This window comes from Corvus hawaiiensis, chromosome 4, assembly GCF_020740725.1.
Source record: "Corvus hawaiiensis isolate bCorHaw1 chromosome 4, bCorHaw1.pri.cur, whole genome shotgun sequence".
NCBI classification, from domain to species: Eukaryota; Metazoa; Chordata; class Aves; order Passeriformes; family Corvidae; genus Corvus; species Corvus hawaiiensis.
In genome coordinates, this window is record NC_063216.1 from 65,743,854 (window position 1) to 66,320,569 (window position 576,716).

Below are 576,716 nucleotides of genomic sequence, written 5' to 3' on the forward strand. Positions count from 1 at the left end.
TATACCAGCAACTCCCATGTTCACTCAGTGGGCATGCTCAGGATACACAATTTCTTCCTTAAGGCCTCCAGGTCTCTTTGTGCTTTGATTTTGTTCCCTCACAGAGGGCCTTCTGGACAAACTGGAGAGAAGCGCATTTTTTGATGAAGAGATTAAACCATCCATGTTTTTCCTGACCATTCATGATGCAGTTTTACACATTTTGCTGAAGAAGGACATAGCCAGCTCCCCCAAATTAAAGCTTTCTGAGGTAACACTACAGTCTTCATCTTTCATTACTTTATTGCCTTTCCAGTATTGTCACGCTCCCAAAGTCCCCTGCACAGCTATAGCTGTGTGTGCTACACTGTCTCTATTTTCAAAAAAGATAGTCATTAAAACTCAGCTGGTCTCCAATCAAATTGAAGAGCAAGAGTGGCCCCTGCTTCAGGTGCATGGAAAACTAGTGAAAGGAGTGAATAATTCCCACTGGCAGCTGGCCTGGCTGTGGACTCCAGTTGAAGTCATCTCCTTGGGAAGAACACAGTGTGGGTGAAATTCCAGCCCCTCCACCAGCAGTTCTCTGTGGTCACCCATCTGGCAGAGGCTGCCCCATTTGCTGCAGTGGCTCTTGAAAGGCAGACTTTATGCTGCTTGCATGGAGGCTTTCCAGCCCTGTCCAGCCTCAAAAGGAGTGCTAAAGCAGTGTGGATAAATAAGTACTGCCAGATATGGTGATGGCCCTTCTGGAGTGTTCTTAAATCAAGAGCAAGAGAGGATCCTGCATACAATAAGTGTGTTTAAATGTAAAAGACCCAGAATGCTGCTCACGTGGAAACTGTCTAATCCCGCTTAGCTAAACTGGTCCAGATCTTGGCACTGACCCAGAGATGTGGTGGGGATCATAAAAGGCTGACAAGTGAGAGCTTCCTTCCTTCTATGTCAACTTCCCAGGCATGTTCCAGAGATTTGAAAAGCAAAACCTTCTTTAATGTGAAAGAGGAGAAACAGAAAAAGAGAAGTAATCAATTTCCTAACCCCCAACTTGTTGTGCTCTTTGCAGGAGAAGGGTAGAAGCAATGACAATGTCATCATCCCCAGGAACAGACAGCGCAGCTCGGAGTGCACAGTAAGGCTCTGGCTATGGCCCTCCAGCCCTAGAAAAAGCAGCCCAGAGAGCTGCTCCTGGGAATGCCTAGGGCAGATAACAAAAGCATTTTCATCCCTGAGCTCTTGTGTCAGCCCAGGGCAGAAAGCATCCAGAGAGCTTATTGATGGGATTTGACTTAGGCAAAGCCTTATGAGAGTAAGAGGGGTGGGGCTCGGCTCATGAGCCTTGTGGTGTGCACTGAGCAGAGGGAAGGCAGGCAAAGACTGCCTCACCAGGCTGCCTCACCTGCTGTCCTCGCCTGTCCACCACAGCTCCTCCGTGATAAAGTCACTGGTACAATGCCCCTGTGGCAGAGAAGTCAACATTAGTCCAGTTTATCTAAATGTCTCAGGCAGAAGGGGAGTCTGGAGACAGAGATAAGAAAGGGACACATGCAGTCTTTTCACCACAGACTTAGAGAGTAGGGTGGTATCCAGCACAGGGCAACCCTTTAAGGAGAAAATGTCAGACCCCAGTCTGTTTTAGAGGATCAAATACTTACACATCATTTACCAGATGACACCTACCCTTACTGTTCCTTACAGAATGTTGATTTTTTTTTTTTTAATTCCTTACAGATTCCAACAGAAACAAAATTTTAGACTTAACTTTCTGAGTATAATATCCTCCAGCAACACATCACAGATGAATGTGGATGCTGTGATAAGCATGAAGACAGAAGGATACTTTTAAGTACCTTAAGAAGGATTTACTACGTATAGTTATGTTCCAGGTTTTGGAATGGGCTTGTTAGTTTTAATGTGTCTCTGTATATATAAATGTATTTATGTATATATATGGAGGCTAAAATCACACAGATTTTCTTATTTCATACCACAGTTTGTAGACAACCTGTACAGTTACTTGAGAATCTATAAATATTTGAAATCTTGTATTGTATAACACAGAATTATAGTTAGGACTGATATTTTATCTTCAGAATGTATATAACTTGTATAAAGTTTTCTTGGTGCTTTGTAAGATATTTAGTAGATTGAGTTATTAAACTTGCTCTCAGCTTACTACCACAAGCATGAACAGAGTGTACCTAGTGACTAATGTGTTTAATTATGAAGACACAGGATTTTCAGATCAAAACATGATTCATTGATTTGGATTGGGCTTGTGTAAAGTGCACAAGGTAGGACACATTTATAGTGAACCATTGTATATACATATATAGTGAACCACCACCATTTCAGTGACTGTATGGCTGCATTTGTCCAAGCACCACCAGGGTAGCTCATCGTCAGTGAGACCCAGCCTGTGGACAGATGCTGGCCCCACAACTTGGCCAGAGGAGCCATGGGTGTGGAGCTGCCAGGTGGGCAGGCTGAATTGCCTGGATCTATGGACAGATGGGCAGAGGGCTTCAGCTTAAAGAGTCTACTCTGATACCCTGCACAACTGCCATCAATTAACCCCTGCTGGAAGTCTAAGGCTGGAAGATGAGCTGTATCACAGCTTTCAGAGAAAAACACCCAATGCCCAAAGTGACAGAGCTTTTAATTTCACATAACAAGTGCTAGAGGTATAAAAATCTTCAGTCTACAGGAAAATGGAACCATTCCTGGAGTCTGAAAGAAACAGCACTCTGAAATCACACGAGGTGTTAGTTTTCAAAGCCTGGTTTTGACTTTCAGTCAAACTGGGGTGACCAGAAATGTGCATTTGGACTTGAAGTGAAGAAGCGCTGAAGGTAAGGAGAAAGTGTTCTGTGCAAACCAGAATTACAATTTTTATCTTCAGAGTATGCAGGTGTTAAAAGCAAAGTCTGTTAAATATTTCCTTTTTTTTTTTCTTTTTTAATCTGGAGTTATCTGATGAACTCTGCTAATGAAACCAAGCTGGAAGTCAGTATTAAAAGTGAGGAGATTTCGAATATGGAAAGAATTAGGGGAGCTTGAAGACAGAAGTAGACAAGTTCAGCTTTCAGGAAACACTCATGCATTTGCATATGAGTAACAGGCTGTGATTCTGTGGTGGGTGATGATGTGTCTGACCTGGCATGGGAGATGTGGCCCTTGGTGGCATCACAGAGATGCTGCTTCCTGCAGACACCAGACAAATGGTGAGCAGCTGTGCCAAGTCACTGCTCTTTTGAGTGTGCCACAGTAGATTCACTGTCAAGTACATGTCATGTGCCAGATAATCAGCACAGCAGTACCTGAAGACAGGTACAGTTAGGACACTGCCAAATAGCCCTTCTAATGCAGTCTTCCAAAAAACATAGAGTATAACACAACAGATCTTTCCAGAACAAGAAAGTTATTTGGTCACAACAATATAAGAAAAATACTAAACTATTAGAGAGCATCCAAAGGAGCACAATGAAGATGGTGAAGGGACTTGAGGAGAAGCCATTTGAGGAGTGGCTGAGGTCACTTGGTCTGTTCAGCTTGGAGGAGACGGAGGGGAGACTTCATTGCAGTTACAACTTCCTTATGAGGGGAAGAGCAGGGGCAGGAACCAATCTGTTCTCTGTGGTGACCACTGACAGGACCCAAGGGAGTGGCCTGAAGCTGTGTCAGGGGAGGTTTATGTTGGATATTAGAAAAAGGTTCTTCCCCCAGAGGGTGGTTGCGCACTGGAACAGCTCCCCAGGGCAGCGGTCACAGCACCAGCCTGACAGAGTTCAAGAAGTGTTTGGACAATGCCCTTGGGCACATGGGGTGATGCTTGGGAATGGTGCTGTGCAGGGCTGGGAGTTGGACTTCACAATCCTTGTGGGTCTCTTCCAACTCAGCATATTCTGTGATTCTGTGATACTAATGCTACTGTGCAATGCAGAGGGAAAATTACACTCAAAACACTCTGAACTTCAGGACTGAGCTCTCCAGTTCAAGAAAGATGAAATCAAATGTTAATGAAGAAAATTGCTATGAGGATCTTTGTAAAATGGAGAGCCTGTGTCTAAGGACTGGCAAAAAGAGAAATACATACACGGATTTAACTGAGGAGAGAGGAAAAGCTATGCAAGATAAAAAAAAAAATAATATTGTCCTATAAGGGGCAAAAAAATGAACTGGCCAAACTTAAACATGAACAAGATATTAGAAGATGGTTGCTAATTTTTACAATGGTGAGATCCTTTCCAGCTAGAACAAAAGGAGCAAAAAACTAAACTACTTTTAAGATGAGACTTGAACATGTTTATGGAAATCATTATACCACATCATACCAGTGTAATCTGAACTAACTCAAGCTGTTCTTTTCAGTCCTGTGCTCATATGCACCTACACAGACCCAGCCAAACGTTCCTATCAAAAGCAATATATGAAGTACAGTATGTAGTGGTATACCACATACTGCACTTCAAAACCATATGGGATTTGTTGACAGGCTTCAGAACAATTAATTTCGATACTAATGACTCTTCGACACAGCACAGTGTCACAGAGGATAAATCCCCCTTCCAAAACTATTCACCATTTCTTAAATGGACATGGTACATAGACAGCCTTGGCCAGAGAGCTTGACACTCCCATGTCACATGTCCCTACCAGTTACTTGCCATGCTCTTAAATCACCCTACTCCTCATTTGTCAGTGTTGACACCAACTTTATGAGATATTCCCTTCAGGTACTGGTTATTTCTGCAACTCTCCATTATTCCAGTATTAACATTTTTCTGGGCAGTTTACCCTCATGCAGATTATAACACAAACATCTTGTGTTATAATCTGCATGAGGTGGTGATGCAGATTTACTGCTTTATTTTGAGACAGGGACCTTCAGAAACCTGGCTGTTTAGGTTTCTAAACATCCTGCATTGGGTGCTGTTGCTACTTGGTTAGAGCACTACCATAAAGGGCTTTTTAGTATTTTACTCAGGAATTAAGCAAAAAGGCAAATTCCCTACCTGCTTTATGGAGAGCTGACAGGCATCATGTTAATTCCTTGTCACATATCCTGAGCCTCTCTTCAGCACAGTGCAGATGCTTTGTAACTAAATAACAGACATTTTCCAGCCAGCAAGAGGGATGGAAAATGGAGAAGCCACAGAGCCAGTGATGCTCAAGCCTGGTTACCACTTTGTGGTGCAGTGTGAAATATAGAAACAAAAAATTAAAAAGTGTTTATTCAAGGTCTTAGGCCCAATGGAGATAGGATTATAACATGCAAATCTGTATTTTTTTCCATTTCAAACAGAGCTCTTATTAAGACAGAAGTATCCTTAAGCACTTTACTGAAATGCTATTCACAGTTCTCTATTCCTCACCCCCATGCTGAATGTGGAGAATTTATTTTCTCAGTCTTTATGCATCTGCTCCCTTCTGCCTCCTAAGATGCCTGAAAGTTTACCTGAGCCAGAAATGGCAAAGAAAAAGTTTAGGAACAATCATCAGCACTTACGTAATTTTATTTAGTGGAGGAAATAATTCACCATAAATTGTCTTGGAGGTGCATTCAAGCATTGGTTTTCACAAATAAAACTGAAAAACCTCTTGACGACTGACACATATTCACATCTATTTAGAGTTACTCATTTGTTGGGTTTTTTCAAGAAGTTATGCTGAAGTACTTTTGTGAAACATTACTACACAAAACTGGAAACCTTCCTGTGCACTTGCAGACATTACTCTTCCCATTACCAGAAGTGTATTACAATGAGTCCTACTGGCACTCGAGCATCACTTGAATTGTATTATCAAAATTACTCACTAAAGTTTCGTAATGACTGAGGTGATTTACCAGCTTTCTGCTGCTATTCCACCTCACGTTTCTGGATGCTGCATTTTTTTAATATTTTAATCTCTTACACTCATGAACTGAATCTACAATGAAAATGAATTTTAAAAAGAGAAGAAAATACAACAACAGATTAATGCCTCATACGTAAGAGAATAAGAAGATCTCATTCAGAGTAGGAAAAGCTAAAACTGGTGTCTTATGGCTAAGTCAAGATTAAAGGGAATTTAAACTCCATTATTTTCATTCACACTGCCCAAACAAATGCAGCCAGTTCAGTTTACAAACTGGTCAGTATGGATCACTAGTGTAATATACCTGAATACAGTGCAAAAGCTCACAATTGCAAAGGCACAATTACTGTATTAAGATGATTTATGAATTGCTAAGAATTGCTTTTAACACCATAAAAAAAAAAATACAAAGGGAAATACAACTTGTATAGTACTGCTATTTACTTTACATGTGTAATCAGGATGAAAATTAATCCAAACCTTGCACATTTTTCTGCTGCATTGGACTGTGTCAGATATATATGAAGAGGAAAAGTTCAAATTTATTTCCCATACATTCAATATTCCATTGCAGCTCCAATCCACTGTGCTCCTCCAGTTCCCCAGGCTTGACAGGGCCTTCTGCTGTGAACTTGTGCCGTCTTCTGTCAGCAGCCCAGCAATGCACACAGAGAAACACCTCAAAATCAGACAAGTTTTACAGAGCAGAAAACAGTTTAAGAGGAGAGAGGTGTGTTCAGACTTGATCCACAGGGAAAGCGTGTAAATTGCACAATGAGTTTTTGAGAACATCTGACTTTCACCTAAGGGGAAGAGAGTTTTTCTGCCTTGCTATGTGTGCAAATTCTGGAGTTAGGTAATAGTGGAGTTACTTCCACTTCAGTTTTTAACAGCTTTTGAGAGTCTTTGAGAGCAGGAACTGAAAAGAAGTGGAAAATCCATCCAGTAAGGTTTTATAATTTTCTTGGACCAGATTTTGAAAAAATAATTCACATTTTTAATTTTTCTTTTATAAAAGGCATGAAAAATATCACTTATCACATGTAAGTAACCAGTCTTTACGTTAATAGCATTAAAAAAACCCCACTGAAAACAGAAAGTATAGTTCACACAATTGGTCCCCTGGTTATAAAGTATGCATGGCTGCAGGCAACCCTTTAAGCAAAGTCAGAGACGGTATCAAGGATAAAGTGTAAGGAGACAAACATCTAAAACACAGATGTTTTCAGGCCATCTGCTGGTGTCCTTTCATTCATTCCATGGTGAACACAAACCATCATCAAACTCTTTTTCGTTGCTTATGTGACATTGTTAGAGGAACCTACAATGGCTGTCAAATTTAAATGTCAGTTCTCTTCCATGTCTGAGATCTTCTTGGCAATGCCTCAGGAAGGAGATCACTGCCACAGACAAGGGTATTTATTCAAAATAAAAGTAATTAATTCAATTCAAATGTTTGTCTTTACAGTAAGAGTTCAGAAGGAATCTAAAGAAATCACAAGTACATCTCACCATTTCTAACACTGTCAATTACACAATTAAATACAACATATGAATTTTGTAACCTCTCAGTAAAATGACCAGGTATTTAAAAAAAAAACAACAACCCAATCAACAAACCAAGGAAAAAACCACTCTAAAACACACATCAAATGCATAAACAAATTAAAAAGACAGTCAACACAGGGTCTCAACCAATGGAAGCATTTTTAAACTTTGTATATATGAAAACATCAACAGTGCCCTCAGTTACACAAGTATACTCCAGATTTAATAATTAAAAAAATATATTTAGGTCTTCCTCTTACAAGAGGACACAGAAATTTGACTCAAGTCCAAGTCCTGCCTACATAGGATGACTTTTCGGTTAAGTTCTCCATCACAGACCTTTGGACCATCGTCACTAAACAACTCAGGGGATCCTACTGATTTTTTGGGTAATACATCATTGTCCATGTGACATACGTCACCTTTGTTTCAAATACAGAGAAAAAAATTCTCACATTATCTTCAGCGACAATGTTACAGATACATTCATCTTTTGTGCTTCTTGATAGAGCAAAAACTTCTGTTTTCCCTTAATCAATTCAACTGCCTCAGGATTTTCAGAAAAGCACTTTATCAGTAACTTCAAGAATGGCTTTGAACCCAAAAATATTTTGAACTCTTCATCTGGGTCAAGAGACAGGAGAATACGTAACAGAAGTTTGCAATCCGACTTACTTCAAAAACCCAGCATGATGGAAAGAGTTGCCTCATTTCCTCATCACCTGTGACTGACAGGTAGCGGCTCATTGCAGAATGTCCCATTTTCCCGAACACAGAGCCCTGCTGAAGTGGGTGCTCGGCCCTTCCTCGGGAAGCCGCGCGTGTCCGAGCACAGCGAGCCGGCACCTGGAGCCCTCAGAGAGTCCCTGTAACACAGGAGTGTCGGGCTGAGCCTGGCTGGCAAAGGACAAGAATCAGACATGCAGATTTCCTCCCAGATGAAGTCATGTGCTGTAACGTAAATGTGCCTCCTCCCAGTCAGCTTCACAGTGACAGAAGAGGTCCTCGAAAGTTCCTCCTGTGTTTGTTAGTTACTGAAAGAAAAGAATGCTGGCAGAGCCATTTTTGTCTTCAAATGTATAGAAACAGTAAATTTTCAACCAACCCATTTCATAGCACACTATCACCATCAGCCTCTTTTTCTTCACCACTGTATTTTATTTAAAATTACTTAGTTTTCAGAGCAACCAAACCAATTAACTCTCTCTTAGAAAGAAGTATGTTACAGCTAAGCAGATTTTCAAGCAGTTGACACTTACTGGTCATTTGTATACCCCAGAATTTATTTGTATCCCATCTCTACAGAAGGATTTACTCGAAAGGCAATCTAAAAGATTTGGCTGTGGTCACAAGGAAATCAGTGGCAGTCAAGAACAGAGTAATCTAAAGAGCCCTTGATCAATTAAAAATACGAAGTTTAGACATAAAAATACAAAATTTGGAATGTTGTACTGCCACAGCTCTTTCATAAATTTAACACTTTTGATTCCAGAAAAGAAAGTTTACAAAATAAAAAGTAACACTGAGGCTTTAAGATGGCTCAGATTATTTGAGAACAGTAGGAAACTACAAACTTTAGAATAAACCCAAAGGACTTAATCTAAAAGCACCACTGTCAGAAATGTGGCATTTGGAAAAGCCATGGTTCAGTGCAAATACTGATCAGAAATGCAAAGATAAGGACTCCAACCAACAGATAGTACTGTCTTGTTAGTGCCTGCTTCTGCTACCAGCTACACTAAAAAGGAACCTTCTCATTTTATATTATGTTTCCTCTTTAAAAGTATTCATCTAAAACATAAATTTTGGACAAAAACAGACCTAAAAGCCTGCTTACATTGCTACTTTTTGAGAAAAGCAAAACACCTAATAACTGTTTTTTCAATTAAATCTGTATCACAAAATCAAAACAGATAAATAGTGTAGCCTTTTATTTTTTTTAACTACACATGGGATTTCAGACCACTTCTTTCATATTATGCAAATGCGAAGTTTTCCTACTGTACACATTATATAAAGTGAGGCAAACATGACTTCCCTACCTAAAAGAAGCTGCTCTTCACAGACATGGCAAGCCAGTTCACAGCCACTTCCACACAAACACAGCCATAGGTAAACACAGTAGTTTGAATTCAACTCCAGTGAGTAGCTAACATGTAAACAGAACCTTCGGAATCAAAACTAGCTTTAAAACAAACTCCAAAATCCCAAACAAAAAACCCCACAATACATGGTTTCATGTCATGCCTAAAGCTGTATCTTTGATAGATTCATCTTGCTACATAAAGAAAAAACCAGAAAAGCTGGAATGTGGTAAATGCAGAATTCTGCATGTCTGATTTCTAGTGCCAAGAATTCATTACAGCCTGAAATCATTATGAGTAATGGTAAATGGCAGTAGGAGAAATATTAAAGTTCCTTTAATATTTCACTACGTTGCCATTTGGAAGGAATTAGTGTTGAAATGGTGTCCCAGAACTATATGTACGTTAACTTCATATAAAAACTCACCACATTTACAACCATATTTCAATTTAATTATCGTACACAGGTTAACAAAAACACTGGATTTAACAAAAACAATATTCAGAATGGTACAACACGTGTTCATCTTCTCCAGGAAATAATATTACAAGTGATCATCTTAGGACAATTTAGCCACACTAGCGACAGTTCTGTTAAAATGCAACTGTGGTCTACTAAGCCACTTATTTTAGCACTACAGAGTATTTGAAGTTAAGAGTCCTACGGTCAAGGCTTAAAAGTCATTTAAGATTCAAACCTCAAAATGTCTTACAGTCAAAATGACAGTATTTTTAAAAAACCACAACAAAATAACCCCAAAACAATTAATTAAAAGGCTTCTGTATTTAGTTTTATTCTCTTCATGGCATTCTCTATTCATATAGTTGCTTGTATCATTGGTAATAGGGTCTGTATCTGGCTTGATCAGGGTGATGTGGTCCAGGAAGGGGGGCCTGAGCAGGAGGCCCTTGCATCCTTGGAGGTGGGGGCGGCCCCCTTGGAGCTGGCCATATCCCTGGACTCATTCCCCCAGGCTGTGTGAAAGGGGGACTAAGAGTTCCTTGATCTTCACTGAACTGTGGCAAAGAGTTGGGATTATAGTGATGGGGAGGGGGTGCATTTACATTTACAGGTGGGCCTCCATGCTGAGGAGGGGGAGGTCCCGGAGGAGGATGGTTCATGTAGGGTGGCATCTGGGCAATGATGTGTCCGGGCGGCGGGGTTATGGGCGGAGGGGCAGAGGTCATTGGTGGCGGAGGAGCCTGGCTGTACACCATGTGAGGGGTGCCTGCCGCCTGTGGAGGGTGCTGCAGAGGGTGGCTGATGGGCGGGGGGCGGCGGCGGGGGCGGCGCATAGTGCTGCTGGGGAGGCATAATGTGATGAGGGTGTGACACCACTGGCTGACCCTGGTATTCAGGATGATGGTGAGCAGGTGCGGGTGCTGGTGGAGGTGGCTCTCGAGCACCTGAATTGGAGTCATCCTGAATGGGGACAGTTATTAAGTTGCTGTGTTTTCTCGTTGAGATGCGGAAGGTGTCCTGGCTGACTGGGCGGGGTGGCGGCGGAGCCATGGACATCTCTGCGGGAGGAGCACGGATATCCTCGTGGGGCTGGTTGTAGTGCTCGTGTGGCACATGCTGCAAAGGAGGTGGTGGCATCATGATGTGCTGCTTCGGCGGAATGTGGCTCAGGTGATGTTTCTCAGGGGGCATTATGAAACGCTCAGGAATTTCAGCCGGCGGAGGGGCAATAGGAGGATGTACGGGTTCAATGGGAGGACGAGTAACAGGCTTCCCAGCTCTCATGTGACGGTGGTTGATGTGAGCTTGTAAGTCCCTCTGTGACAGGTAAGTTCTCTTGCATCCTTGAACAATGCTACACATGAAGAGAGACCCTCGTACGCACTGCTCAATTCGCTGCACAGGTTCGTTACAGCTACATCAAAAGAGAATATTGATTTATTGTCATCACAGAGAGCTCAACATACATTTTTCCTTGTAACGTAATTAGCCAAATTAGAACTGACAATTTTGCCCCACTGCAGGAATGAAAGAAACTTTTCACTGATTTTGAAATTTACCTAGTTTTTAAATCTCCAAATGTAACTATGAAAGAACATCAAAATTTCATGAGGTAGAATTTCCTAAGTAGCATCTCTCTCTCACACAAATGCATTAAGACTTAACACGGGTCATTCTCACTAAGTAAATTAAACTGCTGTTTACTCCTTTTCAAATTAGAGCAATAACAGGTTACCTACCCAAAACCAACAAAGTAAACACTGATCTCTTACAATCCCAAAATAAGGAAGAGGAACTAGAAAGGACAGAGTACTCTACTGCCTCTGCTAAATGTACAAAGTAAGAGCTATGTTGATTTCAGTATTTGAAAGAAGACACTTAAGTTACTTTCTTACATTTCCTTGAATAACAAATCTTGAAATAACTTACCCTGGACACATCTTGTCTCCCTTTTTCTCGTGTAGTATAGCACAGTCATAGCAGAAAACATGTTTGCAAGGTATCTAGAGATAAAAAATTGCTGTTAAGACGTCGTGTATAAATATCTATGTCATCCTGCAGGATACAGCTCCTCCCTCCAGTGCACAGCTTATAATAATTACAGTAACTAAGTTACCTATGAGGTGAACAAGCATAGCAATGGTTAACAATTTACAGCATCTTTGCACAGAAACCTTCTAGAACAGTTTATGCTGAGTTTGGGTTTTTTGGAGTAGTACTGTTTGGGGTTAAGTGTTGCTAAAAAACACTTGCAGAAGTTTGAGTCTTGCACTAATACCAACACTGAACATTCACAGAAGCTGCATATGCGATCTGATTACACTTGTCTTGCTGGCCAGGAAGGAAAGTTTTAAAAGCATTAACTGTCAGTAAGTCAGATGCTGAAGCCTGTTACATCACACTTAGAAGTCTAAATTAATCTCAGGGATTTTTAAAGGTACATTAAAGTGAACAGTGTCTTCTAACTTCACTGCAAATCTTCAATTGAGAAAAAAAGCTTATTTTGAAACCTAAGTGGTATAAGGTCAAAACCCCAGAAGTTGAAGGTTTTTTCCTTTGTGACAGTGTTCTGTTGGGTTTTCTTTAACATTTTCAGACTTACTTGATTAAATCAGGGGGTAAAGCAAAATCAGCTAGACAGAAGGAACAAAAAAACTTGAGCAGTGAAGGCCTCCAGTTCCATCCTGGTACTATTCTGCTGTTTATTCAGATGCCTGTTGAAATCAGTAACCTCTAAAAGCCTCATACAGACAGAGTAAAACCTAATTTTACCTAAAGGGGAACCATGGCTGCATCTTCCACTGGTAATTTCACTCACCATGCGTCCATACATTTTGATGGGCAATCCACACTTATCACAGAAATGGACTGGTGTATCATCCTTTTCCCCCAGCAAGTTTATCTGGTAGGACAGAGAAGGGGGTGAGAAAACAAACCCCAACATCACTAAAGCTTCTCACTTCAGTTATCATCAACATACCCATTATTTCTGAATTAGTTGAAAAGGAAACAAGAACACCACAAACAGAAGAAAGCAGAGGACGTATTTTCAGTCAGGCAAAAATAACTGAGAAACTTTTAATTGACAAAGCATCTATCATGACTACCTACAGCTTGCTATGAAACACAGGTAAAGACCCATTACTTACCTTATAGTCCCAAAAGATGGGTCCAGGAAATCTCCTTTGATTGGCAAACATTTCACCTCCTTTACATTCGTATCGCTCCTCTTTGTTATAATCAAATTCTTCTGTGGAAAGGAGAAAGAGAAGAAAGACACAAGCCAACCACAACACTTTCATAATTGACACCAGCTGCTATTAAGAGCTTGGGTCATTTACACTGAAATCATCAAATAATGCCACAGCACTTCCAATCTGCTGAGCCCATTCTACAGAAGGTAGAGCCAAAATAGCAAGACAGCCTGTTTTGGAAATGGGCACTACTGAAGCCCTACAGTGCAGCAGTACTTGGAGATTTGGAACTTGTTTTGCATTTGGACAGAACCCTGGACCCTTAAGTCTCTAAGACTGAATAAAGTCTCGAACAATGCTGCAAAATAATACAATTCCCTACTACAGGGAATTTATATTAATTTACCTTCATCACCAGCTTGTGTCTTCGAAGGCATCCTGTTCATATTTCTTGGAGTTCGAGGTGCAGGTTTGGTTTTATTGGTCTGTTTTGAAATAAGCTTTATAGGGATTCTTCTACGGACATCAAGACCACCCAATGATCCTGAACTATTTGTTCCTTGCAAATCATTGTCTGTGAAAGAAAATTTTTAAAAATTATCTAATTTTTCATTTATCTAATAGTCTCTAAAGAGGCAAAATATTAACAGAAATGTTTTATGAAAAATAATTTTTAAAGCCTGCTTAAGACTCATACAACAGATCAAAATTTAATCACTAGAAAATAGGTGTCTTCACATACAATTTATTCCAGAAGTCAAGTCACAAAACTGTATTGGGAACAGCCATGATTTTAGGAAATATACTTTAAAAATAAAGCTATTTAAATAACTTAGTTAGTCACTTATTTCTTCACAACAGAAACATTAATCATATAGCTCTTCTCACAGTGTGAAGAGCACTGAAGAGTCAATTCTTTGTACAACCTTGACTACACAGAATTTCTTATGTGAAAAGATAATTTTTACAATTTATGTATATTGTTTATTAAAGTAGGAAGGAAACTAGCTTATATATAAACTCAACATCTTGGCGTATTACTTAGAAGTTTATTATAAAGTATCACAAAAATATTGGTACTTAGGAATATGTAGCTGTATCCTTCCTAAACTGAAAATTATTGTTTCCAGCTACATACAGAACTCTCCTTAACCAGATTTAAATCTAAGTACCAGGGTGAACAAAGCAAGAAATAGCCTGACACATGCATCAGCAGATATAGGCTTCAAGAGATAACCCAGACCAGGTAATGCAACAAGCAACACCAACGAAGGTTCATCCTTCACCAATGAAGGGAGGTGTAACTCCCTCAGCCTCCAGCAAGTTTATCTGAAACCACCACACAGCATCTCATTCGTACAAAAATAAAGTTATGTCCTTCACAGATCTTCCCAGCTCACTTGGATTTCAACTGAAAATGCCATTTTGACAGGTGTTTCAAAGCAGGGCATGCTCAGCCTGGAAGGCGTGAGCCCCGAGCAGTTATGACGCTCCAGCCCTGGAACGACTGCCAAGGCCCCAAAGGATTGCAGCACAGGAGCACCTAGACACTGAAATTAAGGCCCATTAGTGTAGTTATGCACAATGCCTCACCAACTACTGTCCCTTAAAGTCTATAACCACCACACACAATGCAACAAGTAAAAAGAAAAACAAGAAAAAATGGGATTGCTCTCAGTTTTACAGCACCTACCACCAAAGCTAGGAAATGTGTCGGTTTCAAACTGGGACTGTGCTCTGACAGTCCTGTACCTCCAAATCTAAAGCTCTCTATTTCCTCAGATAGATCAAACTCTTCTTAGCACTGTGGTTGACAGTTTCACTCTAAAAGGCAATGTGCAAAAAGGCAAAAGCAATAAAGCTTGCTTTTACTACTGGTCATTTGTTATTACTTTTGGCTGTCCAGATGAACCTGCAAACACTCAACTATGTCACCAGGCTTCCCCAGGAAGTGCTGGACCAACACATCAAAGGTAAAGCTGTCTGTTTTCCACATGTTGGGAAATTCTGTTTTCTACCAGAATACACAAAACCACAGCACCATAAACCACAAACAGTCTCTGCAGCAACTCAGTCCATTTGCAAACAGGGATAACTAAAATTTAAAAAATCAAAAACTTGTGTATTATTTAGTCCGCTGAACTGCCAATAGGTGCTGTAGCTTTTCCTCCTTATAGCCTTGCAAGCCAGGAATATTTACATGAGTTAGCTGCTCAACTAACCCTAACTAGCAAGTTTATTAGTCATTCATGTTTCAAAGAAGGATAATAAATTCCAGTCTGCCTGAGCATAACTTGCAGGATTATGTCCAGAAAAAACTACAACAAACATACCAAACTTGTTAAGACTACTTAGAGAAGCTCTAATTAGAGGTGATGCAACCTACTGAAATGTCACCTTCATCAACCTAAGTTGTATTTTTGCATTTCAAGCTTTATTAAAATTCACAAATAGCGCTCAAATACTTTAAACAGATAGAGTCATAACGCAATCTTTTCTAAGGGAAAGGGAAAAAACCTCCAAAACCACCCAAACAAAAAGCCCACGTCCATTCATTTATTCACTGCACTACGCCAGCGCATTAACTAGCAAAGGATCACAGCTACGCCAGCGCGCTCACCGGTGAACGACCACATTTAAACAACGAAACCAAATTTAAGCACATGAGGAAGTTTCCTCCCGGGCTACAACTACGGAATCAGGAAACACATTACGGGCACCGATGCCGGAAAACGCCGCGGTCAAACGAGCGTCTCTCCCCCACCTCCGGGACGCCACAGGCTGCATCCGGTGCTGCCGGGCCCGGGCACCCCGGCCCGGCCGGTGCAGTCAGCGGCCGCCGCTCCGCCCGGGACGTGGCGTCCCGCCGGCAGCGGCCCCTGAGCCCGGCCGAGCGCCCTCGGGGCAGCGCCAGGCGCCGCCGAGCCGGAGGTAACACCAGGGCCGCGGCGCCTGCCCGGGGAGGGAGAAGGCCCCGCGACGCACCCGAGCCCCGCCGACGCTCCCGGGGGACGAGCCGGGCCCGCCGCCGCCGCCCCTGCGCCGCCCCGCGCCCGCTGGCCCCGCTTGGCCGCTCCCCGTCCGGCAGCGGGCGCGGGCCCGGCAGACCGGGCACAGACAGGCCCCCGGCCTCCCCCTGCTCACCATTGTGGTCCATGATGCGGCGCGGGGCGCTGTGGGAGCGGAAGGGCGCGGCCGGAAGCGGCGCGGGCGCGGGCGGGGCGCGGGCAGCGGAGCCGCGCTCGCTGAGCCCCGGCCGAGCGGCCCGGTCTGCCTCGGGCTCGGGCGCGGCGGAGTGAGGCCGCCTCGCACCGCGGAGGAAGGGGAACGGCGGCAGCGGGGCCGCTTCACCCCGCGGCGGGAGGGGAGGGGCGGGAAGTGGGGCCTCCTCACACCGCGGCGGGAGGGGAGTGCGGCGGCCCCGGGGTACAGAGCCGCGGCTCGTTGGGGTTGGGAGGCGTGATCCTGGTTTTGGGGGGGAAGGATGAAGTGAAAACATGAGAGAGGTCTCAGTTCAGGAGCCACGGAGGCCCCGTCCGGCCGCCTGTGCAGTGCCGCCTTCAGACACACTGGGAAGATGTGACGCCGCATCGCGGTCTCGGCTGCTGATCGTCAGCCTGAAGTTTTAGCATGGAAATGGCAGATGCCTGACACGCTGTAGAAGTGATGGAACAGCGAATCTCCAGAGCACTCAGAAGCTTCACAGCAATAGAGCTCAACAGCTCAGGAGAGGATTCAATGTTACATTTAGCATTTTGTAATTGCTGTGTAATTCAGTGGGATGCTGAGTGTTTCTATAGCACTGAAGAAAGGAAAGAAAGAAAAATACAACGAAGTCGTAGGTTTTAAGTAGAAAATGGCCTTGAGCAGTCCTTCCACAACCCTGAAGTAGGGGTAACTACTCCATGCAGATTGGTGATTGTCTCACTAAAAGCCTCCTGGAGTGGGATTTTGTGCCCCTACGGACAATGTCTCTCTATCTTTGTAGCCTTAACATTTAAAAGCTGCCGTTTAAGTCTAACATTCCTTGTCTTATCCGCACAAGGCAGAGAGAACAGGTTTTCCCTTTTGTCTTTGCTGATCCTCAAAACACACCCAAGGGAAGCATGACACTGATCCTTTATAATATGCTTTATCTCCCCATAATAAGAATTCACAAAGAAAAGACTTAAACCCAAAACCAAACATGAAACTCCCAAATACATAGATGCAAGGAGCATGTTTTCAGCAGGCACAACTTTATTTTCTAGGTAATGGGTACAATTACTTTTCAAATGCAGCTTTTTAAAAGTGTAAAAAACCTTAAAATACATCTCCAAGTTTAATATCTGACATGCAAAGACAGAACAGTAATACTCAAAATGCATACAAAAATATCACTTCTTCATCCTACTGGAAAAAGATGAGCACACCTAGTTACACTACTTACAGGATATTTGAATTAGTAAAAAACTAGAGAATTTTAGCTTCAATCTAAAATCCATTATTTTGGTATCCTTAATTTTGATGGATACATAGAAAATGAAGCACATATCCACTGAGAAAGGTATTTTAATACATTCTGCATATTATCTCTTACCCTTCTATGCCACAGTAGGTTTTGAGAGAAATGCTGTTTTTCAGAAAAAGTTTAACATTTTGTGCCTGTTAAATTAAGAACAACCATGCCTGGAAGAAATACGCAGGCTGTGAGAATAAGTGCATTTTATCATGTTTTATCACAATTAATCCCAGATCAGGTGTCGTATTTGGAAAGGAACTGGAAGACTGTTGAGTATTTAAATGCTTTTTAAATACCTGTACAGAAAAGAACTAGAGAAAGTTCAGAAAATAATGTAAGGGCACTTCTCTGTCAAGTAAGAATCTGTACTCAAACTTCACAGTGCAAATGTTGTCTTGAGGAAAAAAATAATTCACTGCTACCACTTTTTTACCATCTTTTCCATAGAATGTGTCCCGCATAACAATTAGCTGAAAGCTCACTTACCAGGTAGAATATTTTACTTTTTACATAAAATGTACACCTGTTTTAGAAAAGCAATACAGCCTCTAAAAAATGTGTCACTGGCCTCGTGGCACCAGCACTGGCAACTGTTCCAGTAGTCAGATTAATAGGAGTTGGGGCCATGGCCTGATAGGGACTTCAGGCCAGTAAGGTGGGCTGAAGTGCCAACCTCCCATGAGAGACTGGCAAGGGGACAGAAGGAGGACAGGTAGAGTTAAAAGCATGAATTGTCAAATCACAGCCTGGGCTGAAGCATTCGTGTCAATAAATTAATGGTTCCATCTGAAGAGGCACAGAGTGGTCTGATTTGCCTCTTGAACACTTGCCTCATTCTCAGCTGGTGGAGATGCCCATCCCACAGACAAATGGCCCATACCCATTGTGAATACAATCCTGCTGTTTGCTGGCTTGGACTGGAGCATCGAACATAATCTAAGTTCAAGTGTCTGAAGTGAGAAGCTTCAATGACTTGTGAAGGCTGAAGTCTGTGACTTAACTAGAGAATACAGATGACAGTTTGGTGCTGTTACCTATTATGTAAGATACTGTCCCACTGACTGAAGTTTATAGGATTTTTTTTTTCACTGATTTTGACACAGTTCTCTCAGGTGCTTAGGCCAGAATAATTCACTTAATGCTTAGCTTTTCCACTAGTGTTACCTAGTGTTACCAGAAATCTCTGTGCAGTGTGATGTTGGCAAATTTCTCTGATGTAATCAAATAAGGAGAATTAAATATACTAAAGCTAATTATTCCACACTGTTAAACCTAAAGTCATTTTATACCTGGACATTTCTTAGACTTTAATTTTTATCTGTTTCCTCACCATAGAGGTTGTTTTCCCATTTAAAAAATAATGTAGTGCTAAAAAATTTAAGGTAGCAGTCTGTTTTCTGTCGAAATACATTTCTTCTTCATGAAAATTAAGAACATTAGTTCAAGATTAAAGTTTTGCTGGTCAAATCTTTATCTTTTGTAAATTATTGCACTTGTGCATTATGAACTTTCAAATGTAAAAGAACAGCAGCAGTTTGATGTAGAATATTAAAAGAAAAAATCTCTATAAAAATATAACTATTCATTAAACAAAAAATACACCTATATTCCATTTAAAAAACCCACAAACCTCAATACTAGGTCATATTCTGACTTTCTTGCTTGCGCTTGATATCATCCTGTTTTACAGATTCCATTAAATACCCAGGGACTAAGGTTCTCCTTAATTTATGTCACGATCTGCCTCTTGATGGCGATTATGTAACCTAGCCAAAATAATCTTCTGTCTGTCCTTCATTTAAGAGACAATCATTAATAGTAGTGCAAGACTTGCTACAATGGGATTAATACAGAACTAATGAACCCATATCCAAGGGTCTTTAGAAACTTTTCCTATTTGAAGTATTACAGCAGTTCAGTGCTGTTTCCTGTTCACGTGACCGTTTCACCTGTCACCTGTTTCAGCAATCAAACTACCTGCAGCAATTTAAGGAACTGCTTGAAAAAAATGATCATGATACATTTTTCAAGGCTTGTCAGCACGTATTCTCACACTAATGTTCAAAGCCTTGGCCACCTAGAACTCCTGCCCTTTCACTAGGCATTGTACAAATACTGAACAAAAGGCTTGCCATCCAGAGATTTTGGTCTCTTCCACTCTCCAGGGAAGACCACAGAGCAGCTTTTCATCCTGTACACACTGATGAAAGTGTAGTGCAACTTCTGCCTGACTAGTCCCAAAACTGAGTACATCTTGCACAATAGTCTTCCGATTTTCTTTTTTATTAATATGTACCATAGCAGAAAATGCTTGCAGAATCAAGGTCCAGAGTACTTCTGGGATAATGTTAGCTAAAATTTGGAGAGTTATAGAGATCTGTATCATTCAGACAAACAATCAAGGTTTTCTTCAAGTGCAAAGATTGGTTTCATAGCAGAAAATTCTGATATAGATAGTACTGGTGCGTGAATACTGCTGTGCGCTCACAGGCAGGACAGTACCAGCAGTCCTTCAGGAAGCAAGTCGGCGCATAGCCTAGACAAATGGGTTTTGAAAGGTGGAGAGAAACAGGCCATGGTTAGTTCTGAGTATACACCATCTGGGAAAATTACATGTTTGTGTAAACTAAAAACTCAGTGAAAGTATAAAGAAAGTAACTTCTGTAATGTGCAGATTGTGCAAGAAGGTGTCTGCTGTGTAAAAACAAGGATGAAAAGGCGAGGTTGACCATCATTTTGGACTCTGGTGCCTCAAGCCTTACCAATCTTCTTTTAGGCACCCATCTTGTGTTTAGATCTATTTATAAGCCTGTGTAAGGCAAAAGTAGTCCTAAAGCAAGAGAGATGAGGAGATACTTAAGCAGATACAATCTACTACCATCTCAAGAAAAATGTGACTTCCTCGACTTAGTACTGACATTTGGTATCCAGAAACAGTATTTATTTATGGAGAAGGTACCTGTTGAGGGTACTCTCACAGCATGACTCAAGGCTACAGGAAGAGGGATAGACACATTCAGTTCTAAAGTGCATACCTCTTCCTGCACATCAAGTTCATCATCAGGCCGGCTTGCTTCTGTGAACTCTATGGGTTCTTTAGACTCCTGCATGAGTGAAATCTTGGTAGAAAGGAATTAAGAAACATTATGAGTTACATGTTGTCCATATCACTGAAACTGATTTTTTTTTACTCTGAAGTACCTTAAAATAATTTCTACAACTTACAAGAGTCTGGTTTTTACTGTTCCTTGACAAAGATGATGATTTAGTTAAGTTGAGAGGAACTTAAAGATTGCAGAACTTTTGGGCCTGTCTCTGCTTACATGACTAGTTATGGCTTTGTAAATATAATAAAAACTCTATCTCTAAACTTCTGTATAGCATTATAAAAATGTTAAGCTCTACTATAAAATATTAGTATGAAAGAGTTACAAAACATAAGGGTCCTATCCTAGTTATTTATCAGTAATATTAATTGCTATTTATTCGTAATACTGTAACAGTGACTGCTAGGAAAGGAATTGTGGTGAAAAGAAAGGAGGACATTATATGACCATTTTCCTAGTGAAGGCCCATATCTTTAAATGCTACAGAGCATTCTGGTTATCTGAAAAATACAGAGAATACAACAAGGAAATGCACAGAGAAGGGCAGTAGGAATGAACACTAGTGTGGAACAGCTTCTGTACGTATCTGCAACAAGTAGAATGAGATTATAGCTTTGATCAGAAGTCTATGGAGTGTTGGGAAAGGGAGCAAGGAATCATTATTCATTGCAGCTAACAATCCAGAAGTCCAGCAGGCTTAAACCAAGCAGGAAGTATTTGTCACATAATCTAAAATTAGAGAACCCATCTCCACAGGATAGTGTCACGGATTCCAAAAGGAGTATGACAGACACATCGAAGAAAACTCCATCTGTAACAATTAAATATAATGTTCCAAATGCAACCTCCTGCTGAAGAGGTTCTTAAGATGTCAGTCATCAGAAATTACAAATTGTGTCTTAGCATGAAGTGTTTTCCATATGTGCTGTTTCTCATGCTCTTTTCACTAACAAAGTCCTGGAGTTGACAGACACTTCCTTTAATCTAGAAAAATACTCATGTGCTACAGAAGCTGCCTAATTTACTACACTCCCACTTTTTTTGTACTACAGTTCTAGGTCTAGTTTTCATATGTGCCACTTCAAGAATGAGTGCTAGATGATAGAAGGAAGGGAAATGTACTGCTGGATATCTTTACCTTCTCAAATATGGGATCCTGGTTGTCACTGTATGTCATTTGATTCCTTATATAGAGCACAGCATCATGGACAGTCAAGAAAAATATGTCTTTTCTAACAGTGTCATCAAAGAAGGCACTCCGTTCCAGCTGAGATATAAGGTTATCTGAATAAAAGAAAGTCATAACAGGTTTATACAATATGAAGTAATTTAAGAAACAAATGTCAAAATATATAATTGCAATTATCAGAAATCAAATATACAGCCAAATGAATCCATAAATTATAGTTTAGTCTTGAATTTTACTTTCCATATTTCCTTTACATCCCACCATTCTTTGTGTCCCAATGGAGTCAACAATGTTTACCAGTGTGACAATTCACGTATTTATTAGGGCACGTTACCACAGACACATCTAGAGATCCCTTCTCACCTTCATTTTATTCTTTGCATGACTGAAAGTAGAAATACTTGGATATTTACCTTGATATGAAGCAAAGTATACTCTCACATCAATTCTCTCAAACTCTTTAATTATCTAAAAAAAAAAAAAAAGTTTGCAACAAGGACATCAATAAACAAAGTCTATAAGGAGAAAATACATATATGTCTGTATGTCTATGTAATGTATAGGCACATGCACTTCATTTTTTTCTGATTTTCTTTAATCCACATAGTACATTTTGTTTATTCATCAGAAATAAGGTACTGCTATACTTTGCTATACTTAAGGATCCAGTAGTTAAGTACCTTGTTGCTGAAGTGGCCAATCTTCAGCTATGTAAGTGGAACTACCCATTTTACACACACAAGCATTGCTGCCAATTAAGGTTGTTGCTCTGTTCTCAAAATATGAATAATCATCTCTCCAAGTGAGACCACATGGGCCCGAGCAAGCTTCATTTCCCCCATGTATGTGTGATATGATACAATCATTCATTGGCCCATGCAGATTTTTTACACAGATTTTCCCCTCGTGCAGTGCATCAGATGGACCTGTTCTTGGATGAAAAAGCTACATATGGAGAGTCATGTCAACGGACCCCATATTCCCACATAACTAGTCAGGAGGCTGAAGTAAGGCAAACACTGCTCCTGTATTTCACTTAGTTAAAAGGCAGAAGACTGGAATCCACCCCTGGCTCCCTGGTGGCAGGCAAGCCTCCTAGTGTTTTCAGAGGTGATTACTAATTCCATTCCCTTCTGTTAATTGATAAACTAGAGTCACGGTAAAGATCTGGTTTTATAGATAGGCTGAGTAGTCCCAACTGCAAAATTACATCAGTGAAAGCATCAATCTGAACATACAAAATATCAGAAAATACTAAAGACTGAACAATCTGGTCCTACACACTTGCAACTGGGCACCAAAAAATAAGGGAAATACTTGGCCTTAATCTTTACACCTCATTTCCCTCTTCCTAAACCAGGAATATTATCTCCTTATTATGTACTGTGAGTTTGAAGATTAATTAATGAATGTTGATGAAGCGCTTATATTAACCACTATAAAGAAATGAATCATTCTTCTTTCATAATTAAAATAGTATGGAATGAATAAATAAATCTTGTGGCTAAAGACTGAACAAGGATGGTAAAATGAAATTTTTACTACCTCTGTATTGAGTGAGCATCATCCTGTGCCCAGATTAAAGCAGGAGGCATGTGGAAAGAAAATATATAACTAAATTTTTCATAACATATGCTTACAAGAGGACCACATTTTTCAGTTAAATTTTTTGAGTACTTGACTATGCAAGTTTCATATTGTTCTTTTAATGCATTTTTTCCCACTTAAAAGACACACACCACCAATATTCTACTTTTTGCTGTATACATTTTGATGATATTTTTCAACAACAGACTTTCTAAAACTCAGAAATTAACTTCAGCTAACAGCTCTTGATTTGCATACTGCTGACTAGTTTCATTTTCATAGAACATCAGAAAAAAATGCCCTTACCGTTTTTATTGATCTCACAGCTACAATATCCAAGAAGGTTACTGCTCCAAAATCAAGAATGAGACTGTGAATGGGCACCTTGGGGATGTTCACTTTGACTGGGAGTTCTGAATTCCAGTCCACCTGGATCTCTACTTCTTTGGTGGGAACTTGAAGATCCTGGTTATCTTCAGGTTCCTCATCAGTCTCAAAAGCTTCATTATTAATACCAGGCTCACTGATGATGCCATTCTAATGTGTAGATAATATATGGAATACAGAATTTAATCATGGGGCAAGTTTTGGAGTTACAGAAAATACTTCCCTGTGGTACCTTCTGAAGGTTGAAGGAATTGACAGGACAGACACTTGTGACCGGTATCCCCAGCTCCCAATCCTGGTACTGTAGTTAGCATAACTAATGCCATTTTATAAGGCAAGAAGCCATTCTCTATGGCCAAGCAAGTCGTGTATTTGTTCCCTTTTCCCTCATTCTCAGGCCCTGAAGGTCCTGTGAACCAATTAAACAAATCAAACAGATTTCTTCTTCCTCTCCCTACCAGCGTCAAGATTCCTGGGCACCAGGCTAATCTCTTCCTTCCTTGCTGAAGGTCCCAGGCACGTGGGCAACCAGGTGTAGTTGGTAACCCCATCAGAGAAAAGTGAAGCCTAACAGTGCACAGAGCACTGCCCGTGACAAGTCCTGTGTGGGAAACTTGGACCAAAACTGCTGCTGACAGTGAGACCTGTGACACTCCCAGGGGTCAGGGATGCCTCCACTGTCCTCTGTTTTCTCTAAGGTGACTCATCTTCTTTCATGTCATTTTTGAATCTAGATTATGATTGTTATATTGATACATTAAACCATGTATTAAGATCTGACCTGATCTGCAGATGTTCCAGGTAATAAGAAACTCTAAGTCAGGATCTAGGTGATTAAAACTGTAAGTTAAGTTGTGTTATAAATTTTGTATTATGCTACTTATAAACTGTACTACCATGTAGTAAGTCACACTTTTCATCTCTATTTTAAAGATGAATACAGAGTAATTCATAATTAAGCCTTAACTAAAAAGCTCCAACAGTAATCCTTTGTGAAAAAATAGAAATTAATGATTTTTAGAAGGCCTACCTTAGTAGCTTTTAATTTTCCCTTCTTGATTAGCTTTTGTATTTTCCTCAGTGCTTTGAGTCTCTTATTATATACCTTGACTGCATCAAATCCCACCTACAGAAAAAGGACCAAAATTATTTAACTTAACCTAGACATAATTATGAGGAAATCTCAAGGATAGTTAAGAAGCTTCCAAACCCATCACATATCACTTACTGTGGATTTGAGGCTGCTTTTCAGTCCATCAATGTTAGCATAAAAAATTGGACTTGAAAACTTGAGAATCTTCACACCTTCTGGTTCTATAACCTGTTGCCAAAGAGTATAAGGTTATACAGCAACAGTCATATTTCGACTAGTAAGAAGCAGTTTCACTGTTTCAACTACATAGCTAATTAAAAAAAAAAAGCATGTATTTGTTGATGATTGAGGGGATTCCATTTTTAGAAGCTTACAGCCCCAGCATGCAAGATGGTGCAACCAACTGGATGAAGATGCTGAAATTTGTTATCTTTGCAGACCCCACTTCCAAATTCAAGTTGTGTACAATATGCAAGGCACAACCTTTTCTTACACTGACTTCTAGACTGAAGGGAAAAAACTCAGCAATCACTTACATTTTTGTAGTCCTTGACCTTCTTGTAGATGTCTGTGCCAGGAATGTTTCCAAAGCCTCCCCATGAAGGACTAACAGAAACAAAAAGACAGTGAAGGTAAATGTCATACATGGCACTCATGGAATTGAAGGCCTTGCTGCACATACAAAGTGTCTTTGACTCCTGTAGTTTGTTTTCTAATGCCAAGCTAACAGACTTGCAAAAGTATTGAAGCTATTTTGCGTCACTCTAGTGAACGGGCCTTTATAAAAACAAGGTATTTTGGTCTCAGCCTACTTAATCCACCATTTTGATTTAAGAGCTGAGTGAACAACTTGTTCAATTGGTTTCCCAAACCAGAAGAATATTTTAAAAGCAGATTAGTTTGCTTTGAATTAAAAAAAACATTTTTTTTCTCTGAAAAAAAATTGATGGTTTTTAAATTTCAAATCAACTGAAATACATTTACATTATTTTCAGATTATGTCAATCTTTTTGTCCAACTTTTAAAATTTTTATTTCAGTCAATAACAAAACCAAAATGTTTTGCAGTTTCCAGATACATATTTAACAGTTGAAGCAAATTGTTTTCAAGTTTTTAAGGCTCATCTCCCCTTTATATTTTGGTAACATTATCTGAGTTGAACTTGGGAATGTTTTTTTGAGGGTCTTCTAACTCCATTTTTTGTAATCTACTATTCTGTAACAACTTCTGCAAGGCTTTATTTTTATGCATTTGCTGATGGTGAAACTATCCTTTAGTAATGCTAGTTACATTACTCTCTGGACTCCAAGCTGAAAGAGAGGAGTTACGTTGTATTTTCAGATGAAAGATCAGTGAAAAATAACAAGATGACAAAATAACATTCTTCAAATCCACCTTTTCTCACCATTCCACTACCATATATTCTATAAGCAGCAACAAATCAGCCAGAAGCACAAATTTTTTCTTATTCTCGTGCTTTCACTTGCTCTTCTTTTGCAGCCATACAATCAGTCTTGTATAAGCAATAAGTGAAAAGGTTATTGGCACGTGCAGCATACTGTAGTAGTATTACCTGCTAAGAGTTACTATAATGATCAGCTAATTACACAAGCCATACATCTGTTTCGATTTGATCTAGAATGCTCCTATCCCTTTCCAGAACTCAGCTATGTGTATGCATAGAAAACATATGGCTAGGTACCACCAGAGTGGCCAGCATGATATGAAATACTGATAAAATAATGCAGCTTCTCTTTTATCAGTGTAATTAAATGATAGCACACAAAGAGTGACTTGTTCTAAAAAAACTGGCTTTTTCATTTCAAAATTTTTGTAACACAAGCAAATATTCTGCCACAAATCATCTTACTTTTCAGCTTATTATCTTCCTTTTTCATAATATAAAACTAAGAATTATTTCTGATACTGTATTACTTACAACTGAACTCTCAGCACAACTGTCAGCAATCCAAACAAAAGGCCAGCAAGTAATCCCAAATCAAGTCCCAGAATGATGGATGCTATACATGTAAAAACCCAGATCATCTGGAGAAGAAATAACAAATGTAAAGTGTTTTACTTTTAACATATGACTCCTGGTCATGCTAAAGAAACACTACACCAGATAACCTGAGTAGCAGATTTTAACTTTGGAACTGATTGTAGCGCACTAGCAATTAGCTGACTTCCACACAAAAGTCTTCTTTTTCCTCCAAGATGCTTTCATCCATCATTATCTTATTAGGCATAGTTAGCTTTTTAGGAAAGAACAGGTTTTCAACATAACAATATTTTTTAAGGATCTGACTCCTTTGGTAAAATTAAAGGAGATATAGTTAAATGTTGCATTTACTTGTTTCTGATGATGGCAATCTTTGTTAATCTTTCTTAAAAATTGCTAAGAAATTTATTTTACCAAGATGTAAAATACTGTAAGATGCCCTCCCATGCAGACATACAGGGAAGGAAGGGGATTCCTTAGTGATATTTAAGAGAACTGTTGCAAAGAGGTACTTCGTATTAACAGGTTGATGGGACTTCTCTAAGATCTCCACTGAATATTCAGGCAGAACAGTTGAAGTGCACTCCTCAGTTCTTTCCTACATCACTGCCCAGGCAGAACATGCAGCAGACTCAATTTTTTAAAAAGCTGAGCTCAGCCTGTACCCTCCCCCACGCCACGTGGCGAGGGAACGGGTCCTGCAGAGCTAACTCCAGCAGCTGAGTGCTTGCACTTCTCACTGAAGTCAGTGGGATCTTATGCCTGTAAACCAGTAAATGATTGACTAAAATGTCTGAGATCTGTCTAAGACAGGTACTGCCCAATAACACTAACTGTAAAATTTAAGCACAGTAAGGACTGCATGGAAAAAATGTCTTCCATGCAATCTTTTCCTTCTCTAAGAGCTGCAATCAAAGTCTGTTCCACAGAATACACACTGGGAGATGTGAGCAAGTACCCTGAGATATGGTTATAGTGATTCATAAGAGAAGTCTGTTCATACATCCCTTAGCATGCCAAATGAATCCACATTCTAGCTTGGATTAGTCTTGCTACATGAAAATGTGAAAACATATTTTCTGAGGACTATCTGAGATTATTCAGACAAATGGTATGTTCATGTGGTAACAACATAAATGTATGTACATGAATTAAGGAAAGGTCAGCTTTTCTGACTCATTTAAACAGTGCAAAAGATAAAATCAGAATGGTAAAGGTGGCAACAGGCCATCCTTATTCTGCTTTTCAAACCATATCAACACAAGATTTCTGTAAGCTATGGAAATGGATATGAAGGAGTTATCACTGCACACAAATACCCTGATTGGTACCCTTACTGCAGAGTATAGGGAATAAAGAAAAGTAGCAGAATACCGACCCTAAAAGGGGAATTTTTAACTGACCTCATGGCAAATGCATTTTGAGAATGCACATAAACATTTTCTGATGTTAACTCCTCAAAATCCTGTTTATGTAGGTAAGAGAAACTTGGTTGGCATTAAAAAGTAAAAAAACCCAAAACCAGACAAAAACATTCAGGAGGAAAAAAAATGAGGTTACTTACAGCATCCACTTTATTCTGCCTCCACAGACGGGGAACATCAAACACTTGCATGAACATCCCTTTCAAGTTAGCTATGACTACAGCTGCCAATACAGACTGTGAAGAAAAATGATGAAAAAGTGGTATTCAGAAGCAAAACTGCACATTAAGATAGTGCTCAACATTAAACATCACACTATAAACCACAGCCCTGTCTGGAATCAGTCACCACAGTTTAAAGAGAGATATTAATCTTGCCCATCATAGCTGAGCATTTGTATCTGATGTGGCTGTGCTGTAGAGGAAGAGTACAGTACCTTTTGTAAGGGCTCTAGCAATTTCCCCAGGGCAACAATAGAAATCAAAACGATCCCAGCTGAGATTATACCAGCAACCTGCAAAGAACAGCGTTTATAGGAAATGAACTTACTATCGTCTGTTTCCAGGATTACAAAGAAAAAGGTTTAAATAGTTGCACATTACATTTCTTTAGGAACAAGGAGACCTGCCAAAGCGTCATTGTGTTTAGGCATATGTGGGCAACCATTATGCACTTCAGCTAACACACAGGGAACTCAATTAAGCAGGTAGTCTAAACAAACACAAGGTAGTAGCTCTTGGAGGGGCTATGTTACATAGACAGATGAAGGGAGCAGTCTGTGAGTCAGCTGGAAAAGGAGCTGCTGGATAAGCTGTAGCTTTTCACTGTTAGAAACCGCACAACTGTAGTATGGGAAAACAAAGTCGTTTACTCAACATGACAAAGATGGTGAATGGCAAATGGCAGAGCTGTTCAGGCAAACACATGAGAGCTTAAAGATATCATGGCCAGCTGGGAGAGATTTCCTCCCACATCCTACTGTGACAAGCTTAGTCCTTTAATTGGAAATGAAATTCTGGGGAACTTGAGTTAAAAGATTCTGACCCCTAAGGTAACTCATGCTATGTAAAACTTGATTGCCCTCTTCTGGCAGAGCTACAAAAATGATTCACTACTAGAGCTGAGCTGCTAAGACACCTGTGGCTTTCCATGTGCCAGCAACACAATCATTTTAGGACTATTTCCATCCCACAGTGAAATCTGTGCACTACACAAAATTAAATTTACCTGTGCACAGTACTAGTAAGAAGAAGTCGTTACCTGAGTCTTTCCACCAGTACTTTCTTGGACTGCAGTCCGTGAAAGAGCAGTAGTTGCAACAAAACAAGAAAAGGCACCTGAAAAAATGTTGCTGAGCCCAAAGGCAATAAATTCCTGAAAGATACATGAATGATGCTGTAAATACAAGATGCCTGAAGACACTTTTTCAATGGAGAATGACAATAGCTTCTGCAGTAGGTGATAAAGTAGGCAGCACAATAATATTAGGAAGAGTACAAATGAGTAATAGCTGTTAAATGTTTACACAAATGCCTCTTGTGCCAGTGCAGCTACCTCTGTTTGGAAACCAACACAGAGGTAGGTATACTCCCCCTGACATGGACATACTCATCTGAGTACAAAGGCGTTTAAAGCTTACTTCCATCAATGTTAGCACACCTAACATTTCTAAGAATTACACTGGAATAATTGCATCAAGAAATGGATACTAGAATAAATTTAACTCCCAGGTATCATCAGCTAAACAAATTATTCTGATCAGTACAATAGTCTGAGTTTAGGCAAGCCTTTAACTACTGCAAAACATTGTATTATTGGCAGAACTATTAAGGAACTTTGCAATAAAACACTGTTTCACTGACAAGTTCTAAGAGTTTTTTTATCTAAGCATCTCAATGAACTCATGCTGAGTCTCAGGCAGCAGTCTCATAGATTTGCCCCAGGGTCACAGATGCTGGCACCTACTGATGCTGGTTGTTCTGCTCAAGTGACAAGGACCCTGGGAGCTTTATGTCCTGGGATCTGGGCCATTTCTCCACTGGGAAATAAAGAATTTGGGAGCTGTCTGCAACCAAACCCATATAATTGACAGAAGCATTGTTTTCACCAAGCTGATACAGGCACAGGAGCTTTTTACTCACTGCAAACTTTTAAAAATATAATTTAATATTTGATTTTGACTGTCTCCCTTCTTTTCTGCAAAATTAAATTTCCTGTAAGTTTTTAATGTAGCTCCAACTACAAGAGCAGGAAGTCATGTTCTTTAACAGAACAGACCTAAATAATTCATGCCTATTCCCATGTAACCACTGTGATCTGTGAGAAAATATTGGACATATGGTTCCTAGTGTTCTTAGGTGTTAATAATCTGGATCTACTAAGACAATATAGACACTGGTAGATAACAGTATCATCCCATCCTTCAAAATTATTTTACTAACTGCTTTTATGATGTTATTTTAACTTCTCCAGATCAAGTAAACTATTTGCCCATCATTTTGGGCTCCATTTAACCTTTCACTACATGTAAAATTCATAACATTGTACTGAAAGGAAGGCACTTTGCTTTTATAAACTAATTCTTCTACTACAATATTTAATCAGTATCTTTGAAGCACACCACTGCTGGCAGAACAACATATTCAACAACAGAACAGCATAAACAGCACTTCTAGGATTATGTTTTCTTCTTTCAGATTTATTAAACTGAAAGTTGGTGCATTTTGGTCAACTTTAAGACCAAGTGTTACCAGATTTGGCCTTTGAGGATTGTAAACTGATAAACAGAAGCATAATTTTCTTATATACGGCAAAACAGTGTTTCCAAAGTCAAACCTTATGTAATCCATTAGTACTGAAATAAAGGACTCATTAAACAAAGTACTCGTCTTATCTACTTGCTGTAGTGAGGCCGTTTTTTAATATGCTCAAAAGATCAAATGAAAAATCAGCATAGATGCAGGACAAGGAAGCTTTCTGACATTTTAATTCCACACCACAGGCAAGCAACATAACCCCCGGTGAAGACATTGAACAAATGCAGGAATCCTGTAAGAGCTTGTGATGCATAGCTCATGTCACATTCTAGCTATGTGCCCCTAGAAACCAGTGCTTACAGCAGTTCAGCCATTTAGTGCACGCAGCTACTCCAGCACGTTCCTATGCTGGTAGGCATTAACTTCTGTGAAGCTGCAGGACTGATCTATTAGCTTACAAGTGCAGTTGTATTGATGCAACTAGTGTCATGCTGAGAAGTACAATAGTTTATTAACTGTACAGTTCAACCGATTCAAATCCTGCATGAAGACTAAGCCTAAATAAAGCTGTCCAGAGCAACTTCTTAGCTTGACATTGCCTTCACCTGCCCAAGCAACACACCTCAAAATATGCCTTAGAAGTGGAAATGGAAAGTAGGTTGCTAAAGCTGGCCGTGTCAACTTGAAATCACCAGATAATTCCCCTATACAGTGCCTAGCCCTTTCAGAGGTACTGCAGTCACTAAACCAATACAGAAGGAATGAGTTAGTATGAAAAGCCCATACTGAAGATGGATCTGGCTCATCTCTGTGTGGTCATTTCAGCTTTTTTTTTTTTTTTTAAGTAAGAGTTAAGAGTTGAAAAAACTTCTCCTGTCACACTTCAGTGCGTGTCTGAAAAATGTGTGTGAATGGTGTTTCTTTCATTTGGCTCCATAAGTCAGCATGTTTTACATTCACTATGTTTATAAACTATTTTGGTGATACATACCTGGTTTCCATCAATAGCATAGTCATACTTGGTTGCATATACCTTCCCCACAGATACAGCAATAGCATAAGCAACAATAGCAATGGAAAAGGAGGCTGCTATCATCTGGGAAAACAGGCTGATGTTTGGAGGCTCAGGAGGCAAAAATCTAGCATTTAGAAAACATGTCAGTGTTACCAACTTTGAATTCTGTTCTTACCAGAACTGTCAAGGAGTTTGAGGCAGAGGCATACAGGTTGCTTATAATATGAAGTGTAATGTTACAAGTTAATAAAAAGGTGGAAACAGCCCATTGACATACAGAACACGCTTATCTAGCTCACCACAGCCCAAATCCTGATGCTATTAGTCAGCAACAAAGCTCCCATTGTTCTCAGCATGGCTGAGATTTGGCCTTATGATAGCAAAGTGAAAAACTACATTTTTTGAAGCATCGAATAAAGGATGTATTGAACAGTATGATGAATTACATAAATATGTTAATGACACTTCATACTATTGTTAACATACTTCTTCAGTAAGACCACAAAAGCATTTTGTCTCCTACTGTGTTTCCACAAATTTTAATTAATTAAGCCCTGAATACCAAATGGAATGTGAAGGTTACTACTGTGAAGTGCTCTGAATCTTTCAAGTGAAAGTCTCTACCAGTGTAATCCACAACATCCTTGCTCCTATGAGTATGGAAGTGACAAGGTTGATTGGGATAACAGTAGCGGCATGGATATGAACCACAGTGGGATAACTCAGGATTACAGAAATTAAATCTATGCAGAATTTTGTTATTAAAAATATATATATATTTTTTTAACCATTTTCCATAGTCCTATAGTCACTTCATGAGCAGGAAGCAATTAATTTTCAGATGGACTTCATTAATTAGATAGACATTCCTAAGCCCATTTTACAGAAGAAGGAAAACTAGGCAACATATTTAGATGGTATAATTGATAGAGCCAGAAGTAAAACTCAGAAAATCTCCAGATCTGAGTTCTAAACTCAGGTTACAGCTCTCAATGTTTCTTTTATGCATTTTTTCTTACTACTGTCATTTTTAGCCAATTAAAATAATACCTTTTTCCCACAAAACAAAGACACTCACCCTCTTGGAATGCTCTTAACAATGCCTGCATTGTAATTTTTTTCCAAGTCGGCAGCATATGAAATGCCAGTGGCTACTATTGTCTGTAATAAAATAAAACAACAGTTTTAAGACTTAAAAAGAGTTCCTGTCTTCCTGTAGCTAGACCCATCTATTTTATCTGTTTTCAGCTTTTGTTATGCCCCTTTGCTTACCACAATAACTTCTATTGGTATAGGTATAGGTATCTTGTGTTTGAACCGATCATTTATTTCTTTAACTACCATGCAGACAAAAATGGTGAGGAGTCCAGCAATAAGATCTGCAATGTTGGTGGTACCAATTCTTTCAAATGTTTCAACAAGAGTCTGAAAAATAAAAGTGACGACATAAAACATGCCCATGTCCACTTGAAGGATGTGCAAATACTCATGAGATGATCCAGATGCATGGGGTTTTGGAGAACGCCAAGTAACTTCTTCATTCAGGCCTGGAGAAGCCTGAGGATAATGTATTGTCAAGGTGCTACAGAATCAGTAAAGGGATTTAATAGGGAATTTAATGGAAAAAGCATAACTGCAAGAATTGTCCACATAGGGGGCTTCTGCTTCCCGATTTTTAGGCAATTAATACTAAGTAAAAAGAGCTAACTCTCTACCTGTGTTTAACCTTTACCTGTATCAGAGCAAGGAAGGGAAGATCAGTAGCTTCTTCACTTTGACAAATAGCAAGGGAGGTCCTCATTTTTCTAAAGAGAGCTAGCAGACCCCAGTTCACTACATGCCTGGTACATGTGGTCTGTGCATTACATGCTTCCTATTGCCACTGCTGACATACAGAGAATGAGTGTGAAGACACAGGTCCTACCAGGCTGTGGAGAATCCTGCACTTCAGAAAAGCAGTCACTAAACCTCAATCTACACTACATTAACCCTCCCAGTAGAGTTCAGACCCAGACTGGAGCACTCACAACTGGGCTGCAATAGGCAGCTCCCTTCTCTACCCCTCCCGTGCCCTTGCTTGATCCTATTGTTTATTACAAGTAATTGTACAAGAAAACATGAAGGGATGATTACAGGAAAGTCACAAATAGTCCTCTGTCCTCCTTCCTAAGCATCAGGGTAGTTCTCACTTGCTTCCTATCTCCAAGAAAATGTAATTATCCCATGCATAGTGAAGCAACTGTAACAGAACAGTTATCTGGTAGAAAAGGGGTTAGAAACAGACTTCTTGCATCCTGGTTAGTTCCCCCAGTAATGAGCTTTTGGTTTAAACATAAGAGAAGGTTTGCAGCAAGAGCACCACTCCCACCCTTCTGAACAGGCTTTGGTTTGGAAATACAACATCTAAGTGCTTAATCAGCTATGTTTGCTAAGTTAAAGAAGAAGCCTGCCTGAAACACTGAACCAGACGCCCTCCCTTGGTTGACTGAAGCCATTTCTTGCCCATTCTACTGCTCACCACGGATCCCATAAGAATGGCTGACCACCTCTTGCACTGCTTCACTTCACAGAGGAACAGTAACTTCCTGACTCTGATTGGGGAATCTGCTAATGTTGGATGATTGGGGTTGCAGTTTGTTAAACAACACTACTGAAGCAAGTCCAAAACTTGATGAAGCAGACAAAGCAAATCACTGGTTGAACAGACCAGAAATAACAATTTCTTTGCTCCACATGCACCTGCAAACACATTGACCTGGCTCACCTGTAAGAACACAGAAGCTTTGAACTTTAACCTAAAAAGTCAGCATCCCATTCAGGCTTGCTGGTGCTGGAAGAACCATGTAGGTCCTTTTAAAAAGTGTATTATACTAAATGTACCATCCATTCAATAAACATAAAAAAGAGATTGAAAAAAATGCTGGAATAACAAGTCCATCACTCTGCCAGGTCTGCTGTAAGGTGTATTATTTAGTATTTTGTCTCATCTAACTTTGCTTGTTCTGAGGGAAAGAGTTTCCATTCATTCTGGAAAGGCTTATAAGATAATACTTTTTTTACCCCCCCAAATAGTCCTCCTGATGTCTTTTTTAATTTTTACCTTGCTGTTTATAGTTATATTCATCATATTATTGGCAATTTAGATGTCTGTTGTATTTTTTGCTAGTCTGGTTGCCAGAACTGGCATGTAAAATCTCCAAATACATTTTTTTTTCCTAGAAGAGCCTCTTTTAGAAAACCGCTGTTCTAATATGAAGTGCTATGGAAGATCTAAAATACTATGAACCTGGATAGTTGGATAGTTTCATGCTGAAGTCAGTGACAAAACTCTGAATAATTTTCCTAGGAAAGGACACTATTCTGTAATACCAGACCTCTAAGAATTCAGTATTTCTGTAATGTAGCCAAAACATTTCTCCATTTGACCATTTTCTGTAAAATCAACAAATGGAGTTGTGATAGTAAAACTCAGCCTCACGTTTGCTAACCAATAGGTACCTGGCCAAAGAGTGGGAATCTGTATCCTTTAGGTATTCACATGCATGGCTACAATGTGAAATGGAGAACACTGCCCTTTACCAGAATGACCTGCTGGTTTAAGTGTAAAGAGCCTTGGGACTAGTCAGCTTTAGGAGATAACCTGACAGTGTTAATAAATGATCAAATGTCCTTCACAATAAGTGAGAAAGCAAGGGATGGGACAAATTGTAGTCTCCAGAAGTGAAGAACTGTTTTGCTGGATAATCACATTTAAACTTTATGTGAAAAATTGCTCTCTCTGAAAAAGACTTCAAGATGGCAATTAGACTTTCTGTCTGGAGAACCCCAAAAGCAGCTACTTAGAGCCCCACAGCTATAAATAAACAGCTGCAGCTCTTCATTAAATTGAGAACTAAATGAATCCCCTATACTTACCACCATATATATGAACCACCCCAGTGTGAAATGGAAGCAGAAGATAAGCAATTATATGAAAATATCTGTCATAGAACCAAAGCAGATTAGAAGGGCATACTTACATATATTATGGAAAGGACACCATTATAATTTTTAGTCGAAACATTCAGAACTATTTTCAGTTGTGACACAAGCACTTGAAAAGCAGCTGCAGTTGTGAATCCTCCAACTAGTGGATCTGCAAGGTACCTCACAATGAAACCGATCTGGAGGACTCCAAATATAACCTGGAAAAATCATAAAGAATAACAGCTCATTAAATAACAAAAAGGTACACATTTATTTGGAGATTTCTTATGCTTTGTTTTTTCTCTTTGTTGATGCAGAGTCTTAGGACCTTATTTCCCCCATTTCAGCCTAGTGGAGCTTAGTACCATCCACCCAAGGAAATAAAGGAGACCTGAAGAAATGCGTGAAAGGAAGCTCCAGGATATGCACCATTAGTACTCAGTTTCATGAAGGTCTTCTAGTCTGCAATCACAGGGCTATTCTGCTCTCTATGCTCCCAGCCATGCTGTCACAGACTCTGCACAGGACAAGTTGTTCTTAAAAGTTTGGGTTAACTTTCCTTCATTTTTGTGTTTTACTACAGGAAGATATCTGACTGCCCTAGTAGGTATTTTCCCGCCATTAACACTACAGCAGTGTCAACCTTGTGCCTTCAGGTCAACTATTTTACCTGTAAAATTCCAACCAGGAATGTGAGAGTACTAGCAATCAGCACTCTCTGCGCATCTCTGGATTCAGTGTCTATCAGTGTCCCAGTGCCATTTGTCCCTGTAGCATTACTGCCTTCTATGAGAAAATTCTCATCAGGGGCCATGCTCAATACAACAGATCCCACCATCAAACTGACTACTGGGAATGGACCTGTAATGACAAACAGATCACATTAAAGTTTAATATGCATTGAAAAAAAGCATATATCAGAATAGGCAAGAAACTCTAAGTCAGAAAAACCATGTAATATTGTAATTGGGGTACATTAATAGTGTGAGGGGCCAAGCACCACAGGCACTGCATACATGACACAAAAATATTGCTCCTTCTTTAAATACCGCTCCCTCTTTAAATAAGTCACATTGTACATACAAGTACAGGTGCAGTTTCATGCTTTGCTTGAGGCAATTTAGGGCTGTACCAAGGCCAAAAGGGGCAACATGTTCCAACATGCTCCAACCATCTCCCTTGTATCAGCATCACAACCAGACAACATGGATCACCAATCCAGGGGAAAGCAAAACTTGTTTCTTTAAGTTTTGGAGTTTGTTTATTTGCTTGAGTTTTTTTGGTTGGTTAGGTTTTTGGGGGTTTTTGTCATGGTTAGTTTTCAGCTGATCCAGCGTGCCACATGATCAGGGATCCCAACACCATGGTTGAGGCAGGAACATGATCCAATGGGTAGGACCACATCTTTTGGCAGTATTGTGCTATTACATTGGCTAAAGATGACTGAAACTATACTTTGGGCAAGATACAGAGAAAGTGATCATTGTGTCAGAAAAACACAATCAAAAAGTAATCATATTTGTTGCAGTTATTTACTAAAATTATGCAGAAAAGGAAAATGTCACGAGAGGTCTTAAGAAGAGTAAGTTAAATTAGATTTAACTTCAGATTTTTAAGTTAAATTTTACAGATACCTTAGGGGACACTTCATGAATAAGAGCATTGGGAAAAGCATAAAAAAGGAGTGTTTGATAATCTAGAAAGTAGGAATGCCACCATAAGCAGGCATAACAAGTCAGATCTGGATAGTCAATGTGGGGTGCTTGGTAGGGTAGGAAGAGGCTAACAAAGTTAAGAAAACATATGGAGACACTTGATGCAGCAGAGAAGAAAGCCGATGAAAAAGCGTAGTATCATGCCAAAGCTCTGGGAGGAGAAAACAATGTGTTCTTGGTACAAGAAAACAAGGAACAAGGAAAGCCTAGATTTGTTAGAATGAAGAAAAAGGAACTTCAGTGACCGAGCTGTAACAAGACTTTTAAATGTAAGAACTGACAGGAAACAAACCTCATATTCTAAAGAAAGTATTCAGAAAGAATCAACAAGGTTTACCCATAGCCTTGATGTGAGGACCTAGAGTGAGGCTGGAGTGGATACACAGGTTCTGGGTCTCCACGACAGGCAAGAAGAAGATACTGTCCACAGTAATCAAAAAAGGATGCAGCAAGTAAGGCTTGTAGAGAAGACTAAAAGAGCTCTGTTTTAGCCATCTTGAGCTTTAGCTGATAGACAAAATGTCTGTCATTCTTACTGCCTACTGAGGCCTTGATCTTGTCGTTTCTTGCATAGAGTGTAGCCCAAGACAAGATTTAAACTTCAGCACAAATTCAAGCAAAAAGCAGGGGCACAACTGAAGTTAGCTATTATGCACAATTGCCTGTATAAAGAAGAAATAAACCTTAATTTCCCCAGATCCACCAATATTAATATTCACCATAGCCAATTTGTTTCAGAAAGTAGTTATATTGTATGAAATATGAATGTCTGCAGTAAGGATTAACACTCTGTAATAGATAATTCACTGTAACTTGAACACATGCAGTTACCAACTGAGATGTGCCTTGATGTTCCCAGGAAAAAGTATGTCAGGATGGGGAAAAAAGCAGAATAGAGACCATATCCAACAGGGACTGCAACCAGCAAAGCATATGCCAAACCTGAAATGATAGATCATCAAAACATCATATTTAAAATCTCTCAGCAATCTACTGTCTTGTCTAGAATAGACTTTCAGAAAGATTTACTGCTTTTGTCCAGATGCAATTTAGAATATGTTTTGTCTGTAAATCAGTTGCAGGCACACATGTGAGTATCAATGACTGTAAATGACTGTATATCCCATGCTGGTAGTTGGATGAGTAAGTACTGAAAGATGTTTCTATATTTGCATAGCCCAATACACAGACTGAGATAGGAAACTTAAGTGGAGAACATTGTTGCAAGAGTGTGCCTCTTGAGAGAAAAGGGGGATATGTGAAGGTTCTAGTTACAGACAAATTTCAAGCACAAAACTGAATTACTGTGCTACACATACGCTTCAGTATCTTCAGCTCTTGTGAAAATAAGGCCACTTCTTTTCCCAGCAGCAGCTTAAAAACTAATTACCAACGTAAATCATACATTTGAAAGCCTTGGTTCTTCTTCCTTTGCATACCCATGCAAGCTGTCAAATCCAGCAAACAATAAAAAAGTTGCCTTCAGAATCATATCCCAGTTAGCCCACGCTGCAGAGTATAATATTCTCCCTCAAGGATTCTCCAACACTCATAGTTGCTGGGAATTAGGGATTCCAGGGACCTCAAGATCTCAGAAGCCTCTCTTTTTTTTTGCAAATATTTTGGCCAATTTTTCCTGTAATGCATGTTTTAAAATTTCAGATTTTTTAAAATTATACCTAGGTTTAGATTTGCACTAATTTGGGCTTTCTCCCTTTTTTCTACCTTTTTTTTTTTTTTTTAATGCACAGGTGGGAGACCAGACAGTATATTTCAGAAACTGGTTTTACAAATGGATTCTGATTAAGAGACAATCAGGCCACTGAAAACAAATAAATGAGGGGGTTATAGTAAGAGCATAATAGCTGTTTTAAGTAATATGAAAAGTCCATCTAGCCCAGTTCATTTTCAAAAGGCACAGGGATCCTCTAACTGTACTACTACCTTCAGCAAAGATCTTCCAGCTCTGACACTCTCTTCAGAACTTTCTTCGGGAAAGAATCACTTTCTTTATTTCTCAGGTCACCCCCTGCCTGGGGCAGAAGTTTGTAATGCCTTTTTTCTGCCAGTCTCTGCCTTCCTAGCATGCTCCAAGGGAACAGACAGGAGGGAATACTTGGGGCTAATTGGGAATGCGTAAACTGCTTTCTTTGTTCCCAATGTAAATCTTTGTCCCCTTCTGCAACCACTTAATTTCCACTGAGGGAAAGTGTGGGCTTGAAACGCCTAGTTTTGCCTGCTGCAGTCCCGAAAAATTTGTGAAAATAGCGTAAGAGCTCTACTGAGATGAAAGAAATGAGTGTGGTGGGTGTGTCAGGGTTATAGTTAGTCTTGTTTTAGACAGATGCTGCCTCAGGCAGGATGGCTCTGTCCTCTGAGTCTTCCTTAAGTAGCTTATTTTAACTAATTTCTGCTTATTTCTGCCACTTTCCTATTTATTCATCTACTGAAAGCTTTACTAATAAATGGAATAAGGAAGTAAGGAAAACTTAATATTGCAAGCCATGTACTGTAAATATCCATCAAGTTTAATTTTTTTTTAAATGTGAATACATCACCACCTCCTTGAGGGTTGTCTTCTGCACCTGAACAACCTTATGAGATGAATTTTAAAGAGGAGTAGATATCAAGGTTGCATTATTTTAGGGGAATAACTAGAATTTGCATGCAGTTACAGGAGAACTATAGGCTTAGACAATCAAGAAAGAGAAATAAGACCACACAACCTATCTGATTTATCACAATGTAATTAAAATTTTAAACACCAAAATGAATACTCTTGGAATAAAACGCCTGGAAGAAAAGTTAAGTACATCTTGATAACACATCACAAGAAATTTAAATCTTCTAGCCAAGGAAAGAAAAAGGAATAAATTAAAACCATAAATTATTTATTGCAAAATAATACCTAATATCTAGTATTAAATAACAAGCCTCAGATTTGTAATTCCATCTGCATAACGTCCCTGTGCTCAGCCGGCTCCCTTATAGGAACGTCCTGGGGAGGGGAGCGGAGCGCCGGCGTGCCTGGCTTTACCTTGCAGAGTGGCAACGAGGCCGGTGCTGAGCCCCGAGATGATGTCGCTGACCAGCCACTCTTTCACCCGGTAGTTGGGCAGCCATTCCAGGATGGGCAGAAAGGACTTGGCAATCTGGAAGGCCCTTTTCCTTGAACATCTGCGAGAAAACAAGTGATGAACGCACCCAACTGCGCTGCAACTGGAGCGCTCCAAAACCCCCAAAGTGATCGAGAGCTGAACTGATGCACATTTAAATTTAAGGGGCAGTGACTGTCACAGTCCTGTCTTCCAGACAGGGACGGAGCACGTACTGGTCTCAAAAGCGCACTCCCTGAAGGAAGCACCCTGTGGGCAGCTGCGACACGCAGGGACGCAGGGATGTGTTTGCCCGCGGTCTGGCGTGTGGGGCACTTCATCCCTCGGCGGGTGGAGTTTGCGAGCGCCGGGACCGCGCGTCCGCCGGCGCCCCCCGGCTCCCTCCCGCCGCACGGACCCACCTGCAGGCCGCCTGCGCCCGCTCGCGGAGCGTGGGCGGCAGCGGCGGCCGCCGCTCGTTCTCCTCCTGGAAGCCGGGCTCGCTGTAGATGGGCCGCGCCACCACGTAGTGGCTGAGCTCGGCCAGCGGCTCGCCCGCCCGCCCGCCCGCGGCCATGGCCCCGCCTGAGCCGGCGGGCGGCGAGCGCGGCCCCCCCCTGCCGGCCCCGCCGCCGCGCCCGCGGCCCCGCAGCGCTGTCCGCGTCCTGAACCGCGGCTCCGACGGCTCTGCCCGCGCCCGCTCCCCGGCCTGGGGCAGGGCGAGCCGGCCCCGCCGCAGCTGCACTTATACGGCCGCCCACGGCCCGGCGCTTTATTTACGGGGAAACAGAAAGACCCGGCTCCGGACCGGCCCGGGCGACGCCTCCGTCCGCCCTCCCCCCGCCGCCCCGGTGCCCCCTCGTCAGCCCAGCTCGGGCCGGCGCTCCCCGGAGCGACCGCCCCGACAGCGCCCGTCCCCTCGGGCGGGGGCTGCACTTCAAAGGCGGCGGCCCGCGGGCAGGCGTCGGGGGAATGACTCTGGGGCGTGCGGAGCGGGGCTGGCTGCACGCACACGAACCCCGCCGACAGGTGATGGCCTCTGCCCCTCACCAGCTGCCCCGCAGAGCCACCTGCCCGCCGGCGGCCGGCCGAAGTGCTCGCTGTTAAGGCGAGCCTGAGGGAGTGAGATAGGACCAGCCACTCCGCACACTGCTTGGCCCACACGGAAGCTTCCTTGGAGTTCCCAAAGCCCTGCTGCGTCCCATGACCCAAGTTTTAGAAGTCATATCTATGCATAGATACAAGTGCCTTATAACAGCATCTGCTCTCCAAACCACCCCGAGCTCATCCAGGAGCCTCGGTGGGAAGAAGTGGCTCAGAGCCCGCAGGCTCTTTGCGTCACACCTGAAAGGACAGAAGGTGCCCCAGGGCTGCAGCTTCTGGTTTGCTCAAGGAGGCTCGTAGGGAATGAGCTCCTCGTCAGCCCTGCTGCAATTTAGGATTACAGATAGGACTGGAGCTGAAGAAGTCACTCCTGCATGCTGGAAACTGTTGGCTACATTTCAGCTCTTCTACCTTACATACAGAAGACAACCTAGCAAAGATCTCGCAGGAGTGAAGCGAAGCACATGTCCTCCTCACCTAGGAGACTTCTTGAAATAAGAATGAGTGCCACTGTTTCAGCCAACACCAAAGATGTGCTGAGGGCACACACTGACGGTATGGCATCAAGCAAAATATTTTTTTAATGAACTACTCAGGCATGGAGTTAGTTTCAAAGCAATTAAGTATAGTCCTAACTTCAGACATGTCGAGCATTACTAAACTGCAAAAAAGCTATTTACTGGAATTACTTTTTGTAGGGTTAACACAGTTCAGGTTTCATAATTCTGCAACTGGCTTCCCATCTGCTGCACTGTAAGGAAATCTGGGTAAACTGCGGAACTGTTTTGATCTGAGCAATGTTGTATCCAGCACTGAAGCAGCCAGCCTGCCAAAATAAGTCCCAGTGTTTTGTAGGAACCTGTGAGCATGGCACTCTAGCCAGTAAAAGCTGCCTCAGGAAAGTGGTCGGATATAAATGTTACTTAATTCAGGGTGGGAAAGCTTTCAGATTTTCTCATTAGAAGATAATACCGTGGGGAAATGGAAGTAATATTGGAAAAGACGTATTAGACATATACTAAAGCACATACTGAAAATTAAGCTGGCATCAAAACTGAGTAATGTATTAGGTTAGAATCCACTCCAGATAAAAATGGAGTATCACAAAAAGCAGTTTTAAAAACTAACTTTGAAAAGCTGTTGTGGAAACATCATCTTAGTTCTAAGATTAATACAATTACTTCAGCAAGTATAATGGCGTCTAGGCTAATCATTAAAGCAAAGAACAGCAAAAACATTTGCAGGAACCCAATGTAGATGCCCTACACTTATCACATAAACTGAATTTTCAGGACTGGCTGTGTATTACATGTTATTTTCTCCTGGAATGCCCACAAAACTACAATTATCTTATTATTTACAAATCTCATTTTAGAGGAGAACTGCTTGATATCAAGAAGAAAAGACATAATACTGAACAAGTAATTAACACAGGAAGGCTACAGTCAGAAGAATCTGAATTGACTGTAACACTCCTTGCAAATTTGTTTCCTGCAGCACCTCAGGTGATGAGATGCTGTAGGAGCACCTGTAGGTCACGTACAGATGAGAACTTGGTAGGACCATGCATATTGGCAGAAGTATGCAAGTTCAAGGACAAGAGGTTTCAAGAAAAAAAAGATCTCCATCTTTGTAACACAATGCGTTTACCAGAATTTGAAAAGACAATTGTTTGAGGAAGAGGCTAAAGACTGTAAACCCTAGGTCAGAATGGATTCCGTACACAGAGATGTATCTGTGTCAAATCAGATGCAACGTTGTTTTTCAACTGTGATGTTGCTGACCCCACTCAGGATGCATTTCCCTCCCTTTTCAAGCTGGAAGGCAGGCTCTTCATTGTTCAACTTTAGCTTTTTTGTTGTTGTTTTTTGTTTGGTTGGGGGTTTTTTGCAGGGGTGTGTTTAGGGATTTTTTTAGCTTGAAATCTGCATCAGTTTTCTGAATCCTTTTGTCTACCTTATTACTTGCTATTATTCATGTTCACTTTGTACTTGTATGAAACAACCAACCTAGGACAGATACACAGCCTGTTTCCAAGACCCCTACTTCACTGTATGCTCTGTTTCCTTAGACCTTTAATGCCTAAGTCATGTCTGGAGAAGAATCAAAGCCTGAGATTTTGTCTTTACTGGCCAAGAATAACAGTTCCTCTCTTCCTTCCTCTCACATTGTCCATTCCATACCCTGTTAAACACAGAAAGAAAGGAGCAGTTTAGCACCTTCTTCTTCCATAGTCACAGGAACAGGGGTTTAAACCTCACACTTAGTAAGATGTAGCATACGGTCTCACCACCTAGTTAAGAAGTTATTACACTATCTTGCAAAAGACAATTATCACCAAAGCTACTGCCTCTTCTGGCTGTGTTTTCAAAGACAAGAACAAATCAGGCTACAGAGTCAGTCTGATCTCAAGCAGCAGGATAAAGGGTTAAAGCTATAGCTATTCATGTCGAGTCTTGCAGACATGCTTTTATGACAGCAGTAATTGGTGTCCGATTTCCAGACAAGTTTGAGAGATCCTTCCCATATTCATATTCCCTAGTAGCTGTTTTTGGCATCTCCTCTCTTCCAACAGACACGCTAGAGCTAATACCTAACTCCTACTAGTCACTAAACACAGTGGAGAGGTTCCCACTTGCTAAACCCTGGTGCACCCAAGTGTGTTTGAGAATCCAAACATCCCAGATGCGCTTCATGCAGACCAAGACTGCCTTCGCACAGTCCTGCAGGGAATCCTTTAACATATAAAGAATTATAGATGTATAGTCTGCTTCCCTCTCTGCTCAGCTCTCCTAAAGCTGGAGAGGGAATAGCAAAATCTTTTCAGGGCACTTGCCCTTGCAGGTGGTAATATAACTCCCTTTGGACCACAGCTGCATTTCAGAGTGGACACAAAACTAGAGGGACTCTTTGTTTTCCTCACAAATACACCTTGCAATGCTTGTCCCTATTTGTACATTACCTCATAAACAAAACACAAGTATTACATTTTATAATAGAAAATAAAATATTCCACATTATTCTTGAACTGAGGATGCTCAGTTCTAGAACTGTGTTTTCAGACATTCCACAATTAATGCACACAGCAACAGGCAGCACAGAGTACTGAATGACCGAGAGCTGATTTTCCAACTTATCTGTAAAATGACTTGTATTAGGTTGTAACAGGACCCAGATTACAGCTGACAGTGGGATAAGCACTGTCCAAAGGCAAGGCAAAATGAGGGCTTCTGTCCCAAAGAGTAAATTCAGAATTTCAAGGAACACTTGAGAATTGAGGCAGACATGTAGTAATTTTACATTAACTTCACATGTGAAAAAACAAATGTTATTTCAATACTGAGAGAAAAGCTGAGCTTTTACCCTTTACAAGAAGCTAGTAAAGCACAGTGTCTTTTCAGTGAGGCTATGTAGCCAGGGACTACTGTGGCAGCAAACACAGCGAGTGCTGATGCAAGGGTACATTTTCAGAAGAGACACTGCACAATTTATGTTTTTAAGCAAAATGTATTGTCAGATGTTTGTTGCAAAAATAGAAACAGGGAAAAACATCCTGCCTAGCTACAGGTGCTTTCATTTAAGGTAACACCAAAGCATGCAGCCAAGTCTATTAATATTCAGGTCAGCTCTCATGCACCCACCATGACCTCACTGCTTTCTTGACTCAGCAGAAAAACGGGTTTATGAAAAAAATATGGAAACACCCCTCAAAATTTTTTTGAAAGCTACTATCAGTTAAACCTGTGCAAATAATTGTAGAATAATCTCTCCCATGCTTCCCCACTGAAGTATGGAAAATGCACATTTCTACTTTTGTAAAGAGGCAAAAAAGGCTCCAAAACAACCAGGCAATTACTTTGACATTATTTAGAGTATAAAGAGCTCTGAATTCTTACTTCTGCAGACATACTCAGAATAAATTAACTGTCCAACATGAGTACAAAAGTAATTTTGATTCCACCAGTATTAGTGGAGATTTAACTTTTTTCAACTCTTTCCCACACCACAGGCACATGTGACCGAAAGCTGACCCAACAGCCTAAAAGATCAGGAGATAAAAGCATGAAATTTTTCATTCTTTCCCTGTATCTCAACCATAACTTAAAACATTACCAGTGAGAGAACTGTACTTAAAGTTGATCAACACAGACTTCCAGAGGCCCTGAAAGCATATAATGTGAAACAATGCAAAAGCAAAATATTCACAAGAATTTGCCATCTACTAGAATTTCCAGATACACTATTTATAGTTTTACAAAAACCCTTTGTTCTTTCCAAGAATAGAGTTCTACATAGCAGATACTACACAATAATTTTAATCTGAGTAGCAAAAGATTATTTTTCTGTGAACAAGTCTGGGACTCCAAAGAGCTGGGAGTGTGATAATGCAACTCAGTCAAATGTATGTAACCATCCACAATAGACAAGTACAAAAATGATGATGGTTATACTCTGTGACAGGGAAACCTGATAAAGGATCCAAGTAATGGACACGACAGAAGAAGTGAATGGAGGCAAAATACAAAGTCTGTGTGTTTAAGGAATCTCTAATGAAGGGAATGTTCCCCTGTGGCCCAATATCAAGGTTTTCTGTGTAATGTATTACAGCATGTGTGTATCATGTGTTGAATGCATGTTGCATGTCTGAAAATACCCAGCCTCATTTCAGCGCCGAGGGAAAAGTGCATACCACCCTGCACTCCTTCACACTTCAGTCATGCTCTACAGCAAAAAACTGTGTAAAGCATTCAGAGTTCCTTCTCAAGGAGAAATATCAGTACTATCAGTGCATTCACAGCTACCCATTTCTTATTCCATGCTATTTTTTAAGGTAAATTTTTAAGGATGCAGATCAGTGCACAGTATCATTCACTGTAAGCTTCTAATTTTCTACCCAATTACCTACTTATACTAGCAGAAGAAATGTTTGAAATTTGAGTAGATAACAGTAAATAATAAGCAAGAGTTATTCGCTTCTGTTCAGTGTCTTGAAGTAAGAAACCTATGTGAGTTCTTTTGTTCTGTCATTAAAACTAGCACTTGTTACAGGCTCCAAGGCTTCCAACCACAGTCTTTGGATCTGTGATAACATTCCACCACAATTTTAAATATTTCAGAAAGGGGTGGGGAATAAAACCAAAGATGCGTTCAACTACATCTTCAGAACGCGTATGCAGGTATGAAAAATCTGTGACTTTCCCTGGAAGTTTTTATATGAATAAAAAAAAATCTCAAGTGTCACAGAATCTCTGAAAATATATTCTGTACTACTTCAGCAAGGATAAAGTATTTTTTAAAAACATCTGCACTCTTATTTAATATGGTATGTTATTATGCCTTATACTACTAGATAAGCTGTGTTTAAATTCTAAGCTAAACAAATTCTATTTCCAGAGCAATCACAACTACCACTATGAAGACCGTATTTTCAAGAAGAGTTAAACATCACCAAGTTAGAAATATATTTTGTTCCTAGTGCATATAATTATTAACTATGGTGAGATAGTATACTGGGAGAGATTTACAAGAATAAACCCAGAAACCGTGAACTTCAACAATCCCTTTAATATAACAAACATATCAAACTTTCAAACATAAACTGGAACCAACTAACAAACTCAAAACAACTTTCTGAATACCAAAAAGGTTTTATGCAAAACAGTGCACATTTATTTGAGGTATCGTATCCATGAAAACAAAACAAAACAAACCAAACTATCTACATTTTAAAAGATTTTTTACTTAGCAAGGCAAAAGAAGTTAGGTGGTACACAAGGAGTAAACCAATGTAAACAGTGTAAAAATAAAAGACTGCTAATACCAGCCAACCCAAGACTGAAATATCCCAATATATTAAAGAAAAATAAACCAAAGGCATGCAAAATATTGTTTGCTAAAATACACTCAAATCCATGTGGCTAAAGTCAAAGTCACAAGCTAGTGACGTGGATTTCTTTATTTTCCTTAGATTGATTGTCATTCAGTTTTCCACTGATAAAACGCTTTCAGCCTTCTTCAACCCACTGGGAACTGAATTTTTAAGACTCCAAACAGGTGCTGCAAAGGAGGTTTAAGTAATTGTGTTTTTATAATCTAGTGTGATATACAACCTCACTCAAATGCCACAAGCAAATGGTGATCTGTTACCATTGTGGGAGGCAAAAGCTTGGAAAACAGGTTGCTCCGGGTGGAATTGAAAGATTTTTGAGTTTCTCCTGACGAGAACAGTGACAAACTCCATAGTAAATCCGGTAAGCCACTTAACATTTTATTTGCAATACAGAACATTTTGGCAACCAAGATGCATTAGAGGAATCTGAATCGTGACCTGCAATGCATGTGCTTTTCAGAAAAATTAAGTTTTGTTTCAGGTATGCATCAGGAACATCAATAGCACAAGACTTTTTCTCATTCAAACAACTGCAGCGATGCCATCTGTCTCAGATGCACTTACAGGTCTTTCTTACCTTCTGCTTGATTTAAACTTTGCTGAAAAGAGACAGATGAAAAATAATTTAAGTTTGGCAAGATCAGAAACCGTTGACTCCAGACGCTGCGTTTTGCCCCTCTGCAGTCACACCTGATTTGTTCACCATACACCTTTCTAAGTTGCAGTCCCATCAATACTACCCCACACCACACCTGAGCTTCTGCTGTCAGCAGTCAAGGCTGGGCAGCCTAGTTCTGCTCCCTTTGGTGTTGCAGCTGAGCTGTGCAGCAAACCCAGCAGAAAACATCTTCTGCTATCAACTGATTTATTCTTGGGAGCCAAATCTCCTGTGTGCTCAGTACCTCTGTTCTTTCCACTCAGAGGTAAACAGAAGATGGTGAGGATGTGTGTTTTAGACCACAAGTCTGTTAGAAATGCAGCAGGACTACTATGGCTCATTACACAGGGAAGCACAACAAGGACAGGCCATGCATGGTGGTCTTGAACACAGTGATCAGTTGAGCAATCTCTGTAGGAGTACAGGGTGAGGCTGGGAATGAGTAAGTGGTTTCACAGAGTAGAGGAAAGAAAGATTATAACCAGGTCAAAACTGCCTTTTTAAAATTTAATACAGGACTGAAAAACTCTTTTTGAAAAGCAAGTCACCATAATTTTAACAATAATTTATTTTCTCCCAGGACCACTACTTATAAAAAGGCTAACTTTCATTTTTACTGAATTTTGCTGGAGACAGATGCTAGGCATGGACCGTACGAACACCTGTCCAACAACTTAAATTGGGAGTACAGACTCCCAGTTCTACCAGAAATAATTACTGTGTATTTTATGGGTATTACAGCCATGCACATAAGAAACTCGATCAAACAGCTAATTGAACTTTTGCTTAATATGGTTTTTTAATTATTTTGTACTTCAGTTTGAATTTTATAGTAACCTGTTTTTAACCTAGGCTGTTTGTTGGGTTTTTTACCTTCATGTATCAACAGTATTGCAACATGTACAATCTGGGATTGCAAAAGCATGTTTTAAGAGCAAACAAAATAAAATTACTTTTATAAATTATGTATATACTCCCCCCACCACACACACAGACCCCCCCCATAATTTTCTTACCATATTTCAGTTTCATCATCACATGCAAAACTATCTGAATCTTATTTCCCAAGTAACAATAAAACTGAAGCTAATAACAGCCTGAGCATTGTCAACCAAAGTGCAAAACAAAATTCTACTATTTTGAAGAAGTTTAAGGAATGCTGCCAATTGTAACTTTATGCTATACTGAAGATTTTGGTAAATTCTCTTGCACCAACAAAATACCAACAAACAGAATTTTGCTGGTACAATTTCAAAACACAGTTCTTGTATGGCGATCCAGAGCCACCTACCTGAAGCTGCTGAAATTCTTTCATCAGATGATCATATTCTTTTCTAAGGCCTTCAGACTGCTTTTTAACTGCAGCCACTTCAGTTTTTGCCTTATGGAAAGCTGTAAAATATTGGAATTGGTGTTTTAATAATGACTTGTATTCCTGCAGTTCCTCAGAGCCCTAGATGTGCATTAGGGCTCCACTGCAGTAGACAGTCCTTCCTCTAAAAAAGCTTAGAATTTAAGACACAGCATCACAGATGGACACAGATGGATGGAAGAGAAGTTGAGGACAGGGAGCGGAAAGAGAATGGCCAATGTTCAGAAAGATCAGCACGAGGAACAGGAAGGGCCTGTAAGAAAGGTAGGGGTGAGACCAATAAACTACTGAAAGAGGTGACTAGTTAGTGATGACTACAGTGTTCTGTCACACTGCAGGAGACAGTTTTAGAAAAACAAAACTCTGTAACTCCAAAACCAAAACTCTCAGACCTCTTAAAGAGGGAACCAAACATTGGGCAAGATTTTCACACAGCAACTGAGACCATCGACAAAACATGGTAAGGAGGAAGATAATACATGATTATAGGAGCACAGACCTCACCTTTTTACCCTGTTCTGTATTTCACCATGCATGAGTTAATTGATGAGCGGCATCAGTTTATGGATGAAAAGGCAGAAATGGTGGTGGGATGACGGACAACTCTGAACAGTTTTTTAACATGTGAAAAAAAGTAATTATTACTCTACTCCATCTCAACACAAACTGACATCACATCTATGCTGCAGTACCAAACAGCCTAGGACTCCATAGGGGCTATTTTACAATGCAGGGTAAAACAGCGCCAAGTGTCATAAAGCCATTAGTCCTAAGCTGTTACATGAGGTCATTTAGACATTTTCATATTCCTCTGCTACAGGTATCTCAGGGATCATTATAGTTCTCTGATGTAGCATCACAGGCATAGTCTAAATTTTGATCTACTCATGTGAAAACAAAGAGATGTTGTTAACGATCTAATAAGGCTGCCTCACATGCCCACTTAAAAAACCCAAACAACCAAATCTAATGGTACAAATAAAAAAAGAACATTTGCAAATTTCCTTGTTCTAAAAGTGTGAGTCTATCCTTTGACTGTGAACTCCCTGAGAGAGACTCTTCTTTCTCAGAGACCTCCATGGCACTCAAGAATTACAGCACCTCTAAAAGCCTGTTCTCAAAAGATGAGGAGCTAGATGTGGTTTTTAAGCACTGAACTAACAAGCAGTCTGGTATGAAACAGATTTCTCTTTCGATGCTAGTTCTTGAAACATCAGGAAATGAGATTTGACCACTCTCCTACATGCAAAAAGGAGAACTCCCTCCCCCAGAATTTCTGCTATTTTTAAGTAATTAATTGGAATGCATAGATGAAAAGTAACTCTAATTTCAGAACTCTGCAAGTGGTAGTGGTTTTCCTGTAACAGGACTTTTACCTACCTTGAAATTCTGATTTACTGGAGTTAATAACACATCCATCTATTGATTCCAACATGAATAAAGATTCATCCCTTCTCTTTAAATACTTTCTTTCATTTCCATACTCTTCCACAGTTATCCTGCATCCTTTAAGTCACTCTTGATAGCATCAATACAAATTTTCTGAAGGTTTTGGTATTTGGAATAACTTGTATATTTCCATACATCTGACAAATCAGATGTATTGCATTTACTCTCTCTCTGATCTTGGTACTGTTTAAAATATTCAATAGCAAAATTTGGAAACAAGTAAAATAAACTTGTGACAATTTAATAAACTCCCGAATTTTAAGTCGTAGACAAAAAACCATATATGTATGCTATTTCACTTCTCCAAGAATCTGCTACTTAGAAAGATAAATCCTGCTTTTGCTTGAACATTTTTATACATAGTGTAGTACAAATTAATAATACCTAATTTCTGAAGAAGTTGTAGCTCAGTGTTATTGATCTAATACTATTTAGTGATTTATAAGCAGTGGCACAGTACTTTAGTTGCAACTAAAAACTACTTTATCTTTAAAACATGAACAAAATATCTAGAAGTATCTACAAATCAAGAAAGCAAACAAGCTACTGCATTGTTTCAATGTTTTGACCAAAACAGATGTATGACAGAAATACCTCACCTAACCCTAGAAGAAGAAAAAGCAAAGAACAGATTGTCCTTTCCACCTGTGTTGGCTATGGACAAAAACCCCCAAAACATCAACAAACCACCAAATCCAGATTCATTTCTGTTGGGGCCACACAATTAAAAGAAGCATCACATCTTTGACAGTGTGAATTCCTCAGTGCACCAATTTCCCTGGATGCCTTGTGACACCAGTGTCCACACAGCAGTGCCCAACTCCTCTGCGGTTGCACGAGCACTGCAGTGCAGCTGAGTGCATCAGGTACAGTTTGTCATATGGATCCTATCACTTGAACACAGATCCAGCAGGGAACAGGAGATCCTTTGTGTGCACAATACACTCAGTTATTATTTCTGGCTTCCATCTGGCCTGTTACTTTGCCTCACAGGAGCACAACAGCTGGACTGGCAGCAAGCAAGCCCCCACAGCTGACACCTCCCACCAAGTCAGTGCATGAGCGGGCAGGAGGTGAGGATGCTGCTTCTACTTTAAAGCACCCAATGAGAGGAATAATCACTAAGTTCCAAACCCAGAATCCAGCCTCAGTACTATGAGAGGTAGGCTATCCTTTTTCATCCCTTCTCCTTCCCTTCAAAGAAAAATCAACAAACTATTCCTAGGGCAGTGTTTCAATAGAAGACATTTATGGAAAGCTTTATCCCTTTACACTTATGTGTGACTGAAGGTCTATAAATAATTGTAACATATATGGTCTGAGAAAAGTAGAGAACTTGTCCTTCTTTCACCACATTCTCTGAATCCTATTCCAGGAGAGACAGTTTACTTCAGATTGATCTGAATTCTAAGGATGGAGAATAAAACTGGTCTGAGGAGCTACATTACCACAGCCCAGTAGCTGTAGCATTTCTATCATCTTCTCATTCTAACAAGGATGGAGAACCTAACACTAAAACCAAAACCAAACAGCAACAAAAACAACCAATAATTCTTTGGGCATTTCCTTGCACAACTTCTAGTCCTGGTCTGACTAAATCACTTGACTTACAGTGCTTGCTACTAAGGAAACGATCTGGAACTTACATTAGCATTGCTCACAATACAAGCCTACAACCCAAATCATTTGGACTAGTTGAAGAGTAAAAAAGAGCCCTCTCTTAAAAGAGTTTTCACGTTAAAAAAGAGCTATTCACATTTAAGAATTTAGGCACTGACGGCACAAGAGATTTGCCAACAAATACGCTGTAAGGCTGGGAACACAACTCCAGTCAAGCAATTCCATACTAATTCTGAATTCTCTTCTCAAGATATAATGGTCAGAATTTAGAATGAGAAGGCAGGGCCAAAAAATTTACAGATTTGCTTCAAGTACCTTTTGCAACCTCAAAAGAAATTTTGTTACAAAAGGGATGTTATAGCATCTTCAGATGGCATAAACAGCCTTGTATAATAAACACTGTATAATAAGCATTGTATAATGCTTGCTGTATGCAGCCTTCCCTTCCAATCTGTAAATGTATCAACTCTTGCTGCACGTGACATCTGCAATGGCTCCCACCCTTGGTTATCATCTCACAGTTCTGTAAAAAGTAAGGTTAAGTAAGACAGACTTTGTTTCTCAACTTCCCTCTGCTATTGGCTAAATAATAAGACTGTGGCTAATTCTTTTAACTTGCTTGTTTTTAAAAACTGGAGTGCATCAGTGAAGCTCAACATAGTTTTCACATATAGCCTACCCAGCAACACCAAGGCCAAACTGAACTCTCGCTTGCAGCAATAGTTTTATGAAATGTATTCCCAGTGTCTGTATTTTTAATAACTTTTTAAAATGTAATAATCTTCACATTTAAGTGAGAGCAGTACATCTGTACATGCACACTTTCTAAAAGAGCCAGTAGTTAGAAGCTATTTCAAAACCAGCCCTCCACATGAATTGTTCCTTTCTTCCTGTCTCCTGCAACACTATGCAACCATGAAAACAAAGAACACTCGTGACAGTCTGTACACAAAACAAACCTCTTTAAAGGATGCATGGAAATTCCATTAGAATTTCCTCCTGCCCCACTATATGACAACAATGTATAAGCAGAGTATTTTCAGGAAAAGTTGAACTGAAGTTCAAAAGCACATAAATGACTTTAATGAGCCAGTACATATTTCATGAAGCCCTGTTCCTGCCCCAAAAAAAAGGACTGCTGTAAGGACATAAGGCTTGATGAAACTTCTCTCACCTCTAACCTCATGCCCAGGTTGCAGATAATTTGTTTTGTTGTGTTTTTTTGAATAGTTTTCAAAACCATCAAAATGAAACAATATCATGGCATGTCTTCTTTCCCCACAAAATTCCTATTGGTCCTAGGCCAGTAGCCATACTGAGAACCTCTAATTATCTGAATCAATATTTTGTTAGAAATATGTCTAATGCGTAGGAGGAGAAACATTCTTAGATCAGTACTGAGTACTGCTACAAGTATGTACATTTATTTCTAGATATCAATGAGACATTTTCATAATATATAAGTGTATCAATAAAATACCATCTCAAAAGGTTTCTGAGCAGTCATGTTATTACATGTCTAGGTATGCTAAAAATGGATTTAGGCTCTAAAACTGCTAGCCCCACTGCTGGGTGCCTAAAAAGCCCTGACAACAATATGTGAGTCTGCAAGAAAGTAGTGAGGAACTAGCCCTCTTTGCTTCATTTCCAAAATAAAGCAAAAAAAGGAATCAAGGGGAATAGAAAAATCTATTGAAAAGAAAATGAATTTGCTCAAAAACCTTGTAAATAATTTCCAACCTTTCCCCAGATTTTACTAATTTCACTGCTCAGTCTTGTATTTTGATTCTTCCTCCCCACCTGTTCAAAGCACAGGAGGTAGAAAAATGTCTTCTTAACTTAGGATTTCACTGTTAAGCAAGGGAAAAAAAAAGTAGTTTTGTGTTTTCTGTGAAAGGCAGAAAGCTGAAGAACTAGAGAGGAGTCTCCTGAAAGTCTGCAATCATCTGTCTACACTATAATTTTAATCAGAATTTCAGAAAAAGGAGACATACAGTATTTCCTCTGCCAGTTGTAAAAACAGTTATAAAAACTTTACAGAAAATTTGCATGACCTTTGAAGTCACAGCACATCTGATACTAAACTGTTTTGTTAAATGTGAAGACGGTGTACATTTAGGACTCCTGGTTGCCACTATACTGAGTTAACCTGCCTTTCAACTCACGGCCTACTCTAAAATAATATATCTCCATGCATCAGCAGCTTAATGAGTGTCCCAGACCAGAGCAATGGATAATTGAAACTGCTTTTGAAGAAAAAAAAATTTTTTTTCCTTCCAAGCAGCAAAAAAAAACCCCCTAAACACAAACCCCCAGCCAACCAAGAACAAAATCCGAATACTTTAGCTGAAAACAAACAAGAAGAAAACCTCCAAAATCAAAACCAGTCAAGTTTTTATTTTTATACTAGTTTTGCTTTGTTTCATTATTAGGTGACACCCTTCACACTCTTCACTCCCCCCCCTGCAAATTTCATGGATTGGACTTCGTGGACACAAAGAAAAAGTTACTTTAGTCATATGAGCTCAGTAGCATGAAACAAATTGTTTAGAAGAGGCAAAACAAGCTTTCCAATCTCAACTTTCATTTTGTGTAATCCACTGCTCACAGTTACTGAACATGAAAGTCAACATTCACCTGCCCAGCTGCAGGAATTTCAAAAGAAAACAGTAAATTTGATCCACACTCTCTAACACTCCATAGAAAACTATGTCTACAGATGTAGTTGTTCTTATTAAGTACTTCAAGCTTTCTGGCTATCAATTTGCTCAAAGTAACATATAAGAAAACTTACAAAGAGGTAAGACAGATATACCTCACCACCACCTAGCTGCCCATGGTAATTCCCATACCACCCATGGGGTTTTTGGCAACGAGGGGGGTGGCAACAGAAGAAGGGCTGTAAATATTTTCCTATTCACTCCTTAGAAAGACCCTTTTTCCCACTTTTGCCCTAACAAAAGATTCAAGCATGCCTTAATTTATACATCTGTTGGATGGACAACATCCCATGGGGAGAATGAAGCTGAAGCAGCATGAGGTAAATCTATTTATTCCTTAGCCTTCTCTAGCATTCCTGACTGAAAAGCTTACATTATATTAGTGTTACATACCACAAGTTAGTTTAAATAAAACATATGCATTTAAATTTTCCACTGATCCTGTCACTTCAAAGACTGTTTTCCCCCCTTTCTTCAAGAAAACAGCAGGAGAGGGAAAACCCACCATCAAACATGCCTGAGAACATGAACTAATGAGATTCTCTATTTAAACATTCTTGTTGCTTCAAGGCCAGCTGAAAACAGCTGGTTTACATTTTTTATTTGAATTCCCAGTGGACAGTAAAAAAGGATTAATGAAATATTTGCTGTTATTCTTACAGTGTTGTAGCAGTGCCAGGCAATATGAAAGCGGGGCTATGTTTTGATGATAACATGCTATCTTGTAGCAAGAAAATTTGTATTTTTGTTAGTCTGAACATCTGATTAATGTTTACAAGATCACAAGCAGTGTTATCTTAAAAACACTGATTCAGATGAGCAGGTGTTCACAGGCTCACACACCTTGAGAGATCCCAGTAAGACAGAACCAAACAGGTAAAATCTGCTTCTATCTCAATTTGGGCTGCCTATAAAGCAGTTTTGACAACCTAAACCTTAAACACGGAAGCTGCTAACAAAAGTATTATGTTACAAATTGCAAGATATGTTTCCTTGTAAACAAAAAAAATATTAAAAAAGCTAACATCTCAATACCTCAACTGCAGAACATATATAAATTTAGAATACTAGTCAAGGACTTTTCTGCTGACGGAAACCCTGTGTTAGTAAAAAACCTCAACCACAGTACTTCCCCATTTTATACAGGGAGAGTGGCTGCTATGTATGACATGAAAGATCAAACCAATGCTACAAGCAACCTGCAAATGATTCCATATCCTGGCCGTGTCACTGACAAAGACAAGTCAACACCACTTAAATATATCAGTCCAATTTGTTAATAATTACAACTTACCTAGGGTGTTCCGATTACACCTTACATATTTTCATAATGAACACATTTACTAAAATACTGGGATGGCAATGGCATGTTTTGTCAGTTCCTAGTCAAATGTAAAGAAACCACATACCAAGTGTTCTGGAAACAGATGAAGTTAGTTCATGCTATAGCTAGAATATTTTTTTGACATTCAGTGTTGAAATATATTTTTCCTATTTGCAAAGAAGTCCTAACTAATACTTACCATCTGATGTCTTCTGTAGCTCTGCTTTCAAATGTTCAACTTCCTCCTTCAACTTTTCCTTGGTTGCATCTGTTGACTCTTTCTTTTTACCATGTCCTTTTCCACTCAAGGCCTATTAAAAACCACAGTTGCTACAATTAGTTTTACTTTCATTAGTCTGATATTAATGCAAAATATCCAGGGAATGTCAGCCCTGAGCTTGCAAAGCATTAGGTTTTATCAAATGTCAACCTGATACAGGCAGATAGTTATTCTAGAAAAAAATCCTCCCAAATTAAAAAAAAACAAAAGGAAATAAACAAGCTCAGTGTTTTAGGTAATGGCATACTTGTAACAGAAGGGCATTATCTCCTTTGTAAGAGTACTTTGCATGTCTCATCAAGTGTACAACTTTCACTTCGGTTATAAATGGATTTTTCAGAAGACACACACTGGGACTGTCAGTGAGAGAATGCTGCCATGCTTATGTGCAACTGGTTCTAACAATTTCTTCCAATTCTCTCCTTGTAGGTTTGCAGCTACTTCAATCTTCAGAATAGTTCCAATATTCAGAGTCTACTTCCAGTGAAATTCAAGACAAAAACTAGGAAAGAATTCAGGAAGAGCCCTGTAAACACTTGACACAAGAGCAATATATTCCCTGTACTCCAAAAATGTTGGCACTACTATACTTATGCATGCTCTTAACGTGTAAGATTAGATCCCATAACAAGACCCTTTTTTCATAAAGCTTCTACTATCTAACCACACATCATCTCTGTAATAGCAAAAGAAGTGGTAAATGTTTAACGGGATGAAGTAAAACAACTGAGACAAACAGCCGTTAGGTGAACTAGCAGTATCAGAGCTTACCAGGCACAGGCAGGAGCAAAGGGGAAAGATTACTTTAGGAAGAAGAAAAAGAACTGTTATAAAGAGTGGTAAACAATCCAAGGAAAAGAGCTGAAAAAATTTTTCCATAAGCTATTTAATCAAAGAGCGAGATGATATTTAACTGCTCATAACGAAACCATAGCCAATTGTCTTCTTTGCTTTGTGCTCACCTCTATTAATATGCAAATAGCTATTTCTGTAAACTTTTATCTTAAGTCCTGTGCTCCATGGAACCTCTGAACAGGTGACAGTGCAGACCTTGTACACCAGAGTAAACTCACAGTATTTATACTTGCAGCTAGTGCCTTACGTGCAATTGCTCTCACTTCTCTCTGACGGTGAAATGAAGCACACTTGTAAATAAACACAAATGCAGGGGCCAAGCCACAGAGAAGCCTAAGCCATAGGATGCCTACGAAGTTAAAATATTCCAGTCCTGAACACTTCCCACGTCCATCACAAAGGAGATCCAGCGACAGCATGTTGCCTGTACCTGTGGCTACCCGTGTTTTTAAAAACCACGCAATCGAATGCACAAATAAAAACAGACAAGAGTACAGTTTCCAATTTCTGGCTATCACTTGCAAGTGGCTAAGAGAATGTGTTGCTAAGAGAATGTGAAAGCAGAACAAAAAAGAGGACTTTTGGCAAAATCCCAACAGGATAGAAAAGAAAAAAAAAAACCGTACTCATAGGCAGTAAAGAGACAAATTCCATGGCTGAGGGAAGGAATTTGAATTATTTTGACAAAATACCAAATCCCAAAATTTTGGAATCATTTTATACTTGGGAAACACCTAACACAGACTAGTGATCCTTGTTTTACAACACCTCTCAAACAACTGGATTTTTTGTATCCCTTCTTTTGTCTAGAGTCTTCTACGAAGATTTATTACAAAAAAATTACAGTGTCAGTAACCATAGACACTGCTTTAGACAAACTGGAAGGAAACCTGTACACACCTGCAGGGAATTTTGTTTTGACAATGTGCCGGACTCTAAAGTCTTCATATGTCTAGATGTCTGAACTCTAGCTTATGGTTCAGTCTCTTCAAACAGAAGTCAAACTAATCAGTTACAAGAAAAGATTTCATACATTTATCTTAATCATCTTTGATGACTTTCCTTCCTGAATACAATTATGTATTGAACCACAGCTTAACCATTCTTTGCATAAAAATAACATCTCTTTTGTCCATTGATCTTTTATTAATAAATTTTTGGTAGTAGTCTCATTAATACTACAACAGTGTCCTACTAAGCAGGGGAAGTATTCTGAAGTTGGCTGACCCACCATAAAAAGATACAAGAATATGAAATACATTAAATACAAAAGAATATTTTTCAAATTAGAAAATACATTTCAAGACTGGAGAAAATCCTATTAAGAAGAAACAGTCAGCATGAAAACAGTTATTTAGTAGGCTTTTTCATCCTGGACTGCTACAGCCTTGACCTAAACAGGCAATCGTTTGGGATAAAAGGAATAAAATTAGTGTCTCTCTCTACTTTGTTATGACTAAATTCAAAGAGATACATTAAGAATCTATTACTACTTTGATGAAGTTCGTACTGGAAAGACAGGACTTCATTTACTTGGTTTACTTCAGTTTCCTTTGTTAAAAAAATGCTACTATAGTTTGTTTTCAGTATTCTAAATTACATACTGTAAAAATAGTTTTCTTCCTTTTTCAACCAGAAGGAAAAAAATGGACAAGCATTCCGTAGCAAACCATCCCCAGAGTACATCGTACTAACTACCTGCTGCATAAGAAAGTTAATAATGAAGCTCAAAGGTACCTCCTGCAGCCTTTCGTTCTCCGCCATGTATTTTTTGGCTGCTTCAGTAGCATCATTTACTTGTGTCTCCAGAGCTGCATGAGATGCCATCTCTTTTGCCAACTGAGTAAGAAGGGTAACAGTACGTCTCAATACACTGGTGAAGAAAAACAGTGAACAGAACTGTAATTTACAGCATAAATAATAAAAAAACCCAAACCACAAGCAAAAACCAAAACAACAAAAATCAAACCAAACAAAAATATCCAACAAACCAAAACAAGCCCTTTTCTCTCTCTGCATTAGATGTAAAAATAAAACCAGAAGAGGGCTGTTTAAGCACCTTAAGGGAAACATTCAGGCTCATCGATGACAAGTAACAGTAACAGGAGAGACTGAAAATATTTTCATCCATTGACATTCTGATTTTCACTTGACGCAGAACCTCCCACAGCCATTAAGGGGTCAGAGACCTGATTGCTTAAAGGCTGTTTAAATACTGTTAAATGACCCAGTATTTTTAACAGGATTGATCTCCAAATGCAAGAGCCAAACAACAAGTTATGGTAATGAGTACAGTGAAAAAAAAAACCCTCACAATTTCATAAACAGCCTTGCAAGAATAAAAGTAGCAATGTGAGCATATTAATCTTCAAAGTACTGTCAATACAGCTAAATCAGAACATGTGCAGATGTCAACACTCATACAGAACCTCAATTCTAAGTTTTGCAAATACCTCCCATGATTTGATCTAGTGATTGCTTCTTTGCATCACTACTTTCATTATTCATCTTGAAGTCTTTCAAATGTTGCTGAATCAAGGTAACATAACACTGAGTTAAATTAATGCCTATAATGTAACTATGCAGCTGCTCTTCAAAGAAATTTGAAAATCCAAGTAATTGGCTTTTTCATAACTGGAAGAGTATATAATAGACCTTTTCAAGTTAAGCCTCCCTCCACCCCTTCGCTTTTTCATTGAAAGCTCCTTACTATTTCAGAGGTTAATAAAGAAGTTAAGGTCTCCATGTCACTACTTTTCCAAAGGTTAGCAAGTTTTGCTATTAACTTACAGATGCAGGAATCAATAAAACATCACAACTAAAAGTTAATCACAGAATCATGTAGGTCGAAGGAGGCTTCCAACCCATGCAAAGTAGGCCAGGTTGAGCAGATTGCTCAGAGGCTTGTCCAGTTGAGCACCTACCATCTTCAGAGATGGGAGTTTCCACCATCCTTCAGGTTCCTTGTTCTAGTGTTTAACCACTCTTGACAGTAGCAGTACTTTTCTACCACAAGTCAGAACATCTCAGATTCCTGTTAACTCTTGTCATTCCTTTTTGGATCCACTGAGATGAACTGGATCCATCTTTTCTGCTACTAGACAGACATACAAACCAATGGGATTTTCCCTTCAAAGTCTCTTCTCTTCTGTCTGAAAGCCATGTTCCATCATCATCTCCTCAGAGGTCACATATATCAGCCTCCAACTTTCTCTGTACCCCACTGCAGTACTCCAGTATTTTGGGGAATTAAAACTGGACACAGTCCCGCAGCTGCAGCACCACATGTGTCAGACAGAGGAGAATAACCATTTTCCTTGACCTGCTGACGACATCCTTGCTATCACAGCTCAATACACGATTGGCTGTCCACCAGGATCCTCAGGTTTTTTCCTACAAAACTGTTTCCTGCTCACCCACGCAGCCAGTCCCCAGCCTGGACGTTGTATATGATTATCCTGTAAAATGTAAGACTTTGCATTTGTCTTTGTTGAACTTCATGAGATTTCTGTCAGTACATTTCTTCAACCTTTCTGGCTCCCTCTGAAAAACAGCACTGCTCTCCAAGATGTCAACCACTCTGATTTGGCACTGTGAGCAGCTTGCTGAGAGCACACTCAATCCTATCATCCATGTTGTTAATAAGGACATTAAACAATACCGAGACCAGTACCAATCCCTGAGGGGCACCAGCTAAAATTTACATCATTATTATCCTTTGAGCCCAAAGGTCCAGGGAATTTTCCACCTGCTTTTTTCTCCATTTCTCCAGCCTATGTCCCTCCATGGTTAGACTCTCAGGATACTAAAAGGCACTATGTCAAAGGCCTTGCAAAACGGATATACTGGTCAGGCATCACCTTCCCTAAGTAAGTCCGTGATGGCTGTTCCAAGTCATCGTGTCCTTCATGTCCCTGAAGATGTCTTTGAGCAAGATTTGCTTCATAACCTTTCCAGGGAGGCCAGTCTCCAGTTTCCTACATCCTGTCTTTTATCCTTCTGGAAGATGGGATATGTTTGCCTTTTTGCAGTCACCGGGATTCTCCCCAGAATTGTGATCTTTCAAACTAAGCCTTGCAATGACATTGGCCAACTCCCTCTGCCATCCTAGGATGCCACAGACTTTTGTATGCCCAACTGGCCTAAGTACTCCCTAGCTGCATCTTCCACTACTGGGAGTGATGCTACACTCCTGCCGACTCTCCTAGAAGGCCTCAGTGAGCAGTAGGCTCATGTTTCCTTGAGATTCTCTTTTGTTTTCAGCCCTTCTTATCCCTCTCTGGTACAGCATGGGCTGACAGAGGACCAGGGCAAACTAGCAGATGGGTGTCTCTGTCCTACCCAGGGGACAGTCTTTCGGGTCTATGACACTCCTCTTTTCTGTGCAGTTTGCAGATAAGGGCTCAGCTGGCCCAAATACCTCCACTGATACATAATTTTCCTCATCTGTACCCCACAACTGCTGTTGTCTTGCCAGAAGTGACAAGCTCCCAGCCTCCTCCATTTCATGAATCTCCATTTACCAGTCTTGTGGAATTCTCCTATTGGCTGCTGTGCTAAAATGAACCAAAACTGACACAAAGAATGAACTAGGGGCATCCAATTACCCATTCACACTAGATGGGGTCTCACGTTGGTTGGGTGATGGTACAGCAGTGCAGGATAAGGAAACCCAAGGAACACCTTTCCTCCACTTCTCCGACAGACATTATGCCTGTTTCATGGATAAACAAAACAGCTCTACTAAGAAAAGTCCTTTGATCTAGCCCCTACTGGAAGAATGCTTATTTCTCCTAAATCTTGGTGGAAGGCCAGCACCTCAAAAAAACCTCAAGCAAACCTCTTCAAGAGCAGAGCTTTTATACAAAATAAAATCTACTGGGGCCACTTTACAAGTTTTCTTCCTTGGAAGCTAAATGTAAGTAGGACCCTGAGAGACCACCTTCCAATTCTTGTGTATGACACAATTCAGCTATTCCTCTTGGAGCAGAGTTTAAAAACGTATTTGTGCATATTTACTTAACCTTTCTGTAGGAGGACAAAGAACTTGATGCATTCCTATCACTACTGAGCAAGGCTACAGCCACATTGTTTTTTCCAAGGTTTTTCTGCTCAAGCCTCGTATTCATTTTTCCTTGACACTTCTTTATGCTCCATGCTCTGCTAAAATGGCCACGCATCACTCTAAGGGGAAGAAGTTTGTCATAAGTCTGTCATATTCTTGTTTTGTGCTCCTCTTGAGTATTGAGGCAATGTCAAGCAGCTCACTGAAGGAACTCCTAAGAGGACCAACACTTCTTGTCCAGTCACCACAGAAACGCACAAATAGGAAATCATCAGACCAACATGTCTGTTTCCATTTGTTCACATTATCGGTGTCCAGTGACTTCATGTGCTCTCTGCCCAACTGATACGATCTGCAGGTTGTTGTGGCTACTGATTCACAGGTAGTCTTGGCTGCTACAGGTGGGCAGCACAGAACTGCCCTTTCCTTTACCCTGTTTTGTGAGCTGTACTTAAGCATCCTGAAAAGAACACCAGACCTAAGATCATAACACCATAGTAGGCAAGTTGCCACAAAGCGTTTGATCTGCAATACATTTGAAACTTTCCTTAAAACCCAGAATATTATCCTACAGTTCTTAACTTCATGCTTGAGCTGAAGTGGCTCAGGTCAGGCTCAAGTTTTGCTTCTTAACACAGCAGGGAGCAATGACACCAGTTTGCCAGATATTAATATTATTTTAACAGTACTTTAGTTTTGAGGGTTTTTTTATTCCAGTTTTCCATGTGCAAAACAAAGGGTGTAAGTTTAAGGAAGGAAATGAGTATTCCCCAAAGAAACTTCTGCAAAATACATGTTTTCTCCAGCATTCAAAATGTTTCTCTCCATGTGTTGCTCACATATCCTTCTAATTTTCAAACATTTGTAAGGTATTATTTTCCCTGATCTTACTTACCTTGTAGCCAGCCTGGTCATAATTAATTCTTTAATCTCCTGAAATTGTCCTTCTGATCTTTACAATTACTTTCTACAACAGTTCCTGTAACAAACATACTACGTAAACATTAGAAAAATGTTATACTTACAGCCAAAGAAATAAGGAAAAACCTGAGAGATACAGGTTTCTTTGCGATCGAAAGAGTTTCATCTGAATATGATCAAAGGCACTGCTGTTGACATTTGCAGCCTTTTCATTCACATGAACAGATGAGTATTTCCTGATTTCTCTAACAGCATCTGCAAACAAAAACAGTCTGTTCTTATTCACATCTGCAGGTGTGCATGTATGCTAAACTAGACACAGTACTAGAAATAGGTATTTGGACTTTCTACTCAGCAAACAGTAATAGGACCAATAGCGACTTCAATTATGTTATCCATACATTTTAAAGATTGGTCTTGATAAATCATGAAGTGCTCTAGCACATTCCCAGAAATATGACAAACCATTGCCCAAAATATGCTTGAACAGGTATTTCAAATGCTTGTGCCCAGCCACAGATGTTACCAAAGACCCTACAGTGTCAAAATGTCACTGCTGACAACCGAGCTAAAATTTCCCAGCAGACAGTAAGAAAAGAGAAAGAGAAGCAAAAAGAAGTAGTATTTCCTCAAGTATCTGCTTCACACAGGGTTTAAGATATGCATGTGTTTTAGTAATGACAGAAGTGTCTACTTTGTGCTTCAATCATAGAGGGAGAAAATTATTTCTTTAGCATCCATCAAAATAGGAAGACTGTAGTAACACAGCAGTAGTAACATCAGTAGGAACTACTAACTGTAACAACATCATAAAAAGAATGGAGGAGGAAAGCTACAACTCAGCTTTCTTTCATTTGCCTTTCATACATCTTTCAGCTTCCTTTCATCCATGACATACTCCTGATAGTTCTGGAAAAGGGCCAGTACACTGCAAACACCTTTCAAAGGACAAAATAAATAATTGGGACTTACATCCACATAAACCCCAAACCTAACCCAGTTAAGAGTTCATATTACAATCTTTAAACATAAGGTCATCAGACATTCCTACAACCAACACAGCACCTTAAATCTCTTCCTGCACATCAACAAATATACACATTTCATGACATGGCCTCAGTTCTTGCAGAGTATTTTGGCCAGATGTTATTAAATTGCTGCTGCATTTGTCTAAGCAGGCTAAATCAACTACAAAGAAAAGCATATAAAAAGTGAATATAATCACTTATGACGGTCTCCTTCATATGTCTGAGTTATTTAGGTGGTATAAAACCCCTGAAGTGAAGCTTCAAACAATGCATTGAAGACTATGAGCAAACAAATGCATGTCCCTGCACTATAGGAAGACTCTAGGCCTGCAGTAACCTATCGCTTCACCCTATGGGGCAGGTATCTCATCACTGCTTCCCTTCAGCCCAATTCTATCTTTCCACAAAACCAATGACCATCACCAACTCAAAAGCAAACTCTGGTCAAAGTTTTCAACAGCAGTTCAAGAGAGTAAATTAAATAAATTAGTTCCCAATCTCAAGCCATTTACTGAAGATCTACTTTTAAGGATAATACTAAACATAATCTTAAAAAATAATTTTAGAAGTTTATTGCATTTCTGGTACTTTAAATATTAAGAATATAGTACTGTAGCCTGGTCTGACATTGCTATATATATAAGTGCATCTGCATGTTTCCCTCAGTAGAAAATAAAACCATGCATTTTTTCTTTCTATTTCAAGTAGCTTGGAGTTAAGTAGCATGTATATTCTAAGGCACTGGAAACACTTATCCATGGAGAACTATCTAATATCCCTGAAACACAGGAGAACTACTTTCATCACTGAAATACAGGAGATGCTTACCACACAAAGCAGTCAGGGCAGACATGAAATGACATCAGTCAGGCATATGGTAACCATTAAAGCTTTACTCTTAGTTCACAGACCTGAGGATCTGCTCATAACAAATGTAGCCAGCAGATGTTTTGTATCTGTACTGAGCAAAAGTATTCAGTCAGCCCAGTGCTTTGATATATTCTGGTCTTCTGTTTCAACAGCAACCAAAAGAAAGAGTGCCATCTACTGCATGAGGTGCACCTCAGCCAAATTCTGCTGTCAAACAAGTTCATTTACCTGTATGAGAAAGGGAAACCAAGCAGCAGCCTAGACTAAGCTCCATTTTTCCTTCTCATTCACTCAGTATATTACAATTGCATTTGGATTCCCAATGTGGATGCAGTATTAGCCCTCTCCTCTTTCATTCTATGGTATAACTTTTCAATAAATCAGCTGACTTACACTAAGCTTAAATCCCTTCCATTAATTTACTGATATAAACTCAATGTACCAGGTTTCTTTTACCCATTTGTTAAGAAATTATCTAACACTTACCAAGAAACAAGATGATCAACAGAACTATTATTGTAAGGAACATCTTGTTCCAAAATACTGCCATTTTGCTCCATAGAGGAAACATAAAAATCTTCTGCCATCTGTAAAATAGAACTGAGTTATTCAAAAATAATTAAGCACTAAAAGAAGAGCATTACAACCTCACAGAAGAGAGCCTTGTTATTGATAAGAGACTTGTATAAGGTCTCTAAACAGTTCCTCTAATTGCAATATAATTTAGGTATATATTAACTTTTCCAGAAATCCAACTTGTCTTTTTTTGTTGTTGATACAGGCAAAACCAGTTGGTTCATCTTACAAATGTCTTGCACAATAGCAGGGACTCTGCAGATGTGTCTGATTTTAGCTTATACTTTGGCTAGCAATACGTTGTATTCAGTCCTGACTATAACAAGGGATGGGGTAAAGACTGTAAAACCCATTCCATTATTTTTATTTTTATCCACTAATACCTCTTGTTGCCAAATAAAATTAAAAGCTTCCAGAAATTCTCTACCATCCTTCTTCAGAAGGCTTATCTTTTATGCTGATGGGTCTGCATAATTCTGAAGTACAAGGACTGTTACTACATTCTAACTTGTAACGACAACAAAAAAGACAAATCTTGTGTTCATATTTTGTTAAGGGTTAAAACTTCTTTCCCAAGCATAAATTTGCTGGCTACAGAAGCGAGTTCTGGTGAGGCCAATGCTGATGCAGGCTTTTTATTTTTAAATGATTAGTTGTCTATTTGATATTGCTGCATGGAGGGCGTGGCAGAATCACACCTGCAGCACAAAGAACATCTAATGCGCTCAAATGAATTGAAACAAGTTACAACAGAGCACCTATTTGTTCTTTGCTGCAGGTTAGAATCAGTGCTACTGCACAAATGAAATAATACCTAGTCATGCCATAGGGACGTAACACAGACATGCTACTCACCATCTTATTATATGAGGTAAAATTTCCTACTTTTGTTACGACTATTTACACTTCCTAGAGACTGTTAAGATTTGCCCTCTCACAGCAGTTTCCAACCTACTACGAATTTAATTTAAATCAGACTGCAGCATGATCTCCTGTGGTCCTTTACGGTTCTCCACCAGAAAGAATTAAAATGTTTTAGCGTTGTGCATTTAAGTCTTTTAGTATAATCTCAATTCTTTACAGCAGACAGCCACAGTATGTATCAAACAAAAAGCTTACTTCAAGCTACAACTCAAACAAAGCCAACTCGCTAACTCTTTAAACGTGCAATTTTCCAAGCTCCATACTGACCTCCACTTAAGAGGTGATTCTTTGAAGTATGACCTTAGATAAACTACACTGCCAAGTTATAATCAGGCTAAAAATATGGATCTCTTTACTGGAAAATCTTCCTGTGTTTTATTTTCACATTTATTTTTCCTCAGCAAGTATAGACATTCACATTTACTAAAACTCTACATCCTTTTGGTGCCAGAAGTCATATAAATATAATCCTTCCAAACTATAATACTAGCCACCATTTTAGATGTACTACACCTAGTAGAACAGATCTCTTCGTGTACTTGCAGTTTTATACTGTCAATTTACTTGTTCCCCAGGAACTTACAAACTTGTTAGCAAATCTGAAAAACATTATTTAAAAAAATGTGCACACACAAGAGAGACAACGAATCAGTTTACTGAGTAAATCAAAACTTCCAAGAACAGCAGTTTCACACCTGTCAGTAACCATGCATGCCTTACTGCTGACAAAACTAGCTCCCAGGCCACCAAGATGTGTCAGGCAGAGTTGCTGCCCTCTGGTACTGTCACAGCAGCTAAATCTAATTTTTAACCCCACAAGATTCCTGCAAGTTTTGTTAAGAAGATAATTGCATATATCACATAAGGGACAAAGCTATTTCACTCTTTTAGAAACCAGTGTTCAGAGGAATAGCTGAATGCTCCAAAAAAAGCACACAAATCTATCCTTTCTATATAATTAAAAACACTGTGTTTAATGTTTGAAAAAATTTTGGCACAGCTGCACATTACGAATTTGCTTTTCAGCCACTAACACTGGACTCCGTTTGCATTGTAAGTGAAACATATTTCAATACTCCCAAAGTATTCTGCTTGTGACATCAGCCTGAAGAAATTCTTGCAACTAGTTTCCTCACATAAGCCATTAATAACCTGATGCTTATGACTCCCATAATACTCCTCTCCTCTTACATAGTTGCACTTTTGCTTAGAAAACAGTAAGAAATACAACAACTCAACAGTCTATGTAAAAATGCTGAACTTGCAAGCCAACTTGTAAAAAACCAGAAGCTGAATTAGATTTTAGAACAGTTTCAACTTCTCAAGCTGAGGAAACATGCCTAATCATTGGTACCAGGTGTGGAGGAGCCAGTCATTTTCAAGACTCCTCCACAGGTTTAAGTAATTAAATCCAAACTTTCCGCAACAACTCTTGTTCCTTAAGAGGACAGTAAAAGCTACATCATTCTAAATATATCTAAAGATGCAGGAAACAAACAGAAGACACAAAGAAACAAACAGTTTTCACAGAAGACTGCTGAAACAGCAGCATTTAAAAACAAAAAAAAAAGCTTTAAAGTTTCTTCCTGCTTGTTGTTTTGGGGGGTTGTGGGATTTTTGTGGGTTTGGTTCTTAAGACTTCCTGATATTCTGAAAAGAAATCATAAGTCTACTTCTCTTGCCTCCTGCAGAGAAACTAGCTTTATTTCCTGTAGAGAAATAGTATCACCAAATTTGAAGAGCTACTTACAGGAAACAAGATAATGCTGTAAGTCAAGCCTTTGCATACAGTAAAGATAATAAATGCATTTTTTTCCTTTCCCTTATTATGTGCATTTATTTTACAAGAATTTACTATTTTCTTAATGTCTGTGTTGTGTTCCAGAAGTAGTACTATTTTCTTAATCTATATATAAGTTTACAAAGGCCCTTATTCCAGTAGTCCCAAACCTTCTGCTTCAAACTCAGGTTCAGTTTTTTTAAACAAGTGATCAAAAATTTCTTGCGGGCCTTACACACAGTTTGCAGCCTGCATTGTATATCTGACATCTCATCTGTTCAGCACCCACAATGCCTAGTGTACACCAAAACATAGAGTTGCATCTCACAAATGTGACAAACAACTGCCGAAAAAACCTGCATTCTCCTCTCATTTATTACTGCCAGATGCCTTCCTGTACGCTGCCTACTCCAAAACTCTGGGAAAAGCCGTCCCACCTGCTGAAGCAAAGCAGGGGGCTGCTCTGGGCACGCCGAGACCGCTGCTCTCGGATGAATCAGCACTGCGTAGAAAACACAAAGCTCCTTAAAGAGACTTGCGATTCTTGCAGCTCCTGATACTCAAGTCCCAAACAGCAGTCCTTCGGCTATGTTCACAACTAGTTTAGGATGCAGCAAAGCTCCGTGTTTATGAAAACAGAGACGTAAAATAAGCCCACACTGGTGAGAAGAGCGAGCTGTGTTGCTCAGCACGCCGAAGTCCTCCTACCTCAACGGGGAAATGAATGGCAGGCAAAGCACGAGAATTACTCCGATTTCACCATACAGGATGGTAGCCACTGCCGTCCACTGGAAAGTCATCGTCCCGGCGGCCTGCGGAAGAAGGGACGGCTCAGGCGGGCGGCTCTGACTTCCCCTCCCGAACCACGACCGGGACAGCCCGGGGCGGCGCTGGCCCGCTGGGCAGGGTCCCCGGCAGAGCCCCCGCGAGGCGGCCGCGGGCCCGCGGGTTCCTCCCGCCGCCTCCCGCCCCCCAGCGCTGCCAGCGCCCCCTGCGCGGCCGCGCAGCCCAGCGGCCGCCCCATGCTCCCGCCCGGCCGGCCTTCCAACCTCGTCAGCGCCGGCGCCCGGTGGGGCTGATGGCGGCCAAGGGGCGGGAGCGGTCGGAGCTGCGGAAGCGCGGACCAGTCTCTCCCGGCGGCGCAGGGCGGGGGAAAGGGGTGTCTGTGCGGACACGGTGCCGCCTCCGCCCTGCCCGGGGAATGTGGGCCGGGATGGGGCTGAATGACACAGCGGGGGCGGCGCGGGGCTGCCGCCGGCCCGGCCGGGGAAAGGTGCGGGCGAGGGAGGGAGGCAGAGTGCAGCCCGGCGGAGCGGCGCTCCCGCCGCACAGGCCGCGCTCGTTGCGGCCCGGCCGCCCGGGCACACGGGCAGTGCCGCCTGCGGAGCGGGGGGGGCCGAAAATGACGGCGAGCGCGGAGTTGCTAAGGGGCCGCACCTCTGTTGGGGAACGCGTGGATCTACGGGCTGAGCAAGGTTCAAATGAGCATTACGTTTTCTCCTATCGAGGGAATGATTTGTAAGCATTTTTCTGCGGAATCCTGCTGTGCTCATGCCACCGGTCCGTGACTCCAGCTTTTGGAGTCTTCAACTCTGCTCTCCAGCACTATCATGAGTTTCTCAAGTTCAGTTAAAATACTGCGTGTGTCTATCCATTCCCTCTTCCATGTGTTACACTACATTAATGTATTAAGACCCAGTAAATTGTTTTCTCAAGAAAAACAGGTCCAGTATTTGTAAGGACAGCACAAATAACAACCGAACAACAGTCTCAAGCACTCAAATAGGCCTGTTTGGACCTCATGAATCAAACAGTATTCCTTCAGAAAGCCCTGTTCTATCCTACTGTCCTGTGCCTGTGCAATGTTTTTATCAGTGTACCAAGGCTCCAAGCACATTCTTTCCATACCTTGGTACCCGTTTACCCATTTCTTGAGCACCTCTTTTGCTAGCCATGCAGCTCTCTTTGCCCATGCATAAGAAAGACATCCTCTGATCATTTTTTCCTGTTGATCCTAGCAGATGCTGAGGTGCTGCCAGTGGAAGAGGTTACCGTGTCTACCTGGGCATCTCCAGCACTCTTTGATACAGCTACTTGCTTTAGGGAATTTTTTCCCAATTAAGTTCCATCAACATGAGATATATAAAATGCTGTGAATAGTAGTTCTTTGTTACTCTAATCCATTAGAATTGATGTGGGGTGGAAGTTCTTGCATAAGCAGTTTTGAGCAGAGCTGTTTGAAGCTGCTCACAATCTGAAATTGTTTACTTAAAATTTCCCAGGTCTGCAGCCTGGGGATGGAGCCAGTGTGTCAACATTTTCCTAGTTGTTGCCAAGCAATGTCTGAATGAAAGGTTACATCCCTAATAATTGTTTATGCATAACAAATACTGGAGAGAGATATAAGCAGTCATTTCAGTCCAATCTACACAGTAGGAACACTCCCAGTTTTAAGTAGTATTTCTAACACATTTTCACAAACATATTTAATCAGCAGTATAGACAAAACACCACCTCTTCAAATGTTCTGGTTATTACATTTTAGCTACTGGCCTACAGCCACTATACTTCACTGAAGCTGTTAAAACGTTAATACTTTCCTTTTATTACAGAGCAGTTTCCATTTCTGAGCTGCTTACTCGCCTCTTTCTAGTACTGTAAACTGCTCTCCCACTAGCATACCCTCATACTGATAGGACTGTATTCACTCATTCCCACTGCCAGAGACTTGGAGTCTGCTTTATCACTTTAGAGGCTTCATAAGATCTCAGAAAGACTCTCAGTGAATGTGACTGCTGTGCACTTCCACTGCGGCTGATGCGTGTTCCCCAGCAACATAGAATGAGACCTGAAGAAAAGAGAGGTCCCCTGCAAACATTTGTGAGACCTCTCTTCTCCTGCTGAGTGCACTCTGCTGCTCCTGGAAGGAATTCTACCTGAAGCTGTAGAAGTCTGGGTTGTTGATCTAAGGCTGTCTCTCTTATACTGAACCCCCATATGATGAATATCATGCCATACAATATATACATAATGGCTGGCTGTTTTAGGGAAAAAAATCATAAATCTTCAAACATTACAGTTAAAAGGAATACCTTCCTTTTCAATCAATGAGGTGACAAACTATTCTGAAGCAGAAAATAGGAAATGCCTGTATATTAGCAACTGGTTAGAGGACTGAAATAAAACTAATTCTCTTCTGAAACAAAAGGAAAGTTTAAATTTGTTCTGTTTTGGCTTCTGTGACAGCCTTCTCATCACCATACACTGCTTTTGGCCAACCATCAACCCATGAGACCTAAGAAATTTAACAATAGGCAATAGAGAAAATGGGATTGTATAGGCTGTGTGAGGGTGCTGGGGTTATTGAAGCAGGGTAAAAGCTGCAAAAACATACAGGTATTATGAGAATATGGTATTGTTGTGCAGGGGGGGTTTAACATAAAGAACAGGATCAGTTACAGGAGGCAAAGAACCTAAAATAGGAAACAATGCTTTGTATCTTATGTTATTTGCTTTGTACTTATATTAACAACATTTAAAAACTAGAAAATCAAAAGGCTGACCACCTGGTGATGTTAAAAGTAACATGTACAGGAGAAGGACTACATCCAGTGGTTTTAAACGAAATTAGAATTTTTCTGTAATCAAATGTCTTCTAATGAGAAATATGACCTGTTCCAGTTTGGCCAAATTTAGAAATATATACTCTGAGAGAAGGCACAACCACCCCTCCCCCACCAGGTTCAGGAAAAATAAATTTTCTTCGAAGGAAAGTGAAGGAGATAAAACTATTTATTTAACAAACACATGGGAAAGGAAAATAATGCTAAATAATAAAATCTCTCGCTGTGGAGATAAAACCTGGGAAAAGTGTTAGAGTCCTCCCTTTGGTCTCCTCGGAGCTGGGGCTTGGGCCAGGGCCAGGCCCTCTGTGCCCAGTGGAAAGTCCTCCTGATGTGCTCTGAGGTCCAGTAGAAAAGGGAGAAAATCTGGAATTCCAGGGAAGGAAAAGCAAAGTTCAACTCTCAGTCTTTCTCTGGAGAACAAGAAACTGAAACAACTGGCCAAAAGCTGACCGGAAAGCAGCAAGCCGGGTGCCTCCTTGCTCCCCTGCCGCAGCTGGGGAAAAACCTGCTATCTCTGTGTGGCCTTGAACAAGCTGCAAACTGCTTTGAAAAAGTTTTGCTCAGTTTTTCCTTCCCCCTCTCAGGCTCAGTTTAGAGACACAGAAAGGCACAAAGTTAATTTCTGGGCATAGGGCAGCGATATGGGATACACATCATAGAGTCACCCCAAGACAGTGTTATTCTAAAAATAACACTGGTAGTTGAATAACTCCCAACCGTAGCAATTTATGTATATTGGAACAGTATGGTGTTCAAAGTATGGCTCAAAGACTCCAACTTTGCAGTTTATTCTATGGAAACACAGTGAAGTATATTCAGATGCATACAACATTTAGAATGGAAGGCATAAGATTCATTTCACCCTTGGAAAGGGATGATGAACTTCCATTGACTTTTATGATACACAAAAGGCCAGATCAAGCACTCCATAATTAATACCAATATTAACAGCAACCTAGGTCTTGTACTTCAGGCAGGAATCTCTGTGATTAATCTCACACAGGCACAACAACTGCTGCCTTCAAAATCATCAAGTACTCAGTTCCTAAATAGGTCAAGGTATTTCCAGTCCTCTAAAATTCAATTTTCCCACTACGACAGAAAAAATAAATTGTGTTGATTATATATATTATTCTTCTCTGCTCCTTGAGGCTAATGGGATAGTTTGCTACATATAATAGTTGCTAGCCAAATCATAAAACTCTCAAGAAAGTGGCAACAAAGGGCTTAGTTTCACAATCCTTTTCCTCTACAATTCAGTTGTATAGTTTTACTTCAGAGGAGCCCGGAGGCATTTTCAGAACTGAGGAGAACTGAGTTGCACCATATTTGGATGAACTCGATACTGGAAATTTGGCAGTACAAAATACATAGTCATGCAGTTGGGAAATAAGAACTTCTGCTCTAAAACTGGGAGCTCCTAATTTACATGATGAATATTAGTTGAAGACAAGTGAAACATTGTATGAAGTATTAACTGCAGAAGACACTGTGGGGAATTTACCTGGAATGCTATACAGAAATGTGCCCAACTAATGTCAAAAAAACATTACAATCCAGAAGAATGAAAAAACAGTTGTCTGAGGGAATGGAGACACACCAAAAATGGTTGAAGAGGTTGTCTCAGCCTAGGAAAGCAAAGCATGTCTGTAGTTTTCCATTTGTTAGCACATCGGGAAGGTGATCATATCAGAAGAGTTACGTAACTTTGCTGCCTTAAATAGTGAACTGGACTTGATGACTTGGGTCATGCCTTTCAAACTTTTGTTCATATGCCTAAATCAGACATATTCATTATAAAAAATGATCAAGTATTTTATGCTATTGCATTAAAAAAATTGTGACAATTTAAGATACCTGAACTATGAAAACATTTGGGGAGTAGCTTCAAAAGCAACCTTCCCTCCTCCAGACTGCTGTATAACAAAAAAAATTACAACTGCATACAAAACCAGCAATTTATTTAGAAAATTTGGAACTATTCACATATATATTCACAAAACAATCACAGTCAGAAAACTAGGCAATTTTTGGTATGAATTTCTGTGTAAACATGTAAAGAAAGCAAATTATTTGATTACAAATAATTGTCCTGTACAGTTTTGTGAAATTTCCCTTGCAGAACAAATGCAGCTGGTGTGTAATGCTATTATCTTGTTCTAATTTTCACTATTTCACTCATATATAACGACTCAAAACCAAGTGGCTGTCATGCTTTGATAAGCAACATGCCAGCAGGCAGAAAGGACTGCAAGAGCCCCACTGAGAGAATCTGTCAGCTTTTCTTTGACCTAAAAAGTTCTGGTTTGGTAGATGATAGGGATTTAATCTTGTATACAACTATTCTACAGTAGATAAAAAACTCTGAATTTAGTTACATTGAACTTTAAGTCTTGTTCTTTAGATTCAGCTAAATTTTTACTTAAACTATCTCTTAGTTTTCCTTTTTTCTTCTTTCCCTTTTCATTTTCCTTCTTTCCATAATTGTTCATCTGTGTTTCTTTTGCTATAAGAAGTGTAGAATTTTTCTAAGTTGTAAGTAAGTTTAGAAAGTTTTAGGCTGCAAAAGGAACATCAAATTTAAAAGCGGATAGTATGATGGGCTTTAAGCTTATGTTACCTAAAGCAAAAACTTCTGTAGTTGCTCCCTTTGTATTCTTTTGGTCTGAAATTACTGGCATTATTTGTAAGTAGTCCTGATTTTAGGAGCTTTCATGTAAGAAAGGCCCTAGTTTTGCAATCATATTGCTGTAAGCAATTATTCTGTGAAAAATTAAATTACTGGGGCCTTAAAATAATCAATCCTCTGTGTAGTAGTGCATTGTAAATAGAATTCCACATTTGTAGAATCTTGAATATTCTCTAGAGTGAAAAATAGACATAAAAATAGAAAGTATCATCCTAATGATAATGTTTTGCTGTGTTGAAGATACTTACACAATATATAAATGTGACTAAAAAGTAAGAACCCAATTAAAACTTCTGCAGTTTACTGACAATTGCAAATACAAGTTTACATAGGACTAACATACTTTCACACGCCATAATGGTCATTCAGATAATCTAATACTGCTGAGGTACTTGATAAAACATTAAAAACTTTTTTTTCTTGTTTAGAAGTTATCCGCTCCATCATGTACATTAAGTGGTGGTGAAAACACGTAAAAGGAGTTCCGTGCTCAAGAGCTATGTCAACCCAGTCCTGGATGCACTGAAAAGGTGTCTCTTCATATCCTGCAAACATAGCTGGATTTGCCAAGAGTCCTCTAGCCACCATTATACCTTCAAATTGGAAATTAAAGCAGTAAGTTACATTCTAGTTTAAATTTTATGCTAAATCTTCTTGTAGATTTTGTGCAGCACCCCTTAGAACAACCACCTGAAGCTTACAGACAGTAATGGGAGAACAACAGGGATGAGTACTACAGCTTTATCAGAGAAATCCATTGAACAAGGCAGACATCAGAGTATCTACAACACCTATCAACACATTCCAGAAATTTTGAAACAAAACACAGGTCACAGAAGCATTTCTTCCCTTCTTTTGAAACTGCAAATAAATAGTATTTTATTTGCTACACACATTTATTGCCTTTATAACATAAAATTATGATGGAAAGACACAAGAGGACTAATAATTTTCTGTGCAACTCAGTCTATTCACTGACCTTCTTCCAGTAAGAGCTCAATGGCTGAATTACGTAAATTTCAGGACTCTTATCTGCAGCAAATCTTTCTGAACAAGCATGTAGTGTATTTGCAACTCTAATCCCATATTGTCAGATAAACCTACACAAGTTCCATTGTAATTTTTGTAATTTTTCTGTGATTAAGGGATTCTGTTTTCCTGCACTACCAACATACAATCTATTACACTTAGTTTTTCCTTAAGAAACAGGATGATCAAAAATGAAAAATTTCTTTTGTCATTGTCCACGACAGAAAAAACCGAATGCTTTATATTTTTACTACTGAAGAAGGTCAGATGGACTATGAGAACATTGCTTTGTATTATGCTTTTCCTTCCTGCTCTGTATTTGGGGGGAAATTCACTGTAAGCATGGTAGTTTGGTTCAATTTCTTTTGATGCTATTAAACGGCAACAGGGTGAGCAGAAACCTGTCACATGTACTGTTCTCTTTCCTGTTTTTCTCTAGCTGTAAGACAGAAAGTCTGTAGATACAGATTATCTTTTCAGAACATATACCAAATATCCATATTGTCTTGAAACCACAGACAGTTGCAGGAATCTACTGTGACTAATAACTGCAAAAAATCCCCAAATTTTACCACTGAAATGAAAGTGCAATGCTTCACTGTGTGCTTTAAGTTCACCATCTGGCTTAACAGTATTTCCCTTTTCCACTGTGTTCTTACTGTAAGAAATCTGCTCCCATGTGCAGGAAGCAGAGATTTCCAAGTGGAAGTTTACAGTTCTTTAAGAGATGATCAGCTCCATTAAGAGACGGAATGTCTGAAGGTCCCCCCGAACTCCACTACTGAGTGATGAGATAGCATAAATAATCACAGAGCTTTTGTAATTTGTCTCGGAAATAATTATTTGTGGCTTTGAATAACAGTGCTCTAGTGTTCTGACGATTACCAGTGATGCTGCTTGTGAGTTTGTAAGGCATCTAAAATATCCTCTTTCATTTGTCTCTTCAAGGAGAGAAAGCACTCAAATCATGTCCTACTTACATCCAAAATAAATACCTTGAAATCTGATAAGTTTACTTAGAAAATAGAGTATGTTTAATCTTACCATCTGCTTCTGTCAAGTGATGAACATTTTCAGCATCTTTTAAAGTTTTAATGTCTCCATTAGCCACAATAGGTATAGACATGCTTTGTTTAATTATTTTAATTGCATCATAATGTACAGGTTGATGCCTTTCTTCTATACTTCTCCCATGTACTGTAATCCATGAAACTCCAGCTGCTTCAGCTTTTTGACACAGGTCAACTGTTCTTTTTAAGTCCTCATGGATCCTAAAATTGCAAGGAATGAAAGCAGTAGGTAGTAAGTTTCCCTGGCCTATATAAAAAGCACTCCTCTATAGGGAGGAATTACCACATATTTCTATAAGTAACGGTATAAAGACAGTATTACTGTAGGAAAACAGTGTTTGATTTTTGGTTTTTTTTTTTTTAAGACATATGAGTTTAGTGTATGGAAACTGTTATTTATTTTAGCATTTCCCAATTATATCACATCTCTGTAATATACATGGTAAATTTTATACAGATTGAGCAAGGGTACCCAAAAAATCTAAAATAAACACCGTGATTTTGCATATTTTGCGAAAAAAAAAATCCAATTTATAATAGTTCCCCTTTCCAGAAGGACTGGAAACTAAGTTGAAACTTAACTGACAAATACGCAAAAGCCATATAGGATGTATGGTTAAATAATGGATCAAGAATGGCCATAGAATGGTTTGGGGTGGATGCAACCTTAAAGACCATCCAGTTTCAATACCCCTGCTATGGAGAGAGTGGATCTTCCATTAGACCAGGTTGCTCAGAGATCACCCCATCTGGCTTTACAAATTTCCAGGGATGGGCATCTACAACTTCTCTAGGCAACATGCTCCAGGGCCTCACCACCTCCACAGCAAAGAATTTCTTCCTAATATCTAACCTAAACTTGCCCTCTTTCATTTTGGAGCCATTCCCCCATTCCTGTAACACCACGCTCTTGTACGAAGTCTGTCTCCATCTTTCCTGTGGACCCCCTTTAGGTACTTGGAAGGCTGCTCTAAGGTCTCCCTGGAACCTTCTCTTCTCTGTGCTGTACACAAAGCAATGCAAAACAAGTCTACAGAAGTTTAGAAGCTGATGTAGGGAAGCAGAATGTATTCCTTACAGCAGCTGTGGGAGCAGCTCCCAGTTTTGTTACCCATCCCTTTATACCCAACCACAACTATGGCTCTGCTCCCTAATAGCTTGCAAAGCAAATCCGTGTGATGATACAGACTATGCACTGCTTTTCTTTTATAGAAGCCCTTTAATCTTTTACCTTGTACTTTCATGTTGTTTGGATTGCAAGAGAACTCTAGTTTACAGTATGTTATCTGGATAAGCAGTCAAAGGCTGTGCTGGTTCTAAGTTTTATATTAATTGCCCCAGATATCTGAGTCAAAAAAATCTCATCAGTCTTCACGCATAAGGAAATTACTATAATATTTAGTATTACAGTAACAGAATTACAAATATTATTATCATGACACTAAATTCTTTCTTTAAAAAAAAAAAGGATTCTTCCATGTACCACAAACAGCACTTAAGTTAGACCTACCTTATTTTAATAGATACTGAAAATTTAGGATTGTCGATCTGACTCCGTACATGTCTCACCATATCTTTAACAAGCTCAGGTTTATTTATTAAGCAAGCACCATAACCTTCTGAAACCGCCCATCTTTAAAAGAAAAAGAACATTCATATTCTACATTTGAAGAAATGCAGATCAGTATCAGTCGCACACATCAGTTTCTTTCCTTATGACCTTCAGAATATGTGGTTAAGTAATCAGAGATAGTACTGGCTTTAGATCAATTACTTGTTTGCAGTTTGATACAGCTTTTAGATCCTGGTTCAGTCTCCGTTTTGCTACTAGAAATTTGGACAAGTTACCAATCTCTTTAAGTTAAATTTTCTGTCCACAAAATAGATTCATAACGAAGATAAATTAAAATTTAATCTACAGTGCATGCATGAAATAAATATATTGATGTTTCCCCTTCCCCTTGGTCATGGATTTCTTTCAAACGGATTTCAAACTTTGGATTGAAAAGGAGGTTTTTTTGAAGTGCAAGTGATGATATTATTTTAGTAATATTCTGATCTCACTGTTCTGACTGGCAAAAATAACCTTTGCTTCCACATAACAACAGCAGTTTTTAAAATAATTTTTCTTATAAAAAACACGACACAAACTTTTGTTATTTTGAAACTAATATGCACAAGAAACAAAGGATTCAAATGTAAGCATGTATTTTTGGCCTAAAAGGAACAGACAGTTTGACATACTTAACTATAGTTAGCTTAAAAAAACCCCCAATACTTCCATTCAGAAGCCTCAGATCTCTCCAGAAAAGAGTTTTCTCAAATACTATAGTTTTAAGTCAAGACAACCTAATTAGAATAGAGAAATTAAGTATTTGCACCGTAGTATTATCTTTTACTTTCCTATATTTTTCAGGTCTTCATTTAGAAAAAGACTGCCTGGCAAACATGTAATAGATGGTTCTCAATTGAACCAGTTAGAAACAAGCTTACTACTCTATTTCAGTGTCAAGACAAAATCTTTATCAATAAGTGAGAAGTAGATCACTAATTCACTATACTTACGAATTTAATAAAAGATGGAAGAAATTATTTTCAGCAGTTTATTTGTATAATTTTATTTTGAAGACTATCCTGCACTTGCAGAAGTTTGAGACATCAGGACTTGCCTCATTATTCTGGAAATTGCTATATCATTATTCAAAACACTCCGCAAATTATTTGCAGCAAGCTCTTTTTGGGAGTGCACATTTAGTAGTTGTCAAGAAGGGATGGGCACTTCACTTCTGAGCCAACACTCAGTATCAAAGAAATTAATAAAGGCAAGTTGGCAAATACAACTGGTTTTCCCAGTCTCACCATGGTGACAGGCATCTCAGAGCACTCAGAACAGTGCCTTACCACACAGACATTTCTGACAGGTTAAAAAGCTCTTACTCTCTTGAAATCTCTTTTTAGGTTAAAATAGAAATGATGATGAAAAGGAACTATTTAGTCTCTAATTATTTCACTGTATTTACCCAGCTTTTTCAAAACTTTACCTCTGAGGACAGCCACAGTTTAGGTCTATTCCATCTGCAAAAGGACAGACGATACGGGCAGCATCACACAAAACCTGTGCTTCTTTAGCAGCGAACTGAACAATCAGTGGGTGATCACCTACTCCAATGAAAAGATATTTAGAGACTTAAAAATTCCCAGAAAATAAAAAGAACAAGTTCTAAATTTTGAATGTTTTTTTTGTATATTGTACAGCTGTCTGACCATGGTCCTGGCAACCAGGTATAGGTGACCCTGCATGAACAGGGTGGCTGGATAACATGACCTACAGAGGTCCTTCCAAGCTCATCTCTTCTGTCATTCTGTGAGCCCCAGATCACAAATAAACGAAGGTGGCTGGCATGGGGTTACTAAGTACGTCTATTAACAGAGGTGGGAATTCAGACAAATATAGGTGTCCCCCACAGTTGCTGGCTTAACATACACTATTTCTGACTGAAGCTGGTCAGTTGCTAATCTTTCACAAAGACCATCTACGAAACTAGGCATTCACTAATTTTCAGCAGCCTTCATGCTTCCCCTCCTAGGCTGCCCCTCCTTGTCTGCATGCTGCCCCTCTGCTGTGCTGACATGGCACATGCCATGTCTGTCTTGCTAGGTGGGAAACTTGCTTACAGAACCAACCCTTCAGAAGGGAGCTAAACCACCCACAAACTTTGTCCTTCCTCATCCAAGCCGCTCTTTTTCATTTTCTGTGCCAACATGGCTGTTTTTATCCACAACGTGACACTCGAGAGTTGGAATGAGCACTCATGTGCAGACGCAGCTCTAGCAGCTTTGTCTCAAGTGAGAAACCAAAGTGTCAGTGCTCCTCTGCTTGGGTCTGCTGAACTACTTGTGATTTACTAAGCCCCTGCAGAGAGCCAGATGGTCATTTGGAACCTGCTCTCCTCTTTTACAGCTACTGCATTACATTAAAGGCATCTCAAGTATCTCAAGCAGTCTTAGCACTCACTTTCCATATAAACAATTGCTGTAGTTAAGAAGAAGCAGCATGATATCTGAGCACTGATGGAAAGAGATGATCAAACAAATGCACGAAACAAGTGCACTTCTGGTACTGAAGAGACCACAAGTGCTTTCTGAAGATTTTCCTGTTTTAGAGGGAAATGAATAGTTACTGAAATGGTGGAGATTAAGTAAGAAAGGCCACCAGTACCCTCTCAATCAAGCTGAGACACTTCTAGAGGTTACTTAAAAATCCAGCAAGCAAAAAAAAATTGCATGTATATTTTCAAAAGTGTCCCTTTAATACAGTGCTCTAGATGAAGAGATTTACATTGTTATAGCTAATATTTTAGAATAAGCCCATGTGCCTAGTTTCTCTTTGATGAGCATTAAGTAATAAAAGCACTGAATGTAGCCACATAAAATATTTTAGCAGCAGCCACAAAGAACATCTACCTCTATTTGAGAAATACACAACAAAGAAACATTAATGCAGAAGAAAATGTAAAACAGAGATTGCAAACCTACTCCACTAATTAGAAGACAAAATCCCCAAACAGCCAGCAAGTTAAACATAAAACCACACAAAAAGTATAAATGCTAATAGTGTAAATAGTATAGGCTGGTCAAAGCATGAGACAATGTTTTAGAGGCCTATAAAATTAAGAACGGCATAAAAGAAGTTGAGCAGGGAAAAGATGTTGTTTACAACACTAAAAGATTTCATCTCCTCTTTCCCTGTCCCAGCACTCCCCAGAATACACTCCGTATCTGACCTGTAGAACTTCAGTGCCACCAGACTTCGTGTAGATCAAAAGTGTAAGTAAATTCTAAGAGGCAAACTAGTAACTGTGGAGCTTTGAGCCATATACAGTGTCAGTTATGTTCTTACTCATTTTTTTTACGTAGAATGAGTTATTCATGGTTTTTTTTGAAGTTGAGTTCCACTCATAAGAGTCTGCCTGTGCTTTCCAATGTGAGTTTTCTCTGTAATTGCTCTGTTCTATTTGAATAATGCACCATAGTACATAGCCAATGCTGAAACAGTGAAATACACTTTCCTTGTTACATATACACTTATGAAACCACAAATTCTGTGGCCTGAATAGAATAAATCATCACACTTCACAGACCCTACATGCTGATCTTACTTGCACGTTAGCGGTGCTTTTCATTCCTCCAGTTGCAGCCTGTGCTCGTACATTCCTTGTCACACAGTTCTGCTGCAGCCGCTTCATGCCAACAGATCTGTATCGTTCTTGTCACCTCTTCCCACATATTTCAGATCTCTTTACAGCCATGACACTGTACAAGTCCTCATACTTCTACTTTTTATAGGTGTTCTGGTTATGTTTCTGTGCCATGCCTGAAGCCTTGCTTCTCCCCCTCAACCCCAGCCATGCTTTAACTTCCCAATCTCTTCTGTGCTTTCTTGCTCTTGCATCTCAACTTGTCCACCAGCCCCTTCCACTTCCCAGTGTGGCTAATATGAAACCCTTTTTCTTTTATCAGTCCTTGACTCCACTGTATCAATGGCTGGTCTATTACTTTTTTCACCTTTAGCAACACTCTTATTTTTGCTAGAGACTAGAAAACTTTTCCTGGCAATGAGTTAAATGTTTGTCTCTGAAACACACGTTAAACAATTGCTGGAAAAAGAATCTTACTGTCATCTTGTACCTGGTCTAGCTGAGATGGAGCTACTCGTCAAATTTATTTGAAGTTTATTTGTAGTAGCCTGTATGTCTGGATTTTGTGATAAAACCAGTGTTGAAAATTCACAATTGTTTTGGCTCTTGCACAGTACCTGCACAGTGTCAAAACTTCCTGGTTTTTTCACTCTGCCTACCCCTGCCCCCAGCAAACAGACTGGGGTGGGCAAGAAGTTTGTAGTGGACAAAACTATGAGAGCTGACCTAAACAGGAACAAGGAGTATTCCATACTGTATAAAGTCAAGCTCAGCAAGGAAACCGGAGTGGTAGGAAAAGAAGAAAGTGGGTTGGGACATGGAATTTTTGTTCCAGAGTGGCTATTGCTTGGAGAGTGGCTGGGCATTTGTCTGCTAGTAGGAAGTGATTGCCTTTGCATAACTTGTTTCTTTCCCTTTTTCTTTCCTTAACTTATTAAGCTGCCTTTATCTTGACACATAAATTTTTCTTGCATTTGCTCTTCCTATTCTCCCCTTGTGCTGCTGGGAGAATGGAGGAGGAATGAATGAGCAGCTATGTGTGGTCAACCCCCACAGATGTAAATCACTTTGGAGGCCTCGATTTCAGGTGGAGACAAGGTTTTCCACTATTTCATTTGACCCACTATCACTGCACTGTGCTTACTCTCACTTAGAATATTCCTGCGGTTTATTAATCAATCTGAAGGTATGCCAAAATTGTTAACAGATGTCTAGTTGTGTGACAGACTTCATTCACTTAGCCAATTTGGCTTATGACCATATAAAACATTCTGACAAGGCAATGGTTTGTTAGAAGTAATACCTTTGTTTGTTGTGAATTCGCTGTCTCTGGCTTTCGCAGATCTCACAAAATCAGCTGCCACTATCATTGGTGTGTAACACAAATCGCAACTGTACTTCCTAACCAAGGTTCTGAAAGCCAACCTGCAGACACATAAAAATTAAGAGGTAAATAGTTAAGGCATTTTTCTGTTAGCTATCCTAAAATGCTGTTCTAACATGCAGTATTGTGGAGATGTTCGAGTATTGTATGCGTAGATCTCTGATGAAAACATGTAAAATAAAACGTCCCACATCCACCTCTGTCTTAAATAAAAGAGAAGGTAATCACCCATTTTTACAGTCAAGATAAACTTGAGAAACAAGTGTCTAAACAAAGAAAATATACTGAAAACTGTTGACATGACAGCTACTTACTTTGAATAACGGACCATAGGGGCACATATTTTTACAACTTGCCCAGAATGAAACAAATCCATGGGATCTTTTAGTTGGCATTCTTTAGATTCTCTGATGTCACCAATCATGTATAGTTAACAGTCCTATCAGCATCTGGGAAAACAAACAGCGCCTGAAACGTTCGTTATTCAGCTATTTCTCACAGGCCATCATGCAGAGCACCACAGTTTACGCAGCACTTGAGTTCTGGGGAAGCGTCGGGCCAGAAGCCGCTCCTCCGCAGAATGCCGGGCACAGCCCCCCCGGCACGGCCCCTGAGACACAGCCCCTCCCGACCCCCCCCGGCCCCCCGGCACGGCCCCCCCTCGGCACGGCCCCCCCCCTCGGCACGGCCCCCCCCTCGGCACGGCCGCTCCCGGCACGGCCCCCCCTCCCGGCACGGCCGCTCCCGGCACGGCCCGGGCCGCGCTCGCTCCCGGCGGCCCCGCTCACCACGTGCTGCCGCCACCGCCCGCTCCGTCGCGCGCCTTCGCCATCATCGCCGCGCGCCGTGTCCGGGAGTGACGCGCGCGCTCCGGCACCGCCAGCATGGAGGAGGCGGGGGCTGCCCCCGCCCCGGCGCTCGCCGAGCTGCGGGCGGACGGTGAGGCGCGGCCGCGGGCACGGGGGACAGCGCCTGGCACAGCTCTCGCCGGCACGACCGTGCCGGGGGCCCGTCCGCGGCCGTCCGGAGGGTCCCCTGCGAGGGTGGCGTTGGGCCCGGCGGGCGGAGCCCGGGAAGAGGCAGGCGGGGAAGCCCCGCGCTGGCGAGTCAGGGGAAATTTGGGCGGAGGAGCGAGTGCCCCGGCGCGGGGAGGGATCGCCGGCCGAGGGGCTGCGGCGCCGCGGGATGGAGTGTGCCCGGGTTCGCTTGCTCCCAAAGGAAAAAAAATTGCAGTGGAAGGAGAAGCGAAGGTGCTCGGTTGAATTAGGAGTAGCTGTCTGGGAACTCTGATCTTGCTTGATCCAGAGTCAGCATTGCAGTATCATTTCTTAATTGTTTTATAAACTCATACTGTTGCCGAAATCCGGTATGATTTCATGAAGTTCAGTCTTACGCCACTTGTCAGTGATCTGCAGCTGACTGGTGTGTTTGGTTATGGGTACAGGCTCAACAGCTTCACCCTGGTTACACTGTAAAGTTTGAAAAAATAAGGTATACACTTTTTAGGGTATTCTGCTCAAGAGAAGGTTGTGGGGAATAAAGAGACATGAGTCTTTGTCTCCATTTGCCAAAAAATCCCCCAAACAAACATCAACCCCAGTTACCAGTTCTAAACTTGTTTCTCATGATAGTGGTCTCTTCTAAAGTTTGTACTATGTGATGTAGGGAACATTCACTGTTACGTTGAAGTAACTGAAGGTCAGAAAACTGTACACTGTAGGGCTGTAAGTATTATTTCATTCTTCTGAAGCATGAATATAAAATCTAAATCCTTTTTCAGAATGTTATGCTGACTTCTTCAGAGAAGACTTTGATGTGAAAGCTTACACTTCCCAGTCCATCCATCAGGCTGTGATAGCTGAGCAACTGGCAAAACTTGCTCAAGGTATTAGTCAGTTGGATAAAGAACTGCATTTACAAGTAAGTTTAAAGCATACCTGTTACTCTGGGGTGATTGATATAAACTAGTAAAAAACGTAGTAATCTTATGACCTTATAACTTGTGAAACTGCCCAGTGTCCTCTGCAAGCAGTTACTAAAGGTACAACTTGCAGCTACACTAGTACTGAGTTTGACAACTCAGTTAAGCCCACACTTAATACTCATACCAGGAAGCCATGTACTGTTTCAGTTTCTGTAGTCTATCACTGTATGCTGTTTTACTCCTGTAAGAAGGAAGACTCTTTCCAAATGGTTGTGTCAACCATCATAAACACTTGAGGCTGTGTTTCAGGATGGCATTGTGAGAAGATAGGGAGAACTTGCACCCTTACATCCTGTGCTGAAGAGTAGCATAAGCCCTAAGACTTACCTTTAGCTAGGCAAATATAACCTGTGTTAACATACCTCTACACCTTCAGAAAGGCTTTTGAGTTTTGATGGTAAAAGACTTTTTCTACGCAGAAACCATAAATCCACAGTAGACCTTGGAATGAGAACACTTGCTAAGTTTGTGTGTAGTGTCAAAACCTGCTTCCTCCCTCCCCCTGCTTCAGTTGGTAAGTTCTTTGGGAACTAGTTTATAAATGTCATAGTAAGAAAAAAAGTTACTGTATATTATTATGGTATGATTAGTGAGTTCACATTTACAATTATTATGAAATATGAAGGTGTGTTGAAATGTGATTGCTCTGCTGGCTTTAATTAAGATGTCAGCTCTGCTGCAGTTACGGACCCTCTTCTCATTCTAAGCTTGCTGCTTTTGTGAATTAAAACACCTTGTATTCTGAAAACCCTTTCTCCTGTAAGATATACCTGCTTTTTCCTGTATCTGACTAATGTAGAGATGCTGATGTTTAAATGCCTAATGTAGGAATGATGTAGATATATGTAATACTGCTTTTAGGCTCATGTCCCCATTTTTCTCTTATTGATTTCTATATTGTTTTTTTAAGGTTGTTGCAAGACATGAAGATCTGTTGGCCCAAGCAACTGGAATTGAATCCCTGGAAGGTAAATATTGTTATATTATCCTGGCTATTCTTACAGTGGAAAAAGCACTTTTAGAATCTGTGCGGGGAACTGGATTCACTGCTAACTTTGGCCCCAAATGTTAAAGCTCCAAATCTGATTTCTGAGGAGTAACATGTGGCAGCTTTTTTTTTTTACATCAGTAGATGGAGCTCCAGGGAGAAGATTTGGCTTATACTTCTCTGGAGTAGCTGCTTCATAGGAAAATGTATTTTGTTAAGGTTCTGAGCAACTTTAGCAATAAAGCCTTTTTTGACCTTTTAATATATTTTTCTAAATAAGCCTAATTTTGCTGCAACATTGGCAGGTATCTGTTGCCATAAGTACCAATTTTATGTTGCATATGCATATGTTACATAGTTTGCACATCTTAACCAAAGAGGCTGTAACACATACGCTAAAACGTGTTCTAATATTTTTTCCTAGTAAAGGGCTACTAAGTTAAATACATACCTTTGTTTTATTCCACTGTTTGAGACATGCATTTTAACATAAACTGCTGATTTTCAAAGGCCTTACTTAGGAACCATTGAATCTGTATAGAAAATGGTTGCATTATATTGTTCTTGTGCCAAGAGCTCATGAAACCTGCCATTCTGCTCTGTCACTTTGCTGAGAACGTCATATGGTTTGGTTTGGTTGGTTTTTGCGTTGTTTTTGTGCAGACAGATACTCACCTCTGTAACATGCCAGAATGTCTGTAGCATGTCCCCTTTTCCCCTTTGTAACTTGCTAAGTAATTTATTCCTTTTTCTGCTTTCAGGTTTTGGCATAACCAGAGTTTCTGGTTACTGATGGTTACAGTATATCCTTAGTCTTAGTAACTGCTTGGATACACTGTTTTGTGTCAGTAATTGCATACAACTGTAAAATTAAAGAAATGGCTATTTAATCTAGCAATGGTAGCTCCTGAATAACTTTATAAACTGTTGGAGAATCAAGCATAGAAGACTGAAATATGTGTTCATTCTCCAGTTAAGAAGCAGACAGGAATCTGTAGTCAATCTTATGACTGATAAATACATCCCAGTAACAATCTTCAGCAATTTGTGCTCAGTGGAATTCTGTTTTCTGAAATTATGGTTGTTTCTGAAGGTATTCCTTCCAAAAATTGCTCTGAGGAAAGAATGATGTACTTCAAAACAACTGCTCAGTTAGGAAACATTTCTATAAGGCAGGTGTGGTAAATAATGCATGTTTTACAACTAATACTGCAAAGTAAAGATAAAATTTAATTCACCTCAAAGTTGTTGAAATTTTTCCATTTACTTAGGGTTATGCTCTTAAAAGAAACACGGAGTCAAGATTCATAAGAAAAAGAAAAGATAAATGCCAACAGATTTTTAAATTATGAAGTTAGAAATGCATAGCTCTTGGTATATTTATCAAGAAAGTTAGCAAATGAAGATTATGGAGCTAATTCACAGCATGCATAGTCATTTGGATGTGTGAAAATGAATCTCATTAAACATTACAAGTTGGTACACCCAGCTTGTACAGTCCTTTCTTTTTTAGGCCTGTGCACTTTTTTTAATGGTACACAGCTCTGGTCTACATATTCTTTTTTGTCTATAGGTAGTTCAGTAGGTATCTTGAGCTTACCTGTTATTTTAAGGTAGCATCATCCTGTATCAGTTGTATCATCCTGTATCTTCGACAGCAGGTGGAGAGGGGAGAGTGCCTTTTCACCCATCCTTATTCTGTCCTCTGGGAAGAGGGCTGTTGTATGCTTAATAGCAATATTACAGCCGTAGATGCAGCAATGTTGTGCCACTGGCCCTCCCCCATTGTTGCAATGTAGAGTAGACAATGCAGTCTATTTTGTCAGCTTTTCACTGTATCTCTTATCTTCATCCTCATGATCTGTTGCCTGCTATACCATGTCTAAATAACAGAGAACCTGCGATCCTGTCACTAAGTTAATACTTCTGAAGTATGGAGAAGATGGGAATTTACATATTTATACAAAATGAGTGAGATACAATCACAGTACAGGACAACCTGAATATAACTGTTAGCAGTAGTTTTGTTTGTCTTTCATCTTACAGTATCATGCTGCAGTTTTATTTAATTTAACGATGGCATGCTTGTAAACAGGGCTTTACAAAAATGTAGTATGTTTTAGAATGCTAACAGTAACTGGAACAAAAATAATTTCATAGGCCTGGGTTTGTCTAACCTAATTAAATTCTCAGCAGGCTGATTCTGTATTGCAAAAATGACTCCTGTCTCCTACTACTTTGTTTGCAATTTACCAAGAAAAGAACAGGCATGCTTATCAGCTTTCCTTGTGCTGCTTTGCCAAACTAATGTGGAACAAACATGATTAGGGTAGTTTTCTCTGTTTGTAATCCAAATTACATGACCTTACAATGACATTGATACCTTACTTTTTGCTAAAGATGCTTATGCCCAGGAAGAAAACCTTGAAATAGAATTGTTTTGTCTTCTCAGTCCTCTTTGTCATTTGGTTCTCTGAACTGTCTCGTCACTATGTTAAATAAATGGTGTTAAATACGTTCTGCCGTTTTTGTGTATCATGTTCAGGTGTTTATACCAGATTATGTAATTTGAACTGCATTCCTGATCATCATTCTCTTAGAAAGTAGCATCCTCTAAATATTATTTGAAACTTCACAAATGATGGATTTTGGAGTGATGTTTCTTCTGTGGGTTTATGTTCTCTACCAATATATTTTCCATAACATTCAGTAAATGACCTATTACCTGCTCAGTTTATTTCCCAATATGCTTATTAATTTTGGTCTCTCTGATGCTTTGTTATAAAGGGGGAAACTTTTTTGGTGTATGCTAAAGTAGTCTGCAGTAGTTACTATGATTTGAAGAGAAACTCTGTAACTGATCAGTGTTCCATGTAAAAAATCTGCTTTATTTTGCAGGTGTCCTCCAAATGATGCAAACTAGAATTGGTGCTCTACAAAGCACTGTTGATAGGTATGACATTCATTATGTAATTGAAAAGTATAAATTCTTATGTTCTATAATGCTATTTATTAACACTGCTATAAATAAATTTCTCTTCTTATTTTCAGAATTAGAGTCAAAATTGTTGACCCCTACAACAAAATAGTGTCTCGCACAGCTCAGCTAGCAAAACTTCAAGTAAGTTGCATGCAAAACATATTTTAAAAAATCCTTTTTGAACATGTGTTATTCCACAATTGTCATACATGGTACAGTTTTTCTACTCCAGTAGCCTGTAATTCATTGTCAGTATTTTTCTGAAAATCAGTATTTTTGTGTCTCTTCAAGAGCTACTGAGAAGTGCTTTATATTGCAAAGTAGGAAATTGACCTTTGCACTGGCTAATTGAGTTTTTGTAGAGATGAAGGGAAGAGGGAAGGGTTATCTGAGTACAGATTAATTAAATTCTCATAATTGTGTTATTTTGGTATTTAATGTTATGGTGCTGTTGTGCAGAAGATGCTTTTCGCCCCTAAGTTAATGCAGGCTTTGCTGCAGTTTAGTAAAGAGTTTGGGAATTATTTCAAAATTCTTTCAAATTTCTTCAAAAGTCAAGATACAACTTAAGGAGCCATTTGTGGTTGTGGAGTTTTGTAAACCCAGGTGCATGGCTGTCCGTGCCTTTTAAATATAAGTGGAGTCTAGAGAAGAATGTAGATCTGTGTTAGAGGATAGCAGTGGCAGAGAGCTTATCACAATGGTGGTGAGATAAGTGTCAAACACTTCCACTGATAATTTTATAGTAGTTGAAAACTATTCCATAGATCTTCAGGAATCATGTATCTGCATTCTATTAAGTTAATGGTTTGAAACGCAACACAACTCCAACCCCACAAGTGTTTAATGAGTTATTGTTTAACTATTTGTCTTTGCAAGTTTACCTGAATTTTGAGCTGTGGATATTCACTCAAGTAGATTGCAGTCTGCAAGTGACTGCTGTTGTAGAGTAGATGAAGCTGCAGACTCAAGCAGTTTCTAGTCTGGGGACTGGTGAAGCAGCTGCACTGTCTCTTGGCTGAACTTCTATTTTCTGTGTTACTTTCAGTAGCAGTGAAGTTCAGCTGGGAGCTCTTAACACTGTGCAGCCATTTTGGCCAGATGCTTCTCCTGTTGTTTTCAGCTCCAGCTGTTACTCTTCTTGCCACTGGCCAAAAGTCCCATTACTTCCATGTGGCAGTTTAGGTGCAGATTTTTTTGATGTTCTCTGAGATGTGTTGCGCATGTAGAAAAGGTTGTAGGAATGTGGGGCTAAAGAAGATCATTTCTGCACTGTCCTTACACAAAGTCAAACTGCAGAAGGATGTCTGAGAAGAATGAGTCCCTGGACTTAGGAAATGTTTCTTGGGTGCTCTTTGTTTCCTTTTGGCTGTTACATGGGTTTTCCTGTGGTGTGAAAGCAGCATCCATTCAGGGTCAGCATTGCTCAGGCTGTGCCAGGGGATTTGTAATAACTGACTTTTCTTGCTGTAAGTCAGAAAAAAGAGGTGCAGAGTAATTGGAAGCCTGGTAGGCTGCTCTTCCTAACATCAGTGTAGAAAGAGGAATGATGACTCCAGATTCTCTGCCACTGAGGGTCTATCCTCAGCACAAGAGCTGCTGTCCCTTCTTGTGTTGGCAGATACATTGTGAGTGCTTTATGTTGCACTGTGCTGCTGGAGGAGTTGAGGGTCAGGATACCTGGATTGAGAAATGAAGGTGAATTTACGGAGAGTTGAGTCAAATCTCAACTCTCCAGCCTCCTAAAGATGCACTGCTGGGCTGTCCTTTACCCGGGGGACTTGTTTGTTGAGGAAGGAGGGGCACACCACACAGTTCACTCCTTGGTGATGACAGGGTTTACAACATGAAATTGCCCCCAAATGTGAGACTTGTGGCTTGGGACATTGTCAAACTTACTAATTTTATCAGTTGATCTACAATTGGTAGAAAAAGATAGCTGGTAAAAGAGGTTGCCTTCTGTCCAAATCTGTAGGGTTGGCAGGTATGTTTTGCTGGAATGCATGATGTTTCAGTGTGTCTTGCACTTGTGATGGTGTTATTTTAGTACTTCTCCATTGATTGCTGTGGGACTGCTCACTAACTGAAGGAATATTTGACTTGCATAAAGCTAGATTTTGCCATCCTTAATTGTTTTTAATATAGTGTGGCTTTTTCATAAACGTTCTCACTGCAGGTTTGTTGTTAAACTTAAAATCTAGTCCTGAATTCTAAATCTCTGTTATGTGCTTGTACATGTTATGTCTTGCTCTGCTCTTAGAGCTTCATGGCATCCTAAGGCAGCAGCAGACTCACTTCCTGCTTTGAATTATACTGTCCTCTTCTGACTCTTTCCATAGTTGATCACAAGCTAAGTGGGAGTAGTTAACAGCTGAAATGTGTAGACAGGGAGTTTGTCCTTCAGAAGGTTCATTTCTGTGCAGCTCTGTTTAACTAAATGTTTCAGTATCTTGGTGTATGAAAAACTTTATAATAGCCAAACATGTCAAACATTGAAAAAAAAAAATCTGTATTTTAAAGTTATTCTTATTTTAAAATATTTACCAGTAGCAGATGTCATCGTGATGCTACTGTAAACAAATAGTAATTGTAGTCTAAGATAGTGGATTATCTCCTCTTCAGGCTTCATAAACGACAGAATATATACATTCAATTAACTTGCATGTTTGAGCTACACACTGGAACATTTTCAAGTGACTCTTTCTTTATAATTAAGTCTTCTTTCAGTAATTTCTTAAAACTAATTTGAGATTAAAGGTAAGAGGCTTTTTGTTTACTCAAATTGTACTAGTAATTTCTGTTATTGTTGATACGTTGTTTTAAATTTCAGGAGATAGCTACCATGTAATCTCAAAAAAAATTGGGGTTTAATTTTACTTAAAATGACCTGGACTAACTGGAGCCACTGGCCTTTTCCAAATTAATTCTTGCTTGAAAAGTAGAATTCGTTCCTTCTTGGATGAAAGCATCTCCTTTAGAAAAGCATACTGGTCCAACTCAGAGAGGGAATGTTCCCTGAATTAATTCAGACTTCTGTTATGTGGATAGTCAGGTTAGAGGATCTGGCATCTGTGAACAACTCCAAAGATACAGTTCTTTGTTTCTGTCACATGTCCTTATATATAGCATTCTTTCACAGTGACTGGGAGTTTCATTAAGTTGAACAGCTCACATAAATGAAAATACTTGGGTGAAACAGAATCTTTGTCAAGGGTACAATGCAGTAGAAGTCACTATGAAATTTAGAGTGCATTTTCAGTGTCTTTGGATTTTTTTCCTCCTACTAATTCCCAGGGCCAGTAATGAAAACTTTTTTTTTTGCTCTTGTATCTAAATATAACTTTCCCTATCTCTTACTCTCTTTTAAAAGATTGTTTCTTGGGACAGGAAATAATAAGCAACAAGTCAACGAAAAAGAAATACTCTTCTGGCATGTAAAGTAAACAATGGTTCGAAAATAACAGAAGTTGAATTTGTGGGGAAAAACATTAGCCAGAGGAACACAGTTGGATTAGAGAGTAATTAATTTTGAAAGCAAAGTAATAATACTATGCCCTCTTATTTGGTGAAGCATAGTGCACTATATAAAGAGCTATTTTTGATTAATCTGGCAGAAATTTAGTTCACAGATATGAAAGTGATATGTGGATCAAGAGTTTTCTAATTAAAGAAATGAGTTAATAAAAATTAATACATTAATCTCTCAAAGCAGGATAAGCCCCACTTAGTTCTCAGTAAGGCTAATAGAAATCATGTGGTTAAGTTGTCACAGAATGCTTAGAAAACTTGCACTTCAGACTGTGGTAGAGAGCCTGAAGCAGCAAGAGTAATTGGGCTTTCCCTGATTTGCCTCAGTGGGGTTTTTTCTAATTTTTCCTTTTTGTTCTGTCTAGATGTTTAATAAAATGAAACTATAAATATTTGTGGATTTGTTAGTTTGTCCTGGCATAGGGAAGAGACTGACAGGTTGTACAGTCTGCTGTGGATATTGGTTGAAATTATTCACTTGTGCATGTTTTCATATGGGCACTTTAACATTAGTTTTCAATAAATGAACTTGAGTCTGAAAAAGAGGTTCTAAGTCTTTTGGATACTAAATATTTTTTTTAAGTAATTTTAAATTAATTTTGATATCCATAAGGTTAATACTTCAGGAGACTTTGCCTTCAGTACCAGGGAAAGTAACTCCAAACAACTATGTCATACCTGTTCCAAATTTCTCACTTGCCACTCTTGTTAATCTGATTGCAGATATTGGACCCTACCTATGACTGTACTGAAATCTGAGTTGCATTTTTGAATTCTGCTTTAGTTGTTACCCACTCCAAAATGTTCCTGTTCCCATAGCATGTATTTCAAGATATTAATTGAGTGAAAAATTATGAAACTGTTATGTTTGATTCAGATGTCAGCAATGCCTGTTACTCTAATTTGGTGCTAACAAAAACATACATGAATATGTTTCCTAAAAATTTATATATATGTCCATATTCTTAATTTTTAGCCAAGAATGCCTTGTATTTTAATAAGCATATGAAAGAATGTGAACTAACAGTTGGCTGAATGAAGGTAACTGGCCTTCTGAAAGTTTTTCTGAGAATTAGTTTTTACATATATGCCTACCATAAGAGTCAATACCTATAATAACAATTTAGTCTTCAAGTTTTATTGTCTTCTGAAGTAACTGCTGCCATTTTGTTTATTTTGGATGAGTATTTGATTGGCAAAGCCAACTTCTTAACTTTGCTAAAGCTTAAAGAGGGGAGGAGTATTGAGAGACATGCACAAGGTAAAATAAAGCTCACTTCTAAGTAGGAATAGAACATGCCTCTGTCATGGGGTTCTGAGTTTCTTTTGTTTTTGCGTGGGTAGTAACAGAATAATCTCAGTAGCCCCATGAATGTAATTACCAGCTTTTCAAAGTCTTGGTCTATATAACATAGAATCATATTAAAAATTTTTGAAAAAAGGGATTTTAATGTTCTAATGTTCTTTGTTTTTATTTGCATTCACATTTCCTTTTTTGCTCAAGATGTTTTCACATTTGAGTACTGGTATTATGTGATAATAATGTACTGATAATATCCCCTAATGCCACAATTTCCTTGCAGGCTGCCTGTGACTTGCTGCGGAGGATAATACGCATCTTGTATCTCAGTAAGAGACTTCAAGGACAACTGCAAGGAGGAAGCAGAGAGATAACAAAAGCTGCCCAGAGTCTCAATGAACTTGGTGAGTCCTTAAGTCTTAATTACTTGTAGATATATTTTTAGCTTGCACTCACATGATTCACACTAGTGTTTGACTTAAAAAACAAAGAAACACACAAAACTTTTTACTATGGTTCTTGCTTTCTACTTCCTGATTTAAATTGAGAAATAGTGTGGACAGAACTTATTAGTCCTTTACCTTTTTTCATATGACTTCTCTAAATACAGGTAGTTAATAATGTGAATATTCTATGATAACTTGTGTTCTTTTGGGCAACATTGTTTTTGTGAAGGAATTTCTTACTGGTTTATGTTTCTATAAAACATCCTCAGAGGCAGCAGATAAATATTTAGCTTTTAGGAGACATTGCACTATGATAAGGCATAGTTTAAATTAGTTAATGTCCTAAAAGAAAGATATTGGCCCTGTGGCTTTTATGAAAGCCATAGGTGATATGATATACAGATACCTAACCTAATTCAGATACTGGAAGTGTTCTGCTGCAGTAGTGACTAACTTACCCTTTATTTTATTGGCTTCTAGGAAGAATAATGGGGTAGTTCTCATGAAGGCTCATGTTACATTGCTAGAATGTTTTCTGTACTGGAGCTTGGGAGGTTGCAGGCTGCAGGATGCAATGAGGAGCATCCTATTAGTCTTGGAGAGATAGTTGGTGGTGTTGTATATGGTACCTTGCCAGCTGTTTCTCCTCTGATTTAATGGTATCAGATTCCAACTTCCAAAAATAGGTTGTGGGAGGGCTGAACTATCAAACATTCAGAATCATCCTGAAGTTTATTTTGCGTATTTGTCACTACTGCTCTTTCTATATTGTGTGATCAAAAAATTATTAGACAATGACTTAATCTTACAACTGGCAGATGCTGTGTTGCAAACAAAAAGTTTATATATTTATTTAGTATATCAGTCTGATTGAAGCACTTAAGTACCAATTATATCATTCTAAGGTAGAATATTTTTTCTGATTCTTTTTACTTTTCTTTCCGTTTTGCTCTCGCATTATAGCTTCAGAATATATAAAGTAATACTGTCTGTTAACTACCTGGATTGCAAGTGTTGTGGGATTAATTTGAGTGCTAGATCCTATTAAACAAATTAATACAATTTAGTGCTAATCTAGATGTTTAGTGTAGATTTTAGGATTTCTTTCTTTGAAAGAAAATGCCTTTTACTACTGGCCTTCCTGTCTTTTTCTTTCACTGTTTAACAAAAGAAAGTGCAAGCTCTTTTTTTAAAATGCCACATTTTTTTGAGTTTCTTGTTTTCAAATACTTGGTCTTTTCCTAAAGCTCAGCAAAGTCTGAGTAATTATTGTTAAAGATGAAGGGAAGTGTGTCCCCTTGGGGGACCCTTTTGAGTTTGATTCTACAGTCCATGGCAGTAGCCAAGGCCTGGGGTCCTTAATTTAATCCTTAATTCTGGATGGTTTATGACCAGGTAAAGTACCTGTCTATTGTCATTTCTCTCTCCATCTTATTTCCTGGTATCTCTTCCTTTTTTTCTCTCATACCCCTCCATCTGCATCCCTCCTTCATTTTTGGCTACCTGTCCTTTGTTACCATCTACTGCCCACCTTGGCTGGTTTGAATTCTTCCTGCTTCCCAGCTGGCCATGCCTCCCAGCACCTGGGTGGATGGGAACACCCCCCTGAGGAAATGCTGGTGCAGGGAATTGGAGGTCCGTGTCCTGTGTGGAGAGGCAGTGATTGCTGGGTGTGGGGTGGCTCTGTTCCAAGGGGAGGAAAGTGCATGGGGGCTGGAGTCAGCATGGGTACTGCTGTGGGAGTCAGCGGGAAGGGAGTGTGCTGCAGGGAACCTGGGTTGTGGGATATGACTGGGGAAGCACTGTGCTGTGCTTCTGGACTTGGAAAGCATTGGAATGGGTGGGAAATCTCTAGCAGAGAGGTGGTGGTGGTGTGTGGCCGGAGAGCACTCGGGATGGGGTGGCTTGGGGTGAGGTTGTGGAAGTGCTGTGCTTCAAAAAGATGGGAAATGTGATGTGGTGCTCTGTGGTGTCAGGAGGGTGGGAAGCATGGGGAACAGGCACTGGGTGCTAGCAATTTGGTGGTGAGATATGAAAGCTTTGGGAGGCCTGGGGAAATACTACAACATCTGATGGTAGTAAATAGGTGGTAGACATGAGTGGTGTGAAAGGCTGGTATTGGGTAGGGACCTCTGTGTCCCAGAGGCTTGCTTTTGAGTTGGGGTTTATGTCCAAGATGAATACTGATCTGTGGTTTTAGCCAGATATTCCTGAATATCCCTTTCATCTCTCATTCAACGAAAAAATCATTCCATTGTTTATTATCTTTTCATTGTACATGTGGTGCAGAATAATTTCTGCTTTGTCAAAATCAGCACTGTGATATTGCTGTGAAAGCTTTGCACTTGCTGTGGTAAAAGATACCTTCCATTGCTTGTAAGGTGTTCTGATGTTGAGATAACTGTCAAGTGTTTTCTATGTACTGCTACACTCTGTATGTTTGAGGGACACAAATGTGCGTGTTTAGGTATGTATTTAACACACATTCTTACAGCTGATCTTTGTTAGTTCACTTACAGCTTTTACTTAGTTGTGTCTTGAAGTTTATTTTGCAGTGATGGGAAAGGCTATGGTAAATATATAAAATATTTGAATTAGGTAGAAATGTGGGTCAGTCAGAGGAACTACAAGAAACAGTAGCTTTTACTGAGAAGCAGTTTTTTCTGGACACCTAAAGTTGCTAGTAGTCTGCAGATCTCCAGCTTCAGTGTATGATGTTAGGAAGATGCTTTCTCTGAAAGCATTTGGTAATATTTTGACTGCAATCTCTACTTAGAGCTGAAGTAGATCTGAAATTCCTCTGTGCTGGAGTTCCACATTCTTTGAAATTAACTTCACACTTTGGCAAAGTAAAAAGAAAAACTGAATTTCCTATGTAATTTTAGAGATTAAAAGTGATTTGTGAGTGTGTATGTGTATATATATATATTTATATAAAATTAAACCCCAGACTTCTTCAACTCTTCTACCTTCCAACATACTTTGGGTTCTCTAGCAAAGCAGAGTAATCTATTAGCTGCTTCTCTACTGCTATTTCTTTGTATCATACAATCCAATTCAGCGTTTGCATAGGTAAAACAAGTGCCAATATTCAGATGTCACACAGTGCCTAATGCAGTGAATTATATGTTCTGACTGTGCTTCTTGGTGGTATTTAAATACAAGTATTTTATAAAGTGAAAAAGAAACATTCCTAAGCAAGATTAAACAATAGAATGTGACAAGAAAATGGTACATTATATACAGTTCCCTTTCACAGAAAAAATTCTGCAGGCATTAAAATACCAGCTGTCTTCCATGAGGGATGCGGAAATTACTGTCTTTAACAGTGGCCAGTTAACTTATCCAATGGAGATGAAAAAATTCTGAGTTGTGCAGCAAAAGGCCAGTTTAAGCGTGGACAGGTTAATTCCATCTGTCAGTTACAGAGCTACCTCTGGACAACAAAGGATTTCTCTCTTTCCCTGATGTCATCATTATTCATATAAATACCTAGACTTCTTTTAATGACAATAAATTCCTCATCTCTATATATGCTTGTATTATAATTTATGTCTCAGCAACTTAATCTGTTTGCTTAAATGATCTTGTGAATATATAGTATTTCAAGGCAGGCTCTTGAACCAGCCATAATGTTGCTCTTTTGTAAACTCAGACTTACTCTGTGACTAAGCTGTGCAGTCATAAAATGAAGGAGAAGGGATCTATTAAAATACAGTGTGAGGTATCTTCCATATATAGAAGTTGTTCCAGGAAAACATTGTCTTCCATGTTACTTAAGAGAGAATGGGCAAAGATAGAACTATGACCTTACTTTAAAGCTAAATATTCTAAAGAAGTAACAAAATATTGTCAGTTATTGAGGTCTAGCTAAAATGGAGAAAACCCTACGTATGCATTGTGCTCCTGTTGTGGTTTAACCCCAGCCAGCAGCCAAGCCCATGCAGCCTCTTGCTTGTTCATCCTTGAGTGGAGGTGGGGTGGGGGAAGGGTAAAGTGAGAAAACCCGTGGGTTGATATAAAGGCAGGTTAATGAGTAAAGCAAAAGCCAGGCATGCAAGAAGAGCAAAACAAGGAATTAATTCACCACTTCTCATGGGCAGGCAGGTGTTTGGCCATACCCAGGAAAGCAGGGCTCCGTCACACGGGGACACAGACACCATCACTCTGAATGTCCCCCTCTTCCTCCCTCTTCCCCCAGCTTCATATGCTGAGCATGACACTGTATGGGATGGAATATCCCTTGGATCACTTGGGCTCAGCTGACCTGGCTGCGTCCCCTCCCAGCTCCTTGTGCACTCGCAGCCTCCTCACTGGTGCAGTAGGGTGAGAGGCAGAAAAGGACTTGACTCTGTCTAAGTCATGCTCAGCAATAACGAAAACATTTCTGTGCTATCACCACTATTTCCCACACAAATCCAAAACACAGCCCATATCAGCTACTATGAAGAAAATTAACTCTATCCTTGCTAAAACCAGCAAAATCCTTTATAAAGAGGGAGCAAAGCTTACCTGGGCCAGTTTTTTGGGTTTAACATCACAATACAAGATTTAAGGAAATTCAAAGAAAATAGCTTGTGAAGAAGTGTTGCTGGGCTGGAGAAAATTGAAATTAGTTAGGGAATGCATGATACTAGGTGAAATACAATTTGAAAAAAGTTATTTGGCTGTGCCTGGAAGGCCTCTTTGTAGCTGGTATAATGTAGGGGGTGGTAGTCTGGTCTTCTAAAGTGTACCCCAGAACTAGTGACATCCGCACAATGGTGACAGTAGTCTTGGACATGAAAAATTCTTCTGGAGACTAGAAATAAATTTGACTTAGCACTTTTCTAGGGTAAACAATATGGATCATACATGATTAAAAAAGCAAAAAAGCCTGGATAAAGCTGATACGTCAGTTTGAGTAGAAATTAGAGGCAATAGAATGAGGAAAATTACTTCTTATCTGCCTCTCTTTATGTGGTTTGCATTGCGGGACCTTGTCTTTCCACTATTCAGGTTTCTCTGTTTCAGTGCACTTTTCTAGTATTGGTGCTACATGTAGTACCCTGAAGTTTCCACTGAAAGGGAACACTGTTGTAAAGACTGTGAGTTATCTATGGTACTGCAGCTCATCACCCACTTTGTGTCATGCACTAATACAAAATAGTGCTTGATGTAGGGAGACAACACAGTCTGTGTTTCCCCTAGCTTTGAAAATATCATTAATTAGAGCAATATTATAATCTCAAATATTATATGCCTAGAAAGTACTGTTTTCCTTCTTGTTCTCTATTGCTAATGGGCCTATTTAGTAGAAAAGAGAGCATGTTCCTTTGTGTACATATATATAGCATGTGTATGTATATACACATGTATATAATAGCATGTGTATGTATATAAAGATTTATAATATTCATAAATACAAATATGAACAATATGTATATTCATCTTAATGTATCTTAGATGCTTTTCAGAGTAATCTCATTGTTCTTAGTGGTTATCTTCGTGAATTCTGGGGGGAGAGATTAGATTCCCGAATCTAATGGAGAGCTTGTTTTATTGAAAATAGAACTTACTGCAATCTATTTTAGACAATTCAAACTAACTTGACTTCCTTAAGCAAAGGAACTCCAGAACAAATAAACTATTTGTTGGAGTCTATATAAAAGTGCTATTAAATAGTAGGACACACAGATTTATCAAGAATGAATCCTGTTTAACCAACCGTATTTTCTTTGTTGGCAGCATAACAGGCCTTGGGACTAGAGAGATCAATGACTGTCTTGTAGTTTGATTTAAATAGGGCTCTTGACACCATTGATTTAAATAGGGCTCTTGACACCGTGTCACGCTAGCAGGATCAGCAATAGAATCCAGATGAAAATGTCATTCATGCAGTGAATTCAAAAGTTTAGAGTAAGCTGTACCCCAAAAGCCTTCATCTGTTGTTCACTTACCCAGCAGTGTATCAAGCGAGGTGGTGTTAAAACGTGTTCTGTAGCTGGCTTGTGTTTTCATTAATGATTGGAGTGATGTAATATGGCATATATCCTTATTAAATTTACAACCAATAATCAAGCAGAGAAGAATGGAAAGTATGTTGGGAAACAGGGTTAGAATGAAGGATATTCTTAGCAAATTGGAGATACGTCTCAGCTGAACTGATTTTATTTCTCTTTCAGACAAGTGCTAAATCCTCGCAATAAATAGTTGTAGTTAAGAGGGGGAACAGGAGAAATTACTGTATGGATTACAGTTCTGCAGAGAGAGTTGATAGTTCCTCACAAATTGAGTGCAAGCCACTTGTTCATTTATTTTGTAGCAGTGTGACATTGTTGGCAATGAAGTTTGTACTCATCTTTATAAGGAAGGGTGTTGTGTACAAGGCACTTGAAACAAATCTTTTGTTCATGCTTCAAACAGTATCAAGTCCCTTTTGAGGCCCCCTCATTGAAGGAAGACTTAGGTTAATTGGAGAAAGTCCTAAGTACAGCAACAATGATGGCTGAAGGTCTAGAGGATGGTCAGTGGGTGGAGGAACTGGAAGTGTGTGGCTGTGGTTTGGAGAAGAGGGGTCTGAGAGGGAGAATAATGAAAAACAAAGGTTTTTCAGATGAGAAGGGAGTAAGTGGCCCTTCATATGCACTGTGACCAAAACAAGAAGTAATAGGCCTGAAATGAGGCAAAGGAATTTTTTTTCTAAAATGTTAGGAAAGAGTTCTGTCAGCAATGGTAGTTTCAGGGGAGCTATGAAGTCAGTATTTGAAGCCTTTTTAAAAGTGTTTTACACAGAGCATGTAACAGGAATAAAATCATATAGTCATGGAATAGCTTGGGTTGGAAGGAATCTTTAAAGCTGATCTAGTTCAACTCCTCTACAATGAGCAGGGACAGTTAGATAGGGATGGTTTTGCCTTGAAGTAGGAGACTCAGTAAGGTGATCTGCTACCAATCCTTTGTTACTCTTGGAGATGTTCCCCTTCTCCCTCAATTTTTGGTTGGTTTTTTTTTTTGGTTTTGGGATTTTTTGTTTGGTTGTTTGTGTGTTTATTTGGTTTTGGTTTTTTGCTTTGGTTTGTTTGTTTGTTTTTGGTTTTTTTGTGTGTTTTTTTTTTAGTTGGAATTTTTTTAATTGGAATTCTTGATGTAAAATATTCTTTACAAGTTGGTTTGTTGGGCATTGTTCCCAGATACCTCCTGGAATATTATTAGGACAGTGTGACTGGAAATTTCATGCCATCACTTCAATTCAGCCTCTTCTTATCATTCCTTCAGATGAAACAGATAAATCTCCTCAAAGACCTTCAGCTCAACCCTCTGACAGAATTACTTCTCTTCTGGTTGTGACTGACATTCACGAAACTTCACACAGTTCATTGTGTTACTTGAGTGCTGAAAAAACTGACCCTCAAAAGCTATGATGTCAGTCTGGTCCAGGAGAATGCAGTGAGCAGGAAAAAGGAAGTAATACTGACTATGTGAATGGAAGTGTCCTGTATCTAATTTTTTTTCCCCTTTTCTGGGAAAGAAGGCAAGCTGTCCAGCTGTTTTTGAGAAAGATGTTACTCTATTTCTCTTAAGTTTTTTAGTATTTGGGATCAGTGATGAATATTATTTTGTATGCATCAAAATACTAAGCACTACCAGTTAGTATTCAGGAAACAACAGTTCTAATTTGCTATTTTAGTAGTAAGTATTCACAGTAGTTTATTTTATACCAGTTAGCCATATCTGTTGCAAGGTGGAATTAACTTTACCTATGATTTCCACGGTGTACCTTATTAATTGAGTATTAAAATAGCATAAGTAATCCAACTAATACACAGTGACTTATTCTGAAGTGATTGCAGATTGGCTGACTGCAATATTTGTTCCTCAGGTTAAATATTATTGTCTAAAAGCTGTTTCATTTTAGCTGCTACAGTTTTTGCAGTAACATTCAATATGTGTTATGTATCTGTACACAAGTATTGCTAAACTTGCAATGGTAAACTGTCTGAACACCTGCCATGGATACTGTGGCAGCTCTCTTTCACTGCTGCCTTCTTCCTGTATCCTGTTCAGTGATGAACTTGATTTTTTTTCTATTCCAAGCAATAATTTACAGCGTAGAATTGCCAAGCCAGATCTTGCATTGACTGCTGTTAAAGTGAGGATGGACTTGGTTACTGTCATGTCGGTGAAGTCTTTCATTGCTAGTACACAGAGCAGACAGATTTGGTGATACTAATACTGCCGTGCACAGTTTCTCATAAGAATCAACACTCAACAAACTGGAGGGAAAATTTGCTTTCATTGTGCTTTTGCTTAGGGACTTAGATGCCTTACAATTTGCTGCCTTGTGCAGTACCTAGTGTCCTCCAAAATAATATAACACAGATCTATGTAGCACAGTTATTGTTCTGTAGGGGTAAGTGAACTTATTTGATTAATAGAAATTACATGGCTTTGATTGCATGACTCTTTGCTCTGGGGTAATTAGTCCTGCTGAGAATGACTGAATTATATTACTGGCTCAGAGCCATCTGCATTAGTGCCACTGCTTCAGGTGGTGCATCTGCATCCATAGGAAGTGCAAATATTCTGCTAAAACATTTTTCTTCTGTCTCCAGTGGTGTTAGCAGTAACACTGCCAGACCTTCACTGAAATTGTCTGGACTAAAAAATACTGTGCCTTTCTGTAGCTGAATGTAATCTCCATGTTCTTCAATTTCATGTTGTTCCTTTCAGTTGAGTTGTTTTTTATTTTGCTTTTTTATGTTTTTCCTGAAGTTCTGTTATAAGATGAAAGATTTTGCAAAAATTTGATGTGCAAATTTTCTTTGTAGTATTCCAGGCCAAAAAAAACTCCTTTCTGGTGGGAAGGTCAATTTTTTTCTTACTGACTTTTGAAATAAAGGAAAATCTTAGGAAAAAAGATACTTGATAGTATCTAAAAAGTTCATTAATTTGAACTGTTGACTGTGAAATACCAAATTAATGTGCATGTAATAAATTGACTTTCAAAACTTAATACAGTTTTTCATTAGTAAGAGGCCAATAGTATATGACCTCTTTATCCTCTTTGAGCAAGGCAGACAGAACATACAGATTTTACCATCAAATTGTATTTTGCTGTGACTAGGATTCCTAGCTTGGAAACCTGATGTTAGACAAAGCATTTTATGTAAATATTTTGTATGTTTTACCTAATCTCTGGCATGCATTCTTTTTCTAGCCATTTCAGTAGAAGACATTAAATAATTACAGGGACATGAGAGAAAAGACTGAAGTTTGAATTGATGCCAGAAAAAAGTCCTGTTACAATTTTGTTTTTCAACATACCCTTTTAAATTACCAGGGTTTGGAATTTAATATTTTTATGCATACAGTTCAACAAAAATAATCCAAATACAGTTGTGATTCTGGGATTTTTTGATGCCTAGTTTCCTTTAAACAACCATAAACAAGTTTCAAGTTTGCCATATGGAGTGAATTGTGAAAATATTTTTTTTAAGCATTGTAAGCATTAAGTTGATTTCTGGTATTGATGAGATTAATGTTTTAGCTGTAACCACTCAAAAAAATTGATTTTGTTGTATTATTAAGTATTTGGTAATTTTAGTCTCAAGTACATAGAAATTTTCGGAGGGCTGTATGTCAGATGTTTTAAAATGGATTTAGTATTCCACTTTCTGTCGTGGTGTTAACCTGTTCCTAAGAGATATGTTACTGATGGCCTGGTAGCAAGCCTGTGTCAGAAGTTAATTATGGTGTGTTCAAGTTGCTTTTGCTGTAGCCGGTGGAGTATTTATAAAAGCTTGTGTCCCAGGCCCATCAAAGACTATTTTCTGTCTTTTGCTTTTTTCTTTCTCAGTTACAGATGTCCACACCTGTTGTTCCTTGTATTTCTGGAAAGCTTTACTCTTTCAAAGTCCTTATCATCTGTTCCCTAAATCTGATTGTTGCTATTTCATTGTTAGTATCAGTTATGACTATCATTGTGTGATCTAATGTATAGAAGTTTTGGTTGTAGGCCAATATTACATTTAGCTAGGCTTCAGCAGGTACGGAGTAAAATCTAGGGCCTGACAGCTCTTGATATATTTGCTTCTGAAAGTTCAGAGGACTCCAGTGGGAAAGAGATGATAGTGAACAATAACTAAGGAAGGGGAGGGGGGATGTCATGTACTGCCGCAAAGTGTTTTCTTCTTGGAGAGGAATTATTGTCAGGACAGCAGAATAACTGCACCCATAATGCAGTTGATAAGTTATTACAGATTTAAACTTTTGTGTGTATGGATAGTCACATGAGTACAAATAGCATTTGCCTTGGTAGCACATTCAGTTCAGTGTTTGAGATTAAGCCAATACTTATTATTTCTTAAAATTACCAATTACACTGTAACTACAGTGTCTTCTGTTTGCTTTGTTAATATGTTGTAGTGCTAGATTTATCTTAGCAGGCTGTAGCTTCCTGAGAGCTCAGCGGGGATGCTTAGGGCAATGCGACCCAGTTGCATCCCGTAGTCCATTTTGGACGGCCCCGCGATCTTGCTCCGGCAGCCAGCAGCGCTACAACCAGTGATGGTGAAGGAAGCGAGAAGGGTCTCCCAGAGGGGTTTGAGAGGACTTTAATCACACCTTGCCCCAGTGATCCCCAGAGGCAGAGAGACCTCGAAGTTCGGGTGCAGGGGGGTTTTGTGAGGGGCTCAGGGGTGGTCCCTGGGCGGGGTTGGGGTACAGGAGCCAATAGGGAGAGCCTGAGGGAGTGGCCAGGGCTAGGGCAGGGAAAAGTAGGAGAACAATGTGAAATAGGAAAAGCAATGGGTTAACAGATCACCACAGTAATACATGAGATGGTCTGAGGTTTTGAGAGCTAGAGGATATACCTGGGGTTTGTAGTGGCACCTAATGCTGAAACAGAGGAACTTCGGAATTTTGAAAGAAGAACTGGTTGGAAATGAAGAATAGAAGGAGTGATGGAAGGAGAAGTTGTGGAAGAAGCTCTTAGCAATTACACCATCCTGTCTTTTCTCATTAATAGGCTTAAATGTAAAAGCTAGGTCTCATAGTTCTTTTTTCCCAGTTTTTGTTTGCTTATTTTGCAGTTAGTGAATTTAACTCTGTAATTTTAAAATCTGAAAACTGTACTTATATTGTGTTTCTCTAATTACAAAATTTTCCTTCTACTCTCTTCTCAAAGTATCCCTGTAGAGCAGAAAGGAATTATACCAAGCTTGTTTCTGTTTTGCTGTAAAGGAATATTTGTTCCCCACCAAAAGGATGGCATTCCAACAAGGTTTGGACCTTGTTTTTGCTTTACCCTTTGATCTTTTCAAGTGTTTGAACAGTAAGTATTTTTGTATCTGTTAGCTAAGATGTGTCATAAGAGTGGAGATATGAAAGGATATGAGAGGACCAGCAACACAGGCTTGTAGTTATGAACACTTGCGTCTAGCCAAACACAGGGTAAATACAAATTCACAGGAATTTTTTTGGTTTTTATTGTTTTGAGGCAGTTATGATTGTGTAATTAGTACAGATCCTAGGACATCTTTGAGTTTTGAGAAAAAGTATTGTTACTGGATAGTCATACTTTTTCAGTAGAACTGCATAATTAAAAGTAGAAAGAAAAGCTCTGGATTTCTGTTTCCAGGTGGCATACAAAAATTATCGAGGCCAAAAGATATCTGCAAGCTCTGTCTGCCTTTGAATCTAGTAATTTTTGTGCACTGACTTTAAAAACTCTTTATTAGTTAAAAAAAAAAAAAATTGACCAGACCAAAGATGAAAAAAAAAGTTTAAAAGAAGTACTTTTGGCTGAGAGATCCAATGAGACACAGAGGTTAGTAGTGAGTCTTTGAGAGATTATCTTTTTGCAACTTGTAAATTATCAGTACATTGTAGAGCATATGAGTAGATGGCACGACTTTGAAAATAATTTGCAGTATCTCTTATGTATTACATGAACAAAGCAAAAGTTGTATGTGTATGTTCATGAAGAGAAAGGCGAGTTGAATTACATCATTTCAAACAAGAAATGAATGCAGGGATATCAACAAAACAGATGTCATCTCTAAATTTGGGCTATATTCTTACTGTATTTCAACAGACATCAGAATTTAAATAAACAGTGAAGAACTAGGGTTCTTAAGTTGGTGACACAAACAACTAACATGGAAAAATTTAGTTCTGTAGTTCTATTTACAGCTGGAATGATACATCTGAAACAGTATGGATCCAGTGGTGTGTTCTGCTCTGGGTGGAAGTTCTGCAAGGAGATGGCAGTTTTATGTTTCTGGCTAAGTATGCATAGGCACTGTCTGAGGCTCTGGTGGGAATTGGCAGCTATAATTTTCTCTGTTCCCTGAGCATTTATATACTTGGAAGTTCAATAGTAAACTGCAGGTTAGTCCTCCCAGAACTAGAGTAATGATCTCTAAGGTGATCAGACTTGGTGGTTTGAGTTCAGTAGATGATAACTTGTCCATGGGAATGTGTGGAGAAACATCACATGTATTTTTCCTGATGTTGGCTGAGAGTAGCTGGGTTTTGTTTATCTATGGCCAATGGTGAAATCAGCTGTTTAGTGGTCAAAGAAATAACACTGAGCAGCAGTTCGTAATAATGATCTTTGTCTTTCTGCTGGGACTGAAGCATTTAGTAGTGTGTAACCCAGTGGTTCAACAGAAGAACATGGTTCATTCAGAAATAACATTTCAGTATTGTATCTCTGAGAAAACAGAGTGGTTTTTATTTCTTTTTGAACAATCAGATTCAGCAATAGAATGAGAAAGAATAGAAATTGATGAAATGGACTGGTAACTTGTTAGGTGACCATGGAAAGAAGTGAGCATTGGATTAGAATGATTACTAGAAGATCAAATAATGGTGGTAGCAAATAATTTTTGGAAAATTTCATTGAGGATAATAGAATGAGAAGTTTCAGTAGAAGTTCCTGTAGGTGCATATAGATCTGAGACTCAGCTAACAAAACCCAAAAGATGTTACTTTCACAACCCGCTGAATTAAACCAGAAAAACCGAATCATTACATGTTTCCGAAATGTGTGGAAGAACAGTGCTGGGAGCCTAGACTACTTGTCCTCTGCAGCCAGTGCTTAAAAATCACCCATTTCTAACACAAGAAATGCTATTTTGTGTTCTGTTATAATAAACAAACTTACTGGATTTGGAAGCCACTTGCTGCCAGAGTGGCAAGTTATGATGCATAGGGCGAACTGAGAATAAACCCAGCGTTCAGTGTTTCATTTTTGAAAGAGTTAATTTTCCATTGCAGAGGATCTTCTGTTCAGTAGGTGGGGCAAATGTATTTAGCCAAACTTGAAAGCTGAAAGCTTGTTGAGAAGGTTATATTAGATTGTGAAATACTGGCTTTTTGGCAATCAAGAAAGAGGGTAGTCCTGGCTTGAAAGCCTATTCTAATGTAGTGACAAAGCAAAGACAACAACTACAATTGGAAAGCAATGTATAAACACCACTGAATGCACTGCAAATTTAGAGTATAGATATGAAAAGTTTAAAATACTGCAAAATAATCCGTGACTGACTGGAACCAGAAAGACACCTATCATGGAATAAACGTATTCATATACTTGTTTGCAGATTGTTCATAAAGACGGAAAATAGGAGGATTTTTCAGTAAGTGCTATTGTTTTCTCTTTGAAGGCAGGGTAATTTGTTCTTCCATAGAGTAAGGATGCCAAATACTAACAAGGATGTTACACAAAAGTGCTAAGTTCCCAGAGACATTAGTTTGTAATTTCTTACTGAATGAGGAAGGAGAAAGTCCAGCTTGTGTTGTTCCAGCATTCAGAAGGAGATGGTATTTCTGGAAATCAATGTCAAGTAGATACAAAGCTACTCTAGAAAAATTGTAGACAAGTTGAATTCATTTGAAAGAAGAATTTAGGGCTGTAAAGCTGAATTAATGATAGTCAATTACCTTTTTAAGGAAAATATGTGTTGTCAAACAAATTTGTGTGTTTTGCTTACTGAATTGATTAAAGAAATTGTGTAGATGCATTATAGGTTTATGTGCATAAATTTAGATGACTTAAACTTTCCCTTAGGTTATTTTTCCCCATAGCAGGCATTTAAATAAGCCATATTCTTCTCACCTCACAGTTGCTCTACATTCTTAGTAGATAATTCCAGGTGAGCTGGAAGAGAGGAACGGGGGTAGGTAAAGCTAAACTCCTGTAAAGCTTTGGAATTGTACTGTGTCTTTTCTGGGATTGCTTTACCAATGTTGTTTCTGTTCTTGCATTCAGGCAGCTATGTCAAACAAATCTGTACTTGTGGAAATGGTGTAGGGAATTGTGCTCTACAGATAAAAACAGTTTTGTGGTTACCTGTGAATAAATGCAATTATACATGTCACAGTGGGCGATTAAGTGGGCTCTTTTTCTTGAAGATTAAGACTGTAGAGGTGCATTCATGGGGAGAAAATAAAGGACCACAGAAGGGCTCTTGGATAAGGAGGGAAAGAAATGGCAAGAGCTAAGGACTGGAAAATGAGGCCTGGCAAATTCAGAAGTATAAAATAATTGAAAAATTTTACTATATGCACAATTTTGCTGTAATTCCTCAAGTAAATACTGCTTGTTCAAATCTTGAACATAATAACCAACTTTATTCTGTTAATTTCTAATTAAAGTATAGCCAGTTCTAGTTAAAAAAGTCTAACCAAATGGCTATGAAAAGAAGACTGAAGACTAATCTTTGTTCAGGCCCTGGATGGGAGCCAGTATCCGTGTAACTATTGTTTCTGTCTTCTCTAAAAGATCAGTGAAGGTGTTACCATATGTAATACAAAGTAATGAGAAGTATAGAGTAAGATTTCATTCTTCATAGGAAACAGCTTTAAGAATAGGCTATTTTCACAGGAATAGTTTTTTCTCTTTGTCACCCAACTCATGCACATAATTTTCAAATATTGTTTAAGCATTTTATCAACTCTTTTCAGTTATTGTTTGAAGCATAAAATAGTCCAGTTGTCTTATGTGTTTACCTTTCAGGTCCAACCTTCAGTTATTCACAGGCATCAAATATGATTACTGGCTTTGTTATCTTGAAGGTAGACCTTCTTCAGCTGAAAACCAGCAGGATCTCATACCTTTTTTCATGTAATCTCAGGGAAAAATGTGGAAACCTAACCTTGTTAAAAGAAGGAACTTACTATTATTTTGAGAACATACTGTTTCTCTGGCAGGTTGTCTACAATTTCAAAGATGCCCTTCTTGCCCAGTTTTAGCAGACCTGATTTGTAAACTAAAGTTGTGGAAACTTTTGACTGAAAAAAAATTGGGACATTAAAAAAATCAGTGGCTGAATCAAAAATTTCCCACTTCTATTCTACTTTATTTAAACTGCTCTGCAATCTTCACTGTATGCTGTAAAACTGAGGCAAGATTTGTTAGAAGCTTCTGAATATATGAATATTTTAAAAGATATATTTAACTTGTCTTCATGTGCACTTTTTTGTACTTCACCCATGTTTAATGCAAGTGCAGATGAGCTGTATACCTCCGTTTTAAGAATTTTGACTGTATGAGGTTATATGTCCATAATATGATCTTCACCCACAGATTCTCTTCATAGAATCACAGAAGGGTTTAGTTTGGAAGGGGATCTTAAAGACCATCTAGTTCCAGCCCCCTGCCATGGGCTTAGATAACCTTCCACTACACCAGGTTGCTCAAAGCCCCATCCAACCTGGCCTTGAGCACTTCCAGGGTTGGGGGTTCCAACAGCTTCTCTGGGCAACCCCCTCCAGTGCCTCACTACCCTCACAGTAAAGAATTAGTTCCCAATATCTAGTCTAGACTTGCCCTCTTTCAGTTTGAAGCCATTTCCCCTTGTCTTGTCATGACATACTCTTGTAAAAAAGCCTTGTAGGTCCCATTGGTACTGGAGAGGTGCTCTAAGATCTCCTGAGAGCCTTCTCTTCTCCAGGCTGAACAACCCCAACTCTCAGCCTGTCTTCACTGGAGCATTGCTCCAGGCCTCAGATGTCTCCACGGTCCTCTGGACTCACTCCAACAGGTCAACGTGTTTTGTGTGTTGGGGCCCCAGAGCTGGACACAGCAGCCCAGGTGGGATCTCATGAGAGAGAGTAAAGGGAGCATCACCTGCCTCTTTCTGCGGGCCAGATTCTTTTGATGCTGATGAGGCTAAGGATACAGTTGGCTTTCTGGGCTTCAAGTTCACCTTTCTGGGTTGTATTCAGCTTCTCATCAACCAATGATGTTCACATCTTTTGTTTTGTTTGTTCTCATTCATTGATAGGTCTCACTTACTAGGTATTAGAGCTGTTAGCAGGCAGAATAATCTTCCTCATTATTATTAAGGTGTTTTACAACAGCAATGGTCACACTCACCTTTTGTTTTGTGATGATACATACATTGCAAATAGTGTTCCTTTCCCATTTCTTTTGCCTTATGCATTTTTTCAGCCCATTGTAAATGCAGCGTAGTGCACAACTTACCACTGATATTTGTAATAACTTACTGATGTGGGAAGCTGTCCTTTTTTTTCCTGCTTATCCCTTCTTCTCTCTATTTGTGACAGGAATTTATGAAAAATATCTTGAAATAAAATTTGGAAGAAAACTGTGGTGCAGAGTAGCAATAGGTTACTGTGCTTTTTTCCCCCTACTAAATGTTGAAATTGAATTTAATTTGAAGTAAAATCTCACAGCAGATTGTGAGAGTTCTGGTGCAATTAAAAGTAAAACTGTGCTAATACGGCTGCGTTAATAGCAGTCTGACATACCCAGAGTGACAGATTTTACAGCAATGTTGTTTCAGCAGTGACACTGATTTGTTTATTAGATGTAGTATCAGGTTAAACTGATACAATATATGGTAGGAAGTCAGAGATCATATCAGGGTAACAGAAACCAAAAGTATATTTTCAAAAACCCATCTTGGAAGGGAAACAAAGGTGCTCTGTTTGCCAACAGCTTTGTGCTCTCAGCCTGCCTGCCTACTTGCCTGACTGCAGTGTCAGGAATCAGAATGGGGATATAGAAATGCTTATATGCAATTTATATGCATTATTTGAATGAAAAAAAAAATCATTCAAACTATAAAAAAATAATTCGTTTTAATAATTTCAGGTTCTGTACCTACCACACAACTTTCACTGTAAATCTTCTGCTTTTTCATTTCAAGTGAGTTTCTTTTCATTGTGTGAGAATTTCTTTGTAAAATAGGAAAAAAAGATGATACAGACATCTATAAAGTAAATACACAAGAAGATATTTCTCTGATTTTGCTTCAATTTATAATAATCACTGAAGTGTAATTTTAGAAAATAATATAAAGATGTCTAATGATATTTCTCTTTCAGTTTATTACTTTACAAAAATAATTAAATTGAGATAAAGAAGCAGTAGCTGAAAACATACTGTGGTCGTGAAACACACTCGAAGCATCCAGATGAACTGAAGTTATCTGACTAAAGGGAAAATTCAATAGCATATTTTAAAAGTATCACTGGGAGCAGATGCTTAACTTTCAGGTCTTTTCTTGTAATGCTTGTACTCTGTGTGTACTTTGTACTTTGTCTGTAGGAAAAGAGGTGGTAGCATAATGCACACTTTTGGTTTGTCAGTTATTCTGTGTATTATTTGCTAAATCAAAAGCCTTTTCTGGAGTTGCTGTTCATCTTGTTCTCCCCTCTCCCCCGGCAATTTTGGCACAATCACATCTCACACTCAATGATTCAAAGATAAGTTCTTGTTATTTTTTTGGCTGTTACAACCTAAAAAATGAGGTTAGCCTTCTTTCCAGAGCAAGTGCATGTTGCCCTCTGCCTGTCTGTGGTCCTGAGGGCCATAGCTGCCTTAGAGCACTTCCTTCTGCCTTTTTCCACTGGACCTGTACTCCTCACCTTCTTCATGTCTTTCTTATTTAATGCTTATTGGCTCTGAGTGATTTTGATTTTTCTTTTAGTCAGTTAGTATGTGGTTTTTTTCTTTTTTTTTTTTTTTTTAACCTTCCCCAACCAAAACAAAACCCAAACCGTGGGTTTAATTTTGCTTCCTGAATTGCACAAGTGTTCTATGAAGTAGAAAAAGAAGAAGGTAATTACAGAGTCAGATTCTTCTTTCCTCGTGGTGTAAGACAAATACATTCAGTGATATTATGGAAGAATGTGTGAAGTAGGAGTCCAGCTCTTACAAGGCTGGAAGATTTTAAGACAGAAGCTGATTGTCCTTAGCTATATGTTAGAGGTATTTTTTCTGAACAACAGATGACAGAAGAGTAATTTAGCGTGTTCTAGATTTTTTAATACTGCATTGAAACTTTGCTAAAGAGTGCTGTATTCTCTCCTTTCAAAAGAGTTTAATGGCAATTGGCAACTAAAACTTTCTTCATAGGAAACAAACATAATTCTAGAATATTCAACTATCAAAGAATTTTGATGATTAACACATACATTGTTGTTTAAAAGGAGGTACTATGTGCACTGCCATATAGTATGTGTAATGGCTAACACAATCAAAAATTTTTTCTGTCTGTCTGGGTAAATTCTGTAGCCTTTCAATGTATTATTTAATTTAAAACAAAAAAAACCCAGCAAGGGTGGGGAAGATAGGATGTTTAAGTCTATGTGTGGTGGGACACGGTGCATGTCAGTCCAGTTCAGTGGACTCTTACCAAAACTCCTTCATATAAATATAAAATAGATGCTGATGTTAAACCCAGCTTCTGGTGTGTATGGATAAATAATAATTATGTATGACATACATGTGTGTATTTATGTAACAATGAAAGAAGAGACGTGAATTGATCTGATGTGTATCCAACTGCATACATTTTAAATTTAATATATTTAGAAAGTACTACAGTGACTGCTATTCCCCTGGCACTAATAAAGTAAACAGAACTTCCGACCATGTAGCAGTGCCTTGTAATTCATAAAAATTTTTGCCTACTGGAAACTAGATATTTGTTATGTATTTACATTTCTGTTTCACAGGTTTGTGATGTACTAGTGTGTGACGGTATGCTTCTTGAATATTCTAATAGATAACTGGCACTGCACTCTGCTTATTTTGGTATTTTTAGTGTGGGATAACCTAATGAGGTAAAATTGAATGGAAGTGCATTTGCAGTTAAAAAACAACATAGTCAGATACCAGCTAATACTTTAGAGACGGAGAACGTGTAGAAATTGGCAGTGCTTGCTTGTGTTTCTGAGATGTGTTTGCTGGAATTAATATTTTTAGAGTCCTGTACAATTCTGCTTGCCTTAGGCTGAGTGGTGTGAAATGTAACTGAACTAATGACTCACTGTGGTGAGATCATTTTTAAGAATGTAGTGGGCTTCTTATTGTACAATACTATGGCATAAATTTGCCCTTTTTTCTTCAGCAATGCTGCCTCTTTGCATTTTGTTTTAGTCTATCTGTCAAGCACACACACCTTCATATCGTGCCTGAAATCCTCTTGCGTCTGTAGGATATGTAGTGTGTCTTCACAATTTACTCTTTGTTTTGTCTTGTGTTTAATCTGTCATGTGGTACAGATCATGTATGGTTCTGTTTTATAGTGGCTTCTGTGTGTACGTAGGATGGCTCATATTCTTACTTGTATTCCTTCCTGCTGTATGCAGAATTTTCTTCTGCAGCCCTCGAAGTGTACTGCAACATAGTATAAGTCCCTTTTTAAAAAAATTGATGAAGATAAAGAATGGTAAATGTAAAAATGAACCTGCTTATGTTTGTAAAGGCAGTCAATGACTATGATCGACATAACCTTTACAACTGGGCTTAATCTCTTTGAGTGATTCCTAGGCTGCTCTTTCTCTGCTATGAAGTGCTGCTTCATTGCATCTGACTTTCTAATGAATGAGCTTTTAACACTAAATGTGTAATTCTTGAGGCTTTATTTAATTTTAAAAAGTAAAGTTATGTTGTCAAAAAACCTTTCAAGTCTGAAAGCTTTTCTTAAATGCTTTTTTCAGATAAGGACTGTTCATTATGATTTCTCCTTTCCTTCTTTGTAAATGAATGAGTAGTATCTTTCATTTAAGAATGCTTTATTGGAAGATTAGTAATCACTGACATCATCTTATGATATTAACACTATACATGCCACCTTCTCTTCCTTCTAGTGTTCAAAATATAGAGGATAGCTTGAAAGGAAATTGAAGAAGGGGCACAAAAAAGAAAAAATAATAGTTTCTGTTTAAGTATTTTGGGTACATTTCTTTTCAGAAGTTATTCCCAAAAGATTTTTTAAAGTGGTACATGTGGAGGTTGTGGGATTTTAAAAAAAAGCTTATTGCATTTACTTCCTCTCTGCAGCCTCTCAAATAAGAGGTAGGATTTCAACCCTTGTAGGAAATAAAGATAACTTGGATGAAAAAAATGCTCTGAATGGGTACAGTTGAATGCAGGTAGTGTTGGGCTAGTTTTCGCAAACAAAGCCAGTGAAAATATGTTTGAATATATGTTACACAGTAATTTCACATAATCAGTTATTAACAATCAGATAATAAAGTTTCTAGGTAGAATTTGGATGATTATAAGTGGCTATTGTTTGTGGAATATGGAGCTGTAGTATTATATTTTGAGTCTTCTGTTCTGGTAAGCTAAGGCATGAGCCCAAGTTAACTCAGGTACTTTACAAGTATTTTTTTAAAGCACAAAACCAGTTTTGGCAAAACACATATGATTAATAATTTAGCGATGTAGTAGAAAAGAGCTTTTTGTTCCCTTAAAACTGCACCTGTTTTTTTATATGCAACTTCCGAAAAGTGCTTTAGAAATCCTAATTTTTCATGTAATACTTTAGTCAAACTAGCTCTCATATTCAAGGATATGCTCTGCTTTTTTATATGAGATAATAGTTATTGAGAATTAGCATTTTAAATATACTGGTAGCTGGTGACACACTGATCAGTTTATGTAACAAGAAGAGTGAAATCATGCTCATTGATTTTGCAGCTTTTTGTTTGGTTCCCCCCTCCCCGCCACTGTTTCATTGAAATTACGAAATTTTTAATCATGGCATGGTGCAAACAACTTGACAAACTTATGTTTGGATGAATATCTTAATTCTTGCTTACAGTGCTATGGATTATGATAACTTCATAAGGCTTCTTCATTCTTCAGTGCAGGTTTAAGATGAAATTGAAGAAGATGATGTAGAACAAAGGTATGCCGTGGCTGCCCAGGAAATACAGGAATAGGGTAGCTAGCAGTATTGGTGATTGGTTTGTGACAAGGCCAGAACTGAACACACTGGAAAATAATAAAGTTATCAAGGGCAAGAAAAATTATCTACTGCTTTAGCTGTGGCAGTTAACAATCATATCAATGTAGATAGATGGTATGAATGAAAAATTTCTGTATAAAAGGTCCCTGTGTCCCACTAGAGGTCTAGCTAAGCCCCTTCATTGTGAAAAATCTAAGCCTTTGCACAGGATTGACTCTGTTGGTTGTCTTTTAGTAACAGCCAAATAATTTTCTTGTCTGTGATTTTTTCCTTCATTTAGCCTTTTACGCCTACCCTGTCCATTGTAATTATTCAAAGTTGTGTATTTTCTATGTAGAAGTTGTGGATCTGAGATCATATATGCAAAACCTTTTACTTTTCGTAAGAGTACTGTCAATTTTTGGACCAGTCTGAATTTTTTTTCCCCATCTCAAAAGTAACTGATTCTGAACCATTCACTGAAGGACATCATGTAAATGGCTTTTTCTGTGCATGGTAGTCACATGCTGGAGAAGATTGAAATAAGTGGGATATCTAAATACGAGGTCAAAATGCTTCCAGGTTGTAGCTGCATAACATTCAGAATTCCTCTGATCAATACTGTTTATGAATTAAATTTAAAAATACCAGATCATGCAAAATGATGAATTTGTGCTATAGAAAAGCATTCCCAAGTGCAATTTTTGCTTAAAAATTCTTTTATATTTACAGAGAAACTGAGCCATACAAATATTTTTAAAAGTTTTCACTTCTTTAAGGCTATTTATTTTCTAAAAAAAGAGGACTTGAATATTTTTGACAAATATACACATGGTGTTACGCTAACAAACAGCCATGCAACATGTATCTTACATAATGAAGAAATCGAATATATAAGACCTACTCTATTTAACATATATATTGAAAATATACAGTCTCGCCAATAGTTAAAAAAGTTTTTCTTATTTGGCAGTATTTTTTTACAATTTGTTCAAATATTCCGTTTGATGTGTTTTGGTGAATACTGAAATCTAGTCAGTGACAACCTGAGGTACTAAACATTTCTGCCTTACTTCGTTGTCTTCAAAGGTAATCTTTTTGTTCCTTTTAGGCTCTATCCATGAGTTGTGTATTACAGCATTATTTGGCATGGGATCTGCTTCCACTATTGAAACAACTCGCTTTTTCATCTTACTTTTCAGAACTTTCTGAAACTTTTGCCTTGTGAATGCGTAAAGTAGAGGGTGAAATATAGTTGTTCCATATGCCATTACTAGAAAACATAATCTCAACTTTACCAAAAGGTCACTTGGGCCCAAACATAAGATAGTGGTGTTTAAAACAGAGATGGGTGTCCAGCAGAGAAGGAATGTTGAGATAATCAGAAGGGACATTCTGAAGACTCTCTTTTGCCTTTCTCGTCGCTCCCGGTGCCGTTTTACAGCTCGGCGTAGAGCAATTATAACAGACACAGAAGTCCTTACACCAAAGACGACATTTTTGCCTGCACTGCTGTGGGACACATCCGTAGTCTCATGCTGAGTGGTCAAAGAAATAGTTTTTTTCTTTCTGTTTTTCTTCTTTTGTCCCGTTGTAAATCTTGTACCAATCCGAATATTTAGGGCCTGGAGTATTTTGGTGTATGTAATTAGCATTACTATAACAGTGAAGAAGAATATTGGAATCTGAACGAGAATGTGGTAGTACATTCCTAGTTCGGTGTGGTACTCGTTTGTACTCACACACAGAAGTGTCTTATTTTCCCAAGTACTTGCACTTTGAAGACTGAAAAAGTTGACTTCAATGAAAGGAATCAGGAAGGAAAAAAGTGAGATGATCCATATTGATGTCATTAATATCACAGCCCTTCCCATGGTCAGGATTCGATTAGCAGGTTTTACGGAGATGTCGTATCGGTCCAGGGTGATAGCGAAGACGTTGATTGCAGTTGAAACACTTGCAAAAGAGACACAAGCCTCATGGAAGCAGCAGATGAGAGCAGTGTTACTCTCCAGTGAAAGCAGAAGGATAACTATAGTTAGAGGAATACATCCCACACAAATTATTACATCAAGTACATGAAGGTTCATTGTAATTATGTTACTGACAGAATTGATTAAGTTGGATTTCATACAGTAAAGTACCAGCACGGTGAGGTTGCTGCCAAGTCCCAAAACAATTTCTAACATCAAAAATCCAGTGAGAGAAACTTGAAAGCTTAATGGATATGACAGTGGTTGGTACATGTTGGTATCAATGTCATCAATGGCATCTCGGACTGTGATGTTAGATTCAGACTGCATGTTGACTTCCAGAACGGGGGAGAAACACATTCTTTTGTTGCAGCTGGTTTTTCTCCTGAAAGGTGAAATAAAATATGGAACTATTTGATTTCTTTTTTTAGCACTTATTGTAGATAAATGCTGGGGAAGGAGGAGGGAGGAAAAGCAACATTGTTACCAAACTCTTCATTTACAGTATGTTTTGAGCTTTAATTGGCATGGGCTCAAAAGCCTGAAGATCTAGAATAAGGTCTTTCCTTTTTAAAAGAAAGCAGGATTTGCTTGAAAAAAGAAAAAATAGTGAAAAGCTTCCACTTAGGGAGGCAAGCCTTTGTTTATAGTGATGTGGTTTTTCACAAAGGGCTCATTTGTTGAATAAACCATACTTTGTGCATAGCCTTTGTATTTCTCTGAGGGTCATTTTAGAAGAATGTTGTTAAGTATTAACAAATTAGTGATCAAGATCATTTTAAAAAGCTCTTGTGGAAAAAGAAAGGAACATGGAGCACTGTTGCTTATGTATCATAAAAAGAGTGTTTAAATTATTTATGCCAATTTATCCACCTCTTTCTTATGAGGTTTACAGTAATGTTGTGGACTGAAATGTGATGTTCTGTAATTCAGCAGATTTTTACAGAGTTTAAACCTTCTGCTCATTTTTATCATTTATGCATCTATGTGTATGATGCTTGCTACTACAACAATTTTATATAAGTGTGTATAATTTCAAATGCAAAACTTACGTGGGTTTGGGAAATTAAGTTTCTTATAAAATACTACATTTCCTTTTTCTGATTTGAGTATTCAATTTCTTCAAGAAATCAGTGCCTACATAGAATGGAAGAGTAATTTTATTCCAGAATAGATTTAAGGGAATAATTTTAGAAAATAATATTTAGAAAGAAAATTGTGTCTTTTGGGTTTTGGGGTTTTTTTTTGGAGTTTTGGTTTTTTTTCCAAACTGCAGTTAAACCCAACAGATTTACATACATAGCATGTTTCTCTTAGGAATAAGTAAGGATCAAAAAGGTATTTATTTTGTCTAGCAGATTTTTTATTTTGTGTCTCATCTACTTAGTTTTACACATGCCAGTAAGTTTTAAATATATCATCTGCATGTAATATGTGGTGTTCGTGTTATTTATATTGTCAGCCAGCTCTTGAGTTTGTAATTGATTGAATAAATAAAAGAGAGGTTATTCAATTTCTTGTTATGATACTGGAGAGTTTTTTTTTTTTAGGTAGCTTTAAATTTAAGAGGGGACATATTTGGCTTGAAAATAAGTTTGAATGTCGACCTTTGTTCTATTCTGAATACATTAAAGTAGATAGCACTAAGGTGAACAGAATTGAGCTCTTTTAAAATGAAAGTATGAATTAAGCACACTTGGGATACAGTATGCAAATGGATTTCATCTGCAGTTCTGAAAAGCCTCAATTGAACAATACTATTAATTGCAAATTGTATGATGAAAATTCTTGGTATTCTTCAACAGTTATTTCACATGTGCCTCTTAAATAAAAAATATGTAAATTAGAACGTATTACTCTCAGGTGTGAAATGAAACAAGAAATATTTCAAAAGCTTTGTTTCATTTCTAATTTAGGCAACCTCTATCCATCTTACATTAACCCTCAGGAGTATGATCTCCTCTTGTATGCTGTCCTGGCTGTGAATGGATTTCAAGAAACCATTCCAAATGCATTTCTGGATAAATGAAGTTCTTTTCTATTAGCAAAAGCCAGGAAGAAATCAAAAGCAGATCTGCTAAAACAAATTACAGTCTCACCCTAACATTATAGCAACTGAGATTTTGTGAAAACAGAAAACCTCAGATGTGTTAGGTCATCATGAATAGATAGAACATCACCTCCTTGTTGCATTGCCTCGGTTTCGGGTGCGGGGAGCAGAGCCATGAGGGCAGCAGCTCGTTCACCCAGCGCCGCGCGGGCAGAGCTGGGGCACCTACCTGTTCTCTGTGCCTCAGGGGCCTGGCACAGCGTGGCAGCAGCTTGGCAGAAACTGATACATGGTGTCACTGAGAGATTTTTGACACGCACTGTAACCTGGAAATCAAGTGGTAGCTGAGCTCTTATTTCATTTCTTGCAGGTTTTTTTGTTTTCCTTTTTTTTGTTCCTGCAGTTCAGCAGCAAAAAAATCTGATTAAACACGGGGACTTCTTAATTGCCTCAGATACTTCTACAGACCAGGGCATATTCTGTGTGTCTGTTCTGAGTTTCAAGCCAGCAATAACAAATAAACCTTCTTTTAAGTGATGTTAATTTCCTTCCCCTGTTGCATTTTGTAGAAGCCTGTTTTTATTTTCCAGGTTTAAAGAAAAATAATTTCTGATCTCTGTTTTCAGAGTGTGTGGACATCCTTTAGTTTATGGTTGCGTATTTCTTTCTGTAATATTCCTGCTCCTTACATTTGAGTGATGGCTTAGTGAAAGAAGTTGCTATACATCATAAAATCCAGTTCATGTGCTTTGAGAGTAACCATGGGTTACCTAATTTGGTTTATTTTGATTTAAGGAGAATACATAACATCATAAAATTGAGAGAAAAATATCCATTAGTCATTATGACAAGTAAGTTATTTAATGAGTAGTATAGAAAAAGCTTGGTTAAACCTTTATTCAGCTTGCTGGTGAAGTATGCATATTCTCCTTTTGGGATTTCATGTTTCATTGTCTCTTCATGCATCAGGAGTTTCCACAATTCTGGTTTTAAATTATAAATCCCTCTTTAAGAAATGCTCACCATTTTAAGAATCAATCATTGCACTCTTCTTTTAATGAAAATCTGAGCAGATATGTTAGTCTTCCATGTATATTGTTGAAGTGTCATGCACGTAAATGGTAATGCAAGTGTGTTCCATGTTTTGTTTTTAATTCCTTTATGTCTTAAGAATACATTTTAGAGATGCATCCTGCTGCTCGTAGGTCATACAGCTACAAAGATACTCGGTCAACTGCATTCTTCATATTGTCAGTTGTAAAACTGAATTAGTTGCTGCATGCCCTTGTGAAGGGGAGGAAAAAAAAGGTTAAAAGTAGGGCTTATAATTTCAAAAATAAAATAATGCAAGAATATATTTTCTAATATCACTTATTTCATGGAATAAAGGATCTCTAAAACTGGACCTTATAGATTACGTAGAAAATCAGTTAGCCTGCTCTCTATTTGCCAGTAGAATCATATTCTTCTGTCAGCTTACATGAATTTAGGTTTTTTGGACAAGTTTCCTGTTCCCCAGATAGTGCAGGTTACAAAAAATCCTGGCTAGAAGCAACAACTGTTGGGTGTAGAGTGTGGCTAAAGCTAGAAAATGTAGTTTATAGCTCTGGTGAGCAGGTAGTTTATACCTACAACTCTCGTGTCTTTTAATGAGAAACTGAACAGAGTTAATGAGCCTTTTATAAAATATGCTTTTGTTTAATTTGCACACTGTTGTAATTTCCGTTCTTGAAATAAATGTTTAGCAAATCCATGCTTTTAACAAATGTACAGGATAACGAAAGAAGTAAGTTTTAAAAAAACAACAAAAAAGGGGGATTTCTTGAGCAATCAGAGATTAGTCATATTAGCCAACCTTCATAAAGCAATAAGTATACACTAATTACAGACTGTCTGATCCTTCGAAGAGTAACTGAATAAATCTGAAACGTATTTAACTGCCAATATTTGGAAATACTGCTAAGGGAGGAAAAGCATATTCCCAGCTGCTTTATGTGGTTGTTTTCCTCAGTACTGTATGAGCTCAAACTGTACTGTCTTCATGTTGTATGAACAAAACAGGTTCTTAATATTCTATAAGACTTCCATACTGAATAACATTTTTCTATCATTATATTTTTAATGGGGAAGGGGAAATAGCATTTAAATATTTCCTGGTCTTAAATATAACAATATATTACTGCTTAATATAAGTTGAATCTGATCTCTTGCCTTTTTTTCTCCAATTTTTACTTTGGTTTAATGTTGCTTATTCTGCATATCATAATAAGGAACAGGTCTTACCTCCACTAAAGATTTGGTAAATTCTCGATGCAGGTGAAGCAGTTCCAGGTTGGAGGGATTCATTTTGTTCACTTGTTAGCAGAGTAGAAGGGAAAGAGGGTAATAAGCATATCTTCAAAAAATGACCTTACTGAAAATTTGTGCCTGTACTGTGCCATTGTTTCAGCATACTGCTAATGTATACAATTGCTTTAGTTCTGGTTTACAGGCTGCTGCAGTCTCCCACTCTTCCTACGGTAGAATCAATAAGCATCTGAAAATACATAATGAACGTAATTTAACATACTGAAGGCTTCTTGTCTCCTGAGACACCACTGAGATTCAGGCTTTCTAAAAAAGAAAAGCAGTGCTTCTGAGAGGAAAGCTTGCGATGGGCAGCTTTTGCAGAATGACAGCCTACCTTGTCGCTTCTCCTCACTGCAGAGAGATGCAGTGCATTCACTAATTTTGATTGGTCAGTGATGTTGGGCTTAAATTGTGCTTCATATATGGGATTGATGCCCTCCCTCCCCCCGATTTATATAAGGATTCTTTTATAAAAGGACTAAATTTACAAATGATTTATGAATTCTGGAATATATTAAGGGTATGCCTGTTTTATTTTTACCTTTTCACTCTTTACTTTGTGTACACTGGAAACCACATGGCACTGAGAAAAAAAAAGGGATTAAAGGTTTATTACTTAAAAAGCTTCCAACAATCTATATTTGAATTTGCCTACTTTCCATTTCTGAACCTTTTAGGTGTTTGGGGTTTTTGTTTGATTTTTTGTTGGTTTGTTTGTTTCGGTTGGCTGGTTTTTCTTGTCCTAAGAACATTCTGAAATAATACTGCTCTTTAAGCCATGCTGAATTTCACCGTACATGTTTACATGCAAGTGGTCATCTAGGTCTTGCAGCAATAAGTTGTATTCAGGACAACTTGGTATTGACATGAATATTAGGGAAATTTATGCTAGGATGCACAGAGATTATTCAGACCTTGATAATTATTCAGATGTGATAATTCGGTTGATTCATGATCAGAAAAAAATTATTTTTAGGATCCATCACTATGTACAATGTATGTATAGTTGTGGAGGTTATTAATTTTGTTGAAATATAAACGTCTATGTTCCACATGAATTTTGCTAGAGACTTCACAGGTTTTTGTAAGGATGTCTTTCTTGCATGATGTTCTTGACCTTCACTTTGCAAGCGATGTCTTAATTTTCACTTTTTATTTTGTAACTTATTTCTGAATCTGTTCTGTCAGTATGAGCAATGCTCACAACCACATAATGAGAAGTGTAGGACAGTATCTGTTTTAATTGGTACTGGTGCTGGAGATAAATTCAGTATAAACCCCAAAATACTATTTTAAAAATTGGCTTGCTGAAACAAATAGTTTAAGAATATATGAGTATAAAATTTCCTGTAGGTAGTTTTTAATCTCAAATGAACGTGGGGATTTTTTTCACCGTGATTTAAAAGATTTTTAAGGTTTTTTTGTAAAGTGTGATAAAGTACTAAATGTTAAAGTAGAGTTCTTATATAAGTAACTGTGTTAAGATGGTAGTTTGGGTCAAATTTTGATGGGGTCCTCTGTTTTTAGGTTGTTAATGCAAATAAAAAATGCAGTTGTGTAACTCAGATGTCTTTATTTCTTCTCTTTACTTCTTCTTTCAGCTAGACATCCAATATATTATTTATCTTTAGGTAACAGCATGCTTTATTTATTTTTTAAAATGGCTTTGTATCCATCTAGCATGCTTCCTGTTCTATACTCTTTTCCATTCAGAAACTATGTAAATAAAGATTGCCAAAACTTTGAACAGAGATCAGCAGGTACCAGCTGGGTATGCTGAGTAGCAGCTGATTGAGCCCTTTGAGCTGTCTCTGTGTCGTCTGCCTCCCAGGAGCTTGAAACCAGTGATACCAGCATAGCTCCTAAGGGTGATGTGATAAAGAGGATTCCTGAAATGAAAGCATAAATACTAATATATTAAAGAGATTTACTTGCTTCACTTTCAGTATGACTAAGGATAAGTAAGGAAGCCTGTCTAAATTTAAACAGATGAATCTCCATCTCCCTTTCTAATTCTTCAGTGTGTCCCTGAACAAAGATGGAGGTATTGGATGATCTGTACTGTTAGAAAAAGATGTACACACGGAGGAAAATTGTAGCAGGATTTTGGATATACCATGAATATATGGTTCAAATGCAGGCGAAAGGGTCACAAAAGATTACCTATATGACAGGAGGTGATATTGGCAGAAGTTTTATCTGCAAAAAGTGTTTGAGAGGATGATAAGGAGCTGAGTTGTGAACATATATTAAGCTTAAGTTTCTGGAGAGAAAATCAGGAAAAGAAGCAGTACCATATGGAGGCAATCAGGAGTAGGTGGATGGATAGACATGCTTATAAGCCACTGCTGTGCAGATGCTAGTTAAGATGGTGTGAACAGATGACATCATCCTCAAAGGGTAGATAGGGAAGAGTGGGCAAAAAGAGCCATGTGCAGGCACCCAGCATAAACAGAAAATGTGCTGTTCTTATACCTGTTTCTATATCAGTACAGAATGAGAGAAAGAATTTGACTGGTATTTTGGCTTTTAGGGTAGTGAAAAATGGGATGAAAAGGTAATGAGAAGGTAGAAGTATCAGGAAACAGGAGTCCTAAACCAGGAGACTGATGGTGAAGGGTCTTAGATTTGAGAATGGCAACACAAGGGGAGAGGGAGATCCAGATGGTAACAGAGAATAGACTGTGAAGGGTTGAGGCTGCTGGGTCTGATGTGAGGGAAAAAGAAATGCGAAGAGGCAGGAGCTTGAAGCAGAGTGGAGCATAAGGGAGTAGAGGCATGTGCATGTAAAGAGACACTGGGTGCACAGGGATAGAGATAATTGCAACTGCCATAACATACACCCCTGTAGTACTTCTAAATTCAATTCAGGAGGCATAACTGTATGTGAGAATATGTTTTTCTGTTTTGCTGGGAGCAGGAAGTTGAGAAATTTGCAAGTTGTAGTGTATTTCTTGGTCCTCTTCAGTCTTTTTGTCTGCTGTCTTGCTTTCTACACAGAGGAAGTAATGTCCCAACATTGACTGTTGGTGCATTCCCAAATGGTGGTAGGTCATCTTTAGATCTGAAGGTCAAAGCTCTGCTGTTGTGTTGATAAGATCACCCTGAATGCAGTTTCCTGAACTGCAGTGTTTTAAATAAGCTTAGTTTGTTTAGAAAGACTTATTAGACTTGCAAGGTCTAGCAGGGCCAAATGAAGAACCCAATTCTATTGTTTCTCTATCAGAGTCCTTGATTTTGGAAGTTTAGCATTCTTTTAATGTGTTTTAGGGTTTAACTTTATGTAAACCTACTGCAGACTGTTTTAACATCCACGTGTCATGGATCTTCATGAAGATCTTTATTGGCACATTTGGGAGACTGTGTCTGCCCTTGTTCTCTGCATTATTCTTTTTTTCATCCTGAATACTTCAGCAACACTTTCTTCCTTTGTACTGCACATCTTGTTTCCTAGTCTGAATCTTGCTGCTCATTTAGTGACTGTTTAGAATTTTACTGCTTTTGGGTCTAAAAATGTCATCTGTTTTCGTATTTGCTAGAGACTTGAGATGCTAACTCATACAAATTTTTTAGTGCCAGATAGTGTCTTTAGACCTCAAGTTGCTTTAGAAAATTAATATTGGGTGATTTTGGACATCCTGCTCTGGTGTTATTGTTCAGCATTATTTACATGGCGCATCTGCACAATTCCAGCTAGATAGGTCCTCTGTACCTCTCATTTACTCACTCTGAGGAGTGTGATGCCCAATTCTAACATAGCTCTTCTGAATATTTTATGATTTGTATCTGTTCTAGGAGCTTGTGATCCATATCTAAAATTGTTTCTTACCTTGTTATATCTCAGTTTCTTCAGTAGTCAGTTGCAAAAAACTTGTTAGAATGTTGTTGAAAATACAGTAACTTCTACAGTATCAAGGAAGAATAAGCGGTGGATAATAGCTATTTGGGTTTGGGAGTTGTACTGATGTGCCCTGGTTATGCTGAATTTGTAAATGTGTTCTGCTTTACCTGATACTGAAATTATGGCTTGCTGGTCTGGATCATGCTGCAGGATGCTTTTATGTAAATCTTGACGCCTGACCCATACACAAGGTCTAGTCATAAAGGTTTTTATTATTATTTAGGAGTGATATGCTGAAGAGATGACAAAAATTCTTTAGAATTTGTAGATAAGTACCACTCTGACTCAGATGGTAACATGGTCTTTTTTCCTTTTGGCTCAAGTACTTTATTCTCATTTCTTTAAGCTATAGAGAACTGTTCCAAAGCTATTAGTCCTTTTCTGCAGCAAGGACTGACATCCAAAAAATTAATTTTCCATTCAGTGTCTTAGCCTTTATGTTTATTTTCTCCCTTATTTTTGATTGCCATACAACTTGCTTTGTTTAGTTATTTTTATAATGACTTATTTCAGTTGGGTTTTGTGGGGTTTTTTTTTCCACTTCTCTAACATTCATGTTTCCCTTGACAGAAAACAGTCCTACACATGGGACATTGTTGATCTTGGTTCCGCCACTGTAGAATTACATCCCTGGAAAAATCTGGATTTTCCAGAATAATTATATGTTGTTTCACTGTGCTTCCTCTTGTATTTGCAAAGACGAAGACCTTTGGAAGCAACACAAAGACATGTATTTTAAAATAGATATAAAATAGTTCATATGTAAATGTTATGTATAATAGTCTCTATATTTTACATGTTTATATATTTTATATATAATGTGTATATATTAATTTTCAAGATGCAGAGTTAATGATAGCATAGCAGCTTAAGTACAGAAAAAGTAACTATTTTTGCCATGGAATAAGAATGTCTTATAAAGTTCATTTGGGTTTATATAATTGTTAGGCATAGGTTATTTGTTCAGTAATATTCCATGTTAGAACAACTGTTGACCTTTTTAGCACTGGAAGGTTCTATACTCATGAGAAAATATGTAAGTTAGAGAATGTCCTTTATCTATTAATACCAAAAATGTATCTTGTTTTAGTTTTGCACAATGAGGTGGCACCAAAGAAAAACTGCAAAACCAGTGCTGGCTATCACTCATATGTAGGGAAGGCATCCTTTTTGTATCATGACAATAAATTGGGCTAAGTGGTACAGCTAAATCACGGTCCTAGTACATTATTGCACAATTATTTAAGCATTTTAGTGGAAAGGGAAAAAAACCCCAACAACCCAGTATCAGTTATGCTCAGGAGGGAATTATGGCTGGTAAATTTAATAGTAATTTAAATAACATCAGTCTGACTTCAGCTTTTCTCCATTGAGGTGGTTTGTCCTCTAGTATAAACATCCATGATGAGTGGTGCTGTATGTTGTAGTAGTTTTTGGCAAGAGTTTAATTAGTGACTATACATTTCAAGATGTTTTTTCATTTTTCTTTAAAAATTGTAATATTGCTGTGAGTTTAGTTTCTCCTTCATTAAAATTGTGCTTTGACTGTTCTGAGAACTTGAGAGGTTTCTGCTTTTGTAAAATATTCTTAGTTATAAGTTGGTAATTGTTACTGAATTTTAGTGAGGATTTTCATTATTATGGAAAGGCTTTTGGAGTTCTGACATCGTATCTTTTGTACTGCTCTGAACATACAAATAAAAAAGCCACCTGCTCACCTTGTGTGAGCCTTGTGAAAGTGTGCCTGAAAGAACGTTCATTCCCAAAGTTGCAAAGTGGTTTAGCACAGTAGCTGAAATGTGCTGGAGCTGGAGTCCCGATGTCGTGTGGCTGTAGAATGAGGAAGTACTGCCTTGAGATTGCTTATCTTTCTTTCATTAAGATATTTTGTATGTTGGAAGAAGTTTTCAGTGCTGTTCCTTGCTGCTGGGTGGCTGTGTTGCCCAGCACCTCCAAGTCCAGCTCCTGGCAGCTCTGTGCTCATGCATCGCACAGCAGTCTCAGTGGAGACGTGTCAGGAAGTGTTCTGCCTGGCTGATTATGTTGCATTGGATTGGGAGGCAGCTGAACTTAACATGCAGGGTTTAAACTTTAGGATCTGGTTCAGGATTCTCCATCAGATATCCTTGTTGTGAAAGTCATGCCTAGCCAGGTACGCGGGATGGGCAGCAGCAGGAGCAGCGCTAACTGCCCTGTTACAGTCCCCTGATGCAGGAATTTGGTTACACACCTTCCTGCTGTAATATTCTTTAAGTGGAATTGCTAATTTAAAACAAAATGAGAAAACAAGACGATTTTTCTCTAAGAGTTATTTATTCATCAGAGATCTTGGATAGACTTTGTTTCTAGTAATTTTGCAAACTAGGAAGGCGGTACCATTGTCTCTTAATTAAGACAAAGTGTTCACATGGTGTGCCTAGTAGCGAGCATTCTTCTAGCTGAGATTAAGAGACAAATCTTAGGATCTTAATTGTCCTGTACTAAAGAGTGAACACATAGCTATCACCTGTCATGTCCCTTTAATTTTGTTAAGATCACCCTCAGCGCAGGGTGACTTCTTATGTGTCAGTCTTGCTCAAGTAGCCGCTTGGCTGATTTGGTTTGGAGGCACTACAAAAAGTGTGTGAAAAGGATCCAGTAGGCTTACTAGCCTTAAGATCAAAGTTCAGTGACCACACACAGTAACTCTGCATGTGACAGGAGCATGCTTTGCCTTCTTCAGACAACAAAATAAAACCTAAGGACAGTATTTAGATCCCCCTCCTTGTTGTGAATGAGTGATATAAGCAGTTAAAACCATGTCAGCCTCTGTGTTCAGTTCAAATGTAGGAAGTTGTCCACATCAGTCTGACAGTGGTGGTATTCCACAAATTAAGTTCTCAGAATCTGAAAAATTATATGCAGTATGTTTCCTTGTCCGATTTTTAAAATGATAAATTACTCTGTTGTTCCCTGTTTGCCACCTGGCTTCTCTAGTTGTTTTTACAAGGTTGTTCAGGGAAACTGATAGAAAATCTGTTTATGTAGTGCCATAAAAAGACATGTGAGAGTAGTTTAAAAGTAATAAGCTATAATGATAAATGCATAATAATATGGAAATTAAACTAAGTGCAGTGTGTTGGCTTCACATTTCCTCTGCTAAAAAAATATTCATTTGATTGATGTGCATGTTGATCTAAATTTAGATTTGTGTTGGTATCATATTCAGTTTATTTTCTTTCTTCCTCTGTTGTGTGGGTTCATTCATTTTCATAATTTGTATCCATAATATAGTTTAATTTTTTTTATTGATTATTGAAAAACATCTCTTACTTTCCTAAGTGGTTAAATGAAAGAGAAATATAAACCCCTTCATACTTTCTGGGTTTTTTTAAAAAACATATATATTGTAGCTGTAGAATCTACAATAAATACCTAAACTGTTTTAAAATGCATGCATGTGCATGCATATGAAGAACTAATTTTGTCTGTGAAGCTTTCAAATATCAAGGATTTTTGTGCCTAAACCATAGTTTCAGTTTTTTTCCAACTTCCAAAGTATTTTTAACCTCACTGCATAATTGTTGTCTTTGAAATCACTTACTGTAATACTGAAGCAAACCACAGCTTGTATGAAAAATGCTTTCATTTGCTGTTTTTTGGGAGAAGGCTGAGAGCAGTGGTGTCACTGGTATGTCTGAGGAAGGGAATACTGTTTTGCTTTATTGATGCCTGGAGGTGGCTTTGCAGTCATTAGGCTCGAAGCCTAAGTTTTATTTTACTAATAAAATATTGAGAAATTTAAAACGGTTGTTCAAACCATTTTTGTTACACGGATGGATGATGAGCAAATACAGGTTTATGCAGAAAAAGCTTGTCAAATTCTTCAGCAGCCTTCACTGATGATCTACATAATCAATTAAAACATATAGGTAGCATGAGTTGCAGTGATAGAAGCTATTAAGTGTAGTTGGAGTAGGAAAAAGGAAAAATGTTATGTGCATTATTTCTGGTACCTTTCAAAGTGAGAAGCTTCACTATTACTAGGTAGGCTAGCAGCTCTGCAAATTGATACCTTGGGTTAGGAGCTCCTGGAGGAAATGTGGAAGACGGAGAATAGCAACAGCAACAACCCATCAACAGGAAAACCATGTGAGTTATTACATACTGACTGCCTGTTACCATGCTGTCTTTCTAAAAGAGAAATTGCCGTTCTGGCACAAGTAGAGGGCTTTTCTAGTTCTCATTCTTTCCACAGTGCATGTGGTGCCCAGAGAGAAATGATTCCCCCTGAGAGACAGCTGGATATGGAGAACATTATTTTATCTTATTAATCAAGCAAATTAGTTTTAATGCGAGGAAAGAATGAAAGGAAAGGAGAGCCTGCCCTTTGAAAGTGGTTACTATTTTAAGCTTGCTGGTGGTTAGGCTTGAAATGTTTTTTGTTGAAGTTGCTTTATGTTGGAATACCTTTTCTGCTGCCTTGCTGTTGAAGGAATAGAAAAAACTCAGACAGCACTTTCTGTTCCCCCTGGGGCAGTTGTTTTTTTCCCTGAAAATTTTTTATATATTCTTCAGAAACCTATTTTGTTTGCCACCATCAAAAAATTCTAGGCATCTACCTGTTTATTGGACTCTTGCTAATACCTTGTTTAATACTCCCACCCTGAAATCTTTAAGCTGGCATTATCACAATAAGCAATACAGGTCTAGTGTAGAATATTTCCAACAGGGATTTTCCAATGGTGTTTGAGTGCAGCTGTATGTATGAGACTCAGTGGCTCTTTGGACTGTCAGTTAAGTGCATACCTTGATAAATGTTACAGGCTGTGATGATAGAGTTTGTGAGAGTCTAAGAGCCACTCTCAGTAATTTTGAAGCTTGTAGGCAAAGCAGCTATTACAGTATACTTTGGGGCAATAAAGATTGATACTGGACACAGAGTTTTAGTTTGTATTCTGTACCCTTAATCTAGAGCAAATTTATGTGGACAGTTAGAGATAGTGTGGATTAACACTTAAACTAAGGATTTTAGCTTCTTGTGCGATGTCCACGACCACAGTGCCTGAGCATCCTGCTTCATCATTTCTGTTCACATTAGTCTGTTTTGTAGAAGAACAGTTTGGTTATGTCCTAGATGCCTAGTGCAGATCTGGAAGGTCTGTCTGTGTTCCATTAATCTGTCCAGTCTCTATAATACAAGATCAGTTTCTTTTTGAAGAATGCATGGACTGTAGAAGTTTTCCCTATTTATTCTCTTTGCAGATCTTTAAGCACAGATTTTTAATGTCTATCTAGACTTGACGAAGTTAAACCAAGGCAATGCTTTGGAGTAATAAGGAGAGAATTGAGGTTTGAGTGGAAAAAACAGTTCATGTATCTATCTCTCAAGACATAAATTTATTTTTTTCTAAAGTAAGGTAATGTATTGGTGAAGTTAGAATATAAATGATTTCTTGCACTAACTTCTATCTAAATTGCTTTAAACCCTCAACTACATTGGAAAAGGGGTGGGGAAGCAAAACAAACCTTCAGAAGATACAAATAATTAATGAGATTTAAAAAAAATGTATTGATGAAACACTTTAGCACTCTCTACTTCATCATCCAGCTTTTCAAAATTAAACACCCCTCCATCTCTAAGGAAAGAGGCCTTGCCACATGCATAGAAGATTATTAAACACAGGGCAAAAATGCAAACCATGTTTGGAGAATATTTCACTTGGAATTTGACATTGAGAAGCTGTTGCTTCCAACATCAACTAGGAAGTTAAATTAAGTGTAAAGATGCTTCATAAATAAAACCTATAAACAAGCAGTACCATGCAGTTTAACAACAGTTAAACAAATCAATGTTATGAGTAGAACAAACTGGATATAATGTTTTTAGATGTGGTACTTTGGGTTGTGCCATACTGAAAAGAAATTGTCATTAATATATTAGGTGCCTTGTATTGGTGCATTTCCCCTTCTCTTATCCTTCCCAATGCCACCTTACGTGTGTGTGTGTCATGTGGCAGAAGGAAGAAGAAAAGACGTCTATTGAGGATGAGCCAGGCATGGAGTTATTCGCATGAATATTTGATGAGAACTAAAGGAGTCACACACAAGGACAGGCAAGTTGTGAGAATTGCTCCAAGGGTGACTGAGCTGCTCTTCAGATTTATTTATATAGGCTTTCTTCATTTTCTTAATGATCTTTTGCTATAAATAGAGAATGTTGAGTGTTGAATTTCATGGTTGCTTTTGTACAAAACTGCTAAGAGCTTGACTTGTAAACCTTGCTTTAAGTTTTGGGGGATTTGAAAAAATTCTTCAGCAATATCAATATTTCTTCACTTTGGTACCACAGTATAATTCCATTGGGTACAACAGCCATGTATGGCAGTTTGCTGAATGGCATCCTGCGATCAGCTGGGCACAAAACTTCCTTGAGTAGATTTGATCCATAACACAAAGAAATGAGAATGGAAATGGGATTGATCCCAAAAATTCCATGGACCAGCAGCTGCAGAGGGAACTGAGGACTGTAGAGAGTCCACATAAAATTGCTAATCTGTAATTTTAAATCTTTGTTTAAATCTGTGATTACGATGCAAAGTTTATTTTTTTCTTTCTGTGCTTGGCTGAAAGCATCTATTTTTTCAAAGTATGTTTGCAGATCGCTGAGAGCTGCTAGATGTAGATACTGAAGAAATGAATTCACCAAATCACTAATCTTTTTAATTTTTTAGTTTCTTTTTAGAAATTCATCCAGCTGATATAATTTAATATTCTGGTTTTGTGCAGTCTTGGCTAATGCATCTGTTGAATGAATGAATAAATAAATGGAAAGAAATGCAGTTTTAATTCTGGCAAAACCTATTTTTATTTTTTTACTTGTAAAATTGGCAGCAATATTCTACTCTAGGATAGCATTATTGGTTACTGACATAGTGGAATAATAGTAGCAGATAGAAATAAATGTGAATGTCGCATAGTTTGATAGCTTGAGCTTTTATTATTTTAAGTAATTTTAGCACCTGCAAAATAATGCAAGATGCTGGTTTCTCTTTTGACAAATATTACACATTCACCGATTAATGTATAGCTTCCAATTTCCACTGATTACTATTATCTAGTAAGTGCTTGTTAGATACCAAAGCAGTGAACAGTGTGAGCAGGTCACAGATTAGGTCAGCCAGTTCTTTGACAGAGGCTCAGGAAAGCAGCCAGGCAGCTATTGTTTTACCCTCTGAACAACAAAATTTATTTCTTAGACTGCCTTTTGGCTTTTGAATTCCTACTGAGTTAGTAATTTATTTATTTGATATTTGAATGCTATTTGAACTTTAAATGAGGAAATTCTGTTATGCTTCTTCTGGGAGAAGAAAATCATAACCAAATGGTTTTAATTACAGTACCCAACTCTTTGCTGTTCAGTTTAGCTGATAAGTACAGGGATGCTCAAAATGCCTGCAGTGTCCACTACCCAAGGCATTCTCAGCACTGTTCCAGGTCCTCTACCAAACCTGGGATTTTGGGGTTCTGACTCAGCTGGCACAAGACAGCTCTTGTTGCTGTTGAGGAAATCTGTGATTGCTTGATTTGATTAAAACTGCTGTCACCACTGGCACTGACAAGCAGTGCTCCCTGTGAGCCTGACATGTTCAGCTGAACTCTGTGTACAGAGTAGTTATTCTCTAACTCCTGTGATAGATGTAGCATAGTTATATTTTGTATGAATGCGTGTATGTATATAAAAAGTACATAGTAGTTATAAAAATGACTTGATTCTTAGAAGTGCTATGACTTACACTCTTTCTGGCAACAGAAATAGTGTAATTGTTGAATTCTTCAAATGGAGATTCTCCAATGCATAGTGCATTCTCCAGAGTGGAATCCTACTTCCAAAAAGGTACCAAGAAAGAATGCTGAATTTGAGGAAATGTACCCTTAGCCCAGAGGCTTTCCGAAATAACCTTTTTTCCAAGGATGAGCCTGCTGCAATAGCAATGGAAAAAAAAAATCAGTTCAAGCCATAGTTTGAATGGACATTTTGGCCCTGGTTTTATTAATTTTGACAATGGAGATAATTTTTTCCCCTCTCTTCCATTTAACAAAAGCTTTTCTTTCAATATTCATTCTGCTTAAAAATATCAGAAGTAGTATTATTATCTGTGTGGGCATTGGGAAGGAGAAAAGACGGACACAGATCTACTTAAAATATCAATCTCTGATAAAATTTAGATTTTTGTACAAATGAAGTAATAGCATTCCTGTCTTCTTTTATATTTTTAATCTGAAAAAATATCAAAGAATCGTTAAGGTTGGCAAAGACCTCCAAGATCATCAAGTTCAACCTCTGACCAAACACCACCATGTCAACCAAACCATAGCACTAAGTGCTGTGTCCTGTTGTTGGTTGTCTTGAGCACTTCCAGGGTTTGTGATTTTACCAGCTCCTTGGGCAGCCTGTTCCAATGCCTGATCACCCTTTCAGTGAAGAAATTCTTCATTATTTGGGATTTCCTTTGTGTAACCAAACTAGTTCCTAAAGTTTAAAAAAATTATAGATACATAGTTGAAGGTGTAAAGAAGTTCTTTTCTTCATTTCTCCCACTTTGGTAGATTTCCTAACTCTCCATTTCTACTCACCAGTAGAAATAAGTCAAAGGGAAAAAAACTGAGGCAAAAATAATTAATCAGCTGGGAATGGATGAAACATTGGACAAAATCCTAAGGTGGTATTAGGTAGGAGACAAAGAATGATATTTCTGTTATGACAGTTCACAGGACTTGCGTGGAAGCTGGGTTTAGGTGTAAATTTGTTTCTCAGACAAGTTACTTGGTATTCAACTTCTTCCCTTTATAACAATGATTAAAATGGTAGCCAAAAGTGCTGTGAGGTCTTAAGATGGGTACTGTAGACAAGTGCTATCTTCTAAAAGTTATTTAAAAAATACAGTCTCTATGGTTTGTGAGCAATTTTGCAAACTGTAACCTTGCATGATGAATGAAAAGCAGTAGGGAAACTGATTTCGCTTCCAACCTTCATGCGTCAAATGCTTCTTTATATGTAATGAGAAAGCGCTGTAGCAATTGCATCTGAGTATGGTGCTTTCCTTGCCTTAACTGTTTAAAGCTGAGGATCATTGCCTGTGTAAATATTGATAGCTTTAAAGACTGGAGGAAAAATTACTGTGAAAAACGTAATCTGGGTAGATTCAAATACTGCAATTTCAAGACAAGATTTTAAACAGAATGTACTAAAACTAGTTTTAAGTAATTCTCCCATAATAATAATAAAATATACAACTCTCCATGGTGCCCCATTACCTTTGTGCAGAAAAGAGAAGCAAGGAAAAATCTGCTACTGCTCAAAGGACGTTTTACAATTACAATTGATTGAAAAAATTAATAGTGCATGAAACTGACATAAAATTTCTCTTTCGTTATTAGTTAAATAGTAACTTGTTTGAAACCTAGACTGTAGTCCTTCATCAGTGTCTACAGAATGATACTTTACTCATATTTAAAGAAGGAAACCTCTGAGTATAAACCATTGTGTATAGTTGTGCATGGTTTTTAAATGATCTGAAAAATTATATCTTCTCAGGCTCTTTTTAGGATTTCCTTGCTTGAACTTACATTAAAGCAAGCATGACTGAAGAAATGGTGTTGAAGTAATGCTCTCCTTTGTTTGTAATCTAAATATGATCTTTGATACATTAAAAAATATTAATTATTGCACTAGTTTTCATAATTACTAGAATGAATTCACTGCTGTCTGCCTTAAGCTGATGCTTATTACAGAAAACCTGCTTTGTAGTTGATAATGGTAATATAAGAAACAAAATTATCATTCTGCCATTGTGAATATAATAAATATTGCTCCTATCTGTATTACCAAGGCATACACATCTATCTCTGGTGAAATGCAAAGCACCATATTGGCTTTCTAGTAAAATACTAAATATTAGAAGTAAGTAAGTGTTCTGTTATTGGTGAGTGCAAAACGTGAATAAATCAGATTTATGGATGGTAGGTTTTCTATATGTTTATTTAAAGTTTCTATCATACTGTTATGCCACACTTGCAGTTAGAATAGTTATGCATTGAGTTCTGAATGATCTGTATCTCAAGTTGAACAAACCAGGCTGGATTTTGAGTCAATTAGAGCATTTTTAAGACTGGAGAAGTTTATTTTTAGTCTTGAAGAGAGTTCAATAGACAGTGATGTCTTACAGTTTCTACTTTGTAACTATGTGTTGTCTTGGACAAATCCTTTTTACCTTCATTCATGGATGGATTAAATAAATTGGCAGCTTGCTTAGACAGAACCTAAGAAAAGCACAAAGAAAAGGCAATTCTGTCTTGGAACATTACACTGCAGCCCTTTCACCTGCCTCTGAATTGCAGTGAATGACACTTTCTTCTTCCTTTTGAACTGAAGCTTGATTTATAAAATAATACTTTACTGTTCTATAGTAGCAGAGAAATCAGGGTTATGAGGTTGGTTCAGAAAGAGGGTAGATGAAAAAAAAGAACTGGTATACATACCTGTAGAAGGAAAATAGTTACGCTGCTCAGTTTCCCTGCATAGGTGATCCCCCTTGAGAATGCATGAGTGTAGTGATCCCATTCTTAGAGAGCGTCTCTGAATTCTTGCTCAGAAGATAACAAATCATTGAAATCCTGAAGTTTCTGGGCTTGAGCTTCTGTTTCTAGCCCGAGTTTCAGGTTTGAAAGTCTGAGCTGTGGAAGTTTTGGTTCATCAGTTTCACAAATTCTGAAGTGTTACTTATTTAAAGCAGGTTAAGGTAGTTGCATGAATGTATTATGTAATGTTATACTCAAAAACATTCCCCCCAGCAAGGTAGTCAGAAGAAGTTGGTTTATATTGCCCTGTTGTAATATATAATAGGTGACCTACTTTTGTACTTTTGACATGGGAACACAAAGAACAACACTATATTTATGTACTTTGAGATCTTCCTACACATTTCTCCATCCATTCTTTCTTTAGGTTTTTCCTCCTTTTTTGTATTCTATGCCCAGAAATGAGTGATTCGATGAAATAAAATGACTTAAGTTTTTTCATTTGACCAGGGTACAAAATATGCATAAATTTCTCTTAAATGTAATCCTAAATGTATGTTTTTACATTTTTTTTAAATAAGAAGGATTTTTTTTACATATGTGTCTTCCATATACCTCTGTATTTGTTTGAAGTTTAGGGTTTTGTGTATGTCTCACATAACTTTTTGTTTTTAATTTTGTTCCGAAGAAACTCTTGGGTCTTTTAATGTAGTTTTTAGTGGTTTTTTTTTCTTGGTACAGGAGGAACCTGACTCTTGCAAAATTGACTGTGAAAAATGTATTATTAAAATTGATACCGGGAAAATGCTGTTAAATGTATAGCTTAAACTCTTCTCCTTGCACTGACCTTTTCTACTGTATAATAAAACGTACTATTGTAACCAAGTCAGATAGCAGAAAATTTTCCGGCAGTAATGTTTTTCAGATTTGTGGCATCTGTTCAATTGGCATTTATGAAGCACTTGGAGGTACTCAGATGAATGAGGCTGTGTTAGTGTATCTGTTAGAGGGCACCATTCGAAGGAGCAGCGTGTCTAAATAATTGCATCTTGGACTTCTACAAATCCGGTTGTATAGAAGCCATCCTAACTAAAACAGCCTATGAAAGGCAAAACATAAGCATTAAATTCCTTGGATGCCTTTTATTGGGAAAGCAGGATTCATAAAGGCACAGTATGTTGTAGGCTTTATTTCACAGTTCTGCCAACATGAATCCAATCTGAGCTCGAGCACAGCTGCTATTCCTGCCCGTCCTCCTCACTCTCCTGATGGAGCTTGATCAGCTCTCTTTGTTTTCTCTGTTCTCTTAAAACGAATGCTGTTTAATGATCTTCACTAATGAATTTGTGATGTCCTGTTCAGGGACTTTTATTTATGGAGTGATTCCCTTCCAGCATTAAAATATTCTTTACTGACATGGTATAGGGTAAGGTAATGAGAAAAAATAGATGTGAAGTTCAGGATGGATTGTGATGGATAGAAATACATAGAGAAAACTAGATGTTCTTACAACAATTGTGCTATTCTTTTTATCCCTGTAACACAGTTACTCCTCCTCCGCCCCCCACACAACAGATTTGTAATGAAAGAATAGAATCTTGTGCAGGCTGCAACTCCCAAAGGTAAAACCCACAGTACTAGACTTCCATCTGTATAGCCTATTTTATTTCAGGGAGATTTCATTTAGTTTTCCTTGGTTAAATTAGTCTGAAATACTGTCTTTGCAAGTTCATTAAAATTATTCTATAATGGGCATCTACCGTAATTTTTGAAGTTTTATATTCAGTTTCTTGGTGGCGGTGCTTGCTATTTACCTGATGTTCTTGTCATCCTTTCTGCCATGTCCTGATGTTTGTCGTGCTCTCTTGCCTTTGCACTAACCTTCATGGCCAGTAGTGTTACTCCTGACCTGTTCTCCATAGAAGTCTTTTGCCCTGTCCCCTTCCACCCTCATAATAAAATTCTAGAGTAAAAAAAAAGTCACCTGTGTTAGGTATGTGTAATTGGAGTGGAGAAGGGAATCCTCCTTGGTTGAATAATATATTTTTATAGAATTTAAGAAGATTATTTCACCAGAATACTTATCTGTAATGTTTACATTTACTGAATGTAGCCCTGACTGATTAGTAAAGGCTTTTATCTGCTTGGAGAAACGACTATACATGAAAAAAAACCAACTCCCTAGGGAAGGGGATAGTGCTGGGTTTTGTTTCTACTCTGCAACCAGCATGCTAAAATTTACTGGATCAATACTTGGAATTGATACACGAGTATTGGATAGTTTCCTAGGAGCAGTTAAGAGCATAGGAGGCCTAATCCTGATGAGATCTGTGCACTTGGATCATTTAATAACCTGCACAGCTACGGGGGCAAGTAAAGCCTCAGTGCCGAGTGTAGGACTGGGCCCAGGCTGTGAGAGCTTGGCTCATCTGACGCGGAGTGAGCGCTGATCATTGCCCCACAGACTGGGACTGCTCCAGGGGTTAGTGACCACTGCTCTTCACTGGCTTGTAAGACACTATCATTATCCCTCTCCTATGCCAAGTAATCAATCCCTCTTCCTCTAAAACATGAGCAAATAGCTGAATTAAGTAAGTGAATTACTATGAATATACATAGGATCCACCTAAGCTCTTTCGTGAAGGGCAGTGATTGAACATTTGAAAAAAGCTGATAACAAGTATTATCTGAATAATCTGAACTTGTCTAATTGCCATTTGAAAACTTTTCCCACACACAGTTTATCCTTACTGAAGGTACTTGTTTCAATACCACGTAATCTGACACTTTTTCTTCCCAAATTTGTTATTCTGCTCAACTCTGTTCTCTAAAGAATTCGTATTTCTGCTTTGAAATTTTTGAGTGCTTTTTCCACAACTAATTTTTGCATTAACTTCTTTATATGTTGTAGGCGTGTGCTAATTAGCTCTAATGAGTTATTGAGTAAATAGAAATCAGAAGAGATACTAATTGAGTAAGATAGTGAAAACTTGATGTCCATACAACCCAAAACTTTACAGAGTTCTGGTTTTTATTGCTTTAACATGAAGCTTCCTAGACACAGTGGATTAAAGACCGACTTCCATCTCTGGTTAATTGATATAAATTGTTCTCCTATGATTCTTTTCTCCTTGCACCTCTGCCGTGCACAGGTGCTTGTTCCTTGCATAGGTGTCACTCCTGGGACATAACAAGTAAAAGGCACTATCAGAAATCCAAGCAGTACTCCTGGAAATAAGTTTTGCCAATTAATTTTTGCTTTATGTCTATTGTAATAGCATTTCTTTGACATTGCACATAGCTATTGGTGTAATCTGCATGCTTTGGATTGAGATTGCCATGGTATCTGTTAGGGTTTTAAATACATTTTTCTAAGTGTGGATGAGAATATTAAAGTAATTAATTTTGCATGGATTCTGAGACAAGAATTGACCACAGCCATTTTGCTAGCAAAGTTTGCACATTCTTTATGTCATTCTTTGTAACTACTAAGGGAAAGAGTTTAATAAAAGGTAATAAACTCATTTGATTTTTTTACATAAGGTTACATGTCTGATAAAGCATAAATGTGTTAACACTATTGAATTCTGTAGGCCTTTTAATACATTTTAATAAAAAAAATCAAGTAAAAGGTAAAAAGCAAAAGACAAACCCTGAACAACTGGAATGATAAGAGTCAATGGCAGAGCAGCCTTCCCACGTAAAAGAATGGTTTCATCTTTGGTTTCTCTCTTTGTAGAGTTTATTCCATCCCGTGATCTGCAGAGTCCTTAAGCCTTCCAACCATTTTCATATTTGAGCTGGAAGCCTTCTGTGACCATAGTATGTTGAAGAAATTTTAGTAAAGTTTTTTTCCTGGACACCTCTAATTTTTATTGTGATTTCATTATTCTGTATTTTTAAAACTCTTTTATACTTCATTAGCTGTTTTTGCAGCACAATCTATCCCCTTTCTGTCAAAAGCTGACTTAAAATTCCATCCTTCATCCATCCACCAAGCACCTATTGTTACTTTTTGAATTTAAAATTAGGGCTTAGTGTCATAAACCAGTAGAAATATAGTACATCTAATGTAAGTATTAACACTATTTTTAAAACTTACAGGATGGGAGAAGAACAAGAGTGGCAGTTTGTCTAGTTGCTGGGACAGGGTGTAAGGGATTCATGGAGAGGAGCCCTGCTGTATGAGGAGAAGCAGTGATTGGGGTGAAGCATCAGACAATTACTTGCAGTTTTGTTCCTTGATCAATATGCAGTTACTTCTTGGTCTTATTGATCTTTCCTGCTTATTTAATGCACTTTCATTTTATGAGACCTATACAATCATTTTTGGAGCAATTTGAATTGGGTTTGAATTATTTTTGCTTGCTGCGACATTGTTTTTAACATACTGAGTTCATTTACTGTTACTGCCATTAAGAGAAAAATAGCTCATCTACAGAACCAGGCAACTATCTATATCCAAGTGTCCCACATTGAATGATTTGCCTTACTTGAGAAAGTTGCACACACTCAGTATCTCTGTTTCAAAACGTCATGTGTTGTTCAGTAGTTTGTTTGGGGGTTTTGTTGTTTATTTTGTTTGTTTGCTTGTTTAGTCTGAAAACTGGGGAAATACTAATTCATGGCAGAGCAGTTTGATTGCAGTGTGAGCTGTGCTGAAGATCAGCTTGCTTATAATAGACTTTTGCTGAGCAGCAGCCCATGCAGTGCTGTGTGACAGCATCATTCTTAATTCTCAGCTCGCTGTGTGCCGGGCGGTGCGTGCTCAGGGCACTGGCTGGAAAGCCAAGCAGGTGCCTCTTGCAGAGCCTCGTGCCACATGCCCCGGCCTTGTGCTCTGCCGGTGCTGAGGTGCCTGCGTGGCTTCGGTCCGGGCTGCATGACAGAAGTTTTGCTGTCAGGGCTCTTCCAGATCCTCCTTTCAGCATACACATAATGGTGTAAATGCATTTTTGCCGAGTCAGCCTGTATTAGCTCTGGAGTGAAGTGGGATACAGTGCACCAGCAGAAGCCCTTTTTTTGGCATAAAAGCGCTGTAGACCTTTCGCTTCATTGCCAGGGTGGTACACTAAGAAAAGTTTGTGATCTAGAGCTGGACTTAATATGTATTAAGAATAGAATATAGAATCAACTTTGTTACACTTTAGTAAGCAAAGCTAGTGAAAAATACTGGGTGAATCATGATGAATACTGTGAGTCTTTTTTTTCTATCCCCTTTTTTTGTCCTCAAAACAATTTGATTGGGCTGGTTTAACAGATGGGCAGAAAACCTATCACTGTGTGTTGGAAAACTGTTTCCAGATGAAGAACAGTCTTCTTAAATCATTTGCACTCTTTTTTCTTTGTTCAACATTGACTGAACTAGTCAAAACATTTTAACTACATTAAGCAATAACATATTAAGTAAGTCTATAAAATAATTAAATTGAAACTAGAAGCTAAGAGTTCTTAGAAATATTTACATTAATATTTAACTTAGTATAAATCTTACAGTAACTACTTTTGAATCTTCTAGGAACCTTGTGCTGTAGATAAAGAAAAAGTTTGTTAGGGTTGATATGCTCTTTCATACTGAAATACTTAGGATTATCTGGTAAATTTATTTCTGAATCGAGAAAGAGCTGTACTTTCCCTTTGTTGTAAATGCTCAGCTTCAGATGATGAAGCAGAGAGACTTAAGGTTTATGTCTCTCCTTCCAAGAGACCTAGAGACCTTTTGTAGAGTTATTAAGGTGTTGCAGCACCCTTTGTTTTTCATGGACTTTGTTTCAGTACATTTTCTTGTACAGGAATTGTACAGCACTTCTGTACCTGAATTCAGGCAGAGGTTTTAATGATTCTTCCTTGTCTGTTTTGGTCCTGGTCACTGCTGTTAAGAATTTCTATGAGTCTGCCCTCTGCATGTTCTTTGGGAAGACCCAGACTTTTAAAATTTATGTAAGGTTAATAGTCTGCATAATTTTGCAGAGTATGAGCAAGTACTTGGCAGGAAGGGCCAAAAAGCTGTGGCAGATTTATATTGTGCTCTGTAGTCTCAAACCGGGTTCAAAGGATACTGTTGATAACAGGTGACAAGCAATACACCATGAAATAACTCTTCTGTGGTGGAGATGAGTCAGGTAGTTACCAATTTCCAAACACATTTGCAAAGCAAAATCCTTCTGACAAGAAAGGTTTGGAAGTTTTTTGGATCTGTGATTTACTGGAGTGCTGATAAAAGGTGTATGCAGATTTGGGGTTCTTCTTTTCTCTGTCCTCCCTGTGTGAAAGGGGATTGGAGAATCCTGTAATTTAATCCTCCAATGTCCAGTAATTCTCAGATCCTTTCAGTGTCTCCAGCATGTTTTCCCTTATGTGAGAGAAATCTCTGGTCTGCAGTTTTTTCCCCATTAGGATGCTGTCTGTCTTGCCTCTGCCTGCAAGCTCTCTGTGCAGTCCTCACCAGCGAATCGTTTGATTCCTCTCAAGCCCTCGCTGGAGGGGAGCCAGCAGCGATCGCTTTCAGGAGGAGGCAGTGAGAGAAGTGTAGCTGAAAAACAGCTCTTTAACCTTTCTCCATAAAACATATCACTCGAAAGTGGGGATACTATAGCATCCTTTGTTATCAGGCCCAGACTCCTCCACCATGCCCCTGTTTTTTAAAAAAATGCCTTTGAAGATCTGTCTCAGCTGCTGCATGTTCTCTGGAAAGGGCAAGTCAGTACTATGCCTCCATGACTGTATTGCTAGCTTGTGGCAATGTAGGATTGAAAAATCTCATCCTACTTTTTTGTATTTCCACATTTTTAGATGTTATTATCATGATAAAGTTTGAGAACCTGAACTTTATAGATCCCATTTAGTTTTCAGACTCTGAAAACCTGGTGAATGCAGAGCAAGGGTTCTGTAAAAGTTCAGTAATAGAGAACACAGTAAAACATGCATACCAATGTTCTTTTAAAACAGTAGAACTATGCCATGGTTTCTTCAGGACTGACTCAGTTTTTAGCTCTTAACTCTATTGTTGATGATGCTTCCCTTTTATGTTTTCTAGGGAAGGAAAGAGGGGTTAGATCCCTCTCTCCCCCTCTCCATGTTCTGCTTCCTCTTTCCTGACTATGCACCATATTTTCCAGTTTTACTTGGGGCAAAGAGTGAGAGAGACTGAGACTTACAGCAGCATGAGCGATTACTTGGAGAGTGAAGGTAGAATGAAGAACATACATGCAAACAGTACTTAGTCTCCTCAGAGACATGAAGCATGGAGAAGTATTCTGAAATGTTCTGCTTTATCAAGAACCAAGGAGGTGTTTTTTTCTTTTCCTGTTTTTACTTTTCTCAGAAATGTACTTTTGGTGGTTTGTGTATTTTATTAACTTTAAATGATTCCCTTTGTCAGTCTTCACAGACATCCCCCACTTAGTTGCGGCAAGGCCTATGATGCTCAATTTCAGTTTTTTCGCCTCATTCTATTTCTAAAATGAGAATTGTGTTCTGCTTATTTTTACCCTTGCAACAGACTTCATACACAATTTTTCTGTCATTTCTTGTAGCATATGAACTTTGAGTGATTATTTGTAAATATCCACCCATCAACCCCTCTTCTATTTTCCTTTCTTCTTACAAGCCACTACTTGTATATGAGATGATGGAAAACTGGCATTCTCTAAATGAGCCAATGAAATTATTTTCCTATTTCCTGTTATCAAATACAAAATTTTATTATTGAAACTTTATGCTCCTAAGGAGTGCTCTGTCTTACCTAGAATGACTTTGAAGACCTGTCTGATTTCCCCTTACTCCAGCAATTTGCCTTGATCCCTAGCGCCGCTCACTGAATTCAGATCAAACATAATTAACTTTGTGGTTGAAAATGAATCTTCAGGAGAGTTAGATAAAACTTGGAATTGTTGCTTTCTGGGAAGGTTTGACATTTTGAAGTCCAGTTTTCATCCAGTTTGTGACAAATAGGCCTTTCTTGCTTTTCCCTCTGAAACTATTTCATAACATAATACGACATAATCAAAATATATTTTTCCTTTAAATAGGAAGCAATAGCTGCTTCCAACCAGTTACTGAAATGTCTTATAAAATGCATTTAATTTTGAATTCTCATTTATGATAGCATAAATATGTGGATTTTAAAAAAAGTCAGTGCCTTGCAGACACTACACTTTTCATTGTTAGATCATTTGTATAAATCAAATGGAAGTTCTTTTAAATCTGGAGTACTTGTACTCTTGTAGTCCTGGAGTTTTATTTGCTCTGCAGTGCTTGCTTTCGGAGAGTGAAGGAGCTGAGATCCATGGGAGCTGTCCCAGCAGCCTGCTGGTGGCTGTGCTGGCCACCACAGGAGGACCCAGGGCTGCCAATCTGATGGGCAACTCTGCCTCTCAAAGGTCACTGCTAACACGAGCCTCTGCCAGGATCCTCTACTTCAGACAGTCCTAAAAAGCCATTTTATTTACAAATATGATCTGTGTAACGTCTCCTGAAATGCAGTCAGCTAATCCTGCCTTTTTAATTACTTGCAGTGACTTTAATTGGATCAGAAAACAGAAAGAGATATAAAGTAGTGATGTAATAGGGTTCACATGGTGGGAAGAGTCCTGCTGCAAGCGGCAATTTGCAGTGGCTGTCACCGAGCTCTGTCCATTCTGCCATGCTGCAGGTCTTCTGTGATGCAAGTACTGAGACAGCCATGTTCATTTAAGATGCTCAGTAGCTGGGAATTTTCAGTATTTCAGTCTCTCAAGCCTGGGAAAAAGTTTTTTGTACTGAGAATGACTGACCAGTGTTGACCCCAGCGTGCTGCTGTCTTGCTGATGCTTTTGGAGACCTTATGGGCCCTTCTCATGCTGTTTGCCACTTCCTCACCATTTCAGCAATCCAATAAGTACACAAGCATCCAAAACCAAACTGCTTCCTCTTCTAAAGGGCATTGCAGTCAAGCCAAACTTAACTGAGACTGTCTGGTTACTGGTGCCTGTGGCTGCTTTAGTGAAAGTTGGTTTTGGGGAGCCAATATCCTAGAGCAACTGTTACTGCCATACTTTCTGGCCATTTCCAGCCGTAAAAGCAAGGTTCCTCACATGGGTCTCTGTGTGATGTACTTCTGAATTTAGGACTTTTAACTTTTCCCTGACTGGCTGTTTCTGATTTTTCTCTTATTTTAACCTGTGTTGGTTTTTTTTGGAGGGTCAAACACACAGAAAGTAATTTGCAGCTGTACCCAAAGACTTCATAAGTTTCTACAAATGTTCATCTTGCAATGCTTTCCTTGTGTATTTTTTTCTAACAAGAAAGTCCTTTTTCACATACTTAGTTTGCAAATAAAATGGCAAAGAAGGTCATAAAATAAATTAAGTGAATCTAAAGTTTTACTTGATAGAATGGTCGCGGACTTGTTGTTTTTCCCAGTAGGTAGAACTTATGACTTCTTTCACTGTATGGTTTTTAGGGTCATAAAGTACCCAGAGGGGTCAGGCTTAGGCTCAGCACTGTGCTGGCTCTGCTGTGGTTAGGGAGTGTGCCTGCTGTCTGTCAGTAACTCTCTGTTGGCATTCTTGTGCCAGAGACTTAGTTGTGTAGTGTTTGGTAAATCCATTACTTGCTAATCCCAAGATTATCCAATGAAGAAATACATGGCTCCTGCGATAGGGCGAGGGTGGAAAGGCCAGTCAGCTGTCAGTGGTCACCCCCTATAAATGAGTTTAAAATGGCTGAGGGGCAATTATGATTATGGAATGCTGTAGGAGGAGAAAAGGGACAATATGAACAGTCACCCTCTTCCATTACAAGCCTGAAAAAGCTTTGACTGAAACTGTCAGATTGCAGGTTCACAACCCAGAGCTGCTGCCCCATGCAGTGTGTGTTTCAGTTGCCACGGGAAGCAGTGATTGCTAAATGTTTCCATGGGTTCCAGGAGTTATTTTATAGTTAACGAAAAGAAGCAGAAAGTGGGGATTACTGAACATAACAGTACTCACAATACTTTAGCTCATAATATTGCTAAACCATAAACTGTTTCTCCATGGAGCTTCTACTTTCCAAGTTGTCCATGCGTTGGGCTCAGCATCCTGTGTTGGAAGGAGCTTGGAGCTTGGCAGGAGCTTGGCTAACCTGAGGGCGAAATCAAGTCCTTGAAGCAAATAGCCAAGACCACAGCTCATCTAGTAGTTTATCTCTTAGGATCTGTTGATAGAGATTATATACTGCTTGCTGCGATATCCCAGAGATGTGTATTTGACAGTAATAAGTTTCACATTTTAGAATTGCATGTGTTGTTGTGTTTCCAGTCAAGACTCTTTGCTGCTGCTGCTTCTTGATTTTCAGCGTTTCAGTGATAAATAGTTTTGAGTGTATCAATATCATTAATTTTGAAGAACCTTGATAATCTCCATTTAACTTTCTGCTGGAGTTATTTTCAGTTTTTGATTTCTTTGTTGTTGTTTTATTTTTGCTTGGCATAATGCACTTTCTGGATGTTGGAAAAATGTGAGTCTTAATTGTGGTGCAGTGTAATAATTTCTTCAGGATTGGGTTCCTGTTAGAAAGCTTAGTATATACTGTTGAGAAATTGGGTTTTCCCTAATTTTTTTTCTCCTGAAGGAAAAGGTGTTTAATTTAAACAATAATAATGTTTCTTTTAGAGAAGATTCTGTTTCTTTCCTATCTTAAAATTATTCAAAACTATCAGCAGTAAATTTCACAAATTATGCTTTGTAAGGCTTGAGAAAAATCTGTTATCAGACTAAATATTATTTAGAATTAGAACTGTAATAAAAATTACTATAGAATCATGAGTACACAATGAGTATGTATGTTTTCTCAATTTTATTTTAAGTATTAAATTGCTAAATGTATTTTATTCTTCAAGCAGTACATTTTTTTGTCCATTCAACTCTTTTGTGTTAATTATTAGATACAATTGGCTGACAGATGTAGGTAACAATAATTGGCTCATAGATAATTATGAAATTCTACAAAGAAAATATCGGCATTATTTATTTAATAACAGTTACTCACTAAATTAGATGTTTTCACCCATCTGTTAGCAATTTGTGCCTTAATGACTGAAAGACTTGCTTGAACTACTGTTTTCTTCCTTGGATATGCAAACTTTAAAAAAAAGGGATTTATATTTGTAGCATTTAGCTCATTACTTTGAACTAGGCTACAACAGATACTGATTTTTAATTTTGTGTCTCTGTGACATTAATGATAATAGAACTCAAATGTGTCATCGGTACTGTATTTGAGAAGACTTAGCTTTTCATTTTTTATCCATTTTGAAATAATAGAATAAAAACAATGGCTTCACTTTCTGTTTACACTGATATTTAGTCATCTTGAGAAGATGAGTACATTTTTGTGAAATCTTAATATGTGGTAATTTTCTATCTTCATACGTGCATGAGCTTCCTAATTTTAACACTATGTGTTTTTTGTAGAGAACCGTGGTCAGTGTACATGAAAGTAGCAATAGATCATACTTGTTCATTTATGTTGCCAAAGAACTTTTACAGGTAGCAGGAAAGGTATGTGCCACAGCTGTGTAAAGGCAGTCCTGGAGTGTGCTTTAGGCAATTGCTCCCTTTTGTTCTGTGTTTGAGGAGCAACTGTGCAGGTAGGCTGCTCTAATTCCCTTCCACTGGTGTTCGTAGCTGGGCAATGATTTGAGTGTGTGATGTGTTAGGTTTGCAGGCTGTGGTGAACACTATGGAGCAGCTCATGTGGGCTAGGCTGGGGGGGATGTGACATTTCCTTCAGCTTCCTTGTGTTCTTGTTAGTGCAGGTACAGCTAAACATCACATTAAGTGCTAAGGGTGAGAGTAATAGTTTATCAATTTCTATCTAGATAGCTTTTTTATCAAATTGCAGTGAATGTTGTAGAGGGGATGAGAAAGGTTTTAAAACTTCTTTTTTCAGTTTCACTATCCAAATTGTACAAAATAGAAGGTATTAAAGAATCATCACAGGCAAATGCCGTCAGTCTGTATTATGGTTAAATACTATTTCAGTTGAAAGGTCAAAAGGCATCTGTGCTGGCTAACTTCAAATGCAAGTGTTTGGAATATGAACACTCTTAGGTTCAGTTTGGCTTTCAAACAACATTCTTTTCTTGCCCATCTTTTTAGTACTGTTGATAAGTTTTATTATTGCTAGAAGAATTGGCAAGAATTCCGGCAGACTGGGCAGATTTCTGCCATAGGCTGATCTCTAAATTTCAAAAGGGCTTTGCTGTAGGAGATAAGATATATTTCTAGAGGTTTTAAAATTTTGCAGTTGTTCAACTTGTCTACAGAAACACTCTGTATGACACAAGGTTCATTTTGCTCTGCTACAAAGTATCTGAGATTCATAAAACCTGTGTGATTTATAGCATATGCAACATCTGTTGACTCTAAAGATAATAAAAACAGGTAAATCTGCAGCCAGTTGCAGGAAGTTATTGATGATATGGCAAGTGAGAGGTGGGAGGAATTAAACATGCATTTATTGAAGACAAAAATCATGTATATTCTAAAGTACCGAGGGAGTTAACCCAGCTGTTACTAAAGAAAATGCAGTTCTGCTTTTGCAGAAGTGTTTTCCTGAAGGTGTAAGTATGAAAGGGTGAATGGTGGGTGTTGAAAAGAGGCAGGAGAGACCCATAAGGAGAGAGGAATATGAAAGAAATATTTGCAGCTTATACATATGTAGTAAAGAAAAAAAGTAGTATTCCCCCTTATGCAGGGGCCAAGATAGCATGATTTTTTTTTTATTACTTTGTATAGCACTGTAGCACTACTGATCCTAAAGCGTCTCCTGGCATTTACAAGTGTATGTTAGAAATTACCTGTGTTCTCTCATGGGCAAGCTACATTTTTGGATTCACATATTAGTGCAAAAATAATGGTATAAACTCAAAAAATGTAGGATATATCTCACCAAAAAGAAAAAAATTAAGTGCAAACTAGCTAGTTCAGTATGGTAATTGTAGACTTGTAGACCTGTAAGTCTGTGGCTGTCCATGTATACCTGTATCCAGGTGTAAAGTATTCAAAAATTAGGTCATTAACCATTAACATCATGAATTAAAACTCACAAATTAACCAAAATCTCCCCTGCCCTCCTTCGAAGGCAGTGATTCAGTGAAGAGTCAGCCATCTTTGCCTTCTCAGCAACTGGTGGGATGTTTGAAAGAAGTTATTTTTGACTAAGATTCTTGAGACACATGATCATTTTCTTTCATTTTCTTTTATCATTGCATGGTTTATTGCAACATGGGATGGTACTGATGGAAACTGAATCATCGCACGTTTACATAATGCTCTATATTGAGAAATTCTACTTAGCTATTGAATGATAACGTATTAATAATATGTAAAAGCTGCCAAAAAGACTTGTATTTTCAGGCCAACATGTAAATTTAGGTTATATTTTGCATCTCTCTGCTCATAACTATTCTGCTGGCTTTCATGGCTTTAGTGATGACACTAACTTAGGCAAACAAAAGACAGCCAAGCTCATATACCTTCATTTAGATGAGTCCTTATCTCAGTTTCCTAGTTCAGGAAGGAGATGGTTTACTTAATCCACTCCATTTGGAAGGGCATACTTCTTTTACATGGGTTTTTGGTGCAGTTTTAAGATATATTCAATGCATTATCTCTGGTAAATATGAGAGTACATTCCTTTCATCCTGCTTCATTTTATATACTGATATGATGCTCCATTTCAAGGACTGCTTATTGTTCACCTGGTGAGATGTTAAGAAATATTTTCGAGACAGTAAAAATCCTGTTTACTGTCTGTATGAAACTTATTAAACACAAGCTTTGTTCGCCTCTTTGTTTTCCAGGTTTGAATGCTCTCCTGAAATTTGAGCAGAAATGAGCATTACCATTGGCCTTGGTAATGAGCAAGCAGTGCAAAGCTATGGGCTTAGGTGGGGGTGGAAAGGAACTTGTCAAGGTGGAAAGCGTATGATGGCACTAAATTATTCTTACAGATTAATAAGACCAAACTGTATGAACTGATCTGTATTTGTATCCTTTCACTACATTCCTTCATAATTTCCTGTCTGTTATTTTTGAGCATTCTGTTATTCTCTTTCAAAGCTAAAGTTCATTTCTTCTGTAATGCCTCACTTGGGCTACATCTCTCTCCTGTTCCATATTATACCTTTCTGTCCCCTTTTCTGTTTTCATCTCTTTCACACATGCTGTACATTTGCTTTGCATCCATGATGCTATGAAATCTGTTCAAAACTGAAATAGGACAACTAGATTTTTACTGGCAACATGTTTTATTTTTACTTTGCTCCAAAAAAAGCCCAAGAGGAATGTTGACTTTTAGAGGTATTATTGTTTTGTTGCCAGAATAAATTTGATTTTGAAAGTCCATGTGCATCTGAAGAGCAGTTCCTTATCTGTGCAGTGTCTAAATTAAACTTCAATGATTTTATTGTGGAGAAGTGGGGGTTTTTCTGTTTATTTTTAACGAACACTCTTAATTGTCAGAATAAAATGTGGACTTTATAAGTTATATAGATAACTGGGTTTGTTTCCATGATTATAACTTTTGTTTCATGTTACAGACCTGTTATGCTTGTAATTTATGGCCACTGGTATAAGAAATTTTCTTTTGAATATTTTCTGATTTCTAGGCCATAGCTCAGATAGAATACTTGGGCTGAAATTGGTTTCAGCTCCACCCAAGTACTATTGAATGGCATGAATGTTACAATTCTGTATGAGTATTTTATCACAGAGAATTTAGAAAAAGATGCAGTTTTAGTTACTAAAAATGTTTTGGGAGCTCTTAGGAAGTTTCTAAAATCAGCCTGTTTTGAGGGAAGGCTTAAGAAGCTTAGGGTGATTTTTCAAGTTCTAGATCCTAATGTTTCACAGTTTATCAATTGTAATTATATTAAAATACAATGTGTGCATTTCTGCAGGTTAATATCCTCCATGGGTAAAGTGTACAGAACCATAAGTAAAGTGTTCTCCCCCCATGTCTAACTAGAATTTCCTATGTTGTAGCTTGTGTCTCTTGCCTCTTGTCCCATCTGTGTGCACCTCTGGGAAATGTCTGTCTGTCAGGTAGCAGAAGATGCAGTTAGATCTCTTCTTAACCATCTCTTTTCAAGGTTAACAGACTCAGTTCTCTCAGCCCCTCCTCACACTCACATGCTTCAGTCCCCTGTTGTGGTGGTTCCCTATTGGACTAATTTGTCAATGTCTCTCTTCTACTGGGAGGCATGGAGTACAGCGGCTTTACAAATGCCAAATAATAAGAATAATGACTTCCCTCAACCTGCTGGGTACACCCAGTCCAGTACACAGCTGGCTGCCTCTGCCTCAAGGATGTGCTGCTGGTTTAAAAGTTAAATTCTCTGTCTGCTGGGTCTGTTTCTGAAAGCTTCTTTCCAGCCAGTGAGCACCCAACCTGCTTGTGTGGACAGGGCTGTGCCATCCCAGGTGAACAGGGCTTAATTCGCTTTTGTTGAACTTCATAATGTTTTTGTCTGTCCTCATCTCAAGGTTGCTAAGGTTCTTCAGAATGGCAGCCCTGCTCTCCAGGGTGCTGAGCACTTCCTCAGATTGCTGTCACCCATAAGCTCACAGAGGGTTAATTCTGTCCTGTCACCCAGGTTACTAACAATGGCATTAAACAGCCACCAGCTGGATGTGGGGCTGCTGCCTGCACCCCGTGGAGTTGGCAGTCCAGGCAGCGGAGGGCAAAATAGAAAGCAGGTTTAGTAGGTCGTGGTGAAGTAAGGTTGTGAGTTTGTATTCAAGGGTGAGGGGGAGGAATGGGGGAGATCTAATGGTGCGTGGGAGGGGGAACCTTAAAGGAGTTCAACAACTCTTGCTTTAGGCCTAAGTGAGTGTGGGAGTCGTGTGGTATAACTTGTGATTAGACCTAAGTAGTGTTTGTCTTGGTGTGTTAAGCTATTTTCTGAATCATGGCATTTTCACAGGAATGTCTCCAAAATTTGGTGCTCATTGTTAAGTCAGTGATGATGATAAAAATAGATATCAAACTCATTTCCATCAGTTTCAGATCCTGCGTGGCATCTGATTTCCAGCCCAGAGAGCAGTAGGAATTAACTCTTCCATCAAGACAACTTAAATGCAGTTTTAACATAATTTAAAAATAGCTAGTCAGTCTTCCTCACTGCTCCCCCATAATTGTTCTCAATTCAGGGTGTGTTTTTTTATATTTTTGCATGCAGTCTGGAGAGAAACAGCAGGTCTCCTCTGTAGATAGGATTGGACATAGATGATTATTAAAGCCCTACTAAATATTTTAACATAAACCATATTTTACAAAAAAAAATCAGGAACAATCTTTTGGAAGAAACAAAGCTGATCCCAAGTGCAGGATGACACTCCATTTTTTCTTATTCCAATCTGGCTTTACACTTAAAACTTTTCCCTTTGTTTTAACATTCTAGAAAATGTTCAGTTTTTTCATACCTACATGGCTTCTGAATTAGTGTTGCATTTTCTGTTTTCTTCTGAAGTAAAGCTTTGATCAGCTAAGGTGATGCTCCATCACTGGAAGCGTTCAAGGTCAGGCTGAACAGGGCTTTGAGCAACATGATATGGAAGGTGCCCCTGCCCATGCAGAGGGGTTGAATTAGATGTTCTTTAAAGGCCCCTTCTCACCAAACCATTCTATAACAATAAAAAGTACATGACACATCTGTTTTACAATACAAGATAATTGTCTGTGTTTAAATGAGCAGTTCAAGTTCTGCTTTCTTTGACTTGTATGCTTTCCACCAGTTTGGTTTTGGTACTGTTGGCCTGATTTCTTTAAAATGAAAACAGTCTTGGATTGAAATGAAAAGCTGAGAAGTGCTTTGCTCTGTCTTTATTTTTATGTTCCCCTTCATTAGGGACATCTATCAGAAACTATACCTGGTTGTCTAATATGTTCTATTTCCTTTTCTGGACTTAAACAGAGTGTGTTAATGTGCTGTCTGAGAAAACAAACAGAAATACGGAGCCAAGGGGCCCCACTCAGTTTCTGTCTCCAGCAGGACAGTTTTGGCTTACTTAATGTTGCTCAAACAGCTAAAAACTGAAATCTTATGTATTATGCATACAAGTAGTTAATTTTTAAGATGGTAGAAATTGCTTAAATAAGGACCGGATTTCATAGGAACTTAATGGCACTGTAGTGACACAGATTTTTTTCTCTGTTATTTCACTGAAGAAATGTTTGCAGGAATTTTGCCCTGTAGGAATAGGAAAGAAGGATACCAAGAGTTTTGTAACTAACTAGATTTTAGTAAAATAAATTTTTCTTTCTCTTTAATAATGAATTAATAATACCTGCAGAAAAAATTTCAAAATTAACAATTTTGTAAAGTATATCTAAAATATATGACATTGTATATGGCACCTAGTATACAGCAGTTACATTCTTATTTTGAATACTTTACAAGGCATTGTAATCTATGCAGTTTTGATAGGAATGAACATCTTTTTCTGAAGAGCTCAAGTTGTATGAGATGGCTGTAAGATATTGTTTAATAGTACCTGTAGTGGAATCCCTTTCACTTGATTTAAAGGCTTAATATAAGGCTTACTTCAGCAATTACTCTGGTGCCTGGTGCAGAGTGTGTGGCAGTCATTTCAGCCTAAGTGGAGAATTAGTCTGGTTTAAACAGAACATGAGCAAAGGTTCTTTTTGGAGGCATCAGCTTCCACTCTGAAGACTTAGAAATGTGCCTGCTCTTGCTATTCCCCACCTGCTCCATGCATCAATTGCATGGCAAATTTAAGTGTCTCCAAGCAGCAGACTATTGTTCTTTGAGTTAGGGTGTTTGCCTATACCACCTAGAGTCTAGAGATATAATGTAGAACTCTAGGTTGCTTTCACCAAAGGGTGAGCATTGGTCTTCTGCTGAGGTATTGGGATCTCAGGCTCTGTTTTAAGGGCTTTGGTTTTAAATTAGCTGCATTGACAAAACCAAACAAATTGACATATTCGGGCCCAGCAGCATCCTGGGTCATTGGTTCCGATACAAGTGAGGCAAACAGGATATCCTTCCTTTTCCATAGCTAGTGCAGTAACTAACATTTCCTTTAAGACCATGGAAGATAACAGAAATAAATATTGCCAGTAGCAGTTTCGGTTCAGTTTCATGAACATCTTCTACTAATGCACACATGAGTCTTCTATAGTAGTTCTTGATAAATCATGTAGCCTCTCGTCTTCTACATACTTAAATCCAAGCAGAATTCTTGGGTATCATTTAGACCTGACTTTTGGAATTGGCTTTTTGGAATTTAAATTAGTAGTTTCTTCAAAATTGTAATTTTTCTTCATTATGGAAAAATAGCAGTGTCTTCTTAGAGTACAGATATCACCAATATTATCTGCAACTAAGACTGCAGAACCAAGTAAACCAAATGATCAATGAAAGAGAAATAATTCAAACCTTCCTCAAACAGGCAAACAAAGATCTGTAATTTTATCATTCTATGATTTTATTTAAAATTTCAGAAATAGGTTATTTTCCATTAATATACTCTCCCCCCCTTCCCAATCTCCCATGGAACACCTCTTAATTTGTCATTGCATTCTTGCATTTGAGGGGAGTTATGTGTCTGCAGATCTCAGGTGTTTGCTTCTGGGGAATCCACTTCAGATGTTCTAATTTGCTTCTTTCCCCCTCTTTATTATTAAGCAGTACAGAATTTGAAAAATATAAAAGTTAAAACCTAAGGTATCGTTTCTATCACTGAGGTTACTTCTCAGACCACAGAAGAGTTTCTTTTTTGACTCAAGTAGCCTCTTGAGTGATGCAGCTTAATCACATTGGTTTATTACTGTCTTCTTTACTAACTCTTTGTTAGTGCAGCTGATTGTTCTCAGTAGACTTCTGTTGATTCTCTAATTTCTAGCAAAAGCTCAAAATCAATTCAGTCTATATAAAGAATGTAATATAGTTTTTGTGGAGCTCATAGGGATGAGCTTCATAGTCGTTTCTGTTCCAAAACATTTTAATACCTACAGGAAGTTTTAATTTTTTATCTTGATTCTGTATTATCACAAAGAATATTTGAGGTTAAAAAATGAGATCACATAATAGAAAGAATCTGTGTTGGTGAGTCATTTAGATTAAGGAAAGCTAACCGTGTTGCTCAAAGTACTGTTTTTCTGCCTGATGATCTGCATATTGGGTTGGTCTCTGTCTATGACTCTCCTCTTACATAACTATCTTAGAAATATTGGTTTAAAAAATGCATTTTCAAGAAGCATCTCGCCAGTAGATTAGAAAAGCTGTTCAGGTTTAGTAAATCAAGAAAATTTAGAACTGTAGTGACAAATTTTTTTTTTTTTAATTAAAAAAATACGAAGTTCTAACCCTTTGGTAGGCTGAAGTAGATTATAAAATGTCACTTATTCCTAGGTCTTAGTGTATTCTGCCTTGACATACAATATTTTTGTTCAAGAAAAGGATTCAGCAGGCAGTTGGTATTTTCGGTTCTTAAAAAGTAATTTCCAGCTGTGCATTCTAAGCATAATAGGGTGTGATAGAAGGGAAGCAATACCAATACCCTATGAGAGAGTTAAGGATTTGCCTTTATGTTCATGAACCTATATAAAGAGGTAGAATTGTCAGAGGGATGAGAGGTAGAGGAATGGTTACGGGACTATAGCTCCCTCCTCTAATTTGCTCCTTGGCTGTGCTGAGAAGTGGCTGGAGCAGCATGTGGTGCTTCTGAGAGGGCGATGCCTTGGTGGCTGCTCCAGCCCTGGCACATGGTGATACAAGATACTTAGGTTCTAATTTGTTTAAAGCACAAGTCTTCCCAAAGGTAACAAAATGTTATATATGTGCTTTTAAAATCTCTTAAGGGAGAGTTGTCAGTTATAAATATATACTCACTAAATCTATTAGAGTTAATACAGTAATAGTTTTACTCCAGAGCTTTAAGGTTAAAGCAGACGGAAAGCTGACACACTTTAAACTGGACCCCAGTCCCCAGAGTCCTTGTCAGTTGAGGGGTGAGCCATTGTTTTTGCTTAATTCCTGACAAGAAGACACAAGTACCTTACAGCCCATGTCCCGCTCACCTCTGATCACGACCACAGTGTTATTGACTGACTGTGCATGGCAAGAAATAATTATCACACAAGTGCCTGAAGCAAAATCCTACATTTGCTACTCCCTGTAATTAATAACCTATTGCATTTTTGTTGTATTTCACTTGACAGGGTTTCTTAACTAACTAAAATTGGCCAGTTGGAATGTGTGAGTTCCTCTACAATATTTTAAATAAAACAGATAGGAAATGCACAGGCATTCTGGGTATGATCTGGCTGCTGTTGTGTCAGCTGCCTTTCTGCTGGGTTTCATTGTGCTGTTCAAGATAGCAACATCACTCTTGAAAGCACACAAGTGTAGAGATTTCTAATATTGTGTTGTCTGCTTAGATGACAAAAACTATCAAAAGGCACATACCCTACCTGTGTTGCAGCTTCTGCTCTCACATAAGAATGGCAGGAAAACACTTGCAGGTGTTTCTGACATAGACCTTATGTCTGTCCTTATGAAAAGTGCTTTTCTTTTGAAAACTGTAATTGCTAGGGCTTCCTTACTGCTGGAATAGCAACTAGGAGCATCTGTAGAAGTACAGCTAGCCACTGAACCTACAGAAAGGCCCACTGTTTTGAAATGCATCGTCCCAAGACATTTTGTTAGGATTGCAGAAAATTTGGAACAAAGCTGCCAGTTTTAACAGTTTAGCAGGAGGTGGCTGCCAGTCTGAGACACAGATGGAGGTATTTGGAGGAGCCAAAGCAGCATGGTCTTTCTGTTCTTTTCTTAAAACCATCAGAAGGATTAGATTTTTAGCACTTGAAGTGACTTAATTTAGATTTTGAGATAAAACACGACAGGAAGAAATGGTACCTTTTTTAGTCGTCTTCCTCAGATTTTCTGTGGATTTAGGAGATCATAACCATATTTTAATTTTGTTTTGTTTAAGCAGCCTGGGCTTCCAGAATATGACTTTATGCCACAAGTGAACTACAAGCAGTTCTTGTATCTGTGGTACATGTAAATATTTGGTAGTATTTCACCTTTTTTAATCTCACGTTGGCAAGAAACTTCTTCAGAGTTTACTATGGCAGTTGATTGAATTTGTGATAGTGCATTGCTCCTTTAGTTTTTCTGTGCAGCTAAAAGAAAAGGGTCAGAAAACTAGTCTTCACATCCAAGACACTTGCTCATTGAAACTTGTGGGAGTTTAATGTTAGTTTTAATGGGTTCACATGCCTGACCACCTGTAGAGATGCAGCTTAGTCGCAGCAAAAAGTTGCAGGGAAATAAGGGGTAAGTGTGGCTGCTGTAGCCCATGGAAAAAGCAGCTCTATAAACACACCAGCACGCAGGGCTTCATGAATAGCCTGTGCTGTCCTGCTGCTTGGCTGACCTTTGACCCCTCTGATCCATTTTTAAACAAACCCATGCAGAGGAAAGCATTTGCATACTGTACTGTTAAGAGAGATGATTTCCTTTATGCCTTACTAAGCTTCATGCAGTATTTCAGCAAGCTTTTTGTTTTCATTTCTTATATGGTATTTTTCTTGTGCAGATGCAGGGATGTTCTCTACATAGCTGTGAAATGATTCATTTGGAATTTTGTGTTCAGTTGTGAACATGTGATTGCTAAAACTAATCTGAGAATTAGATTAGTTTATTGTGAATAAACAAAAATAATTGGCTACTAAAGTGAAAGGTTATTTGGCAAAGATTTAAAAGTTCAGTTAGCCTAGTTAAAGTGTTTAAGTCTGTGCTTTAATAAACTTACTGTGAGGACTAAAAGGAAGATAACTTTATTAGGAAGTCATAGAGGGCTGTTTATAAATGGAAATAGTGGAACATCATCTTATGAAGGAAGTATCTGATACTGTGTGAAATGCCTTGGCTATTATTTTGTTAGTTTTATTTGATCTTTCAAAAAAAGCAGGGGAAAACCTGCTTGATTAAGCAAAATGTTGAAAACTCTGTAAATGAGAGTAGTCCTGCATTGCCTTAGAGATAAGCAGTAGTGTAAAGGCCTAGGCTACCTAGTCATTGGGAATTGTGTTGACTTAAATCCAGAAAAATAAAAAAGGAGGGAAAAAAAGCCATTGAAAAAAGTTGAATTTGAATAGATTTTATTGCTGCAGTTGCCAGTCCAGCCCAGTAATCTGTAGCTACCCTATTGATGGTGGTTTCCATGTTAGTAATAAATTTTGTGATGATTCTGTGATTAAAAAGGAAAAGACTGTATTCTTTTCTTCTCTTGCCATTCTTTTGTGTTTGATCCCAGATGTTTAGAAGTGCCATTTAAATATTTGAAGTATAATTTGAACCTTTTAATGCATTGTCTCAGTTTTGAAAGACAGGTGTCTGCTAAGGAAGGCAGAGGCCCCCCTTGAAGTGGCAGATATAACCCCTTTTCCCTCCAAGTTATTATATTTTGAAATCAAGGGCCTTTAGGCAAAGATGTGGGAAATAGGAATAACAGTTCTTTACTCTATATATATATGTATATAACCAGTCAAACAAAACAACAACAACTATGGCAGTAACAACAATCACAAACCCAGTCCCAGCCTTCTCGGCTGTCAGGCTATTTCCCCTCGGGTGCAGTTCCGCTCGCAGCCGGCAGGGGCGCTGGCGGCTCCCGGTGAGCAGGGCAGGTGCGATGGTTCCCCCGCGGCTGCAGGGGGCGCTCCGGAGCGAGCTCGGGAAACCCGCGGCTCTGGTGCCCTGGGATCCCGGGAAGGGATGGAACAAAGGCTTCACAAACCGCTGGGCAGCTGATCCTGGGCTCTCAGGAACAGCAGGCTGGAATGGCAGGGACGAACGCAAATCCCGGGTGGCAGGCGAGATGTATCCAGATGGGAAAAACCACGGAGGCCCAGGCAGGCAGGGCGAGCAGGGCTACAGCGTAGCGAAAGCTCGAAACAGCAGCGGGGCAGGACAGCCACAGCTCGGTCTCCAGCAGGGCAGGGAAAAGCGGCTTTTAGGGTCCCGGCGTTGCTTCCAGCAGGAAGAAAGAACAGCCAAAAAGAAAGCAGCAGCAGCTCCTTTCTTTGCAGCTTCTCTCTCCGGACGCTCAGAGCGAACTGTCCCCACACCCAGGTGTAGACAAAAGAGTAGCCAGGCCCGCCCCACTCCCCTTTTTGTCTTTCTTAAGTACAGCTATTTGTCCCCTAGCAACATGCATATGGGAGAAAATTCCTTTAACAGGAAAACCTAAGACTAAACTAAAACCCCAACATGCATCTTTAATTTCAGATCTTAGAGCAAATTTTGCTTATTTGAACATCTGGTTGGAGAAGTTTAATGATCTAGTTAATTCTTTGGGACAAGGATATGACTTCTTGCCCCTTTTTGGCCTGTGATTTTGATTCTGCAGCTCCTAGAACTCATGTTTTGCACTTCTCTGGCAGCCTCTGGGTCTAGAGAAGTTGAAGTAAATTCAGTGTATTCAATATCTAGGTTTTCTTGAGTAATAATCCTTTGATTTTCAGTTTTTGTGGTATAAGACATTATTTTGATGTATTGTATTGTCAAGTGTTGTACACAAAAATGTCCCTTGGAACTGACTGTAACTCTGAAATGTTTTAACATGCTTAAAATGTTCCATTATCCTGTGTCGTGCTTATCAATGTTTTGTTGCTTTTATAGATTATCTTTCTCAAGGGATAGATCTGTCTGGAATTGAAGTAATTGAAAATGACCTGCTTTTTATTGCAAGAGCTCGTCTTGAGGTGGAAAACCAGGCTAAAAGGTTGCTTGAGCAAGGTGTGGAGACTCAGGTAAAATACACTTTGTTCTTTACTTCCTTTCAAAAATGACGTGTAAAAGAACTTGAGCTTGATTTCTTTTGCTTTGTGTAGCACTGTCCAGTGTAAATTAAACAAGAGAAAGTCTTATGTGAGAAATTCTTACGTGTGACAATATTCAAAGAAATTGACAAAACTGGTCTTGTGCAATATTTACAAGAATAAAATTTTGCCGGATTTGATCCTGAAATTTGGAAGAAAGTAGGTGCTGATATGAAGACTTTAACTATAAACACTGTCATAAAAGCTTGGTGCATTAAATACCATATACAGCTTTGCCCATGTTGCTGAGCTTTATAGAGAAATATGAAAAACGCAGTTTCTTAAGACTGTAGGAAGATTTCTACATTTTAGCTGTGCAAAAATATATTGAAAAGATTTGTGTTAAAACTTTAAAGAGCTGCTTAAAGTTCGAGGTAAATATTCACTGTAGGGAAATAAGAATGAATATGCATAATTACATTCTTTCATATTAAATGTAATTATTTACATTTTTGTAACTTGGCTACATCTATTAACTGTTTGCAGTATCTTTAGTGCTATTTTCTTGCCTTTGTAAAATTATCCTGGGTTGCAGTGTATTCTATTACCATCCTCATGAGCTGTTGAAATCAGGTGGGGCAATGTTTCCTTGCCTCCTCCCCCCAGACCATCTTTCTGTTAATGGCCCATCATTGTCCTGCCGCATGACTCAGAGAGAACTCCCTCCGGACTATCTTCTGTTAATGAGCCTCATCAACACTTGGCCTCATGACTCATTACCCCATTGTGAGATGCTCCACCCAGAGGGAGGAACCAAGCATCCCATCGTGGATATAATCTGAGACTGAACACCAGAGACAATCCATCCCACTGGATTTCCAGAGGACAGGAGCTACACAGCCACCACTGGACCTTCTGAGGAGGAGCAGACCCTTTTTTTACAGGATCGCCACTTCGGGAGGACTGCAGCCATCATTCTACCAGACTGCTACCACCACCCTGACTAACAGGGTGCCAGGTTGTATCCTAACTCTGTCAGTTTAACCCAGTGTTATCCCCTTTTATTGTTTTTTTCTTTCCCTTTCCTTTTATTTCCCTATTAAATTGTTATTCTGACTTGGTGTCTCCCACTAGTTTGTTTTCAAACTAGTACATAATTTGGCGCCCAATGTGCGGCACACTGCTGAGAAAAGTCAGAATTACAATTTTGTATTGTGGAAGTCACCTACTCACTATGATGTTCAACATGCTTACATGGGTCTTGTACCTAGCTCTCTATATTTTTCCGCACATGGGAAACTATCTGCCGATTGTAATGCTCCTCTGTAGACCAGGGTATGGTATAAAATTTGCTCTATTAGTCTATTATGCCTACTGCATGATAACCTCCGAGACAATGAACATAATTCGGAATATACACTCAACTTTGTCTGCTTGTCCTACTTTAGGCTGCTACATCTGGGGCCTCAACAATCATACCCAGCCCCTGGGGGGAGGATTAAAGAATGCTTTTTTCCAGCCTTTCAGATTGGACACAGCAGTTTTTGAAAATATTGAGTTCCCTGTGGATGTTAAGGATGGCATAATCTTGTCAGTTCTTTTCTCTTTTTTCTCTATGACCTGCACTGTGTACACCATGCTTAGGATCAGAGCTATGGCACAGCATCCTCAGGATGAGAGGAAAAAAAGGAGCCGAGCAACAAGCACAATGTCTACACAGATTGTCGCAAAGAAGAAAGGAACCAAAAGCATAGTGACAGCTTCCATGTCCACGCAGACTGACACAGAGGAGAAAGAACCCAGACGCAAGACCACAGCGTCCACGTCCACGCAGACTGACACAGAGGAGGAAAAAACCAAAGGAGCTGTAAGCATCTCCACACAAACTGTCACTGAACCAGAACAGCCTAAACCGATTGCACTTGCCCCCGTTCAGAAGAAGAAATCAAAAAGCAAATCAGTCTGCATAGTGACTGACGAGGATGCAGCAGGACCTTTGCACCCAGCAGAAGAGGCAGAGCCAGAGATCATCACTCGGTCGCTATCCCTGGGTGAGCTGCGAGACCTGCAGAGGGAATTCACCCGCCAGACGAACGAGTCTATCCTGACCTGGTTGCTCCGCATCTGGGACACTGCAGCCAATGACACCATTCTGGACGGAAGTGAGGCCAGGCAGCTGGGATCTCTGTCCCGGGATGTGGTCATTGACCAGGGGATCGGGAGAATCCAAGAAACCCTCAGCCTCTGGCGGCGACTGCTTACAAGTGTAAGGGACAGGTACCTTTGTAAAGAAGACCTCCAGGTGCACCAAGGAAAATGGAGCACAACGGAACAAGGTATCCGGTGCCTGAGGGAATTTGCTGTGCTGGAGATCATTTTCTCAGAAGACGAGAGATTTCCTAAGAGCCCAGATGGTGTCCAGTGCACATCACAGATGTGGTTGAGGTTCGCACGCCTTGGACCAGAGATATACTCCCGTTACCTGGCAACGCTGCAATGGAGGGAAGGTGAGGACAGGGTGGGCGTCTTGGTGAACAAGCTGAGGATTTACGAGGACACCATCACAGCCCCGTTTTGCACTCATGTCTCATCTGTGGAAACAAGGCTGGCTGAGCAAGTCCGGAGCTTGATCGAAGAAGGCCATCAGAAACTGAAAAAAGAACTTAAGGAAGAGATTTACCACATCCCTCCAGAACCAACAAGAGTCTCTGCCATTAGGAGCCGGTGTCCCCCAACCAGGGAGAGAGGATACACCCCACGAGGTAATCTCTGGTTTTTCCTTCAGGAACATGGAGAAGACATGAGTAAGTGGGATGGAAAACCCACCTCCTCCTTAGCAGCCGGGGTACGTGAACTAAAAAGAGGGGCAACTACCACAAGAAGCGCATCTAGAGTCAACGCCGCTCCGGTCTCTCGCGCACAGAACTCCAGACGGCATAGGAATGATAACATGACCGATCCTCTTGAAGGGACCTCAGGAGCATATTCACCGGAAGGGAGCAACATGTACCATGATCAGGAATAGAGGGGCCCTGCCTCTAGCCAGGTAGAGGAAAGGGATAATCGGGTGTTTTGGACTGTGTGGATCTGATGGCCTGGCACATCTGACCCACAAAGATACACGGCTTTGGTTGACACCAGTGCTCAATGTACTCTGATGCCATCAAGGTATGTGGGAGCAGAACCCATTTCTATTTCTAGGGTGACAGGAGGATCCCAGCAGCTGACTGTACTGGAAGCTGAAGTGAGTTTAACTGGGAACGAGTGGCAGAAACACCCCATCGTCACTGGCCCAGAGGCCCCATGCATCCTCGGCATAGACTATCTCAGAAATGGATATTTCAAGGACCCAAAAGGACATCGTTGGGCTTTTGGGATAGCTGCTGTGGAAACAGAAGATATCAGTCAACTGAGTACATTGCCTGGCCTCTCAGATGACCACTCTGCCGTGGGACTGCTAAGAGTTGAAGAACAACAGGTGCCAATTGCCACAGCAACAGTGCACCGTCGGCAATACCGCACTGACAGAGACTCTGTGGTTCCTGTCCATGAGATGATGCGTAAACTGGAGAGCCAAGGGGTGGTCAGCAAGGCCCATTCACCTTTCAACAGCCCTATATGGCCAGTGCGTAAGTCCGGCGGAGAATGGAGACTGACGGTGGATTACCGTGGCCTGAATGAGGTCACGCCACCATTGAGCGCCGCTGTGCTGGACATGTTGGAACTTCAGTACGAGCTAGAGTCCAAAGCAGCGAAGTGGTACGCCACTATTGACATTGCCAATGCCTTCTTCTCCATTCCTTTGGCAGCAGAATGCAGGCCCCAGTTTGCTTTCACCTGGAGGGGTGTGCAATACGCCTGGAACCGACTGCCCCAGGGGTGGAAGCACAGTCCCACCATCTGCCATGGACTGATCCAGACTGCACTGGAAAAAGGTGAGGCCCCAGAACATCTGCAATACATTGACGACATCATTGTGTGGGGAAACACAGCAAAGGAAGTATTTGAGAAAGGAGAGAAAATCATCCAGATTCTCCTGGAAGCCGGCTTTGCCATCAAAAGGAGCAAAGTCAAGGGACCTGCCCAAGAGATCCAGTTCCTGGGAGTAAAGTGGCAAGATGGACGATGTCAGATTCCCACCGAGGTCATCAATAAGATCACTGCGATGTCTCCACCGACCAGCAAGAAGGAAACACAAGCTTTCCTAGGCGCCATAGGTTTCTGGGGGATGCACATTCCTGAGTACAGCCAGATCGTGAGCCCTCTCTACCTGGTTACCCGCAAGAAGAATGATTTCCACTGGGGCCCTGAAACAGCAACAAGCCTTTGCCCAGATCAAGCAGGAAATCGCTCATGCGGTAGCCCTTGGCCCAGTCAGGACGGGACCAGAGGTGAAGAACGTGCTCTACTCTGCAGCCGGGAACAATGGTCTGTCCTGGAGCCTCTGGCAGAAGGTGCCTGGTGAGACTTGTGGCCGATCACTGGGATTCTGGAGCCGAAGCTACAGAGGGTCTGAAGCCAACTACACTCCCACCGAGAAGGAAATCTTGGCAGCTTATGAAGGAGTCCAGGCTGCCTCAGAGGTAATCGGCACTGAAGCACAGTTGCTTCTGGCACCTCGACTACCGGTGCTGGGTTGGATGTTCAAGGGAAAGGTTCCTTCCACGCATCATGCCACCGACACCACATGGAGCAAATGGATTGCTCTCATCACACAGCATGCCCATATTGGAAACCCAAATCACCCTGGGATTCTAGAAATTATAACAAACTGGCCTGAAGGTGAGACTTTTGGATTATCTTCTGAAGAAGAGGAAGAGCAAGTGACTCGTGCTGAGGAAGCCCCACCATATAATGAGCTACCGGAGACTGAAAGACGTTATGCCCTCTTCACTGACGGTTCCTGCCGAATTGTAGGCGCTAACTGGAAGTGGAAAGCTGCAGTATGGAGCCCCACACGACGAGTTGCACAAGCTACCGAGGGACAAGGTGGATCGAGTCAGGTTGCAGAGCTTAAAGCTGTCCAGCTAGCTTTGGATATTGCTGAACGAGAGAAGTGGCCGAGACTATCTCTACACTGACTCGTGGATGGTAGCTAATGCTCTGTGGGGATGGCTGGATCGCTGGAGAAAAGCCAACTGGCAGCGCAGAGGGAAACCCATCTGGGCCGCTGAGATTTGGCAGGACATCGCCGCCCGAGTAGAGAAGCTGACCGTGAAGGTTCGACACGTGGATGCGCACGTACCCAAGAGTCGGGCTAATGAAGAACATCGCAACAATGAGCAGGTGGATCAAGCTGCCAAGGTGAAAGTATCACAGGTGGATCTGGACTGGCAGCACAAGGGAGAATTATTCCTAGCTCGTTGGGCCCATGATGCCTCTGGCCATCAGGGGAGAGATGCAACATACCGATGGGCCCGTGACCGAGGGGTGGACCTTACCATGGACAGCATCTCCCAGGTCATCCACAGTTGTGAGACCTGTGCTGCAATCAAACAGGCCAAGCGGGTGAAGCCTCTGTGGTATGGTGGATGATGGTCAAAGTACAGGTATGGGGAAGCCTGGCAAGTTGATTACATCAACCTTCCCCAAACCCGCCAAGGCAAGCGCTACGTGTTGACCATGGTTGAAGCAACCACTGGATGGCTGGAGACCTACCCTGTGCCTCATGCTACAGCCCGGAACACCATTCTGGGCCTGGAAAAGCAAGTCCTGTGGAGACATGGCACCCCTGACAGGATCGAGTCAGACAACGGGACTCATTTTAAGAACAGCCTCATCAACACCTGGGCCAGAGAACACGGTATGGAATGGATATATCATATTCCTTATCATGTACCAGCTGCCGGAAAAGTTGAACGCTGCAATGGACTACTTAAAACTACCCTAAAGGCACTTGGTGGGGGGACCTTCAAAAATTGGGAAGCGAACTTAGCAAAGGCCACCTGGATGGTCAATACCCGAGGGTCCATCAATCGAGCTGGTCCCGCTGAGTCTGAACCCTTGCACACAGTGGATGGAGATAGAGTCCCTGTGGTACACCTGAGAGGTATTTTAGGAAAGCCTGTTTGGATTAATCCCACCTCAGGCAAAGGCAAACCCATCCGTGGGATTGTCTTTGCTCAAGGACCTGGTTGCACTTGGTGGGTAATGCAAAAAGATGGGGAAACCCGTTGTGTACCACAAGGAGACCTAATCTTAGGTGAGAACTGTGTGTAGGGTTTCATTGTATATATATATATATGTATGTGTGTGTAGAGTTTAAAGAAGGTATTAATTTGGGATGATGTAGATGGTAATAGAATAAGGGGTGGATAATGTCCTGGGTTGCAGTGTATTCTATTACCATCCTCATGAGCTGTTGAAATCAGGTGGGGCAATGTTTCCTTGCCTCCTCCCCCCAGACTATCTTTCTGTTAATGGCCCATCATTGTCCTGCCGCATGACTCAGAGATAACTCCCTCCGGACTATCTTCTGTTAATGAGCCTCATCAACACTTGGCCTCATGACTCATTACCCCATTGTGAGATGCTCCACCCAGAGGGAGGAACCAAGCATCCCATCGTGGATATAATCTGAGACTGAACACCAGAGACAATCCATCCCACTGGATTTCCAGAGGACAGGAGCCACATAGCCACCACTGGACCTTCTGAGGAGGAGCAGACCCTTTTTTCTACAGGATCGCCACTTCGGGAGGACTGCAGCCATCATTCTACCAGACTGCTACCACCACCCTGACTAACAGGGTGCCAGGTTGTATCCTAACTCTGTCAGTTTAACCCAGTGTTATCCCCTTTTATTGTTTTTTTCTTTCCCCTTCCTTTTATTTCCCTATTAAATTGTTATTCTGACTTGGTGTCTCCCACTAGTTTGTTTTCAAACTAGTACAAAAATTTAATGTTCTTTTGTCTATACTTTTTAATGTTCTTTAATAACCAAAGTATTTTAAATCTCTATTGCTAGACTAAGAGGAGAAATCTGGTACAAGTTTCTATCAAATTTGGATCTTAAATTAGAGAACAAAGAGGCTTAGAACAAGATATTTTTATAATTAAACTTCTCTGTAAGTTTAACTTTATAGTTAAACTTCTCTGTAAGTCAGTATAGCATTTGTTTATACAATTGAAGATTGACATGAAAATAGAACGTATACAGAATAGGAAACCTATTGAGTAAATTGGCTTGATTAAACAATTGAGGATTAAAATTATCAGTGTGTCTCAGACTTTTACTTAGACCTATCATTTCCACTATTTTTCTGCAGTAAGAAGTCATGGTTGTGGTAAATACCTTTGACTATTTGCTGGTAACAAAGTGGTAGGAAAAAAACCACCCCATTTTTCACTTGATTACTATTCCAGTGTTGAAACTTCTGGCTATTTGAGCATGTTGCCAAGCTGTGATTGCACTTTCTGCAAGCTGTGAAGCTTATAGATTATTTAATAAAGATTGACTGAAGAAAGGCCCAAGAAAAAAGCAAGTGGACATTTATTTTAAATGTAGCAAAAGTCTTCATCAGTGTGAACTCCTTCTAGTTTTTCATGTCAGATTTGACCTTCTCTGATAATTTTCTCTTCATATTAAGTCCTAAAATGGAACTGACAAAGAAACCTGGGGGAAATCAATCCCACTCCACCTGAAAAATAGACAGATTTATTAGGTGTTCCAGGCTGTCGCCAGGTAATCAAGAGATTATTAAAGTATATGCCTGTTGTGCTTTAGCCAGGGGCCTGTTTCCAACAAATGGAAGAGTGTTTAGAAGAATATTATTAGTGCTTAGTCATACCAGAAATGGGGATGTTTTCATGAGGAGGTGTTGGGTTATGCATCACAGGTTTGTTGTTGGATATGATTTGTGAATTTAATGTTGAGAACAATAGTTTGCTTTAGAAAATACGCCTGCAGGCATTGCCCAAGAAATCTAGAATTTGAGATGTGACTAGTGAATAGTAGGTCTTTGATTCCTATTACTGTAGCTATGTGTTTTATTGACAAGCTGATTTACATCTATACCTTCCAACCCCTGAGATTTCCCTTAAGAAGACATGGGACCTTCATCCTTTCTCCTGCATTAGGTACTACAGAATTCCTCAGATGAACTGTCTTCCTGCTAGTGTATATTCTGGTAGCTGTCTGTCCCTTTGAGAATAGTGCATCTGTATTTATCCAGGTGGTTCTTCAGTTATCTGATATTCATATTTGCAAATGCAGTTTTAGTTTCCACCCTTGTTTTCATCTGCTGTGTAAATAATACATGAGATCAGTTGCCTACGTAAGAGTGAGCTGTATTTCTATATTTCATCTAGCACTTTTCAACAATGCCTTAAGAGGAAAATTAGCCTTATGTCTCCATTTTAGAGTATTTCAGTGTCCATCTGGAAGAGAAGCAGGAAGCAGAAATACATTTAAAAAGTAAAACTGGAAGTATCTATTTTTAAACAAAAGTCTTTAGAATTTGGTGAATGTCTTCTCTAGAATTCAGCCTTTTTTTTTCAGAGACGCTGCTAGAAGTTACTCTGACAAAAAGAATGGAGCTAAAGAGTCTAAATTGCTCCTTTTAACATTTTTATATATCCCCTTTGTTTCTGAAAGAGTATATTTTTGTTAGTTTGATTATTTAATGACGTATAAGTCACATGCTAATGAGCTGTGCACAGATTCCCCCAAATAACGTCCAGCAGTAGCACACAAAAACAGATACTTACACCTAAGTAATATATTGTCTTTTTCTCTTCAGTGTAATTCATGTTTTTATGGCATGTCCACACTGTGATGTTTGTGTATTTCTCAAAAAAAAATGAAATCTCTTCCCCATTTGGAAGTGTGGCATTAGCCACTGACTGCTTTAGAAGTGAAGCCTTTCACTCCTGTTCCTGGTAGAATCTTAAAGCTGCCATCTGGGTATAAACTGGAAGTGTCTGTCAGTGTGTCTAGACTTAACAGGCTCTCATAGAGCTGCCAACCACACTTGTCTTCCTAATCCTTTTAGAAAGAGTAAGCTCTCTTTGCTATTGTTGACAAAAGTAATACCAATAATAGCAAACCTGACCACACAGGGGTACCAGTGGCTACAGGCAGGATTTTTATTGTCTTGTGTGCTTTGTTAGGCACTCCTAGTGTACATAGCACAGATTGATGGTCTTTCGTGACCCACAGAACAATTTAAAGAAAATGGATTCTACCCCATCTTTACTTTCTAGTCCTAAACTGTTGCTGCCTGCTTCGAGGTCGCCCTTCCCCCTCCCTGAGACTGGTCAGACCAGTCAAGACTTGCCCCTGCCATGTGCTCTGAACCTCTTTGTTCTAATGCGGGGCAAAACCAAAAGTAACTCAGATGCTAGAGCAGTGTCTGATTGGCCGGTCACCCCGGCTCCGCCCCCTGTCTGCCTCTTTCCATTCTCGTGAATAAAAGAGAGAGCTCAGAGTGGGCCCACCCTCTTTGGCTCAGCCCCCTTCTGCGAGTACCTGCTGTGTATCTCTGTCTCGATTGAAAGCACCTGATTGCAGGACTAAGGCCTAAGCCAAGAGCTGCATTTCTACCTCTTTGCTTCTGCTGGTGGTATCAGCTTTGCAGTTACCATTTTGCCACTTTCAGAGCTACTGAAATGCTGGATTGCCCGTGCTACCTCTCTAGGCTGCTCGAGGCTTTCTAAGGCATTGAACTACGAGCCTAGCCGGTAAAAAAGCTGTGAGTATAACCATACTAAACTCTTTGCTAGCTTTCCTTCATACTGTAAGCAGGCTAATGGCAAATAGCTTAGGATGCAGGAAGGACTGCTTTAGCAGAGATGCATCAAGAACTTGATTAAAAGCCACCCTTCTAGCAGAAGGGACAGCAATGTTTTCTGCTTTAAAAATTTAAAAGTAGATATATATGCATCTTGCAACCACCTGAAACATCCCCAGCATTTCTTTTGCTCCCACGATGAACCCTAGGCTGAAGAATCTAGATTTGCTCTTGGTACCATGTCACCCCTGTTTTCAACAGCAATATTGTGTAAGAATAATAAGAAATAACTGGGGAAGAGAGAAATTCAGTAAGATTACCATAGCTCAATTCCAGGTAGAACAGTTTTTCCAGACACAGTGTTGTGGCTGCTATACTTAAAAATGAGAAAACTTCTCTGCAACTTAGCTCATGCTTCAAACCCTGTCTCCTGTAATATTGCCTTGCTTGGTGTGGGTCTTAGAGCCAGGGATGACCAAGCTTAGTTCCACCTGGTAATGACAACTTTGGTAGCTTTAGGAGCCAGGCCATGTGTGCGCCGAAAAGAGCTTCATTTCCATCTCCTTCATCCTCTGAAATGGTAACCTTAGTTCTGAGCTAGATTCAGTGCTTTAAACACCAGCATTGGGTCTCTGTGTAAGAAGGATGGATTTTTGCATGGGTGAAATATGTTAGGAATCTATGTTCTTGCTTGTGGCTTTATTGATACAAACTGTAATAATTAGGATATAGGTTGTGAGGTATCAATGGTATCATTAAAGATTGATTAAAATATAAATATCCATTTAGGTCTAGCAGGATGTGGTGTGGAAATGAGAGCCGAATTCAGATTTCCCTGGGTTTGGACTTTAAACAGTTTGTCCTTCTGTGTGTTACAGAAACATTCTGTATCTTTGACCACATACTAAAAATTTTCATTCTTTGTCTCCTGGAGGAATCTGTACATGTCTGACTAGTTGGGCATTTTTTAGGTTTTAGAGAAATTATGTGATGGTTTTTATCCAGTTTCCCTTATAGGAGGTGTGGACAAACCTACCTGCCTAGCATGGATCTGGAGAGAGTCAAAATCACTGATAATTCTTTGAAATTGTTCTGGTGATCATATAGTGAAGTGTCCTGATCATGTTAGAGAAAGAAAAAAATAGGTGTAAGCCCAATAAGTATTCTTTGTTAAATTGTGTGTGCAGGTTTTTTTAAAATACATAGATTTATGTTTTTGCAAAATGAAGAGCTTTGCTAATTAGCAAAGGTTATAATTATAACCTCACAGAATAAAGAAGAGGAGGGGAAAAACTGCACAGAAATAAATCCTAAAACTCTACTTCTGACACGTATTCAAATGCTGGATTTGTATACACAGGATAAATAGGTAAACAGTATGCTCTGAACAAAATTTTCTCAGTTATTCACAGTGTAACATCTTTATACTGTTGTTATTTTGAACAAATTTGGGGGCATTTTGAGTTTCCATATTGTAACTCATTAAGAAGAATTTGTTTTGTGAATTGTTCTGTTTTGCATTCTTTTTCATGCTGAGCCTTTCAGTTGTTGTCTCTGGAACAAGTATAGCTTTTCTTTACATTAAAATATTATTAACTAGATGTATATGCGTAAGTGTTCTTGACTAATGCTATTTAGTGCCTGAGAAAAGTGATGGGAGGATGAAGTGTCTGCATAATTAACCAGTTGTCTGGAGGTGATTATTCAGGAGTTGCTCAATTTATCTCAGTTCAGGGTTCCCTAAGCTAGGTGCTTGTGTAGTACGTCTTGCAGTGGTATTGCGAAATTGGTGAAATTAATCTGAGATCTCTCATAGACCAGCATTTAATCTCTTGTCAAGGATCTCTAATAGGTCTTGTTTCTTATCCCCAAGGGATTGGAGGGGAAAGTACGTACATAATTGACCAGTTTTCCAGACACAGTCATCAAGAAGTTGCATAATTTATTTCATTTCAGGGCCCTCTGAGCTGAGTGTTTATCTACCACAGTTTGCAGGGTTATGGCAAGATTGGTGAAATTATTCTTAAATCATTCATAGGTCAGTGTTCAATCTAATGTCAAGGATCTTAAGCAATACATGCACTTATTATCCCGTGGCAGCATTTTCCTGTCATGCAAATGCACTTCAAGGTGTTGAGATATTCAGATATTAAGAATGGTTGGCATTGGGCTCCATTTTCCACTTTTTGATGAAACATGGAAAAATATAATAGTGTTTCATTTTCTAATTGCTTCTAATTATTACTGCCAAAAGTGTGGATGGCTTTTGGAGCATGCCTGTATGGGCGGGATCCTGTGATCCTGAGTTTCCCAGTTACTTTCAATCTTGCCTACTTTAGCAAGAGGATGTGTTGCACTTTTTTCTAGATTACTTCATGATATTTTAACACTTCGATTTAAATCAAAAATGCCTGCTGTTTTTTGCTGGTTTAGTGTCATCTTCAGATGAACGCTTCATTGTGAAGTGGACTGTGCAAGTGCATGAATATGCTTTCTAAAGTTGTCAGCTTTGTGGAGATGTGCTTGACTGTAGAACAAAGTTTAAGGTTGTAGCAGGATGTCACATTGTGTGCCCCATGGTTGTGTAGGGGCTTCTAATGTACAGCTTTAGTTCATTTATCTTAGAATCTGTTACATTACCCACACTGATGTACTGTGCTAGTCAGAAGCACAGTTTTAGTTTCCAAATGTTTTTGCCTGCCATTTGCCGCTTTTACATATTAGCTATCATATTTTGTCATACGTTTTAAGTAATATAAGCCCTTATGCACTTCAGCATGTCAGTGGGATTGATCGCTGTTATGTAGATGTACATAACTGCATAGGGGTGCATAATTACGAAATGATCGTTAGAATAGCAAATAAAGTAGAAAAAAAGAGAGAAAAGAACTCTTCTGATTTGGCTCGTAGCCATTCATCTTTTTATCCATATACTGTTGGTTACCCTCATGAAAAGCCTGGAATAACTAGAATTGGAATGCTACCAGAGAGTATGCTTTTTTGAAGTAAAAAAGTAATAATTGCTTTTTTCTTTTTTTTCTTTTTCTTTTTATTCTGACATTTAGTTCTATCTTGAAAGCTAGTAGTTGGAATTTAACCTTGTTACTGTCAAAAATTTAACCAATGTAGTACACTTTAGGCAGTTGTTGTTATATTTCCTTGTTATGCCACCATCCTGATTCCCTGCGGGAGATCCTGATGGAAACTAGACTGAGGCACTTACTTTGTAATTTTTTTTGTAAAGTGATTGACTACAGTATGATATAGAAATAGAAGGCATTTCTGATTATTCAGTTTGAAGTCAATTATTTGAATCTAGAGTAAGAAGAGTGAAGTATTATCTGCAAAGAGGAAAATTTGAACCTGCTTGCTACTTTTGGCATAAGATGAGGGTGGTAGCTATAGTTGACTTTAAATCATCTAGTTTTGTTTAGTGAAAATGGAGTATGAAATCCAAAGCTTTTTATTTAAATTCATGTTAACCACCCATTTTGCTGCTTCTTCTAATTCTAATGTAGACAGAGAAGACTTATTCCAACACGTTATAGCTGTCATATTGGCTTTTGTTGTGAAAGATCACAATGGCATTTCAGTCTGTTTAATTAAAATCCTACTAACTTTCACTGTTTCATTTCTTTCTTTTACAGTCGCTCTGTATACATATGGAGAGTTTTCGTTTAATGTGTTCAAATGTCTTCACAAGTTTTATTCTAGCCTAACCTTTAAGTTTCTTTGTCATAGAAATATAGTCATGTTGCATTATTCAATTTTATTTTTCATCTTCAGTCTTATGGTTATGGTTTTCATGATCTTGTTAGCTTGCTAAATCAGATTCCTTCATCTGGCCATCTGGTGCATGGCACTACTGAAGGAGTTTTCTATAAATCTAAATTATTTTTTCCTTGATCTATTCTATTAAGATGTGATACAGCCACGTATAGCTCATCTAACAATCAAAAAATATCTCCCAAGTATATATTAGTTATATCCTACATCTGAACGGTAAACTTCATGGGGATTAACCAAACCTTATAAAATTTTCCCTTTACTATTCTGGTCTAAAAGGAGTTTGTTTTATCTTAAAGTATGATCTAATGGAACTGAAGTGTTAACCATGCTTCAGTAATTCAAAATCACCAAGCTAAACACTAACCATGAATTTATACCTCTGAACTATGGATTAAAATAAACCACAGATTTCTCGGCAACATAATCGGCTGATACTGATATAACCTAGAATATCCTTTCAGTTTCCATAGGAACAGATGATAGAATGTTTTGAATCTTGGAATAGCTAAAATGAATGTCTGACTTCAATATAGTTCACTTCTACTTTGCAGTTTGCAACCTCTGCATGTAAGGGCTAGAAGTGTGCATTAAAAAAGGATGGTGGAATATTCGCCTAACACATACTGAAGTGGTTTTAGGAGCAGTAGTAACAACAATAACAAAAAATAGTATTAAAAATAAAAATAAGGTGTTTCTATGCATAATTCTTCAGGTGTTAGATCTGTATTTTATTTTACAGCTGCAAAAGGTTTTTTCAATTCCATAGGAAAAAAAGATACATTAATTATTCCTTTATGTTAATGGCTCATTAAATGTTTTACGACAACAAAAAAATCAGTCTTGTTGGCCATCTCTAAATTTCATCTCCAGCCATTGTTTCGTCTCACTGTGTTACACTGTATAGGTGTATTTTCTGATTGGAATCATTTGTAGAACACAAAAAACCTTCGTGTAGCCAGAAAGAAAGATCAGCAAAATTTAAACAGAATATGTAGTGTGTTATTTAGGTGACTATAGCAAAAGATAATTATTGAAGAACAGGCAAGGAAACATGCCAGCTATAGTTGTACCTGTTTTATCAGATATTTGACATCGCTTTAACAGGTCATGTTGCTAAATCAGAGGAGATATGCTTTGAGTGTAAAAACATTAGCAATATTTAAAAGAGATATCTCTTTGAGATAAATGGATATGTAACTCCAGTATTGATGTAGAGGGGAAAATATGGAGATCTTGTTAACAAACCATTGGGAATCTGAGTGCCCATAACCTGAAGCATCGTGCATGCAGGTAGAAATTATAGTGTGTGGCTGATTGTTCAGTCACTTGGGCTCTTTTCATTTTTTGTATGTCATTTAAGGTACAACATGTTCTGCATTTAAGATACTTGATGTTTAAGCATTTTGTATGTGGAAATTAGGATAGTTCTGAAAGCAAAAAACAAAAAAGAAAAAAAGAAAGAAGCCAAATGGGGAAGAAGTAACAAGTTAACTTGTGATAGTTTCTCTATTCAGTGAAACAGGATTTTGAGAGAATGGAGCTGCACTGTGCTAGTATAGTTCAAATAGTACATTTTTTCAAGTATCTGTATTCCAAGACTATTTTCAACTACCATTAATATAGAAGACTCATGAGAGCTGTAGTTGTTGGAACATACGGGCAAGTTTAATAGCAACATTTTGAAAATAGCAGGATTTTTAAATAAAAGTAATATCTAGGGCTTTCCTGCTCAGTATTAGAATATTGTTTGCTGTTGTAAATGTGTGGAGGACCCTGTGTCACGTGTTACTTTCTGAGTATTGATCCTTTTTAATTAATGCCTCTGGTTCGCAATTTTGCAGCATCCTTCAGAAAATTCCTCACAAAGTGTGTAGTAGGTGTTTTAGGCAGGTATTAGCAAACCTCATTGCACAGTGGGCAAAGACTGAGAAGTTCTGAATGACAAAAGGTGAACAGGAAGGTTCCTAACACGTTTGAGTTTGCAAGTTTCTATGCTTTAATGATTAGGCAACACTGGCCCTTTTTAACAATACTGACCTTGTTTCATGAAAATGCTTTTTCCCCCATATGAAAATAACGTTTTTTTTTCTTAAATCCTGTAAGCTTCTATTTTTTCACCCAGTAATATTGTCAACTGTAATTGTTCATTTTTTGAAATATTTTCGGGTCAAGTAGAAAAAGCATTGTTAATTGAAGGTAGATTTTAGTTCTTTAATTTATGTTCAGCAGAAAGTTTTCAGGTGTGGAGGTGGGCACAGGGTACTCACTAATTTTGCATGGAAGGGCCCCTTGCCTTCCTTCACCACCTTTCCCAGTTAGCAGCTCTTGCTGGGAGTCTGCCTTCCCAGCTCTGGGCTGTCCCATGGCTGTGCAGCTGTGCAGCAGTCTCACTGGCATTTCACTCCACAGCCCATTCTGGTCAATTCCTGCAGTATTCAGGATCAGATTCAGGCCTTATAAAATTAAAGATTTTTATGTACCAGATATTGAAGTTATAAAGTCTGTTAGGAGACTAAACAAAATGGGTAAGTTTCCCTTCAGTGATGAGGCAGTATGGGGAGATACTGTGTTACAATGTATTAGGAGCTTTGGTTTTGTAAAACCTTCAAATTCAATTAGTTTGCGGTTAAAGAATGCTTTTTTCTGTCCTTTGGATTTTTTTTTTCTTTAAATCATATTAAAGCAGAGAACTGAGATATGAAGCTGTCATTGTTTGCCGGATTTGGATTGCCTATCTCCACTGGGGTGGTGGCAATGGCAGCAGCTTCCTCCGCAGTACCCAGGTGCATACGTGTCTGTGGTTAGGGCACACACTCCTCCCCTCCTCCATCCTTCAGCTGGATACCATTACACTGCCATTTCCCTAGGCTTCAAAATGCCTTCTAAAGCATCCAAATTAATAAGAAGTCCTCTCACACTGGACATCTTGCTGTATTACCTCTGTTAATTTCCAATCTGTGACCCCGGGTGAGCCCACCAGCTGCCTTCTGAGAGCCCTATATTTGTATCTGAGAGCCCTGTACTTATATCTGAAGTGCTCCTGCGGATCAGCCCGTGGCCCAGGCAAGCGCGGCTGAACCGGGAACTGCCACCTCCTTTGCTGTTAGTGTTCCCTGCAGCTGCTGGAGGAGGTGTTGGCTCAGGGCTTGGGTGGCTTGGCCGAAGGCATGATATTTCTTGTAGATCATCTGTTAGCACTCCTTACTATTAATTGTACGTCTGCTGGACACATGTTCCACAGAGTAGTTTGCAAAGCAGACAGCCCCGGTGAGATGTTATCAACAGCAAATGGAGCATGAAACATTCCCTTTTCCCTTCCGTCTGTGGCAGGTAGTACGCCGTGGTGTAAGGAATTCATAATTAGTTGATATGAGGCACAGACTCAAATGTACTGCCTTTAAGCAAATATTGAAAACAGAGGAAAGCAAGAGACTGCATTTTGAGGAGAAACCTGCTTGGACAGACACATGCATAGTTAATTAGTCTTCAATAATTCATGTAATATTAATGTGAAGCATATAGTAATACAAGTGTTTAGTAAAATGGTTTTGGCTGAAATTTTAATACCTAATTGGGAGTTGTTGCCTTTTATTTTCTCTCTATTAAAATTCTTGGGGAAAAAGGTAGAATTAGCTTAAGTAAATTATTTAATATTACTACAACTATGTGTGTTATACATATTTAACTGAAAATAGTTTAGTCACTTAAAGTCACTAAGCTTCTTTAACTAAAAACCGTGTCTGATTTTGCACAATAATTTTGTGCCATGACCTCTTTCAGCGCTTTTCCCAGAGAATCCATCACTATCTAAACTGTCATTTTTTCCTTTACTGTTTTTCTTATGACAGGGTACTGCTGTATGTTTGTTAGTCTGATTTTTTTAAAAAAAAAGCTGCAACAAATACAAAGACAGCTGCATAAAATACAGATTAATGTTAAAAAAACAGCAAAAAAAGGGAGACAGTATTGCTGCTCAGTTTTCTAGGTTTCATAACAGTTTATATGTTAGTGATACTTTATTAAAATGATGAAGTTAAATCTGTATCTTTCTAACTTGACCCTGTTTCATAATGCCATAAAATTCCTCAAGTTTTCATTTGATGGACTTTGAAAAATTTTGATAGCAACAAGCTCTTTAACCAATGTGGTATTTCTTTGGGTACAATAAAGTAAAGATTGTTTGAAAAATTACTTGGCTAATAAGTAATTTACATCTTGAAGCAGGCCCAGCACTGCTGCTGGGTAAACATGTTGGAACTGCAAAAGAAAGGAAAGCATAGTCATCTTTGGAGACATGTCATGCGAGAAATCCAGATGTGCAGGTCCACCTCATTTGTTTTTCAGAGCTGTAGTTTTGCCCCATACGCAATGTACTTTCCAGAATGAAAGGCTTGTAAAAGAGGAGGGGGCGATGAAGTCCTCTGTGAATACTCTTGGGGAAACGGGACAACTCGGCAAGTACCTGGACTTACATTTTTAGAAGCCCACATTTTAGGGTAACAGAGATAACATAGTAGCAAAAATAGTCATGAGAGCGTTTTGTCTAATCTAGGCAGAATTAGTTCATGCCTAAATCTATCCCTTGTACTGTCTTTGCTGAACCATCCTGAGGCTGCTGTTGTGCCTCTGTCGGTCTGAGGGAGCACGAGCATGCAGCGAGTGCCCAGGCCAGGGGCAAGAGGGGCAGCATGTCCCTGTTCCATCCCTCTCTTCTTGGTCACAAAGCACACATGTAACCAGGTATTGGGTGCTGATACACAGTCTCTCTCCATTTGTGCCACTCTTCCCCTCCGGGAGTGGGGAAGAAGGGAAGCTGGAAGATGATCTCCTTTCGGTCTTTTCCCCTCCCTCCTCCAGCACTGTATATGAGCAAAGCTAAAATCCATATGCATTTGGGAAGGAATGTGTGCTGTAGTAGGAGTCACCAGCAAGGAGGATGGGAGGGTGCCATATGTTCTCCTGCACTGCAGGTTTTACTGTTTCCTGGAGATTTGTTCTAAAATCCTATTGATTTCTTGGCCAAAAAATTTGGTTGTCTTTTTTACTTGATCAATATTATAGAATTATTATTAGAAGATCTGGCTATTACTGTTTAGTGTTGCTATCCTTGTGTTTATTGGGATGTAAGTACTGACTTATTTGAGAAAAGCCTAAGAAACCTTGTTCTTTATTTTAATGTTAGATGAAGGATTTTCCTGAATTCGGATCTAGGTCAGTATTATTACTGTTGGGGTTTTTGTGTACTGCATATTGAAAACTACGTTTCTCAAGCACATATGTATCACCCAGTAGAAACTTGCGGTATGACAATGTTACTTGGTTGCTTTTTGCTTCAGGTTTGGTTTTATTTCCTGCCTAAGGAGATCTTAATGCATGAGGCTTTTTCATTGTCTTTCTACTTGACTCTTGTTTTATCCCCCTTTAAAATGAGCCACTAGGAATCTGAATTTCAAAATTGTCTGCAAATAAATGCAAGCAACCTTTCCACAGACTGAAGACTTTTTCATTTGCTGTGCTGCTACAGTCTATTCTTCTATCCATTTGGGGAATTCACTCCCCTTAATTTAGGATCAGCATTCTACCACACCTTAGAATTAAATTTAATCTATCTCATGATCAAGGTTATTTTTCTCTTTAGTAGAAAATATCATTCTTCACAGAGACCCTCTGACAGTATTTTCATATATGGCGCAGTGGGAAAGCATCACTATGTCAAGTTTGTTGCTTCAGTGCAGGTTATAAAAATAAAACAGTAAAATTAATGAATTCACAGAGTTCTACAGTGAGCTAAGAAACCTTGTGCTGGTATAGTCTGACTTGTATAGTGCTGGACACAGACTTAAATTAATCAGATAGTGAGCTGTAAGATGTAAAGAATAACAGCTATTATGAGCTAGAAATTATATTCTAAAGCAGGGGATTTGATAATTACTTAACATTTATTGGACTGAACAGTATTGAATTTTAAAACAAATTGTATAGCCATGTAAATAAAATAGTCTTTGCTCTGAGATTTGACACAGCAAAACTGCTGACAAAAATAAGGTAGATCATTGAAATAATGTCCTGGCTTGTAAACATCTGAAAATTGATGTCGTGCATATTGTTTTAAAATGCAGATTTGTTAATAATGAGGTCTGTATTTGTATTTTATATTCTCTATTCAGTTTAGAAATATTACAGTTTTATAGAGTATCTTTGGGATTTTCTTTTCAGAAAAGATATGTTTTAGCATAGGTTTTAGTTCTGTTCAGAGCCTTTCATTTTAATTCTAGAACAAGTGATAAGAACTTTTAAAAAATGCTAGGCTATTGGCTTCAACTAAAATGTGGGTCTCAGATTAGTTTTATTTAATGCACAAGTGAAATCTTTTCCCCTACACTGTGAATAACTCATACTTTGTGCCTTGATAGTGGTATGTGGAAGAGTGAACTTAATCCTACATCTTGGTAAGTAACTGTACCTACATATAATTTCTCTTGCACATTAAACTTCTCCTGTAAAGACTTTTTCCATTGCATCTGTATACAATTTTTATGAACAAGTGATTCATTCCCTTTTATTTTTTTCTTGAAACTTACACTAGTGAATAAAGTGTACCTCAGGTAAAAGTGCTGAATGTTCTGAAACACTGTTGTTTTTCACACATAATACGATTATGTATTCCAGTTTCTATAAGAGATGTTTGCATGCTGAAAAATTTATTTTCCGTACCACACTTATTTATATTTCATGGTAGCTAAGTTCACAGTTTGTGTCATTCATACAAGGGAAAATACTAGGGGGATAACAGCTGAATTTTAATAATGGATGAGGAATTACTTAATTGCAGTAGTTTTCCTAAGGCCCTTTTAGTTAAGGATCTCTGTCAACAATCCCTCTGAATCTTTTATATATACTGAAGGTTTTTACCTTGGCTGTGAGTATTCAGAGGAAGTCTGGCAAAGTTGATAATACTACTCGTAATTTAAGTGTTCATTTCTACCTCTATGTTTGTGGCTTTCTTGGGATGGGGGAGAAGCTGGGCTAAATTAAAGTTAAGGTTCTAGTTATTGTCCCTGTCTTGTGCTTTAGACCCAAGATGTTCTTTGATGTCAGTGAGCTCATCTCTTCTGCAGACAAAAACTGCTGTTCATACAAGTAGAGACTTTGACATAGAATTCATGAAATCATGTCATGGTGTGTAATTGTACGTATGTGCTTAGAGTATTATTTTGACTGAGAATCTCTTGAATTTTGTCTCTGAGGATCATTATTATTGTTTTGAAATCACAGGGAGTTTTCACACTAACTAGCGTAATTGAAGGGCCCTTCCAACCCAAGCTGTTCTGTGCTACGCTTTCCAGAGTTACGCAGCAGCATCACACGTGAAGCTTAGACTGGAGCATGAGGCACATTGTCAGAGCCAGCCAGCAGTGTTGAGAGGCAGCCTTTTTGTATTTCCCTGAGCTGGGCTAAAATTCCACACCTGTGATACAGGAACTTGATTAATGTTTTCAATTGAAGACAGAGTTTTGGAGGTTTTTTTTAAATATGTAGGAGCCAGAGACACCTCATGGTCATTATGAGTGGAATTCATATTCCATATGCCTTAATATGGCATTTCAGTTTGTCCGGACTACAGTGTCTTTGCTTTATGAATTCCAAACCTGTCCATGTGTATAAATTGTGTACCATGGTGGTTTGCTACTCTCTCTTCTGCCTTTTTCTCATTCCATGAGAATGTTGAATAGAACCAGGACTAGGACAGACAATGAGAGACACAGGTGTTGGAGTGTCATACCCCTGGGTTATCCCACCCTAATCTTTATGTTCATTGTTTGACCATGTTTGCTTGGCTTACTTGAGAAAGTCACTTAAAATAGTGTCAGCTTTGCTTCAAATCAAAACATGTTATATCTCCTACTCAAAGGTATGTTTTCTCTGTCACAGAAATAAATTACTTTGGTTTGGCATGAGTTGTTTCTGACAAAGCCATCTTGACTATTATTTAGCACCATATTAAAATTTCCTTGTGCATATCAAAAGGTAATTTAACTGTGCAGTCAAATGTAAATAAATTATTACTTTATGGCAGTAAGACTTAAAATATTACTCTGCTGTTGATGTTTGATGGTCCAGTTTTGAAGAACAGAAATGTATGAGATGGTAATTTCAGAATACCTCCAGTGTTAATGACTTTGTTATATGAGAGCTTTAAACTCCTTCATGTATTGTTTGCATTTTAACTCGGGTTTCTGGGAATTTTCTCACTTAGGTTAGTAATTACGGCACTTTCTGGACGTAATTAGGGGAGCATACTGTAATTAATGAACTTGCAATCACAAAATGCAGATGTATTCTTAATGTACTACAACTTGGATAATGAAAACATTTACAACCTGTATCATTCATGGAAAACAATAGTATTTCTTAATAAAGAGTGAAGTCTTTTTCTCCTTCTTCAGCCCCCACTGCTGACAGTTATTTTAAGATCAGAATTAACACTTACGTATATACAGCTCTTGTAAATCAGATGGATTAAGAAAAGTACATTTTTGACAACGCTGAAGCTGAAGTACCTTTCCTAAGGTGGTCACACATCAGCTGTAAATATCTAGCAGAATTCTTCTGTAATAAAGTGTTTATGAAAAGCCTTATGTTTATGAAAGCTTATTATTCTAATCGTTCCAGATTTTTACTTCTGTATGTAGCTGTACACATCCGTTTAAGAAGTAGGAACAGACATTTTTGTGGGTTACTATCGCTGATTCCCTTGACAGCCAAATGAGATGATAAAATGGGACTAACATCATCTACTCTGAAACCTTTTCAAAAAATTCATGTAGTTGAAGACAGTTTCTGGCCAGCTGTTAAACTGGATGTCAAAGTGTGTTCATTCTAAAAGTTTCATGTTACCTCTTATCCCCTCTGCTCCCCTCCCAAGATGTTGGAGAAAATACATCTGCTTTTCAAAAAACCAGAGTAAAGGGATGTAGAAGATATTAATGTAATGATGTAAATTTGGAATATGGCCAAATTCACAATACTCTAAACTGTACTCATTCTGTCTTAGTAGTAGGATTTAGAAGAATTTAAGAAAAGAACACAAGACATTTTAGGAACATAAACCCACTGTCACAAGAATAAATATTTGAAATATTGAGGTTATTTAGTATATAAGGTAAATAAGTTGAGCAAATAATACATATGTAAGCATATAAAGTAGTGACTGTTACAGAGAAGAGAAAATGGAGTCCTTTAGACTTCGCAGTTTTCTATCCAGGTCACATACTTGTTGTCCAACAGCAGGTTTCAGAGTAGTAAACAATTTCTACAACATGTTTCTTACAAAAGTCACAACAGTAAGAAAAACTATTTGTTAAGTATTAACTTTAGACCAATGAAGGTGCTAATATAGAATGTCTCTGAAACAGTGACATTTAAAATGTGAATTTTAAGAATTTAATGTGTGTCATTTATGGACAGTATTTCCGTTTAAGATCTGAAAAATCTCTGAAGACATCTCTGTATCTCAGAAAAGGTGCAGGCATCTGTCTCTCTTTAAGAAAGATGGAACTTTGTTCCTTTTAGTTTTCAACATTAATTTGCACTCAAGTTAACATAAAATCATTGGTGTGTTGTAGAATCTTGACAATACAGTCAAGACTCCTTGTCTTGAGGAGCTTTGGTTAATCATTTTGCAGTTAACTTTAAAAATAAATTACACTCAGTCATAATACTCATGTGCTCTGCTTTCTCTTTAATTTTCTGCATTTTCTTTTAATGCCAGAGAATGCAAAAAGAGAGTAACAAACATTGCATTACCATCGTTTTTGTAGTAAATGTTAGAGGAAAAATTGTTAAGCACTAGCAGCTTCTTTGCTTGTGAGAATATTAGACTGCATGTGCCTGCATTTAGGAAAGAGGATGCGTTAGGATGTGTTTAGTCTCTTGAAAATAGCAAAATCCTGAAAGTCCAAGTGGTGTTATTATGGTAAGGTGTTAGCATGGAAGTATTCTTGTATATTCTGCAATTTACTTTTTTTTTCAAGGAGATCTTCAACAACATTTCAGTGCTTATTACTTGTTTCACAGGCATTGATGACCTTTACAACAGTGTGAAGGCATATTTGTATATGACAGCTAGTTAGGCTGGAGCAAAATAATGGATTTTTATCAGGAGTTTATAAAGGTCTGCTTTACTAACTTCTGACACCATTTGTTATGTAAGATAACAATATTTTAACAATGGTATTATGTTAAAATTAAGACTCTTTGTCATGCTTTAATATATCCGTAATGTCAAGACTTGGTTGGCATACATGTTGTCAAGAGCTCAGTGAAAAATTATTTTTGGGTATAGCTTAAGTGTGCAGAGATTACAGTTTTACTAAGTAATGTGGTAATTCTGTTATATTCTTCAAGTAGGCTCCCATTCCTAAATACCTGTCATTGTGGACTCAGATAAATAGAGAAGCTCTTAAGTTTTCAAATTTGAAGTCTGAAATTCATTATCTTCTTGGCGAATTTGTTCACGTGAAAAATAAGCATTAAAAGACACTTAAATGTCTTTTAACACTTAAATGTATGCATATATATATAAAATTCATCCTTGGTTGCTGACTGCTGCAAGTTAACCTCAGCAGTGTGCTTATATATGACATAAGTTTATCCAAATGACATTGTCACAGGAAATAGCTATTATTAGCCCAAATGTTTCCCTTTTAGGAGTCCTTTCAAACTTGATCTTCCTCTTTGAGTTTATTTTGATACAAGTCCCTGAAAAGGTCGTGCCCTTTTATAACAAAATCATTGCATCTCTTTTTTTTGGCTTGAAAAAGCAAGCTAACAACACTTGAACATAATTAGATCTTCTGTCTCACAGATGACCCACACAAGTATTTATCACCCAAGAAAGTTCCTGATCTAGAGTTTTTGTAAAGTGATATCATATTAGGTGTCAGAACAATTCCACAAAGTTCAGAAGAGTTCTGAGGAATTACATGAAAATTTGTGTAGAGTTAACCTATGATTCATTTAGCTTGACCCCAGCTATTTGGAGCTCTGGAGTCAGAAATTTCTGCAAGAGTCAAAAATCTGTGTGGTAAACATACAGTGTGATGATTGGTTTTGTTGGGATAGGTTATCTCACAAAGAATGAAGTGTAGGCAGATAGGTATTCCTTTAATACCTGTTAAGCCATATAAGAGAATTGATCTGACTCTGAACAAATGCAGATTTTTTTTTTTTTTACATGAGGCATAGATGATTTTTGTACCTTCTTGAGCCCTTTTAAATGCCATGTTAAGACTTAAAACATATATTAGAAACAAGGCTTAGCATTGAAAATGCTGGGTTTAGTTTTCTTTAATGAAAAGTAATGTTTTAGGGTGTAAATCCATGTTTAAATGACATCTCCTTGGAAAGTCATCTTAATGCCCACTGACGAAATTCAGTACTTTACTGATGCTGGAGCCAATGAAGATCCTTTATTACAAGAATTGTTCAATCACCATCATCCCTGCTGGGTGAAAGATGCTACCTTATATAATACAGTTTACCATACTAGATCAGGATTACAGTTACGCCTTCAATTCTCATTGCCAGTTTGGAATGGATGCATAAGACTGTGCAACACTTATGCCTGGGGAAGAAACTGATGTATTTTTTGATTTATTCTTACATTATCAAATCATCCTTTGATCCCTTAGAAGGTTAAAGAATATTTTATTGCCCTTGAGATTTTGTATGTAGACAGACACAAGCATTTTCACTGATGTAATGATTCAACAAGCAAAGTTCAAATGATCAATAAGAAACCATAATTTCTGCAATGCTGCCTTATATTCTTTGTCAGCAAACAAGGAGGGAGGACAAGGATTCATCAACTCTCTGGAGAAACGGCACAAGTCAGTAAGGCAAGTGGAGGATTCAGAGATCATACGAACCCTTGCCATAGCTTGTCTTAAGTTTGCAAAAAAAAAAAAAAAGAAACTGTAGTCTATCATTCTAGAATGGTATATTTTGGAATATGTTGCAGATTGTGCACTTTGTCTCTTCAAAATAAACCATTTTAAAAAATTTTCTTTTTCTGTGACACTCCATTTTAAATCACAGGAGTGAACAGAAATGCCAGCAATTTTGTATATTTTCCTAAAAGATCCCTCTCCAGGGAAGAGGCTCATGAACCAGGATTTAATTCAGGAAAGAAAACAAGTCTGAATTACTATAATCAGTGAATTTTTGTTCAGATTGATGATAAAGAGCTGATCCTCTAGAGCTTTAATATTTGTATCAGTGTCTGTAAGTGTACTAAGGATCTAAAGGGTAAAGAATGAGCAAAATATCTAAAGCCTTCTTGGTGACAACTGCCCATTAGGAACAAATATACATAATTTTATTCCAACCAGCAGAACCACTGCTTCTGAGGCTGTTCTCAGTGTATGAATGATGCGGTAATTTTTTTTCTCTGGGTTTCATCAGTAGATAGAAGGCCTGTAGGAGAGATACCCATTTTTAAATCAAAATCTGGTTCTAGAATCTATCAAAAGCATCAGAAAGTGTACCTGGGATAGTTGGGAAGCTGTGGGAGATGGCAGATGATGGCATGGTTACAGTGTTATTACTGCCCTCTGTAAGGTAGAGGTTAGAGGGGTATAGTGCTTATGTAACAAAGAAACCTTTATCTGCTTATTAATCTTACAACTTGAAAAGCTAAAATGTATGTAGTTGTTTATTTGGCTTAAAGCTACCTCTGTGTTTCTGCATAGAGTGAGATGTTACAAGACAGCTTGCTGAGGAGTGGCAAAAAGCAGATGTGTTCTGAGAATTCATTTATTCTGTACGTTCTATATAGCTTGCAGAGCAGTCTTCACTATCTTGACCCTTTCACAGCTTGTTATGTGAATGTTTTGACTTTGTTTTGGTGTTAAATAGTTGTTGATAGCTGCTTTTCAGTAAACCTCTTGTGTTCTAAATATTCAGAATTTGTCTCAGTTGATCTGATAGTAGACCAACTGGTGCTGGAGTCAGAACTCCTAATGAAATGTTTATTATTTCTTGTAATTGTTAGAAGTTTATGAATATACCACGTATTTCCACCCCCAAAGAACTAACTGTGCAAATGCAGTACTCAATAGCAAATGTTTTAGTGGGCTGTGCTTAACCATGCTGTGTAAACGGGCTGTTTTAAGTTGATTCAACCAATGATAATTTTTGTGTAGACCTTTCCCTCTAGAACTCTACCAAAACACAATAGCTTGACACAACTTGAAAATACTCTGGTTGCTCTTTCCTTATTATTTGGCTAGATCTAACTTTGGAGAAATATTCTCAGGCCACCTTTGAGATTGTTTCTTCCTGGCCAAAAAAAACCCCCAGTTGTGCATTGGAGAAGAATATTATTTATGATCTGCTGCAGGCAAACTATCCTGAGTTTGAGAACTGATTTAACTACTGCTCTACCACAGACCTGCATATGGTGTGAGGATGTAGAAAGCAAACCAGAGATGTCTGTTTTCTCAAAATCTGCAAGAGAAGATTTGTGAAATGCATAGCTTCACATATATAGACAGATGAAGGCTAAAAAGATCTACTAAAACCGTAGTACTCTTTCTCACATTTTGTACCTTCCCACCTGTTATTCACTACTGCTGTAGACTTTCGTAGGAAGCATGTTTTTTACATGGCCTTCAGAAATATTTCATAGTGCAGTCTCTTTGGAATCCCTTACCTTTTGAAGAAATGTTGGTCAGTAATGAAGACTCTATAATTAAAAAGTAGTCTTTAATTTTCACTTAACTTTAATTTTCACTGGAATAATTAGGAGTTGTTTTGTACCTGTGAGTTGAGTATTAGTAAAAATAAACTAGAGGAGAGAGAAGGCAAGGAAGGTAAAAATAGGTAAAGGTATAGTTGAATATAATCTATTTTTACAGTGAATAGCTATAGTAGTCTTTTCAGTGGAAAAAGGCCGATTTTTATTTCCAAGGATTAAAGCACATAGCTTGTATTTAATTTCATGGTAAGTCTTTATGTTATTTGTGTTAATCCAACCCTGTAACAAGCATCAACATGTCATCAGAATTAGTATAAAAATTGCAATTATTTTTTCTTTGTTTTGCCCTTTTTCTATCAAGCCAAAGAGAGTAAGGCATTCTTTTTACCTTTTCTCCATCCATGGCTCATCTCTTTCAGTTTGGCTTTTAGGATGCTGCTGTTTGCCTCCTCCTTCCCAGCTGTTCACTAGAAGATTCAGGACTGAAGCCAGTTCATTTGCTTTCCTACTTTATTACCAAAAATGGCAAAATTTTGCCAATGTTGTCATTTTCCCATCTCAATAATAGATAATAAAGTTGCACATGGGAGTTTTTGCATATCTTCAATTTTTTGAGTGTGGGCGGAATACTATTTCAGGCTCTTACTCTGAAATGCTAAAACATGAAAGACTGTATTATGGTTTTTTTCCATGATAACCAATATTTTTAGCTTATTTCTGATTCATCTGAATCTGAGATAAGATGTCAAAAGCACAGATACAATGCTTTAAACACCTTGGGAAGACAAAGTGTTTCAGACGCTGTGTAGAGAAGAGGGGACAACCCTCCCTAAACTTTTGGAAATGTGGAGTTTTTATTTTTACATTTTACGAGAGGAGAAAGTTTCTTGACGTCAGCTGTAATTGAGTTTGACAGGAGCTAGTGTGGAAGACAAATTCTGTTGAATTTTGAGGACATCTAAAGGCTGTATTGTACAGGTGTTTTGCTTTTGTTGCATTTTTAAATGCAAAAATGCATGGATAAAATTTTTTTTTTAAATACAAGCAAAGAGCAAAAACCTCTTCAGAACCCTATATAATATCCAGGGCCAGATACAGACATTGTGAGTAATTACTAACATTACTTAACTGGAAGTAGTAAACTCTGGCACACCTTGTTGCTGATGTGAAATCTTCACCTGCTCCAATTTTGCAATGAAATCATATGACTGGCACCATTCCTCCTTTAGTTTGTCTCCATTCTTACTAATTAAAACATAGATGGCCATCAAACAGTTTTGTTTAAGGAAGACTCTGAATTGTGAGTTACTATAGATTTTAAGGTGAAAGGGGAGTATGATATATATGACTCAAGAATCAGTATAAGTATGTACATATAATCTCTTATGTAAGTAAGATTGTATAATCTTTAAGAGCTAAAGAACATTTTTGTAGAGGAGATGCAATATGATTAAAAGAATTAAAGAAAAGAGATTAGCTAACTTATCCATGAATGTATCTATTAGGTGATCGTTTTTTTAAGGGAGAAAATGTACTCCTGAAAAATGCAATGCTAATGTTTCAACAGATAGCAAAGCAAATTTTCCATATTATGGTCAGCGTAACAGAGTGTAGATGCATGTGGGAAAATACCTGTGTACAGGTACTGTACAGACATGCAATGGCAGGATTTTCAGGATTGTCAGCTAGAGGTGCTGGTTTCATAGTAGCAGCAGCTGATTTTCTGACCAGGCTATCACTCTGAAAAAAAGAGCTCAGCTGCTTCCTACGTGAGATTAATTGCCCAATTTTCATTGATTACTGTGGGCATTCTTGTATTCTTCTACATTTTCTCTGTGCAAATCATCTCCCTTAGAATAATCAAGATCAGTTAAAGCAGTCAGTGATGGAAAACTGAAAACTGGGGGTTATTACAATGATTAGCAGCAATATGGGCTATTAGATGATGGGTGACAGAAGTCCAAAACTAAGCATATTGATGAAACAACTATTGAAGTGTTCCTTTACTACTAAGCAGTCATGTTACTGGGGAGTGTCAGCAATTAGAAGTTAGGCTAATCGGGAGTAAGTGCAGCATCTGTAATTTCGGAACACATCTTTAAGGGTAAAATCATCTTTTGAATACTTCTCTTGGCATTCCCAGTCATGTTGCTATGTTAATATTTTGTAGTTCTGAAAGTAAATGTCTTTCTGAGGTAACAAATCTTTTGGCCTTCCAAATGTATTGATTGAATTTTAGTTAAAATACATTAGATACTATTTAAAAATGGTAATGTGTCACAGGAATATGTAATACAAGAAGAAGACTTCTACTGGCTGACAGTTAAAAGATTTAACCGTTGTTTCTAGACCTTCTCAGCTATCACCTTTAATCCTTAAAAGGCAAATTTTAGAGGCTATCTAGTTTGGATTTCAAAAAAGGAATTGGGTGCTAGAAGAGAGTATGTTACTTCTTCTCTCCTGGAAAGGGGAAGTACTTTTCTGGTAATTCCATGTAGTGTTCAGAAGAAAATATTCTCTTTCCACAGAATATTCCACCTCAACATAGTTCTTTGGGTTACAGATTTTAAGCAGCTGATATCTGTGCTTAGGATGATGTGCTGTAGTGGCAATCAGCCTTTAGTCCACAAGCCACACGTAGCCCCTTGGGACAGAGGCCCAGTCTGGTATGTGCCTTTGAGAGCTCACTGCGTGCCAGGCCTGTGCTTCCCGTGTTGAGGGCCTTCCATGATGCTCCCCCGATACGTTCCTATGCACAGGCCTTAAAATTGTTGTGTGTATGAACATGGCCCGCATTCACACACTTTCTTGGTGTCCCAGAAATGCCTGATAACTGCACATGTGCTGAGTCTGCCTCATGACCAGCACAGGTTTCTCAAGAGTGAGTTATGTCAGACCAGCTTAGTTTCCTTCTTTTAAAGGGTGTTCGGTTTAGTGGATGGAGGTGTGAAAGGTGGGATCTGATATTTGTCTGTAATACTTCTTTACCTGTGGCATTTTCAAATTCAAACTGAGGAAGGATTATCTAGACTTAATAATAGTAAGGATAATCTTAAACTGTTAAGAGATCAATACAGAACAGTTTAGGAAAACCACACACAGTGTTGATTCTCTTCCAAAATGGAAAAATTGTATCCAGTGAAGTTCTGCAGGGATTTACCCCAGGGCTAGCACTATTCAATGCTTGCATTAATGGTCTGGATGATGGAATACAGAATATACTTATTAAATTTGCAGGCTATGCTTGTCTAAGAAGGATTAAGAGGTCTTGTAAGGACAGAATTAGAATGATCTTGTGAAATGGATTTGAAAAAACAGGATGCTACTGAAAAGGAACAGTGTAAGGTACTGCATGAAGAAAAGGAACAAGAGAAGAAAAGCATGGCTATATAGCAGAAACAGCAGTGTGGATAGGAGACCTGCAGAAGGGGATTTTGAAGTTATAGTGAATTACGAGCTGAATGTCAGCCATGTCAAGTAGATACAAAGGAGGAAAATATTGTACTGGGAGGTGTAAACAAAAGTATACCTGGAGTAATCCCTTAGTTCTACTCAGTAGAGTGACCTTTATACTCTACTCAGCCCTGAGGATTCTAGTAGTGAATTCAACATGTCAAGAAGGATGTAGACTAACCTGAGAGATAGTCAAGTGGGGAGCAATGAAAACTAGACTTACTCATAACAGTTTGGGTAAATGTCTGCTAGATGGTTTGTATTTTCATTTGTAGATAACTGTTGTTTTATAGAAGGAGAGTGAACTTGAACTCCTTCTGAAGATCTTTTCAATCTGTGTGGTAAATTTAGATATGGCGTCCTGGAACTGACACCAGAACTGATCATTCAGCACCCTGATTGCAGTGGATGCTCACATAAGAGCTCACCTGAGGGCCAGCCTCAATGTACATGAGGGCCAATTCCCCAGCAAGTGTCACATCTCTGACACACACAACACCACTTCTGTGTGTGTGCTGCAGTCTTTTCATGGAGTAGGGAATGTGGCCTATGGCCCTTCTTTGCACCTGCACAAAGGCAAGTGGCCTCCCCAGCCTGAAGGGTTGGGCATCCCTGCGTTTGCTTTATGATTTACAGTTGACAAGAGACTCACATCTTTAATGGGTTTCAAATTTCACTAATGGAAAATATTTGCTGCTGTAAACAAAGTGAATCACCTTGTTGACAATTCAATACTGTATTTCACACATTAGTAAGTTTGTAAAACCGTTGGCACACTATTGGATGGGGTTGAAAGGCATTTGATACCAGCAGTTTCCTCTCTCATGTATATAGACCAGCAGCATGTTTTGCACGTGAAAAAAAGGAATCATTGTGGTTTGTCAGAATGTTGAAAATCTGAATGATGACTTTTTTAGGTAACTGTTATCTGGAGCACTCTTACCTGCAAGGACCTCAGTGGCTGGTTGTGATAAGCAAACTGCAAGGCAAACCAATAACATTTGTATTAAATAGAAGATGAAGAAACTTTTAAAAATAACTAGTAAATAATAAAATAATAAAATTTTCTGAAGAAAAAAATGTATCAAATGGTTTGAAATTAGGAAAACAAAAATTTTAAAATAATTGCTTGTTGGACAGATGAAATGGGTATTGTGTTTGTTAAGTAGAGCAGGGAGGAATTTATGCTCTTGGAAACAAGGAATGGTGTCTTGAGAAAAGGAAGCTCCAATGATGAGTGCTGTAGAGATCCAAGTCTGAGTAATATATTGTCCCAAGTAAAACTATGTTTCTATAATACTAGACCTTCAGAAATACGTGTAAATCTCTGTGTTTAAACTATATGTTGGTATTTACTAAAGCTTTTAAATTAGAGCATGAGGTTGAAATGGAGTGCATATGTTTGTGGTTTGCTGGGACTCTGTATGTCTAAGAAATGCACATTATGTCAGAAATAATCAAAGGAACTCTGTTGGTCTTTTGAGGGGTAATGTTCTTCTAAGATACTGCAAATAATTTGAAAGGATCCAGTCAGGAATTTCTCTCAAAATATTTGTGCTGTACTCACCACACCCACTTAACTGCTTAATATAAGATTGCATTGAAAAGCTTGTGTGCAGATGTAGAGATAATAGTCATGTAAAGAAATGGTAGAGTATAGCTCACATCTTTGGAATTTAAATGCACATTATGGATAGATAATTTTTGTGTACAGTTGTTAACACATATATCCTAATAGATTTTGAGTTTCTTTCTATATTGGAGATTGTTTCTTGAAAATGAGTTATACTGGAGGCGAGTGAAGATGGACACAGTACTTGTGTAGGTTAAGTGGAGCTGCAGAACTTCAGCACTAAGGCACAATGTAAATTTATACATAAACTCAGTGCACTGCAGAACTTAGCACTTGCAGTAACACAGCATCATATTACATTAATAAATTGAAGGGGACAGTAGACAATTTCCTTGTCCGTTCCCCACATCTCTCCCTTCTATCAGCTGTACCTTTTCTCCACTGAAGATAGTGTCATTATATTCAAACTGGAATTGTGTGGTTTTCATCTTAACTGGTTTTGCGTGTGACAGCATTATTAAAAATGTGTACAACGTACTAGTGATCCTGGTATGAATCTGTCTGAATACAGATAAAGCACAGTGTTGCATACTGAAAATCTTTTTCTGGGAATTCCTCAGAACGTCCATTAAAAAAAAAAAAAAGTAGTGAATTTCAGTTATTAGACATTTTGGCAACAGTGCACGATTTAAATGGCATTTTAATCTTTATTCAGGATGTCTGTCTGACCAGAAGATGAAGACAACTTTCTTATATTTAGCTTGGTAACTAGAGGTACTAAATTATGTATGTATAACATAAAAGCTAAAATAATAATTTAATTTTCTCAAAAAGTGAGTAACATCACATGAAACTTATCTAATGTCTGCAGAGACCTTGTGCATAGTTCTATGTGTTGCCTAGTGTCTTTACTTTTTGTCAGTCCATGGGGCTTTATTTACATAGCTAGGAAACATAGCTAGGTACATAGCTAGGTACATAGCTAGGTAAATTTAGCTAGAAAATTTAGCTAGAAAAATAGCTAGGTACATAGCTAGGAAAATTTAGCTGACATGCTCAGCTGTCATCTTTTGTTTAGGCCTTGTGCGAGCTGTTACAAATATCTGCATGTTTTTTAATGGACCAGTTAATTCAGAGGAAGTACTGAATAGCAACATTTAATCAGATTAATTCTTGGTATTAATGATAAATCAATAAGCATCTCTTCTGATAATGTATGTTACCCAGGTTTCCAGTAGAAGGAAACCAGCTTCCAAGATTGAGAAACTTCTATGCATCTTCCAAAAATTCCCTGTGGCAAGTTTCATATTTACTGCACATTGTTTCCAGGTGTGCATAGCGAAAATGGAGCTGCTGTTCTCTGGTATTCTGTATTTTTGAGCTGAGGGACTGGCATTTTCAGTAAAAGTTTACCTGAATTTGGGATGTCTCTGTGCATTAGATAACTCCATAATTTGTGTTACCAGAATTCCTTACTGTTGCTGTTGCTGTTACCCCTACCAGCACCTTTGTGACACAGGTGAAGTACCAGCATCATTGCAGGTGAAGAACAGAAGCTGAGAGAACAAAAGGTCATGCACAGATTTACAATGCTCCCAGGTCTTGCCATGCACAGTATGGGTTGTGGTGGTGGAGAGTGTGGTGTGAGGTATGGGAGTGGGTTCACAAAACCACTTCAGTCTTCTGGGTGAACTAAGTGAGCTGAATTAAGCACTTGGTGAATTAAGCACTGAAGATTTGAGACTTGCAGCAGAGAATGTCAGTATATCAAAACTGAACCTCAGCACGTTTATAGGTCTTCTAGGGTTTTTTTTGCTGGAATTCACCAGCTGCTACCTTTCCTGAGCCTAAGTACCTGGGGCTTCCTTCTAGGCATGGATCACTGCTTCTTTACCTGCACAAGTGATGAAAACAATGAAGGTGCTGGAGAAGAAGCATTAAAACACTTCAGAAAGCTGAAACGAAGGCCAGGGTGCTCCAGATCCTAAGCCTGAAGGCTTTGCCTTGTCTCATTTGGGAGGGAGTGACCTGCCCTTGAGCACCAGGCAGGGCTGGGGTGGTCACACACTGCTGTGGCTGCCAAAGGGCTCCAGGACTAAGGCATGGCACTGGGTGATCTTTTACATGCTTATTGTTTACTCGTGCAGACAATTCATGTGTTCTTAGAGGTTGGATCTACTTAATAAAGATGGTGTAGACCCAAGGGATGTGCTATTCGAGGGCAAAGGGAAGAATAATTGTAGTTCAGTATAGATAGTGTATTTGGGAAGTTCTGCTCTTGGCTTATTTTGTGAATTTCAGCCTCAGTGACTTGCTGAAAATCACATCTTACATGGCTGAATCTGAACTCTAGTAAATAGATATTTTTTTGCTCCCTGTAACTTAAAACCAGACTCAAGTCATTGAAAGAACTATTTCACAGACTGTTCATTAACTGTGCTGCTATACTTCTTACCCAGGAATTCACATGGTTGAAACTGATATTAAAAATAAGCTTTTCCATACTCTGGTGATTTAAACCTGCAAAGGGAGAAGGGACAGCAAACAGCCTCTTTTAGTATCACTTCCTTTCTGCTGCTGCTCTAGCTGTGGTGCAGAGGCAGTTAGGCATTCCCCCGTCCGTGATTTCTTTTCTTATTAATTTTCAATCTCCCCTTCTTTTGCTACTCAAAGTTATTTTTTAAAATAGAAATATAGAAGGCAGAAGCAGTGATTGTTGCAAGAAAGTACTATGGAAACCTGTCACGACAACAGTTTCAAATGAAAGTGAATCTTCAGCTGTTTAAGAAGTCCATGTATTTGTAGAAAACTCTGGTGTCTTCTCTGTGGTCAGAATTGAAAAGGAAGGAAGTGAATAGAGGAGTGTTGAGGGGATAATACATATTCTTGCTTTTCATGGGGGAAAATGCATTTCTGGGCTCAGCCTTGCAGTTATATATCCTGCAATGAACTTCTTATCTAAAATTTGTCAGTTATGTAATGTATTATAATGCTGTGGTAGCAATATTGTCCTTTATGGTTGGTGAGACATGTTTGCTGGAAAATCTAGCTTATAAGTGTTTCCACATGTTTTGTTGTTTGTTTTTGTGGGTTTTTTAAAGAAAACATAGGCAGAAAAATTATTCACAAAGGTCAAAAGAAGGTGGTGCAGAGAGCAATAACTAAATAAATATATCTTTAGCACACATTTCAATTGTGGATGATGGTCAGTATTTTTCAGATGGAAGATCAAAGCATGATGTGAACATATTAGATCCCAAGTCACTTGATATTTGTTCTCCGTGCCCTTGCTAAAGAAAACTCCATCAAATAAGTTTTGTTGTTATTAGTATAGCATGCAGAAGATAAAAAAGAACACAAATACGGTGCTGCTAGTAATGATATGACTTACAGATTCACTTTGGTCTGTTTCAGCACTCTGATGATGCATAATAGTGTACATACATCTATATATATGTGTGAACATTAATGTTTCTGAGTTAAAGTAAATATCTGGAATGCCAGTGATTAATCATTTAAATATAGCACTTCCTGGGGATATTCCAAAAATGTGAGCTCAAATGCTGAAGTATTTCATCTTTCTCTGGTCACTGAAGTTCCTGGGCATAGTCTATAAGGTTTGGTGGTCATGTTTGTTGCTGCTAGAAGTATTGGAAAGCAATATGTAATACCCAGAGAATACATAAGGAAGACTTACCTTTTTTTTTAAATTTAAAAAGTACTGCTGTCCTTAAAGGATTATTAAGGGAAAGAAAGACTTTTGGTGGAGAAGTCACTCTGAACTAGTAGATTAATCTTTTATAGTGTGTAAATTTAGAAAAATAGGGTGGTTTTTTTTAATTGACAAAGGTTTTATTTTCACATTTTGACTTAAACTTTTTACTGCAGAGTTATAAAGCCTTAACAATAATAGACATGGTGGTAGTCTCTTTTGTCCTGTGAGATCCTGATCGTTCAGATTTTGATGAGTCTGTGCACATTTATTAAAAGATGTATACTGAATTAGAAACAGATTATGGGATTGTGCAGACTTTGTCTGCTTTCAGCTGTGATATAGAAAGCTTTATATCACTTTGCCATTGTGCACTTGCCCTATATAGAGGTAATTTAGGAAGCCTAATGCAATTGATGTCCAACTGTGACATTTTTGTAAAAATAAAACTCTTTACTGCTCGTGGCCTTTCTAAATGGTTAATCAAAGTGGATTGACAGATTATGTGTCTGGAGTTTTTTTTCTTTCTTTTTTTTTTTTCCCCATGTAGGTGTTTGTGACTCATAAATGCAGAATTAGACCGAAAATCTGTGACTGGATAATGGAGTATTTGCAAGTACTTTATTGCACTTTTCCGTGCAGCACAACAAATAGCCTTCACTTTCCAGTGTTTATTTGTAAGGATTTATTATTGTGTGGCCCTGCTAATCTTGTAATTTCTGCTGCAGTTTTTATGATAGTGCAAGAAAGTGGTTTATAAATAGTTTCTATAAATGGGTATTCCTGAAAATGCTTCTGATCTGAACAATATTTTTATATAACTGTCTTTTATGGTGAAATAATAGGTGAAAATTGAGAAGCCATTAATGTTTTATATCCCTTCACTCTGCTATGAATCACCACTTAGCTGTTTGCCAAAATCTTTGTATTCTGTTTAGTGACAATTTTATATGAGGATCAGCTGGATAATTTTAAAATTAATTTCTAGTTTTTTTCTTTGAAGATTCATATAAATTAATTTGACCAGTTGTCACGTAAACATGAAAACTTAATCTTCCATTGTAGATGATGTTTTAAATACATATTAATTTAGAGTTAGATAGTGCTTTTTGAAGAATTTGGATAGCATTACTGTTCCAAAAATTTTAGATATCAATAAATTCTAAAGAATTAGCAGCTATGCAGTGTGTGTGTGTGTGTGTGTGTGTGTGTGTGTGAGGGGGGGAAAAAAAGTCAGAATACCTTAGAAAGCTATTAAAAATGACCTTGTGTTTTAGATCTCCCCACTGAGACTAGTTATTTTGAAATATAAAACACTTAGTTTGGTTTCAAACCAATTAGTAAGTGTCATTTGTGATCACTAAAAAATTATTCCTCATAGAATATTCATCATGAAAACACAGGAATGTTTAATAATACTGAGTTTAGCTTTCTTTGCAGACAGAAATTATTTTAAATTAGGGGCTGTTGCATAGTCTGCTTCTGGTTGTCCATCTGTTTAGGTGGTTTCTCTGGACTGGAACACTGCCAACCATTATGTGTTGGACATTTCTAACCACACTGAGATAGGACTAGATAATACCTACAAGGGCAAGAATGTATCTGATTCTAGTACTTTTAAGGTAATTAATGCAAATATGATGATTGATTCATCTCTTTATATGCGGAGAGGCCTGGGTCACTGCTATGAACTGCTCAGGTGTGAAAGGCTTTGTAAATAAAATACACTGTAGGGATAGAATGAAGGAGACTGGGAACACTATGTGTCAGTACAGAAACTGGAAACTAAGTTTGGGACTTGAAGGTAACTCCAAAGAGAAAGATAGGAATGGAAGGAGCTGTTATGAGAACCAGACTGCAGAAGGGCTGGAGGATGGACTGGGGGATGGGTAAGGTAGAGCTGGGAAATAAGGAAGTGGTGTTTGCATTGCTACAGGTGAAGAAAGGTAGGCTAAGATTAGATCTTGTTGAAAATAGTTTAGGTAAGACTGGAATGGAGACCATGAAGGTTTTTCTTTATCAAACGTTGCAGTGTTTTAATTACATGGGTCTAGTCTTTATAGAATGAGCTTAAATAAAGTAGTCTTCCAAAGTCCTAGTCCATTTAAGGGGTTTATACCAAATTGATTTAAATATTTCTGATTTGCTTTAGATAGTCAAAGGTGAACAGGATATATGAAATTCTGCTAAATTCCAGGGATGCAACTGAGCAGAGACTGACGTGGGCTTTGGCTGAATCTCTGTATAATCCATCCCAGCCTTTTAAATTGGTACTTTTGTGTATCTGTGTCTCTTCAAAACTAAAGCTACTCTGAGGTTCTTTCTGTCCAGATAAGATAGTATGTTATTGTTAAACGCCTCTCCCAGACTGTAATTCTATTTGTGGTTTCTACTGTTGACTGTTGATTGTTAACAGGTTCTGCAATAATGCAATTAGGTGATCCAAGAAGAACATACAAAGCATTAATAAGCCACATCTGCATAGAGCAGAGTGAAAAATATGATTGATTAGCCATGATACTCATCTAAATAAGATAATATAATTCATTTTGCCTCTTTCTCAGGTTAAAAACCTGCTCTGTCTTAATCCTCTCAGAAAAAATCAATGCTTCACTGTGTTCTTGATCTGCTACTCAGTGCCACATGAAATTCTGAGCTATTGTACATTGTTACATTTATGGTAACAAAAGATTTTAAGCTTTGGGTAAGCTCAAATGGCGTAGGGAACTGAATAGTATGTTGCATTAGAAAGGAGAAATCTTGCATCAAAATACTGCAGTTCTTGGGTGATGAATAATGTCGTCTGTGTGGAAGAAGAGGTGCACTCAGCTGCTTATTCTTCTCCTTTTTCACCTCCCTTCTGTCCTTCTGCAGGTAGCACCCCCAGTAAGTTCCCATTTGTGTGAAGGTTTCAGAATGCATTGCTGGCTGACAGCTGAAGTGAGGGGAGGGGACTGCCTTTTTTCAGTGGCGGAACTGGATCCCAGTGCCTGTGCTAGCTGCAGGCAAAGCTATTTCTTTTGCTGCACAGTATTTCTTTTTCTTTAGAGGACTTCAGATTTTTTTCCTTCATAGTAAAGTTTTTGTATGATACAGCTTTGCCCATTTGATTTTATTGGGACTAACCTTTGGTTTTTTTAAAGCCTAAAGATGTAAAATCTACTTCTATAAATGCAGATTCTGTAACAAAAAGAGGTCAGTTTTGTCATGCTTCTCCCAGTGGACAAATTTACAAGAGGACTTGGAAGACTGAGATTGTTGTCAGGGTGTGGGTAACACTGCCAACACTGAAGAAGTGTTTGGGGTGTATATATGTGCTTGCTCTCTTTCAAGCTGTCCTCAGTGAAACCTGATGAAAATGACTGCACAAGTCCATTGCTGCATTCTCCTGAAACTGTAAGAAGAACTAGGAAGGGAAAGTGGAGCAGAAAGCATGTCTTCTGGCTCATTCCTGAGCAGACTGCTGTGGTAAAAGCCTCCTTTGAGCAAGCAGGTGGATTAAGGCATCTCCAGCAGTCCTGCCAACCTACAGTTCTTCACCAAATTATCTGCAAACTTTCCTGTAGGTGTGTGATACAATAAATTTGAACTTTTTATTAAGAAGAAAAAAAACATTTTTAAATTCTATCGAACAGCAAGTCTGACCTTGATGGAGATCTGTCTGTAGTTGAGTATGAAAATATTAGCTGAAAAGACTAAACAGCTTCTTAAAGTTCATTCCTTTTAAATACTTGAGGGCACTTTAGGGCTGTTGACAATATATGCACAGGTTCCAGAAATGAGATGTTGTCACTTGCATGGGTAATTATTATCTTGTTGCAATGACTAGCAGGAGAACAAGAAAACCCAGATGGCTTTTGGTAGATATTTAAATCATTCAGAGCATACCATTTAAAGGATATTTTGTCTGAAATAGGATTTTAGATTTTTTTGTAAAGAGAGAAAAACGTGTTATAACCCTTCAGTAGCTAATTCCTAATGTTAATTGTTAATACTGAATTAAAAGTAAAACTTGACATTTCTGGTTTGTAATGGCTTTGTTCAACCATCTAACAGGGTGAGCATGTACATAATGACATTGTGAGGAGGAAGAAGAAAACATCTGGTCACAAGCTTTTGTCCAGATATCAAAATTAGTAATGAGATTTTGTGTCCTTATATTTCTCTTCTTCAGTAGTGGGACTTGAATCGGCAGGTGCAAGTTGGGGTAGCACAAGGACAGGAGAGGTGCTGCAATCTCACCTTCTGCTCTCTAAACTTCATCAGAAAGGGCCAGCTGTGTTTTTAATAGAGAAGCCACATCTTCAGGTGTGAACTGGTTTGTTATCAGTAAGGGGTTTAGAGATTGGTCAAATTGTGTAAGAGATGAGAGAAGCATTTTAAAAAGCTTGATTTGGCTCAGAAGCCCCCATTTCCATGTTGCCCAACTAGTTTTCTAAATTTGGTATTGTTTCTACTCTGACTTTATACTCTCCCTACACTCAAATAGTGCATTGTAGGATAAAATTTGTAATTGTTATGGGCTAGTCAGTCTAGCTGATCTGTCCTCAGAGGTGCCAGATACTTTCTTTGAAATTGCTGTCACGTTGATAGCCTAAGGCTTGGTAAACTTTGGAACATTGCTTGATGTTTCATGAGATAATTCTTCACAACAGTTCCTGATGCCTTTCTGTCCCATTAGCTCTTAGCCATCTGTTGCTTTGATTACACTATTATGGTGAATAAGTGTTTTGGCAAGCTATTTAGCTGTGTTGAAAAATCTTGTTTCTTTGCTTTCTAGTACTTTATTGCTACTGTTTCTTTTTTTTTCCCCTCCTCAACCTTTGTAGTGCAAAGCTTCTTGCTATTTCCTTCTTGTTATTCCAAGAAACAAAAGGCTGACCTAGTTTGAGGACATGATGAGGTTTATAACTGTGCTTTGTGGCTGTTCTCCTTTCATGTGAAAGCCCATCTACCAAAAGGGGTAGTGTATTCCAAACATGGGCTCACAGAAGGTAGATGTTATAACCTAACCATATTTAAATGTTTGGCTTTGGGACTCTTGCCTCTTAAGGCTTAAAATGTTCTTTTCTAATCTAGCCAATGTGTTATATCAGTATTACCTATTATATTTCTATAACGAATCATAATATTTTAACCTCTCATTCCTCCCAACACTGCAAAGGCTAAAACAGGAATATCTGGGATATCATTAGGAAGAAGCCTGTACTCTCTGGCTTTACACATTTGACCTTTTCATTTATTGCTCAGGTTTTAGAGATGAACAGAGTAAAAGACAGATGGAGTGATAATGAACACAGAGATGAGCTTCCCTAAGTAGGTTCATTTTTAGGAGTAGTGATACACCAATTAATTTTTTTAGGCATGGACTTTTGGAAACAGAATAAAATACTGTTTTTAGACTGAAACTGAATTTCATTGGCATTTAATTTCTACTTTTAGTTTTTTGTTACTTTTTCTTCAATTAAAATAGCTGAGTTATACCTCAAAGCAAGAATTCCAATGATTCTTAGTCAGTTATTAATTCTGCTCAGTAGGTCATTTTGCCTTGACCGTGACTTAGGTGGCCAACTTTTCTTCACTGTTTACTTGTTTGAGCTCTTTAAATTGAACTGCAGCTTTTCCTGGAATAACTTCTAATTTTTTCACTTCTGGTGTCTGTGAGAGATGACTAAGAACTGGGTAGCTGCAAGTGCTTGCAAAACTTTCTCAGTCACTTGGTCTTCAAGTAGTACTTGTCATTAGGGATAGTAACATTATTTATGGGAAAATTATTTGAAGGAGGCAGCATGTTGTAATGGTAGTGAGAGGAGAGAAGGGGCAAACACTGTAAAGGAGCATCTGACTGGGGATTTCCAGCCTCACAAAGGGGTCTTTTTTTGACCTTGTAAAGCAGTACTGTGTTGGAAATTGCAACTGCTGTCTTCTACAAACAAAAGGAGCTGTGTGAAGTAAACTTAAAAAAGTAACTGAAACAGTTCCCAATATAGAAAATCTTCTGTCAAATGAAATTAGTTAATACTAAATGCCAGTCAAAGGTACTCAGAAGTATAAGATGGAAACTGCTTTTGCATTTACTCTGTAAGGACTGCAGTAGCCTTTTATATTCCTCGTCAGAGAATATACGTTAATTTACGAGTTTGGTTATTTCAGTGCGCATCCTGTTCTAGGATTGTTGTATTTTAGTGCTGATTATTTCTTGATGGTTAGGGAATGTTGTGGTATTCCTTGCTTGCCACATTGTCAGACCACTCTGTTTAAGTGATTCCTGGAATAATTAGTAATTATGGATCTTCCTCCATCTAAGCACCCTATGTAATTATTTTTGAGCTGGGTTACACTTCTACTGCTTGCATATGGGACATGGTAAATGTTTTACATAAGAGGTGAGGATGTGACAGCACGCTGAAATCACAGCTAATGAGTAATATCTATCTATCTATCTGTATATGTATAGATATCTGTCTAAAGGCGGTGAAAATTTTCTATGGGGTTTCTGCCACAGCCTCTCCTGAACAGGGTTATCTGCTCTCTGCAGAATGGTAAAGATTTTCAGAGCCACTGTTCTGATTTTAATCAGCACAATAGAAATGTTCTTGTATACCTTAGTAGCTATGGAACTAATTTCTAAGTGAGGGACTAGTCCAAGTTTGACATCTCTGTATATGGTCCTTCCAAACTGTACTGTAAAAGAGCATTTCCTTAGAGAGGTGTTCTGATTATTGGTGGTGCAGGTCCTTGTGAAATTTAACTGCATGAAAGTTAACAGTTAATTACATTTGTAACACTACTTCTTCACGAAAGTAGTAGTAATTGCCACAGATAGTATTGACCATAAATATTTTTGCTAATTAACACATTTTCATTTGAGAAGGGAGTTGATAGTCCACACAGGTGAAAACCCTGTGGCATGGGATCTTAGGGACAGACTTGTACTGGATAAAGAAATAATGATGTGAAGTTCCCTAAGACAGAACTGGGTAGAGAAGAACGATCCACATGGTGAATCCTGTACCATGAGAAGGTGGAGTGTGAGTTTGGAAGCTGTGTTTGTAGCACTTGAGCCATTAGTTTTGCTTGTTAACCAAGTTTCTTATTTTTGGTTCAGCCTTATGCCAGGAATCTTCCTGTCACCAAATTAGCTCAGCGTCATCACCACACTCCCTTGTGAGGAGCAGATTTGCTCATCCAAGCTGCATTTCTAATGATGAAAAAGATTATTGCTCTTTCCTTAGCGATGCTTTCAGAAAATTATTCTGATAATACTAGTGGCAATCATAAAATAAAAAACTACAATTTTGGACCTTATAAAATAGTTGCGATATTGGAGTTAACACAATAAAATTGTTTGGTTTCATCCTAGGAGATATTTTCAAAATAGAAATGTAATATATATTTATTTAAGTCTTTAATGACATTTATATTTAGTCTTCATAGGGTTATTATTTTTGTGGGAAAGAAAGTGACCAAATGGGGTTGTGCTCTGAGAATGACTGTAACTGCCATGCTGGCCTGGACAGCATCTGCTGGGTTATTGAGTCCAGTTGCCTGGTCTTTGAAACAATGGCATGATGTAATTGTGAAAAAAACCCCACATTCATACTAATGACTGCATGACACTTACTTCTCGTCTTGTGTATGATTGTCTACAGAACCAAATGGAATGGGATGGGATAAAATTAATCAGAAATTATGTTAATAAAATGAACAGTTTTCATTGATAGAGAAAATGAACAAATGCATCTGGTGTGAACATCTCTTCATAGTTTTCTGCTGAATGAGTATCTTTATGTTTTGCAAAAACATAAAGTGAAATACCCATTCTGTTTTTTTCAGGTGATGACTGGTATCAGCCTTCTGACAAAGCTGTCTAATCTATTGTCTGATGGATGCTGAGAAACTTTGATGTTGAAAAATATTTGTGAGACTTGTTTCATGGTAGAACTAGCTTTTGAGCATGTTGATTTTTCTTCTATTTCCTTCATATGTTGAATTGATGACTCACTGAATCTTCTTAAGCACTTACATTTGTGGAATTTAGTTTCCATCTATCTGTAACATACTATGTTGTGAGTTGCCAGATGGAGGAGTGCTTTGAATGGAGAAGGGTATTATTGGTGGACTTAATGCCGTCTCTCCTTAACTCCCTGATTCATTATAATTTTTGCAGTCTGAAGATCACTGTAGTTAATTTTTGAGTAGGTGGTGTTGTTTCCCTACACTTTGTGGGGTCATGTTTTTATTTCACTTGTGTATGCTTGTGTTTATACGAGCTTAGATTACACTGTATTGCTAACATATTACTAAATGCTCCTCTGTTTTTCTTTGACCTCTATGCTCTTGATTGCCATAGCTTCAAGTTTATGGCAAATGTACAAATTTTTTACAGACAGAGATTCTTAGGAGAACACTGAAATTGCTAAGTTTGGTTGCCTGCAGTGGCAGACAACTTGGTTATATAATACTGCTGATGAACTCATCAAATTCCATCTCAAAAGTAGTTATATTATTTTCCATATTGTTCCTGTTGGATAGCTATTCTGAATATTCTCTGATGTGATTCCATTTTCCTTTGTAGATCACTGTTGGGGTTAGTTCTCTTTAACTTTGAATGCATACTTTCTTCTTGATAAAAATTATGGCAGCCTGTCGAATCTCAGAACTGTTTAGCTTTAAGCTTTGTCAGGTAGAAGGAAAATGTAAGGTACAAATCTTATCAATAAAATCTGTTAGTAGTAGCAAATTCTGAAATACTGGTTCTCAACTTTTTGTGCAGTGTGTATTAATGATGAACAGTTTAATTTTGAGATGTCTATACAAGCCTTAAAGTACAATAATTAATTTCTGCACTGCTTTTCAACATTTTCTTTTCACATAATTTTTGTCCCAAGTGGTGCTTCATTTTTTTTTAACGTATTGTCTAAACCTAGAAACTAGCTGTGCATAAAAATTTCCATTCTCTTAGGATTAGTCATAAACCAACAATGGACTGTTACATAGCTTGTCTGGGGCATATGAAACAAAAACTGTTTTCTGAGGTGAGAAAATTACTGTATATGAATCAAATAAAAGAATACACTTTGTTCTACATTGTCAGGGATTTGATATGTCTCCAATTCCAGTTATACAAGATGAACACATGAGCTAGAAACCCTCTATCTTGTGGCCATGTCCACAATTTAAAGCAAATAAGAAATAGGCCACCTGCATAATCTTTGTTCCATTCTGATTTTAATTTTGGTACTAGATTTGGAAGATACTTTGAGTATCAGCAGTTTCCATAATGATGTATTTTGGTTTGAAACTTCTGGCTAAAACCAGTTCTTTAGAAATAAAGCTCAGGCTCTCTTGGAGCATGTTTTAGTGTCTTTCGTGCCCAGTAGATGCAGAGTTAGTTTGCTAAACTGTCATGTGGGAGCTTTAAGATTGATTATTTGCCTGCAATTATTTGTGCCTGTATTGCCTGTTTGTCAGAAAAGTAAGTATCTGGCCATTGATTATTTAAGGCTGGATAGTGCCCATCTCACCTTTTGATGCTGTTCTACTTTTTATGATTTAATATATGAACTTTAGAGCCTGGCTGAAATCTAGTTCAGCACTCCTATAGTAGTAGTAAGGTATTGATTTTGTATTACTGACTCACTACCTGGTTTCATAATCATGTAAGTATTCTGTAAAAATTAGAACAATTTAGGAAAGGTTGGTAAATGAGGTGTGTCTTTTCTGTCTTTTCTTCCTTTCAGTTTCATTCTCTTTTTCTTCCAGAGTCTTTTCATTCTATTCCCCGTCCTCTTCCCATTTATATTTTCTTTCTCTTGTTCATTCTGTCCCCAAATTCCCTGCTTGCATTATAGTACTCTTCATTTTCTGACATCCCATTAATCTTCCAGTCTTTATGGCTTACTTTCCCACCTCCACAAGCACACCCACAGGATGCTTAGAAATTTTACAGCATACCCAGTTGTCAAAAAACTAAACCTACAAGTCCCAGACCCGTAATACTATGCTGGGAATGCTCATTAACTCCCACACTGTTTGGAAAAAGAAACTGGTATAGTTAGTATAAGGTCTGCAGACCATAATGCATGCCTAATATTCCTTTGCTTTCCACTAAACCTGGGAACGCCTCATTGGAGCTGGGAAAGAAGATGAGACCTGTTTTTTTTTGCTTTAACTGTGGTTTTGATCTTTATAGAAACCCTAGAAAAAGTGGCATGAATGTGCAGTTATAGGGGTGTGACCTCTGAAATGTTGGGTTTGAGGAGAGCATTGTTTGCCAACAGATCAGAAAACCTGTTGCCATAGGTGGATGTACCAGCAAGTGCATCCTCAGCACAGCAGCTGCACCATGGCCAAAGCCAAAGTGGGCTTTGTACTGGGAAGTGCCTGTGGTCTCGGATGATTCTGTCCAGCCTGACTGCCAGCATTTCTGTCAGACGATGTTCTTTACTGCTGGCACAAGTCACTAAGAAAAATGACAAAGGACTGCATCTCTAATGTGTGTGTGATCAACTGATTGCCCCCTCCACTAATTGCCTGTGAATGCTAATTAAAAAAGCAGTATTCAGTGTATGGATGACAGTGCTTAGTTTCCAAAGGCAATAATTTGAGGCTTTTCTCTTGCTAAATAGCACTCATGCCAGTGTTTAGTGTTGCTAAGTGGAATTATCATCAGATTCAATCTTAATCAGAGGTCTCTTAAATAGTGGACCTGGACAGTTTTTGGATAGTTTTCACTGCTCTGTATTGATTTTTTTTTTTTTTTTTTTTTTTTTTTTTTTTTTTTTTGCAAGCTTTGGAAATAATCACTGCATTACTTTGTTTCTTAATTCTGCTGTGAGGAAAATAAAGTTACTGTCAACAGTAGAAATAGAAATGTAGAAATACAAGCTTAAATTCTGCAGTAGTCAGTAGCAGGGGCTTGACCTGCTTGCTTCTTATTATCCTTCGTTAGTACTTTTTTTAAAGCCTGTATCACATTTAATGAACTATTTGGGACTTAACTGACAGTACTGTAACAAGCAGTGCATGTTAAAACAATATTACTAACTACACCATAGCTGAATAGAGTTGTACTGTAACTAACCCCAGAATTACTGGATCAGTTGCTGATAACCCACCCCAGGTTAGATACTGCCAGCAGGGCTTCCAGTTCCTTTCTTTCCATTCGTCATATTCTGAGGATAGCACCAAAGGGATCTAAGCAAAGCATTGCTCAGAGATCAAAGGAAATCAGTTGTCTCCTTTTACCCTCTGTTCTCTGTTTTGTGGTAAGGATGCCAGTAACTGAAACAAAATGAATTAGCAGACTGAACTTAAAAGATGAACTTGCCCACTAAAATGCTGTCTCATCATGGTTAAAACATCCCAGTAGAACAGCTAAAGATAATCGTTATTTTTAAAATATCTTCTTTCTCCAGAATCCTACGCAAGTGGGAACTGCTCTTCAGGTTTTCCATAATCTTGGGACTTTGAAAGATACCATTGCTAATGTGGTGGATGGATACTGCACAGTCCTGGAAGAGAACATAAAAAATGCTTTGGATATCAAAGTATTGACCCAACCATCTCAAACAGTCACAAGAGGTATGATTCTTGTTTTACAGAGAATGGTAACTGGTTGTGTTTTTTACAGGAGTACTGTATGTATAAAATGGAAGAAACTCTCACATCCAAGCCTGTTCTAGAAACATTTCCCTGCTTGCTTTAACCAGTAGAGGGTGGGAGTAAGCATATCTCAGAAATCATTTAATTTGGCTTTGCAAGCCAAAATCGGGACTGTCTGATATTTGGCTCGGACGTTTTCCTTTATTCCTCCCTGCCTCTCCTTCCTAACTTGCACAGAAAGTTGTCCTCATTAGGTTACAACTTTGTGGCATTTTCTTAGCAGTTTCTCATGGAAAGATGACTCCAAATTCTGCTTTCTTTGTATTGGTGGGAGGACTACAGGTTGAAATTATTTGCAACCAGTGGAAGAAACCTGCAAGTACATTGTTATGCTTTTGTCAGGTGGAAGTTGTTTCAAAGCAGACTATTCAATATGAAGAAATGTTGCACTATTAAACATTTAGTTTTGAGTTAGGTCAGATACCAGAAGATATTGAGGAGTTGGGTGAGCAGGCAAATTTGAACTTTGGTGATACAAACATTTGATTTTTTTTAAACAAGTCTTGCAACAAGGTGGGGGTCCAGACCCATAATCAGTGGCATAATAAAGAAGTGCATCCTCTCTCAAGGGAAGTGGTTGTTTAGAAGCTTCATGCCCTTCTGGAAGGAATCACTTTTTTTTAGCAATTTGTCTATGCATTTAAGTCCTGAGCTGGTAATACCTTTATTTTTCCCAGATGCTCTTTCTGCCATTTCACTTTGCTATTAAATCCTGCAAAACTGCTCATTGGCATTACTGTGGTGTTTCTGTGGAGGTCTGAATTGGTAGAGCATGTAACAGTCATGAGCATGAAGTATCCCCACTGAACTTCAGAGTTTAGTCAACTTCTCAGTTCAGACATCTGAGGCCATTCACAAAGCTCTGTTCTGAAGGTATTTTAGGCTGCTTTAAAAAAAAAAAAGTATCTGTCAAAGTGCACAGAGATCTATATTTCTAGTATTTTAATTTTCGTGTGTGGAAGCTGAATTGTGCTGCTGTGTATGTTTAAAAACAATTTAGGTGGCCCTGGTAGAGCTGCTATGCCAACACCTGGGAACACAGCAGCTTTTCGAGCAGCCCTCTGGACAAACATGGAGAAACTCATGGATCAGATCTGTGCTGCTTGCGGACAGGTACTCTGCAGCTAATTCCTGTTTGTCTTGTCATGCAATTTTGGATATAAGAATTTAGATGTCACTTTCTCTCTTAATAAATCCTTTCCTACAGGTGCAGCATTTGCAGAAAGTATTGGCAAAGAAAAGAGATCCTGTGTCACATGTCTGCTTCATAGAGGAGATAGTTAAGGTAAAGTTTTAATTTAGATGAACATAGTTTAGTAAATCTGTGAAGAAAAATGTGAGGAGAGGAGGAGTTTGTTTACAATTTTACAGTTCCATAATTTTTTTAAAATTAAGTTGATGGGAAAGTGTTGAAAGTCAAACTAACATTGAAGGATATATTTGGGGTCTGTGGGTTATATCTTTAGGATGTAAACATGTTCATTTTGTTGTAATTTCTTTTGTTTTCTTTTAAAGGGAGCTGATAAGGCACCACTGTATGGATCATTAATGTCATTCTATAATATGATGTGATTTGAGTAATTAATTAAATCTGTTCGTTTGCATAGGAGAATGTGTCTTCATCTATCATTTTCAGCCATCTGTTTCTCACTTCTTGACAATTTCTCCCTTGAAAAATAATCATGGCTGTTCTTTTGAATACCTATTATTTTCCATTCATTTGCATTTTTTTTTTTCATATTTGGAATAATTTGATTAATGGTCTCCTTCAGTGTTAGGAACAGGATTACTGAAACTGTCTCATCTACCTTAGTAAAAGAGAGCAAAAACAAAAGATGTGTTCCTGCTGACATCTCTTGCCAAGTGTATAACTGGATTTTTAATTTACATGGCCTTAATATTTGAAATAACGTGGGGAAGCTCTTCATATGCAAACGTGGTCTTCTCAACAGTGAAAGCAAATAATGAAGGTTAAATACAGCCTTTATCTGTCTCTTAAGCCCATTTCCAGAAGACGTTGCACAGAGCATCACTTTTCTATGAGGCACTTCAAGCTTCTCTTTTTGTGTTCAAACAAACAAACAAACAAAGCCAACCACAACAACAACAACAAAAAAAACAAAACAAAAAATCCCACAACCCCCCTCAAAAAGTTTTGAAACTTTTAGCATATTTTCTTAATTTAAAAAAGTTCAATCTGGCAAAAAATATCTATTGCTGCCTGGGTGGATCAGCCCTTCAGTGGATCAGCAGAAACCTGGAGACAGACCAGAAATGCTGAAAGGCTCAGGAAGTTTGGATGGAAAGGGAGCTTCGAAAAATGATCTGTTGGTGTTCATGAGTGGCTCCCACCCTGTGCCCGTGCTTCTCACTTTCACTCTTCCCTCTTGCAAAACATCACTTGAAAAGGAGTTTTTCACCAACTGAAGAAGGAGCTTTTCCAGTTTTTGAGGTTGATGATTGAGGGAAGCCAAAGAAAATATTTTATCATCCTGGAGACTAAATGACCAGGGAAAATGAATTTCAGTGTAAGCAGGGTAAGGAAAAACTCATTAGAAAATAAAAGACTTATTGGGTTGTCTTATGCTAAGCCTGTTCCGTGATCTCTCTGATTACTCTTCCTTCACTTTAAGTTCATATTGCAGGATTGCATCTAAGTGAAAAATTGTATTTCCCAAATAAAATCCATCTATTTACTTTTCCACAGTTATCACTCTTCCAATTACATTGCTCTTTGGTGAGTGTTTTGGTGTAGTATAGTGCCAGGCTGGACATGGTCATTCTCAGTGGGGCAGCTAAGGAGGAGTCGTACATCCTTATCACATGTTCTGCTAGCAGAACTCTCTCAGCATGACACAGTACTGCTGATGGCACCGATGCTTTACTTACTTCTTGCCTGAAATGGTTCAGTATGCACAGTGTTTTTCTTGGACGTTCTCACAGACCATTTGTTCTGGTGTTTCTTGAAAAAGGTGCGGCACCAGGCTGCAGGTGGGTGAGGTCACACCAAAGAGTAGAACTGTTGTTCAGACAAAACCAGCCAAGTACTGCATGCTGCTGAAATTCAGGAGCATATGTACAGATGGCTGTATGGGAGAGTATGAATTGTTTTAGATATAAATAAGAAATTGGTGTTTTGCCATTTACTAATGAAGATTCCATCTCATATTAAACCAAACTGAAATGTGTTTTCTTCAGCAAGTGTTCTGGAGGGGAAGAGAAGTTGGATTTTCTTTATTGTATTCAATTTCATTAATAAACTGAGCAAATGAACAAAACAAGCCAAAGGTACTAACATTGTACCCATTTGCTAGAGCAGCATGCCCACTCCAGAAGATAGGAAAACGAATCATCCGCTCTACAGTCTGTGCACTAATTACTGTTACTGATGTCAACATTATTATTATAGTCATCTTCTGCAGCAGCTGCAGTACCACTTTGCCTGTCCATCTGCTTCCTTGTTTTGATTACTGCAGTGCAAGTATCATCCTAGGAAGCATAGGAGAGGAGGAGACCCAGCCTTTTTAAAGCACAAGTCCTTTAATAGCAAGGAAGCTACTTGCCTTTTTTTTTTAAGTCATCATTCCCTTTTTCCGTTGGGGATTTTTTGTGTCTTTCTCTTCACAGATAGCACAGCCTGCAGTTTTTCTTATTTTGTATTATGATCTCAAACATGTGCTTTCCGGCTTTCTTATTACCTGTTACCTTAATATTTAGTAGTGTTGTATCATGCTGTATCCAAAAATGTAGTTTTAAAAGCACTAGCTAATTAATTAAAGGATTCACAAAAACTCTCTTTTTTAAAAAAACAAAGGAAACAAAACCTGACAGATGAAGAAACTGAGGTACAGAACTTGGAAGATTTTAAATACTGCAGTTCAGCAAGAGGGCAACAACAACACCTGCATCTTTTCTATCCTATGGTTTCTCCTACAGAATTCCCTTCCAATTTTTACCAGCTTTAGATGTGGCCAAGAGTTAAGTAACAGACTCAGGCTTACATGAGGATCATGGAAGAATCTGGAGATTAAATTTATACTGCACATTTTTTCCCTGTGCAGATCTAGATTTTGGTATTTTTCCTTTGTCACAATATGAAATTAATGAAATCTTGAAAATAAATTATGCACTCATAGTACCTTCTAAAAGCTTCATTTCATACTAGTCATGAACTATAGATTCATTATTAATTTTTACACATTTAAATTACAGATTTGATTTTTTAACAAATCTATGAACTATTTAAAGGAGAAATACGATTGAATGGACATTTTTTGGGTTTTATGTAAGAAAAAAAGGCCTTTAATGACTAGATTTTAGTTGAAGAGTGCTAAAAGAATTCAGAATTCATGGAGTTCTGATTTCTAGTTTTGGGGAAAATGAATAGAGCTTTCATTGCACACATTTTTTAAAAGGTAGGGTTAATGCTGTCATAATGTTAAGAGTAAAAATTAAAATTACAAATAAGATTTAAATAATGTAAATTTGATATTTTTGTTCACCTAATGACTGGTTATTTATATCACTTCTTTCAATTGCTTCATTCACTTTCAGAGAGCTAATAAGTTATTTCAGTTTATTCTGCTTTATTGCTTCTCTCTTTTAATGTGTAGTGACTAATCCTTCCTCAGCTGTTGTAATGCCTAAACTACAATTGACTTCAGTGTAAATCGCAGCAGAACATATTCTGTGACAGCCACCTTCCTAATTAGAGATAAGAGTCCTTCTTAGCCCCTTGTAAAAGAGTTGAAAATGATCTTTGCTCCTCATCTATTTTGGGTCCTTCACTCCTACACAGGCGTCAGGGAACAGTTCTGCAAAGAGGAAAAGCAGCCTGAAAAGCAGCAAGTCATTTTTAGTGGGGGTTTGGGGTGGTCAGTAGAAAGGATGAGCTGGGGTCTCTCCGCTGGGCAGAAAAGTACAGGCAGATCTGTCCTTGCTCGCCTTTGGCTGTCCTGTTTGCAACCAAGGCACATCACAAACCCTGTCGTTTATGTAAGCCTCTGGGTAAAAAAGTGAGCTGAGAGTTGTAGGGAGTGTTATTATGTACTTTGTGGAGGGCTCTTATCATTGCTGCTGCTGATGAATGTTTGGTGAGTAAGCAGGCTTTTTTCCTGAGTTGTCAACACTGGCAATATGAGGTGTTAACGACACAGAAAGAAATGTCCTCAGCATTACATAAGATAAAGAAAATAAATGGAAAATATAGATATTTATTGACAGAGTGTACTTATATTTCACCTTCTTATTTCTCTTCCCTGTCCAAACTTATTAAAAAATGTTGCTGCTTTGAAATTATTCACATCTATCATCACATATTCACATTCAGTTGACCCAATTAAAAATAATCCCAAGTGGAAAAAATTGAAAAATAATCTAATTATTGTCTTCTGTGAATTCAGAAAATAGTATGGTTTTCACCAATTATTGCAAGTATATGATTTATTTTTCAGTATTTTTTGTAGAAGCAGAATTGGATTACTTGCACATCATTTCTGCTGTGATTTCTGTTTGTTATTTAAGCAATAATGAGGTACTTTGTGAAGATCTAAACACAGGTGGATGAGCAGGTTTTTGGTTCCCAAAATATTGAAGACGCTCTTTGTTTCAGATCTGCAAATTGCCCTGCTGAATTCACTTGCAGGATTTTTGAGAACTCTTAAAGAGCGAAAAAGATCATAGCAGTTAAAAGTCCCAATTCTCATTTTGGATGGATCTGTGTGCCCAGACAGCCATTCTAAAAGTAATTTGATTCTAATTCACATGGGAGGGTCAGAGCCTGTGCAATGGTTTTCTAATGACACTACGATTTCTCTAGAACTTTAATTCTGTTTCTCTGACAGAAATGTGCAGCTGTGAAGAAAAGGGATGGTGTGGAGGTGGCGTGGGTTAGTAGGTAATAATGACCTTCGTTCTTTTTCACTTCTGGTTTGGTGGTGTTTGTGCAAATTGCAGATCAGTGATGACTGCAAATTATTAAGTCAGTTGGTTTTTAGTCAGCTTGCCATTGGAAAAGAAATACATTTACCAGAAGTGCTGCCTTTTATCATCATTCTTGTCAATCTTACCTTAACAGCTCCAGGCTGAGTGGACATGGTAACAAACCACCCTTTCATCCTTGGAGGGGATATGGAGTAGTCAAGGTGAAAGCATAGTTTGAATTGAAGCTGTACATACTAAATCATTTCTCTGGGTAGAAGAAAGCTGTCAAATCCCTGGGGTAGTTACTGGCTTTTGAATACTAAGTTCATTTATTTTCAGTTGATGCATATCTTGCAGGAATATGGAAAGATTAATTAATGTTTTAAGTAGTTTTGAAGATTTAGGACACTGTTTAATACCTAAGTATTTTTCTTCCTTACAAGTTGGTTTTTCTGAGGGATCGCTTAAGAATTCCAGTATTCTATGGAATGCAGAGTCTTAACTTTATATTCTAGTCAAGAAGGTTTTAAAAAAAAAAGCAAACCAGCTTTTGTTTTGTCACCTGCATAAAGAGACCTTTTTAAAATGTTGCACTACTGCTGAAAGTCTAGAAACTATTGCACCTTGGATATAAACTGATCAACCCAGTGTAATGAAATTCTGTGCCCTGCAGTAAAACAAAAAAATCAAGGTCATTTTTAAAATCACAGTGTCATTTATTGACATCTCTGCACCTGTAATGTATAACGTAAACAACATTAGAAATTTAAATTCACTCTTATTTTAAGAAATTTAATCCTGACTACTTTAAGGATATAGAAAAAGGTTATTGAAAATACACTCAGAATTTGTCTTTTCTTTACTGATTAATTACACTACTGAGGATGATGGCTTTTTGTTCACAGTCTAACATTTGGCAATTGTGTTGCTATAGAAATAGTGCAAATAGATTTCCTTATTTCTGTCCCATAAGATCTTGCCGTATGAAATTGTTAAATTATTTGCATTGTTGCTTTATTGGTGGAAAAAATATTTAGACTGTCCTTTAAATGTCTTCTGTTTTTAGAGCAACATTCGCAAGTCCCGCATTTCTCCATGGCAGAGCGTTTGATTACAGATAGAAAACGCTGTATGTATTAGTATGCAAAGCCTGATTTCAGGAGCCTGCAGCAACTGGCTGCATGGTAATATTCACTATATTGTTTTACATTTCAAAGAGGCTTCACAATAAAGATGCTTTTCACATTCTACTCAAAGTATCAAAATTTCTACAGGGAAAAATAAGTTGGAAGTGGTTGTCATGAAGTAGGAGCCAGTTTAGAATCAGTGGGTCAGATTTATTATTTGAATGTTAAAATAGCTATTTTAGACACACAAATATGATAATTCACAGATGGGAAATGATACTCATTAAGTTCTAAATTTACAGTGTAGAGGAAATAGAGACATTTGTAAAAATAAATATATGTCCTTTCAGCATCTTCTTACATTCTTGTCTAATACTGAAGAAGGGGGGTACTTTTATTGTCATTCCTTGAGAGATACCTTGATGATGCTTAATGTCAGATACTAAATAGTTATATTAAGAACAGAGCTAAAGAGATTAATTTCATTTCAGTAATAGCAAAGTTAATTAGTAGTTCGATATGGGTTTTTAAAATGAGGTAAGGTGTTTTTATGTTTGAAGAGACTTGAAATCAGTTTTCCAGGCTTTAGCATTAATATTATTGTATAGTAACAGTGACTACAGATCTTCTAATATCTTCCCTCTGATGTTACTGGTACTCAGCCCACTATTGTTCAGTGATTTATTAACTTATTAGTAACTGTTAGTGAAAATGGGTTATATTTTTTCAACTGGGAAAACAAATCGTTTTCATGTGAGTGAGAAGGGGTTTAGCACATTAATTGTGTCAGTCTGTAGTTTTTTCTATAATCTTGCAAGCAGGCAACACTGAATCTAAATTTCAAATCTATGCAGTCAATGCATCAATCTGAGTAATAGTGTTGCTTCACACTATTAACAAGTCTGCTTATGTGCTGTAATACCATGCACTAAAGATAAAAGGACTACTGAAAAAAAAATTAATAGATAAGTATAAATTCCCCTCCCCACCCATTCATTCCATACCAGTAAAAGAATACTGATCTAAATCCTTTCCTTACCACCCGTCATTGCATAGAAGATGATTGAGTCTACAGGCTCTCCCAGTTGCACTGTGTTCTGAAACTCAGCTTTTTATCAGTGTGGGATTAATCATGAATGGCCCAGTCGAATGGCCAGGCCCAGGAAGTGGTGATCAGTGGTGCAGAGTGTAGCAGTGGGTCAGTGGTGTACCCGCCTCAAGGGGTCAGTACGAGGTCCGGTCCTGTTTTTGTTAGTGATCTGGATGATGGGCCAGAGTGTACCCTCAGCAGGTTTGCTGATGACACAAAACTGGGAATAGTGCCTGATGCTCCAGAGGGTCATGCTGGCGTCAAGAGGGACCTCAAGAGACTGGAGGAATGATCTGACTGGAGCCTCGTGGAGTTCCTGGGACAGAGAGCAGGATGAACTATCATTGTCCAAATGTCTCCTGGCACTGGCATTAGGCAGTGTTATTAAGCTGCACCAGGGGAAGTTTAGGCTGGACACTGAGAAAAAGTTCCTCACAGGAAAAGTGATTGGGCATTGGACAGGGGTGCCCAGGGAGGTGGGGGAGTAACAGTCCCTGGGGTGTTTAAAAAGACTGGATATGGCACTCAGTTCCATGATTTAGTTGACAGGGTGGTAGGTCATAGGGTGGACTTGATGATCTCAAAGGTCTTTTCCAACCTAGTTAATTCTGTGGTTCTATTATAGAATCTCAAATGTTTTATCTAAAACCTGCTCTATTATGGGAAAGTTGTGCAGAGTTACTGTTTGTGCCGAGTATTGACAACAGTGACTTTATAGTAATAGTTGAAATGAAATAGTTACATAAAGTGAAAATACTTTTAGTGCATTACTGGTTATGGCTCTGATTGAGCAAAGCACTTAAACATATTTTAAATTTCACATAAGTAAGATATATAATGGAAGTCGAACAAACTACCTGCATCTATTATTTTAATAAAGATAAACATTGTCCAGTTCACATACACAATAAAGTGAGCCTACTGTTGAAAAAATGCATAGTCATTTGTGGTCTAGCCTGCTGGACATATTTTGTCTGATTTATGGGTATCATTTTCATGAACATATAATTCCTGTGTGAATAGTATGTGTGACCGAGTACCAAATTTTTGGACAGTATGAAAAAGGGGAAAATTACAGTGGCTGAGCCAGAGTGCAGTCTGATTGTTGTGTTTTTCTATTTTACTCTGCACAGATGTAAGTGGGTTACCTAGAAATAACATTCTTAAAAGTAGCTAAGTGTCTATAGTCCATATGTCTGTCAAAAGTATCTTTCCATTCCCCTGGTTGTGGCCAGCTGTCCAGCAGGTGAGAATGACAGAGGGTTGCCTTAATTTATGTTACTGGGCAGTTGTTCAGTTCATTTCTGCAAATAAAGAATTAACAAGAGGAAGACAGATCTAAACTGTCTTGCACTGCATAAGGGATTGCATAGGGGCTACTAAATCATGTAAGTGCCTGCTCAGCTGTTTGGTTTTGGGGAATAAAGTGGTCACTGGTCACAGGAACAAGAGCGACAGTATTTTTAATTCACAGTTTTTGTTGTTAGATATTAGTTTATATAAGTGTGCTTTAGGCATAGGAGCATTTTCACAACAGATTTTTATTAGAAAATAGCCATTTCTGTGGCTGATCTTACTTCCCCACCATTTTGTAGTAGTAGAAAGTATGATTTATGTTCAGATTTTCTGTGCTGTGAGATCAAAATAAAGTTGCGAACAGACAGTATCATTAATTCAAAAATTGCTGAGTGAAATGGATCTGGTTTGGGGAGAAAGTTCTGTTTTGCCATTATAATCTTACAATTGCTTGCAATTAATGTTCGTAGATTTAATTTGGTTGTATTTCATGATGGAGAAAATATGTATATGTCAACCTGAATCTTGCCTACCATGAGTTTTAAATGCCATCAATTACAGTTAAGATTCTTTTGTTGAAGAAAGAATGTATCGCATGACAAGAGGAAATAACATTGTATTTTATGCTAATGTGCAATAATTTCCTTCTGGGAGACTTTCAGTTATGTACGGGTGTTTTATGTAGGCTTTCTATGTACGCAGTATGCACCTGAGACAGCTTTGTGCCAGATAACAACGCCTCAGCTTCCAAAGGTTTATGTGTTCTCTGTGTTGTTAAACACATACTCGGGAGGGGGGCAGTATGACAGAATGGTGACCTTTTTCCAGTGTTGTTGGTTATGGCATAGGAAGCTGTTGGAAAATGATTGCTACAGAGCTGAAAAGATAATCGGATGCAGTTCATTACTCATCTTGTCAGCTGCTCCTGCTACAAGGGATTGTATCACAAGATGTTAATCTGCTTGTGACTAGATTTCAAAGCAAGCATTTTTATTTTGGAGGGGGTGTAAGTAATTTAACATCTTTCAATTTTATTTCATTTTCAGAAGCAAGAGAAATTGAAAATTCCTGATTTAAAGTCTCAGAATATTAATTGATAGAAATATTAGTACATCCTTCTGGGTTATTTTACAAATACATGATGATATACGGCAAAAAGCTATTTAATTGCAGAAGTTGTTCTTTTTAAGATAATTATGAAGTAGTGTATTCCTTGAATAGTGGAAGTTAGTCTGCTAGCACACTTCAGTGTGTTCTGCAAGACAGCAAGTATTAGACACAAGACAGCTTTGGACCAAAAAGAGTCCTATCTACACATTGAATCACAAATGTGGATGTACCCAATGCTCCCATACATTGTCTACCACTGAGGATATTTGGTATAAGTGTAGAGGAGGACTATATTCATTATTTACAGATGGGAAGATGACAAGAAGGTAATTTTAACTAGCTGATTTTAGTTTTTTGAAAGCGAAAGGCCCAAAAGAGCAGTTACTTTCTGATACTGTCAGTTGCTGCTCACAATGCTGCATGTGAAGCACAGGGGAAGGCTTACAAACTTTCCATTGCGTTAAGATAATCCAGTAATTTGCTGTGTACATTTCAGGCAAGCAGAACTGCCTTCTCCTCTTCCATATTCATCCTGCCTGTCTTTTTCAGTCCTTGAAGAAGTTGTCCAGTACAAGGGACATTCCTTTAATTTCCTGCTAAGCTGGAGAAAAACACTCCTTTTGCTACCCTTTCTGCATCATTTTCTAGTATTGATTATTGTCAAATGATTATTGTCACATTTTAAGCAGTTAAATTACAATTCTCATACAGGCATATATCTAATCCTTATTAGAACACATTATTTAAAAAACAAGCAGTGAGAGTCTTAAATGTACTTTAAAAAGTAGTATATTGAATTAATGTGTACGCAAAAGAAATTACAGATTTAAACAAAATAAATTGTTTCTGGATGGTCATGGTTGCATATGACACTTCTTACTCCCTCAGGAGTACCTAATGCTAATGCCTTGCTGTATTCTAGTTTTGGTAGCTACAATCCACCCACTTAAATACCCCCTGGTGTATGCGTAGGCAACAGTATTCTCTAGTTCCTGCCACAAATGCTCTTACATGGTCTTCTCTGTGCTATTAATCAGCAGCTATATTTCACCTCCAGAGAGACTGCATCTCAGCACTGCACAAACTGAAATCTCGTATCATGTGTTATAGAAGCAACCAGCACTCTGTAGATAGTGATTTTAGTTGGTTTGAAACCAGGGCGTTTATTTTTTTCCCCTAAACATTTTTGACTGAGTAGTCAGTGAGTATGAAATGTTACGTGACTTTTCCACATAGCTTTTCCCTTCTGTCTCTCCTCATACATAATACAGTTGGCTAGCTGAGCCATGAGGGCCTTCTTCACTACAAAATTCTGATCCAGTTAATGAACACCATTTTCCCAGGTCAGAAGACACAAGATAATGAGTGGAGGCTAATTGGTATGGGTGTGGCTATCTATGCATGAGAACATATGTATGTATGTATGTCTGAATTTATATTATATATGTATATAGAGATACATAGAAAAGTTATGTATTTCCACAGCAACATGAAATGTCTTCACATGTATGTTACTGTTACTTGTCACCATGTTGAATCTGACAGGATAGGAATGTTGATGTGCAGGGTACATGGCTATTTGTTTTCTGGACCCTTTAATCACTGCGTTTTCTGCTGAGACTGTGACAGAGATGTAGATGGTGATTACAGTAATGAAAAAAAGTTGTTTGAAAGTGCTTTGTAAGTATTTTTCCACCTCCATTAGATTATTTAGAATTTGAATTGAGTTACCATGCTCAATAGGAAACCATTGTTCCAGGTTGGAATAGAGAACATGAAAACCGATTAATTTATACTTGATGTGAAAGGCCATTTGTTTTATTGTAGTCTTCATGTTCTAAATTTGAAACTGTGAAATAAAGAATTAAGTAATTTCACGTTTATGCTATAGCAATAAATTTACCAAAGAAAAGAGATTTTATGCAGTGAACCTTCTGAATCATTTTCTGATATTCTGATTTTATTTTGCCCATTTATGAAAGTCAAGTATAATTTTACAGAAAATACAAACATAGCTGTAAAATAAATTACTTCAGTTTCTAAATCCATCATTGTCCTCAAGCAGTCAAAAATGAGATTCTGTAATCCCAGTTTATTTTAGCATTCAGTGTTAATTACCGTACATTTTGAGTTCAACAGCATAAAAGATGTTCTCTCTCGATTCTTAACACATGACCCATAAACTTTATCCTTGTTTATCTTTAGTGATAAGGAGTAGAGTTGGATGAATTCCTCATCTAATTGTAGAGTTTATGATGATAATCCTATTTTTTATCATTACTTTTAGCTGTATCAGTATGCCTTTAACTGATTTTCAGGTTTATATTAATTCTTTAAGATGATTTTTTTTTTAACTGAAACTTGAGCTTGAACTTGCACTCTTTTAATGAACAGATCTTCAAGAGGGATGCAGTGGTACATCTTAATGAATGACATTCTAAAGACCTTCATTTCTTTGCCTGTTATTGCCACTGCAAGTGAAAAGAGCATTTTTTTTCCTTTATCATCTTCAGTAGTAGTAATTCATTTTGGAGTAGCCATACTTTTAAATACAATAGATTATCTCCACCTTTTTGTGGTACTGCTGGGCAGTGCAGAAGATGAACTGACTTTTTTTTTCTTTTCTGATTATCATTCCTATATTGATTTTGTCCAACTGGTTAATGTAGCAATAGGGTCAATGGATGACATTCACCATACACAGAAGAAAACCATTGTGTTCAGAGCGGGTTTTCTCTTCCCGTGACAACACTGAACAGTCTTCCAAGTATCTAACAAGCAGGCAGGACAGGATACTCATCCTCATCTCCTGGAATTTTTTTTCTACCTCAAGCACACAGACAGGGATCAAAAATCACGCTTTAATGCTTGATTCTAAGTGCCAGATGTCGGGGGCAGTAGGGAAGTAGCCTGCCTCTGCCTACCTGTCCTTTGGTGTGCTCCCTTGTTTCCACCTCCACTTCTGCCCTGCTGGCACCAGGCAGCTGTGAAGTTCACTGTATTTTCATGTGGTTTATGTTTTTGGGAACCACAGCTGCTCTGTGTGCAGCACGCAGTGGGTTTAGTCCCTGGTCGGAGTTTTCAGGGTAATGGCAGTAAATAATTGCTGTGGTGTAGCTGGCACGAGAACTCCCACGGAATGGGAAGGTCACTGCAGTGCAAAGAGATTTTCTAACACATCTCCTGAGGTGTGCTGCTTCGGGCTGCTCTCACACCCCTAGAGAGCTGGGAGCATTTCTCTCAGACTTGGAGGAAAATATTTCATTCGAGACAAGAGTGAAACTTTTATTTTTTTTTTCTCCAATGCTTTTTCTAGCTCTAAAACCTGAGGGAAATTTCTCAGATTTCACTTTGATTTTATTCCCAGTGATGAGGAGCAGCTTTGACTGGAAGCATTTGCATTGTTTGAGATCCTTTGAAAAGGATATGTTTTGAAACTTGTATTCCTTTTGTCCCTTGTTCTCAGGATGGCCAGTCTGATATTTTGTACAAATTTTGGACTGCAGTAACCCAGACACTTTCCTCTCAGTTTCAGTCAGCAACAGACTGTAAGTATGCAGTATAAATGATTTTTAATGTGTTCTGTAATTATTTTGAATCTTGCTTTTCAGTAAGCCCTTTGCTTGGTATCTCCTCTACCAGAACTATAGCAGTGGTTCACTCAGTACAAGGTCTGTGTGTTTGAAACTTCTGGGTTTGTAACCCGACAGGATCCTCCTAAACTAGGTTTGAATTTTCAGAAAGAAATATTTTCTGTTTCATTAAATAGTTATCTAATAACAAAAAGTATTTTTCGAACTGTATGTGGAGGTAAAAATGTTAGTACGTATATACTTTCTAAAGCAAGTAGGTTTGCCAAATTCAAAATCAGTAATTTGATTTTAAAGATAAATTCTTAGTCTTTTCTTGTTAAACACTGATTGGTTGTAAAAATCCGATTTCAGCCATTTTTTGGATACCGTTATAAACAGGATTTTAGTTACTTCAAAATTGTCTTGTAATAAATACAGATAATCAGCTGGTGTTCTGATTATACACAATTTTCTCTGCATGTGTAATACGTAAATAGCAGATACAATCAAGGAATATTAAATATAAATAATGTGTTAACATAAGGCAGTTCTATTACCAGAACATGCTAATGCAGCATGCAGTTGGATCATAGGTGAGTTTGGTACTTTCATAAAAGTATCTTTCACGTTTGCATAGAGTGTTTAAAGTTAATCTTTTGCACATAGAGGCGAAGTGCATTAGATGTGCATTTATCTTTGTGATCTCAGCTATTGCACTGGCCCTTCAAAATTTGGACCTTCCAGGCTTTATAGCAGCAGTATAATTTTGAGGAACTAGCTGGTGGATTCATGTTCAGTGGTTGCTAAGTAACGAGATGATCCCAAAAGAAAATGTATGCATCTTGTGTTAAAACATATTAATTTTACTGTTTGCCTTATGCATTGCTTTAAGAGCAGTATGTACATACCCTGCGCCTCCTGTGTTCAAACTGAACACGTGCTACCTGTTCTCAGCACTCAGTTTTAAGATTGTAAAATTATGACATCAGTTAATGGCACCAACCAACACTACGGAACTGAGGGAACTCTTACATTTTGTCAGCTGTACTTTTTCTAACAGCTATTCAAAACTATTTTATTACTTGCAGTTTTTAATAATGTGTTTTATATAAACATTTATAGGGGGTTTTCAATGTGAACGATGTTTTTGTTTTGATACAGCTAAGTTTTGGGGAGATAATGTTTACAGTAAGCAAATTTTTTCATTTAAGCAAGGCATCTACATGAGAATGTTCATTTTTAACATAAATTTCTGGTGACTGAATCTATTGACATCAGTCAGATTCTGGATCATATATATCAGAGGAAGATGAGATATCAGAAAAATAGTGTAAAAATAGGAATTTATGGCAGTTTACAAGGTTTGCTATTAGATCATGATCTGCTTTTGTGAGGTTGGGATAATCTTTGTAAACATAGCTTCGTTACCTACGATAACTCTTGTGTTTGATAATAAATGTGAATCCTCCAATATTCAAAATTAGTATATATTTGAGTTGAAAGCACAGGCTGGGTGAAATAGGGCAGATGTCTGGAACCTGAAAAACCTAGGAATGAATGGAACAGTGTTAATCTCTTAATGTAATGGGAAATCTATAGAGTATGAGTGACGTTAGATCAAGATTAACAGTTGCTAAAGCAGTTGTACATTTGTTTCATTTCCTGTTACTTGTGGCAAGCCTTTCTAGGCTGAAAATAATGCTTCTTTTTCTGCTTGCTTTGTCATTCTTTGACAAGTTTAGGAATTGCATATTAAATACCTTGTTTTAAGAAGTGTACATAAAGGCATATGCTTCCCTCATTACATTTCTGAAGACTTTGGTTCATAGGAGTTATCTTTGTCTGTTTTAAATTGTTATCTTCAAGGTTGCACAGCCCCACACTTTTCCTCCATCAAGATATTGTTAGCAAATCTCTAGATTTAGAGATTTCCAATTACACTTTGGCTTTAAATGAATGATGATAATAATTAAGTTTGATACCAAACATTTACTGTACAAAATAAAAAAAGCTTTTCATATCCAGTCTTCCAGTTGGGGGTTTTATACTGGTGCTTTAGATCCTCTGTCAAGTGCATTCAATATTATAGTTATGTCACTTTGAAATTAATTATAAATATTACATTACTAATATTAAACTTAGGATAACATTGTTTATATGAATAAAAAGATTAGTTTGAACTTAGCATTGTGTATTGCTTACTGCTTTATTTTGCAGCCTCTATGTTTTTGAAACAAGCATTTGAAGGAGAATACCCTAAATTACTGAGGCTTTATAATGACTTGTGGAAGCGCCTCCAACAATACAGTCAAAATGTTCAGAGGAATTTTAACACAAGTGGAACTACTGATCTTTTTGCTGAACTACAACAAATGGAAGAAGATGCACAGGACATATTCATGCAAAAAAATGAAGATTATGAGTATGTATTATGAACTGTAAGACTATAAAATATAAATCTTTGCAAACTGTAAGAAAACAGAATATTTTTATAAACTTACTGTTATTCAAATTGTCACTGTGGGAGAATTTTTAAGACTTTTTTTCCCCTCTTGCAGTTACTGCTCTAATGCTGTTTTAGAGCTGCAGGCTTTTCATTAGGCTATATATCTAATGGTGCTGGGTTGTCTTGTCTTTCATAAAGTCTCTGACTTTTGAACAAGTTCTATCTTTTTGTCTCTTTGGGTGAAAAGAATAGGAGAATGCTGAAAATTCAGTTTTGTATGCATTGTGATTACAGCAGTAGCTTTTTCCTAATGACACTGCAATCATTTGAGTGTGACAAATGCTCAGTTGTTATGATTCACAGTTTTTAGTTTTGACATCATAGAATAAACATGATCTAAGTGATATCAGAAAGATCAAATTGAAACAAGCTCATCAATTCTATTAGGACTTCTAGACTTATGTAAGATAAAATGAATATTTTATATTGAGAATTGTATTGACTTAAATATGTTCTTGAGCAGTCAGTGGGAGACTTACCAGAAGAATGTTTTTCATATGCGTATGTTTAAAGAGTAGAAAGGAAAAACAGGTTCAGTATGGCAAAGTTTGTATGGCTGGAAAGATTTAATGCTATTGTGTATTTTAATTTAAAATGTAGTAACCTTTTCCTATATCCAAAGTCCAGAAAAGGCCTTGAAAGATTCACTGCAACAATATGAAGCTGCCTATCTGTCAAAATCCTTATCTCGACTGTTTGACCCCATCAATCTTGTCTTCCCTCCTGGAGGTCGGAATCCTCCCTCTTCTGACGAGCTTGACAGCATCATAAAAACTATAGCTAGGTATGTACATATAAGGCATTGCAAAATGTAATACTCAGCATGTATTTTTTCATAAGTTACAGTTTTAGAAATTAGACTTCCTTAGTGGTAAAAAGTTGGTTATTCTCTATTTATAAAGCAGGTTAGTGCAAAAATCAAATCAGAAGATAGGATAGGATAGGATAAAATAGAGTAGCACACAATAGAACAAAATATTTCAATTGGAAGGGACCTAAAACAATAAATCCAGTCCAACTGCATGAACACTTCAGGGCTACCCAAAAGCTGAAAACATTGTCCAAATGCCTCTTAAACACTGACAGGCTTGGGGCATCGACCACTTCTCTAAATAGCCTGTTCCATTATTTGAACACCTTGTTAAGGAAATGATTAATACTGAGTTGGAACCTCCCCTCATGCAGCTTTGAACCATTCCCACACCTCCTGTCACTGGATCCCAGGGAAGAATGCTCAGCACCTCCCTCTTCGCTTCCTGTGCTTAGGAAGGTGTAGAGGGCAATGATGTTGCCCCTCAGACTCCTTTTCTCTGAACTAGACAAGCCCAAATCCTTACCATCCCTCATAGGACAATCCCTCCAGTCCTTTCACCAGATCTGTTGCCCTCCTCTGGACACATTTAGGTAGCTTCACATCCTTCCTAAATTGTGGGACGTCAAACTGGACACAGTGTTCAAGATGAGGCTGCACCAATGCTGAATACAGCAAGATAAGCACCTCTTTATTATTATTGATAATAAACAATGCATTTTATTATTTATTTTCTGTATTTTGTTTTTCTGGGATAAATGGAATTTTAATATAAGTTTTAATGTTTGAGCTTATAAAAGATCAGGAAGAGAAACTTTACACATACTGTAAATGTCTGGTCTCGTAATTATTCTGACTGCGTCGAAGGGAACTGGTAGTTGCTTGGCTGCAAGTGGTAATACCTGGTGTAAATACTTAGTTGAAGTAAAACAGCAAGATGAAAGATAGAGATGACTACTCCAGGTAGAATTTGTAGAATGGGATACTTAAATTACCAGTGGTGCATTTTCCCTCATAAGGTTTTGGTAAGGTCTACTCTGGTTAATAAAATCTGAAAAGAGATGGGCAGTATTCACAGTATGTTTGTGTGTGTAAAGTATTAAATACTGACATAGTACTTGTGACTGGGAGTTGCAAATGCTCAGAACATGTCTGTTGGTGTCTGATATTATTTTGCTCCTTGAAAAAGAGAATTATGAAATTATGAAATTTCAGCTGAGTTTTCCAGAGTTACCTTTAGCTAATGGTGTTTGGGCCCTAGAGAGTTCTCAGAGAAGATTATTCTAGGTTGGGGTGCTTAGTGATTCTCCTGCTCTTGAGAGAGGTTAAACTCACCACAAGCAACATGATGCTTCTTGTGCTTGCCTGTCTTCAGCAGAGCAGTTCTGAATGCAGCCCCAGCCGATGGAGATCTGGGGACGTTCATGAACAAAAAATACTGGAAATGATTTAGAAGTCTTTTCCTTCTTCATTTGTTCCCTGTCATTCCTTTGGGGCCTCTTTTACTATAAAGGATTGCCTAAAACACAGCTTATTAGTTGTGTCAAGCTAAGGCATCCCCTGGGTATTTCTGCACAGCTCATGTAATTCCAGAGTTGAATGACTGTGTATTCACCTGTAATGTTTGAAGGCTGCTGCCAAAGCTTGAATGTAGTTAATTGCTGTCAATATTTTTGAATGGCTTACTAATAGTGATTTCATGCTGAAGTGTCATTCCTAAACTTTGCTCATTTTTACTAGAATAGGAACACTGCACATAAAATTCCCAAATGACTTGTTAAATTGTAAACTGAATTACGGTGCGTGGAAAGACTTGGTTGTATGTGTTACTCTGTCTAAATTGACGTGCCACGTAACTGTGTATTCATAGTTAAAATTCTTTATCGATTCAATACAGCACTGTTTAGTCGTTAATTGAGATTTGTAATCTTTGCTTCCAGTGAGCTGAATGTGGCTGCTGTTGATCCAGACCTGAGTCTAGCTGTGGCCAAAAATGTGGCGAAGACCGTTCAGCTTTACGGTGTAAAGTCTGAGCAGCTTGTAAGTAATTTTAAATTTCTAAAACCTAATGTTTTTACATGTACAGTGTTCTGGCTTTTGTAGATTTAGAACATAACAGTAAAGCAATCTAGATAGACAAAACCTTCCAGTTAGCTTTCCATTGTATTTATGAACATTTTCAGTTAAATTCTACCTTCAGACAAACTCAGTCTATTGATAGCGGTAAAATTTATCTGTATAACTCCAAATTGAATTTGCCATATTAATTTTTAAAACATCAAAATTGTAGCTGTCATTAAGTAAAATCAAGACTGTTAAATTCAGTTTTTTATTAACCAACATTTGATATTACACTCATTTACATGATACAGCATCTTTATGGTATTAAAATCTGGACGATTCAAATACAATTTTTTATTACTTGAGAGAAATTTTGGGTTTTTCCATATATTTATTATTTGACATACATTTAAGTGACCTTTGATTTGTTTGCATTTGTCACATATTTCCAATCATTTACCATGCAGTGGCATCTAGTGTTAAACTGAATAGAAGAAGGATCCCTAAAGCCATATCTTTTGGGTAAGAGCCTTCAAGGAGCCTATGGATAGTACAGTGAATGTTGTCATAATACAAAAAAAAATTTCAGATGAACAATTTTCTCTTAAGGACTGTTGCTGAAATTGTAATGGTTTTTTTATGAAGAGATGAAAATTAACTTTTGCAATATGCAGACCCACCAGAAATGACTAACTACTTGTATTTGTAACAAGATTTTCACTTAATAAGCAACATTAATTCTGACAGCAGACTCAGACTCCAGTAACATTCATTTACGATATGTTTCATTTAAAGAAAGATGCTTGCTAATATTTTTTGTACCAATTGGCTACAAAACATTACAGCAATTTAGTTAGTATGGTTTCTGTTTACCTTTTACACATCTGTTGTCTCTAAATAGCTTTGAAAAAATTGAAATTCAGTAACACATACTTTGTTTACCTTGTCTGTTGGATTGTCTTAGACGTTCGCAAACATGGCGTATGGAAAAGGTACATAGGTGAAGCAGTCATGAAGGCCATAAAGAATATTTTAAATTTTAAATAAAAACAAATGTTGGCATTATTTTGTTAGCTGTTTAAAGCATAGTGCTTAAGTTGGGTCTGCTTTTAAGGCTATCAAATCATGGCTTCGTATTTTCAGGATGAAATTTGCTTATGGCAGAAATGAGGATTTTTAGTAGGTTGTGAGAATTATCATAGGTAAAAAAAATACATTGTTGTCTATATATCATAGAGTGTAGTGTCAAATAGTGGCATTCAACTGGAAAAAAAAAGACCCATCAGCTGTAACTGTGAAAGTACCAGGGTTGTGCTCACCTTCTCTAACAACTTCTTAGAGTTTGAATCTGGCCAGGGGATTCTTTGGAAGTGAACATCATTTTGTGTTTAGACAGCTGGCAAATTTTTAAGAAACCCTGAAAAAACCAAGATACTCAGAAATAAGCTGATAAGTATATTATTTGTGGCTTTGTGTTAGCTAACCTTAAAGTAAAAGAATGTAGAAGGAAAGAGGGAGTGTGAGCCCTTGAACTTCTTGGATTTGACAACTGAAAATGCAAACCTGAAACATTGAAAAGCTAAGTGATGGGATTACTCAACCTGGCAGGATGAACATCAATGTCCTTCAAGCACATACCTACAAACTGTAAAATAAAGTCAAGAGTATTGCACAGCTACCTTTTTAAAAACTTCTTTCTTTCCTTGCTGATACACGTTATAAATTTAAAAACCAGAAGTGCTCAACACAGTTGCCAAGACGTAAGTGCAAGAGCCATCTTTGAGGTGCTGAAATATCATTCCTAGCCTCCAGCTGCCTCTCCAGCAGGGCACGGCTCTCCCACTTGTCCTGTGCCATGCTTGCCAGCCCTCTGGATATAATCTGGAACAACTTAGCCTTTTTTTGGTGCCTATTTTTGGACAGACAGATTGAGCCTGAATTGTGCACCATGTGTAGAACAGGAGCTATGTCAGACAGCACTGTTTCATTATGTTTTAGTGGTTTAGCCAAGAATGCAATCTTAATTCAGTCTTGCAATCCAGCCTCCAACAATAGCTTTCTAAAGCTGAGAAGGGGACCATGTAACATATCCGCTCAGATGCTTCATGTCTGATAGCTATAGTAGAGCAGTGCTAGAGATGGAAATTTAATTTCCTGGAGGAATATGAAATTGAGTTCTCTTCCAAATTAAAAGTAAACAAAAGCATCTCAGAATTCTCAGTGAAGGAAGATGGGGGCAGGAGACTTTAAAAAGTAATTAAATTTTTTTTTTTAATGTTGTAATATTGCAGGTAGATTTGAAAGGTGAAGAACTGGAATATGCAGTTCTAAAAATGTTGAGACATTCTGATGTCAGGGTTTTTATTTACTCAGTTTCCCAAAACAAGGAATTGCAATTCACTGAGATTTCATCACTGTTTCTCCAGGTATCTTTAAGTAGACAAATAACAAGAAAAATGTTACTCAAGATTCAGAGATTTTACCTTTGAGCAAAACCAGCATCTATCAGTCTGTGCATACAGTCCTAAAGCTAAGATGACTAAGAAAAAATGGCCTCTTCCTGTAAATTCAAAACATTTGTCTGTGTTACTTGTGGCTTTGTAGCCTTTTCAGCTTTCTCCACATCAAGAACTTGCTGCACCTGAGACCTGTTCTTGTATTAACTGGTTCAGAGAAGATAAGAAATAATCTCTGGAAGCAATATGTAGATACACTCTGCTGTTGGGTGAATCTTTAGTCACCCCCTTGCTGATGCTTGATGTGGTTGGTGTATGCCATGCAGCATTCAGAATTATTGTCCTAATTTCACTCAGTGTAATTGCAGATGTTCTCAGTATACAGAGTTTGAAGGGATAATTATACATTGCACTAGATTTAAAAAATATTTCTGTTAATTTAAGAGTATTAGCTTTCATCACCCATCATGTGTTTTGTGGTGCTGAGAAAGGGTGCTTGGTATATTTTCTCTGTGCCATTATAATCTTGTTTCTTCTTATTCACGTTTTCCTTAAAATAGATAGGCCAGACATCTTCATAATGATTACAGACACCACCAGATTTCTGTTTAGTCACCATTTCCACAACCTTCTCATTCCAGATTAGAAAAGATATTAACAAATCTGATCATCATGTTTTGGATAAGAATAAAATTTTCTTCTTCTGCATTTGCACCTTGCAATCCAGTGCATAGGTTTTAACAAAAGGTCTGCTTACTGAGCCAGGTTTTGTTCAGTGGCCACTTTTTCTTGCAAGTGAGGTAGCCCAGATGAAAAAGACCACTAACTTTTCTCCTCTATTCAATTCCAGGGGAGTCATCCATTCCCATTTGCAAATACCTTAAATCACCTGTCTTGATTGATCCATGCAACATGTTGTGCTCTTGTTTAACTGGCCACATCAGGAAAATTAGCTCTTTCCTCAAATGCTTACAATAAGTACAGTGAAGGGAAGAGATTTGTGAGAAGGCAGTAAGTTGCATTTCCAGAAAACAAAATTAAGTTGAGTAATTTGGGGTGTTTATGAGGATCCATGCTCCTTAATAAAAGATAGGAGCTCATAAATCTGCTTCCTAGAGATATTTTTACCTCTTTAACTGATAGTTGAGAAGTATAAAAAAGAGCTTATAACTCAGCAACATCTTTATTAAATGCCTTTGACATGGCAGCAGAATCCTCTAGTGCAGTGATCTCTTAAGATTTTTGGTTATGCATCCCTGTCAGTATAAACTTTTTGAGCTTGCACCTTCATTATATGTATACTTGTTTATTTATAACTTCTATACGTGTACTGAAGTTCTGATATTTTTGTCGTGCACCCCACTGTATTGTCTTGCCTAATCCTTGTGGTGTATGTGCCCCACTTCAAAGACCACTGCTCTAAAATAATACCCTGCAGTAATCTTCCATAATAACAGAACAGACTTTGTCTGTTAATTTTTGGAAAAGATGCCTCATTGATTGCAGTCTTTTGAATTAATGTTTGATTTTGTTAATATGCTACTTTAAATCAGATTTCTTATCTATCTGCAGAAAAATGAAAAAGATGGTAGCCTGATGATTGAAAGAGAAACAAAACTGTGTTTCCCCAGTTGGTTACCTGTAATTTTGTCATTTACTGAGCTGAGTTTTGAATGTACTTGAAATGTTGTGGTTTCTCTTATAATTAGAAATCTCTTTGTTGCAACTTTGCAATCACTGTACTTTTGTTTGCTATTGATAGAGCAGTCATGAAGCATTGAGGGTTAAAAGCTCTGAAATTTACAAGATATGTAATTTTGCCAACAAGCAGAAAAATAAATTGCAAGACCCATTGTCCCTTATAGATACTGAAGGTGGAAGAGCCCTCTTTGATCCTCTAGCCTATTACCTTCCCAGCACAGGACCGTTTGAAACAATATTTGTTGTTGGGGCTTTTGTTGCATTCTTTCTGGTTTTAGAGTGATGATTTCAGTTACCTGAATGTAAGTACTGCCTGTTCTCTTACTTTTGTGCTGTTTCTCTTCAGCTTGTCATGTGGGTGGATTGAAATACACTAACACACCCACCAATTGCACATAGATGAAATGTGTTGTGCTGTGAACATGAAAATGCAGTTGTTTAGAGAAGGTGTGATTCTCCTACTTTGTGAACCTGGAGACCTCTACCAGTTTCCTCCCTAGAGTTATAGTCATCCTGTCAGACTATCTTTATTATTTTGATCAGAGTCCCAGAGCAGTCCTTCCTGCCTTGTCTGATGAAGGCTGTGTCTTGCTGACTCCTCCCACCATAGGGCATCACTGGAGACATCATCAGAGACGATGTCATCTGTTGGCCAATAAACAAGCAAAGAGTCATTTGCAGAGGCAGGATTGTAAAAATGAGGTTGTCCACTTGCTTTTCAGAGCAGGTGGGGGCGATTATGCTGGCAAATTCTGGTGGATTAAACTATCTTAAAAAACATTTCTGTATGAGGATATGTAATGGTGTGCTTACATGATTTAGGCAGGCACAAACTCACTCTACTGTGTTGCCAGATGGCAGAGCACATTTTAGCTCCACTCCAGTCTGTGCTGACCAGTTCAGCTGTGGCATCTTGCGGAACACAACACTCACTCAGCCTGGAGCACAAGCTGAGAAAGTTCATGTCTGCTTGAAGTACAGACAATGCATGGCCATACTAAACCAGGCAGATTTTTCCTAAGGTTAGGGTAGAAAAGGCTAAAATCAGTGGGAGCTGTGATTGCCTATAATTGGAGTGTTTCCTAAATTTGGAATATTGTATTTTATGGAGTAATAAGTTTATCTAAAAAAAGGGTTCTTTCCAGCAGACAAGAGGCTGCAGGCAGATGATATAATGGAGATCTTTCCCACTGTCAGACTTGTAAGCAATCATAGAGAGGAAGCCCTCAAAAGGTGGAGATGGAGAGTGGGTGTAATGAGGGAGGAAGGAAGTAGAGAATTTGAGTATTTTTTTTATTCTCCTAACTCAATGTGGTTGAACTGATGCCATATCTCTCAAAAGCTGATGAATGAGGCAGAGGTCTGAAATAACAGCCTGAGGGCAGTGCTCTGGGAGAGCTGCTAACCTGTGCCCTCAGCTACTAACCTGTCCTTTACAGCTCATGCTAGAGACTTGGCTTCTCATCAGGATTTTAGCCTGGGCAATGGCTGCGGTATTTGTGATTATCACATTTGCCACCTGGAAATTTTTAAGCACTGTGCAGAGAGCACAGTCCTTCCTGGCATTCTGAAGAATTCTTCCCTGACCTTCTTAAGAAAACATAAAACAATGCTTGGTGTATTTAACGTATTTCAAAATTAAAATGCTAAAGACCCAGTAATAGAAGCAAATTTTGAGATTAAAGAGAATACATAAGTGTCTCAAAAATTGGAGTCGCTGCACCAAGGTTCAAATATTTGTCACATATCCTCAAAGGGCAAGACATTGAATCACCTATTGGTGACCTCTACTACTGGACATGCCAAGAGACAAAATGAGAGAGAATTTGTTATTCTGATCCCAAAAGTGATGGATGACTGTACACTTCAGACATAAGAACATTTGTGTGGATTTTCCCGGGTGACTGACATTTTAAGATTCCGGATTGTTTTGAGGGAAAAGTCAGCATCAGCTGATATCTGTGATATAGAGTAGGCAGCTTCTTTCTCACTGTCCTGGATCTCAGTAGTATATTGAGATTTATTTACATTTACTTAGGTAAATATTTCAGTTATGTAATGTTATGCATGGTTCTAGAATGTGCATCAGTTGCAGAGCACTGGAGCAGTAATATGAGCAGTAATACGTTGGCACAAGAAGTTTCTTGGGAAGTAACTGGGAAGCTTTGATTTAGCCTGATCCTGTTTTTGAACGCAATGGTGAAACTGGATTTCAGATGTTGTGAAACAATTCTGGATATTTAACTGGCTTAATGTTTAAATGTAAAGTGGCTCTAACATAAAAATTCTATTATTAAAATTAATATACATTATTTTTAAACTTCTGAGGGTTTACTGAGATCTACTTTTCAATTAACTGGTACTAGATTGTGTAACTAGGAAAATGTTATTGAAAAGTATTATTATCTGTCATAATGATGAGAAGCATGTGCTTGATGACAGGGGTTTTTTTAGTGCATTATAATTTAAGAAAGTAAATACCAAAAAAGAGCATAAGCAGAAAAATGTAACAATTCATTGTTGTGTCAACCCCTTCTTCAGAGGCAAACACTACATACATGCATATACCAATCACTGACTGCTTGTCCCCAGGTGGTCTAGGTTTGCTTTTTAAAGAGAGTGTGGGTGTGGAAAACAAGTAACTGTCCTGAGAACAATAAATGTAAGTAAGTAAATGAGCTTGATCTCATCTGTGTGAAGGCAAATTTTTATCATCGAGGCTTGTTCTGATTAGTGTTGGCCTCAGTTCAAGGTGGATCAGCAAGATGTGTTTTGTTTTTGCTGCAGAAGGGTTGTGTCTTGAATTGCTCCACACTGTCACCCTGGTGTTTGTGTTAATGTTTGCCTCTCTTGCTTGAGAGCACAAGGTCAGCAAAGGTTTGTGACTTACACTCAGGACTTAAATTGCCATCCCAAGCTGTGAACATCCCTCTGAAATGGGAGGGTAACAGTGATGTCTGTACTAGGGAGCAGAAGGTGCCTGGAAACACCCCAGGGCACTGTGGCCAGTGGGGCCAGGCAATGCCTCCCAGCTGGGGGTGATGCCTTTTCCTGGTCTTAAAATTAAGGGTCAAAAATGGTTAGAAGGGAAAAAGAGGTTCTACCTTGGTATTTATTTTAAGGATCTTTAGGTGCACACATCCAGGTGGAATGCAGCCCAATGCACACCACCAAAATGCCGACCCCCAAAAGATCTGGTATAACATTACAGGTTTTACTAATTAGCATATCCATCAAAAATTCCCCAGTGAGAGGCTTGAATGAGCCCTCCCCTCCCCAAGGGATCTTCCCCTGGATGGTTCTATCTTAGTTTACAGAATGTGTTCTGGAGAGGACCTTGGGGTCTGGGGCACACTGATCCCTAGCTACAAAGCTTCTAAAATGTTTAGTCTCTTAGCTTGACAAACAAGTCCAAGAATGTAGACAAAAAGCACTAAGAATACAGAAGTTGTAAAAAGGTATAACAGGGGTATAAAAGAAAAGGCAAAAAAACTTCATGGCATCAGGGAGGGCTACCCTTCCCCAAAGCAGTGTCTGGCTGCCAGAGCCTTTCTGGCAGTAGTCTCTGCAGGACTGACTCTCCTGAGCTGTGGCTGGAGATTGGGGAAAGTAGCTGTTGGCCCAGGCCAAAAATTTGCTAATGGATGTCCTGCCAGCTTAGTGGTACAGACAGTCACGTGCCAGATCCAGGGACCTTTCCTGGCACCCTTTAATTTACAGCTGTGGGTGTAGCCAATATGTGACTGAGACTGAACAGCAGCGAGTTGCAAAATCTGTTCAAGAGGAAGCTTAAAATGCTGACAGATTGGAGTAATTTTTTTCTTGCATCTGGAATCCATACTTCCTTCTGCTGTAAATAAATCTCTAAGGCAAAAGTTAGGAGATGTGATTTCTTTTGTAGTAATATTGCTTTTGTTCTTAAGATTTTCTTAGATTGCCAGAGTTTCAAAATATATGCTTTCCAAGACTTTCCGTCTGCAGTGCTTGTCAGCTGAGCTTGACTTATTTTCGTATAGCATTTGGTGTTTCTACCAGTTTTAGACCTTGAAAAGAGTACAGTTGTCTGTGGCATTGTGGCTAATTGGCAACTCCAGTACTACTGATGGGTGCAAGAAAACTCTTGGATGTTAACTCTTCAGTGTTCAGCTCTTTCTTCCAGTAGCCAAGTGTTTCTTTGAGCCAACTCAGATGACACCTTTTTGCACGCCGGTGCAACCAAGCCCTTCTGTAATTTAATATTCTATTTTTAGTGAATGTAATGGATGGAGATACAGGCTGAAGAATATCTGTCTATCTGTCATGTTCAGATATTTTTGGAGCACTGATCTTTGTAATGCTGATCAGCACCAAATGTATTACATAAGATTAGCATCAAAATATATACAATGGAAAGTCAGCTCTGCTGCAGTTGTTCTTAAATTATTTTTAGTATTGCCCACAAAACTGGTATAACTCAGTGCATTGCCCTGCCACTGTGCTCTGTCTCTATAGGAAATATTTTAAAAGATTAATTTTATCTTTTCTCAGACCTTTTCAGTCACAGGTCTCCTTCCTGAGGCTTCAAGTAAGATAGTCAGTGATGCACATTATGAAGATTTTAATAAATGCCCACTTTTCACCAGGACTGAAATGGAGACAAATTTGTCTCTCATTGTCCTTCAATCCAATTTATATTAGAACTTGTGATTTGCAGGTGCAAGATTCCAAATTTTGTTTTACTTACATTTGTTTTACTTACTCTTGTGTTCTTTATTGGTGCTCGGGTGGCTTCATCTTTGCTGTTACTCAAAATGATATTTTCAATTTTCAAATTTTAGTGGGTACTCAGAATTAATATCTTCTTATTAAATATATCTGGTTTACTGGCTAACCATTTGGAATGGATTGGAGCAGATTATTTGGAAGATTTTTTGAGTTTAGAGGCAGACTGTAAGAAAACAAACTGTATTCTTCTCACACCGCTCTAGAAAAAGTATTTTTATGTTTCAAGTTTTCTGAAAAAGCTGATCCTTTCTTTTGAGTATTTTTAAAAACTAGTTTGTAATTACTGAGATTTAAAATAGATCTCAACTTTCTGCATATCCATCCCATCATCATAACTATTTGTAGCAGATGAGTCTTGGTTTTTTTTCATGATTTCTTTCTTAGTGGGTTTATGGTGCATCTGATATATTATAGTCAATAGAAAAAAATTACTGTTTGCTTTTGATGATGTAGTTTTGAAAGTATAATGCTGTCATGCCATGTCTTTACAGATCTTTCAGGACCTCTCTTCCTGAGAATGCAATCAAATGTGCTCTGATCTTGGTTTTTATTACTACTGTTAAAAACAATCTCTACTTTATTAATGCTTGTCCTTGGTGGCTTGTAAACATGGTTGCAATAAAGACAATGAGGAAGGAGAAGGCTAGAATGCTAGGTGGAATAAAAACCCAACAATTAATTCAGCTTAAAACACTGAGCTGAGAAAGAGACAGAGTCTTTACAAGGAATTTTTGTAATGTCATTTGTAGAAGAGAAGGTGTCTGTCATGCTTGATCAGGGCAATGAAGATTTAAATAAGCTGTTTTCAGAGGGTTATTTAGATGATAAGCAATATGAATGGCGTATTTTTGTCCAGAATCTAAAAGGCTAAGTGTATTATAACTAATCCAGAGACTATATTGGAACATCTCGGCTTAATCAGTAAAATTATGAAAAGTAGAAGTGCAAAGGATGGGATTTAAAAGTTAAAACATTGCAATGAGAAAACACTTGGATGAGAAGGATTGATTCTTAGTTTTTTCTGAGTATTCATGGGGGTAGGGTTTTTTTTCTGAACCTTTCAGTCTGTCCTTAGTGGTTGACTAGGAAAAGGCAGCGAGGGGCTGGATTCAACAAGTTCTCCACTGATTTTGCCCCAGTCTGTCTAGTGGTGAGACAAATATCCATAACATGTTGCAAGAAAGAAAAATGTTGATACAGGATGTCTGTAATTCTGGTTTCTTCTAGAGGAATGAAAAGAATAAAGACCTCATTTATGGAGGAAAGCATTCATTGAGTTGACATTAGTCATATATATTTCAAGGAGAAATGTACCTTACACTATGCAAAAACATTTTTTGGCCCAGTTAATTTATACAAGTTCCTCAAATGAAATATGCTGGAGTAGCAAGAAAATGGATGTGAGCTGCATCTCTGTTAGGATGTTTACTGATGTTTATTGACATAGCTATGTGGTTTGGGGTATGTGTGTTGGCTTTTTTCCCACCCATCCTCTTATGTGGCATAGTTAAATTCATCTAGCTGAATAATTCAATCAAGTAGGGGAGAGCAGGGTGGAGAGGGAGAGAGAAAAGACCTCCTGAAACCAAATTCTTCCAGTGAAGGGATAAAAATGCCCTGGAATTTTGGCATCAGATATAACCCCCAGCAAATTTATGGGGCCTGTGGTGGTTTTGAATTGAAAGGCATGATGAATCCTTATTGTAATGACATAAAGTGTATTTCTGATTGCCTTTTTTATTACGTGATCTTATAAGAATTAATCCATGTCTCTTATCAGATGGTGTTATATTGAATTGTAAGCTTTCATTTGCGGGTGAATCACTATTCAGGACATATTCCAACAATGAGATTTGTCTGACAGTTCCAGGGAAACGTATCCCGTCCTCCTGTCTAAATGTCGAATATTGTGAACTTCGGAGGGAAGTATGAAATCTAATAAGCTCACAAATCATCAGGAACAGTAGCGAAGTGACACCTCAGGAAAGGTTTATGTAAATAACGGGTCAGTAACAATGGTGTAACTAATGTGAAGGATTATATTTTCCCCAGTTCTTTTTTGAGATACATGAATTAATTGTATTGTACCAGTAGCTTGAAGAGATGGTATTACTGTCAATGAAAACCTTGTATCCATGCTATTTAAATGAGAGAGCCCAAAAATATGAATTCAATGTTTGGCACATTAAAAGAATTCATTAATAGGTATTTAAATAGAATATGTGGGAGACTATTATATAATAAAATAATTTCAGAATAATTACTATTTCACTGTACAGTAATAAAAGCTAAAGATGGCAGTAGGTCTAATTTAAAAATAATCAAAAGTCAGGTAAGGTTTTGTAATTTATTTTTTTGATGGAAAGATGAGAAGAGCTTTGTTCAAACACTCATTAGGAAGCTACTTATATTGGTCAAAGAATACTTAGAAATATCTATCTGATAAATCACTTTAGAAAGCATTTAAACTTTTAAAACTGGAATTAAAAATCCGGAGGAGAGACCTAAATTAAATAACTTCATAAAGGATATTCTTTTTTTTCATGTTGCCTTTTGCTGGTTAGATCGTGACTCACATAAGAAATGTGTGATTTTTTTTTTAATTGTTTTTTTTTGAGATATCCTGACTAATCTCCAGAAAAAATCATCCAAACATAAAAGTCTGGGTTTGGGAGTACTGTGTACTTTATTTTATCCTGCTAGGAAGTTGATTAAGACTTCTTTAGGTCTAGTATGTTGTTTTGCTAGCCTGTAGAAAAAGAACGTGATGGCACAATCCTTACAGTATTTTGTTATAGTAAGCTCTAAGTTATTTCTTAGCAAATTAAATTCTGTGATTCATAAAAGGACTTGGTTAGGTGTATGTTGATATCTATATGGTAAAGGATTTGGAATTTTTCAATTTTGGAACAGCTCCAATGAGAGTTGGACCATGTAGAGTTCAATCATAGACTTGTGCAGGGTGGTAATATTCTAATTTCAGTTAACGCGGGACTTGATACCACAAAAAGCAGATGACAATTCAATAAGTTGATTGTATTTTTTATGTGTAGGTGAATATCACCCTAGCGTGTTGAACTTCTCATGTGTCTTGGGGATGGATGTCTGCTCTTCACCTCTGGAGGGGCATTCTCAGTAGTTGGCTGAAACCAGGAGCTAATGGGATTACATATAAGATATGATTAATCATTCAGTCATTAATTTGGCAAGCATGAAAAATGCAAACGTTACAGTCAGAGGTATCAGGATCAACACACATTGTCCTTGAAATCCTCCTCAGACTTGGCTGGGTAATAGAAGGGGCTTAATTTTCTGTAGTTGAAAAATTATTCCAAGTGTTTCAGGTTTAGGATTCTCTGAGATTCCTTAAAGGAACTGCTTTTATAAGTGTTTTCTGATAGCAGAGCTGTTTTAAAGCAGCTCATTATTTAAGCACCATGAACTATTACTCACTTTTGATTACTTGTACAGTGCTTTTCTTCTCGGATGATTCAAAGACTTGGAGATAAATCTTGTCTTTTCTGTTACAAAAAGACCATTTGCTGTTTTTCTTCCATTTCTTTGGCTTTTGAAAATATTAAGAAAGAAAAACCAAAACAAAGCAGAAATACCCCTGAGGAAATGGTTCAATGATTGCTGCTTCTTCTAACATGAATAGTATGAGCATGATGTTCAGTCTTTTTTCCTGGTCAAGGACTTAACTGTCCCTTCAAATTTTTCCTCCAAAAATAATGATTGCATTTTCTATAAGATTTTGAATTTCTTCACCTACAAACTCCTTTTCTGTATTTCTAGAATACAAAATTTTCATTTTTCCGTGGAAGCTAAAAAAAAAAAGATATTCTGGAAGCTACAAGAATGTCCTGAAGGTGCAATATGCATGTTATTATGTACATTTTAAATTATTGCCTGAACTCACAGCTTATTCCTTTCCTCATGTCTTGAAATATTTCTTCTTTGCAAAATTAGAAGCTGCTCCAAGAACATAAATTCTTACTTATGATTTATTCTTAAATTTTAGTTTTGTTTTTTTTTTAAGCAGAATATTCATATTAATTTATCCTCATCAGTCAAGGACCTTATTTCCACTGACAAATTCATTCAAATCCTACACTTCGAACCTCTAAATTATGTCTCTTCTTCTTGTATATTATCCTCTAAGTAGCTAATATATTAAGTGGAATAGCTAATGGAGTTCAGATTCTTCTGTATTTTTCTGCTAAACGGTGCTTTTTTTACAAAAAGGAGCAAACTAATTCTACTAAACCTGTGTGGTTTTTAGGTGGAAAGAGATTGTAAAAGGTACCTTCTGCAGTATGGAAAACATTAAACCTAATAGTAAATCATCCCAATTATTTGTCGTTTATGGGAGAAATCCCAGGGCCAAGGCCTATTGACTCAGAAACTCTCTAAATGGATTCTGTGCTTTATAATAAGTTGTTATGATCAGGCAGGAGGCCAAGTACCAGATGGATTGATTGCCTTCTGCCAGAGGTATGGCAACATCAGCTGCATCTATTAGGAATGCATTTACTGTTGAAAATGTTAGCTTGACAACTGGAGTTCAGTTTGTGCTATCAAAACACTCTTTAGTCTCGTGATCCTGGAGTTAGATTGAATGATTTGTTGAGAAGCCCTACTTTAGTCTTATTTTAGGATCTTCTCCATACTCCTAAATTATGATGATGTTTCCTGCTCTAAAAAAATGGGTTTGCTGAGGCTGTTTCAGGGAAATCAAATAAATGGAGCTTTCCAAAACTGTCAATAAGGATGCACAGGAGATCTTAGTTACTGAGCATGAATCTGAAGTTTTTCACAAGATATGTAGTCTGTGAAGGGACTACTAGCAAACCAGCTCACAAATCAGTGTCTCTTCTGAGCTGCCACCTGTTGAAAGAGAGGAGTGTTAGTCACTTTGAAGCACTAAAAAAATTACAGGAAAAGATGTATCAATAGACTGAGCTTTCCTAGAAGAAAAAGACAAACTCAGTTAGCATTTTATTTATAACCCAAGGGAGAACTGATGATTTGATTCATGGCCTAATCTAAATTCTACATTCATTGCTTAATGGTGAAGACAAGAATTTAATCCCAAAGCAATCTTACCATTGCACATGTCTCCACATGTGAGATCAAATCCATGCTGTCACATTTCATGTCTGTTCTTAGGCATCAAACACAGAAAAGTGTCAAATCCAGAACACTTGATCTGGTTATTTCCAAGACATATTTCCAAAGTAGGTCTATGCAAAGAGGTGCAAATACATTTATAGGGTGAGAATACATCTTACATGACTACTAGGGATCTGTGGTACTGCTTTAAATTCCCTTTATAGCTAGTGAAGAGAAATGGGCGCATACAGGATGCAGGTACTCGCTTCCCAAAGCAGGGGCTTTGAAATAGCCTAGGTGAATTACTCAATGCAAGTTCTTACGTCTCTGCTTCGTGGTTTCCTGCGTGTGGTCAGGTGAATCATTCCTGAAATTTTCTGCTGTGGGCAGCTTACTGACCCAGGATGAGGCACCTGCACTCTCTGGAGGTGAAGCAGTGTAACCATGTAGGTGTGCTGAAGGATACAAACGAAAAGAAACTATTTTTCATAAGGACTTCTGAATTCAGTGAGAGCATTCATGGCTTACACTTTCTCAACCATGTCAGACTCAAGTAAGTTAGATTACCTTAAGTCAGCTTGTTCCCCCTTCATGACACATTTTTTGTGTATTGCCTTCTACAAGTGTCCTTTTTGGTTCAGTAAGCTACCTGATATCGATCTACTGCTTTGGTCTCAGATTCAGTTGGATTAGATTTAAACCCCCCCAAAATTCTTCTATGCAGCTTCTTCTAGCTAGTCAGCTGCTGGATTGAACATGCACATTTCAGCCTCCTACTTTAACACACTCATGTATATGTCAGAAAGGCACTATCTCCCAGTGTTCCTTGCTCATTTCATTTTAACAGCTGCCCTTTCTGTTTTTAAACGTTGCGTGGGACAGAAGCTCACATTCACATTTTTTAGGGCACCACGAGACACAGCCTTTGTCCCAGTGCCTGGATACAACAGTCCTGGCTAATATTTCCTGGTAGCACACTTCTCTGCCTCACTCTTCTTCGCGAGCATCCCATGTTGGCAGCGTGCTTGTCGCTCCTGTTGGCAAAGGAAGCTCACACTGATGTGTCACCCATTGTAGAACTGATGCTTGCTGGGGAATGGGTGCTCGTGCTACTGCCTGTGAAATTACTGGAAATAGTAGACAGGCTTGAGGTAAAAGCAGAAACAATTTAACCAACTGAAGTGAAGAGTGTAAGAAATCGATTGCTATACTTAAGGCAGATACAGAAATATGGAACAATTACAGGCCTTGTTGTTGCTGCTCATTCAGTTCTGGCTTCAACATTGTTTCTTGTCCTCTGTTTTCAGCTAGCAGGCTTAAGCCAGACTAACTCCCAGGGTGACTGACAGCTCCCTGGAGATGGGATCTGGCCTTCAGCTGCACTTGGTCTTTTACTTGTTTCCCAGAATAGATTCTGATTTGGGATGAAATCACCCCTTCTGTTCCCCCTGTTTCTGCTTAGCATAACTCACCCTTCCTGGCTTTCTGCATTTCAGGATATATCAGACTGATTAAAAAGGCATCTGATTTTTTCTCCAGTGTCCTCGTCAAAAAGAAGGCCTGTGGACTGTGTCTTTCAGACAGCCTGAGCAGATGTGCACAGGCTTCACACTTACTTGTCTTAACCTATTTACACAATGCAATCCCCAGTGGACAGATAACAGAGGAAGAGTTACACTACCACTGAGTTTTAAGTGCATAACCTGTGTCTAGCACAGAAATTTAAAAGTACTTTCTGTATAAAAGAGAGTGATAAATGCGAATCAGTGATAAAACCTGGTATGCTGGAAAAGAAACTGGGGGATGGTTTGTGTCTATAGTAAATGGTCCATAAGCCTGGTTTCTGGGAACCAGAGAGACACAATAATGACATTTTTCCTAACTGGATGCATGATTGTATAATGGATATAAGTGATGTCAAGAATTCAGTCTGAGGCATTAGAGTACTGGAATAATGATAAACTGTCTAAAATCCGGACTTTTGCCAGTGACACAGTGTATGTACATGAACCAAATTGGACAGAGTGGAGAACTTTCTTGCCTTGAGGCAAAGTCAGAGAAATCATTGTGACAGCAACAGAGACTTCTGTAAATGGTAGGACACACCTGCCCACGTAGGTGCCAGGTGTTCCCATGGCACACCTACAGGAGAAACGGTCCTAGGGAGCCCTGGGCTGCCCAGCTCCAACTGCTACTTACAAGAGTCAAATTTTTCAGGCCTCTTTGCTTTAGACCAGTGATTTTAGGATGTACAAGGGATCAGCACATCTAACTGTCAAAGTTCAAGTGGATTAGTTAAAGGAAATATAATACGGTAAACAGTTTTGAGAAGATTAGTTGCTTTTAAGGTATTTTCAGATTTTTCCTGTGAAGCTGTTGTGTGCTATTGCTGACTGCAAGAGTTTCTTGTTATTGCAGAAGGGTTATGTTTGTACTTGTTAATGGTTTTACTTACCAGTTAAGCTTTTTCATCATCAGGAGAGATACAGTCTAATGTCTAAGAAATTGTGAAACCTTTACAATAAACTCTGAGGAACTGAAATTTAAGTAACTGGGATGAAAAATTTTACTGGTTTAATAGTATCTTTTATGTTTAATAGTTGTAAATGTGCAAAAATATAAATTAGTCTGTACAGTACTTAAGTGTGGAGAAGAAGGTTATTTGTGTCTGGGAGGGTGGTCAGCTGGGTGAACGGGGTCTTTCTTTGCACAGCTGTTTTGTTATTAATCAATGCATTTGTGAAGCTGTAAGCGTGAGAAGCAGAATTATAAAAACCAGTCAGGTCTCTCAAACAGAAGTATCTAGAAGGAAACAGGGATGTTCGTGCCTCACGTGGCTGTTCTCATCAGGGAGGCAGGAAAATGCTGACACAATGATTTATTTGTCAACCAGTTTAAGGATACATTTTTATGTCAAATAATTGAAGGTAGATTGGAAAAGATCTTTCCTTCTACAATGGCCTCGGAAACCTATTTATCCTGAAATAATCCCTAAATTTGAAGAAAAGGAAGTGAACTGATATTGTCACCATAGTGCTGTGAATAAATCAGAGTTCCTGGGTGCTTGCAAGAACCTGTCTAAAACTTCATCATTAGCAATGCTGGAAAATACTAGATAACTGTGCTTGTATGCTGTCTGTGTTTATGCTGTATGGAAGCTATGGGAAGCACAGGAATAGTCTTTCAGTAGTAAAGATTCATTGTTTCTCATAAGTTAAAAAATTTCTTATTATGTTTGTTTCTTTTGTTCTTAAACAATTATAACTGTATATTCAGTTTTAGTTTAGGAGCTTTCTGTATGACCTACAACTGTGTTTAGACACACTCCATAAAAGTCTCTTGACCATTTGCTCAGTGAGTTGAATATATTTTTACTGAGAGACTTTTGGAGCTAGGCATCTTCAGGGGTTTCCTGGAGGATAATTCTGTATCCTGAAATATGGATAACTAGTTGGGTAATTATATCTCAGTAAAGCCTTCTATTAATAGGTATTCTTGCTTTAATGTTTAGATGTACTTCTAGAATTCACATAGCCCTTTGTATTTCTGCAGTTTTCAGTGCACGAGAAAATTTTCATTTGTTTCCCAATTGCAGTTTATGATATTTTAAATTACAAATATATGCTGTGGTATCCTTACAAGACTGTTCCATAGTTAATGGTTATTTATGGATCACCCTGGAACTTTGATTTCTGTTGTCATAATAAAAAATGCATGCTTTGTGCAGTTTAAATACAAAGAAATATTTCTTTGATTTTTGCTGGAAGATTCATGGATAGAACTCTTTAATGACAGGTCTAGCAGTTTTGGTCCCTGTAGTTCTATTTTTCTGTTGACTTATAAGCCTCTATTATTTACAAAGCTCTAAGCCATCTATTTGAAAAAGCAGTTTTTAAGGAGAGGCTTGAATGGTTGTCAGAAGGACAGACTGAGGGCATACAGAAGAATGTACACTGCTCATAGAGAAAAGCTGCTGGTGGTTTATTGGGCATCCTCAGGTAGGTGATTTCACCTGACTCTTTGATTACAAAGTTGAAGTTTTGCTGGGACTAGGTATTTCCAGGAGATGTGGGTCTCAGTGCTGTGGTTTGGGAGCTGAGACAGTCTCTCAAGGATCCTGTTGCTGTTGTTCAGTCTGTTTTATCTGAAGATGGAAATTCTATGAATCAAGACAAGAGTTAAATGGAGTTACCCTCACTGGGTAGTGAGGGCCTTTGGCTTTCTGCTGTGGTTGAAGTTTAGTTTGGGGAGATGCAGTTTCAAGAGTTGGTACTCACAATTTCTGTGATCACTGCAGCTGTCCACTCAAGGAGACGCCAGCCAGGTGATTGGGCCACTGACAGAGGGCCAGAGGAGGAACGTGGCTGTAGTTAATTCTCTGTACAAACTGCACCAGGCAGTTCTGAAGGTAGGCTTCCTTTGGCATTTCTCCTCTTGCCATGTTACCTTCTTGCTCTATCCTGTGCATATGCTCCATTTAGCGGATGAGAACTCTTGACAAATACAGCCCAATTTTGTGTTAAGAGCTGCACCTTGCTGTGCATTTGTACAACTCTTTTGAGACTTGGCTGGCCTTTGTAAGTACCACTATGTGACAAATTGTCAATATTAGAAGAATAAAAACGTGTTTATAGAGAATAATCACGTCTCAGAGCCATTACTTTGTGAGCATAAATGATGGAACTGTTTTTTTTCTTATCTGTCTTTGTAATTATCAGCCTGATAGCCCCCTTCCAGCATCTGCCTCAGCCCTAGCTTCTGTTTTTCAGAAGACCTTCAATGCTTTCCCACATTTGTGGCTAAAATGAAAAGGGGAAGGAAATGATGAAATCAATAAAAGCAACACCTCACAAACATCTCCATACGTTATTACTGTGACTAAAGTCTGGCTTGAAAATTTTTCAGGACTAAGCACAGTTACAAATAATTCCAGTTTACTGGTTTAGTGACACCAGTTGTTACCCAGTCTTTGTAAACTAAAACAAACAGATATATTGGTAGTTGCAATTAATCGTGTTTAAATCCTAGCCTTATTAGAAAAAAAAAAGAACATGAGTATTCCTGACTCTGGATACATTCAAAGAATTTTAAAAAATGCTAAAAAGCCTATAAAATTTCCTTGGATTTTGCAAACAGATGGTAGATCAACTTTTAAGTCTGCTTTCTCTGAAGTATCTAGTAATGAACCTCATGTGTCTTAGTGTTGGAGGGAGATCTGATATGATTCAGTCTTTGAGTTAAGTACTTATCTGGCTTAAAAATACTATTGTGTGGCATATTCATAACTGTAAGGAAAGTGGTAGAATAGTCCTTCAGATCATTCCTTGACTTTCAATTTTAATATTGTTTTAGCTCTACATAAGCAACTATTTAACATGTAGTGCTATGATAGTCATAATACTGAGAAAGAACAACCATTCTTTCAGATATTTGCCACAGAGCTGCTTGTACAGTTCTCCATGAATTCTATACTTAGCAGTGGGAGAATACACCAGTTATTTTTATTCTGGTTCTTTTAGCCCTTCAGCTAAATTTCAGCTTAACTCCATTGAGTCATTTCTTTGCCAATGCAGAAGCTGAGTCCATAGGAAATCTGAGAGCAAAGGACTGATACTGATGCATTGGGAATTCTTTCTGTATAAAGCACACTTGATAGTTATCTGTAACTATGTAAACACTCATTACTAAGGATAACTCAGTATGTTTTTAGATTACGTTGAATATTATGGATTCTAATAATTTGTTGAATGCTGAGTACTAACAATTACTTTATAATTTTTAGGTTATTACCAGTCAGAGCTCATTTCCAGCAGCTGCTGAGCAAACAGTCACAGCTGCCTTAAAGGTAATTGAATGTCCATATGCTGCAGGGATAGGGCTGAGCTTGGCTTCGTTACCCTTAAGACAGGCACTTCCTTCCCACATATTATTTTACATCAGTATATTTCGTAACAGGTATACAAATATTCTGACATTTTAAATTTATTGTATCTGCAGCTACATATGTGTTGCCTGTGCCAAATCACTGCTTGAGTCGTGTTTGTGTTCAGAATATTCTCATAACGGTCAGAACATAGATGTCATCTGACTGTGAAAATAAATGTCTTTTGCTGCAGCATTCACACAGCAATAGCTGGATCCTTCATCACCCCCTTCCTCCCCCAACAGATACATCAAATTATAATTTTTATGCGACCCGGTACTTTCCTGGAGGGGGATGTGGATGGCAGTGCAGCCTCTGTGCAGCTCTCCACGTCTGTCCTGCTGGGCGCTGACCTGGGAGGGGTTGTGTGCAGGGGAATGAAGGGCAGCTTGTGTCTGGGGAATGAACAACTGAGCCAAGTGTGCACCGAAACATGCTCACGTACAAACCAGGAAAGCCAAATTGTTGTGCACCTTTTTGAAGGAAGGCTTTACACAGAAGCAGCTTAATTTCTGTACTTTACTGGTAAAATCAATTAAAAAGAAATGTTGTCTTTAGCTTTGGTTCTCCTATTTAGCATTTTCTCATGCTGAATAATAAAAAGCACTGATGAAATGAACTGTTTCCTGAGGTATTTTTGAGGTGTCAGAATGAAAATGCTTCTAGTTTTTGTTTCCTTACTTCTGCCTTTTTCTTATTCTATTTTAGGCAGTCCATGATCTAATGGGTAGTGCTGTTCAGCCGCTACTGAACTCTGTGGGAGATTCAGTGGAAGCTATTATCATCACCATGCACCAGGAAGATTTTTCTGGGTAACTAGAAATATCTTTTAAATTTACCATTGCTCTAGTAAGATGTCCTGCATGTGCATAATAGATTGTTATTGCCACAATGTCCTTGAAGCAAGAGTGCTTGTTTGTTGAGGAGAAGGCAATGCTTTATGGTTAATGAACACAGGAAGCAGAATTACACCTATTCAAACAAATTAATCAGGTAGCATCTGTCTTCTTTCCCTCCCCCTTTTTGTATTCATATCTGTTGAGTAAAATTAATTTCAAATAGAAAAAGAAAGCTGACAAGCGGCCATTTTTGTGCTTTAAAAAACCCTTTTGCTTTCAAAATGTGGGTTTTTTGGACAGTCTTCAGAACTGTCAATATTCCTGTTTCTCAAAGCATATAGCCTCTGATGTAATAGTTAATTTTAACTTTTTTTATATTTAAATCTCAGGTTCAGTATGTTACGCTATTTTCCTGTAGCATTTTCATTAAAATTTCCAGTATTCTTTATGTGCCAAGATCTTGAGTCTTATCTATAATTGAGACTTCCTTCCCAAATTTTATTTTGGTTGTCATGTCTGTTCTGACATTGCTTATATCTTAATCAATTGTCCTGTTTTCTGTCTTGAAAATTCACTGAAAATAATATATTTTCAGAGATGTTTTGACTTTTCCTTTTGACTTTCTTTTTTTTAACAATATTTTACCCTTACCCTCTTTTGGCAACAGTAGCACAATACCTCTCTAGGTGGGTAAACGGTTTCCAGCCAAAGGCTAAGTGTTGTTAGATAGCCTGAATGTTCTTCTAAGTTTGGAAGAGCTCTTTTACCTGACTGTCAGTCAAAGAAAGAGAAAGGGGATTGGTTTGTGTCCGGCGACTTCTGTGCTGCTTCTGTGATACTGACTTTATAATCCTGGGTTTGGAGGAATCTAGGAAACTAATTCCATACAGAGAACAGGTTTGGGCTTGATAGGCTAAACTAGTAACCCTGTGACATATGTTTATATTTGATGATCCACTATTAGAGTTTTGAATCAACAAGTGGGACATTCACATTTAGGGTCTGGATTTGAGGTGTAGGCTTCAAACTGAAGGAGGCTCAGCGAGTTGGGTAGGAGTGGGGTGATGCTGTTGTTATTTCTTGTTTTTTCTTTTAGTTCTTTATGGGAATGGCTGATAAAGAGATTTTTTTTGACTGTAGTTTCAGAGAGAGCTATATGCTCCTTATTCTGAGTAGAAATGAGACTCTACAAGTCATGCCATGACTTGGTGGCCTAGGAAAAAAATTTAAAAGAATCCAATAGGTTTTGGTTGTGTTTTAAAGATTAATTTAGCTGCTCCTATTTCTTTTTCTTTTCTTTTTTTTCCAGATCATTATCCAGCTCAGGAAAACCAGATGTCCCTTGTTCTCTCTACATGAAAGAGCTTCAGGGTTTTATAGCAAGAGTCATGAGCGACTACTTCAGACATTTTGAGTGTTTTGACTTTGTCTTTGATAACACTGAAGCCATGGCTCAAAGAGCAATTGAACTTTTCATTCGCAATGCCAGTCTAATAAGGCCCCTCGGTGAAGGTGGGAAGATGCGCCTGGCAGCGGATTTTGCACAGGTACCCTCCATACTGATTCCTGCTTTTTTTCCTGTCATTTCACTGAAAAGTATCAATACTTTTGTCCCCATCAAAGTATAAACAGGCAGTTGTAGAGATTGGTGCGTTCCAGGCCTGAACATCCTCTCTAATAAGATACTGGATCCTGAGAAATGTGTCCACTAAGTAGCTGAAGATCCCTCATCACTGTAAGGCACATTCAGGGAGGTCTGACAGCTTGCTGTCAGGTGACTGTTGCATTTCAATTCAGCTGCATCTTGGCATGTTATCCCACTTGGCCTACCTCTTTGGCACGTCCATCATTTGCCGCCATTCATTCACTTCATTCTTTCTCTCTCTTCTAATAGAATGTGGTGTGTCACTTCCTTAATCACTCTATATATCAAGGTGCCCACAGTGGTTAATGGCTAACTCAGCTGCTTTGCAGTGAAGGAGACAAGCTAAAGAAATATCAATATCATTGGGAGGAACTGCCTTATTGGAAAAAGAAGGGCAGTTGTCTTTTGGGATTCTCTTCACGACCTGATTGACCGAGCTGCCTCTCAGCTTTACCTAACTCCTATGCAGGACTAAACCACAAAAGAAATTGCCAGATTCACATCCACTACCTGTCTGTGTTATCTACTATATAAAATTTGTCAGCAGTACCACTCTGTGGTTACCGTGCCAAAGGATCAGGCATCCACGAGATCAATCTGCGGCTGCCGTTTATTATTACCCAAGTGGAAAAGGGAGTTAGCACCAGCTGTCTGCATACTGAGTGCTGCTTTTGGCTGGTAGGTAACTGAGGTAGGAGAGGAAGGCAGGGAGGGAGGAATTCCTGCCACCTCCACTTCTTGTGGCTGCTTTGTATCATTTGCCTGTGAGTTACATACTCCTGAGTAAAATTTTTTTATTCATTACCCAAAAATAGCAAATCAGCCCTTAACCACAGAAATTAAGGGGATGTTTTCAGTTGCTTTCAGCTAGGAGGTTCCATTCCCTTCTCTATTTTGAAGACAATGGCATAAAATTGGAAGCAAAAAAAGGACACTTGACTCTTCCTGTGAAAGGAATAGAGATAATTTTTGTAATTTATGCTATTTATGCTAATTTTAACTAGTGTATGTCATATGAATTTGGAAAATATTTTCACCTGATTCTACAGTAAGAGCATCTGATCTAAGCACCTGTTACAGTCTAAAAATATAACTTGTTTATAATTTTTTTAACAGTGATTTTTCTCATTCTGACATGGGCTGACTTTTAAGTTAAAAAGGAAGGTATGTTTTCATAGAGTGTAGAGGAATTTGGTCTTCCCCACTGTGCTGATTATAATTCTTGAATAGACAACTGTGTGTAAAGATAAATACTCTGATTTCTTTTGTACCACAGAATCAAAAAAATGGGTTTGAATTCATTCCTGTCTCCTGCCTTCAACTGTTGCTGCATCTGGGGGCTGCCTTGTGTTTTTCTTTTCTTCACATTGTACCGTATTCTTGGCTTGTTTAAAAATGAGCTTAAGACAAGACATCTGTGTCCAACCAGCTGCATACAGCAGCTCAGTGCTCACTCTGTGCCTTTGAACATCTCTGCACAGAGCTCCTCTGGGTGTCCCAGGCTGCACAGGGGCTGTAGTGCCCAGCATGGCCTGGACACTATATCCTCTTGCTCAGGATAGATGTAAAAGGACTGAAATATTTTGCGTGTGGACACTGCCTTATATCCATGTTTTCTGGGATGTATGTGCTCCTCCCAAAAACCTGGTGGATTTTGGGCACATGCCCATGATGCCAGCTCCTGGGAGCCTGACAGGAAGGTTGTTGTTGCTCTGACCCAGCCAGGAGTCCCGGTGTAAGTGCAGCTTTAATCCTAATCAGTACCAAGAGGTTGCTGCTGCTTTGGGCTGAGGAGGGCAGGGAGCAGGTATTCAGCTGGGCTGCTGGCTTGATGGGAAGGATAAATTTTTCCAAATGGCCATAAATGCTCTGTGCAGGGTTTTTTTCAGTCCCTTTCAGAAAGGCACTGCATTGTTGGACTAAAGCCAAACCCAAAGGAAACAACCTGCCTGGAAAGATACTGTGTGGAGGAGTAGGTTTGTTTATGAACTGTTTTTTCTTGTGCTCTGTCTTGTAATTTTGAATTTTCTCTATGCAAAAAGGGTTACATGTTCCTGCTCAGAACAGACTTTTGAGATGTAAAACCCCTGCTGGTATTTTGGAGTTGCTTGCAAGTAAAAGACCTGGGCAGAAATCTGTCCAAAAGCTTTGGTTAATTCGAGTTCTTATAAACACACAGGTCAGATAACCTTGGATTGCATCAGATTTTCGGTATCTCGTACTTGTGCACATTCTTTCAGGGCACTCACAGAGTTAACAGCTGCCTTATACTCAGCAGAATAGCTTTGGCTTAGAGTCTGATTTGAAAATTTTTGCACTGAAAACGTGTTTGACTGATAAGTTGCCTCAAAACAGCAGGTGTCCACACAGAAGGGGGAAAATGGATTTCAAGTTCCCTTCATTCAGAACTGGGCTTGCTGAGGTGCATAACAGCCAATTTTCTGTAGTGAAGCTCAGCTACTTATACATTAGGAATTACTGCTGTAGCTCTGTTGAATTCTCTGTCTTACCCTGTTTCCAGTGTCAGCATTTGGCTGTCCTGTGCATTACAGATTTCTCAGCAGTGAGACTAGCTGTGTGCTACTGTGGCAGCTGTAAACAGAGCTATGGTAGGCTTGAAATATGCCTGAATATCATTAATATGATTTCATGTAAATCAGTGCTTGCAGGAACATGGGAACGCTGCAAGCCCTAGGAAATGTGCACAGCACTGCAAGGTTGTTACCGAGTGCTGTGCCACGATTCCTTGGGAGTCTCATTTGAAATATTTCCAGTCTACAGCTTGAGTTCACCTCTTTTCATACGCTCAGTTTTTATGCAGGCATTTGCACAAGATCACTTTTCAGCTCACTCCAGTATCTTCCTGAATCAGTTTATTTGGTTTTGTATTTTCAAGGTCTCCATAATTCAGTATTCACATATTTAATACCGAATTTCACTTTTTAATTCAGTACTTGTCAGACTGAAAAAAAATGTTCTCCTGGAGGCAAGCAAGCCAGCAAGCCGTGATGGTTTTCAACATTTCTGTTTCTGGGAAGTGCAAGTTCTTCTTCAGAGGACCTTTTAACTTGCTTGGTATTCAGAGTTGTTACAGCACTTAGGCACACTTTGGGATTGTTCAGGTCTTCCTGAAACCCGATGGAAGTGCTGGACAATGCAGCAAAGAATGAAGTAAGCAGGATCAGTTGAGGAGTTTATTTAGAAGAAATGAGGAATCTACAGCAATATTTGGCATGGAAATTGGTAGTCTGCTACACAGAGTTTATAAACTGGTACAGGAAAATAGCTGTTTATTAATAGCAAATACAAATCACAACTGCATTGAAATAAACTAGTCTAGAAATTGCAAAGACAAAGTAACCATTATGCCTCGTGGCATGAAGGCATGACATGTTTTCCTATCTATTTTGGAGCAACATATAAGGCAGGAGCCACTGTCAGTGCCAAGAACCCTGCCTCATGTCGTGACTGAGATTTTCAGCCTTGTTGAGTGAACTATTTTTATTGGTCCTGTCTGAGTTAATATTATTCTCTGTATGCTTTCCTGTATTTCTTATCTAGGCATGATTTATAGTTGAGATTTTTGGCATTGTTCAGTACTATGTTCAGACAGTTTTGATAGGGTACAGTTCACACTGCCACCAATTCTTCAAGTCTTTCTCAAAAAAAATACTGCAAAATATTTGGGTTTTATTGATTTTCCTAGAAAAATGTTTTTATGGTAGGAGTTTACAGTGCTAAATTCTAGTGTAGAAGAGCTCTTCCTATCTGCTGGCTAGCCTGTGGTCAGAATCTTGTTTCCTGATTCAATATGTGGCATAAAAAAAAAGCAAGAATATTAGGCATTTGGATTTTTTAAAATGTAAACAGATTTGCTCATTTGATCAAACATGATGATACAAGTGTAAAAGTGCTTTTTACAATTTTTCCTAAAAGATTTGCTTTCTAGTTTCTTACAGAGAAATGAGAGCAGCAGGATGCTGTAATCACAGTTGTAGTCGTAAGGACAGAAACTACTAAAGCTAAAATACATTTACTGTTTAGTGCTAATTATCTTCCTGGAAAGAGGGAATTATTTGCTGATGTGTGTTATTTTAGAGGTGTTACAGCTGAAGGATTTACTTAAGCATCAACTGTTTTGGAATTGTTGCACTGGGGAGAAATCAAATTCCACATCCCTTCAAGGCCAGCTTCTTTCATATAATAGTTCAGAGCTCTTCTGCTCCCTTGCTTGTTAAAGCATTCTGTCTTGGTGAATGGCTAGAAAAAAGCATTTTGAGTTAACATTTAAAAACTTGGAATTCATCTTGGCCAGCAGGAAATGTAATTGCTAAAAATTTAATGTTAAGATTTTCCAGCTGAAAAAACAGCTGTTTAAGTAATGAGAGATCTTGAAAATACCACAATAGGCACTAAACAATAACTTCACTATGGGGTTTTTTAAAGCACTCTTCAATACATATGCATTATCTGTATCTAGACTACGTATTAACTTCACCCTTGGGTGGCTGAACATAATCCAATTAGAGAAGCCAGGCGTGTGATGTATTTTTTTTCAATATGGCCAGCCAGTGAATAGTTGAACAGATAATTGACCACCTAGCCATGGGCTATGGCAGAGTCACATGAGAAGAAAAGATAATATTGCCTTTTTGGGCTTAGAGAGCATGAACCATTGAGAAGAACCATATGTTGGGCAGGAGCCTGCCACTGTGTCCTGTGAAGCATAGCAAACTAACATGAATAAATCATGGAAAAGCAATGGGTTTTGAGCAAAGCTAGAAGAAACAAGTCATTAGGCCTTCTTCTGTTCTATCTGCTGCTTGCTTTTTGGCAAGCACATCCATCTCATAGTACTCCCCTCAGATCCTGTGTTAATGATTATATCACATCAAGCCTCTGTGGTTGCAAATTACTGCTTGGAAACCTGATTTATCACTGAATTTAACCTGGATGTCTGAATTTTCAAATTTGCAGTTCTGGAAGGGAAATTTGGAAAACAAACAGAAAATATTGCTTACTCTTTTATATGTAAAGTCCACAGGACGTGGCTGTGTGAAAGGCCTTGCATGACACACATGACATACATGACACACATGATACAAATACTGGCTGCCAACAGCCAAAAACATCCCCCGACCTGTAAGGGCTCACTGACAGGCTTTGGAAATTACAGCTGTGTATCACAGCCAAAGCTGCTACAGTATAAACTCAGTGCGTGAATCAACAGTTGATGTTGTTTCAGGTGATGACAGGTAACACAACCAAGAAGTGATGCACGGTCTCAATTCTCTGCCCAGTTCCAGCACCTTAAAAACAGCAGCTGTTCCAGCCGAATGGTTCCTCCACAGCACTCGCTCCCGGGCTGGCACAGTGCTCAGCAGAGACACTAAACCCCTCTCAGTGGCCTCAGAAATGATTGTGACAGCAGAAGGATGCCGTAGCATCCCACTGTGTCACTGGGCTCAAACAAACATGTAAAATTCAAGCAAAGAAAACAATCTTAGTAATTATGTGAATTATACTTTTTATTGGAGAGAGATGGGGTTATAACACAAAGCAGACTAGTATTGTAAACTTTTTAAAAAAGAGTTTCTGTAGTGTATGTACATTTTTACCACATTAGTTTTTGCTCATTCCCACTCTTCATGAGTCAATGTGAGATAGTATAGTATGCTGCAAAGCTTAAAAACAATATTTTTCTCTGGCAGCTATTACTTCACGAATCAGCCATCTGCTGCCATTAAATCGATCTAGTTCTAGAAATACTAATAATTTCCTACAGTGAATAAAGGTTGAAGATGAAGTAATAGAATTTTCCGAAGTAATTTTTCTTCTTTAGTACTTAAGACTAAGAATTTTAATTTATGGAAACTACAAAGTATATTCAAGAGAATTCATTTAAATTTGTTTTAATAAGGAATTGGTTAAGCTGTAGAAAGTTTCACTTAACGTCTCATTACTTCATATTATGTTCCAGGAGTGAAACAATCTTTTAAAACTTATTAAGAAAAATTACATTTTGCTATGCTGTTATTTCTTTCCCCTCATGAGTACCGTTTGATCCACGCATCTCTGTTTCCACAAGTCAGACTGGCAGTTTGTTGCCTGTTATCGAAGTCTCTAAAGAACCTAAAGGAATTATCTTCTCCCTGGTCCCTCACAGCTACAAGCCCACGGCTCCCACCAGAGCTGGGACACCAGCTCCTGCAGGATATCAGTTGCTTCCAGCTGCCCCCAGCCAATACTGATGTCTGAAAAGAAGCTCTGGAGAAATCAGTCTTGCTCCCATTTGTTTTTCAGGATCTGCAGGGTTCTTGTACCATGATGCAGCAAAGCATACTTAGCTTCTCTTTTTGGCTGCTTGCTCCTGATCCTGTGTGGCAGACCAGCCTCTTGGCTCCCATCTGTGCCCCTGGGGGACCTGGGGGAACAACATGATGAACTTGCTGTGAGCTTCACTGCAGCTTGGAGTTGGAGCGCCTCCCTGCAGCAGTTCCCTGCAGAGCCTGCCTTTCCTGGGAGCATGCCCTCACTCCCTTGTGCCAGCACATTCAGCACAGCACGGCAGCTGGTGGCTCCTGAGGCACAGGGACATTGACTTAACCACCTGCGTGCAGGAGAGGTGCAGGGTGTAGAGAGGGGCCATTTCATAGCCTAGAGATTTGGGGACCAAAAGGGCAGCAGGCAAGAGGAAGCCAGGCTGTTACTCAGGGCCTTATTTCCTTATTTCCAGTTCCTGGATTTTTATTCACTTTCTTCTCCTGTGAGTGAAATCTGCATAAAGTTCAGATTTCAACTGGTCTTGGAAGTGCCTGATGTGGTCATGTACTCCAAGGTCCCTGGGCTTGGGCAGTGGCTGTGCACTGCCCATAGGAAAGCTCTGTGGGACATTCCCCATTGCTTTCCAGGGGCACCCACCTCTCCTGGTCTGCAGGGGAAACCAAGATGCTTGGGTTGGGCCCTGTGGCTTTCCCAGCTTTGCCTGAGTGTTTTGTAGGGGGTTACTCCTGCAAACATGATCTGCCTGACCTATTTTAGTAGTCTACCTTGGGGAAAGGTGCGTCGCACCCCAAGAGTGGCTGTTTCTCTCCACTGCCTATGAAGAGAACCTGTAGATGTTGAGAAGTAGGTGAGATGACTCCCATCCTGGCACCTTCTTTTAAGAGGGATGCCTAAAGTATATGGCTTTGATTTGCATTATTCACTAATTTAAGTTCTTCTGGGTTTAGATAAACTATGGCATCATAGTTCACTGCACCACGTTTCTTGTTTATGCTGGAACCCCAGCAGCTCTTGGTAAAGCTGGTGGCCCAGCAGCCAGCTCTGTCTGAGGAAATGCTGCAGCTGGAAAGAATAATATAACAGTATTAAAGACTTCACTGTAAATAGCATCATATCCCAAACACTTTGAAACTTGTTCAGCAATATTACTTAAATGGGAAACTCGTATGGTGGTTTCGATCTTTCTACTTACTTTAGCTGTCGTCCTTTGAAAACTTTAATTGTGCATTATGTGTAAATCTGAACAGTCTCTCAAGTTGGATATTTTAAAAAATGTACTTGGAGAATAAAGCTTGATCCCTCATTTGACTGACACTTCAGGAATGCAAAAAATAAAGATTTAATCCATGTCTGAGTAAAATTACCTGTGGGGTTTTTCAAGCTGGTGGTGTTTGTATTGGTGTGCACATTAACTGAACTTTGCTGTGTAAGGTTCATGTTCAGTCTGGGATCCAGAAGGGAAATTGTTCTTTCTCACTTCTGTGTCCTCACTGATAATGAAGAGCCTGAGCCTGGATTTAGATGTAAAAACCCAAGTGGAGCCTGGCTCTTCTTCAAAAAAGCAGAACTCCCATGCTTAAACAACAGAAAGTGTTTTAAGCTCATTTGTTTTTAAAGATGGCTGCTGTAACTCAGAAACCCAACAGTATGAAAATAAGTATGAAAATAATGCTCTTACTCTTTTCCCCATGATTCCATATGACCCTTTGGCAATAGATCACAGCTGCCTCCTATCTAATCTGCATAGGTTTTGTGCCCCAAAATTTGGGGCCCACTGTTCAGGAAGGACTAATTTTAACCTTGTCCTTCACCAAAGGAAAGGGTGCCCAGCTCAAATGTGTCTGCAGTTTTACTGCTTTAGCAGTGGTTTGTGGAGACCTGCCTAGATTTGCTTTCTTCCCAGGCTGTGGTCAGATTTTTTGAATATTGACATAAGTGCTTCATCAGGAAACTCATCACCAACAAAATAAACCTGCTGCAGGAAACAAAGCTTTAGTCTGGGAAAGCTCATGAGGCTCCTTCTGTTGTGATCCACAGGCTGTCTCTATCATTTGTCATGAAACGCTTATTGCGTTGCCAAGAATAAGGCAGAAGTCTTGGCTTGGGCAACATAGTATGAAAGGAAAAGACAGCTTCTTGTCTTAATTCAGCCACCAGAGAGAAGTCACTGACTTACTCTGCAAGTTTGGATTATTGCTTAAAGACAGGCTACTTCAATACCAGGTGTTACGTTTTTGGAGAATCTAATTCAGATGGAACTGGTTTTTTTTGTAGATGGAGTTAGCAGTAGCACCACTGTGTCGGCGAGTCTCTGACTTAGGAAAATCTTACAGACAGCTGAGGTCATTCAGGTGAGTTGCAGTCACAGTATGATTAAACTGTATTTCAAAACTGATGTGTTACCTTGTCTTAGTTCTGATTGAACTGAGGGCTTTTTTGGCAACACCCACCTGCAAATTAGAAATAGATTAAAGTTCTTTTAAATTTTATGCAGAGTATAACTATGATTTAACAATCTTTGTCATGCAAATGTTGGCCAAATTGTACTTTTTTGTGTTCCTTTCAGTACATCTTTTGTATGACAGCAAGTTCTATAGTTACCTTAAATGTTTTCACTGAAATATAAAATTTACAGTCCTGTGTTGTTTAATTATAATAGGCAACTACTGTAAATTTTTGCAAACTGGACCTGTGTTGGAAACCCAAGATGCAGAGAAGTAGCAAAAAATTAGATGATTCTATCCTAATGCAATATTGCCACCACACAGAGGCACTTTTCTAATGCATAAGATAAGCTTTTTTTCATTTCATGAGTATATTGTTACATTTTTCTAGACCACTGCTGTTCCAGACCAGTGAGCATATTGCCAGTAGCCCAGCTCTGGGAGAGGTTATTCCATTCAGCATTATTCTTCAGTTCTTATTTACAAGAGCACCACCAGAGCTAAAATCACCCTTCCAGGTAAGAAGATCAACCTGTCTTTTCTTTTCAGATGTCCTAAGGTGGAATGAGCATTGTAGTTTGCCCTATCTGTTGTAGTTAAAAATTATTCAAGTGCATATTTTATACAATTTGTTGGTTGTGTTTTTATTGTGGCAAAGGTATTATGGTAGTTGGCTTACTAATTTAATTAATTAATTGATTAATTAATAGTAGGGATATGATGACCTGATACTAAATAGACTCTCAATTCTTTACTATTCTGTCAGCTCATAGTAGAAGCCGCAGATCTTTCCCCAGACTATAAATTGCGTGGATCCTACTCTTGTAAGATGCAGGAAACCTAGTAAAAACTGATGTCAGAAATGGGCCAACAGCTGATGTAGGAGATCACCTCTGAGCTCCCAAATAACATACTGGGCTATTCCTGTTAATTGTCCTTGATTCCTTTACTCATTCTGCATCACTGCAGTATTAAGAGAGCCTCATGTGGCTTTCATGTGTGTCATCTTTGATTCTGAAATTGGTGTGTCTGTTTCCTTTTTTGCATTTTGTGTAACTGGTGTTTGTGTTTCTCTGTATCAGAGGGCTGAGTGGTCCATTGCCCGCTACTCCCAGTGGCTCGATGATCATCCATCTGAAAAAGACAGGCTTGCTCTCATACGGTAAAAATCATGCTTCTTTCTTTGCATTTATGATAATGGAGCAGCAACTTATCTGCACACTAGGACTCTTGAAAAGTAAAAAAAAATGTGCCTCAGGAGATGTATCATAAATACCAGTACCTTCACTCATGGGATGAGTTACAAAGTGGCAGAAAAAATAAACTGAACTCTCCACTCCGCCCCCCTGTATTCAAACTCTCCAGTGCCTTTGGAAGGAGCACATAATCTTCTTGTAAAGGAAGTAAACCATGCACAATGGTGGTTTAAATTAATAATGAGTTTTTGCGAAACTGCCTCTCTCTCTTAACTGTTGGAAATTCAAAGCTGCAACTGTCCTGTCTTCCGTATCAGGAAAGAGAATCTCTGAAAGTTTAACCAGTGTAAATGTAGGTGGAAATCTAAAACTGGAAGACCCTTGTTACACATCTGGAATGTTATTCTTCAGGAAATCAGCTGATGATCTTTAGGAAGTAATAATTACATCAGATTTTTAAAATCTTGCCTAGGGTAGATGATTTTATAGCTAAATATTATTTTGCATCTTAAGATGTTAGGAAAAGTTATGAAGAGTCTTGTTTTTCAAAACAAGCAAAGTTTTGAAGTATGTTAGAGAGAGCAGATGAGCTGTATGAACATGACAAACCCAACATGAGGATCCTCAGGATTCAAGACTCAGACTCATTTAGCTCCTAACGCCCTAAATTTTCCAGCCATCTTCTCAGTGACCTTGGTGTCACCTGCATCAGTGACCTGGGAAAGGCTGTCACACATAGCTGCACTGGGCTCCATCGCCTGGGAGCCAGCTCTGTCCTTGAACTTCCGTGCATGGATGTTGCCAGCTTTTGCTGGAGTGATAAAAGCCAACAGCGATTGTGCTTCAGAAAGTCAACTGTTTTCTGTCCACACTTCTGAAGCAGCCAAGAGGAGTCTGCTATAAATATTTACACTTCCTGAAGCTGATAGCACCACACAGTCCCATGCAGTGATTGGGCCAGTTAAGGAAATACTAGCTGATCACCAGTAGATGTTACTAGGATTTATTTCTGAAAAATGAAAATACAAACTGTGTCTCTTCATATGTGTATTTTTTGAAAATCATACATGTGATTAGTCTAGTTTGTCTACAAAACTAGCTTTTCTTGAATCTCAAGCCATGACACTGAATTACAGGGGCATAGGTAATAGGTACAGGGCTAACAGAGCTGTATATGTACTTAGCTATGAGTATTTTGATGGTAATTTCTGTCCTGATAGTATTGGCAACACTGGCAGTGTTGAATCTCAGTTACGGTAGGGAAAGCCAAGAATGCAAATAATTTGAGAACTGGTGGGATTTTGTTCTCTTCAATTCCTTTTCACAAATTCAAAAATGCCATCCTTAAACTACAACACATTTTTGTCTTTGCTTGCAATTAAATTTCATCCAGACTGTTTCAGTTAATAGGTTTGCTGGTGGTCATGTTCAGACACTGATAAGTTGTTGTAACCATGGAGGTATTAAGGGACAAACCTTGGGATGAGGTTTTTAGGCTGAGACAGTGTCATCCATGAGACCAAGTAGTGAAGCTGGAATACTTAAGTTTTCCTTTCAATCCTTTCATTGAATCCTTTATTCATTTTGCATGGCTGGTTATCCGTATGTAAGGCGGGCACGCAGACATCAGTCACTAGTATGACCATGAATCACTCATATTTTCTTTAATACTCTATTGGAAGATTTCTGAGCCTGCTCTTTGTGTATCTCTTATGAACCTAAGTTAACTACAGGCATCTTGCTCTTTTATCAGTCACCCTCTTCAGGCTTTTTCCACCTGTAGTTGTTCAGCTGTGCGAGTTGAACTTTGGATGTTTGGAGCCTTCAGATCCCTGCACTGGCCTGCATCAAGATAATATCTTTATGTTTGCTGCAGCCTTGCAAATGGTAATTTCCTGCAACTTCCCTTTGTAACAACTGTGGAATTACTCTAGGGACCTGCTGCCTAGATATTACTTTCCTTGTGTTACCAGGATCCTTCTAGCTTCATATTAAAGTTAATTGGAGTCCTTCTTCCGCTCTGTAGGTCTTAAATGCTTCACTTGCAAAATGGTGTGAATGGTATGAATTAGTCCCATTCTGAGCATTTTTGTGCATTTCTTTCTGCTTGTATTCAGCACAAGGGATGGTATTTACCTGGCCAGAGGTATATTTGCCAGACTCCCTTTATAGTCAACAAAGAGAAACAGGCACTGCTGGGGCTGATTCATCTCATCCTGAAGCAGATACCCAAAATAGGTCAGTTCCACTGTGTCCTGAAAGCTCCCATTTTCTTTGTTCAGTCAGTGGAGTGTGGGCTGGGACACAGGCAGCCAGCTCAGGCAGCCAACTGCCCTGCAGACATTTAAAGTTAGGTGACATGACTCTACTGCAGGTGTCCTCCCTGAGCAGGGATTGGGTTGAAAGAAGCACTTAAGTGGCCAGGGCAATTTTTTTTCTTTTTAAATTAAGCTTGAAAACTCAACTTTTCTTCCATAAAAGAAACCTTATTAAACTTGGCAGGATTTGAGCCAGCCTGAAGGACAGTTCATCCTTTTAAGAGCCAAATTCTTACCTTTACCATTAGAATGTGCATGAACTCCCTTTATTCAAGCTCCCCTTGCTGAAGCAGAGTTGAAAGCCAGGCTCAGTGAAGGGTTCATTTCCGTAACGAGCTGCTGTCCTGAGCTGAGGAGTGGCTCTGACCACTCACCTGCCCGGGGCAGGGACAAATGGCAGCTCGAGGACCAGCCTGAAAGCCCCATCTGTGCACTGGGTTCAGTCTGGCTGGGCACAGACCGCAGAGCTTTGCTGGGAGCAGCGGAGCCGCGCCGGGTGAGCGCTGCCTCTGCTCCGGGGGAGCGAACGCGGCCGGCAGGGGCGGCTGCAGCGCTGCCGGCCATTCATAAACCCTCGGTGCCGCTCGGGCGGCTCTGTCCGCGCTCGGGCCCTTTGATCTCTTCATTTACAGTCTGGAATAACCGGAGATGTCTGCTGCTCCTGTGTTGTCCTACAGGTGATGCTGTTGGAGATTTTACTGTTCGGTTTTACAGTAATTTTTATAGCACTGGGTTTAATAGACCTGGTGTCAGACAGATGTGCTCTAACACAGCAGATTTTCCAGTTTCTGCTTTGCCCTAAAGTTTGCAGAGCAAACAGACTTTTAACAAAGTACTAAAGAAAAGTCTGGCCCCAGCATCCTCCAGCTGCCCTGCTGATTGATTGGGACAGGAGTGCACAGGGTGCAATCCCCCTCCTGCTGAGCAGAAAGGTGATCCCTGCCTCTTCTGAAGCTTACGATGTAAATCTATTTGACCAAGGCAGAGCCCAGGAGGGCAGCGCTAGGATTCACAATTCCATATAAAATTAATTCATTAGAGTGATTCTAAATGATGCACATTAAGATCCCTTAAGAACCACAACTCAAATCATACTTCTTCTTTCCTTTTAACTCTAGATATAAATCTTCATGGGTTGAAATAACATTTTAAAGAGGAACTATCAGGATCTTATATAATCAGCTTGTCCTGATTTCCAAGAAAGCTCATGGTTTTGCTCATGCAAGTGAAGTAATTTAATAAGTGCTTTAAAATCCTTTTCCTTATGTGGGAGGGCATCTTAAACTTAGGGCTTTTTTTTTCCTTACTTTTTATGGCATTTTTAATGAAGCATTAATATATGCAGAACATCCCACCAACCCTTCTTCCATAGCTCTCTTTTACAAACAACGTTTGTAATGTATACCATAGCTTGTCTTTTGAAATAGAAACAGATTGCTGAACAGGTTTTATGTCCTTTATTAGACTAGAAGATGCTGAATTTAGGGCATTATTTAGTCTAATCCCTTCAAGAGTACGTTTTGTATATTACATAAACAGGGTTTCTACCATCTTAAACAACAATAATATAACTATATATTACATCTTTTTATATGACAACAGCTGTGATCTCCTCTGTGCTGGAGACTTGATGATACTGCTTTCACCCATAGCGCTGTTTATTTTTCCACAGCTACTTTGGCACTGGTGTTTTTACAGTGTCCTCAACAGGAGTGAGCCTGCCTTTTTAAAGACAAGATTTTAATGGTGCATCTGAATTGAGTCCTGTACTGCCAGCATAGTTACAAAAGCTCATTTGAGCTAGGACTGCTAAAGTTTACCAAAATGTCATGGTAAATCCTGCATTTCAAATGTTAACAAAGCCTCTGAACTAATTTATCTCCCCAAATTACAGTCAGGTAGGCTTCCCAGCAGCTCCAGTGATGTTCCAGTTTGCCCGGCTCAGGCAGCCTCCACTGAAGTCTGGCTATGTGCAGCAGTAGCCATCTTGCTTTGCCACAAGCAACTTCCTGCACTGTCCATATTTCTGTATGTTGCAGTCCCAAAATCCCACCTTGAAGACTTGTTGACTGTCTTCAGCAAAACAAATTCCCATCCCAAATGAACTTCTGGAACCATGTCTACTTCATGACCATTGGTGCTTTCAGTTACCTCTTCCAGCCTATTCCTCCTTCTCACTCTGGAGCAACCTCACCATTATTCTCTGGACTGCAAACAACCTTTCTCCCTGGATTCATGATTTGTGCCATTTTACTACCTGGACCTTTCCTAACCAGGAATGTTGCTCCTAACAGTGTGGACAGACTTCTTGGCCTGCCACCATGGTGCCATTCTCACAGGCAGCAATGCAAAAGTGTTTCCTGAGCTTGACCATGATTCCCTTGGTAGAGTGTGGAGCTCCAGGTGACTGTGGCTGCCTCTTCACTCCCAGCCTTCAGCAGCTGCAGCAGCTTTTCATCCTCCCCTTGGCTGCTTTCCTACTCCTGCCCATGCGGGAGCAGGCTCCCAGCCTTCCCTGGGTGGGCATAGGGAGCAGAGAGTTCTCTAGGCCAGTTTGCTTTACCAGAAACACTGTTCTTCCCGTGTTTCAGGTGAAGTTACTGATTATGAATGGCTTTTCAACATTCAGCTTCAGAGTGTTTAAATACTTCTACTGGGGATGCAAGTGTGGGATGCAGGAAAATAGTGAATGCAGTTGGAGTAGTCAGAAAGCTTTTGTTTTCATTGTTCAGTGTAAAGCTGTACAAGGTCTGTTTTAGAAAAATGCCTGAGAATTCACCTTACAGTATTGATATTACTGGTTGTCTTTGGAGTGGGTAAGAGAGCTAAGATGCTCTCAGGTTGGTCATATTGGTGAAGTTTGACTCCATCTTTTTGAAACAATGCAAGCAAAGCCACAGTAAAAGAGCAAGTGCAGCAGGAGGGACCTGCAAAACTCCTTTCAGCTGCCACTGATGGAGTTGGTTTTGCCAGTTAAATCAGATTCTTTTGGGGCAGAAGGAAAAACGATAAAAGCTGCTAGAAGGTGTGACTGTGGGACTGTAATACTGGTGTATGGCACATAGCATAGCCTAAATCTCATTCCACCTTGTTTGATCTGATGGGAATAACAGTCTGGCAAGGGATTATCAAGGGCTCACATTGAGTGGTTTTGGGTGTTGTTTTTAGGGTAAAGCTTCTCCCTTTTATCTATCCAGTTATCTCTGTAATCTTTTTCAAGGGCTTTTTCAAAGCAAGGAGATAAGTCAGTTAAGGGATAGCAGTGTTACCATCTGGATAATGATGCCAACCCACAACTTCACCAAGAGGTGTTAGAGCTTTCTAAGTTAAGCAGGTCAATATGGTTTTTTTCTATTTTCAGCTTTTGAGGACTTCAGAAAACTATTTGAGCCCAACAAACTTTGAGGAGTGTATAGAAAGGAAAAGACAGGGCCACTGCTGAGTGGAAGGGGAGAGATTTAGCGAGATGAATGACAGCTACAGTAAGAAAACTCACAGGAGTTTCTCAACTGTCGTTTTAATACAAGGGACTATTCTTTGTATCAGGTAACTAACATCTAACATGTCTAACAATTACTGCTGACCAGAGCACTTGAGTGCTGATGTGACTGGAAATGTGAGACACTTCTGACTCTTCTGAAGCATCTCCCCTCATCAGGATGGCATCCTTGATGTCATCCTTGAGCTTTCCCTGCCTGTATCTCCCACCTGCTGCTCAGTCTGCTCATCACATGCTGCCCCCTCATTGCCACAAGAGGCCAGTTTATCTAAAAAGCACAATATCCTGTTGTCCCATTCCCTCAGTCTCACTTTTTCTCTCTAAATCTTGGATTTAAAATAAACCTGTGGCTGTGCCTAATCTCTCTGCAGTTCATGATGCTGATGGCCTTTGCTGGGAGTGAAGTGAGGCGCACCCAAAGCACTTTGTGGCCACAGCAAGCAGTTTTTTAGTTGCCTCTTTCCCTGTAGACCCTGTGCTGCTCCCCAGGGACCTTTGGGAAGGAGGGAGGCTGAAGGTTTTCAGGGAGCTGACCAGGTGCAAAAGGTCAGCTTTACTTTAGCTAGATAAAATAAATATTATTCCCCTGCCTTTCTGCCTGTAACAAGGGATTGCTTCTCTGTTGCTGTTTTTTGCTGTATGAAGAACTCAAAGTGACTCCTCACTGTGTATTGGTACCTGGTGTGGACCCCTCAGCAGTAGCTCCATGAGTAAGTTGTTACCGAAATTGAAGAGCTCTCAAGTGCACCAAGGCCAACATGAGGAACTGTTTCTGTGCTCACTAACTTTATTTTTCTGAAGCTGCTCAACTCTCCAGCAATCCAGTCCATCCTTCTTCTGTGTCCCCCCAGTCTCAGACAATATGCCCTGGGCTTCAGCAAAGAGGGCCTGTGAAGTCTGGATGCTGCATAGGGACATCAGGAACTGTGGTGGGAATCACCTCGTGCCTATGCTGTTTCATTCCCATGCTCAGAAGTGAAGCTGCTTCGGGTTCTTTGATTGCACAATTGCACGCTTCACTCTCTCCATCAAACTCCATTAGCAGGGACTGCACGTGGGGCCAGCCAGCTCCTCGTGGTGCGCGCTGGCAGCGAGGCTGACGGATCCATGCACGCGTTGCTGGGCGTGGGAAGTGCTGGCAGGAGCGGGAGCAGCCCCAGGACCAGCTCGTGGGGCCGGGCTGTCATTGCTGTCAGTGGCTTCTTGGAACCCAGAGCTCAGACTCGTCTCTCCAGCGAACTAAGCACAGGCTCTTGGCCTCAAGAGCATCTTCCTCTTGCTGATAAATGAATTTAGCTGAATATTCCCAGCGATGCTCTGACATGGATGGGTTCGAGTCATTGAGGAAGGGCCAAGCCCTTGCTGATGTAGCAGCATCTTTACTCACAGGCACCCAAGTGTACTGTGACCCTGCATCTTCCTACCCTGCATCTTCTCGTTTGTCAGGTTTGGTGGGCTCATCTGAGGCTTCTTGGAGCTGCAGCATCACACAGGGATCTTGGCTGCTCCTCTCTTACCATCTTACTCCAGGAGGAGCCTGTGTGAAACATGGGCTGAATCTCACTCCTCAGTACTTCTGCTTTCCTTAAGCCTTGCTTGATTCACTGCCTGTCGCTGCCAGCAGGCACGTACCAGGGAGCAGCGCTGCCTTAGGTCCGTGAACTCTTCGTGCAGGAATGCAGGGTTCCACCAAAGGTTTGTTTGTTGGAAGGAGCAGCAAACATAAATGCAGCTCTGCCTCCACAGCCCACCATCCCACAGCAGTGGGTGTGTATTTATAGGCACAAGGCTGCAGTTGCTCTGTGTTACCATCTCCCTTGACCCCCGTGCCCCCCGCCCCGTTCACCAGATGTGCACGACATCTGCTTTCTCCCAGTGGGACTGGGAATGTTCCTGCCATGTTACTAAAAGCCAGCAGGCTCCCTCACTGACAGAACAGCTGTGTTGGTGCATCCTGCACTTCCAGAAAGGAATGCAGGAGACAAAACCCAGTACCACTCCCTCCTCAGTGACTGCATTCACAGCAGGACCCACTGTCCTCGGGCTGGTGCTGGGAAGGGCTGGGAAGGGCTGTGGTGATACTTTGTATTAGAAGAGGAATAGCCAGGTACCAGGAGTTGAGTCTCCACTTGAAATGGGGTCTGTTCGTGCATTTTCTTAGATTTGTCAGTTTTGCTGTAAATAGCGCAAATGTAAACGAGTTTTAGAAGGAAACTCCATGATTGTATCAGTTACATGAAGAAATAGAAGCAGAAAAGGGGAAGAAAATTAAATTCAAAGCTGTATGAGTGTGACAACACTAGCTTGGCCTACTTAATGAATTAGTAAGTTGGAATCTCAACAGATGAGCACTTACAGTGTTTGTTTTACAAATATGCTGTCACTCAACAATGTGTACTAGAATGTCGGCTAAAAGGTGACCCTGTGTTGTAAAGCAAGTTAAATTACGTACAAAGTATGTCACCACAGTTGCCCCTTTTAGCTTTGCCATGTTTTATTTGTGCAGTTCACACACAATGACTCTATGTGTGACATCCTGTGACAACGTGTAAGAGAGCCAGGCCGTGCCTTGCCCAAGCCCTGTCTGGAGTTAGCGTGCATTTCCGAGGACGGCGGGAGTTCAAAAGGCTGGGCCAGGAATCACCTCAGGGCATGGCGGGTGTTCACCAGTGCCCCAGTTTTCGTGCTGAAGTCGCACTCTCAGCATCTGCAGCAGCTGGAGATTATTCTCTTCCTTTCTAAAGGTTACCAGTGCAGCACTGAGCCCGAGTCTGTGCGTCAGAGCTGTCATTTCAAGCCATCTGCAACATGCTGCTGCTTATTTAAATGTTAACTTGTTTGCTCCTCAAAACATGCAAGAAAGGAGAGAAAGATCATGAAACAATTATGCAGAGCTTTGCAAGGCCTTCCTTGCTCACTTCCTTCCACAGACAAGTAGGACCATCTGAGGAAAATTTTGCAGGAGGGAAGAAGGCAATTAATTTCAGTTGCAGATCCTGAATTTACAGTACTTAATTGCTTTAGCTACTTTACTTCTTTTTTTTTAGTGGTGCACTGGAAGCTTATGTTCAATCAGTGAGAACAAGAGAGGGAAAGGAGTTTGCACCAGTCTATCCCATAATGGTTCAGCTGCTGCAGAAAGCCATGTCAACCCTTCAGTGAACACAGCTGGACAACGCTCTCATACCAGGGAGTGGATGGTAACAGGGCCGGGGGCTTTGGTGCCACATCTGTATTTACTGTTCATGTAAATTATCCCCAAGTATATCAGCTTTACAATGAAATGTTTTCCTACTTCATGTCTGAAACTTCTGTCTTCTTGCTTTATGTTCACATTACAGGAACTTACTTAGAAATATCGTAAGGAAATTGTACAACTTTTATGTGCTGTAAGTCTACATCTAATTGAAACATTCTTAAGCATTCCTTTTGAATTTAGAAAAGTATAAAATTAGAACTCAAGTATTACAGTGTAATTGCTGAATATCTCAAATAAGGAAGCAGCTCTTTTCCTACAAGTATGGTTTTAAACAGTTGAATACACTTTAGCCATATTCAGAAAACTACTTTTGAAACATTTGAATCATCAGTTTCCATCTAAAAATCACTAATTTTAACACAAGGAAAAATATTTATAACTAACCTAAATGATTCTCTCTTGCACTATTTGCTTAGAAATAATTTATATTGATTTCAACTCTTTTTGCTTAAACTGTAATAAAGAACATTGACTATCCAATCCTGAAAACAGTATTTGAAATTCTTCACTAGCTTCCTAATGACAAAGCTTAATTAAAGTATACTTTGGATGGGTTCATGTGTAGACTTCCATGCAGAACATGTTCATTGCTGCAGGGCTGACTTCGTGATTAGTCTTCTTCATTTTATAAAATACGCAACACCAAATTTTAATGAATTTATTTGAAATAATATACAAGAATATAGTGTGCAAAAATCTTAGGGGCAACATCATGTAGATGTGTCATAAACTGAAATTTACAGTTGTGATTCTTAAAAAAAAAAAACAACACACAGCTGTTTAGTACAGGAAAAGCCATGATTGTAAATGTTCACAGCAGAAGCAATTGTAATCCTAACGCAGCTGCTCTAATTTTAGACAGTTGGAGAAGAAAAAAAGTAAAGTGCAAGTGTTGCACGTATAGTTAAGTGCAAAGTTTGCCCCCACCATAAAGATGTCTTATGGCAAAATAAAATATTGTAGAATATGTGGCAAAGACAAAACACAGAGTTATAACTATGATGGTGATGATACCAACAGCACCACTTTTCTTGAGATAACGCTATTTATTCATTTCATCCTGTCCTGGGCCATTGTTTCCACCACGAAATGATAGCTCTCACTAGTGCCAGCTGATGCACAAATATCTCCCTTGTGGATACAAGTTTTCTAAGTGGCATCCCAAGCAGCAGCTCCCTTGCTGCATCACACCAGGCTTTCCATTCTCACATGTTCTGGTAACTTGCTGGCAGCAGGGCAGGCTGGGAAGCTGGAAGCTGATAATAACACTTTACCATTTCAGAAAATCCCAGGCCCCAGAATCGCAATTAATAATACAGTTGTGCAATACATATTAATCAGCAATAAGAATCAATGTATATGAACAGCTGTTACATATTTTAAAATTCCCCTTTTTGTACATTTTCTTTTAAAAATAAACATTTATACATATCTCCTTCTCCTCTTTCTGAAGTACTTTAGCACCACAGGATATCCATTTTCAAGCCTATTACCTGATACATAATGAAGTTTGGAAGAAAAGTAAGGCAATTTGGTTTAAAATGCTGATAGTTTTTAGCTTACTTAATGTTCTATTGTAAAAAGCAAATCTGCACTCAGATCATTTCCATGATGGTGCCAGTATTTTATGGTCACACATAGTCACAACAAATAGTAAGACCTTGGTCTTGCATCTTCTTGCGAACAAGCAACAGCCATTTCGTAAATACAGAGTTAACAGGAAAATTCTGGCTTAATGCTGCTGTGAGCCCTGAGAAAAGAGAAGAGAAAGCCAGGTTAGCAATTAGCAGGCAAAGGGGCAGCAAACACTTGTTCTGAAAGCCACAAGTATTTCTAACAATTGGTCAGTTATTTGGAAGAAAACAAAAAGGCCAAACCAGACAGTTTTATTCCCTGATCATCGAAAGACCATCACGACTTCTCTGTCACAGCCTGGAGCCCACTGTCATTACTGAGTAAAGTTACTAGACTGCTAACAGTTCAGTTCACTGAACTAAAACAATTATAAAGGGTATTTCCTGCTGTAACACTGAGGTAACAGGTTCTACAGATCCTGTTCTCTTGGCCTGAAGACTGTAGGGACAAAGAAAATCCCACTACAAGGCAGGGTAAGAAAGCCTTACTGAGGCCAACCCATCACTACACAGCTACACACAAACATGCCTCTGAGTTGCTTGAAACTCACAGCTGAGCCTGTGATCTCACCATCCAAAGCCCAAAACTGCAGTAGTGTAAGAGCAGAGTAAATAATATTATTTTAAATAAACCCACAAGGAAATCTAACAGAAACTGTCACTGTTGATTAAAATAGAATGCAGTGAACAGAAAAACAGCTTGTTTCTAGCAGCTGGGACTTGGTGGAACCTTCTGCAACAAGGGACTGGAAACTGCACAAAGTATGTGCTGCAGAAAGAAGCAACTCAGTGTTGGAGCATTTCTTATTCAGTCTTAAGGCAACACTTGCATATGCTCTTGAGAAAAAAGCCTCATTTACACATCAAAGGAAAGGGGGTAACTTGAGGACGAAATCTTACACCACATGGATGGACTGTTTCACCAGCCATGTAGATGAAGTCCACACCACACTTCAAGCTCCTACCCAGGCATAAAATGGAAGAACTTGGCAAGCACTCTGTGCACCTCAGTGGATGTTTCCTTCCAATCTACTCTTCTACTTGAACAAACAGAATCTCATTTTGATGTCTGCTTTACCTGATCTTTCAGCTTGAAAGCCCTTCTCTTTCTTAATACATCCACCACCTACTAATACATTGGTGCAGACTCTTAGATTGATGGCTTTCTACAAAGTGGAAAACAACTTATTTCCCTACAGAAGTAGTGTTATCTACTGTATTTATTTTACAAGTGAATAGAGTAATAAATATCCTCCCTCAGTATCTTCATATATGCTGATATAAATTATCAGTAAGAAAAACAGAAAAACGTGTAAAGAAAAAGCTTTTATGGAAGGAAAAAAGTTCAGGTACAACCTTATGAACTCACTTCAAAGCAAAAGACCATGTGCCCTTCCTCTGCGTTTCACAAGCACACTAACTTTCAGTACAACAGAACTCACATAAAATTCACATAAAAACAGAACTCTCATAAAATATTCAGACAGACCCTCTCCTGATCCATCTCCTGCCAAACTGCCAAAAGCAGGTTACACAACACAGGGGAGTAAATGAAGGTTTTGGCTACTAAGAAAGCAGCTTATTCTGAACAAAACACACTGTAGCCACCCATCTGAACACAGGTAACTGCCTAATGAAAAAGACTGCTTCACAAACATACAGAATTTGTTCGTTTTCTTTTCCAACAGTCAGGATTTAAACGCTTCTGCTCCTCTGCCAAGGCCTTGGCTTCTAGTGTGTACATCCTTCTTTCCTCATTTTTCATTTTCTTCCACCTGTCACCAAGTATCACACTTATGGCTCTGCAAGATAAATGTTTACAGTACAGTCAGGACAGTGCTAAGAAATACCATGATTTTTTTTGTTGTTTTTTATCTGAGCACTTTAAAGAAGATTTGAGTTATATGTGGAAATAACATGCAAAGAAGAAATCAACTGTATCTTAAAATTTTTAATAATCATATTTGTGATTATCTTCTCATAGTTCTTTGAATTGTTAAACAGCTGAGACTTCTGTGTTAGCTGAGCATGGGTCAATGAACATTTTAACATTTCAAAGAGCGTACATTTGAATATGCAGCAACTGGCATAAACCAGCAAAATAGAGATGTTAAAAAAACCACCACCAAATGGTAACTCACATTTGTTTTGCTCTACTTTCATACTAGCAGATCATATGACAGATTTGCTGAAAATATGTTCTCTAATAATTAGAGCAATGAACTGAATATGACCTCAGCCAAATATTTGATTAACTGCAAGTCCACATGTCTATTTAATCAATATCTGTAGCTTCCTCCACCTTTAATCCATCCTGGGTGGAACATACTGTTAAGTTCCCATTCCTGTGCAAAGGGAACCATTTTTTCTGACACATCTATAACCATTTCCAGAAGCTGAATTAATTCATTTCCTTATAAACTCTACGTCTTTTTACAACATTTCCCTGTACTATCCTGCCATATTGCTTAACTGCACTCCCAAATGTTGGATCAATATCCCATTAAAGCTTTAACTCTTTTAGCTGAATGAAAATCTCTAAACAACAGCTCTTATCAACGACTATTAAAGCTACCAAGTAGTTTGTACACTTTGGCTTCAGATTACAGCAGTGAGAGTTCTGTGACTGGCTCTAAGAAAAAAGTGGACACAACTAAGTCCTTTTCTTTCTCCTAAGTTCCTTGCTGGCAGAAAAGATACTCAAACTGAATCAAGACAAGTGGAGTGTCATCTACCATTTCCATAATATGGCACATAGAGCAATCCTGAAGGCTGTTCTGCACCACAGCAAAAAAATGGATTTGAATCCTGCAAGGCCATGTGGTGCTGTTCAGGTTTCCACGAGCTGCAGAGCACTCTGGGACCACATCCCAAAGTGTGTGGGGACAGCCCTTGAGCCTGTGCTGTCACGTGCTCTGGTGACTCCTTAGAGTAAACTCCTCCAGGGGACACCACATCCCATCACCAACAAACCCACTGGCACAGCCTCTTTGGCAACGGAATTTCTGGTTTTCTATCCAGACTGAGAACCAGTATCTTTGGTCTGTCATCAGAAGCAAACACACCCAGTTTAATTAGCAGATTTTTCATCTTTTGACAGTATCCAGAGGCATATCAACAGAAACCTGTCTGCTCTGGGTCACCAGCTTTTGCTGATCACTCACACCCCTCAGAAAGGAACATGGTGACCCAGAGAGAGCAGGTCTGCAGTAAAAGCCATTGCCTTTCCAAATAAAAATGCACCATGAAATCTTTTTATTTCAAAACAAAAATATTATTTCCCTCATCTCTACTCAAAGAATTTCTGAACACACAACCAAGTCCAACCATGGTTACAGTGTTACAGTGAACAGTATCTAGAAAATAAAACAAGTGCAGCCCTAACACCTAAGTTTTTCTAACACAATCTTGCAGTCCACAGTAGTTTTAAGTATAATGTGACTCTTGACTTGTGCTTTGAAAGTTTACAAGCTCACTGTCTTGGTGACACGCCTTGAGCTGCTTTGTCTCAGAACAGACCATTTAACTCAGAATACCTCCAGTTCTGTCCTTTCTTAACTCCCGTAAGGAAATAACTTTAGCAAACCTAAGAACTCCACTGTACAGAAATGGCTACTATGTTGTAAGACCTACACAGTAATCTGAAAATGACACAAACTTACATTTAAAAAACGTAAGAGTTGCCTCCCAACAGCTAAATTAATGAATGCCACAGCAACACTGGAGTGACAGTAGCTGAATGTCTGTATCAATTACCACCAGTGCTATTTCTGCTGTCCTGTGTTTTATGGATGCCACGAAACTGCACCCAAAATGCACTGCCTTCCAAGCACGACAGTGAGCAGTGCATTTTGAACCATACTTGTAACTTTGTCATCACTTCCCTTCAAGGTAAACCTGCTCGCTGGAATGTTCATTTTCACATCCATGCAGCTGCAGCTCCAGTTCACTGCATCCATTTGAAATCAGCATTTTCAATTAAATATATAACCATCATAAACTTTCCTGGCTGACATTCTGTTCCATTTCTCATTGATAGTTGCAATGAATGTGAAGGCAGCAGATCTGCTTCACTGAACTTACTACAAACATTACAGAACATCATTGTCAGGGCACACAAGACTGGGTGAGATTTGTCTGGCAGGATTTTATATCCCAGCACCAGTTACAGCCTCCTTATTAGAACATTATAAAATAGTAAAAACCCTTTCAAAGCCCTGTCAACTTTAATTTTTACCAGATTTAGTTCTAGAATTTTTATGTCACAATGCAATTTTTACAGTAGCAGTTTTTATAAAATTACATACATTAAAAAAAACCTAAGATCAGTTCATGTTCATGCGTTTTAGTTTCTATTTACATAGGCACAAATACTGGTGCACATAGCACCAAATATTACTTAAACAGAGGTAATGGAAATCTTTATAAATATTGAGAAGCAAACATGCTAGAGATTAAGAACAAAAAAACAAACTAACAAGACCTCTTCCCCAAACACAGTCATATGACTCTTCCTGCAAGTTTCAGCAGATTGCTGAATGCCTTTAGGGCAAGCAAAATTTGGCAATGTGCTGTCTGGGTTATGATCTTTGAGATATCCTAACTATCAGTACTCCATTCTTCAACAGGATATACAGACTGGAAATAAATGCTTGTAACTTCATGACCAATTTGCAATAATATGTCAAGACTTAATTAGAAAAACCAGAAACTCCATTTTTTCCATTATAGCACACAAACAGAGCACCTCATCACCATAAGCAAAGGCTGTTCTCTATTTGTGCCTCTGCCGGTGTACACATACACGTGGATCAGTTGCTTTACCCAAATGTTTTCTCAGAAGGTAAGTTTGCCAAAACTGTCTTGTATCAAGTTCACTGAGTACTGTAAATATTCACAGTCCACTCATAAATTACTCTTTATGTTAACATCTTTCAAAACTTGTTCTTAAAACACACATTTTATTTCAAATGCTAGATTTAGGCTACTTAAATCTAAAGGTGGGACACAGATATTCTTCTAACTCACCAGTAATAGCAAAACTACAGTTTGTATCATTACCTGTTGTCTTTCCCTGGATACATCTGAGTGTATTCAACTCTGTATTTTTTGGCAAAAAGCATGAAGGCATTCATTGGTCTTTTGCACTTGTTTGGAGAAGTGGCACTCACAGTACTTGCAGTCCCTGAGCTGTGGCTTTTGCCAGCTTTGCTGTACAAAGGATTGGAGGAAAGATGTGACGATGCAGCAGAGGCACAGTTTTTACTACTGCATTCTGATCTCTCAGCATCTTGATTGTTTGATCCCCCACAGGACAGCGAAGCGCGACGCTGGCGAGCCATGCTGCTGAGCACATACACTGCAGAGGAGTCCATCGGGGTAAAATCGTAACTACAAGGAAAAGACAAATCATAAAGCCATTGAGTAGTTGTCATGTAAAATCTCTAAATATATGTCCACTCTTCAATTGTACTACATTTCTAGTATTTTTCTCTCTTTTGTGTGACATAATGATTTGTGCTTGATGTGGATGTCAGTGTGAAAAGCAAAAAACTACAACAAGACTTTGGCAGGCAAGTTAGTATTTTCTTCAGCGTGATGGAGGCTGCAACTTCACATGATCTGCTGTGTACTTTCCTCAGCTATATATCAGTTAACCATAAAATGTCTTCAAACTTCATCCTCTTTTTAAACACACTTCTTTCTTTTTGCTTCTGTCCTTACCCTAAATCAAACCTGATCAGTGAATGACAAGTACAGAAAGGGAAGAATAAGCAGTTGAGTTCACTTGCAAATATATTAAGGGCAAATATGAAACCACTATATTAAAATAAATTATATTATATTCACTACTGTACAAATAACTTCTCTAGGTAGTTGAATAAATGCTATTTTACACAGAAACCTTTCAGTGAGGTTAAAACCCTGCTCAGAGCCCCATGATGTCGCACTATTTGATTTAGTGCTGACAAACCCCTGCCCTCTACTGACAAAACCGCGACATTTCTCCTCAAGTTTAATTCCACAGACTGTTACCATCTCCAGATGGGAACAGGCTATGCTGTTTTTAGCATGCTATATGGGGAAAGCAATCTTGGAAAGGGGCTACTCAATCATAAATCCAAACCATTAAGTCACCACCACAAGATAAACATAAAATGTATATATGCTAAGGCTCCTCTTACCCACTGCTCAATGTGGCTATAGTTGCATGATTTATGGCCAAAATAAGGGGTTTGAAGAGCTTTTTTGCGGACACCAAGTAGAACTACTAGCAAGGAAATGCTGCATGTTGCAGTCCAGCCCCCATCTGCAAAGGTATCTCCTTTTGTGGGACAGAACTACGCAGAAGAGCGGAGCCTAAAAGTGGCCTCCAACATCCCTCAGCAAAGTACAAGGCAGCGAAGAAGGGATAATGCCAACCATCTTGCAGGCTCTCCCAAGATAAGGAGAAAGGACCTCTCTGTTCTACAACAGGCCAGCACCCTTCCTATTACTTATCTCCTTCCCATAACACAGCAACAGGATTTTGTTTTTAATTCTTCTGTCCTGTTATCACAGCTGCAGCTGCTGCATGCTCCTTTCTCAATCACTCCCTTCGGCCCAGAGAAAGACAAGGAATTAGAAGTACAAGGCAGTATTCAGCTGGGCTGCAAATTAGTAAGGAGCCAGAAATCCAGATTTTTCAGTGAGATGTAGATACAATGATTCTAAAAGCTCTCTACATAGGCAGTTCACAATAGGAGTTAATAATAAGAAAAAAAGCCCAGACAGCAAATGAGTGAAGCCAAGCAATCTGAACTCACTCTATGCCAGACTGAAATCATACAAGAGCTCTCACGGCTTGAACTGCAAACAGCATCTTAAATTCCTTTTTTTCTATCGTAAAAAACCAAAGCTCAACTGATTAAAAACAGATGCTATAAAGGCACTAACATCATAGGAAAATATGGATTTTACGGAACCTTAAAATCCCAAAATAGTGTGGAAAATCTTTATAATTTCCTTAGAATCTTAGAGCAATTTATGGTAAACAGGACCTCTGAAGGTTATCTGGTTGAAGTTCCAGCTCAGGCAAACCCCAACGTTAATCAAGCTCTGAAGTTAGGTAAATTTGATCTAATATAAAAGAATCCCAAAAACCAGATTATTCAAAAATAGTAATAACTAATTATGAACATACTGTATTCTAAAGCCATTGCACATGCATTTACCACTAAGAAACTACTCAGATAATTCAGACATAGTGTTGCATATGAAGCATGAGGTTAACAGCTAGCAGACATACTATTGTCAAAAATTAGTACTAGGTTTTTCAAACATAATCCATTTTACCTGGAGAATTTATAAAGACAATATATATATTTTTACTGTTTTATCTAATGTCTTAAACTGCCCTAAAAAGGGGCTAAAAAGTTATTTCACTCCAAGGCACTACTTTGCAATTTAGCAGAGCACATAATTACACAGCTTTCCTAGTATTATTTTTCCATATCATTTGTCTTGTATTACCAAAACTATTCTCTATAATGCTTAAAATTCTTCTAGACTTAAGGTGCCTACTCATTAAATACAAGAACCACTGAGGCCACTTTATCCAAAAATTACCTTTTAAATGTATCAAAAACACCTGAATCATCAAAGTTAATGGCATCAGGGTGTCCAGGAGGTAGACACAGATCTCCAAGATGCATTTCACAGCATGGAATGCCATGCTGTACCACAGTCAAGCTTGGATAAAAAGATGACCAACCTGAAGTGGTAAAGAGTTAAATTAGACAAACGGCCAGACAATCTCTCCAGTTCTTCATTGGAGCAATCCTGTATCTCGAAATTACATAATTTTATAAAATTTTCTGATGTAGTTTCTTTCACCCAAAAGGAAAACCAGAAACACTTACTTAGGGAATTTTTACTGCAAACGGTTTATTTTTATCTCAAATAAAATCTCATTCTAGCAAAAAAGGAATCAAAACCTAGAAACTTTTACCATCAAAAGTCCATGTTTAGCAAGTGAGAAAAGCCTCCCTTATTTGCAGTTTTCCTTTCTTCCCCCCACCCCCGTTCTTTCTGCTTTCCTGAGCTCCACTGATATACTCAATCAAATCTTTCCTTAAGAGATAGGCAGTCTTCCTGGAGCTTTATGGCTTTACAGTTTTGTTTGTTCATATTCTGGATTTCTTTACAAAGACAGTAATTTCTACACCACGACTATCACTTCCTTGAACAGTATGGGATGCCAACAAAATCTGCAATCACCTTCTGAGAGTATTTTAATGTACAACCAAGTGTACTTGAGGTATTTCATACCTTTATTTTTAACATAAAATGGATGATCGAGTCTGCATTCTACAGTAAGCAAGCCATCCTCTACTGTGCCAGGATCAAAAGTCAGCTTCAGCACTGACTCACCACAGGAAATGCTTTCTTCATGAGAAATCAACTTCAAACCATTGGAACCATAGTCCTGTTAACACACATACAGTTCAAAAAATTTCCCCCAAGAAAAGCATGTATCTGTGTATACTACAGGTGTATACTCATCATCATACATTATATTAAAAAATAACAATATTCTAATGGGCATTTCTATCTTGCTAGAAATTAATAAAGATGATACAACATTCAAAACATACATCAATTAATTCAGTTCAAGTGCTTTACAATGAGATACTCAAACAGCACAATGATCTGCTCTAAACAACATTAATGCCAATCTGTTTTCCTGAGGCAGTAATTACAGGCACAGGGGTAACGTAAGAAACTAAGTATTTGTTACAGGTATTGCAGTGAATTTATTAGAACTAACGGCTACCTTGTAAGGACTGACTGGGAGATTTTCCTCTTTTCCACAGCTTTCAGATCTTGCAAAGTCTTCAACATCCTGCCATTCTTTATTGCGTCCCTTATGAAAGCACAAACGAGAGCCTAAGAGATTTTTTCAAGGGAAAAAGAACATTAGTGTTAGGTAAAAAAAGCCTGTGCTACAAGAAAAAAAAAAAAGGACAAGATAAAACAAATACTTATTTCATGATACATGTTATTTTACCTTTTAGAAAACAATGCCAGACAGTTGAGGGCCAGGAATGGCACCATCCTAAATCATCATCATCTGAAAGTGATGACATGCAGAAAATGCCAGATTCTGATTCACTATTCGCCTGTTAAAAAAAAAGCAAAATGGTGTTGGTATTTTACTGCACAGTATTTTAGGGCTGGTCTTAAATGTCTTAAGACAGTCTCTAATTTGCACTTGTGACATCATTTTGCCTTAAATACTAATAGGAATGTAACACGAAGACAAAGATTAAAGGAATGTAGTAAATGTGAATGGAGCATTTTCATCTCCTTTTCTGAGATGCAGCTTGACATTTTTGAGTTTCATTCTCTGAGACTCATTTCACCCCTATGGATTATCTTATGCTCATGTGTAAGCATTTTACACCTCATCATTCCTTGGTCATCTACAGAATCACTCAAAGCACATTACTCTATAGTCCAATTACTGGAAAGCTGTAGACTCAAGGCAGTTGTAGATAAATCACTGGAGAAAATTCAGTGTTGTTAACAGACAGATTTCAGATACAAATTAATATAAGGGAAAAGGAGACATAGGACTGACAGGTTTTGTAGATCTAAAAGAAGAGGGATGCATATTTCCTTCTGAGGCATCAAACAAGTTAACATAGTTTTTTAAAGCTTGTCATAGAAGGAATTACAGCAGAAGGAGAGCTTTCTTATAAAGTGATCTCGTCACAAAAAATATGAAGTAGCACTACAAGCCTACCCTGTGTGGTAAAATGAAAACTAACAGAAAATCTAGCTTAAATAGCAATAGTAGTAACACTATGTTTTTCTTTTTTAAACCAGTTTCCCTTTTCAAAAAACTTAACCCATTACTCTTACATGTTTATCTTAAAATGTTTCAGAACAACTCACCCTTTCATGTCTGACTGGTGTTTCATCCACATCATTCTTGGAGAAGTTAGGATCATTGTTTGAAGATCCTGGTGGAGGACGTGCATAGGAATGTAAACTTTTGCTTGTTGCTATTATGCGAACAGGAGATGATCTGCAACAGAAACATGTATTTTAAAATATCTCAGATTAAGACAACATGAGACTTTGCTGCCATTACTCTAAAATGCTTTTGTTGCAAGTATTTCCATTTGCATGAGCTGAACACCAAATAAACCTCCCACACACCAATATTTCAAAGGGATGATTAAAGGGTGCAAGCCCAGGCAAAGAGAACATTTAGCATAACTCCTGCATAGGTTCTGTATAGCACCCAAATGACAACAGCAGTTCCACAGTGGCATCTCCTTACCACAATGCTGAAGTTTTTACACAGATCTTGAAGTAAATACCAGCTCTTAAAGATAATGTAAAGACATCTGCTCTGTCCAAATGATTAAATCTCAACTCCATGACTATTAACAGTATTGCATTGAGTTTTCTGATTATAAACCTAAGAAAAGCTGTACAATAAAATGTGAAGCCCAGAAATTTCCAAGATCCCACACTTGTTGCTCACAACCTTACAGAATTTACAGATCACAAACCTGAGACAGTTATTACTAAGATACACATTGCACTAGATTTCCAACTAGTTGTTTAAAAGAAAAATCTGAAGTCTGTGCACTAGAAAGCATTAAGAATTTAATGTAACAAACTCCTCTTAGTTTTTATCCGCTGCTTCACATGAGGTAAATGTGCATAACTTCTGAGCCTGCTGTGGATAGGCAATGTCTTTATACCATCCTATGTCATTCATGGCTGGAAACTAAGCAGCTTTTGCACCAGGCTATGGGACGAGTTCTGTGCATGCATTCACAGAAAAAATAAAAAGACCAAAAAATAAGGCTCCAGTTCACAGTCAGAGGGTTTAAAGAGTGAAGGAAATGTTTCTGGAGACAGCATTATAATCTCTATAGTTCAAAACTGAAATGAGTGTCAGTACCTGTTATAAAAGGCGCACTGCATCAAAGGACTCTGAGGACTTGTGGCTATATTTGCTAATTCTGTCAACCAGTTCACCCCATTCTCACAAGAATAAGCATTTTCTGGATTGCTGTTTGAGGTATGTTGGCTCCATGAAGGCCTTGAACATTCCTGATGTGAAACATCAGCACCAAGCTGAAAAAGTGCAGGTGGGGTAGAATCTGTCTGCACAGCCTGTAATTCAGGAAGATCATCTACAAAGAAATGCACAAATTACCATCATTATTCTCAATTCTAGCTGACCCCAAATCTTGCAAATTAAAATAAAAAAGGAACCACAATAAAATAATTTTATTTTCTCATATCACAACTACCAACATTTCACAAACCCTATTAATAAAAATGGCCACAGAAATAGTAACATCTCTAGTCGATTATACATTCACACAAGAAATTTAAGAAAAAATTAGGTAACTAGGTAAAAATGTAGTTCTGATTTTAAAGTTTTTACTCGATTGACCAGTTTACACAGAACTATACTGCAGAATTATTCAAAAACAATGTGCTTCACTAAAATACTAAAACATTCCACAAAAGACAACTAAACTAATCTGTCCTTGAAGGTGTGACACTAAAAAAATTCAACATCAGACCATGTTCAAGGTAAAAGGTTTCCACCAGGGAACTGGAGTTAAATAACTCAGATTAAAAAAACCATGAAAGCTGTGTATACAGCCTGGTAGGGTGAATTCCTATCAGTAATATATATCTTTCATATTCCATGCAGAATCGCAGAAAAGAGCCCAGCTTGTTAGAAGTCTGTGCTATATGCTGTCATGTAACTAAGTATCAATACTCTTAATCACTCCATACCTTCAATTAAATGTGTTAATATCTCACTGATTATATCAACACTTTCTAAAGTATATGCTGTTTTTCTCCAATATGTAAGGACCAACATTCCCCTATCCCAGAATCTTTATTTGCAGCAGATCTAAAGCAACATAATTTCCCTTTAGAGGAGCTCTTGAGCTTTCTGTTTGTTTTTCTTGTGCCAAAGAAACCCCACTCCTCTGGGGATTAGAAGCAGAAATTTGTGGCTCTGAGTTCAAGAATACATTTGAGTCAACAGGCCAGTGTGTCAGAACTGGAAATGGGTTAAAGGGAAAAGTGACTGCAAAGTGAGCCCTTCAGATGTCACAATTCCCTGCCCTTCTCAAGTTGAAAATCAGGAATCTCATTCAGTCAACTTCCAGTAATTTCAGTATAGGACATCTATAAGAAACTTCAGAATCCAGTTTCTTCTGAAAAAATCATGTTATTTACCAAGTTCCATGTGCTCGTCACAGGATGCATATCCAGGAGAAGAGGGCAGGTTTTCATTGCACTTCAACAACTCCAGTGATTCGTTCATCCCTGAAGTTCTCTTGTCCACTACCAGAAGGAGTTTCTGAACTGCATTAGGCATTTGATTTGTCTTCACTTCCCACACCATGTTAGGATGCTCCAAAGTATCTGACTTTAGAAAGAGAGAGGTTAGAAATTTGTATACATGTGAACCGTTTTAAGTTGCATCTGATATACTTCATTACCAGGGCCCTAAATCCTCATTAGTCTGTTGACTATCACAGCATATTTTAGGGCTGTCTAGACATGATCTTGTACAATCCTTACAGAAAACAGAGCTAACTCGGAAGTCAAGAGGCTGCCTGGGGCCCTGGCCACTTGAGTTTCTAGTATCTTGAAGGATGGACACTCCCTGGCACTTCCCAGGAACCTGTTCCAGTAACCACTCTTGCTGTAAAGAAGCTGATCCTCACGCAGGTTTGATTGAACTTCCCACAGCCTGTGCCCACTGCCTCCAAGAGTCTGGAGTTATCTCCTCAACCACCACTCAAGCCAAGATAACATTCACTTGGTACCCTAAGCCACTCAGCTCATTATAAAAGGCAATCAGAAGGGTCAGACAAGATTTGGTTTTGGCTAATCTGTCCTAGCTATTCCCAGACAATTTCTTGCCTTACAAAGAGGGTAGACATGGCTGTCAGGAGAATTTGCCCCATAATATTCCTGAAGGCTAAGGTAAGGCTGACCAGCCTGTAGTTTCCCCACATCCTCCTCCTTGAAGCTGGGCGTGACATTTTCTTTCGTCCAGTTACTGGGAGCCATCCTGCCACCAAATCCACTTCTTTTTGGAGACCAGTCTCAAAAAACATCCCTGCCCATGGCAGGGGGCTTGGAACTAGATGACATTTAGGGTCCCTTCAAACCCAAAACATTCTGTGACCCATGACTGACACCTGGAGGGATCTCATCTGGTCCCACCGCCTCATGCACGGCTGCCTCACGGAACTGGCCTGCCCCTCACTTGCTCCGCTTCTACCACAGACAAAGAAGTGTCTTGCTCTGTCAGAGGCAAGTTGCTACACCCAGGGACTTGAGGAGCCCAGGAACAGGCCTGGAAAAGAAGATCAAAGCAAAAATGCTGTCCTCAACCTTGTGAGATCAGGTCTCCTTTGCTATTCAGCATCAGGCCCACATTTTCTCCAGTTGCCCTTTCAGCACCACTGTCTCTGCAGAAGCCTTTTCCACTGCCCTTCCCTTGTCTGGCTTCCAGAAGAGTCTCAAACACACTGGACTCCTAACATCCTTAGCTGTGTTGCAAATGGAAAGATAAAGAAGCCTCTACTTCTACTAGAAGATTTCACCGCAGTTTCATTTCCCCAAATCCCAATACTGTAAAGTTTATACCAAACCCACTGTTTTAAATCATCTTCAGCAGAGAACTGTGTGCTTATTCTACACAACCACTGCCTCTAAAAGCTGGCAAACAATGTTATCCAATCTTTACTAATTTGGTTATCTACTGGGGTTTTTTTCAGATGAGGATGAATTAAAGCTACCATAACATGATTACTGTGTACTTTAATGAAGTGTCCTTGAAAAAGTAATCATGAGTCTGTCACGAAGTAATAGAAAACACAGCTTAATAAGAAAGAAAACTTCAGAAGTCTACCATATGCATGTCAACTACGTAAGCTACATTAGAGAAATACCAACCATAGCTTTAAAAAGTGTAATATTTTCATATCATAGAACGACTGGGTTGGAAGGGACCTCTGGAGGTCATCTAGTCCAACCCCCTCCACTGCTAAAGTAGGTTCACCTACAGCAGGTTGCACAGGATCATGTCCGGGAGGGTTTTGACTGAAAAATTTCTAACTGTCTGATCCCCTAATCTTTCAAATATATGCAAAACTTATATAAACTTGCATGCTGAACATAAAAAGATGTTTGATTCTACTCAAATGGCACTACTACAAAGCTACATCAGCTTTTTCTGATTTTAAGGTGGAGAAGAAAGGTCAGAGAAATAAGAATATATAACTCAAACTATCAGTGACACTACTTTCACCTCCAAGAAATATCTTTAACACAATTTATACCCCTGTCACCCATGAGGGACAGTAAAATTACAGAACACCGCAAGAGCAGATAGCTCAGTTATTTCTGAACAGAAAAAACAGACCTCAGTAGTACGTATCAGGACCTTGAAGATTATCTCCAACTAATCAACTCCAAAAAGCCACTCCTTGTTTTTCTGGCTTATCTACCTCTTCCCTTTCCCCTCTTCTGCCCTGTTTTTTTTCCCCTCTATTTTTTCCTCTCTTCCTTTCCCATTTTCCTGCCAAAATGAAGAAGCAAACTTATTTCTGGAATGTTACCTTCTCCTTCCTTCCTGACAGGTGCCAAGACTTGAAAGTATGTGTCCTGGTATCCCAACACTCTAAAGGTCAGAGGTAAGGTACAGATAAAAAATGCTAGTCTAACAAGAAATATACTTGTTTGAGAAATGAATTATTTCTCCAAGTTACAAGAATTTCTCTAAACCAAAGCCACCCATGTATAAAAGCCAAAAAATCCTCTAACAAATTAATTACAAAGAAATTGAAAGAAAATTACAAAGAAAAACAAGGAAAGTGCCCAACTTTACTTCTCAATTTTTTTTATTCTACTCGATTAAAGCCTGCTTTGGATATGTCAATGGTTTGAACATGAAGGGGATTGGTTATTAATGAGTTTGTAAATATTTTTTTTAATTCAACTTTATGTTGAAAATTTGTTGCATCAGGTGTTGTCTAGAACCACGCTTCACAGGACTTTAATTACTGTGGCTGTCTTTGGAGGCTAAATGAAATTATTATTTTGTACTTTAAGTTAATTTGTCATGCTAAAACAAATGGCACCATTAACAAAGACGTTATTAATTGAACCGTGTCTATTTTTGAGGGTGAAAAATAAAGTTGGGAGAAAGTAAATAAAGACTGTTGCTGAGAAGGGGTTCAGCAGGAACTAGGCAGCATCCACCCAAACCGCACTGCGCAAGAATGCCTGGGTGGAAATGCTTCCCGAGGTGTTTTTCCTTCTGCTATTTGCCTTTCTTCCCCCAACCTACTGACGAAGTTTCAGGCCAGGTCTACGCCTGAGCAATAAGCTGGACGGAGTTTAATTTGGAGAACAGCTTCTCCAAGCAAAACACAACATACTGGCAAGACTGGATCTACACCAGGGACTTTTCCTGGCGCAGCTGCTTTGATCAGGAATCCTCGCAGCACATCCCTGGCCGTGCCAGAGCGCGCAGCCGAGGCAGAGCGTGATTCACCATGTTTTCGAAGCCCGGGCGGCCTGTTCGCTGACGCAGGGCGGGCCGTGCTCCCCCCGCAGCCCCAGCGCCGCTGCGGGCCCCCGAGGCCGGTGTTCCCAGGGCGGCCCGGGGGCGGCGGAGCGGCGGGACCCCCGGCAGGACCCCCGGCAGGACGCCCACAGGGACCCCCCGCACAAACCCCTCAGGGCCTTCCCCCTCACGTGACCTTGTTTACACCCGCGGCCGCACGGCGCAGGCGCGCTCGGCCCCATTCATTCGAACTGCGTAACACCGGCCCGGGGGGGCCCCCCGCGCCCCGGCCGCCGCTCCCCCCGCCGCTCCCCCGCACCCACGGACACCCCCAACACTCCCCATCCCGCACGGCCGCTGCTCCCGCAGCGGGCACACCGCCCTCACTCTGACAGACTGGGGCGGACAGCCGCTCCCCAGGGAAAACAAGGGAGGGGACACCCCCCCTATTCTGCTTGTTTTCGTGATTTGGAGGGGCCCAAGGGTGGCCGGCACACCCCGGGAGTTTCAACCCAGCGGCGCGGGAGGGTGGCGGCTCCGCCGGGTCGGTCGGGGAAGGTGTACAGTAAACAATGTCCGGGGTTCCCTTCGCCGTCAAAAGCCTGGACCCAGCGGCCTCCTCAGCTCGGCCTACGGCCGCTAGGACTCCCCTCCGACCTCCCCGACCCCTCCCATCCCCCGCCGGAGCCTCGCAGCCCCGAAAAGCGGCAGCTCTAAACTTTGTAGCACTTACCGAACCCGTCGCCATTACCGAGCTCCCCTCGGCTGCCCCCCCGCGCCGTCCTCTCAGCGGGTCCCGCCCCCGCCGGCCACTACTCGGGCGCTGAGTGGCCAGAGACGACGTTGCTCAATTCGCAGCCGATTCCTATTGGCTACCCGGCCTGCTTGTCAGGACTCCTCCCGGAGGGCGGGCATGTTTTGACTCTCCTGCACAGCGGATTGCACCGCGCCGCACATCAATCACCCCCACGCGGCGCCCCGATTGGCCGGTGCCTCCGTCAGCACGCGCAGGAGCATTCTGGGAGTTGTAGTCGCCGCCGCCGCCCGCGCCTGCCCACGGGTCCGCGATAAGACGACAGCCCCCAGAATGCCCCGCGGGGCCCGGCGATGGTAAACAAGCGGCGCGGGACACGTGTACCGGCCCGGCCGCTGCCCTCCGCCCGCCCCCGCCCCGCGGCCCCGGTTCGCCCCCAGCAGCGCCGTGCGGAACCGGCCCGCGCTGCGCCCGAGGCACGGCGGCAGCGCAGAGGGCGAAGGAGGTTGCTAAAGGTCAGGGAGTGAGTCAGCAGCTGCGCTCGGCCTCCGCTGCGGCCTCGTCCCTCCCCTCTCTTTCATTGAAAAGACACTGGTGGGAGGTTAGGCCCAAAATACAAGCTGGGGTGGGAGGGAGAAAATAAATTAAATCCATGCAGGTTTATCAGTCCAGTAGTGTCTCCCAGACAGTCCCATACATTTATTGCCAAAATAACAGCGTGGTTTGGTTAAACATTATTATTCAGACATTTCCCCACTTACCCAGTAACTCTGGGAGATCAGAGAGACACAACTCCTCCGGAGACCACATCTTCATTACAGAATAGATTCATTACTACACATGATATGATACAAAGCAAGTACACGCACAATTCAGAAATAGACAATATTTTAGAAACTGCTGGACAGTTATAATATTTTACAACTGTTGGGATTTTTCCAAGAAAAGCATTTCTTTCTTATCCTGTTGTCAGCATAATTCCAGAAGTGAGAACGTGTCTTAAATCCTGTCTCAGAATCTCTGCCGTAATTTGGTATCTGCAACAGTTCTGCCTTTCAGACATGCTAACATAGCTGTGCAGGAAAATAATAATAAAGAAAAAAAGTAGTTAAGACAAGTTAAACAGAAATGGTTCCCTGTTTGGTTAGTGGCCACTAGAGGGAATGCCGGGTTGTTGTTTCCACAGGCCTGCAAGGCCTTACAAGGGTAACACAATTAAAAAGAAAAAAAGGAAATTACACCAAAATTGTGCTTGGCATCACAACACACTTAGTCTGCAGATGTCGTTGGCACATCAGTTTGAGATTTGCCTTTTCCATGAAGTATTTGTTTGCCTGTTAGTAAAGTCATTGACAGCTGTAGGCACTGTTTGAAGACAGACATTACTCTGAAAAACACCCAGTATCTTCTGCAGTGTGAACTGGAAATTATTACTCTCTGTAAGCAAGCTTAGCTTTAAAAGTAGAAAAGCCAATGCCATGGAATTTAACTCAAAATCTTCTGTGCTTCATGATCAAACAAACCAACCCTTTATAAATCATTTTCCTAATTTGAAACCATGAGTTATTTTAAAAAGTAACTTGAGGAAAATAATCTTTAAAGTAATATTGAGATTCAAATATTAAGTGACTAGACAGCTTATTAGAATATCAGCTGTCTACCCCTCATCCCACAAACTCACATTTTCCCTATATTTACAATTCAGGCTTTTTCTAAATAATAGATACATCTTTATATAAGAAAGCTTTCATGGCACCCCCTCTCTAAAATACATTCTTTTAATAAATAGAAAACTGGTAAACTAGGAACCATTTTTTTTACACCATTCCATGATAAAATGAATTTTAAGGCTGTGTTTCTTCCCCTTCTCTTTTGATCTCTCTCACACATCTAAACAGCCTTTAGGCTCTTTGGAGAGACATCTAAGCTTCCTGGGCTTTTAATGAGTTTCAGCACAGACCCTGCACCGCCAGATTGAGGTGGGGTAGAAGACCGGGGCATGCAGATGTCTCCATTCTGCAAACAGGCTTCTGTGCCTGTGGTACAGCCACTTGTGAGATAAAACTCAAAATGTACTCTTCTGAAAGCTCCCTCTGCCCCAGTGTAGAAGATGGAAATGGCAGAGGTCGGATCAAGCAGCTACAGAAGATAAAAAGTCCTGTCTCAAGTCCCATCTTTCTTCAGAAGTCTGTTGGCCTAAAGGACATGAATCTTGTTATGGAGCACATTTCTACCCTGCTATGTACTGTTTGGACCCAAAACAAAACAGCTTCACAGCTATTTGCTGTGGAGGTTCACAGTTCTCTACAAAAGCTTCATGCATGTGTGTTAGATATGAAGCCCAGTCTCTGAGATCCACTGGCCCAGATTCCAGACAGAGGTCTAGACAAGTAAATACCATTGCTGAATTAGAGCCTTGATATCACGCTGGAATCTGTGACATACTCAGCACAAAAATATGAATCCTACCTAAGACTGAGATTAAAATCTTGTAAAGATAAGTGTCTGAACTGTTTTGAAATTCTAAAAAGAGACACATAACAGCTTTCTTATTTTCAAATCTACCTCTCCTTTTCATACAGTAAGTTAACATTTACTCAGTGAGGATGTAAGTTAAAATAAGTAAAGGGACAGGTAGTCCATGCAGTAGATGACAGCAAGACACACAAAACTAGCAAAGGTTACTTACTAACCCCATTGGCTCAAGGCAAGTATGTATTATCTAAATTTCAGAATTAAGATTATGTCAATGCCATACTCTGCTCTGATGTCTGGTCTTTAATTAAATCATTACTCCCCCTCCACACACCCTACCTCACCTTACTCCATGCCCAAATGAATGAGTGCTCAGAGAATGAATCAATACTGTGTAACACAGGCACTCTTGGTAGCTTTGCTGATTCAGTTGCTTCTGCTGTTTTAAGAGGTAGAAAATAGGGTGGGAGATTGGGAAGTGTTAGTCTTGAGTTACCGTCACATTACAGGTGCCTACCAAGACGCACAAAACAAACAGGAGAGACTACAATTAGAAAATACTGATTTATTTGCATCTTAGCTACTTACCTCTTAAAATTGCCAGCCACAAAGTTAAGAAGCCACAAAGTAGATTTTAAAAATCAGTAATGTTTCAGTCAAAGTTGTATTAGTAAAATACATGTTACGTATTGGGTTTGTGCTTATCTCCACCTTTAATCCCTCCTGTCCTAAGTCAATCCTACCCTTATGTCACGGCTGTTACTGCTGACTCTCTGAAATACAGCATACCATTATTTTAATTCTGCTACAAGAGCTTTCACATCAGCATGTAGACATTCACCCTCAGTAATTAACTAAATACTCCCCCAAACATCAGAAGAACCCGCTCACCGGAGCTTCTACTCCTACCCAGGGTGGCAGCCTCTGTTCTGCAGCCATTCTGCCAGACCCTCTCACATAAGTTGTCTCCTCTCACAATGACCTGTGTATCTCCTAAAGCTATTTACTCATTCCCGCTTCCAATGGCCATTTGTGGCTAGCTGCAATGGTGGCTGACTCTGTCCACGTTCCTAATAACATCCTACCTCTGCACTTCATGTCCTTAATCTCCTCACAGAAGATGCTCTTGGGAATGAAGAGCAAAGGAACAGAAAACTTTTTGCCCCCAGGAAAGAAGTTTTCTCTTGAGTGCTAAAAGAGAAATTTCATTTGCCTCCTGCAGTGACTCAAACTGAGGAGAAATAGAATAAATACAGGCCAGAGATTATTTTTTTCCCTTCCAAGACAGGTCAGGAATTAATGAGAATTTTATTTCCTGTCATTATGGCACAGATTCCAGTTTTAGATAAACTTTTTTCACCTACAAGGATAGAGCAAGACTAAAATTCACAATAGTATTAGGAAAAAAATAAAGGCTTCATATATCACAAAAAACCCCAGAAGAATGATAAATAAAAAACTCCTCCATCCCAGCTCAAAGCTTGCAGAAAAACAAGTCAAGAAGAGATTACAGAAGAACTGTAGGTTTCCTCTATGCTGATTGGTAAATTAAAATGCCAGTGAGTGTTTCTGGGCACTGGAATACAATCATCTGTACTGCATATGATTCATTTTAGAATAGCCCTTGTACAATTTTTCCACAAGCCAATAGCTAATAATTTTCAGATATGGTTTAGGAACTACCATAGCCCAAGAACTATTCTCAGCTGGCCATCTGTATATGGCCACCCCATATGGAAAGCTGGAAAAAAGCTTCCAAGACAGCTTATAAATTAACCCAGAGAAATACTGGAAAACGATATGAGTGTTGGTCATTCAGTGCCTCAGTACTAGCGAATAGTCTCAGGCACATAAAATTTCCTCTGATAGATATAGTCATACAGATGCAGCCAAAAACTAATGGTACAGTGAAGCTAAGGTTACTTGAGATAGTCCCACCACCTGACCCCAAAAGGACAAAGCAAAAAAAATAATATAGAGTGTGGGAACCTAGAATGCAGAGAAATATTTCTGCTATAATAATAGAGCTGCTTGGTAAGTTGGATGGATTTTTCTAGATAAGACATTTATCAGAACTGAGTTTCCAGCATCTTCAGAGATGTGAGGGAGCAGGTCCCAAAGGCTCACTTTGCTGCCAGGAAATTAGTGATCCACAGAAACCTGCACAGAGCAGTATCCTCTCCCAAGACTTCATAGCTGCTCAGTTGAAATAATTCAATACCTTCAAAGAAGAAAGGACAAAGTATTCATATAATGAATGATGTTATTTTTAGGCTGTTCTTATTTACTTCAGTAAGAAAAGGTTGAGTCAGCAGATACTGTCACAATGATCTGGTAAAACCTAATGTTAGTTTTTCATATAGTCTTGACTGAGCAGCTTCTTTTATGCAGTAGTTTGGTCCTTGTCTTTTCCCTGTTCCCCCCTACACACATAGGCCTCTACCAGTTCTCTGAAGAAACACAGCCCTGGCCATTGTATTCACACAGCCATGGCAATGCCAGAACTGCACTCCAACTCCTTTTGATTTGCCATCAGAGAAGGGACAGGGGTGGGACAAAGGGGATGAGGAAGGGCAAGCGGCTGCCCAGTCAACGAGGCCACTGTGTCCCAGCACAGACCCAGCCGGTCACTCCACTTGCCTTATATCCCCCTACTGCTATTGGCTCTTCACCTGGCTCCCAGGATAAAGATCATTTAGAGGGAAAGAGAGAAATGGTGTGAAGGAAGAGACAATGTTAAAATCTAATTTTCTTTGGGTTTTTTATACCCTACCAAGATTATTCAGCTTCCTTTTAGTCCATGAAGTGAGAGTATCCAGCCTGCTAAGCATCTTTCTGAGCCAAAAAGTAGATTAAGGACTTGGAAACAGCCTTGGTATATATCTGAAGGAAATACAACTCTCAGAACGATTTGAAAATGATTCTAAATTTTGTAAGACAGTCAACAGCACAGATCTGTACATACTCAGCATACAAAGAGGCAATTCCTCCCTGCAGTAATAGCTGAGAACTATAGACACAGGAAAGTATTTTAGAAACTTAAAAAATACACACCTGTAATCATCACATGTATGTTTGGATAAAAAGAGCTTTGAACTAACATAAAAACTTTGGCAAGAAGATGTAAGAATGTCCATGCTGTGGCAAATTGACTTCCAGCAAAGCACTTTGTTCAGCAAACGCTATCAGATGCAGAAAACATCTGAAAAAAAAGACGACTAAGAATTGCCAGGTCTGTGGAGGATGGCCAGAAGACACTGATTTTGCACATCTGGTAACTCTGATATTGAGTAAACAATAATTTTTGTCATGGCAAGTGTGCTATGGACTACAAAATGGCACAATCATGACAACTTATCACAGAGTCACCTTACAGAAAGCTTGAAGCACCAAACATTTCAAGCAAAACAAAACCGAATCACCAAAACCAAAACAAAACTAAACCCACCATTCCATCCAGCAAGGAGCAGAATAGTCTTTATTGAATAGAAAAGACAACACAAGGGAAGAAGATGGAGCGATAGTGGTTTAGGCTGTAAATGGTTTCACAATACTCTTCAGAGGTTTGCCTCAAGACTTCCACAGTTGGTCACTTCTGGTCCTTAAACAGGAGATCCAGAAGGGAATGACTTCATATGTGTTTCTTTCAGATTAATTTGCATTAAATCTCATGGAGCACAATGTCATTTGACATTTAAAAAGTCATCAGCAGTAGGATCAAGGAATCTTGCTCACCTCAGGGTGTCTTGTGATCAAATTCAGGGCTGCAATCAGATTTTTTTTCCCCATGGTTAAGGCATTTATAAACAACCATTTATTGCCATGTCGATTCTCTTCTGGTTAGTAAAACGTGTGAACCCGTGAATGCCTCTCATACAGGATTTCTCTCAGGATTTTCTGTCCTCACTCAGTGGAGCATATTTTCAACAAACTCAACAAAAATCTTTAATAACAGAAGCCTCAGGTAACTTAAGCATGGACACAGAGTCTAATAAGGTAAATCTGATACTGTGTTGTTTAAAATTATTAGAATTGTTTACTTTTTATTGAAAGGTCTGTAAAAAAAAAAATCAGTAACTTGGTATGATTTCATTCTTGGGATGAACACTCACCACATTCATGACATGAAGCCTGGCACATTTGAAATGTACATATGAAGAGATCCAGGAGAAATCCTGGATATAATGATTGATATAATGAAGGATATAATGACTTGGATGAAACGTAAAAAGTGATAACTTGTTACTGTTGGTTAAGCTCCCCTGAATTTACCAACAAAGAAAGCTCCAGAAATCATCCAGTGCCCAAGAGCAACACAATAAAGCTGTATTTTGGGAATCAGAAAATCCAAAGTCTCTGATTGTCCTAGATTTGTTACTCCACAGCTTTTTCCCAGCTATAAACTACAAGCAAATCATCAAATAGTTATGACAATTACTGCATCAACATGTTGCCTGTTCTGAGTAGACAGAGCATTCACAATGTCATTTATGAAAATCAGCATGAAAGTGTTAAGAATTATGAATTTTTTAATAAACTAATATAAATAGGTCACTTGTAACTTTGTGGTAATAGATTTAAAAGACAACAACAATATCAATAAACATAGATTTTTATATATAAAAGTGTTGTTTATTGTAAGGAAACTTTAAATATAACCAGCAATATTGAAAATATCATGACTGGCATTTATGGCCTTGATTGTAGTTTACTGCCATACAAGTAATTTCTAGCATTTTTCTTAATCACATCAAGCCAGTGCAAAATATAGGTAGCTTTTAGAGATTAGCGTACAGAATGACAAGAGTGTAGATTTTGGTTACCTGATATTTCCTTCTAGTATAACAGGCTTCTCTTTTTTCCATAAATCAAAAGTACAAAGGCAAGTTATCGTATGTGCAATTATTCATACCAGGTTTCTAGGTAAAAAAAAATTACATTTATAAATTTTGCTCAGATTTTATTTTGTTAGGAATCTGACTTATAATTTATACCATACTATATGATATAAATTATATACTGTTATCATATTATATAATCATGATTTCATATACAGGTATGATTATATAAATTGTCAGAACGTATCACTAACTGTAGCATAATGATTACATCAACATACACAAATATATGGCATTAGAAAAGTCATTATCTAAGAAGGAAAGATGTTATAGTTCAGGTGTTTGAACCAGGGCACAAGCAGCCTTCCTACAACTCTTGCAGTGTCATTTTGGCAGCACTGCCCATCGCCAGTATGTGCACTGGCTGTCCATGAACATCAACAGACAGGTCAGTAAGCAGGATTGAACTGGACTGTGCCTGAAATTCCCAGTCACAGAGCCTCGTAAGCAATAAGCCCTGTGCTCCTAATTAAGATGATACTCTCTCTCCTCAGTCTCAGAAGGTATCCCATGCTATTATGGCTGAACATGTTATTTCATGATGACCTACAGGTTTTTGAAAGCAAGACATGTTAGCTTTAACAATGACAGATGTGTGCAAAGCTTTGGAAGTACTGATCTTTCAAATTAAAAATATTTTTGCACTTCCTGTTAAGGATTTTCAAGGACAAGCTTAGTTTAGCATGGCTTTTGATATCAATCACTTCAGTAATTGACTCTGATAGCTAAGATTAGACTGCAAGAAGAGAGATATACAGAGATCATTTCACTTGAAACAGATTTAACAATAAAAAAGGTGAGATGCAAAAAAAAATTAACTAGAGAACAAGCATAAATAGAGAAGACAAAATGCATAAATATAAAACAAGGGAGAAGGAAAACAATATAGATTATGTATGATTAGGTAGAACATGACAATGACCCATGCCTTTGCTTTGAAAGCATTAAGGTTAATTTGTCAGCTGTCCTCACTCATGTACAGAATTCATGTAACTAATAAAAATGCAGTTTATTGCAAAAATATACAAGTCCTCTAAATTGCATAAGATATTACAATGTCGTGCTGAAACATGACATATTAAACAAAGAGGACTTTAAAACAAATTACAAAATGTTAAAAATCAGATTTGGGTCATGAGCGTTACACAAAACGCATTGTCATGCTTTATCTTATGATTAATCTTGTGATTCACTACTTCTGTGATAAATGCAACATAAAATCATGACAACTGCAATAGTCAAAAAGTAATATCTACTGTATATCTTCTGTATTAATACATATAAACACTTTGTGTGCACTAATACTTTCAACATATCACATTCAAACTAACAGTCTTTCCAGAAAAGATGTAACCTTTTTGAAGAACAGAAGCTGGTTTAACAAGTTCATCACATGTGGGGTTTTTTTTTAAGATCTATTCTTTAAGGAAATGCTGTGTTAAAGGACTTGATTTTCAAAGGTGCTGTGCTACTACAGGTCGCCCTTATATCAGATGGAACCATCAATTCTAAGCACTTTTAAAAATCAAGCCCTCCATTTATTGAATTGCTATTTTCTTTACTATTTCTCCACTGTAATAAGTAAAAAAACAAACAAACAAAACCAAAAGAACGACCCAACCAAAACCAAACCAAACCAAAAAACCCCAATCCCATTCTTAAAATCACAGAAAATGCTTGGCATCTATAGGAAGAGAGACAATTTCTCAGTGGACTAACCACTACTGTGCTATATTCTCATAACAGATCTTGTTGCTCCAATGTTTAGTTCATGCACTGGTATCGGCAATGTCCATGTTTGTTCCAAACAGAGCAACTAGCTGCTCTTCATAGTTTGCAATGTTTCTTTTCAGAATTTCCATACAAGGTCCCAAAAGCCTTTCAAATGCCTGAACATCCATAACTAAGATAAAAAGGGAGAGAAAGAGAAAGAATATGATGTGCTCATCAGTTACAGACACTAATCCTAGTATTTATGATATTCCAATTTAAGATTTTAAATGACAACATATACTACTGAGGCATATACATTGTTTGCACAGAAAGGAACCACTTACCTTAGCAAAACCAAGATCAACCACCACATTGCTGTCTTGAAACTTCATAAATAAACTTGAACTTTCTCTGTTCCTTGTTTTGAAAGTATTTTCATAGTAAGATTTATGTTACCCAAAAGCTGGTGAAGAAGTCTGAAGGGGCCTGGATTCCTCCACAGAATAAAGTTTTAAAACCCATGAGATTTCAAAAAGCCACGTCCTTATGTGATGTTGTTGGCTCTATTTGGGTTCTAACAGCCTATTTCCTTGCTCTTTTTATTTGCTTCCACCCAAAGTAAAAATGGTAATGAATACTCATTTTCCCAGCAAATGAGCAAAAAGTTGAAAACAGTAATTCACATGCACTGTCAGTGCATGGCCAACCAGAGTATTTTCTTTATCTGATCACATAATGTGATCCTCTATAGTTCCAGCCAATAGGCCAGGGAAGGAAACTTCATATACTTCCAACCTGCTGGCCTGTAATCTCTTGTCTCCCGAGAAATGTTCAAGATGTCTGCTGTTTGGGAAGTACTGGAGATCTTTGTTATTCATCCATAATGGATAATAACATTCTTCCTCACCACTGCCTCTTATTCTTTCCCATGTGTCTTATCTTTGATCTCTATTGCCTGATCATCTCAGTGTGTTTGGAGTTAAGAATTTTAAAAAAATAGAGAAACTTTTTGGTCACTGGCTTGGTCATCAAATTGTTATGCAGGAATGCCAAATCTATTTTGCAGTTTACAGTTTTCCCGTAATTAGGAGCTAAACATCCGACCATGAAAAACAATGGATGCAAAGGGTTGTCTATGAACACAACTCCTACAGTCTTCACTCTTCCTGTGCCTGAGACTACAGTGTGATGGGATGACTAAATTAACAGCTGGTGAAGACAAAAGAATTTGTTAAAAGCTTAAGTCATGGGGATAAAAAGGCACAGGATTTTTAACAGAATTATTTCTTAGATGAGTCAGTCTACTGAGAAAAGAAACACCTCACCTTTCTGCAGAGTATTAGACATTTATCTGATAGTTATAAGTGGTTTGCAGCAATACTCTGTACTGTCCTAAAACAATGTTTACTTCCATACAATTAGAGAAATGTTAGAGAAATGTTGTGTAATAGTATTTATCGATTGCAAGTAAGTTTTGCAGGTAAGTAATGCAAATAGTAATGCACAATAATAGGTGATTACTGAAACAACCTTAAATCTTATATTCTGGAGAAAGACAGAGTCACAATAGAAACAACCAAACAGATTATGTGTCATTTTATATTATATATAAAATAATATTGAATAATACCTAAACATTTGACAGTGCCAAGAGCAAAAGCAGAAGCAGCTCGGGGTTTGTTGGTTACAAGAGCAAGTTCTCCAAAATACTGTCCTCTTGAGCATCGAGCTATTTCTACTGCTCCATTCTCTTCTAGATCTTGTTTACCCTGAAATACCATGTAAAAAAAGAAAGAGAAAGAAAGAGTATGAGAGGAGAAATTTGCCGAACTCAGGATTTTAGTGACAACGGTAAAAAAAAAAGGTTGTTTTAGGGATGCTTACCTTCCTTGTCATTATAATCCTTACTTCTCCAGATTCCACAATAAAGAAAGAATCAGCCAAGTCACCCTGCACAAGAAAAAAAATAAAGTGAGTAAAAAAAGTGTAAAATTTCCTTTTAGTTTCATGGTAGCATCATAATATTTGCAACCAGTGCCTTGAAGCTCCTCTTTTTGATACCTGTTGCAAAAGAAACCACTTTTAAATTGAAAACGATACTCTAGACACATAGCAATCAAAACATCTATACAGAACTGTCAGCAAGGCCTTTTTATGAAAAGACATAGCTGACTGTGCCTTACACAAAAAGCAGAGAAAACCAACGTTGTGGAAGATTTTTAGGATCCTTACGACTATTTATCCACTTCTGTGTTCCTCCCAAATTATTTTCCTTACCAAGTTTCCAATATAAAAAGCCTCAGGGGCTGTGTGATATCCACTAAATATTCTGGGGCAAGACAATCACAATTGCCTATCCTGAAGAGTTTCTTCTTGAAAAGGTTACCATATTTTAACAAGACCAAGGTGAGTCTTCAGTGCTCCTCATTGGAAGCATACTTACAAAGTTTGAATTTCTAAGTATACTAAAAATGTTGACTCCTTTATTTATGCCAACAAAGAGGGTTGTTCTTGAAAGTATCGTAAGTGAAAAGTGAGCTTTTGAAACAAAATAGCCACCTCCTACATTTAAGATTCATTGATTTAATGTGAGAAAGAAAAATAGGGTTTGAAAGTATGCATTGTCTATAAATAACATGATTATTGTTAACTATTATGAAAGAAAAACTAAAACTAGGAAGAAACTGTACCTGAGCAATGATTTGTTCTCCATCTTTGTACACTTTGGTACCGATCACATCAACCACTTTTAAACGCTCAGATACCTTCATTTAAAAAAAGAAAATGTAAGAAATATTTGGTTAACATTATGATAGCATATATTTAGAAAGCCCTTTCGTATTTCTTTCCATGAATCTTTGCACAGAATAGTGTATCTTTATTTTCCTGGTTTGACTACAATTAAAAAAAGAACTGCTGAATAGTGTTCCAGAGGGTATATTACATATTTAACAGCTATTCTGATATGCTTCTATTTTTGTAAGAAGCCTTCAAAAATTATGTTCAGAAAAGCATGCATATAAAAATATATGTAAAAATATAGCTGATAAAATATTTTTAAATTCCCCAAGTCATTGTTTAATTTTATTGGCTAATATCTCATAAAACTAAGTTTAGGGAAACTGAAAGTAAAGTTAATTTAGGTTTTAAAATACAATATGAATAATAATTATTTATCCTAAATTAAAAAAAAAATTTAAATGTCCTTTTCCAAAAAAAAGTATGCAAACTTTTAATGTGCAGACACTTCCAATGCCAAATTTAAAGTCTTCAAAAGCAGAATCTTATCAGGTAGGTCCAATACAACCATTGAAATAATGCAATAAAAATCTTACTTCTAAAGATTTAAGGAATGGCAATGACTCAATAAAACTTTCATACATTCTTCTCTTTTTGGCATTATTTTTTACAATGATTCTTCGGAATGTTACCCTATCCTGTAAACACAAAGAGAAAAAGAGAGTTTACTAACTGAAAATATGTGCTAGAAAATACTTTAGACCTGGCTGAATATGATCAAATTACCCAGTTTTAGTCATACAGTGTAGCTGTCAACCTGACTGGTCTCTCCCTACAGTCAGTTGAGAAAGATTCCTCTAGAGGTCAATCAAGAGCTGCTAAAGTTAAGCTCCTGATGTGATCACACTATGAAAATCTCTGCCCAGAGTACATACTGAGTTCACGTACAGAGGATAGAGTTTACAGCAGTGAACACTGAGTGGGCAATTTAGGATATTTAAGAAATCCTCAATATTTAGATGTTTAATTTACAAAGTTAATTCATTATCCTGAGGTCCCATACAATCACAAATTGGTATGTACTCAAAGAGGCTTTTAGGTTTTTATATAAACAAAACCAAAATACATGAATCTGGGTCTTAGGTCACAGTCCACTTTCTGCTATTTCAGCACAACAAGACTCACTGCTGCCCTAAACAGCCAACTGAACATTCCTTAGGATTTGGCCATGCAAGTGAACCAGACAGATGGAAAAACTACACACATTGTGTTTTCTTCTCTTAACTTTGTGTGGCTGTGCCCTGGTGACAGGCAGAGGGGAAATGCATTGCAAGCCTTCACTGCTACAGTGGGCACTTACTGGCTAACACAATCCAATCCAATTTAAAGCCATTCTTACAGTTTCCTAAACAATCCCAAAAGTCACATGGATTAAGCTGGTGAAAAAACATGTTTCATTTCAATCCTGAGGTCAGTCATTGGATCAATATGTATATCTTGAAGATGATGGCCATCCCAGTTCTACTTTTGTGGTAAATTAGCTTACTCTTGTCAAAGATCCAGGTAGTATAACACTAGTAAATAACCTCATATTGGAATTTTACTCTGGAAACAAAGGCATTTCCAATCAAGACGTGGGGAAAAAAATTAATATGCAATTATCAAGTGGTTTTCAATTTGGGAAATTATAATTAATTTTTTTTTTTTTTTTTTTTTTTTTTTTTTTTTTTTTTTAAGTCAGTATTTTATTAATCCTCAGATTTGCATCTGTGGATTCTGGAAAAAGATAGCATTTTGTTGGGATTTCTCAGGATTTCTAGAATTAAACTTTCTGAAATTATAATTTTTTTTTTTTTTTTTTACTGCTTATATAGCATGCCAGTGAAATCTATACAGAATATATTTTTTAAAAGATAGCTTAAAAGAAGCACTCTACTTACCAAACCCCAGATGGAACCAGGAGAGGTAGCTATAATTGTAGCTGCTCTGGGTGTATTGTACATTAAGGCCAACTCACCAAAACATCCTCGATTATCATAGGTTCCGACACACCTCCCAACACCATCACACTTTACATAAATATCATATGTACCTCTGTTAATAAAATATATAAATACCATGAGTTGAATCCAGCCTGGCCTTTGCTAAGCAGCCTCTCACGATATTTTTTATACTGTGAATTCCAAAGATAAAGCATTTGAAATATATACGTTTGCTGGCTTAAATGATATTAAATACCTTGTAAAGACATCTCAATGACTTCTATAAAGAATAAATAATATAAATAATCCTCTTTATGGGGAAGGAAAGGGTTATTAGTTTTTACATTAACTCAGTTTAAAGATAGAATGGATGTACAGTGATCTATCACTAGAACTTATTAAAAATTAAGATCTAACTTAGTATCTGTTTCTTAATTTCATTTTAACCACACTAAATACAAATGTCACAAGTCTTTGCAAAAATTGCTATGATAGGATCACTGAAATAACTATACAAGTTACTTAATATTTTAAATATTTTAAAGTAGTAATTTCTAATGAAACAAACAACACAGATGTAGGAAACAGAAGGAATGTATCTGAGGAGCAACATAAGATCATGAAATAAATATATGCATTTTTCTAATATATTGTGCATTTCTTCTCGCCATCGTTAATTTAATAGCTTTATATTTTTTTTGCTTTGGGAATGCAGAAAAATCTGATATCTTGTAAAACATCAAGTTGCCATGCCCATTGATGCTGAGCCATCATTTTCTTCAGTGGTGAATATTTGTATGGTATGCACTGACAAATCCTGTGAATGTAATGCAAAAATCTGTGTACTTATTTCATTGATAGGGGACACAGAGGTGATAACCCTACACCTAAAAATCACAAGGCTGACAGAATATTGTAAAGTCCCTGCAGCCTTTTGGGTAAGAGATGACAAACTGTAACCTCAGAAGGCTGAAAAATATTGTCTTTCCAGCACAGAATCCTGACACACTTTTATGATCATCTGATTTAATATTTCAGTTAGAAGGGTCCTACAACAATAATTTTGTCCACCTACCTGACCACTTCAGGACTGCCCAAAAATTAAAGACTGTTATTAAAAGAATTGTCCCAATGCCCCTTAAATACTGACAGGCTTGGGGCATCGACCTCCTCTCTAGGAGGCTTTTTCCAGTGCTTGACCTCATTTGGTAAAGAAATGCTTCCTAATGTCAAATCTAAACTTCTCCTGGCACAGCTTTGAACCATTCCCATGAGTCCTGTCACTGGATACCAAGAGGAAAGCTGTAATGTAAGTGTTAAATACAACTTCATAGAATACAGACTTTTCTCAATGGAATTTTGCATAATACTTTGTGTTATAATAAGACACAGCAATTCACCTGTCAATGACGTAGAAGTTGTCACCATCATCCCCTTGATCAATTACATGTTCCCCTCCTTCAACCATCTTTTCAAACATTGCATCCAACACCTGAGACATCTGTTCCTGTTTAAAAGAACACAAAGACAAGAAATTATCTGCTTTTAAAATTTTACTCTTCAAATTAACTAACTGGCCAGCTTCCCAATATGCAGATAAAAAATGTTAATGGTGGAAAATATTCATGCTACAGAAATGCGTGGATCAATAATAGAAAGACAGCTCTATTTAGTATTCAGTGTTAGGTTTTCCTCTTCCAGTGTTCAGAGCACAGCTTCCCACTTGTCACTGCAAATGATAAAATAGATCTTCCTTGCAACGTAAATTGCTCATGACCATCCAAAGACAGAATTTCACCCTTCACAAGTGAGTAACGTTATACCCTTGAAAAAAAACCTGTATCCATTATTCTAAATGATACATTTACCCGATTTTGTCTTTAGAACTTCCTTATAGAATTTAGTTTCAAAATAATTGTGAAGTATTTTGAAAGTCTAAGTTTACAATGCCTGCAGAATGTTGGGCCAGATGCAACTATAAAGGTCTGCAGTGCTTTGGCTGAGTAAGTAAATGCTGGACTCATTGGGAAGTAGGAATTTACACACAGCTACAAAACTACTTTGTTGAGAGAGAAATGTTAACAGACTAACCAAATGTGATCATTTTAATTATGACTGTCTAATAACAAAAACAAAGCATTAATTACTTAATTTGTCTTATTTAATGTAAATCTCCTAAAACTTGACTATTCACATCTAGAAAAAACAAACACAGCTCATTGTGGATTAAGAATCCTAAAAAGATAAATTAAAAATTTAAATTTTATTTTTGGTTTATTCTGTAATATGCCTAGAATTCTATACTCTACTTCTTGAAACTTATTAAGTATGTATCATACTGAAACAGGCAGATTCTAGTGAAAACCATGGTAGAAAAAGCCTGTAAATTTGCATTTTGCAGAGGTTTGGTTCACAGCATTTCCAGCCACTGAAAGATGGATGGCATTTGCCTTTCCAAAGAACACCAGCCTAAGTCAGTCCTCTAGAATCCTCCTGCAGCCCCTGGACAGAGATAACCATACAAGATAGTTCAGAATACTTCTCTAGAAATTTCCCTTTCTTTCCTCTGAGGATAGAGAGATCTACTGTACCTCCCAGTTACACACAATTTTTAGACAGATAAATTAGGTGTAATGAATTCCATCCTTATGCTGTTGAATTTTTTACTTACTGAAAGCTTTTAAAAATACCAGCAGTACCACGTTACCCAAGCCTTTTTGAAAAATGGAAGCTGAATACAAGTTTTCCTTCACAGAGTTGGCTGTGTGTGGGCACAAAGAACAACAGAATGGCAGTATCCATCTTTAGTGCAGTTGATCATGGTAAAGTACAGGGAGACATCAGGCAGCCCTCCTGGCCAGCAGGCCAGCAAAGGATCATTTAACTATGTCTCTGTTCAGTACCTTTGTTAGTATAGACAGGTATGTATTTGAAAAAAGATGGATCATTTCAGATATCAGTGAATGTGTTATAGTTCATTTCAGAGAAAGAAAAGTGTGAGTGGGTGCCATTGGGAGAGACTGAAAATCATGTACAGGAGTTGCCTTTTAAAAACTTCCATGCTTAAATGAATAGGTAACATTACTTCATTCTTTTCAGTCCTCTCTATGTAAACAAGAAGAAATTCCTACAGAATCTGCAAAACTGACCCAATGTCAGCTTGTTGTCTGAAGCACTTGAAGCAGCACCTTCCCTTCCTCTGGCTTTACATCTGAATTGGCAAAGTGGCTCCCCAACCAACAGCCCTTGTCTGCCTTTTGACAAGTGAGAACATACAGAATACTCCACACTTCATGGGAGGCTAGAGGCCACGTTATCATCTAAGTGCAAGCAATGCAAGAAAAATGGATTATATGGGCATTGAACCCTAGAAATTAAAATACTTCCAAGATACCTTGGGAAAAAAGGTTAAACCAAAAAGACAGTTATTTCCAGCAATGGAGGAATAACACATATAGTTAAAATCTTTATTCAGTGTGCTTCATCTTGGATTTCTGGTTAAAACATTTTCAATCTCATAACTATGAATCCAGCTCACCAAACCACAACTTTTCCAGTATGTAAATCTACAATTTTTTAATGCAACTGAGTAGAATTTGCAAATCCAATTCCCTTTTAAAAATGTTTAAAACACATGAAGATATTTAATACATCTGAGAGCAGTCTAGTAACTGCTGAACCATTGCATATGAATTTTAACTTCCTAAATAAACTGCAACTAACTTAAAGGCAAGTGGTCCCTTTCCTAAAATTTTCCACTTTAAATTAAGACAGAGCAGACTGCAGTAACCAAACCAGGAACATGGTTTTTGCTTTTACAATGAGAATTACATAACTTGCTTGCCCGGTTTGCTCTATGTGAATCCTCTTGAATCTCTGCCAGACTGAGGCTCAATTTACTGGCACCCTCTGTCGTTACTTTGAAAAGATAAAGATAGGTAATTTTAGAATTAAAAAGCAGATCTGTTTTATAAACAGAATTAATTCTAGTATTTTGTAAAATGGTGCAGTCTAAATGCTTTTTTTCCTTAAAGCAGTTCTACCTTCAAAAATACATGTAAAATGAAAACAGGATGGGGGGGTTTTTGTGACTGACTGGCCTGTAGTTCCCTGGGTCCTTTTCACTTCCTTTTTAAAAAATGGGAATTATATTTCCCTTTTTCAAATCACTGGACTGCCATGACTTCTCAAATAAGATGGGTAGTGGCTTAGCCACATCCTTAGAAAGTTCCCTGAAGACCCATGGGCATATCTCGTCAGGTCCCATGGACCTGTGCTCCTTCAGTCACCTGAGATGTTCTTGAACTCAGTTGGGGTTGTTCTACAGTGGTGGCTCTTCATTCTCCCCATGCCTGCTTTCACCTTCTGCAGCTTGGGCAGTGTGGCTGCAGCACTTGCTGGTGAAGACTGAGGCAAAAAAGTTGTAGAGTACCCGAGCCTTCTCCATGTCCTGAGTAACCAGGTCTCCCACACCCTTCCTGAGAGGACCCACATTTTTCCTAGTCTGTTTTTTATCACTGACATATCTAAAGAAGCTTTTTTTATTACCCTTGATGTCCTTGGCGAGATTTACTTCTGTCCATGCTTTAATTAACTTCCTAACAGTCCACATAACATCTCTTCCTGCTGCCTCCTCTGTCGCTTGGAGAAGGACATTAACATCAATGCATTCAAAGATTGCCCGTGCCCTGCTGTATTTTCCCTCTGACAGATGTTGGGAGTGGTTGAAGGGCCCCCATGAGGACCAGGAGCTGTGAATGTGAGGCTGCTCCAATCTGTCTGTAGAGAACCTCCTGCTCAGTTTTCCTGGTTGGGCAGCTGTAGAAGACCCCCACTATAATGTCACCTGTCCCTGCCCTCCCTTTAATGCTGACCCATAGGCTCTCTGTCAGCTCCTCATCCATCCCCAGGTGGAACTACATGCACTCCAGCTGGTCATTGATGTAGAGGGCAACACCACCTACTTGTCTCCTCTTCCTGTCCTTCCTAAAGATCCTGTATCCTTCCATCTCAGTGGAGTCATGGGAATTGTCCCACCATGCTCCTGTGATGCCAGTAAGTCCTGCATTAGTAAGGTGTGTGCAAGCCTGTTGCATTGCCATTCCATATTGGAAATGCACAGAATTTTGTACACATTTACAATTGCTTACAAAAGGCAGGATGGGATTTAGAAGAAAAAAGCCCCAGACAGGAATGATAAATGGTTTACCAAGGACATTCCCCTGACACAGTGTGTGATTCCATCCCTCTTGCCAGGTCAAGTGAAAAGCTACAACTAAACACTCACAACTCTCCTCTCATAGACTTTGTATCACAAAGTACTGTCCTCCAGATGCATGTTGCTGTGTTTGAAAATAGTATGTTAACGTCAATTTCTCTCAAGTCAACAAAACAAACATGGCAATCCCAGCTCAACACAATTCCTTGTCAACAATTAGATAATAGATGTTAAGTATAATTGAGATTATATTTAGTACACATCTCACCCAGATTAAAAATCCAGTCAGTTGTATGTCCTTGCAAGACAGCTTTTATTCAAGAGAGCTGGTAGACCATGGCATGTCCTTCCCAAATGCCAAAGGCTCTTTTAACTGCCAAACTACCAAGTGCTTTGCTACTGCTGTGCCAGGTACGTGTCTTCTTAATATCAGTTTATAAATTTACTGTGAGCTGTTTTGTAAAAGGAAAAAGGATAAAGTTCTCCATACTAAACTCAAACACTGGGGTTTCCAAGAAGCATCGATGTTTAAACTGCTGATATAAATGTTTGTTGTTTGACAAAGTACTACCTGAATCAATCAAGGCACTGTAGATAAAATGGAAAGTAGGGCGTGATCATCACTGGCAGTCATGACAATGACAAATGCAGAAAGTAACTTCTGAAAATTTTCTTTCCTGACTTTTAGAAAAGGTATTCAGAGGACAGAAGGCATAGCTACATTTTTACAATTAAAATGATGTGGCATCTAACAGCAAACTGAGCCAATCCTAATCTGGCATTTGACAGGAGCTGGTAAAATCCAGCTATCAAGCTGTGTGCATTAAATCTCTAAAGTAATGGATGGTATGTTGGGATTATATATGCTTGGGAATCCCACAAAAGAATGAACGTGCTGCTGGAGTGCTCCCTGGTAGACAGGAAACCTCAGTTAATTTCCTTTTTAGATCCAAGACAGCCTGCACAATCCAGTGGGCAGAAGACTTCCTTGCACTTTAGCAAAATAGTAGCAACAAGACTTGCTTGTCTCATATGTAAAAACATTCTGAGACACAGCTGTAAGATTATCATGTGAACAAAGTGAATCGACAGTTCTTCTATTGTCCCTGAGTTCATAAAATGAGCCCCAGTTAAAATGGCATCCTGCTGGCCACCTTTTCCTCACTTTGTGTAATTTAAAATATCAACAAATTAATATTCAACATGGTATTAAGAAGTCAATGAAGCAGACAATACCAGAAAAGGAAGGGGACTGGGGATGGGGAGGGGGGGAGAGGTAGCAAATGTTAGCAAAACACAAGCAAGAAAACCATGGGAAGTAAAGGACTTCTTAAATTATCAACTCAGAAACTTGTAGAGGAAGATAAATTACAGAATTCATGTCTACACCTCTCCGCATTTGTTTTTCAAAACAAAACCATGCACATATACTCCAGCGGAACTCTGATAAAAATGTTAGCAGCAATATTGATCCAATTCAAAATATTTAATTCCCTTGTGTAATATCCACTTTTAAACTAATGAAAAGGTATTTATTTCTTCACTCTCAAAGAATCTAATTTGTATTTCAATGTACAATCAATATTTTCAAGCAATAGTATTTTCCTTGAGAATACACCTTAACTGTCTTCCACACAGTTACATGCTAAATTAGTACTCTGCCTCTGGAATATCGTGCATATGCCCATCAGACAGGCTCAGTAACACATTTCATACTTTGTAACTACCCCAAGCGCCACAACTACACATCTTTTAAATACCTCCAGGGATGGTGACCAAAACATTTTCCTGAGCAGTCTCTTCCAATGCTTGACAACTCTTTCAGTGAAGAAATTTTTCCTAATATCCAATCTAAACCTCCCCTGGGTCAATTTGAGACCATTTCCTCTGGTCCTGTTACCTAGGAAAAGACACTAACCCCCACCTGGCCACAGCCTCCTTTCAAGCAGTTGCAGAGACCAATAAGGTCTCCCCTCAGACTGCTTTTCTCCAGGCTAAACATCCCCAGGTCCCTCAGCTGCTCCTCATCAGACTTGTGCTCCAGACCCTTCCCCAGCTCCACTGCCCTTTTTCTGGAAGGGCACCTCAATGTCATCACCTCTGTGTCATCTAAGAGAGCAGAGTATTAATATGTTCAGGCATTCTGGGTTCAGTATTATATATATATATATAATACATACATATATATATATATATATATAATACATACATTTTATATATGTATATATGTGTGTATATATTATTATGCATTTGTGTGTGTGTATATATATATATGTATGTATGTATGGGGGGTGGGGTTGGGGGGTATATTCCCATTAATTGCTCTAAAATCAATAGTTCTAATTCTTCACCAAAATTCTTAAGAACCTAAAAGCATCATGAGAATCTTCAGTTAGTTTCAAGGAATGATTTGGCCTTAAGTATAAGATTCCACTGTTCATAAAACAGTTACATTATGCTCTCTTTCATCTTCCTTCAAGTTAATCAATTCTAATTGATTAATCAATATTTGTGCTCTCTTATACTAATTCTCCAGGTACATGAGTGGCAATATGGCCAGAAATTGCTCTTGCATATTTATGAACAATATGTATAATTTATTACTTTTTAGAAAAAGGTCAAGACCTATTTTATGTATTCTGTACAAGCATTAGCGGGGCAAAGCTCTCCAATATTCAGCTTCTCTGAAAGAGAATAGATGATGTAACACTACTTGTGAATTTTTGCCAAAGAAAGGATTCAGACTTTAAGTGCAAAGGCACGGCTCAGCTTTGATGGTACCAGTCCCTTGAGCCAACCTCTTGCTCTGATTAAAGGTTCATCAGGCTTTTTAACTGCTGCCCTATGGGCCGTAGCTGCCAAACCAAATAGCCTGTTGTTAATCACCCCAGAAAATTTTCCTCTTAAGAGACAAAACCAAAAGAACAACTCTGAATTGCATTGTGAAAAGGAAGTGTAGAAGGCTTCATGTGCCACTAGATGAGCTGCTGCTGCTATTCTTCCTGGTGATTGTAAAACCGTTAGGCTGAACAGAGAGAAATTTCAGTGATAGCAACTTCAGGCTTATCCTCTGTAAGGGCTGAAAACATTTGGTCATCATCTTGGTTTTCTCCTTGCTGGCTTACACAAAGTGAAAGTGGAAGGGAAAGCAGACAGCTTCAGAGCCCTCTGTAGTAACCTCCAGCTCCTGGAGCACGAAGGAGAGGGTCTGGTAACAGTCTTTGTGCATGCAGGTAGAGTAACTAGCCTGGCACACCATGACAATCCTGGAAGCAAAAAAGTTTTATTATGGCTTCTGGCAATGGGGAGGCAGGCAACCGAGAAGGACAATAAACAGTATTCTAAGAGAAAGACGTTTTCCTGGGAAGAAGAACAGGAAGAGATGCTTTAGAAGAGGAATGAGTTAACCTAATATAGCATGGGGAGAAGAAAACAAACATCTGAATAGATTTGTCTCCTGATTCTGTCCTGACCTGGTCCTCTAAAAATAACCAAGCACCTCTGCAAAACCTCTTTCATTCATCTTGTTGCACATGCATGTTTCAATTCATATTCTTCTCTTGAAGTAATTTTTTCAAAACTGTGATGTGCTAGGTAAAACTGATATTGAGTGACAGCAACTAGATGGCAAATGATTAAGCATCCAGAAAGGCAAAAATATTGCTAACATGTCAATTCTTTAAAAGTATTTTGCATTTAAGGGAGTTACCTAAGGAATACGTTGCTGAACTCACATTCACTGACAGGTCACATCCTCATCAATCTACAAAGTTAAAGAAAGTTTCCATAAAATTCAAGTAACTTCACAGACTTCAGGAAATTTATAAGAGTTGGCCTTTAAAACATAAGAATGTTGCCCAGGGAAATGTATGAGAACTGGTGTTCCTTTACACTATTATATTTTTAATCACAGACAATATGTGAAATATTGATATTTATAAATATATATGTGCAAGTTTACCTGATATTCAAATACTACTACAGTTAAATGACGGCTCAAGACAGTGTTGTGTGTGTATAGCAAGTCCTAAGTTGTCTCAAAGTCTGAAGGTTATCTTTTTCTCCTCTCTCAGCCTAATATTCAAATGGTTCTGCTGGGTTTTAATTTTATGTGATGGCTCTTGTCTTTTCAAATGGACTTAATTAACATGCTGAGCAGAGAACTGTAAGTCACTCCCAGCTACTGCAACTTCTCCTTTGGCTTTAATGATAGCCTTATCTTATCCTTCCATTCAAATTAAAATACAGTGTGTGAGGGTGGGATAAAGTGTTAAGAAAAGGTGTACTTCACTGAGCATCATCTACTGAATTTAATTCTGATCACACTGTAAGACATGTTTTCCTGTATTTGAAAATGGTGTTTGACACCCTGCTAAAAGGCCATCGGGGAAAAGCCATTAAGCCCTTTACATCATCTGTTCCCCTCTAACTGACCTTTGAAATGGTGACTTTCACACACAGAACTACAGCAGAAAGAAGCTGAAGTTCAGTACAAGAAGAAACCCAACCAAAAAACACAGCAGTGGGAGTGGCATATGCTATCAATACAAAGCTTGACTTTTGTTCCAGAGACTTGAGCTTTAGCAGCAGAAGATATTATCTCTCTTCAAGGTGAATAATGTTTTTGCTAATACAGCACTCTGTAAACTGCAGCAGCTCTCATGTAGAGGCAGAGGTGAGGAAGAGAGCTGGCACAGGAACATTTAATTACTGCAACTACAGTGGCAGAGCCCTTGAGTTGCTGCTCAGAAGCAGAACAAGAAGGAGGAGTGGGAGAAGCCCCTAGGGACTATAGATCCTGGCTCCACAGAAGGAACAAGCCAGACTTAAGAAGGCTACATTTTAATATCTTTGCTCTCTTCAGAGCTCAGTAGTTTTCCAGTGTCTTTTATGAATAAAATTATTGTAATGAAAAACTCCTTTACAAAAATTATCTTATTCAACTTTCCAGGATGCTGCCTGTAAAGGATTTCAAGCAGGAGGAAGTGTTCTTAATCCACTGAACAATCTGAGCAAAGGGAGGGTGAACAAGACTTGGGAGATCCCCAGAGCCCATTTTGAGACTTTGGACTGCAAACCTCCACAAAGGGAGAGCTCTGCTGAGAAGTCTTCTGCTAACCACCTGGAACAGACTGTGGGAACTGTTAGCAATTACAAGTAACTGATTCAGAAGAAGAATTGAAAAAAATACTTCAAAACATCAGTATCGAGACAGCAAGCACAGTCCTGAGAAGAGCAGCACAAAGAGAGGAAGTAAACCCTCAGTATTCCTTTGAAGAATTTATCCTTGGAAAAAGTCCATCAAGTGCCCACACTGTAACAGTTTAATGCTCTATGTCTACACAACAGTACAATACAGCTGATAGGATGCCAACAGACCCCTATCCTGCAGACCAAGTGGCTGATGAGTATTTAGACAGACTATCTAGCTCTGACTGTAAGGCAAAGCAGATCCCATCCAGAGGACTGACACTGTAAGCACTATTAATATCACAGCAGGTTCTAGGAGTACACAATAATCCATCAATTGCAGGGCTCATAAGAGAAAGATTCAGAGCTTAATTAAGAGGGGTCTGCCAAAATGCCATTGGCAGGGTAAGGTAATGATGGTCCAGCCAAGTGGAAGCCAGGGCACAGCAACAATAAGGAAAATATATAATAAAACAATTTCACATCCAGAGCAGACGCCCACAAGTGATTTTGATTCCCTGAAGCTATTTAGAAAAATAACTCAGGAGCAGAAGGGTAAAGGTTTGCATGGCTTTAGCTTGAACAAGTACAGTGGAACAGCTGATTAACTACCCATTAAACATACAGCATGAGGGAGTTAGGAAACCTGTGTCAGGACCCCTACTGTCCCAAGAATGCACATACATTAGCACCCACGTTGAGACTTTTGATGCCCTTCCATAACAATAACTCCAGGTTTCTGCTAAGCTGGGGCTTTGTGGCTCACTGCTCCTCAGGGCTTCTCTGGGAACAAGTACCCAGGGTCAGGACTCAGTCTTTGTGCCAGACATAAGCAAGAGCTGGAAACCTGCAGCACAAATTAATGTGCATTCTCTGTAATAGCACCTGACTTCCAAACAGAGCTGCAGGCTGGTCCTTCCATTAGCTCCCTCTTGAATCAAATTTTAAACTTTCTGTTCTTATACTTCAAAATCTACATAATTGTTTCTCTTTCCCTCATGCTCCCTCCCTTGACAGCACTGAATCAATTCTCTTGAGAAAGCATTTGGGATGCTGTGAGTCATCCCAACCTCAGTATGCATGTTCTGATTGATACACTCACCTTTCCCCTTAAACAATTCTGTGTGCTTTTTTGGTAGCGTTATCACCTTTGTCTGATCCAGATCATTCATTCAGTGCACTTAAGCTTTCTTAAAAGCTCATCGTTGTTTTTATACTAAACAGAAGGAAATTATTTGCATGGAAGAAAATTACCTGAAGCTTTTTTATGCTATCTGCATTAAGTGAAATAATAATGTAAACACATCATTAATACCTTTCTTTTTCCCTCTATTTCATAATTCACTTGTTCAGCTACATCTATAGCTAAACTGAAGGCTTTGGGGGTAATTTTCTCTTTTGATGGAGCACTCAGCACCTTTTGGATGCTAAAAAGTAACTAATAGAAAAAACTTAAACATTCCAGTTAACTGATGTGTTTATAGACATCAGTGTACAGGAAGATTTAAATAAGAAAATACAAGAATTAATATTATTCATGTATCCATTTTATTAATGTACAGATTCATATTAATGTGTTTCAATATTACCACTTATGGTGGTAAACAAAAGACTCTATACATGATGTATCAGTTTAAAAAAATGGCATTTCTGGAATTTATTAAATGGTCAAGAAAGCATACATAAGAGGTTACAAAAGTCAAATCTGTAAACTTCTGCTCAAAAGTTCAAGAGAAATAATTCTTAGCAGCACTGGCAAACGCTGCTCATTACCAAGAATTTCTTACCGGGTCTAGGTTCTTAAAAAGAAGGATGTCCTTGCACGCCTCTTGCAGTCTGTTTCTTTGATCATCTGTTTTGGGGTGAATAATCTGAGGGATATAATACAAAAGCTCTTAGAGTGATTATCATATAGTAGCACCAGCTGAAGGACTGAGTTAATTCAACTAAGCATTTTACACAATATTTTGGCCATGATTCATAACTCTTTCATTTCAAAACCTTCAGGATTTGAATAAACACTCAGTGATAAAATGGTATCACCATAGCATTAGCAAATGGAACACTGCTATATTTAAGATCACAAGATCTTTACACCTGTAGAATCCATTTCATTTCTGCAAGCCATTCTGGACACCTTTATCTACACTATTGCTACATAAACATTACTATTCTCTAATCATGTTTGGGACATGCATGTTTTATAAAAGGCACCACTGTTACATTCAGCCATTTGCCATCACTACTTCCTAAAGAATATTTTGGTAAATAGTATCTGTGTTAAATTTGTATCAGAAATTTCACAGAGTAAACAACAGACTTGACACTATCTGAGTGAGCCAGCGATTTACTAAATTACCAGTATCTGGTTCGTCTGAGTATCAATCAAGTTGTTCAACTCATATGCTTCAAAAGATATGCTATGTATAGCTGTAATACCATAGGGTAACCTTTTGGACAGTGTTACAAGCCATAAAATTACAGAGAATAAACAATTAAATTTCTCTTGAAAGTCATGCTATTTCATCTTAAAAGCTAAGTGAATGTCTTTAAAAGGGTGACATAAATAAGAGAAATAAATACAGTTCATTATTTATTGCATTGTACATTGAAAAATCTTAGCAATTTTGTAGTTTACCTTTTTTCTGCCTTATGAAAAAGGAAACTACTGCAAGATTATGAGGACATCAAGTAAGGGTTTTTAGAAGCAGGTGCTCTCTGGGTAAATATAATTGCACAAAAATGTTTTCTTAACCATGTACCACAGGTTTGGTAATTAAGAATAATACATCAAATCCTGCATGGGTGACTATTACAGAGAATTTTTAAATGTTTCTTTAACACAAAACCCCAAGAGATTACTAAAGTATATTATAATAAGGATGTTTTTGGAAAGGAATGGTAAAGCTGGTTACATTTTTCCTCCTAAATTTAATGCCTGAGAATTGAAAAAGTATTTGACTCTAAGCATGAAGTACCCTGGATTCTGCGTCGTCCTCCTCCTCATCAGGATTGTAAGCTTCTGCACACACTGAAATAAAAGAAAAAGGATAATCTTAATTCAAATTACAGTAGTGTTTCACAAGATTTACAGAACAGAAAACTCATTGTGTGGCACAGCAATAGTACACAGTAATGTCACACACTCAATCGAGAAGACACTGCTTAGAGGGTCCAGAGCAGGTCAACTCCAAACTGCAGACAAAACAAGGCTACACTTGTATCATTTTTGGATATGTTTTCCCTATTTTGAAAGACTGCTAATACACTTCCCAAATTCTCACCTTACTTGTTCTAAGTATCTTACCTTACTGTCATCTTTTTCTGATGTCTAAATTAATTCTTTCTCTTAGAATTTAAGCTATCCATACAGGATGCAGATATTGGATAATTCCCTTCATCTGTGTAGGTTCAAGGTGGTTTAGGGTGTGTTTCTTTGATTGGTTGGTTGGTTGTCTCAAGCTGTTTTGCTGGGGTTTTTTTGCATACTTGAAAACTTTTCGCTCCTACCTACCCTTTACTTTCGAAGCTAAGTAATTTTGGTTCTTCATTTTTTTTTCCTTACAAGTCATGTTTTTCAGCTAACTATCTTTATTGCCATTCCCTAAACTCCCTCTAATTAGCTATATTTTTATTGAAATGTCATGCTCAAAACTGATCCCAGTATTTGAACTGAGCAGAGTACTGAATATATCAGATTAATTACTCCATATATTTTACAGGCTATATGTCTTTTTCATACATCTATCCATGCCTTCTTTACAACAGCTTGACTATGTTTATTCATGTAATATTTATGACATATATCATTTTCAAAACCCACTGCTTAACCATCTGTCCTGTGCCTGTATATGGCTATTCTGCCCAAGTACAGTACCATACACTTACACCTGCTAAATATCTTTATTTTCAAAGCCATTTCAAGATAATTTTCAATTCTAATCCAGTTCTCTGGCATCCTTCCAATTCATTCTCAACTTTGTGACAACTGCAAATTTAAGAAGCATATTCTCTAAAACATAATCCAGATTATTGCTGAAAAAACAGATTAGTGTCTAAAATAAACTCTTGTGGAATACACAAGTTAAACAGCAGTAGTTGCTTGGGGTTTACCTTATCCAACCAGTTCTGCAACTATATCCCATGCAACTTGCATATAAACACTGCTTGATGTTCCCTAGCTTGTTTATAGGGGAGTCTTGTAAGACAGCATTCAGAAGTTTCTTAAAATGAAAATGTAGGGCATCTGCTCCTTTTCTTTTATCCACAAGTTTTAATCTCTTGTTACAGGGTATTAGATAGTTCCAACAAATCCATGCTGATTGCTGTTTGTTACTTTCCTCCAGGTATTTACAAAATGAATATTTTTCTGTAATTTTTCTAGGAACAAAAATGATCTGCAAATCTGTGACAGGACTCTTCCATCCATAGCTTCCCCCTCCTTTTAAGGATGTGTTTTTCTATTTTTCTGGATTTTTTTTCACACTCATTTTTCTTCTTCAGATTCTCAATGGTAACTGCTAACAGGGCTGAGACTAATTTAGAAAATTCTTCCAGTTTCCAAGTATAGCAAATCTGAGGCACAGCTAACCTGGGAACACCTAACACACTAAGTACTGCATGATTTGTCCTTTCTCTGTTCTAGGCTGTTTTCCATATACTCAAAATAACACCAGTGAAGACCAATGTGCTTCTGTTAAGCAGTAGAGCAGCACTTTCCTGGAACATGCTCTTACCAAAAATATACTTCCAGAACAATTTCTGTTACTCCTCATGTACACTTATTGTACACAATCTTTTCTTGTACACATTTTTTGGTCTTGGCTTCTTTGATGTGTTTTGGGATTTTTTTCTCTACATCTTTTGCTATTCTTTTGTATTTGCTCTGAATAATCCAAACTAGTTTTAATTTTGTACATGGTTCTTTCTTGTGCTTGACATAAATGAGCTGCTTATATTTTAGACAGATTTATTTTACTATGCATTTTTTCCTTCTATGCTGTCTCAATTTGCATTTTTTTCTCTTTATCTGTAATTTTTCTTTGGGGAACAAACAATTCTTTAACTTCTTTTCTCCAGACTCCTTTCTGAAGAGGTTATGCCCACAGTCCTCTCATATCCCCTTGAAACCTGTTGTTCTAATTCTTTTACCTCTTTCCTTTCCTGAAATCTGTGAGTCCTGTCATTGCAGGGTAATTCTCACCCAACCTGCCTTTTCTCTCCCTATTCTTTAACAGTTTCTCCCTTAAGCTGGTATCAAATATAGCTTCCCTTTAGAATTCTTTTCCCACTGTCTCAAAATTTGGTTGTAAGTGCATTGCAAAGCATGTTGGTAGTCTCCTTCACTGGCTTCCAGCAGGTGACTGATTTATTAAAATCCCTCATTCTCACCATCACCTCTACCCTGACAATAAAAATCCCCACCTACCTGATCTGTTTGGTGGTCTGTGCAATGCCTGCATAACAATGGAGCCCATGAGCTTTTTCCTATTATTGTTACTCATAGAGAATCTGTATATCCAACTCCCTGAACAGCTGGATCACAGCACAGATATTGGAATCAAAATATACAACAGCCTCTTCCTCCTCCCTGTCCTCTCACCAGGTCTGTGCTATGCCAGTTCAGTCACAGTGTTGCCCATGGATTAAGATTTGGTGTCCTCTGGTTTATTCTCCATACTTCCTCTGTTATTATACAAACAACTTATGAACTAGTGACCAGGGACCAGGTAGACCCATCAATCTCCTCACTACCACATCCAATTGAAAAGATTTCATGGTAAAGCATATCATTGCACATATTAAGCAGAGTCCCAAAGGAAGTCTTGGTCCCCACTCTATCAGGCGCATAACTAAAACGTCGATTTTATAAAACTTGGCATCTTCAAAAACTTAATGAAATTTGACACAAGTCCCTCTGGAACTGACTGAGATTCCTATCCAGTTTATTGGAAACTGGATTTGGTCCCAGACAATTACAAATGCCCACAAAAGGAAGTCTGCAATCTCTTGAACTATAATATTTTGCCTCTACATAAACAAAATGTTCCTACTGACTGTTTAATGGTACTACAGTTACTATAATCTTGTCAGAAATAAACTTCGGGGGATTTTATTTAAATAGCAACAATAATAACATGCCAAATAAGCACCATATAACCCCTCATAATGTAAATCTCTGTGTTGTTTCAGCTGTGCCCCAGTGCAAGTATGTGTACACAGGAGCCAACAACCTGTGTTACAGCACAGTGTGCTGCTGGGTGTATGAAGAACGTGTCTCAACCTGACCTACAGGTACATCCTGTCCTTACCTCTAAGTGAAAAGAGTTAAAACAAATCAAGAATTAAATTTAACAGCTTTGATACTGTTAGGCCAGAACAGACAGGTCTCAGAGAGCCTGGCTGAACAACAGTCTTCCAGAACACACAAAAGAAACTGAATTTATTCTCGTTCATGCCCATCCTGAATCACCTTATCAGTCCCTTTCATGTAGGAGGACCAGTCCAGAAAGAGAGTATATTCCTGAGGTATTTATTCTCAGTCATCTTGTTTCTCTGCTCTAACATCACTCTTCTCTGCTAGAAACTCATTTCAGTCAGTCTCAGTAGCTACTATCAGCAGGTTCCTTCATTATATATTTCTTCTTTATCACTGGTTATGGACAATATGTTTAAGAACTGCCGTTTCTCCTGGCTAGTGCCCATAGGCCCAAATTCTAAGAGGACTTACTCTTATCATCTGTGATGAGAAACTTACTCTTCTGGTTGCAAATCTGTACTTATTTTGCCTTCATTTGGGTCAGAAAGACAATACCAATGCTGTGAATCTGCTGTTTTAAATATGGAAATTCCTTTCATTTATTGCTTATTTCAGTAACACATTCATTTCTAAGTGCATACCACTAGATGTCTCATGGAAAAACTTGATACATTTTGTTTTGGTTCTTAAAATACCGTTTCTGACATTACTGTGGTTCACTCAATTTTATGACATGAACACTGGATTTTGCCACATGAGAATCCCACCATCTAAAACTGAGATGCCTTTTACACAGACATCCATAACCTGCACAAGTCATCTGGATTCCGATTACAGTCAATGGAGAGAAACCAGCCCTTTTACAAAGTGATTCTTCTGACCTATATTATATGCCCAGACTAAGATGAGATTAATTAAAAATGTGGTTTATTCATTGAGGCAAATCCAATCCCTTTTGAGATGAGTCCTAGTAGTTATAAAAAGCTGCAAGCCTGGTTTTCCCCACTTCTCCATTTAGTATGTATTTCCTGGAAAACAAAGAAATTCATCATCTGATGACGATGACAGGCTGCTCATGCAATAGCACACCTCCTGTATTCATTTCATGTATTCCAAGAAGACACTCTGTGGTCCCCATCTCTTTTGCCTAAGGCTTGACTGGCACCACAGACATTAATTATTCTGAATGACTGCACTGCTGGTGGCTGCAATACTCATAGTGTTCAGTATTTTATTTTTTTACCTCTCTAGTTCATTCCACATCCCAACAGTACTCAGTGCATGCTGACTTTACCATGCTCAGATGCCCTGCCATGTTTTGCTCTGTGCCACTGCTGAGTGCAATGCTCACGTTGTTCAAAAAGCAGTCCTAATACTGTTCTTGGGGACCTATTTCATCCCATACATGATTACAGCATTAAAAAATAGTGGTACAAACACCATACATATTTCTCCACTAGTTGCTAAGCTCAACTAAGTGAAACTATTTTTTGTTTCAGTTTTTCCATCTGAGGGTTATGTTTCACATATAGTTCCCCAAGATGGACACAAACACGAGCAAACCCAAATACATCAACACAAAGTATTTGTAGGAAAAATGAACTGTCAAAAGACAGTGTATTATGAAAATACACATGCACTGAAATCTGCACACTACTCTAGATGGATTGCTTTGTCAGCAAGACAGAGGTAAGCTTTGATAATTTCTAATTCATCACTCCAAGTAAAATCAATTTTCTGCTTTTCACCTAGTAAATATGCTTTATATTCAAAATCAGCAATACAGTCACTTCAGCCATGGATGAATTCTAAAATGAAAATTAACATACAGTTGGCATTGTAAGATCACAAAACATGTTAGTCATGCTCTCTCATTCCCTTGATGCATCAGAAAATTAAGCTATCAATAAAGAAATCGATGAAAATTCATATATAATCATTGAATGATGTATTTTACTCAAAACATGGCAGGAAAACCAATCAATATGTGTGCACTCTTTTGAAACTACAGAACCCCCAAGTCATAAATTGTATTAGAAAGAATTTTTCGAGAGAAGAAGAGCTGTGAAAACATTTTTTCATCCCATTCAAATCAAGACTAAAGTTTGGCCAGCATGACTATCAGGCTGGAGCATGAAAACAGACCATTTCTAGCTGCTGTAGCTACACCAGCATGTCATACATGCCTATAAACATCCCGATCTATGGCAGCTATGCCCATTCCCTCATACAGCAAAAACGTCACTTCCCTGGTTTAACTGTATGAAAATTGCTAAGGTGACTTAATGACAGTGTGAGATTTTTCCTGTTTTGTCAGGATTTACTTCTCTTGAATGAGAAATATGGTACACAGAGACTCCTTGCAGAGCAGGTGGTAGTTCCAAACTAGATTAGACAAATACTACTGGACCTCCAAAGTTTCTAACATGGAAACCTATTTTGTGACATCTCACCAGTTCCTTCCACTACAGAAAGAACTAGCAAGACAGCCCTGCACTCCAAAACTCCAATTCCGTAAGTAGTTTTTATTTAAACAAAAGCAATCCTTGGAGGGTGGTAGCAGTGAGAAATAACTGGTCATGGTCTCTGATAGCTTACAACTATCAAGTACCATATTATTTCTGTCTTCCTGGTTTTGACTGGAAAGATCTTCCACATGGAAGATGCAACTGAAGAGCTGTAAGTAAACATAAGACTGAAGAACAGGGCAGAGAAAAGTTGTTCAACTCTCTCATCTGAGCATAAAATGAGATGAGATAGATAAAATTTATCTGATTTCCATGCATGATATAAGGCAATACCAACTGGCTCTGCTGCTGAGACCCACAATTTGTTCCAAACCCTGGAACTATTTCAAGACGTTAAGATTACTTTAAATATGAGCTAATTTGGAACAAAGCATGATCACTGGGGCTATCACTTCCCATGATACTGTCAAAAGTCTGTGAAGTGCCTACTCTTGAGGGGGTCACTAAACTGAAACTTTATTTAGGCATAATTAGGTGAATACACAGAATGCTTGAAACCTTGCAATTCTGTGTTATTACTCTTTTAGACATAGAATATTTACCTTAGAGATGCTATCCAAGCTGGAATAAAAGTATGTATACTCAGAAAAAATGGTCTGGCAATCAGAGGGACGTGCATATTGTAGGGACTTCCTCATAGGCAACAAACCAAAATTAAAGAAATTTCCCCTCCAATCCACCTGACTTAGGAGATAACAACTTTTGAGCAGTCGACTACCTAACACAAATAACTAAGTGTTCAGAACGTTAGCTTAAAAATCCAAAGCTGGATAAAATCCAGGCAGCTTGTTTCTTCTTAATTATCAGGAAGGTGGTCTTCAGTTCATTAGGCAGGAACTGACTGAATCAGAGTCTTGGGAGCACTGCCAATACAGTCTGTTTCAGGATCAGCTGCTCGGGAAGGACAGTTACCTACTCTTGCTGTCAGTGCTCAGACTGCAATTCTCCAAACACTGCCTTCATAGTCATGAGCACCTACCAAATACCAGGGTTGTGCTCAGCTACACAGCTCAGTGGCAAAACCTTCATTTTGCCAGAGCAAGGAAGACCTTGCTCACCCTGCACTACATGCTTGCAAGAAATCAGAGTCACACAATCAACTTTTCTACAGCATTTTGTCTTGGCCATCTGCTACCAGTGCTATTTCTAATGTGCTATTTCACAAGCTATTTCCTCAAGCATTTCTAAAAAACATGAAGTATCTAATAAAACATGTAGCATCTTGAATGAGGTCCATGCCTATAGTGAGTCATAAAACCTCGCAAGGATTCTCTTCAAAAGTCCACATGGAGTTTATTCATATTTCAAAAATCCTTGCAACGAAGCAGAAGTTTCATCAAGATTCTACTGATCACTATGAAAGCACATTTGAAGAAACATGAGAGCCCCCCAAGAGACATTTTTGGATAACTTTATCCCAGTTGAGTTATTCATGTGTGGACACCTTTGCACAAGTGCCTTAATATTATCTAGTATGTAAAAGTGATAATTGTGATGTGTTAGACCCTAGCAGCTTCCTCTGTTTCAAAGCACTCTGGATCACAGCTAGCACACTCATTGCTGGGTCAAAGATGCACACTACTCCCTGAAATCATAGGGGTTTGAATCACTAAGCAGGCCCCTTCACAGAAACTATCTATTCAAACTTCAGCATGAGGAGCTGAAAGACTTCCCTATTTTTAAATAGGGCACCAGAAGGGAGCTTTAACTGAATTTCCCTAAGGACTTCCACAGTACTCAGTCCTCTTTCTAGTCCTATTTCAGTTCTTTCAGTAATTGTGCAATTTATCAAGATGGAGCTAAAAAAAAAACAACAACAACCCCAGCCAGGCTTCTGGCTCATGGTAGTAGACAGTTTTGCTTGGTGTCTCAGGAAATGCTTGATTTCATCTGTCTGGCTAGTGAAAACCAGCACAAACACACATTACAGTGTCCAGAACATTGCAGGTAGTTATTAAACAATAAAGTCATCACAAAAGTAGGATGTATTTCCACTAGAAGAGTTTGACAATATATACCATGTACTACAGTACTTATTCTATAAGCTTTTCCAGTACAGCATAAAGAGTAGCACAGCATATAGCAACATACTGTACTCTGGTGTTGACTTGTGTAACCTTCTGTTCCCTTTCTCATACAAGTCCAGCAGTTCACAGTGCTACAGTGTGTTATTTGGGATATATATAAAATATGCATAAATATCTGACAAAGTCTGAGCAGACACAGAGGTCTTCGCATACATTTCAATTTTATATTTGCTAATACTACATAATAGAAACAGAACTGTACCCAGTTCTTCCTGCCATATTTAGTACTTTATATCAAATCATACAGTGATGTGATCACATAGTACATCAATCACATATATTTTTTCTTATTGAAAAGTCAGCATTAGGATGATGTCAGAGAGACTAAATTATTTTCCCACTAGAAATGTCATCTCTTACACAGAATGTGAGTAAATATAAACTGCAGCTGTTAAAAAAACACCTTCTGAACAATGCAACCTAATCTTTGCCTATTTTGTTAACCCACTTAAAGAGGGTCAAAAACAAAAACTGTCTGGGACAATGGTAGCACCTCTTGGATAACATATTTAAGAAGGGAAAAGAACCTGCTGTGTAACAGCAGCTGGAAGACAGGAGTGAAAATACATGAGAAAATCTGTGTTAAAGACCTGCAAAGAGTTACAAAGACTAATGAAACAAAAAGGTGGTGGTTGTTCTATGAAACCACATATTTATGGCTATTTTATATGCTAGTGTTTAAAGACTAAAACAAGATCTTGATAGCTATAGGAGGGATGTAGCGAGGGGAAAAAAAGGGTTAGGAGTGACAAAGAAAATAATCTGTGATGACTGGACACTTAAAGATATGAAAAGATTCACGAAAGCAGAAAAAAATTATATTAAGGGGAGACAACAGAAGGTGACCTCCAAGACAAAGACTCATGTAAAAAGTGACTGTAGGGAGAGTAGAGACAAAGCCAAAACTATTGACTCTGACAAGCTTGTCTTAATGTCCTGCCAGGGGATTAAACTGATTTAACCAAGACAAGGTGAAAAACCTGCCAATAGCAGGTATTACAGTTTGGTAGTACGGTATATAGTACAATCTAACATCCAGCAAAATGGGGAAGGTACACATAATTCCAAATCTAAAATACTCCTATGAACCTTTGGAATGATGTCTAAGTCATGAATACAAGAGTTCTTCAGAGGCATGTGTCAAAGCCTGTGATCCCACACACAGTGAAGATTTGGTCTGGGCAGCTAAGGGAGTGCAAAATTCCATCTCAAACAGGCTTCACAGAAAACCCTGCATCCATATGGGATTCAGAATAGCTTGCTGAGAATAGGCACCTAAAAAGGAGGTAGAATCATCCTTTTGAAAGAATGGTTGCTATAGCAAAGTTACCTTTGGTTTTCACCCTGTGGGACCAAGGGAAGGAAGCTTAAAACCACCCTTCCCATTTTCCAGAAGTGCCCTACATTCTACATTCCAAAGTACTCTGTAATGAGATGCTCCTCATTCCTCCCGGGCCCAGGCTGCTAGGCAAAATGAAATGAGGGAATAAGCTAACGGAGCTTGTGTCCTGGAATTTTAGCATGCTGATTTTAGGTATGTTGGCTTTGGTTGAATGGCTAAGTCATGCTCACATAATCCTCTATAAGAAATATGACAAACCAAACTTACTAAACAGGTTCCAGATATAACAGGAAGACAGGTAGACAAAAAACATTATGGAAAATATTTCTGCCAAGTTTTGAAGTGGTTGATTTTGAACATCTGTTTTCTCAACAATTCCAAAAAATAAATTCAAGATGTTTTGCTGACAAGATTCTTTTCAAATAGCCAAAGGAAGTTTAGAAGACAAATCAAAACTATGAAATAATATATATGCTGTTTTACTTTTTCACAGTCAAAATATAAAGTAGTTATGAAACAATACTGGTAACTACACACCAAGGTAAAAAAGCAAGTCCCACATAGCAATCAGTACATGCTCACCTTCATCTGTAATGGTGCAGACAACCATAACAAGCCAAAAGATGGGCTACAAAGATTATCATTCCAAGAACAGGGACAATAATCACTCTGAAAACACAGATTACCACACTTACATTCCCTAATAAGAGAAGTTGTCCATAACTGTGCGACTACTTACCACTCAGAACTAATCTTTTTCTAAGAGGAAGAAAACCCCAAGCCTCCACTCATTCAGCTAATGACCTGTCACTACTTGAAACTAATATTTCTCAGAAAGTCCTTAGTCAATGCTAAATGCAGACAATGCATTCTGATGACTTAAAAAAAATGCATTTTTTATTTTCAGCTTTCTAAACACCCTCCAACCCTCCCACACATACACATTTGGTACCATTATGAATAATGCTAAAGACTACTGTATTCAAAAGACTAAATGGGTAAACACACAAACACATCTATCTTTTTCCTGCATACTGTGAAACCAGTTTTATTTCTTCTTCTTCTTCTATCTATGGATCTTGCAGAATTCCAAAGTTCTGTTTCACTCCTTCTTGTTTTATACGACTATAAGAGGATGCAGAATGGCTGGATGAGGTGTCATCAGCACACATAGGATGCTGCAAGGTGTTTTACTCTTTTATGCTGGTCACCATCATTTAACTCCATTTTCTCAGTACCTACTTAAAACCACACTGCACTTGAAGAAAAGATGAACCCATGAAAACTAACCTATGTATGCAGGAGGAGTTCACTAATGAACACTTGACAATATGACCTCAGACAGCATCAGACTGACAAGACAGTTGGTTTGGACTTCCCAGTCTATTCCATACCTAAATGACTGTGATCACAAAAGCATCCTTCTCCACCTGCAGCTGATCAAGAAAGATTGAGCTCTTTCCACGTAAAGAAGAAATTACTAAATTGCATGAACGGCCTCCTGACTTCTGCAGCAAGTTTTTAATAATTGCATCATATTATTTGGAAAAAGCTGACCACATCTTCACAAATACTTTGCTTCTGTATTCCAGTGCCTGTTACAGTATTCTCCATTTTCTGCAGAGTTCCTTGTTTTACACAAACCTCAGCTCCTAGTCTCTTGCCTTAATACACAGGATCTGCACTGGGACCAGCTCTTGCATTCTGCTACACAACCACGACCTCACATCATTTCAGCAGAAAATTAAACTGTCAGACAACAGGAAAAAGTTCATGAGTGCAAATACAGCGAATTTCTCAGCAACTGAATCCATATCAGAAAACCTCTGAAAAAGTGGACTGGCCATTTTGAAAACTAAAAATTTGTGCTTCTAACTTGGTTTCCTCTTGAAACTGTGCTGTGCATGCAAAACAGATCCATACTTTCAGGAAAACAATATACACATGAAATTATTCTTACTGAATGGAAGGGAGGAAATATTTTTATTTCTATTTTTATTTCATGAGAGAAGAGAATAACACACGTTGCTTCTGTAAGATAAAATTCCTTTAAATTTGAAAGGGCAAAATAATGAAGAATTTACTGAAACCAATATCCTAAGAAATCCTGTATCCCAGGTAACCACTTTTCACAAAAGCTCCTAGAATTACAGCACAAATTAAACAAAGAGTTAACATCTCACTTTGCCAGGTGCTAGAATTCTGGCTTATAGTTCAATCTGTTTCTCCCAGGAAACGAGACACCTACAGCTGCTTTTCAGCAACAACTCTGTTAATTATCAAAGAATAAATGAACTCTTAGTGTAAAACAGAGTGGCATCTAGCCTCTTCAGCCAAAACAATTATTTGTAACAGAATGTTCTTTTAGAGATCAAACTTAGAGGGAATAATCAAGGCCATAGAGAAAGATGAAGGTACCCCAAGGAAATTGTATTCTTTTATAAATGCCCTGTGTGTAAGCAGCAGTGCTAAAGAACTTCTTGATTTAATTTGTATACAGTTCCCTCGAGACTTCTAGAAATTTCAGGTTTAATGATTAAATAATCATTCAGTGTAAAAGTTACCAAGATAACAGCACAGCTAGGAGATAACAAAAATACTCCAGCTGAATGAACCACACTGAGTTGAATGAATCAGGCTGCTGAGGTACCCACTGGTACCACTAGCTGGTATGCTAAATAAAGCTATTCTAATTATAAAGACATAGAAAACAATAAAAAGTAATAAAAATTGAAAGCTACAAGTGTTGAAAATAAACAGTTCCAGGCTTGGAATATTGTGACAAATGAATTTGGAGGTACTACACTTAATATAAACACCTATAAATCAGTGTGGGTTTTTTATACTCAGGGGCCTTTCAGTGGGCCAACCAGTAAAGCAAAGGGAAAGTTATTTACAACTAGTTGAAGCTCTCAAAGTTGCACAGTACACACAAGCCAGTGTATAGATCATTCAAGTCTGGTGAACATTTTCCATCTTAGACATGCACAAAGAGAAATGAATAATATGAAGAAACTGAAAAGTCTGGATAATGGGATTTACAGGAGAATGATCATCAAAACATGGAAAAGCTCCAGCAACTGCAAACAGCCAAATGCATAATAGACAAAAACGCTATTGACTGTAGCTCTGAGCATGCTATTGGTGTTTGTACCCCAATGCCTCTAACATTAGGGGCACCAGAGTTCATTACTGTTTCATGGTAAAGAAACTTCTGTGTAGCTCATTTGAAACTATTTTCACAGAAACAGCTAGGTTGGGAAAGACCTCTGAGATCATCAAGTCCAACCTCTGACTGGTCACTACCTTGTTAACTAGACCATGGGACCAAGTTCCATGTTCAGTCTTTCCTTGAACACTTCCAGGGATGGTGACTCCACCACCTCCCTGGGCAGCCCATTCCAGCGTTTAACAACCCATTCTGTGAAGAAATTCCTCCTGATGTCCAACCAAAACCTCCACTGGCACAGCCTGAGGCCATGTCCTCTTTCCTTGTTGCTAGCTGCCTGAGAGAAGAGGCTGATTGTATCCTGTCTACAGCCTCCTTTCAGGCAGTTGTAGGGACTGGTAAGGTCTCTCTGAACCTCCTTTTCTCCAGGCTGAACACCCCCAGCTCCCTCAGCTGCTCCTCATCGGACTTGTGCTCCAGACACTTCCCCAGCTCCGTTGCCCTTTTCTGGACACGCTCCAGCACCTTGTAGAGGAGAGGGGCCTGAAACTGAAAGCTGATATATGCTTAACATCTTGGTAAGCCAGTGCTACAAAGTGTCAACACAGAAGCTTCATCCATATCACAAGACTTGAAGATCCATGGGCTCCACTGGTCTCATCTTAATCATGACAAGTCTGGAAAAAGACATTTTGTTAAGAAGTCATCTTAGGAACGGCATCCCAATCAGTTTTGTCCCAGAGGTGCACAAAGTGGTGCTTGCCCCTGGCAGTGACCGAGAGGGTCACTTAAACCTCAGACACCTGACCCAGGTGAGGCCTTGGTGGCTTTCATGGCTCTACTCCTGTGCAACACATGCACCTGATCCCTTCCCTTGCTGAATTTAAGAGAACAGCAAATATAGCATTCATCAGGAATGCATCGCTTTCTAAACAATAAAAATACTTCTCATATGGATCAAAGGTGGAATTCAAACCTCTCAAGTCTCACAGCAATAGACATAAATTATAAAGACATTACTGCTTTAAACAAAAAACAGGATCCACCATGCAGAAGAAAATCTGCCTAAGCAGAAAGTGGTTCATGTCTGCAGAGTGGCTGAAGGATCTGACACATCTCTGAGCTTGTTACAGCTTACGCTGTAACCCACTCCTCCTTCCAAGGATGAGGGAGCATCAGGTATCAGGTCCCTACAGATACTGCCAAGGGAAAATAATGTGTGATCTGCAGTAAGGAGGAGGATGTAGTGATGACACTGTCAATATTCATGTAGAGTATCATTCACAGAAAAACACAATAATTTATTGATGATAACAAAACTCTCTAATAGAGACATGAATTCCTACTGAAACACTTACACCTTGTAAGAAACAGGCTTTTCGCATTTTCTTTTATTCTTTTTCAAGAACAGTTCAAAATAAAGCGTTTGCTATTATGCTGTCACCACTGAAAATCTAAGAAAAGGCACAGTGTAAGAGGGAAGATAAAAAAAATTCAGCGAGCTAGTAATGAAATTTTAAGATCTTCCTCACCATATAAATCCATTCATAACTTCTAAGCAAAATACACTCACCTTTGAAAATTAAAAAACTTTTAAAAATCAATCAAACCTTCATTTAAAAAAAAGTATAAACATTACCACAGGTTTCAGTGGGCACAGCAGAAGGCCCACAGCATATTTTTAGGCTCTCATGAAGTTAAATGTTTTTAACATAATACACCCATAAAGGTGAAGCCAAGTAATGACTATGTGGCTCTGTAAGAATTAGAGACAACACATAAAAGCACTGTACAGAGAGCACGGGTAGCCTGTGGGACACAGAGAATGGCAGATATACCAGAGATAAGAGACTTTGCTCCCTCATGCTGGTACATCTGTCCCCCCTAGTATCTCTGTTAGAAGGTAAAGAGATACAGCAGACAGTTCCCAATACATGTCTGTGTCTGTACCAACTAATCAATGATTCAACTGGAGAACAGAATAGTCTTCATTGGACACAATCCGCCCCAGAAATAAGAGGACAACATGAAGTCATGCCACTCCCAGTTCACTTTGTGCAGAACACAAAATAAAAACGTGGGTTAAAACCCTCCAAAAGTTATGATGCTAAGCATTTGGTTGTTAGAAGAAGTGTACATGCTCATCCCTGGTGGCTAGTAACAAATTGCTTCTATTAATCCAGCCAGCTCAGAGTTACATTATTCCCTTCCGTTAAGTCACTTACGTATGCTCTACCCACTGCATCGATGTGCAATTTCATAACCCAGTCATTAAAGTGCGCTGATTTTACCTTAGGAAGGAAGGACGGTGGTAGGTCTAACTTTGCAGTCATGAAACCAACACCAGGAAGAAAAATTGAGAAATTTCATTAAAAAGAAGTATTCATTAAAAATGGCAGCATGGGGATGTAAACGCAGAGTTCCTGCTGGCACCACTCAAATGATAAATGCACTAAGAAACCCAGTCGTCAGATGTGATTGCAACCAGTCTATAAATAGAGACAATTCCAATTGCTCATATAAATAATGCCTTTGCAAATGATCCCTCAGTCATGTTGTGTTTTGATTAAAGAGCCCTGTGTGAGAAGTGTGAAATGAACAGAAATGCCACTGAAATTCGCTTCCTCTCTTGCACAATACAAACACTTGCGACCTCAACCTCCACCCAACCGAGCACCTTCTTTCTCATTCAAATCAATGGGACATATTCAGTACTTTTTAAAAATAAGGCCTAGTCCTGAATACAAAGGTTTAAAAATTCATGACAGAAAATGTCACTTGTGATCAGTCAGTTTTAACTTCTGGTGTACTTTTTTTCTGCTTAATAATTCAATCTTAATGTAAAGATTTTAATGATAGATTTTAAAGCTATTTTGTCACATATACAGTCCTTAAACTGCAAGTCACCTAACATTGAAACTGATTTTGCTCCAGCCTTGAAAATGTCACAGATATTGAAAGAACTTTGCTCCAACACCAAACAAGAATGACGAGAGGTGAACCACAAAATATTACATCCTATTATTTGCCAGAAATGTATGGATATGCCAGAATTATGGGCATTATTGGCATTTTTCAGTAATCAAAATTATGTAAGTCCAGTTACCTAAAGAATCATAGAATCATTGAGGTTGGAAAAGACCTCCAAGATCATCAGTCCAACCTTTGACCTAATACCACCATACCCACTAAACATATCACAGTGTCCCACATCGATTCACTTTTTGAACACTTACAGGCAGAGAGCCTCCACCACTTCCCTGGGCAGCCTGTTCCAATGGTCTCTTCCACCAGGCAGCAACTGACAGAACAAGAGGACACTGTCTCAAGCTGCGTCAAGGAAGGTATAGGTTGGATATTAGGAAAAAGTTCTTCACGGAAAGAATAATAAAAGTACTGGAATGGTCTGCCCAGGGAGGTGGGAGAGTCACCATGTCTGGATGTGTTTAAAAAAAGACTGGACATGGCACTTGGTGCCATAGTCTAGTTGAGATGTTAGGGCATGGGTTGGACTCAATGATCTTGGAGGTCTCTTCCAACCTCGTTATTCTGTGATTCTGTAATGCCTCACCACTCTTTAAGTGAATAAATTTTTCCCAATATCCAACGTATACCTGCCCTGGTGTAACTGAAGGTCATTTCCCCTTGTCACTTGTTACCTGGGAGAAGAGGCTGACACCCACCTGGCCACAACCTCCTTTCAAGCAGTTGTAGAAGCAATAAGGTCTCCCCTGAGCCTCCTTTTCTCCAGGCTGAACACCCCCAGCTCCCTCAGCTGCTCCTCATCAGACTTGTGCTCCAGACCCTTCCCCAGTTCCATTGCCCTTCTCTGGATACACTCCAGCACCTCCATGTCTTTGTTGTAGTGAGGAGCCCGAAACTGAACACTGGTGTGTTCTTGCCAGTGCTAAGTACAGGAGAAAAGAGTTTTTTAATAGAATAAAAACATTCTGTAACTTGATAAACTTTACCTTTTTTTTTTTTTTTTTTGTGAAAAGTAAAGCTGGCACATTCTTGAAAAATTTGTAATTCAAACCAAGCATTTCAAACAAGTGTCAGTGCACTATATCACAATTTCAAGTGTTTTCCACCCCAATTTGATCACCGAAATAAAAAATAAAAAATAAAAATTAAAAAATAATTTGGGAAATCATTGCCACAACAACTGACAAAGAAAGCCAGTTGGCAGCCCTGAGACCTTGTCTGCACAAGGTCTACTCAGAAAGAAAACGTGTAAGAAATTTTACTTGGAAAGTTAGAATACATAATGAATGATAGTATGTAACAAAATGGCTTATGACTTTCAGGCAAATATAGCAAATACCATTACTTAGTGGGTTGCACCTATTGTTAAATATTTTTTCCAAATTAATTCCTTTTTTAACAAAATCATGAACATCATGTTCCACTTAAAGCATCTCTCTACACCAATAGTTACACACTGTATTTTGCTAGATTTACCTAACTAAAAAACCTAGAAAACAAAAACCATTAGGCTGTGTGCCATTTAACTAAGTGCCTTATATGCAAATTTCTGAGGCCAGCTTTATGTTCTATGTTAAGTGACAGTAATAGTTCATCATTGTGGGGGCCAGAGCATCTACAGGAATTAAATTACTCCTGTTACTTTAAACTTTAAGTCTACAGTTTCTTTGTCATTCCACAGTCCAGTTCTGTGCAGAAGGTTTTAAGTAATTGGCATCCTGTGTCAGGTGTGAGGATACCATGAGCTGCACAATTGCATCAGCAGGTAACAGGGTATTAGCATGGCAATATACACAGCTAACATTTGTGTCAGACTGCAGCAAACCAGCCTCTAATAGCAGGCAGTCTTTGTCTCCTTTATGCAGCACAGATTTTATATCATCGTGTGTTTTAATCTTCCTTCCCTTTCAGGGCAGGTTTTCTGCAGAGATGGGAATGTGCACAGTGCAGGCAGTGAGGGTGTCTCACACCCAACAAGCACTGCTGCTGGGCACTTGGTGGTAGGCGTACCACAAAGGATGTGAAATCCCACTTAATTGTTCTTTTTGACTGCATCAAGCATAGGCTTCCTACTCTTCTCTTCTAGGCCCTTACTAATCAGTGTATCAGCTACTGTCACACTGTGTTACTCCTGCCTCTGCTTCCTCTGCTTTGCTACTTGACAGCTGTGTTCCCCCAGTTCTCCAACAGTCCTTTTAGTGTTTTTCACATGCGGACTGCATTTCTTGAACTGACCCATAAGAACTGTACCACTTTCCCCTCCTCATTCTTGCAACAGACCACTTTCTTGGATGGCGTATTAAAGAAGCCAACTGTGTCGGTCTGATAAGCCCCATACATATTAGGATGAACTATGGGGCACTCCATACTTGTTCTTCCCACTCAGTTTGACTTGTACAGCTACGAAATTCAATTAATGAAATGTACAGTCTTCACCAACATGCACTAACATATTCATGTCATTAGGCAATACTGAACCACAATGACAATTTGGATTCTATGCTGTAATTACTCACGAACAAACTGATCCCAGGAGCACACCTCAGGAAGATCTTTTAGATTAGGATCTCATCTTTTTCAGTGTAATTATGCCACGCAGTAGGCGTCAGTATTTCTCTTTTTCTTTCTTAGCTGTCTTGCATTTGAAGCATTCCTTCACACTAACCATGAGAAAATGTGATTGATTCTGTGATATGTCTAAAAATCCTACAGAACAGTAGGTAAGCATTATATAGGGAGATATTTCTGCTATGTTCTTTATAAATACATACACACACATTTTTGTCTGCTGTTGGCTGATTCTTTGACTTCATCTGTTTGAGCCTAAACCCCAAACTCATGATGTGTGGTATCCTCCAGGAACTTATTCCCAGATGGATAGCATAAATGGGGTTGTTATTTCAAAATAAAGATTAAGATTAGTGCTTATCTTCTCAGTAAGGAAAATGCCTAAAAAAATTAAATTGTGACCTGCATGACTACCTTTGATATTAGTATATTACTATGATGATATATTACTATACATAATATATTACTATGATGGGATAGACAAAAAAAATGAACAAAAGAGTAGGTGTACTCAGCTCTGGACCAACCAATAAGTGTGAAAGTAGTCCCCAAACCAGTGCTAGCAGGAGAAAGAAAGACGTCTCTTCCTGTTGCTCACTGGCAAGAATATGAGAGACTAGAAAGTAATTATTATATAGGACTTCCCCCTTTCAGTGTTCCAAGTCCCCAGCTCAGAGAGCACAGTTTTGCTACAGTACTGCTCCAATCTGAAGCTGTATTTCCAAAACTCAGGCTGTGATAGCAGGAGAGAAAAAGGCTGACAAGTAGGCGTTGAATTTGTGCCTTAAAAAATGTACTCATCACTTACTAGACTGCTCGCAAAACAATGTTAAGGATATAAACTCCCAATTTTCTTTGAGTGTGTAGCTGATGTTCAGTGTGAAAGACGGTTTCAAACACTGACTGAAGCTTTGAGTTTAGGCTGATAGGGGTCCCTCTTCTGTGACAGGTTATTTGAAACTGAATCTCCACATTTTTGTTATTTCCTTGCGTATCTAGAGGGAAAAGAGTTAGTGTGTCCATGCAATCTCAGGTTTAACAAGAAAACTAAACAAGGCTTTAACACTTCCATTTAATATTTCCTCTGACAAGTTCATTTTTCTTTATTTTCTCATGGAGTTCTGTTTCCTATTCTATGTAATAAATACACACAATTTTCCTCACGAGTAGATTGTGGCATTGCAGCAAAGAAAAATTGTAGCAATTTTTCAATCTGGCATGCTCATTATAATTCTTCACAATAATTGTGAAGACACCAGAAATCCATCTTTCTCACTTTCATACAAAATTGTTATTAGAACAAGAAAAGGAATTATTCACCTTAGCCTGTTATGGATGCATTCACATTAATACAACAAATACTGTTATTCCATTTTGAACAAATTGCTATGTATAACATGCCTTGTCTTACTCATCTTTTATCCTTCAGGAGAAATCTTCTATAGCATGAAAGTCAAACCACATGAAGTCACAGATGGAATGGAATTGTTTTGGAAAACTGGTAAGCAGATATGACAGCCTACAGATTCATGCTCTATCAGTTACAGTGGAGGGAGCATACCTCCCTCACCTAACATAAGTGTGGAAGAGCAACATAGCACAGCAACCAAAGAGGAGCTTATTGTAGACACAGATACTGAAATATTTTAGAGAAGAAAGATCAGAACTATTAAATAATTACTATCAATACACACCTGCTCCTAATTGATTTTAAAATCCTTCCTCTTTCTTTTACCAAAACAGATACATTCTCATTCAAAAAATTTTTTTTTAATTTGTTTTAAAATCATGAGTTATGAGCATCCTGATAAAAGTATTTGAAGATTATTATCTTATGTGATCATTTATTATTGGGATCTGTGAGATTATCAATAATGAATGCAAACTTAGAAGTGGGTTAAAACAGAACACAGTATGACTGTTGAGGTTTAAGAATTTAGTGCTCCCACTGAGATTCTCCAAACTATGCTGCCACTCATTCATCTCCCTTCCCCCTGCATCGAGCTGGAGAGGAGAACTGGAGGCACAAAAGGTAAAAATCATGGGTGGAGATAAGAACAATTTACTAGAAAGAGCACTAAGATAAGGAAAGAACAGTAGCAGCAACAACACTAATAACAAAAGTGCAGAAAAAAGAGGGAGTGAATCACATGCAAAGAATGCTCACCACAGAGATCGACCTGACCACATTAACCCTGACCACTCCCTCCAGCTCGGAGCCGGTGGTACCCAACCACCCCTCCGGCTCGGAACCGGCACCACCACACCTACTCGCCCAGACCCGGCTCCAGCATGGTCCCAAACAGGACCATTCCCAAACACTGGTACAGCTGACGCCACACTGCTGGCTGCAGGAAGGGCTTGGCATATAAATACAAGCTCTACTGTGACACTTTCCCATACCCATCTTATTTGCAAGTTAAGACAAATAAAATCAGTTTAAAGGTATTGGTCAGTCAGTCTAACAATTTGATATCTTGCTAGGATATCTGAGCTCTTCCTCAAACTGGCTGGGCAACAGTCCATTAAGACATATTTGACTCATATTTCAACACCAATCTCTGGTTTATATTTCATATGTCTGAAACAAGACAAATAGCTGAAAAAATTACAATTATTGATTTTATTGATACAAAACCACATGCAGAATGCTTTCCAAAGGTAATACAAAGACAGCAGGAAAAACTGAAAAACTACAATTTCCCATAAAGGGGGATACACAGTAATTTGTGAGCTCAAAACACAACTCTCTTATTTTCTAAAGAAACAGTTGCTGTCTAGCTTTACCAACTTGTACAACTTAAAAATGATTACTCTGTACATTTTAGTCAGTTTATAAAATGCAGCCAAGAAATACGTGATTGCAAGGACATCTAAACAAACACAGAAATACAGATGAAATTTCAATAAATCATCTAAACCATCTGCCTAAATCATCTATGCATTGCTGCAGTATGAATTACACCTCTACTCCTTCAAGAAAAGGTCTTACCTTTCCTGAAAACTTCTGAGATAACACAACATTCCTGTGCAGTTTAGTCTATTGCTTTACTAAATATTTAGTCAGAGAGTTCCCCGAAGCATAGCACAAATATTTGTGTGTGTAAAAATTAGGCTAATCACTATTTGTTTATTTCCTTCATCCCCTGCCACCTCTTTGGGACAAATATTGAGAGCCCTCTCTATAGCAACCTAGTGCAGAGCACAAGGCTTATGTACTTACTGCTACCATTTCCCTCTCTCCCTTCTCTTGCCTTCTTTCCTCCCTTCCTCCACCACCTCAAATTTTGCCTTATAGTATGCATCTACTAAATCTCTTCTTCTTTTTTTAAGCTTAATGTGTTATGACAAAACAGCTTAAACATACCTGTATCTAAAGCCTGGCATGACATTAATTTGCAACAGTTTGCCTATTTCTGTAACTCAGCTCCATCAATGGGCTCTGAAAAATTCATATTCAACCTCTGCTGATCATGTATACAAGGAAACAAGTTGATACAACCTGCTAGAATCTGTTTCAGGTTTTGGAGTTTTAAAAGAGGAATAAATGAATGTTGAATATGAAACACTTAAAAACTTCCTGAAGTAATGCAGAGATAGCCCAAACTTTGTTTTCTTTTGAACAAGAATACTACTGTCCAACTATACACTGTAGTATGGAAGAGTTTTGGTTTACATGCAATGGAATCGAGAGAAGAAAAAGTTTCACGGGCAGAATCTGTCACTAGAACAGCCAAAACAACTGAACCTGGAAGGAAGCAGAAAAGCTTCTGAGCGCACACACTCTTCTTCAGACCTGCATCAAAAGCAACAAATCTCAAGGTAACAACAGGACAGGAACAAGTACTCCCAAGTTTAACATCATGACGTTATTTATCAAACATTCTGAATGAAAACAGTGGTTAGGAGTGGAGGCAAATGTGTGTGTTCTTTAGGCATCTGTAGGCCTATGTTAATATTTCATTTTTCTACAGGAACTTTTCTCAAATTGACAGAAAATATAAGAGGAGACAAGAGCAAATTAAATTGTTTCTGTGACTGTCTCATTTGCAGAAGTGCACAGCAGATAATTATGCAAGAGAAACTAAAGAAATGGAGCTGGATCACTTGATTATGGATTGCATGGGAAACAGCTTTTATCACTAACTTTCCACAGACCCAGAAGTGTTGTGGGCAGATCACTGAAATCAGTTCTTCAAGAGTTAAAGAGTCAGCAGTGTGCCCTGGCAGCCAGGAAGGCCACCCGTGTCCTGGGGGCATCAGGCACAGCATGGACAGCCGGGCAAGGGAGGGAATTGTCCGGCTCTGCTCTGCTCTGGGGCAACCTCACCTTGAGTGCTGGGGGCAGTTCTGGGTGCCTCAACACAATGAAGATTTAAAGCTGTTATAGAATGTCCAAAGGAGGGCTATGAAGGGTGAAGGGTCTGAAGGAGAAAGCCAAGGAGTGGATGAGGTCACTTGACTTATTCAGCCTGGAGAACAGGAGACTGAGGGGAGACCTCAAAGCTGTCTACAGCTTCCTAACAAGGGGAAGGGGAGGGGCAGCCATTGATCTCTTCACTCGGGTGACCAGTAACAGGACCCAAAGGAACAGCATGAAGCTGTGCCAGGGAGGTTTAAGTTGGACATTAGGAAAACTTTCTTCACGCAGAGGGTGATTGGGCACTGGAACAGGTTCCCTAGGGAAATGGTCACAGCACCAAGTCTGATGGAGTTTAAGTGGCTCTAAGGTGCCTACAGCTCGGTGCACCACACCCTTATTGTTATACAGCAAATTATTTGAGTGTGACAATTTTAAGAAGAACCCTGACAAGGCACAACATGCCTTCCTTACGGTGCTCTGTTCATGCAATGTAGATACACTCTCAAATTCTGACAGCACTTTTTCTTCTGGTTTTCCTCACCACGACAATGGCAGCCTTAGCACTTAATTGACTTTTAGCATTAGATACCACTGTATGTCAGCTATGTCCTTGCTTATTTGAGAAATGTGACATATTGAGCATTTTGAAATTTCAGACTGACTACATGTGTGTTATGAACAGAGGTGAATCCAACATCACTTGAATTCAGTTTGGGCGTTATTTATCACTCAGAACAAGCAGAACCAGGAATTCTTCTTGAAGAACTGGAATTACCGGTTCATCAATAAAGTCCTTTATTTTTCTTTCTTCTGTCACTTGATATGCTTCTACAACAATGCTGCATCCTACCTAAGCATTTCAAAGGGGACTTTACAGTGACTTAATTCCACACCATTATTTTTGGTACAACCCCAGCTTCTGCCTTACTCTATAAAAGGGAATAGTACTTCATTTCAGTAAGCTGCCTTTCTCTGACAATTTTTAATATGCCACAGGAAAGTGGGTGCCAATCTTTTTAAGAAAAACTCAATATAGTTGAGTTGATTGAAAACCACAAGTGAAATATTGTTCCTAGGGACATTTTCTATTCTTGGCCAGCAATGTCAATTTGATCTTCCTATGTAACCATTGAATCTAATGTCACCTATGCTCTTCCATAATTTCAGAAAGCAATTAGCCATTCCTTCACTAACAGGACTCCTATAGTCTAAATGCAGTAAAATTCACCGTGTTTCTTAAGTACGTTGTCATGCTTCCTGTAGGAATTATTAAATTGAAAAGTAGCAGTGATATATATAAATGCTGCTGTGGGCATGACTAATCCAGTCCACACAATGGTTCAGGATACTGCAGACCGAAACTTTTATTTTGTCACTTTCTTCCTAATGGCATCTTACACAAAGAAGAATAATAAACTGTTCTGGCAAACTTGCTCCCAGATTTTCCCCTGAATGAGACTGCACAGAACCTCCCTCATCCTATCTGAAGGGGTGACAAAATGCAGGCACCTCTCATATGACAGGCAGAGGCATGAGCCCTGCGTGTCAGACACAGGGAGAACTGAGAACACTCATCTCCACAGCCGTGGGATGAGGGTGCAGCCAACTAGGGCAGGAAGGGCCAGTCACTCCGTAGGGACAACCCTGCTCCTGGCCTGTGTGGGATGAAGTGTGCAGGTGTGTGTCCAGGGTCGGATACGGTGACACTGTCTTGCTGTGCAACCACAAGGCTGGAGGTCTGACAGGCAGCCCACCACTGATGTAATCACTATTCATAGTGGTGCTGTAAAGTACTCGCCAACCTGCTTGTGAAGTGTTTCACTGTGTGTATACAGTATTTTAGTTTAGGAAACACCTAAATTTAAGCTCATTATGCAGCAAACGCGTGCTGGTTTTGTTGCATTATTCTAAGCTCCTGACAGTGTTTAATGAGATAGTTTACTTGTTTATCTATTGGTCATGGTTGAATGGAAATTAAAATTATCATAGCAAGATAAGTACCTTATCCATTGCAAGAAAGCATCTGTCTATACTCAGAAAGTGCATCTCTTGGCCACCTCAGCTTGTTCAGGAATTTCTACTAATTCTTCACCTCATGAACAATATTCACAGCTTTCTCTTCCACTTCATGCTGCTTCTACCTCCATGCTCCCCTTTTTCCCACATCCAAGTCTCTTGATCACCTCAAGAGTTGTTTTCCTTTCTTTTCGTCTTAGTGCCACCAGATTTTAAAAGAAAAATTAAGGATTAACTACTTGCAGCTGTCTCATTGTTCATTCTAGCACTATAAAGTATTTTTAATCTCCTCTTCTTGCTAAACTCCTCTTTTTAAGAGTGTGATATCTATTATTCTTTGTCCATAGCCTAGAACAATGGAGTGCATTATTAACTAGCCCGTGAGTAGCTATGTTACCAGCACTATGGTATAAGTATATTTTATGTATAGAGCCCACATTGCATATATACACATATGAATAAACACACATCAGAGATACCAAATTAGGTAGCTCGGTAAATTTTAAGAACCGGAATTCAGGAACAGTTAATTTATCCTAGCTTACTTCTGCTTTTTTCCTCTACATACCAATGACAGTTCATTAATACATTCTCAGCATGTTACCAGGAACAGCTGTTAAATAATAAATGCTGTACTGTATTATTTTCAGTAGGTGCTTCAGCAATTAAACTCTGGGTGCTTAATTTCTAGCTCAGTTAGGAAAAATAACTGTATCTTATGCAACCAAGTAAAATATGAGGAATTACCAAAGAATAACAGAAACATCAAAATACCCATTGTAGAGAATTATTGTTCTCTGTGAGAAAATGTTGGAAACTCAATGCAAATCAACACATCAGAACCTCGTGTATTTCATTTTTTTTTTAAACCAATCCACCCTCAGGCAGCACAACTCCTAGGCTGTGCAAGAGAAGTAGAGAGAACCTATGGGCGGAGGCATGACAAAAAGGGACCCTGAAGTCCCACACTCCCAGAATCAGTCTGCAGCATCATTAACTAGATGCAACATGAAACCACACTCTACAGCTAACTCTCTGAATATTCACCACTAGCTTGGAGTAATATCCACCAGAAGAAAATCTTCAAAAACCCTCAACAATCTTGCACATTCAAATTTTTAAATAACTCTTAGCCAAACAGCCTAAAATTAAGATAAATTAATACTTGAGAAAAAAAAAACCCCTACATTTCATTTGGTCTGCCTACATAATACATATGGCATTTCCTAAACATGAGAATCAGCTTTGACTACAGAAGGCTATTAAGCTACAAAGCATAAAAAAACCCCAAACCTGACAGCTACTATCCACCAGCTTTTCCACTTGCAAGCTATCTTGATTGCCTTAGTTTACACAAACAATTGTTCAATTTAAAAAAAGTATTTAAAAATATGGCTAGGACTGCAAACATCCCTGTGAAATGTTTATATTATCAGCATAGTCTGATTTATATTTTTAGTTTTATATTTTTTCAATCAAGTTTCTTAAATGTACTGTACCTCTCTGATAGTCATTTATCATTTGAGAAGAAAAGTAAGAACTATCACCTTTCACAGGCTGTCTTGTTTGAAAAATAGTTATTTTAACTACTAAAGCTACTAATAAACTAAAGTTTTATTACCTTAATAAAATAGTACACATAATAGACTGCAGTATTACATTGTTCTAGCTTGAAATGTATTCATATGATTTACATCTGGACAATACTACACCACCCGACTCATTATTCTGAATAAGTTAACTATTTTATCTCTCCACAACAAGACCAAAATACATGAAATATTAATTCCCCACAGAAATTATTTCCACAATAAATGCACAAAATTTTCAGACTTATAACATGGTTTTAGTTTCCTTTTAAAAATAAAAGTTAATTTAATATTAAAGAAACATTAAGAATAACTGATTGGGTGGATTTTGTGTGCAAGTACTAGCTTTTCAAACAATCAAACTCTCTGAATGCAAAAGCTTATCACACAGCTGTTAGAAGGACTGCATTCATTAACGTCAGCTATCAATCAGTCACAGTAGAACTCTCCTTAAAACATGAAATGTGATTTGCATAGAGGCCTGCTCACTGTTACTGAGCACTAGTTAACGAATCCTTCCTTTCATCTCAAGGTACAGTACGTCATGGAGTATTATCATTACTTAAAGCATAAGAATATTTGGAATTAATTGCATTTTCTTACTTTGTGCTACATATATGAAGGTGGTGATGCCCTGGCACAGGCTGCCCAGAGCAGCTGTGGATGCCTCATCCCTGGAAGTGTTCAAGGCCAGGCTGGATGGGGCTTTGAGAAACCTGAGATAGTAGAAGGCATCCCTGCCCATGGCAGGGGGGTGGAATTCAATGATCTTTAAGGTCCCTTCCAACCCAAACCATTGTGTGATTCTGTGATATGCTACGCACCAACCCTGCAAACCTCCTTTTTTCTGTACAGTTCCTCAGTTATCCTGAGGATTTTCACTAGTATTTTTACATTGACAAGGAACTACTTGACGGGGGTTGAAACTAGCAAAACTACAAGTCTGGATAGGCTTACTGCATTATGAAGTACATTTATTAAAAATGACCTGAAGTTGAAAACAAAGAGCATTTTATACTTGGATGTTAAACTTGGCATACTGAAATGACTAGGAACATCTCACACCTCCTGCTCGCCTGACTCTTATGAGTCAGTCATGAGTCTCATTACATTTCATGGTGACTTTATGCCACATTTTCAGATTCATAGTACTTTAAAAAAATGAGATTCAGGTTCTGAGCCCCATGCTTCAAGAGAAAAAAGACCTCAAAAATGAAGCCTAAAGGACATGACACAGCAGAACAATAAGAAAAGCCCAAGAATATTAACTTTTAATGATACATAATTTGGAGGGATCTGTTACATGTGATGGAAATAAGGTAAAGAGTCCTCTGAGCCAGCAAGAACCAAGTTAACTTGAAGAATACACAAACCAGCACCAGTTGAGGCAGATGCACACCCAGCACAACACACCACGACCACGGGAATGATGCTTCCAGACCCAATCTGCTAGCTCTGCACAGCACAACAACACACCATACACACAAACCAGCTTGGGTTTGGAAAACAGTGAGATTTTCAACACACTTGTACATTTCCTCATGCAGGTTTTTAACAAATTCCACAGCAACAAGAAAGGTTCGTGCAAGTTCCGTGACCTGAAACCTTGGCTACATTATTCAGTAAAGCAGGTAACAAATTAGAGGTTAGCCCAAGTCCATCATCATTAAAGAAGTTTGACTAATGTCATATTATGTTCTACATGACAATCACTGTCAGCATAATGTTTCAACTATTACGTAGACAAATGAAACTTCATTCAACTCACCTGATGCACGTCTAGTGAATCGGTTTACCGCTGGAGCTGAAAGAAAATACAACATTTTGATTATTTTTGTAGTAGTTTGACTTGCTTTAAGCATAACAATGTTATACTTCATTCAAAGTGTGACAACTATAAACACCTGATAAGCATTATTTTTGTATCTTTATAGGAACCTGTCACACCATTCGTATACACTTTAACTCTTAAGTAGCTTCGCAACAGATAGCACATAGTAACTAAAAAGCTTTCAAGACCATTTTCAGCTTTCTAAGAGTTACTTACTGCTGTTCATGACTGGATGTGAAACATTCAGATCTGCATTTCCATTATTCATTGAGCGCACAGAAATTGGCACCTTGCAAACAATAGTGCAAGCAGGGATTTAAAAAAAAATGTAAAAAAATTTACTTTACTTTTACAAAATATACCTACTGGAAATCTGGAACTAAAGATATTCCTATAGAGAAAGAGATTAATTTGTAATCCCATTAAAAGATCAACTTTTGCTTTGACTAACCTTTAAAACTCCTTGGGTAAGTCAATAACAATGCCAACCCCCACCAAAACCCCAGTGCAAATGTTTTATAGTGCCATCCTGGCACATCTCCAACTGCATGCTGCAAACATTTGTAATCAGACTCCTGTCTTGTTTCCAACTGGGAGAGACTGCAAAATACAACTTAAACCACATGGCTTTGCCTCCATTTCATTTCTAGGTTTACTGGCTTCTTCAAGAGTTACTACAGACAAAATAGATAAATAGTTTTATGTTTTGCCTTCCAAATAGAACCTTCAGCTTTCTCCTAATTAGTAAAAAACACTGGTCTTGAACTCTACTTTTGTGTGATGTATTAACTGCTGGAATAAACAGCAAGAAGAAAATCTGAATGACCTAATTTCAAATGTGGGCAGCAGCTACATTAAAAATGTATGCCCTTACAGTGCTTATTAATATTCAACCTTAAAAACTGCTCTTCATGCTTACACAGAACTGAAAAATGAAAAATATTGAACTTTTTTTTTATCCCACTAAGTTTTACATGGGAGTTATGCATCATGTCTTGAACACTTAAGACAAGAGAAAAAAATTGCTGAGAAAAAAGAAGAGACAGTAGCAACAGCCTCAGATGCAAAATGACTTCTTATTCCTTTGGGGACAAAAAACCAGAGCAAAGCTACAATTTCTGAACCACAGTCACAGATGGTTTGTGCAAGCACATACAGGAGTGACAGGTCCAAGTGGCAAAAAAATACACTGGGAAACCTGACTACAGATGTTTGGAGTGCTAGTCACAAGGAAGGAAACCTCTGGTCAAGAAGCTGTTATGAACCCCAAACATATATATAGAGAAGCACAAGAGTAACATAACCAGCAAAGTTATTTTGAAACATGAGTTCTAATTCCCCCCAACAACTTTTCTTTTAAATAAAAAGACAAAAAAATGTAGACATATTTTTTATCAAAGCAGAAACCGTATTTTATGCAACCGCCATTTTGTAACATGGGGGCTGTTTGATTCCTCAAAACTGTTTATTTTGTCACTATTTTTATGGACCAAATTCATTTCAGGACATCAGTCATGACTGTCACCATCAGATGGCTGAGTTGTTTCCTCAAGCAGGTAACTTTGCAGCAGGTCCCAGCAGATGTGCTCATATAAAAAAAAATGGAATCTGACATATTTCTAACAAGAAAGCATAAAACAATGTTTCACTCCCATTCAAAAGCTTTCCCCAAACTCAGGGAGGGCTTTGGCTGTCAGTTCCGTACATAATCTGTAGATACGAAGGTTTAACTCCTCCAGACAGCTACCTCAGCACATTAAAAAAAAAAAAAAAAAAAGGAACATATAGCACAAAACTAACATAATTTGAAACAAGTTACTGGAATTGTCAAAGAAAAAAGTTTTTTCCAGCTAGATAATTCTAAATTCACTCTTTTATTTGGCTGCAATAAGCTTAGCTTATTGTGCAACAGATTTTACAAATTATTTACTGTTAGGAAAAAAAAGAAAAAAATAGCAAGAATGTCAGAACCTTGACCAGCAACTATTTTTGAGCTTATGTGAATAATTAGTGTTTCAGCAGGAACCAGACAAAGCCTTCCTGCCCAGACTGGGATTTCATGGAGGTCATCCAAATATGTTACTGGGAGATGTAAAAGCAGAACCCACAGTTCTTTGTTATGGAGCAAGTTGGACTGCTCTTTCTTTTTCTGGTAGCAAATCACAATATACTTTTGTTGTTCCAGAAAGGTGGAAGCATTAGCATACAAGAAGGTCTCAAATAATAATCAGGCCTACAGGAATTTAGCTGGTGTTTTCAGCACAAAGTAAATGTGTGGTCGACCAGGTCACTACAATGTCTGGCAGGATAAGAATAGTAATGTGGGCAAAAGAAACTCTAAGATGCATTTTGCTTGAGGCATAAAACAAATACTAAAATATCTTGCAAACATGTCAGGAGCGGAAAGTCTTGGCTCAGAAACAAATGGACAAATCAATGGCAGAAATATTCAATGAGGGATATTAAATGCTCCTCCTGGAGCCACACAGCATCAGGAACAGCAAAGAGATTCCCAGGGAAGAAACACTATTTATTCTGCCTGTGATTATCATCCTCCCTGGATATCTATTTTTAGCCACCATCCTTACTGAGTTTTGAGTTAGGCTGACTCTTGGGTTTGGACTGAGATGACTGTCCTGATTCACACAGCTCAAGTGAAAGTGGTACCCAGAGAGACAGGGATGCCAAGAGACAGTCTTGGCATCCAGGTTGAATTATGAAGGCAGGTTTGAAATCCCACTCACAGGACACAGGAATATTGCACTTAAATCCACAGGTTCAAGCTGCAAGCTACACACACATAGAAGTGGTGCTTAGGCATTGTGATTCCCACCCTGTTGCTTCAGCTGCTCCCCAACACTTTGCTCCCCTCCCAGCCATGTTCACAAGCAGGTTCTCAGGACTCTAAGTGCCTGCCTGCAGGCACAGCAAAAAGCAGCTGGCTCTGTGCTCTGCAGGCTGCCCAAGGACTGCTCCCTACAATGTGAAACCCAGGCAGCCTTGTTGGAGGGTCACTCCATCCCTAATAACATGCTGGATGCAATACTGCTGACGCACACCAGTTCACAGCTCCAGTTTTCCAGCAGGGCTAAATGCGGGAAGGGACTGGGCATGAGGTAATACCTATGTAGCTATTGAAGTTAACTCTACAGCAAAAATATACTTAAAAGTTATAGTGACATTGTGCTGAGGGCTGGTTGCTCAAAATGATTCAATCAAACAACTTGCTAGAAAAAACCACAGTAACTTACAGGAACACACACATCCCCACTAACCTGTGCAAAATGTAGAAGGAACAAAACTCATGGATTGCAAAACCTCACCATTGCAAAAGGCAGGGATTTTTCCCAATAAAAGGTAAACAGATATGCAGATAGATTCAGAACATGTCCAGTGACATTTAATATTTTTTTGCAGTATCAGAAAGGGTGCTGCACCACAACGAATAATGTACAGCTGTGCACAGAGAATCTTGTTTACAAACATGGTGTCACTCCGATATTGAACATGACTCTTCATGTTCTACTTTGTTTCAACCAAAATCCATTACAAACTTCAGAGGGGGAAATTATCAGGGGGTGGGGTGGGTGTGTGTGAGAGAAATTACAGAGGTCTGTATCCTGATAAAGTTTTGATTAAATTACCATTTGAAAGTGCACAAACTCATGTGACATATTCCAGTAGTTTGATTGTTAGCACTACATAATAGAGAATTCCACCATCTGTCACTTGTTAGCAACTGAAATTCATGTTTGAAAATCCTTGCTCAGAGAACTGTACAGAAGTACAGCTTCTAAAATGTTTTGGCAATGCAGATCAAGCAAATAAACAGAAGTAATTGGTAGATGATCAAGAGCAGCATAACTTTGTAAGTAGAGGAGGAAATGGGAGTCTGTGGGGTGGTTTGCAGAGTAGCAAGACTAAGAAGATAATGCTAAGAAAGGATTCCTACCTTGGCATCCTCTAGATGGTTAACCTGTTCTAATAGCCTGAGCTGGCCCTTTTTGCAAACTCACGTTTTAAATGCTTTTGCTTCAGAAACTGCCAGAGATTCTTGTGCCATTAATGTCACCTAGAATAAGAAGCTAAACACATCATAGACATTAGACATGCAGCCTTCCTAAGAAGTCAGGGATTTAACAAGAGGCTCTGCATATCAGGGGCTGTTGAGGACATGCCTGAGCACTGTGAAACCAGACCTGTAAACTGGTGGTTCCTGCAGGTGTGCAAACCACAGCAAAGACACATCCCCAGGTGTGCTGCAGAGTGCACAGAACCCTGTGTGTTCCCAAGCCAGGGTGAGCACACCCCGCTCCCTGCAGCTGCTCTGGGGGACAGAGGCCAACAGGAGACTGCTCAGTCTCCTGCCACACTTACAGAAACCCAAGGTAATGCTCTTTCAGAGAAAAACACACAAAGCCAAAATGCCTGCTTGGAGTGACAAGGGCTGGCAGGGGATTAGTGATTAATCTTCAGTGTTAGTAAAAATTAGAACACTTTCCACAAGCCTCACTTTCAATCAGCCATTGCAATTTCTTCATATGGCAAAGGACTAAACCCCCTTAAAAAAAAAGAAAAACAAATAAGTTTAAAAATAAACTAAGCTATTACATGTTTAAAACCTTCAAATTTGGCAACCCATAGCCCCCCAAACCCCATTCTTATTTACAAAGCAGGAATACTGCTAATGTAGCTTAATGGATAGACGAAGAGAAACATCCACACCATAGTGTGCCTTCCTTGTGTGGAAAGCACAAACGCCCCAGGCGAGGTTAGGAAACAGTGTCATATCCAAATCATACATTTTTTTCTATCCTATTGAGGGCAAAACTGTTAAAACTCTCAAGGACCTCACTGAGGTCAGTGGGTCAAACTTAGTCCAAATTTGAACAATAGACTGAGAACCTGCTCTGAACACACTGTCTGATTTTATTCCATTTAACTCTAGTGTTTTCAGTAGATTTATTCCTGATTTAACTATGGTCTTTTCACCATATACCTCAAAATCCCAGGCTAAATTTTAACCGATCAGAATCATGGGCAGTATATATTCCACTTTTTCAGTTCCAAGATTACCTATTTCTCAGAGGTCTCAACTTTCAGAAAAACTTTGAATTATGCTTATTGCAATCACATTCCTATATTACGCTAATTAATATTCACTTGTCTTCTTTCATAAACAGATTATTAATTAGAATGACCTAATCAGAACAAGAGCAAAATCAAATCTAAATGAATGCCTCTCTAAAATACATGCTTTAGCCAGACTTACGTTTTTATGTGCCAAATGAAGGAAATACAGTTAACTCCCCATTACCCAGGACAGTGATAGGCTGGGACACCATGGATAATAACAGTAATTTGGAGCCCCTCTAACTTCCCTCCATCACAGAAAACTTTCACTTTAGTTCAGGATTATTCCAGGTAGAACGATTATTTCAGAGGCTCAGACTAACACAAGATAATACAGTTATGTTAATGTACCTTCACACTGATAAAACCCCACAAAATCTCAAGGAAAGCATGACAAACTCACTGACAGTTTGAAGAAATGACTCTGACAAAGAAGGGAGTTGTCAGGTCTATGGAGAATGGTTCTTTTCTCTGTGAAAGGCTATGACAACCTTGAGGAATGAGAAGAAGGGATGTGCACAGCAAATACATAGCTATTATTTGGAAGACAAACAAACAGTCCTAGCAATACAGCAGTTAGAGCATAGTTTTCAAAATATTTCTCTTTCAATTTCTGGAAGTTTAACAGCAACAGTAATATTTTAACAATGAAATATGTGAGGTATGTTTTATTATTTCCCTCACCAAATAAGTCAGCCTCAGAAGATGATTTTTTTATTAAAAACAAAATTGAAGAAGCACATAAGCTTGGCCTTTACATAAAGAGAAAGGGTAAATCATAGCCACACAGGTGCAAGCTGTATGTACCAGTCAGCCAAGGAACCTGACAGGTTAGACAGCAACACTGCCACCAAATTTCCCAATAAACAAATCTCAGTATCTCAAAAATATCTGAAGCCCACTCCAAAACTCTGAATTACCTCTGGGAGGAATACCCACAGTTCCTCAAAGGGCAGGATCTGCACACAGAGGAATCTGGCTCCATCCAAAGAAAGGTGCGCTGCTGGAAGGCATTGCAAGTACACACTTTCAAGGAAGAAAGAGCTCCCTAAGGAGTCGAGACTTCTCTGCAGCTGGCGAGACAGAGTGCACATGGACACGTGCATTCACATACAAAGCAGAATGCAGGCAGTGAGGCATGAAGGCAATGCAGGCTTTCAGTGAATCCTGTAGACTGAGAAGCCAAAGATGAGAGAGAAACAACACTGTAGTGGTAGCATTTATGTGCTACTGGGAGAAAAAGAAAGAATAATTTGGCTGTTGCAAGAAGAGTAGATGTTGGCAAGAAAAAATGGCTTCATCTCATGGGATGCCCTAAAATTTATTTACTTTTTAATTAAAAATGACATCTGCAGATTTTATAACCATCTGTACCAAAACAAATACATACATAATTATTGCTGTCTCTGCAGACATCAATACAACTATAAAAGGATTAAAATATACAGGAACCAGAATATCTCAGTATCCCCATTTTTCTTTATATGCAAAATAAACTAAATTTACATGAGATTGTAGTCCTAAAATGCAGTTGGATTTCCAGGCTGCCAGCACATACTGTGGGGTCATGTTGAGTTTCTCATCCACCAAGACTCCCAAGTCTTCCTTCTCAGGGTTGATTTTAATCCATTCTCTGCCCAGCCTGTACTTGTGCTTCAGATTGCCCTGACACAGGCACAGTACCTTGCACTCAGCTGTGTTGAACTTCTTGAGGTTCTCACAGACCCACCTCTCAAACCTGTTAAGGTCCCTCTGGATCCCTTCCCTCCAGCATGACAACACCACACAGCTTGGTGTTGTTGCAAACGTGCCGAGGGTGCACTCGATCCCTGTCACTGGCAAAGGTGTGAAAGAGCACCGGCCCCAGACTGACCCCTGAGGAACCCCAGCCCTCACTGCTCTCCTCTTGGACATCGAGCTGTTGGTCACAACTCTTGAGTGCATCCAGCCATTATTATCCAGCCATTTGTTATCCACTGAGTAGTCAAATCCATGCCTCTCCAGTTTAGAGACAAGGATGTGATGCAGGACAGTGTCAAATACTTTGCACAAATCTATCCAAAGTTGCTCTTTCTGTATCCACCACTGTAGCCCTGTTGTAGAAGGTCACCAAGTTTGTCAGGAATGATTTGCCCTTAGTGAAGCCATGTGGCTGTCACCAATCACCTCCTTATTTTCCATGTACCTTTGCATAGTTTCCAGGAGGATCTCCTCCATGATCTTGCCAAATACTTACTGAAGTGCAACTGACTGGCCTGTAGTTCCCCAGGTCTTCCTCTTTTTTCCATTTTTAGAAAAGGGGCTTATGTTTTCCCTTTTCCAGTCAGTGGAAACTTCATTGACTGCCACGAATTCTCAAATACGATGGACAGTGGCCTTGGAGCCCATGGATGCATCTTATCAGGTCCCATTAACTTGTGCACATTCAGGTTCCTCAGACAATATTGAACCTGACCTCCTACAGTGGGTGGTTCTTCATTCTCCCAGTTCCTTCTGGGACTCAAAGCCTTCTGCATCTTGGGTGCTGTGGCTGGAGCATTTGCCAGCAAAGACTGAGGCAAAAAAATTGATATGTATCTTGTCCTTCTTCATATACAGATAATCAGGTCTCCCATTTCCTTCTGTAGAGGGCCTACATTTTCCCTGGTCTTTCTTCTATCATAAACATATCTATAGAAGCTTTCTTCGTTGCCCTTGACATCTGGCCGGACTTAATTCTTTCAGGGCCTAACCTGATCCCTGGCTGCTCAGACAATCCCTCTGTATTCCTCCCAGGCCACCTATCCTTGCTTCCACCTGTTGTAGGCTTCTTTTTTGTGTTTGAGTTTGTCCAGGGGCTCTTTGTTCATCCATAGAGGCCTCCTAGTGTTTTTACCTGACTTCTTCTTTGTTAGGATACATCACTCCTCAGCTTGGAGGAGATAATTCTTGAATATTAACCACCTTTCTCAGGCTTCTCTTCCCTCCATGGCTACATCCCATGGCCCTCTATCAAGCAGATCCCTGAACAGCCCAAAATCTGCTCTGCTGAAGCCCAGGGTATTGAGCTTGCTGTGCACCCTAATCACCACTCTGAGGTTATCAAACTCCACCACTTCATGGTTACTGCAGCCCAGGCTGCCGTGGAGCTTAACATTCCCCACCAGATCCTACTTGTTGGTGAGAATAAGGTCCAGCAGAGAACCTCTCCTTGTTGGCTCCTCTATGACTTGGAGGAGTTACCATCAATGCATTCCAGGAATCTCCTGGATTGCTTATGCTCTCTTCTGCTGTCCTTCCAACAGATATCGGGGGGGATGAAGTCCCCCATGAACACCAGCACTTCTGAATGTGAGAATGCCCCTAGAGGAGCTCATGTGCTTCCTGGCCTGGCGGCTGTAGCAGACCCCACTACAATGTCACCTCTCCCTGTCCTCCCTTTAATCCTGACCCACAGGCTCTCGGTTGGCTCCTCTTTCCCTCCAGACTTTGCTCCATGCACTCCAGCTGGTCACTGACATAGAGGGTAACACCCTCCCCTCATCTCTCCTGCCTGTCCTTCCTAAAGAGCTGCGTCCTTCCATTCCAACACTCCAGTCACAGGAGCCATCCCAGGACATAAATCACAGCCCTGCAGGCGTGCACACGTCCCTGATTCCTCTTGTTTACCCCCCGTGTGCCGTGTGTGCTTGCACAGGGGCAGTGAAGTCAGGTCCCCAATGCAACTCACTGGCTGGAATTATGCTGCAAGTTGTTCATTTAACCTGTCAGAACACAAACCTTTAAAGAGATGGAAAGAAGTCTCTCCTACTTTATCAGTTAGAGAGTTCAGCTCTTACAAATAATTGATGCTGTACATAATTACAAACACTGAAAATAAAAGCATTAAATGCCTGCCTGATATGTTAGACCAATGACCCAACACACTGAAATGGGCTGTCATAGCCCATTACTGGAAATCAAAAACGGATCTTTTCCCACCGAAGCAGTTGGATCAAGATTTTTTTTTTTTAATTTTTATATCTATTCTTTCAGATTAATGTCCCATATTAAACCAACAAAGGGAAGATGTTGATGAGGTTTTTCTATCTGCAGGGGTTTTGGGAGTTCCCCTTCTGTTTTCCTTTTTCTCTTGAGGAATTTTTCCCATATATGTTGCCAGAGTGACAAATTGCTGAGTGCTTGGGAGAAACAAAAGACCTGGCCATGGAGGGAGGGGTCGAACTGGCTACTGTCTTTCACCGGGGCTTGTGGGCTGTCGTTCTTGGTGTTTGGACGGAGAGAGGCTGCCATCAAGGTGGAGGGAATTCGTCAGCACTGCAGGCTTCTGCTTTTGGCTGCCTTCTTTCTACCGTGAGTGGAGCCTGCTCACTGGAGTGGCTGCTTGCACTGGGACCCTAACACCCCACCTTACTAAAAAAGAGGGACCTTTTCACCATCTGCTCGGGTGCCTCAGGGCAAATCCTGGGATTCCCAAGCCCACCTTTCCCGGCCCGCTGGGAGCCGGGCTGCAGCCGCCCTGCCCCCGCCATTGCTCGGAGCCTTCGCTACGCTGTAGCCCCGCACACCCTGCCTGCCCAGACCTCCGGGGGTTCCCACCGCAGCTAGGGAGTTTGATACATCTCGTCTGCCACCCAGGATTTGTGCTCGTCCCTGCCGTTCCAGCCTGCTGTTCCCGAGGGTCTGGCAGACACCGGGAGCAGCTGCCCAGCGGTTTGTGAAGCCTTTGTCCCATCCCTCCCTGGGATCCCAGGCCGTCAGTACCGCGTGCTCCCCGAGCTCGCTCCGGAGCGCCCCCTGCAGCCGCGGGGGAACCATCGCACCTGCCCTGCTCACCGGGAGCCGCCAGCGCCCCTGCCGGCTGCGAGCGGAACTGCACCCGAGGGGAAAGGGCCCGACAGCCGAGAAGGCTGGCACTGGGTTTGTGATTGTTTGCTGTTACTGCCAGAGTTATTGCTGTTTGCTTGCCTTGTTATACCTCTCTCTCTCTATATATATATACACACATATTAGTAAATAACCGTTATTTCTATTCCTCATATCTTTGCCTGAAAGCCCCTTAATTTCAAAATTATAATAATTCAGAGGGAAGGGGGCTGCATTTTTCATTTCAAGGGAGGTTCCTGCCTTCCTTGGCAGACACCTGTCTTTCAAACCAAGACACTATCTTAAATGTGCATCCTGTTACTTAGCATGTTTGCCCTTAGAAATTCATCCTCAATATTGCTTGTGACCAGTATGTTTGGTTACTATCTCATTAAAAGTAATCAGTGATTTAGTTAAGAGGAAAAAAGTAAATATAAAATTTACAGCAGTATTTCTAATCTTCTGTTATACCAGAGGGTAAAAAAGTTAATTTGTGTTAGAATTTGTCTAGGTACAAGCTGAAGATGTGTACCTGTGTGGAAATCCTGGCTTGGAGTACTTGCTGCCCTCAACCCCAGATTACTCAGGATACATGACAAAAAGTAGTAGTGTGGATGAGAGAAGAATTCTACCCACCACAGACAATACCTTTTGAAAGCAAAACTGAGCCTAAAAATACAAACGGAATAAATGTAGGAGGGAGATCAGCCTTCCTAGGCCATGCCCTTTAAACACAGATTTTGAAGGAAACATTAAGATTCTAAGATTTTAGTTAAAGATAAGTTTTGCTAGAATTAGTTAGAGGAAGCAGGTCCACCTGAGACTAATTAAGAGTTAATAAGAGTTAAGTTAGAAACATGCTTTTAAGTTGCAGATAATTAACCGTCTTTCTATATTTGCTTAACTGTGTTTAAAATGAGAACCAGGAAACATTGATAGATAGATCTAAAGAAATCTGAAACAATTGCTAATTTTTCCTGTCTAGATACTATTCAGAAGTCATAAGGAAGAAACTGGATGTTCCCCAAGAGGCCACTTGTATTGTCAAAACCCAGAGAGGTGGAAAGTTCAAGTGAGGAAGAGTATTATTTCTTCAAGACCACTCCTCAATTAATAATGACCACCGACCCAATTTAAAAACTATACTACACATGCTTAATGACATTAAAGCTAATTTCCATACGAAGCAGAGAATAGGAGGGGTCACTGTTATAAATATGTATTTGTATTTTGGATATTCATAACTTTTGTGGATAAATAGACTCTGTAACCGTCCATACTTCGACACTGCGTATTAGGAAGCTATTCTAGGCAGCTGTCTGGTGCCAATAAACATGCACTTTCTAACTTTAAACTGTTAGAGAGGTTTTGTCCGTCTCAGTTGGATATCAATACTAGATCGATGTTCAGATTTTGGTAAATCACCCTGAGCTACAAAGACCCAATACTTCCCACAGAGGCAAGACCCAAGACCTGCAGCCCTGCTTCAGCTGGTCACCATCTACAGATCCTGTTTTATACAATTTGCTGAACTGCCTATTTCTGCCTCAGCAGAGTGGGTTGGAGTTTTTTCGTTTGTTAGGTTGGGGTTTTTTTAACATGATCACTACACCCAACATCACTTGCAGTAACATCCTTCTTTGCTAAGTTATTACCATCTCCAAGGTAATATAATATAATATATAATAATATAATGCTATACCCAGAGCATACTTTACAATTGCTACCAAAAATCTGACATAAAATGTCAGTAATGCTTACCTTCTTACCATCTCTAAATGGCTTCTTTTCACTTGAAATTTCATAAGCTATTTTAAGAATATTGTGGTTATTTGCTTTTTAACACTGCTGCATAGGCATTTAGATCCACTTCACGTTCTTTTCTGCTTTCTAATTTTGCTGCCTGGAACTGACATATACTAATGTATGCATGTTCCCTATCAAAACAGGAGAAAAACTGGTCATTCTGCCAAAGCTCTACTAGCAATGCCCAAATCAGTTGGGATCCTGTAAATCATGATCCTGTAAAACATGATTGCTTCAGGTTCACCATCTCATAAAATAAAAAAACTGTACCTGTCCTTGAACCAATATTTCTGTCAAACTGAAAACTAGAGCACTGAAGATTTTACATGAATGACCAGTTCTCCTGATTTCCTTCCCTTAACCATTAGATAACACTGCTTTAGGTCCTTTGGGGGGGGGGAGGTGGGGGGGGAGGGAGGAAGGGGTTGGTTTGTTTAATTGGTTTATTTTTTGCAAAATTTTGGCCTATGACTTTTGTCTCTTGACAGTACCTTCAAGATATATTTATTACAAAGGAATAACATTGCAATCTCACTGATGGAAGTGGGCTGGAGAAGATGTCAGTATTCTTCTCTGAGGGAGTACACCTTTATGTAGAGTTTATAATTATCTCATCTATTTTATATCATTTGATAATGGTGAACATAACTTCTTTCTCCCATACACATTTATACTACCCATGTTTAATCTAAAGCCTCAAACCTTTTAAGACTCAGGCTTTCCTACTATGTTTCATGTTTTTGTCACTTTGCTATTAGGTTATTACAACAAATCCTACATGGGCAAACACCATTAAAACTTTCTGAAGCAAAGATTTTATACAGAGACACTGCTTGGTTCCTAGGACTACTTTGGCAGAAATGCGTGGTACAAAATACCTTGATGAAGAAGTATATGAATATGTATAACTTGCAATCTGCATTGCCTGCTTATTCACTTCCTGGTGAAATGTAAGATTTTGGACTTGATGCATATTTTAAAGTTTGCATATTTTAAGAACGTTACGTACTTAAAGGGAGTTTCTCTTGCATTCATGATAATTTGTTCCCAGCTATTCAGATCTAAAATAGACAATTTTGTTCGCTTTCAGATTATGAGGCAAAGCACATTTTCCACACTTGGTTTTAGAGACAGGCTGAGCGAAGTACCTCATTAGAAAGCACAGTGACTATAAAGGAAAAAAAATTTTAAAGCCCAAACCCCAAGTGTTACTGCTTGAATATAATGAGAAGAATGGAATTGAGACAGTTACAGGAAAAAAAAATTGAAAAAAAAAAGCCCAACCAAACAAAATAAATATAAGCATCTAACTAGAAAAGTCATGACCAAAAAGAGAAGCTCTTAAGGAATAGTCTGTCCTCACTCCTACCACATAAAAGAAGCTTGCGGGTGATACTGATGGCAGGATAGTTCTTCCTTGACTCCAGCACGCTGACTAATGAAACACCTAACAGTCCACAGGCAAAGCCTATCGCCCGTTTCCTAGTCAGACGTCCCACTGGTTAAACAACAAATAACATAATTCCCACATTAAACAAACTGTTCAATGTCTGGTAGACAACAAAACCAGTTAGTGAAATGACAAAATGAACAAGTCCCAGTGTCCTTCCACCAGCTAGGAACACATCTACTGAAATCACTTAACTTGGTGGCTGACGCCTTCCCTAAGCTGAGACCTCACAGGTCTGAGTGTGGCTTCTGAGAACAGGTTTGGGATACTTCTGGGTTTTGTTCTTCTGTTTCTATTTAATGCCTGTACTCTTAGGCTGCAGACCTGGGCAACACCAGCAACAAAAGCCTAGACTAAAAAAACTAGCATAGAGATCTGAGACCTTGAGTCAAAGGAAGAAGAGAGGAGAGAAGACAAAAGACAAAATCCAAAATATTTCACTGTTCCCTTCCCACATACATGCAATGCTAAATTCCTGCAAGCAGCTGTTGGGGATTGTTTTGTTGTTAAGCTGTTGGCCAAAGCACCCTTCGCGATTTGGCCTTTGCAGTTCTCAGGAGCAAGTGAATGAAGCACGGCTGGTGCTGGCAGCTGCACTCACTTCAACACAGGCCTTGGAGACCATGGCAATACCTGCTCTCATCTACTCTTGTGAACACGTAGGAAAACATGAGTCCAAGGAGAAGGTGAGATACAGATTCAGCTTGAATAATACAAGCATCTACCTCCCTTTCCAACAACTAGAACTACTATCCACATCCACAAGACCACTGATGATGACCTAACTACAGAGACCCCAGGTGTGATTCAGGCTGACCTTCATGAATGTCTGTATGAGCCATGGAAGGGCATAGAGAAATCCACCAAAGAATGCCTGGTGACAGTGACACCTAAGTGACTCCACAAATCTTCACAGGCTTAATCTTGAGTTAGCTGCATGCTGACCTGTTGACGTTGCTTCAGCAGCAATGCAATCAGGTGCTGCTGAAGACATGTGAGATCTGCCAGGGCAACTGAAGGACTGCAAATAACAACAAAAAATCCTTCAACAATGAGCTACTGTGACTCACAATAAAATATTGTTCTCTCTATTGATAAAGAACAACACAAAGGCACCACATCGACATATCATCCTGTCAACAATGAACTGAGGATCTTACAAATGGCATCTCCAAAACTGAACAGCTGGCTGTTGTTTTCCCCTGAACTGGGCAGGTAAAGAATAGTGGCAGTTGGGGATAACTACTTGCGAAGTGACCAGGCAGGACATAGACCCATTGCCTTGTGATGGCAACAACTGAACAAATGGCAGAGCATGAACCTCACCTCCATGATCACACCTTCCTGATCCTGAAACTCCCCCGTGAATGGCTAGGCCTCAGTTCTCAAACATGGTACCCCACTGTCGCTCGCTCTCTTCTCACAAATGTAGGCACGCAGAACACATTGCAACTCACAGCACAATGTGCTGCACAGCCCAGTTTCTGTTCTGTACTCAATCATGATACAGCTGTGCTGGCACTTATATGACAACGATCAAACAAACACTCAAGCTGCTGCATGTGACTGTCGCAATGCCAAGAGGCAAACAGCAACTAATTTAGTGCATATATGGTATACTGCCTTCGTTTAGCATCATTTTCCAGGTGTACACTCATATCAAACTGTTTTTCTCTTCCACAGTAACAACACAGAACATCCCCAGAACATTCAGACTACAGAGAATCAGGTGCCTAGCTTGGTGAGGAGATTTTTGTGCCCCAAAGGTAAAATCTGTGTATAATCATGCCAAATATTGCCAGCTGAGCCCCTTTATGTACCTCGCCTTTATTCTTAAATGGCTTTTTACCTGTGCCCCAATTATAGAATCTTTGAGGCCAAATAACTCATTTTTTCAAGCGAATGGAGAGGCCAAAGAGATCCCACAGCTGAACAGGGACAGATTATGGACAGATTAATATGACATGTCTTTTCTGTCCTGAATGAATCGACTCATACAAGTGAGCTGAGGAGTGCCAAAGGAAGCTGCAGACACCAATTTATTTCACTACTTTCTGCTGTGTTAATGTGAAACAGAGAGTACTGGCAGCATCTGAACAACATTCCCTGAGAAAAGGGGTGGTCAAAGTACAGATACAAAGATCCACCTTTTACAATTTATTTTCTTGATACTGCAGTAGCATTAAAAGCACTCTACAATGTCAAACTAAATCCCATTATGTCTTTCAGCTCCATTACTTGTGGATCACATTCAGAAATGTCTAGTAATGACAAGTAGTGGATTTTTCAGCACTTCTCCATTTTACTCAATAGTTTGGGTAGCACTTGAAAAGTTGCATCTGTTGTAAGTAAACTTCAGACTCACAGTCACTTTCACACCCATTTTGTTCTTTCCCTGGCTAGGAATGCTTGAGAACATTGTCTTGACTTCCTTCAGTAACTATCTGTGAGATTCTTACCAGGGGCCAACTTTCTATGACTCCTGACAGCAAAACTCTCCAGCAGGCTGATTAATCATCAGGCAACGAAATAATTCTTGGCATAAAATAATGGTCTTCCAACAGAGAGCTTTAAAAAACAAACAAACAAAAAACAAACCAAAACCAACCAAAACCTATTTTTCTCCCATTTTGAATTCCATAGCAAAATTACAAATGACAGTGACACCATTACCTGAAATACAGCTAAAACCAACCACAGCAAATGTCACGGGTCATGACCCAAAGACCCCTTCCCTCTAGGCCCATCCAAGAAGTCCAACACACACATTTTCACATTGTCTATTTACACTTACCTACCTGGGAAGATGATCCAAGATTTTTTTTTCTGGATATTAGGAATACACAGAGCCAGAATAAAGGCAGACTAGCAGATGCAGAAGATCTGGAATCTTGCTCAGACTCTCTGCTTTGGGAAATGGCAGAAGTGCTTTAATCTGTGTCTGACAAAGTGCTACTTGTCCTGACAGTCTTCCCCCAACCTACACTGCCTTTCAAGAAATTCTATTTCTTTTAGAGCAGGTAAACAGAAAATGTCCAGACTGCATTAAAAAGGGAAAACAAAAATCTAAGGGATGAGCCTGCCTGACTGGGTACATGGCAGACTAACAACCCACACCTCTGAAAAAAAAATGCCCTACTTTCCAGGCTATGCCATATTCCAAGGACAAGCACTAAAAATTCTTCTCTTGAAGCCAAGACAATGTGCAAACAGGCATGCTAAAAATCAGACTGGCCTAGTGATCCGGATATTCAATTGTCCACAAAGATAGGCTAGAGTTTCTTTTTTAACTTACTGGAACATGCATGCTTTACATTAAACCCTCAGCGGAAAAGAAACCCAATCCATTTTTGTAAATTAAATTGGAATTTTCTAACATTTTTGCCTTGCTTTCTCAAAAAAAGAAAAACAAAACAAAACCCACACAGACTGCTTTAGGAAGTTTCTGAAATTAAAGGACACTCAATTCACAAACCGGGACAAATACTACTTTTCACTTACATTCCCAGCATTCACATTAGGTTACTACAAGAGAAGATGAGGAGTTTAAAATTATTTTGGGCAAGAAAAAGATAATTAATTCTACTTTTTGTCCTAATAGTAGATTCAAAAAAAAACCCATAAAGTTACAAAAAAGGACAACTTTTCTTGTTTTTTTAAAAAGACAGTGACTTAAGACTAAAAATTGATTCACCTTTTATAAGGTGAGTCAATGCATGACCTTTATGTTAAGTGTGACCGAAAGAGCACATGGTTTCAGGCAGGATTCTGTAATAGTCATATGGTAGGATCCCATATAAATACAACAAGTGCCTTTTGTATAAACAATTTGGTAAATGACAGTAGGAGTTAGGACTATCAAGGAATGCAATCTCTTCGGTGTCCAGACCGTTCTGCATTTCCTTCCTGTAAGGCTGAGCTGGTGCCCGTTGGGTTGAGAAGGACTGGTTGTTGGGGATGCAGCTCTCCAAGGCCATCCCCAGCATGTCCCACTCCCTACAAAGGCTGATCCCATTTGGGGCAGCTGCTGGCCAGGCAAACAGCTTTGCCTTTGCTGCTCCCTGAGGCTCATGCAGAACTTCCATCTGCAGTGTGCCCTGTGTCTCTGCCCCGCACTCCGCAGAGGGTTCATGCCCTTTTGGGGACATGCTCTTCTTTCCACTAGAGCACAAAGCTACGTGCCACAGCCCGTGGCATAAATCAAATCTCTCCTGATGGGAGAGAGTTTTTAAAGTCCTTGCCAGGAGTTAGTTCGAGAGACAAACGGAGACTTTCAGCCTTCACTGCTGCTAGATAGTTGTTTATTAAGTCTTATCAGAGAAAAAGAGTCACTAGCATGACCCAAACATAACACAGAGCAGAGAATGGAGAAAAGTGTCCAATTATCAAGATTTACACAGCCTTTTAAAGATAATTTAACCAATGGTTACTAAAAATGTATATTATTTTCACTTTCCTACCAATTATTCAGCAACACAGCCAGGAACTGCGGAATTTTTTGTCCAATCATCCCAAATTACTTTTACTGCAGAATATGGAGTAGTAGTAGTAGAAGAAGAAGAAGAAGAAGAAGAAGAAGATGAAGAAGGTTTGGAGAACAACAACAATCCTCCATTTTGATAGTTTTTACTCTTATCTATTTACTACAAAGAGAAGCCCAAAACCTCTAAATTTTTCACCCTGTGACAATCTTACACAGTAGTCTATCATCTAATTCACACCACTGTATTTTCTAGTTCTTGTCTGATAGTTGGCAATTTTTCCATGGACAAAGGTCAAAACAGTGTTGCTCAGGGGGCTAAAAACCCTTCAAAACAGGCAGAGAAATATTCTCTGCACTCTGGGTTCCTACAGCTATGGTTACCAACAATCTTACCAGTACTCTTCTGTGGGAAAACCAGGAAGAAGTCAAGCTGGCCCAGATATAATCTACGTAGGACAATGGCAAAATTCTCTAAAGCTTTCTCAGTTTGTTACACTTTGAAGGGCAATCTAGCCTAACCAAACCATATAAGTCTCCTCTGTTTACAAGGGCTTTGCTGATTGCTCATGTATTCCTGCACTTTTCAAAGACAGACCCATTATTTTCTATATCTGGCCAGAAAAAAATGATGCACCAGATAAAAATCTCTTAACTTCTAGCATCAGCTGGGCCCTGGCTTCTAAGATATAAAAGTTTTTTCAAGTACTGTAGGCAAACAATGGTACATGAGCCCTTCACAGCCCTTCGCACACATACTGCTACTGCTGCAAGCTGGGAATGGAAAATATTCCATTTCATCAAGTTACAGGCACCAGTGCAAACTACTCAAAGATGCACAGCATGCCTGTGACATGCATGAAGATTTAACCTAATTTGTCTTAACTCTCAGAGCCCTATTTTTAATTTGTGGACAATTCTTCTTCCTTAAAAGATAGTTATCAAGGCATGAGATTAGAATAGACCAAACCTTAGCCTTCAGTCCAAATTCCTTTGTTTTCCAGACTTCATCCAGATCCACGGGGTATTAAAATAGATTTTTTTCCCCACAGTTTTTAAGTATCTCTTATGACTGGTGGGATATGGGAAGTTACCCTTAGTTGCCATACTGCACCATATATAATCATTTTAAGATGTTTTTATCACTAATTTGATGTACTACAAGAGCTTCATCAGGTCATTCTATTAAAAACAGACATGTATGTATTTTCTAAAGCATATAGATTCACAGGCACTGTAGGTGTTCCTGTATCATGACCTTAAAATTTCTGGAAGTATTACAGATGAACACTACCCAGTTTTACAGACACGCCAATAATTCTGATAAACATGCCTCTTTCATTTGTTTCACACCTGCAGTGCAAAATTCTGCTTTTTGCTTTTAAAACAAAGAGTTACTTAGAAATCAAACTACTTCCATAAAATATGTAGGATCTGAACAATAGAAAACAGCAGTCAAATCAAAGTAATATGTATTATCTTAGATATCAAAACTACTGATCACCAAAAATACTTTTTTAAAACTGAGACCTATGACTAAACTTTCTTTTGATACAAACAGAAAAAAAAGTGACAGTTTTGTATCCTGTGCCAAATTTCACGTCACGTTCTCACTGGAATTTATGTAACTTTCCAACTACAGACTACAAAGCTTCACTCTTCTTTCCACTCCCTTAGGCACAGTCGGTTATATGCATCTGATCCTCACTCTAGGAACACAGAATCCCACGTCAAACAATAGCTACACTTGGAGAAGTTACCCTTAGAAAACATTGCAGCTATTCAATCTCTAATACAGAATTTGTGCAAGAAAGGCATGAGGCTAGTTTCAGGGGGAAAAAAATTCTACTTAAAATGTACTGCATTAAAAGCTCTTGCTAAGACAAAAGCTAAATTCATCCCTTCATCTAAAAAAAAAAAAAAAAAAAAAAAAAAAAGTAGCTCTACAGCTCTATAAACTGTTTTGTCCTGGAATGCAGAACACAAATTAAACCATGTCAGTTCTTAGCCAGAAGTAAATATAAAGTAGGGTTTCCGGAATAAATGTGTACCTTATTGGCTCTGCCTTTACATTTTTAAAACAGCACGTTTATATTCTGATCTTTGTACATTTTCCAAATGAAAACAAAACAAAAACATCTAAGTAATAGTTTTCAGCAATAACCAGGCTCCTGTTACTTTCCGAGTGTCAGTCACAGTTGGGTAACTGCTCCAAGTGTCGCAGCAATTACATTTCTATTCTGGATATTTAGGAAGAAAGAGTGCTGTTCCACAGAACCTTGTCTGCCAATTTTAAATTGGTTTCAGCACAAGCCATTCAAACACTGGAAACAAGCAAGGGCAATTTCATTTTCAAGTGATACACAAATTCCTTAACAAAAGAAAAAACTGAACTTGCTCTACAATTTTGAACTGAATTTAACAATGAGAAAAGCCTCAAAGGAAAGGAGTTTCCAGTAATTTGTGAAAAATAGAAGCTGATACCAAACTAGTACCTACCATGAAGGATAGGTCACATAGATTCAGTCTTGACCTTCCAGCTGATCAGTACTAGACACTCACAACATCAGTATTAGATGGCTCTGAACCAGTCAGGTGCTTCCTCCACCTGAACACTGCAGTGCACTTTTAGAATCCTCTTCTTCTGAATCAGACTCAGCACTGCAATGGTACAGTACACACTCCATGCCATATACCCACTGCCCCTTTCAGGCCATCAAGCTGGATTTTTTTCACTCCAACTGAACTGAATCCATACCAATCAACCAGAGTGCTGGAATAAATTCACACTATGATTTAAAGAAACAAAGAAGGCATGTGCCAGTGTGTATGTTCAGAGCTGCACAGTCAGTTTTATTAGTTCTTCACAAGCAACTGTGTAATAACTTCAGCAAATTAAATATCAAAACTTTAAAAAAAAAGAAGAAAAGAAAAAAGAAAGAAATTCACTGAAAAGGACATTGCAATAGATGGCAAAGGTGAGACATCAGATTGCAATGTATTGACCACAACCACATATGATAACTGCTTTCTCAGAAGCTAAACACATCTTAGCAAGCACAGAAAACTCTAGGCTCATAAAAAGAACAAAAATAATTTTGCTTGAAGATTGAATATCCCCATGGCAGTGGAATGATGCCCTGCTTGTGCCCATGCCAGTGGGGGCCTCTAACAGTGCCTTCTGGGACAGACCCCTCCTGAGGGGTGGGACCACAGGCCAGCTCCCAGAAAAGGGACCTTGGGTCTGTCACCTCCAAGCTAGAAGAGGCAATAAATCACCTGCTTAATTAGGGAGAAGCACTACTATTCTTAACCTGTAGGATTTAAGGATGTCTTTCTGAAGCTCATTTACATGCTTAGTTTTGATTCTGCCAAGGATCCAGATGCTATAGTAACAGAATTCTTTCAGAGTTGGACACAAAAACATTCTTCTAACAGGAAAAAGCATATTTCAGTAAGCCCCAATGAGGTACAGGCTGACACCAAGGCTACATTGATCTGGATCCAAGAGTACTTGTCTCCTGTTCTGAAAGGCCTATACATGCACCTGACATCAGCTCAGTCCCAGATGGTTTTATGTTATGTGGTGTTACAGCCATGGAGACAGTGAGTGTCATGCTAGAATTGTAAATATCAATCTGACTCCTTTTGACTGAGAAGGGTGATCACACACATTTCTGTGATTTATCTCCCATTACTGTAAAACAGAACGCAAATAATACTTTATCTCAAAACAAGGGAAATGAATCTTAGCCCATGATTGAGCTTCTGGATAAAGAGCAGGTCAAGCAACCTTCTTAATTTCACATACTGTAAAAAAAAAAAAAAAAAAACAGAAAAAGAAAAAGAAAAGAAGGAAAATGAAACACTTGATACCCTCTTAACAGCAACAAAAGGTGAAAAACGGGAATTGTTCTTACTGTCTCCTACTACCATTTGTTTCTTTTTGTTGTTTGTCATTTCTTTGGTTTTTGTTTTTTTATTCCAGTGCATGAGAAAGATCTTTCAGCCAAAAGAAGGTTGAGATGGAAGAAGTAGGTTGCAACTCATTGCTGTACTTTTGTGCTCCATATAACCTTCCCAGGAAATATCTCTTTCGTGGAAATGGATCAATGACATCCAATTTTGGCAGTAGCAAGAAACTCAGGTCGTTCTAGCAGTATTCACAGAAGTTCTTGTTGAGAAACTCCTTGAATTTCCAAAAACAGTCAGAGGACAAACACCTACATATTTGAATGGGAAGCCTAACTTTCTCTCACAAGCTCGAACTGTTCTTTGATTAGACTTCCCAAGATCCCAAGACTTCCCAGTCTCCCTATGCCTTCCAAACCCTGCATCTGTGCTTAATGAAATAATTTGAAGAATGGACTTGAAGAAAGTATGACATTGTTCCTCTTCTTTTTGCAAATTTTTTTGAGGCCATAAACTGAAATAATTACTGATGAGCCATGTTCATATGACAATATATTCCAGATAGACAGCAAACTAAGGTGCACTTAAATCAGTGACTCCATTTTATTCCTGATACTAAGAAGGCAAAGCCAGAAGAACAAATTACTTCTTTTTGCAAGGTGGATAATGGAAATAAATCTACATCTACTCCCACCTCAACTGCCAGCAGCAGCTACATTCCAATAGAAGGGGAAAACTGACAGCTTAGCAAGGGAGACGTGCAGAAAAATACTGCAGATAAAATTTTTAACAAGAATTGAAGTTACTAGTACCTAAGAATATATAACCATCTATCTTCTTTTAAACCAATTTTTTATATGTGCATTAGGCATTAAACAGTATTTCCTGTAGGCTGAAGCAACAGGAAGGAAGGCAGGCTGTTAACTTTGTATTTAAATTACCTCACAGATGCTTAAATATTGTAGTGGTGAAGGCTAGATCAAAGTTTCTCTTGTTTAGACTACCTATTAAAAATCAGTAGAGAGAGATAAATTATCAGCTAGAAGATGGCTTTTAGAGAAAGATGCCTGAATGTTACGCAAAGGCACTGAACAAAATGGCTGGAAAGAAAAAGCACTGTGCATTGAAAACTGGAAAATAAAAACCCCCAAAATAGAACTAAAGATAAAATGATGACTGGGTCTAGTACTAAAGAGACTCATGATGAAACAGATCAATAAAGCTACTGGGTCCTAATTTCTCAATTTCAGTAGAAATTAGGCATAACTAGGAACAAAAAATTAAACCTCTCCCTTTAATGTTTAATATCATCAATTATTAAGAATATACAATATTCAAAACTCATTCATGATGAAAAAAGGGGTTTATAACAATAGTAGAAAACATTATGTTTGAAGCCTGAATAAAATTTTAATATATGTCTATAGCACATATTGTAGTTGTTTCTGACTGCAAGTGTGATGAGTATCACAAACATTGTTTTGGAGGAGAACAAGAAATCTCAGGACAATTCCAGCCCTCTATTAGATGTTTTTGCCCCATTAACCATTGTTAATACAGGAGGAATACTGAAACATATTTACCAGCTTTTAGACATTCATTTCCAAGATGTTAAATAGCAAATTTCTTGAACAACGTGTATTTCAAGGACTTGTGGTATTAGTCTGCATTTTTTAGCAAAGGCAATTACTGGCCCAAAGATGGAGTTCTTCAGCATCAATGAAAAGTGTGACAGCTTCAGAGAGAGGCTCTAAAAGGGAACAATTTCGGAGGTAAAAATAATGGGAAAGAGATTAGAAGGACCAGATCAGTGTCTGATAATATAACAAATATATATTCATACGTGAGGTCATCCAAAAAAAGGCCATAGCAAAGCTGTCATGGAGAGTTTGAGTTCAAGTTAACCCATATCCTGCAACACTTGCAAATGCCTTATAACTGATGGGAATGAATTTTGGTTTTCACACTAGCATTACAAACTATCATTAAAATCAAAATGGGAAAACACACCAAGCCTTTCAGGCTGTGTTCCTGGGCAGGCAAGTCTGAATGCTTATGCTTGGTTCCACCTTGTATTCATCCCAACACTGAGAATTCAGTACATCTTTTATTTATAGTCTACACTGAGGCTTTGCAAGGAATGTTTTCTTTCCAGTGTTGGGCAAGGATTTCTTTTCTTCCTGTCTGGTATGCTTTACAATGGACATGTCTGCTAAAAAGTTGTAATATGAAAACACTACTACTACTTATAAAAACATGTTTGACGTCTGCATCACAGGGATTCAGAAGGGATTGATGCTGTTATAAAAATCTTTATACAAGCAGGATGGTATCTGGAACGACTGAGCCGGAAAGATCACATTACTTCTCCTTTCAAAATCTATTTTATACAGCAATTTTCTAGACCCTCCATTAAGGAAGCCTTCATAATATTTACTAATTGTCCCTTTTAGCCCAGCTTTACAAAAACCACTGCAGTCATATAACTGGAACAGTATGTGTAAGGAAGCTATTCTCATTATCAGCCTTTACCTGGTCAAGCTATCAGCTTCAAATTCTTGCTCTGATGATTTTTTTCTTAATCTCATTAAGCAGAGTAATTTAAGAGTCAAACACATAAGTGAAAAACACTTTCTGTTGTTACAGCATGCTTTTTACTACTCAACCTTCCATTATCCAGAGTGTTATAGCACAATAAAGCAAGGCTGACTAAAATTTGGATTTTTTTTGTTGTTCCATTCTTTATAATTTTGAATTATTTTTATAATTTTATCTGTGGTCCACAAATTACTTTTCTGAGCAGCAAAAGGATGCTAAAAGGATGCCATTTATGGAAAGGATGGCAAACTGTCACATGGTTGTTGTATAATTCATTCTGAGGATACCTTGTACCTATAATCTGCATTTTACTCCTACGTACTTCAGGCACCCTTGCCTGTCTCCATCCCCCGTCATTTCAGACCTCCCATGTTTTTGTATGACATGGTATCACTTGAAATACTGAATGAGGCACTGGGCATTTGATTAACATAATCTTTTTGATGTAACCCCAAAACTGTATGTCTTCTAGGCTACTTGCTGCGTCAATTTAAAACTGGATTTGTGTATTACACCACCTAGAAACTGCAAATAGAAATTCTATGTGAATATTTCTGCTATTTTTATCACCAAGTGCACAAAAACTTGAAACAGAGCTCCTCAAAATTTTTTATGAAAAAGCATATTGACAAACATGATGTTTTTCTACAAGGAAAATGTAATAACACCAGTCAATTAGAACAGTAAAACAAAGAAGAGAAAACAAAGCACACTCAGAGCCAAATTTCACCCTCTTCGACGAAGTCTTGTTTAGTACTATGAGTGAAAACTGATCTACAGGCCAAAAAATGTATTCAGTAATGAAAAAAATTAAATAAAACCCCAAGTTTATAATTGTCATGATCAAAACATCCTGTTCAGTTCCATGCAGTAAATGGGTTATCATTCCTACACAGCACATGAAAGGGTGAGCCTAAAAAGGTTTCCTGAAAGGATACGGGGTTTCAGTATAAAACCCCTATATAAAGCTATCTAGACTTACCAGTATCATCATCCATTGTCCCAAAGAAAAGGAAAAATATGTATATTTCCCTGAAAATATTCTCATAAGACTACTTTCAAACAATACCATAATTGATGGATGTTTATGGTAATACCTACTTATAGACAAGCTTATTTCTTTTACAGCTTTATCTAGCATGTAGTAGTTCATGTATACATGGACTTCATCTTTTATGCACCCATAAAACAACCTACAGTATCAAACAGACTATGTGATATATTTATCATCCCAAGTAAAATCACCTCTTCTTCCTCTAATTATGAATGTCAAGACCTATTCCAGCAGCAGAGAACACTGAGCCACTTTTAATGGCTCTTTTTCTCAAACTCTTCTCCCTCCTTCATTCACTTTTTAAAAATCTCTCACCTTTTTAAAGCACAGAACTTCTGTATAATTACACTCGCTCAAAGCTCACAATAGGAGCTCAAACCTGGGGTAGGAATAGTTTCACTGCAGCATGACTTTAAGGCATTTCCATTAAAATAACAGTTGGTGAAATAACCACTGTGACTTGTATTAAGCATTAAAAGAAGGAACGTTTCACCATGTTTATTATGTACTGTTCAATATTTCATTTCTCATCAGCACCCTCTTAGCTGCCTATGAAGATGGCAGCTGTACCCATAGGCCTGTTTACTTTCTTGATGATGACCACTACTGTTATTTTAAAACAGAAATTGTCTGAAAACAATCTGAATTCTCCATAAAAACTTGAGTTGAAACTTTCATTAAAATACAAGTGTTATGAGGCTCCAGACATGGTAATATGAGATGACCATGTCAAAACATTTCAAAGATCTCTCAACATCAGATGACCAAGTTAACATCCATACAATGCATTGGCCACTGATTTTAGTTAAGTTCACATTTATGCTCTTCTGAAATATATTTATAAGCCAAACAGAATTTCAGTAGAAAGTTCAGGACATAAATTTGGGCGACGAGGGCTGTATCTGGGTAGAAAAATAAGGGCAGAGAATTTAACCTGCTCTCTCTCCCTCACATATGCTGTCTATTCTTTTATCTTTCACCCCTTACTTCAATTCTGTATCTCCTCCTTCCTCTTGTTTTTACCTTTGTATTTCCCTTGCCACACACGGACTCCTTTTCTACCTCTATGTCCTGCCTTCCACCTTGCCTTCTTGTTTCTTTCATCACTGTCCCAACAAACGAAATTTCCCAATCTAGAGGTCATCTTTGATATCTGAAAATCGGAAGCGCAGCAGCAGCCTGTACCTTGACTAATCTGTACCTTGTGACTTAAATGTGTGTTTTCCAAACCATATGTTCCAGATTTACAGAAGCAGCTAAGGCCAATAAGTCTGCAGAGATTTGATTGTTTAGGTAGATTTCACGCAGACTGAGGGAACTGGACAGAACTAGAGAACATAATGCAATACTTTTGCATAACAGACTTGGGATAAACCATGGGATATACATGTATTAAACCAAGCTTAACTTCCTGACAGACGCAAGAAGCACCTCTGTGCAGGTTACAAACACTAGGTCATTATGCTGTAGGAGTACATTCTAAAAACACACACTCTCCTAGTGTCCAGAGATTAATCTTTATTCTGTTCACCAAGCAGGGAAATAAATTGTTTTTTCCATTCACTTAAATGTATAAACAGGAGTAAACACAGGGAAAGAAAAATACAAGGTTTCTTTGGAAAACTGAAATGAAGTCAGCAAGTGAAATAATACTCCTAGAGAGTTCCTGAGGAAGCAAGTTTTCCTTTGAAACAGACATGATATAAGCAAAAAACTGAGAGTTGCTGTGCAAATGTTAGTACTGACACTGCTTACAGGTTATAAGTCCTAATGCAATCACTACAAACCCATGCCAGCGAAATTTTATGTCTTCCTATATGCACTGAATTAATGCTGTTCTCCTTTTCCAAGCTGAACAGTCAGCCAAAATCACCTCTACATTGTCTCCTTAGCGAAAAAGAAGCTGAAGACAAATTCAAATATTTTTGGTATAGTTCTACTACTTTTCTGTCCATAAGTCTTTGGAATTTTCTCCTGCCTCTCTTCAATACACAAACTTAAACAAAATATTAGCCAGCAGAGACACCTCCACTCATGCATGCTTAATTTTGAGCACAGATGCATAAATACTTTTGAGTGGAGGCTGCTATAATTTCAACTAAGTTATTAATTTAAACATACTTATTATTTTAAAAAGTGGTTATGTCAAAAGTATTCCTTTCATCTACAATCACAAGTAGACGCATGTCTGAGAGGGAACCATACTCCTTACTACAAAGGCTACTAAATGGTAGATATTACAAGTTCACATTTCTAGTTGCTTATAATTTTGTCAAACTAAGCTTTTTGATGGCAAATCTCTCCACTTGACTAAAACATCTGTGTCAGATTAAGGAACTGAAAAAAAACCCAAAAAACCCACAGACAATAGCCAACTTGCTTGGGTTTACTTTCTAAAATAACTGTTAGCACAAAGAAAATATTTTAGTTTGCTCCTGTCAAAAACACTGGAAACCATTATTTCAAAAATCTGCATTATTCTGAAGACTTACAGCAAGGATAGAAAGCTTTGTGGTTTTGTGACTGTGTACACTAGTAGAAAAGAGCAGCCAGTAGCCAACCCCTGACCAAAGCCTACTGGATGAGTGAGGCACCCAATTCACGCAGCTGAATTCTTCTCCTTCCCAGAATCTGTCTTCTTCCCAAACACCCATCCTGAACAGTTATTTACACACATTATTTACTCTTCACACACGTTATTCTCTGAATGACAGCAGGCATAGTCTAGAAAATTGCAAAGAGATATGGCCCAAAGCCTTGCCAAGGAGTGCTCCAACAATGCCATGCTCACAACGTCTGCAGCTGGAAACTTGTCTCTTCTAAATTGCATCCACAGTAAGGCTGCTCCAGCCTGGGTCTAATCAGGTTTGTCCTCATAATACAAATAATGTTTTATTTCTTTCTGTATTTCAAAAGAGTGACTGTAGAAATGATTAAAACTTCATTTCTAAGGTTGGCCAAGTACATATCAGATGGCAGTGCTTTCAGCCATTATGCATCATACCCCAGATTTCAGTTTGAATATACACATTTATAAGAAATTCACATGCTTTTCTATATGGCCCCTGATTTAATGATATCCCACTATGAACCACATGTATTTTTATATTGCTCTCTTGCTCTCACTGACCCCTTCCACTGCTCTAATCTACCCGTTATCTACACACAATAGACTTACAGGAAAGTTACAAACTAATCAGTGCTTTCTGGTTTTCTTTAATTTCAGGAAGAAAACAATAAAAAAGCTTAACAGAACTGGTGAAGTACCATTTAACATCACAAAGCTGGCACAAAAGTAGTTGTGTGCAAAGTTTTTTCTGATGCTCTTGTTTCTACAATTTATCTATTATTTCAAAATTTTTATCAACAGTACATCTGTAAAGCACTTCAGATTGAATAAATGAACTAAAATAAAGACATGCCTTTAAAATTGGTATTGTAATGTAGAATATGTATGTTTTACCTACACAGTGATCTCATATTATTTAGGTGCAATCAGTGGGTTAAGCTGAGATATGCACTTGCATTTTCTAGCTCAAGTTTTCAAAGAAGGAACTCAAAGCAACCAACACACCAACAGAAGCACACGGGGGAGGAGAGGGACAGCTGTAGTATTTTCCTGTTAAAATACACCACTATCTGAGAAAGACACCAAAACAAACTGAAGTAAAACAAAACAAAAGAAAAATAAAGTAAACAAAGGATATGTAGTGCCAAATTATACATACAGCACTGCAATTTTTGAGTTTAAAGAACAGCAATGTTACCTCTAAAAATTCCTCTACTAATTCATATTAAGGCTAGAGGAAATACTAATTTTTAGCTACAGCAAATATTTTAAAACAGCTGTTACAAATTACATGGGTTATTACCCACCAAAATAAGTTGCAAATCAACATGTAAGTGGTAACATCAAAAGAAAAGCATAGTCACTGTAAAAAGAACAAATACTTTACTGAACATCTTCAGATTTTGCAGACACAGTGTAATAAATCTTAATATGTGCTTTAGACCTGTTAAAAGTTAGACAAATTTTCTAAAATGGGGCTCATTTTTATGTGTATGTCCTATTCAATTTAGTAATTGCTATTAGTATTAGTAGGAATTAGTTGTAACTGGTTAATGCTAATACACTGTAACCGGGCAGAAACACCAATTTAGTGTAGTGGTTTGGTCCAAAATACTCATTACTGTTTATCTGCTGTGAGATAAGAATTAGGAGAAATGCAAAGCAGGCACCAAACTTGAAAGAATATAAAGCAGTTTATTAACAGACCTAAAAGAGGGAAAAAAAGAAAAAAAAATTATACCACCTTCAGAACTCTCCTCCTCCCCCCACCTTCCTCCCTTCTCCCACTGACAATGTAAAAAGACAACCCTTAAGATGTTCAGTCTGTTTACCACTACCATAATAACCTTGTTCAGTCCATTTAGGAAGAGGAGTCTCTCTGCCTGCATGTGAGTCCCTTCCCCCGACTTGCAGCTTTTCCCACAACTGCTTTCGAGGGTCCACTCTTGAAGTTTTTTGGGGTACAATTTTAAGGTTGAGCCATTCAGAAACAAAAACAGAGGCCCTTCTCCTTCCCTGGGAGCAAAGGGTCTTCATCATCTTCATCTTTAGGACTATCTCTGGGAGCATCTCTAGGAACTGAGGTTTCTCCTTTCCCATCTGGAGCAAAAGTCCTCATCTGGTTCATCTCTCGCTGTCCAAACTTCTCATGAAATTACAGCTGCGTCAGCATCTGCCTATCTCAGCGCAGGTGCTTTTGCTTACAAGTTGAACACTCCACCCCCCATATCTTCATGAAATTACAACAGGATACTCTGATATATCATAGCTTCACAACAGAATTTCAGCTTTAAGCATCTCCTCTCTCTCTTCCCTCAGGGTTTCAGCTCTTCACAGCAGTAAAAGGGTTAATCTCACCTCGGCCTTGCAGCTTTGCAGCTGGAATGTTGAATTTTTCTTATCGCAGTGGAGAGGGGGGAGAGCCGAGCCGCTCCGGCTGCCCACGGCAAGGCAGTGGGGGGGGTTCCGCAGGTGGAACAGGTCCATGGCTCCAGGATGGCCGTGGCCCGGCCCGGCCTGGCCCAAGCAGGGCCTGGCTGGGCCCGCTGGCCCCCACACGGGGCCCACAGCCACCTGTGCCAGCACCGGAAACGAGAGAGAGCTTGGAGGGGGAGTTTGTCTATTCTTAAATGTGGATCACAGAGGTGGTCACAACTTTAAGTGGCTTAGAGAATTGTCCATATTCAAACTGGCCAGCTGATAGGTTCTATCAGTTCCCAGAGGAAACTGTAAGCACCCCTTAGCAAGGACGTCCCTTCCAGGACTATGCTTGCTAACCTATGACATACACCCATGCAGGACAATTAATATATTTTTTAAAACCAACAAACAAATCAAATAGAAGCCCTAAAAAACATGCCCAAATTAAACTGTGAGTTCTGAAGGGGATAATCTAAATATTCTGAACATAAAGAATATCCTTTCTGAGGTCACCTTAACTCCAGGTGCCAATTCAAAACTATGACACCGATACAACAAGTTGTCCCTCCAGACAAGGTAACTGCTTTTACCTTTATGTGGTTTCTGCACCTGAAGTAATGGACACAGCAGAGATCTGAATAGAGTTTAATTCAAGGTTCACGTGTAACTCTTAATCCCCAGTACAGGGTTTTTTTCTTTTTAACACAGCTTATGCCTCATCTCATCATTTCTGAAACAGGATAATGCTCATGTACCTTCCAAAATACATTTCAAGGACAAAACTAATACTGACAAAGAGTTCAACTGCAGTGCTTGTAGGTATTTAGAAATATTCAGTGGGGAAAAAATAGGTTTGGAGCATTTAGACTGAGAGCTCAACAATGCTCTGTTTGAATTAATTGAGGAACACTGTCAGTTTGACATTTCAAGTGTAGTGCTTTACCAAAGAAAAGATACCACCACCAGGTCTGACCTCTTTCACAGGGGTTTTCATTTTACATCTGCTCATCACCTTTACAAATTTCTTGTCCTCTCCTAAGGATGCAAACAGGACAAATCGGCTATACAGAAGCAGTTTAATCATTCATAAAGGCAAAAGGAAAAATTAAATTTAAAAAATTTGCCCCAAACTTAAGTTCTTAAGAATTGCTACTTCTAGAAACAGAAAGCAAAAGCATAAAAGAAATATGCTTTTAAATTGGTATTTAAACCCATTAAACAAATACCTGAATACTTTATGCCTCCAGTTATTAACAAAAGGCTGAGTGGATGCATTGTTACCTTAAAAGAATATATTCAGAGAAGACATAAAATTTGAATTTAAAATACACACTCCTGCATAATGCACACATACACAAGCACACTATTAGTAATCATTTACTATGAGTTACTTCTTATTAACCTTCATATGGCTTCACAAATATTTTCATTTTTGTTTCTTTTAATTAATAATTATTTGAACTGACAGAAATTACAAATCATAATACAATTAAACAGTCAAAATATATTAAGCTTAAAAATGTGATATTTTAAAGGGTTTTTGTCAAGCAAATAAATCAATTAGTCAAACTAAGAGATTCTAGCATGTCCCCTAATGAGAATATTGACAATAACGGCTTTCCCTCTTCACAATCACAACAAAAAGACTGTCAAAAGAATCTTGATTACAGGTATTCATTAGAAAAGCTTAGAAAGCTTCTTAAAGCACTTTGTAAAGTTACAGGTATGTAACAAATACATACTAATAAATAAAACTACATTTCTGCACTTCCCTCCATACAACATTCCAGTTCTCCATTTATCAATGAGATTGTTTGGTGTTAAAATTAATGTTTGAAAAAACACACCTAGTGTTAGTGAATTAAGATAATAAATACGCTTTTTCTTCCATACTATTACCATTTCAGTTTTCAAAGACACCAAATTTTCAAACTTCTACTAATGTCACAATCAGCATTAGAGTTTTAAATTGCCACATAAATCTGCGGAATCTGATTGACAGATTCGATTTCTCATTAAATACATGAGGGTATAGCTGCAAAGAACAGATGAAAAGAATGGTGACTGTCTTATGGGGTAACACGAAGCATTTTGAAAACTTACCCAGTTCTTAAACGCCTACTTGTTTATCTACGTTTCCTGATAAAATGCACATAACACATCATTTTAGATGCACTGATATTCAACAAGCAAACAACTGCCTCCTGTACTCTGCTAAGTAAATCTACCTCCAGCACGACTCGGAGGGATGACTGCTTTGACGATCTGATGAGATACGCTTCCACTTCAAGCTATCCTCAAAAAAAAAAAAGATAAAGATGCTTGGATGCTTTCCTCTTCCCCATCTAACCGTATTGACTGACCCTTCAGTCAGCCTGCTCATGGAACAAAGGCAAAGCACTACGCACTCTTCAGAGAGAGCTCCTACCCGTCCCATAACCCACACCAGCAGATAGATTGACACAGTCTCTAAATAAAACCTGTCAGCCACACAAAGATAAGGTGTCATTAGCTGCGTGCAGATCGGTGTTACCTTCAAACACAAAGATACTGCATATGTTCTTTGCTGTCACAGCAACACTTGTTCCACAGGCCCTTCTAAACGCAGAAAATTTCACCCTGGCTTTCAGGCAGAAATCTTTAAATTGTGCTCTACTTTTTAAAACACATATAAGTACATCTACGTAAAATGCTTAATCAAGTGCATGAATACAGCAACATGCCCATGAGAGGTGTTTTCTAAGGTAGACATACCTACTAATTACAGAATGCAGATTTGCTCTCTTCTGCTCTTATAAAACGGAAACATACAGATCTTTGCTAGACTGTTACAGGCTCATACGCTACAAGCGAGGCAGCTGGTGCTACCTGTATGCCAAATACCCAGCACCGCCGAACAAGGGAAAGCCCGGGAGGTTAAAGTTTGCCGCGGGATACGGGAAACCTCCCGCGGGCTCCGCTGTTTGGCGTCAGCGCAGGCGGTCCCTGCCCGCTGCCCGTGTCCGCGCACCGAGGCCAGCGCGCTCCCGCCACCCCTGCGTCCCCCAGGCTCCCCACACGGCGAGCGGCCCGGGCCGGGACCCCCATCCCTCCGGCCGCGCACCTGAGCCCGGGCGGCTGCGGGAGCCCCCCCGCCCCCACCCCCGGGGCCGGCGAGGCGGGGGAGCCTTACCCGGGAACTGCTGCGGCGGCGGCGGCGGCGGCGGCTGCTCGTCCTCGCCGCTCTCGGAGTCGGTCTGCATGGGCTCCTCGGCGAAGTTGACCCCGCGGGCGTCGGGGGGGCCCCGGCGCGGCGGCTGGGTGCCCCTGTCATGGCCGGTGCCCGCTCTGCGGCCGCTCGGCTCCTTCTCCGCCGCCGCCTTGGCCGTCGCCGCCTCCTCCTTGAGGCGCCCGAAGTACTGGAGGGCGAACTCCAGCAGGTCCCCGGGCTGGCTCCGCAGCACCTCTACCGTGAAGCCCTGCAGCAGCTCCGTCAGCCCCGCCGGGATGGAGATGCTCATGCCGGGGCCGGCCGGGGGGGCACAGCCCGGCCAGGAAGGGGGAGGGAGAGGGGAAGGGGAGAGGAGAAGGAGGAGAAGGAGGAGGAGGAGAAGGGGGAGAGAGCCCGGGGCCGGGGGTCGGCGGCCCGGGGGACGAGGCGCGCCCGGCGGATCGCCCGTGGGCAGCGGGAAGGGGCGGGCGGCGGCGCAGGTGGGAGCGGGCGGGGGGCGGGTCCGCGGGGGGCAGCGGCTCTGGCAGCCTCGGCGGCGGCGCCTCCTCCCCCCGCGCCGGGGGAACCTCGCGCACATGTGACCCGGGAAACCATGACAACCTCCCGCCGGGGACTGCGGCCGCCGCGCCCCGCCCGCCACAGCGCGGGAGCCGGCGGCGCGGCGCGGAGGGGACGGCGGGGCAGCGCGGGGCATCTCTGCCCCCGCACGGGCTACCCTGCCGGGGCGCGGCCTCGCCGGGCATCGCGGCCCCCCGCCACCCCGGGGCTCCCGGGGACCCAAGCCTTGAGTGCCTTCTCCCTGCGGAGGCGTCCAGGCATCCGCGCTGGCGACCAGCGGGGATTCCTGATGAGCGGACATGTCCCCGCTCAGGGAAGGACCGCAGTGCATGTAGCATTTCATAGCCGATTACTGCTGTGCTTTTTCACGGCCATGCATCACCTTAAAGCTCTTCTCCACATCATTCATACGCATAGATGTGCTATCTACTTATATTCGTCTATATTATTTAGGATGGGAGGGGTGTTGTGGTGCTAGCAAGAACATCCTGTTTGCCAGCTGGTTGTTTAAGGTCCACAAAAAATTTAGCTGGAGAAAGAAACAATTGTTAAAAAATGGGGGAGAAGTCCAATTTAAACACTGCTGAGTGCCAACGCTCAGCATAGACTCTCTTCCAAGCCATGCTGCAGAGACTACTTAGCACAGTGGTAAGTGGGTGCTGCTTGTCATCACCAGGAAGCTTAAATGTTTTAAGTAGAGTAAGTAGCAATTACGGGTGCCATGTTTTTCAATGCTTCACTAAACACTTCTTGAAAGTGAGGTCTGTTGAATGCATGAAAACTGCATCCCCCCCTGGTTTGTAATCGCCTCTGAATGTTGGCCAGCGTTTTGGGGTTCCAGAAAGATCTGTTGGAGTCTTATTTTTGTGCTGCAAGCAAATTAACTGCTAAAACATCTAAGGCTGGGACAACATGGCTGTTTGATAATTGATTTCATTAAACATTCAGCATTAATCAAATGGCCTTGCAATGAGCTTCATAAGGGCTTAGGGTAAGATCAGCAGTCAAAATCTGAGTTTGTAGTAGCAAGATACTGAAACACCTGACCTCAAAAAAATAATGTGACAGCATAATACAGCAATCTCTATGACAGTTTTCACACAGATAAGGATCTCAAAGCCAGTTTTCAATTGAGTCAATTTCCAAGTGGAACCCAGTTCTCCTTGTGTGTGTATTTTCAAATGGAGCTTCGTTCACAAGTTGTATCTTCAAAGTGTTATAGACCAGGCAAATTAGTGAAGCGAGTAAACCATGCCTGCGTGGGTGATATTGCTGCCCTGTAGCAGGCAGGAGACACCTCTGCTAGTGAAGCTGTGGAATACCTTCGAGCAACATCTCGTGGCTTCATTTTACTGTGCAGGAAAAGCCTACAGCTAGCCACTAGTACTTAATTGAAGTTAAATTCACTGTTGTTTAGCACTGTCCTGCTGGAGGAACCTCTTCAAGGTCAAGCTAAGTCATCAGGGGGCAGACCACGAGTTCTCTCTGGACTGCAGAAGATTGCTCTGTCATCAGACTCTAAGAACTGCTGCAGTGTCCAGGGGGCTCCCAGCCTTGCCAGCACACCCCCACTTCATGCCATGCCCCAGTTTTGGCACACCCTGATCACAGCTGCCTGTTGGAAGCACTGCTGGTGCAGCATGGAGCCACATACATTAAAATGGCTGAGAATCAAGTGCAGCAGGAGAGCTGACACCTGTACATCATGGACAGCTGCATAGCTTAGTCTCTCTGGAGGGTGGGTTGGCTAGAAATGCCAGATTGGCTCATTCACAAGTTTAGGAGCTTAAAAACCTTCTCACACCACTGAGAGGGTTGATCTGGTTGTGACCAGGCTGAGAGATACCTAAGCTTTGAGGAAGCCCCCAGGAAGGGAAGTGTTAGTAATTAGTGCCTTCCAGGCACTAGGTGTTCTGTGAGCATATAATATTCCATTTAATGGAGTCTTCCAGGATTAGAAGGGTTGTCACCCCTGAGGTTTTGTCTTAGCCAGACAAGGCAGTCTTTTTTTCTAGGAATTTACTAGCAGCATAGTGTCTTTTGCCATCTAATCAAGGACTCCCCTTGTTTGTCAGAGACTCCCCTCCTCCCAGATGTAAAATGAGATCACTTCTCTGAGGACATCCTCAAGATCCAGCCTTTGATGTTTCTATGCAAAACTGGGATAATTTGAATAAGAGATTCCTAGGTGGCAGAACTCTAAAGAATGCTTCTTTTAAAAAAGAATTTCAAAACAGCCCAAAATGTTTGTGCCCAGTGAAACTTATCCCGAATTTTGTGTATCTCAAAGGATGGCAGCAAACTTTGTAGTTCAAGTTGGTGTCATCTGGTTTCCTCAGATGCTTTCTGTTCCAAAGACCTTGTATTGATATTTAAATTGCTTTTAAATCCTCATAAGGAGGACAGCTGTCAAAAATATGTTATGTCTAGCAGAGTGAACAGTTAGATGGAGTATTGGTTCACACCTCTCCAATGAGTTTTATTAGTTGCTACTAATTTTTGTGTGCCATTCCAGTTCAGCTGTAAATATCTTCTTGAAATGAAAGAGAATATACAACCTACAGAAATCCTTTTGTACTGAAAAAGGATTGGGCAGAATATTCCCCTCACAATTCCCAAGGAAATAATCTAAAGACTTTGTTGTCTCCTCTCCTCCCAGCCAACAGATGCACTTTTCATAACACACTGCTCATCTGCTTTGCATGTCGTTCTTGTCCCTTCACCTGGTTTGCAGCAGTGAAAAATGGGGAGATTAGAGCTAACAGGGGAGAAATAGCAAGCACTGTGCCTCCCACAGGACAGTTCCAGACAGCATGCTTCAGACAGTGGTTGGGAATACTTTGCCAGAGCTCAGAGAATGAGACCTTTTCTGATCATGTGGAGAACAATGAACAGAGTGCAAAGGGAAGAGTCAGACTTTCAAGACTTGTCTTTACCAGGGTAAATGCAAATTTAGTAAATTTAGTAAACTTTGCCTGTCAAAGTCCATCCAACATCCAACTATAAGCCTTTTTTTTTCTGCCAGCTTTCAATGTTTTGCCTGAGAGGAACACTCTTCTCCAGTCCTTCTGAAGACATGCTCTCGAACAGCTATCTCCTGATGAGCCCGGGCTAAGCCTGCAATGCCGTAGGTGCCGTGCAGAGGGGCAGAAGTGTGCACTGAACATCAGGGGTGTAAGCCAGGGTAAAGCCCTCTCTCCCCTGTGGAAAGTAACTTTAGCAAGCGCACTAGTGGAGTACAGGCTTTTAAATCCTGCTCTTTGTTACGGTGTTGCAGGCAAGAGGGACTGTAATTACTGTGCCCTTGGAGCAGCTGCACAGCTAGCAGAGAAAGAGATCCTGATCTCATCATCTGCAACAGTCTCTCTCAATTTGGCAGCCTAGTAATTCCCAACAGTGGTTCTCCATGGAAAGAGTTCATATTGTTGTCTTGGGACAATTGTACTGGAGAAACACAGGGCAAAGCCTGGCCCTCTACCTAATGCAGCATAGTAGGAAAAGACTCATGCTTGTGTTCGGGAGATGTTGCTCCCTATATTTCCTGTGGTTAAAAGATCATTGGTTTGTGTTATCTTAAATCTTTTGTCCAGGCTTTTGAAATTTTAAATGCAGATGCACTTTGCATACTGCATGACTAAAAAGCTGCTGCTCAGAAGGCACCTGCAAATCCCTACATGTTTTATACTTACTTCAAAATCTCTTCAGTTATATGGTAATGTTTTTTCTAGCTGGCTCTTGATCAAGTGACAGCTGGTTTGTAAGTTTGGAACAACCACAGTTCATAAGAATAATCATGTACCAATTTCTGATCTTCCAAAATACCTTTAAAATGTTACATGTATTGACTTTCTTTTTGTCCTTCTCAAGTTCTTCTGGCTTACTAGGCAAATCTGGCTCACAGAATTTCTTTACTAACTGTTTTTAATGGCAATCATTCAGCCATGAATTTGCCAGCAATAACAAAACTGCAGTTGTGCAGATCCATAGTTTCACACTTTCCTGTTCTCATTAGAATGATATGTCACCATTATTGTATTACAAAATCCATTACCATACCCAAATCTATTTATCAGAAAAATGTTTGGTTCCATAAACAATATAAGAAACTAGTGCCTATAATGTCTTAATCAAGTTTGAACACATTCTTCATGATTCTTCCTTCAATTGAATCTCCTCTGTCTCATAGTCTTTGCTCTACCTGTGCTTGTTGTTCTGTGGATTCAACTTAACTCCTCCCCTGCCTACTGTAAATCTAGAATGGCAAGAACCAAGTAGCCATTTACATACTGAAGTAAAATTGTTATTTATGCCAATGAGGGTTTTCTCTGAGCAAACAGAAAGCCCAAGTTCAAAACCTGGATGGAAGGAATCCACCTGAAGAAACAGAATAGCGGCAAAGCAGTATACATGAAGTACCCCCTGCCATTTTCAGTACCAATTCACAATCAGTTTAACTAGAAATACAGTTTGAGGAGTTTCCTCCCACAAAAGGGCACCTGCTAACCATGGAACAAGTGTTCATTTAGTCTCCCTTGTATCACCTTTTTGGCACTTGTAGTGCTATGTAGTCAGTGAAATTAAATGTCTGATTAGTGCTGAGATGAATCATCATGCTGTCAGGGAGAAGAGAGCAGAAGTGGTGGCTCAGGAGGAGGAGTATCAGATTATCCGCAATTCAAATTCAAGTTGGCTTACGTTGGTCCTGAATCCAAGTCTTCCATCCACCTCATCTACTGAGATAACATGTTCAAAAGAATTGTAGAGTATCACATATTCTAACCGCAAGTCCCTTGCTTTTCCACTCACCCTAGTCCTTTTTAACCCCAAACTGTATTTTCCAGGGAGTATGAGCTTTGTGACTTACTGCAAGCTCTGTTTACAAGTGTTACTATTCAGTAAATGCACAGCTGTTGATTTCCATTGAAATCTGTTGTTTGTAGTCCTTGATATTCAGGAGCTACAGGATACTGTCTCTTAGAAAAGTGCTCCTTTTTATGTGCCTCAATTTGGGCTCTCATAATCACCTGTAATTTCAGAAAAGTGTGACTAGAGTTTCTAAAGTCAATATAGTGAGTGCTGAATTTGTCATTAGAAGTAAACCTTCTCATCTTAAAAGAAATGAAATAAAATGACAGTGTAGAGGTAGCAGACTTCATCTATTTTGAGGATCTTACTTTGTTTGATGCCCTACTCTTTTTATAAAAATGGCATTATATACTGTCAAGACAACCTGTTAAATGGCTAACAGAGACATCTCTCCAAATAGCTGACAACAGAAAATCATCATCAGATGGAAAAGTTCCCCAGGAATTGACAGTAGGCTGCTTATGTTCAACACCTCCTGCAATCACATGGGAGCAAGTATAAATGTTGCTGATGACACAAAACCCAGTAGAGCAGTGATGTCACTGAGCTCAGGGAAGCATGCAGTGATCTGGATGACTTGTCCATTTAAAGAAAATCTTACTCTACAAGCTCCTTATTAAGTCATTGACTTCAGAAGAAAGAGTGCAAGATGTTTCTACAGAATGGTAGGACTTTATCATGGAAGGCAGCGCTTCTAAAAGAGTTTGGGCATCAGAATGGAGAAACAGCTTGACTCCAATTTCTGCTATAATTCTGCAGAGGAAGGGGCTAACGAGATTCTTGCTTGTTTCAAGAGGGAGATAGAAAATAGGAATGGGAGATCTTCCCTCTGTCGAGCACTCCTGAGACCAGTAAAAAAAAAAAGGTACAGATTTAGTGTTCATATGTTCAAAAGAATATGGAGAAGTAGGTGACATGCAGAAAAGAGACATAGAAATTATTCATAAGCTGAAGGAAATGTCTTGAGGTGAAAAGACTGGGAGAGCTCTCAGCCTTATCTAAGCACTTGTTGCTATGCTCAGTAGAAGAGGCTTATATGATCTAAGTGATAAAGAATATCAGTCTATATAGTCTAGTAGCACCTTTATGGAAAAGAATAACATCAGTCTTTCTTATTAGAGATGGCTCAACATCTTCTCTTGGAAAGTCAAGCTCTTTCATGTCACTAGAGGAACACACAAATATCCCAAAAGATGCAGTAATTCTTAGATCTTTTGAAATATGAAGCACTAGTGAAAAAATCATAATACATATATGCTTTTAAAAACCTACAGTCACTGCCATGGATGCTTGGGTTTTATTTAAATGAAAAAGAGTGTTAGTGAGTGGATAGTTTTGCTTCATTTTCCTTGAGGGAGCTGAGGAATCTGATGATTTTTGAAAAATGAACTTTCTCCCTGCAAATCTTCTTCTATTAGTCCTGAGCTTAGATATGAAATATTCAGGTATCTACTTTGTGGCAAAAACAGGGAGCAAAGAAGTAGAAATAGCTGTTGGATGGAGAACAACCCTATAATTCCATGCCTTGCATTTCTTATTAACTGTCAGTGTTCCTAAGAAAAAAAAGTCATTATGAGAATTAACTTCCGTTTCTTGGGAGCTAATTTCCAGAAGGAGGGAGTCAGAGCTGTGGAGTCTGTAGTTCTAAGTGATATCTTCTAGAGAAGAAGCAACTTTTTCAGAGAACATTAACTGTTGGCATTTTGGTTTGGATTATTTTTTGGTTTTGTGGGTTTGGGTTTTATTCTGTAGGGTTGTTTTGGCTTGTCTGTTTTGTTATTTTCTTCTGTTTTGTTTTTTCCCTGATAGATTTAATTGTTACTCATTATATTCTTGAGGAAATTATTAGTTATTCTTGGCAAGAAGAATAAAGCATCTGCATAAATATTGATTAAAGAGGGCACATAAGCACCAGCTGAAATATTTCCTTTGGTTTGAACCCTAATGTAGTGGTAATGTTCCTGCAGATTTTTGTTGGCGAAAAACTGAGAATAGCATTAGTGAGTAAAAGCAATACTCTGACCCTAGCGTGTTTCTCAGTTTGGACATCTCTGCACACCTACACACAGATGGGGTTGGGTAGGTAGACACACTGGACTGTATGACAGACACTTCAGTGTCCCAAAGGCATCAGGCAAGGTGGGTTCAGGTATTGCCTAGTCTGAGAGGGAAGACGTGCCTATAGTTGGAAGGGCTACATTTAAGAGCAGAACCTCAATTCAAACTAGCAGACCCTAAAGGACAAATGTGGATGTGCTGGAGCTGTGCACTGGAGTGTCAAGTCTCCATTTTGTCTTAGGGTGTTTTGTTTATACAAAGTTGTGGATGTGCATTTGATTAAAATATAATCAAATTGTAATGACCTCTACAGATTCAGGAACAGAAAGACTGTTTTTTATCTCTCTGTAAGTGTATATGTATGGATGTATAAATAAACACACATGCATTTGTCTGTATATGACTTACTGTTTCTATTTTGGCAGAATATGAAGACCCCAACCTATTAATCTATGAATGCAGTTGACTTGCAGTGAATTAAGACTGGCTATTTAATGTAGACTTATGGATCATCAAAGAAAGTATGTGATTATTTTTTATACTTTTATAAGGAACAGAAATATTTACATTTTTAAAGTACAATTCATAATTGCACCACCCTTACAATATTCCAACTTTAGCCCCAGGAGTGGAATATAAACTGTGCCAGACATGCATTCCCATGAGTTTTTATCGTTGTTTTCGACACAATCTATTTTTATTCAGTTCTATGGGAAATGCACACACTTTGTGCAGTTGCCAGAATGTAATTTCCCAATGCCCCTTATTTATTTCAAAGTGTGCTTTTTTTGGATTCAAGTGCTTTTGCAACAGCACTTTTTCACATTTTATCATGTAAGTGCTCCTTGCTCATACTGAACCCATTTGGTGAGGACAATATGTGGACCTGAAAGGGCAGCCACATAAACTAGCAGAAACCTCCCACGCTGGCCATAGTGGTTGGTTCTCCTTCCTTTTTTGGGGTCTCCCATTAATTGTGTTCGCTCCACCTAAGGGCTGCATGCAGGGAGCTGGGGGCAGAATTCTTGCTTTGTTCAGATTCTGCTGGGTGTATCAGAGCCCAGCGGTTGTTGGGGAGATGATGCTGGCCTGCTGAAATCCCTCTCTTTGGGCCTACCCTGCAGGACAATTTGGAGGCTGCCTAAATCCACAGGTTAATCCACAGCAGGTTAATCCTTAGGGACCATCTAGGAGCTGGGACTAGCCAGAATGGATCAAGCTTCAGCCTGGTTCACAACACAACCATTGCCTGAGGAGCAATGGAGAGGTTCGAGATGATGATGTACAGATCAGATTTTGCTGTAGAACCTGCCCCAAAAGGACAACTTACCTCTGTGAGGACACGGTCCTTAGTCAACATGTCCACTAAAATTTGCATGGTGCTTTCCGGGTCAGCATAATTTTCTGTCCTAAGGTCACTTTGACTTGATAGACTTTTTTTAAAGGGTTCATTTTTGTGTCGAAATCAACTTGACAATGTCCTCACATTCTTACAAACCATCCTGTTAGATAATTGCCATAAGGCCTGGTCAAGGGCTTTCATGTTCAGACACAGTTGCAGTTCTAGGCCACTCCTTTATAAAGCACCACTGACACTTTTGCATTTAAATAGGGCACCACTGAAGAAGACCTCTCCAAAACTCCCTTGCAGTGCTGCTTAAAGGACATTTTAATACTTGCCCCAACCCTGACTTATCTGCAGTACAACATCACAGACCCTGCACCATAACATCTGCATAAATAAGTGCCCTACTCTTATCTCACAGCATTCTCCAATAAAGCCTTCAGACAAATAGGGAAAGGAAGAAATGTGGTCTTGAGACCAGGCACTGAGGTCAGTAGTCCTTCCTACTTCGGCTGTATCTGCCCCAATTTATACCTGGCAGCTCAAATGTGAGTTTGTTCCTGGAGGTTTGGCCTGACTGCTTGCAGAGAGGGTTGGTAACCCCTTGTAACACACAGAGCAAGGATCCAGGGTCAGGGTGCTTCCCTTGCCCTGTGGATTTCTCCGTCATCCTCCTGCCATCTAGATGACGGCACAGCTTTGTCCTGCAGGGACTTGGACAAGGAGCAGATGGGTTTGGTAGCAGCTGGCAAGGCACATGGACTACCGAGATGCAGGAAGGTGAGAAGGTTCTCCATGGGTCTGAGCTCATGATTAAACCTTGAAACTATGGTCCATTGCTAGCAATGAGTCAGGGAGAAAGGCTGCGAGGTTACAAATGTTACACGTTTTCCTTAGCAAGTCTCCTCAAACGGCTTAGGCCTTATAATTGGCAAGGCAACAGGCAAAAAGCAGCCCTCTCAAGGTCTGACAACCTTATAGCCTGCCAAAGCCCTATAACTCATGAAGGAGAGAGAAATATTTTGAAACTGGGCACCTGTGGGGAGCCAAATTTCCGTGAAATGGCATGGAAGTGGAGCCTCTCAAACTGGCAGTGTGAAAAGAAGCCTCAGTCCAGGTCCTTCCACAGACTTCACTGTGACAAAAACATCTTTCCGTGAAAGGCAAAGGACTCCCACCATGGAAAGGGACACTGCTGCACTTCTAATCAGCCTTCAAAATTACTGTTTTCCAAGATCATCTACCAACATCATGATACCAAAAAAAAATCTATGTTAGGCATAAATTGCAGAATGCTTTCTTTCTCCCAAAACAAAAAGAAAAAAAAACAACTGTATAATCAAGAGCTGCAAGAGCTGTAGGCTTGTCCTTGGTAGCATCTCTGGGCTGTCAGATACTTCGAAGTTTTGGATTCTCAGAATAAGACAAGTCTTTCTTTCTCACAATTTGTATAGGCTGTTATGAGCAATCAGCTAAGGCATCCTAGGACCCCTGGGCTGAAACGGGTCTGTGCAGACAGCACAGCTTACAAAGTCCATATGGATCGGCATGCTTCTCAGAATCATATCCTCTCACTTTCCTGAGTTCCCTTCTCATGAGCATGTGCGTTTAAAATCCAGGTTTCTCTGGTAGCCCCACAGTAAAAGTTCTAAAGGTTCCTGTAACAGGCCACCAGGGTAGAAACAGCAGCAGAACTTCAAAACAGCAGATCTGCCCTTTCCATAAGAAAGAAAGGGAAGTGTAGTTGCCCTAGAGCAGTCACTCTGAAAGGTAAGAGTCACTCATGAAGCATCCATCTGGCTGTCTGTGAAAACTAGGTCCTTGTTTTGATGTTCTTTTTTGAAAGGTGATGATGAAGTAATGCAGCAGGAATGCAGACACAGAAGTAGGGGGATTTTTGGGTGAGAAAATTCTCCTTGACCAGTCATTTTCCTGACAGGACCAGTCATCTTTCAAAGTAAGTCCTCAAATTTTTATCCTTCTCAAAAATGCCAAGATGCGTCTGGAAAGACTGCAATATGGATACTTCAGAGATTCCCTGAACAGAAATAGAAGAGGAAGATGCAGACAGCAGATAGCCTCCTTTACTAACATTACACAGCCAGATTGTCCTGTGGGAACTGGCAACAAGGTCCAGCTGATCTTATCCTTTTTGTAAAATAGGATAATGATTATGGGGAACACAGAGAGATTCTCGGTGTGTGATCGGTGCCACACCACTGCCCTGGCCAGTTTCCAGAGGGATACTCACCAGGCTGAGATCTTTTACTTAATCCATAAACTGCTAGCCTAGTTTTATGGTCCTCTCCATGGAATCAATTCCACATGGATTAAGATACAAGGAGAAGCCCAGTCATCACTGCAGCTAGGGAAGGAACCTGGGCTGGGGTTGCACTGGTCTCCTTGCCTGTCCTGGGAATGTCCAGATCAGGCTCATCTGCAAATCTGGTGTGTGCTTACAGAAATGAGAGAGTTCTTTGTGAATCTCTACCATTTCTTGCTCTTTCAACACACATGGAGAGAGAAGGGAGCACCATAACACGCCAGGAAGAAGGGCTGACTCCTTGCAGACCTTTTCTTTGTCTGCACCTCTGTGTGTTGTTACATATCTGGTGTGGGCAGCACTGTGTCCCTGCTTGATATCGGCCCAGCTGGATGGCAGGTCAGGAGGACAGGAATGGGGAGGGAGGGCAGAGAAGGGCAAGCAGTCAGCAGTGTGCTGGCTCTCCTGAGACAAAAAGACATCATATCCGAGCAGAGGCCATCCTGGAGAACTGTAACTAATCATACCCTGGGCTCTAATGTGCCCAGATGCAAAGGAAATTTCAGTTTCTTAGTAACTGAAATTTTTCATATTTGATAGCCAGAAAGCAGTGAACTTTCTGCCATGGAGATGGTCTCAGTGAAAGCTGGCAAGGAAACCTTCAGCCACCACATCCCTCCCTTTGTGAGGGGAAGCTTTGGGTACAGAGATGGGCACACTCCTTCATGCTATGGAAATGGCACAACACTCCTTAGTGATGGAGGACAGTGTGGACCCAATACTGACTGTATCATAGTAAAAAAGATTTGCATTCACAGAAAACAGTAGGCTTTGATTATGCCTACATTTTACAAGCAGTTAAAACCTTTCATGTCCTGCCAGTGTTTCAGTGCATCATGTACAGAACCAGTACAGAGCTCACTGAAGATGGTAGAAAGCTGCTGCCCACTACAGATGGTGTTAGGGTCAGGCCCTACTGGATTCAAATTATGTCCTCCTGTGAAGTGGTAAGTTAATGAGAGTTGAGAAATGTCTATGTCTACAGTCTAAAAGACTATGTCTCATAGTCTTTAAAATACAGAGAAAACCACAGAATCATGGAGCAGCTGAGGCTGGCAGGGACGTCTGATGATTGTGTGTTTCAAGTCCTGCCTGTTGCCTCTTGCCCTGTCACTGGCCACCACTAAACAGTCTGGCCCTGGCTCCAGGATGAGCAGTCCCAGCTCTCTAAGCCTCCCCTTGTATGCCAGACATTACAAGCCCTTAACCAATGGCCCTTGACTGGACTCACTGTGGTATGTGCATGTCCAGTACAACTGGAGAGCCTTCATCCTGCCAGGGTGCCACCGAAAGGCAGCACAGCCATCTGCTGTGTCAACCACTCCTCCCAGTTTTGTATCTTCTGCAAACCTGCTGAGGCATCTCTCTGTCCCGCCACCCAGACCACTAACACAGATGCATCCTAACACAGGGTGACCCCTGGGATATGTCACTGGTGACAGTACCCAAGCTAAAGGAACAGGGAAGGATTTTGTGCCTGGAAGGCTTTAATTTCTGCAGGTCAATATATGGATGTATAAGAAGAGTTCTTTTAAAGGTTTATGGAAGAACATACTTTATTGGAGACAGACTAATGTGTTAGAATTTATTTTGAAATGTCTATTATTTAAAAATATCTACTACTTAGTAGAGCATGAAACATCATTTCATTTTAAATGTGCAGCATTTAAGACTTGGACTTTTAGAACATGTAGATATTTTAAAATAACTCCATTGTGTAAACAAATCCTTGCTTAATAGTGCAATCTCTTGAAAATATTCTAAATAAATTAATTGATGGCTTTTATTTTCTTTCTGTGTCTCAACCATTGGCATTCCTCATTTTAGATGTCAACATTTCTATGCCTGGAAGCTGGAGAATAAAAATAGTTACACTCTAAAAAAGGGACAGTGCTGAGGGTGAAAGGTCCTGATCTTGCAAGTTCTTGCTCACATGGAAACTCAATGACACTACTGGGGTGAGGAGGAATTACCCAGCAGAAATTACAAAATGAGGCTGAGCTCTGCTACTAAAATGGTAATAACTCAAATATGGGAAAGATTATTCACTCTCCGATGAAACAGAAGGAGCCTGGCTGTACAAATCTGTAAGTTTTAAAGAACCAACCAGGGTTGAAACTCACTGGAAATCTGTTTTGAAAACAGATGAGAACCTCCTGCTAAGCTGTTAGACTGCAGGGATGTTTCAACAACTGGGATTTTTTAGGGTTTTTATATTGAACATAGATGAGCTACAGGGATTTCAGGCCTATTTGGAAGCCAACTATGTATTCATGTCATTACTAATAATGCCTTGGGCTAGACAGAAAGCTTGAAAACTATTTGTTTACATAAATAAAAAACAGTGCATTTTTGGAGTTACTTCATTGTATGGCCTTAAAAAGAGTCTCCTTGGCACAGTAAGATGACCTTATCCTTAGAAAAATAGTATTATATGTCAGAAATATCTTTATTTTCTGACACAGCAGGACAGAAAAGCCACTTTTATTCCAAGGAATCCAGCTTGTCCATATGAAACCTGAAGAGACTGAACACATCATGGCAGTACAATATGGTTTCTCTGACTCTTGAGATAAGGGTGAGTGCCTAATGGCTGTTTTCCAAACAAAGAGCACTCAGTTAAGAACCAGGGTACATGTCAAGGAGGTTTTAAAGGGGAACATTACTCATAGCTCAGGAGTGGTTAAAGAATATTAAATAGGCCACAGAACTCTATCTCTTCTTTCACTACAACAAGTAAAGGCAAAAAAATTCCCCAAATCTATAAATCTTCTATTCTCTGGCCCTTTTCTACCTGGACCACCATCTCCTCTGATTCTGAGCACCTCTGTGCTGATCTTCAACTGAAATTTGCCAGAAATGGCAGCAGCCCACTTCCAGGATTCTGGGATGGTCCAGTTGGTGTGACCAGACCCTGCATGAGGTCTCTGCCACACCTGGACAGTTTCAAAGTCATTTGCAGCAAAAGGCATTTACCACGGTGGAAGGTCCATAATTCTTGATTCTTCAAAACATCTCAACTAATGTAATTTCAGCTAGGAGTTCTCAGCCTGCAAACAGGCACCTAAACTTTTCAATTGCTGGTCCCATCGCCCTTTTCTCCTTTTAAGACCTTTCTGATTTTCCCTCTGAGAGATGATGATCCCATGAGTAATTAACCACTTTCTAACTTGCTTCTTCTCAGTTGTTTGTGGCAGACACTCCCCAGCTGTATGTTGGAAATGAAAACACTTCTCTAGTGCAAGGTTCTTTGCTTAGCACATCTTGGTGGTTCTCTCATGGAGAAAGTAATGGACAATACAGAAATCCTTTCTGTTGTCTCAGTGCACTAGATTCTCCTTCTTCTCCACCTTTTCAACTGGAAAAAAATGGTTCTTTGAACAGATCTAATATAGCTTCTTACATGGGAAGTTCTGTAGAGAGTCTTCCTCTCTGTGTATGGGTAGGTCTACTTTTAATCAATGCTGATTTCCTTCCTTACTTTTGGTTGTCTCTGAGCTTAATGGTTGTATTTGGAATAACAGAGCATTTACCATCTCCAGATCTCAGTGGTTTCCTCTGTTGTTCTTGATTGTGTTTTTGTAAGCAGTTGTGTGCCTATGGACCTTTGTGCCTGGCCAGCTTTCACTGTTGGATGAAGGTCTAACATTTTATTGCTCAGAAGCATTTTTGTAAATAATACATTTCCAGTGTAAGACTGCAACAGATTAGTTTCTTTCTGGGGGGAAAGATCAGAGGTCACAAAGAAATGGAAATGTCATGTTTTTGTGTTAGTTCAAAGGCTGTTCTTGGACCTTGTTGGTGACTAAGCTACTAAAAACTGAACTGGCCTGTCTGACCTTACAAGAATATAATCCATCAGAAGAGATTCACAAATAAATTGGGTTTTTTCTTTTTTCTTTAGATTAGCTAATTTTCTGAGCAAAGTAAACTCATATATTACATTAAATATGTCTCCCACCATTGTTTATTTGCAGGCCTGTTCTTTAAAGGATAAGCCAACTTCCTCTCAAATGCAGTTGATTTCTCTGACTCACTCTGACAGCTGTGACAGTCTGTTTGTCACAGAGCTACTGGTACATACCAATTTATACATTAAATTAGCTGGAGGTGGAGCAGTCTCATAGGTGGGTTTAGAACCTTAAAACATTGTGTGAAGATTCATCAGATTACTCCCTGGTTTTGTTTGTTTGTTTTTTTAATGATGACATTACTTTTTAACTTTGTGCTTCAGTGCATTGTCTTACAACAGTGACTCTTACCTGGGAAAAATACCACCCTGGAGTGTCCCGGTTATGCTCCATGCTACAGTATCCAGTATGATTCTATGGCAGTGTGGGAACACATCAGGCCAAAGCCAGTAGCAGGCTGTTTGCCATTCTGGGGTGAATTGTTTCTGGCTCGGTACCATATGCCTGAGGGTGGCATGTGTCTTCTCAGGAAGGACAAATTGCTCTCCTTCATCTTTGGCAAGCTCCTGCTGGCATGCCAAAGAGGCCTATATTTAGTACTGGTACTGTTTAGCCAACAAGCTGGGAAAATTGTCATGATGATGTGACTAGAGATTTACCAAGGCTGTTTTCCAAGAGCTGAAGAAGACATGGTTGAAGTGAGCTTTGAATTTCCAGCTTTGAATCTTGCTGCTCCTATTTTCTCTGGGTACAGTACCTCCTGCTCCCAAGCCCAGGCCTGTGGTGTTGCAGCTTGAACTGAGCTCATTTACTCCGCTTTGGCATTGGTGGGATTCCTACAAAGCTGGCTATTTTGATATACATCTTGGTACCCAAAATTCTGCTCTCCATGTTCTTTTGAATCCTGGCTGTAGCTGTCACTGTTCCTGCTCCCCCAGTGACACGTGCTGTCTTGGCTGCCTGAAGCACACATGGTCCAGGTGTGCTGAGAGCAGAGATCCAGAGAGCAGCAGCAACTGTTCCCATCAGAACCCTCTTTGCCTCTCATCTGCACTGGGCACGTGGCTTACCTAGAATTCAAAAAGCTCATGAGACTGGAGGAAGGCAGTGTGAGCCCTGACACTCACTGTGAGAATTTCACCTCCTCTGTTCCTTTCTGTTGTGAAACAACAACATCAGGAACCTCCCAAAGAACTGGAGCAACACCGTGGGGTTATCGTATTTCTTATTCATTTTATTTATCTTTTTTCCACCCCAAACTGGCCACAGGCACATTCACTGTTCAACAAGAGCATCTGAAGATCCTTTTCCTGAAAGGCCATGCCTGTGGGAAGGTCTCAGTTATCTGCTGTTTGTTGTTGAAGTTGAAGTTACATTTTCAACTGGAAATTTACTCTATACTTAGGCTTTGCATACATAGCAGTGCTAGAAAGAGGGTGAAAGAAATTACCTCTTGAGGAAAAAAAAGGCAAATATCCCAATGTAAACATGATTTTATTGCTTTTATTTAAGCTGTGTGAGGGAATGGAGATTCATAGGGGAAAAGCTAAACTAAATAGGCTTTTTATTAACAAAAACTTTTCAAACACATGCTCTGCTCACAACTCAGCTCAAGATACATGAAAAAAAAGATTAAGGAGGACTCTAATTCTCTAATTTCATATCCCTTCCTAAAAAGATCTATATGACATTTTTACTTGTATCTTGATACACATTCTCATAAGCAAAGGAATTTTGGAGTTATTCTTAAAAATATTCCCAAAATGTACCATAATCCTTTGCTTGGGCATTTAAATCTTCTTTTCCATCAGAAATAAATGTTGCTTTTGGATGTTGTAGATACAGCCAAAACATGAAAAATCATCTGTGCTTGGGTTGGCTATAGTGGAATTTTCTCTTCTACATGCTAGGCAGGAGGTTCCCAGGGCCAGCTAATACTGCACACGTTTTCATTTGCAGTGTTGGTATTGCTGGCAGGATATTGCATAATGAAGAGCACGGTATTGTCCTTTTTCCCTGTATGTCCCTTCTGTGCGCATAAAAATTAGGATGTTCTGCTGATTTAATTACTGTGAGATCATCTTCTTAGGCATCTTGTCACAATACTGACATTTCTTGTGGAAGTTTTAAGTGATTTGACACTTCTTATCATAGTACAATTGCTAGCTTGTCTTCCAGTGAACAAATGTTGGTTAATAATTGTTGGCATTAGAAACAAATCACAGCTTTTGCTTATTTTCAGTAGTTCAAGGAACTAGGGGAAGGTCTTGACAACCCTAATTTGCTGTGCTTAGTGTCTACTTTTGTATATTTCTCAGCTTTCTGTCCATTGGGCCAAGAAAAATCTGGAGAGCAGGTTGTGCATGTCTGGGACATCCACTGTGTACAGACCTGTTAAATCCCTCAGATGTTTGTTGCTGACTGTTGCTTTAATAAATTCACTGCAGGTCCCTTATGTAGCAAGCACCGCCACATGGTAACTCAGAGCTATGAACATTCTTCAGGTCATGAACTCCCTCCAGTCGATTTATCTGCCAGGAAGGTATTTGCCTGCATCTTCCAATGGAGCCCTTTCTCCGTGAATGAAGCAGCATTAAGACAAGTGCAAGACACAAACCAGTTGTTGGAGGACAATACACACTCCTACTTTTAGCTTGGTACTAGGCTTCATAAACCATAAATTTTAGGAAAAAGTACATGGTGAATTAACAAGAAACATATTACTCCTGGCAATCTGTAGAGTCTAAATGGCATACATAGACATGAAAATGCACTGAAGATTGATGTTTCTTCACAGCACACCACTCCCCTCACAGCCTGTGAGCTTTGTGGGGCTCTGTCACAGCCTGATTTGCTGTATTGTCAGCTCCCAGGTTGTTTGATTGAGTTTGAGAAACTACCATAGTAATCAGCTGTCACAGGTAATGGTTTCCTCTGAGTTTAGAAAGAGCAGCTGCCAGCTTCTGCTGCGCTCTGTTGGGTGCACCGGGCACTGCTGCCAAGCTCATTGGGTTCTGGTTCTGGGGTTTTGAACAAAGGAAAGGAAGCAGTCTCTAGCTATTTCTGATCATTCTTTCAGGGGAAGTAGTGCACAGCCCACTCCCCCTGCGTGTATCTTTTGAGAGGTCTCCCAAGTATCTTTCTCTGAGCAATTGAGGTGTGTTATTTGTAATGACCAGGTACTGTTTCTGTAGTCCCTACTCCAGAGCTAACTCTGTCTCTGCCTTCCACAATTCTTTGGTAGCCAAGAATACTTCATTGTTCCACAAGCTAACCAGAATTACTAAATCCTCCTCAAGGATTGAATGGCCTTAAAGATTCAATGTCTCATTGGTCTCATTTTGTCTTCTAGTAGGCACTGAGCAGCTTGGGGGAATTACCAGTTTCTCCAGATTTTGGGGGTTTTTTTCAGCCTTTTGTCATGATTTTTTTTCCTATGGGCTTCTGTGTTTTCATGCCATACTTTGGTGTCTTTTAAATCATTCCCTTTGTGGATTTGTGAAATTTCTGACATCCAGAAATATTTCTTTTCCCTGTTTGAATGGAAATGTTGCTACATGGGTGTTTGTTCCCTCATGTACACTCATGGAGCTTCTCCCTGTAACAGTGCCAGCAAGTTGTCCACTTCTAGTGGTGTTTAAATTGTGTTTCAGGGGTTGTGGCATCCTTTTTTGGAGGTCTTGCTCTGAACAAATCCTGGCAAGCTGTTACCAGCTATACTGTTGTTTCTAAGCCTTTTTGACAAAATGGTGCATTTCATTGTTTTCCTGTGATTCAGTTTCAGGTTATAATCTCTTGATCTTCTAACTAACACTAATAAATATTTCTTGTAGTTTATATTTGATGCTGCTTTAAATTAGGATATTGCAAGTATGACAAAGATTTTTCCCTATATCCTTTTTATTCGCCTATCTCTTGCAAAGACTGTATTCTAAAAGGTGTTCTCTGAAGCACTGCTTTACAGGGAGTACTGAAAGGAAGTACAGTTGCTGATGCCACTAGCTAGATTGACCGTGGAGTTGGACAGCATGCACATGATACCAGGTGGGAGAACTAGACTGTGGTGGCCCCACACAATTTTTTTTTTTTTGAGTCTTGGACATTCTGAAAAAGGGCTGTATTTCTCTTATTATTGCACTTAACTGCATTAAGGTTTATCCACTTTTCAGTCCAGTGTGTACTCACTATAAAGTTTTTCACTTTTCTACCTTGCACCCATTGGTAAGAGTAGTTGGGAGGGTGAACACAGAGCATTAAACCTGGGAAAGCTTGGTCTTCCAGTGCTTTGCACCTTGAAGCACACACACAAAGCATTTCCTCATTTCTCTTGCCGTTTGTTTCCTTTTCAGAGTCATGAGAACTTTTAGCAAGCTTCTCCCAGTACAGGTGTTGACAGCATCTCCAGCTACCAGTACTTTTGACAAGTGGTTCTTTTGCTGACATTCAGCTGTGCATTTCCTGGCTGTAAGATGCAGACAGTTTATCTTGGTTTTAGATTTTGAGGTCCAAGAAACAGCAACAAGAGAACAGAAATGAGGAATTAGGGTGAAGATCTTGAGCAGCAGCAGCAGCAGCAGCAGCAGCAGCAGCAGCAGAAAATAGTAATTCATACTATGTGTTTACCTACTGATTTAAAAAAAAGAGCAAAGTTTATGTTTTACAAACTGTATTTACTCTCATTGGATAGTCCTAATAACACTGCTACTTTTGTGGCATGAATGCCATGAAAGGGCCTTTCAGTAACATACTCTATCTGCTGAGGTCTAAACTCTGCAGAGTACACAGTTCATCCTGGCACTTACACCCTGACTCTACACCCCTTTTTGCCAGAGATGCTGCCACTGGGTCCCTGTTTCCCTGGGAGGGCTGCAGCTGTACCCAGCAGCCACCTCTTTCCCACAGAGTTGGTATCAATCTCCACAGGACCTTTAAGTCTCTGGTCTTGTTAGAAGCCACTCTTCACCCTCATTTTGGTGTGTTGTTGCAATGACAGAATCCCAAGAACTTCTCTGAAATACTAATATGTAGCTAATGAGCATCTCCCTATAATTGCCTGCCTTTGCATGAACTATCACCTTGAATTGAAAGGTCCCTGCCTGGAGTGTTTTGGTTTCAGACTACTTTAAAGTTACTGAGATCTCTGGATATTTTTCTCTCCAGGTAGACAGAATTACTATTTTACAAGGTTTGGAAAATACGTCATATTCTGTGAGAAGGAAACAGGTTTGTAAAACAGTGATGCTGTCATGAACGTCATCAAAATGAAGGATAACTTTGGCTGGAGGGAAAGCATATCCTGAGGAGACCTCTTTAATTCACCAAGATGCTTTCGTGCAGACATCTGACAGCTGAGCAGAGGATCTGCCATCCTCCATCAGAGACGGAGTCTGTCCAGGCCAGTATCCTGTCCCTGACAGGGACCAGCTCCTAATACTTCAGAGAAAAATGCATTTCAATCATGATGGGAAATAACTTCCTCATGGGATGAGTTTAATGCCAGTCTCAGACACTTGCTGGTTGATTTGGGGAAGCAGCACTAGACTACCTTTTTTGGTGTTTTGTTTGTTTGGTTTTTTTGTTGTTGTTGTTAATCCCAGGTTGTTTAACAGTAAATACACTGACCAAATTCAGTTCTGGCCATATCTTGAACTTCTAATGAATTCTTTATAATTAACTGCATTGTGGCAGCATATTTCTTGGGCTATTAAATAGTCATAGCCCTCATAGCCTTTTGCAGGATAATTAGTTTTGATAAAGAAAGATATATCCAAGCGCAAAGGAGGATCTGGTACAAATTCTGTAGTCTTAAAACTGTTTTGTACTATGGGTCATTAACATTTCTATTTTCTTTCGATTTCTCCTTTCAGGGATCATTTCTGGGTATTCTTCATTACATTAGATTTGACTTTCTTATGTACCTACTCATTGTTTATCTTATAAAGAAATGCTGCTATCTACAGTGTATTATTTTCCTTTTTTTCCTTCATGGACTAATAAATGGATCAGTGGTAAACTCTGACCATAGACACCAGACCAAAGACAGCTTTGAGAGCGTGACCAACACTGGCATGCAGTAACTCCTAATGCTGAACACCAAGTGACTGCACCCAGGTGTGGGATGTGCTCGCACTTAGGAGATACAGCACTTCTGCCATGCACAGGAATCTTTTGTTAGCTAAAATTAACTGGCACGTGTTTCTGGCAGTGCTGCTGCTGTTTCCAAAGTGACAGCCTCTTCTTTTGCATCCCCAGGAGAATACCTGAGAAATGGCACATCTTCTAAACACTGCCTACCTGCCTTCCCCAGGCTGTGGAGGGCTCTTGCCATGTCAAGTGCTGCCAGGCACCCTCTGAAACAACAAAGCTCCATTCTCAGGGGTAGGAAGGAATTTATCCTGTCCAGTGTTCACTTGCTCATTATCAACAGGCAGGTCATCAGCCTCTCTCTTGCTAGCTACGACACCCACTGATGCACAAAAAGCCAGGAGAAGCTGTGGCCTTCTGTCTCCTTGTATCAGCAGACTAGAAGAGGTCACCAGTGCCCCTTTTCTCTAAAGAAATAATGATGTGCATATCTCACGTGGGTATAACCATGGCATTTGTATCTTTGGTCAGTTCTTGTTATTAACTGTGTAACTGCAGAAAAACAGTTCCTCTTTCTCTCTGTTTTCTCCAGCACAAATCTTGCTTTCTGTCAGTATGCCACAAGATTTCAAATGTATTAATACCTCTTTGGGCAAATTCTGGCTTCCAAATGCAGAGTGGGGTAAGCACAGAAGGAATGTCTTCCTGTTGACTTCTCTCTAGGAGAATTAGTGATTTCTGGAGTGTTGTTTCTCACATATATTGAGTAAGTTGCAATGAGAAGATTCATGAAAGCACATCAGTGTTTCTCAGAAACTTCAGAGTTGGTGGGATGCCCAAAGAGCCCACCAGACTGCAAATGGTATCCCAGATTTTATTAATTTTTTATTTTCAAGACTACTTTACACAAACTACATTATAAAGGCATTAGCACAGAGTCTGAAATCTATATAAACCTTGGGACGTGGACTTGCAGAATGCTGCTGGTACTCAGGAAAAAGGTTTATAATAAAAATACAACAGTTGCAATTTTCATTGATATTTTTCTGAAGTCATTTGTTCATACCTGTATTTATGTATCATTGATTACATTTTAGAAAAAAATCTGCTAAACATGTTAAGTCTCAATACTCTGTTAATGATAGGGTTAATCTATCTTCTAACAAGTGCAACCAGTGTATTCAATGAAGATCTAAATATAATCACATTGTACACCTTAGCTCCATTTCAACTTCTCTTCCTGTCCTGGAATATAATTAGGATGGAGCCTTGGGGACACACTCACTGCTAACCAACATCTCAATGACCTTGTTGGGGAAAAAGAGATGTCAAGTCACAACTGAGTCTGAGGCACTAACTCTAAGAAAAGATTTGAATTTCCACTGTTAGGTGCAGTCGTAATGTGAATGAGACTACCAAGAAAATATGATAGACCTCAAAGAAAAAGTCACCCTTAAAACAATTTCCAAAAAATAATCTTAAGGCTAACAGGAGACAGTGATGATAATTGAGACCTACATAGAAAATTTAGTAATTTTCTTTTTCTGTGTGTTGTGTTAGAGCTTCTGAAAAAGGTTAGTGATTAGTGACTACTTTACATTTCCTGGTTTATAACCCTTAAAAACCAGTTATTCTAAAGGGTCAGTGAGTTTATGCACTGTGAGACTCAGGAAATTGTAGTTCAGCCTCCTGCTCCAGTAGTGGCATCTGTGCTACAGCTGCAGCTCTCCAGGCCTTGGGAACGCAGCTGCTGCTGCAGAACGGGACAGCTGCGCTCTGTCTGGGATGAGCAGACATGTCCTTGTGCCCACCTCCTCCTCACCTGAAAGGCAGTTCCTCTGCCCCCTGAGGCTGGATTGCCTCGAACCACATCTCTGCCTTGTTTCTCCTTGTGCCAGGGCTTGCCAGAAAACAAGGTCAGTGGTGGGTGGAGGTCTCCAGAGGGACACAAAATCCAGCTGGTGATCAGCCACGATTGCATAGCCATTTATAAGGAGATGCTGGTGCCCACAGCTTGCTCCGTAGGTAAAGAGGAGATTTGGCAGCTACTTTTGATCTCCCAGGAGTCAAACACCCACACCCAGAAGACACAAGGCAGCCTAGCACTGCCCAGGCAGCCCAAGCACAGGCTGCATGGGCAAGGAAAGCAATGACAGGCCTGGGAATTTGCTCAGCATTGAGGTGTTTTAGGTGTCTGCAACAAACACAATTCAATATAGCACATTGTAAATTGCTGATAAAAATCATCAGCCTAAGTTCAGTGCAGGACTAAACTACTTTCCTCTGGGTACAGATCTCTAGTAGACCTTTTCCTGCAAATGGAGGCTGCTTCAAGAGTGCCATTTCCCTTGAAGTTGTGATTAGCATTTATTTCCCCATGCTAGAGTTAAATTTAGCAGTAGATCTTCTTATTTTTTAGAACTAGGAACTTACTAAAATCTTCAGATTTTTCTTCATAAAACATACCAGGAATGAATAAAGTGCTCTTAGAAAGTGGCAATATTCTATTCAAATTTAACAATTACAATAATTGCAATTCTAATACTATAACTATTAAAATTTAAGATATCTGACATCATACAGAATTATTAATACGGAACTAAAACACTTCCTCTGAGTGGGACTTTAAATATGATTTCTTACTGAGATAAGTCTTTAAGAAACTGGATAAAAAATATTTATAGGTATTTTGGGCTAAGCTGCTTATTCATGAATAATAATCAAATGAATAGAACATGCCATTTTATTTCAGATCTATAAAATACAAATCTAAAAATATCATTTTACAGACAATATTCACCATTTAGTTTATATTTTAGCATTATCTAAAGCCTATCTTGCACAGAATAATAATGTAACAGAATAACAAAATAGTCTACATTTTAACCTTAGAGATTTCCTTAACTGGAGTCTACCATTTACATCAAAAATACTTGTGCACAATAACCAATTAAACATCTACATTTCAAGAATAGATTGGCTACATCTCATAACTGAGACACCAATTACAGTACATTTATTAAAAATCCTTCAAGAGTGCACTCAGTAGTAACACTAGTTAAAATCATAACAGCTCTGTGAAATGATCAAAGCAAATGATAACAGAATTTTAAAATTCAGTTAATCATTTATACATAATGTAAAGCCCATGTAACACTACAATGAAGGAATAAATTACATGGGCACAAGTGCAAAAAAGCAATATTGTAAGCCATCTCTTTGGTAAAAATCAATTAGCAGGAAGTATACTATAATAATTCAAGTCAAAGACTAATTCGGGCTGTATGTTTTTTCCTTTCCTACCATAGGCAGACTTGTTTGCAAGCAATCTACAGTAGAGAAGTTAAAATTCTACTTAACACTGCCCATTTTTTCATCTTTTAAGTTTAAATATTGAAATTAAAGATAAGGATTTCTTTTTCTTTCATAAATAGCTTTTCAGTAGTATTGTTTCATCAGGAATTTAAAAATAAATATCAAAATATACACAACTTCAAAGACTACATTTAATTCCTTCTAGGTATATCCTGAAAATATATCACCAAGGAATAAATAACTTTGGGTTTCTCAGATATTTGGTAAAATGTCAATTACATAAGGAGTTTTCTCTGAGGGATAAGGAAGTACCATTGCTTTTTCTACAGAGCTTTTGCTATACAGGTGGAATTTTAATAACTTTACAGTTAGAATATAATCTGTAACATAATACGGACCTTCCCCACTAAAAAGTACAGTAAAAAATCTTTCAAAACTAAACCTTCAGAATTTCATGTTCATATCTGAGGAACTTCCAGGTTAACTGTGAAGTTCTCCTGGCAGTCAAGACTGGTTGTCTGTGTCAGGAGGTTGCAGTAACAATAAAGCAATTTCCTCCCATGGCCGAGCCAAAGCTCTTTTCTATTGACAACATATTAAAAATCCAGAAAGGACAAAATGTTGAGGAAGGGACAAAAGAAAAGGATGTGGGTGAAGAACACTCGTGGGTAAACCATCCTGAGACAGATGTGGATTACCTACAGAGATTTCACTGTAACCATAGATTTTATATAAAATCTTCTGGTTTTGAAGGACTTGACCCTCATGAACAATTAAGGTAAGGTCATAAGGGGTTTGTAGGCTATCATCTTACTCAACCTCCTCCTTTTATTTATCTGAAATTATTGCTAAAGAAAGCAAAAAAACATCCAAGCCACATTAGCAAAGCATCTAGTTAAAACAATCCAGCAACTTGAAGTGTCTTTAGAAATTAAAAAAAAAAATCTTTTCTGCAGGAAGATCTCCTGGAGGGGCAGAGCAAAAGTCCTTGCCTTTTCACAAGATCCATTTAAGCTGCCAGAAGAGTAAAGGCAATTTTGACTGTTCATTTATTCAGAATTCATAAATAACAAGTAGATTCACTAACCTCCTGTTCACACCCACAGTTAATTTACATAAAATATTAAGCAGAATGCTTTTCTACTCCTTGTTTGATTCCAAGCACAAGATGTAAAAACCAGTTAAACTGCACAGTCCAGCCCTTATCTCTGCAAACTTCTATCTGATCAAGAAAATGCTTTTTGGCATCTTCTTCACTTTTCCCTACTGTCAGTGCATCCCTGATATATTCAATATCTTCTTTGCTGGTTAATTGGGGCATTCCAGTCATTAGCATCATGGAGAACAGGATGATCAGCAGGTTTGTGTGGTGTCGGAGAGCTAAATAAGCCTTCACACATACGTCCTGTGAGAGAGAAGAGTTTTTTGTTAATTGAGGAGATGAATTGACAGGGATGGTGTAGGAATTTCACAGGACTCTCATTAACCAATGCCATTCAATCACTCGAGTATGTCAGAGACAGGAGACCCAACAGAGCGATTCAACCGAGCAGAAATGTGACACAAATTTCTGCACCTGCTGCTCAGGGTAACTTCATTCACCACAGGTTGGGGCAACAAGAACTGTTTGGGTGTACAACTAATGGCTCTTAATCCTACATTGATTACTAAAGCATAAAACCTTAGTCTCACCAGAATTTCAAATTAATTTCCCCACCATATAACCTCTTTCTGTAGCTGTTAAAAGAGACAGCAATAATTCACTGTCTTCCTTTCCTGTTGGGATGTTCCCGTTTAAAGACTGTGGCTGGGAAGTGATACTGAACAAAGCAGCACCTCCAGGGGATTGCTCCTCTTTTTCTATAGATGCCTATTAACTTCACAGTGGTGACAGATTATTTAACAGGGAAGATTTTTCAGGCTTGGTGTTCTAAGGAATTCTGCTAGCTGACAGCTCTAGTCTTCAGGCACTCTGCCTTGCTGTAGGATTTCTATGACTATGTACTGTCATTCTGGATTCCATAGACTTCTTTTATAGCCTTTTCATTTCCATGTATAAATAATCTCTGCTTAACAGCAGAACTTTTAGAAGAATGAAATTTCTGCAGCTTAGAAAAAAATGCAATGTTTTTAAAAATAATATTCCCTGCTAAGCAACTAATATATAAACTGAAATTATTTCTTATATTAAATTTATAGCTCATTTAGTAGTAGAAATAAGAACAATGCAATGAAGACATCAATCATCAATCAACTAGAAATTAGGCCTGCAATGCAGTAATGTAAAAATATGAAAAATATTTCCAAGAAGGTTGTTATTATTCAAACCAAAGCTGAAGCAATGCTAATTTTTACCCAATTAAATATTCAATTTAACCTTTCCACAACTGTATATTCATGTTTTGAATAATATTTGGAAAATCCAAATACTTTAATGTAAACGTCTAACAAATCCCATCAGCCCTCTAGAAGGCTTTTATTTTTACAAGATATATGTTTTCTTTCTTCCTCTGAAACAGGAAGAAGTGCACAAATATTCTTAACATCTATCACTGTTCACATCAGCAACACCAGGACACCCAACTAGACAGGTTAGGAAAATATAAGGAAGGAAGATGATATACTGAAGATCCGTCTGCACAATTTCTTTTTTTAGTATTGCCTGGGAACTTAAATCTTTTAATCTGTTCCCAAATAAATTCTGTCCTGAAATAAGATCATACTTACAAACTCCAATGTTAGTTTAGTTCTAGCATAGCAAAAGATAAAATGCAATGTTCAAAGCACAATTTACAATGGAAAACACCATCACAGGGAATAGTTTCTCTCCATTATACCAGGAGAAAAAAAAATAATAAAAAAAGAAATTTTACTTATGTATTATCAACTTCAAACAGAGAAATCTTGTCACAAGAGTTAGTCTGTGTTTTGTTCCCCTTGAAAGAGATGAAAGGTCTTTATAGTTATTATCAAAGAGAGTTTTACATTTCTGTATGGATGATGAATCCCACTGCTTCGGGTGTCTGAGACAGAAAAACAATTATGCAGTCAAGAAAAACCTGGTATCACTGCATCTCAAAGGCAGTCCTTCCAGGAATTAAAAAGATTTTTAATATCTGCATCTGCCCGTTACAGTTATTTATTCAGACAGGAACTGAATCTAGTTTTGCATTAGTATCTTCCAAGAAAATGAATTTTTACACTTCTGAGAGAGGCAGTGAGAACCAAAAATAACCCAGACGACAGGTATGTGTCAAGGATATGTACATGTTTACTGTGGGATTAAGAAGAAAGCTGCTAACTCATCTAAAGCCATAGGCAAAATGAGAAGAGCTGAGGAGAAACCAAAATCCCATTGCCCAATAGGAAAAAAAGAATAATCATTCTGAAAGCTTGAAACTGTCCTAAATATTATTATCCTAAAATCCAGGCATTTTTATAAAATAAAGTGTCCAAGTTCTGTTACATAGGCCATCCCTTCCCTGTACAGTTTACTGCAAATAAGTATTTCTCAATGATGAATTGTGTACCCTTCTGTCACCTTTGTTTGACAATCAAATACATAAGATTTTGTAAAGAAATAGTTTAGAAGAATTTGGTTAGCACTGAAAATACAGATCTCTGTATTATCAAGTCAGCAGAATAATGAAAAAATAATGAATTACGTAAATTAAATCTAGTGAACAAAAATGAGTTAATAATTTAGAGCACAAACTATCAAAGACAATTTTAGGCAAATTAATAATAGGTAGGTGGGCAAAGCTCAAAAAGGACTATGAAGACCTTAGGTGAGGCTTTCTCAAAGGTTTCTACAAGTAAGAAGTGAAAAAGCTGTGTGCACATAGGAGTATGAAAGTTGATTGGTTTCAGCCAAAGGCTGTAAAGAAAATGCCACCACATATGACACTTACAGCAAGAGAAATCTGGGCAGTACTAGGGCACCTGAGAAATTCATAGGTGGAACAGAAAAATACTTGTCTTCCCAGGTTAAGTCATGCTTAAATACATGTTTGTGATGAGGAAAAAGCCCATCAAATACTGCTTCCTTCTAAGCATTTCTGTGATGTCATTAATAACCTCTGGCCTCTCATTTTCATTAAACCATCATAACAAATGCAAACACAAAGGGAGCCAAAATTTAGATTAAGAACTAATAGAAAGGAACTTCACTGCTAGTTCAAAAAAGTTGCCAGGCCACTGACAGCCTCAGAAGTTCACTAATAATGAACTATACTCTTCTGCAGTGAACTTCGGTCAAAGTTATTTGTCATTTTAACCTCCTCCAGAATCTGCAATATGAGCTCTGGCTAACACACTGTAATATGTCCAGTGGATAAAAAGAAATAAAATCTTATACAAGTAGGTTATTAAGTTACCAAAAACACCAAAGACTGTAAAAAACAAAGGAGTCTTCTGAAGCACAAACTGTTTTAATGTAGTTAAGTACGAAATAATGAGAGATGCTCTTAAAAATTAATGAAGGATAAATGCTGAGACTTTTCCATTAATACCTAAATGAGTCATTAGGCATACTGAATGAATCCTTCAATATTAGGAAATATGATGAAACAAGTCAACTGGAAAGTGCAAGTACAATTTTATTTTTTTGCTCTGGCCAGGTAATTAAAACATACATTTTTCATAGCAAAATATGTGATGCAAATCTTGCTCTGTGTTACTCTTTTACTTGTATAGAAGTATTTTAACTTTCTTTTTACTGGTCTTTGAGACAGAAAAGGCTCTTAATGTACTACTGCAATAGCAGTATATAAACAGTAGCTATTGCAGCAGAACTATACATGAACTTACATTTTTTGGTCAGTTTATTGTTGTCTGTGCCTAAATCATGTCACTTAAAATGCCTGAGTCACATACCACCATCCCAGTTCACAACAGTAAAGCACATTAATCACCTTGTATTTGGCTCAGGACACTAGTGGAAATGACACTGGTGCTATTACAGCATTCCTAGACTGTCTGCATTAGTGGGATGGTAACAGTACTTAGAAATTAGTACCAGAGTAACAAAATGTGTATTTAGTCAAACCCAGGACTCCATGACAGAGGCATGATGTATTGAAGAGAGGCTATGACCAAAATCACCTCTGATTGATTTTGGTATTTGGGCTGCTGAAGTAAAGGTCAGATACTCTCTAAAGAGCTGGATGATCTGTATATATGTAGACAACTTTACCTCACCACAGACACCAACAGGTCTTTCAATCCTCCATTACCACATTTTAACTCTTTTAACTATTTTCTGCTTCCAGAACAGAAGTCTTCTTTGAAATGACATAGCCCAGACTGGTGTTTCAGTCCCACACCTGCAATATGACTTACAGCTGCAGCGACAGCATCATCACTGTACACAGCCCAGCTCACAGGCTTCCCTGAGAGCATGGGCTCAGCATTCCCTTCCCAAGGCAAACCCCACCCTAACATCTTTTGAGCTACAAGCCCCCTTCAAAACACCTCCACTGTGATAAAGGCAGTCCTGGCAAAATGAAGACTCAAAGATTGCACCTGGTTCTTTAGTTATTTTCAGAAGTTTGGGCAGTGACTTCAACCAAAAATAATTGATTCTTCTTTGCATGAGTCATCTCCACACATCCTCTCCCTTTTGATTGTCTCTGGTGGACAATGTGATTTGTCATTAACAAAAGAATACCATAAGGTGGGAATTGCAAGAGGGTCCAAGTGGATCCCCATCGCTGGCAGGGAGGCCTGCAGGATGTGTCCAGCCTGAAGATGGAGAACACTCATTTTTGGATGAGTGAGTAAAAGCACTGAGATGTGGCCACAAATGGAGACAAAGTGCTGAACTAACTGCATAGGGGACCCACTTGGTGTTATCATCTTAGGATAATTCCCATTGCCCATCACAGATAATCACAAGGGAGATGGGGGTGTGTAGGACACAGATTTGCTATACAACTGTGTATATGCTCAAAGGGACATAGTCATCATCCACCAGTAAGAACCTTAATTAGGTACTCAGGTTAGAAAACCAGACTCCTTACTGTGACTGGTTCACCCACAAGGAATCTACAACATGAAAGTTAGGCTTTGGCTTTGACTCACTCTACAGAAGAATTTTTATTTTGATATTATAAGGAATCTGCTTTCTAAATTAGACACTTTACTCAAAGTCTCTAGAGATGACCACAGGAATAACACTTCAGACAAATAAGTACTTCTCACCAGCCACATTCTCAACTATTTCCTTAGAAGTAGGAACTGCCTACTGAACTCCCTCTTTGACCAGGTCCTACACTAGCTCGAATAATCACAACTGGTTTGGAAGCGCTCAGTTTCAAATAGAAGCAATAGAACAGATTTTTAACACCATTCGTTTCTTTCAGAGTTAAATCTATCCATCCACTTCACAAAACAGCATCTGAGATAGCTTAGGGTCACTGATTTTTACTCAGATGCAGCAGTTCGAGCCCCAGAACTCGAAGAATCAGGAGGGAATAACACTGGCAAAGCCAGCTGATGAATGCCTCACACCTGCTCATACTCCACAGAGGCTCTGCTTAGTGCCATGAGTTTCCTCTAATTGCACAAACACTGAAGCCCTCTGCAAAGTATTTTCAGTCAAGACAAGAAACAAAGAAAGAACTGCTTATCTGGTCTGCTGCTAACGAGCTTTTCAATGTGCCTTTGTGAATGTTTGAATTCTAGTTCCCATAATTGTACAGATAATTTTTTCTCTTAGTTGGGCCTAAAATATCCCAGAATTGTATTATGATTCATTGTATTTTATTAAGATAATACCCAGGAGCCTAGACCTTTGAAAACCAAGGCATTAACGTTCATTTCAGAGGGCAAAAAACCATTACTTAATTGATTTGCAGCTAGATACCCATTCTATTACCTGAAATTTATGGAAATGGAGACTTGTCTTCTTTCCGGAAGTTCCCATGACATACAGAAAATCTGGAGTCAGCACAAAAGGAACTCTCTCCTTATTAATTCCAAGGAAGCTTTTATAATTCCCAAGAATATGGCCAAAATCAATATGGAAAAGGTTACCTTCATAAAGAGAAGAAGAAATCACAGAAAAATACAATAAACTTCTAACACTTACGTGCATTCACTGTACTTCCAACCCCTTTTTGTCAGTATTTATGATCAGTCTTAAGTTCAGCAGAAAAGACTACTTTCTTTCTTTCTTGGGGAAATACATAATTCTGTCCTCTTGGCAAAATTACTTTTTATTTATCTTTGGCAGTTGTTAAAAGTCTGGCAGAACTGCTGTATTATCTAAACATACACCCAAAGCTTTTCAAAAACCAAGGAAAGCTTGTGCATCATACCTGTAACAATCAGAGCATCGCTACACGGAAAAGGCTTCAGGGTTATGTTTCAAATACCCATGGGATTCTGGCATTACCCATCTCCTTGGCAAATGTCATTGACTAGAAAACACTTTCTCCTCACAGACCTTCATTAGACCTTCATTCTAAACCACTCTGTATGTTCAAAGCCTGCATTGTCACCCTTTGGATAGCTTTGAGAGAGTCGTAGGCATCAGTTCCCACAAAAGCAATGAAAACCTCTCCTTTTAAGGGTCACTACACCTACAGGACTGGAGTGTGCTGCTCCTCTTCACAATACTTTATTACTTTCACTGGCAGCCAGCGTACGGATACAAGAGTATGGTTACTTAAAATCACAGATTTGTAGCAGTGGCACATGTACAAAAATATAAAACATCAAATTATGTAAGATGATACTTAACAGTGATCTGTAAGTGGAACATCCTTAGATGTTCCTGATCTTAAGCCAGCTTTCAAGTTCCCCCAGCCTACCAAATCTGACTCTCTGCAGACCTCTCAGACTGAGATCCTTCTGACTCCTGAGGCTCAGAACGGCTCCTGTTAAAGACTCTGAGGCAAACCTGCTCATGACCACAACAAAATAACACTTTTCTCTGTTTTTCTGTCTACTGACCTGTGCCTCCTTTTCTGCCAATGGGAACTAACACCACATTATATTATATTATATTATATTATATTATATTATATATAATGTTGACATTAAAGCATTTATTTGTCATTTTTTCCTCAAGGGCTTCTGCTGAACTTTTTTACTATAGTCTTCAATCAGCTAATTTCTGCCTTCAGGGTACTTATTCCCTTTAGCCTTCAACTGATAAAACTTTAATATTATCAATATTAAATATCCTTCTCTTATCAGAGACTAATTATGAAGTGAGAGGATCATGAAACTAAAAGTGAATTCCTTAGCCTAAATAAAACTCCACTATATGTACTGATTGTTCTGGGATTCCTTCCATAGGTAAGTAAAATTAAGGATGAAACAGTGTGCAGCTACGGAAGTAACTCCCAAAGTTTATAGTACAAAAAAACTGAGAGTTTCTTCAGGAGGATATAACCATCCCACAGATTTTAGTAGCAAAACAAATACACTCCATGTACACTTATTTTCCTTTCTTATTTCCACTTAAGATTTTTTACCTCAGTACACAAAACAACTACACTCCTCAGAAGTGAAAACAGTCCAGCAGCATCTGAATTGTGATAGAATTCAGTTCCACTAAACATTGTCAGAACCACATCCACACATCAGATAGGTGAACAGCTATCTGCTTTTTAAGTTTTTTTGGTGTTCAGACCTTAGATGTAGACAGTAAAAAAAAAACTGGTTTACATTTCTTATGACTTAGTTTGTATCAAACTGCTCCTTGAAAAAAAAATGGCATTATTAATGATAAATATCTACACCCTGTATGAAGGCCAACAGGGGTGACTACATTTCAATGTCACAGGAGGACCTGACCTTGTAAGCATCACTGACAGAACTGGTTTGTCCCTCTTCATTCATAGTTAAATGCATTATTTATTAAAAGGAAAGATAAATCTAGTGAAGTATACACAGTCTGGACATCTATGAAATTCTCAAAAAATAACCCACCTGTTTCTGTAATCATAATGTTGTCATTGTGCCTGTCTCCTATTCCAAGTACAAAGGTTGCCACACAGTATCCAGCACAAGAATAAACAAATCTTTCCACAGCTGCCTGAAACTAAAAAAAAATCTTAGAGATGTTAAATGCTTCAATGATAGACACTAAATGCAACCATTCTCAAAATTATGTACCTTTCTGTTGGCACATATCTATCAACAGTTAGGCAAACTGTCTTATAAAATACACCATTGCACAGCAGAGATCAAGACTACAGTCCTGCACTGCACTCCTTGTGCTGGCTCTATCCCTCAGCACACAGAAAAGCAGCATAGAGCTGCTCACACATTCTGAGGCAAAAGAGGTGGCAGAAAGCTGTCAGTGGATGTACACAAGCAAAGGAGTTGTGAGCACCCAAACCTGTATCTAAATCCCCTAAAACCACATTGCCGTTCAGTGCTCTTAGATGTCCTCTCAACCCACTCTTTATGTACCACTTCTAACTTCCATGGATAAAGGAGTAATTTCAGAAGCATCTTGTGTCTCAGGAATTTGGCTGCCAGCTGGGTGCTAAAGGCTCATTCACAGACACCCGCAGCTGAGTGCAGGGAAAATGAATGGATTTTTCAAACTCCCATAAGTAACAAACACAAACATATGGGCTCTATGCTCCTAAATTAGTAAGGTGCAATCGAAAATCCTACCTAAAAATTCAAAGAACTCACCTTCTCTTCAATCATACATCTCTCCTTGAGCCACTGGTTTAGTATTTCATCCTTAAATGCACCAGTGTTCCCAACTGTACTCTGCTGAATTTTGGCAATTGTTGTAGCATCTTTCACAATTTCGATCATTCCTAGAGAAAATAAGGAAAAGATTAGAAGTTATTAAATTGTTATCAGAGCGTATTAAAAATATGCAAAATTAAATTTTAAACTGTGTTTAAAAATCAGCTGCAGATCTTCAAAGGTTGTGAGAAGAAATTTATTTGACAAGAAGCAACAGTTCTTTTTCATTCCTAGCTGAAACCAGCCAGAGCTCATAAAGAGCCTGGCATCCAAACTCCTCTTCTTTTAAAATGGATGTATCACAAGATGAGTGAGGACCCTCTGTGTAAGGCTTTTCCCAAGGGGAGGAACTATTCCTGTCCTGATCCCAATTCACATTTTTCACCAGCTTCTCTCCAGCTTCACAAAAATGAAGAGATGAAGAAAAGCTTCAGTTTTGCCGCACTCTAGGGATGCAAGTGTTGCCAGGGCTGTGACAGAGGAACAGAGCTGGCCCTCCTGCAGTGAATCCAATTTAAGCTTAAGTATGCATAACACAGAAAGCTCAGAAATACCAGTACATAGCAAGGTACAGCAGTGGGATTGCTGGTAAAAAGCTCTGGTTGTCAGAGCCATGGGGTCTGTCCCTAAACTGAACAGACCCTTGCCAAGGCAAACTGGCACATCACAGCAATATGGTGCAGAAACAAGGCCTTGTCCTGTTCACGCCAGCATGGCATGTGATGGAGGGGAAGCTAGAGGGAAATGCAGAAACAGAGGCTGCAACACAACGCTGCACTGTAGCCAAGACTAGCAAATGCAGTCCAGACTGGGCATGCCTGTATGGGGGAAAGTCAGGTTTTAGTTGAATTTATTTGCTAACTGGAAATATTTTATCTTCTTTCTCTGGTTCAAGTTCAACAGTGTCTTCTAGCTTCAGCTCCAGCTCAGAGATAAGCAAGCAAACAAAAATACCCCTTTTTCTCCAAAGCGTTCCAAAGCAGTTTCTGATTTGGTTTTAATTTGACTCTCTTGGAAACACATCAATTTCTTTCTATTCACAATCCCACCCTTTGCAATTACTGAATTATGTGGAATTTTTCAGTAACAGAGTAAAAACACAGCAATCTCTTCCTGCATTCCGTGCATGACTGAATTCATGGCTGGATACCCCCTTCTGTCTTTACAGTGGCCTGATACATTTGCCATAAAACTATTGTGGAAATATGACCTCCAAAACCCACCACCAAGACCATCAAATTAAAAAGCTTTGCATTTTGGTCTGTGCTTGTCAAGCTGCTGTTTTTCTCCGGAGTGTGAGCCCCAGCTCTCATTCCAGCTGTTGAAAAAGCTTTCCCTGCCTGTGCTCACTAACGTCCCTCTACTGGCCAACAGCTCCTCGATTGTGGGGGAGAAGAGCTGGCTCAGGAAGCATGACAAGGATAGCAGTTCTCAGCTGGGCTGCACTCAGCTGAGAGGGAGTGCAGCAGGAAATGCACCATGTGATGTGTTTCTGGGGCTCTGTGTTACTAAGGCAGGTGACTTTTCTACGAGCCAGCTTGAACTTCTTACTTTCAGCAGCGATGCAGCACAGTAAGTAGTGATAATTGCCTCACAGAGCCAGGAACATACAGACTCGTCAAAGGGAGAGAGAGCAGGGTATGATCTTCTACCACTGATGCAGAGAACAGAAAGTTCCTCCTACAGAGGTCTGCTTGGCAGAAGCAGTGGAGAGGACAGATGCTTCCAGAATTACAAACTGCACTGAATGCAACGTCTTTTACAGAATGAGAAAGCTCTACACAGGAGATGCCAGCCCCAGGTCTAAGACACCTGTTTCTCCGTGCTCAGTGTAGAGTGGGGTACTGTCCTTGAGTCAATACACAGAAACTGCCCAAGTTCCATGGAAGTATTAAGAGGGAGGGAAGAAGCAGCCTGGAAGACGACCATGTGTGAATATTGTGAAACAACATTTGCATGCCACTATTCTTTGGTTCTGTTCCAAACAAGCATAAGCTCTACATCGAAGTGTGCCACATTGGGTATTACTAATTTAGGCTGCAGGTATTCTCAGCAAACCAAGCACGAGTGTCAATATGATTAACTATGCCCCTACTGGGGTGCTAAAAGGATGCTAAATTCTTACATCTCTCCCATGCACAAAGGAAAATCAAATATTATTTCCTTGAGACAGAAGAATGGGGAATCAATTAGGAATTCATGAAAGAATAACAGAAATCTGTGACTCAAGTATGAAAGTGCCAGAATCACTGGCAGAATTCCTCCTTCTTCCTCCATTTTTTCAATACATTACATTGTCTTGAGATAATTTTAAACAAAATTAAATCAGACCCTAAAAAGCTCTCTAAAGAATTAGTTTTAACACATCTAAAGGAGAGGAAACCCCCTCAACTTTCCTTATATTTACAGTTAGTTAGTGTTTTGATGCACAGTGTTCCATTTCCTTTATTATTAAAATTTTATCAGTATAAATTATTCAATTTTATATATTATATCAATACATATATTCAATTTATATTAGTAGAAAAGAAACTGTCTTATGTCACGCTACCAGGTGCATTTTTCCTGCATTGCTGAGATATCCTGAAATCAAGAGGATGTTAAAAAAATTTTATGTGGCAATGGATTTTAGAGAGGAAATACATTACAAAAGTATATTAAAGAGTTCTTAATTTTACTGGGTTTTCTTTCACCACAAGTAGTGAAAAATTGATCATCTGTGCTGCAGGAACTAATGCCCTGTGAGAAATACTGCCTGAGTTTCCTGTTAAGTAATGTTGTTGCTTCTGTGTGGTATAAAGCTTTAGGTCAGGAAAAAAAAAAGTTTTGCTCTTTTCTCTATTTTATTCCTATCAACACATTAAAACACATCTTGAATAATTCACTCACTTCCACTGCTGTTTCATACTAAATATTGTTATTAAAGAGAAACTTGGAGCACAACCCAAGTAGTTGGACTTGCACAGGAATCACAGCCAGTAAAGCTGGTGCTGCAGCTCAAGGAAGGGCAGAAACCACTGCCAAGATGCAACTGAAGGCTGCTCACAGAAAGTGTAATAAAGTGCTATTTCCCTCAGGACTACAGCACCTATTAGAATAGTTCTCCCATACACATCTTCTGTAAATATGGTATTTCAAATTTCGAATCACAGTAAGTGTGATCACATACCTATTTTGTTCCCTGTAGAAATGCAACCATATGGCAACAAACAGAGGTCCAAGGATTCTGCTTCCCAAATGGATTCCATAATTCGAAGAATCTAGTAAAAACAAATGTATATGCTAAGTTATTTCAAATTATTTGAACATTACAGATTACTCATATGAATAACTCTACCCAGACCTCTGAGATAGGGCTAAACTTACTTTGCTATCCAATTAAGAGATAAATACAATAAGTGTGCAGTCATTCAAGACAATCAGTTACAGAACCAGGGTTTATATTTCTTCATCTGTCCTGCGACCAGGCAATCTCTACTTTTCTATAAAATATTAATAAATACATTGTATGATTTCTACATAAGGTGAGATTGAATGCGTTAGCAAGCATGTCCATTTTTTCCCATAAATACCCCCAAAAGCCCTAACAAACCAGTTGTCAGAAACCAGAGTGATGCTAACTACTGATTTTTCATTTGTTAACTTCACCCACTGCATAAATAAATGATAAAAACACTTCATCAGAGGAACAGGCCATCTTGCACTAAGTAAGATTCTGTCTCTAGAACACCAAAGTGTGAAGTATGTATGGCATATGGCAGGAAAAGCAAGGCTAACAGTATGTACTGTCTGGTTGGGATGAAACTCCTTTTCTTCAGAGCAGCTTGTACTGTGCTGTGGTTTAGGGGGTGACCAAAGCAGTGCTGAGAACACACTGATGTCTCAGTGTCCCAGCTGAACAGTGTCTGCTGAGTGTCAAGGCTACCTGTTTCTTACCCTGCCTGACACTGACTAGATTGGGGTGCACAAGAGATTGCGAGGGGACACAACCAGGCAGATGACCTGAACCAACCAAAGAAATACTCCATGCTGAACAGTGTCATGCCCAGCAATAAAACAGGGAGGAAGGGGTTATGTAGGTTAACCATCTTCTGCGCAGGAACCGGCTGGGAACTGGTCTACCCATGGGATGTGGTGAGTGACTGCCTTAAACCACTTGTTTTGTTTTCTTCCTCTCTTCTTCCACTTCTCCTTGCTTATTGAACAATCTTTTTTAATCTTTTTTAGCTCAACTCACAAGTTTTCTTGCTCTTACTCTTCCTTTCCTCTTTCCCCATACCACCAGGGTTAATCCATAACAAAGTAACATAAAAAACTGTAGTACAATGAAGATGATCCAGTGTTGACATCAGCCTTGCCATATAGAGTTTAAAACACAAAAGACAACTTCGTATTTCATACATACAGTGAAGACAAAGATAGACACACTTTGAAAAAGTAAAATGATTTTTAAATATTTTGAAATATTAATGTTATTCTTTTTATAAGTTTTAGCTCCCATACCTGTAAAATCAGCATGTCCTGACGGAGGTCATCTCCGTGTTTGAAGATGATGCCTATGGTTTCATTTGACAGAGCTGTTGGATCTGCACATTTAAATTCAAGCCAGAGAGGCTTCTTCTTAGATGCCATTACTTTACATTTTTCTATCTGTGAAAGACATGTTTATTGCTTGCTAGCCATTGTATGCCAACATCAACCCAAGAAACCTTTTTAACAGCAGCTACAGAACAGTTTACCAACTTCCACTCAGTTACACCACAAGCAACACACTGAAAGCACATGTAAAGAAGGGTGTTCAGTTGCCACACAAAGCCTCCCCAACCCGGCACAACTTTTAACTACTGCCCATGATAAAGAACAAGTGTATCTTGACTCTCCAAAACTGGATTTAGCTTGTAAATCTGCTTCAGACAGATTTAAAACAGGAATAGACATTTTGACAAAACAGGAAATTATGACTCTCACAACAGCAGTTCGACAGGTGCTTTGCAAAACCAGAATGTAATCATTGTCCAATGCAATTTAGCACATCATCTACCCTTGTGACTTCTAGCAACTACATTCCAGACTGCTTCATTCAATTCCCCTAGTAAATTGTTCACATTCATGGGGGAGATGGCATTTTTGAAACTAATTTAATGTAATCATTCATAAAATAAGAAAATTAATTCCCTATTTAGTTTTATTACATTTATAATATTGATAAATTCAGCACTGAAAATGCAGTATTTCAAATGTTTTCTCCAGTAATTATGGCTAATACAACTGTAGTATGCCTTACTTTCTATTCTCCAATTCCTGATTCATTGTTGAACATTACTATGTACAATAAAGCCACCCAGAATTTAAAAACCTGCAAGCTTAAAAAACTGCACATCAGTGTTTGAGAACTGATGGAATCCATAACGTAGGAGTATTTTAGTATATTCACATTTCATAAAGATTATGGACAAATAGTACTTGTTAAAATGAACATGAAATGAAAGGTTTTTACCAAACATTTTTATTCATATAGTTTGGAAAAAGAAAAGCTAACCCATCAATTTTTGTAAATCTATTGCTTCGTTCATCTACAAAGGTCCTGGTAAGACTGAATACTTCCTAAGTGAAGGAAAACTAGAAAATCCAGAGAAAGCTTTTATTTTATAATCTAATTTCTGGCAAGCAGGTGATTATTTCTGTACAAAAAAAAAAAGAAAATTAAAGAGAGACAAATACAAACAAGAAAATAGTATTTAAGAAGTCACAAATTATTTCTGAATATGAAATGTCTGAATTGACTTCTGTGCTGACAGTGCTTCAGCCATGCTCAGCTGGGAGGTGTTTAATTCTCTCAGCTTGAAGACAGACCAGCTTATAGCCTGTCTCCCAAGGCACAGGTTTATTTAACAGAAACATGGCTATATTTAGACAACACCTGACTATTCAGCAATTCCTTAAGTTGGATGGTTTGTCTGTCCTTAGCTAGGAGAAAAATTAAGGGACTCTTTTCTTGTAGGGTCCTTAATGCACGTCAAGTAAATCCAAGAATCTTCTGGATTCTGACTGTGGTTCTTCACCCAGACCTCACATTGCATTTTAGATGCATGATCCAATTTCCTTTCACTATACATCTGCTGATTTATGAATCTTTTTTTTAAACTCTGAGTCAAACATACAGAATTGCAATCTCACCACAAAACTGAAGGCAGCAATATTGAAAACCAAAGTGTTTCTTAATGCATTTCTAACCAAATCATAATGTATTTTCTAACAAAAATAACAAAGAGATACTGAAAAATCAGAAATAACTGAGGTAGACATTTTTGTCAGTATGATCAAAGTCTGGACCCAAACCTTAGTGACAGATATCAATCAGGTTAAGACAGAGAAAGTAACTGGAAGAATAGAAACTGAATATCCCAAAGCCCCTGAATCAGATAAAACAGTTTCACACAGGTATTTTTTTGGCACATGGTGGCATGTCATTACATTTAGAAAAATAATAATAGCCCTGGGAACAAAAACCTCCTGAGTCCATGGGATGTCATTGTATTCACACTGAAATAAGACCATTAGACATATAAGCAAAAATTTTTACCAAGGGACACATACTTGCAAATAGATTTTTTTAAAAAAGGATTTGTAGAAGTCAGAATGTATTTACCACTAGTGCTCCTGCTCTTAGTCCAGGATCATACGGAACTCTAAAACTTTCTGGAAGTTTGCTGCCCTGTAATTTTTCAAGCTTTTGTCTCAGCTGTGCAATAACTGCAATTACAAGTAAGAAAACACAACAAAATCAAAAGTTGGAAGGCAAAAAGGTTATAGATAATCAAACTTGTTGAGCATTATAATTTGGCTAAAAAGCTCCATTTAGCTATTTTTCAAATTGCTTTCCTCCTGCATCTCTTGATTCAGGGAATGGAGGAAAACTCTTGAACGTGCACTATTAACGGTCAGGGCTGTTTCAGATAACTAAAGGTAAAGTCTTCAAACACCTCAGAAGTATGTGCCTTCTCTGCAGTGTTAGCAACACTGCACAGAAAGAGTTTACATTAAAATGTCAGCTTTTGTTTAAAAAACAAAACACAGTAGAACACAGCAAAAAATATTTTCCCTCATAACTGACAAGAAACACAGACAGACTCAAGGCTTTTGAATTCCTGGAATTAATTACTCTGTAACCATAAGGAGACAAACTACAGAGACACTGAATTTCCTATCCTCCTGAAACTGGTTTCATAGTTCAGACTTCATAATCTCACATTCCAGTAAGAAGAAAATTTGCTGTGTATTTATATGAACAAGAATTTTAATGTTACTATCTAAATGCAATCTTTAATATAACCTCAAGCTTCTGAATGAATCTTCAACTCAGAAGAGTACAGATTATACAACACATGATGTATTTTGTTCATCTCAGCTAGTGAGTGTCAGCAGCATAAGCAATATACTGGCATTACCCTGCATTAGGGCAAAGACCTGAACACTGTTCTAAAATAAGCTGTAGCTACACAGCAGAGGATGTGTATATATATCCTTAACTAATTTTGGAGATAAAGAGCAAAAAAATCGTACTGAGAAAGCTAAACATGGACCTGGATATTTAAAATAGGATCATAATCACAGAATCATGGATTAGTTTGGGTTGGACAGGACCTTTAATGGCCATCTAGTCCAACCCCCCTGCAATGAGCAGGGACATCTTCAATTCAACTTGCTCAGAGCCCTGTCCAGCCTGACCTAGAATATTTCCAGGCATGGGGCATCTCCACCACTGTGGGCAACCTATTCAAGTGTGCCAACACCCTCATCATAAAAAACATGCCTTCCTTAGGCATAGTCAGAATTTGCCCCGCTTTAGTTTAAAATCATTAACTCCTGTCCTATCACTACAGGCCCTACTAAAAAGTTTGTGCCCCGCCTTTTTTACAAACTCCCTGTAAGCACTGGAAGGCTGATGTTAAGTCTCCTGAGCCTTCTCTTCTCCAGGCTGAACAACCCCAACAGTCTCAGCTTTTCCTCACAGGAGAGGTGCTCCAGCCCTCTCATTTTGTGACTCTTCTCTGGCCTCACTCTAGCAGATCCATGTCTTTCCCGTCCTGAGTGGCCCAGAGCTGGATGCAGTATTCCAGGTGGAGTGTCCCAGGGGCAGAGGAGAGGGGCAGAATTATCTCCCTCGACCGGCTGCCTATGCTACTTTTGATGCAGCCCAGGACACTGACTTTTTGGGCTGTTAGTGCACATTAGACTAAATCAGGACAGTTCAAATGCTGCTATCAAATTTTAAAAGTCAAGCCAAAAGAACTGGCCGACAACTCACAGAATACAAATGTTACACCTATCCTAGAGGGTTTTAGAGAAGAACTACCTAGCAGTGCCTGGTCACTAACGTGGTATCTCTTCTGGTAAAAAACAAATCTGACAGCAATATACAGGAGCCAATAAGTGGACTTCAAAATTAGACACTTTTCAAAAAAACCCTCAAAAATCCCAAACCCAAACCCACAATAACACAAAAACAAACCAACCAAACAAAAAACCCCCCTAACAACTCCCCCCCCACCACCTCCCAAAAGCACCTAAGTTGTAGTAACTTGGATAATGAAACAGCTTTCTATAACGTAACTATAGATTTCCTAGACAAATGTCTAGGAAAGTTACTGTTTACAGTTTACTGTTAGTTCAGTAAGTATCCTCATTGTAATGTAATCTGAAAACTGTATGCAAACCAACTGAAGCTACAAAACACTAGGAATAGCTGATTTTAAGTTACACAAGTAAAGGCACTTGCTAAAAAAATTTTCAAGTCTATCTGTCCTAAGAACAAGGTGCTGTGCTTTTTAACCGATGAAACAGCTGCATAGACACATTCCTGGGAGGAAAATCATCTAGCTCAGAGGGTGATGAAAGCAGATAATCCCATGCAAGATATAATATTATGATCTTAAGGATTTATTTATTTATTATTACTTGCTATCTTCAAATATAAGCAAAGAGATTATAGTGAAAAGTGAAAGAAGCAGTTTGACAGCACGATTGCTACTGGAATAGTATGGACCTAGAAGGAAGGAATTTATTCTTTATGGAAAATCCACAAACACTGGAGAAACACATATAAAAGAATTAGATGAGACTGCATGACAGAAGGAAATGAAACAGGACAAAACATTCAGACTGAAAATATGAACAACAATGAACATTAAAAATGTTGGGGCAAAAAAGAAGCAATAACTTCAAGAATAAATTTTAGGATATACATTTAAAAAATATAAGAAGTAGAAGGTGCTTGTAGAAAAAATTATGTCCTCAATAATCTGAGATAAATTACATTAGATATAGCATTAGTAGGACACTCCACAGTTTCAGGAAGCCTTATTTAGTGAAAATGTCAATTATGTAAGTCCTCTTTCAGTGTTCTGCTGTACATTACATCCAAAGATTCTTTAACTTCAAAACCTAGTGGGTGTTAATGCGATTGCTTTCTCTTGAAACTTTTCTTCTTTGCCCACATATCCTTCAAAGATAATGCATTATGGAATCCACTGCTCTTACAGACATGTACATCTGCAAGGTTGTATAGTTTCTTTCCAAAATACGGGATTCTGACTAAATACATTTAGTATATAGAGTATTTTAAGATAAATTTAGGAAGTTGTTTAGAAACAATGTTTTATATGGGGCTTCAGTAAGTCACTTAATTCATACTATGTGGTAACATAACAGATACTACACTATATATTGAAGAATAAATGCACATTTCCTTCAAATCTCTTTTGACACACCACCATAGCCACTTCTGCATAGCCAGAGTGGAGAGCCTTTCCAATCCAAGGACTTCCTGGCCTGGAGCATACTAGGCTGACCATACAGGAAGAGATGGTCTCTCTACAGCTCTTAGAATTTTAATATTGTCGTATGTCTTCTCGCACTTATTCCCAACACCAAGCAAGTAACAGGAACAAGGATAAACAAGTTTTTAAGGAAGTTGGGGGGAAAAAAAAAAGGCAGTCAAAACGTAGAGGCAAAGAGGCAATGCATAGCCCGACTGTGGCTTCCAAAGCAGTGATTACAAGAACTGGAAGTAACAATACCACATCTGTGCCTCACAGGACTCCTCAAAGACACACCCTATATATTCACCCCTGATCCACCAGCTACTTCCATGGCATAGCAGAGGCTCCACTGGACTCCTCCCTGATCTCCTTGCCAAAAATCTTCTAGAGAGAGTTTAGGGGAAGGCTGTATTTTTTGGCAAGTGTCACTTTTAATTTTCAGTTAATATTTGTGTCTTTCTTCAGTGCTGGCATTCAGCTAAGGGTTATGTACAAGAACTTGTCTGTTTCCCAGTTGGCATGGCATGAGGTTCAAGAAGATAAGCCACAGCTTGGGAAAGTAGGGGGTGTCTAGAACATTGATATTCTTCCCCTTTTGGGGTGAAATGAGCAAACAAATCTATTACTGGTTTAATCATTATTAATTTACACTCACGTTTTAAAGGAAGTAAAAATGATGCCCTTTGACAGTAATTTATCCACAAATTTCTAAATGAACAGTACAATTTGCTGCCTAGTTTTTCACACCCAAGGAGAAAAAGCAGTATTAACAACAAAGAAATGCCTTTTAGCAAATACCTTGAGAAGTAACATCATACTTTTCTGCAGAAACCGATTTAATCTCCATTGTGACTTTATGCAGCAATTCAATTACTTGAACCTGCTTCATGAAATCATGCAGCATTGCTTTTCCACAGCCCCTAAGATAGGCTTCGAGGATGACTGCAAACCTCTGTTGGTAGTGCATGGACTGGGCAATTTCGCTTCTTAAGAACCAAAACAAGAAGTGACCAATTCTTTTATTCTACAGGTAAAGAAAAATACTGCAATTAGCATTCATTTATTGACAAAGGGTTTTAACAATGCCAGCAACTTTAGCACAAGTTGGCTGTTTTTGAAGTACTTACTCTCAAACCACGTTTTAGCAGAAATCTGGCTAATGCGCTGTCATGATATGGCTCAAATTTCACAGCCTGAGTAATACAAACATAGAAGACATGTTGTTAACACATTTAAGATCCCCCTGCACTCACACTTAACCAATGACATCTAGAGAACACACTGCTGCAGGAGTAGAAAATGTTAACGAAGCAGGTCTTTTGAGGCTTCTCTGTCTGATTCAAGAAGCACATTTTGTTTGCAACAGGTTCTTTTCAGGTTTACTATTAATGTGACAACGCAAGGTGTGGAGTACCTAAGCAGGGAGTCCAAGCTGAGCATATGCACAAAGCAATATCATTCTTGGCTAAAACCAGCAAGATCAGAAACCAGTCTGCAGTATGACTGACACTGAAAATGCTTGAAATGATCACTGACAGATGGAATAATATAACTGTAATAGTTCTTAAATAAAATGTTTCAATAATAAATACTGGTTTTGGACAACATCTGCTACTTTGGGACTAGGGCACCAGGATTTACTGCTGGGTTCCCCAGAAAGCACAGGATACAGGAGCAGCTTTTCAGAGCACTTATCTGTCGTTTATTCCATAAACGAATGACAGAATAAAAGCTCTGATACACAGCCTATATTAATGAAGTACAATTAAGAGGAAGACTTCACCAGACCTTTTTTTTTTACTGACTCTGTGAAAACAGACGTGTTTTTTCTCTTCCAAAAGCTGCTCCCCTCCATCCAAGTCCACAGACATTTCCAAGCTACCAACAAAAAAAGGGGGGTGGGAGGAGGGGAAAGTCAACAACTGTTTTCAAGTTTCAGCATTGGAATCCTCTTGCTGTTATTCTCTCCTCCATCCCAATAACCAAGTGACTCAGTCTACCAGAAAAGTATCACACTTCCATGTTCTGGGCTGTGCTAGGGAACTTCTCCACTTTAACTCATTTTTCCAGCAGCTTCTTGCATGTTCCTTGAGGAACTCAAGTTTATAGAAGGTTTGTATTAAGATTAGTGGTGGAAAAAAAAGTATGCATTTTTATCCCATGGCAATAAAAGAGAAATAAGAAGCATACAATCTATGAATCAGTCACAAAATCCCTGTCATGAACTGAGGGGGTTGGTGAATGGCTTCAGGTTCTGGAAAGAGAGTGCCAGGAAGCAGCCTGTAGGGAGATTAAGGGAAAACAAAGGGATGCGCAGAGAGCTGGGTGCATGTAGTATGCTCAGCTTTCAGAAGCAACAAAGTATGCAAACCTCTAGCAAGAGTTATTCAACAGAATATAATGGTTCTTTCAAGGTCACTGTGGTCTGCAGCTTGCAAAGAAGCAACCAAGCCATCAGCAAAGGTCTGCTAAATTCATCAAACAAATCACAGTTTTATCAACTCTTACAAGTACTGTGGCATACAGTTGCATTTTTATTATTAAAATATCAACATGATTTCTGAAATGTAAATTGTCCTGTGAGTTTATTCAAAAGAAAGAAAAAAAAAAAAATCAAACTTTTTCACTCAGCTTTCCTGAATGAACAAACTTATAAAAATGTCACAAAGACACGTTCTTTCTAGCTGCTGGCTAGGAGACAGACAAGAAAGCCAAGCACCAGACTTGCCCTTCTCCTGTATCATAATTCTGCAAGAACTGTCTTGACTGTCTGTGCAGTACTGTTTTACTTCCCCAAACAACACTGTCTTATTTAGGAAAGACAACGAGAATTCACAAATATAACAATATAAAGATCCTTTTACTTCTTGTATGAGATTATGAGGCATGAGGGGTTTTTAATAAAAATTAATTTTCACTGCAGTAAGGTGCCCAAAAGCAATAATTATCACATAAATTCAAATGGATTTCTCACAGTTCCAAGAAAGCCTTTTATAAACCTCATTCTAGTATATACTATACTTAATGTTCACATAGCCTTGAAAAACAATTTAAGACTGAAATACAGCCAAACAACCAACCATTACTTCAAAACAAAATTTCTTTATTGAACTTGCAAATATATTTTAACATAAAACAATACTAAAAATTGTATTATGACCATCCTTACTGAGCTGATGTTTCATAAATAATTAATTTTAAAAGTTCACCCCATTTTTCTTTTTGCTTCACAAAGTCAAATAACAACTTTTGCACAGCAACAATAAAAGCTGGACATTAAAAAATGTGTGCTGGCACTTCATCAGGTCCCTGTGTATACCTTTGCCTTGTCAATTCAGCAGGAGGCCTTTACTCACTGCCATATACATGCAGTACAGCCATTGGTGTTTATCTTACAAAGAATTTTGTTGCATTTTAACTAGCCTGTCCATGGTTTATCAACTGTACAGAGAACAACAGACAATCACAGGAAGCTCAATAGGTTGATTTATGGTATGGCTGTTTCTGTTTGAAATAAACCTGGAGAGGGAAATAAAATACTTGATTTCTAACTCTACAGAGGATAAAATGGGAATATCCTGTGCAGAGTGAAATAAGCCATCGAGCTTTCATAGAGGTGTGCATCTGAAAAGTGATGACCATTTGCAAGAGATACGTCCACTAGAGCAGACGAATGGCCGACATCCATTCTCTGAAAAACGTAGATTTTAAATACACTGTCATACCATACATGCTGCAGGATGCTGACAGCTTATATTCCATAGTTAGCTAAGAAATAAAGACAAGGAATGCAGCAGAGAGGTAAAAGTTGGAATCTAGCAAGTTTTTCGTTTTTAAGGATGGTAAGCTCACCAACACCTCTTACTAAAAATGACACAGTGAAGTTAAGGCACTATGATTTTATGCTACATTATTTTATTTAACTGTTAGAAAGGTTTATTCTTTTTAAAACTCACCAGATTCATACTTCCTGAAAACAAACAATTTTTTTAAAAATGGAAACAACCCCAGTATTTCCCCTATTTTCTCAGGGATTTTGATAGCAACCAATCATCATCCCAAACTCCTAATTTGGATACAAAAAAAGCAAATAAAATTGCTGAGCCACATGTAGACAGCAAAAGCTCACAAGCCAAGTATATATATATAGCTGCAGCTACGTGGGAGGCCCAATGAGGTAACCGTAGTGACTCCTTTGCATAATGCAGAAGTGCATAAATTCTGCCTAATCTTCAGACAAGCAAAGACAAGGCTCGAAAGGCTTTGTTTAAAGCACTACCAATGTGCAGCAAAATCTGAAACACTAGCTTCATTTTCCTGGAAATCTGGGCTCTCCCTGAACCTGCAGAAATAAAAAAGCAGCTTCCCCAGCTGCAGCAGTTCCATTTTTTGGTTTGTTTTTTTTTTTTTAATCATGAATGTTGTCCTCTGATTCTTTGAAAAAAAATTTTCATGCTCTGAGGGATGACAGCCTTTCCATGCAAAACAGAGCCCTGTCAGGTGTAGAAGGCCTGCAGAACCACCAGGCTCCAGGGGCCATGTTTACCAGGAAGAACACAGGTTACAGCTTTTGTCAGCCACCAGAGGAGACTGTGCCATTGCCAACTGATGACACCATGCTGAGTGAAAAGCAACCAAACCAATTTTCTTGTGTAACTGATATAACCCTTCCCAACATTTGATCTGCACACAAAGTGCTTCAAATCAATACAGCAGTGATCCCTTGCCATTAGAACCACAGTATTTCACCCAAGTTCCCAGAAGGACTTAACTTTATTATGTAGTCCTAGAAACCCTTTAGTTACCTTCAAAATTTTGGGGGAGGGGGGGAGCTTGTAGATAAATTTTCTCCCCTTAACAGTACAAGACTGAAGTCACTGCAACATACTATGTAATTACACTGGCGTTCTTGACCTAAACCCAACCCCAGGTTTTTCTTCAGGCCTTGCCCACGTCAACATCTGCTTTGCTATCTTTCTGTCTACAGTCTTTCTAAACTATCAGTAGTCAGTCAACAACTCTTCAGTGCTGTGTGATTCAAACCTGATATGAACAGGATTACAGACAACACAGTTAGGATTTAATCTCATCATAGATGTGCTGGTATTAACAATTTCCAGAAAAACTTACTACTGTAAACACAAGATGCAAATTGTAAGACACAAGGCAATGGTACCATAAAAACAACAACAAAGGCAAAAGACAAAAAGTAGAAAAGTGTATTTTGCATTAATCTGGTTATTACCACTGCTTTGACTAAATATTGAAGACTTCAAAACTAGGGAATACTAACAAGACCTACAAAAATGGGAAATGCAAATGATGGGGTAACATAAATATATCCCTGGAGGGCAGAGTTCAAGAATGCAAATACACCTTACCTGCACAAGCTGTAAAAGATAATGAAGAACATCATCATCTTCTAAACTTTCCAGTTTTTGAACTGCCATTGCTCGGACATTTTCGTCTGAAAAGTTACAGTCCAGAAGTTGCATTGTGAGTCCAACATCTAAAGTGCTCTGATCCCAAGCCTCTTTTTTAGCTAGCAACTGGTATGTTTTGGCCACTATTTCTTGTTGTCCCCATTTCACAGAGCTAAGCAGCTTAGGATATGCCTTGGGGTGCTTTATGCTCTCATATCTAAAGTGCCACAACAGTTCTTTGTCCTCAGGAGAAAGTGGATTAAGTGGGTCAGTTGCTATGATCTCTTCAAGTTGCTTGCGAAGCTGGTTGGGCATTTCAGCTCGGGTCCTGTCCCCCTGGGGATCTGATGATATCCTGTGCTTGGGAAGGGCAATTGGGTGACAATATCTGTCCAGCACAATAGAGACAGCCATTGAGTTTTCTTTATCTGGGTTAGTTGCTGATGTGAGTTTGTCTGCATTGATACTCCCTTGTTCTTCCCCTTTACCTGGAATTTTCCACATGTGGAGCACATACTCCCCACTTCGAAGCAAGAAACGGTGATCTATCAACAAAAGATTTACATAATAGAGAAGCTGGGTTTTGCATTTTGCATCAGAGTTGGAGGAGTCGTGTGACTGAAGGTTTGTCTTTGCAGATGGTCCCTGTGCTTTGCCGCAGTATATCTGAAGATTCAGAAGTGCTCCTTTAGGCAAATCCTTGATTTTGATGTCAAACTCCAACCAAATATTCCACAGAACCTCCTCAGTAAAAGGCTTTGATGAAGTTCTTCTCTGTGAAAGGAGCTGCTGCCCATGTTGAATGTTAGCCTCTACAAACACAGTAAGATCAGTATTTCTTGGTAAAACTGGGATATCAATGCCAATTATTTTCACTCTAAATTTCCTATTACAATCCCACAAAGAGATAGTGAAGACTCTCTCATGATCTTTTCCATCTACTGTCAATTGTTCATGATACCCTGTAACTCCCGTACAGTCATCCACCAAAGGCCATTCTTCCTTCTGAACTTCGTCCTCATTCGGGTCAGGGGGATTGTCTAGGACAAGGTGAATTTCTTCCCCATTCTTAAGGCACTGTCTTATCCAGTGAAAATCTTTGATTGGTGTCTCTCCAGTAATGTACTCATCTCTGCCACAAATCCTGAGAACAAAATCCAGTTCACTATGATCTTCAGGAATGTCCATCAAAGACTTTTTCTTTGCCATTTTTGTGAAAAAGCTGTGGAGAATCATATCTGGAGTGTCATCTATTGACACTTTAATTTTCTGACTAGTTGTTCCTCTATGTATGATTATGAAAATGTTATTATTAGTGATCTTTTTAAATAAATATTCTGGGAGTGGCTTAGATGTAGTCCATGGGTGCATTGCATATAATTTAGGATCTCTGCAGGCTACCTCTATCATTCGTGGAGTGACTAATCTGCGCCGGGTAAATTCTAGTTCATCATCATGCACATTGCTTACATCAGTGACATCATAACCAATTAAATCGTTAAGTTGCCGCTGAAATTCCTGAACTTCTTCTGATGGTTTTTGCTTCTGGACAACATAGATCTTGCCTACCTTTTTCTGTAACACCTTCCAGTACAGTATGCAGTCCAGTGTCTGTAATACTTGATGTTTATCATAAATTTCATACCATTGTCCTTTCTTCTGATACTGCAGAATAAACTGGTCCGGGGTGAATGCATGGTAGAAGTCTGTGGTTTGACTCATCTCTATTGCACGCATCCAAATCTGTGCCTTCATTTGCTCAACCGTACAGTTGCCAGCTATTTCGAGTAACATAATTTCTGGTGCTTTAGTATGTTTATTGCTTGTAGGTAAAATGAACTCAATGGATATCAGTTCCATTGATGAAAAACTACTCGATGTACAATGAGGTTTCATTCTTCTTCTCCTTCGTTTGTTTTCCTCTCTCATAACAACGGGCTGTTCATGATCCCCCAACTCCATGCCAGAACAAATCTAGCAAAACATACAATTACTCGATCACTTTCTCATTTACATTTATCTTTACTCTTACTTTTTAACTTTTCATATACACTTTTTATATTTCTGTTTTCCCTCAATTTCTTGTCACAAATACCTGATTCACATAAACCACCTCAGATATAATCTACTCAATTCAATACCTAATATAAATAAAAAAACCCTCCAACCAACTCCCAGTGATTAAGTAATTAATGTAGAGGTTTTAAACATCCTGCCAGATTTTACTGGGAATAAGCAGTTTGAATGTGCAACCTCCATATTGATCTCCTCTTGCTTCTATTTGATCAAGCACTGATTCTTCTGCTGCCTCATCTGTTTTGATGCTGCTGATGTTAACATAAGTGGATTTTCATAGAAATCAAAAGACACACTCCTGTATATTAATAGAATGCAGTCCCACTGAGCTCCAGGAATGGCATAAAGTAACAAAATAAGCAATTTCTTTGCAGTCTGGACAGATGTGAGCCTATTCCCAGTTTCCTCTGCCTCTCTTTTTAGTGATGAGGAATCAGGACTTCAATCTAAAAAAAGCCCTCAGGATGCAAAAGTCAGGGACTATTTCTGAAGATATACTTAATGTGCATCTAAATTCAAGGCTAGTGTCCTTAGACGTGCTTCTTTTAAATAAATCAATTCACCAGACTGATAATATCCATCCATTTTCAAAGTACACACTGCCAGTGTGAACTATTAGTTTGTTACAGAAGAAAAATCTCCCAAGCTGATGCTGATTTATTACCCTATACATCAAATCACACCTAAACCACCAGTGAAACAATATTAAACATGAGCAGCCTACCTTATCAGCATTCAGTAAACAAAAGATATTGTTGCTCAGTTAATCTCCATTGACCAATACTAAAGTGGAAGTTATTCACTAAGAGCTTAGAAGCGGAAGGCAGTGCTGATCGAGTGCACTCACACAAGCCAAGTTACAGCAACATACTGAACTTCTTTTCCAAGCAACACTTTCTACACATAAAATCTTTTAACTGCTGGAGAAAAGTAAAGCCAGTATAATGATGCCTTAGCAGATAATAAAAGAAGCAGATAAAATATAAATGGCTAAACTCAAACAACATAGCATGCTAACTAAAATTCTTCTTTTGAGTTCCAGAAAGCAGCAACTGTGGACACGCCACCTCTGTAATTGACAAAGTACAAGGAAATATTACCTGCTTATAAAACAAAGGCTGAATTGCTGAAGATGATTCATTTGTTTAATTTTTGTAGTTCCTATTTTTTTAAAGGAAGATCATTCACACAAAAAATTTCTTTGTTTAAGCTGTTCTGCTTTTCTTGCTCAGCCTCATATCCAGATGCAAAGGAAGTGCTGCACTTACCAGGAAGGAAGTTTTAACCAAGTTGATTATACATATGATTGCTCATTTTAAAAGAAGTCAGAATGCTTTTCCTGTTACAACAGTAAAAATATATCAACAGTACATCAATTTAACACATATGTATAGAAGACATGCTTAGAGCCTTTTAAAAATAGCAAAGAATAACCTGGGTAATAAATTTAATGAATTCAAATAAAATATTTAAACCAAATATATTTTTGAGAGATTACCTTAAAAAGGAATTAAATATAAATACTAGATAAAAGACAACTAAATCTGCAATGTTTCATTATTTTTATTTTCATGGTGAAAGCCCTTTGAGGACTCCCAACTTATATTCACTAGAGTTTTTTAAGGCAGTCTCCATACTTCACATAAAGATTGTATATGCCATGGATCTTGCATGGTAAAATCAGCAGCAGAACTGCTGGGCAGCCTTACACCTAATATCTTTAACTCATTCATTTATGATTACAAACACACAGTGAAACCCACTAGAAATGGCAACTTTAGATTCAGGAAGAAATTAAACCATAGACTTTCCACCCTAATTCTTGTGGTTAACTACAACCTGAGGAGCTGTTCTTTTACTAAAAAAAGATCCCCACAGGAAAAAAACATTTGGGAAAACACATACAAAACAGAAAGAAAAGACAGAAAACCCTCTAATTTCATCCTTTTTCCTTATGACTTTTCCAGTGAAAATTGACATTTTGAAGAGCAACAAGCAGTACAAATCCTACAGTGGTAGATATCATGCAAAAATGATGACTCTTGAAAAGGAGGAAAAAATATGAAACAACTGAAAGGTTGTTTACCAACAGTGAAGTGCCTTTTTAAAAAATACATGCATGTGTCCTATTTATGAGACACATTTTTTATAAAAATGTGAAAAATAACCCCTCCCTCTGTATTGGCGAAAGAATCTGACAGTCTCTTACTATCTCCAACATGCCAAGGTTGATTAACACTCTGCCAAGGTTAAAAAGCAGAAAATACCCTCCAACACTGACACAACTCTTCTCTCTCTGAGCATCGTTCTGCTTGTCAGCTAAGATATTTTCTTTTTAGAGGCTATTTTTCTTAGGAAGTCAGTTTGGGGAAAACACATCTTTTATCTTTTAAAGCCAGTATTTGAATTTTCTCAAGGTAGTGGTGAAGTTACCCTGAATATTTCATTGCTGACACAAAAACTACCCATCTTGGCCAAGACACCTCCAAAAGCCATACTCCACCCACGTGCAGCCTGTCAGCATTCATCAGCCACAGCCTCTGTGGCATCTCAGCACTACACACTGCATTCCTCTCTCATCTTGTGTAAATTCTAAAATGCAATATAGTCACGTATTTTTCTTAATTTAAACTAGCATTAAGGGTTTTTTCATGCCAACAGGCTATGTAGATTTTTTGCAAAGAGTCCTTCCACTAAAAGTCATTGTGCTACCCCATTAAGTAAACCTGGAGTCATTTCAGTTTCATTGGGTTCTGCAGATCTAGGAAAGCTTCCTGGTTTAAATGTCCTCAGCCTGCTCCTATGAGTCATGCACCTAAGGATTAATTCTTCAAACACATATACATACAAATAGCTCTTCTACCACTACTCCATAGATCAAGATCATCAAGACAAGCAAAGGCAGCATCTCTCCCTCATGCAGCAGAGAACTACCCTGCACACTGCCCAGATAATGCAATTGTTTCACACTCTCATCCACTTATAAAGGCAGGTAGAGCAACACCTTTGTGGGTTCAGATATTTCCCCACAAATTTCATCAGACACAACAAAAATGTGTGACACTTCTGTAGCTGCCTTGCCCTTACAAGAATGTCTTTTCTCCTGCATCCATTTGGGCTGTGACCTGTCATGTCTAGACCAGCCTGATCCAATCGCCATCTCCAGTTCTGCTCTGACCCCTTTTCCTCAGCTTCAGAAGGCAGTAATTGGCTTGGAGCGACGATTGTCTCTAATCTGACTCTTCAGTGATGCATTCTTAGGGTGACACCAAATTGTATCCATTTTCTGCTAATCCATGTGTTGGCAAAACCAGATTTCCTCATGCACATGAATCATAAAACTTTGATGTTTATAATGAAAAACAATTTCATGTTAAGTTCCTAAAACCTTTGTCATGCCTAAGCTTTACTTACAGTGACATTTCAATGTGTCTACTGCAACAACACCCCAAAACAAGAGAAAAAAAAAAATCACTCTTTTTTATTTCTAATTCTAATGAGCTTCATCAACCCTCAATATCCCTATATTACAAGAACTGCCCTACACTGGTCCAAAAATCCTGATGGGGTCCAATGGAAAAGGAGGAGACAGGCCTGTAAAAAGTAACTAAGACAAGCAACCAGTCTTGCCTTTGTCTCCAGTTGTGTTCCTATCTCATCACTCAGGTCAACAATCTGATCATAACAAAACCAGCAAAAAATTAGGTTAATTTTCAGACGGATCTGTTCCTTTATCTGACTCAACACTTGCAGGAGTGGTAGGGCAGTGAGGGAAGAGAAGGAAAGGGAATGAAGCCAGCAGAGTTAAGCACAACTGAGACTGAAACATGACTCACAGCAGGATTAGGAGATAAACTAATGAGTAAAGCTGTTAAAAGATTTGAAAAAACTGCCTGAAAGGTGCTTTAAAAAGACAAAGTGGTATTATGATGTATTACTTAGCTACAAAAAATTCAGGATAGCTGTCAATCTTGACTGCTCTGTTAAGACTATGTTAGAAGTCTACCAGTTACTATCATGCTTATTCTATATTAGCTCCTGCTTCTGTTTTAATCCATCATGTGAAAACCTTATTTTAAAATTATTCTTTTCACTTTAGTGTGAACTCCTTCCCAGACAACTAAATTTTCAAGAAAATAAGCACTCTCTACCAGAGTAAAAATTACCTTGTGCATGCATCATGTAAATACAACACTAATGTTTACCTTCACACTTTTAGACAAAGTTCACTTGAAAGATAAATCAAAAAAAAAATCAAAACTACCATGACAAGACTCAAAGTTTTCCAAGCAGCATGCTACAGCTACTTGCCCACACTGTTGTGTAGCAGGAGATGACTTTGCACTTGCTGGACAGGAGTATATCTTCTCTACTCCTATGGTAATCCAGCGCTAAACTTCACGGGGAAGACACAGCACTAACATTTCAAGCATGAACACAACAAAAAACCCCGTTTCTCAGTTTCTTTGTCAGATCCTCTAGCAACTACTAGCTCTCATGGGAATTAAATCAGTGCAGGTTCCCATTAGCAAGTAAACATCACAGGTAATGCAGTCACATTCCTCATCAAAAAGTATATGAATCAGCAGATACAGCTTGGTCGGGAGGCTGGGGAGTCAACCAGACTGCTATTACAGCTGTAGCATTTTCAGGATCCCCTGCCTTCATCGCCTTTAGTTTCTATATGAGTTTCTATTTGGGGCTCCTTCTGGAACAAACAATAACTTCTAGCTGGTTCCGAAAATTCCGGTAAGAATTTCGGCAAACTTCTAGTTAACTGGGGTTACACAAGAGATCTAGTAGTAATCTCGAAGTAATCCACCTTGGAACCAACACTTTGCAGGGTTTTAAAACCCAGAGATCGCTGCTATTGTTCCTGCCGGGACACACTCGTTATTTAGACACTGCCTGTCCCGTCAGCTTGCGCCCGCTTTTCCAACACTGACTGTTAGCTGCGTGATCTAATCTACACCAGCAACCAACTCCTGAATGCCCTCAGCTATTATTTCAGAGGGTTTGTGGTGTGGAAAGGTTTTATGGTCTACATGTATCAGATAGACACAAGAAATTTGTTGGATGAGGAAATAGTTACTTATTGTTTAAAAGCGGCGTTGTAGCAGAGCTGACTCACTGATCTTAAGACTCGAGAGAACTTCTACCACTGTTTACTGCGATCCTTCACTTCACATCGTTTCATTCAACGTTCCAACAGCTTCCTTAGCGGGTTTGGCATCAAACTCGTTAACTCCTGTTCGGGCCATGACGTGAGGCGGGACCAAGGCCGCGAGGGACCGGGCAGCACGGGGGGCTCAGCAGTGCCGGCTGCGGCGAGGACCGCAGGGCGACCCCGGCCAGCCGCGCAGCCCTGCGGGAAAGGGCTCCGCGCACGGGAGATAGGAGACGGCGGCAGCAGCGGGCCAGGGCCGAGGCTGCCTCCCTCCTTCTTTTCCTCCTGCCCCCGGCCCACCGCCCGGGCCCAGAGATGGCGGCCGGCACCGCCCGCGGGAGGGCGAACCTCGCCGCGCCCGCGCCGCCGGGGCTCCCGCGGCCGGGGCCGCCCTGCGGCGGGCACGGGGCCGGGGCGGGTACGCCCGCGGCCGGCGCGGGGAGCGGAGCCGCGCCACCACTTGCGAGCCCGGGCCTCGGGCAGCACCGGCCCTGGGCGGGATCCGCCGCGACCCCCGCTGGCCCCCAGCACGGAGCTACTCACCGCAGCGGCGGCCCCGGCCCCAGACCCGGCCCCGGCTCCGGACAGGTGTTTCCCTCAGCAGGAAGCGGCGCGAGCCGGGGGCCGACGGGGAGGCTCCATGGCCGGCGGCAGAGGCAGCTCCGAAGCCGCCGCCAATCACACGCCGGGCAAAAAGGGAACCGGCTGCGGGGCCTCCCCGCCCCGCCCGGCCCCGCCGCGGCCCCGGGCACGCGGCCCCGGGCACCCGGCCCCGGCCCCGGCCCCGGCCCCGCCGCATCAGCCGGAGCGCACACAGACCCTCTGGCGGGGTGAAAGCACTACAACTGGGGTGAGGCTTAGTCGCCAGCACAAGGCCCGCAGGACTTGTCCTGGTGTCAGCACAGGCAGCAAAACTTCTCTGGGCGCAGTTTCCTGAGGTGTTCCTTGCCCAGGAACCCAGAGCCGGCGTGCCCTTGGCACTCCAGCAGCGATCCCCGCCTGCCCGGCCAGCCCTGACAGCTTGTTCAGCCCCACACGTCAGGGCAGCGATGAATTAGTTTGTCTAAACTGCCCTTAAAAACCCTGGAGATGGCCGCCTACTCCAGCGTGGTGGTCTTCTGCTTAGGAAAGATTTTCGTGCTGTCTGATTAAATGTCTTCTCCTACAGATCAAGCATCTTGCTTGTCTTATTCCTCTTATGCAGTTTGGGGATTTTCTTCCTCCCTCCCCTCCAGCTACTTTCTTGTTTGAATTTGGTGTGTTACTGGTTTTCTACAATTTTTCCATCTCCAGACAGGGCAGTCCTGGATCTCTCTTTTTAGGTCATGTTCGTTAGACCTCCTGCGATTCCTGTAACTCGCCTCAGGTTCTTGCTAATTGGGCCACATTGTTTTTGGAAAGCACTGCTCAAAACTGGACATAGTAGTATTCCAGCTAAGGCTTTGCCAAGGCTGCCCACAGCAGGAGGATTAATTCGTCAGCCTTACGGTGCCAGACTCCAAATGCAGCTCAGGCATAACCATCCACATCCAATTCAAACAAACAAACAACTCCCCCTCACCACTCTTTCCCCATCCAGGCTGCTGTCTGTTTGGCTCTGAATGGAGCTGAGTGTTTCTGTCTCCACAGCTCTTGTTCAGAGTGAACAGCAAAACTCTTTCCATGATTATGTTGAGACTTTTTTTTGATCCAGACCTTGCAATGAGATTCACAGGTGAACTCTGTATGGCGCAGAGTGCACACACTTGCCCTGAAAGCTAGGCTGACATAAGATTACATCTTCAAGGAACACTCTACAAGACCATAAGTTGCCACAAAGACTATAAAAATTATTAAGATTTTTCTAGGTACATGTTCTTACCTTCCATAGAAAGAAAATATCAGAAGGAAATAACTAGTATGTTATACATATAGATGCTATTACAAAAAGTTGGTTAATTGTTGTTATAGCATGGATGGATTCTTTTGACTGAAAAAATCATATTCATGGTGTTAAGAATCATACCAGCCAGAAGCAGAAAAGAGAAATGTCTGTTTCAAAATGAACATCCATTACGCTGAACTGTGTCTGTAAGGAATCATAAAAGCTCTGTACTGGCCTCAAGTTCCCCTTTACAGGAAAACAAAGCAAAAACCTTCAACAATTTATTGTGATGTGTGTGCAGCATAGGGGAAACAAGGGGAAGACTGACTTCGTGCTTGGTTTTGCCTGATACAATGGGTAATATCTGTCAAAGAAGTTCAGCTTTGCACAGCATTACTGAATGCTTTAAAAGATATTTAAAAGCCTTATCAAAATAGGAAGTCTTTTTTTGCTGTTGTTGGCTGGATCCCCAGATGGATCACTCCGGGAACACAAGTGTAGCCAGTTTGGCGACTAATCCTGTTAAAATCCGTGGACTTTATTTGGGGATGCACAAACATATGGAGATTTGAGCAGCTGAATAAAAAGACTCATTTGTCCAAAGACAGTTATAGAAGGGATAATTTACAGCCAGAGCAAATGACACGTTTCATGTTGATTTCAGCCAGAATTGTGTAACATTTTTAAAATAGCTATAAGTCAATATAGTGTTATTTGCAATGAAAGAATAAATTATTTTACACATTAAATTTGAGAAAGGTTGGTAAACTGAAAATCTTGCTCTCTTCAGGATTTAGTATGTTAGTAAAATATTACATTTTTGCAGTTTATCTTCAGCTTGTCTATATACAGCTCAATTTTCTTTATTGCCTTTTCTGGCAAGTCAAGTAATACAGACTTTCCTGTAGGAAAGGATGCTCTCCTTATAGGTTGTATATTCTTTGGAAATACACATTTTAACATTATTTTCTCCCTGTTCTTTTCCAAATGTGACTTAAAACATTTCCCATCAATTATCATTTGGTTTGTTGGGTTTTTTTTAGTCAAGAACAGCCTGCACAATAAATTGAAATGCATATTTTACCATAGCAAAAACGGAACTTTGAAACAGTCAGGAATACCATAGCTTAATGAAGAAAGGTGAAGAACACAATTTGATATTTAAATGAAGCTGATTTAATCAAAATTAGTCATGCAAAGAAGCAATCATTTTGCTAATATAATCTTGTGGGGTGCAGTCAAAATGCAATTATTTTCTTTATCTACCAGCTATAATAAAAATATGACAAGGAATTGCTGTAGTGATCTTAAATGGGAGTTTTGGAGGTTGAAGAAATGTAAGATGGTATCTTTTGTATCCTCTGCACAGTCAAACATCAGTTTTTATGTCATTTAGTGGAGAAACTGCGATAAAGAATAACAGCCACATTAAATTCTCAGCAACAACTTTATATACTGACATATGCTGGATAGAAATGTTCTGTTATCATTGACAAACTGGGTTCATTGCAATTTAGGAAATAGTATCTAATAGTATGGGTTGGTTTTATTATCTATATTGCCAGCAGAGAAAAAGATTAAATGCAGAAACTTTGTAGGTCTTGTAACAACAAAGTCAAAGTCTGCTTGCCTAAACCCAGCAATAGCTACATTCAGTTTTGTAATTGTTTCTTTATGTAAAGAAAATGGAAAAACCCCATTGTATGATACATTGTGCATCCTGGTGGAATGATAGGTAGACTTCTCCCTTCTTGGAGAATTTATGAGCTGTAATTTTCTAATTGGGTTGTAAACTCTTTATGATGCATTCAGTGGAGGATTTAAAATAAATTGACAGAATCCTTTTATCTTGCAGCTCTGCTGTGAAAACTGATCATGTAAGTGATCAGTTGTATTAACACTACTGTTATTGATTTGTCCATATGCACGATCATATGGCAACTTTGGTATCAAAAATAAGCTTCTCTTCTTGCTATAACTTGCCAACAAGCAGAGGAGGAGTGAGCTGAATTTTAGTTTGGCTTTTGCATCATGTTCTAGGTATGGTAGCTGCTTGTGAAAGGGATGTAACAGATAGATAAGTGGTGCCTGCAGATCTGTCCTCCATTCACAGATTTATGTCATGGGAAAGGCAGCTCTATTGATACTGGTCATTTCTTGGGGAAACAGGAGGAGACTTTGGGGGAATAGGGGGATCCAGAAGAGCAAATTAAGGGTGGGCTCTTGCTGCACCCGTGTGTAGGCAGTTAAGTCCTCTATGAGATGTCTCCTATGTGAGCTTGTTTTCCAGGTAGAAGCTCGGTCCAGGGGAACCTTTTAAGGTCTGATGGGCATGAAAGAAGCCTTGTGGCCAGATCCAGAAATGATCTCTGTGAACCTCTGTAGGCAGAGCAGAGTCAGGAAATCTCTAACAAGGAAAAGAGGAGTCTTTCCTATCTCTTTCCCATCTCCCTCAAGAAATACCCACTCTTTCCTTTTTCTCCTAATAGGTTGGTGCTCCTGGTGACTGAGATTTTGCACAAAATCCCTCACTTCAAACACCTTAAGCTCACAAACAGGAAACAGCAGGTGTTCAGAAGCTTTCTGAGATACATCTGCTGAAGACTTTGTCTCCCATTTTACTGATTTAGGCTGTTATACTTCAGAATAGGTATTTAAAGCACAGGGTGGGAGTACAAGCTGTTTCCTCTGTGCTACATACATACACACACACATCAGCTGAGACGTAAAACTCACATAATACCTCTTACCGGCTTGAATGCCTTTTTTGGTCTGTTCATGTGTGTATGAGTTTGTCAGAGAGAGATGTACTCCTCATGGTAGCAGAGTGTATGTAAACAGATCTTTAAGATCACTGGTTATTCTTAAGGGGTGGAGAAACTCAAGTTTTATGGCTGCTGACAGAGAGGTCTCAGTATTAGATGGTGATGCAATATTGCATCATCTTGTGGTGTTGGGACATGACAGAGGAAATAAAAGAGGTCAGAAATAGAAATATAAAGAAAGGGAGTTCACAATTCCAACAAGGCCTCTAGTCTAATAGCATTATATTAAGTGCTCTTTAATATAATGTAGGGACAGGAATTTCTCACTCTCTGAAAGTTTCTGACACAGAAAATAATGAGTCTAATTTTTTGATATGTTACGAGGTTTCTCTAGACAAGATCTCTGAACTGTGTTGCAGTGCTATCTTCCTGTCCTGATATTTATTGCTCTTAATCTTCGAAAATTTCCTCAGCTGTATATTCATTTGTTGGTGCAACCTTCAGTCTGTGAGGAGGTAAATATATTTGCATTGCATGGGAGTTATGTAAGGATAGACTTTTATCAGAGGATTTCTGTATTTTTGTTCTTGTACATGAGTAATATAAAATTCTTTCCGTTTAAATTACCTCATTGCCTCTCTCTGTATATTAAAGCAACATATCCTTTAGACAGAAAAGTGTTTCTTACCAGAGTTTCAGGCACCCCACAGGCAAATTGATCTGCTGTCATAATACTTAGGAATACTGAAAAGACATTTAAGGAGATCTATTTGTTTCAGAGAGTCTAGTTGAATAAAACTTGGCTCCAAAGAAAGCTCTTTCCCAGCCTGATCTTTTCTGGAAAAACACCCTTAATCTTCTCCAACAACTTTAAACTTCAAGAGGTGGCATTAGCAGAGTGTCCAGATCACCACATCTGAGGGGGTTTTGGGGACTGAATAACAGGATTTCATTCCAAAATGCTGAATCCATTCTACAGGAAGCCTGCGGGCAGGTCTGTTTCAGGAGGAGACTGGGGATCCTGTCTGGGAGCTGGGAATCCTGTTGGGATGCTGGGTTTGCATCTGTGACAACACTCCATACACTGGAGGTGGTACCTCATCATAGTGGTAGCTTTGCTGAATAAACACCTGTCCTCAGATTGGAGTATAGAGCTTCTGTGTTTACAAACAAATCAAAGCCTTGCCAGCCAGCACAACCATGACGAGTAAAAGCCACTTTCAGACCTGGAACTTTGTATATTTGCTTCCTAGAAATGAAAGCTGAGAAAAGCCGTGAACCAAACTTCCACATGGGAAGTGTCAACCCTTACACACAAAATGAGGACAGCATTATGCTGTGGATATTAGTGCTTCATCGTGTGTCAGTCTGGTCGGTATAGATGGCTGTCCATTGTCTGTGTCAGCCAGGGGTGGTTAAAGACAAACATGGAAACATAGCCCAGATAAAACAGCTGGTATTGCCAAACATCCCATGTATTTTAGTATCCCGTAAGTTACCATTACAAATATTGCATTATTTGTAAAATGCATGTCCCCATACTTTCCTGCTAGCAATGGAAAGCCAGGTTGTCTCCAGCAAAGTTTTGCAAAGCCTCTTCGGTGTTTCACAGCTTGAAGCCTGAGCTGTTCAGCAGGGGAGGACATGGTAACTAATCCCAGTTTGGGTGGGACTATCCCAGTCCTTTCTGGAAAGATACTGCTGCAAAGTGCTGGTCAGAGCCTGCTCTTTACACTCTCCACAAAGTAAGCTGTGCCTTATTCTTCCTTGATCTACACTTTGTGTTGCAGTTCTGCACCCCAAAGCTCAAAGGGAATATAGCAATGTCAGTCTCTGCACCATGACTCAGAATATGCCAGCTCAAGTATCAGCTAGATACCTGCTACATGACTTAGAAACCTTTAATGTCTTCTATTTCTGCAGTTAAAATATGTCAGTTGGACAGATCATGTTTTCCAGGGCACGTAGAACACCGGCCCCAAGTATGTTGGTCAAGTTAGGCCAGCTTGCCTGCAGCACGTGTGGCTGAAAACAGGCAGGGCGTTGAGCTGGATCTCTTTATAGTTGTTCATCTGGCTGTCTATCAGCTACTGAACAGACATAGCCCAGAATAATAATCTCATGAACAACATTCAGAATTTCTTTGATGCATTTCAGAAGCTACGGGAAGTCTTCCTAAATTCACATAATGAGGCAGACATGCAGGAGCCTTGTGTTTCATCCCAGCAGGGAGCAATTGTTCTTCTCTGGGAAGCTGATGTTCTTTCCCAGTATTTTTTCCTTGTGTCTCCAATAACAAAATGTTTTAGCTGAGATGGTGTGATTTTCCTTCTTGAAGAGGGTGACCCAGTCCTGGATAGAACAGATGCTGCAGTCTTTCCAAAGTACAACAGTACCCTAAAAAGTGTGTGGTAGGTTGTCATGAATAAGGTTATAAAGATGAGGGACACGTGGGAGGATCCTAGCATGGTATTTCCTCTCTGATCTCAGATGATCTGAAATAATCCAGATTGGCTTGGGACTATTCTGGGTTCCATTAAAGAGAAGAAAATAGAATAAATGCGTAGAAGGTGAATCCCTGCTATATCCAGAGGAAGAGGACAAGACCACACCATGAAGGAATTATCGATATAAGGGATGTGTAACAAATCCAAATGAATGAGTGACTTTGAAGACAGCATTTTTAAAATGCCTCCAGAAGAGTGACTACAAAAGGCTACATAGCAGAGCTTGTTTTAGGCACAGAAGTTGCTGCTATTGAGATAGCAGGCACTGCAGGGCCTGCCCCTGAGGACTGGCTGTAGATGTGATGGGAAGCTGGTCCTTATGAATGAGGGTGAGTGCTACAGAGCTTCCCTGAGGAAGGGTGACCTGCTGGCACAGGAGTACGTGGTCCCTCGGATTCCAACACCTGTGAAGTGTCTCAGACTTCTGTCAAAAAGTGAAGCCCAGAAGAGTGTAATGACTCCTTTGTCTTGACAGGCTAAGCACTGGAGATGGCTATCACACTTTGATTCATACTTTTCATTACTTTTGCCTCTGTTTCAAGTAATTGGCATCACAATGGTTGTAGATGAAAGAGACATTTGAAAAGGTGTTGCTGGGAGTTAAGGAGTTAAGTGTTTGCACCCAGGAGGTTGCTAATGAGGGGGAGCAACCCAGAAGACCATGACTTGACCGTTCAATACATAAATTAACTGGGCATGTTAAAAGCTCAGGGAAGAGCAGTGTTGGCTGAGTTAACTCAGTTTCACCTGAATAAACAGCAAGATATTCAGAGCAGTGTCCATGTACTAAGAGTGAAGGCATGTCAAAAGCTGATTGATCTGAAATCCCAGATTTAGCTTGTGAGATGCTCTGGTACCAGTGAGGTGAGTACCATTAAATAACCTCACTGAAACTTATGGTAGAAAAAATATATGGAGGCCAATGACTATACAAGGCATTCTTAACAAAAGGTTTATTTAGGTGATGCATGGTCCGTCGAGGGGTGCCACAGGAAAAAATATATTTTAGGATTCCATGTAGTTAAAGGATGAAAAGTGTGCAGCCAAGAACACTGAAGATCCAGAAAGGATCTGATTTTGTGCACAGAGGGTGCATGTGCAATGGTAGCAGGGTTTGTGTTGGCAGTCATTTCAAAGGAACTTGGCATTACCCTGTTCTTCAGCCTTAATTCCATGAAAGGAAGAGTACAAAAAGCAAGGATTCTTTTCACTAGTGATTAGGGAAGAAACCAGCTGTTTGAATCTGAGTTAGTCTGATAATCTCATTTAACCAAATTATGTATGTTGAAACACTGTGGAGTTTGAGATAAGCAAATCCATCACAGGTCCTGCAGCCAGGGAGAAAGGAAGGTCTTGCATTTGATGTGCTTGGAGAGATACATGTGCAATTTCTGGCAGTGTAACTTGCTAGGAAATTGAACATAAGTCCAGATTCAGCCCATGGAGGAGGATTTAGACCAGCCTTTGGAGGTTTATCTGTGAGGAGTACACTGGCTGGCATGAACCCAGACGTTTCAGCCGACCACAAACCCTCTGTGGCATCACTGTAGCCAAGCTTTGGTACCTAACGTCTCTGACCTGCCATCCCACCCAGAGATACGCTCCTTGCCCCCGGCTTTGTGCCAAGGCAATTAAGCGCGTGATCTTTCCTGGGCATGTGCCTTGTGCCCGACCCTCCCCAGCCATCCCTGCCCTGCTGCGGTGCCACACGTTACGGCAACAGTGGCAGGGCCAAAGGGCACAAAGACAAGTGGCTCCTACAAACTCTTGCTCTCCGGAGCCACCCCCGGCATTTGCCCGCTCGCCATGGCTGCGTCAGCGGCCGCGGGTGTGACGTCACGGCCCGCCCGGGCCGCGCCGGCATTGCGTCACGCGCCGGGACAGAAGGACCCTGGTGCTGTGCTGACACCTGCTGGGCCGGCAGCAACAGCACCGGGGCTTTGTCCCGGCCCTGCGACAGCGGGGAAGGGCTCTGGATTTGTGCCTCCGCCTCTCCCTGATTCACTCGTGGGTTGTGGAGAATAGTGTTACTCGCCAGAGTTACCCAAAAGTCAGCCGCCAGCGCTACTCACGTTAACCCCTAGCTAACCTAACCCGTAGTTAGTTCTATGTTTTCAGTCATTAATGTCTAAGTAATTGAAGATCCATAGGGTATGGAAATGCAAAGTATTTTTGTTTCTGGAAGAGAGTTGGTGACAATGATCTTGACTTATCTATGCCTCAACTACGTATGTCATCCAAAACAAGCGTTATCAGAGCTTTCACATCCCACCAACTCACCAGGTAAATTGTATAATATAAGCATCTAAATCCAGTTCTGGACATCCAGTTTTTGGCAGAGAGGAGCAAGAGAGGAAACGGAGGACTTCTCTTGCTGAGGACAGGCTTTATGGGAGAGCTCAAGGTGCTGTGCCAGGGTTACCTTTCAGCTGCCCACCAGGTTTTGAGCTGAGGCTTTGCCAGAGATGAGCAGACAACTCAGATTAAGGGGTGCACATGGGGAGCTGGGGTCTCCAAACACTTTTCAACTTGCCTTTGCCGGGGGTTACAGCTGGGGGTGCCCAGAAAACCTCACCTATCCAGGGGTGCCACATGACCACTGAGGCTTCTGACATCTTAAGGACACTAACACCTACACACCAGGTTGATCTGAAATTGTCACTGAGGAACATGCATTGCTTGAGAGGGTGGCTGCTGATGCGGGGGCTGGTTCACATGCCCTGGCTTCTATAATCGTCCAGCAATGTGAATCTTCCTGACTCCATTTTAACTTCCATTTGTTTCATCTTCCTGATGTCATTTTCTGCAAAATGTTTCCTTTCTTTGTGCGCAGGAGCATGAGCACTACCCATGCTTTTGTCAAACCTTTCCGTAAGCCCTGCGCTATCCCTTCTCTCAGCTCAGATGGTTAAATTTGAGGAACTTAACAGATTTATTTCTCCTCCTGTGTGAACCAGGTAACCATCACAGGCACAAAGGTCTGCTTGAGTGATACCAGGAATACTAAGCCAGCCATATGTGATGCTGGGCATCAGATGGAAGCCTAGCTTTTTTCTTCAAACCATCTGCTTTTGTGCAGCCACCTTCTCTTCACAGCTTCTCAGGTAAAAGTCTTTCAAAACTCTTAAATGAGATCTACTGTCACTTCAGTTATTGGACACAATGGGATATCTATGACAGAATATTATCTGCCAGAATATCACCATGTAACATGGTAAAACTCAGTACTCTCAGAGCACCAGCAGATTGCTGGTGATCTGGCTTCTATTCAAGCTCCTAAGATAATAATTTTCCCTGGATTTATTATCACAGGAAAGCAGAGTCCAGGAAAAATTATTAAATTCAGATGTAAAGATCCTAGTCAAGATATTAGCAGAAGGGATGCAGCAGCTATTATCAAGTTCAGTAAAAGAAGTCAAAGAGTTACAAAACCATTATAAATACTTCTCCAGTAACATGAGAAGAGGATCAAGTTATACTGTATTCAAAGAAAAGAACAAAAAGCATACCAGAAGAACTGCATGCTGACTTATGGGAAATGATATTTTAAAAAGGAGAAGCCATGGTTTCTGATGAACAGTATGAAGTTAGACAGTATGCAGTCAGCAATACTAATTAACTTTAATGCTAGGCTTTTCTGGAGCAAATGGAATGTTTTAAGAAACATCTAGTTCTAAGTTGAAAGATAAAATTTTAAAATGTTTGACCTCTATTAATAAGTTTAAAATATATTTAGAATAATACCAACCCCCCCCCAAAGCCTCCTTAGATTAAAAGACTTTCAGAAAATCTGTGTGGATAGGTAGAAGGATGAGCTGTTCACCTTTGAAGCTGGTGGTGGCACGGCCCTCCCTGCCTCCCATCCTCAGTCATGGCCATGGGAGATGGACTGTATTTGCTAAATTGCAGGTGCTCTTGGCCCTTCATTGGTTAGGAAGAAACCCCAAATACCCCTGAGGGCACAATAACTTATTTCTATCAGGGAGAGCTGGAACTCACTGGGAACCTCAGTGCAAGGAACAGTTAGGAAATGTGTTTCTTTGGCACTCACTCGGTGGACTTTAGATGAAGCAAAGCATACTGCAAAGTTTGTTTTCTCCTAGAGAAAAGAAAGAGAGAGGAAAATAGAGAAGCTGCTTGTCTCCCTTTGGAATGAGAAGACATCTGCCATTTGGCTTGGTTTGGTTGGAGTGGGTGTAACTTGCTGACATGTTCAGCCAGAGACTTTCCACAAGGGCATTCTCGTGCCTTCAGTCTGTTCCTGCCAGACGCGGGGACAGCACGGACACGTGAGCTGTCCCACATGGGGGAACATGTTTTACTGTATTCAGCCATTCAGCAGTGATGGGAGACCATAGAGCTGGGCCAAAGGCAGGAGGGTTGTGCCTACAAAACTGGTGAAGCCAATGACTTCTCTGTTGCTTCTCCTTCTAGTGACCTCAAAGTATCTATCAGGAGAAGGAGGAAATCTATGCACAGAGCTGGGATTAAGGCATCAGTGATGTTGAAGAGGCATCTAGGAAGTAAATTACTCATAAGAACTAGGCAAAGATGTAACACAGACAGGGAATGTCTTGTGCTCACAGCCTTGCAGTGACAAACGATAGGAATTCAGATGATAACATTTTAGACTATGGTGAAGGAATATAGTACTGTGCAATGAAGAGGTCATATTCCCATTCCTTTTCAGTCAGCTGTGTTATTACTGTTTGTCTGATGTTTGTTTTATAATAGGTAGCTTGTTTATGATTTGGATTCAATGGCTTGGCTTTCTTGCATGTGCACATACAGCCACATGTCATATAACCAAATCCATTCATTAACTTATTCAGTGTTAATAAAATAACCTTGACATTATTGGAGTCTTTGCAGGCAGACAGCTAGCTGGCTGCTAACAGCTACCTACAAATAGGTACACTGAACTCAAAACTGGATTGCAGCTGTTTGGCATTAACTGAAGCACAGTTTCCCTAAGGGTGGCCTTATTTTCAGAGCAACTCTCAGTGTAGAGAGGTTTACTGTGCACAGATGGATGGTCCGGAACATATCTGCTTGTCCTGGCATGCAGGATGCCTGATTTCAGGATTTTCCCATGTTTCCCACAGGTAACCAGAGCGAACATCTGTACAGCACCTGGTTGGCCCACATTCAAAAAATCTTTAGGGAAGTGACAGACACCTGTCTCTTCAGGGTGGTAGGTCTCTTGTTCTCCCTTTGCTTTATATTGATACTGATCTCCATTTGTCTTGGGTGAAGTTTGATGACTCTCTCATTACTGCCAGTTAATATTTTTTCTGCTTGTAGTAGATACAGAAGAATTCCTTTGTGTCACCTCAGTACACCTAATGCTTAGGGAATGGAAGAGTATATGTGTATCAGTGCCTGGAAAAATCCAAGAATGCAATCCTGGAGCATGCACACTGTCTACTTTAGTGTAGTTTAAACACAAATTCAGAGCATCTGAAACCAGGCAGCCACTTTTTTCTTTAATTGAAAATTCATGCATTTTCTATGGGCATTTCAGCATCTCACTTAGATGCCTAAATTAAGTATGTGATTACATTCTTCACTTGGTGCATTAGGACAGGACAAGTTGGATATTTTTCTCAGCCTTATAGGTTTCTATTTTCTCATGGTAAACCACTTTGTTCAGCAGATACTACCTTGTATTAACATATTCCCTGTTAAAACTGGTAAGAATCTAATTTTCTTACTTTTTTCCCCTTCTAATTATAGTCTTTGAGGCCTGATTATGGGCTAAATAAGTGATGACAGGTGCCTTTTACCAGTACTTATTCCTTTTAAAATTAATAAGTGCAAAGTTTGTAAACAAAAATCACAAGTTTCTTCATAGTTTTCACATGCTAGAGGGGAGCTCTGGGCCTCTGTCTCCACCATGCTTCCCACCCTCAAACTAGGCCACCTTGTTGCAATATCCTTCAGAACTATAATTTTATCTAGCCTTGTAATGTTAATTATTATTTTCATCATCACCAGCACAGCAACTGCCACTTATGTACCTAGAGGAGGATTGGCATCTCCAGGCCATCCTCTGGCTTTAATCCTGGGGAGAGAACCAAGCTTCTCTCTAGCACATCCAGGCCAAGGCCTGATCCTGTGGTAGGATTACTTTTAATGGTGCTTGTTAGATTATTTTCAGCCATGAATTTGTCTAATTATTCTTTGGATCATGTAAGCTTTTGAAACCCATGGCATCTTGTAATTACTTCTACAGCTCAATTATGCACTGCATAGTAAAGTGTCTCTTGTTTGCCACCTGAGAATCTGATTTTTCGCCTTCTAGATCTTGTTTTACCAGAAACAGCAGACAACCATTCTCCATATTTCTTTCCCATAAGCCTGTTTCTCACAGGCTAGAAGTCTGAGCACTAATTCCTTGTACAGAAACCATCCAATTGCTTCTTCACCGTGTTAAATTTCATACTCACAGCTTTTCTAGGTCTAGGTGGAAAGCAATGACATGGTTTGGTGACAGGTGAAAGAAAAATGAAAAACGGGACAAAGAAGAAAGTGAAAATGGATTGAGAGCAGAAGGAACTGCATGCAAGAGGAACGTTATAGAGAGAGGAAATGAAAGATGAATGGGGTTTGTTTGTGTTAAAAAATGAGGCATTAGCTTGACAGACAGGAGAAGTTGTAGATGAAAAGGGTAATGATACACATAATGAAGTAAGGATGACCCCAAAAACCCTTGGGAATGGAGAGGAAGATTTGGGAATGGTGGGAGCTATTTCTTCAGGTGATGATTTGTGGGGGTTGCTGTACCAAGGTGTTGGGTGCAGCAGTAGTTACAGTCCTTTTCTCTTCACAAAAATAATGAGGTGAAACTTCAGAAGTTAGTGGTGTCAATTCTCATACTGTTGATGGGGAGAGGGGCAGAATCCAAGTGCTGGAGCCATAGTGGTGCTGGTTCTTCTTTTTTCTGCCTCTCTTTACCTGAGTGTTAGAGGAAAAGAATATACAGAAGACAGCTAGGAGCAGAGCTTCTTGTTCAGTCAGAGTACCTGGCCTACAAGGCAAAACCAAGAGCGTGAAGCCGTTCCTGCAGCTGGCACTATCACAGATGGACTTTCACTCTATGCAGTCTATTCAGAGCTTCTCCCAGCTCAAAAACATTTGTCTGTCTGAGTCCAGCTCAGCTTCTTTGCTGGTAAGAGCTGTTGCAAAGAAAAGGAAGAGAGGGGGCCTGCCCCTCCTTCTCTTGGGAGCTGCTTTTAAGTTCAAGCTCTTCTGCCTGCAGCTGAGTCTGTATTTCCTGTCAAACCTTCTCATTCAGACCTGGACCTTGCTGCCCTGGTTTGACTTGACTTCCTGGCTTGGCCTCAGGCTTGATTCATCATGACAGACCTCCTGGCAGATCAGTGGCCTGAGGCTCACCCTGATCACTGCATTCAGACCTGCTCCTCATCTGGACTCACCAACACAACTTCCAGACACCCGTGGCTGAGGCAGCATTCCTGCCTGTGTTGTCACCCTCAGCTCCTGGCCTCTGTGCCCTCCCTGGTGGAGCAGCCTGCCTGTACTGCCCCCAACACTGTTCCTGTCACCTTACAGAGCTCTGCATTTCAAATGCAGAAACTGTTAGACTTGGTGAAGTATATCTCCATGTCAACTAAGCTTGGACAGGAAAGGGGTTTGTCCTGAAGATATTTTCAAAATTCCAAAATACTTTATCCTGCCATAGATGTCAGAATTTTCAGAAGAGTTATTTTGGTGATGAATTTAAAGCAAGCAACAGCTCAGGGCTTAGAACACTTTTGGGAGACCATGGCTCATGTTTGTCCACCAGCGCTTGATTAGTCAGCTCTACAAAAAGCAGTAGTGCTAATGAATTATACTAAAGGAATCCTACACTGTAGTAGCCATCGTTTGAGACAACTGGGTTGAGTGATAGTGAGAGAGTTAAAATGAAACATGGATGTGTCAGATAACCAGTAGCTATATATCCAAATGGTTTCCCAGTGAAAACTCTTTAACCTAGTTTCACTAGCTTCATTCATCTTTAATATCAGCACATGACATACTGCTGAAAATAATACCTTTTCACCAGCCATAGCTAAATGGTGCATCTCTGGATCAGAACCTGGAGATGCTGTTTGAAGTGGAAGTAACTAGGGATTTGATCCCAAATATGAAGTGATGAGTAACTCACAGGAAAGATAATGTACAGGAAGATAGCCCATGAGAAGGGAAAGGAGGCTGGATAGGAGCTGAACTGACTTAACAATGACCAATTTGTTTTTGTCACATCTCTCCACTTCTGCTCTGGATGTCACATAACTGTAGGTTAATTTAAAGAAGAGATTGGTGTAAGGAAATGATCATTTTTGACTTAAGATATATCTACAACTGTGATAGATTTAATTTCACTGTAATCAGGATTACAATAGGATTCCTATCTAAGCTAAGCATAACATTTTTCTAAAATCAATGGAGATAAATGGGTGAAGTGCCAATATCCATGCTGACAGCTAGCCTACATCAGGCTTCAGTGATTTAGTTTGCCATCAGGTGAGGCATTTTCTTGCAATCCACTTGTCTTCCTCTGTTAATATTTTAATCCCTTTCTAATCTTTCCACTTCTGTATAACTGGAAAACCCTCCATCTTCACATGTTTAAACCTCTCCTGGCACAAGAACGGTCTGCTAGGAAATGCCGACCACTGGAGAAAGCCATTCTATAATCTCTGCTTTGGTGAGCTGATATTTTTTGTTGGTTTTGTTTTGGTTCAAATTTTATGGAAATAGAGATTTTGTCTGGCAACCATTTTCAGCAGTGGTTCATTATCAATAATTGTTACATCAGTCCTGGAGTCTCAGCCTTTCAGTTTTCTCTATTGTTTTCTTCCTAATTTATTTTTCCTTTGCTACTGTATGTGGCCTGTACACATTAAGATCTACACATTATCTTATCCACTTTGTAACTAAATTGTTTAATTCTATAAACATTGTGGGATAAAACAGAACACGCAGCAAGCAAAGCAAACCTGTATTGTAGGATATTGCACTATATTAGTCAGTGGGAGGAAGTGGTACTTTTGGAAATACCACCTCATTTTAGCAGGAAGCAAATGAGCAGGAGTTTCAGTGATTCAGCTTTCAGTCAGGGAGGGACAACCAGGAAGAATCTGGATCGGGAAGAAGCTAGAAAAGGAATGGAAAATATGAAGAATATGAAAAGGAAGATGATTCTGGTGCATGTAACATGTAATGTTGAGGATAAATGTGGTATTTCTCTGTTATGACATGTCCAATCCATCGCTACAGACCAGAGACATCAGTCTTTGTTTCAGACAAAACCTGAGGTTAGCCTCTGGCATCTTCATTTACACTTCTAAATAATGATCACTTTTTCCAAAGTGATGGGCCACTTGCAGTTCTCACTGCCTGCAAGGGAAAAATGAATGGCTCAGGCCATGAATTGCAAATGCCGAGCACTAAGCAGCCCCCTCCAGACAATGCATTGGGACTTTAACTTTGAGTTCCCAGTGTTGAAACCTTACGACTCAAAATGCAGATGTAAGAGAATGCTAATGGACAGTGAAAATTCTGGCTTAATTAGATGGCTTTAATTAAACCAGTAGTGACCGGTATGTAGATACTCTTAAATGTGAGCAACAACGGCTCACTGAACTTAAACCGAATAGTAGCCTAAATAAACTAAACCAAACCGACTGGAGTAAGTGACCACACTAGGGCTTACTGTAGGTTTAATTAAGTCAGTAAAAGATTAAACCACTACCATTTCTTATTTGGAGGAGCCTTCCAAAGATAGCTGAGGGGAATAGGGATCAAATATAGGCGATTTATTAACTTTGACTACTTTTTGACTTTATAGTGGAAGTTCGGGGTACTTGTATATTTTGGAAAGTATTTCATTTAATTGCTGGCTGATAACGTTCATATATGTCTCTGTGAGAGCAAACACATTAAAAAATTCACTCAATTTCTGAAAGATAATCTTAAAGTACTGGTAAATAAACTACTCACCCACCTGGAGCTATTGCAGGTTCACCGAGGATGAATGAATCCGCCTCTTTTGTGGAGAGCCTTTATAATAATGCAGGTCATGTGTAGGGTCAGAACCTCAGCTAGTATCTGTTGTTGTGCCTGTACTGAAATGAAGGGTATCTATAGCTACAGAGAATCTTTCATTTTAAAATGTGCAATCCAAAAGCCCAGTTCTCAAGATATTATCAATCTGTTTTTATTCATTCTTTGTAGCAACGTTATCGAAAATGGTCAAAATAATTTATGTGTTCAAATTATCCAGTTTTAATATTTATTGTGTGCTGGCATGAATTCACAAGAATTTAAAAAATATTATAAGAAATACTGTGAACCAAGTGCTACGGAACTATAAATTATTAGAATATTTGGGAAAATTTATATAAATCACACTTGAGGCATTTTGAACTGTATCTACGTTGAATAACATTAAAAATACTTTCAAGGAAAAGAAAATTATACAGCTAAAAATAATATGGCAGACTTCTAAAAGGTGTAAGTCGGGGCAAGATCTCAGTGTAGTAAAGATATTCAGCTCATGTGATGTGAGGTGAGGCGGCACCTCCATGCTCCCTACGCCAGGTCTCCTGTACCGGCGGCCAGCGCTGCATCCAGGGGCCACCAGACCCCCCTGCGGCGGGGACAGAGGGCCCTTGGCAGGAGCAAGGGAGCTGGGCGGAGATAAACGTTCCAGGCTTTTGAAGCCCTGCCTAACTCGGAGAACAAAAGAGAGATTCAAAAGGAGGTGTTAATGCTAACAGCTGAATCTACATAATAATTGGCTGCTTGCGACTTTGACTGAAGCAGAGAGATCAAGACCTTTTCCACCTAAAGCTCTCTTTCCTCTGCCCTGTGAAAGTGCCAAAGACAACCTGAAAAAAACACCGGTTTCTGTCACTTTCCATTAAAACAAACACAGCAGGCCGTAGGTTTTGCAAGATTCATTCCGACAAAGAGAACAAGAACGAGCCTGACTAAGACGTGGTCCAATGACACAGTAAAGCTGTTGTAACTATCTATTTAAAAAAGCTACATCCATATGACATACAAAGCTGAGCTAGTATCAACTCCCTCGCTCTAATTCACTCAAAGCATTTTGAAGGGTAACTTTTCTCTATGGACTTTATGCTGGATCACATATTGTGTCCTCTCTAGGCCAGCATAAAACATAAATCCAATATAAACATTGCATTGTGTCCTGTGGCAAGTTCAACAACAAAAAAAATCAATTGTGGCTCTCTCTGTTCTGGAGTGAATTTGTCCTGTCAGCTCATCTGGTAATGCACAAATCTGGTAGGAAGGAAAATGGCAGCACAGGCTGAAGGGTATCACAAAAAAATTTCTTGAGCTGACATGCTCAGCTGCATGGTATCAAGAAATAAGATTTAATTAATAAGATTTTAAAATAATTGGTACTAGGCTTTAAAAATTGTCTGGTTTGAGAAAAATGAATGAAATCCACACTTGTTTTAACAGTGATGGTATTTTAAATAGAGTGCCTCAGGAAATGATGTGATCAATACTACAAGATGACATGATCTGTGATGTGTGAGAACCATGATCTTGAGCAATATATTCTTTATGCTGGAATTATATTCAAGAATCAGTACTGACCCATTTTACACCTTTGATAATGCTGAAAGCATATCAGTTGGTCCTGTACAGGAAAGCAGGGCATATTCTACTTCTGTTTTATAAATGAGGATTGTAATTTGAAGGCTGTACAGTAGGAAACATATTTTAGACAGAATGTGACTGAAGAAATAGAAGAAGGAGAACGTTCCAGCAGAAATTATGCCAGCAGAAAACAGAATTTAAAAAAAAATAAAATAAAATAAAAAAGGAGTTGCCTTTTTGCAATCGGTGGAATAACAGATTCACAAAATTGTGGAGATTGGCAGGGATCTCTGCAATCCTCTAGTCTGGCCCCACTCTTCAAAGCAGGGTCAGCTACAGAAGGCTGCTCAGGGCTGTGTACAGTAGGTTTCTGAACATCTCTGAGGGTGGAGACTCTACAACCTCTGTGCAACTCAGTCGAATGTACAATCACCCTTAAACACTTTTTTTTCTTATGTTGCTGCACAGCCTGGTGACATCTTCTCACAATGACAGTTTCTCAGCAGTGGCACATCTCCTGCAGGCTACGAGACCACCTCGGTGAAAGGTCCCAGGCACTCCCTGCAGCCTAAGATCTGCAGAGCTCCATCCTCCTTTTGAAGCTCAATTTGAAAGTTATCTTAGAATGAAATAGGTAAGAACAGAAAAGAAATTGGAATAGGTATTCTGAAATAATCTAATTTGTGGAAGCATTTACTCTATAAGAATGCTGGAGATTTTTTCCCCTGGTCTAGCCTATGCAGTTTCCAAACCCTGCATCCTCTATCTACACTATGTCCCACCATTTGATTACTTGCCTTAGCAGCTTAATTGGTGAAGAAGATACAGCATGGTTCTCTCACTTGTCACTGGCTTTCCGAAGATGGCACGGTGGTTAGAGCACTGTTACTATGTCTACAGTAAAGTTAACACCGTGTGAACTACTCCAGGGGTAGAAAAGACTGAATGTTTAAGAATATAATATAGTCACACAGCCACAACAAAAGTGGTTAAACAGATGTCTTAGGTGGACTGAAAGGAATGAGAAAAATAAAATGAAATAAAAACAGGATTAGCAAGAAGAGTTTTAACTTTTGATATAAAAAGCAAGGACTTGTTAATGTTTTAGACCAAGAGACCATCATCGACCCTCAAGACTGTAGTAACCACCACCATGGCTATTATGAGTATTTATTGATAGCAGGGCAGTGATGGCATAAGTGATGTACAGTTTGCATGGTTATGTGCATCACATACAGATTACTTCCCAGAATGTGGAAAAAATGTTAAACAGTCTCTGCTAAGGTATCTTCCAGGAGAGCTTTCTGTAACACAAAGCATGCTCCTTTGTGTACTTTAGTTTTTACTATTACTACAGGGATTTTGTGAATGTATCAGTCTTCTTCTAAAATTTGGTAGAAATGTTTTCCTCTCTCAAACATTGTCAATGAGTGCTATTAAAATAAAAGCTTATTTTTTAAAAAATCCTTTCTTCCCCTCTGCATGTAGTGAGTCACCATTTTGAAAGAGGGTGTATTAAGGCAACGAACAAAGCAAAAAATGAGTATGCAATGATTAGAGCTAGTGGAATACACTTCACCTCGGGCTCCATCCTTGCTGTCCTTCTGCATGAGTGTGGCTTGTGGCTGCTGGTGGATACTGTAACCTCTGTGTTTCTTTCTCTGCAAATGCTTTGTTACCATTTAATGCAAGAATATATTCTTCTGGTTGTTGCAAGCGGATGCAACAGTAAAGCTCTGGGAAAGAAATACTACGTTTAATTGATGTGGATGCCCTCTTCTGTATTCTAACAGGTCCGTAGGGCAGACCCTGCCTCGACGGACATCTCCAGGGTTCACCAAGTCCAGCGTCTTTGTCTGTTAGAGGCCAGACGAGGAAGGTTAGGGAAAGAGCATGAGAATGGTGCGAACACGGATAGTTACTTCCCAGGTATACTCTTCCTTCCTTTCCTAGCCCTTGGCGTACAACCTTTCTGAGCCCACAGTTTTCATCTACAAGAGCTATTGATGGATTTTTTTTCTTCCAGTCATGTTCAATACATTTGAATAGTGTGCTCTGTAATGACTGCAAATGTACTGGGATACATTTTTCATTTTGGGATCCACAAATTTGCTGAAAAATGAGTTCCACAGACTAATTATGAGTCATCTGGGGGGGGGGGGGGGGGGGAAGCATGTCTTTTTGGTCGTTTAAAGTTTTCTGCTTTATAGCTTCATGTGCTTCCCTGTCATTCTTGGATTATGAAAACTAAGACATAATAATTTCTTATCTGCTTTCTTTGTACTATCACAGTTTTATAAACCTTTATCATATTCTTTTTCAGCCATCTGTTTTTTCAAGCTGAAGAGTCTTAGCCTATTTAATCTCTTTTCATAGAGAAGCTGTTCTATATTTCTGCTCATGCTAGTTGCCCTTCTTTGTATCATTGCTGTTTTCTTTTAGAGATGGTAAGACTAGAAATGCACAGCATTCAAGATTTGTGGAGGCACAATGGACTTGCATTCAGCAGAATGCTGTCTTCTGTTTTGCTTTCTATCCCTTCCATGGTGATTCCTAACGCCCTATTTTCCTTTTTCACTGCAGCTGTGAGTTCTACACACAGCAATTCCACAATTTTTTTCCCTAATAACTGATTGAGAAATAATTCTTGTAAATTATTTGCTTTTGTCTCTATTTGAAAGTATTTTCAGGCATTTTGCCAATACTTGCCTGGACACTTCTCAGGCCTAGGAACTTGATGACTATTGGGTAACATCCAAAGTTAAGTAGTGAATGGCTGTGGAGTCGCGCTTACATTGCCATGCAAGCTTTCCTGAAAATATGCTAAAGGCATTTGAGAATCAAATTAACTGAAGCAGGCTGCCAGTTAATGCAACCTTTCAAGTAAAAATACTACGAAAGAGTGTTTATCTTTGAAGACATGGGACAGTAAGACTGCTCTTGCTAACCTGGGTAGATGAGCTTGAGTATGTTGAAGGAAAAGTCCTGGCAGCAGCAATGATGTGACTCAATATCCATGATTTAAGGGCTCATCACCAAGACTCAAAATTGTGTGATCATTTGGGCAGATAAGATTGTTAGCATTTAAAATAATTAGAAGTTACCAGTGGGGGTTTTTGCTACTAGGCAGGCAATGTTAAAGAAAACAAAGTGTCTCTATTGTGTAGCAATTAGTGTACCACTTTCTCAATTGGTACTTTGCTCTTTCTTCTCGAGAATTCAGTACAGAAAAGAAATTCTAACAAATGATTGGAAACAAAGATTACAGGGTTGGGGTCTTTTTACTCTTATCTGTTCCAATGTAGACATTTCCTGTATTTTTAGAATAATGATTGTTAGAAGATGTACAGAAAATTAAGTGCATCTATACATCTTAGTCAAGCCATTTTGATCCACTTCATTTTACTCATCTGTTAGGGAAAGGCAATATTTACATACGTAACTCAAGAGTGAGTGATAATTAATGCTTACAAGAAGTAGTATGATTGAAATGAAGAGCTATGCACTTCCAAAGGATTATTAATTTTATTATCATTGTTATTACTGTACTGAGCTATTGGTAATTACTAAAAGATAGGCAATTACCATGGATTTTCTTGAGATGACTTTGTAGGGTATTAAGAGTGTTACACTGAAGAAAACTCATAATGGAGTTGTAAAAGTGAGATTACATCCCATGCCTTAAAAGAGTATTGTCCACCCTTTAAGCTAAAAAGTAAAAAAAATGAATAAATACTACATGAATAAAATGTGGTGATTTGTCTTTTTTGCTTGCAGTTGTAGTGACTGATATACTGCTTGCTTGAGAATATTCCCCATCTCTGCCGCAGCGATTTTTGAGTCATATGCCAGAAATGTTTATAATTTTGGGAAAGTGTTATGGCCAATGGGCAACTGGGTTTCTGCAGTTTAATGAGGGCCCATTTGTCAGCTGAGCTGCTGAATTGTGCACTGTGATAGCTGCCACTACCAAGAGTGTGAGCCCAGGGCAGCTTCTGTGGCGCAGTGGGTGATGAGCCTCTGCTAAGCCATGGTGACCACATAGCCAGAGTGTGACCAAGAGCAGCATGGCTCAGGAGATGCCTGTCCCTGGTGCTTCCAGCTCCGAGCTCTTATCCTCTGCTTTATTATCTGAGGACCCCTCCCTCAGTTAAATCAATCTGGCTACATGACTGTGTTCTAAAGTACACTGTGAAATGGATCCAATTAAAAACTACTCTTATGCCATCATTTTGGGAAAGGTTTCTTTCTTAAAAATGGTAATTTATAAAGCTGGTTTTGAATGTGGCTGTACCTCGAGACTGTCTCCATGAAGATTTAAAATAGCTTTGTTAATATCCACTTTAAATAGCTATTTGGATTAATATTCTTGAGTTTCCCATGAACACAAGTTGAATTATACTGTGAAGAAAATTAATTTATTTCCACTGGCAGTAAGGAACAATTTCTTATGCAGAATTTCTGCCTCTTACTTGACTGGATTTCTAGACATTCCTATTTAGGTTCTTGATGAGTTGAGAATAAAAGATTTCCCTATTTTAAGATGAAAGACTAATTACAGAACAAAGACTGTCTATGAAGAAAAATGTTATTCCTCTCCCTTTACCCATGCTGAGAAAGTAATTAGTTAGGAGTCTAATCAAACTCCAAATAGGATTTGTACAGAAGGTTAAACCATCTCTGCCCTTGGTGGCACCTTGCTGTTCTGGGTGCTGGAAAGAGCTCTGGTTTAATTGCAGTAATACAGGAATCTAACAAGACACTCTCCCTGTGACAGCAATCTGAAGTATTGGAAAGCATGATCCAGAGGGACATGGGACTTCACAACAGCTGACAAAATTGTGCTGTAAAACCTGCAAGTGTACCAGTATCATGCAGGAAATGCCTTGCTGTGGACTCACCAAGGTGGTGACTGTCACAAAGGGCTCAGTCAACCCAAGTTTTTACTGCTTCATCTGGGATATGGTTTGTTGGGATATCAAGCCAATCCCAATGATGCAGTAAGTATCTCAGTGTTGACAGAAAGCAGCTTGGGAGAAAAGGATCTGTGGTCTTGGTGGACACCAGGCTGAACATGAGACAGCAATGTGCCCTTGCCACAAGGAAGGCGAATATTATCCTGGGCTGCATTAGGCAAAATTTTGCCCACAGCTTGAGAGAGGGATCCTCCCACTTTATTCAGCGCTGGTGAGGCCACACCTGGACCACTCTCCAGTTCCAGGTTCCTCGGTACAAGAGAGACATGGATACACTGGAGAGAGTCCAATAAAGGGCCGCAAAGATGATGAAGAGGCTGGAGCACCTCTCCTGTAAGGAAAGGCTGAGTGAGTTAGGACTGTTAAGCCCGGAGAAGAGAAGGCTCAGGGGAATCTCATCAGTGTATACAGATACCTAAAGGGAGGGTGCAGAGAGGACAGAGCCAGCCTCTTCTCAGCAGTGCCCACTGACAGAATCAGAGGCAGTGGGCACAAACTGAAACACAGCAGGTTCCCTCCAAATATCAGGAAACACCTTTTCACTCTCAGGCTGACCGAGCACTGGCACAGGCTGCCCAGAGAGGTTGGAAACATCCATAAAGATCATCAAGTCCAACACTCTGCTCCTCGCAGGAATATCTACAGTGATAAACTGTATCACAATGCTCCTTGATGCTCCTTGAATTCTGAGAGTTGGTGCTGTGACCATTTCAGTGGGGAGCCTGTTCCAGTGGCTGACCACCCTCTCAGAGAACTTCTTCCTAATATCAAATCTGAAATTCCCCTCACATAGTTTCATTCTGATTTCTCATGTCCTATCAGTGGTCACCAGAGAGAGGAGCCTTCATCCTTTGAGATGTACAAAATCCATCCAGATACAGTCCTTGACAACCTGGTTTAGGTGGCTATGCTTGAGCACAGGAGTTGGACCAGATACCTCCAGAGGTTCCTTCTAATGCCAACTGTTCTGCGATTCTATGACTTATGGTAGATTGAATGACCAGCCTGCAGGTTCATGCTAAAAAACCCCTCTACAACAGGATGGATGTATTTAATATCATGTAAAGCACTTCATTGTCGTTGGCCCATGTCTGTTGGCCCATTTTTGTTGTTTGACTCAGTTCCCTTATGGCTACTCCTTCGGGGAGCTTGCCCATCAAAGTGTCCAACCAAATCCTTACTCAAACATATTTCACACAACAAGCCATCTTTGTCCACCGCCCTGGTGAGGATCCTCAAATCTCAGAGAGGCGCGATGCGGGCACACGGCTCAGCTGTCACCCCGCCATGAGGGAGCCTCGCGTCCTTCCCTGAGGGAAGGGGCCACCCGCTGGGCCACCCAGCTGGAGACGCGGGGGGTCGCGGCTCGGTGTCGCGCCGGGAGCCGGGTTGGTGGACCCCGCCAGACCACAGTCCGGGGGCTCCGGGGGCTCCGGGGGCTCCGGGGGCCCGCCCTCACGGCCACCGCCCCCGGCGGGGCGGGGCCGGGCCCGACCGACGCGTTTCGAACGGGCCAACGGGCGGCGCGGGGGGGGCGGGCGTGCGCAGGCCCCGCCCGGGACTTTAAAGCGCCATTTTGTGCTGGGCGCAGGACATCGATCGCTGCTCACACCCGGCGGGCGCCCGGCGGCAGCCGGAGCCTGCCTTCGGCGCTGCCTCTGCTCTGCCTTCTCGGCGTCTGTCCCGCCACCCCGTCCCGCTGCCTCCATGACCCGCAGTAGGAAGCAGGCGGCGCTGGAGAGAGGAGCCGGGAAGATGAACACAGAGGCGGGGAGCGCCGCGGCGGCGGCCGCGGGAGCCCGGGCGGCGACGGCGGCGGCAGCAGGGGCAGGGGCAGCCGGCGGCGAACCGGCGGCCGCCGCCTGGGGGCTGGAGGGGGAAGCGGAGAAAGTTGTGTACTCGCGCTCGCAGGTCTCCTTCGCTGGCACCAAGGCGCTGGGTGACGCCCTCAAGCTCTTCATGCCCAAGTCCACGGAGTTCATGAGCTCCGACTCGGAGCTGTGGAACTTCCTCTGCAGCCTCAAGCACGAGTTCTCCCCGGTCATCCTCCGCAGCAAGGACGTCTACGGATACTCCTCCTGCCGCGCCGTCGTCCCCGACCCGCCGCCGCCCTCGGAGCGGCCCCCGCCGCCGCGCCGGCAAGCGGCGCCTCCCGGCTGCCGACGCCAAGCGCCGGGCCGGGGCGGCGGGCGGCAGCGCCAAGCGGCGGCGGCGGCGGCGGCGCCGCAGGAGGGAGCGGGGCAGGCAGCGGCCCGCGGCCGGTGGCCCCCGTGCACAGGAGGAGGAGGCGGTGGCGTCGGCGCCGGAGCCGCCGGGCGAGCAGGCGGACAGCGAGCAGGGCAGCCCGGCGGCGGCGGCGGCGGCCGCATGGGAGCCGTTTGGCGGCAAGTCGCTGGAGGAGATCTGGAAGGCGGCCACCCCCCGCCTCACCACGTTCCCCACCATCCGTGTGCGGGGCAGCATGTGGAGCCGGCGGAGCCTGGCGGCAGCGCGGCGGCGGGCACAGCGGATCCTCGGCGTGGACCTATCCCCCGTGGTGCGGGTGCGCCGCTTCCCCGTGGCACCGTCCTGAGCCTGCGGGGCCCCGCTCCCCGCGCCTCACCTTGGCCGCGGTGCGGACAAAGAGACCGGTATCAGTCACCTGTTTACATTGCTTTTGTCTGGATCGTGTTCTGCTGCTGCACTTTATGGCCCGCTCGGGCGGCGCCGGGCCCCCCGCCGCACGGGGGGCGGCCTGCCGGGCCCCGGCCTCGCCCTGGGGTGGGACCGCCTGGCAGGTATCACGCGTGGGGACCAAGTTCCACTTCCACTTTTTTTCTCTCCCATTGGGCTACCTCACTGGTCCAGAAGTCCACCCAAGAAGTTAGTTTCCAAATGAACTTACTTTCATGCTTGTATAATAAAGCACCATCCGATTCTTGCTATTTTTTTTTCCTTTCCCCCCTTCCCCTTTTCCGATGGATTATGTATGCTTTGTGGTGTTGCACTAGTATGTGCTCAGGGTATTTTGAATCCCAAGCATTCCCAAGTTTCAGTTTACTCTGATAAAGGATGCGTAAAGAATGGAGGTTCAGGACTTGTGGCTGTTCTTGATGGTGCAAAAACTTTTTAAATTTTAATTTCATGAGCTTAGTGATATATAAAGATGTATCGCGCAGTATAATTGTTACACTTTTGTATCTAAAGTAATTTTTAAAGTTTTCTAGTTGAACTAAGTATTTGTTTCTATGGAGCACCTAAAGATAGAATCATCCTGATATTTTATAACCCTGTTTACTTTAGGGAAGCTCATTTGGTCAACCTAAGTGAACTTAATAAAAGTCAAAGAACAAATGGTGTTTCAGTTCAATGAAACTGCACAGGGATGGGTTCTTGGTGAAGTACACCACCACTGAGGCGCTGTATGTCAGTGAGCTCTGGCTTTGTAAAGAATGTAACTGCTCATCAAAGCAATGTGTAGGTGTCTGGAGGTGAACTATGATCCAGTGTTGGTGCTGACAGCCAGAAGTCAGCTGCTTGCATGACACAAATATCACACTCAAGTGCCTCTCTCTGCAAAAAGAGCAAGACTTGATATCTGGTCCCTTGATAACAAACTAGCACTCGTTGTCCTGTGGTTGTGAGATGGTTAATGATGGATCATCGTGTTTAATATAATTACTCACACATAATTATTTTTAGAAACCTTTCATGGGTTTCACAGTAGACTGCTGAAAAATTCATGATGTGGCTTGATTATTTTGACTGAAAAATAGCATGTAGTCATTCCATGTAATAGGCAGTCTCTCTTTAAACTGGTTTATTAAAGTTTTTTTTCAGCTCTTATGCCTTGCAATTGATGTGTGAGGACCAAAGCTGTGTGTGAGGGAGATAGTGATTGATTATTCTCTTCTTACATTAATTTTTTTATGCTTGCAAGAGGATTAAGAAATGCTGCGTAATACACGGCTTATGTTCCAACTATCCTGGCAGATGGGACTAACTAGTTTTCATGGTGGAATGAACAATCTCACAACTTGCTTATAGAATTATTTGTTGACTTAAAATTTTTGATGTCTCTTAACTCCTTGTTGCCAGCCTTCAACAAAGGCAGTAAGACATCTTGATGGTGTAGAGGCTGCTTGTAAATACTTGCTAGTGTTAACCTAAAGCAGCCAGCTTCTTCTAAAAACATGTATATTTTGTAGTTTTTTCTTACTTAGTGAAGCTGCAAACTCCTTATTCTTCCGAACTAATGCTTAATCTATTTTACATCCATTTGGCTTTTGAAATTGTTTACATAACGTTAGACCGTCTGCTGATGGCTGCAGTAGTGCCACGTCACATTTCAGAAGTGAATTAAATGAAAGTTCAAGGGCGCATATTGTTGTGCTGTTCCTCTGGCTATATAATACCTGCTTGAATGTAAAAGCAAAATTGGGTTGATTTAAAACCCAGTAAGGCAAGCTGCAGTGTGGCCAGATGCTGAGGCTCCAGGTATTTAAATTTTGAAATTCTACTTCAGAAGCACAAGAATAACATTACTAGTTCTTAAAGTGTATAGGTGATTTCAGTGCTCTTACTGTTAGGCTGAGGGCTTTTTTAGTATTATTTTCAAGTGTGTAGAAAGATGATAAAATTAAGGATTTGGCTTGTGCAGATTCTTAACTCCTAAACAGGCACAGGACAGGCTAGGTCAGATTTCAAGGGCGAGAGTTAAGGCTGCCAGAGGTATGATATGGGAGACACTGTATTAAATTTGTGCTGCCTTGTTTGGAGGCATATCCTGAAACGTTCTTTGTAAGAACAAAATATAATGAAGTAAATTACGACTCTGTTGCGTGACTCTTGCTGTGGGGGCTCTATGAGTTAAGACTTGCTTATTTTTCTCTTGCTTGTGCTTTGTCTTCTTGGTTTAGAAGTGGGAGCTTTATTGGGGTATAGTGTGTTTTGGTGATACCCTCTTAGCAAGTTGGGTTGAAGTTTCGCTGGAGTCTTAGCTCCGCTGACAGCTGCATTTACAGATTCTTAACTGAGCTATTTCAGTTTGTGAAGTCAGTTAAGAGTGGGAAATCTTTAGTCAGGTTTTCTGGTGATTTAATGCACTGAAATAGCTCAGCAAAGGATCTCTGTACAGGACGGGGTGTGAAAGCCATCAGGTCCCAGGGAAACTAAACCAGCTTATTTCATGATCATATTCATGGAAGTTTCTGCCAATCCAGGACAAGATTGTCTGTGGTCCAGCTTCCTCCCATCTTTTTCCTTCTCAAAGGTGCTATTCACACCTACCTCTCTGTGTTCATCTAAGGAAACTAAGCAATCAGAAAACTCTCAGATTTTAGGTTTGGCTTCTGTTCAACCTTCTAGCTGTAGACCAGATCTGAGGAAGGTTGGAAAGGTGTGTGCAGTATTGCCACAATATTGAGTTAGATAATTTTAAACATGATAGCAGTAGGTTTATTTTATGAAAAGGGCTAATAATATTTTTGTACTCTACCTATACGTATGGTGTTGGAGATGGTGTAATGGATTAGATGGACCTCTGGTCTAACTGTGTGGCTGTTCCTGTGCCCACACTGAGCAGGATGATAGGTGTGATTTGCTTGATTTAACTCAGTGGTTTCAACATCCTGTCACATGGGGCTAATTCTGAGACTGACAAAATGCAGGCCCGGAATAAATCCAGTGTACAATGCCCAGTCTACTTCAGTCAGCACAGATGGTCTCATATTAAACAGGAATTTTGTGGTAGCCTCTTTTGCTGGAATTCTCTTGTAGTAGCTGGTTCCTTCCCTTATGAGCTCTCTTTATAGAATGATTTCGTGTACTGGAAGTTGGGCTATTTCCTTTACCAGATCTGAATTTTCAACCAGTCACTCAAAGGTTACTGAACTCCTAAATGCGACAGTGCCAAAAAGAGTTGGACAATGGCCCCAGATGTCGGGGATAGAGTTGAGGTGACCATTGGTCTAGCATATTGCGTGGTGTGGTCTTTACATTCAAGAGACAGGCATTCCTGTGAGTCATTGCACAAAAGCATTGTTCAGGACTAAGCTAATAAAAGGAGAATGCAGTGCCTTGCAAGAGTTCTCCTGGACTCTATTGTTACATAAAAGTTTTTGCATCAAAAGGATCAAAGTGTACAACTGGTCCCTGAAACCCTCTGTTGCTGGTCTTTAAACAACAAAGTCTTTGTATGCCCAAACCTCATGCAGAGCATTGTTGTATTTGCAGAAGGCAGTTGTGGTACTTGGATTTTGCATTGAAGGGGTAGGGAATGTTGTTTCTGTATTTCCTTGCCTATGAGAAGCAAAAGACAGAGTGAATCTGGTTTGAAGATTTCAGCATTGATCCCAAACAATTTTTCACTTCATGCTTCTTCAGCAAGGCAGAATCCTGGGCTCTTCATGCTATTTGAAATAATTAACTTATGGTAATATGTGATGGCTTGGTGCTGTACTTCAAAGCCAAAGTTTGCATGCCTATGAAACCAGTAATATTGAAAGCAACTCTATTTGCTTTTGGCCCAATGGACCGACACAAAAATTTTCATTTGTATATATGAGACAAAACCAGTGATTTGGGGTTGAACAGAAGGTTTTGTTTGATTTGAAATGCTCTGGTTTTGCTTGTGTCTATAAACACAGGAAATCCGGAAGCAAAGGAGTAGATTGACAAGAGTGAATGGAAATACCTCATGGAAATGAGGCAATTCATATCAAGAAAGAAGGTAGATCACAAATCCTAGACTTTGAAGACCCAAATTTCAGTGCCCCCTCTGTCACACTTGTAAGGGTGAACTTTGAAGTTCTGTGTTATGAGGGCAGTGTTTTAAGAATTTGAAACAGTTAATTCTGTACAATAAATACTTACTGAGCTAGAAAACATTGCTGGATATAACAGTTTTTAGGGAACACCTTACTTCTTTATGTGCTATTTATTTTAGGTGAGCATAACTGCCTTAACCAAAAAGACTGAGGCAAACCCATCCCACAGTATTCCATGGTAGGGAATCTGCTCAGAGAGTGACTCCAAATGTTGGAGTTCTCCTGATGGTTTATTCCCAAACTATAATGAGGCATCCGGTGTATGTGGTGGTAGGACTATGTACGAGAATTTTGGGAACACATCCCTAATCAAGGCACAACCATTTTTCCATACTGTAAAAATAAATCATATATATCTCCTCAGTGTTAATACTTAAATATCTTCATAGAATTACAAAAAAATTATTGCCACCATTTTTTAATGTAAAAAGACCTGAAAATGTTTTAAAGGATTGATTCCAAGAATAGGGTCTTGTTTATACATTTATTTACTGTAAAACTCCTGACGAAACTGCCAAGTAGTACTAAACATTATAGGAGATGGAAGAAGCAAGCCTTCATTCATGCAGTTCATTTTTACTTGAACAGATGTGCAGCCAAACCGAAAAGTCTGTGGTTCTCTGTACACTCTGCTGGGCTTTAAGGAAGCTTCCGTTTTGTTTTTCTTTCTGCCTCCTTGTTTGAGACTACAGAATATTAGCGTTGATAGTGTTGAAGTTAAAAGACAGTAGTGTCAAAGGAAATCCCAATCCCTTGAACTACTCTCATTGTTCTGGATTTCTCTCCCTATTGCTGCTTCAGGTATGCAGACATCCTGTACCTGCCCCTGCTCCCATCCTCCCTTCCTTGGCTGATATTGAGGAGAGACACAGAATTGATCACTCTAGAATAGATGGGAGATGAAATTCTTCCTCTGAAAGACAGGGTTTTTGTCATTTGGGTGGTTGTGTGTTCGTCTGGGGTTTTTGTTTTGTTTTTGTGTGTGTGGCTTGTATGTAGCTGGCTGCTGCTTTCCACCTCCTCAGAGAGTCTTTGCTTAGCCTTTACTTGCCATTGGCCATCTTTAATTTCCTGTTACTTTGCTTGTGCAACTGAGCAGCCTGTTCATCAGCTCATGTTGCCCATGCCAAACCACCTTGCTATAGGATGATCTCTGAAGATGGAGAGGATACGTTCATATATACACATAGTAAGTGTTATCCTAACCTCACATTTTGGCAGCAGCGGACATTATTCAAAATATTAGATGCTGTTTCCAAATGGATGGTATTTCCTGGAGGAGAGGTAAGAAACCAAACTGAAAGAACCCAATGTGACAGTTTCTTATGTTTGAGTCCGTGTGATCCAAAATGCCTTTTCAAAGTATTTTTGAAAAAGAAGGAAAGTTTCTTTCCATCTCCCCATGAATTCCTAAAAATTCTAAAATGAAGATACTGTGTTATTATGTTCTATTTTTTGACTTTCTAGCTGAGTGGTTGAAATAACAACCATCCATTTTATACATCCCAGAACTGTTAAAGTAATTTATAACTGAACTTGTCCTATGTCCTGTAAGGTAACTGGTGAAAAAAGAGCATATAATTCTGAATTATCTGTGCAGTGTCAGATTGTTTAGGAAGCTGACACAACACATTTCAACCCCTCTAAGGGTATGTGTCTACTCAGCTAAAGGGAATTAGTGCCATAGTTTGGGACCAGCGATGCAAGTTTTCTTGAAATAGAGCAGAAAATGTGGGTTAGGGCATGGTCCCTTATCCTGTGCTTACCCTTCATTCTTCCCAAGCTCCAGTGTAAGGTTCCAAATAGCAATGATTTCCTAATTATATGAATATAATTATGTGTAGCAAAGACTAAATTTTATAGATGGTATATATAAATATGAGAGCCTGTAATTAATAAAAGTGTGTGTATGTACTCATGCACACATGCACTCAGACCCCAAAGCAGTTTTCCTACAGAGGCTTCTGTTGCAGTTTTTATTTGTCCAATGCCATTGGGATATATATTCTAAAAATGTCCCATGTTTCCATGCTATGCAGGGTCGACAAAACTGTCCCAAGGCCACAGAAATCCCTCCTGGAATCTACCTTGTGTACTTGCTAATGGTTATCCCATCCAGAAACCCCTTTCCAGTAAGGTTTCTGTAGACGTCCACCTCATGTTAAATCCACTGATATTAAAATGTTGTGGTATAATCTTCACTTAGTGCTTGCAGTCTTGGGAGGTTTTGAGGAGAATTCAGCTCTTCCAGAAGAATGGGTGTCTGATTTTTCTTCTACTTTTACAGTGATACTTTGATAGAGGAAGCACCAGAGACAGAAAATCTTAAACCTGATCTTTTTTCTGAGGAGAAATACTGAAGTGCAGTTCCTGCTGCTGTTCCCTCAGCAGGAAGGGTCACATAGCTCAGAAACAAAACGCCTTCCAGTTAAGTGCTTTTCCCAGGAAAAAACACAGAGCACCTTATCCTGTGAATGTACAGAAACAGTGCACTGCTGATTCTGAGTGGGCTTTAATGTGGTTGTAAATGTCAGGTGTGGTTTTTCATAGAAATTGTCAGCTCCTTGTAGCTTAGGTTATACTAAGGAATAGTCAGCTTTTCTTTTCATTCCTAGATATTTCAAGAAACTCAAAGTTTAAATATTTTAAGAGTTGCCCACACTATTTTTCTTCCCAAAGATGTATCAATTGCTCAGGAAGTTGTGCCTGTGGAACACAAAATAACTCCGGTTGGAAGGGGCTCTCAGAGGTTAACCTGGTCAAACAGCATCCTCCACAAGCAAGCACAGACAAAAGATATTTTGAAAAGTGGTCCTTTAAAGACATCCTAACTACTCATAAAAAGAGAAGGAATAGGCAGAGAATTAATCAGAAAAATGTTAGGGGCAAATTTTCCTGTGTTGAAATGTATCCCAGGGTCCTGAGGGAACTGGCTGATGTCATTGCCAAGCCACTCTGTCATATTTGAAAAGCCATGGCAGTCAGGCCAAGTCCGTGGAGACTGGAAAGAAGGAAACATCACTCCTATTTTTAAAAAGGGGAGAAAGGAAGACCCAGGGAACTGCAGACTGGTGAGCCTTACCTCTGTGCCTGTGAAGAACATGGAGCAGATCCTCATGGAAGCAATGTTAAGGCACATGCAAGACAAAGAGCTGATCCAAGAGGTCACTAAGGGCAAATCATGACTGACCAGTCTTGTGACTACGGTGGCTATGGTGGAGTGACTGCAGTGGTCAAGGAAAGACCAACCAATGCCATCTGCCTAGAATTCTGTAATGCTTTCGATGCAGTACCACATGACATCCTTATCTCTTAATTGGAGAGATGTGAATTTGAAGGGTGGACTGTTTCATGAATAAGGAATGGGCCAGATGGATGTGGCCAGAGAGCTGTGGTCAGTAACAGGTTGGATGGGGCTTTGAGCAATCTGGGCTAGTGGAAGGTGTCCCTGTCCATAGCAGGGGGATTGGAACTAGATGACCTTTAAGGTCCCTACCAACCCAAGCAATTCTATAATGCTATGAAATCCACAGTGTAAAAAAGAAGGTGCTAATCTTTGATACTGTAAAATCTATACATTGTGACCATAATGTCATTCGGAGGTTTTTGTCCTCTCATATTGTATGGTAAAATTAATGCTGCAGAACAGAAACATCCCAATACTCATTTCTGGACAAGTGCAAAGAGGTAGAGGAGAAAGTAGAGGAAATTTTTGTCAATTTTTTAAAATCGTTCCATCTACTTTAGCACTGCCTTGTTTTATGAGCCAGCCTTTCTTTGCAGCTCCATGTAATTTGACAGAATTCCTGAGTGCAGTGAGTTGTGCTACAGAGACTATACCCTAGGTGCTCTTAAAACACATTAAATATTTGAATACTGACTAGATACATCAAATGTGCTCATTTATTAGCAATAAATAATGATCTTTTGTGTAACAAATGTGCATAAATTACTTCTATCTGCACATAAATTTCAACTCATTGTCCAGTATCTAATGGAAACCTTTCTATCAAACCAGGTGTCTTAATAATCCCCTGGTGTTTGCATCCTTATGATTTGGCTTAATACTTTTATCATTGTTGTTTACTCGTGTCTAGCTTCCTCTTCCATATTTCCACAGTATGTAAAAATCCCTTTCCTATTAAAAAAAAATAAATTCATAATTGCAGGGATCATGGGCTACTTGAAACAATTTGAATGAAACAAAACCTCATGGAATTTGGAGAGCTGCCTGAAATGATCTTGAAAAATAAGTTTGTCTTAATGAAAAATGTCCCATTTAAAAGAAAAGCACAAAGCAGCCAGTTGTTTTTGCATGATTTATTTTGTTGACGTTTTTATCAAAGCATCTTTTATTTTTGCAAACAGTCTTCCATTAAACTAAAAGTTTGAAAACTTCCATTTTTTGGCAAAAGTAGGAAAGATAATGGAGGTGAAAGCCACTTAGATTTTTTTTGCATTATTTGAGTAACTTGGTGTTTTTAAATGCAGAACAATATATCAATGAGCTCTGGAAATCATTTATTTTCAATTATTTTCTCCATGGTTTCCCTGCTAGCTGTGTCTAGTGCAGGGCTGTGTAAGTACCTACCTAAAGGAATCATGAAACGTGAACAGGCCAGCTGGGCACTATCTGGGCAGGAGGGTCTTTGTGTTGGGCACGGCTCTGGTACACATGATAGGATGTTAGGATTGCTGCGTCCTTCCTGCTGATGCTTAGCATTCCCCCTCTTCCAAGGCACTCCTTTCCTGAGAGAAGGTGGCCTGAAACCCAGGTCTGCAAGGCTGTTGCCCTCCTACATTGTGTAGGATCTTTTTCTTGGGCACGGAATGTAAAACACCACCACATCAGAATTGCGGCTTATGCCTCGCTGAAATGCTACGGAATATCAGGAGTGCCAGACAAGGAAGTAATATTTCATGTCAGCAGTGTTCCTAATTAACATGTAAATCATTTTGTTCACTTTTCCCCATCACAAGATTAGCTTACAAAAATCAAAGTATTTAAAAATTACATATATATATATATATATACACACAACTTTTACAAGTCACAAAATATCATGCTTTTCAAGATTTTCTTTACCTTCAGGAAGAACAGAATCTCATTTTAATTTTGCATGATAAATAAGTTTTCTCAGTCTAGGAATGGGGACAGTAAGAAAAACAACAAATACCATGATCCTGGCAATAAAATTCCAGAGTTGGCAGTCGTGGGTCAGAGAAGACAAGGCTTGGGAGTGAGCCAGAGCCTGCCTGTGAACAGGAGCAGCAGGCTGGAGACAGCTGTCTGGAATCTGTCTGGGCAGCAGGCACCCCAGGAGATGAGAGAGTCATGCAGGGAAGCAGCTTTTTGCTGCTATGGGAGCCGAACATCGGAGCTTGTTTCCACTTAAAGGGGGTTCCTGTTAGAACTGCAACTGGAAAGCCCTGCCCATGAAGATGAAAGTTAGACAGCTTCCCAGAATAGAATTACATGAGCCGAAGGGAGTTGCTGCATGTATAAAAACATCTATATTAGAGGTCTTGTTGACGTGGTTATAGGGTTTGAGAATGGGTGTGTGGTTTGGGTTTTTTTTTAAATGATGAGAAGTAAGGCTACAGGAAAGGGAGAGGAAACAGATACATGTGTAGGGGACACAGGAACAATGTAGGGAGACACAATTTGCCTTTCTCTATGCACAGTTTCGAAAAACTGAAATGAGGTCAGATCAGGATTCCCCAGGTTCTTAGAACCTGTGGGGAGGTGCAAATGATCTTTGGTAGCAAAGCAGTCTTCTACTACTGCCATGAAAATTGGGAATGCTTATGAAAATTCGTTGTAAACTATGTGGGTTTGCAAAGCCCAGAGAACATCCCATTCCTGGCTCTAAGCGTCTTGTGCACAGAAATCCCATCACACACACCAACGATTATTTTAGGGCTAGCTGGAACATGAATTTGAGGATATGTTAAAGAGTTTCAGTCATATTATCCATCCATTTTCTTTTCATCTTGGTAGTTGCAGTTGAGACTTAAATCATCTGGGCTGTGCTTAGGAAGACCCAAGTTTCAAGATACCTCCTGGTGGACCACTAATTCAATCCAGCTTATGTCAGTCTGTCTTGACTAGGTAAAGGAAAATTTAGAAGCATGTGATAGCATAATGCAAGTATTTAAGCTTTCACCACTCCAGGCAGGTCTTGAGTTCAGCATTCACAAACCAGCGTGGGTGGTAGATGGTGCTGGGCTTGAGCACAAACTCAGATCCAGAACAGACGAACAGTGCAGGCCAGGGAAAGGGCTGGCTGATCTTGGAGATCAGGACAGCATCTGAGGGTCTGATAGTTTTGACAGTGTGTGGCACCCTCTTACTCACTGGTGCCTGCTCCTTGTGCTACTGCAAATAGCAGAGTTGGGCCCAAAGGCAGTGACTGCTGTTCATGTAGTGACCTACTTCAGCATGTGGTTACTAACACTGCAACATCTCAAATGTGTCTCCTGCTGTACAAGAGACCTGCTGCATTTTCAGATGTCCTTGCAACTGCCAGCCGTCAATTCCTTGTGACTATTTTGTTCCTTCTCAGTCACCTACCACATCTTCTTTCTTGGAAACCCTGAGTTCTCTTGCTTTCCCCAGCTTTTGCTATTCTTCTCTATTCTTTTCCCTTTCTTACTGTTCTCTTCTGAGGACATCAGCATCCCAGAAGACCAGTGGGTTTGCAACTGAGAAACTGATGCAACCCATTAACTTGCGCTTCAAGAGGGCTGTCAGTGTACCCAGAAGCAGCATCACCCAGTGGCGGTACCAGGAGGCTGCCAGCTGCTGAATGGTGCCTCATTAAACTGGGAAGGTTATGGCCTTGCTCTTGAAGATCCAGGCAAATTCCTGAGGCTGGCATGGCTGAGGTGTCACCAATGCAGACAGCTCAAATCAGTCTTTGGTGGGAGCAAACCACCCTGCCTGTTTACCACCTGAACAGTTTGGAGGGGCACACTTCTGGCACTCCTTTGGGGCCCCTGGCCTTCACTGAAGAGCCATGCAAGGACACATCAAGGGACATGTCTTTGGTCCTCTTCCCCAGACTTCTGGAATCAGGGGAACAACATCAATGGACCAGCTTCCAGCCCCAGGTGTGTGCTGGGGACCAGCTCTGGTGCTGTATGTCTGTGAGTGACCACAACACCATTCCTTCACCATCCACCCCTTGCTGTTTCAGCCTCCTCTTCCTTCCTTCCTTCACACTTCCTGGAGAGATGGAGCTCACAATGGGGGAGGAGGTGATAAATGTAAATGGTCTCACAAAGTGATTAAAGGCAGGGGCTTTCCTTTTGTCTTTCCAAATCCCACAGAACTGATGCTAGGGCTGTGGCGGTGTTCCAGACAGAATATATGTCCCCATAAAACTGTGCTCAAACAGCTCTCACTGCTATTGAAACCACCAGCATGTTAAAACACCTTGTTACTAGTGGCAACCATTTTCTGCTAGTCTAATTTTTGTGCTTTCAAAGAATGGGAAAGGATAAAATAGCAATTCTTGTTTACTTGGGAAGCCCCAGTGTCCCCATCCCTTCACAGGTCAGTCTCCCCTTTGCTGTTTTTGTAGACCACAGTCACGGCCAGTGAATTATCCCCTCAGCAGCCACTGGTGCAGGGGATTTTCAAGATGCCTGCTATAACCCAGTCTTTCCCCAGGCTGCTACCTGTAAGCGCAGCAGAGCTCACAGCCTGTCCAAATGTGCAATGTGAGCCCCATCTCTCCTGCCTTCTGTTAAGTGGCCTCTCAGCCATCCTCATTTTCCCCCAGCAGAATTATTTTGTCTAGCTCAGAGATAAAAATAGCTCACTGTTTTCTAGGGACGGATTCTAGAAACACATTCTCAAGAGAAAATCACTGAGCAGCAGAACAAATAACCAAAGGGGTACAATTCCATGATAAACCAAGTACATTTGAATATACCTAGATGGTCTGAGGATACAACAATCAGAAATAAAGAGCAACAATTTTTGCTTTTCTACTCAGTCCACCTTTTTGTTTGGTTGTTTTCTGCCTCTGGCAGAATAGGCAAGTATTTCCTCAGGACTCACACCCCTCTGGGCTTGCATCCATAAAGCACTGGGTGTAGGGCATCTTGTGAGGAAGTTTTGATGCGTTGATAGTTCACAGACCAGAAAGACCAAAACCCACCATCTAATCTGATGTGAGAACAGCTGGAAGGCTGTGTTATCTGTAGATTATGTGCTCATGTGTGGCTTCCCACAGACTTTTCAGTTCTTGCCTCCCATAATATCTCCTACAAGAAAACTGGAGCCCTGTTGCTTAGGTATAGTTTCTAATAATCCAAAAGATTTGGAGATAGCTGTTGGAATACGCTGAGTTTCTGAGCACTGCTGGAGAGCCTTAACTAAAGCAGGACTTAAAAACATTGCAGTGACATAATTCCCAGTCCGGCCTACAAAGTTAGATACTGGAAGCTATGGATATACTCAGTTTAGTTGTCAAAATTTTGCACTCATACATAAATGTTTTGATCTCTGGATATTAACTTTTTCCCATCTCAGTCTTGTGCAGAAGGTGTGAGGCATTGCTACAAAAATCCTCTGAGGACTCAGAGGCAGCCTGGTGAGGTGCTCAGGGATTTTCCCAGCTCTTTGTCCATTGCCATGGGCCTCTGCTGTCTGCCTCTATCCAGAAGTGTGCTGGGTGCAGAATACTTGAAGGGTTTTCCCCTTTGAACTCAACCAAATGTGCTCCCACCCTAGACTTGACAAGCAAACTTGAAGCACCTCATGGCATGGATACACAGCTTTATAGGATAAATTACTTCTTAACAGAGCAGGCTTGAATGTTTTGCATCTTTGCTGACCTCACTTCCAGTGTCAGCTGAAGTCATGGCATCTAGCGTCAAGATTGGAAGCAAAATTATTGAGTAAATGCAACTCTAAATCCCAAACCCTTAACAACCAGGGACATTTTTAGTAGTTTGGTATCTCACACTTGGGATCCTTTTTTCTTAGCTGTAGGCTCCAGTTCAATCATTGCTCTGCCTGCCTTGTGCAGAGCAAACCCTCAGAATTTTCTTTAAGGTTGGATTATTGGGGTTGTCACCCAGCACCCCTGCCCGCTCCCCAGAACCTTCCGTGATGGTGGCCACTCCAAAGCCCCTCCTGGTATAAACTGCCAATTGCAGTTCCCTTTGGTTTCACCTTAAATCTATTCCCTTGCTTATTACCCAAAACTAACATGTTTATACTGAGGTGACAAAGCAGCCCCAGAAAAACAGCTTTTCCTCCTATCCCAGACTTTTTTCCAGGCTGTTACTTTGTCTGGGATTTTAGAAACAGCTGTTGGGATATATATTTTCCTCTTGTCTGCCCCCCATCTGGACAGTGGTGATAGGATGCATAATACAATACAGACAGCATATCCCACATCCTATTCCTTTTCTCCTAAAATCCTGTCCAGTACCATACACAAATTTTAGCCTTTTCAATTTCATTCTGTGCAACTGCAGTTTGGTGAGCCATCTTTCCAAAGAGAAAATCAAATGTAGCCTGTGGGTCTGTTTCCACAAGGTTTGACACTTACGTCCCTATGTCTTGAGTTCTTCAGTTGCCAGACTCCTTCCAGCCAAGGCAGTACTGGTATTTGTTCAGGAAGTTTTCTGGGTGTTGCCGCACTCCTAAAGACCTTTCTTCAAAAGATGTATCACTGAATGATTCATTGCTCTTGCATCCTCCTTAGTTGTCTGTAGTTACCCAGTTTCTTGTGCTGTATACGCCTTTTCCTTTTCCACACTTGCAATGAATTCAGGGGCTCTCAGTGAGATGCACTGCCTTCTGTCTCCATGCAAGTGACAGTGACCCAGGGGTGGCACTGACTCAGGAAGGAGGTGTGAGATGTTCACCTGATTGAGTACTCATTGCATCTCTGAGCTAAACATGGGGAAGCCACTGTGGTCACTGCACAAACTCTGAGGTTTGGGGGTGTGGCAAGGAGGTGGTGAGGAAGGGTTCACAGCTACAGCAGTGCTTCCCTATTTATCACACAAACACTTGACTACATTTCTCAGACAGTTTAAACAAAATAGAGACATGATGGATTTATGCAATGGTGGGCTCAAAGAACACAATTCTTTTCTCTTTTGATTCCCAGTCTTTGTCCATCTCTGCGGTCTGATCCCCACTGCTGCTGCTGCTGCACATCATCTCTCTCTGTTCAAGGCCAAATTCCTCAGCACTGGAGATAAGGTGTCCTTGGTCACTGGCCCTTGCCTGTGTAATGCCTCACTGGGAAGTCATTACTAGATATGACAAAGCCACATCTGCCCTTCAAGGATATCGTTTTAGATGCAATAACTTGGAACAAAGAAAAAAAATCCACAGGGAAACAACCACAACAGTACAGTATGTGCCAGTGCTCAGGGTGGTGAAAGGCAGGCTCCAGTGATGAAAATGCTATGATACAACATTGTAGTTGGCACTCAGACACTGGGGTGATCTGCATTTCAGGAATCCCTTAGCAAGATGAGAAAAGGGTTTCCAATCTAAAAGAAAAAAATGACAGAAACTGGGAGTGAAAACTCACCTTGTTTAATTTATGGCATGTCCATGTTTATATCCTCCATAAATCTTGGAGAAGAAGGGACCAGCCACTGCTCTCCCACTCACCTCTAATATTTAATGTTCTTTCTCTGCAGACTTAGGTTCCAAAGAAATAGGATTTCTCTTCAGAATTTATGTTTGGTTTTGTTCGTGAGAGAATTCTTCTGTTTTCTTAACTTCAGAGAAAATGAATCATTGTGCAGTGGGAGGCTTGGACACAAGGGTGAACGAGAATGGATTTCTTGTTTATGAACTAGAGTACAAACCCCAACACCTTTTAGTAAATATTACTTCATGAAGATTTTCACAGTCCACTATAGTTGAAACACCAGTAGTACACATTGCCTAAAAGTATTTTAGGAGCTTGTCAAGATTTTATTTTTTAAGTATACAGCCATGTCAAATCTAACTATGTATATTCTTCCATTTGCTATTTTGATATTTTCAGCTTTTGATTATAAGGCATTACAAGCTGGATAAAAGCCCACTCTAAAAATTTTTAAAGTTGAAATTTTTCACATACTGAAAGCCTAAAAATCTTCAGTATATACTTCACATACCAGCACACAAACAAAATGCATTGTAGAATCCTTGTAATGTGTGAAATGTTTTGACTCAAATAGTTGGTGATGAATAGCTGTAGAGATATATGTGTGTGTGTGTATAAAGACAGATTTGATTTGTGGTGAATGTAGCACCTCCTTAATCAAGTATCTCAATTACAAATCATGGTGCACCTAGTATCTGAAAATAACATACTGTTTTAAGAAATTAATGCTACAGATGGGTAAAAAAATCAGATTTTGGGATTTTTTTGCACATCTGACAACGTTAGGTGTTGTAATGTTCACTTTTTCTCTACTAGAAAGTAAGTAGTGAATGAATACCTTATTTTCTTATACCATCAGAAAAACATTCCGATTATGCAGAAAAATGAGATTGTGAAATTCCTGAAGTTTGCAGGGAATCCAGAAGGCAGACACAGGACTTGTAAACATGCTGAACTGACTTCAAAAGCCAATAGATTCCAATTTGTGTGTGCCCACTGAAATCCATGTATAACCTTGCTATGGCAACAGCATTGCTGGGGAGAATTAACATAGAGATAGACTTGGTATTACTTTATGTCTTGTTTCAGATTGCTCAAATAACAATAGAAATAGAATGGAAGTGCCCTTTGTGCCAAGAACAATAAAAGGGATGCACACAGTCTGAGTATTCTTGGCAACAAATACCTCACGTGAATTCAGCTCTAGTATGAAGTATTTTTAGTATTTTATCCTTTCATGTGCAAAGGATAAGACTCCTTGGAGCAAGTCCCTATCAGTCTTTTCCTCTTTCTCGAAAAGAGTGCAATTGTTGGAAATAGGGCTTGCATTTCTTTCCAGGAGAAATTCTTGCTCATTTTAGTAAAAATAGAGGGTTATTTTTTTATTATTGGTTCAGCACAGAAACTCAAAACTCAAATTGTGATATACTGACAAACTCTAAAATGTGGTGAGGGACTGGTGAGAGAGGGAAGACTTTCCTTGAAGTCTCACAAGGAACTCTGGTTACCCAAGGAAATCAATTTTCGGTGAACCACAGAGCAACTTCAGTGAGCAGGTCTGTGTGGGTGGTTGTCATGTTGCTACCTCTGATAATACCACCGTGCACTTCAAAATATTTCTTTTCACACTGTAGCAGCTAGAGTTCTATTATTACTTGAGACTAAATCTTCATTAAAAGAGAGGGGAAAAGTGCATGCCATTACAACTGTGGAGCATGTGAATTCCTGCCTCTTAAAATAGAAGATAATACTAGTTTTTATATGTTTTAAATCAAGCACAAGATTTTCAGGATCTGTGGGTTTGTTTTTTTTTTTTCCACCTGGCATATTGTGCTTCTCCTGCATAAGCAAATTGTCTGCTTCTGGAGACAAGAGCTAGATTTGAGCACACTTTTGCAAGTATTTCATCGTCTTCAGGTTCTAATTGTTATCTTAACCACAACACAGCAGTGGTCTCTGGGCAAGAAGGAGGACGATTTTGGTTCTGCTCTGCACAGAACTCTGTTCTTCTCCTGAAATCAGTGATGAAAATCCCTCTGAATTCAGTGGAAGGAGGGATGAAACAGCGACTCATAACAAAGACAGCATTGTTCGGCATTGCAGGGGTCTGGGATGCTGGTGATGCCTTTCTTCTTTGTGCTCACTTCCTCTGGCTCATTAGGGCTGTGGCTTTTGGTTTTACAGCTCCAGTGTCTAGGTCTGCTGTTGGGTGTCAGCAGGGTTTTGTGGCTCTGGTGCTTACTGTGCCACAAGGCAGGTGTTCCAGCAATACTTTCAAATGCAAGATCCATTGTAGGGGAGTGGGGTCTCTCCTCCTAATTTAAATGCACAAAATCTAAGACTGGTTTGCATTTCACTCTAGATTAGATTTGCATGATTTGTTGATTATTTTTGCCTTTTTTATTTTTTTTTTTAATTCCAGCAATACAGCATAACTTAAACCCCAAGAGGCTGCCTTAAGCACCTGTGTAGCTCTTGTCCTTCTTGACGTGTTGATCAGGAGTGTGTTTCCTTCACACAGGATGTCAGCAGGCTTCATTTTCTATGCTGAAGTGGTAGTAAAATAGCATAAAGAGAGGCTGGGAAATAGTGAATTATGGGAGTTATCAAGACCTCTGTCTTGTAAGAGGTCCCTGGAGAAGCACTGATACTGTTCCAGTCGAGATAAAAACACTGGCACCCTAGTTAAGTGGGTGCAAGGTACACAGAGTATTCAGGCAGCTCCAGAGAGGAGAGGGGATAGTCAGTGTCTCAAGGATAGTGGGTACTTTTGTAAGCATATGCATAAGCTTTCAAAATGCATATTTTAAAATTCTGATATGTAATGATTCTGTTTTGCAGGCTAAACTATTAAGATTAATTACCATCTATTTTCATTCTTTATAATTACTGTAAAGGTTAGAGAGATATATTTGTTCCAAATTAGATTTTATTCTCATACTCAAGTACATGTTTAGCTTAATTCTACCTGAAGTGGATGAACTATTTTGGTTTTACAAAGCAATATGGACAAATTTCCCAACTGGGCATTTTAAAAGGAGAAATCTGAAACATCAAATGTGCTCATCATCCCTTGAGGAAGAGACCTTTTCCCAGCAGGGAAACCTGCATTTATTGTTGTTCATTCCACATTTCAAAAGCAATTCAGCTATAAATTGCAAAGACACAGTTAAAATACATTTTTAATTACTACTAGTATTTCCACGGCTCTCAGAGGTGGCAGCTAGTTTCTTGAAGCATTGTCATGTCTGGGTGCATCTGCTACTAGTGGAAGATAAAATTTTCTCAGCTTTGGTATTTCCAGGTTAGAAATTAATTTTTATATATAATTCCCAGTTTCTTCTGTGTTCTCTTCACAAGACTGTATGGCAGCTAAGAAGGTTTTGTCTCCAGCTTCCCCCAGAGCTCTTGGGGAGCCTGGGCTGTGGATTGTGCCAGCTCACTCTCCCTAAAGGGTCCAGATGCTGTGGTTATACAAGACCTGCTCTTCCTTTGCACCTTGACCTGTGGCCCCCAAGGATGCAGGATGAGGCCAGAGCACCTCCACAGATGGGAAGGAGCCCTCCCTGAAGCAGTGGAGGTACCCCTGCCCTGCCTCCTGTGCAGCAAGTCTGACTCTGATTTCCAAGGTTAAAAACAACCATGCTCTCCTTTAAGGCTGCTGGTGTTACAGAGCCTGTGTATTGTATCCTGCTTTGGGAGAGCTGGAGGAAGCAGTGTGAAAGCCATGTTTATAAAAGGATGTGAGATATAAACTAACACTCCCTTTCTGATATCTGAAGATTTATATTCCAGATGAATTCCTAAAGGGGAAACTACAAAAATTCAACCTCGGTATTAATTAAGAACCCATAAACTGCATTTATCTGAATTTACATATGGAAGAGAAGGTGGTATGATAAAAGAGATTTAACTATACATCCCTCTCTGCAAATATAAACAGTTTTCCCTGTGTTTATGCTAGATTGCCTACAAATGCATCGTAATACCGAAAAGGGATCCTTGGACCCCTGAGCACATCTCTGTGCCAGGGCCGAGTGCTTTGGCAGGCAGCTGCAGCACACAGAGCAATGGGGACTGCTCTGCAGACGAGGGCAGCAGCTATGATCATGACATGAAAGGCAAAAAGCTGTGGTCAAAGAAGGGAGATGAGCATTTGGGGAGAAAGATGTATAATTATTCTGAACAAGAAGGAAACACTGCCTGAGCAGCAAGGATGAGTAAACAGGATAATTACCAGGAATTTACAGAAGTATTACTGCAATCATGGGACGGCCTTTGTTTGAGCACGGAGAAGGCGGTGGAGGAGCCAGAAATAAAACCCTGGTTAAAAGTGGCAATGACAGAGATTTTAGAGTAATTGTAATAGATGTGGAGAAAAGGAGAAGGAGAAAAAGTATTAATTAATTTTTGAGGTATCAATGGACCTTGCAGAAGAAGAGAGCAAGGAAAAAATGCGGGTCTGACTGCTTACTCACAGTTGTTGTTGCAAATGTGATAATTTTAATTGGAGAAAAGAAGGTAAATAAGGTGATGTAAAAGGGAAGCAGGGTAGCACCTCCCCCAAAGACAAGAAGACAAAGGAAAAAAACAGGAAGAAAATCTCAATGAGCAAAGGATACACCTGGCTGTTAAAGGTGAGGGAGATGTAGGCAAAAAAGAAAAAGCAGCTCTTGCTCTTAAGAAAGAGGTGGAGGGCCTGCTTTAATGCCCAATGGAGAGAGAAGCTGGTAAGAGGAAGAAAAGGAAATCAAAATACTGGAAGCAGAAGCCTTGAGCTTTTGAGAAGCCTGGAGATGAGGGGGAGGAGGGAGAGCAAGCAGCAAGCAGAAAAGGAGGTGGAGCTGGGCAGGCTGCTAAAGCCTCCTAGGCTCCCAGGGAGAAGGAAAGAAACCAAGGAAAAAATGGTTAGTGAGAAGCTGAGAGGAAGTGCAAGGCGGGTGTGGGGACATGAGCTACAGAATTACAAATGGAGCAGTGGATTGCAGCAGGAACAAAGCAGGAGAGAGGTTTAGTAATGCATCCCCACGCAAAGCCTCCTCCCATTATGTCTGAATGTGTTTCTGTCAATTTGATTAAATTAAGCAGTTGATCTCATTATCCAGGTGATGGGTGGGTGCTGATGCATAGCCCTCAGGAGTACATAGAGCCTATAGGAAAAATCGATTTATGGGTCAGTGGCCAAAATTAAAAAAATTCCTAAAAACCCCAAGCAATGTGGTCCCAAACAAAGCCTATCTTTTCCCATTTCCTTTTTATTTTTTTGTTTGTTTGTTTGTTTTGTTTTCCTTTTGGTGGTGAAACAACAAGAGCAGAAACAAAATTCTTTGCATCTGATGTAAAGAAAAATATCTGATATCTTGTCTTCATAAGGAATGCCCAAGGAACAAAGTGGCAAACTTTTTCTACTGCTGCTACTGCAGGAGCTGCAGCCTCGCTGTCCCCCATGGGAGAGTACAGACCACACTCCAAGCAGCTGCATTTCACTCCTCTCAATAGGGATTTGACTCCACCTCTCTCTGGTGACTTGCTAAGGGCTGGGCTGATGAGTCCTTTGCCCGTCACACTTTGTACAAGACACAGAGTGTCACCAGCCGGGACTGGTGTGTGTCACCTGCCGGGGCTATTCTCTTCTCTGGAGGGACATGGCAGGTTCACACCCACTGGCTGCCCAGTCCAGGTTGTGGTTGTTAATTAGATTCCTCCTTCTTTCACAAGCAGACCCTGCAGGGTGGGGTATCTGCCCTCCCTGCTGGCAGCCAAAGGTGGTCCATAGAAGAGTTGCTGGGGCAGAAACAGAGCAGGTGGATGGCTTTGTGGCCTGAGCCTGGAGAAATGTTAGAAGACCAGGGAAACAGGTAACATTTGTTTTAGATGGGCTGATCTTTTTTAAGGAAGCATAATTATCTGGGATGATGAAACATAAGCAGCCACCCTGAGAGAGGCACAGGACTCCCTCACAGCTTTCACACCAAGTCCAGTGGATGCTGGAAGGTGACTGGAGTAGCGCAGTTAGCAATGGATGGAGGAGCTGAAACTGCCTAAGGGAAACTTGGTTGGTGGGGCTTGGTGTCTCCCTCTGAGAAACTCTTACGAGCAAGGACAGGTTCATTGGTTCTAAGGCACAAGTCTGATGAGAAGTGGTTCAGGGAGCTGGGGGTGTTCAGCCTGGAGAAAAAACAAGTGACAGGATGAAAGGACATCACCTCAAGTTGTGGCAGGAGAGGTTTAGGTTGGATATTAGGAAAAGTTTCTTCACCAAAAGGGTTGTCAAGTTCTGGCTGCCCAGAAAAGTGGTTGACTCACTATCGCTGGAGCTATTTAAAAGAAATGTAGTTATGGCACTTAGGGACATGGTTTAGTGGTGGACTTAGCAGTGCTGGGTGAACAGTTGGACTCAATGATCTTAGAGATCTTTTCCAACCTGAACGCTTCTATGATTCTATGATTTGCTGAGCTCATGGGGCTTTCGGGGCAGCAAACATACATGCTTGAGTATAAATGCGGTCCTTAGAAAAGAAGAAATTAAGGGAGATCCTAGATCTTGCTCTGTGCCATGCCTTCCTCTCTGCACTGAGACTGTGAAGCTCCTTGCACAAGGAGTGGGCAGTCTGCTCAGCAGGGAAACAGGATTCATTCTTCTCCATGGCTGTCGGCTCCCAGCAGCACAGAGGTGCTGGACCCTATACCCAGGAGCTCACCAGCAGCCCTGCTTGCCAAGTGGTCCCTCTGGCCAGAACCAGGGATTTCACACCACCCCTCCAAGCCCCAGCCATGTTCCCCAGCACAGCTATTTCTCTTCAAGCATGGTGCATTGCATGGGTTGCTTTGGGCAGGTTTCTGTAGACCTGCCAAGCACCTCACCATGTGTGTAGCCTTTGTTTTTGCTGTTCCTTTCTGGCCTGGGTAAAGTGCATGTGCTCAGTGCCAAAGCTTTCCCACCATTTGCTGAGTCCACTGCAGGCTTCCCTTATCCCAGCTGCAAACTCCACACCCAGGGCTGAGGCTGGAGAGGGAGAAGCTCTTGGCCAGTGGTTCCATTTGTTGGTATGGAGATTTGAGCTCCCTGGCTCTCAGCACCATCCCTTTTCAGTGGAGCTCAGGGTCACCTCTCCCGCTGCCCCGGCTGACGCTGAGCCTGCTCGCAGTGGGACTCAGCTGGCACTGGCTTAGAGCAAGGCGTGCTCTCGCTAATGAAGCGAGGTCTGTTTAATACTTGTCTGCACTCAATGTGTAAATATTATGAGGAATCTGAAAAAAAAATCTCCTGAAAGCCACTTTACACAGATGTTACCATGAATAGATTATTGTCCATTTATGGCCGACAGAGAGACTTTGTAATTTACAGTTGATTTTATATCTCTGTGATTTCTGTGGCACTGGGAGTAGCCAGCAAAAATCTATTAATAACAAAGAGGACAGAGTTAGGATCTCTGTAATAGGAGAAAGAAGGATGGTGGAAGGGTGATTTATGATTACTCAAAGAAAACAGTTTTATCTGTTGCTCAAAGGCAGATTGTCTTCTTAAGAAAAAAATATTGCTATATAAACAGGGATACATAATCATTTATAATGAGACAACTTAAACAGGTGATTCTTCATAAAGGTACGAATACATGTACTGCTGTTTTGACAACAATCTCCTTAATGGCCAACGTCCCCTTTAATTAGCTCTTAGATACACTGCTTTAGACTTTCCTTTACCCGCTCTACATGCTACGTGACCTCCTCACAACAGTCTTAGCTTGGGGGGTGGCTTTTGTACAACTAAAACTTGGAAATGTTGCCAACGTTTAAACGAATCACAGCAGAAGAAAGCCCTGAGATTTTCTGATAACCTTAAAAGCAATGTGGAATGTAGCCTCACTTCAGGCATCAAACCCAGAGGGGTGCTAGATCCAAGGGAAGCTCTTGGCTCAACCTTTGCTTTTCAGTGTGCATTATAAATCCAGGCTGTTAATGCCATGTGAAGAGTGTGGAAAGAAACATGAACACAGAGCCATAAACCAGGGCCACCTTGTCCATGGGAAAACTGCAGAGCCTCAGAAGTGGATTTTGTTGTGGGGTTTGAGCGCTGGGGACAGAGGGACAGGCTGAGAGGGAACTAACATAGCAGAAGACATTGGGCTCTGATGCGTCTCACTGTTTGGGCTTGTTTTTTACTTAGTGAAGTTATGTTTTAGGAACACCCCTGTCCCAGGAATGCATATGCAACTAAAAATAACTCAAAATTAATGTAAGATAAAGTCAGCCCACCTGGTGGCTGCAAACACAGTTATCTTCAGTTCCTTCCTTCCTTCCTTCCTTCCTTCCTTCCTTCCTTCCTTCCTTCCTGCTTCCCTGGGCTCAATTCAACCAGAGCACAGGTGTCTTCCTGCACACTTCCACAGCACTGGAAAGACGAAGCAACCACTTTTCTGTTAAACCAGTGGGGGATTGATCACTCGTGTTGATCTACCTGTGAGTTGGAGCAGGGCAATGCTAGTGGCCTGCAGATGCTTCCTTTCCAAACCTCAGCAGTCACAGAGGCAGCCAGTAAGATGGGACTTGGGATGGCTGCCCCATCTGAGCCGCAAAGGAGCAGATCCCCTCAGATGTCACAGAGAGAGGAGACAGTACTACACCAGCCAAAGCCAAACATAACCGTGAGTAATGTCAGCACAGGTAGTAGGAAGACCCCCTCCTGTGGTTATACCTTTCCTCTACTCCTTTGATCTTCTCTTGGACTCAACAGTTACCAGTAGAGGTCTTCTTTCCATTGCAGCTGAAGGGAGATAAGCAGACATAGACAGTTGAATAATTTTATTTACTTAGACCATTTTTATGTAAAAGGCATCTGCTTCATGTTCCTTTCGAAGAATGTCTTCAGAGACAGCAATTTCTTTTTGGCATAACCATGCTGATCCAAATCTAACTTGAAGGCAAGACAGGGCAGAGCTGCTCAGTTAAGTCCTGCTCTTGGAAGCGGTCACCAGCTGTAGACATTTCCTAGAGGTGGGACTGGGTGCAAGGGAGCACCGAGCTGTTTCTCAGCTTTTCCAGCAATTCCTATGTGGACATGTACACATTACCTAAATTTTAGCCCTCTGCATTTCCATATAAGTAACAAGAGTAAAGATGATTTTTCTAAACAGCTTTTGGACCTAATGGAGAAAGATACCACATATAGGACTTCTGAATATGTAATCAGGCCCAACAGATAGCCTGCAGGCCACATCTTGCCTTCAGCTTCGAGGTGTTCATTTTAGCAGACAGTTAAGTACAACCTACTGCCCTTGCATGTGAGCTAGCTCCTGGACCTGTGAGCAGTGTGGGGCATGTGGAGGGTCCCAAAAGGGAGCCACCCTACACTGCTCCAGAGGCCGCCTCATCCTGGAAACGTTGGATGGAAAACAGAGCTTCACATTGTTAGCCCCATGTTTTGACACAGGTTTTATTTTTATCTTTGCGTGTGTAACAGGTTCGTACACTGAATGGCAATTGAAAATGTCAGGTTTTACCCTCAGTGAAAGACACCAAATATGTTGGCAAGAAAGCAAAATCCACAGCTGTTCTCGTGCCATTTGCTTCCTTTCAATAAGCTTTAAGAAAAGGCAGCAGTGGTGTGTCGGCAGCCGTTCCAGGCACTGGCCCACGGAGGAAGGTGGGTGTGAGCCTGCCCTGCTGTCCACTCTCCATGTCGCCATCAACTCAGCTACTAATGACCCTCCTGAAATCTCATTTCTCAGCCTGCTTCTCTATATGGTAGTGCTGCACCTACATGGCAGGTCAGAGGTTGTCTCTTCTCCTACTTGTCAGACTAGTCCAGAGAGAGACACCTCACTGTTAGACAAGGGTTTGACCCTTAGGGACTGCCATCACATTTCCTAGGCAAATGCACTTGTCCCCAGCCACTGAAAAGAGGCAAGACCCCCTGCTATATTCTTATTTTTAACCAAAATGGACATGGGAGAAGGAGCTCAGGAGGTCTGAAGTGAGATATATCTGAGATGAGAGGTGGTTGGGAGCCACCTCACACCAAGAATTTCCAAGCACTCCTCTCTGCTTGGCTTGCACTTCTCAGGTAAGCTGCTTGCTCTGCCAATTTGAGGGATCTCAGCAAAGAACCACCCAGAGCTGGTCAGAAACACAACAGGGAAGCAGAAGAAAGGTGCCAAACAAGTCAAAGTGGCAGAGGAGAGGGGTGTTGTTCAGAGGGAGCTGCAGAGAAAATAAAAGACAAGACAAAAGGAAAGAAATCTTCACTGCTGTGTAACTGTTAGGCAAAACCAGTGAGGAAAGAGGGAAACTGAAAGATGTCATTACTTACAGTTCTTCAGCTGATCTTCTAAACACATTGAAGCCCAACACATTTTTTTTTCAAGCAGATATTCATCCCTCTTGTGAATCCAGGAGAATTATGTCCATGCTGCCAGTACTCTCCATGTTCATACTACTGTAAAATATGCAATTGATTTCATACATGAGGTGCTCTTTTGAAGTTCATGGCTGCCTTCTACGTAGAGACCCTTTCTTCAGTATCTTTTCTGCTGCTTTTCTCCTGAGTGTCATTAGATTAGTGAAACACAACAGGCACTACCACCACTCTTACTGTGTCTTTTGAAAGCTTATATTGCTCTCAATTTGCTTTGGTTTTATTCTTGATAGCTCAAGAATTCCTCATGACTATGCAAAAGAAATTATTGGTAATTCAGTTGGGGCTTTATTAACAAATTTTATCTGCTCTCTAAAAGGTTTGTCACTGTGCAAAGTTCAAATCTTCCATCCACACCAGGCCTTTCCTATCTTTCCTTTATTATTGCTTGTATAAATTGCTTCTCATTTTGTTAATGCACATAATTTTCTTACTGAGTACAGGTTGGAACAAAGGGCTCCATAATATCTAATGGGTTTTTTTGCTTTTGTCTTCACTGGGGCTTTCAGCTGTGTTCTGAGCACTACCACAGCTAATACAGATGACTGCAGTAAATGCTGAAGCCTGAGCAGCCAAAAAAAAAATGTCTCAGAATACCTAGAAGAGAATGTTTTTCAAATCTCCTGGACTTGCAATTCATCCTAGAGTTGTTAGAAGCCAGCAGAAGCAACTGAAGACCCAGTAGTCAGTGTCTTTAGATTATCAAGGAGAATGGTGATCTTTCAGAGGACTGAAAAAGATATACCACACATAAATATATTCAGAAAGGGAGAGAAACAAGCTCTCAGGGAATTACAGACCAGTCTGCCAAGCTTCATTTCTCAGAAAAATACTGTGAATATTAAGAACATAGGAAAAAACCCCTAGCCTTTATCTTGGCTCACCAAATTTATGTCTCAGTTTTTGAGACAAAACTTCAGGAGGAAACACTCTGGAATGAGTGCTCCTCCCCTTTTCCTCTGTCAATGAGACAAATGGGTCACAAGGAGTGAAAGTGGGAAAAAGAAACCAAATTGTTTATTAACACACAAACAAAGCAGGGTAGAACAGGATAAAAAAAAAAAACAAACTCAAAATACAACAAATTCCCGGAGAGGGAACAGACAAGTAGGCTCGGACCAGCCGGGGCCACCTGCAGGCTGCCTGGACCGGTGAGGAGGGAAGGGAGGCAGTGAGGCAAGGAGAAGGAAAAGGAAAAAAGAACAAGAAAAAAACCTTTTTCCAGCTATCCAGAATACAAAAGAAACCCAAAAAGCAGCACAGCGCTCCCGGTGCACTCCCTCCCGAGCCCTGCCAAGACCCCCGAGCCCCCCGAGCCGTTGGGCTGAGCCGTTAAACTGCCCCGCACTTGGCCCCGTGGCCTCGACCCCGGGTCCATCTTAGAGGCACAGCGTCCTTGGGCATTGAGCGGATGGTTAAGGAATAAAGCGGCTTCATACCATCACCCCAGGACAAGTTCTCAGAAAAATACTGTGAATATTAAGAACATAGAAAAAGCCTTTATCTTGGCATGAATCGGTGTATCCTTGTAGATACCGATAATACAGATTAAGTTTTCTGTCTCAACTGCTTACAAGGCATATCCATCCAGAGATTGGATATTCGTTTGTACAGCTTTCTTGGATAAACACCAGTGAGTCAGAGAAACAACCGGTGGCATCAGCAAGGCTTTGGTACTGCTCCACAAAACTCTCTCAAGAGCAAGCTAAGCAAATATGGACTAAATAGGCAGTAAATCTGCTGGAAAGCTGTGCTCAAGGATAGTTATCAGAGGTCCGGGATTACACCTGAAGGCCTTATGGAATAGATTTCCTATGGACCAGTCTCAGGCCAAGCAGGAGACAATGTATCCATTAATGGTCAATGGACAACGGTCTCACTTGTGAATGAGGAGAGAAAAGCCTTTGAAAGGCATAAAGCATTTCTTCTGCTGGTATTGTCCCTCACCCCTCTCCTGCTCTGTTATGGCCTTATCTCAGTGTCTTTATTGTCTTTTTTTCCCTCTCCCTGAAAGGTAGCCTCTTTTGTATCAGTTATCAGTGGTTTTTCTGACAACACTGCCTCATAAACAGCAATTTTCTTCACATTCAAAGGAGATGTTTTTACCCTTGGATGTTTAAGCACACAAAGGTGAATCATGGGGTTTTGTTCCTTTTTTACATTCTCAGAAGGGTGATGTGCTGTGCCCTCCCAGTGACATGGAACTTCCTCTCAGGCAAGGAAGTTTTTATCTCAGAGGGATAAAACCTCTGCGTGTAGGGTTTAAATAAAAGTGTGGTCTACAAGCTTAGAAACAAATAGAAGGATAATAAAAAAAGCTATTACAAGCTGAGAGTCTTACAGATGCTTATTTTCATCCCATGTTAGAGATTTAAACAAGACACTTAAGTGGCAAGCCTACTTGGCTCCAGGCAGAATCAACCAAGAGAATGAGTGAAGCATTTCTGGTGGGTGATTCATCCTGACTAACACCGAGTTACCTGCTCACATTGTCAACAGCAGGACTGGAGGGAGACTGGGCTTCTGGAAGGGGCCTCAGCCAGGCAGCCAAGAGGTGCTGCCAAAGGCACTGTTTTGTCAGGAACCAGTGAACCTGCTTAGCTAAAGGAAGGGGTCAGCAAATTTTTAGGGAGAGTGGTAATAGCAGAAACTGATATTGTCCGGAGATGGTGGGACAATACTGCAGCACTGTTCCTTCAGTGCTACACAGGACTGTAATTTGCTCCAGGAACTTCATTTTTAGAACTCTGTTTTAATTGTCCTAAATTGTGTCGATGTTTAATTTTTGTAAGTTTTGTCCTGTTAAAAAAATCATTTTAGCTGAAGAAAAGCTTGATAAAGCTGTAAGCACATCCTGCCTTTTTGCTGATTTGGAAGTGATAAAAAATAAAATCCTATCTAAGCTGAGCTGGGGAGTGGTACTTTGACCCATCTCTGCTTCCTGTAAATCCTTATCTCCTGTCTTTGGTTTGACCCTTTGCTGTAATTTCTAACTCCAGGTGATCCAGGTTGGTTGGAGTGCTTCTTCCTTCCCAGTTCAGGGGAACAGACCATTTCAATTTTGTACTAGATGCCTATAGGATTCAAAGTAGGAGTTCCATTGACTCAGCTTGCACCTCCGTGTCAGGTTTGTGTTTGATCCTGCCAAGAAAATGGGTGTTCATTCACCTGAGGATGTTATGTCTGAACGGGGAGAGCCCTCCAATCATCATCCAAGAGCAAAGAAATAATTTGCAGCTCTCACAGTCATGTTTCTAGCACTTCTCCATTGCCCCCTTCTTTTCTGTTTCATAAACCTTATCTTTGCACACAAGCCCTTCCTTAAAACCCATCTCCCATCTGGCCTGAAAGATGTTCACCATCCACCATCCACCATCCTTTTGTCACATCTTCCAGCAAAAACATTAGAGTGTCAGCTCATGGCCAGCACTGCCAAGGGGAGCTCCCCAAAACCACTTGCCTCTGATGCAGCCACATCAGGCGTTAGGTGTACAGGACTGCTTGTCCTTGTCCTCCTCCATTAGGCAATACTCGCCTGTTGTCTACAGTGCTATATTTAAACAGTGAACTACTTGGAGCACACCCTGTCCTTTCCTTTTGTGATTGCACAGTGCCTCATAAAATGGGATATTGCTTCATGGCTTGTGCTCTTCAACATGGATGCAAAGCAAACAAATTATATTAATACTACTAAAGCCTTTCCGTACTTCCTGCTTTTTGTCTTCCTCTTTTTTTGTTTATTTTTTCTTCATTGCTACAGCTATGCTTATTTCATTTAAATAAAAGAACCACTCAGATACCACTTGATTTTTGTCTTCCCAAAGAATATTCACTTCTTAGTCCAAAGTTAAAAATATTGAATAGTGAAACAAGCAACGTGGATGTTGTTTTTAATAAAATAATTTGCCTTGGTGGATACTGCTTTTGTTTGGGAAAATGTCTCAGCAAAAGCCTCTTCATAGTATTGAAACCAATCCCTAATTCATTTGTTTTTCTTTTTACTTTGATCAATACCTCAAAGAACAGCTCTTTTGTATTAAAAAACCCCAAAGTCGCTTGCACCTTTCTTTTTGATCACTTTAAGAACTGCTACTGAATAATTAACTTTGTTCTTAGAAAACATCTTCACTTCCTCTCAGATGCATCACTAAGCATGCCATACAAAATACAAGACACTTACAGCTGCAGCTCATTAATTGCAATTTTTCTTTTCTTACTGCAAATAGCAAATTTGCCCTCAAATATTGTTTTACTTACTCACAAACTATTTGTATATATGAGAAAAGTGTACCAAGTAGTTTTGGGACTTTATTGGAGAGAAGATATCCACAATCTATGCAACACCCTATGGTCAGTAATATCTAGGCAGTAGAAGACTTACATGCAATCTCATTTCTTCATGTGGGACCTGAACCCTGCTTCCCCAGAGAGTGGTCTGAGCAGCAGCTTGAGGGGTATTCATGGAAAAGGGCCTACCATGGAGTTCTTCTGCAGACATGCTGGGCATGGGATATGGAAACAACCTTACTAATTTTGCTGTTATTTTGCTTCAGGGATAGAAAAAAGGGACACAGACACTATAGCAAGATATGAACTGTTAATAAAATCAAAATTGTTGTATGATCTCTTTTTTTTTTTCTAGCAAAGACTTACTAAAAATTGTATTTAGGTAAGCAAAAGAAAAGACAAATCTAAACATATAAAACACCAGATTGTAATAAACTATTGGAAATTTCAGCTTTTGGTGTGCTTGGGCAGCAGCCTGATGGAAAAGAGGACAAAGGATGGGACTGGATTTGTAGTATGAGCAACTTGTTCTCCATTCATATGTTCACTTCAACCCCAAGAATTAATGGCTCTATAAATGAGCCACCGAAATGGTAAGAGTTATCTACATATTCTATTTATTTTGTAATAGCTGTTAATCTTATACCTGATTTGATAACACAGATCATCACATCTTGATTTTTGTGTGCTTAATTTAAACAGTAATTAACTGTGCATTATATATGCAGATTGCAATGCAGAAGTGTCTGAAGTAAATGAGGATGGGGCTGTAGTCCAAAAACAAGTGTACAAAGCTGTTGCTGAATTCCTATGCGACTGCAAGAACGGAGACAGTTGAACAAACAGAATAGCTACTCTATTATAGGCCAGCCCATGCCAGTAGGTTTCCAGACACATGGTGAAGGGAAAAGGAAGGTATTAACCTAGGGGGCCACATTCATCAGAGCCTCACGACCAGCGTATCCTTTCTGAGCAAGATTTGCTATCATAAAGTTTGGCTGCTTTCATGGCTCAAAGGGAACAGAAGAGACCCAAAATGCTGTAGGAGGGAATATAAATGGCAATGTTTCTTCTTGGGGAAGCAAAAGAAATAGGTATCTGGAAGGTGTAGTGTAAATACACACTCAACTCAGGCTGACAAAATTTGGTACATTGCCCTTTGGTCCAGACCCATGATTTACCTCTGAAACTGAGTTGAACGGGACATCTACATAATTGTTTCTGTGTGCTGAAGTCCAGTGACAAACCAGATTTGCAAAGAAAACACAAAACTTTAATTACAATGACTCCATTGCCTTAATGACAACTTAGGCTCTTGTTTTATGGTCACATCCATGAGAAAGTTCGCATCCTAGTGGAGATATGTCCTGCTTCCCCCAGCTCCTGCACACATGCCACCCCTCCTCCCTTTTGCCAACACACACACTTGCATGGCCAGGCAATAAATTGGCTCTGGGAATTCATCTGGCTTGAAACAAACCCTTTTTCCTCCAAAAAGAACTGGCCCCAAGCCCTCTCAGCACTGCCTTTTGGGGTGAGCCACTGGCAACAAAACCCTGGATGAGGTGGTGGCAGCCTGCTCTTGCTCTCCCTCCTGTTGGGGACATTAATTTCTCAGGGTCAAGTGGTCAGAAGGAGGAAAGAATCCCAAATTTTTCTAAGTTTTATGGGAGGGATTTAAAAAATTGGCCAGTCCAAACTTCTGTACTAAGGTGTTGGGGAAGATGAAACAGGAAAGCCTTATAAATATGATTGCCTGACAAAAGATTTTGGGAATATGAAAACTACAGGCGACATCGAAATGAAAGCCACTTTTGAAATACCAAATCTTAGTTACTGAACAACTGGAAAACAATGGTATGGCCGACTGAAGGTAATCCCCTCTTGATTGAACAATACCCTCTGCTTGCAGGCAGGTCCAAGGGTCAGAGTAGACCCTACTAGCTCAGCAGAAGGGGTCCAAAGAGTACTTTTTAGAAGTTAAGATGTAACACTCTATGGTAATATAAGAACTCTTATAGGCTGTATGTAAATGCTATAGGATTTGTATCTTGTATTAGATTGGTTAGTGACAATTAGAATATTCAGTACAGAAGTTGATTTATTGTATTGTAGCCAGGACTTCAGACACTCTTCGCACACTCTTACACTCTCTTACTACACTCTCATCACTTCTTCTTCTTCATTCTCATTCCTCTCCCGCTCTCTCTCCCTCTTTACTTACTCGCTTACTCTCTTGCTCTCTTGGGCCTGCTCCGAGCTGCAGCTGGCAGCTCTAAGCAGTGCCCCTGTACCCACGCCCTTTGCAATAAACCGCATGTTCCAAGATCTGACTTCAGAGATCTCTCGTCTCCGTCCGTCCCGACCATCCAACCCACCCAGCACCCGCACTAAGGCAATTAAGTTGTCTTTGCTCTTCACCCAAGCTAGACCTTTCCTCCACTGTGGTTAAAAACTTTCAGTGAAGGATGCCCTTTTAGACTCAAGATAAAACAAGAGAAAATTTCTCTCCTGTATCTCCCTGAATCCATCTAATCCTTCTTCCTTCCTTTTGACTTATCTTTACGTGTGTATCTACTGAGTTGTGGAAGATATTTGAGTGATGTGCTCTTCAAAAATTGCCTATAGTCTTCAATGTACCTATAGAAAAGCATACATTAATATTCCTTGGGAGATGAAGGAATAAATACCTCAACATGTACACACCTTCAGTAGGTATTTGTTTTTAAAAATAGGTATGTAAACAGCCATGCTTGAACTTGCAAAACTTCTTGGTGTAATTATTACTGTGCTATGACTGTATTCCTGTATGATGAACGCTCTTTTAACATAGTTCAATGTAAACATTTGATGAGTTAAGAAAGAGCTTTCTTGTTTGTTGGAAATTAGTTCCATTGGTTTACAGTACTAAGAGACAAAAATTCCTTGAAATGTTTGAAGAATAAATTTTTTATGTTGCTAAAACATAAACTGCTGGAGCAGTCTATTCCTGAAGGACTGCATCCCATACGAGGGACCCATACAGGATGCAGTGCTGGAGCACTACATGAAGAACTGCAGCCCATGGGAAAGACCTGTGTTGGAGGACTGTGCCTCATTGTCCCATGGGATGGACCCCATGCTGGAGCAGGGAAAGAGCATGAGGAGCAAAAGAGAGAGAACGTGATGAAGTGACTCCAACCCCCATTTTCCAAGTCCCTGCACTTCTGAGGGGAGGAGGAAATAGAGAAATTGGGAAAGAAGTCAGGCCCAGGAAGAAGGAAGGGATTGAGGGGAAAGGTGTTTTAAGATCTGGTTTTATTTCCCATTATCCTACTCTGATTTCATTGGTAATAATTTCCCAAGTTGAGTCTGTTTTGACTGTGACAGTAACTGGTCACAGAATTTCCCTGTCATTATCTCGACCCCTAAACCTTTCACTGTATTTTCTCTCTCCTGCCCAGATGAGGAGGAGAGTAATTGTTTGGTTTGGTGGGCACCTGGCACCCAGCCAGAGTCAGCCCACCACCACACATGGTTGTGTTGGAAGTGAGATATCCAAAGCAAACACTGGCAGGTTTACAGGTTTGTAGTGTGTAAAGTAGGAATAACTGGTCATGACAGCAAACTCCAGGCTGCCTACAGTAGACAGCATGAATATAACCATTGTCTTGGCAATGTGGGAAGACTGTATGCTTGGTCTCTATATGAAGAAAACTTCAGCATACAAGGATGCTTCAAAGCAATCCAACCCTCACAGATGTCAGTTGCCCCTAAATAATCCTATTGTAGAGCAATACTTTTAATTTTATCCATCTCCTAATCTTCAAGGTCACTTCTCCAGTCTTTCTCATCCTGCAGGCATTCCTCAAGTCAAAATCTTCTCCTCTGGCCCTCAGACCGCTAAGTCTGTTGTTCAATATGGTCAGGATACAGTCAACAGATTCTACCTTGTTTTCTCTACTTTTGGTCATCCACCAGTGATTGTGAACACCTCAAATTGTTATTATTCTTTATCTCATGCTTTTATTATGAACATCTGATACGTATCTCCAACTGAAAGTTGTTCAAACAGTGCTTGAAGAACCTTTGGCCTCTCCCTCATCTACAGTTTAGTGAAGACTTTATTTATGTTAGACTCTGTATTCTCACCAGGACTCTTTCCCTTGCTCATCTGAGCCCTGCACCACAGAGAGTCACAGGGGCTGTGGGACACACTGCCTGGGTAAATAAATGTGACAACAATGCTTGCAGTTACTCCTTCTGGAACAGCACTGCCACGTAAGGTCATATTTATTTTCATAGCCTTTGTTTTCTGACCTGTTGATTATAAGACCTTTTTGTTTTGCTGTTCTGACTAAGCTGTTTGTCTTTTGTTGTATCTCATCTGCTGATGAATAGATATCCTCAGCAAACCAAGACTGCTGAACACCCCTGGGACTCCAGTCTCTGTGCAGATATTTGTCATACAGCACTACGAGACTTTGCAGGGAGGTGATGTTGCTTTGCCTATGCTGGCAATGACATCAAAGCAATGATTTAATTACCTGTGTACTGAGAAAGGTTTTGCAAAATATAAATGATTTTGCAAAGAAATCCGTAAATTTTCAGTGTCTTACTACAACAGCATTGTTGTCAAATGCTTTCCTACAATCACTGAAGTGTAAGAGTACTACTTGCTACTAATTTGTTGTTCATTAGTATTATGTAGTGTAAAAGTATGGTCCATGAACAATGAACTGGGAAGGAAACCAGCTAGCTCTATTTAGTGCCTTGGCTTCAGAATAGTTGTGCAAAGCCTCATATTGGGCAGGAGCATTATTTATCTTCAGTTGTTTTCTTATGTAATTCTGTCATGGTGGATTTCTTCCTTTCCTTTGAGATGAATTTTAGTTCCCTGCTGTAGTTGTATTCTTTACTTAGAGTGGATGTACCCTTCCTATTCTTGTTGACAGTCTATAACTCTGTAGCTGGCTGCTGGAAGCTTCCAGTTCACCCTATGTAATCCATGTGATTATCCAGATCTTTTCCCTTACTTACATTGCCAGGTTCAGTCTTGTTTCAGCTGGGGGTCTATTTAGCACACAATAGAAGTAGTCCCTGATCCATGTTGGAATAACCTGTATTGCCCTATGTGTTTTTGTGCTCGCAGTGATTCACTGCTGCTTCCTTCCTTTGGAAAGTCCTGACACATTCTCAGCTATATCTGTGAATGTGCTTCTCATGGGTCTCTAGGTCTAGCCCATGTGATTGAAAAGCAGTTCCAAGTCCTTCCAGACAGAAAACTCATCTGAAGAGAAGAAGCTGGCAACACTGCTGTGATGTTTCCTACTGCATGACTGAGCCATCGACTCTGGGTGACCACTTCTAACCAGGAAAGGACCCATTTCCATAGCCTATGAAACCATATCACTAAATCTGTCACTACACTAAAAATTCTGCAGTTAAGAGTAAAGAGATGGATCTAAATGTGAAATGCTCACATTGTATAAAATATTTATACTCTCATTCTTCCAGAGAGCTACATAGAAGGCTCTTGATCAAAGGTCACCTTTTTTATTGCCTTCTTGCTTGTGAACTACCATCAGAAGTACATGCCTGTTTTACATGTAAAATATGAACTCAGGAACTCCATTCAAGCAATATGGTTTATGCAATTTTATACCTTTGTGAATAAAACAAGTGGTATTACTGTGATAGACATTTGTACCAGTGAATGTTCATTTCTGGTTTTACTAACATTAAAACACTACAACCCATCTGATCAGTGTTAATAGGTATTAAACTGTATGAGCTATGAAAAGTATTGACAGTGCTGGAGAAGTTTCTGTGGACACTTTTGGAAGACTATAAATGCTAAACAACAAAAAAGCTTGAGCAGGCTAGAAAGCACTCTATACAACTGATCTTTACCTCAAGTCACAGGATAATGATGGCTTTCTTCTTTGTGTGATTAGTTCGTTACTTTTTACTTATAGCCAGAACCCCTTTTTTGTGACTGTCAGCTGCAGGTGCTGTTCTTAGGTTGGCATCTGCCCTTTGCTGAAAACCTCCACGCAAGGACTGAGATCTCTGTTAGGACACCATCAAGAAAATTGCCATAATGATCCCAGCTAGTGCAAGTCAAAGTGGGCTTGAAGCCTCTTGGAGAGCATGGTGGAGAGCTGCTGCCCTTGCAACAGGCTCCTGGAAATCAGTTGTCTCCTGCCATCCAAGAGCCAAGTGCTTTATGAACAGTATGCACCTACTCCCTAAGCCCTTGTGTAGCTACAGAAGTCAGTAAGACCACAGTAAGCATTGACTTTTTGACACTAAGACAAAGAATGTGGAAGGTTCTCCATTTGTTATGTGCTGTGAACCAACGGGCCAACAAACTTCTGCCAGTAAATCCAAACGCTGTCATCAAAGCAGCTGCTCAGGAGCACAGAGGTATGAGTTAATAGATCCTGACAAAATCAAGCTCATAAATAACTTTATCAAAATACATGAGCGTGTCAGATGATAACCTTCTTTCAGTACTAAAGATTAACAAAAGCTCATTGTCACCAAATCACAAAAGGTTGCTGAGGCTCTTTTTTGCTGAGTTTCTTAGGAATTAGAGGATAGCTGACAATTTCACTTACAAATATTTGCCTTCCTAGTCAGACAGTGGAAGCTTGGAAGCCTGGAAGAATGATGGCTGTTCTGTATCTGCAGAGAAGGCAAATGAGCTCTAAAGCTATAATCCCTGTTTAGGAAGCCTTCTCTTGGATTGATATACAGAGCAGGAAACCTCTATTAAAATGTGTGTTCTGGATCTGGCCCTGACTTCCGGGACCAGGATCTAGCACAATCCACCTAGACATTGGCTCCTAAAGGCAGCAGCCATACCGGCTGACCTCTCTGGGTGCTCCGGGGAGCATCTGCTGTGCTGAGCAGTCCCAGTTATTTTCTCATCATTCAAAGCTCAGCGACAGCAATCTGCATGCCTTGCTTGGCAGCCATCCCAGTAGCACAAGAGCACTCTGTGATGGGCTCTTTGAGTTTCTCGGCTTGTGTGACTATTTTTCAGACCTTGTAACAGCAACATTTCACACTATCTTCCACGGTTTATGGATACAATGGCACTGTAAGTGAAATATTAGGCATACACTCTTCAAAGGGCTAAGCAAACCCTTAGAGATGATCAGGGATTTTGAGCTCTACTTCTTTCAGGAAAATATATCCATATATATGGACACCCTCCCCCAAAGAAGGATGGATTTGGGACCTCTGCTCTCTGACAGGTCCCATTCTCACATGTGGAATTCCAAGAGCAATGACAGATTAGAAACTCATGCCAAAGTCGCTCAAGCATTTAATAGAGTCTGAAGAAGGCAGTGTCAATCTTTCCTTTGTCCAGAATTACTTTAGCAGAAGTATGCAGGCTCTTCACATTCTCTGCATGGTTCAAGTGAAGCAAAATCTCATCTAAGTGCAGCAATCTTGGAGCATTAAATTACATTTAACCTAAATCGTTAACTGTTGTTGATTCTCCATGTTGTAATTATATTGGCTAGAAATGAGATCAAGTCAACAGCGTGGAGGAGACGTCAGTGGGGTGACTGTGAAATGACAGGCAGCAGCACCAATCCCTGGCCCCTCTGCGCAGCTCGTGTGTGCTCGCAGCTCCAGGCTGGGAGGGCTCAGGGGAGGAGGGGGGCTCTGCACATATGTCCAGAAATTGCTGCAGTGGATGGCTTGGCTTGGCTCTCGCTGCTATTTAAAGGCACATGAGCTGCATGTTAAATTGGGCATTAGTATTTGCCTGGCTCTCCAACATACAGCGGGTCTGACTGTGCTATATACACATGGAGGACAAAATGCAGGCAGAGCCCATAAGCACAGAAATGACAGGACACCAGGGGCTGACTGCTGCTTCTCTCCAGATGACAATTTCATAAGGGCAGCTCCCTAAACCAGAAGAGTAATAGCAAATTAGGATTATGGCTTGCCACTGTGCTTTGAGCTGCCAAGAAATGATTGGTTTCTTCTTCAGCGTGCCAGCTTAGGTAAATCTCTGGACTTTTAGTCTGCTAACCTATGACAAAAAGAAAGAGTGTTTGCAAGCACTTGCAAGCTGAAAAAATAAAGAGGATTTGTCTCTCCCATCACCAAAATATTCAGCATGGGTGCCCATTGCTAGCAGCTATTCCAGCTCTGCAGGAGGTGCCTGCAAAGCCCCAGGACACCTCAAGATTTACAATGGACTCATTCTAGAAAAATTAAACAAGGAATTCTGCAAAGTCCTTAAAATTGCTGTCTAAAATACCTATCAGCTGACAAGCAAAATATTACCAAAAAGGTCTTAAAACACAAGTAAGTGAGGGAGCAACCAGAGCACAAAGAAACTGAAGCTGTCTATACTAGCAAATTAAACATGCCTGGGGCCATTCCCTGGCACTGAGGCCAGTTGGCAAGGAGAAGCCTGCATCCATAACATTAAATTGTCTCACTCTCCAAAACAGGGTGGCCACGTGGAAACTGGTTCTGGAAGCAGTCCCTGGCCCATGGTGGTACTGAACTCTACCCAGGAACTGGTTGGGGTAAAACTACTTGGCACTGGTCAAAATGTGTCAAGATCTGTGCTAAAAATCTGTGGTGTGGAGGATAGGGAGTGCTGAAGGGTGTTCCTGGTACTGTTAAACATGGTGGTATTGAGGTAGCCTGAGAATTTCAACCACTGTTATGGACAAAAAGAAAAATCTCAGAAAGAACAGGAGCAACTCCACCCTTTTAGGTTCCTGGTTGGGAGCATGAGGACAGGTAAGATGTGTGCTTTGCACCGAAAGCCCTGCTGGCAGGAGTCACAGCCCTCATGCCTTGGGTGGGCACTCACCTCCTCTGGAGTACAGCTTCGCGTTTTGCCAAAGAGCAGCTTTTCCAAATTTTTTTTCTAAGTATAGCTTTTCCTATGACTTTGTTTGGTTTGAAATGCTTTGTTTTGCTGTAATTTGCTTCTTTATTGTTCTGCACTCTGCAACTGCTGATATGTATGTACTTTCACCTCTCAGCCCTTTTCCATCTTTGAATTTCATTTTCATGGCAAAAGATGGCAAACATAAACACTGAATAAGACAGCCACAATATTTGTTGTGATGGAAGACATCAGTGCTTAGTTATTTAAAACAAAACAAACTAAAAAAACCCCAAATCCCAGGAAAGATGACTCCCTGCTTCTGATGGCAGCTCCTTTTGTAAATCTGAACAATGAGGAGCAGGCTGGCCATGGAGCTGGGCTGTGGTTTCTTAATACAATGTGTTCAGGGGCAATGCTCATTTCAGTTATTCTCACAATTGCTCATTTCCATCACATAGCTGACATTTCTTGGCAGGATTTTTTTTTTTCAATTGTATCAGGTCCCTAATCCAGTTGAAAATAGAGTCCTGTAAACTGTTGTGCTGTCACAGCTGAATGGGCTGAAGACCAGCAGGCAGGACACAAGAGATGGAGAATGGGAGGTAGGGAAGGTAGCAAATATTGAGCTTGCACTGAGTTTACAGTTGCTCTCTCTTTCTAAAGCCTGCTGCTTTTGCTTTCTGCTCCACCTGTGGGTGAAAGCATAATCTGAGGAGATAGTGAGCTCAGGCTTTCACAGCTGTTCCACTGTTTGTTTTCTTTTTCTTCTCCTTCCTTCTCAGACTTCAGTGATGGTTTGTGCAGATAGTCCCATGCTCCTGTACTGCTTTGGCAAAGCAGTGCTTAAGCTTCTTCTTTCCAAGAAGGAATCACTCAGAAGGCAGGATGTTTTCACAGCAAACATCAGTTTCTTTTGCCTGTATAAGACTGGTAGACCTGGCCAGTGCAACCACCCCTTTGAAAGCAAGTCCCTAGTCCATGAGGACTTCAATGATCACTCAGGTTACTTAGTAGGGTTTTTTTTTCTGCATTCACCTTTGCTAAAAAGATTAACAGCTATCAGATGTTTAATGCAATTAACAGCACTTTTGAAAGGGGAAGAACTGAGAGCAGAAGAGAAGGAACGTATTAGGGAATGCTCCTTCAATTAGATTTTTTCAGCTTGATTTGGTCTAATGAAAATCACTCTACAGTATTTAGGGATATGGCTGAAACGATCATGGAGGTGTTTGCAGCTAAAACCAGCTCTCAGGCATCTGTGGTTGAATTACCCAGTGTGTAGATTATCTGTGCCACAGATAAAGAGCTAGCCTGAGTCTGACATGGCTCATTAACACCAGCACCACATATATAAAGAGCTGCATATTCCAGAGTCAGGTTGGGTCTGGAAATAGTCCAACCACTTCCATTCAGGGCAAAGCTAAGGCCTTCTCTCTGAAAACCCGTCTGGATGTGAGCTGACTGTACCTGTATTATATTCCCTGCTGAGCTCCTGGAGAATCATCACAGCTCATCACAGGCTTAGGCACAGTGTGACAGAGGTGGTTTGGGTAATTTCAGACTTGTTAGGTCCATCTAAAAAGCCATATCTAACATGAGTTCCAACTAAGTCTAACTGGATCCTTGGATCCAAAAAGCCTTGGACCATCTCTGGTCTGTGTTCTCACAGACCTGCATGGTTCCTTGTATCCATCACCCAGACTGTCTCAGCACTCCTGAGGCTCCAGTGGGGAGCTGATGATATCTTGGAGGATTTGTGAAGCTGCAGAAGACTGGAAAAGAGGTAAACATTAAAAGACCTGGTACGGGTCAGATCAAAGACATTAAAAGGCTGAATAAAAAATTGCCTGCTGCACTGCGATGGGGAGAAGAAACTCAGATACGAAGTAGCAGCCCACAGGGGTTGGCCAAGAGTAAGTTACACTGAAACAAGTTAATTTCTTTCTACATTTTGATCCAGCCCTGCCTGTGGCTGTGGTTTGTCTTGCTCCTGGCTATGGGTGTTTTCCAGCATTTGCTAAAGATGCAGAGATGATGTCACCAACCTCAGTGCTTGGGTGGTCCTCATTGCAGCCCTCTTTCCTAGGAAATGAGGTGGCTTGATGGTGCAACTTCTGCCTGGCACTGACTGATCCATGCTTCAGCAGTAACCTTTTCTGATGAGCCTTTCGCAAATGAAGGGTCATTTTACTGCTCCTGGTTCTTGACTGGCAGAATATCAGTTGTTACACAACTGCAATAAGCACCAAAAGGGTTTTACCCAATTCACAACACAGTATGAGGAGACAGAAATGTTTAAATAAGGTATCCAAAACCCCTGCATTTTTCCACAAAAAACCCTATATCTTTCCACTAATTACACTAGAGTAAGAAAGAAAATTAAATACCCTCCTTAAAGTATCTTTAAGTAGCAGTTTAATTCTAAACTGGATTTATGTAGACATTAGATTTCCTCTATTACAACTGTGCTCTACTTGTACACTAAGTAATTATATGATTGGGAAAGGTTGTGCAGGTATTATATATGTATTCTTCCATACCCTGAAATATTTTGATATACATTTAAAAGAGGAAAACCTACAACTCCAGACATTGCCTGGAAGAATCCAGTTAAAAGTGTAGGGATGTAAGTGTAAAGACACACTTGTCTTACAGCAAAAGACACTGTGAAAGACCCAGCACTAATATGCTGCCCCTCACACTTTTCAAACCACATATTCTGTATATGCCACATCCAGGAAACTTCCTTTTCTGGTTCACCAGTACTGAACAGTGATCAGTATTTTCCAGTCCTTCAACTGATTAACACCTTATTCATCACATACCTGAAGGGAGGCTGAATTACACCTGTGACTCAGATTTTTTTCTTACTATAATTATACACCTACAGCAAAAATGGAGGTTTCATGACTTTGTTGCTTCAGATAATGGATGTGTCTGTGTGCTGACAGTGATGTGAGTTATCCATCTGCCTGTCTCCTGGCTATCAGAGAAAGACTTGTGTGACTCATGTCTGGGGTACCAGGTCAGATTCTTCACACTAGTTTCTTCTTGTTTCCTTCCTTTTTGAATTTTGCTCTGTATGTACAGGAAAATCTGAGACAATCAATCCCATTATTACATTTTAAGGCAGATCATGTGGCTCAGTTTGAGGATCTCACCTCACTGCAGGTGCCAATGTCCACCCATTTGTGTCAGAGCTGGCTGCTCTGGGCTCCCCTTTAGCCAAGGAGGGAAATCAGGCCTGATTCACCTTCACTAGATTAAACATCAGCATTGGCATGAGATGGCTCCTGTTGTAAAAGTGTGGGTTGCCTTGCTGACTCCTGAGACAGCCTGCATCACATGCTCTAGCATCGATGGCTACGCTGCAGAAAATCTGCAGTGACGGTGATGCATCCTGCTCCAGGTGAGTCAGAAACATGCATTTTGGGATCCGATAAAATAACCTGCTCTGTTATCCAGACATAGTCTCCCACCCCTCTCTACATGACTTATTGCTCTTTCTTTTATTATATTTTTGTTGCATAGATAATATTTGGGCAGATCCACTGGATTAATTGGCATGACAAATACGGGGCAAAATGAAGTTCTTTTATGCCCATATAAAAGAACACCTCATCTGCTGAGATAAAATGCCCTAGGTGGCCTTTCCCTCTGCCCCACCCTTGAATCAACAGGCTTCTAAAGTAATATACAACCAAAATTTTGTACTTGTATCAGAATAAGCTGGACACCCTTCAGCCTCAAGTCACCTTGGAAAGGCTCTCTGGACTGATACACCTGTGCCAGTCCTCCAGTGCCGAGGCGGTTCCCGCTACGGTGTGCAATGGGAAAATCCCAGGAGTGCCAAGGACATAAAAGCCTGGCACTCCCCTGGGATGTGGAACATCCGTTCTGCAGATGGCAGGGTCTGCTGTCCCCTGTGGAGGCAGGAGGTAGCACAAGCTACTCAGACTGACACTCAGGTGTCAGAAAACCTTCAGAAACTATCCTGTAAACCAATTGGAGACTAATCTGACCTTTTGATTTGCTGTGATTTCCACTTTGGTGCAGCAGCCCAGCACTGTAGGCAATGCGCCTGGGTGCCCACCAGCACTGATTTGATCTTTCAAAAAAATAATTGCTGATTTACCAAGCTATGGCTTTAGAGACCTGGTTTCAAAGGAGGCAGCATAATATATTCTTTTCAGGATCTGAAATGGTCCATTTCATGGGTTTTTTTCACTAGTTATTTTAATGTATACATCCAATAAAAGGATAGTATCTAATCCCAACTCTAATGCCACTGGCTACTTTTAAAATACAATTGTAACATTAAGCCCTTCGCTGGACAATCCTTCTGGGAGGAAGAGAGAGAAAAGGAAGAGCCTAGCAGCAACTGAAAAGCCATAAAATTTTAACAACAAATATTTATGGAATCACATATAAGCCTTTTCAGGATTATAATCAATTTCAGTGACAATAAATTTAAGGAAGTATCATTGCAACTTAAATACAGTTATAAAAGTGCAGCCTAGATAGTTATGTAAAAAGGAGAGATTAAAAGTTCCACAGCATTCACAGTAACTTTGCTGGGAAGCCTTGGACCAAACCAAACAATAGGTATATTCACTGAGGAACATCCAAAAAACTCTCATGTGATGCGATTTCTGAAACAAGCGCCCTGAGTTTGGTGAAGCCCAATGCTGTTGTGCTGAGAACAGCCAGACTCAGACTCAGTGGCCTTCACCTCTGAAAGGTGCCACCCCACCAATTTATGGCCATGCTGGTTTTGAGCAAGAGGTTGTAAAAACCTACTCTTACATCATATATACTTGTGATGAATTTTTTTTTAGTACCATTTCACAAGCATATTTATGTAGGCTTTACTCCTTCTAGGCCTTTAGAAGCCACATCCAGAACAAGATGTTCCTTCCATAACCCAGCCTTCTCAACATTGTTATCCACCTTCATGCTCTGGAAGAAAACCTTTCTTCTTGTCTCCCTCAGTCTTTGATACAGTCCCAGAGAGTAGGACATCCATGAACTGCAGTTTGCCTCCCAAAGGTAGTGGAAGTTCCCAGCTCCAGCTGGTGCCTAGGGCCAGGGTTTCCCTTCCTATTCCTGACTCCACTGCACCTCGCAAGAGCTGCAGCCCTGCCTGCTAATGATGCGCTGTTCAACAGCATCAAAATAATGTTTTACAATGTGGTGAGACTGACAAAGTACTTCAGCTGGCCAAGGCTGTGAGAGAAAAACACCAAGGAGTCAAGTAAGAGCAGAGTGGTGCAAAAGGCCCTCAGATCTTTATTTCTGATATCAGAAATGATGCCCTCCAGGGCTGCATCCTGACAGGAAAGGCAGGAGCTTGTGCATAGAATTTTTCAGGAATGTCTCCATTAGTTTTAATGACCAGGCATAATTGCAGCACAGATTTTGAACCAGGAACCTGGAAAGTTTTGACAAGCTTTATCAAAACTTTTGCAGTTCGTCTCAAGGACTAGCAGTACAATAAATGTCATTCTCTAGTTTAGAGTCATAATCCTGGAGCAAGAGCTGACGATTGTTAATTTTATGCTTTCTTTCTTTCTGCTTACTCATTATGTCAGCATATTTCATTTCTGCTACACTTTCTGAAATCAATCTTCATTTTAATGTATAGCTCCCTACTGCCTTTTTTTTCCAGTAAACAGACAAAGATTTAGTGTTGGCCTCTAACACACTGAATCCATTTATGATCGTTTACATAATCAGATTTTCAGTGCACTGTAAATCTGTCTTTAAATGCTTACATTGCTCCAGGACTAAACTGGTTAACTTTCTGAGTTCTTTTTCATGATTTGTGTACAAGTCACCACTTTAAGGAACAGTTAAGATGCTATTTTGGTGGGGCTTTAGCACCTTCTATGTGTCATTGATTATTTTTTTCCCAATGGGGAATTTCTACAAATGATGCTGCATTTCAGAATAAGAACTACTTTGGTCATAAATATCTTCTAAGCTACTAAATGTCAAACTTCCTTGCAGCAGTAGCATAATTCATCTCTTGAATATAGTGATTGACTTCCACAATTAAACAAAGTGATGAAATTTCACAGGGAGGAACAAGTAAAACTAGCCAAAACCTTAACATGCAGATGTGTGGTGAACCTATGAAGGAGCTCTGATGGGAAGCAGGAATGTGCTCCTACAGGCTGCCCATGGATTTCCTTCATGTATCTGGCACCCTGCTTTTAAGCTCTGAGGATTATCAGGACTGATAGGAGCAAGACAAGCCCCGGTGCAGGACAGTGCAACCAGGGCCCTGAAATGGTCCCTTCCCAGCATGGAGGACCAGACTTCCTCAAGCACAGTAGTTTATTCTGCTGTGTCCCTTGCCAGTGGGCCACACAGCAAGGTGTAAGCCCAATGGAAGGGCCTGGCAGCTGCTGAATCAGACACCAGAGGAGCTTGCCCAATTTATCCAGTTGCTTCCCCAATGTGGGTGTTAAGAGGCTTCAGCTGAGTCATGGCTCAACAGACACGTGTGCCACCTTGTCTTGAAGAAATTGGAGGGTGAAACCCTTCAGCAGCTGCCAGCCAGCCTGAAGCGTGGAAGCACAGCTGGGGATTGCTTGCATTTGCACGGGTAAGTCTGACCAGCAGCTGATCCTTCCCTGAAGCATGACATTTCTTCCTCTCCAGTGTGAGGACAGCTCTACAGAAGTGCAACCCATTACACAAGCTGAGTTTCTAAATTGATTGCAGTAAATCGACAAAATTTTCTCATAAGGAAGCACATTGGTTCATACCTTCTCATATAAAGCAGACTCAATACCAGCCACTTTGAACTCAGTTTATAACTGTGCACACTGAGGTGTTATTAAATCATTTTAGAAGCTGAACTGGTATGGAGAGTGAGAAAATTGCAGTAGGATGTAGCTTGTGAGTGTGGACAGATGCCAAATACAAAGTGTCCAAGTTCAAGGCTGGGAGATAACAGCTGTCCAAAGTCACAGCTGGCTTCAATTGTTTCCTGAGATAGCATTGCCTTGCAAAACTAAGGGTAAAGGAGCAAATGATAATATGGATTTAGCTGGACCAAATCCAATATAACTCCACTACAGTTGGGTAAGTATCGCTTTGTTTACCTTATGCCAATACACAAGACTTAAAACAGCCAGACATATCTATTTTAAAACACTTGGTGCAGGTAAAACCCTAGGTTTATCCTGGAGGTTTATTTTAAGCACATAGAGTTGCCTAGATGCAGACTAGGAAAAGAAACAGGTGGTATGGAAGGGACAGAAGAGAGGAAGGAGCTGGAAGGAGACAAGCCTGAAGGAAAGCTTGGTGAAAATAAGTCAAAATATTTGAACCCCCGAAATACTGAATGAGAAAAAAAACTCCAACAAAGCCACCTAAGCTCTAAAGGGTTCAGATGGCTCATGTGGACAGCAAGCACTGCCTATGGATGCTGTCCCTGACAATCTGATACCAACTCCATGATGATATTTATGGGACTTCAGGATGGTTTTTTTTCCTTTTAAAACTTAGGAACAGGTTAAAAACATTATTAAAGTTATGATGTTAAACTCTTCAGAGTCTGGAAGTGCTTGAAAGAAGCACATCTGTGCTCTCTGTGCACACCCTATGTCGAGTGGCCTTTAACCACACACACGGGTCATACCAATAGCCCAGACTCTGCTGTGCTGGGCTTTCTCCAGTGTTTGACCTCACAGACTCCTGCCCGCTGTAATTATGGGCTGTGGCACCCTGCTGAGTTCAGCAGGGCGGGCAGGCAGGAAAATTGTCCAGGAAGTACCTGATGAATTTACAGAGCTTTCGGGGCTGGATGGCCTCATAGCCATTGAGTGTTAAATTGTTCTGTTAGATACAGACACAAATTCTTCCTAAAACCTCGAGTAGTTTCTTTTGCAGTGTCCAGGACTTTGGCCCCAGAACTGAAAAAAAAAAAAAGCATATTGCTTAATTGAGAGTATATGATCCTTATCAACCAGGTGGTGCAACACTATGAAGCAAAGGAGAAGGTCAGCACCCAGTAGTCCCTGAGCTGCCCACTTTAGTCCCCTGTTCCATGCATTCAGCTGTAAATTTGCCCTTACAGAACAACATCCAAATTTATCCCTTGCATGGGTTCGAGCTGGATCTAACTTTGTTCTCTGTCTGAGGGATGTGAACTGTGCTAAGGATCAGTATGTTGCAGCTAAGGCTGTGCGTGCTGCTCTCAGGGGGAGCATGCACTGCCCTAAGGGTGCTGCAGGTTGGTGGGGTCCAGGTGGAAATTTTGATTGCTCACTCTACCTCATTTGCTGGAGTTTTTGTTCCTGGTAGGGAGTTGAGTGTTATTCGAGGTGGTCTCTGGAGGACTTTTCAGTGTGGTTGGGGCACAGCTGCTGGAAAAGACCATCTGCCCACAGAATAATTATTTATTCTGGGAGGGAGATCAGAAGAACTGAGATATTTTTTACTATCTGTTCATATTAGGAGTGTTTCTAACCAGATATGGATCTGAGTTAGATTTTCAAATTCTCACATGCTTGAACTTAAAAGTAACCCAAATCAGGCTGCATGGTCAAGGACTGAATATTCAGTCATGGTCATAGACAGGGCTGAATATTCAAGTTCCTTGAATCAAGGAAGAAGAAAGATGGGCTTGGATAAAAACATGTATATGCAAGAGAGAAAACATAATTGATGAACTTGGAAACTGCCTTGTGCAGCTCTGGGTTCATCCCCTTTTCCAGCTCCAGCATACATAGAAAGGGTGTTTTCCAAAACAGGCCAACACAGCGTGTTCATGGATTTGAATCGTTTCTGTGTGCAGAGTACTCCAGCTGAACATCCTTAAAGTTAGGGTCCTTTTGCAGAGTTGACACAAGGGGACTGGCTGTCCTGGGGGATCTCTAATAAGCCATATTTACTGTGAGGCTGCTGGGTGCAATCTCATCTGCACAGATTTGTAATGGAGCTGTTACAGGAGTGATTGTGGGATTTGCATTTTTGCACATATAGAAAGGTGGAGCTCACATTTCTGCACAAGGCTAACCTTGAAAATCAGAGCTGGAAGGAATGTGGGAAGGAATTCACCCTGCAGTGCAAAATGTGGATTTTGATAGGGGAAGCACCCTCAGTCATCACCTAGTGAACAAGAAATGTATTCCTGAACTGCATAAATGCAGCAGACTCTCTGGTGTTTTGATGACAAAGCAATGGCACCCTTTTATAGGAAGCACCTGAAGGGACTTAGGCTGCAGCTTCCCAGGGTGCTGAGCCACTTGAGCAGCTCCCTGCCTGGGAAGGGGCCCCCTCAAAATAAAATATCTGCCCTGAACACACAGTGGGGAGTTGGTGCTGAGTGAGGGATGTGCTGCTGGCCGACTGGGTTTGGAGCTTTTTCTCACTGTGTGTATGCTGAAGGCCTGTTCAACCTAAAAAAGAAGGAAGAAAGAAAAGCTGTAAACTGGATATCCTCCATGTACACTCTATTAGATTCTCTAATCAGATAATATATTGGTCAGCAATAGGCTACAATACCCAAAACTTAGATCAGCTACTATGGGGTTATATATTTTAAGGCAGAAAGTTGACATAGAGTCAGGCAAACCAATCCTTGGACCCACTCAGTTAGAAATACATCTAACAACAAATTTGTGGCAGAAATTTCAAAAGAATGGGATAAACCACAGCAGTGTGACAGTATATATGCTCTTTCTGTTTGCTGAGCCCTCAGGGTTCCTCTTTTTTCCCCAGCCAGAAGATTCTCAGATCTAACATTTAAAGTGGAAGTGGCAATGCTCCTGTAATTTCTTGACACTTTTAAATGCATGTGTAAATGTGATTTCTTAATTAACAATGAAGCAGAACAGTTTGCTGAAGATGTTTCAGTAGAAAGTTTTTGAAGCTGTATTTGTAAACAAATTGCAAATCTCTTCAAATCCATAATTATCTGTCACAACTGATGAGCACTGAAAAGATCTTCCAAGATACTGTTAACCCTTTAGAGCTGTTGGAGCTGTGATTTGTTATAACTTTGTTGCTTCAAACAGGGTATGTTAATATGAAGTTTATATTCACCACATGGTTCTGTGAACTAGATTTAAGGCAAAGAGCAAACACTGTGAAACTGTGATGAAGTCTGGAGAGCTGGTGAAAGCATGCTTGCACAGACAGCATAGAGCCAAGTGTGAGACACCCTGTACACTCCTGTGGGATGTTCCTTAACATGAATGGCAAGCTGAAAATGCTGGTTGGCTGCCTCAAATGCCAGCTGTGCCCACAGGCTCATCTCTCAGCACTTCCTACCTCTGAGAACTCCAAAACATGCTGAATAAGCTGTGGGCATCACCGCTTCTAGTTCTGGTAGGGAAGCTGGGAGGTGGGAAGGAGACTGCATTGTACCTGCTCCTCCTTATGTGGGTTTTACCTGACACAGCCCAATGTGAGCCTGAAGCACCCCCAGCCACCCACCTCCAGAAGGACCAGTCACACAGTCATCAGAGTTTTGAAATCATTTCCGTACCTTTTTAAATTACTATTAGTATCGAGAGCAAAAATGCTGTCCCAGCTCTTGGATTTTTGACTGACATGAAGACTGTGAGAAGGGTGGGTGCAGCTGTTCCTGGTGTCCTGCCCCAGTGCCCCTCAGCAGAGATCCCGTTTGTCTCTTCTTTCAGGATGGATGTTTGGAAGATACCTATCTCTCAGTTTCAACCAATCTGCATAAGGCCACACTTCTGACACTACAGCCACCCCCAGATACTCTGAGCAGTTGACCAGACACGTGTCCTGCTAAATGTGCCACACCTGTCACGCCAGAGTTCCCTTATACCCTGAATTAGAAGCTGGTGAAAATATGGCTGCTGGTCCAGCAGCGACAGGGGGAAATATGGAGAAGGGATGCAGCGTGGTTTAATCCTAACACTGGGCCTGGAATGGCCCTGGTCAGAGCTGAGATCTGAGCATCCATCCTGTAGGAATGTTGTTACAGGAGCTTTAAAGCAGCTCACACTGGTCACATGTGCAATATGGGACCCTCCAATGTATCCTTTCAAAGACTGTCAAAAAATAGACTCTCAAATGTATTCCTGTGCATTTAAAAATAGAGTTACAGAAACAAATTGCATCTCATAACAATGATATTTCTGACAGATATATTCCTCAATTAATGCTATTTGGACTTGTGATAAAAAAGTGAAAATGCCAGCAGTATCTCCTTCTACAACCTCACTCTTAAGATTTTTGATAGTAAAATAATTCTACATTTCAAGATAATTTTCCCCAGCTAATCCTTGGCCTTGAGCATGCCACAAAAGAACATTCCATTGTGTTCAAATAATGAGAATTACTGCTGGCACAAAAAGGAGGAGCTCAGCATCAAGGACAACACTCAGTTTTATCATGCTCCCATGTACCCTGCTGAAGATAATAAAAGGAGACTACTCCAACCAGAAATTTTTGTTGGTCTCTAGCATTTGAAATAATAATCTCAAAAATGATCCTGAAGGCTCAAGGATGGCAAAGACCTTTGCATACAATAAGTATTTTAATAGCTCATTTTTCAAGTTTACTCCTGGCAGACAATACATACTTTTTTCCCCCCTAAGTTTGTTTTGAACCATGGCTGTATTTGTTTTGGGATGAGGAGAACTGCATGATGCTTCTCCTTCATTCCTGGGACTACAGTCCTGTGAAGTGAATGAAACACTAACATTAACAGTAGTGGCACTCTTTGCTCATCCTTTGGTTCATCTCCTGTGCTAGGCTGAGCACTGTAATCTTTCCCTTAAGCCTTCCATGTAGCAACCAACCCATGGAGCCTCTGATTTCTCAGACTGAACCCCCAGCCTTCCCCAGTTCCTGCCCTGAGAGGGGCACTGTGGCACCCCCAGCACTGCACAGCTCAGAGAGAGCACAGTGGCAGGAGAAGGGAACTGAGGTCTTTGCAGTGCCAGAACATAAGACATTTCTTCCATGAGGCAAATGTGGGTTTGTGGCTCAGGAAAACTTTTGGGACCTGGCTTTCTATCCCCTGGAGTTTTTAATTGTAAACCAAAAAGCTATACACAGAATGGTTTGGAGAAAAGGAGCTGAAGTCTTAATTTTAGACTAAAAATTGAGTTTCCAGATGGAGTTTGTAGTTTTGTAACCTAAAGCTGTGGTGTGTATTAATACACCAAAGTGGCAGCACAAGTTTGTTTTGCAAAGACAGCAAAGCAAGGCTGAAATGAATCCTAGCTGAAGGCAACAGCACAATTCCTGTGGTCCTCAAGGACCTGAGATTTTCTTTAGAAATGGAGATGGATGAAGTTCAGAGGCGAACAAAGTTCAGAGATGACTGAAGTTTTCAGTTGTGTTTCTAGTGAAGCACAACTTCCTCTGGCTGATCCCTGAGGCAGCACCAGATGTCTTGCAAAGGCAGCCCTGCCTGAGGGGAAAATCCTATCCTGGCCTGTCACCTCTGTTTTCCATCCCTTGGGGATGAGTTCAGGGGTGCTGCCCAAAGTGGGACCCCAGAGGCAGATGGAGAGGGATGGGGGCAGAGGGCAACTCGCAACAACTCTGCCTTTCCCACCTGCAAAGCCACAGTGTCAGCTTGCCTCATCACTTCTTTCAGCCCGTGTGTGGGAGCAGAGGGGAGTCTCCACCATCACCCCCATGTCTGGCTGGTGAAGTGGGGGGAGCCCCTCTGTCCCAGGCTGTCGGGGGGCAGGGGAGGAGCAGGATTCCAGGCAGTGCTGCTGGAGGAATGTTTATGTAGGTCTTGTTGGTTCTTAATTACTTGCTGGAAGACAGGAGAGTAGGCACAGAGGAGGAAGGACAAAGCGACAACACTTTGGGGAGGGGCTGAATTGCATTGTTAGGCAATTGGCAAGGGCCAGAGTCATCCTGTGGCTTCACTTTCACCAGCAACAATGAAAAAAGCAGCAGTGTGGCCACTACCACCACCTCTCCATCAGTCTTTGCTGCTCCTGTATCTTCTACTGAAGCAGCTGCTTTCCACGTGTTGAATCAAATCAGAGGATGTAACTCAGCAAAAGTCTGGGTTTTGGTGGGTTTTTTTTTAAAACCCTGTAGGTATTTTTCAGCTAGATCAACCTCTGAACAGGTTTGCTCTAAAGCTGTGCTAGCAGAGCAGAAGCACTGGCACAGGTTGAAGACGAAGGAGAGAGCCTGGCTGAGCCCAGAGTGCACAAGCAGAGGTAACTCTGGAGTGCTACAGTTGCGGGGCAAAAGCCAGTAACTCTGGAAAACTAACGCCCTCCTCATGCACATGGGGAAGAAGTACAAAGCTGATCCTCAGACAAAATCTTTATTTCTCAAATTTTTATAATTACCTCTAACTTCTGAGTCTGGCAGCACTATGGTTTGTATGCCTTCCACCTACAGTTTTCCATAGATTGTTCATTCTTAATTAAATGAGAGTTGTCACAAGAGGACAAGGTCTGACACAATGAGTAAGGAATGAAGAAATCGACAGTAAAACAGCCACAAGTCAATGAAGGCAGTGAATTCACTGTGAGTGAGTGAGTGAAATGCAGGAGGAATAGGTAAGCAAACAGGATGACTGGCTGATTTTACTGCGAAGATGGTAGGGTCCATCCCCACCATAACTTTATTGCTGTTGGCAATAGTTCTAAGCCCCGTGTTGCCCCTGTTCTGGATGTGGCCAGTGGCCCAGGCACTGCAGCAGGAGCAGTCACCTGCACACCACTCCTGTAGGGATTTCTCCTGCCGTCTCCAAGTTTATCTTGTTAGTGTTATTTGGAAATTCAGGGTTAAGGATACAACTCTGTCTTCCTATTTCCTTCTGCATGCTTGTGTATCCTTTGCCAATTGCACACTCAGTTCCCAGAACATGCTCTAAATTCAGTGTTTACAGCTTGCTAATTCCATGAAAGTTTCTCTGATGGAGATGCAAACATTAATTGACCATGCACTTTGATACCCAAGAAAAAAGTTTCCCTTGTCTGCTGATTTTTTCATACCTGTACGATTGCAAATGTTTCTTCTATCTTTAGGGAGCACTGGACCATTGCTTTAAGTGGGCTCTGTGGTGGATCCTCAGGCTGGTGCTGGCCCACAGCCACAGCAAACAGAAATGCTCTAAAGTGGGGCCACAACCAGACAGTTGAGCTCAGCACATCATCACAAGGGTGTGCAGAGCTGGACATGGGGCTGAGTTTGGGAAAATGCCCCCTCCCTTCCCATGTAAATGTAGGTACTGTCCCAAGGATGCAGGATGTGGCTCCACAGAGAGTGGAGGGGATGAACAGGGAGAAGACTGGAGGGTGGAGTGTTGGTGTAGGATGTTATGGGTGAGAATCTTTGGTGTGGTGGTGGTGGTTTGAGGGGTGCAAGAGGTGTAAAGGGCTCCTTGTTCCCTGTGGTGTTCAATAGGAGGGTCTGTAACAGAATCACCCAGGCCAGAGACCAGATGAAGAAAACTTCCTGGCCTCAGGTCCAGCAGAGGGCTTTCGATGGATTGCAACAAGTTTTCTTCACTGGGAGCTGCCGCTTCAGATGTTCCAAGGCCCTTGGCATCCACACACACTCTGCAAATAGGAAGCCATCCTGTCTGTGCCCAGGGCTTGTTATCTGCAGGCAGAGGGCAGGAAGAGACTCTGCAGAGTGTTGGGATGGTGTGATTGCAGCTGCCAGCCCTGTGCCATGCAGCCGTGGGATGCCTGTCACCGGTGGAAACTGAATGCAAAGTGAGGGCTGTGGGGGGCTGTCACCCCAGTGGGGACCTTTTTCCAGTCATGAGGACAGTGCAGCACTGGCCCAACCTCTGCTGTCACCTCCTAACTTTAATCCCTCATCCTCTGGCTGATTTCTGGGCCCAGTCCAGCTTTTTGTGTGTTTTGCAGGAATTGGCAGCTCTGAAACTGCAGCTTCCTCACTTGGATGGGTGATGAGATGATGAGGATGACAACTGTGCTGGAGGGAGGGATTTAATGCACCCTCCCAGTACCTCCCAGCACTGTATTAGTCACAAAGGTCACATCTATTAACAGACAGAGCTGTAGTGTGTGGCAAATGGGTAACACATTACCAGCTTCTTGTTTCCACTCAGTAATTCATACTAGAAGGGAAGTACTGTAGTGTCAAACAATTTCTCTGGGACCTGAGGTCTCAAGACAGGGAATGCTGCTTCCATCCACTGGTTAAGAGGAAGAGGAAGGAGGGGGAAGCCACCAAAAGATTTTGCCTATATAAATGATTTACTTAAATTCGCCAAGGGGATAGGAGAGTAAGAAGTGAAGCAAGAAGCAGTCAGTGAACCTTTTCTCCTATTGCCTTTGTATTTACAAGGAGAGCTCTGGCAGATCCTTCCCCATGGGAGCTTTCTAACCAGACCTCTTCAAATCCCATGTTGGGTATCCATGTGTTACTGCCTGTCTACACAAGCTAGAATTGCCTTAGTAGTGGAAATGAAATGAGAAAACTCAGTTCCTAAGGAGCAGGTCCATAGGGCAAAGGCTTGGGTTGCTGCCTGAGGAAGAGTTGGCAGCAGCCACCACAGCTGTGGGAAGAGGTTACCTCCCTCATGGTGGTACAACTGTTAGTGCTGCTGTGTGGTAAATGAGATCAGAGATCTGAGCTGGCTGGAAAATAATTTTTTTTTCCTTTTTTCCTCCTTTCAGCTGGATGAGTTTTCAGCCAGACCAGTTCCCCGGGCCAGATCATGGTGCAGCTGCATGTTGACTTGTGATGGCATGATATGAAGACAGCACAAAAATAGACTAAAGGCACAGATGGGAGAGATTCTTTCAAAAGACAATGCTCACCGGACTGCAGCCTGAATGACCTCTGAGGCTCCTCCTTCCCAACAGTTAACAAAAGCTCTGTTAGACAATCCTTCAGCAATCCTGAGGCTTTGCGCTGCGGAAAGTCTGCTCTTCTTCCAACATCTGTCTTCACATGCCAGCTTCCCCTCCCCACTGCACATGTGCAAGAGGAGCAGATGTGATAAGGAAGACAAACAGGAGGATGGATTCTGAAAAGGTGGTTGAGACCCACAGATGTAACCTCCTGCTGCCAAAATACATCCTTGAATAGTGGGGATCAAGGAGTGGTCTGTGTGGAGATGGCCAGCTTTGCAAGCTGGGTGTCTGTGCAGCATGCAAGGCAACAAACATAATACAAAGGTTCACACAGAGATGTCAAACTGCAGTGTCAGAACCAAAGTGCTGCAAGCTTTTTTTTTAATCTCAATAGTGCAAAGAAGAAACAACTTGAGTTGCTGAGGGCTAGTGGCATTAGGCTGAAGAAAAGATCCAGGTGGGGTGAATGGGTCAGATATTTGTATGATGGACATCTGTGCATGCTGTCCTGAATACACAGAAAGAAAACTGAGAAATACTAATATATTGTGCAAGAAATTACATTTCTTGGGCCTGAGAGGCTGGTTTCCTCACACAGGAATCTTTTTTGAGCCCTAAGCTGAAGGACATTTTCAGCAAGTTGCCTGCTTGTGCATTTCCCAGTGCACAGCTGACGTGAACAGACATGGCACGTCACAGCCTGGAACGATTTCCAGTCTCGGTGTAGGTCAGCAGCTATGCCATGTCTGCAGAGCAATTTGGCACATTTCTAGTTTAACCCGGTTAATCAGATCAGCTTCTTAAAATGATTTTTTTTTCAGCACTCCAGGAAAAGCAGTCTACTTCAGCTTAAAGAAAAAAAGACTCTTCTCTCAAAATACTGACCGTAATGTGTGCACTTACTGAGAAACTGCATGTAGGAGTTGTAAATCAAACAAACCAAGATCAGTCCTACAGGAAAACACAAGCTCAGAACAGGAAAGGCTTATTTCAAGGTCATTACCCAAAATAAGTATTGTCTGTATGAGAAAAAATCGTGGTATTTAGGAATATCCCCTAGAATGTGAGGCATTCTTCGGTCCTGTGAAAAAACGTATTTATTTTGTTGATTATTGCTGATGCAATGGTGCTTTGAGTAACTAATGAATAGTGGTTCCTTCCACTTGGAGGCCATATCTCTTACACCCACATTACCCTTAAGGAAAATTGAAACTCTTGGCCTTTTGGGGGGCTTTGCACCTTGCCTTGGGGCCATGACTCTGTAACTTCTTACTACTAGATTATATCACATTTGAAGTGGAGGCAACTCTACTTATTTCAAAGTGGTTATTAAAAAGACTGAAAAAAATAACTGTGCTGCGGGCAATACCTACATAGTGGTTATTATTCAGGATATCATGCAGACTCTGCAAAGGAATATCTCTAAATTCAAAATTTTCTTGGATCCAATCAGGACTGAACAATTAGTAATATCTGGCTGATAGATAACTGATGTAGATAAATTGCAAATTCTGCCTGTACAGACTCACCTGTGCTGTGTCTCCTGTTATCTCGGAGATATTCTTTGACCCTGAAACTCCTCACTTAACTGCTTGCCTTTATGTCTGGAGGGCTTGATCTGCTGGAGTCAGTGGAAGCATTGCTCCTGATTATAGTGGGGCATGTCTGGGCTCAGACCAAGCATTGATGGAGTTAAAACTGCAGCTTTTCTTCTGCCTCCTTATCTACAGCTTTGGACTGTAGTTTGACTGTGCCAGTTTCACCCAAACCCTGACTTCAGCTCCTGCTGTGCTGCACGCTGCCACCTTAGCTCCCTTCGGGATCCCCGTGTTTACTTGAGTCTATCTTATCTGTTTTCACTCCAGGTAAGAACAGCTGTGCTGGTTTGGATCATCTAACCCATCCTTCTACTCTGCCTTCAACAGGGGCCAAAAGCAGATTCGTATCAATCAGTTACTGCAGTTTCCAACTACTTTCAGTTCAGAGGATTTCCTGAACCTGCTGTGGTTTCCCTGTGGCCTGGACCCCTCCAAACACTTGGGTGAGCATGTAAGCTCCTTGCATCCTCAGCGTGCTTTGGAAAGGACCTCCTCAGCAGGTCCACTGCCTGCTGCACGACAAACATCTTCCTTCTGTTTGTTTGGAACTTGGCTCCTACCAGCTTCATGAGCTGGTCCCTCATTGTCCTGGAGACACAACCAACACTCAATCCCTATCCTCTCTCTCTGTGTCACTAATGATTCCATAGCTTTCCCTGTGTCCCCCATCTCAGCTCTTATTCTCCTGCTCTGTTCCTTGTAGAGAAGTTGTGTCACGCCTCTGCTCACCCTGTTACTCTTCCTGAATTTTTCCATCTCTTCTCTATCCTTTTCAAGGGCCCAGAAAGTATTCAAGGTGCAGGTGTGAGATGGATTTGTACAGCAGCACAGCAATCTTTCTGCTTTATTGGCTTTTCCTTTTGTAATAGTCCCAAACATTTATTTGTTCTTTGTTGCGGAGCAGTGATTTTGTATTTTCAAGAAAGTGTCTACAGTAGTTCAACTAAGCCATCCCTCCTGAGTAGCAGCAGTAAGCATGGAAAACATTATTTATATGTGAAGATAAAGCTGCTTCTCCTTAAATGCATTCATGGTTTTACACCTGCCTAGACAGAATTTCATTTGCCATTATTTGGGCTGGTCATTTTCTCTCTTAAGGTATTCCTGGAGGGCTTCACCATCTGTCCTCATATTCCCTACCAATAGCTTTGTATTATCATTAAAGTTTTTGACCTCTCTGCTCATCTTGTCTTGCACCTCTTTGCTCTGGCTTTCCTCTCCTGCTCACATCTCTGCCTTTTCCTTGCTTTCCCCTCTCCAAAGACTCACAATATCCTTCAGATTTCTTCACTTGGACCCATCATCCTTCATGTTTGTCATCTGCAGCCTACCTTATCCAAAAAGGCCACACTCTCTTTTTTTGTACTTTCTACTTTGCCATGTGGTTGTAATCACGTCAGAGTTGTACCAAACCTCCAGTGTCTGAAGGGAGACTGTCCCTGCTCCAAGGACTGTTGTGAGGGAAAGAAGAGACAGGACAGGATGCTCCTGCCAGGCAAATGAACTAATATTTAGGAATTTCCAAAATTACTCATGATGTCATTTTTATTTTTTGAAAGCTATAGAAAATAAAGTTGTGGTTTTGTTAACAGGAAAAAGAGGATTTATTATCCTTTTTTGACCCTAGTGGTTAGCCAAAGTTTGGATTGTTTTAGTTAATTCTCTAGTGTCAGGATTGTTTCAATACCTAGCTCTTTATTTGCAAAGAACAGGCACTCTTTTCTTTGCTTAACATGAGGAAACACTTTGCTTGCAGCTCCAAGCTCTTTTCCAGCGAGTGGTTCCTGCAGCCTGTACTACCCCACAACACCCAGCAAAGAGCTTTGCCGGCATAGCTCAGCTCCCTCAGAAGACTTGCATCATGTGCCTGCCTTTGGATGGTGGATCCTATAGCTCCAGATAGTTTATTCCATATAGGAAGTTAGTCGTTCCCTATTGCCTAATGAGAACAAACAGGGCTGCAATACCTTCTGTTTCCAACAAGCTCTAGCATGATTTACGATGGAAGGAACTTCATAAGGAGCCAGTGGTCTTCCAGTTGTGTTGAGTTTTCAAGAAGAAATACTCTCAGAAAACTCTTTTTTTTCACTACTGTCTTTCAGCAGTAAAGCACAGTTTTCATACCATACATGCAGCCTTCATACCATACACTGCAGCTCTCTGGGAAGTCCTAGCAAAGTCAAGCCTTGCACTAATAATAGCATGGAATTCCACCACTGGATGCAATGTTAGCCAGGCTCAAGACTTTCAGAGATTAACCTCCTGGCTAAGCTTCCCTGTTGAAAAGTCAAAAGTAGTACATTGCATCTTTTCTTGTTTTCAAGGATTTGTAAGTGGACTGTCTCTAATGAAAAGGTTAGGGAGAGAAGGAGTTGATTTGGAAATCTGAGTTGGCTTTAATGACATTCAGAATTTGCCACATCCTTTTTGCACTACATAAAAACTTTCAATAGGTCTGTGCAATTCCAAAAAATGCATGTGGCAACAACTGACTTCAGTTCCTGGCTCCAAACCTTTGCTTCTTCTCCATGTTGGAATGTCTCTTGATCTTTTCCGGTGATTCTCCTCATGGGGATGGTGTGATATTTCCTCCCTCTGTTCAGACTGGTCCATACTACTGTTCGGAACACATCTCTGAGCACCTGAGCTGATGTAGGTCCGAGGAAACCTCCTGTAGCCTGCTTGTATTTTAGTTATGTTGCCCAACATCACTGCTCATAGCCACACTCAGATACAAACCAGCCAGGCACTACCACTGCAATTCCCAGTCTCTGCATGGTGTAACCCAACTCATGGCACAGCAGGAGGGGCAGCATCTCTTCCGTAATCCAGGGATTTTTTGTTCAGTGCCCAGGCTTTTTCTGAGCTATCTGTTAGCAAGACATGCTCTCTGCTCTTCTTCAGAGGAAACAGCAGAGAGGGCTTTCTAACAGCAGCCTTCTCCTGCATATTCTCCACTGCAAAGGACATAAATGCTTTTTCCCAAGAGACAGCACTGCTTTTCTTGTTATGGCTGCTGCTTCTCACACTCTGCTTAATGAGAGGATATATTTTCAACTTCAAGGTTTGTGTAAAGAGCAATACCAAAGAAGTCCTCCAGTTGTGTGAGTGATGTTACAGCATGTTACCTTCCATGGCAGAGCAGCAGCTTGCTCGCTCTGGTGCATGTCAGCATGAGGGTACAATGCCCATGGGCAGCTTGGTGGGCAGTTACAGGCTGTTCTCAGGCTATTACCTGAGAGCTTTCTCTTGACTGTAACTCTGGTTATTATTCCTTCTTAGGTTTCTCTTCACCTCCAGCATCTCAAACAGCAATTATCTGTCCCGGTAGAGAGTGTCCCAGACTCCCTAACACAGAGATGCTTTGAAAGTGAGGTGCATGAGACCCTTAGGTAAGAACCCAACAGTGAGACCTGGGCAGCTTTCTGCATGCATCACATGTGTAAACTCACAGTTAACACAGGCTGAGACAGTGTTTGATGTGTCAGACAGGATCTTCTGTGTCACTGGTGGTGAGCACACACAACCTTGTTAAATCCTTAAAGGCTCATGACGTTCTCTCGATGGTTCTTCAGTACATTCTCTGTTGCTATGCCCAGGCTGATGGGAACAGGAGAGAATGGGAGCTGTTGCCTATAGAAAATGCGCTCTTTCTGCAGAAGCTGTTCATGTCTGCCATCTCCACTGTCTTGCAGAGTGCTCTTGTGGCAGGAAAAGCCTGGTACCTGCTAGATTCCTTCTACCTGAGGAGCTCTGCCAGTCCGATCCAGGGCTGTACCCATGGAATAATTCTTCTCTAGCACAGCTCTGATATTTTTTACAGCTGAGCACTGAATTTAGGTATTTCTGCACAAGGCACAAAGAGGCAGTGTTTTTTGAGAATGCACCAGCCAGCTCTACATCCATGGAGGGAAGGAGGCTGTGGTGTTACCTGCTGCTTTCAAACACCCACCGCTGAGAGAAGAAGGAGGTCACTGGAAATGAGACACCCTGATCTAGGAACAAATGACTAATTTTGTCCAGGCCCATGTGAGAGGGTTGTACAACAGAAAGTGGGATAAAGGCTGATGTTGCAATGACTTCCTATAGCAACCATCAGCAGCTACTGTTGTCCCAGCTTTTCTCTAGTGATCTGGGACTTTCAAGCACTTACTCACTTCACTCTTTACTCACTAGTCAAAAATCTTTCCTTTGGACACATTTGACCCGTGAAATAGGAATTTATTAGGAACATTATTACACCTTCTTTCACGCAAGGAAGTCTGACAGTTTTCCATTCTTGTTTTGTGGATTCCTGTTCTCATTTTGGGGATTCCTTCTGGCTGTTGCAAATATAAGAGTGATCCAAACCACATTAAAATTTTCTTACGCTTTCCCATCTCCCAGAGCATTGTTATTGGACTTAAGGATCTTGTCTCTTGCTAGTCCCTATGCATCATACAAAAAAGAGATCACTATTGTTTGTAGTCTAGTTTCTGTTTTCATTTCTTGCTGACTTATCTCCTCTTGAGTGTGGTCTTGCAGAAGCTGCTGTGGCAGCTTATTACCCATAACTTACACCTGCATTTGCACAATAAACTGGAGTGAAAGCAGGGGATTCAACATGTGTTTCTGGATAAAAGTGGACTTAACTCTCTATTGACTTTTACTTGGGTAGAGCAAACACAATGACACTGTAATTTTGTGTGTCATGTCACTGTGCATCATGTAAGCAGCTCTCCAAAATGCAAAGCAGTGGAGAGGAGTTTCTGGTGGGCTCACACAGCTCCAGAGCTCTATGACTCTTGTGGTCCAAGAGTGCTCCAGCTACATCTCAGACCTATCTTTTCTTTAAGTTCTTGTAATAGAGAAGAGACACCACATTAAAAAAGAAAAAACCCCAATTTTAACTAACTTGAACTGATACAGGCCGATGAGTTATGATGAAACTGTTCCTTTTGTTGGATAATTTTCATGGTCCTTGCTGCAAATATGAAAATGCAGCATGGTTTGTAATGTGTTAAGTTTGTACTACAATATACTTTGCTAGAAACTAATGATCTTGCCTCTCAGATGCAATTAATTGAAATTTCCTATAGAATATGTGATAGAAGTAGTTGTAGTTCCCAAACAAACAGTGATAATACTTTATACATTTATTTTCCATTGCATTAGCTAGTTTGTCCTTAATCCAATGATAAACCTTTAGCTGCTCAAATCTGAGAAAATCTTTTTAGTATCAAATAGCTGACAAAATTCAGTGTTTGTGAGTGGAGAAGTAGCTCTGCTTTGGTAGATTCAGACTCCACTAATGATTAGCTCTTGGTATGCAACAACTTACACCTTGTCCAGACAGAAGTTTTTGCAAAATTTGGCTTTCCATTTGTAACGCATTAAGTCACTTCCAACATTGTATCCATAAATAGCCACTCTTAGGTCAAACCCCCACATATGTATTTTTTATTTCAACCAGACAAATCTTCTGCTGCAGTTTGAGCAGCAGGTCAACCCAAAGCAGAGGCCAGGAGCCCACAGAGGAGAGGGGGAGGGGTGAAGGACTGCATCAAGCAGGTAAACAAAATGCTTGTTAGTCTTTGCCCTTGGCATGCAGCAAGCATGAGGGAGCAGCTCTCATCTGGAAGAGTATTTGGAGAGAAGTAGCAAAAATGCTATAAATTAACACCCTTGTTGACTTAATGAAAACCTTCCTGCCTTAACAACCTGCCAGACAGCAGTACGATTGATCCGTCTTCCCTGCAGTGCTCCTTACCACAGAGGAAATCTGTGTGTGCTGTGGTGGGGGGCTGGAAATGAGTAGTGAGAGCAGCTGTCCCAGTCGAAGATGGGCCATGCCTCCAGCATTCTCCACAGCACTGGGATTGCTGGATGCTGCACCTGTGTGTGTGCTGCCACCACGGGACATCTGCCACCAGCGAGGACATAGCTGAGATTTATTAAAAGGAACTGTGGTTTAAACAAATCATAAACACTGTGGATACACAAATCATAAACTGTGCACTGTGGTTCAGTTGGACTCAGCTTGCTCTCTGCCTCTGAAGCTTCTTGTTACCAGGAGCCCAACTACAAAGACACGGCTCCTTTCATGTGGTGCCCTGGCAGGCTGGGTCACAAGTGCACTACTGAGAGCATGGGTCTACTCCAGTATCTGCCACCGGGCCCTCCTCTGCCTCTCTGTGGGAGACACCAGACCCCCTTCTTTATTGTAAGGAATTCTGTGCAGTGAATTGCCAAAGCACCCAGCATCTAAGACGTTTGGGACACAATTATAAAGGCAGTTGCTCTATCAGCTTTCTCATGCCTCTTCTGCGGATCTGCATGTATAATCAAGGGCTCTGGACTAGCAGACCGTTTTGTTATAATCAATGACAAGTTTGCTGAAAGTGAGTGTCTTATTGTTGTCATTTTATATGTACTTTTGCGGGATGCTGAGAGGTTGGGGATGACATGCAGTGGGATTGAATGAGGAGGCACAAGGAGGGCTTGGGTCTCCTTTAATAGTGGTCTGAATCTGCCCTGGTTTGCTGTCGAAGGAGCTATTTTGTATACAAGCCTTCCCATGTTGCAAAGAGTACAGGAAGGGTATTTCCTTCAGCTGGGACCAAGGAAAGTGAGGAGCAGTGAGAGGTGGTGGTGCTCATCCTGCTGATGAGCCCTACAGTAGGCTGCAATCAGGGCCTTGTTTTTGCATGGGATTTTATACTGCAAATAGCTATTCCATATTTGGTGAGGAAAGAAGACCATTCTAAATAGCACATCCCAGGTAGCAGTTTCTAGTGCCCAAGAGCTGGGTACTCCTGGTGCTGCTTCTAGCAGAGGTGAAGGACAGATTGGGTTGCAGAAGCAAGAATAAACTTGCATGTAGGAGGTGGCCTTTTGGGACATGCTTTAAAGCATTTTGACAACACACCATCCTTTCTCCCTTGTACCCCTCCTGCCTTTGCACAGGGAGGAACAGTCCTGGGGTGGGACCCACACTAAGGAGGGTGTTTCATGGATATCTGGTGAGGCAGAAGAGAGGAACAAACAGGCAGGTGCACTGATGTTCTGCTATGTTAGAGGTATTTCTGGTAACAAGGAGTTATATCATTAAATGGAGAATGTATAGCAGAAATGTTAGCCGTGAACCTTGTTTCAATGTCCCTGAGGTGAATGGCTGTGCAAGGGCTTCTTTGTGTAAGAGAGGCTGCAAATGAAGGCAAGAGAGATTTTGGTAAATGTGTGAAAAGGAAGCAGTTGATGCAACCTTTCCTCTCTTGAGCAAGGGGCAGCTCAGCTCTCAAGGCAGTTTAACTCTGTGTGGATCCTGGAGCCAATATGAGCAGAGGTGCTGGCACTGGGGGAGCCCAGCTGGGATCGGAGGCAGGTGCTCTCACCAATGTACCCCCTCACACCTCCCTGCCTGGTATCCCTCCCCTCCATCTCCTACCCTTTAAGAGAAATACTGTATGTAATTTGGTTCATATTTTTGGGAGTAGGAAAAATTTGTTCACTGAGCACCAGTTTAGCTTAATTTTCCTGTGTTTTTACATGGAGGACTTGCACCAGGGCTATTCATAATGACAGTGTTAAATTTGAGGTCTGGCATTGTGCTGGCTGTCTGGCAGAAGGTTTGCCCTCAAATCCTACTTCTGCTTTTGCATCTGTTTCTCCGACTCAGTTCAGGATGAAATGTTCCTGTTCTCTTCATGGCTTGGTTTTACACTCTGGTTAAAGAAGAAAAAGACATGTGCTATGTAATAGTGCTTACTTGTTCTTCATCATATGTGACCTTACAAATAAAGTGTTTTCTACTCTCTAAAAAAAAAAAAGGAAAAGCAAGTTGGAGCCACACCAACCTAGAAGTAAAAGCTACCAGGAAGATAAAATGTCATCCTAACACAGCAGGACTGAGTCACAGGACAAGTCCAGAAGCAGCTTTCCAGCAGTGCAGCCCTGCCAAGGAATCATGTGCTGCTGTGGCTGCTGCCATCAGGGGTTGGGGTTTTTTAAACTGTGTCACTTGAAACGTGGCCATGAGCACAACCTGAAGAGAAAGGCGGGGCAGAGGAGGGCAGTGGGCGGCCCTCCCACCAGGCTGTCTCCCGACAGCTCCACCTCTGCCTGCCCACTCCCTGCTGCATTTACACAGTTTTAACATCCCTCTCTCCTCCTGTCTTCCAATAGTGCTTTTTCACAGAAACCGCTGCCTTGTGGCTGGTGAACAGGGAAAAGATGAGCACTTCTCATGGCTTTCTCTGTTCCCAAGGATGGAGTCTCTCCAGACCTTTAATGGCACCTTCATCGTCCAAATCCAAACATCTTTCAAGCCTTTCTCTATTGAAATGATACATCAGACATCCATGCTAGAACCATGAGGATCTGGCATTTGCAGACAGGCAGGAGGAAGTGCAGTGAAAGGAACCATTTTCTCAGTAACAGACTCTGCTGAGGGCTGTGTTTATGTTAAGCTGTGCTCTCACATTTCAGAGCAGTGCAGCATGCCATCCATGGCACCAAAATACACAGGGTGGTCTATTTTTTGGTGGATTCCACCTCTGTGGATTTTCCTGATTTCTGATTGCTGCTCAGCTGACAGAAGCACCCATGTCCAGACCAAGCCTTGTTTCTCTGGTGGGCTTCTCCCATGTTGCTGCTCATCGGGGTGCCCATGATGTTGTTTTGATTGGGAGGTGCAACCACTGCTGCAAGATGGGGGGAAAACTGCAATGCCTCCAGATATATTTGCTTTCTAAGCTTCTGCCTGCTGAGTTGGCGGGTAGCTGGTGTACAGCAAGAGCTTTCAAATCCTCCTCCTGCCCAACACAGTGTTACCTCCCCCATCCACAGCAGGCTGGCACTACCTGGCATCTCACCAGTGTGAAATCCTGCATTGGCAGAACCCCCGTTACTATATTAATATTCAGGCATCACTTGTAGTGTTGCTTGGTCTAGTCCTTGACTGTATGAATGGGGAGACATCAGTGATATCAGGCAGTGTAATAGTCTCCCCTTATGCTTCAAAAGGGGTGCTTCCAATGCAAAGAGTAATACTGCGATAGGTGATTTTTCAATTGCTTTTTTACAAAGCAACAAAGAGAAGGAGAATTTGCCTTTGAAGACATAAAACTGCCCATCTGCAGTGGCAGCATCACACCAGCAGCATCATGTGGGTGCCTGGGTGGCTGCTCCAGCTGCACTCCCCTCAAAGGGCTGAGCTCCCAAATCTTATGTCCACAGAAAGTAATGGAAAATTCTGTGTTAGGGAGTACATAACTTACCTGAGACCATACTCTGCAGAGACTTCTTAGCTTGCTTCACATTCCTTTTCTGAATAGGAAAAAAAAAAAAAAAAAAAGGAGTTTATTTCTCTGGAATGCTGTGATGAATGCTGTTTGTAAATCCTTTCAATTGTTTTTTCCTGTTATGGAAGCCTGGAAGGCCAGCGTGTCCTTTTTGTGGGGTGTTTGCAATCAGACATGGCCATATCTGTGGAATATTCCTGTCTCGTGCATGATTTCTCTCCCTCTGCTGTGTCAGAAATCAGCCTGCCTGGCTGAAGCCGAGCATTTTGAAACAACTATCAAGTTTGTACATCGGTGCTTTTGTGTGTTTTTAGTTTGGGTCCCCTCTCCCCCTAGTTAATACACAGAAGATTTCTCCAATTAGCCCGACTGACTTACATCTTAGCAACTTCTTTTGGATACTCTGGCAGTCACTGCAGCTGCAAGGAAGTGATTCCCAAGTTTTAAAGGAAAAATGAGCCTGCCCTCTAGCTGCTGAGTGCACCCTCGTCCCCGCACCCTTCCTTGGCTTTCCTAGAGCAGCCAGGGCGGAAAGTCAGTTTTGCTTCATGCCCTCATGCTTCCGGAGCTCTCATGGTCCTGCCCAGGGGCTCCAGCTTGGATGGCCATTAACTGATAAAGGACAGTTGTGTGACTTTTGCAGTCAGGCTGATTCTCCAAGCAGCAGGGCAGCAGTTTGTGGCACAATTTCACCTGCATTTCCTTTGTCATGGTGAGAAACCCATTCTTGAAGGGCGGGACCAGCTCTCGCAGTCCTCAGGGTCTGGTGATTTGTAGCACCCAAGGTCAGCACCTGGGTTTCAACCACGTATAAGATAAGGACCACACTGTTGAGGGGAGAAATTATTTCAGGGATGTCAGCCTAGTTCAACGATTTTTGCCTGTGGTAAAGCCTAGCAGTAACCTTTCACAAAAGAAAGTAATATCTCCAGTGGTCTGAAAGAAAAAAAGGGCACATCATGACAGAGTTACTTTGAAGGTTTTGGGGTTTTTTCCTAGAAAAATGAAAGAGTTTCTTGCAGACAAAACTTTCAAGTGCTTTCAAGATGAACTATTCTGTTTTCAAGCATTTGAAATGAAAACCAAGAAATGAATATTTAGGGAAAGTGGCTTCTTTTTTATTGCTGCTTCTGCCTAATGAAAATCCTGGAGATAACATGGGTCAGGTCCAGTTCCTTTCTTTTCCCAGAGTGACTTGGACAGCGATTGCCCAGATTTAGTGATGATACAGTTCTTCCTTTCACACAACAAACACAGGCTCTGTGTCCTCTGAAGGCATCCTGGCTGGAGCTGGGCTCATCCTGAGAGACCGTGGTGCTGGCAGTCCTTGAGGGGTTTCCACTGACCTGTTCTGCAGACACCATCTCACTTTGCTGGCAGCGTGTTGGGGCTGACTGGGGCACGCAGGCATTTAATTAACACGGGGGTAGGCCACCTTGCTCAGAAGGGAGCAAGACTCATCAAATTAACTCTTTTGGAGGCAAAACATTGCTCTTAACCAAAACTTCTTGTTTGTTGGAGAAATGGCCTAACTGAAAGGCTATGGTAAAACACATTTTGTCTGAATGAAAATGGCAGTAGGACACTCAAAAAGTAGCTGTCGAGCTGAACAATAAAATCCTCCCTGACACTTGCAAGTAGTTAGGAAGAGGGAAAGAGGAAGACCACTTTAAACATTTCTGGTTTAATTTTTTTCCTTGGAAAACTTGGATTTTAACTAACATGAATTTTGCCGTGAGTGTCCACCATCACTGAATGCTCAAAAGTAAAATGTACCACCTCCTCCCCGCCAGATATTTGGTTAAGGTGGTGGGGCAGAGGGGTAAGGCAGGCAGTCAAATGGGAGCTGGCTCCGTGAAAGCTCTGAGTGTGACAGAGAACAGGAGAGAGCTGTAAACACAGGCCAAGGAGGTGGAAATGCCTTGGGGGAGTCTGAGGGTGCAATGAGGGCTGGTGAGGGGCGGCCCTTGGGCGCGGCTGTGGCGGGGCAGGTTTGCGGAGGTGCCGGGGGCGGCTTCTCCAGCAGCGAGCTCGAGGTGTACGGAGCAGCTGGCAGAGGCGGCGTGCCTGTAAACCGCGTTTAATAAGGAATTTGCCACTTGGGAAGCCACTAGGTGGCATGTGAGCTGCAGCAGAAACGAAGCGCAAGAGCAGGAGGCGGAGCAGGCCCCTCAGAGGTCGGGCACGGCCGCAGGGGCCATCGGCGGCTCCGGCATCGGGGCACCAGGGCCGGCAGGCTGCAGTGACTGTACTCTGACACATTAACACATCTCAGCTCTGGGGGTGTCGCCTTGTGGGGTTTTGTTTGTTCTGATTATTTGGTTAGGATTTTGTTTAATTGTGGTTTCTTTACATTTTATTTGTTTGTTTGTTTAGGGGGGGGATTTAAAAAATATTTTCTTTGGGTTTTTTCTTTCTTTTTCTCTTTTTTTTTTCTTTAAAAAAGAAAGGACATGTTTGGGGATTGTGGGACACAATATTTTAGCGGGCAGGAACCAGCTCACAGATCTTCACAGGTACCTCCTGGGATACAGACCTGGAGGGATGTAGCCACCCACCCCCTGGCAGGCCACGTCTGAGCCTTTATAGCAGTTACCAGTTATCTCCTGCTGTCTTTTCAGCTTTAAACAAAGTGTTATTTCACACGGATGTTCACCAACTAGGCCTTTATCTGTGGCCAAATATATTTTTTAAAGGTCACTGAACAGCCACCATTACTCTACTATTGCAATGTTGGAGCTGTTATCCAACTCTGTTACCTCTGCCTTGTAGTGAGCCATTTGGTCATTTTATTGTGGTTTTTTTCTTTGGTGTGTGTTTATTTTTAGTGTTCAAGTTGAACAAACTCCAACAAAGATCCCATGCAAACCCAGATGACTGATCAAGGCTACTTATTTGTAGCAATGGGTCACAAACACACCTTTGTTTCAATAGGTAAAAGCATCTTCTACAACGTGCTTTTGATTCATCCAGTGGTATTTTCAAGTAATGCCACAGAGATCTCTTAAATTCTCCCAGTGCAATGTTGGCATACACCAGTTTGGAAATAATCCTCTGAATCCTGGTCCTCTGGATTGCTTGGTCATGGCACAGAATGATATTTTCTCCCAGCTATCCAGCTAGTAGGAATATTGCAATTTGGAACAGAAAACTTAGTTAATGAACCAATGGTATGGTATGCTAAAATATATGAAAAATAGAGGGTACTTCTAACAAAAAAATGTGGAAACATAAGTAGCCCTGGCTATGCATGGGAAGATACAGATTCTACCTAATAATGAGTCCTGGCTTCTAGGGAGAGAGAGGTAGAGAAGTGTTTTGAAAGGCAAAGAGGCACCTTAGTTCTGCCCTGGGCATCCTTTGTACCACCACCACCAACCACCCATAAAAGCTGTAGGCTGGACATGCAAAATGTGAGGGCTGGAACATGTTCTCACTCCATTGCTTGTGAAGAGAAGCCAGTCCCTAATTTGATTATGAATTACAGGGACTCATCGTTAGCTCTGGAAATGGTCTGCTAACTTTGACTTTCTGCCCCATCCAATACTTGAGTAGTATTGGCTGGCTGGTCTCCATCTGCGGCCTACACAGCTATCAAGGACCATCAAGACATACACGCTTCTGCTGCTTCAAGTCTTGAGTGGATTTATTACCGAAGGAACAATTTAGGAGTTTTAGGAAAGACTTGCTGTTTTGGCTACATGTGATTTTTCAGCATAAACACATGAGGGCTTTTCAAAGCAAACGGATGTGTTTGCTGTTGTAATGTCAGCATTTGCTATCAAAACAACCTTCTTGGTGGCTCTCTTGTTCCTGTGGTATGTGGGCCTGTGTGGCTGGCCTTTGGCTCTGCAGTTCAGAAGAATCTGTAGAACTGAGCAAAAGGACAAAGGCAATCCAACCACTTTAAAAACGAAAACCAAATCCCAAACAAACAAGCTATTTAGGAATTTCTGATTGATTTTCTCCTTTTGTCTAAGGATTCCAGCTGTAACAATTGGGCATGGGGGCTCTATATGTTTCTGATGGTTCAAAGTAAATAGCTCTGTTGCGTGGGAGCAGTGATGGACCTATACTGTGCTATGTGATTAGCAGTTAGATGCATTAAAAGGTTGAGGTAGCATTGGATTTACTGTGAAGAGAGAAGGTGCTAAAGGAGCCCAAACTGTGTGTCTCCAGTAATTGCTTTCTCCTGCCCTCTGCTTAGTTCAGACCTGTTACCCTCTCCTCCCTTCTGCAGAGTGCTTTGGCTTATTTCACTCTGCCAACAAGTGCTTCCCCAGAACCCAGCTACTGCTCTGACCCTGTCAGATAATGAGCATTTAAGTTCCTGTAAATTAAAGCAAAAGTAAGGATTTACTCTTAACTGCATTTGCTTTTGACATGCTGATGCTGCATGCTATAGCCACACAAGCACAGAGACCTCCTTGTAGCAGGAACAGATCTTGGAGGAGAAATCCCCATGAGGATCACCCAAATGGAGATGGTATCACTCTCACAGGTGTCTGAGAAAACAGATGTTCACCATTTACTCTAGGATGAACCCCGACTCCTGGGGCCTTTGCTGTTTAGCAGAAAGGTCATGGAGATCTTTTGCCTCTCCATAAAAGCCTCGAGGCAACCAGAAAGGCATTCATAGGCATTCACAAACTAAGAGTCAGTCCCTGCTCATGCCTGGTTTCAGGCTGGACCTCTGCACCCTCTTGCCCATACACAACAGGATGGGATAAGGCATGCCAAAGGGGCTCCTCGAGGAAAGCAGTTCTGCCTGGTTTTAGTTTATTTGCTGGAAGTTCAACCCTTGCTTTGATGCAGTCTGGCTGTCTCCTCACTTGCAGCCTGTCTGCTCTCCCAGAACTGGGCATGGTCTCTCTTGCTTGGAGAAGAGGTTGTATGTCCACACCTCTGTAGCACTGTGGCCTTAGGCCGGTTGCCTGGACTGGTGCCTTCAAATTTTTGACATTTTTCATCTAATGGTGTGCTTAATCGGTTCTCAGTAGTATCACCTTTCAGTTGAGTTTTGACAGTAAGAGAGGCCACTGTCTGGTTGCTAGTAGGTGAAGCTGGAGAAACACAAAAGGGCTAGAGGAAGGATCCCATAAGGAAGGATGATCATAAGGAAGGATACTAAAAAGGACTGACCAGAACCCCATGTCTGGGCTGCGGCCGTATCCCATCTGATGTGTTCTGCAGGGTTTTGGCTACATGAACTGGGCTTCCAAAACCCCAGCAGATATGAGCAGAGAGTTTTTTTCTGCTGCTGTTGCATCACCAGTTTCCCCAAGAATTTTCACTGAGCTCACCACTATTCCACCCAGACTCCTTGAAAAAAGATCATTCTGGCCCCACTTCAGGAAAGAGCTTATTTCCTCACCAAAAGCTGGTGTCCTGATCTAACCTCAGTGGCGTAAGGCACAGATAGGGAGGGGCCCTGGTGTTTGGCCTCAGGCCAGGTCAGTAGTGAGGACACTCCTGTAGCACTATGTCAGCAGGGATTTTCTTTTTCTGCAACTAAAACAACAATATTTTTTTCCTAAAAATTTTCCTGAAGTATTGACTGAGATAACTACACTCCTACACTCCCAGCCAAAACAGCTACCTGCTAAGACTTTGCAAAGTAGAGGTTGATCCAGGGCTTGCACTTTGATATTACAGTGGAAATATTGCTTAGGACTGTGGGAAAAGAATGAAGTTCCTCAGGCAGTGGTAGGTTTGAAAAAAGCAGCTCACGATCATGTGTTTAATTTTCAACTCGAAGATTTTAGTGCATGTTCCTCGCTAAAGGGCCAGCTTGGTTTTCCGGGCTCTGTGTTGGGCTGTGTGGCACAAACCAGAGGCAGCTCACTTGCAGCACATGGAGCAAGAATCTTCAGGTCTTTTAGGCAGGAAGGTCCATAATTTAAAGAATCAGAATGAGATCAGAAAAAATACTTTGATGCATTCAAATTTTGCATGTTGAATGCTGAAATGTTTGGAATGTGAAAGATTTGAATGTTGGAATATTTTTATTAGACTGTGAAATAAAAATGTTCTGTTCTGGCAGTGCCCAAATAGAACTTTTAGCCTTATCCAAATGGGTGTTTACATTTTTTCCTATTAAATGTCACTGAAATCATCCTGTTTTCTGGGTTATCTGGGTTTCAGCACAACTGTGTTTACCCATGCACACCATTCTGTTAGAAAATTTTCAACTCTTTTTAGTTACGAGTATCATCTAATATAGAATCAATTAACTTACCTGCTCTACAAATTTGCTCTAAGAAATTCCTCAACAACATTATTTTAGTAAAAGCTGCACCAATGTTTGAAAACACCATGTATGTTTGAATTCAAACACCATGTATGTTTGAAATCTGGATAGAAAGACCTTACACATCTCTTCTGGCATGAAGACTGGACAGCCTTAAGAAGTTTTGCCCTTCCTCAATCCCCACACATCTATTAGTACATGTGATGCAATGTTTTTCTGTAAAACTTAGGAGATTCAAATTGCAATGTGCCAGAAAGGGCAGCAGTATAGAGGAAAAGGAGGAAAGTCAAGATAGTTCCAGATCCTCTGACTGGTCCTGAGTTCCTCTGCCAAAATATGGTGCACACACTGCCCTGTATTTTTAGTTTCCTCTATCAGGAGATGGAAGGGCTGGACAGATACTGGAAAAATTTGTAGGCTCCCTGACTGCACAAAGGGACAGCAGATAGAGATAGTCTATAAGTCCTGACACTGTACCAGTACACAAGGTGAAGGAGAGAAAGACTCTTCTGAGCAATTGTTCTGTAACTGCACATGCAAGAAGTGACGGAAGTAGAAACATTTTTCCACTTGGAAATGTTATTCCTTTAGAGAACCTTATTTTCCTCCTGCAGTGATGTGGTGGCAACCTATTATAAACATGAACAGCACAATGAGTAGTATGTCCTTGTTAGAGAGTCAGGAACAAAGCTCCTTACGTCATAGAGAGAAGCGTCTTTTTGAATCCATTTATACCATCTCAGTGCAGTGACAAGATTTGCTGAAAAAAATTCTCAAGGTGCTTTCATTCCATTTTGGTTTTTTACATTTTATTGTTGTTATTATTATTTTCTTATTTCTTGCATTCTAGCAGTTGAAGTTGATAGCAAAGGTAGCAACCATAGAGCATAATTATTACAGTTGCAATTCTGAGTTTAGTTTAAGTTCCTTGAAGCCAAAGCTTTTGTGTGCTGCAATTCAAGGGCACTCTGCTGAGTGCTTGCCAGGCTTCCAGAGAGTGATCACCAGTGACAGCTAAAGATCTCATCTATTATTTATCAGCTTTATCATATTTTGAGTTCTGTAGGCCGTGGAGAAATAAAACACCTCTGCATGGGAAATGATTTAACATCACAGGGATTGATCCAGCGATAAAACTGTCCAACATGCAGGTAGACAACATGGACCCTGGAAGCTTTATGGAAAAGGTGGTTTGCCAAATGCTGGAGTTTCTTTATTGATCACGTCGCATAATATCTTCCCCTTTTAAAAAACCTGGAACGTTCATCCATGCTGAAAATCAGAAAAGGCACTTTCATTGCCCATTTCTGCAGAACATGGTGCCCTAGCATGTGCCAGACACACTACTGTTATTACCAGAAATGCTACACCAGCTTGGAAAAATTACCTTTCTAGGACTGACGGTAGGCTAAATTTCCATGGAAAAGTCTGTCTGCTCCTCTGCCACTCCAGGAAACCCCATTTCTGGAAGCAGATGCCTCCTACCAACCTGACACCCAGTGCCTGATGTCCTGCACCAGGAGGGACTGGTCCATGGCAGACCCCATAAGAAGGGCACTCAGACTCTGTAAAGTATAATTTAAAATCCTGTTTATTAGAGTGTCTTGGTTTCAACTGCAATAGAGTTAATTTTCCTCCTAGTAGCCAGTATGATGTTGTGTTTCAGATTTAGTATGAGAATGATGTTGATAAAACACTGATGTTTGGAAGTTGCTCAGTAGTGTCAACCCTAAGTCAAGAAATTTTTAGTATCTCATGGTCTGCCAATCAGCAGCTGCGCAAGAGGCTGGGAGGGAGCATGGCCAGGACAGGTGGCCTGAACTGGCCAAAGGGATATTCCATATCATAGAACATCTTGTCCAGTTAATAAACTGGTGGGAGTCAGCCAGGAGCTGCTGATCACATCTTGGGGTGGCAAGCAATTATATTGGGCATCACTTCCTTTTCTTGGGTTTTATTCCTCTGTTTTCCTCTCTTTGTGCTCTCTCTTTTTATTACTATTATTATTCTCATCATATTTCATTTTATTTTAACTATTAAATTGTTCTTATCTCAACCCACTAGTTTTACCTTTTTCTGATTCTCCTGCCATTCCACCAGTGTGAAAGGGGAAAGAAGGGGGAAGTGGAGCAAGCAGCTGCATGGTACCTTAGTTGCCATCTGGGGTTAAATCCAAATATGGGGAAAACACTATAAAAATCTCACATCCCTTCAGACAGCAGGAGCCCCGAACTGTGCACCCACATGCAGTACATCGTGCAGACCCCTCCACAGAGAGGGTTACACTAGTTTGGTGATTTGAGCTGTTACAGGATTTTCTTACAAGATAGCAACTCTGCTCCTCATTTCTACTGTGTCACAGGGTGGAGATATTCTCATCACAACTTCGTGCTGCACTTTTGGACAAAGGCAAGGCCATGCTGGTGGTGTGATTGCTGGTACCAAGTGGGAGATGCCCACAGGCTCCTCCATTTCAACTGATGGTGAAATTTGTCCCGTGGCTGCAGGGTACCCCGGTGCACACACAGGCTAAGTGCTCCACAGGTCACAAGGTCTTCTGTGCCCAGTGCTCCTCCAGTCAGGATCACTGCAAGGAGGCTTCCCTGCACCCTGATCTCTTACAGAAACTGTCCTAGCTGGCAGTGCTGCACATGGGGGGCTCCCGAGGGGAACTTGCAGTGGCTCTGTGGGCTGCAGACTTGCTCTATGCCCTGACGTTATGTGCCAGTTATCCTGCAGGCATACACCAGGCTGCCAGTGGTGGGAATTATGGATCAGACATATGGTAATCCGCTGCCTCTTGCTGTGAGATCACTGTCTTCACAGCACATCTTTCAGCAGACCTTGCTAGGGAGGTTTAAGACACTTGTAAAAGCCCTTCAGCAGGTGAAAACTGAACCTCAGTTCAGTGTTGTCACTCCTGCACGTTGTCACTAGGCAGAGGTTCTTTAAACAGTGTAGAGTTATTCTCCATTGTCGTGAGTGACCAGAGTGTCTTTGTGCACCAGCTGATTCATGCTGGCATTTTTATTATTCTGCAGCTATTGTGGAAAAATAGGGTCCTGATTCTCTGTGATCCCACCCAACTCTGTCATTGCTCAGGCCTCTGCCAAGGGAGTGGAATAGGCTACCAAACCAGAAGAGCAGCCCTCCTGCTCCCCAGCAGGAGAGGATGCACTGGTGCAAACAGGCACAGGGTGTGTGCAGGCTGAGCCCTCCTGCTAATGACCAGTATTTCAGCACTGACAACAGACCACAGTAGAGACATTGCAGGGCTAAGGCAGTGACCTCCCTGAGCACCCGATGGATGTTGCAGAGATTTCTTGTCCCTTCAGTGCAAGTTGGGTAGAAAATGGCAGTGTGGAAGGAGGCACACGGACCCCAACCCATAGTGATGGTGGGGAGGTGATGGCTGGCAGGCAGCAGGGGCTGCCAGGACCACTCTGGGGCACTGTGTTTGATGGGCTGGTGCTTGCAAAACACATGTGCCTCAAGTCGGTGCTCTGTAATGTCTCTACTGCAGAAAGCAGCATGGGCCCTCCTTGGTCAGTGCTCTCATGTCTGTTTGGCCAGAGCAATTTCACTTTTCTTGCTCTGAAAGAAATACTTTTAAATAAAGTTGCCTTAACCTCCACAGAGGGTTATTACAAGTTATTCAGGCATGCCCGGAGTGTGCACTGGGGCTGCTCAGGCTTCAAAAATCAGATTATAAATCTGGAGGAATGTGTTCTTGAGGCGTGAGTCACCTTAACTGTGACATATCTATTTGGCCTGTTTGTGCTTAAAATAGAAACTCTGAGCATCATAAAGCCACGGGAGGTGACAAGGGACGGATGAAAGCCTCTAAGCACTTCATCCCAAGAGAATCACAGCAGAGAATCTGCCCAGCCCAAGCAGCAAGGAGCTGTATCCACGTATCTTGCAGGTGCAGCTGGGTGGGCTCCTGCCCCAGGCACGTGGCACAGCATAGAAGGAAGCGCTCAAGAGTCACAGAAACCTATGCTGACATGACCTGAAAGAAAATACTGTTTTGGACTGTCCCTCATAATTGCCAGGTGAAGCCTTGGGCTGTGATGTGGGAGCAGGGAACTTCTCAAGTGCTCCCACTGCTGCGCCCAGAGCTTCTGCCTCCAGCCCTGGCAGTGCCCAGAGCACTGCTGGCGTGGGCTGACCTGTCCCTGTGCCCTGCAGCAGGGCTCAGTGCCACAGCCTGGCCCAGTGTTCAGTGAGGTGGTGAAGGTGCATTGGTGTCCAGGCTTTCCCCCAGATGGGATCCCAGAGCCTGACACAGCCAGCAGCTTGGAGCACTGCCTTGGTGTGCCTCAGGAGGAGCAGCCTCTCCTAGGGGTTAGACAAGCCTGACCTGACAGTGCCTCCAGGAAGAGTTTGCGGCAGCAGTGAAGGATTATGTTGTATGTGATTCAATGGCACTCCCCTGAGGAGCCATGGCTGAGTGCTGCCCTGTCCCACAGCCAGTCACTGCCCTCGGCAAATGGTGGAGCAAAACAACCTGGAACCCTCTCCTTGTCTTTGTACCACAATTGAATCAGGGCCTGAGGTGAGGGGAAGGCCAAAGCACCCGTTTGGCAACACTCTTTAGTCAATGAGTAAGCAAGGTCTGACAACAACCTGATGATCATCCCACCACTCCTAGTGGTGTCCCCTGATTTACAAGTCCCCATTTTGACTTCAGCAGAAGATTGGGCACTTGTGTAATGCAGCTCTGCTGTTATACAACTAACACCAGCCACGTGCTTTCTGGTTCCACTTGTGATTCATATCACACAGGAGCTGAAAGGTTCCCAGTGGCTCCTCCTGAACAAGTCACACTGCATTATTTAGGTTAAGGTTTGAAGTACTCAGACCCTTGAGCAGCAACAGGCACATCAAACAAATTGACAGCAGTTAATATTTACGAGACCAAAGCTCACAGAAAATCAGTAAAATCTGTGAGAGGATCATGAGCAACAACTCCAAAACCAGAAGTAAAACTTTCCGGATTAAAGGGGCAGCAAAAGACCTATCAGTGTCTGACCGATCAGTGCAGTTTGCTTCTTTCCCTTGTAGATCCTCTTGCACAATGCTGCATGTACAGCTTAGACTGAAATCTTCTGACCCCTAAAATCAGGCTTTATATCACATGCCTCAATGAAAGGACTTGTAATAGGCTAATCCCAAAGGTATCTAGTTCAGGGAACACTTTCCCGGAATTTGTGCAACAACCAAATATTGCAGGCTGGTGCTTCCTAAGCTGCCTTATGGTATGTAGGACATGAGTCCATGGGCAAATTTTTTTGGGATACAATTCCCATTTGCAGACTGATAACTTTGTGCAGTCCCAAATTTTTGTGTCATGCAATGTGAGAAATATACCATACAAGAAAAAGTTGCAGAAACAGGGGGAGATACAACACAGAGAGAGGAAAAGACAAATCCTAGGGCTTCCCCTCCAGCTGTTTACCTGTAATATGTGTTTTTGACCTGCAGCCCAGGGAAGGTCTTTCCTGAAGTTGCTTCCATGCTGTTCCCTGGTGTCAAAGCTCATGAGCTCTCATTGGACACTCGTGTTCCACCTCCTGCTTGGCAGCCCCAGCATAAATCCAGCTGGAGAGTGGGACAGTGGTCCCATTTTTTGGCACAAGGACTCCATTCAATTTAGCTCATTTCTGTAAACCATCCTCATGTACACAGCGTGTCCCTGGCCAGGTATCTAACCTGGTATATTACAAAAAGTTACAGCCCAGACATAGAGTGTATAAAATCAGTGGGGTGGTATGGGGGAGTGGTGTTGAGTACACCACATTTTTCATCCCAGATGATGTTCTAACTGCAGGTTTGTTTGTGGAGCCAGAATTAAGCTGGGACTACATACAGATTGGGGCTGAGTCCCCTCACACTCTGTCAGAGGAAAAGTGCCCAGGACAAAAGGCAGGGAGAGGGCAGCTGAGGAGGACACACCACAAGAGAGGTGCAGAGGTGTCCAGTCATGACCAGAATGATGCTGGTCTAAAGGGGACCCAGGAATTCTATCCATGGCCACAGAGCTCAGGTGTAATCCCTGGACAGAGGAAGGCTTAATGGAGGCTGGTTGTTGTGGGGCTGGGGATGCCTGGTGCAGTCCTCACTTGATATTCTTGGGGACTTGTGATCCCTCAGCCTTGCATCCCAGAAGATCTCTGAACCAAGAAATCCTGATAGGAAGCCTTCCATAATCACCCCATAACTACACAAGTTAATACTCTACTCCCCTCCTCCCCGAACCTGCAGGGACTGAGCTCTTTCTCTCACAGTATCACAAATCCTTCTGCAGAATTAATTTGATTGATATTTAAATCAGCAGCTTTCAACCTGCGGCCCATTAAATCCCTCTGGTGCAAGGTAAGCAACCAACAAATGTGTAGCCTATTATCAGAAGGCTTAAATTTGTCTCAGGGGAATCCCACATCTGTTGGGGAAAATATCTGGGCCCATAAATATAAAATAGTCTACAGACTCCCAGATGTGTGTTTGCCTGTGAAACATCCAATATTTTGGTAGAATGGCCATCCTGTAGAGTTAGAGTTTAGCCATGAGATAAAAATAGCCATGGCTTACATCTGGAAAAGTCATCTATGTTTTTCAAATCTGTAAAAAGCCATTGTGCAAACCCAGTTGTGTCACGGCTGTGTCATTTAATATCACAGGGATTTAAAATTTGGCTAACCCAACTGGCTAGGCCAGTTCTTTTATAATTTTGAAGAAAAAAATTCAAAGTCATGTGTATTCTGTGTGGGGTTCTATTTTGGTGTCTTGCAGGTTTCTAGCTCTTTCTCCATTGCTTAACTGCTTGCATAATATATTACATAATTATAATTCAGGGAGAAAAGCCTTTTGTAGCTGCCAGCAGCCCAGGCGGTAGAAAATGTTTTACCACTAAAGTCAGGCAGGTATTTTGATTGGTGACTGAGGAAGAGGAGGAGGTAAAGCCATGTGAAGCTGTTTCTATGCTCCAACATTTATTAACAAGATGAGGCAGGGACTGTATTTGCTGTCTGAGGGATTGGTGGTCAATACTGCAACATAATTGAACTGCACAAGGAAAGTTCTGCTTAAACCCTCTGAAGGTTGAGGGTGAGTTAAGCAGATGCTGCTGTTTCACCTGGTCCCATTACATAGGGCCATTCAGCACAAAAAAAAAGTTTTTTGGCTGTGAGCTCATCTTGCCACATCCATAGATATTGAGGATAACACAGAATTAGACCCTTAGCTCTTTGCAGTATGATGGCAAATGGCTATGTTGAAGTAGGCAGATGCTATTTGCCTTGGTTTGCAGATGTGGAAACTGAAGCACAGGGGTGAGCTGCTCAAGATTACAGGAAATAACTGGCAGGACTGCAACTAGGACCCAGTCCTGCTTTTTTTCTGAAATGCCCTTGTATGACATGTTCCCAGACTTTGTATTATGGCTCCATAGCTTGCCTCTGCACTGCTGATCTTCTGACATACAATGTGTTGCTGTGGGTCAGCAACTGGGACATCCCTGGAGGCTGAAATGGTTGTTTTCCCCTTCACCTTGGGCATGAGTTAGCCACACTCCCGATCCCTTGCTCTCTGCAACAGTTTAAACACTTTGCCCACACTGAGCTTCCTACAAAAGCACCTTTATCCCTGGAAGTTATTTAAGAAAATATTCTGTAGCTTTTTTTCAGAAGTGCTGTAAGGGCAGCTGGGAAGGAGTTTGGATCAGCTGATTTCCTGACATCTGCTCCAGTCCTACCTGATTTTATCTGAATGACTAAAAAAATTCTGACACCCTATTTTCTGGCTGAGATTGTGCTGAGCAGCCTCAGCTGTTTGTCACCTGTCATCTCATGGGAGTTGTGGTGGCTCCAGTTCTTCTCTTCCAGAGCCATCACTGCTGGAACCACCTGGAGGCCACCAGTGCCTTGGGATGCATGTACTAACCAAGGGCTGATGGTTTGGCTCTTGTAGCTGCTGGGCATGTATCAGCAGCAGGAGCCTCTCAAATTAACTCACAGCTGCCCAGAGTACACTTAGTTTTCCTGGCACTGGCCTGATCTCAGCAGCTTAGCCAAGGCAGAAACACCAAGGAGCGAGGATAGGCAGCTGCCCCGTGCCCAGATGAGGAGTGCCCAACTCCCACCTGTGTCTCACTGAAAGTCTGGTGGAAGTTAGGTAAGAAAATCCTTTTTGGGTTGTGAAGCTTAGTTGCTTGTCTGGACAAAGGAGGACTCCGCACAGAGGACAGCTATGAAGAATTGAACCTAGGTATCATACTAGCACCTTTTGCACCAGACCATCCCCCTTCCCCCCGCCGCCCAATTCGGGTAGAATGATAATGTTCACATGAGACAAATAAGTTTTTGTCGTTAGCAAGTACTGATATTCTTAACTGAGTGGTTTCTCTGGTGTCATAATTTAATTCAAATCTAAATATGAATCCAATTATTCTCAGCATCTTAGGAATATGACTTTACTACTACTGTGAGTTTTGAGTTGTCACTGCTTTGAAATCTTTCAAGTTAGAATTCTTAGACATTACACAGACATTTATGCCTGTCACATTGCATTGTCCTGCTTGCTTTTGAAAAGAAGGAATCATTAATGTGGTGTTTTTCTCATGGGAAAATATATTTTCTCTTTCTACAATTACATTGCAATAGAGAATAAAAATTGAGCCTTCATGCTTTTTTTTTGGTAAATTGAACTATTGTACACTGTTTTTCTCTCGTACTTTGCATTGACTTGTATTTAATACATGCCATTGTAATTTCTTTTTGCAGGAAATTTAGATGGTCCTTTGAATGTAACACATCATATTTCCACAGACCTTGGTTTTCTTTCTATTAATTCTTCTGTTCTTTGGAAGTGTCCTTTCCTGCACTTGAAAATATTTCTCTTTACTCCATGGATCCCAGCACAGAATTGTGTTCCTTCCCTATAGGGAAAACAAAAGCAAGAAAACTTGTGGATTGAAATCAAGGCAATATAATCGGTGAAGGAGCAAGATAAAAACCCCCACAGGTAACAGAGAGGAGATCACTCACCATCTCCCACAAGCAGACCAGTGGCAAGCCACTCACTGAGCAACAGCACCTTTAGAAACCCAAAATATCCTCCTTCTTCCTCCCCCCAGATTAATTGTTGGCATGGTGTTACACAGTGTGGAATAACCCTTTGGCCAGTTCAGACCAGCTGTCCCAGCAGTGTTCCCTCCCAGTCCCTTGCCCACTGCCAGCCAGCTTACTGGGAGAAAGCAGAGTGAAGAAATTAGAAAGACTTCATGCTGTGCAAGCATGTTCAGCAATAGCTGAAACCCAGGTGTGCTGTCAACACTGGCTTAGCCACAGATCAAAACGCAGCACCGTACAGGCTGCTGTGGGGAAAGGTGACTCCATCGTGGCCAGACCCAGTCCAAGTGCCTGCCCAGGAGGGAGAAGGGAGTTGAGACCTTCTCCCTATGCTTAGTCCTTTATCTCAAGACTTGGTAGGCTACCATGGAGGGACAGTATGGGCAATACAGAGAAGAAACTGGGAATCCCCTGCCTGGAGGAGCAGAATAACCACCAGACCAGTGCCAGCTACTTGTGTCCTTGTTTCTCTGACATCCCTGGTATGTCTGATACCCATTTTTACGCTATCAGACAGATACAGCATGAAGTTACATCCACAAGCTTCCAGGACATGGCTCCTGGAAGATATGCTTTCAAATCCTCTTTTGGGACATAAGGGAATTCAATTTACTATGTTTCCCTTAGGTAAAAGAGGTTGGTGTTCAGCATTTCTGCATTTAATGAGACACGATGCTGTTGGTGTGTGCTAGCTGTATTGTGTGAGTACTGGATAGAGCCAGCCCAGGCTGGAGCCATGTCTGCACCTTTTCTGTGACATGGCACTGAGAAGCTCTTTCTGACAGTCTGGGGCAGCCCCAGTCTTGCCTGGGGGTGCAGCTGGAGGCCCCCAAAAAATTTAAACCCCAATATTTGTGTGCCTCAGTCTGGTATTGAGCAGAGGTACTCCTCCAGCTGACATGGTCTGTGATGCCATGTTTCTACTCTCTCATCCATGCTCACAAGCACTTCTTCAGAAAACATCTGGAAAAGTAGTGATCCATTTCCTTCTGTTCTTTCTTTAAATATCCACCATGATCTCTAGGCTTTAAGCAGCCAGTGCCCTAAAAATATAACATGTTCATTTGTGTGCTCTGTTAAAGACAATAAGCAAGACATAGGGAAGATTTCAGGTTGAAATGTACGGTTATTTTCTGGGTCTCTTGATGCTTCAGAATGAATCTGCACGTCTTATATCAACAAGGATAACAAAGGCAATTCAGAAGCATGTTAACTTGCCAATAGTAATATGATCTGACTCTTGTGGAATCAAGATTCAAATAAAAATCCTAGTGTCAGGCAATAGCTCTGTTTATAATACTTTCTATAAGAGCAATAATGAGGCAGAGGGATGAGGAGAGGACCTGCAGCTGCAGGTATTTCATAGACTGTCAAATTGCAAGATGGAGCCAGATCCATCCACATAAATATTTATATTAGAGAGACAAAGCTGCAGCAAATTCTTGGCTGATGGGAAGTGTCTTCAGCCGATGTGAATTTTTATGGCTTGTGCTTTCCAGCAGGGCTGTGACAATTCACATCAGCAGAGGAGCTGCTCCACTATAATTAACCAAATCCTTGCAACAGGGACTATTGTCACCTTCCCATCAACCCTGCTCTCCACACACAGTTGCTATTTAACCAGTCACAAAAATGCAGCTATCAGAGATCTCAACAGCACACCAAACAGAATATCTGGAACTTGGGCTCCCTGTGAGACAGCAGCAGCATTAATTCATGATCTTTAGTTATATTAGATGATCAAAGATCAGCAGATCATAGGAAACAGTTTCTTCCACAAAATGCTGGATGCAGGAACTGGGTTGGGTTACAGCAAGAGAGGCAGCACGGGAGGGAGGGAGCCGAGCTCCCCCATGGGAACAGGGGAGAGCGCAAGGGGCTGCTCCTGCTTGTGGCCCAGGTCACTCCCACACACGGCAGGGTCTGTGGAATTGTCTTTTACTCTGAGAATTACATCCAGCAAAGCCACCTGTTAGTACAGACAAAACAGCAGAAGGGTTATTGGGGTGATGAGGTCTTGGCCAAAAGCCCTCCATCACATTTTTGTGGGAGCAGTGGAGGAAAGGACAAGCTTTCCCAGCCTGGTTGCAATGTGTGGGAGCTTGGTTTGATCTGTGTGGCACTGAGCAGGCAGTGATGGAAGGGTCCCTGGTGGGCTGGAAGCCCTGTATTATCCACTGCAACCTGCTGGAAAAATTGGCCTGAAGGGGTTTTCCTGGCAGCTGCACAACCCCACCAAATGCCCAGGCAATACCAGAGCTTATCTGGATGAAGACACCTGCAGTATTAGAGAAAGGCATGGACAAGGCAAGTAGCCTGGAACCCGAAAAGATCACAACATTTCATTACATAAAGTGAACATAAAGCTCGTTTCCAATGCACATGCAACATTCACTGTTCTCACCATAGGAAAAGGAGTGGCCTTCATTGGGAATGACCCTGCAGCTCACCTCCAACATCACAAAACCTTCACAAGAGCTTCCCTGCTCCAAGGATGCCCATGCCAAGACCACGCCTGGACAGTGTGGACAGCCTCTGCATGACATCCCTTAGCTTGACTTCTGGCATGAGCCTGCTGGGGCTCTGGGCTGCCATCACCAGTGCCCTGATTTGACCTTTCAAGCAAGGACCATGGCATCCTGCCCAGCATTTCCATGATCATCTGTGCTGTGCTGTGCAGGTGAAGGGTTTAGCTGGTCAGCTCATCCACCTTGACAGGCCCCCAGGAAGGCAGCTTCTTCAGGAAATGAGTGCTATTTCAAAGAGACATCACTCATCAGAAAAATCACAAGTGAGTGACTTTTCCTGAGGCTTTTGCAGCACTACTGCCTGCTTGGTCTCCCACACCAGCCTCCTTATTGGAACAACCAAGGCTGATGATTTTTTTGGCAGCTTATCCAGAATTTGATTGCTTTTGTCCTGGACTGTGACTGTATATTTCTATTTCTGGCCTGGAGGATTTGCAGAGTCAGGGCAGACCCAGGGACACTCAGTCCTAAGGGATGTCTTCAAACAGCATCCACCTCCTCTACCTGGAAGCTGCCCTTGACACCCCTCCAGTTAAATGCATGAAGTCTCCAAAGAAGAAAACTTCAAGGTGCCTGCCTTCACAAACTAGTACAGATCACGGAAGCGTTATCTGAGCACCAAGAACTTCTTAAAAGCAGAGTAAAGGCAGTGGGGTAGGAAACATTCTCCTTAGCATCACAGCAATATGAAGAGGGGTGTTTCCTATTCCTCTCCTCTCTGACTCCACCTTCTCACAAGACTTCTGCAGCTAGTTCTTTGATGTTACTGTGATGGTTTTGGCTGGGGTAGAGTTAATTTTATTCGTAGCAGCTGGTATGAGATTATGTTTTGGATTTGTGATGAAAACAGTGTTGAAAATTTGAGGATGTTTTTGTTATTGCTGAGCAGTGCTTACACAGAGTCAGGGCCTGTTCTGCCCCTCTGCACAAGAGGTTGTGACAGGATGTAGCCAGGACAGCTGACCCCAACTGATCCGAGGGATATTCCAGACTACATGGCATAATGCTCAGAACATGGAGCTGGGGGAAGAAGGAGGAAAGGGGCATGTTAAGAGTGATGGTGTTTGTCTTCCCCAGTTACTGTAATGCGTGATGGGATCCTGCTTTCCTGCAGATGGATGAATACCTGCCTGCCCGTGGGAAGTGGTGAACGAATTCCTTGCTTTGCTTTGTTTGAGTGCACAGGACCTTTGCTTTACCTATTAAACTGTCTTTATCTCAACCCATGAGTTTCCTCAGTTTTAATCCCCCAATTCTCTCTTCCATCCTGCCTGGGGGAATGAGCAAGTGGCTGTGTGGGGATCACTTGCCAGCTGGGGTTAAACAATGACAATTACCTTTAAGCAAACACCATTCAATTGATCAAAGAATAGCTGGAAAGGTAAATTGCTTTCTGACTACAGCTATATGTCACTCCCTTCCTGCGTGATTTGACTGTGGGGGCTCCAGAAAACTGCAAACAGAATTTCCATTATATTCTTAGAAAAGATATGTATGTGTGAAGCAGGCAGGTGTGTTTGTTTATATGTATGAATATGGGTGTGTTTGTTCATATGCATGAATAGACATATGTTTTGTTTATTGTCTTTTAGGTATGGGAGAGAGACAGCAAAATGGGTGGGGGTTGCCTTTCATCAGCAGCGTCCTGCAGTGAGCCATGTCCTTGCCTCCCTCCCGCTGCCTCCACGCCCATGTGCAGTGCTACCACAGGCTGCTCCTGCTTGCTCACAGGATGCAGATGTTGTAGCAGCCTCAGCTCATGCCACCACTCCTCCATGTACCCTCACATGCGCTGGGCAGCCCAGTGCAGCCTGGGTGGCAGATGGAGCCTGCCCACAGATGTCTTCTGCCAGGGAGACCCAGAGTGGGCAGACGTGGGGCAGACATGGGGCTTTACCCAGCCCCTGTGCTCTCTGCCCTGGGAGCAGGAAGGAGCATTAGCCCACAGGCTGTGCCTCTCATCCCCATGGAACCACTCCTCTCACACACAACGGAGACATCAACATCATCCCACCCTACTTTACTTCCATACCCATTCTGGGTATGAACAAGCAATGCCAGAAAAAATCAGCATCTCAGTTGCTCTGGGGTTCTTGACATATGACTGCAGTCATTGACATGTGCAAAGCAGCATGCCCACAGTGACAATACCACCATGACCTCCCCGTGCAGCCCAGTCTGGTCAGTAAGAGCTTTGAACATGCAAAATCAGTGCCAGGGGTCTGGTCTCACAAGCTGGGGATACACCACCAGGATACAGCTGGAACATGGGCGCCCCTTTGCTGGGCCATGTGGAGGGCTAGAAGCCTGCTTTGTGTCTACAGCTTTAGTAGAGGCTGCTGTGCTATGGGATGTGGGAGAAAACAAGGAATGGCTGTAGTGGTTGTGACTGGCCACACCACCAGGCTGACCAGTAGTCTGGCTAGAATGGCTGCCAGTGAGAAAGCCCTAGGGCCACTGGATGTAACCAGGGAACTTGGAAACCCCAGGCCATGGGATCCTTGGTTTGGGGGTCTGCAAGGCAGGTAAAGCTGCATTCCATGGTGATGAGGGCTGGAATAGAGTTCTGGGTTGTGGGCAGTGTGGATTGGAAAGAATGAGCCCATGGTGCCTTCCTGCTGTCCACATCAGAGGGAATTCATGGTTCTGCCCTGATGCATCAGACAAGATCTGTCAGACCTTAAAAAGTTCACACTTTTTTCTTGATTGCATTATTTTAGGCTTGGCACATGTGGTGTGAGTTGTGCCACTACTCAAGTCTCAGCAGTGCCTTGTCTGAGCTTTGGATGGGAGCTCAGTTCATTGGATGCTTGGTGTATCAGGTCCCCTAATTGGCACAACCAGCCAATCTCCAACGATAACTGGTGGAGTGGTCCACTAATAAATAATTACAGGAAGGTAATAGGATTAGTGTTGTACAACCTAGGTTTATGAAATATATTACGTTCTCATTTTACAAGTAATTTTACAAGTAATTAGTTGGAAAAGTTTGGTTGATAAACAGGATGTTAGAGCAATACACCTAGATTTGTGTAAGGAAGCTTGTTTAATCTTAATTTATATTCTGACTGAGATAAAAGATAAGACAAAACTGACACCTGATCTTTGTCTTTTTCAGGAGAGATCCAGAAGAAAACAGTTGTTATTGATAATATTGGGGGAATCAGTAAAAATACTGGCACAAGCAAATAATAAGTATTTCAGTTTGGAAAAATACAATACAACATATCTAGGAACAAAAAAACCCACAAGTCATGTTTGCATAGTAAGATGCTCTGTCTGGCAGAGCAGTAATTCTGGAAAAGATTAGGACTTACTGATTGATAATCAGTTGTAATGAAATTGTAATATGATGTTGAGGTCAATGCTGTTCTTGAATGCAGTTCCCTGCTTGTCACTGAGCAGGACCTCTCCGTAAGGTTTGCCGCCTCCGCATTTGTCATGGGGGCAGCTGGAATGTGCTGTCTAGTCCTGGACTTCACATTCCAAGAGGGATATAAAAAAAAAGTCAGAGAAAGTTCAGCATAGACCAGTACTGTCTGAAGGCCTGAAGAATCTCTTACAGGAGATCCAAAGTCTACCTATCTTCTTCTCTAAATGGTTTACAAGACCCTGCATGAGGCTTTTGATGTTATATGTAAAGATACAACAACTTCCTGCATTTAGAGTTGATAGATAAGTTTAAGCAAGAAATAACATAATTATTTTCACTAATGAAATTGGTATTTGTCATACATTTGCCATTCTTGGAGAAGTTTTCAGTCAATGTTTCTCTGAAGGATATCCTCAAATTCAGCTGTGGATACCGGAACTGAATCAAGGACTAGTTTGAGGGAATTAGGTAAAAACTCAAGCAAATTATCTTCATTGTTCTTCCTAGCCTGATGGTTAGAGGTAATCAGACAGCTCATATCTATGTAAAACTGGAATTCAAAGTTTGAATTCTGTATGTTTTCATAGCCTACTGTACGATGTTCAGCATGTTGGGGAATGTGATGAAGGAGCACAGCTTGTACTTGGCTGCAGGGCAGCCAATGCACTCCTCCTCCCCTCTGGGGAGATCCAGGGCTTGTGGTACCTGCTGTGTCACAGCTGCTGGTTCTGTGGCTCTCAGTGTGTACCTGAGCAACAGAACAGACTTTTATGGTGTATTTAAAACACATCAGATATAAACTACAGAATCCTATTCCTTATTTGTCTTTGTGAACACTGTCGTAATCTCCAAGCCTATGTAGTCGAATTGCAGAGGGAATTGGGACTGATAAGTTTGCAGGAAGCCACCTGTGCTATGGAGCTGGGATGAAGGGTTGCCTGGAACCTCACTGCTGAGAGCCATAAACTGGCACGAGGGTCATCTCCACTCATTTGGAGGAACTCTACCAACTGTGATTTTTTGCTGGAAAACTCACCAGAGGCCAGATCTAGCAGCCAGTGACAGCACCCAGGGCTGGAAGGCAAATCTGGCTGTGTGTGCTGAGCTCCTGCTCCAGCACATGGCAGCAGCCATCAGAGCAGTTCCCACTGGCAGTAGCCAAGGAACACCCACTCTTTTGCTTCATCCCTTGTCAGTGTGGGTTGCATCATGCTCCCATCTCATTTCGTTAAAAACAATGTGATGCTCTGATCTTTGAAGCTTCTCATGTGTTAGGGATTGCTTTAAGACAAAGATGTGTCATTATCACCTGCTTCAGCCTTGGGTTGCCAAATCAGTGTCTGTTGGTACTTGCAGCTTTGTACATAACAATTTACCTGGCAGACTGTAAACAAGCATTTCTTGAGAAGATTAGGTGCAGTTCTAGGGTCTGGCTGCATTCCTGTGTCCTTCTCATGAGACACTGGGAACTCCAGTACTACTGGAATTTAAAATAATGCTGTGATTATATGTGTCTTTGTGTGTACAGATAACCACGTTTATAGGAAGAGCTGTAGATAAAAAGTATATACACTGCAGACTACATACACCATATATTACATATCAATAATGTAATTATGAAGAAATAAAGCACATTTATACAAACATACATATGTACACACGCATACGTGTGTGTTTGAGCATGTGGAGAGAGTCTATGAGTATGAGGGTACAGCCACTGCACACATGCCCATCACTTTTCACCTTCAGCCTGGTGTGAATCCAGAGCTGCTAAAGGGCACCCAGCTGATAATTCAGGCATGAAAGCTTCTCATTCTGTCCAGTTCAAAGCTGTCAGCAGTCCTGTGAGCTGCTTGATCCTGTCCTTTCTATGCACAGCAGTTTAGCCTGGATGGACTAATTTCTGGTGGGATAAGATCCCAAGGTTTCCTGGGACTAAAAACTAACCTTGGGACTAGATTTGCACAAGTAGTCCAGACACAGGAGCTGTTCCCTCTGCAAGGACTCTCTCTGCTAGCGCTTCAAGCCCACTTTTTAATTATTCCTTTGAGAAGACTAAGGCTTTGAAGAATTTTAGACTGAAGAGCAAAAAACTAAAAATCTGCCAGTCTGTGTGACTGTGTGTTGGGGTTTTAGTTTAGTCTTAGTTTTTTTCCTGTTAAAGGAATTTTCTCCCATATGCATGTTGCTAGGGGACAAATAGCTGTACTTAAGAAAGACAAAAAGGGGAGTGGGGCGGGCCTGGCTACTCCTTTGTCTACACCTGGGTGTGGGGTCAGTTCGCTCTGAGCGTCCAGAGAGAGAAGCTGCAGAGAAAGGAGCTGCTGCTTCTTTCTTTTTGGCCGTTCCTTCTTCCTGCTGGAAACAACGCCGGGACCCCAAAAGCCGCTTTCCCTGCCCTGCTGGAGACCGGGCTGTGGCTGCCCTGCCCCGCTGCTGCTTCGAGCTTTCGCTACGCTGTAGCCCTGCTCGCCCTGCCTGCCTGGGCCTCCGTGGGGTTTTCCCATCTGGATACATCTCACCTGCCACCCGGGATTTGTGTTCGTCCCTGCCGCTCCAGCCTGCCATTCCAGCCTGCTGTTCCTGAGAGTCCGGGATCAGCTGCCCAGGGGTTTGTGAAGCTCCTTTGTCCCATCCCTTCCTGGGATCCCAGGCCACCAGGGCCGCGTGCTCCCCGAGCTCGCTCCGGAGCGCCCCCTGCAGCCGCGGGGGAACCATCACACCTGCCCTGCTCACCGGGAGCCGCCAGCGCCCCTGCCGGCTGCGAGCGGAACTGCACCCGAGGGGAAAGGGCCTGACAGCCGAGAAGGCTGGCACTGGGTTTGTGATTGCTGTTACTGCCAGAGTTGTTGTTGTTTTGTTTGACTGGTTATATACATATATATATATAGTAAAGAACTGTTATTCCTATTTCCCACATCTTCGCCTAAAGGCTCTTGATTTCAAAATATAATAACTTGGAGGGAAAAGGGGTTATATCTGCCACTTCAAGAGGGGCTTCTGCCTTCCTTAGCAGACACCTGTCTTTCAAAACCGAGACACTGTGTTTAACAAAATTCTCTGTTTTGACTTGGAATGCTAATTTAAAAGCAAGCAGCCAAGAGCACGAGGAATTTCTGATTATTCTGTGCTGTTACAGGCAAGAAGGTTCAGGAATGAGAACAAACCAGATGTCATCAGTATTGCTTGAAACTCTTCCTTCAAAGGACACAGATACTAAGAGTGGTTCAGTGAGAAATGCTGGCTGCTTGCTTCTACAGGCTTCTTGGCTCTTTATTCTTTCATTAGGGCTGTATGTTCAAATACAGAAGTATTTCCTTTCCCAGCTCAGACCATTAAATCTGTGTAAATATATATGTTCATCCCATTTCTTGTTTTGGATTTCTTTAGCAGGGTGCAGAAGTTACTTTTGCAAGGCAATTCTATGAAATCCAAGAGTTATTCTTCAAAAGGCTTTTATATTGTGTTTGAAAAAATCCCAACATCTGTTGTATGTGACTGCCTCAGAACCCTGTCTTGGTTTATTGACCCCGTGAAGGCAATAAAGTTGGTAAAGTTTTACCTGACAAAATAAAAAATCTCTACTGTTTCATCAGATCCCACCTTAGAAACAGAGTTTAAAATCATGTCTTTGGGGGACATCTGATGCTTTGTTTTGTATCTTAAAACCATACTAGAAATTACTTCTTGACTTGTATAAAGACAGAAAAACAAGGCATACACAGCTGCATGTGTAAAAAAGGCACCTGAAATGGTTTTGTAAGTTCTCCTTGACTTGTTGTAAGATGTTTGTGTAGTACAAGCTATTTTTAACTGTCTCTTGCTGTGTGAGGATGAACACTGCAAGCACAGAGTCTTCTCTGCAAGACCTGTGCCTGCTGCGTAGGTGCACCTGCTGGAGATGTCCTTTTGTCAGGCAGGCATGAGGGAGGCAGAGGTATTTTTAGTATTTCTACATATGTATTTTTCTCTTCTAATCCATGAAGGACAGTATTTTGGGACAAGGACTGTGTCATCTAATGAGTCACAACAGTTGCCTGTAGGACAGTTTATTGTTTCCAGCCAGCACACAGCTTGCCATCAGTTCTCAGCAGCTCAGACCTCGGCTCTTAGTGAGCACTTTGCCCCAGTGTTTCACCAGAAACGATCCTCAGACACACATCCTCCCATAGTCATTTCACAAGACTCTCTCCAGTTCTAGTGCCAGGGACTCAGCCTTCTGGTTAAAGGTATAATCAAAGTGATATTTCTGTGATATTCTGCTTCCCCTATGTTTCTTCCAGCTTGGGGCAGGAGTCACCCCACAGCTGCAGCAGGTGTTCACCCCTTTTTTTAGCACTTCCCAGGATTCAGACCAGGTTTGCTTATTTGCACTTTGGTGCTGTTCTCAAGGCTCTGACCCCAGGCCAGCTCAGGCTCTGGAGAAGGAGCACATCCCTTACAGCTACCCCATCCTCCTTCTCTCTGCAGCCGGGTTGATGCTGGGCTGACAGTGCACACAAGGTCCAGAGGAGGGTTTCCTCACTGTCCCAATGCCCAGTAACTGGCTTAAGCCTGGCAGGTATCCCTCCATCCAAAAGTCTGCTACAACTACTGTCCCTCCAGTCCTTGTTTCCTCCAGATATTTTGACTCAGCCCACAAGATTTCTCCAGTGGATGCTAAATCTCCCCTTTTTTTTTTTTTTTTTGTTTGTTTTTGTTTGGTTTGGTTTCGTTTCTCTACTTCTCAGACTATGTTGTTGGGGGTAGAAAATGATCTTTTACCTCCCTTTCTGCCCTGCCCAGTTGGATTTCTTTCCATTTGCTCTTTTGGTGGCCATGTTGCAATCCAGGGCATATTTTTTCCTTCTCCTCTCCTCTCTTCTCCTCTCCTCTCCTCTCTTCTCCTCTCCTCTCCTCTCCTCTCCTCTCCTCTCCTCTCCTCTCCTCTCCTCTCCTCTCCTCTCCTCTCCTCTCCTCTCCTCTCCTCTCCTCTCCTCTCCTCTCCTCTCCTCTCCTCTCCTCTCCTCTCCTCTCCATCTTGCACCTATCTTCAAAAATACTTCAACTGTTTTAAGCCATTCTTGAAGACAATGATTTTGCCTGCAAAGAAGATTCTGACTGAGACTTCTGCACAGCTTATATCAGAATGTGATTTAAAAATGTCTGCCTTTTCTTGGCACAAGGTGATATTTCATGGGACTGAGCTTTTGAATGCAGAACTTGGAAGGATGAAATATAGCACTAACCTTTAAGGCTTCTCCAGAAACTCAAAACATGGCACTGATCAAATGTCAAGAGCAGTGTTCTCAGATATTTTATCTCAGTTATATTAATTGAAAACCAAAGCACTCTACTACATGTGCTACAATCAGTGATGTATCACTGGATTAAATCATTATGTAATGATTGTTACTTACGCATTATTCTCCAGTTTTTCCATATGCATACTTTTGAATGACATTTACTTGAAAATATAATGAGAGATACGTGCATGCCTGTAGTATATGGCTTTGGACTCAGCCAATTCAGTGTGCATGAACACAAAAATAGCAAAATTTAATTTAAAAGTGTTTTGAAACATTTCTCTTCTGAGAATCAGAAATCAGGGGCCACATTCAGGATCTGCTTCAAGAAGTCCTCAAAACCAGGGTCAGAAGCCAGCCTCCTTTGGTACTGAGCTATACTGAGCTTTGTAAGGTCAGGGAAGAGATTGTATGACACACTTCTACTCCAGGAAAAATGACCTTGGTAAGAAGGTGTCTGATTTCCTGAATGTTTTTATCAAGTGTGAATACATAATGAGATTATCAGCCCCTGTATGGTCCTAAAGTAGCAGATCATGTGTGTATATGATGATCTTAAGCGCGGGCAATTCTTTTGGCTTTAAGAGACTACTTAGGTGTATGAAGTTAAACAATCCTGTGTTTGTAGTCTTCATGGGAGTTTTGCAGGGCCTTTGCTCCAAAACTGGCTTAATGCAAGTGGATCCTTGAGCCCTCATGGAAATTGGATCTTGAACTGCTTCTACATGCTCACACTTTCATACAACTTTTGCTACTGCTGTAGGTAAAAGCTCTGTTCATGCTGGGGGACAGATTTCACCTGGGGCAGTGCCAGGAATTGAAAAACATGTTGATAACCATCTTGAAAGCAACATCAGTTGAAAATGGAGCATTTTCTAAAAGAGCTTGCTGTTGAAAACTGTGCACAACTGTATTTTGTGTATTTTGTACAGCTACAAGATCCAGTGGTCAACCCAGACTGCCATGCAGACGACACGATGTAATTTCCACCTGACTCTTTTGGTCTCATAATTGGATTTTGTAGGCTCGAACAGCTACATCCAACAGCTGAAACTACAAGTAGCACTGACTGTACCCTTTCTGCGGCGTTGAAGCTCCAGGTGATCTCCTTAGGACCAAAAGGATGGAAAGGTTTCATCAGAACTGAGTTGGGTTTATACCAATCATAAAAGATTTCCCAAGAGAGCGTACAAAATCAACTGAATTTCAGTGCATGTGCTTTATAGACATCCTGATTGTCCTTTAAAGCTCATCAGTTCAATACCAACAACTGTGTGTAAGTAACTTGATGGTAAAACTGCTACAGCACAGCTTTCAAGGAAAGTATCCAGCTGACAGGTCAGCAGAGGAAAGGCAATTTGGAAAAAGTTCCCCACTACCTTGTCATCAACAAAAAATTCATGTGTTCAACCTGTAACAACACCAGAGCCTCTCAGATGGGTTGCTTCTCCCAGGAGCACAGAGGCAAAAAAAAGTAAATATCCTTATTACATAGAAGAAACACATCAGGCAGCAGTGTGTGTCTCTATATACATGTGTGCATGTGAATGCATTGCACGTATATAAAAGTGTATAATGCATATGTAAATATAACAGACTTGGAAACACTGGAATCCAGCAAATGCTGGAGCCTTATGTCGCGGGTTCTGTTTGTAACCGGGCAGAAACACCAATTTAGTGTAGTGGTTTGGTCCAAAATACTCATTACTGTTTATCTGCTGTGAGATAAGAATTAGGAGAAATGCAAAGCAGGCACCAAACTTGAAAGAATATAAAGAAGTTTATTAACAGACCTAAAAGAGGGAAAAAAAAAATTATACCACACCTTCAGAACTCTTCTCCTCCCCCCACCTTCCTCCCCTCTCCCACTGACAATGTGAAAAGACAACCCTTAAGATGTTCAGTCTGTTTACCACTTCCATAATAACCTTGTTCAGTCCATTTAGAAAGAGAAGTCTCTTCTTGCTCATGCTATGAAAACATTATCACAACGAGACAGCCGCCCACTTCCAAATATTGTTCAGTCCATTTAGGAAGAGGAGTCTCTCTGCCTGCATGTGAGTCCTTTCCCCCGACTTGCAGCTTTTCCCGCAACTGTTTTCGAGGGTCCACTCTTGAAGTTTTTTGGGGTACAATTTTAAGGTTGAGCCATTCAGAAACAAAAACAGAGGCCCTTCTCCTTCCCTGGGAGCAAAGGGTCTTCATCATCTTCATCTTTAGGACTATCTCTGGGAGCATCTCTAGGGACTGAGGTTTTCTCCTTTCCCGTTTGGAGCAAAAGTCCTCATCTGGTTCATCTCTCCCTGTCCAAACTTCTCATGAAATTACAGCTGTGTCAGCATCTGCCTATCTCAGCGCAGGTGCTTTTGCTTATGAGCTGAACACTCCACCCCCCATATCTTCATGAAATTACAACAGGGTACTCTGATATATCATAGCTTCACAATAGAATTTCAGCTTTAAGCATCTCCTCTCTCTCTTCCCTCAAGTTTTCAGCTCTTCACAGCAATAAAAGGGTTAATCTCACCTCGGCCTTGCAGCTTTGCAGCTGGAATGTTGAATTTTTCTTATCGCAGTGGAGAGGGGAGAGAGCCGAGCCGCTCCGGCTGCCCACGGCAAGGCAGTGGGGGGGGTTCCGCAGGTGGAACAGGTCCATGGCTCCAGGATGGCCGTGGCCTGGCCTGGCCTGGCCCAAGCAGGGCCTGGCCGGGCCCGCTGGCCCCCACACGGGGCCCACAGCCACCTGTGCCAGCACCGGAAACGAGAGAGAGCTTGGGGGGGAGTTTGTCTATTCTTAAATGTGGATCACAGAGGTGATCACAACTTTAAGTGGCTTAGAGAGTTGTCCATATTCAAACTGGCCAGCTGATAGGTTCTATCAGTTCCCAGAGGAAACTGTAAGCACCCCTTAGCAAGGACGTCCCTTCCGGGACTATGCTTGCTAACCTATGACACCTTACCACATGTCATTCCTGCATGTGGTAAGCTTTATGTATCACCTAGGTAGTTTACCCAATTGTTGCTAGAATAAGTTATCCAGCCTGTTTGCTGGATAACTAGTAACCTAGTTCCTCAGACTAGGACTGAAATCCTGCTCTGCTCCTTTAGAGCAAGAGGTGCCTATGACTCTGCAGTTCTTGAAGCACAACTGGATTTGACAGTAGTAAAAAGCAGTGCTCCTAAAATATTCATGTAAACACTTTGCTTAAAACATTTGAGGTCGGTCAGGCTTCTAAAAATAAAAGCAAACCAAAATCCCAAAAGAAACTGTGGTTTTCTGTTGCCCTCTCTGACTGTGTTTTTTCCCCTTTCTAACTAGGGAAGAAAGTACCAGGAAATGTTTGCAAACCCCAAGCTTAAAACTTGTCCCCAAGATTCTGCTTCCATTTGTATGAATTGTTCTCATCACAGTGTGTAGTTTGAAAAGCCATTCTTGAGACTCATCTTGATCTTGAACAGTTATGGCTGCTTCTGGTTTTTATGTTGGTCAAATCCTGCTCAGAATGCAATGTACACACCCCTTTCAAATTAATTTTGCAGTAGGTTTGGGGAAATTTTACCTAAAAATCTTCCCCACAACTTTCTCTTCACCATATGAGCAGGGCACATTTCTCATGCTGGCTAAACCAACTAGTGTAGATGAGCTTGTAACACATAAACTGTGATAGCCAGTATTTGATTTCCTGGTGGAAACATTTCTCATGAAAAACTGACAATGCTTTGGCAGATTTTTGGGAAGAGGATGGAGAGGGGATGGAAGTGAACAGAAGGTAAAAAGAGAGGGATTGTTTTTAAAAGTGCTGTCATTAAATAAGTGCATCCAGTTTCACTTAATCATGTTCTTTTTTATTGTCCTCACGTTCCCTCTGACAGATTATGGAGATCCAAAATATACCTACTGGTCTGCAGTGACTGTACTGGTACCCACAATCCAACAGTCTCAGACCAGATGTTGGTGAAACATTCTGCTCTACAGAACAGATACCAATGCTTACAATGTAAGCAATGCTGGGATTGGTGTCTGCTACAGACCAGACCAGGAAGAGTATTTGCCACAGGTCTCTGGCGCCTGTGATCCTTGAAGGCAAATCTCATCAGTAAAGAACAAGGCAAAGTGAACCCTGTTTGTCTTGATGTTACCAAGGTTTTAGATGCTGTCTCCCAAAACTTCTACACAAATCAGTGAAGTATGGACAGATAAATGCACAGTGAGGTGTGGATCAGTGACACAAAGTCCAAACATAGGCTATTCACTAGCTGAGTACCCCAGAGGTCAATACTGTCAAATATCTTCATTAATGCCCTGGACGATAGGAGAGAGTGCATTGTCAGCAGCCTGGAAAAAGTGATTGATGCTCCAGGACATTTTGCTGACATTCAGAGGGACCTGCACAGGCTGGAGAAATAGGTGGACAGGAACTTCATGAGACACCAAGTCCATTACCCGGGCAGGAATATCTTTAGGCAGCAGAGCAGGCTGCGGATCAACTGTCTGGAAGGCATCTTTACAGAAAAGGACTTGGGGATCCTGGTAGACAAGCTGGCCATGGGCTAGCAATGTGTCTTTGCAGCAAAGAAGGCTACCAGCCTCCTGGACTGCATTAGGCAGAGCATCAGCAACAGATCGAGGGAGATGATCCTTCCCCTCTGCTCAGCACTGGTGTCTTGTGTCTCATTCTGCACTTCCCTGTACAAGACAGGCATGGACGTGGCTGCAGTCAGCCTAGCAAAGGGCCAGGAAAATGATTAAGGGACTGGAGGATATGACACATGAGGAGAATCTGAAAAAGCTGGGACTTTGCAGCAGAGGAAGAGAAGGCTCAGGGAGATCTTATCAGTGTGTATAAATAAATACCAGAGACAGACTCATCTCTGTAGTGGCCTGTCACAGGGGAAAAGTAAATGGACACAATCTCAAAGGCAGGAAATTACACCTGAACAGAAAAAAACCTCAACACTTTTTTACTCTGAAGGTGCACAGGCAACAGTGCAAGTTGCCCAGAGAGCACATGTGGGGCTTCTATTGTTGGAAATTTTAAAAAGTGCAAAGGACACAGCCCCAGGCAGCCTGCTGGAGCTGACCTGTGCCAAGCGGGGGGTCTGGACTAACTCATCTCCAGAGGCACCTTCAAACTTCATCCATACTGTGACTCTGTGTTCCTGTGTCATCTCCTGTATGTGTTTGTTCCAGTCCTCAGCTCCCAGCCCATGGAACTGGCAGTTGAAGAGCAGCCTGTCCCCTCATCAGTTAACCGGAGCCATGGCACCGCTCACATTAACACACCCAGAGGGTGGCCCAGCACCTCACTGCACAAGTTCTCCTGCCCCCACTCTGGGACAGGAGTTTCACAGTGCCAGAGCAGTAACTCTGTGAATCACTCCAGAGCATGCACTCAAGAGTATGTCAGAGCACCTCCTGATTTTGGACTGAAGCAAGGAGAATAGCTTAATACACTGATAGAATGAAAAAAAAAGTCTTTATCTTTTTAGCCAAGCTCTCTTTCAGCTGTTGAGATACGATGGACTAAATCCAGAGGAGCTGTGAGTTTTCTTTTATTAGTGATAAAATCTAAGCTGTTGTTAGAAACATCAGAGGAATTTAATAGGCTTAATAGTGGCTCCTAAATTCCTCAGGAGACCTGTGAATTTGGAGTTTAGATCTATGAGCTAGGAAGTGCTTGGCACCTTATCAGCAGTCAGCTCAGCAGCCTTTGCAGAATGAAAAACACCTTTTTGTTCAACTTCCCCTGGTAGCTTGCCAACCTTCTTGTTACTCACTAAGTCAACTGTCTCTAGAAAATATGGTCTCCGGTTTAAGCCACAGGTTTCAAAACACAGCTTAATAACTACGCAGCAAGGCGAGGGGAATTATGTCATATCATAACATCTCCTCAGCAGGCAGATGCAGTTCAGCCCCTTGACTGCACAATATCCTAACTAGTCACTGGGGTTTGCTCAGTGGTGCCATCACCTTGCAGGCACAGAGTCTTCCCCCACCATGACATTGTCTGACCTCTTTCCTTCTGGAAAGCACTGGGCAGGCAGGGACACAAAGTGGTAGAATGGAGAAACAGACTGAGGAGACAAAGTCAAATAAAAGGAGTACCAAGGTGAGTAGCTGGCAAACAATCCCAGAGCTGTGAAATTTCCTTGGCAGACTTCTCCAAATGACTGAAGTATTCCCCCAAAGAAAGCCTCATCTTGACCCTGATGGTTCTGCTCACATGGTGGAAGTTTGCTGAAGTTGCTCTTCTGATGAGATCATTTTAATAAACACAAGTAGTCCATGGGTACAGGTACAATTACTACCATCTAAAGAAACATGGAATAAAACGGTCTTGCACCAGCTACTAGGAACACTGAGTTATAATCACAGCTATCACTAGTTTTTTTCCTTCCCTTAAAAAAATCCCAAATTTATATTTATTCTACTGGCATCCAAGCCCATAACTGGAGAAGTTGTACCACAATCAGAGCTGCCAAATCCATGGGCAAGGCCCAGACAGAGACTCCCATGACATACACCAAAAGGGATGGGAGAAAAAACAAATACAAGGGCAAAGGAAGGGATGTTCCCAAACAATTTGATTGCTCTGAAACATCAAACATTTTGCAGTCGCCTTGACCAATTGTGGAGTGGTCTCCATTAAACATTCATCATTTGCTACCCCATCAATCAGAACAAGTGAATCAGTAAATAGCTGTGAGGAATGTAGGATTTATGTCTGAAAGCACTGATAATATTTTTCAAACAAAACTCTGTTTAGCTCTAGAGGAAACACTCCAAAAAACAGTCCTCACTCACAGATACAAGCAAAATGTGTGCAAGAAACTAGGACTTGGTTGTTTCTCCCATGTTAGGAATTTGGGTGATTTGAGATACTTCACTCTTAATTTCAAGTAGCAATGTGAGTTTGCTTGTTCTGCAGCAAAGAGTGTATTGGTGGTGTCATTTCCCTTGAATAGCCCTTCTGGCTGAAATGCAGCTCATGTTCCCTTCAGCATGACAAATAACACACTTCATCTCTCCCTGGAGCCTGGAAAATCTGAGATGAGATTGGCACTGCAATATAAAGAGAGATACTCTCAAAAGGGAGGCAAAATAATTTGAACCAAGTGGAAATAATCACTGGCACTCCTAGCTACAGACAGTCCTTGGATTTCAATCTGTATTTCAGTGTAAAATGGTTTTCCCCCATCACATCCGTAAAGCACCTAAACCAATTGCATCCTAATCTTGACTGTGGGTTTCTGGCACTGCAGTAAAACAAACATTGAGCTTATAAAAAAATACACAATCAATCACATGTGCTCTTGCATGAGCTATCCATGCCCTCAGCATAACTTAAATATAGGCGTGGGTCTGTGTATGACTTCAGCTTTGGACATTAAAAAAATAACACTGTGTCCAGAAGAAAACTTTTCTCAACTAATCCTGTATTTCAGAGCCAGACAAGTTGGGGGTTCTTTTTAAAAGATAAAACACACAGGTGGTCTGCCATTTGCTGTGGGTACATAAAAGGAGTATTACACAGATAGCAAAGGAGAAATGGATGGCTCTGGCAGATGGCATCGTGCTCAGGGTTAGCCAAATCCCCTCTCAGGCACTGGAGCCCAGATGGCCGAACAGAAACACTTTCTGCCACAAACCCTTTGCATGCCTTTGAGACTTCTCTGTGCTGGGAGGGGAAGTATGTCAATTCACAATCTTGCTGTGATAAAACAAAACTTGTATGTTGGGAAATATGTTCATTCACAGGCCCCCCTTGGCCCCAAGGCTTTCCTTCCCTCATCTGAGCCTCTGCCTGGCTGGAGTGCTGATCACAGCTCCTGCACAGTCTAAAAGGTGGTTACCACTAATTTTGAAAGCTGGGTTTGCAAAATGAAGCAAAAGGACCCTCTTGGCAGTCTTCTGTCCATGTACCTCTAAAATCAGTAAGGTCCCTCTGAGAAGGTGGGAGAGCAAGGACTGGGTGCATGCAGCTGCTAAAGGAACTTAGCAAGGGTGACTGACACTGGTGGAAGTGCTTTGCAAAATGCTCAACACTTCCCATTTGTTTTGACATTGCTCTTTAGTTCATGTGATTTCAAAAAATCTGCTTTGCTCAAACCCGCTGGAGGTGTGAAGCACATGGTTATACAATGGATTCCCAGCACTTCTCTCGCAAAAGACACCACAGGGCATCCAAAGTTTTGAGACCTTGCAACTGACTCCTGCCTGCTCCTTTTCATGCTCAGCCCAAGTTGCCAAACACTTGTCTCTGCAAACTTGAAGGCACTCTGGAAAGTCGCAGCTGGGGGCCATTGCACAGGCATAGTGACCTTCCACTTCTGTGTATCCTCTTCCAGGGCACTGTTGTCATGCCATGGCACACACACTGAACATGATTAGCTCAACAGTGAAACAAGGCTAGGATAGGTTCCAGTGAAGGCTACAGAACCCACTCTTGCCAGAGTATGCCCAGGCTGCTGCTGCCTCACGCTTTCAGTAAATGCTCAACACATACAGAGACAGTGCACAGGGACTGGATGTGGGGAGGAGGAAGATGAGGAAAAGATTTCAAAATGGGAGACAGCAGTGGGGTAGGACAGGGAGGGGAGAAGCAGGGCTTAATTTAGAGATAAGGAGCAGAAGAATCATATAGCTTTGTCGGGGGAATTACCTTTGATCTCTCCTTCTCTTCTGCCTTTCCTGAAACCTGACACTGCCTCATACCATCCTGTCCTGCTCCAGACTCATTTACAGACACCTTCAATACCTTGCACAGTCTGGTTCCTTGCATGGGCTTTCTTCTTCTTCTTCCTCCCACCCCACTGCCGGAGTCTGTGGCTGCTCCCTTGGTACCTGCTCTGCCCCTAGCTGAAGCAGCCTGTCTGCGCAGTCACTTGAGCTGGGATACTGCCACCATCATGCCCACATGTTCTCTTGTGATTCCCTAAATGCCTGTAAAAATCCAAAATTCCTGTTCAGGACAATTCTGCCTTTGTTGTGAAAGCTCTCAGCTCCAGCACATCCTTCCTCTTCCTCCCTGGAAAAGCATTCCTAACATAAATAATTTTCCCTGTGCACATATTTATGCCAGGAAATCTCTGCCATCCCTGCTGTGGTTTGGGGGCAGAGATGATGCTCCTAAGACAGCTTTCCTCTGCCTGACAGGCCAGCTGGGCAGCAGGTGCTGTGCTGCAACCAGCACAGCTGAGCATGGAGGGGGCAGCCCACCCCATGGCACCACACCACTCACATCATCTCCTTTCAGGCCAGAGCAGCCTTCTCCATGCAACACCTGGGGCTTTAGTCTACAGCCAAGAGCAAAATGGAGCCAGAACTGAAGCCTGAGCACCAACTCATGATCAGCAACTAAATCATCAGCAAGATCCCTGGTGTGGGTGAGATCTGGGCAGCCTGTAGTGTGGGCAACCCGTGCCTTGGCTGGGCTGGCAGGAGCCCGGGTCCTTGCAGGCTGTTTGGATGCAGTCATCTGATTTGGCAATTGGAGAGTTTGGCTGTATAGACACAAGCTGAATTGTGCCAGGAGGGCTCCAGGCCAGTGAACAAATGTAGCCTCAGCATCAGGAAAGTGTTAAGCCCTGCCAACAAACTCTCAGAAAGAAGAAACACACAACAGTATCTTCAGTAAAGTGCAGTGGATGTGGTATGACTTTATTTTTTGCAACTTTATTGCAGGATTGAGTCAAGGTAGTCTAAATGCTCTCCCAAAAACTCAATGAGTAATATTCCATACTCAGGTTTTACATTCAGGATTTCATTGCTTTGGGATAAGTACCTTCATTTCCATAGAAGAGAATCCTGTATCTCTGCAAGGCAGTGATTTTTCTCACATCATCTGTGAAATTACTGCTGCTGCTCCTTCTTCTGCCACCTCTGCCTCTGCACCTTTTCACATCTTGCACACAGTCCCAGATTGGACTGGCAGACTCTGGCAGATCCTAACAGATTCTGACTGTCAGACATGTCAAGATTATATCTAACTGTTGGGATTTGGTTAGAGGATCAGGGACATGGATCATTGATAGAATTATGGGATCAATAAAAGAACTATACAAGCAATAGGCCTGCAAGCAAAAGGCCTGTGTGTGAGAAAAACTCTGCATGAGAAAAATCCCTGTGAGAACCAAGCCTGAGAAACAAAGAGGGAGTTTTGAAGATTTACAGCTGTGTAGATAAGACCCGGAGAAGGGGAGGTGAACTCTGAATTCTTTTAATCATAACATAACTGTAGAAGCTTGCCAATGAAAGTCCAATTATGTAGAAGTAGAAATGAGCTTTGATAAGTTTTTAAGCCACTTAGGAGTTAACAAGCTGGTATACTATATAAGTGCCTCTGGATTGCTAATAAACGGAGCTTGCTCTTATCAACCACATTGGTTTTGGGCTGCAATTTCTCCCTCTGCCGGAGCCACCAGGCCCTTTTTCAATTCCAACATCTAACTTTAGGGTTTAGATCACTGAAACAGCAGAATGCTGAATGAGAAGTTCATCGTGTCTTTGAGAGGGTGTACTTTGAAAGGGCATCTCTCGGGACATGAAGTAAAAGCTACGTGGATCCCTGCTGATGAGCCGAGCTCAGTATGAGGGGATTTATTGAATATCAGGAGGCACTCAGAAATTCCATGCAGCTAAACTCAGTGCTTGTGCTTGAAACTGATCCCTGACAAGGAACTGGGATTTTATTAAGATTAAATCAACTTTTTTTCCATATCACTTGGAGACAAATATTCATTCTCTCTTAAAAGTTGTCTACCTACAGTGCAGAAAAAAATTTAAAATTGGACTACTGGTGGGAAAGTCCTTCTTTGCATTATATTTATTGTGCAACAACAAGCATGTCTTACCCTCTTTGAACAGAGCTCACTGTGTCTGAGGAGGGTTGCACATCAAAGAACACTCTTTTACTCCCCACATTCCTTCTCCCTTCCCAGCTGGAACATGCAGCATCTTCCCCATATCAGCTTGGCTTGGCGAAGGATACTAGGAATGACAACGTGGGAAAGGCTGCTCTGGCTGGGGGCTCTGTGGGCACGGGGTCCACGCAGCCGGGGCAGGCTCTGGCCAGCCAGAAGCACACGTGGAGATGGCAGCTCACATCCCTCTGTTTCCTAGCTGATGGCAGGAGCAGTATCAGCCTGCAGTCAGATTCTGGGAGAGCCAGGGAACAAGCCTGGAGCTTGCTTTTGTGCAAGGACATGTATTAAGCAGAGATGCCCCCTTTTTACATTCAAAGTACAGAAGGGAGCAGTTGGAGCATGAACCTCAATGGGGTGTTGAGAAACCATGAGTTGTTGTAAAGGAAAGGTATTAAGTGTCTCTAGCTTGATGGGACGAACTAAAACAATTCTTAATTTATTCCTGTCTTTGGGACTCAAAGCCCAAGAACTTGTGTGTAATGCTTATGGACTCTTAACCCTGACTGTGATTTCCCAGGGCTCCAGGAGAGAACACAGTACTGCTCATGGTCAGTCTAACCAACAGCCACGATGGTTAGAGTGGAGTTCATGTGGTGCCCAGCTGCTTCCATGATCCTGCCTCCTGTCAGGGCAGGTCAGCTCATGCTGAGCTCCATGCTGCCCATTCCCACTGACCACAAGCCCACATCTCAGCGCAACACTGCCACCAACATTCCTGTGCTGCTGCAGCATGGGCTAGCTCTGACTCTTGTCTACTTGTCAGCAGAAAAAAGGGAGAGGGTGTTACTACATCTGAAAAATAAGAAATTAGTTTCTTCCATGCCATTTCATTGTTTCTGCTCCTGATTTGGTTCCACAAGTTCCTCATCAGGCATGGCTGTGTGACAGAAATAAAGTCTTTGTTTGCTGTGGGTCCCTGGGCCCTTCTGGGACCCATCTCGCACTGGACTGTCTCTAATGCTTTTTCCTGCAGTAAACTTTGAGGTGGTTTCATTTCATCCTGCTTTCTCAGGGAGTTATCCTGCATAAAAATGCTGTAGCTCTTTCCCTGACAGGTCCTTACGGTATATTATAACTATTTTTCGTATGGATGCAAAGAGGCTGGCAGCATTATATTCAGATGGAGCCATTCATTACCAGAGGTTAGCAAGGCTGAACATAATTTAACAGCATGACAAAATTCTTGTTCTATTTTTGCTGGAGCCCCAAAACTGTGGGTAAGAACATTTCAGGCCTGAGATCTAGACCTTGTCACTCCTGAGTAATGGTGGCCACAGCTTTGGGGGCATTGCTGGAAAGGAAGACTGACATATGGTGCTAGCCTGACAATTCTGGGGGTAGCTGTTATTTTCTGAAACTTTTGCGTTTATTTCATTTTATGCTAATCAGGAAAGCTCTGAGCTGAGAGCAGATGGTACTGATTTGCTCAGGGTTATTGCTGGTCGAAACTAAACAGTGTTGCACTCCATTCTCACAGACAGCTATTAAACTGGAAATGGATATTATTTGTCCATCGGTATTTCCTTGGAGTTCACTCTGGAGTGAAGCCACATTTAGCTGGGCACTATTCACTTACACAAAGAAGGAGTTACGGTTCTTCGTCCCTAGAAACCCGAACCTGAAGTGAAAACCCCAGATGCAGAGTTCCCTGACCTCAGGCTATTACCAAATACTTCTCTCTCCTGTTTCAAAACCCTTTTCTCAGAAATATGGTTTCCTCTTTCTTCCTCCCTAACTTGAGGAGACTAGATGTGGTATTACAGCAGCTGCTGACTGTCCCACTGGCTGGTGGGACACTGCTTCAAGGCACCACTGAGCTGTTGCAGCTCTACTGCTGAGGTTGCTGAGAGCGGCTGTGCTCCTCTTTTCTGTATCAAAACATACCCCGTCACATTATCATCCAATTCAGGCCTCCTGCATCAATTTGAGAGCTGTTTCTTTGGTAAAACATAGGCTAAACCTGCTGTGGACACCGTCATGGAGATGCATCCCTTGGGCAGTCTTTTCCTCCTTATTGAGGGAAAGGGGGATTGCCCAAGGTAGTGTTGGTAATATAATCATTTCCCTGAAGCAATTATTGACAAATCCACTATCTTTCTCAAAGTCTGTACTAAAACTACTGTTTCTGAACACTATGGTCTAGCAGAGCTCAGAGAACCTCAGCAGCTCAGTGTCCCATGTGGCAGGTCTGGGGCACAATTCTTGGGGATGGGGAAAAACAGCACTTCAGAAAGACAAAGTGTCTCTAGGAATCTGGAGAGCAGAAGAAACAGAACCACGAGGCAACACTCATTTACCTTAGCAAAAGAAATCAACAGATTGTGATCTCCAGAGGTTTTGTAAGGCCACCCTGCTTTCCCTTTTAGCCTTGGCTGGTTGATGAATACACCTGTTGTGCTCCAGTGCATAAAAACATGCAAACAGTGAAATCTACTAATACTAAGATGAAGAAAAGCTTAAAGTTAATGTATGGTTGCCATAATAATTTATACCTAATTACAACCCATTACAAGGCTGTCTTGAATTCCCTGGGTGGTCCAGGAACCTCCTGTCTTGTCATCAGCAAAGACGAGATAGTAAAGCTGGTTTGAGACAACAGATTGCCTTGAAAACAGGTCTGAACTCCTCAACACATCCATAATTAAGTAATTGACACACAGGACTTCTCCAGATGGGAATTTTTGACAGTTCTACATGTTCCCCCAGGTAGCTACTTCTGTAGCTCATCTCCTTTGTGTATCTAAATGTGTATGTGGTGATTAACATTGTGGGTGGACTGTCCCTGGCATTCTCATGCGATTGTGATGCTTTAGCAGTTGCAGAAGGGATCAAGTTGTACATAGATATGACATTTGCAAGTAGTCAGTACAAACTGTTCCTGCAAATGCAGAAAAATACTCATGTAGGACAGTTTTTTGTACACAGTTAAGATATTTAAACCAGTTTTGTATGTAGTTGTCACAGACAAAACAGTCCAGATTGGGAAATTTTACTTAATTTATTGCCAGGCCACACAAGCTTCCGATCCCTGACTTGGATATCAAGAGAAAAAAGACCACAAACAGCTAAACATTCAACATGAAACGCCATTCTCCCTCCTTCCCAGAGTCAACTTCCTTTATTTTTTCTGCAGTCACAATTGCTCCCACAAAACTCCCTGGCAATGGGATGGGTGGTGTGGGAAAGTGGAAACAGAGCATGTGGCAGCTTTCTGCTGCCCACAGGGCTGTTTCGGCTGCTCTGCTCTTCGTGATTCCTGACACTCTGAACAGTGATTTCCACCACACTGCATGCCATGGAGTTTGCAGTAGTCAGGCACTTAATTTTAATGCTGAACCATAATCCTACTTCTAGTAAATCAAAAATGGAAATAAAATAGTGCTATTACACAATTGCTAAGGCAGTCAGTTCTGCTGTCAGCAGATGTGATGGCCAAAGATCTCCTTAACCACAGACACCGGAGGTCTGAGTGATACATCTCTGGATAAAAGAATAAATATCAATGTGAAAGTGAAACATTGGCAAACATTTCACAGAAAACCCAAGTTATGCAGTGTGCCAGAGGTTTTGAGTCATAGATACATTATACTGTAATATTAGATGCTGCAGACTGTTAGCACAAGTTGTGCCCCCTCATCAGGCAGAAATAAAATACAGAGGTCAGTTAACCTGCACTTTTTTTTTACTATTATGGCAATAGTAGCTCCACTGAATTCCTATGTGTAACTTATCTCAGATAGATGTGTCAATACATGTTTATTTAAAAAAAATCAATATTTTAAAATACATTTTATATATCTATAGTATACGGATCACATTACTCCAGATAGTTGCAAACTTCTAGAATCACACCACAAAGATGTCTCAGAGAGACTCACAGATTACTGATGTTTACCCTAGGGTAATTACTGTCACACCGTGTGTACCTTTTGTCTGTCAGATACATTAAATTGAGATACACTCTGCTAAATGATGAATATTCGTTTTCTCAAATTCCTTTAAAGATTCTCAACCTTAAACTGTCCCTCTCAGACACCAGATGAAAGCAGCATTCAGAGATTTAACAACTAAGTTTTGCTGCACAACTTGTCCCAAGGCCAGGGTAATGGAGATTCCTTGAGAACATAAGAAGGTGATCTCTCACAACACATTCTTGGCTGGCAGGTGCTTCAGCACATAATAAATACCTGGAATATATCCAACTATTTTGGGGGTAGCTGTATAAAACCTAATCTGATTCTGAATTCCTGTGCAAATGTTGATATATAAAATGGCACAAGATAATTTTAAATACAGACTGTCCTCCTCATTCCCTGTGCACTCCCTTTCTTTTCTTATTTTCCTTAAACCTTCTTTTGCCTTTAAAGTCCCCAATCACATTTTCATTGCACATCATTATTTACGTAAAACCTGGAAACTGAAGGGTTGTTTAATTTCAGTGAATGCCTACAGACTGGGCTAAAGTCCATGTGAGTTACCATATTCCTCCTGAAAGCCTTGGAAGCAGCAAAGGGCAATATGTTACTGGAACTCGTGAAGGGCTGCAGCTGTCTGTTTAATTAGTCTGAGACCGCAGTTTTCCGGAGTGAGTTAAGAAGCTGTGAGCTGTGGACTGCTAGCTGACAGGGCTGTCATACCGTGGCTTCAGGAGATCTGAACCTCTGCATTCACAGAGGAAGCAAAGCATTTTCATGGCTGCATGCAAGCAATATCTTCACCATGAAAAAGTTCCCAACAATCAAGCACTAGAATAGATTGTCCAGAGAAGTTGTGGAGCCTCCATCACCCGAGGATTTCAAGACCAAACTGGATTCAGCCCTGAGGTACACAGTCTGATCCCACAGATGGCTGAGACCTCCTGAGGTCCCTTCTAACCTGAATTATTCTATGATTCTAAAAATTTTGTGGAGTTCTCATTGCTATTGCAATTTCTGCCCCATTCCCAGTGGGTCTGATGACACACCATGGATTCTGTGTATAGGCAGGGACTGGAAGAGTAAGTTCTAATGGCTTTTAGTGGAAGTTATCTCTAGCTGACTATCTCATGCTGACTTACAATTGTCTGTGCATATTGAAACTCATTCATGTGAAGAATTAAGAGCCTCCTATCTTGCTTTGTTTTACCAGAAGGGACTTATTTCTTCCAGCCTTTCTCCCTCCTTTTAGCATACCATTAGAAAGGTTCTGCTGATGACTTCTTGGACTCTTGAGAATGCCAGTGTGGCCTGGCAAGGTTAGCGGAAGACAGAGAAGGGACACTGTAGCCCAGAAAGTTCTAGATAAAGAAAAGGGGTGGGGGAGGCATGTGGAAGTGCTGTAGTGTTTTTTCCCATGTATGGAGAATAACTGCAGTGGCAATAACGCTGACAGTAGCAACATGATGAAAAGCACACCAGTGGCAGAAAGTGGATGCTGTTCAGAGCAAGCTTTTCCTTGTAGAACTGCAAATACAACATACACGGTCAACACAGTTATTGCAGCATAGTCTTAACCAGAGTAACTGATGTGATGTAGCTGCTTTCTGTGCAGGAGTCTTCTCCAACTGATGTCAAATAAGGGAAACACCTCGTTAGCAAATCCAGCACACTCCACTGTCTGTAATTGGTCTACAGCAGGAAGAGTGGCTCGGACAGCTTTGGAAAATGCTTACATTCAGTGTGTCACACTCATGCCCCTTCTCCCTTCTCTTAGGGTTGAAGCAACTATACAAGGCAAAATAGTCACCAATGTTAGGCTTCTGGGCAGCCAAGAGCCATGGCATGAAGACTGAGGATGGTGGTGACAGGAAGAAATATGCTTCCTGATTCCACTGGATGGACTTCACCTAGAGCACTATTCTTGGCCTTGAATGGGAGCACCAAGCCAGAGTCCAAGGTTCTCTCTACCATGACAGGCCTTACATGAAGGCCAAACTATCTGTGGCACCATGATGGACTCATGATCAAAGCTTTCATCTAGATTATTTTAAGTGAGATAATTTTTGACAAGTCCTTATCCATAGACTTAGTGTCCTAAATCTTGAACCAACATGCTCCTAACAAGCACCCCCTTCAAGCACTACTGCTAGGAAATCCCCTTGGCAGCAAAACCTGACCCCCCTCTTTCAGCACAGCCTCACACAAACCATGTCAATTCTAAGTTCCATATCTTCCTTCTGTAGGAGGATGAAGTCTGGGACATCTGTCTTTGAGAATAAGAAAAACAAAAAAGTAATCCCCTAAACAGGATAAAGAACAGGAATACGGACAGCAAAAAGAATGGCAAAAAAACCCTGTAAGAATAATAGCAAATAGCAGCAAAATGCAGTGCCCATGGCAATGGGCCCTGGCTGCAAACTGCTGAGTGGGGGCCTTGTCTGAGCTACAACAAGGGTCAGGGAGAAACACAAAGTAGAGTGATCACAGAATGAGGCACACACAGCAACAAAGGCTCCACAAAAAATGGTAACTCTTCCAGATGACTACATGGACTTGAAGATTCAAGGGCTAAACACAATTAAAGTCCATGAAGTGTTCTGAATCCAGAGCCTGGGACAAAGCTGTTGACCAAAAAACCCCAGAGGACACTTTAAAAATGGTTACAAATTTGTATGCCTTGATTTCCCAATTTATTAAATGAAAATAATGTTACCTACTCCATATATTTTATATGCTTCATTCCTTCAATGTTCAATGAGTTCTAAGATCTTAGGAGGGTAGGCAGATAAAGAAGTACAAAACATATTATTTTTGATTACCATCTTATTGATCAAAATTTCTCATATACTTGGAAATTCTCCCTGAATTGAAGTGACTTTTCAAAGCCGTACATCAGTGTTTGACTACATGTGGAAAATAACTTGAAGACCCTTGTTCCAATTAAGATAAAGAGATGGGAAATTTATTCAGAATGCTGGATTAATATTCTTACTTGGAAAACAAAACAAAACAAAAAACCCCAACAAAACTGTAAAGCTCTGTAAGATAATAAGAACAAAATAAAAAACCATAGAGAGTATAAATTCTTCTCATCTCAAATCTCTTTGGACCTCTGATCTGGCTACAGCAGGAGATACTAAAATTTAAAATTTCAGTTCTAGGAAAAATCACCTATTAAAAAAATCTGTGTGAAGTACATAAAAAGGCATTTACCAAGGAGTGTATGTAATCAACCTTCATTAAAGAAAAGTATGCTTTCAAAACCTAGCTGCATTGATGGCTTTAGCAAAACCCTTCAACAACTTTGTGATGTCTCACCCTTAAGAGGAAGGGAGCACCCAAATCCATAAATGCTCGTGGTTGACATGAAAAACAGAAGTCAAAGGGTCTCCAAAAACTCACAAACTTTTATTAGTAAATTACACATTTTGCATGGAAATTGCTATGTTAGCCCCTGGCCTCTTGTATGAGTACACAGCAGTGCGGTTTGGATAAAGGGGTAAGAGGAAAGGGAAGAGAGAAAGAAAGTGAAGTAAAGAGGAAGAAAGAGAAAGAAAAGAAAGGAAGAAAGAGATCACTAGTCCTGATTCCAGTGTTGATGCAGCTGATGGGGTGTCCAGAGTTCTGGGAGAACTGCCTGGGCTTCGTGGAAGTACCTTTTGTAGATAATTTTCCCCACCCTGATGACAGATTCTCACTTTCCATGCAAACTAGTTGTTATGTGCAGCCCATTCTTTCAGACCTTTCTGGAAATGGGTCAGAGGATTTGGGGGTCTTGGGTGGCTTATTCCTCCCCACCAGTCCATGTCCACTTCTTGATCTCATTCCTGTGCTTGTACTGGACTGTGTTGTGCTTGTTTCCAGGAACCAGAACAAGGACATTTGTCCCACAAAAGTGCTGCTTATCATGGCCCCCTTCTCCACCACATCCCATTCTTTCTCACAGCATGTTATTGTTACCAACAAGTCTTGGTGATTTACCTGCAATCCTTGGTTGGCTCCACAGCCATCCACCTATCAGGGTTTGAGATATCCACATTAGTTCCTTACCTTCTGGTCTCCTACATATTTGTACATGGCAATATAGTGATATGCACACCTTTCATTTCATTTTGTAATGCAAGACCTTCTGATAATGACATAAATAATCCGTGATTGATTCTTTAAAGTAAAAATACAGTCCACTGAATAACAGAATATACTTTTCATCTTGTCCACTGGCTAGTCCATAGAAGATAAGATTATATTGCTCCCCTGATAGTGTTTTTTACACTGAGAGACCCAGTCCTGGTGATCTTAATCAGATTAAACATGATAGGCTTGATATTGATTCGATATTGAGTCACACTAATATAACATACAGCAGTTCTATTCATTATTTGAAAACCTGATTTTATCCAAAGTTTTAAAAGAATTTTATTAATGGTACAGGTCTTTATTGATCTTTGAAAGATTTAATTGTTATGATTAAATTGGACATGGATCAGAAAAAAAAAAGGCATTTTGAAGTTGTGCTAATGAAGTCTTTTGCTTCTGTTGAATCAGAGTTCACACCTGATAATCTATTTTATTTAAACCAGAAGAGAAGAAAATTAGTTTAAATTTATCTGTTTCTGTAATCATTACACCTGTTTCACATTGCAGTAACCACCACTGATTTCAGTATGTTTATGCCCATTTTATATCAAGATAACAGAGAACGAAACAAGGCTCATGTAATTTGACTCTTCTTAACATTCTCTATTCACACAGCTAAGTTGTATATAATCAGCATGTATGAAGTGGGTAAAAGCTTATATTCCAGCATAAAAATTAAGGCATCTGTACTTACATCATTGCCACTGACTGCCAGGCAGAGTCATGCAGGCCAGAGCAGTAGAAGACTAAAGCACTTCAATTGTGCTGCTTCTGTGTCAGCTTATAGGTGTTGCTCAGAAGACGCTAAATGAAGTCCAGGTTTTCCCTAGGCACTTAAAATTAAGAATATTAAATCTAAGCAGGAGTTCACTGTGTTTTTCTAGATAACTCAGCTGAAGATCAGAAATACCACAAGAGTCCTTTATACATGAATAAATCACAGCAGTATTTGCAGAAGTATTCACAGGAGTATTGGTACATCTTGCCTCCTTATGACAAATTTACAGACTCAAAAAGTACACAGGAGTACCTATACAGAGAGAGGGTTCAGCGTGTGTTGCTTGTACAGATTTATCCCACCATCACGAGCTCGCCTCCTGAACTAGAACTGTTCTGAATTACTTTCACCTGAAGTCAACAATCAAAGGACATAATGACTGCAGAAATTGCTTAAAGGTATTTACATTGCTGGTAGTGCCCTGTCTTGGGGTGTCCCTTCAAGGGGGACACCTGCAGTTGCAATCTACATTTGCTCCTCTGATGGATCTTTCAATCAGCTCACTCGGAAAGTCATAAGAAAGAGTCATGAAGAGGCTTTCTCTGTGCACAATAAAAGGGGAACAAGGGATTTATTTACCACACTTCGGCCATCTTGCTTCACTGTTGCAGTAATATTCAGGATCTTCTATAATCTCTGGTTGTGATGGCAGGAACCACTGTTCCCTGGGTTCCCAACAGCCTGCATCATCTGAGCAAGTGTTGGGGGAATTTTCTGACTTAATGTCTCGGTGTGAGGCAAGTTTAGTGGGAAACGTTTCCTCCACAGAAGGCAGGTTTCAGCAGTCCCTCCCCTACCGATACAAAAGGAATTTCTTGGAGGAAAGTGAAAAAAACTATTCCTTTAACAAACCAAGTGCCCACATGGCACGGGGAAAAAAATGAATAACTGTTACAATATTAAACGTCCTCGATGCGGAGAAAGCTGGTGGATTTAGAGTTCCCTCTGTAGCTGGCTCAGCCCCTCCCGAGGTCGGAGGCCAGGATGCCATGTCCCCACAGCCTCCCTGCCAGTCCACGGGGTCCGATGATCTGGTTCTTGGATCACAGCTAGGCCAAACAGTTCCAGAAGAAGAAGGAAGTACTGGAGGATTTTGGTATACAGTCCTGAGAAAACTTTTTGCCTCAGCTCACAAGCTGGCTAAAAGCAGGAATCCACTCTCTCCCACTGCAAGCAGGGCTGAGCAATGCAGGGGAGTGTGTGTGAGTCCTTGAACACAAACCATGCTGAAGAATTCACCCGGCTTCCCCCCACCACCCCTTTTCCTCAGACCCAGCTTAAAGCTGTGGGACCCATTTCTGGGCATAAAGCAGATGATAGGGAACTACAGTATTATCATAAAATCACCCCAAGACACTTAACAAGTAGGAAAGAGTGAGTAGCTAGAAATAACACAACTCATGAATACATGTAGACTTTAAAGAGTTTCTTATTAGAAAGACAAGCGAAAAGAAAACCTTGTCTTGTTTGTTTCCAACTCTTTTTTTAGGCTAGAGCATGCTCAGTCTTCTAGAAAACCCCAAACATATGGATGAGCCATCTTTATTTAGTGCTCAGGGTGAGGAGCCCTGAAACCCTGCATCTATTGGCTCCAAAAATTCCAGACTCACCAGATTGGTCAGGCATGATTTGCCCTTAGTGAAGCCATGATGGCTGTCTCAGATCACCTCCTTGTCTTGTATGTGCAAGAACATTGCTTCCATGAGGATCAGCTCCAGGATCTTCCCAGGCACAGAGATGAGGCTCACCAGCCTGTAACTTCCCAGGTCTTGTTTTCTTTCCTTTTGAAAAATCAAGAACAATGTTCCCCTTTTTCCAGTCACCAGGGAGTTTGCCTGACCACCATGGCTTTTCAAACACACTTCCTTTGCCTCATTCTTCACTGGCAAGGTTTCCTGGGCTGTTGCACTTAGAGAGGGAGCAAAAGAGAAATATCTCCTCCTTGGAAGAGGATTGAGGCAAGCGCCTCCTGAAAAATCTTGACTCATCCAGTGTGATCAGATCTGTGATTCAGCCCTATGTACCTGAAGAAGGATTTAGGGAGCACCTAATAGCAGCTTTCCCGTGCCTGAAGAAGGTTCCAGCTGAATGTAAGGGTGGGGAGAAATCACTAGGAGGATAATTAAGCACAGGAACAAATTCTCTAGAGACAGTGGAGAACCTACATTCTTGGAAATTTTCAAGACCTGGCACAACAAAGTCCTGAACAGTACTGTCTGAAATCTTTATTGACCTGCTTTGAGTAGCCAGCCAAACTCCTTTAAGGGCTGTTCCAACCTGGACAGCTCTATGAATTTTGAGAGGGTTTGAGTAGCCTGAGATTCAACAGGAAATAGGCAAAAAAGAAATCAGCTCAGGATTTGCCAAGACTTCAGCTAACCTTTTTCCCTTCCTGATGCATCTCCTCCCTTACCAGCTCAAAATAACATAACATTACGATTTTAGAGACTACACCATTCTATCCAGGAATATCCTCTGATTCCCAGGTCTGAATCTGGAGTCATATCACATCCTGGCTGCATCTGGAGCTCTCATATGGATATATGGAACTTCACAGCTGTCCTTGTTGCCCTAACCCTGCCTTGCACACCATATTAAATCATCCCAGGTAGAGCTCTTGGAAAGCTGATATGATAGAAGAGATGCTGAACGGGGTAACACAGGCAGAACACCACTGTACCACAGTGTGACTCAACACATAAATTAGGACAAAATTCCTCTGTGGAACCTGATTCCAGGTTGAACTCAAAATTCCTGATCTAGTGGAACCCTTGAAAACCTGCCTGTAGCCATGACTCATAGGAAGGGCACAGAGGATGACTCCAGTACTGCTGGCATAAACAAGGATGTCTGACCATTTCTTCTACATATATATTCCCACTTCTGGATATTTTCTCTTCTTGATATTTTCAGCCGTTAATTGTCTTCTGTATATTTTCAGTCTTTAATTTCACTTCCACTCTTTTCCATTGCTCCATGCTAGTTAGTTCACCCTCACTGTTCTCTGAATATTTCCCTTTGTGAGGAAAAGTTTTGGGTCTTTAGTATTTCAGTATCAAATAGAACACTGCTGCTTGAACTACACACTCGGACATTTCCCCCTCAAATTTCCATTGTTGCATTTCCATTCTCTCTGTTAAAAAAGACCTTTGGGATTAGCAAATATTGCACAACATTTATCAGTTAGTTGTTACTTAAATCTCAAAAGTCTTCTAAGTGCAAATCTTTTAATTGGAATAAAATGGCAGATCATCGTGACAATGTAAGTTAGGTGACTGGATAATACATAAACCCTAATAAAGTGATGTCTCGGTTTTGAAAGACAGGTGTCTGCTAAGGAAGGCAGAAGCCCCCCCTTGAAGTGGCAGATATAACCCCTTTTCCCTCCAAGTTATTATATTTTGAAATCAAGGGCCTTTAGGCAAAGATGTGGGAAATAGGAATAACAGTTCTTTACTATATATATATATATGTATATAACTAGTCAAACAAAACAACAACAACTATGGCAGTAACAGCAATCACAAACCCAGTCCCAGCCTTCTCGGCTGTCAGGCCCTTTCCCCTCGGGTGCAGTTCCGCTCGCAGCCGGCAGGGGCGCTGGCGGCTCCCGGTGAGCAGGGCAGGTGTGATGGTTCCCCCGCGGCTGCAGGGGGCGCTCCGGAGCGAGCTCGGGAAACCCGCGGCTCTGGTGCCCCGGGATCCCGGGAAGGGATGGAACAAAGGCTTCACAAACCGCTGGGCAGCCGATCCCGGACTCTCAGGAACAGCAGGCTGGAATGGCAGGGACGAACGCAAATCCCGGGTGGCAGACGAGATGTATCCAGATGGGAAAAAACCACGGAGGCCCAGGCAGGCAGGGTGAGCAGGGCTACAGCGTAGCGAAAGCTCGAAGCAGCAGCGGAGCAGGACAGCCACAGCCCGGTCTCCAGCAGGGCAGGGAAAAGCGGCTTTTGGGGTCCCGGCGTTGCTTCCAGCAGGAAGAAAGAACGGCCAAAAAGAAAGCAGCAGCAGCTCCTTTCTCTGCAGCTTCTCTCTCTGGACGCTCAGAGCGAACTGACCCCACACCCAGGTGTAGACAAAGGAGTAGCCAGGCCCGCCCCACTCCCCTTTTTGTCTTTCTTAAGTACAGCTATTTGTCCCCTAGCAACATGCATATGGGAGAAAATTCCTTTAACAGGAAAACCTAAGACTAAACTAAAACCCCAACATTATCCACCCCGAATTTTTTCCCATACTAACATGTTACATGAAACTTAACTTTTTTTTTTTTTAACCATATAAATCTATGCATTACCCAAATTATATACAAATATACATGCTGATATTGATACAAGTGCAGAGCCATGGGTAGTTCACCCTAAAACAAGGTCCTCTTGAGGTAAGCATCGGGTCTCTCCATCCTTTTGCATCACCCACCAGGTGCAACCTGGTCCCTGAGCAAAAACAACCCCACGGATGGGTTTGTCTTTGCTCAAGGCGGACTTTACCCAAACAGTTTTTCCAAGCATACCTCTCATGTGCACCACTGGAACCTTATCTCCATCTGTTGTTTGTAGGGGTTCGGATTGGGCAGGGCCTGCTCGGCTGGTGGAACCTCGAGTGTTAACTAACCAGGTGGCTCTTGCTAAATGCATCTCCCAGTTTTTGAAAGTCCCCCCACCCAGTGCCTTCAAGGTGGTTTTAAGCAGTCCATTACACCGCTCAACCTTCCCAGCTGCTGGTGCATGGTAAGGGATGTGGTACACCCACTCAATGCCATGTTCTCTAGCCCAGGTGTTTATAAGGCTGTTCTTGAAATGAGTCCCATTGTCAGACTCGATTCTCTCAGGGGTGCCATGCCTCCAAAGGACTTGCTTTTCCAGGCCCAGGATGGTGTTCCGGGCAGTAGCATGAGGCACAGGGTAGGTCTCCAGCCACCCAGTGGTGGCTTCTACCATTGTGAGCACATAGCGCTTGCCTTGGCGGGTTTGAGGCAGTGTGATGTAATCAATCTGCCAGGCCTCCCCATACTTGTATTTGGACCATCGCCCGCCATACCACAGAGGCTTCACCCGCTTGGCCTGCTTGATCGCAGCGCATGTCTCACAGTCATGGATAACCTGGGAGATACTGTCCATGGTTAGATCCACCCCTCGGTCTCGTGCCCACTTATAGGTGGCATCTCTGCCCTGATGGCCTGAGGCATCATGGGCCCATCGAGCTAGGAACAGTTCTCCTTTATGTTGCCAATCCAAGTCTATCTGGGACACCTCTATTTTCGCAGCCTGATCTACCTGTTTGTTGTTACGATGTTCTTCATTAGCCCGGCTCTTGGGGATGTGAGCATCTACATGACGGACCTTCACGGATAGCTTCTCTACTCGAGTGGCAATGTCTTTCCACTCTTCAGCAGCCCAGATTGGTTTTCCTCTGCGCTGCCAGTTTGCCTTCTTCCACCTTTCCAGCCAACCCCACAGAGCATTGGCTACCATCCATGAATCGGTGTAGAGGTAGAGCTTTGGCCACTTCTCTCTTTCAGCTATGTCCAGAGCTAATTGGACAGCTTTGAGCTCAGCAAATTGGCTCGATCCACCTTCTCCTTCAGTGGCCTGTGCAACTTGTCGTGTGGGGCTCCATACAGCGGCTTTCCATTTCCGGCTAGCGCCTACAATTCGGCAGGAACCATCAGTGAAGAGGGCGTATTGTCTTTCACTCTCTGGTAGCTCGTTATATGGTGGGGCTTCTTCGGCACGTGTCACCTGCTCCTCTTC

General features: G+C 40.2%; 10 protein-coding genes and 1 long non-coding RNA gene across 22 annotated transcripts in view; 3 read left to right on the forward strand and 8 right to left on the reverse strand.

The window, feature by feature from the left end:
• The window catches only part of SLC26A3 (solute carrier family 26 member 3), a 17,004-nt gene extending 14,956 nt beyond the window's left edge, over window positions 1-2,048 (forward strand). Inside the window, exons 20-22 of the mRNA XM_048301574.1 lie at window positions 105-250; window positions 1,043-1,108; window positions 1,708-2,048. Of these exons, the coding sequence (XP_048157531.1) occupies window positions 105-250; window positions 1,043-1,108; window positions 1,708-1,731 (236 nt within the window). The 3' untranslated portion in view covers window positions 1,732-2,048. The remainder of the gene's footprint in view (window positions 1-104; window positions 251-1,042; window positions 1,109-1,707) is intronic.
• A 7,251-nt stretch (window positions 2,049-9,299) lies between these two features.
• Window positions 9,300-16,320, reverse strand: CBLL1 (Cbl proto-oncogene like 1). The gene is given in 7 exon segments (XM_048301816.1): window positions 9,300-10,742; window positions 10,744-11,344; window positions 11,860-11,933; window positions 12,749-12,832; window positions 13,080-13,180; window positions 13,531-13,698; window positions 16,269-16,320. Coding segments are annotated over 7 exon segments (1,482 nt in total). The 5' UTR covers window positions 16,282-16,320; the 3' UTR covers window positions 9,300-10,301.
• A 1,015-nt stretch (window positions 16,321-17,335) lies between these two features.
• SLC26A4 (solute carrier family 26 member 4) lies at window positions 17,336-41,538 on the reverse strand. 3 transcript variants are annotated; one of them, XM_048302052.1, is made up of 20 exons: window positions 41,384-41,538; window positions 40,904-41,043; window positions 38,698-38,808; window positions 36,822-37,012; window positions 36,205-36,369; window positions 33,458-33,610; window positions 33,264-33,346; window positions 32,162-32,309; window positions 29,675-29,788; window positions 28,851-28,928; window positions 28,555-28,650; window positions 26,928-27,034; window positions 25,525-25,594; window positions 25,124-25,216; window positions 24,926-25,021; window positions 23,815-24,045; window positions 22,335-22,389; window positions 21,871-22,016; window positions 20,661-20,744; window positions 17,336-20,161 (listed from the first exon to the last, which is right to left on the reverse strand). In XM_048302052.1, the coding sequence occupies exons 1-20, from the start codon at window positions 41,536-41,538 to the stop codon at window positions 20,138-20,140; spliced, it is 2,340 nt and encodes a 779-aa protein (XP_048158009.1). In that variant the 3' UTR covers window positions 17,336-20,137. The 3 variants fall into 3 exon arrangements, with proteins under 3 accessions (XP_048158009.1, XP_048158011.1, XP_048158010.1); XM_048302054.1 differs by lacking the exons at window positions 38,698-38,808; window positions 41,384-41,538 and adding an exon at window positions 38,204-38,528 and having other exon boundaries at window positions 40,904-40,975; XM_048302053.1 differs by lacking the exon at window positions 41,384-41,538 and having other exon boundaries at window positions 38,204-40,992.
• A 6,072-nt stretch (window positions 41,539-47,610) lies between these two features.
• Window positions 47,611-85,278, reverse strand: DUS4L (dihydrouridine synthase 4 like). 3 transcript variants are annotated; one of them, XM_048302628.1, is made up of 12 exons: window positions 84,708-85,007; window positions 84,313-84,434; window positions 80,853-80,970; window positions 79,322-79,444; window positions 77,773-78,012; window positions 70,106-70,198; window positions 66,604-66,704; window positions 64,324-64,474; window positions 59,971-60,106; window positions 57,298-57,409; window positions 49,905-50,005; window positions 47,611-48,554 (listed from the first exon to the last, which is right to left on the reverse strand). In XM_048302628.1, the coding sequence occupies exons 1-12, from the start codon at window positions 84,815-84,817 to the stop codon at window positions 48,516-48,518; spliced, it is 1,446 nt and encodes a 481-aa protein (XP_048158585.1). In that variant the 5' UTR covers window positions 84,818-85,007; the 3' UTR covers window positions 47,611-48,515. The 3 variants fall into 3 exon arrangements, with proteins under 3 accessions (XP_048158585.1, XP_048158584.1, XP_048158583.1); XM_048302627.1 differs by lacking the exons at window positions 77,773-78,012; window positions 79,322-79,444; window positions 80,853-80,970; window positions 84,313-84,434; window positions 84,708-85,007 and adding an exon at window positions 70,447-70,618 and having other exon boundaries at window positions 70,106-70,209; XM_048302626.1 differs by lacking the exons at window positions 47,611-48,554; window positions 49,905-50,005; window positions 57,298-57,409; ... (2 more) ...; window positions 66,604-66,704; window positions 70,106-70,198 and adding exons at window positions 74,968-76,305; window positions 85,182-85,278 and having other exon boundaries at window positions 77,786-78,012; window positions 84,708-84,842.
• Window positions 85,226-270,578, forward strand: COG5 (component of oligomeric golgi complex 5). Of its 2 annotated transcripts, XM_048302616.1 has the most exons (23): window positions 85,226-85,332; window positions 86,174-86,313; window positions 87,288-87,345; window positions 90,264-90,318; window positions 90,417-90,486; window positions 95,457-95,577; window positions 161,330-161,460; window positions 208,907-209,072; window positions 210,154-210,266; window positions 210,361-210,438; window positions 223,165-223,246; window positions 225,488-225,692; window positions 226,399-226,560; window positions 228,528-228,627; window positions 246,979-247,089; window positions 248,464-248,526; window positions 249,313-249,416; window positions 250,753-250,990; window positions 259,648-259,724; window positions 260,209-260,335; window positions 260,900-260,979; window positions 262,767-262,900; window positions 269,878-269,912. In XM_048302616.1, exons 1-22 carry the CDS (start codon window positions 85,278-85,280, stop codon window positions 262,867-262,869), a joined length of 2,439 nt encoding a protein of 812 aa, XP_048158573.1. In that variant the 5' UTR covers window positions 85,226-85,277; the 3' UTR covers window positions 262,870-262,900; window positions 269,878-269,912. The 2 variants fall into 2 exon arrangements, with proteins under 2 accessions (XP_048158573.1, XP_048158572.1); XM_048302615.1 differs by lacking the exon at window positions 262,767-262,900 and having other exon boundaries at window positions 269,878-270,578.
• On the reverse strand, window positions 117,568-123,599 carry GPR22 (G protein-coupled receptor 22). 4 transcript variants are annotated; one of them, XM_048302621.1, is made up of 4 exons: window positions 123,523-123,599; window positions 123,123-123,375; window positions 121,069-122,123; window positions 117,568-119,174 (listed from the first exon to the last, which is right to left on the reverse strand). In XM_048302621.1, the coding sequence occupies exon 4, from the start codon at window positions 119,147-119,149 to the stop codon at window positions 117,848-117,850; it is 1,302 nt and encodes a 433-aa protein (XP_048158578.1). In that variant the 5' UTR covers window positions 119,150-119,174; window positions 121,069-122,123; window positions 123,123-123,375; window positions 123,523-123,599; the 3' UTR covers window positions 117,568-117,847. The 4 variants fall into 4 exon arrangements, with proteins under 4 accessions (XP_048158578.1, XP_048158579.1, XP_048158577.1 ...); XM_048302622.1 differs by lacking the exon at window positions 123,523-123,599 and having other exon boundaries at window positions 121,863-122,123; window positions 123,123-123,516; XM_048302620.1 differs by lacking the exon at window positions 123,523-123,599 and having other exon boundaries at window positions 123,123-123,516.
• Window positions 270,579-270,733: 155 nt separating the features above from the next.
• Window positions 270,734-288,177, reverse strand: HBP1 (HMG-box transcription factor 1). Of its 3 annotated transcripts, none has more exons than XM_048302617.1 (11): window positions 288,076-288,177; window positions 283,994-284,186; window positions 282,687-282,921; window positions 281,663-281,795; window positions 280,773-280,884; window positions 280,539-280,651; window positions 280,034-280,190; window positions 279,332-279,476; window positions 276,785-277,114; window positions 273,384-273,525; window positions 270,734-271,839 (listed from the first exon to the last, which is right to left on the reverse strand). In XM_048302617.1, exons 1-11 carry the CDS (start codon window positions 288,088-288,090, stop codon window positions 271,822-271,824), a joined length of 1,593 nt encoding a protein of 530 aa, XP_048158574.1. In that variant the 5' UTR covers window positions 288,091-288,177; the 3' UTR covers window positions 270,734-271,821. The 3 variants fall into 3 exon arrangements, with proteins under 3 accessions (XP_048158574.1, XP_048158575.1, XP_048158576.1); XM_048302618.1 differs by having other exon boundaries at window positions 283,994-284,182; window positions 288,076-288,116; XM_048302619.1 differs by lacking the exon at window positions 288,076-288,177 and adding an exon at window positions 287,215-287,318.
• A 6,407-nt stretch (window positions 288,178-294,584) lies between these two features.
• PRKAR2B (protein kinase cAMP-dependent type II regulatory subunit beta) lies at window positions 294,585-377,007 on the reverse strand. The gene is made up of 11 exons (XM_048302625.1): window positions 376,489-377,007; window positions 342,986-343,021; window positions 315,290-315,342; window positions 314,099-314,182; window positions 303,304-303,410; window positions 301,862-302,015; window positions 300,518-300,619; window positions 299,873-299,947; window positions 299,067-299,132; window positions 298,813-298,951; window positions 294,585-297,372 (listed from the first exon to the last, which is right to left on the reverse strand). The coding sequence occupies exons 1-11, from the start codon at window positions 376,814-376,816 to the stop codon at window positions 297,239-297,241; spliced, it is 1,278 nt and encodes a 425-aa protein (XP_048158582.1). The 5' UTR covers window positions 376,817-377,007; the 3' UTR covers window positions 294,585-297,238.
• On the reverse strand, window positions 361,014-373,713 carry LOC125325511. The gene is made up of 3 exons (XR_007203354.1): window positions 373,698-373,713; window positions 373,549-373,550; window positions 361,014-361,136 (listed from the first exon to the last, which is right to left on the reverse strand). It is a non-coding gene; the product is annotated as an uncharacterized LOC125325511 (long non-coding RNA).
• Window positions 377,008-398,532: 21,525 nt separating the features above from the next.
• Window positions 398,533-433,911, reverse strand: PIK3CG (phosphatidylinositol-4,5-bisphosphate 3-kinase catalytic subunit gamma). 2 transcript variants are annotated; one of them, XM_048301326.1, is made up of 11 exons: window positions 433,738-433,911; window positions 425,910-427,925; window positions 421,656-421,721; window positions 421,327-421,552; window positions 417,357-417,460; window positions 415,211-415,357; window positions 413,877-413,967; window positions 410,645-410,775; window positions 409,928-410,039; window positions 407,865-408,022; window positions 398,533-402,392 (listed from the first exon to the last, which is right to left on the reverse strand). In XM_048301326.1, the coding sequence occupies exons 2-11, from the start codon at window positions 427,911-427,913 to the stop codon at window positions 402,111-402,113; spliced, it is 3,321 nt and encodes a 1,106-aa protein (XP_048157283.1). In that variant the 5' UTR covers window positions 427,914-427,925; window positions 433,738-433,911; the 3' UTR covers window positions 398,533-402,110. The 2 variants fall into 2 exon arrangements, with proteins under 2 accessions (XP_048157283.1, XP_048157284.1); XM_048301327.1 differs by lacking the exon at window positions 433,738-433,911 and adding an exon at window positions 429,128-429,522.
• A 24,586-nt stretch (window positions 433,912-458,497) lies between these two features.
• On the forward strand, window positions 458,498-459,619 carry CCDC71L (coiled-coil domain containing 71 like). The gene is given in 2 exon segments (XM_048302301.1): window positions 458,498-459,073; window positions 459,075-459,619. Coding segments are annotated over 2 exon segments (864 nt in total). The 5' UTR covers window positions 458,498-458,659; the 3' UTR covers window positions 459,525-459,619.
• The last annotated feature ends 117,097 nt before the right edge of the window (window positions 459,620-576,716 follow it).

Bases quoted from the DNA above. Each gene is read 5' to 3' on its own strand.
- SLC26A4 (XM_048302052.1), bottom strand. From the start codon at position 41,538: ATGGCCGCGGGCGGGCGGGCGGGCGAGCCGCTGGCCGAGCTCAGCCAC. The intron at 37,013-38,697 runs GTAACTGCATGT...TTGTCATTACAG, and splicing joins ATCAAGGCACATCTCAGTTG to GTCCATTCCCAGTAGTCAGT. The intron at 32,310-33,263 runs GTGAGTGTCTTT...TCTAAATGCTAG, and splicing joins GTTAAGAGCATTCCAAGAGG to ATTTTTGCCTCCTGAGCCTC.
- DUS4L (XM_048302628.1), bottom strand. From the start codon at position 84,817: ATGATTGGTGACATCAGAGAATCTAAAGAATGCCAACTAAAAGATCCC. The intron at 57,410-59,970 runs GTACCTTTGAGC...GGTTTTTAATAG, and splicing joins AGAACGAAAGGCTGCAGGAG to GCCTTGAGTGGAAAAGGACA. The intron at 48,555-49,904 runs GTAGGTGGCTCT...GTCTCTTTTCAG, and splicing joins AAGAATTTCAGCAGCTTCAG to CAAAGTTTAAATCAAGCAGA.
- COG5 (XM_048302615.1), top strand. From the start codon at position 85,278: ATGGAGGAGGCGGGGGCTGCCCCCGCCCCGGCGCTCGCCGAGCTGCGG. The intron at 85,333-86,173 runs GTGAGGCGCGGC...ATCCTTTTTCAG, and splicing joins CGCCGAGCTGCGGGCGGACG to AATGTTATGCTGACTTCTTC. The intron at 226,561-228,527 runs GTATGTACATAT...CTTTGCTTCCAG, and splicing joins ATCATAAAAACTATAGCTAG to TGAGCTGAATGTGGCTGCTG.
- GPR22 (XM_048302621.1), bottom strand. From the start codon at position 119,149: ATGTGTTTCTCCCCCGTTCTGGAAGTCAACATGCAGTCTGAATCTAAC.
- HBP1 (XM_048302617.1), bottom strand. The intron at 280,885-281,662 runs GTGAGTTGTTCT...TTTTTTTAACAG, and splicing joins CACCAGTCAGACATGAAAGG to GCGAATAGTGAATCAGAATC. The intron at 277,115-279,331 runs GTAATTTTTGGA...TTTTCCTTGTAG, and splicing joins GTTTTTGATACATTTAAAAG to TTACGATTTTACCCCGATGG.
- PRKAR2B (XM_048302625.1), bottom strand. From the start codon at position 376,816: ATGAGCATCTCCATCCCGGCGGGGCTGACGGAGCTGCTGCAGGGCTTC. The intron at 343,022-376,488 runs GTAAGGCTCCCC...ATTTTCTTTCAG, and splicing joins GCCGCCGCAGCAGTTCCCGG to CTCCAGCGGTAAACCGATTC. The intron at 299,133-299,872 runs GTACAGTTTCTT...TTTCTTGTGCAG, and splicing joins GAGAACAAATCATTGCTCAG to GGTGACTTGGCTGATTCTTT.
- PIK3CG (XM_048301326.1), bottom strand. From the start codon at position 427,913: ATGGAGTTGGGGGATCATGAACAGCCCGTTGTTATGAGAGAGGAAAAC. The intron at 421,553-421,655 runs GTAAGTACTTCA...CTTTACCTGTAG, and splicing joins TGCTAAAACGTGGTTTGAGA to AATAAAAGAATTGGTCACTT. The intron at 413,968-415,210 runs GTATGGGAGCTA...TGTTTTTACTAG, and splicing joins AGGACATGCTGATTTTACAG to ATTCTTCGAATTATGGAATC.